Source organism: Zosterops lateralis (genome assembly GCF_965231275.1).
Source record: "Zosterops lateralis genome assembly, chromosome: 21".
Classification (NCBI taxonomy): domain Eukaryota; kingdom Metazoa; phylum Chordata; class Aves; order Passeriformes; family Zosteropidae; genus Zosterops; species Zosterops lateralis.
This window is the reverse complement of record NC_139781.1, coordinates 3,230,690-3,807,405: the sequence shown is the minus strand read 5'-3', so window position 1 is coordinate 3,807,405 and position 576,716 is coordinate 3,230,690. Positions and strand designations below refer to the sequence as shown.

General features: G+C 40.9%; 2 protein-coding genes across 5 annotated transcripts; both read left to right on the top strand.

Moving 5' to 3' along the window:
* Nucleotides 1–22,497: 22,497 nt before the first annotated feature.
* Nucleotides 22,498–53,189, top strand: FMR1 (fragile X messenger ribonucleoprotein 1). Of its 2 annotated transcripts, none has more exons than XM_083876221.1 (15): nucleotides 22,498–22,657; nucleotides 30,797–30,849; nucleotides 31,672–31,765; nucleotides 32,791–32,862; nucleotides 33,151–33,299; nucleotides 34,311–34,404; nucleotides 34,495–34,611; nucleotides 38,049–38,219; nucleotides 38,325–38,403; nucleotides 39,679–39,788; nucleotides 43,165–43,251; nucleotides 44,142–44,337; nucleotides 45,647–45,826; nucleotides 47,722–47,804; nucleotides 50,147–53,189. In XM_083876221.1, the coding sequence occupies exons 1-15, from the start codon at nucleotides 22,607–22,609 to the stop codon at nucleotides 50,306–50,308; spliced, it is 1,698 nt and encodes a 565-aa protein (XP_083732347.1). In that variant the 5' UTR covers nucleotides 22,498–22,606; the 3' UTR covers nucleotides 50,309–53,189. The 2 variants fall into 2 exon arrangements, with proteins under 2 accessions (XP_083732347.1, XP_083732348.1); XM_083876222.1 differs by having other exon boundaries at nucleotides 50,198–53,185.
* A 127,201-nt stretch (nucleotides 53,190–180,390) lies between these two features.
* AFF2 (ALF transcription elongation factor 2) lies at nucleotides 180,391–519,524 on the top strand. Of its 3 annotated transcripts, none has more exons than XM_083876555.1 (21): nucleotides 180,391–181,031; nucleotides 266,492–266,612; nucleotides 273,301–274,191; nucleotides 360,563–360,607; nucleotides 381,266–381,352; nucleotides 383,900–383,936; nucleotides 384,197–384,248; nucleotides 418,575–418,626; nucleotides 434,749–434,786; nucleotides 475,423–475,585; nucleotides 476,104–477,123; nucleotides 479,208–479,329; nucleotides 485,396–485,630; nucleotides 487,486–487,625; nucleotides 488,174–488,237; nucleotides 491,999–492,135; nucleotides 495,897–495,968; nucleotides 496,327–496,420; nucleotides 499,684–499,733; nucleotides 504,436–504,650; nucleotides 510,123–519,524. In XM_083876555.1, exons 1-21 carry the CDS (start codon nucleotides 180,985–180,987, stop codon nucleotides 510,242–510,244), a joined length of 3,804 nt encoding a protein of 1,267 aa, XP_083732681.1. In that variant the 5' UTR covers nucleotides 180,391–180,984; the 3' UTR covers nucleotides 510,245–519,524. The 3 variants fall into 3 exon arrangements, with proteins under 3 accessions (XP_083732681.1, XP_083732680.1, XP_083732682.1); XM_083876554.1 differs by having other exon boundaries at nucleotides 479,205–479,329; XM_083876556.1 differs by lacking the exon at nucleotides 180,391–181,031 and adding an exon at nucleotides 213,578–213,689 and having other exon boundaries at nucleotides 479,205–479,329.
* Nucleotides 519,525–576,716: the final 57,192 nt, after the last annotated feature.

Below are 576,716 nucleotides of genomic sequence, written 5' to 3'. Positions count from 1 at the left end.
TTCCCAGCTTCTTATCTCCCTCTTTAGGGCGGTGAACTAATTGCAAGAAAAGAAAGGACAGGGATGAGTGGCTGGTAAATCGGCCCTCTGCTGTCCTGCAGGGAGCTTGTCATGATAGGACACAAAACAAAGATGCCTGAACTCCAGTCAGGAGGCAGTAGAAATCAGAAGGTTTATTTACAATTCATTCAGCCCTTTTATAACACGCTGTGCTAAAGGCACGTTATTGGTCCATAGGGCTGACACCTCTCCATTGGCTCAGGAACAGAAATAGCAAACAACACCTGTTGTTGTGGGAAAGGAATATTGTTCACACAAGGTTGTCTTGGGAAAAAGAAAAACTATTGAAAAGTTTCCCTTGGGAAGAGCTCAGCAATTCTCAAGCTCAGAAAATATGGAGCCCACAAGAGCTGGCTGCAGCCATGCAGGCCCTGACAGCTCTCTCCTGGATTATTCTTCATTTGTGCCAGGGTGAGGAGCTCAGTCACAGCAGCTTTGATGGGGATGAGAGATGGCAGAGAGTGACAAGGCAGGACAAGCCAAGGGGAGCCTGTTGTGTCCATTCTGCAGTTTGCTCTGATTAGGCACAGCCAGCCCTACAATGGGGCTTTGATGCTGCTGTAACAGCGTGGATGTGGGGACAAACACCCATAATCTCCTTAGAGCATGAACAGCACCTCCAGAGATGTCCCAGGTTGTAGCCCTGGTTCAGTCCCTGAGATGTTTTGGTTTTCTGAAATTCTTTTCCTAAAGAATTTTCTGTAAACAGGAGAAATGTTTTTGTAATGTTTTTGTTATTCATTCCTTTCCCCAGGAGGGACTTCTTCTTGATGTCCCTCTGCTCTGACCAATGGGAGTGAAGAGGTTTGTCTTTGTGTCACCAATCCAATTGGTCTGTGTGAAATAGTATAAAAGGGAGACACATCCCAAAAGTAAAGGAGTCATTTTCAGCCTTCTGAAGCTCAGAGTCTGTGTCATTGTGGGGTAAAACAGCATCACCAAGTCTCATCAGCCTCCCCAAGCACTGAGAGATGCTCTCCCAAGGAAGGAAGGACAGCCTAATAGATGGGGTTGCACTCATTTGGAAAAGCCTGGATGGATTTTTTGCTCTGAAAACAAATTAGTTTTGCTGCTTTTTTTTTTTTTTTTTTTTTTTTTTTTTTTTTTTTTTTTTTTTTTTTTTCCCCAGTTGTTTGAACTCTCCGCAGTACCTTTGGAGGTTTTTATCTAGTTACTAGAAAACAAATTTTCTTATGCCTTCAGCAGTCAAAAAAACCCCGAAAAAATTTATTGCCAAAGACAAGGGAAAAATTGCTCTGTCTTGTTTTTCAGCCTCTACTCCAGCGACTGGGGTGCTTTTTTTCATAAAACTTTCCACCCTATTAACAGCTATTTTCTCTCCCAAGTTTTGATGATAAAATGTTCATGCACTTTGTTCAATGGCAAATTTCACAGTATCTCCTACCATCTGCTTCACTGCAAAAGATTTTTCCCCTATGAAGACTAAATATATAAAGACAGAAATGCAGATTTCATGTCAGCAAGTTCTTCTCCAGAGATTAGGAACTATTTGCATGAGCAGGGGCTGTTAGCTTGATTATATCTTAATATTGAACCATCTCTAAATTGCTGGTTAAATAAAGCCAGACAAGACACAGATAAACTCCAGGGGGTTTTATTTATATAATGTCTATCATTGAGATAACAGAATCTGAAGGAGCTGTAAGAATACAAATCTATGTAAATAAAGAAATCAGATCTATGCAAAGAACTGACCTGGGGCATGAAGAAGAAGGTTCTGGCTAAATTAAATGAACTGTTTGACTTGGAAAGTTTTACCAATTCCTTAAACTTTCATGTATGAATCAACTTTTTAAAAACAAAATACAAACCATAAAACTTTATCAATCTGACAATATTTTCATCCAAAACTCTTTCAAGTTGATTTGCATTTTAATTTTCCTTTCCTTCCTCCTTACAGACCATTTATGTGCTCTGGTATGTTACTTATCTACAGGGAAACAACTTGCTGCTGGAGTGAGAGGTGGATTATCATGAGCTCAGAGCCCCTCACCGTCATGGAAACACTGAGGGCTGAGTCAGAGCACAAGGGCAGGACAGGGAAAATGGGATTTAGTCCTAGAGAGAAGCCTGGCTGGGACAGACATTCAGCATTTGTAGGGAGGCAAACTGACCAAGCTGCAGAACCTGACCAAGTGCAGCTGATGAGCAAAAGAGAATAGTTTCAAAACCCATTCTTTTGAGATTGCTTGGGGCTGTAAAGTCCAGGATGTGTTTGCAGCTCAACAATGCACAAGTTGCACTGGCAGGAGAGAAAGAAATGGAGCCTGATCTTTTTACCTATGAAACTACTCAGAAATCATGAATGCTTGAAAGAATGAGGGGCACTTATAATCTAAGTGCTGTATCAAACTCTTTCTTTGGCCAAAAATAACTCCTCAGACTGAGAAGTTATTCATATGAATAGCTGCTGCCTAGAGAATCTCTCCTGCTTTTCTGCTTTGTCCTTTTGCTGAAGTGGTGACCTTCAATAGAGCTAAAATCAAGTCAAATCTCTTGATCGGAGAGTATTCCAACTTTTATACATCAACACATCCCAGGAATATCAGCCTGTGGTCATGGGGGAAGTTAATAAATATATTAGTCAATCTTTTAGGGAGCCCTGAGGAATGGTTGGTGTGTGAAAGGGTATCAGTCATTTCTGATTTAACACTTCATTATCCATGTTTGGAAACTTGAGAGGTTTACTGTCATAAAAAGCTAAACCAGGTTGCTGGTTTTAAACTGCTTAAAAGCAAAATTCCCAGTTTAAGAACTAATTCAGGCAATTATTTGGCTTCAGTTGGTCAGGTAATAAATAGCAGCAGTGATAACCAACAGGGCCATCCCCAGCACTGCCCCTCTGTGGTTCTGCAGCCTGACTTTGCACTGTGCACTGATCTCTCCCCATGGAGCTTTGCCCTCAGAGGAAGCTCAGTTAACTTTGTCCTTTACAATCCTTTAGAAACCTGGAGAATAATGCCAACAAAATTCACTCTGAAGTCTCTTCTGGGTGCTCCAGAAGCAGGCTGGTCACACAGGGAGGCAGAACCCAGGAACATCCTTGCTCTGCCTCCTTCATGACATCTATGGTAGAGGTCTGCATCCATCACTGTCGCAATAGGACACGGAATAATTGCATGATCAGGGGCTGTTATTTTGACTACATCTTAATATTGAACCATCCCTAAACTGTAAATGAACCTTCTGATTTCTACTGACTCCAGTCAGGAGGCAGTAGAAATCAGGAGGTTTATTTACAATTCATTCAGCCCTTTTATAACACGCTGTGCTAAAGGCACGTTATTGGTCCATAGGGCTGACACCTCTCCATTGGCTCAGGAACAGAAATAGCAAACAACACCTGTTGTCATGGGAAAGGAATATTGTTTACAGAAGGTTGTTTTGGGAAAAAGAAAACTATTGAAAAGTTTCCCTTGGGAAGGCAAATTGAGGGTGAACTTTGAGTGATTTTGGGGCGAATTTTGGGTGAATTTTAAGTGAATTTTTGGTGAATTTTAAGTGAATTTTGAATGAAGTTTGGGTGAATTTTGGGCAAATTTTAAGCGAATTTTGGGTGAAATTCATGCAAATTTCAAGTGAATTTTGGGTGAATCTTAGGTGAATTTTGAGTGAATTTGAGGGGAATTTTGGGGAAATTTTGAGCAAATTATTAGTGATTTTAGGACCAATTTTGGGCAAATTTTGAGTGAATTTTGGGTGAATTTATTTGGTCCACATATCACTGCTGCAGGGATGGCAGGAGATGCACTGAATGCAGGATTTATCTATTTATCTCAGTACAATTAACACTCTGCCCCTAACAAGCACATAGAAAGGAATAAAACACTGAGCAGCTCATCCCATCAGCCTCAGCCCCTCCCAAAACCAAACTTCCACAGGGAAAGGAGAGGCTGCTTAGGGCAGCAAAAAGGAGTTGGGGGGTTTCTGCTAACAAGAGATGAAGTGGTTGGATCACTAAAACACTAAAGTGCAAAATATTTCTCATTCTCTGCAGGTACTCCACAAAACAAAAAAAAAACCCAAACAAAAAAAAAAAAAAAAAAAGTATTTTTCAATGAAAGAGATAGTGGATTAAGAGAAAGAAGATAAGGAATGAAAGAAGTGAAGAAGTAAATAACAAAATTCCCATGTTGAGCTTTAGCAGACAAAGATAAGCATCTGAGGGCTTCCGGTGATAAGTATTTTCTATGGGCTGTTTTAAAAACACTAAATGCAGAGTCTTTCATGGTTATACCAATGTTTGGAAGAAGCACAAGGCGTTGTCTTACAAATAACTGGATTTGAGAGGCTTTTGAATGTTGGTGTTTGAGACACAAAGAAGCACTGATACATTTTCCTCAGACTTTACCAGCTCTGTTGCAGAAGTGATGAACTTGCAGTGGAGCAAAGGGAGATTTTTTATTTCTAGGGACAAAAAGCATCTTTAATTTACAACAGTGTTTCTCAAAAAGGTTGTAGATTTTTCTGAGGTTAAAATCCACATCCCCTTCCACAGGAATTCTTCAGTGCTTCTGTGGTTTTGGTGTGTGACTGTTTATATTTACGTTCAGCCTTCTGCTTTTTTGAGAGAATTGTTAAAAATGGGCGGAGATAATATTTTTCTCCTTAAAATGCCTTTATTAATCAGCTCTTACAATGGTTGCTTGAGGGGTTTTGGCTGCCCGGTGCACCATGAAGGAGGAGGGTCTTTGTCAGCTCTGCTGCAGGAAGTTGAGCAGGGCTGGAGAACTTCCCTCGCTGGGAGTGTTCCCGGAGTTCTGAATTCCCTTTGTTTGCCTCGGAGTCTCACTCCTGGTTTGGTACTTTTAAGTCACAGCAAGTCACAAACACTGGAAAAATCAGTTTCCCTGATACTCTAGGGTTTACATGGCCTAGTATTGGTTTTTGTGTGTTTTAATTTTACTTAGGTTTATTTTTATAAGGGGTTTTTGGTGTTAAAAGGGTCCCGAGATGCACCTGGGATTTCTAATTTGCATGTACAGGGTCGCCCCGGGAAGCAGGGGCTGCAGGCTCTAACGAACTCATGGCAGTTTCGCAACAGCCATGGCATCTCGGAGGTCTCGATGGTGGGCAGCACCGGGGCTGTGAGGTGGGGATGGAGCGTGGCGGGCGCGGGTTCCTTTTTTGGAGCAGGGTGGCGGTCTGGGCGCGCCACGTGGTGGTTTTGCAGGCTTTGGGGTTTTCCGCGCCGGGCTTGGGCCGGGGCCGGATATGCCACGCTGGGAAGCTCGAAGCAGACTCTCGATGGTGGCGGCTGCAGGCGGGGGTCAGGGCCGGGTGGTCTCCGCTCATTTCTCGGCTTTCTCGGCGGCGCCTGGGGTCCCTGCGGTGGGCACGGAGGAGCGGCCAGCTTTCCCTCCCCTGGCCCTGGCGGCGGCAGCGCCGGGCTCCGGCGGCAGTCCAGTGTGAGCGCCCGGCGTTGGGGGTGGGGGTGGGGTGCGGGAGCGCGGCTGCTGCGGGCAGGGGCCGCAGGGGCGCCGGGAGCCAGACCCCACGGCAGCGGGGAGCTCGCAGACTGCCGCCCGCACGGGGTGGGGGCGGGCGCGGAACCGAGGGCGAGGCCCGCGCCTCGCCTCCCTTCAAAGCCCTCTTTCTCAGTTCTCGGCATTCACCTCGGCATTCGAGGGGGCTGCGGTTTTTAAAGAGCTCTCTCCTTTTGCTTACCAAGGTGGCTTCTCGTTGTTACATTACAATAAACATTCAAGATATTAATACACTTATTACATAACAATCAGGGGTTTCAATTCTCCAAATTTCATTTCTTTCAGAATTAAACCCAATAACACTCATTTGCATTCACTCTGCTTTCAGAGTATCTTTCCTACTTCCACAACCACCTATCGGAATCCTACAAAACAATGGGAAAACTTTGGTGAGAGGATCATTGAGGCCCTAAATAAAAAAAATCAGAGATTTTGATTCCCCTACTCTTCATTCCTGCTCTAATAATGTTGTATCCTTAACTTTTAACTGCTTCTCTGTGCTGTTCTGCACCAATCAAACTTCCTAGAGAAATAATTTCAAAGTACATGAGGGCTGATCCCTGAACTGAGCTGCTGCTGCACCACTGGATCATGCACTGCTCCAATTTATTCAAGCTGAACTATCTCCATTAGGGACTGGGGGAGAGAATAACAAACAAACAACACATTTCATCTCTCCAAGGAACCTGAATCCATATTCATTTATATTCTACATTAATGGAGCCTGCTCAGTTAATGGGGGGCAATGATTTTCTTGAATGTTCCCATCACCAGCTCTTTCACACAACAAAAAAAGAAAAGGAAGGAGCACAAGGTGATGCTCATCAGCTCTTCTCAAATAAAATGCCCGTGGGGCACTTGTGGAGGTGTTGCCACCTGCAGCCAAACAAGCACAGGTACCTGGGCTGCCAGGTAATGTCGAGTTCTAGCAGGATAAAGTGCTGTAGCAGACTGAGAAACTGAATTTCGAGGCAGAAAAATTGATTCCTAAAAGCCTGAAGTTTGTCTTCCAGGAAAAAAAATTACTTTTGTTCCTTTTTCCAAGCTTTTTGTCATCCCAGTGGTGTTTCTCTTAATAATGTCCTTCTAACAAATTTGCTGTGAGATAGTAATAGCAGCACACAATGTGTGGGGGAAAAAAAAAAACAACCAAAAATCAAAAGGGCAGTTCTTGCAGGACATTTAATTCCTGGAGAATCTAAGAAAGCAAGGAAATCATTTTCTCCCATTAAAGTACATTACAAAGGCTTACAACAAGCACTCAAAATCCAGTAAATTTAAAGTCTGAGAAGGAGAAATGAGTTTCAGAGGGTACAGGTAATACCGCCCTAAACAAAATCTGCTTTCCAGCTACACATTGAAATTTGTTTGACTGCTCAATTTGCCCCTGAGCTGCTGGGGAGAAGAGCAAACCTAATTTGCGTTGTGCTCTGTTCAGAGAGCAGACCTGCACACAGCAGCAGTAATGGGAAGGCTCTCAGTGGGGTTGTATCTCAGTGGGGTTGTACCTGCTTTATCTGCTTTGCTGCCACTTATCAGCTCCCAGGTAAAGCACCACAGACTCTCCCTCCTGCTCCTCCATCCCTGCTCGATTTCTATCCTGCAGTGGTGATGGTTTTCAGTGTACTCCTCCTCATGTGTCACTCTGATCTTTTCAACCTTTTGATGTTTACATTTTTGCAGTAAAGTTCCTCACAAACTTTTAGGTAAACAAAACCTGATGTTTTGAAAACTGTGCATTCCTTTCTGGAGGAGAGACAATTGATGGATTTCTAGTTTGACCAGTGGGGTCAGAGAGGTGTCAACCTCATTGCCCAATTGCTGGTCAAACTCAAAAAACTATATAAACCCAAGGAAAAAATAAACCATCTCTCTTTTTGCTCTGACATCTGATTGACTGTCATTCTTTTTGTGTCCATCTGTGACACTCAAGGGCACACAGTCACTGGACTCACACTCTGCTGGGACAGATGACTCCTTATTTTCAGTCTGAATGTCTGTTCCCATTAAAAAATGAATGGAACGTGTACTCACCCAAATCTCTCACTAAATCTGGGTGGTTATGAAAGTAACAACTTTTCAGGATGTGCTGGGAGCTGCACATCAAACTCCAGGAGCAAAGGAAGCACAGAGCTAACACAGTTTGTGTCTAAGCCCAGCCTGGTGTGCAGTGAGGAGCCCCCAGACAAACCCAGCACCCCAGGGCACCCCAAGGGTTGTGCAAAGATTGGGTTAAATTAAATAAATTGAATAAATAAACAGGTTGGGTTAAATTCTGTGTGTTGTCTCAGAATTGCTCCTTGACCCATCTCCCCAGCTCCAGGTGCTCTTTAGCTGAGCTGTGCTGGGAATTCAGATCCAAAGCTTAGTGCTATCAGGTGGATTCAGATTCATTCCGTTACACACAGGAAATCTGCTGATATTGAGGAATCTGATCTCAACTTTGCCTGGTTCTGATTTGCTCTGAGCAGTGTGCTCTGATCTAACAATTGATCCCACTTCCAGCAAGAGGCTGGATTAGATGAGTTCCTGAGATCCCTTCCTGCCTGAAATACCTTGTGGTCCTATGCTACTGGGCTTTGAGGGATCAAAATTATTTATGAATTCCTATTAAATTCAGCAAATAATTCTGCCTGGAAAACGGACAAAAGCATTTTTCAGTTTATGTTAAGACTAGATTTTCAAAATTATATATTTGAAAAACTTAAATTGCTTCACTCCTATATTTTCTAAATGACAGCTCTTAATGCAAAACATATTCTTTCTATTTGCATGTTTTTCTCAGTGAAGTGGAGTCATTTCTTCAGGACATTGCTTTGAGTAAGGTCTTTGCATTTCACAGTAGCAACCTGAAACCAGCAGCTTTTCTCTCTCAGGCTGCTGAGAGAGAATGTAAAGGAAGCCCTTGTGACATGACAGAAGCAGCAAGATACTATTTTCTGTTTAAAATCTTAGGAACTGCTTTGAATGAAAAACAGATTTCTCTTCCTGAGTTCAAAAAGCAATTCTTAACTACATATCAACCCTGGAATTTTTTTCTCTGCCAGTCTGAGGTTAGCAGCAAACAGAAAATGAGCAACAGTTGTACAAAGTTTCAACACGTAGGGCAGAAAGGAGATTTTGTTTAGGGAAGTACCTGTACCCTCCCTCTAAAACTCATTTCTTCTTCTCAGACTTTAAATTTACTGGATTTTGAGTGCGTGTTGTAAGCCTTTGTAATGTACTTTAATGGGAGAAAATGACTGAACAAAGCCTCATACAACCTCATTGTCCTCTAAATAAAAACTCTGCTGTTTCACTGTTCCAAAGCATCTAAATTACTTTTCTGAGACTTTGAATTAATTCACCCTGGCATTGAAAGTTCAGCCTCAAATGGTAAGATTTGAAGAAAACTAAAAGGATTCAAGTGAAAGAATAGACAAAGACTTCATTGCCGTTTTCTTGAAGGCAAAAAATACAGTTCCCAAATCAATAGAGCTACTCCAGCTCCAAGCATGAGCACACTCTTGACTGGCTACATATATTAAAAACAGATAAATATTGTCATTGAAGTATCTGCTTGTGTTTTTAAGGTCCATAGCAGACTTGTATCTTTTCCTCCTATAAGTCACACAGATTCTTTTTGGTGCCTTTAAGAATTAAAAGTGTCCTAGGAATTGTTAGTGTGACTTACTCCTTATGAATTATCACCTGAACAGAAGAAGATAGATTACCTGGAAAAAGGTGGGAAAATGCTTCAAATAATCTCCTAAATAGGTACCATCAAAGCTAGTTTGGGGTTTCTATCTCGTAGAGCTGGATGCTAATCACACAAGCAGATGTAAATCTTTAGTAAATTCTCTGAACTCTGTTAAAATTATTTATCTTGGTATGATTTAGAAAAGTCTATTTCTTGAAGTATACATTTCTCCTTTTTTCACCTGGGGAAGTTTCTCACCTACATGTAGAAAGGTGCTACTTGATTCTGAAAAAAAATAAAAAATCTATTTTTTATTTGATAATTTCTTTGGCAGAAAAGAAGCTCAGTTGTAGATCTGCTCTTGGAATCCTGCGGGAAATAAAAGAACAGAATATGCTGAAGGGTAGTTGGGGGGATGGAAAGAAATGTTCTCAGATACGTGTCACTATATTATTCTGATCTATAGAAGCCTTTCAGAGCCTAATGCAGTGCAATTTATTTCAGGTGGCACAGCACCCCCACAAGGCACAATTTTGAACTGAGAGATGTCAAAATCGGGAGAGGAAGCACAAAGAGCCAGGCAGGGAACTGCTGCTCACTTCTGGAACGTGCTCATATAAAAATCCATTGGCTGTGAATAATGCTGCCTTTGGAAACGGTGGAGAGAAGTGTGCAATAAAAGCTGAAACCGTGCAGTGACTTCTGGTGCTCTTTTCACATATCTCTGTGTGCAGTCACTTCAGGACTGCAATTCATGTAAATAACTGCTGTAACGAATATAAGGATTAATGCTACTGGGCAGAGTCTGTCTGAATTCTAGAGGTGTCTGAATGCCAAAGCCTGCTCATATTAGGAAGGGAATTAGAAAGAGGTTCTTTTCAATAATCACCTCGCCCTTCAGTGGATAATCAGAAGGAGCAATGCACACTATTTAAAATAAATAGTCTTAGCTCTCTTTCCTTGGTGGGAACTGAAACCCAGCAGGAAATTCAGGATGATATGAGATTTGTATGCATAAAACCATGCCCATAAAGGCTGGATAAACATCTTTAGTTTGGATCACCCTGAAGTCCACAATGCCCTTCCTGCCTTGGAAAAAAGAACTGCACATTTGTTACACATGGTGTGGCAGTCAATCTCTAGGACCTGTTTAACTCTATACTTCTGAACACATTGCTACTTTCTGCCTTCCAGGACAAGCTCAACAATTCATGCAGTAGAAGATATTTTGGATTTGCAGACAAGCAAGTCACTTAGTGCCTGAAACATCTCTGCATTACAGGTCAGTAGGAACTCTTTAGTCAGCTTTTTCCATTTTCTGTGTACGGAGGAAATTTCAAAACATGTCACTCAGCCCAAGAAACAAGCTGATGCTCAGACTAGTTACTTTTAAATCTGGGTCTTCACAAACAGAATATCTAACAGACTTCTTAATTTGCTGTGCCACTCATTGGCTTTGAGTCTACAGCACAGTTGTGCTGTCAGTCCTGCTGTACCTGCACCCTGCACTACCTGATGTCAGCCTGTGTGTTTAAACCAGAAGCAGCTTCAATTATAGTTTCAGCAAATTCAGGGGGTTTTGATCTAGGGGATTAGAATGCTCACACTGCATCTGTTTTTTCTACCTACCACACATGAGCTGAGGAGTTCTCAGTTTTTATAAGATCTGATTTGATTCCACACAAACAGGATTTTTAATCCAGGGGAGATGTAGGACTTAGAGCTACATGACAAAACAGTCACAGGAGGTGAGTTCTAGCCCTCACTTTATGTATGTACTTTAGGTTACCCGTGAGAAATTCTCTCTTATTCTCCAATTATTTTGGAGTTATAGGCACAGCAAAGGGCCACCACCCACACCTGAGAGGTTTTAATCTTCTTTTCTTCCTGTTAGAGCCGGGATTAAAACACGGGAGACACAGTTTTTCATGTTTGGACTCAGATGTTTATAAATTCTTACCTAAAGTGCAGTCTCACAGGTTGTGAGCTCTTAAAAAGGTAGAAAATGGCTCCTCTCTAACTCTTTCCATGGTCCTTTAAGTGCTAATTACCCAATAACGAGATGACACCTGTATTATTTATACTTTTAACCCCATAACTGACCACCCAAGGTCCACCATGCATGATTTTTTCACCCAATTAGAAAGAACAACCCAAACCCACGAAGAAGAATGTGAAAGAAGAAGAACTTAGTCTATGCCCTAAAACCTCCATATTGCTTTATCCATATTACTATATGGATAAATGTTAAAATCCAAGTTTCCAGTCTTCCTGTGAGTCTCCTTTTCACAGGAGTGAAAGCACCTGGAGCCTTTGAGTGGGATCAAACAGGTCAACCAACAACGGTCCTTAAAACAAAAGAAATAAAACAAAAGCTACAGATACAGTCTGCAAAGTGAAATCTCAGTATTTACGGCTCTCAAAACCAACTGCAATGAAAACCCAGGATGAAAATTAAGAAATCTTGATTGTTTCTTCCAATGGTGAAATCTAAATATAAGGAGTCTAAAAAACCCACGGGTTTTTTTCAGTGTGTGTCAAACTCCAACAATACAGGCTGCCTGCAACAATGCTATTAATATAACCATTCTTATTAGCACATCCTTACCACAGGAAACAAGATGTTATTGTTTCTAATCTCTAACATATTGAATAATATTTTCAACAAGATAATTCCAAACACATTTCCTCTTGTAGCTATTTTATTACATTTCCTACAGATAATGCTTACAAAATTATCTCACTTATTGTTATTACTGTAGCCTCTGGCTTAGGAGACAAACTCTAATAAAAAGAAAAATTCTGGTTTACATTTTTTAGTCCTAGCAGGGATAAAAACCTTCCTGTGTTTAGCCTGTATTATCAAAGCCCAGAGTGGAAAGTGACCAAAAATCCATAAATTAATCCCCAAACCTCCAAGTGTCAATCACCCCTAGCCTATCAAATGGGACAAAACACCTTCAGCAATGCTTCTAAGGAAGTTATAATTACTCTGGTTTATGTGACTGAAAGATTAAAAGGCTCGTGCTGTATTTTAGGGGGGAAAATAGAAGAAATAAATTGAATAAACACTTGTTAATGATAGGCTTTCACACTGAGATAGGAAACTCAATGTTTTTACACATCTGAAACCATGATGTGATAAGGGGGAATGGGAACAAATGTAAGCTGGTCTGTTTTATAGCACTGACCAAAAAGAAAATTTAATCCTGTTTTCTAGCTGAAAAAGCTTTTCTTTTCTTTTTCTCTTTGCACAAGAATGGCTGGTCAAGCAAGCAGTTTTGGGTGATAGCAAACAACTGTAAAGCAAATGCTTTCCTGGGAAAATTGTATTTTCAGTCTTCTGTGTAGTAGCTGGAGGGTTAAAAGTGAGTACCTGTTTTTCTTTTATTAAGACTGTCACCTGTCTGATAAAAACCTATTTTCCAAGTAACCAACAATATGAGACTCCTCAACAGACACACTTGAGAATTTAATCACTTTGGATAAGTTCTTAATGGTGACTAATTTGACATAGGCCAAGCAGAGTAAAGTTTTCAGGGAGCTCAGATATGTATTAATACATATATTTCCCTAAGAACATCCTACTGTATAGATGGAAGTTTTCATATCGATGTTACAGATGGATGTTTTCATATCCTGAAAACAAAAAATCCCCCCAAACCCTAACACTCTGTTATTTTATATGGTAAAGTTTGAGGTTTTATCTACCTTTTTTTTTTTTTCCTCAGTGTCTTTCTAGTTTTCATCAAAATCACTGAGATTTGTCTCCATGTCTGTAGAAAGCAAAGAAGATGTGCAGTTTTTGAGGGGGTTGGATGGTTTGCACAGCGTGTGATTCAGGCTGGAAATCTCCCACTGGTAGAAGGACCAAGGATGTTGGTCTGATCACTGTTTACTTAATTTAGACTGAAAACAGGCTGAAAAGAGAGATCTCACTTGTGGTTCTTCTCTGCCTTCCCAATGCCCTGTGTAATTTTTTATCTAAACACAGACTTCACTTTTCCCTTTGGATAATTCTTGATTGGTTCTGATGCACAGTTTTGTCAACCAGAGGGGCACAAACAGCCTCTCAATCACCTTTTTTCACAAAACAGAATCTCTGAATGACTAAATCTCTGAATTAGTAACTCCTTTTCATGTTGGAAAGCTGTCAAAGTTGAAATCAAAGCAAGTGAACCCCTCAGGAACAGCTAATCACTACACATCCAAGCAGTGCTGATGTTTGACACACCTGCTTCACACACAGAACATTGTTGGGTCTACTCTGCTCCTCCTCAGGTAACAAAACTGTTCTTGACTTTACTGAGACTCATCCTTAGTTGATATTTGTCTTACCAGAGTGTTTAATTGAGGCAGATCTCAGAGATAAGTCAGGAAGATGCTGTACCCACAGGCTGTCCTCCAGCAGGACCACATTTGGTGGCTTTTCCTCCCCAGCACTCTTGCAGGACATGGGGAAGGGAGAATGGGCAGATTCTCTGCCTTTGCTCATTTCAGTGAGTATCTTGACGTTTTCACTCCATACAGCCTCGCCATCAACACATTATTGCCTTATACAGCTGCCTGACCACCAGCATGTAATTCTTTTCCTTTACAGAATCAGACTTTTATCTCTTTCAGTGGTATCTTCTCTTTGGCTTTTCATCCTCCTCTCAATTGCAGAGCTCTTTCTGTCTTGTCTGTAGAATTCTTACAACCATTTTGGTAATAGAGTCATATTCCCTAATGCTTTAGCCCAGAGGCTGAGATTTATTTATTCTTTGCCCAATCAATAACAAATAGTTGAGAAACTACCTGATGAGCAATATTGTTTCATTTCCTCTCTTCAAGTAACCAGAGTCCTGCTATTCTTCCTCAGGCTGTTGTAAAGCACAAAATGAGTTTCCAGTGGGCCAAAAGCTTTGACTGCCTTCATTTTCTTCCCTTTTATGAGTGACATAACCAAAGGCTTTGATAGACTTTATGGTTTACTATAGGACGTTTTCTGTTCTTCTGAATTTTGGTACCACAATTTGTATTTATCCCACTTGGAGGCTGTTTTACATGAAACTGCCACACTGTTTCATTAAGACAAATTCCTTCAGGGAGTAGGATGCCTATCATCAGAATGTCATATGAGAACAATTGATCTCTTGTGATTCTGGCTGATAACACTTGTCTCTTCCTGGGAAATGTCAGACAGCCATTTCAGAGACATTTTTCTTTTGTTCAGAGATGCTTTTCTCAGCAGTTGGTTAACTGTGTCTTCTGTTATTTTATCCTTCCATGTTCATCAGCTACTTTTCAGCAACACCTGACACCCCTATAAATCCTGTGTGGCAGAACCTGTGTCCACACTCCAATCTTTCTTTGGTACACTTTCCAACTCACACATCTGCTGCAATGTACTCACAAGATGAGTTTTAACAAGGCACTGAAAGAGTCAATAAAGAAAAAAAAATAGTGCCTCTTAAGCTTTATTTTTAACCACAGATGTGGCACTTTAATATTTAATGTACACCGGACGTGGACATCATTTCTTGTTCCATCAAATAGCCTGAATATCTGAACATGCCTGAAATGCAGAATTACTGCACCATTAGAGAATCACAGAATAATTTATATTGGAAGGCATGTCTGAAGGTCATGCAGGGCAACTCTGCTCTTAGCTGGGCACCTCAGATCCTGCAGACTGCAGCAGGAGATGACAGGAGGAGCGTTGACCTCACTGGACAGCAGGAAAGCTCTGGGGTAATTCTGCACCAAAACCACCTTGTCACTACTCCAGTGCTGGTGGTGTGGTGCAGCTGCTGACTCTGGAGTGAGAAAATAACCTGTGCTTCCTAATGATGACTTTTTGCACGTCACCAGCCTAAGGTTTTGTTTTTCAGGCCAAACTACCCAATAGGAAAACAGCCCCTGCAGCTGGGGCTGTGCAACCTTTGCAAGAGGAGCCCTGTCTTTCACTGACTGAAAGCTGAAATCTTCCTTCCACAGTTAAAACATTCCTTTCACTAGCTCCCAGGCTCAGCAGTTTTTCTTATTCCAAGAGATGCAGAGAGAACTCATAAAATAAACATACTGGTCTTGTTTTCCATCTCTTCTGAAAAATGTTACGTGTACAAAAGGAAAGCTGATGCATCGGGTGAATCACACCCCTTCAAAATGCAAATCAATAATGACAACTGACATCAAAACACTGGAGTTCTGCCAAATCTTTTGTAAAGGTGTGAATTGTTAATCTAACATCTAGTACAGGGCTAGATGTTTTGACAACAATATTAACAAAAGCAGAAGATGTATAAAGTGGGGAGACAAATGAGTTGTGACAAAACTCTGCTTTGGCAACCTTCCCTTTAATATAGGTTTGCTAAAAATCTCATTTGGTTTGGTTAACTGATACATTATTGAAGTTAAGCCTCTCAAAGAGTAAAGAGTGCAGCACCAAAGTTGTTCCTGTTGAATCGGAAAATTTATTTGACTTTTCCTGACTACCCAAGAAAGCAAAACCTCACTCTCCACTTTCAGTACATATTATTTTCTTTGAAAGGCTGTGAAAATGAAAAAGAACCCTAAGCTGAAAGGAACAGGACCATTAAAGTAAAATAGGTTTAGTCCAGTTAAAAGGGTTCATAAGGGAACTTCAGGATTTGACACATGTACTGCACAACTGCTTGACAGTCTACTGAGGGCCTGAAAGTCATGGAAGAACACTCTAGGTCATGGCATGTAAGATAGCTCTCAAAATTAAAATTCATTCAGCATAATAATAATAAAAAAATCCTTTGTAGGAGTCTAAATTAAAAAAAAAAAAAAAATTATAGGCTCTTAGGGTTGAGTTTGTTCAAAGTATTTCCCCTGGGTTTTATGAAACACTGGGAGTCCCAAGGCGGTCCAGAGGCAGTATTTAAGGAGCTGGCATGGTATCTTGTTCCCAAAGTGCAGTGAAAAGCAGAGAAATGCAGCAAAAAGCAGGGAAATGTAGGGAAATGCAGTGAAAAGCGGTGAAAAGCAGTAAAAAGCAGTGAAAAGCAGAGGAAACACAGAAAAGCAGAGAACAGCACAAAAAAAAAAAAAAAAAAAAAAAAACAGAGAAAAGCAGTGAAATGCAGAAAAAAGCAGAGAAAAAAGCAGTGAAAAGTAGTAAAAAACAGTGAAAAGCAGAGAAAAGCAGTTAAAGGCAGAGAAAAGCAATGAAATGCAGAACTATGCAGAGGAAAGCAGTGAAAACCAATAAAAACCAGTACAAATCAGATAAAATCAGTAAAAATCAGTAAAAGCGGTGAAAGCTCCGAGCGGCACTGCCCGTCCTGGCCGGTCCTGGGGCGCCCTCGTGTGGCCGCATCCCGGTACTGCACCGGCCGCGTCTTCTCCGCGGGGTTAAAAGGGACAGAAACCGCGGGCTCGTGTGCAGGGATTGGTGAAAGACACGGGGAAAATAAAAGGTGAAAACACGGCTATAAATGTATAGCTGTATTGTAGCTACAGGCAGGATATAAATCTGTTAGTGGTATGTCAAAGACTGTGTTTCGAACTAGTGAAGAATAAAACATTTTAGCTCCCGGGACAAAAAATGTCAGCTATGTCAGCCAGAAAAAAATCCAAAAACCAAAAACCAAACCAACCAGCCCATCAAAAAAAAAAAAAAAAAAAAAAAAAAAATATATATATATATATATATATATATATATATATATATATATATAAAAAATCCCAACCCCGCCCCCCCAAAAAACCAAAAAGAAACAAACCAAACCAAAATAAATAAATGAAAACCCTGCCAAAAAAAAAAAAAAAAAAAAAAAAAAAAAAAAAAAAAGCAAAACCTATTACTATAAAAAGCATAACTAAAAGACTACTATTGCAAGGTAATTTTTTTCTTTTTTCTTTTGCTTGTTTTTGGTTTTGTTTTGGTTTTTTTGCCACAGCATCAGATTACAGCATTGTTTTCTACAACGATTTAGAGGGGGAAATACAAATCATTTAAGTTATATATGCTTCTAATAGGAAGTTAAATATCACAGTCTTTCGGGAGAATGACATTTTATATAGTAGCTCCATAGCAGTTCCCATCAGGGTCAATACAAACAACATTAAGGCCATATAAATGCACTGGCATATACAGCCTTTGAAATACAGCAGGGAATTCTGCTATGGATTGGAAAGAGTAGTGTGATGTTTTCAGATTAATTTCAGCTAAAAGAGCAGTATATTGAAGAGAGGCAGTCATCAACCTTCATAAATCTCTGAACTGGCTTCAGACTGAAGCCTCCTGTTCCTGCACACAGCAAAACAAAGGCCTGATGGTCACCCAGTGGATTTATGATGGGTGCTAAAAAAACATGACCATGTCCTGTGTTATACACTCAGATGAGGATTCTAGAAATGTCAATCTGTTGTACTTAAAATTTTCTAGTTTAGATTGTGTAGAAATCTAGACACTCTCAGCCCACCAGTTCCATCTTTGACACTGTTGCTGATTGTGCAGACTCAACTCAGGGAAATGAGATTAATGTATTAGCATGGGTTCCCTCCTATGGGAGACAGCACTCCAAGAGCTTCTCCAACAGGAGCTCCTCCCACAGGGTGCAGTCCTCAGGCACAGGCTGCCCCAGAGAGGATCCCCTGGGAGGTCACAAGTCCTGCTGGCAAACGTGATGGGGCCAGATCCCTGCCAGGAACCTGCTCCAGCACAGTCTTCCCATGGGGTCAGAGGCTCCTTTGAGCATCCCCTGCTCTGGTGTGGGCTCCTCCCCGGGCTGCAGCTGGATCCTGCTCCCCAGGGACCCCCAGGTCTGCAGGGCACAGCTGCTGCCTCTCCATGGGCAGCACCAGGGGCTGCAGGGGAACCTCTGCTGGGGCACCTGGAGCACCTCCTGGCCCTCCTGCCTTTCTGCAGGGTGCTCCTCTCACACACTCTCATTTCTCTCTTCTCTGGCCACAATTACTCCCACTCAGTATTTTTTTCCCCTTCTTAAATATGTTATCACAGAAGCATTATTATCGTTGCTGATGGGTTTCGCCTTGGCACCAGTGGCAGGTCCATCCTGGAGCTGCCACTGGCTCTGTCAGACATGGGGGAAGCTTCTGGCAGCTTCTCACCTGCCACAGCTGTGATCCCCTTCCCACACACTCTACCCAAACCTGGCCACACAAACACAGCACACTGATGAACTCTGGCTGAAACCTCAGTGAAGACCTTTGTGGAATCCATATACATGTTAAAGCTCCTCCTTTTAACACAAAGGCTGGCTGAAATCTCAGTGAAGACCCTGTGGAATCCATCTATATGTTAAAGCTCCCCCTTTAACACGGGATGGCTGAGACCTCAGTGAAGACCCTGTGGAATCCATGTGAGTGTGGCTGACCACAGCACAGCCGTCTCCACTGCATCGCTATCCAAGGTTCTGCTTTACAGCCACTGCAATGAAGGGCTGCACTCACCTCCCTTCCCACGTAGAAAAGACAGTCAGGGTTATTTTGATGCCAGTAACTTTTGGATACAATTCTTAATTCGATGAAGGAAAGCCACCCCAGGTAGATCAACTCCTAAAGCACCAAAATCATTCCTTTTCTAATCACAGCATCGATGCCTATACTGATAATGATGATAGAATATTAAGTTTATGGTTCTTGGAGATAAAAGCTCTTATTCAAAGGCTGTGTGCTCATACTAGAACTCCCTGACCTGAGCCAGCATGCACACTGCACACAGGGGGTGGTTATGGATGTGTCCAACCACCTGCAAACAACAGAACATTTCTCTTGGGTTGCATTCTAACCAGTTGTATCCCAAGTTTTCTGAGGTTCTTGGGTTTTTCTGTTTAAATTAATTCATTTTCAAGACACACGTAATTCAGGGAATCTTTTCACTTTCATCTCATGTTACTTGGTTAGTGATTTAAAAAAATTAGCTGAGTAAACAGACATGCAGTTTTTCATATGAATGCTTAGTGTTGTCTGTTAAAAAGAACTGTTTACAATACCCATATGCTTCTGCAGAGGAAGTAACATGCAAGTTTAATATAATGATAAATGTATTTGTGGGGTTACGAGAGAAGTGGATGCAAACTCATGAGTGGGAGGTGGAACTGAATAATTAAGCAGTAAAATTCTGCATGTTACATTTTCAAATTCACTGACATGCGAAGAAATGAAATTGCTACTGAGAGTTGTGGACCAACAACATGATATACAACCATTGTTCTGGAAGAATGCAGAAATTACTATTAATTTTAAATGAGACCTGATATTCCAACAAAATAGATAACATGAAGCAAATAAGACAGAGATTATCCACCAAGACAATTATTTCACAGGTGAGTTGAATGACAATGTTGGTTTTTGAATCAGCAAACTGAGCTGGAGCTTCATAGTTTAACAGGTCATATTTCAAAACCACATATTTTTAGCAAATTATATCTGTGTAAGCTAAAAATTTTAATAACCTCCTGAAGTTCAGATTCCAGTGTTTACTTTTTTGACTCTTCTCTGTGAAACTGGGAGGCTTCTGTACTGCAGGCACAAGGTAGTCTTAAATCCCTCAGCCTTCTTTCCCTATTCAGGTCAGGAAGACACAGGATACTGTAGAAACTGAAAACCACTAGTGGAAACATACATCCACACTCAAGTAGAATCCGTGGCAAAAATGAACCTTGGATGGCTCCCTGGTCCCTGGCTACTGCACAGAGGCAGAGGTAAACTAATGACTTACAAAAGAAACAGAGAAACAGTCAAGTTCCATTGAAGGTCAGCTTAAATAATTAAGACAGAAAATCAATAGTCTAGTTGTCTCTTCTCACCAATATATTTTTACAAGGTTAAAGATTATCCACCTCCTAACACACGTAACAAAGTATTTTTTTGTTTTAATCTTTTTGCAATATTCAGGTTTGTCTTTTTGTGATTGTTCTGCTTTTCTTGCCTCTCCACGCGAACACCTCACAGAATACTTTAGCAGCATTCCCAGAGAAAGTTCACATTAACCATTCAAAGAACTGAATGAACAGGAATAGCATGATCTGATTCCTTGTCCACACACAGTAACACTTCAAATCATCCCTGGTTTAGTTCAGTTTGTCTTCACAAGTTCTGGGGATACCCAGTGCTCCACACCCTGATTGGGATATCTGTCACTTCTGTATATCACTTCAGTCAAGGACAACCTAATAAAACTGCAATATTTTGGTTATATTTAACCTTCAGCTATTATTGATTATTCATAAAGCAATGCCTAAGAAGCTTTTCATCTTTGTATCTCTATTAACTCTTAACTGCTTCTTCCAAGTGCTGATCTGGTTATTAAAACATCACCATTTCAGTGAGGTTACTGAAAAGCCTGTGACTTCTTGTCTAAGGAGTGCAATGGGTGTAGAATTTCACTGCCACTCATGTAAGGAGAACATCACACACATATTCAGAGAAATCACAGCCACAGTAACACGTTGTGACTTTTGAGCATAAATGGTTAACAGTGGGGGTTTTTTTCCCTTCTCTGATTCTTTGTAGTTATATTAGAAAACATGAGGATGTCAATGTTTGTGCAGGTCTAATGTAAAGCTGAACAAGCAGCTTTTGTGCCAGTGCACTCCAAGTTGCAGATGTTCCATCATTTATGCTTTTTATTCACCATCAGGTCCTACAGTGAGTTGTATGTGCCATGTGATGTTGAAATGTCCGTGAGGATTTAAATGTAGCTGCAGTGATATTGGAGATATTTTCCAACATTATGGAATCTACAATCGTAAAATAATAATATGTGTTACGTGGAGGGCTTGTGTGTTGAGCAAAGGATCTGCTACAGAGAGGGAGGAATTGTCCCTTCAGCTCAAACCCCTTGGGAGGTGTTCAGGTCTTCAGCAGAACCACCACTGCAGGAGCTGGATCATTCCTATTCCGGAGGCACAATTCACAGAATCACACAATGTCCTGAGCTGGAAGGGACTCACAGGGATCATCAGACTCCTGGCCCTGCACAGGACAGCCCCAGGATCCCATCCCGTGCCTGAGCATTGTACAAACACTTTCTGAGCTCTGTCAGCCTTGGGGCTGTGCCCACTGCCCTGGGGAGCCTGTTCGGTGCTCGACCAGCCTCCGGGTAAAGAACCTTTTCCTGATATCCAACCTAAACCTCCCCTGACACAGCCTCAGGCCGTTCCCTCGGATCCTGTCCCTGCTCACCACGGAGAGCAGCGTCTGTCCCTTGTGAGGAAGCAGGAGAGAGGGATCGGCTCTCCCCGCAGTCTCCTCCAGGCTGAACAGACCAAGTGCACTCAGCTGCTCCTCACACGGCTTCCCCTCAAGGCCCTTCACCATCCTCGTGGCCCTCCTTTGGACAGCAACTTCAGCTCTTTCTTATACTGTGGCGGCCAAAACTGCACAAAGGACTCAAGGTGTAAGCTGAATTCACATTTATTGTAGACCTCAGGCCATGGCCAGGCAGGCAGAGCTCACTGCAGGCCTGAGCCTCCTCCCACCCAGGGCAGCTCCTGAGGAACCGACCCCGGGCCCCACAGGCCCTGCCGCCATGTCCCCCTCCATCCCAGCAGCCCCTGCGCTGCTCGGCCCGTCATTCCCTTCGCCTAGCCCCGGGCCCCGCACTGCCATCGCTCCCCGGGGCCGTTACTCGGCGCCGTTTGGGGCCTCGGCAAAGCCCGCACGGTTCCCGCCTGAGCGCGGTCCCGGGCCAGGCCGGGCACAGAACAGCGGGACACGGACACGCACAGACACCCCCTGCCCCCCCGCCATACGGGCCTGCCTGAGGGCGCCGCGCGCCCCGACCGGCGCCGCTCAGGCCGCGCGATCCGATTGGCCGCCAGGGCGGTCACTCCGGCGCGCGACGGGCGGGGTGGGGGAGAAGGAGGCGGGACTTCGGCCGCGCAACTGCCGGGTTCGCGCGCGCCCCCCCGCGCCACTGCGGCTGCGCGCGCGCGCGCGCGGGGCCGTTACTGAGGCGGCGGCGGCGGCGGGTGGGCGAGCGAGCGGCGCGCGCGCGCCGGCCCCGGGCCCGCTCCCGCCCCGCCCCCCCCTCCCCTCCCCGCGGTCACGTGACGCGGGGTCCCCGAGCGCTCGCGTGCCGAACCGGGCGCCCCGCGCGCGCCCCCCTGCGCGCCGCCCGCCGCCGTTTCGGTTTCATTTCCGGCGGCCCCAGGGCCCGGAGCGGCGGCGCCCAGCGGAGACACCCCCACCCCCTCCCCACCCCTCCTCCCTCCCCGGCGCTGCCTCCCCCCCTCCCGCCCAGGGCGGCCACACCCCCGGGCTCGGCGTGAACCGAGCGCCCCCGCCCCGCACACACACACCGCTCCTCCCCCGCCTGCGCCGGCACAGAGAAAGGGAAAGGAGGCGGTGCCGGGCCCGGGTCTCCCACACCGCGCACAACATGGAGGAGCTGGTGGTGGAGGTGCGGGGCTCCAACGGGGCCTTCTACAAGGTACCGAGTGCTCGCGGCCGGGCCGGCCCCAGGGGAAGGAGCGGGGACGGCAACGGGAGGAGGAGGAGGCGGCGGCGGCTCCTCCTCCTCCTCCCCGCGCTGAGGGAGAGCGGAGGCCCCGGGGCAGGAAGGAGGAGGGAGAAGCGGGCAGGGATGGCGGAGGCCGCGGCGGGTCCCTGGCGGTGGCCGCGGGGAGCGGGCCCGGAGCCGCCGGGGCCGAGGGGCCTCGAGGCCCGGGGAGGCCTCGGGCCTTCCCCCTTTGTGGGAAGGGGCGCCCGGGGCCGCCTCGTCCCGGCGCTGAGCGAGGAGGAGGATCAGCCCCGGGATGGGGCATTAATTGCTAAATCCTCAGCTTTTGTCGCTACTTAAGGAAAGTCTGTGTCGCCGTCCGGGTTTCCAGCAGAGCTGCACTGCATGAGCACGGCCTGCAAGGCGGGGAGCCCTGGTTAATACACATTCCTGGTGAAATGCTGTGGTGGATTCTTGCTCCTAATGCCATGGCAGGGGAAGCTGCCTACTGATATTAAAGGCAGCATTGCTCGGCCGAGTATATCTATGCTGAGTATTTAAATACGTGTAGATTTCAAATGTATTTGCTGCTGAAATGACTTAGTGGCATTGCATGTTTGTTTCCAAGCCCTTGTGCTTAATAAAGCCATCACTGAGTCTTGACCATACGAGCACTGAATATGTTTTATTAATACCGTGTAGTATTGTGTGGCTTTGCATGAGTTGGGTTGTATTAATCAGCTTATTAATAGGTTGTAATTCATAGGCTTTTTAGAAAATAATATTCGGATATGGTTGGCTTGGGCCTACTCTCATTGACTTGTTATCAACATACCAGGAAAAGCCATGGGTCAGTTCCTGCCATGGTTTAAATGCTCCTAAGACTTTAAAAATTGGGCCTAGTTATTGTGCGACATCCAATATTTATGTCAGCAATGAAGGGCCGGGTAGAGTTTCACACTCACATGTTCCTGTGCTGAGCCAGGGAGAGATCCAGATGATACAGCTCCAACATCTCCCAGCTTTTCTAAGGAAAAAAAGACCTCTTAAAAGCTGATTTTTAGAGTAGGTGTGCTAGCATCCTTTTCTGAAAATAATTTTATTTTTAAATTCTTTTTTTAAAAAAATTTCTGATACAAATCAGTGGTAAATAAACATCCTGTGGGTGAGTTCATCCTGTGGTCAAAGTTCCATATCTCTATATTGCTTCCTGGAATTAAATAAACTAGCCCTTTTAAAAATCAGGTTTACATTTTTAAAGATACAGTGTTTGGTCAGAAAGAAGCAGAAGGAGTAAATACATTTCACAGTAGAACTTTTAGTGAGGCTTTTATCAAATTAAGAGTAGTTACACAATGATGTGAAGGAGGTGATGGTAATTATGACATGGTGCATCCTTCAGTGAGAAATATTATTGAACAAACCTGGGAGTATTTAAAGCTTCTGAAACTTTTATTGTTTATGTTCAAGTTTGCCCCCATGGGGCCCTGTCCCCCTTGTGAGTAGTTAAAAGCTTCATTTGAGCATTTGTTCATGGAATTTATTCATGTTTAGTGTACCCAAGTTCTGACACAGACATTGCCCCAAGCACTGTGGTTGTCCTTTAACTTTTAGAAATCTTGACAGGAATTTTTTTTTGCTTCCTCTTTATCACTAACCAAGAATTTGGTTAAATTGCCTAAAGGGAAAAATGGGCACGTGGATTTGTCTGTCTTCACCTGAATTACCTCTTTAGGCAGAGCATCACACTTAAGATAAATGCAACATACTTTTTTTAGAAGAATAAAAAAATGGAAATTGTTTTGCACCCTCATGCAGTAATGTTCAGTATAAACCAGCAAATTCCCTCTAGTTTTCCCCTAGTTTGAATTACTGAAATTCTAGTTACAGATTTCTCTTTCATCATAATGTCTGAGTATCACTCTTTTATAAGGTAACATATTTAATTTTTTTCTTGTGAGTTTTATGCCCATCTTATAGATTGGCAATTAGGTTGTAAAAAATAAATGTCAATCCAGCATAATAAGTGTGCAATGATGTCAAGTGTGAATTTAGTTGCAGGACAGTTTTATTTTTTAATTTTAAAAGTTTCTTTAAGCAGCCTCCTGAGAAAGTGGTTTACAGAAGTAATCTTTCGAACAAACCAGAGGCAAAACAATTTTTTTGTCTAATCTCATGATTTACTGACAACTGGTGAAGATTTCTTTGGCTTTGAATAATTCTGAGTTAATGAAACTGTGTAAGTTTTTTAGGAGAATACACCTCTTTTGATACTAAGCCGTGGAAGAGGGAGGAGTATGAGGCTGCTGTAGGCAGGATGGGACAGAGTGGCTCACGTGGGCACTGAATTGTGGCTTCAGCTTTTCATGTCCTCCTTGTAGGTCTCTCTTAGGACCTGAGCATTTCTGAGTGTACCCAGCAGCATCTGGCTCTTGACAGTACAAAACTGCCTACCTAAGCCCTGCTAAGAGTAATTAACCAGTGTTTTCTGAGAAATATCCAGAGGACAAAACATAGGAGGTGGTTTGAGGATGCTGTAAGATTTGAATTCAGATTTCATCCTGGTGAGGTGCACTGGAATACTGGAGTGTGTTGATGTGGCTGCTGTAGTGCAGGCTAAATCTTTTTGAATGGAATTAAAATACTGCTTGGTGAATACTTTGTACTTTCATTTTTTTTTTCTTTCCTCCTTGCCTAAGATGAATTATTCCATGGAAGGCACAGTGCAGTAAATGGGCATGATTCAGGGATAATTGACAATCTGGTACCTAGAGATGCTTAGTCATGACTTGCTGTGTGGTTGGGCCCAGAATCCTTGGAAAGAAAATGTTATATTTCCTTACTTATTTTATGAAGGCTGGTCCAACAAAGCAGCAGGACTGTGAAGCCAAGGGGAGGGAACTGCCTTTCTGCAGCTCACAGCCAAGTAACTAAATCTTGAAGATGTGCAGGATTAGGACATATCTTCTCATATCTTTTCTTGTATAGGAGCAGTAAATTGGGTTTTGAAGTTCTTATCTCATTCACAGAGGACTAATAGACAGCCTTTGCCTCATCTTTTTGGGATTAGCTTTAGGTATTTCCCTCTAAAAGGGACATGCTGGATGCCTTTCCAACATGGGATTGATTTTTCTTTTCCAGTTTGGGACTGATTTTCTCTTATGTCCTCTACTAAAGATGGGAAGCATCCTGTTTATGAGGCAGTCAGTTTTGGAATGGTGTTTGTTGTTAACATCTCTATGTTGTCTGTAACCCAATTTTTGCCACTTCTTGCTCTATAACCTTGTGAAAATCTTCCACTTTATCCAAGTAGTTTCAGTGCCTTGCTGTTGTTTGCTTGGTTTTATAGATAACTTCATTGAAGCTGCAACTGATAAAATAATTCATCTTTCTTACTTCTTTATTGCTCCAGGTCTCACTATTAGCAACTGTTCCTGTGGCCCTCTGTATCCATTTTTTTTCTTTCCCTGTTCCATACAGACCTTCAGCCAATATCTGCAGTCTCTTTATACGTTCCTGAGCCTGTCCGCTCACTCCTCCTGAGGATGATGCCTGTACCCTTTTCCCTGTCTGGTGACCATTTCTGTGACTATTTTTTTTTCCCTATTCTGTTCCTTTGTGTGTCCAGCCTTTCTCAGACTTGATTATCCACCGAGTTCCCTTTTGACATTCTCCTTCCAACAGGTATGAAATGTTACAGAACTGTCACACTAACAGTAGATGCACATTTGTTATCAGCACAGCTTTTTTATGTTAAAAAGCATATTTTCTCTACTTTCTCTTCTTACAGTTTATTATCCTCCTTTATTAAAATGGTTGACAATGCTCACATCTGATGTGAGCAGACTTTAAAAAAAGCAAAATTTCATGGCAGCTGAAGCCTTTTTTTTTTTACTTTGAAGTGTATGTCATTCCATTTAGCATAAAAACAAAAAAATATGCTGATGTTTCCAATAATTCTTATTTTTTAAACAAATATTTTTTTTAAATTTTAGACCATGTATTTAGCATATAACCATTCTTAGAATGTGAATGCTTGTGTTTGAGAAATGCCATGCCGTAAACTTTTTTACTTAATTATATCCGATGCATGGAGAGAAATGAAATGGTTTATGTGACTCAGAGTCAAATTTGGTGTAGAAAACTTACCACATTGGATTTTTTTTTCCACATTAGAGAAGAAGAATCAACCTTTACCATTATAAAATGTGCTTCTGTTCACAGGCAATTTTTTGTGTACTCTCTCTCTTGGTATTTCTGCTGTTAGCAATAGTGGTGTCCCAGCTGCTTCAGTCTTTCACTGTCCTGTTACCTCCTTTTGCCTCTGTCCAGTTTCACTTTGTTTTTAATCTTTGTTTTTTGTCTTTGTGTCCAGATTGATCAGAGCCACTGTTCTGTCCCTTCATGGGGGTGCATTTTAATCTCACATATCTACACCTCTATGCTTGAATTTCCATGCCTACTTAGTCTCTTTATCTAAAAAAGGCTGCTGAGTGATTATTGTATTTCTTGTGATACTTTGTGTGAGGTCAGAGCCTCTTCTCTGCCTTTACTGACACCTGGGGCTGGCCTGTCCCGTGTCTGTGAATTTGGATTATGGTGTTAAAGTCTTCATTTCTCTTCATTTACGTAATTTCACACGTATTACAAAAACAAGACTACCAGACAGTTCAGATAAGTATTAATTTTGGTTGTCCAAAGGCATTGCTGCTTAAATACTAGGGTTTTTTAAGGAAAACTTAGGAATGTTTCATATCTTTTCTGTTTGCACTTGAAAGTGCACAAATTGAAATATATAGTGCTGGAGAGTCTAGATAAATTTTTGTACTACAGATCTGTTTAAATATTTATATTGGGGGAAAATTCACATAATGCTGGGGTTCACATAAAGGTAAACTGATGTGATAAGTATCTGACATTTTTCTGTGTCACAAGTAACTGGAAAATGAGGAAAACCCCATTTCTCTGGATAGACAGGATTAGACAACCAAATATTAAGGACTGTATTAACAGTCATTAATATATTTTGCATGGTTGTTTTTAAGCATAGTAAATACCACAGAGAGGTGTGCAGAATGTTTCATACATTAAACACTTGAAATACATGAAATACACTTGAAATACATACATGAAATGCAAGTGCATGCTTGAAATTAGATATTTGGCAAGGCGTTGTTCACTTTGTAATTAATTAAAAACTTATTCCAGTGAACTTTTGTAATTTTGCAAGACCATAAATTAAAGACAAACCACAGTGTTATGACATCAGTGTTTTGGCCAGGCTGAGGTGAAAACCAGGTACTCATCTCTTTCTGTAGTTGACTCTTCTGAACTTGGTGTAAACTAAAGAAATGCAGGTTTGTCATTTTCCCTGACAGTGTCTGTGTTGATGCTCCCTGTGTTAGGTCAGCAGTTTAACTTGTGTTCCTGGTTCAGGTTCCCTCCAGTTTGTGGGTTGTGACCAAGGCAATGTGGAGGAGCTGTTTGAGGAGAGCTGGAGCAGGACAGTGCAGTTCATTCCTCTTCCTGCCAGCCATGTGTCTCAAGTTTTAGTCCTTCCAGATAACATCATTGCTAAACTGCTTGTAGGTCCATGCTAGTCTTAACTCTTGATTTATTTTTTGTTCCACATCCTGGTTTACTTATTAATGGTGGGTTTTAGCATTATTCTTTAGTGTATTGCTGTAGTCCCTAGGATTCTGCTCAAGGTGGGTTGGATGTTAGGAGCTCTCTTCCATCTGTCTCTGGATATGAGATGTAGTTTTGCTCTTTGCTGCTGTGCTTGTGAGTTTTTCTGCCATTTTCTGTCATTTTTTCAGGGTGCTGTTTAGAACACCTTTTCATCACCACAGAGGTGATGACTTTGCCCAAAGTATCTTTCATACAAGGAAAGTTGATTTTTTTGACATTTTATAAATATGAGAAAATTAAGTATCAACAGATTCTTTCTCAGGGCATGGGTCGTGTTACTCCTACCTGTTTTCCTGAAGGTATTAAGTGTTGCTGGTATCATTTCTGTTGAGTTTGCTTTGTAAAATAATCTCTGCTTTTACATACTCAAGTATTACTATTAATCCTTGTCCAGTCTGTGGCACAGAGAAGCCACACCTAATATCTGATAATGATCTTAGTGTTTTTCAGCTATTAAAGGCATCCATTTCAGCTCTATCTGTATGAGCAGGTGCTTCTAAGTTGCACCTTAAAACCATTGGAAGAAATGTGGGTGGAGCTTTAAAGGTGATCAGTGTAGTGTTGTGAAGTGAGTCAGGACTACCATTGTATGGTTTAAATGCATATCCAGTTCTGGAATCTTCTTAGAGAGTACACTGCAATATGAAACATAAGATAAATGTTCATTATCCATAATGATCAACTGAGAGCTCTGTTGCCTCTTTATGTAAATACCATTTCTGTACTGCTGGGAACATGATCTTGAGATGTGGTCTTAAGTCTTCTTTATACCATGTCATTGAAAAACATCAGCTGTGCTTGTAATCTCCTTTTGAAGGAATATGGAATTTTGAAATTCATAATTATGCAAATACATTTGGAGACTTTTTAAAGTCTCCTCGGCTTGCTGGCAATAATGAAGTCTTGTTGTTAAGAGTATTGAGAGGGGAGCAAGGTGCAAAATAATTTTTTGCTGTTGTCACTGTGGCTTTGTTTTGACTTCTATTTTGAGTGACATTGTTTATGTTTCAGTTATCAACTGGGATGGTTTCCTCCTTGTCCTGAATGAGTCTGAGTGATGACATTAAGTGTATGTAGCACTTAAATGTTCTATAGCCAGTTCCTGGAGCTCTGTATTAGTCCTCTTCTTTGGTACTAAGATACTGTTGCAACTCAGGAAATATTTTGGAATACTTTATAAAGCAAAAATAGCAAAAGAATTTTTAAAAAACCATTTAGGTTCCATGTAAGAGAGACTCTTCTTACCTTCTTGTGAGAGATAAGATCTCTTCTTGTCTTGGAAACCTGCAAGGGCAAGAATAATAAAATGTAGAATAATGAAATGTTCTGTACTTCATTAACTAATTCTTCTACAGAAGTGGTAGTTGCTCCTAAATTATTTTCAATTTACTGAGAATATTTTTATCTACTAAGGTGGATCTCCATTAGTAGAACAAACTTTTCTATTCTTTCTTGCTCGTGGACTTTTATCTGCCTGCCTTGCAATGATACTGTGTGTGGACTAGTATTAGTGGAATACTCAGCACTACAGCAGCTTGTTTCAGAAGTTCATAGAGATATTTTATAAAAATAAAGAAAAAACTCTACAATCTTTTCATCCTTGGTTAACCTGTGACCTCCATTGTTTCAGGCTAAGAAAAATATTTTCATTGGTAAATCCCAAAATGGTTTGAGTGCTGGTCTTGCTGTTTGTAGGTGGGGAATGAGGGTGGGGGGACATTTGGGGTTTAAGCTAAATCAAATTTTTTGATAAATCAAAATCAGTCAGTTGGGTGCATAAGGCAGGAGGAGCCTTCAGTGCTGAGTTCTAGTTCTGTCCCTGTGCTCTGTGGTGGCTTGGAGAGCACAACTGTGTCCATCCCCCAGGAAAAAAGGGAAGGAAGACCCCAGGGCATTTATCTAAAGTTTGTGCTCTACACACTTAGTGTGGTGAATTAAATATGGGGAAGATTCTGCTGAAATTGATGTAGATGAGTTTTGTTAGTGCAATGTTCAAATGTACTTTGAGGTAAAGAGAGAAGAGACAGGACTTGGAGGTTTTATGGGCTTTGGTTTTGTTTTTTGAGGAATACTGATGTTTAATTTCTCTGCCTGTCTATACATTAAATGTGATTATAAAATCAAATGTTTTAAACTCTTGAACTATCTTGTCATTTCTACTAACCTTTCCTGTTGCTTCTAAAAAGTAGAAATAATGTCTTCGTAGCTGAGGCATTCTGTTTGTGTATCGGAGCGCTGGCAGTCATGAACCCAAGGAGGTTATCAGCTTTCAGTATGTGTTTTATAGAAGTCTACTGCAAAATTAGAAAGACTGACTTTAAAACATACTTTTTTTGTGAGATTCATTAATATTTGTAAAAAGGAGGTGTTTTACAGGCTTAAAACTACTTTTGAAAGTGTCCATAAGCATACCCTAATTATACTTTGTTTCCTCCACAGGCATTTGTGAAGGATGTGCATGAAGATTCAATAACAGTTTCATTTGAAAACAAGTAAGTGTATTGCTGGTGTTGTACCTGTAAATGACAGAGTATCAACCTTGCATTTGATTGACCTAAATATGGCTCAGTGTAGAGTAATGTGTATTAGATACACTAAACATGCTGCTGGCATGTTTTAAAGTTACATTTAGTATCTACTATTTTGTGGCATTTCTGTATAAATGCTTTTAATGGTTTAAATAATTTCAAGTGCAAAACCATAGTAACATGGGTTTTACTGGGAAGATAATCATATTGTTACTGAATTTGCATTATGACAACCCATGTTTGAGTAAGTCAACAGTTGTACCATTTCTGACTCTCTCATGTGAATGTCTTGTCTTAGTTTTAGAAGATTATATTATTACAGAATTTCTTCCATAGAGAAGTGATGGATACCAATTTGCTGATCTAGAAACCAAATCTGTCCAGTCTCCATTAAAGAAACTGAAAATTAAAATTGTATTCAGACTGGATCAACTTTTCACACCTGTAGTGTGTCCTTCACTTCCTTCAAAATGTGTTATCAAATGTTTTTTAATCTGTGTTTCTAATGTTGGGGTTTAGAACCATACCTATAAATATTAGAAGAGGAACTTCTAGTAGAAGATTCAAAAGACTGCAGGTGACATCAGGGTTTCATTGAAGATGCTTAATGGTCATTATGGTGTGTTTTTTCTTATTATGTATACACTGGATCACATTACCTTTAATTCATATATGCACAAAAGCTCCACAGAATTTGAAACTGTACAATTAATGGATTCAAAATGTTTGATTTCTGTTTACAAAGAAAATGAAAATATTTAGACCATTCACTGTTTCTGTTTGTAGCTGGCAACCAGAGAGACAGATCCCATTCCATGATGTGAGGTTCCCACCACCTGCAGGCTACAATAAGGACATCAATGAGAGCGATGAAGTAGAGGTGTGTAAGCTCCATCGGCAGCTCTTGTCTTGGGAAGGGAGAGAAATGGCTGTGAAAAATGGCAGCCAAGCCACTGGAAGCTTTGCTTCCATCTTAGGTGATGTCACCTTTTCTGATTCCAAGTACTGAAGAAAGCACAGTGTCAGACACATCCCCAAAACCAGAGTTTGTCAGTAGTAAACCATGCAAAATCCATGTACCACAAAAGGCCATGTGAAATTCCATGTGCCGTGACCTCCATGCTGAGTGACAAATAGGCTGATTGACAAACATGATCAGTGTTGCATTGATTTCAGATCAGTCCTTTGTAGGACTGGATTAATTCAGAAACAGGTGATGAGCTATAGTTCTAAAGCTGTAAGGTAATAATGTCTCTATCACCAAAGCTTCAAGCTGAATCAGATAATTTGCATTATATGTGTGTATACATAAAAGCATAGAAATATATATATAAATATATATATAAATACTTGAATGTATATGCAAAGAGATTGACTTAAAAGCAGCATATTCCTAAAACCTCCTTATTTTATAAAATTGTATGCATTTATTTTTGTAATCAATTTAAAGAACTTTGGAGATTTGCATTTTGCTGGCATGCTCTGTAAGTTTTTAATTTGAACGATAAGAAAATGGCCAAACTTCTGTAATGTGGATGTGGCTGACAGCATATATGTGCTAAAGAAGTGTAAGTGTGTGACCTCTCTCTCACCCACTGGTGGGACCTCATCAGACCTCAACACAATTAGAAATACTGTTGATTACATATTAACAGATGTAAAAGTCTGAATTATCTCTCTTTTGACTGCATGCAAGACTGAAGCAGCACATGCCAGTAGATTGGGCACTGTATTATTTTTTATTATTTATCTGGACAGTCTTGCTGTTACATGCTTTCTGTGTTGTGCTCAGAGACTTTATGTGCCAGGATGTTTTGCTGGATTTTGTTCCTGTGGAGTTCCTGATCATATTAGTGTCAGCTTTTGTGATGTCTTTTAAGAATATAATGTATGTATTTTGTTCAGGTTTATTCCAGGGCAAATGAAAAAGAACCCTGCTGTTGGTGGTTGGCTAAAGTGAGAATGATAAAGGGTGAGGTAGGAGTATGCATATATACATATATATTTTATATTTACTTATACTTTTTTTTCTTTTCTGTTTATATATTGATGTGCACTGTGGTTTGAACTAATCTCTCTTCATTTTCTAAGAGTTTCTTGAGTAGGACAGTTGCAATTACCATTAACCTCAACCTGAGGTTAATGGTAACCTGAGAAGTCAAATTTGGCTTGTACAGTTAACAACAGTACCTTTTCCTTAATAGTGTAATGCTCACTCATGTCATAAAATATGTGGCTTGGATGATTTTATTATTTTTATATCAGTTCTACGTAATAGAATATGCAGCCTGCGATGCTACATACAACGAAATTGTCACAATTGAGCGTTTGAGATCTGTGAACCCCAATAAACCCGCAACAAAAGATACTTTTCATAAAATCAAACTGGCAGTTCCTGAAGATTTAAGGCAAATGTAAGTACAAGCGTTTCTTTATAACTTGTTTCAGAATGCGGGTAACTTCTTAAGGCTGAGACAAGAGGAATAAAATGCTTTTTTTTAGCACTTTAAATTAACTTTTTGAAATATAAGAATGTGAAAATGCAAATATTGATATGGTCATACTTCAAAAATAGAAAAGGTGATTTTTGAATTGCAGTTTAGTCCTGGAGAAAAAAAAACACTTTCTTTGAACTTTTAAGGTTTGTGTGTGGTACAGATTTAGATTTTTATTCTTAGAGCTGTTCAGTGATGTGCACAGGTTAATCTGAACCCATTCTTGATCAACTTTTATTATTTCATGATGGCTCTGGGCATAGTTAAACAATAATGAAACCTCCTAGAGTATGATCCCAAGCCAGCTGGCTTTCTCCTAGACCATGGACATGTTGTTCTCATGTAGATAAAACTCTAAAAGTCAGATTAATAGTGACTCCCCTTGTTTACCTTCAGGTCACTTTCTACTTTCCTTGAGATGCATGTTTATTGCCTCAGTGTGGAATGAGTTATAAATTCAGGTTAGACTAAAACTTCCTGCAGTCAGTGTTACAGCGTGCACAGGTTCCCTTGGTGCTGAGTGGCCACAGGGAACCTGGGGAAGCCAAGCACAGCATGAGATGAGCATCAGGTCATTAGAATGCTGCAGGGGTTACAATGAAATCACACATTTTAATGGTTCATGATGTGTTTGAAATCTTAAATTTGCTGATTATAGTGATTAGAGCTTTTTAATGTAGTTTTGTTTAACTGGTCGTGTCACAGATATACATACAGAAAATTTCTGAAATACTTCTAATCCTACTCATGTAAACAAATGAAAGAAAAATGAGTAATATAAATGATAACGGAATAAAATAACACCTGCTTTGAAAGGGAGAGCTTGGAAATCTTTATTTACATTCTTTGTATTAAGGAATTATACTTTTTGGCTGTTAATCATAAATGCAGTGGTGACTATATTTAACTTGGTTCCATTTTTATTCCTAGGTGTGCCAAAGAATCTGCACATAAGGACTTCAAAAAGGCAGTTGGAGCTTTTTCTGTAACATACGATTCTGAAAACCACCAGCTTATTATTTTAGTAAGTACAAAGGTTTTACTGTACAGTTGGCAGTGGTTTGTTACAAGAGTCCATGTGTAAAAAACACTGTTGTGTTTATTAATAATTCAGTCAATCAACGATGTGACCACAAAGAGGGCCAACATGCTGATTGATATGCACTTTCGGAGTCTTCGCACCAAGTTATCCCTGATTCTGAGAAATGAAGAAGCCAGCAAACAGCTGGAGGTATGTTGCTTGTTTTCCCTGAAGTAATTTGAGTGAAACAGATGATAGGAAAAAAAAATCCCCTCGTGCATTTCTTAGCTGGTAGGACTTGCATTGAGGCAAAAGTAATGATGTACTGATGATAATCTAAGTGGTAAAAAAAGGCAGATGGAAGTGTCATCCAGCAAAGATGTTTGCAGTTATAGGGCCTGTTCTTTGAAAGACTCGTTTTTATCAGCAGGATTTTGTGGGGGATTTAATACAGATACGTAGACACACATACCACATGTATTTCTTTCATATTTTGAAGCATAAAATAGTTAGCCATCATTGCACAAATAATGCCACATATTTGGTAGCTTTAAAAATAGATGGGAGTGAATGCATCACGATACTGATAGGACTAGTACTGGAGCAAAATAACACAGAGGAAATGAGATGGAAGGGGTGAAAACTGATGTTGGGTAGAACATATGAAGGGATAGGTTTGTCTATAGATAAAATGTTAGGAAATAATCTTACAGCAGATACAGCTTCTGATACTCCTGTGACTGGTGAGTGGGTGTTGACTGGCAAGAAGCTTGAGTCATACTTGTCCATGGGTAAAAGAAAAAAAAAAAAAAAAGGAAAGAAAAAGAGTAGGCTAGGAAATAAGGGGTTCTTTATACATCAGAATTATTAACATTTCTTCATGGTTTTTCTCCTATCTACAAATCAGAAAAAATAGCAGTATTTCTGAAACCTTTCTAGATTCACTGTCAAGAACCAGAGGTACCACTTTAAGTGCTGTAACTCAGTTTGACACAGGTTTGTACCAGCAGTTTTTCTCAGGGTGAGGTTTCATCCCCCTTCCCAGGGGTTACATCTCTTTGAAGTGGGATGTCATGTTCAGGCCTTGTGTATCCAGTGGGTATACTCACTGTTACAAGAAGTGCTCACTTCTGTTGTTCTCTCTTTAGTATCTTGATTCCTGGGTTTCAGAGCTGAAATCCAAGTTTGTTTGGGTTTTGGTTTTTCTCAAGATAAAGGATGACCAATTTTTCCTCACTGGTGTTCCTTACTGAGCATCCCACTGTAGCTCTTGAGTAATCATTCTTCTTTATCCTCCAGAACTGACAGTTGTGTGGGCAGTTTACCTCTTGAAGTGCAAAGTATTATTTTGGAGGTGGGAAGAACAACAGCCTCTTTAGAGCTAATTCCCTTTACATGCCCCCACAAATGCATGCACCAACAACTTTGTCATTGATTCCTTTCCCAAATTAATCTTGGATTCTTCCTGGCATTGTAACACTGAGTCTTTTTGCTGTTGTGAAAGTCTCAAACTTGATTTGGTCCTCACCAGAAAACCATTGTTGAGCTTCAGTTTCTACCTAAGCAGTACTTCAACAAAGATTGTGAGATAAATATACACAGTTAAAATCTGTGTGACAAAATTTGGATGATATTTTTCATTTTGACATTTGTGTTTCTTTTGTACTTAGAATAAATATAAAATCAGTTTCATCCAAAGTTGAAAGGAAGAGCTTTAGATAATAAAAATCACGAATACTGTTGTGACACTGCCATACCAACAGAATGCACGTGTCCATCTGCAGAAAAAATATTGAGTGAACACTTCGGGCTTTCCTGCATTGTTAATAGCAGCTCACTGTTTTCATCACATAAACCTTTGTATGTCTCATGGTCACTGAACTTCTAAATTCTGCCACTTCTTTTCTTCTAGCAGTTTTTTGGTTTTTGAATCATTAGCACTAGACCAGCTTCTTAGGGAGTTTTTTCCACTCCTCAAAACTCAATGGAGTTTTTTCCTTCCTGTTTGTTGTACATTGCTTTTTGCATATTATTTTCTTGACTTACATGGGTCTACTTCTCAAATATGGCTTCTAGAGCATCAGGTAAAATAACTGATTATTTTTTGTTTACATTCTTTCCCAGTTAGTGTGACTTAGCTGTTTTGGGTGTCCTTCACATGCTAAAAAGCCTGAATTTACAAATGTTTTGCATTCTTGTTTGTATTTTACTGTATCTAAGTAGAATTCAGCTATGGCTGCTGTGTAGGTATTAATACATTACTTGCATAAATGTTTCTTATTAATGTATAGGAGGGAAGTAGAATACAGAATTTCTGAGGTTTAAATAGAACACACTTTGTAATAATTTGCAGAAAAGCTAATGATGTTTGAGTGCAGAAACTGGTTTGACTGTCAGAGCCAAGGTCCTCAGTGATGATGTAGCTTCATCTTTTTTCATAGGTAGTTAACAACTGATCATTGTCTTGGTCATCCTGTTCTCGCCTCTTGTTTGGCTGTTTATAAATGATGTCAACTAGTAAATCAGCATTTGGATTGTTTGTTGAAATGTAGAAATGTGAGCAATTATAAATAACTTTTGCTTTCCAAGTTGTCTGTAATGTCACTACTGAAGGGCTTGACTGGACTCTGAGTATCTGAAGTATTTCATAACACCTGGATACTCACACCACTATCTACTGTAACCAGTTCTTTGAAACAGTGATTTAGCACAGGATATTTACCAACAGCTTTAAGCAGGAGCAGGTCAGAAAGCAGTACCACTTTAGCTGGAACAGTATAGGGCTTGTTGTGGGCAATTCCTTGATGTTTTCTCAACATCTGTAGGGTCTCATTTTGCTGACATTAAACCGCTAATTTGAAGTGTGCTTATGTATGTCATATTGACAGCAGTTACAGCTTTGATTGCAATGCAGGAACATGGACAGGATTATATATCTTGGCTTTTATCTTGTTTCTTCCTTGCAAAACACTCTTTCCTTGAAAGATTATCACAGTTGGAAATTCTTTATCTTCCCACAATCCATTAAACTATTGTTCCTTTCCCAGGTTCTGTTGTTGTCATGCTTGTGAATGCTTAGTCTGACCCTTCTGTCTTGGTTGATGTGTGATTCCTGGATGAAATTCTGAACATATTTGTTCTCTGAATTCAAACAGTTCTTCTGTTGTCGGGCATAGCATGGATTCTTCATTTTTTTTTCAAGTGCAGTGGATATCCACAGTTGCTCTGTTTTATATATAATTTTGTCAGTGGCTGAGTTATTAGTCTCATCCACCTGTTGAAATCGGTGCAGGTTTTTTTTTCCTCAGAGATCATAAGGTTTGCTTTAATAATCAGCACAGTTACTATTTTACTACCTCATGAGTTCTGTCTTACCTAGTAACACCTGATAGCTGCAGCTATTAAAGGGTGGTTCAGAGTAGAGGTATCAGCACAGCTAGAGGCCAGCCTTATGTTAATATTTAAAAGATTTCTGAAGGAGACCCCTTGGTAGTTTTGAAGTTAAAATAAGTGTAGAAAAGGAATTGATTAAATAAAAGGTAGGCTAAGCACCTGATTGAAAAAATAGGCTTGAAATTTACGTTGATTTCTCCCTCCAGTGTACTGGAGAGACAATCAAAGTGAGCTGACATTAGATTTTGTTTCAGAGTTCTCGGCAACTCGCATCGCGGTTCCACGAACAGTTTGTAGTACGTGAAGACCTCATGGGTTTGGCCATTGGCACTCATGGTGCCAACATTCAGCAAGCCAGGAAAGTCCCTGGAGTGACTGCCATTGATCTTGATGAAGATACTTGTACATTCCATATTTATGGAGAGGTGAGTTCCCTTCTTTATCATTTCAGAAAATGCCTGAAAGAAACAAGCAAACAAAACAAGCCTTGGGGAAATGAATCTTGTTTCTTTCACCTCTTTCTATTGTAGGATCAAGATGCGGTGAAAAAGGCAAGAAGTTACCTTGAATTTGCTGAAGATGTCATACAAGTCCCAAGGAATTTAGTAGGTATGTCAGTTCTGGAGGCTGCCTCTGTGACAGTGAGGAAAAATGCCTTCTGAGAACTGCACTGAACTAGAAGCAGTGTGCTGGTGTTGAAATACAAGGCAGAATAATTTCTGGATTGAGCCAGAGTAAAAAATACTCTTTTTTACATTTATTAGTCAGGTGCTATTCTATTTGCCAGTAATATATGATGAAATAAAGTACTCAGAAGTAGTTTTTGACACTCAGAACAGCCTTTGTCATTGAGGAGGAACTTACTGGCCATTACTTCCCCCAAACATGTCCAGAGATTAGTTCAGCTGTACAAGAGATAAATCTGCAGTCTCATATTTTCATAATTTCTTTGATTTACATTTGTCTTTTTTTCTGTGTCCTTTTACAGTATGTTTTGAAACAGTACTGTGGGATGAACTAAGAGTTAGGTATCAGTGATGAAGAAAATCTAAAATACTTCCAATTGCCAAACACTAAAAAAGTCCTTAAGAACACATTCAGCCATTGTATATGTGGAGAAATATTTTAGTGAGCTTTTGATGCCACAACGCAAAAAAAAAAAAAAAGTGATTTCATTCAGCAGACAAGAAAAGAGCAGAGAAAATACTTTATGGTATAACACAGCCCGGAAAGCAAATGCTTTAATAGGTTTTCAGGGAGTGTATGAGAGCTGGTGTTGAAGCAGTGTGAAATTCTGCACTGGGACAAGTACTAAGAAATGTGGCAGCTCAGCTCTGGAATTGATTAAAAGCAGTTTTCTTTTCCTTATTCCCTCCTGGCTTTACTGGTGATACATGAAAATGATAGGCTACCATCATTATTTTAATTTGAAATCTTAAAGTCTGTTTCTCTTTAGAACTTAGCAATTACATTTTTTGGCAGGTTTTCGTTTCTGCTCTTAATTCTTGACCTGGATCCTTTAGAATATAACTTTGGCTGAACCCTGTGTTATGTCTGAAATAAGCTATGTTTAGTAATTTGCCTTTTAAAATTCCTAGTAATTTCCTTTAAAAATGCAGAAGACATTTTTAAATCTATACATATATATATATGTACACTTTTTTGTTTTTTTTTAATCTAAAGAAAATGCAAACAACTGCCTTTTTCTATTTAATTACATTTTTAAAAGTTCAAAAAAAAAAAACCAAAGGGAAAAATCTTTTGGCATTTTGTACAAGTTCTTGCACTGGTACTTAAATAGTTTTGTCTAATTAGAGTACAGCAATACTCTCAGGTTTGGAGGAAAACCATAAAGGTGGGATGTTCTGTATGTTCTTTCTGTAGGAAAAGTAATAGGAAAAAATGGAAAACTGATTCAAGAGATAGTGGACAAATCTGGCGTTGTAAGAGTGAGAATTGAAGCTGAAAATGATAAAAATATTCCACAAGAAGAGGTATGTTTTCAGTTAATACAAATTTTCTTTTTGTTAATTGGTTATATTCTACCCAATGATAAAATAAATTCTTCCTCGTATCTTTGTAGTGGTAAGATAAAGTGTTGATTAATGTGTATTTTCTGACAGATTCTGTCTTTTCCTATTAATGATGAGGGGCATTTTTACATAAATTTGGCTTCTCTATGTTGGAAAAATGCTTTGTCAAATTTATTGGTGGTGCACCCTCGTAGAGATTTCAGGTTGTTCCTCTTGGAAGCAACGACATTTCCCAGCATGTGCTAGGCCATAAATCCATATATGCGAAACTTCCTGGTTTCATTCATTGATCTGTTTTGAGTTTGATTTCTTAGGTTTTTACCTGGTTTAATTTTTCATTAGCAATTTGTTTGGTTGAAGTGAAAAACTTGTGCTTTATGTTAAACCTCTGTTTTTAAAAAATATTACCTGGGTTCACAAGAGCCTGTCAATTGTAAGCTAAAGAAAAAACAAGCATGAACATTGTGAAACTCCAGGTTTTCACAGCCTTGTAAAGGGCCTGAATGTAGCCTCAAACACTATAATTTGAAGCATTTCTGTGTGGAGCTGCACTGAGGGGCAAGTTTGCAGTATGAAAAAAAAAAAACCTTACAGCATGGAGGTTCTAACATCTTGATGCAAAAAGATTCCCTGCGATTTCAATGTGAAATGTGCTTGAAGAAAACTGAACTGCCTTTTGTTTACCTCGAAATCCAAATATGTACCAGCTAGAACCTTTCCTACTTTAAATAAGCTATGAAATAGGGTTTCTGGAATCCTTATGTTCTTGCTTGAGTATTTCCTCTTTATAAGACTTCCTGAAAATCCACAATCCAATTCCCATCTTTCTGTACAGAGTGGCTCAGCAATTAACTAAGGACTTTTTACTATTTTACTAGTTTTACGTCTGTCTGAAAAGGTAAATGGTCAATATTTAGACCTAAAGATTTCACTGGTCTGTCATATTCCATTTCTAAAGATAAATTCCTCTAGCATAAAATGGAATTAATTTAATAAGCAAGAGGGTGCTGCTGTTGCTGCAGGCTAGAGAATCACAGAAGGGTGAAAGAGAGCTCATGGCTGAAAGGAGTATGTCTGGCTTTTTGTTGTTTGTTTGTTTGTTTGTTTGTTTTTTTAATTCTGACTTGAAAAAGCTGATTTTCTTACATTTTTCTGTCCAAAATGCAACTTTTAAGGATTATCTTGAAAGGTCTTTTTTAACCTGTCAAGCTCTGCATTCATGCTTCTGTTTTACCTGTTAATGACATTTCTAACACTGGCATTGCTTGCACTGCTTCTTGTGTTAGTTGTGTCAGGCCAGGTGCAATACAGAAACCTGAGATCAGACAAAACAGATAAGAGTTAGTATTTGTAAATTCAATGAAGCTTTATTTCGACTGCAAAGTCCAAATACTCTTCCCATGTGTGAGTTTGGATATTGCAGCCCTTCTTGTAGTAGAACAGTACTTCAGTTAAATTTTAATACACCATTTAATTCTTTTTATGTGACTGAGATGCTAGAACACTGCCCATTAGTTTCAAATGCAGTTTTATACATCCCATAATTTTATAACAGGCTATCTTCAGGCTTTTCATATTTTCAAATGAGATAGGTACTGTTTGTTACAGTAATATCTGTTACTTTTATCTCTAAAAATATTACGAATGTGAGGTCTGCTCAGTATTCCCCAGTGCAGCCAAGTTGAACACAAGTTTTGCTTTGAAGACAAAAATAAGGCTCAATAAATAAGCACTTTGCTGCTTTTGTACAGCTGAAATTGCTTGACATGGTTACCAGCTCATATTCTTAAAAGCTGCCATTGTTATACCTTGAATCCACTGCCAAAAGCAACAGCAAGCATTTCCTTAAATGCCCTTTTAAATCATTTGTCTTGTCATTGTTTAATAATTGATACTGTGAGCTAGTTAATGCCAGTTTAGTAGAAATTTCACTGCTCTTTATCAGGTTGTATAAAATATTTATGAAACTTAAAATACCCCAGATAATAAAACATTTCAGTCAACAATGCCTGTGGCTAAAGAATTTCTAATGCTCATGAAAGTCAGTGTTAATGTTGAGGTTCCTTAGGACTAGAGGACTGTGTGTACATTATTTTTCCTGGTTGCTTAATGTAGATGTGTAAGGTCTAATGTAAGATTTTTGTCTTTAAAAGAAAGGGAGGGGGGGAAAAAAAACAAACACAGCCTTAAAAGTGGAGATACTTTTAAGTGGCACTCCTGGGCAACCTCAGCATGGTGTGCTTTTAATTTTTAAAACATTGATGTCTCAAATAATTTCACTTCTGCAGCAGGCCTTCCTTTGGAATGCAGTTCTATAAAGGGTGTATGTACAGTGACAGTTAAAGGCTTCTTTAGGGGTAATGATGAGGTAGCAAAACAATATTGGAGGTAATCAGTAGGTGCTCCAGGCTCTGCTCTGCAGTGGCTTGGGCTTCAGGTGAGTGTTGGAGATGCTCAGGTGAATGTCTGCAGTCTCCAGTGAAGCTTCTCCTGCCCAGGTGATGCTGCAGCTGCTGGAACAGTCAGGTTCCCTCCTTGGGCCTGTGCGGGCTGCACTCACACCCTGAAATGCTGTATGGACCTGTCTTAGTGTCAGAAGGTTTGGTGTGGAAATTGTTCTTGTATTGCTGAGGTTTACTTTGTTTTCCACACTCAGTGACACCCTTTTAGATAGATTATTTTTTCACCTGCTTTGGCTGCCTTAGTTAATCTTTGGGTGTTTAGTCTCCTAATGTCATAATTTGAGACTTCAGAATTTCCAGATTTATATTTCTCACATTTTTATATTTTCCTGCTTAACATGCTTGAAGGGTAGAAGAACTCTTAAGTTAGAAATGATCACCTGAAGTAGTGACTCTTTCTTGGATATTTTTTGGCTTTTTTTTTTTTTTCTTTTTTACAACTGTGGATCTTCAAGAAGGATCAAGTTTTGTTTTGTGACAAAATGTTAATTTGATTTACTTTTTTAAAAGATGAAAGGTGTAGACCAAAAGCAGCTGGTGGGAGAGAATGGATGCAGTCAGCAAAGGTGGTATTATTTTGAAGGGAAGAAACATGAAGTGTTCTAGATTGACTCTTTTCCACTTGTTCAGAAAAACAAATATTGACATTGTGATGCAAATTATCTAAATCTGCTTATTTAAGAAAGCTCTTTGCATAAAGGGAATTAGACTACGTGGTGTAGTCAATATCAGAATTAAAATAGCTGTCATCTCACTTTTTCATTTTTGCTTATGCATGGTGTAAGAATTGTTTTCAATTTTACAGTAATAAGTTTGGTTCTCTTCACAATTCAATGCCTAATCAATAACCAAAGCCTATTGTTACTGTATTTTAGGGCATGGTACCATTTGTGTTTGTAGGAACCAAGGATAGCATCACTAATGCAACTGTTCTTCTGGATTATCATCTTAATTATTTAAAGGTGAGTATAATGATGCTGTTTTACCCCTGATTTCTTTCTATCAGTACTTAGGATGGTAACACTGCATGCTTTTATGTTTCCTCCCGTTCCTCATACTGTTCATTGTCTTTACATAGAGTTTAACAGCAGAGTGCCTCTTTATGAAACAATACAGTTACATCAGAACTGTTTAATGACTTTGGTATTTGTTACATGTAGCAGTGTAAAGAGCTTGGGCCCCTGTCTGAGTGCTTTTTCTTGATACTTCTTAAACAAACCTGAACTTGTCAACAGTGCCCCAGGAAGAATCGTGTTGGTAGCACATGGATTTGAACATTTGAGAGTCTTTCTGTTTCAAAGCTGGGTTGCTGTTTGGGTATTAAATAGATAATCAGTTGCAGTATTTCGGTGTTTTTTCTTTCTGAGGCCTGCATGTGTGCACGTCAGGGAAGACAGAGACGGTGCTGAAGGCAACCTTGTCCCTGACATATTGCAGCTGTGTTAATTACCAAAGAGTGGGAACAGCCTCACAGCTATGGGTGTGATAAAGAGGGAGTCAGCTGGTAGAGATCAGCTGGAGTCTGCTGGCTGTGCTGTGAGGAGGAAGGGACAGGAGGTTGTGTGAGGGACAGAAAGGGTCAGACACCATCCAAGGGACAGACAGGGTTAGGTGGCCATGCCAGGGACAGGAAGGAGCAGCCAGAACTGCAGAAGGAGGAGAGGAGGAGAGAGAGAGCCAGAGCTGCATGGAGCTGCCCATAGGAGGCTCCATAGAAAAGGTATGAGAGACTTGGAGATAACAAGGTGCTGATGTTTGGAGCCTTCTTCGGTGTCAGTGGTTCCTCCTCCATCACACATGCGGGTGGTTAAATGATGGTTGTACGTGACTACCGGGGCTTGTGTTTGCACAGGAAGTGGACCAGCTGCGTTTGGAAAGGTTGCAGATCGACGAGCAGCTGCGACAGATCGGAGCGACTTCGAGGCCCCCCCCGAACCGCACGGACAAGGACAAAGGGTACATGACGGACGACGGGCCGGGCCTGGGCCGCGGCAGCCGCCCCTACAGGAACCGCGGCCACAGCCGGCGCGGGCCGGGCTACGCTTCAGGTAGGGCCCCCAGGGACACCTGCACTGGTCACACTGCCCTCCTGGTCTCATGGGCACACTGCCCTCCTGGTCTTGTGACTGCTTGGAAAGACTGCACTAGTGTTGTTAAAAAGGCAGTCAGTATTGAGTGGTAATATTTGAAGATTATATCCTGTAAGAAAATCCTTTGGAGTGTAGTGTTTTCCTGTAATCTACACTGATTTCCATGCAGTTCCTGCTTCTGTCTTCTATATTATGGAGCATATTTAGTCATCTCCTAACTCCTTAGGGCAAGGGTTGTTATTTTATCTATATTTTGAACAATTCCTGACAATGAAGTCTCAGTTTTCATTTAAACCTATGTGAGTCTATCCTAATATAAATATTTATAGGTGAAAATACTGTGTAGTTCAATTTACAGAAAAGCTATTTTCTCCATATTAAATTGAACTTTTATGTTTTTACCAGAAGACTATAGTCACCAAAATAGTGTGTTACTCTTTGAAACCTTGGATAATTCATTAATGAATAGTTTGCCAGATTGCTCTGAAAAAGCACAATCTATTACTTCATTATCTGTAATGTAGGTCAGCTGGTGTTTGTCCTGACTGAAAAGCCTGTAATGTGAGCTTTATAAGAAAATCTTTGCTTACCTTCTGCATAATACAAAATTAATGTTTTTGTGGTGTTTACTATTTTTAGATGTTAACTCACCTTGCTAATAATATGGGTTATGGGAGGAAAAATGGGGAAAGAACCAGCTTTTGTCAGTGAAGGTGATCTGTTAATTGGAAAAAATTGCAATGGCCATTTATTTGATTTGATACATTTCTAGCATTTTGACTTTGTTCTCTGCTTTTGTAGTCTGTTACAGGCTGTTTCGTGATGGAATTTTTTTCTTTTCATAGATGAGTTGCAGTGGTGAGAGGAGACAGGACAGGTTATATTCAGAATTTTCAGCTGTAGAAATATGAAGGAGTCTAGTCTATTAAACTTAAGTTCTACTAGACTTTTATTACATTTTGTAGTATTTTCTGTTGATACACTGATAACACCAATTTTAAGCATGTGGCACACTTAATTATTTAGCCTTAAACACAACAACTAACTTTTATTAGTTTGTCTTGCATTTTGAAGAAGTAATATATATTATGCACCTTCCTGTGTTATGTATGTTACATAGTTTGGGAGGCAAAAACATCCCAAAACTGCCTATTAACAAAAAAATAAGAAGGAAAAAAAATCTAAATATCTACATTTTGCATTCTACTATAGCAATTTCATGCTAAGCTACACTGGCGTGTTTGGATTTTTTTCATCCTCTTGATAGGAACTAATTCTGAAGCATCAAATGCTTCTGAAACAGAGTCTGATCACAGAGACGAGCTGAGCGATTGGTCGGCGGCGCCGGCAGAGGAGGAGCGGGACAATTACCTGCGCCGGGGGGACGGGCGGCGGCGCGGCGGCAGCACCCGGGGCCAGGGCGGTCGGGGCCGTGGCGGATTCAAAGGTAAATGGGACTCCTTCAGTGCCACTGTATGATTCTGGAGTTTCTTTTGCGGTTCAGGTACTCTAAGAAGAGAGAAGTTTTGTATTTGTGGCGATTCAAGGGTTGGCTGATTCGTATTGGCTTAAAAGAAACTTCTGTGTCTGATTTGGCTGCGCAAAACCGAAAGCTTTGCTCTGTTTATGTTGTCCATCTGATGTTGGTAGATAAGATAACAGGACCCATTGTGGGCGCTATTTCGCACCCACACAGAGGACAGCAGGCAGCAGCAGGTCAAACATGGAAAGCTTTTTTATTTTTTGACTTTGTCAACTTATATACACTTTGTACCGAAGCTAAGGATTGGCTCAAGAAGGTTGTGACCTCGTGGACTTCATTGGGTCACTTTTACTATCAATCAAGTTCCTCCTCCCAGAGGAGAACTATGCAAACACATTGATAAATTCTAAAAATAGATATAGTTTACATGAAGCTGAGTGAGAATCGCGCTGTGAAGATTCAAAGACTCAAAAGCAAGAAAATTCAGGGCAACAGACCCATAATACAACTGAGTCTGAGTCCATCCAGCCTGCCAGCCAGAACCCCTGTGAGCTGTACATATCTAAGAGTTATAAAGCAAGCTTTCTTCTACCAGCTGCTGCTTTTCTTAGCTGCTCCAACTCCCCACCTGCTCGCCTCTCCTGTGTCGCTATAGGACACAAAAGCAATGATACACACACGGTCAAGTCGTCAGGCCAAAAAGAGAGAAGTTTATTTTTCTACTCGGGTTTATATAGATTTTGGACAATGACCATGGATTGGAGGATGATGCTGCCACCTCTCCAACCACACTGGTCAAACTAGAAGTCCATCAATTGTCTTTCCTCAATAGAGGAATGAAAAACAAGGAGAGTTACAATAACATCACTTTGTTTACATAAAAATCTCCACTACAAAAATGCAAACATCAGAAGGCTGAAAAAGATCAGGGCGACACTCCTGACTTTCCTTTGTCAGTCTTTAAATGGAGTATTTCATTTCAGATGTGTTGAACATTGAACAGAGGGGAATAATTCTTTTTGACCTGCTTTATGTTGGAGTTTTTCCTGTTGTTTGTTTTCCTGAAATGCCTCTTGGCATCTAGCCAAAAGGCATTTGGAGCCTGTTGTGGCATTTGGCCAGTTTGTGGCCTGTTCCATCACACATGGACATCAAGGAATCAAATTCTAGTTTGTCAGTAGATACAGAAAAATCTTTTAAAATCTGTATTACTCATTCCACTGTCCATATGCACATCTCGTTTTTTTCATGGACCAGGATAATATTGTAGTTTATGCGTTCAGTGGAAAAGATCAGGCAAAAGTAAAATGAGAGAACTTTAAAAAGTTAAATATATATACTCCAACATATGTTGTTTCATTATATTTGTTTACATATGATATTTTGTTATATTTATTTGTTCAAATACTTTTTTCTGCAGCTCTGCTTATTTCTTAGATTTTTTTTTTTCCAAAATATGGATGCTGCTTAATAAGATTGTTTTGGTAAGAGGGTAATGTATAATTTAGGAAGCTTATAAGCCATTGAAAAATGTGAGGGTATTAAACATTGCTGATTGTGTAGTTCTCTTCTGTGGTTAATCATTTTGAGAAGTGGTTTTTTTTTTCAGTTAGTAGCTAGGTTTTTTTTAAATTGTGGTGGTTTTTAACACTGCATTTGACGTTTTGTCTGCATTATCACCAGAGAACGTTTTCTTTAGTGATTCCTGGCCCATAGTTTAAGAACTGTTGTTAAATGTTAGCAATAATATTTATTCATGAGACAGAGAATTCTGAATCCCTTCCTGTGCTGGTGTAAAATTGAAGTGGCAGAAGATCGTGTCTTTGTTGAACAACTTAGTTGATTAATTCTTGTTGCAGGCAATGATGAACAGTCGCGAACAGACAACCGTCAGCGTAACTCGAGAGAGGCAAAAGGGAGGACAGCAGACGGGTCTCTTGAGGTAACTCATTCGGGAAGCCTGGACTGTTAAAACTGCCTCCTGTCAGACAGTAAGGTTGTGAGTGACACAGTAGCCTTGTGATTCCATGTTCTTTGACTCCCTAATCACATCTACAAAGGTAGTGTTACAAAATTATACAGATGCTCAGGACTCTAAATTTATCCAGCTGTGTAAAGATACAATTCTGTAATGCCCTTTAGCTCTGTCTGGTGAGTCCCAAGGATTTACTAACCAATTTGATTTCAGTCTCTGTTCTTATTAGTGCTTTGGTTTAGCTTTTATTTCTTGCTGTGTTGTGTGTTGTTGTCTATCTTCTGTGCACCTGAGGGAAGAAAGTCCTTAACTCTATATAAAAAGAATGTTTTGTAGCCAGAATCCTCAGAGAAAGAAAGATTAAACTTCAGAAATTACTTTCACTACTAAATGAAACATTTGCAATTGAAGGCTATTCAGTCTAGAAAGTAAGTTAAAAATGAACATCAACTTTTTCAAGTAACAGATTTGAAATATCTTGTAACCTTAAATATTTTTAAGCTTTTTATAAAGATATTTTTACACTTTTTTTCAAATATTTTATTTCATTAAGCTATCAAGCTGATACTTTGTGTACATATTTTAACTTTCTCCATGTGGAAGCTGTTCTTGCTTCAAATGGGAGTTTGCAAACCTACCATCTCTTACTGCATAGGATGAGTAAAGTTGGGAGGAAGAAACAAAGAGCAGCTACAAGCTGCTGCCTCAGCGTGGTGTTAGCAGGAGGACACAGACATGGCTCTTGGCTTGGTTTGTTCAGAAAGAGACAAAACAGAACAAGGGGCAAGATGCTTAGTTTTTGAAATGGGAGTGCTGAACTTAAAGGTGTAGTAATTGAATATGCATCTAAAATGCAAATAATTAACTTGGCAAAACAAAAAATAAATAATGGCCATGTGAGTTTTATAATTAATTAGTCATTACCTTACAAAGTTTGAAGTAGGGAGTGAGGAATTGCAGTGCTGGAAAAAAAAAAAAAACAATATAAGGCCCTTAAATCATGGGGGGTTTTAGCTGTTGCTCCAAGATTTGGATGCAGTGGCATGTTACAAGAAAATAAGTAAATGCTTTTTCAACATGTTGTTGAAAACTGGCTGATCAAGTTGTAAAAATCTTGTTATATATCAAGGAATAAGCATTTTTTTCCCCATACAAGCATAAAACTTTGCTTTCAACACACACTCTTGAAATTTTTTATGACCACTTAACAAGGCTGCAGTTTTTTGGGTGTATTAAATGGACCTTTTTTCTTCAGATTCAAAAAAGGTCTGAGTAGATTATTTGAGATTCAGAAAAGCTACCATGAAACGACACCATGTCTTTTGGGGGTGTTTTGCATACAAAGAGTAGAAAGCTGAATTATTAGAAGTTGAAATAATGTTTCAGAGATCTGTCTGATATTAATTCAACTTTTTTTGTGCTCAGACTGGAAAATTTTCTCTTAGTTTCCAAGGCCAGGTAGATGGGAGAGGATTTCTAGGGTTTTGGGTGTATTAAGTGGGGTTTTTTTCCTTCAGATTCAAAAAAAGTCTGAGGTTCAGGAAAGCTGCCATGAAATGACACTATGTCTTTTGGGGGCTTTTTGCATACAAAGACTAGGAAATCAAATTACTAGAAGTTGAAATAATGTTTCAGACTGGAAATTTTTCTCTTAGCTTCCAGGGCTAGGTGGATGGGAGAGGATTTTTTGGGTTTTGGGTGTATTAAGGGGATGTTTTTTCTTCAGATTCAAAAAAAAGTCTGAGTAGATTTTTTTGAGATTCAGAAAAGCTGCCATGAAACAACACTGTCTTTTAGGGGCTTTTTGCATACAAAGAATAGAAAGCTGAATTACTAGAAGTTGAAATAATGTTTCAGACTGGAAGTTTTTCTCTTAGCTTCCAAGGCCAGGTAGATGGGAGAGGATCTTTTGGTTTTCGGGTGTATTTAAGTGTATCTTTTTTCTTAATATTCAAAAAAAGTCTGAGTAGATTTTTTGGAGATTCAGGAAAGCTACCGTGAAACGACACCATGTCTTTGGTGGGCTTTTTGCATACAAAGAGTAGGAAATCAAATTACCAGAAGTTGAAATAATGTTTCAGACTGGAAATTTTTTTCTTAGCTTCCAAGGCCAGATAGATGGGAGAGGATTTTTTGGCTCACAGGTATGTGGCATTTTTGAACAAAAAAGAACCTAAAGCTGGATCCAATTAACAAAGCCATGAGGGGCTGGCACTGTTTGCTCCTCCCAAGGAGGACGGCCAAGGCACAAAACGCTCAGGGGTGGAGGAAAGGAGGAGAATGCTTTGTATAACTGTGAATTGTTCCAGATGAGAGTTGACTGCAGTAATGAGAGGAGTGTCCACACTAAAACCTTGCAGAATACCTCGAGCGAAGGCAGCCGGCTGCGCGCGGGCAAGGAGCGGAACCCCAAGAAGGAGAAGACGGAGAGCGCGGATGCCCAACAGCCACTGGTCAACGGAGTCCCCTAAACTGCATAACTCTGAAGTCACATTTCCTATACTGTTCCAGTAATTCCTATTCCATGTTAGAGAAAACTTGTTTAGGCCAAAGACAAAATAGTAGGCAAGACGGCGCAGGGCATGAAATGAACATATGTTCTCTGTTAGCCTTTTTTAACATCAACAGTATGCAGTTGTTTTCAGAATAAGAAGTTATTCAAATATTTGCATTAAAAAAAAATACCTGAAACTTCTGAAAATCGCTTCCAAGTACATATTGCAGTTCAAACGATGAAAGATTCTTTTTTTTGTTTGTTTTAAAAATACTGAGCTGTGCATTGGTAAACTTTCTGTTCAGTTGTACCATTTTAACACATCGGGTCAAATTCACTGCTCAATTTCAATTTTCAGAATAAATAGTGTTTGCAGTAATCAAATTGGCTTCTGTTTTCAATCTAACTTACCAGTTCTTCATGAAATGCTATGTCGTTTTATGTCCTGTGTCAGTTCACATTCTGGTCCACCTTTTTCAATATTTTGGTGGACCCTGAAATCTGTGTGATGTAACAATTGTCATTTTCATTAGCAAAAAAGTTGTATGATCTGTGCCTTTTTTATATCTTGGCAGGTAGGAATATTATATTTGGATGCAGAAATCAGGGAAGATGAGTTGGTAACACTAAATGTAAAATATATGTAGCAATCCTTGTCAGACGTTAGTACTTTATAGACAAGTGCATGCTTTCCATAATTTTTTCCTTACATAAACATTCAGTTAGGCAGTTATAAGAATAGGAAATTTATTTTGCACTGAAGATTTGGCAAATAGTGTTATTGAAAAAGGGGTGTAATTTTTTTCTTTGTAGGCAGTATGGAAGCTTTTTTTTTAAAAAAAGAAAACTGAAAAAAAAAATCTTTCCATTGTGGAAAACTAAAAAAACTCATTGTTACTGAGGGAACAAGTGTAACATGTTCACAAGCTAGTAATGTGTGCCTGCTGTTTGGCCAGATGACCAGCCTAAAGCATTGATGGTTTTCATCCTCCCAAAATTTTTGAATTGCTTATTTTAATTTGGGGGCTATTTCAGGAGAGGTAAGAAGAAAGTCGCCACATGTCATGCCCTGGCAAGTACAGATACAGTAGTTGAAAATATTGAAGGTAAAACGAAAGTTCTTCATATTTTGAGCTGCAAGGTCCTAATTCCCAGCCAATATGAAGGTGTCAGGATTTGATCCAAAGTACAGCTATACACCAGGGAAGGGTGGGAAGTGGTGGGAGGAGCTGTGCTTTCTTTCATTTCTGACCACATGTTGAACTTCCTGGGCACAACTGCATAAGGACCTTCATTTTAGTCCATTTTTGTTCAGATTACTCCAGAAGGAGAGCCACTGTTTATGTACAGAATTGTACAAACTTGACCTTGCCTCTGATGTATTTTGTGAGTTTTGTTTCTTTGCTTTCTTCATTCTTTTTTTTTCCTTGCATACAGGTGAGCATACTAAAACTGGCAACGAACTGCACATGATTTAACAAATATAAAAATGTCTTAAAAAGTATTGCCAAACATTAATGTTGATTTCTAGTTATTTATTTTGGGAATGTATAGTATTTGAAAACAGAAATTGGTACCTTGCACACATCATCTGTAAGCTGTTTGGTTTAAAATACTGTAGATAATTAACCAAGGTAGACTGACCTTGTAATGTAACTGCTCTTGGGCAATATTCTCTGTACATATTAGCTACAACAGATTGGATTTTATGTTGACATTTGTTTGGTTATAGTGCAATATATTTTGTATGCAAGCAGTTTCAATAAAGTTTGATCTTCCTCTGCTAACTGATGTTGATGCAATCCTTATGAATGATTGCTTTAAAAAAAATCTCAACTGACAGAAAGTAGAAAGTATTTCTTTGTTTAGACTTTAACTGTAGCCTTTGTTTTTATTTACACATTTTAGAAAAGTCTCAAATACTACCACATTTCAAAAACATGGCACAAAATGCTCAAGAAGACACAGTCTCCTCATGGAATGGTACAGGACCTGTTGAGTGGTCACACTTCATGCACTCATTTCTCACATCCAGTGGTTGAGTTCACTAAGGTGCTAACCCGAGTCAATGTGAAATCACCAAACCACATCTGGCTAATTGGCTGCATTCCATTTCCAAGTGGGTTTTGGGGCTATGACCTTTTCCAGTATTTGTGTACTTAACATATATCCCTTTCAGTTCATATTCCAGTGATTTTAAATGTTATTAAATTTCAACAAATTAACCTGTGAATCTAAATGTACACTTTTATTTTGAAAAGTCATGTTGTTACAAAACTTGAAAGTGCAACAAATGTCTGATGCTTGAGTTCAGGTCCGTCCTATTGGTAACTATTATAAAGTATGGTCTAATGAATTAAAATTATTTTTAAAATAAAGTTCTTTGAAAGAGTGAGAGGTATTTGTGAATCATGCCAAAGTCTAAATTCAGTAAGGTTAAGCTCAAAGCCTATGAATTAACAAATGCTTAAAAAAATAGAAAGTTTGTATTTCTGTTGTTTACTGAATGCATTTTTGTTAATGATGGTGGGGAGTTAAGATTTTCAAAGTTGTTATTAAAACTTTGTCAAGGAAAAAAAAATCTCTTTATTCAGCTTTTTTAAGGAGGTAAAAATCTATGAGCACTCATGAGTTCAAGAAGATACTAGGTTTAGTTTCATAAATACAGAAGTTATTTGAATCAATTACTGATGAGCTTTTTCAGCCCTTCTTTGTCCCTAATATCAAATATTGTGTAGCATGTCCAGGAAGGACACTGAGTGCTGTGAGTATGGGACTTAGTGTAGGCCCTGCTTGTTCCTATGAGCACTTACTGTGAAAGGCAGCTTATTCTCCTGAACTGCAAAACCCTTCAGTATTGAATATTAGAAGGAAAACTTTATCTTCAGTGAGTATTCCTCACTGGAATTCCTCATTTCAGGAGTCCTGCTGAACAGTCCTGCCAAGTTCTCTGCTAATGTGCAAGACAAGATGGGTGTCAAGGATTTTTATCCTGTGTAATGTTAAAGGTTTTGTCTATTTCCAGAAGCAGCAAGACTTTCAGTGGAATGCCTGTGTTAAGGGGTGGGGGAAATTGCTGGTTCTGGTGGCTACTTAAAAGCACTTTTTAAAAGTTTTTTTTTAATAAGCTTTGAGGCTGAGGTTGTTTCCACAGTAGTGTGTACTAAGCTTGTTCATCATTCACTTGAACTTGACAGATTTTCATCCTAAAAGATGCTTGTCAAAGATATCCATGAAAATTGGGGTGGCTGGGATATTTGCACTGTTAAAGGTATTAAGGCAGCTTAATACATGTTAGGAAAGGTGAGGTTAGACCTGAGCTTAGTGTTCTGAACAGATTCCACCTTGATCACAAGGCTCTCCTTGCCAGAGGTTCATTAGACTTAAGCACAGTGTGGGTTTCACATCATATTTTTATGCTGTGATTTACAGAAACAGCTCTTTACTCTTTGGCAGTGTGAGTCTCTGATGGAGGACTGTGGATCTTTTGCCTGCATCAGGGGATGAATCTGATTTTCTCTAAACAGTTTTTAAAAATGCATTGCACATCTGTGACTTGTGCTTTCACAGTTACCAAGGTCATTCATCTCAGTTTGATAGAAATAATTGCTGTTAAACCTGGATGACTCAGTTTACCATAATTACTCTCTTTTTTTTACATTGTTTAAAAATTACTTTACAATAGACTTTAAAGCAGTAATTTTTGTTCACTTTGAGTACTGTTTGGAATTGGATTTTAAGAAAGAGCAACAATCATAGGTAATTTTGTGTATCTACTGAAAATTCAGTGGGAGAATGTTTGCTCACAGTTTTGCACTGAATTTAGGAAACTGGTTTCTAATAAAAACAGTTAATTTAAAGCAAAAAGGATCATCTGGATGTAGTCTATAAATGGTGAGAACTTGACTGTTGCAGAAATGATGTAGCAAATATTAGGTGTGGTTTGAGTTTTGGATGTGCTTTTTTGCCTGGTGCACTAAGGCTGAGTCTCAGTGTAGACTACAGCTACAGCAAGAGAAATCAATGCTCCTAAATGCAGTAAAATCAATTAAGTGTTCTGTATAAAATGGGGGGGGCAATTTTCTGTGATTCTTAGCAGTCTGCAAAGTCCCGTGTCAGAAATGCATCACACTGTCTGGGGTGTTCCATGAGATAAATCAGCGTGGAAAATCTCACTTTCATGTAAATCCTGTGCTTCAGCAAAGGAGGGCTTGGGGATTAGACATTTCCATGTGTCTCCTTAATTGAACTGCTGAGAGTGGCTGAGTCTAGTCTGGGTGCAGAGTGAAACAATGAAACTGTGTATTGTTGCTTATTTAAGCAAGCTAGTGCTGCGTACAAATGAGGTTAAAGAGACCCACCCTTTAAACTCATTTTGCAATTAGCTGAAATGGGGGGGGGGAGGAGTGAATATATAAGTTTATTCAGGCTCACTTATCAGTTCAGATGGCTGTTGTAGCAAACTGCAACTGCTTTAGGCAGCTCATCTGTTAGGGGAACTGCTGATTTGATGGCATCTGCATTTACTTTAGGCTTCTGTATATTTTAAAAACACTGTTCCTAGTTTATTCAGATCCTTTCCTTAATAAAAGGAATGGAAGTGGTAGAATCCTAGGATGGTCTGGGTTGAAAGAGGTCTTAAAGATCATCTAGTTCCAACCTGTGCCTTGGGCAGGAACACCTTTCCATAGACCAAGTTGCCCAGAGTTCCACCCAGCCTGGCCTGTAAATGCCTCCACACATATCTACAGCTTCTGTGGGCAGCCTGTGCAGGACCTCACCACTCTCATTGTGAAAAACTCCCAACTCTTACGTGGTCTAATTTGAACCTCTCCTTGTTTAAAACTGTTACTCTTGTCCTACTGCACAGGTCCTGCTAAAGAGTCTTCCCCATCTTTCTGGGGTAGCCCCTTTAGGTACTGGGAGGAGCCCTGTTGTGTCCCCAGAGCCTTCTCCAGGCTGAACCGCCCAAGTCTCAGCTTGTCTCCAGAGCAGAGCTGTTCGAGGCCTCTGGTCACCTTCCTGACCCTCTGGACAAGCCTGAAAAGGTCCATGTCCTTCCTATGGGGGGAACTTATGGTTTAACTGCAGCCAGCAGCACCAGGTAGCTGCTACTCACTCACTCACTCACTCACTCACTCACTCACTCACCCCCTTCCCCCTCCACCCTCCCAGTGCAGATGGGAATCAGGGGAAACAAAAGAGAGAAATCATGGGTTGATACAAGAATAATAATTTAAATAATTGAAAGATAATAGAACACTGTAATAATCATTGTAATGAGAAAGAGTAAGAGAGATGAAATCCAAGAGGAACAAGCGCTGCACAATACAATTGCTCAGTGCCCTGCTCAATGCCCTGACCATCCCTGGGCAGAGTTTGGCATCTCTCTGCCAGCTCTGCAGTTTATATACTGGGTGTGCTGTGCCATGGTGAGGAATATCCCTTTGGCCAGCCCAGGGCAGCTGTCGTGGCCATGTTCCCTCCTGGTTTCTGGGGCACCCCCTCCCTGCCAGAGCTTGGGAACTCAAAACTCCTTGATTGAGAGCAAGAACTGCTTAGCAGTAACTAAACATCAGTATGTTATCAGCATTATTCCCACCCTAAATCCAAGGCACGGTACCGTGCCAGCTACAAAGGAGAAAATTTAACTCTATCCCAGCTACAATCAGGCCAGATGTCCAGTGCTGGTTGTGGCACACCAGGTGGGGTCTCAAGAGTGGAGTAGAGGGGCAGGATCTCCTGCCTTGACCTGGGAGCCATGTTCCCTTTGGTGCAGCCCAGGATATGAGTGGCTTTTGGAGTCTGAGAAAGACACATGTCACATTGGTGCTTCAAGTGTGCAAATATTTGCTGAAGCAATACCTAATTAATTCACCTTTCATGGGTTAGTGAGAAGCTCTAATTTGAGCATTCTGACTGAATTATCTGATTTGAGGGGAGTGTGTTGTGATCTCTTACCTGTTGCCTGCTCTGCACAGTTAGGTGATGTTTCAGTATTGTGCACTGGCGTGCCCCTGGTAAGAGTATGAACTCATTTTTAACTTGGTGAATTAGAAGACTTGAGAGGCATTCCAAGAGTCTGATTTCTCCCAAAAGGCACTGAGCTTTTCCTGGCCCCTCTGTTGCTCCAAACTGTTCTGTACAACTGAACTGGGGGTGGTGGCTGTGACGTACTTTGGTTCCACGGTTGTCGGGGCCACTGCAGTTGCTGCACCCTGGGGAGCTGCTCATGCCCTGTTCCAGCAGGGCTGGAGGAGACAGCAAAAGGAGTAAGTAATAGCCACAATAAGAATTTTCTCTCTATCTTCTTTTCCTTTGCCCTTGTTTTCCCAATTTGTCATGAATGGTATGAAATTTTGATAAGTATCTTGGAAAACATGATTCTTGTCCTCTTAAATAATTTCACGTTACCAAGGCGGTTTTTCCGTGGGACAGAACATGTTTGTATATTCCTCAAGGGCAGGGAAGCTTTCCTCACTGAGCAGGAGGGCAAATAGAGCTGACCCTTCAAAGGGAAATATCTGTGTGAAATGCAGTCAGTCCTTTCCCTGTACAGCCCTTCAGACAATGGGGTTCTCCCTCTCCATACTAACAAATTGTCTTTACAACTGAATGGTAATAATTGAAAAAAGCCCTTTTTAGGGTAAAACAGGAGGGGCAGGCAATGTGAAATACAGCATTTGGCAAAGCAGTCAGCAGGGGCTATTTGAGGGTGCAAAACCCAGCTCAAACCTGCTGCTAAATTACTGTAAATCACATGGGGATTTCTAAAAGTATTTTTGTCCATAATACCATTTTGAACCACCTTTTAAAAATGTTATCTAAAGCTTTTCATGTGCTCCAGTTGTGAAAAGAGTGAAGAATTCAATGAGCTAAACTAGAATTCAGTTTTAAGCTTTCAAAAATTATTCATTCTTCATTTTTTGATTCTGCTCATTGAACTGGGATTAATTTTTTTTAGCTAAAAATCATCTTTTTAAGAGCCAGGTGTCCAGCTCTGGGACACTTCAGGAAGATAATTTTGTTGTCTAGTCTCTGTTAACAAGATGCCTTCTTTTAAACTCCCTTTAAATGAGTAATTTCTTGAAAATCATTTATTCCCAATATATACACATGCATTTTCAATGGGTTTTGGCCTCTTTCTTGCAAAAAAGGCAGTCCTGCTCTGTGCAGCAATCAACTGCCAGGTTTGCTCAAATCCATAAATATTAATCAAGATAAATAATTTGTTTTATGCAGGACCCTGTACCCATTCTTGCTCTTGATTTTATTGCAGTAATGCTGCCCTTGGGCACCCATCGAGTTTGGGTCTTCATGGTCCTGCTCCTACTTTGTAGCATCCGTTCACGTGAGTATTGCAAGGACAAAAACACTCAGAGAAGTGCCAGGTACTCCTGCCAGCCAGCAGGTTTTCCTGTCTTGGAAATGATTGGAAAATACTGAGAAATATTACAAGCCATTACTTCAGATTGGATCAATCCATTCTGACACTTAAGTAGAGGAGATTATTTTTTTCCTGCAACTGTAGTTTCTGTTCCCCTCTGTGCAGGAGGAAGTTTCCCTCTGTACAAGAAATAAATGCTGCTTGTTTTATCCCTGTCAGTGCAACTTGCTTTTATTTCTCAGTTGATCATAGATTTTTCCTTTTTTTCCCCAATTATAGATTCTCCTATTTTTCCCCCACTTCCACTTTTTTTTTCAGCATACTATGAAAGGTGTTCTTATAATCTGTTGAGAATTGAGGTATTTGCTTATTGCAGCAGATGACTCAAAGTAGTTAGAAAGGTTTTTGTCCGATTACTTGCACCAACAGAAGTTGAGTTTGGTCATCTGACATCTATAAAGGATCCATCCAAATACATTTTCATTTGATCCTTAATTCATTGAGAAAACAGAGCTCAGAGCCTTTTCAGCTCTTGGTGAAGGGCTGGCATTGCTGTGTTGTTGTAAAAGGCTTCCAGAGTAGGTGTGAGCTCTAACACAGATATGAATATATAGCTACAGCAATGGCTATTAAACCTGTATAAATGACTTGTGTCTCTTTAAACCCTCACCTGAGAGAAGAATGTGTGAGGCAGCCATGGTGTTCACATCATTCTTACCAAACTGAATGTTGGAAACCTCATCTCATGGGCTTCCCATGAAAACATTACAAAGTCTTTAAATTCTTCTGTTCTGTCTTGTTTTTGAGCAGGGAGAGGGAGCCCCTTGACACAACTGTCAGTGTGAGCTTTGGTGGTCACATTTCTGTTGTGTGATAGTTTCAGATTATCTGTTTTGACAATACCTTCGGTTATCTCTGCTCTGTTCTTTTTTTTAGTCAAGGGAGTTTTGTGTGGCACAGAAGAGGCAAGTTGTGCCCCAAGTAATTCCCTAATTCCCTAATTTATGCTCCCGATGCTTTAACTGGAGAATTATCCAAAAGACTGAAGTTGTTCAATATTCAGTTTTTGGTTAGGCTGTGATCTCACTTCTGTTCACAGGGACTCTTAACACCGTGAAATGGCTTTCAGCAAACTCCATCTCTGAAAGCTTTTAAAGTGGTGATGGAGTGGTGTGAGTTTCTCTCATGGAGAGAAAAAAGGCAAGCAGGTGGGAATACTGGATCTCTTTTTTTTCCCCCTCATTGGGGAGTGGTTGATTGCCAGTGGAGTCGTGCTGTGATTTGCACTTTTGGTGTAATGAAAAAGAGATGTAGGGAGGCAGCAAGGTTTACTGATCCCAATTTTTTTTTAAGAATAGTGTAAATGAAAGGTGATTGGGAAATCCCAGAGTAAGAAATGAGCAGCTTCTGTGTAAACACTGTAGTACCTCTATATTTTTTGCTCTTTTCTATGCAATTGCAGCAGGTCACTGTCTGAAACAAGAAGCTGGCATAGATGCATGTTTGGTTGTGTCTGATAAAACCATGTTTCTGTGTTTTAACTGGGGTCTGGTCTATATCTAAAAAACTGAAAGTTCTGCTTGTGTGCATGGGAGAAATATAACTATAGATGCGGCAAAGTGTTTTCATGTAAACCTGCACCTCACAGGTGAGCAGCAGGGCTTTTTATCCTTGACAGTTTCCACCTGGATGGATTCTTTAATTTAAATTTTACACCTTTAGTTCTTTGCTCATTGTGGTTCATGAAGCAATTTAAAGCAATATAAGTGAACACAACAGAAAGACACCTGTGCTTAACCTTGCTAGCCATCAGTAGACACAGCTCCTGATGACTGTAAATGCCTTCCTAATGAGTGATAATCAGTATGAAAATGTCATTGCTTTAAGTAATTACGGATAGTTTGGGTGGTAATGAGCTAATCATTGTGAACTTTCAGTGCTTGCAGCCCCGATCCAGCCTGGTTCAGAGCAGAGTGCAGAGGCACCCAGCAAACCCAACATGACAATGGAAGCTGTGTATGGATCTTTCCTGAGTTTCTTCAGGCCAATGAGTAAGTGTCACATCACCACTGCAGTTGTTCCTCTCTTCCCTCCCCACTTCTGCCTCATTCCCACCCTCCCTCCCCTACTGTCAGCATTTCTTGTGTTTAAAACCCTCCGTCCAATACTGCAAAACTCACCAGAGCTCTTGACCATGAGATTGCCAAGTGCCTCTTTGGGACAATCAGATCTGTTTGCATTGCTGCCCTCCTGCAAAACCTTCCATCATCAGTGATGTGACTGTGCTGCAAATGCTGAAATGATGCTGGAAGTTTGGCAGAGGATCCACTATACCTGGCTTTGTTGGATCACATCTGAACTGGTTTTCCAGTCTTCCCACACACATATAGAGAGAAAAGAGAATTTGACATAAATGGGAGAAGGATTTTGTCCCACACTGGTGTCTCTCCCACTTGTACTGGCTAAGGAAGGCTTCAGCCCTGTTAGATTAGACTGATCCCCTCACCTTTGGACTGCTGAAGTTAAATTACAAGAACTGCTTTATTTCATACAATTATTGAGCTGGAAATCACAAAGCTAACTTGCCAATATCAGAAACCAAAATAATATGAGTACAGAAAAATATATATATATATGATATATATTTTATATATAAAAACTGCCAGCCTGGTTCCATAACCAGACCATAGACCAATGGGAAGGAGAAGGAGAAATGTTACTTTTCACTTGGTATATTCAGGCATTAATATCACTGTGCCCTCACCAGTATTGCTCACGTGGAGCCCTAAGTAAACACAGAGGACTGGTGAAGATCCTGATCCCCCTTTAATAAAGTGAATTTGGCTACCAGTAATGTCTCTGATAAATGTGAGACTGACAATACAGCCAGTCCTGGGGGAGTTGTTGGAACCAAATGATGCTTTGCAGCTGCTGTGTAACATCAGGGATGAGATAGGATGTTTTATAGGAATTAAATATACAAAGACATCTACTGTTTATAAATATCTTACACATTTCCACATTTACACATTCCACAAAGCCATTTCCACAGAGTATCTCATTATTACCAATAAATCTGCTATAAAATAGGAAATCTCAAAAATTGCTTAAATGTGTTCTTCATTAAGTTGTGGGTGATTTTCTCCTAGCAGCTGATTTTCAGCTGCTCGTGGAAACAAATAATAAGTGCCAGACAGAGATGGTTAGGTGCAATATAGTCCTTCAGAAAAAAAAAAAAAAAAAAAAAAAAAAAAAAAAAAGCCTTAAATTTTTCTGCTGGTTTTTAATTAGAAGCAGAGCAGTCAGAAAATTTAGTTTGTCCTTTTCACTTAGTTTACAAACCTAAGTACAAAAAAGTGTCACAATGGTGTTTAGATTCAGCTTTGTAATAGATTCTTACAGAAACAAAGCAAATGACAACAGATTTTCTATGACGTGGTTCAGCTTTTCTGCTCATTTCAATATAAAAATCGGTTGGGCTTGGAGAAAGAACACACATGAACGTCAGTGATATTGTTTTCTGGCAGATTTAATTAATCAAAACATGCCAGAGACACCAAAGTGATACCTTCCTTCTGTTCCACATTGCTCCCAGGACAGACATATTACCTTGATGTTGTTTTTCTTTTTCCTTCTCAAAGCTTGCCGCCTCAGCAATGAGCGACCTTTAACTCCTTGTCCTGTGGAAGGCCTCAACAAGTCTGAATGCTCAAGAATTCGCTGCTGTCCTTTCAAAATTGGCCAGGATGAGCAGTGCTACATGCCAGTGAGAGATGGTGAGTGTGCTGCTGCCTCAGAGCAAGCCCTGCTAAACATGGGTCCTAAGTTAATAAAAATAAACCGTAATCTAGAACTTAATGAATTAGTTCTTCCTGGTATAATTCAGTATACCTCCATTGATTTCAGGGGTGATATCCCAATTTTTAGGATGAGCTGACTCAATACAGATATGAAACCCCAAGGTTATTGTTGATTAACATGAATTCACTTTCTCTTGTTTGTGCTTCTTCAGGAGCAAGCTGAGGTCAAAATAAGACTGAATTTTTTCTTGTGCTTGAGCAGCTCCACATTCCAGTGCTGGGGCAGCTGTAGTTACTAGCAGCTGGATAATTTTTGATTGAAGAAAGTTTTATCCAGTGTGATCCCATCAGAATCTGTTAGTTAGGGGCATGTTATAAATGCAAAGGCAAATTTCAGGTTAATAAATGACAATTTATTAATAACAGAATATCGAGCACCTGAAAAAGAGAAAAACCACAATAATAGGAAATTGTCAGCGCGCGCTGGGTGGATAGAGGTCCGCACCGATGTACCAGACGCCCTAGTCCACGCCAGTGCAGCTCTTAGTCCACCGTTTTATAGGAATTTTCTGCCCTTAGGCAGTCCAGGTGTCCAAGGTGGGTTGAATAGTCCGGATTTCTTTTCGATGGCCCTCCCGGACCTCATCAAGTCTAGTTGTCTCATTCCGGGAAGGCTCCTTTCTTATGTCAATTCCAAGAGTCTGTCTTATGTTGATTTCATTCCGCTTGTGGCACCAGAAGGTTGAGGAAGGAATTTCTCCTTGCCTTGGCGAGGAAGTGATTCTTATCAGGGTTGGCCAGTGTCTTTTGTCTAAGTTGATGACCTTCGTCCTGTCTTTGCAACTGAGATTAGCAGGCTGAGAGAGAACGGTTACCCTTCTATTGGATTTTACAATTTTACTTTAGCTTTGTTTCATTATACATCGAATTATTATTTTATACACGAATTTTTACCCTATTTTTATCACAGGGCACATGGCAGAAATTAAAGGTTTTGATAGTATTCAGTCCCAGCTTGGGCCTTTATATTTTGTATAAAAGACACTTCACTACAGCAAGAAGAAAAGCTGTCCAGTGAAAATTAAAGCTCCTCTGCTCCTTTTTAAGATACATACTGAAGCAAATTTTAAAATTAAAAATGCTTATTCAGCTGCCACTGCTTGATTCCTCATCCCAGTTAGACTTTTATTGTTTGGATATCAGTATCAGGGGCTGACCATTGTACAGAATTATTTTTTCATAGATTAATGAGCTCCTTGAATGCTCCTGGATGCACAGCATATGTCCAAAAATAATGCAGACACTTACTGTTTGCCTTGTAGCAATCTGTTGACAGAATAGAAGCACTTAGCAGGTATTAGACTCGTGGCAGTTGTGTTGGTCACAGGCTGCAGACACTGAATGGTTCTTCTCCTTGAGAGGTTTGTCTTGAATTTCACTGGGAATAACATGAGGCCTTAAGAAAATGCTGCAGAAGTTATGAAGTAGATGAATAGAATTCATTTGAAAGATTTTGTCTTCAATCTTAAAGCAGCTTCTCAGGGTCTTTGGGTTTTTAACTGTTATTTATTCCCCCCACTCAACTGTGCCCCATGCACTGGGCTCCCTCAAACCCTGGTTGCCTCTGAAACTAAACAAACACTTATTCTTTCCCAGCTCAAGTGAAATTTGAGACCAGTTCTTTCTCATCTGAGCTCATTTCTAACACTTTTTTGCCTTCGTGCTGCTGAATCATAGAATCCTTTAGGTTAGAAAAGACCCTTGTGGCCAGTGAGTCCAGCTTTAAATTCATCTGAGAAATGGCAGATTTCCTTGGCATTTACTGAAGTCTGACACTGTTTTACACCACAACAACACAGATTCTGATTTCAAAAGGCTGAAAATGACTCCTTTATTTTTGGGGTGTGTCTCCCTTTTATACTATTTCACACAGACCAATTGGATTGGTGACACAAAGACAAACCTCTTCACTCCCATTGGTCAGAGCAGAGGGACATCAAGAAGTCCCTTCTAGGAAAAGGAACGAAAATAAAGTTACAGTTATAAAAACATGTTTCTTGTTTACAGAAATTTTTTGGGGAAAAGAATTTCAGAAAACTAAAACATCTCAGGATGTTTGAAATGGAACCAGGGCTACAGAAGTCTTTAGGTGTGAGCTCTGGTGACAAACATCTGTCTGAGCAAAGTGTGAACATGGCTGTGACTTCATGGCAGCAAAGTTGTGTCTTAGAGGCTGATCCTGTCACCTGGCCCCCAGTGGCTGCATCAGAATTATTCAGAACTAATGCAAACTTCTGCTGGCTCTACAGATGTGCAGCTGGCCATTCGAGTGATTTTGCTTACTGGAGGAGGATTTTTGGCTTTGGGATTTCTACCAGTCGTTTGCTGTGCCTTTTTGCAGAGATGGTAAGAGTTAGAGGATGACCAGACCAAATTTATTAAATATTGTTTCTAAATGGTGGAAATATGGAGAACTGACATCATTTAACCCAGTGAGAGGAGAAAAAATTGGGGCAAAAAAGGGGGCAAAGAACTAATGCTCAAACATAAAAGATGAGTCCTTCTATTTTGAAGCTACATAAAACAGAGAGTCAATTTGGCTTAAAGAAAAAAAAAGGTTATTTAATGCCCCAGTACTCTTTCTCAAGACCTGGATATAAAAGACTTGGACTTAATCTTACCTCACTTGCTTGGGAAGCTGCACATAAAACACAGAAGCAGACTCCTGCCAGGATATGCAGTAAGACACAGAAGGGAAGAACAAAATATGAGGCCTGAATAGAGTAAGAGAGATGGGCTGTGAGTTGGGAATTAATTATTTCTAATGTTTCTAAGGTGCAGTGTGGGGTTTTTAATGTATAGGGCACTTTACAGCCTGCAAGTTCTATGCAAGCAGTTTGGTGTGTGGTAGTGTGAAGAGTCTCAGCCTGTGTTCGCATTCTCAGGATCCAGGGAAAATGTCAACTCCACGGCATCAAGGTCATTGAGCTGATAGAATGAATTAACATAACCATGCTTTATCCTGCTCAGGTGGTAGTTCACATTGAATGGCTGCTACCACAATTTGGTTAATATGACAGAATTGTCTTTTTAGTGAAGATTTTTTTTTTCCTCCAAGTGTTAAACTTTTACTCTTCTAAGATATAGTATTCTATGTGGGATCCTATATGTGCATGTATACACACACACATAGACTTTACTAATGAGGCTGCTTGGCAGATGGCTGTTGGCTGTGGAGTTCCACATTTTGACAAAACCTGCTGTGAAAATCTCCACATTACATCTTACACTGTGCTCAACAGCTGATGCTCAGCATACAGATAGCTGCACTGAGTCATCAGTGACTCTGAAAGCAGGAGGCAAAGAATGAACATGAAATTATCATAAATTTTCTGGAAAATGAATTAATATGTGTTCGTTTTGGGAGAATTCACATTAGTGTTTAAATGATCATTATAGTATTTTTTCATAGCCAGTGAAACTAGGAATTCTGCTCTTGTGCCTACAACTTGGTTTTTTGCTTTATTTTTGAATGCAGTAACTAACCAGATGCTAAATGGTTCAAATTTCCAACATCACATATTTAAGTTCGATGAAGGGTGCAATCCTATCACATTGTAACTTTGAGTTTTACCAGTTTTAGAGACAGATGATAGAGCTTTGAGAAACATTCCTTTAATAAGCCAAAAACCTCTCTGGATAGAAATTCTTTTGTTTTCAACATTATGCAGTCATTGTTGAGAGACTCCTATGTGCAATGCCAAATTTGTACTGCAACTGGTGTGCACAAAAGTAAAAATTGTTCTCTTGAGTTATCAAAAAGAACCAAGATGACTTTTGCTGATGAAATTTGGGATAATTGTTTAACTCCACTGTGCCTCCTCTAGAGCAAATTGCAAGGTTTCTATACCATGGCCAGACAAGGAAAAATGTAGGAACATGAAATTCCTGTGAAATTGATAGAGGGAGCTGAGTACTCCTCTCCTTGCCACACTTGATCAATTCTAGTTGATCTAATTTCCCAAGCCAGTGAGGCTTTGTTACTTTCCACCTCCCCGTGGACAAACTGTGTGTTTTCCTCCCTCCAATGGTGTTTTTCATGCAGGAAGCAGAATCTACACATCTGTTCCCTGCCAATTGGCAATTTCCCTTGTGTGCTATCAGCACAGTGTCTCCTGTCTAGAGCTGTGCTCTGATGGTTTTGCTCTGTCCATAACTGTGCCAGCCTGTCTTACTCCTCTCAGTTTTGTTAGTCCTCTTTAAGAACCGTATGCAAGGACAGGGAGGTTAAAACACTAAATGGTAGGAAATGCAGGTGCACTTAAATGACGCTACTTTTGAATAATGTTGTGTGGGTTTTAAAAATAGAATAGAAAAGTCTTCATTCCTGCCCAATCCCTAGTGCAGCTGGTAAGAAGCCCGGAGAATTTTGGCTTGTTAGTGGGGAAGTTTCTGGTCATGGCTGCATTGTCTCCCTGTCCTTGCCTGCTGGGGATGAGACGAGCAGAAGTGAAGGAGTTCCTCTCTCAGGAGGAGCTGGGCAGTGAGGAGTGTCCCAGGCCTGTGTGTGGACTGGGCACTGCTGGGTTAATGGTTGGGATTATGGATGATCTTAAAGGTATTTTCTATCCTAAATGATTCTGTGATTCTGTATGAATCAAAAGGTGGAAGTCATGAGGAAAATGTAAGAAATGGGAAAAGCATTGAAATGTTTCTCCTCATCTTAATCTTTCTCCTGGTGATGAACTTTATGATGGCCCCTGAAATCAACTGTAGCTTTTTGAGATTTCTCACTGGAGCTAGGTTTTCATGGCTGAAGTCTAGGTGACCTTCTCCAAACTCCCACTTTGGAACTCAGCCTGTTTCATCTGTTTCAATATGTTGCAGTCCATGCATCAATCCTTTACGGAAGATAAGCAAAAAAGTACAGAAAGTTGCACGGGAGAAAAAAGCACGCGATGAAATGACTCGTGATGAGGAGATCCATCGCCACTTACTGGACTGACTTCAGAGAGGAGAACCAAAAGGATGAAAAAAAAGAAGGTAAAATATCTTTGGGGTATATTTTTGTTCTGAGTTTAGGGCTGTTCTGTTGAGTCTGTGTAGATACTGAAGATATCCACTAGCAAATACCTGCTGCCTGCCAGTGCAGTGCACATTTCCAAAGGCACTGCTTGTCAGGGATTGTGGTTGTAGGACAGGAAAGAAAGATGAAAGACTCCAAATATTTCAGAAGGCAAAGAGCAGAGAAAAAAGGCTTTATTGTCTAACTCTCACTACCTTTTATACGGTATTCCCATACAGACTGAACATGGTTGGTGAACAGGAACGACACCTCTCTGATCCCATTGGTTAAACCAGAGAAACAGAAAAACACCACCTGGAGAAAGATTGTTTTGAGAAAGGAGAGTTGTTTGCTAAGATTGTTTTGAGAAGAATCTTGCTTGAGAAATTTTTCCTTGAGAAAAAGCTAGCAGCTGCTAGCAGGCTAAAATTTTTTAGATTTAGAAATATCAGGCCCACAAGGGATCGCCTTCAGCTGCTGTTGTGGGAAAGGTGATGAGTTTGCAAGAATTTAATTGCTGTCCTGGGCCACCAGCTGACAGCAGAGCCATGGACGGTCTGAGGTTAAAGCCCTCTGCCACTTGAGTGTTCCTTGTCTCATGTGCAAATTACAGCATGAGAAAGTGGAAAGGCAGTGGGTTTTCAGGAGAGGCAGATCCATTTACAGGCACCGAAAAGCCTGTCTTTCTCTCTTTCTCTCTGTCTTTTTCCCTTTCTGTCTTTCTCTCTTTCTGTCTTTCTGTCTTTCTTTTTCTGTTTGTCTTTCTGTCTGTCTGTCTTTCTGCATGGATGGGGTGGTTTGTAGCTGAGGCATTCCCATAGCTCCACACTTTGGCATCATTGGCATTCCTCTTCAATGCTGAAGAGCAATTGACTACTCAAATAAATCTAATCTGAGAGTGAAATGCTATTTATTTCGTGTGACCATGCCAAACTGTAGCCTGCTAAAGGTCACAATGAAATAAAAAAAGTGTCAGGGAGGTCATTAGGCAATAAAGAAATGTTTCAGGGAGAGTATTGATTGGGCAGAAATGTAAAGGTGTCCCTAAATCAAGTTATACTCATGTTTGGGATCTTTTTCTCTCCTTGGTGTATAGGAACATCCACCTGATCCTGAAGATCAAGTAGAAGACACCAGGATTATTTTGACTATATCCTAGAAAATGACATGTTTTTATTTTAGTGTTGAAATAATACAAAGTTGTTAACCCTCAATAATACTATTGATTTTGCAGTAAATTTTTTTTCATTCTAGTTTCTGGCACTCATTCCATACCTCCTGTACAGGGAAAAAAAAAAAAAAAAAAAAAAAAAAACAAAAAAAAAAAAAACACTCTGGCAATGCTGAAAGGCAAACTGCTCATGGCAACCCCTGAATAGTAAAGTCAGTGTTTTTTTCACACAGTAGCATCCCTGTGGAGGGAAATAAAGATATCAGTTATGTGTCCATCTCAACTTAGGGGTCAGCTTTAGAAAAAGATGAAGGGAGTGTTCATTAAACTAAGATTGAGAGGAATCTTGCTCTGGTTCCATATTTCATGGCCCCATAGCAGAGTGATGAGGAGAACAGCTGATTCTTTACCAGGCTACAGAAGATTTGGGAAATCTGTTGTTAGGAAATTGCTTTAAAGATGTTCTTGCCAGAAATACAAAGTGCTTAAGGAAACTGTGAGAGTGTTGTCTCTGGGGTTGTTCTCTCTGCTGGGTGTCACTGCACCACACTTTTGTTGATCTTTTATTGACCTGTCTGCCAAAGTAGGTGATTCCAAAATGCAATTTCTTCCCATTTCTCTGTAGTGTAACAAAAATAAAAGAAACAGATGTGTAACACTTTTCGACAGCTGAGTGCAGAGTGAGCACCTAAAAGAATGTCAGTAGAAGTCAGTATCACCCATAATAACACAATCACTTGTCATAATTCTTTGGGGCTGTGCAGTCCATGTAGCAGAACTTCCAAGAGCTACAACTGGCAGGAATGGAGCTTTGGTCCTAAGCTGGAGTGCAAATATTATGAGTGATTCTTAGAAACTCTGTGCTTTCAGAATTCCCTGTTTAAAACATTTTTCTTAGTTTCCTAAGTCCTAAAAAGGGGATCACTTAAAGTCCAAGTATAATATGGGTAGAATATGCATATGGGTGATCTCATGAAGGCGTTGGAGTGCTTGCTGATGATCAGATGTCACTATATGCAGGAGTTTAAAGCCTGACATTGCAACCATTGCCAGAAGGGTTGTGTTACAGATGATTTGGTTAGAATTTTGTAAGCAAAAGTATTACACTCTTTTTGATGTGAAGCAACAGAACGTTGGAAAGTGAACAGAGCACTGTTTGCTGTCTAAATCTGATGTGTAGTTTCTCCTTTTTGGTGTTATTTTTGTGGAAGGTAAAGTATGTATTAGACATTTCGAGAAAGGAAAAAGCAGTGTCCTGCTGCCTGAATTCCAAGGCACTGTCACAGCTGAACTGTGCACTGACAAACCAGAGAAATCCTTGTGCCTGGTGATTATGGACAGGGTTGTGCTCCAGAGGAACCTGGGCTTTCATGTGCTGCTCCATGATTTTGGTTTGAAGAGAAATAAATTCCTCCAGTTTCCACATCATTGGCAGCAAGACTGGTTTCAGTGTCACATAACATCCTGACAAAGAGACACTGATAAAACCACTGTATTTAGGGTGAGCCATCAGTGCATCTGCAGTGACTGCATCGGCAGCACCAGGACAAGAGGAGCATAAGCAAAATGTTCTGTTAGAGGGGGAGGTGAGAGGAAAATGTCACAGCCAGGGTTGTGCTCCCCTTAGTGGGCCAGCCGTCCAGAGCACAGTGCAAATGTGGGCCTGTCCTTTTCTGTGCAGCAGCTTTGCTGCAAAGGTGTTCTAAAAAGCTGGGAGTTTTGCCTTTCAGTTGGAGAAGACAAAAGTTCTGATTTTACATTTTAATTTATCTATTAGCTTGATAATGGATTGAATTAAGAGCTTTCAAGCCACGGGTATTACTTAAGTAACTGCTCTCTGTGGCTAGGATGGCACAACAGCTATTTCATTACTATTGAAGGTCAGGATTGCCACCTTAGGGTCAAAGCACAGATATTTATTCACAGGCCTGTGTGTGATGCAAACTGCAGTGACAATGTCACCAAAAGGTGGATGCTTTGATGAGCTGATTGGCTGCCTGCTTACACTGAATATTCACATCCCTTGCATAAATTTTTTTTGTTTGCTTGTTTTTGTGCTCCTGGAGCTAAGCATATTACAGAACAATATCAACATGAGGTTACCTCACATCTAACTGAAACCTGTCTTTTCCCCAGTGCCTGGGCTGCTGATTGTATCATGTATATCAAGCTGTGTGTTCCTGAGCCAAATCCAATTTTCCTTTGTCCCTTCTGTCCCTTCCAAGAACTCGGTGAGGGTCTGGGTTAGCTACCTGAGGGAACAGTCATTTTTGCCAGGGTCCTCACGGTACCTCTGCGACTAAAAAAGAAAATGCTGAAAGCTGGGTGTGGTTCCCAAGTCTGCAGAAAAACCTTCCCGGCCCAGGGAGAGGGAGGGACATCTTCAGTACTAAAATCGGGGACCACAAGATGGTGCTGCAGGAAAACTTTTTTTTTTTTTTTCCTGCCAAGGTTTTGGGTTCTGGAGAACTTTATTGATTTCTGCCTTTTACAATGTGGTTCATCAAGTCACAAAAAGGCAGATGGTGTACAATAGAGCAATGGTCACTCAGTAAAAAAGACAACATAATACAGCCTATGATGACAAGGCTTTAGGAGACTTACAAGATACACAAACCATTGCTTGTGGCTTTAGCTCTGCTCTCCCTCCTATTGAACTGATGGAGGGTGAAACAAAAGAGCTCTCAGCGGAACATCCTTCTTTATCTCCACAAAGATTAAATAAATACAGGGCTAAACAACTCGGCCTGGTGCTGGATAAGCTGTGTCCAGGAGTGGATGCTGCTGCCCCAGAGGTGGGAGCTGTGACAGGGACAGCAGGGCAGCTCTTTCATCACATCACCCAGAGCCTGTACCACATCTACAGGCAAAGGATTTGGTTCACTTTCTGCTCCCTCTTTAGCCACACTCCCTGAAATGAGAAGTCACCATGGTTTTGTTTTTATTGAAAGCTTTAAAGCCATGTGAAATGGCTGCATTTCATTGTGGGTGATTGTGGCAATATCTGGTGTTTCTCTCTTCTGACCTTTAGAAAGCTTTCAAAGTCATGAGAATTGAATGTAAAAAATAAATACAATGGGATGAGAGAATAGGTTTGAACTGTAAAGCTCAAAAATCCAAGGCCAAATGCAGAATTGTATTTAAGCAAAATCTCTGTGACTGGGGAACTTGTATTTTTTGAAGGCTTGAAGTTGGGTACCGAGCCTGTTTTACCCAGCTGAGATCCATGCCATGCCAGGTGGTGCAGATACAGGAGAACAATGTACTTCATTACTCAACAAATATTTTCCCAGCTTATTTCCATGCAAGGGATATAATTTTTAAATATTATGATTGCTGTGATCTTGCTGACCTAGGCTTGGATGCACAGCTAAAAATCAAGTGTAAAGGTCCCCCTGGAAAAGATGTTTTGTGTTCTCCTGTAAGGTCCCAGTGGAGCAACTGATTCTGTCCAACTCAATTTTCCTTCTGGTGTTTATGCTCCAAAACTTTTTTGTGCTAACAAAACACTGAGAAGAGAAAAAAAAAATATTTCTGCCAGATGAAAGGGGAAAACTGTCCACAGTTGTATTGCTTTAATCTTTAATCTTCTAAGTTTCACTGTACTGCTTCCAAGCCCCTTCACAAAAGCCATGTTTCCTCCTGCACTGCTCCCTCACAGAATTCACTGTCCTGTGTGTATCTCCTACCCCAGTGGAGAAACCTCTGAGCACGTGTGAGTTTGTTCTGTGTCCAGGTAAGTGCAGCAGAGCTTCTCTTCTCTCTGCAGCATCAACCACCACCTCTGTCCTGGTGCATCTGGGGCTCTGCCTTGTTGCTGTAGGACATAAAAGTAAGACTCCAAATATTTCAGAAGGCAAAGAGCAGAGAAAAAAGGCTTTATTGTCTAATTCTTACTACCTTTTAGAAGGTGTTCCCATACAGACTGAACATGGTTGGTGAAGAGGAACGACACCTCTCTGATCCCATTGGGTAAACCAGAGAAACAGCAAAACACCACCTGGAGAAAGATTGTTCTGAGAAAGAAGAGTTGTTTGCCAAGAATGTTTTGAGAAGAAGCTTTCTTGAGAAATTTTTCCTTGGGAAGAAGTTATCAGGTGCCAGCAGGCTGAAATCTCTCAGACCCAGAAATATCAGGCCCACATTGGCTGTGCCAGCTGACAGTTCAGGCAGTGTGGGAAGGAGGGTGGAAATTCCACAGGGAGGTCCCTCTACAAGGGGTCTGTGCCTACAGGTGCTCTGGTCCTGCTCTCTCCATCTCCCTGCTTTTCAAGGGAGTGATTTTTCAGTCTGTTAGGCTACAGCTGTTCAATATTCCACCCAGAGTGGGTCATCAGCTGAGTCAAAATTAAAAGATTAAAACAATTTTCCTTGAGAAAAGGAATTTTCTGATGCAAGTCCTGGGCCTGCCATTAGTATTGCACTCTTGCCCAGGCCCCTCTTAAGTGTTTCACTGACTCTCCAAGCTTTAAACATTTCCATATTCAAGGTAATTGATTCAGCAACATCACACAGGATGTGTGTGGCAAATATGGGATGGAAAAACTAAGCCAACAGAGAGGACAGAACTTGTGCTTAGGACTTATGGCACAGCTGGGAGATGCAGGGAGCTAAGGCACAGGTATAAAAGGCTCTTGCCTACATTGCCTAATGGGAAAGCCAAGCTTCAGTTAAATGGCCCAAGTAGGCAGCAGCATTGCCAAAAAGCAATTTCTTCATTTCAACATGGCCTTATGAACTGCAATAGGTCATTGTGGTTGGCTGTGTGAGGAGACTTTTCCCATCATCTTCAAGGAAGGACAGGGAAAAGTTCATTTCCATTCCTAACACTGAGTGCATTGACAGCTGATATTTCAACTTCTGTTTCCCAGACACCAAAGTGATAACTCTAAATAACAGCAGAGCTCAGTTTGAAGGACGGAGTTCTTATGGTCTCTATGAAAAACCATCAGAAGCCAGGAACCTTGAGAGCCTGGGGAGAAGCAGTAATTGGGATGCTCTTTACCCATTGTTTTGATGTCACAGTAGGTGGATAAGCATGGCATATTACTGTTATGGTGATCCTCTTCCAGAACAGTCCTAGAATGCCATAATATGAGTGTGTTTAAACCATGAAAAATCTGGGCTTGAGGCACATCAGCTAAAGACCAGGCTGTGCAAACTGGAAAGGAAGAGAAGGAAGTTCATGGGAAAAAATTACCTTGTGAAAAATAATATGGAACTCTTTCACCAGAATGCAACAGAATGTTATTCACGTTTTCCTTTTGCAAATTTAGTTATATTTGATCATACTAAAAATCTGTCACAGCAACTGCTACAAGCATTTATCTTTTTTCTCCCTTTTTTTTCCTCTATAAGCTTAATCAGTTATTCATTTTGGTTTAGAGGGTTTTTTGTAAACATAACTGCAATTAATCATAACTCATCAGCACAGCTAGCTGGAAAACAAAAGGTTAACAGCAAATTCTGTTTCACTAGTTAAAGATGCTGCTATAGCAGCATTTGTTCAAATGGTTGTTTTACACATGCAGTGGCATCATCCAGTTTAAATCCTGCTGTGTTTCTTTGCCAACAACTGCTAGTGAACATTTGCCCACCTTCCCTGCTGCTGAGTAGTATCAGGATTAGATGCAGGGAGGCGAACAGGCTTACAACTTCATCTGTTGGCACCACAGGAATGCAGGAGCAGAACAGCATGGCAATAGGGAAAACTTTCAAAATCATCAATTTTAAGGTCTTGCCTCAAAATGACTATTTCCTGGCTGGGGGTGGAGGGGGGAGTGGGGGGGTGTGAGGATAGCTTTCCCCAAATGTGCAAGGGGAAAAAAAAATAAAAGGGAAAAGCAGCAAGGAGAAAAATCTTTTTCAGATAAAGACATGATGGGCATTTATTTATTATCTAACCTACCAGGCAGGTGAATGCCTCCAAAACCGTATTGGGAGGTAGATTTTGACATGGGAGGACTTCCTGCCAAGAAAACACTGAACTTATCCCGCTCTGTTGGGAATAAAAATTTCGGGAGCTTTAATACATCTTGGACTCTTTGAAGATGATGGATGGCTTGCAGCAATAGGCATTTTCCTCCCCTCACCAAAGGATGCCACTTTTCCCTCAGTGCTTAGCCAAAGTCTCTTTGAATGACATGATTATAGAGAATCACACTCTGAGCAGAGCTGGGGGAGACAGACAGCTGGCTTTTCTGAGCATTTATATCAGCCTTGGCACGTGCTCAAAAGCAGCTGAACCCCTCATTTCTTATCTCTAAGGCTGGGTGCCTCCATGACCTTCTCAACACTTTGTCTGTGCCTGTGGGCACAGGGATGCACTGTGCCAAGTGGCCAGAAGTCAAGGAAAGGTGGCACTGCTCTTTCCATGGAATTGCTCTCCTGGAAGGTCTCTCTGTGCTGCAGCCCTGGAGGGGGTGGGGCTGTGTCACCCTGATTTTTCAACCTTCTAATTATTTCTCATTTCTAGTGGAGTTTTCTCGTGCTTGCAACAAAAACAAAAATTAATGTTTAATAAATACATTCCTTTCCAGGGAGAAAAACAGATTAATAAACTTCTAAGTTAACCACTGAGGTCAGAAAGGTGTTCCTCTCGTCCCCCAATCCTTGACCAAATCCCAAAAACTATATAAATTGAAATCCCAAAATAAACTTCCCTTTTCCTTTTCATCTCACATCCTAATGAGTAAGTATAGTTCTTTTCATGTCCTCTTGCAACAGGGCTGCATGAACCTGTAGCCCTGGTTCCATGCCTGAGGTGTTTTGGTTTTCTGAAATTCTTTTCCCAGAAAATTTCCTGTAAATAAGAAAGATGCTTTTGTAGCTGTAACTTTGTTATTCATTCCTTTCCCTAGGAGGGACTTTTTCTTGATGTCCCTCTGCTCTGACCAGTGTGAGTGAAGAGGTTTGTCTTTGTGTCACCAATCCAATTGGTCTGTATAAAATAGTGTGTCACTCTGATTTTTCAGCCTTCTGATGGTTTCACATTTCTACTGGAGCTTTCTCACACTTGTAACAAAAACAAAAACTGATGTTTTGTAAAGGGAGAAGGACAAACTGATGGACTTGACCACTGGGGTTAGAGAGGTGTCACTCTCATCCCCCAATCCCTGAACAAATTCCAAACCCTACATAAACTCCAAATCATAAATAAACTTTCTCTTTCTCTCCTCCCTTCTCAACCTGACGGGTGAGTGTAGTTCATTCATGTCCTCTAGCAACAATAGCGTATAAAAGAGACACATCCCAAAAATAAAGGAGTCATTTTCAGCCTTCTGAAGCTCAGAGTCTGTGTCCTTGTGGTGTAAAACAGCATAATGAGCCCCCTTTCCCAGCAGAGCTTTCCCAGCTGCCTGGCAGCAGGGAGCTGGGCTGGGAAGTGGGGTAGCAAAGCAGATATAGCTTTTTAACGATAAACACGGCTGTAATGGTTCCTCTTAGGTTTTTAAAGTAGCAGAGTACAGAGTTAAACAAAGAAATGATCTGTCTCACACCCTCTCTCCTCCCGTTGTTTGTCCTCTGTAAACACGTGGCAGGCGTCTCTGTTATTAACTCTGAGTTTGAGTCCCCTGTGATTTGTCTGATGGTAGCAATGCCTCTTCTTTATGGTATTTCACCTCCCCTGCTCAAACAATGCTCAGCTATGGCACCAAACAATCAGCTTAAATTGTGCATTAGCAACTACAAAGTAATTAGGATTTTTTTTTTTTTTTCCCAGATTAAAATAGATTGCCACAAAGTAGGCTGACAGCTCCAAAGCAGCTGTTATGGTCTGGAGTAACAGTGGTGTACATTAAAGTGCTCTTGACCACATATTTATGCAGTAGCCCTAATAGCTCTAAATTAGCTGTTATGATCTATCAGTTAAGTGATATATAGTGTTAAAAATGTCAGGACAAACCCTGAGGAATTATTGTTACCCACTGCAGCCATTTTCATATTCTTATACTTCTTTTTTTTTACAAACTTTTTATACAAACTTTTTTTCTTAGAATGATCACTTTTCTATTTGCTTGATGCTGTTAATAAGAAGCATACAGCCCCATACTGAATGGCATGCTTTGAGTTAGGAAAGTCTGCAGAAAATACTTATTTGTGGTATATTTAAAGTGGTATATTTAAAGCATCATCTGCAGAAGGTTTAGAGTTCTTACAGCGTGAACCTCACATTTATGGAGTTATTTGGAGCAGCAGCAAGAGGCATTAACAAGTAAGTGAATTTTCCTTGTTTTCTGATTGTATCTTTGCCATCCAGAGGATTTTTCACTTTACTGTGATCTCTTCATGGGCTGATGTTCAGAGCAGGATATTCAGGTCCTCGCTCAAGGATTGGGAGTAGTGCAGCTCCCCTGACCCTTACCTGCCCCAGCTGTTTCAGCACTACTTCTAGATTTAGAGCTGATCTGGTGCTAACTGCAAGACCAGTCCTTTGGGTTTCCAAATTTTTGATCATGTGCCCCTATCAGGAAAATGCTTTTGAGCATTTACCAGCACTACTATACCCCATAAATTATAAATGTACTCTATACCTTATAAAAACACGCAGACAAAATTAAAATAATAAATGTGTTGTATAAAACAAACAGACAAAATTTAAAAAGGATGAGATAAAAATGGAATAAATACTGGGGGTTTATTTTCATTTTAATGGTGTAAAAACCATCTTCTTCTTCCTTGCAGTGCATTGTCTTGAGGGCATGCACCCCACTCAGGAGACCATTGCATCAGTGTAGTATAATTTAAATTATACTTTCCCCTATTTAAATATAGTCTTCTTTAAGTATGGTCTTCTGTTGCTGGAATTCTCCCTTTCAGTTCCCCCCACACAGGCATCCTGGGCATGTAGGAAACAACGACCAATGAGACAAGGAAATTACATTTTCTCTCCCATTCACTCTTCAGCTTGTTATTAAGCCTGTTACAGATATAGCAACTTAATCACTACTATGACCAAGATGGGTAGATCATAATTATTCTCAATACATCATGTAGTCAGACTGCTTTGGTAATCCCCTGTAATCTGTAATGGAATTTGGGGTTACTCATCATTACAGGGCAGGGAAGGTGTTACCTAGTCCTGGCCTGAAGTTCCATATGCAGTCAGCTGCACAGTCTCACAATTTGTTTTATTTTAAGGAAAATTTGCTCATGCTTCCCAGTTAATGGGGATGGCATATTCCTGAGCCAGGTCTGTTGCTCATCCCTCCAACCAGTGCCTTTCCTACCCACACCAGGCTGGTAATTGTCTTCCAGGGTGTGCCCTGGATCATGACCCAACCTTGGCCTCCTCCTGGCTGCCACTTCCTGAGCTCAGTGACTCCAGGGAGATAAAACCACTCAGGCCAGAGGTTTATGTCACAGGCCAAGGTGAATGGAGGTAGAGCTTCCTCTACTGACAAGGCCATGAGGGTTCAAAGCTGCTCAGACCTGTTTTAGTCATATTTACTGCTGTTGAGCAAGCTGACCGTTCTGTCAATCTGCCTGAGTTTAGCCTCAGAGGAAAAAGTAATTATTTCTTTATTCATTCAAACAACCAGCTGGGAAGGGCTTCAGATTTGATTGTGCCCTTACAAATGCTGTGCACCTGCAGGCAGCAGTGTAGGTAAAACTTACTACTAGTAGATTTCCCTGGCTTTGTGATGGGCTCCTTGTCTCTGAAGTTTTGTTACATAAAAGGGTGTTATGTAAAAGTATTCTTGAAAGAAGGGGTTTTAAGAAATAGTTTAGAGAAAGAGATTGAGATTGCTGCCTGGAAGGTGTTTGCCAGCAGCCCTTTATGGACTGATCGAGGTGAAGGTGATAAAGCTGATGATGAGGCCACTGTACATGGGTGAAAAGAAGGCAAAGAACAAGGTAGGAGAGCAGAAACAGCATGGATTGTGCAGGGGGGGTAAGGTGAGACAAATAATAAAAGGTGATGGTGTTGAGGAATATATTTAGTGCAGGCAGCTTGGGGTGAGCTGTGTCATTGCACTGTGAGTAAATTGCTTTATGGAACAAGGACATCTGAGGCTCTGCTGTGGGAACCCTGGGGTCGAGCTGGGGAGGGAACCTGGTGTGACTGCAGGTGTGGGGAGTCAAGGGGACCTGTTGAGTGACTGGGGCTGCCACTGGAAAGGGGCTGTGCTTGTTATTTTACTCAGTGATTAGACTGGGGAGGGAGGAGAGTAAACCAAATGAGCTTATATTGCTTGGCTTAGCCCTGCACTTTCCCCTGATGCCTTTATTCCTTGTGGTGTAACTTGGTGCCTGCTTTATCCCTTCCACAGAGAGGAAAGGGCAGCTCGAGTAGCACCAGCTGGTTTGTGTGGCCTCCTAGGCAGAGGGAGCAACAGAGAGAAGGAAATTAACCCTTGGTGGGAAGAGTGAGAGGATCCTTCCTTCTCCTTGGGAAGAGGAGTCCCTGGAGCCACAGAGGGTGGGCTGCTCTTGGATTGGCTTGTGTGAAGGATGGAGAGTTCAGATTACTTTACACGGAGCTCTCTCATGGCTAAAAAATGTGGTGGTTCTCTAGCTAGAGAGCAATGAGCAGATTTGAGGGGCTTGTAGTGCTGCTCTTGGCTCCCTTGTGTCAGTGAGTGACTCTGTGGTGAACACAAACCAGTTTGTGACTGCAGCAAACAATGATGGGGAAAATCAGCTGCTCTCATTGATCCAGAGCTTCTTACCATTTCTCTGAATTGCTTCCCAAGAAAGACTCTTGGGACCTTCAAAATTGTGACTTGGTATTAAAATCTATTTAGAGGACATCTGAAAGGTGTGATACAGGGGAAGAAGTATTTGTATTTCTACCACAATCCAAGGAAAAATAATAGTCAGTAGATAAATGTTTGTGACAATCTGTTTGTGCTGTTTGTTTAAAATGATGCCCCTTTGTTTAAAATGATGGGCTCTGAGACCACAAGGGTCTGTGTTCCAACAACTTGACCAGTATCATCCTGAAGTGTTAAATTCTGCAACAACATATGTCCTTCATCTAACTGGGAGATGGGCTTGTAAAGATTATATTTACATATGATTCCACAGGAAAAAAAAAAAAAAAAAAAAAAGTAGACCATCAAAGCTGCTGCAATTAGGGTTTGGCTCTCAATCCAAAATATTTATGAATTGACACTGATGTTGTAAGTTTCTAATGAATCATTCATTCACAAGTTTGATTACTAAAAAAAAAAATATCATTTACAGAAGAAATAAGTTCTGAAGAAATCAAATTTCATATAAGAAACCATGGAAAACAAGACCACAAATGACAAAACATTGTATTTAGAGCCCAGATGGCTGCATAAAATAAATAGCCATTTCCCTGGTGGAAGCATAGGCAATTTGGCTGTGTGAAGCTACAATTCCAGCAGAGATCCTTGAAACAGATGTTAATATTGCTTGTGCATGGAAACTTTACTAAAATGCAAGATGTTCAGGTAACATGAATGTAATAACTGACGACCTCGGATTTCTTTGTCTGTAGGAAATAATGCACTTAAAACCATAAAGTGACTGTTGTAGAGCCTGGAATGTAAATATCTGTATGTGTGTTACGATGAGCATTTATAGGTGGCTGCCTAAGAGGTTTGAGACATTTGGTAATTTTCCTTTTGCTGCTGTAACTGGTATCCCAGTGAAATACTTCAAACTAATAAGAAAAATTAAAGCTGAACGTGAATATGGATGGATAGGCATAGGTGTATATATAGCCATTGATAGATATAAAGGTATAATCTTAAACTGTCTAGAGAAGAAACAAGAATTTAAACAACTTCTTCATGTCAGATTAACTTTAAAACTCCCTCGTGTTAATGTGTTGTCTTCATCAAGTCTTTGTTATCCTTTGAGATGTACCTGTCAGGCTAAGCCCCTAATTTTAGTAGAAGCCAGCCCTGCTGATCTCTTTCTCTGGTGGGTGCAAGACTTAAGCTTAGCCTAAGGAATATGACTGATGGAATACACATCCTGGAGGCAATTCTCAGAGTTTCTCAGTGGAATGTGTTTCCTCCACAGAGTAATAAAGAAAAGTGACCAAAAATGGAATTATCTTGAAAAAATTATGGTTCCAGTTCTTCTTCAAAAGCTCCCACGACGTCCATTGGTAAGTGAGGTGCAGCAGTCTCCTGTTGCAGCAGCAGGGAACATCTCTCTGTGACGTGTCACATCTCTCTGGAGCTCTGGTGGTTCCAGTGGAATCCTGTTCCATGGACACCCTGAATGCAGAGCTTGCACAGTGATTTGGTGTGTCCCTGAGTGGATAAAGGGAGAGCCAGGGCCTTGTTTTGCAGCAGTAACGAGCTGCTGAGGTTACAGCACACACCAAACAAACAAACACTGCATTAGTGCTGCTGGGACTGGGGAAAAAAGAGTGACATTTCTCCACAAAATCTGGGTGAGCTGCCTAGAGATCAGTGGTGAAGTGTGGGAAAGAGTAAAGGTGGGAAGACTTTTAGAAGCTGTGAAAGCAGGCTTCAGAAACAGAAAGAGCAGAGGACTTGGAGCCAGCTGCAGCTGTAAAGCCTAAAAGTAGAGAAGATACAATAATACAGTAAGTAAGGACGTGAAATCATCGTGTGAGTTTTTAAACTTGGCTAATACAGACCTTAAGACTGTAGAAAAATATGCTTAGCAAGATAGTAGGAAGTTTTAAGCTTAATAAGGAAGTATTGTGTATTGTTAATAGAAAGCATCCAAGCAAGCATTGTTTGAAGCAGGTGTATGTGTGCTTTTAGTGATTGGCTGGAAGAATTGTTTGTAAACTTTAGCAATGTGCTGTTGGCTGGAAAACATTTCAAATGCCCTGTGACAAAGAGACCTTTGACTGCCCGTGGTGGACAAGAGCATGCACTGTTGCAATAGAACATGAAATAAAAATGCCTGACCCCAGTCAGGGGCAGTAGAAATCAGAAGGTTTATTTACAATTCATTCAGCCCTTTTATAACACGCTGTGCTAAAGGCACGTTATTGGTCCATAGGGCTGACACCTCTCCATTGGCTCAGGAACAGAAATAGCAAACAACTCCTGTTGTTGTGGGAAAGGAATATTGTCTACACGAGGTTGTTTTGGGAAAAAGAAAACTGTTGAAAAGTTTCCCTTGAGAAGAGGGAAACTCTTCTCAAGCTCAGAAACTAGTGAGTCCACAATGCACCAGCTCCTGTATCTCACCTTGTAGCTGAGACTGGGGCCTGAATAAAGCTCCTGATGTTTCTCCCAGCAGTCCTGTTCCATTTGTGAAAAACACCAACAGTGGAGCCTGAGGACAGGCTGTTCCCCCTGCCCCTGTGTGCTCCAGAGGCTCTGAGGCAGTGGGCAGAGCACATACCCAGACTGTGAGAGATCAGCACTCAGTTCTTGCTCAGCCCGAGGTGATTCTCCCCCCCACCAGGGTCCTCAAACCACCAGGACTGTTCTGGGGAAATCTGTCATTTGCACAGCTGTGCACAGAATCCAGCAAGGAAATAACAGAGCTCGTGGCAGTGGGGTCAGGATTAGTGGCAGTGTTGTTAAAATGCAGCCTGTAACAAGGCTGAGTCAGTGGGAATTCAGAGTTCCTGGATGTGAGGGAGCACCATTGATGCAGAAAGCCCTGGTGTCCACGTCAATGCCTCAGTGTCACCATGTCTGAGCTCCCTGGTAACCCCCCAAGGTTTGGGGGGAAAGTTCAGATCCTCATCTCCAAGTCCCCAAAGTACAGCAAAAGAAAAGCATATAGCAGCACTCTGAGTAAGACAAGAAATGTCCCTCTCTTTTCAAAAAAAAAAAAAAAAAAAAAGAAGAAAAAAAAATTCTAGATTCAAATTTCGGTTCTCCTCTACTAGAACAATTTCAGAAGAAGACAGCTTTGTCTTCACTGTGTGGTTCAGAGCAACAGGTTTGTTACTCAGGTGTGCTTCCTTAGTTCAAGATACATCAGTAATCTCCCACATCAGACTAAGTTAAATATCTTTACCTCTCTAGAGAAAAACAAGAAGGGGAGGTGGTGGAGTCACCATCCCTGGATGTGTTTAAGGAAAGATTGGATGTGCCACTCAGTGCCAGGGTTTAGTTGAGGTGTTGGGGCTGGGTTGGACTCGATGATCTTGGAGGTCTCTTCCAACCCAGTGGTTCTGTGATTCTGTAAAATACCCTATAAAGATTAAGGGTGAAAGGACCCTGATACCTGAAGAGAGATGAGCAGGAAATGTAAGCCACTGTGAGGGATTTTACAGCACATGGCAGAGAGCTGCTCTTTGCTGGATGCTGTTGGGACTGCTCAGCTGGAAATCCTGTCCTCAGTCGTCTGTGTTGAGCAGCCTCTCCCTTGAACAGGAAAAGACATTGATAAAATCAATAAAATTGATAAAAGGGGACTCTGGGCCCTCTCCCCAGCCTTACAGTCTGGTCTGAGCCATCTCATTGTGGTGGCACAGGTGGGAGCTGAGAGAACACCACTTATTGCAACAGTAAAGATCCTTTGTCTTCCAGGAACTGGAATCTCTTGTTTAGAGTGGGGGAAAGGGGATAGAGCAGTGTAATTGAGAATCCTAAATCATTCACTTGGCTCCTCTCCTCCTAAGCAGCTCCATCTCTGCTACGTTTTCCCCATCTGTAATAACAGACATATGCCTGTGCAGGAAACTGATATCTTCAGCTAAAAGTCTAGTATAAAATATACATTTTCTAAGAAAGCATCAAAAATCTTTTCAAAAAGAAGCAGCATTACTTTATGCTAAATTGCAGTGCCTCTACTGTCATATGTTACTGCTTCTCCACCACACCTAAGTTAGCTGAGTCAACAAGCTAAACACTGCACATCCCAGTATTAATTTCAGCAATCTTGACACCTCTGTATCATAGTGTTACACTTCTTAACTCAGCTGTCAGCGTGCAGTGAATGTGGCAGGACTGTCAGCTCACAGAGAATAGGGCTTAGAATCACAAGGAGAGTGTTTGGTACTCTCAGAAAAATTTAATTTTCATGTATTTCTCCATTTACAGTAACAGGGGCTGGTTTTGCCACTCTTACATATTAATGTCTAGTGCTAATACTGTGTTAAACAAATGTGTTTGCTGGTTCTTTCTCTCTAAAGAGTTTCTTTGTTTGATACAGAACCAAAAAACTCATTCCTTCAGTTTCAGAGGAAACATGCATGTACTGATAACTCTTTCATCTGGGACACCTGTTAGTCTGACCAATGAGACAATAAAATCAGACCCAAATTGCTTTATTCAGTAAAGATAAGTAGATAAAATCACAGAAAATAAAGCCACAATAGAGTAAATTATTTTTCCATTCAGCTGTTTAATGGAATTGCCTCTGGTGAAAGCCACAGCTGCTCCAGGGGGCTCTGGAGCTGCAGTAAGGCTTGAACTGAGCATCCAGGGCTGCCGTCAAAAGTGACCTGGATTAGAACATGCACCTGGAATCAGGCCAGGCATTGAGCCCTGACCACACCACCCTGGTGCCCTTTGCTTGGGAGCTCAGCTGAGGTGCAAAGGGCTGTTTGCTGGTGACCTCTCAGGCTGTAGCAGATCTTGTACAATGTCTGTATTCTGCCCCTTAGGAACATCAGGACATTTCCCTGCTACCTGTGAGCAGTGTCCTTAGGGTTTGGCAGAGCTTGGCAAAGCAGGCTGTGTGCTTGCTGAGAGCTGTTGGCATCTTGTGTTTGCAGGAATGGACCCACATTTTCAAGGTTCTGTCATTTGTGTCAGACATGGATCCAATTCTCCACCTTGTGAGCATGGTCAGGAGTTAAACAGGCTTTATTTCCCCCCCTGTACTCACTTTTACTTTGAAACTCCCCCTTTCAACTTATACCACACACAAAAGCACTCCATTTTCCATTTCTGGATGAGAATAATAAACCTCCTTATCTTGCAGGGATATTGGGAAAATAAGTCAATTAGTGTATTGGAAATGGTCTGATGCTGCCCTGGCAAACACAGAAAAATGCTGGTTTAGAACTTGGACTAAATAGAATGCAAAAAGTAAAGCTCTAGACCAGTAATGAACAGTGACAGAAGGAGAAATTATTGAATTGTTGCTCATTTAGTGAACGTGATTCCTGCTGTGCACTGGATGAAATTGGCCCTGTGGGGAAAATACAAAGACTGGGATAATTCTTACAAAAAGAGGAATGACTTAGAGTTGCAGAGAGAAGCTTGTATTTAGCATTTCCTCACTCCTGAGTGCTGAGTGTGGCCATCCAAAATCATTTCTGGGAATGGTGTGTGGGTATTTCATTGGAGTGATTTTCTAGCTTTTTGAAAGAGCATTGAACATAAAGCAATTCTGCCCTGAGACATCATCCCAATACCTGCTGGAGGTGTTTAAGGTGCTTAAAAGTGCTGAAATGCCTAAATCCACAGAGAAATCCCACAGTCCAGCTAAGGGGAGCTGCCCAGGTGATTTCTGTCACCCTCTGCATGGGCAGGTGCTGGGGAAGACTTGTCAAGATTTGTCATGAGAAAAATGAAGATTTTAACCTGCTGGATGGACTTTCCGTAGTGGAAAGTCACTGGATCTGGGTGGACACTCAGCAGAGTCCCCACCCTGGTTCTTTCTTGCTTTTAGATTGATAAAATCAAGGAATGAAACTGAGACTTTGCCATCTTTTGATGAACAAATTGGTTTGTGGAAAGCAGAATGGATTATAACTTCTAAAGGCCAACGGATTTTCATAGGGACAGCAGGAAACAGCCTCCTCTTAGATTTCAAACCTTTTCCAAAATGTGTTTTCTGAAATGGTTTCACTTGGATATTTTTTTTCCTTAATTTTCAAGAAGCAATTTTTAGATTTTTTGGGTTTGGTTGTGGTTTTGTTGGGGTTTTTTTGGGTGTTTTTTTTTTTTTTTTTTTTTTTTGGGGGGGGGGGGCGGGGCTGTTTAGGTTTTGGGGCTTTTTACTTGTTTTTTTGGTTTTTTTTTTTGTTTTGGGGGGGTGGGTGGGTGGGGTTTTTTTATTTTTCTTTTTCTTTTTTGTTTTTTTGGTTGATTGGTTGGGGTTTTTTTTGTTTGTTGGTTGGTTTGGTTTGGTTTGGTGATTTTTGGGGTTTTTTTGACACAGGTTAAATTATTTATTTCCCCTCATTTCATCCTTGGAAAATGCAGTGCCTTGGCTGAAATTCTCTAAAATGCCCACTGTGAAAACTTCAGCCAAAACAGTTATAATTGAGATAAATTGTAAACAATTGAATGCAGGATCTTCTAATGAGAGGTATCAAGGAATATTAATAATAGATATTATTTCCATCCAAGCCTGTAATAATACATGATAGGATATTTAAGGTAAAGAGATGCAAGCACAAAGTGAGGCAAATGTATGTACTCATTTTTACATTTTAATGGAACTAATTAATGAGGCTGGCATGCTTTTGAAAATGCTTTAATTTATTCTTTGATTAAAAAGTAGAAGTCTCTCATTAGTGCAAAAATATCTTTTCTGAGTTACACTTCTGGAGTGTATAAAACAGATCAGTGCTGATATAAACTGGGAATTTCAAAATTATTGTTTACACTGCATACTATTTCTGCATCATTCATTGTGGATTTACATCATAATTAGTTTGCTCTGTTTTCCCTGCAGTGAGCTTGACTTGAAATGGGAAATTCCTTTGGATTTAACTGTTGCACCTGATTGTTGTTTTACTTTCAGACTTTGGCCATAAGACATGTATGTTATTTTACTTTTTATTTCTATGAGAAGGAGTTTAAAAAAATAAAATAAAACCACTTCTGTATTTGATTTATCAGATTACTCCTTTTCAGTTTTGCTAGTTTTAGGTAAGGTGACCTTTGCATTTGTGGAATGGTGTTATGGTTATAAAACACTGCTTTGGCTAGCTCACTGCTTTTTTTTTTTTTTTTTTTTTTTTTTTTTTTTTTTTTTTTAATGTGCCTTAATTATATTATTCCCCTGCAGACCTCATTTAGGGGAAAAGGATCTACTGCAGCAGTTTCTCTTTAACACCAGGTTCTGTAATTAGTATCCTCCTTCTACTTACTCACGATTTTGATAAAACATTAATTGATATTAAATACTGTGTGTGAGTAGGGTTGGGGTGTTCCCAGCTGAAGGCACATCCATGGCAGTACCAGAGGGGGACTGGAGTTGTACCTTTGGATAAATGTGTGACTCTGACACTTCTCTGTCTCATTTTAATGGATTAAACTCTCCCCAGGTTGGGGGGTTTATGAGGACTTTACATTGCTGAGACATCCTTGATCTAACACTAAAATCTCTAAAGCTAGAAGTGCTGGATTTATAGAATCTGATCTAGATATTCTAAAAATGTGAATGAGATGCATTGCCAACCCCCTGCCCTCCTGCAGGTTGTCCTTCCCCTGGGGCTGGAGCAGGAACATCCCAGCCCTTCTCACCATCCCTCACCTTTCCTGCACACCTGACACCTGCAGAGCAGCTGGGGAGGGAGCTCGGGGTGCAGGCTGAGGGGTTCGTGCTCTCCTGCAGCCCTTGGAGCTGGCAGGGAAGTGAGGAGGAGGGTGAGGAGGAGGATGGTGTGGTGACCCCTTCAGAGCAGCTGCAACTGCTGAAACCCCACAATGGTTTATTGCTTCCAGGCTGTCCCTTTTCAGCTTTCTGCTGCAGAAAGTTCAGACTCTGAAGTGAATTTGCAGCCTTCCTCACCCTTGCTTTTACCCCTGCTTTGTGGCTGGGGGAGATGGTTTCAACAAAGGGGGAAGATTTTCCTTCTAGAAAGGCAGGATAAGATCCAGAGCATCTCGCAGGCTAAGTGGAACAGATGGGCAGCATACTGCTTTGCCCTCCTCAGCAGGTTAGAGTCTGGTGGCTTGTGTATGAGGTTTAATGTGGATATGAATAAATAATGGAGAGAAGGGAAAGAAATATTTGCTCAAAAAGGAGTTTAGAGGATGATATGCTCCACTGATAAATCAGTCCAAAAATCCCTCCTCACTGAGGCTCATTTTTCAGCTCCTTTGACAGCAGCTAGTGTCCCAATTTGAAAGGCTCTCTGTGGATTTCAATCCCACCATTCCTCCCCATCCCAGCAATGTTACATATCCCAGCTCACTTATACAGGGCTCTTTCCCACATAAGGAAAATAAATTAGCAATTTAGAAAGGCTGACCAGAGACACCTCATCAAATAGGAGTCCAGAGCTGTGTGAGCGGCAGCACTATCTCACACATTCTATAAATACCGGTGTCACCCCATGCACATCTTCCTTGGATTTTTGCATTCATTTCTCCCTATATTATACACCAACATGGGTAGCAAAATATGAAAAAGAGGAGATAGCCGAGATTAGGGGCTGGAAACATTTTCACAGCAGTATCTTGTCAGCTTTCCAGCACACTCTGACTTATCGAGATCCAAACACTCACAGCTGGTGCATATTTTAATGCCAAATGACTGGCATGGCTGAAATTGGAATTCACAGCCTCTCAATGCACCGTACCAGTGCATTTAGTCAGCAACATTGCTTTTTTTGTGTGACTCTTTTTAAAGTTAAGTTTACATTTCAATGAGGGGGTTTTTTACGGAGGCACCGCAAACTTGCACGGGGAGAGTGTGTGCCTTGGGGTGCCAAGTGGTTCTGTGTCTGATTAAAATTAGAAGTAAAACAATATGAAAAACCCTTCTAATTTACTGCCCTAAAATTGTCAATTAGAGCAGTGCCAAGCAGTCTGGCAAGAGCTCCAGTCCTTCCAAAAGGCAGAAGAGCAGTGCCAGCTCTAGAGGAAAGGAAAGCAGAGGAAATATTTGTCAACTCTATCCAATAACTGGTCACATAATAATTGGGCAGTAAATTCTCCAACCTGAGTTGTTTGGCTGATGGTTGGGAAAATGCCTTTTTTTAGGAGGTGGGGGAAGTTGGTGTTTGCTTAAATGTTTTTTTGGGTTTATTTGGGACTTCTGGGGGATTTTTTTTGGTTGGTTGATTTCCTGGGTTGTTGTTTTTTTTGCTTTTGTTTTTGGTTTGGTTTGGTTTGTTTTTTTGGTTTTTGTGGGGGTTTTTTGTTTGGTTTTTTTTTTGTTTTTTTGGTGTTTTTTTTTTTTTTTTTTTTTGGTTTTGAGTTTTTTTCTTTTGTGGGTGGCTTTTTTGTTTGGAGGTTTTTTCAATGTGGTTTTATTTTGAGGTTTTTGTAGGGTTTTTTGGTTTTTTAAATCTTTTCATCAGTGCATTCTTTTTCATTGGAATTGTGATAGGTTGCTGTGTAACTCTGTGCTGTGATGAATGTTCTGCACTGCCACGTTTCCTGAGCAGCTCAGTAAATAATGTTGCATTGTCTATGAAATTTGAAATAACCATCAATTCCCCACTTTGACACCAGAGGAAAGGTTTTGGGACAGGCTGCTTTGGCAGGGCGATAGCTGCCGTATATCCATCCTCTGAAATTCAGTGGCCAAAAATGTGAATTGTGGCCTCCCAGCACCTGAAGGGAGACCACAAGAAAGATGGAAAGGGACAATTTACAGAGCATGAAGTGACAGGACAAAGGGGAGACATCTTCAAACTGCACAGAGAGTAGATTTAGATTGGATATTAGGAAAAAAAGTCTTTTTTGTGAGGATGCGGAGGCCCTGGCACAGGTTCCCCAGAGAAGCTGTGGCTGCCCCATCCCTGGAATTGTTCAAGGCCAGGCTGGATTTGGGGCTTGGAGCAACCCGGTACAGTGGAAGGTGTCCCCAGCAGGAGTGTTGGGACAAGGGGATCTTTAATGTCCTTTCCAATCCAAGCTTTTCAATAATTCCATGGTGTCCCTTTTAGGAAAGGGCTGTAGTAAGATCTTGTTTTGACTTTGAGCCCCTGAACAAGAGTCCCCATGTGAGGTCAGGGTCCGTGGCCCAAGGGGTCCTCAGCACAGCTCTGGGGATCCCTTGGGATCATCCTTCCAACAGCATTGCTGGAAAGGGCCGTGTCATGCAGTGCTGGGGGTTTGGAGGTGGCCTTTCACAGATTTAGAAGGTCTCAGACACTGTCCAAATTATTCTAAAGTCATGGAGCAACTCAGATTTTGTTCATGAACCTTCTTGCTAGACTATGAAATGAATTGCATCCAATTCAATTCAATGGAAGCAAGATCCTGATGTGAGAGATGCATTTGAAGTCTCCAAATCTACAAGAGTTTTTTTTCACGTGTTCCATACGTTTGCAAACAATTATGACACTTGAATTATTGAAACAGAGGGTGGCAACAGATCAGCCCAGTACTTCCATTATGCCCCAGGTTGTGTAGAACTTTATTTTTTGACGTCCTATATTTGCTTTTTAAAAAAAAAAAAATGTTCTCAATTCTAGATTTAAGTTTATCTTAATGGCTGCAATAGGCTTTAAGGATGAACAAAACAAAATATAGTTTGTATAATAATGTTAAAAATTGGTTAATGAACCATCCTAGCAAAAAAAAAAAATAAAATTGGAGGAGGTGGGTGGAACCATAATAGAGAAGGTAAATTGTGACTCTATCAAGAGCAGAGTTAAGTCTGGGAAGTTATTGAAGAACATGTGGAAAAGAAAATAAGCAACAGGTGGCACAGCACACAAAGAGGAACAAGAGAGGTATCTGGGCCAATGGTCTCTCATGCTGTGCTGAGCAGGGTGAGTAATCCCTGGCATTAACTTCTTTCCCTTCCTGTGTAAATCTGTGCCAGGAAAGAAAAAGATGTTTGAAAAGAGTGACAGAGAGTTATGGTCAAACTCTGAAGAGTGAGTGGAAAGGAGAGACAAAGGGAAAGGACTTCATCTTGTCTCACAATAATAATTGAGATTTGTTTGGGGTTTTTTATGGGAGGCTGGTCTGAGAAAATGAGAACTGGAGCATCTTAAGGTCTTAAGAGGAGTTTCAGTACTTTATAAAGCAGGATCAGACTGTGAACAATGCATTTTATTGTTATTATCAAACATAATGCACATATGCCACAAGGCAAAGGCAGTGCTGCAGCATGGGGCACTTAGCCTGTGGTACAGGTTTGGGTTGGTGCCTCCCAGGGTTACGGGACAATTTGCTAAGGTATGAAACCATAAGAAGAAAATTACTTTGCACCCAGTAATTGTGACTGAGCTCTCACAAAGACACCTTTGGCACTCAAGAAAAGCTGAAGTGGCACAAGGACCAAACTATCCCCATTCTCCACCTGCAGCCTGCATGCTTTGTTCCTGCAAGTCCCATCCTGCATGAGTGCAGAAAGAAATATTTATGTTCAAAAGGCCCAGCCCCTACCAAATAATCTGGGACAGCTGCGTGTTTTGGTACCAAGTTCAGTGGGAGCAAGAAAAAGTGTCAATAAAAAGCTTTTGGCTTAAACATTTGCCATTTTACTCTTCGTTTCAGATTCCTGTTGCGTTCTCAAGCCCCCCTCCATTCCTGCATCCATTCAAAGATGGAATTTGTGCCAAATGCAGTTCTTTATATCTCTCTGGAATTGCACCTATTTAATGAGTTTTAACATAATTTATTACCAGTAGAGAGCAGTCTGAGATTAGAATTAATATCAGACATTGCATGAGGAAAACACCATGGTTGAGCCATCCATACAATACATATTGCAGAATTCAGCTGGTTAATTTTTAAGCATACCTCATATATATTTCTAAAAATAGCTTACTTTTGTCAATTGGATCTTTAAAGAACAAACATTTGAAAAATTTGTATGTAGCATAAAGTGAAGGAAAACATGGTAGTGTTCTTTACAGTTTGAGTTTTAAAGGTGTGACTGCTGGAGGTCACATTTCTGCCTTTGCCTCACCTAGTTCAAAAGCAGATCTGTTGGAAATATTATTTGTTGTTCACAGTTTTCTTTAGTTTCTAAGCTTGAAACTTTCCTTGGTGAGCAGTGTGTAGAGCATTATGTTGCTGCCTTCATTTCAATTTGCTTCCATTATTTGTAATAGTTTTCAAGTTACAAACATAAAGCCTGTTTTTCATCAGTAGCATCCTGCAGTGTTTCATTCATACTACTGAAAGATGTAAGAAACAAGAATCACTGCCAAAATCAATAAACTGAAGTATTGACTTTCAATCCTGTCTTGTTTAGAAGGCATTAATCTACATGGTAAATCATGTCATCATTGCAAATCTGTCCCTCTTGCAGTTTTCATCATTTTTTTGGACCATGCCTTGTAGTTAAACTGCTTTTTTTGGTGGCTTTTGGAGGTTTTGTTTTTGTACTGTAAGTGCTTGCCTTCAAATCCTGGCCTGTTTTATTGTTCCACCCTATAAGTTAGTCAGTGCTCTAATTTTACTGCATTATCTAGCAGAAATATGGATATGGAGATATCCATATGAGATATGGTGCTGTTAAAGGTTTGATCTCTAACTCCTGAGCTGAGTTTTTCTGGAGGCCAGAGCAGCAGTGTACCCAGCCATGTCCAGAGAAATATCTGCTTGTGGTGTACAGTGGCTGGAGCTGGAGCTGAACGGATTTGGGTTTATTTTTATCTAATTTTTTTCCTTACATTCCCACTCTCTTAAGGCTGGACCTCCCTTTTCTTGTGGTTGCATGGATGGGCATATTGTGCCAGATGGGGAAGAGCTCTCCTGCCCTCTGCCATGAAACCTGGGCAGGGAAAACAGGGCTCTGCTCAACCCATCTGCACAGGGCAGACCAAGCCCATGAAGTGCAGTTCAGTTTTATCACATGAGCCTCTTGCATTTTCAAAACAGAACTCAGTGGTGACTGAGAGGCTCATGTGTGGATGGTCAGGTGTCTCAGCAGGAGAAAGCGTGTGGGAACAGAGCTGAACCCAGAGTGTCAACACCTGTCTCTGGGGAGATGAAAGAGTAGGTGTGTCCTGTGTACAGTCATTAGTGTAGGAACAAAGGAGTGTGACCCATCCCTCCCAATGCCTAATCCAAGCCAGCTCCTTTCATCACAGCCTTTTGAGACCTCTCCAGAAAAGTTCAGCTTGCTTTCAACTCCACCAGACATCAATGAGCCCATGTTTGGTCTACAGGAATCTTTCTAGGCATAAAAACTTAGTGATAACACAAGTTCACTTGCATGGAACCATTCAGTTCCTAAAGCCATGGAAGTTGTGTGTGGGCTGGTGAGGAGTCCTGAACAGCTGTGTTTGTGAGGCTTGGTGGGACAAAGTGAGGTTGGCACAGTTTATTCACAGACTTGGTGATGTTGAAATGATAAGGGAACAATCCCAGATGAGAATTTGGTTCATGCTCTGATTGTCTACAAAATCCCAGTGTATCCATTCAGGGAACAGCATGGATTTGAGATGTGTGGAATTGTATTATTCATTTACTTTTGTGGGCTTCTAGGAAACCCACTTGGGAAGTGGCTGAATTTCAAGGGGGTCATGAAGAGAAGTTCTAAAGGAGCAAAATTATAATGAAAAGAGAACACAAAAGTTTAGGGAACTAATCTGGCTTTGGTTTCAGGTTGAATCAGAATCCATCATTTATTCCCACCATCATTTTTTACTTTATTTCTGCATACCAAGGATGGTTTTTTGTCTGTGTTAAATTGATACGACCTTGAGGTGGCAAGACCTTTTTGTCTTACTGCCAACAGTACTGGTGGGGCAGAAATACACTAAAATTTTTAAATATTTTAACTGTGTCCATAATCTTGCAATAGTGTGCTTATTAGCCTTTAGTCAGAAACTGGTTTCATCACACTTCAATCGTTCGTTTTTTTTTACAGAACTCGCTTGGTATGCCATCTTTAAAACCAACACAGAGGATTAAATAATCACCAACCATTTGACTCCAGGATCCTTGTTTACAGATATTAGCAGGTTTTCCTGTTCGAATGATATAAATAGCCAAGGCAGAGACCCAGCTTGCCAGAGCCTATCTGGGTCTTTATCACGGAGCAAGAGCTGTCACTCCATGGGTGCGGTTCGCTTGTTTCTTTCATGTATTTCTTGCTCCAGCGCCAGCCCAGCCTCATCCCATGAGAACTTGTGGCTGCTGTTTTTCTCAGTGCTTCCTTATCTCAGGTTCCAGGGGTTGGCTTTTTTTAGCTCTCCTGTTGTGTTGCAGCCTCTCCACAGAGTCCCTGAGATGCAGAGCAGTAGGGCACTCGGCGGGCATTGTTTGCCTCGGATGCGTTTCACCTCCCTGGTTTTGTGCAGGAGTTGATAATTAAAGATGAGAGGCTCGTTGCTGCAGAATGATGTAGGAATACTTTGGAATCAGGAGGCAAGAGTCACAGCACTCAAGAGGAAATGAAAGCCCAATAATGTCCATGTTATTAATCACTTGCATTGTTTCTCTCCGTGACAAAAACAATCCGTATTTTCTATGGCTCTTCATGAATATTTACATTAAATGCATCAGTGTATTCTTTTAACAGTTTCCTCTTAATGCCACTGTTGAGAACTCCTGTATAGGAATCTCATTTGAGGGAAAAAAAAATCTAAATTCTCCAGCAATAAAATAAATAGTAAAATAAATACAAAATTCAATAAAATAAGAATATCCATTTGAAAAGTTTTGCCTAAATGTTATGTGTAATCTGCAGAATATAAATTCTTGGGGATGGCGATTGCCTTTTATTCTGTACTAGTAAGGTACCTAGAACAATAGTGTCATTGTAAGTGACTGTAGTTGAATAGGTATTGAAAACTAATATTTCAGCAGCCACAGTGCTCAAAATGTGTTTTGAAAGATGATATATAACAGCTCTATTGCAAGTCTGTAGTTGGTAAACAATATAAAAATAAAAAATATGACACTTCCCTTGCCTCTCCTGTGCCCACATAGTCAAAGAAAACATAAACCCCTAAACCTAGGGAAAACAGCGTTACAAAACACTCTGCTAACAAGAAATAGTGTGTAGTAACTTGGCATTATCCTTGTGTGTGTGCATCCTTAATCCAGCCCTCAGCTAAGGCTGGATGTGATACTTCCTCTTATAAAACAACACTGAAGTGTGTTTAGCACAGTTTTATTTTAAATATAGACTATAAGCAGTGTAAACCCAAGGGTGGTCGCTGTTCAGAGGGGCTGCGTAACAGAAACAGTTTTGGGGATGGGGCAGTGAACTGGATCTCCATCCCCTGCTCAGGGATGTGCCTGTGGCTCCTCTGCTGCCTGTGCCCCTTTGGGCTCAGCATCTCCTCCTCTGCTGCCTGTGCCCCTTTGGGCTCAGCATCTCCTCCTCTGCTGCCTGTGCCCCTTTGGGCTCAGCATCTCCTCCTCTGCTGCCTGTGCCCCTTTGGGCTCAGCATCTCCTTTGCAGGTCACTAACATGCAACAGGAGAGGAAAGGGGAGCCAGTTTTGGGGTTTCTGCTGTGCTGGAAGCTCCTTTTCCCCTATGTACCCACCTGAACGGTGTGAGCAGCAGAGCTTGTCTTAGAGATGGTGTCAGGGCTGAGCAGGAGCACAGCTGCTCCACCGCAGCCTGCTCCTCTGGCAGAAGGGAGAAAATCCAGGAAGGAACACATGCTGGATTTATTGTAGCAGTTCCCCCACTTCCCGTCTTTGATATCTGTCCTTGTCAGCGATGGCCAGCCCCTTTCACGGGCAATTGGCCTCCAGGGGACTGCTCGTCTCTGGGGAATTGCATCAGTTTCCTTCATCCCTCTCCAACCCGCACTCATCTATTTGCATGCCAATCGTTGGTTTTTTTCCTCTTTGCGGGGCATTATCTTTAAGGACTGCCTTTTTGTGTATGGCCCTTCCTCCGGCCAGCCAGCCTTCCCCACATGCAGACTTTCTCTTTCCTTCCTCAGGAGTTTCCCTATACAATGAATAGAAACAGGAAGCCACTTACGGCCTTTTTTCCCTTCCCTTTCACTGGAAAGCTTTAGGGCTTTTTACACAGTGACCTTGAAGTTGCCTTCCTTTCCCAGCTCAAACTGGTCATGGTGATTGATGTACCTTTGGGTGGGGGGGGGGGGGGCAAAGGCAATGGGGAGGTGAAATATTACAAATGAAATAAAATAAAATAAAAAAAAAAAAAAAATAAAAAAAAAAAAAAAAAAACCACACCTCTGCCCAGACTGAGGAATTCAGAGATGAAAAGGGGGGGGGGGATCCATCCCAAAAAAAGCAAGGAACCCTGTTCACCTGTATAGGCTTGAATATGTCTGAATTGCTACCCCATGGAGGAGTGATTGCTCTGTATTATGCTCTGTAGGTCAGAGTCACTGGGTGACTGAGAGCTTGCAGTCAGATGCCTGGGGCTTCCTCTTCCCACAAAAGCAGTGGGAAAAGAAACAAGGATTTTTTTTTGAAACCAGAAAATTACAGTTTTTTTCCACAGGCTTATCTTAAAATGTTACTCCTATCAGCATCAATGGAAGAGGCTTGAGTAAATTATGGCCATTTTCAGGAGTGCACACTTATCCAAAGGTGTTCAGCTTCACTTTTTCCTTGAGTTCCTGCTGACAAAACTGCACTGTGTAATGGCTGAGTGTCAATCACCAGCGGCCGCTGTCGTGTTCAGCAGAAAGTACTGAGCAGCCCTGAGAGGGAGTGTTTAAAACATGAGCAGCCTCAAGAAATACCCAGTGTCTCTTGCTCATTCTGATTTTGACTTTGCTTTTCTGCTTTATTTACTCGTCCATTTTTACCCTCCAAGCTGCACTATTTAATAAAATGCCTGATTAAAGGGTATGGTAATAAGCACATTACAGAGTTTCAGAGCGTGTAAAGTATCAACATATAAGTCAGGCAGTTCACTGTGTCTTTGAAACACTACAAAATTGTTTTCCCTCAGACAGGTGAGGACAATGCTGACTAAATGACTTGCCAAAGTCCTCCAGTGTGTCCAGCTGAACTCTCCTGAGCTTGCCTCATAATCATTTCATCACCTTGGTATGAATATCTATTTAATAGAGTGGTTTCCATTGCCTACAATGTCATTTGAATTTTTCTGCTCTCATTGAGTTGTGCTCGTTTGTCCTCTCTTTTTTTTTTCTTACAAAAAGTGTGCTTTGCTGGGTCTGGGTGAGAGTTTGATGGCTCCCATCTCCTTCCATGCAAACAGGTGCATTCTGGAAGCAAGCAAAGAAAGAATGGTCCTTTTTGTCTCCAAAACCACAGAGATACAAAATCAACTGCCAAAAAACATGTTTGCAAGAAAAATTAACTTCTTGCTTGTCTTTGCTGTTCTTGACCTGACTCCATACTGGTTTTATTAATTTACTCTGGATTCTTAGCTCATCTGCTGTTAAGTCCCAGCTCTTCCAGAAATGAGCTGTGGCTGACCCTGCTAAGCTCCTGCTGGACATGGCTGTCTGCAAATCTCTGAGCAGCACCCTGGATTTAAAAACAGGCAACATGAGAGCCCTGATTATCTCCCTGAACTTAAATCCAGTCTGGTCTGTTCACATGCCTGTTACTAGTGTGAAGAATTCATTTCGGTTACTGAAACTGGTGGTTTTGTTTTTTTTTAAATACAAGGAACATTTATGTTTGTCATGAGACACCTTCTTCTCTTTGCACTGAGCATTTTTGAAACCTGCTCCATTATGCGAGCTCTGTGGAGAACCCTTTGGAGAACAATTATGTGCTATCTAAGGTATCATGATAAATGCTGGATACAATAACTCCTAAGTCACAAAAAGCATGAATGCTGCCTTTCTTGGTGCCTTGTATTTCTTGCAGCTTTCCATCCAGATGGATTTCCTCATTGTCACTTAAGTTCAAGTCCATGGAGATTTCTCCATGAGGCATTTAACTCTTTCTGGGTCAGTTCAGCAGGTGTTTCATCACTCCCATTAATTCAGATTCTTTATGAGGGATCCAAACCAAGCAATGCTCTTCCCATTGTTGTGGATGTACTCTCATGGAGATCCTTTTCCCAAACCAGTGATAAGCAGATCTCTCAGCAATTTGCAGAGATTAATGAATTTGTCTTCCTGATGTCCCCCAGAGGCAAGAAAGCTTTTCACAAAAAAAAAAAAAAAAAAAAAAAAAAAAAAAAAAAAAAAAAAAAGCCACCACGGAAACTGGGAACCCAGTGAGATTAATGGATTTGGTGAAGTTTGCAGTAGAGGCAGTGGCACAGAGGTGACAAGCTCTGACTCAGCTCACAGTCCTTTCCTCATGTAAAAAGTCATCTTGCCAGGGAAAACTGTTGGTTCTGTTCTTGGGAGTAAATTTGTTATTTAGCCTGGAACACAGCCCATGTGGCTTCCTATAGAGGAAAATAAGAAACTAACCATTCCCAAAGAAACAGATCATTTCAGGCAATAGCAAATACAGAACATGAGAGGAGATTTATATTTTCATATTTAATGTCTTTACATTTACCGGTGTCCAGGAGAGAAGATGGGGAGGGGGGAGGTCCCAGTCCTTGTGTTCCTCTTGCAAGAACTCTATAATGATGAGCAAAAGTTCAGGTCCCCTGGCACTATGAAGAGCTGGATAAATGGAAAATACTGATCTCCTGGTTTCTTCTTCAGACTTGGATGTGTTGGACCAAGGATGGTGAGCAGCTGTAATACCTTCACCAGAATATTTTCTTCTGGGTATGGAGGAAAAGGCTGAGTTTTGCTGTTCTCTGTGTACCTTTGCACTACTGGAACAGGTATGCTGGAAAGATTCATCATGTTTGTCCCAGGTCGATGTGCAAGTAAATCAGAAAAGATTCTTGAAGTAATAGAGAAGCAGAGTGTTTATTACTCATACATGACTGAGCATGTTTTACTCTCACAGATTTGAAAGGTTTTTTAATGGAAAGGGACTCTGTTTTATCAGTTCTCAGCTGCTACTGTGCTGAAAACAGTCTTGTACCCCATCTAGAAAAGGGATCTGGGGTTCAAACTTAGCTCTGGCCATAATCTGTTTTGACCTGCCAGCACATATTGTGACCCTCCCTAATTACACAACATTTTTTCTTTATGAGGGCTGAGGCAGCTTAGGAACACCACTGCTTTCCATGCAGGCAGGATTAGGCCCAGGTGATGCCATCTACTTTGTGGTGATTTTTAAATGACCTTTTCAAATTCCTCCAATTAATTAAATTTATTTCAACTTATCCTGTATCACTGATTGAAGTGAAGAACTTTATTTTTGCCTTGAAGGTGGAATATGTACTGAATAGTCTTTGCTGAAAGCTTTAATCAAAGCTGGATTGGATTGCCTGTCTTCTGTGCTGACAAAATTTTGTGGATTTTTTTTGTTTTAACCTTCCAAATGACCTCCTTTGCTTTTAACTTTCTGCCATTCTCCTTTTCTGGGGGCAAATGCCTGGAAATTCTTGGTGCAGGTTTCTATGCCATACACTGGGCTATTTGCAAAGACACAAATCTGTCCAGCAAATTAAAGACCTCACTGAATTAAAACACAGAACTTAGAAATTAGTGACATAATGTTTAATTCTTCTTTGACAATTGGACAACTGTGAAGAAGTAAAATTCCTCTATGCTTGGAAAAAAGTGACATTTCCTCTCTAGACTCCACAAGTGACTGCTTTAGCCATAGCAATGTTTTCCTGCCAGATGCAGCACACTTAAATCAAGTATGTTTTTTTCCAGTAGTAAATATTAAGCCTATTAACTTTCCTGAAATGTAGATGTGGAGATAGGTGTCCTTATTTGAGCATAGCATTAAGTTCCCCAGGTCTGCTCGTCTCATTAAGATTTATCAGGAGCAAATGAGGCCTGTGTTCAGAAGCAATTGCTTTATTTCCTGTGCCAGAGGCAGCTCCTTTGATGCTGGATGAGGTCACTGACGGTGTTGTTTCTGTCATCATCCCACACAGCTTTGCATGAGCAGCTCCTGCAATATTAATCTCCTTTGGAGCTCTTTCAACATTTAGGTTTCAGGTGGCTTTTATGCAAAATGAATTTGCCTTCCATTTATGTAATTCCTGCACTGCTTTCTTACACCAAGGATGGAAATCACCACCACACCCCACAGCCTCCACATTCTCCAAATGTTCTTATTCTTCTACTGATTTTTTTTTTCCTCAAATTTTTTCTGGTTGTTTTTTTTTGTTTGTTTGTTAGTTGGTTGGTTTGGTTTTTGTGGTTTTTGTGTGTGTTTTGGTTGGTTGTTTCGGGTTGGTTTTTTTTTTGGGGGGGGGCGTTTGTGTGTTTTTTGGTGGTTTTCTGGGGTTGTTTTGTTTGTTTGTTTGTTTGTTTTGGTTTGGGTTTTTTGGTTGGGTTGGATTGGGGTTTTTTTTGTTTTGTTTTTTGTAATATTTTTCTTAGGAGTTTTGCTTAGCTTAGTCAACTTGCCAGATTCTGTTCCAGCCTATTTTAGTGTCAACCTGATCCATATGGAGCTTTCATCTACTAGTTGTGCTGTCCAGCACAATTAATTTCTCAACCACAGCTCACCCTCTTTTCCACTGAGATTACAGATTTTTATTTTTTTTTCATCAAGTCCATCTTGCAATGAGGTTCTAGTGCATTTTGCCTCCAGCTGTCTTGTGGCTTGTCCCTACATCCTACTGTTACTTCCTCTAAAAAAAGGCACAAACAAACTCTATTGGGGTTCTTGTCTTAGAGTGACAAGCAGAAAAAAAAAAATTAAAAAAAAAAGCAAGTATTAACTTTCATCTTATATTTCCCTTCAGTGTTGCCTCCCTGATGTTTCTTTCTCTTTGTGGCTCATTTTTCACCTGCGTTGTTCAGTATTCCAGTTTCTCCAAACGTGCCTCATGACAGGAATGAAAAATGTGTTTCCTGAGCAAGGCCACAGCTGAAAGCAGCTGTGCAGAGGCTGCCTGAACCTCTGAGCACGGGGAGCGGGGCACAATTATCCCCACCCTCCTCCCTCCCCTCCAGCCCCTGCCCCTTGCAGGGACACTCGTGAGGGCAGCGCTGGTGGCTTTAACTGGATTTAATTACTGACAGTGGGATTGAGAGGCGTTCCACGAGGTCTTTTTTTATTACTAAAAAAATAAAAGCAGATCATATCTATGGTCTGTTCTAAGGACCCAAGTTAAATTTTTTGCTGATTTTTAATTTTTGTTTGGGTAAGTCTCCCTTGTTTGAAGCTCCTCCGTGCTCGGAGCTGGCCGAGGTGCTGAACCTCCTCCCGGAAAGGGGCTGTTGGCACTTTTTAAATCAACTTTTCTTTCTCTTTATTCACAAATTCACGTATTAGATACTTGAAAATATTTCTCATAACTGATTTTCAGAGTTAGTGGAATGACAGGTGTTTTGTTTGTTTGTTTGTTTGTTTCCAGAAGGATAAATCTTCAAACCTCTCTAAGCAAATAAGGTCAGTGAGAGTGTGCAGCACCTCAACTGACTGTGAGATTTATCTGATGGGTTTCTTTCAGGAAACATTTATTATACATTTGGTACCTTATGTTTCTTTTCAAGTATTAGGAGACTATTTGTGCTAATATAAATCTATCTGCAGAAAACAGAAACCTAATAGAGGATATTGAGCTGGATCTTCTCTTACTCTGCAAAACAGCCCTTCCATCACACCTAAATGCCCAAGGCCACAAAACAATTCCATAATGCTTTGGAAGAAGAATTTAGTATCCTAAAGTCTGTAGAATATTCAGAAAAATATTGATCCATCGTTCCTCTATGTGCTCTCTGTCCTCCTCCAGTATATAACTGGATTTTTCAGTCCAAGAAGTTAAAAACCAGTTTGCCAACGTTCCATTTAGACACTTCTCAGCCAAGCTGAGAGGGGAGTGTCTTTGACACTGATTTTGCACAGAGCTGTGATGGTGACAGAAGGGTGACAAAGTGACCTCCTTGTCCAGCAGGGTGCCAGTGGAGTTAGAACTCCCCTATTCCACCCCCAACTTGGGTAATGTTCCCCAATTACTTTAAAATACATCACCTGTGACCACAGTGCATCAGTAGCAAAACGGGAAATAAAAGCCTGACTCCGAGATTCTTCTGCTTTACTAATTGCATTTTCAATTCATAATAAAGAATGTACATGAGGGAGCTGTAATTTTCCCAGTCTAGCCAACAATTTTTTATTCTTGATGAGTGTATTTATTCAGATACGATTCTGTCCTGAGCTTTTGTAATTTTATTTATTGCTATGCTTATTTGTAAAAATGAGAAAATCAATGGAGTATTGGGGCAAGGGAGGGGAAGGAAGAGGAAAAAAATCACTCAGAGGCACCACAATAAATTTGCTGCAGGATAAAAAACTCCAGGGACAAAAAGTAGATAAATGCCTGATGATAAAGACTGAAGGCAAAATCTGAATCACTCATTGATTCATCATGTCTTTTCTTCAGCATTTATAGAGCCAAACAAATAAGATAAAGGGAAGAGATAATCCCAGTAGTCTAATGAGAGTTTTACAGTCACCATAAAGACCTATCTTCTGAGGGCTGAATACAGAGATGTGCTCTATAGATTTGTATCTAATAATGAGCTAGAGGGTGTTGTGGACTCATCTGGGCATTAGATTAGCTCAGCTGTCTTTTGAAGCCTCATCAGTTGTGGTGTGAGCTAACTTCACCCCCTTAGTTTGTTGTGGGGTTTATGATTTTTAAGCCTTATTTGTTTCAGAAATGAGGTGATGTGACCATGTGATAGAATTCCCCTTCTATCCTACTTCTATTAGCTGGTTGTATTGATTATTGTAATGAAACAGAATAGAAAATCAGAGAACTCTATGAGACATGGTTACAAGTTTAATGGAAGTGTATAGTAAAGAAGACCCTGATGGTTATCTCACCTAAAACAGGATCTGGATTCTGGGTTTCAGTGACAGGTTTTCCAGAAAGAAGAGGCATGTGAATGCCCCATTCCTCCATGAGACTGTTTTAGTTAAAGGCTGTGTCTGTCTAAGATGACAAATCCACAGGAAGACAGTTGATTCAGCTCTGCTGGACAAACAGTTTCAGCACTCTTTGGGAAACTTGCACGGGTGGGTTATTTTTGTTCATTGTGTTAAGAAAAGAGCTTATATTTATTTCATTTCTTGAGACTGAACTGTCATTTAGGGAGTCGTAGTTTTCAAGAAGGCCAAAAGTCAGTATCTATTCATTCACACAGCTTTGAATTCCATTTCACTGAGGTGACATGTGTGGTCATCAACACAGCAGAAAACCCTTGCAGCCTGCAGAGACAGCCAAAGTAAAGAGGAAAGGATGGGCTCCAAGGTGTATAACCACTATGGGAACTGGAGAGGTTCTGCTGGTTTGCAATGGCCCACTGCCAAATTATAGTTCCTCCTTGTGAACAAAACAAGAAATGAATATTTTCTCTGGCTGACACAGAAGTGGGACTTTCCAATATGAAAAAGGTTGAGGATACTTGACTGAAATTCACACTGTAGACCTTTCAAACCTTTCCTTAGCTCTTCTATTGCTGTTCTACTGGTTTCACTCCCTTGCAGTGCAGATTTTATCCCAAGTCCTCTCAGCGTATCTTTCAGCTGCTTGAAATGTTTCAGTGGGCACTGCAGTAAGCAGAAATGTCATCAGGTGCTGCTGTGCTGGCCTTACTGTGCACTGCTGCCTCCCCTGAGGCCCTGGCCCAAGGGATTGTGAGAGAAAGGCATATCAGTTTCTCTAGAAAAGCTTCTGTTTTGCATAGAATAGTTAATAACATTGAGCAAACCTCTTGGTCTCCCATGGATTTCTTTTTTTCTTTATTCTTAACGCATTCTTTTTTCCCATTATCTGTGCTTGGCTTTTGTGTAATAAACTGTTACTAGTTTAGGGACTGGATCTAAAAAGGCTGCTTATTTTCTTTGCCTATGCACCCTGATTCTACAGCTGAACCAAAGCTCCTACTTTCCACTAGATTTAAATTGGATTTTTATTCAACAGCCAAATAATTTAGAGGGTTTCTCTAATCTCTGCTACTCTGGCTCATTAAGTGCAAAAGAATTGTCACTTCCACTCACCCTCGTTGAAAAAAACAGCTTTTAGTAACTTTGCATATGGCTTGAAGGCTGCTTTTGTTCCCCAAAATTAGTTTACGTTTCGCCTATATTAGTTATTCCCCTAGATACTGTGTCCCAGGCAGCTCGGTATTCAAGAGTCCTTGCAAATACAGAAGAATAACACCAAAGACTTGCTACAAAGACCTCATTGTAAGACTAAAAGGATTTCCTGTGAATAAGAGCTACACATGGACTTAACACTGCTGGGAGCAAGAACATACAAGGAGAAACTAACTGCATAGTGAAGCCAAGACATTACTGTTTTTTAATGATTTCTTTGTAGATAGAGGGAAGGGGTCTTTTCCCAAGGAGCTCATGATAATACAGTGCAGCCAAGAACACAAAGGAGAATGTTGTATAGAAGGGAAAAAAGGGAGCCTTGAAGGAAGAGAGGAAGCTCTGAGCCTTCTCCATCCTTCTGTTCTTTTCTACTCATTTAGATGAGGTGTGAATGTGACTGATGGGCAATGCACACTGCAGCCAGGGGTTCCAGTGGGATATATAATGATTTATCAGTCCTGCAATAGGGTGCCAGTTCAAAGGGGCAGCAGAGCACAGCTTAAAGGGACATCATTCTCCAGGCATGTGCCATGGGACTGCTCACTGCGGCACACAATGGATCCCTGTAAGGAACCTCCAGTAACCATTGCCAGAACTGCATGGAAGGTGGCATGTCATCTACACAAACTGCATCTTTAGATATAAAGAAGTGGTCACGATAGAGGAAAGCAGTAGAAACTCAAGATGGTGATTTTGTTGAGCCAAAACTTACAAATGTATTACAAAACAAGCAACAAAATAAAGTGGTTTATCTAAAGCATTTTTTTCCTCAGAAGTGTTTTCCTACCTTGGATAGCTTTAAAAAAACCCACATTTGTATCAGGAGTGAACTTCATTGTTACCATACATCAGTGTAAGACAGGAGTAACTTCAGCCTGAAAATATGTAAGGGATGAGATTTGGGGGTCAGTCTTTCTCATATTGAATGTTAATATGTTTATGCAATTGGAGAAATAATTAATATTCAGTTCAATCCATCTCGGATGGCAGAGGAAGGAGATGATGGAAATGCTCTTTCTGTAGCATTTTAAACATGAAATAAGAATTAGAGTTGTATGTTCTGTTCAATCTGCTCTGAGTTTATTTCCTCAGTTGCATGGCTAAGGTTGGCCAAGGGATGGTTTCTCAACCAGAGAGAATCCAGGAGCAGTCTTTTGGTCTTGGAGTATGACAGGATCTGATGCTCATTTTGCTGAACAGACACAGAGCAGTGGACTTCTCTGTGCAACCCTCACTTCTTCTCTTTGCAACAAAATACAACGTGGTTTTGCTGCAGACCTTGTGTCCTATCTCTGACCACAAGCAGTAGGCGATGATCAGGAGGAGGAGAACTGCTCTACTCTCATTTTGATCAGTGCGCAGCTCAGAAGCTCCACAAAAGAAGACAGTGTCCACTAAACTGGATTTTGATCACCTCTCCTTTGCTGTTCCACATGATCCTCACTTCAGTTTTGTGTCTAGCACATGTTTGGCTGGAGCTAACCCTGGAGGTGGCATTAGAGCATTTCTGCAGGGCACAAAAGGCAGATTTGTGTCTGTACAAGGTATTTATTCTGGGCTGAACTTCACCAGGTGGTGGAGAAATTATCGTGGTATTTAGAAAGGAAGAGGAGCTCTGAGGGTGACTTCTCTGTCAGCTTAAGGGCAGGACTGTCAGGCCATTTCATGCCTTTTGGTTCTTTTCTGTTTTATCTAATGACACCATGCTCATGTTTGCCCTTCCCTAAAGCTTTAGTGATGAATCTTGTAGCTGTTGGACCAACGTGATTACATGCTGAACCACACTGATGTAATCTTGCTCTTTCTCTTTCCTTGACCTTTCCACCCCTTTCCTCCGTGCATTCAGCCTCTCATTTTTTATAAGGAAAACCAAAAAGCTGCTTGTGCTCTAATCACAGTGACCTTGGAGCCTCAGTTGGTGAGGAGCTACCTCATTTTGCATTCTGAGCCATAATTAGTGTCAGTCAATGTCAATGGCATGAGGAACAGCTACAAGCAGGAAAGGTCAGGGACTGGCTGTTCCCGTGGCCGGGTGCACAGTGGGACAGGTGGGTGTCCACTCACAGAAACATGTGTCTGGGAGGAATCTGACTGCACACTCCACCTCACCATGCAGTTGCCAGGTACAATTTCAAATCAGAGAGTTGTTTTTTCTGTTTTTTTAATTTTTTTTCCACGTTGCAGTATTAGTTTTGATAACCATGCAGAGACAGATGGCATTTTGTCGGCTTTCCAAAGCAGAGGAATAATTTGCCGAGCTGTAGCTACTGCAACGAGGAGCCAAGGAAGTTGAAGATGAGGTAAAACCAAAGCATCTGTCGGGCCTCGTGTGCCAGCTTTTAGATGCAGCATACAAACTAATATTTCCACACACACACACACACAAAAAAAAAAAAAAAAAAAAAAAAAAAAAAAAGTAGTGACTGTTACAGATTTGGGTAAAAAAGATGGCATTTGATAACAATGCCACAACAGATGTCGTTGAGTCCACGCTTGATTTTTTACTACTGCTCTGTGCGTTTTTTGGAAGAGATACTTGCTCTGCACAGCTTGTATGGAGTGTGTTCATTATAAAATTTTATTTTTCAGGAGACAATGAGATGGAAATTTTGTAGCTAATCTGATATTGTCCTTCTTTATCATGCTTCCTTAGTGGTTAAGGCGGAAGAGTTTATTCTTGTTTGATTCCTTTTCAATCTCTTTTATGTGAGAGAAGTGTCTATACCTATAACTATATACTGTATATAATATAAAAACCTTAAAAGAGAGCTCTCCATTAAAATACAATGAAAAATTTGAGGTTACTTGCATTATCCAATATTACATTTTTCAGCATGTGTCATGGAAAAATGTGTAATTATATCTTCCCTATTCAAAGAAATCCTTCTCTTCACCTTAATCCTATTCTTTCTCATCTTCTTTGATGAGAGAGAACAATGTTTCAAAAGTTCCCCTTTAAGAGCAGAGCTTGTAAAAAGAAACCCATGGAATACTATAGCCTACTTGACTCATTCTCCTTGGTAATAGATGTGGCAACTTAATAAAAGCAGCTTCTATCTAGGTCAAAATTATTTGAGGCATGCATACTTCACCTAAAATATATATATTTTTACTAAATACCTGCTATGATGTGGTATCCTCTCCACAGCCTGCATGAGTGTTGGGAATCTGAGGGTGGGAGTGAATGAAGGGGCAAGTTCTCCTCAAAGGTGTGAACATGGCGAGGGCTAAATATTTATGTCCAAGCTTTTCTCAGAAGGGGAGACAGCAGATCGATGGGTCAGGGCAAGGAAGGCTGAGGAGAGAGAAAAAGCCCTTGGGAAAGGGAAAGGGAAAGGAAGAGAAGAGAAGAGAAGAGAAGAGAAGAGAAGAGAAGAGAAGAGAAGAGAAGAGAAGAGAAGAGAAGAGAAGAGAAGAAGAGGAAGAGGAAGAGGAAGAGGAAGAGGAAGAGGAAGAGGAAGAGGAAGAGGAAGAGGAAGAGGAAGAGGAAGAGGAGGCAGCTCCCTCAGGAGCCAGAGCACCCTGCTGCAGGCCTGAGTGTGACTCGGTGTAAACTTCAAAGGGATCCAAAGCTACTCAGCTGCTTGTTTTTGTTGTTCTTCTGCTGGGCTTTGTTTCTTGTTTGGGAAGAGTGGTGCAAATGTTGCTTTGCTGGGTGCAGGGGTGGGGAGGAGGGAAGGCAGGTGTAGCTTTATGTTCAGCTGGATCTCTTGTTCCAGGGAGCTGCACTGGCACGCTCCTGCCAAAGCCCACTGGTAGGACTGAACCACAGCCAAGAGCTACAAGTCCAGTTTGAGGCAAAAATGGCAACAGGTAAAGCGGACAGAGGTTGAATCTGAGGGGCAAAGATATAACATGTGGATTATAGAAAGATAGAGCAGTGGCTGATGGATTCTTTTTGCTTCCTGGAGCCCTGAGGCGAGGAAGAGTGCAACTCTGAGATTATAAAGTGCTTTTGCCGTGGGTTAGCAGATGCTCTCAGCCAAGGGAGTACTCTTAGACCTTGCCAATTCTTCAAAACACTTTCCTCTGCCAACCAGCATTACCTCTGCCTTAGCCACGCTGATCTGAAGTCTCACATCCAGTTTTTATCCAGTACCAGATTTTTGCCAAGTATTGTAAGGGCAGACATTTTTCTCCCAGTAGATTAAATTCAGTGACTTTCTTTCCATTTCATAGCATTAAAAGGGTATTTACAACACAGAGTCAGAGGCTGAAATTGCCATAATTTGTACAATTATCACAGAGTTTAAATTGATTATCCTAATGGAGAACTGCTATTTTCAAATTGTTGCTGTCTCTTTGGCTTTATAGTGCTTGTTGTAGACTGCTGATGTCTTGTAACTCTTTAAACATTCTGTTCTCATTGTATTTGTTTCCTTATGAGTGTGAAACATTATCCAAAGGTTTGGGGTATTAAAGCCAAACCCTTTTAAAGACTGTGCTCAGGAACAAATATTAGTTCATGAAACTGTGCAAGAATGGATTAAATACACTTGTGCTGCATGAAGAGTGAAAAACAGCATCTAATATTTAACTTCTGCACCTGTACAGGAAAATCAAGCTCATTCAATATTCCTTATTGTGAATGTTCATTTATTCAATACCATCTGCAAGAGCTTTGCTTCCTCCCAGATACTCCACATAAAACCCTTCATTTGATAAAATTAATGCTGATAATGTCTTTGGATCCTATCCTTGGAGACAGTTTGGGTTTCTTTGTATGAAATAGTTTTGAAAGTCTGTAAAAGGCTAGAAATCCCAACAGCTTAGAAAATTTGTGTCTTTGCGAAGTCAAATGAGAAGATGAGCTGGGGTTTTCATGGAGGTCTGGAGGAAGGAATGGTGCAGTGTTGAGACACAGCCAACTTGGGTTCTGCTCCCAGCTTGTCCCAGGACTTCTTCAGAGTGTTCAACCTTTCCTTCTCTTTGGTCTCCCTATGTTGTGTGAGTCTGTTGTTATATGTTTAATTGGGAAAGGGTTTATCTTTTTCTTTAGGACACAGTGAGAGGCTTAAAAACCACTGAAAGACTTGGATCCAACAGGAAAGACCAAGACAATAGCGAAGTTCACTGTAACCTCTGTCTTTCAGGAATTATCAACATTGCAAGTTGGTTTTAAACATAAATAACTAAAGACATAAGGGCAAAGGCAGCCAAATTAACTTATCATGCTGAAAATAAGTGGTAATAATTGGACTCTTGAATACAAAAATCCTAATAAATCAAAATACAGATTTAAAATTTGCAAGTTTAATTGGTATGGGAATATTTTTAGAAGATAAGAAGATGAGCACCAAATATTGTACTTTAAACTTGGTGTCATTAGAGATGATCCAAGAAGCTGATACATTTTTTCTGCATCACTTTCTTGAAGTACTATTTTGCTTTAATGCTGTGCTTAATAGATGACTATGATTGTGGTATATCATTTGGTAGAATAATGTTCTGATGAGCCACTTGTACAGTGTCAGCTTGAAGTAGATTTAATCCTTTTTCTTCAACTATCTGTTATTCCTCTGCGTGTTCTCTGTGCTGTGTTTTCCACTGACCCTTGTTTGCTAATGATACTTTTTATTAGTGCCAGTTAGAATAAATTGGTCTGCTAGGTTTGGAGCAAAGATGTTAATAATGTTTTCAACCTCAGTGCAATGGACATCACACAAATCACTCAGCACACTTTAAAATGCAGGGGCACTTCAATCCATGAGGTTTTTGTAATTTGTGCAACTGACACAGTATTTTATAAGAACACCATTCACAAAAATATTTTGGCACCTGAGATGCATTATTTCCTCTTTCAGGTGATGAATTTCACTTTAGAAGAGCATCTTTTGTACAATGGACTAGTTAAGAAAAAAAAAAAAAAAAAAAAAAAGGCAAAAAAAAAAAAAAAAAAAAAAAAAAAAAGGCAGCAAATAATCCGGAGATGATGGAATGAACTCCAGTGGTCTTCTCTTGACTTCAGCAGGTGCTTGTAACTGTGACCAAAGCAAACACTGACACAAGAAAAGAGAGTCAGATCTGGTGTTTTCTATTCACTTATTCATGAAGTTGAGCAGTAATATGAGAACTGAGACTGGGACTGTGGACTGGGTCCACATCTCGCATCACTTTACTAAACACAGCAAAGTTATTATGTGTTGGTACAAATTCACATATAGCATAAAAATTCTGCTCATATCTGGTATTTCTTTTCCCAGTAGATTAAACTGCTTTTATGGGCACTGTGGGGAGGTGCCATTGCAATTAAACCCCAAGATGCAAATGGACCAAAACTTACCGAAGTGTGAGACCTGGTGACCGTTTGTCCATTTTGTGACAATTTTGGGTCCATTTTGTGACCATTTTGGGTCCACCTTGGGTGTAGCCCTGGCCAGGCTCTTGTCCTGCCCAAGGTGGATCCTTAAAGGCCTTTTAATAAATCTTTACTTTATTCTCTGTCTCTGTCCAGTCTCTGTTCCAGCTCAGCCTTCCCAAGGCATAACAGCGACAGGACAAGAAGCAACGGGCACAAACAGAAATACAGGAGATTCCATTTTAACATAAAGCAAAACCTTTTTATTATTGTGGGGGTGGTCAGACACACAGAACAGATTGCTCAGAGAATCTGCAGAGTCTCCACCCTTGGAGATACTCAAAACCCAACTGGACTCAACCTGCTCTAGCTGATCCCACTCTCAACAGTGGGTGGGACTGGCTCATCTCCCGGGGTGCGTTCCCACCTCAGCTGTCCTGTGATGAGACCTCAGACCTTGCTACTTTTAGCTTGTTGCAAATGCAGAACTGGATCTCTGGCATCTCTCTGCTCTCTTGCCCATCTGCTAGAGTGGCATTGTGCCCACTCAGAAGGTGCTATGCCAGTTTCAACAAGGCACAGGTGCCAACCAAACATAGATTTAGAAAGATACCCTGCATAAGATCCTCCTGGTAGTAAGTAATGCCAAATTAGGCCCACATGCTTCATTACGAGGGATCACATCTGTTGAGGCTTGTGGGCATTGTACCATCAATTACAGCCTTTATCCTCTCATTCTCTTTCCTGAAAGCTTTAGTGAATGGAAAGCAAAATTTATGAGCCAATCAAGTGCCTTGAGAAAATGTGGGGTTTTTCCCTAGTGATCTCTGTCTTGAAATCTCAAAATTCAAGCTGCTGATGTTTATTTCCCTCCATTAAACATAATTCAGTATACACTAGATTTGCTTGTGAAGGCAGTAGAAGAAAAAAACACTGAAAACCATATTCCTTGTCACTTAATACCACGAGAGAAGGATTGTGTGCAATTCATTTGATACTTGTTAGACTCTGAAGAATTATTTGGACTGGTATGTTCATTTAGTAGAAGGAAATGCATCAGTTTGATGGTTGTACATTCTCAAGTTCACTTTGGCATGTGAAAGATCAGAAGCCTCCATCTCTGCTGGCCACTGCTTCATCTCTGTTGTGTGAGAACTGGAGTTGTTATATTGCTCAGCACATGCTATGAGAAGAACTCATGGCCCAGAAAATATATTAAAACCTTAATATATATTAAAAACTTAATAGTTAACAGAGGGCTTAATGCCCTCTTGCTTCAAGGATAAAGAAGGATGGCCAAGGGCTGACTGAGTGCTGCCTGCTCACTCGGGAACTGTTACCTGTGGCAGTAAATGGGATATTAGTCCCTCACATCATGTGGGATGGCTTTGGGGTTTGCTGTGCCAGGGAGAGTCTTCTCACTGCTCACCCTGAGTCACCCTGACCTCTGCTCAGGGGGTTTCTTTCAAGATATCCCTACAGGATGTGATTTTCTATCAGTGAAATATTTTAGGAAGGACTGAGAAGTGCCAGAGCATCAATAATGCCAGAGCAGGGGTAAAGAAAGCAATGCAAGGAACTGTCCAGGGCGGAGCAGTGCAGGTAACTGAGAAGGACTGACAGCCTGGACAATCCACAGTGCCTCATGATTTACATGGGGCTCTAGCTGAGGGGAGGTGGGCACTGCTTTGCACCTCACGCCTTCCCTGATGAGGACTGGCTTGCATTGAGTGGCAGTGAGGTTAATTTGGGTCAGGCCAGCCTTAAAGCACAAGCCCCAGCACAGCCCTGTGATGTGTGTGTGCTTGTCCCTGGCTGAGCCAGGGGGTTTGCAAGGTGAGGCAGCCCTGCCTCAGCCCTGGCAGCCCCCTGTGCTGCCTGAGGTTCAGACTCTGAGCTCTGACACGTTGTTCTCCCCATGCCTCCTGCTGCTCCTGCTGATGGGCAAACCAGCTGTAGCACCCCGCAGAACACAAAGCATCATCATTCTGACGGTGTTTATCCCATCCTTGCATCATTAGGAGAAATATGTTCTAAGACACTGGCGAGTCCTGCAGACTGGCTTTATTCTCATAATGATCCATATATTGATAGCCAAACAGTCCCTTCTTTATGCACCATTAGCTATTCTGCTTGTGGCTTTTTCCCACATCCTTCCATCCAAACCTGGGGAACACGTGCTGCCATGTAGCTTGTCTATTCTTTAAGAGTTAAAACAATAAAAACAGCACAGCAGGATCTTGTCCATAAACAATGGAAACATTGCTCTACATTCAGTACTATTTCTGTTTTTATTATGTGATCGCTTCTTTGTTGTTAATCACTTGCCCTACTTAATTCATTCATTATACTCGAAAGCTTTGAGATTAAACCCCCAGGCAGTATAGCTTCATATGAATCCTTTCTTTTTTATCTGTTCCAAGTTAGATTAAGTCTAGGTCCTGTTTAATGAGGTGCCACTTGCTGGCTTTTCATGCAGAAAGAATTCCTCATACTCAGCGGTATGTATATACCATATAAATTATAAAATATTTTACTTTTTTTTTTCTGAATTTCTAACTAATATGTCCTGCAGAAAACACTGTTATTACAAGTTCCCTGGGATAAGGGTGGTCAGCTACTTCTGATTTTAATTTTTTTTTTTTCTTTCAGTAATGAATCTTGCTGTTCATTTTTCAGTTATTTCAGGTTTTTATTGAAATTATGTCATTTCATAGCAATATTAATGGCAGTGATAAGATTTCTTTGCCTGTGTCTGCAACTCACTAAGTCAATTATTGGAATGTCTTCACCTGCCATGCAAATGTCAACAACCTACCTGTGCCTGGCAATGTTTGGTGTTTATGGATGAGTAGGAGCAGTGTGTGTAGGCATGGTGAGTTTATGGGCAGCAACAGCTCAGGGAGGGTGAAGGGGCTCTCACCTCACAGGCTGAGGGGTGAAATACTTTAATATGGCCATGTTGACAGGAGTGAGGATTTGTCATGGGGCAGGGGTTGGAGTTTGTACCTCTGCATCTTCACTGAGCTCTTTTTGTGACACCACTCTGCCCTATGGGTAACAAACCCATTCCATATTGACAGACTCATTATACCAACAACACTTCCTCCAGGTTCATGGAGATCCTTGTTCTGATCCAATTTTGTCAGGTAATTCCATGCTGGACAAATATCTGTGGTTTTGGCTTTTTGACATTCTTTCCAGCACCAAAAATCTGTTTGGTTGGGAATGCCTTGCACACGTCAGCCCTTGTGTCCGTGCACTTACATGTTGCAGGTTTCTTTATGCTAACCATGAGTGTTGATTATATATATATATTTATAAGGAGAGTCTGGCTACACTGCCAAATCCCCCCTTTCTGAAAATTTGGGCCATACCTGTTTTCACCTGTTTTTATTTCAAGACAGGGAATGAGAAAACAAAGCCACGGTTCAGCTATTCCTGTGAAAGTCTGCTGCAGGTAAGTGGTAGGTTATGAGAGTGGTGAAAGAGCAGCTTTGTCCTGCTGAGAGAAAGTGATCACAAATAGTCTCTATCATGAAATGGCTTCTAAAATTCTTTTCCCCCAGAATTTAAGGCTGAAAAACTCACAGAAATGAAAGGCAGCAACAATGTCCATCCAGAACAAATTATGGTCTCTGGAGAGTTTTTGTCCTCACTTTTGCCTGCTGAGTTTGAGGAGTTTTGGTTACCTTGCTCCAAGATAAAGCTGCTCTTGAAATGTTATTCCAGTTATATTAGTTACTTTGAACTAAAATTATTTATGCTGAACTAGTTGTTATATTAAGCCAATTTAGACAGGGTTTTTTTAATGCAGTTTCTGACTGTTTCTTCCCATTTATAGAGAAGACAAGCTGTGATCCTCAGCCCAAGTTTCTGGTGACTCTTGAATATTTCCCATGGACTAATGCAATCAGTCATTCAAATCTGGGATTTAAACCTTGTTCCAGTGCTGGTTAACTCTGCTCTGTTGTGAAGCTCTTGCAAGGACCCTTCTCAACACCTTGTAAATGAAAATTGTGGTTTGCTTTGTATGCCCCTTCCATCTTGTCATGCTCTCTCATGTAAAATTTTTGATTTTTTTTCATCTTAAGGACAATTGAGAGTCCAGAGTTAAGGAATTTTTATACAGCAAAAATGGGAAGCAATGAGCTGATAACATTTTCTTTTAACTCTGGTTCAGACTAGTTCTGCAGATAGGAAATGTTTTTCTTGTTAGTAGTACTACCGCTGATACTCAAAGTTAGATTCATCATAAAGATTCAAAGTTAGAATCATCCTAAAGCTTCATATTGAAGATTAATATTCATAAGACAGGGGAAAAGGACTGGTTTGGGGTTTTTTTCAATTCTGTAGGTGACTGATTTGAGAACAGTGGTGGATACTTATATGGGAGAGAATGGAAGAACTAGAGTTTAACTACACCTAAATATTTGGTGTAGTTAATATTTGGTGTAAGCAATGGCTTACAGTTTCTTTCTTCTGAAAGAAGTAAAAAAAGCCAAAAATAATCACTGTAGAAAGGATATTTGACTCAAAGAGAATAGTATGTTTAAGCATCTTTTGTCAATCCTTCGCAGAATCTATTGTTAAATAACTCCTTAATAGTAATTTTTATATATGAAAAATATGCAGAAGAAGATGACTCAACATAGATTAAAATGGAATAATGTTAATTCTGATGTTAATAATAATAATTTTTTTTTTCTAAAATGCCTATGATATTCTAGAACACCATAGGCTAATAATGTTCATTTCTGAAATACCTATGGGTAGTCAAAAATTATGAAGGCAAGTACTGGTGCATAAATATCATCTCTAATAAGTGATTAAGAGCCCTCCACCTTGTGAATCAATAAAAAAACCCCCTCTATATTCACATATTTAAAAAATACAAAGTAAAAAAATGAATTAACCAGTTGTTTTCCTTGCTTCAGCTCTCTGTTGCTAGGCTGTACCACTTATCACCTGTAAGACATCCAGATCTGGAGCAGAAATAATAAAGGGAATTGCAGCACTCTCAGCTGAAGGGACCAGTGGTGTTCCACAGTAAGCTTGCCCCCCACAGCCAGCTTTAAAGAAGAGATCCATGCCTTTGCAACTGCATAATGTGATGTTATCAAATATTTTGAACTGTAATCTTGCAATTACTATTAATGTTGCATTAAAAGATTATTTAATGAAGGAGATCATGCAGAGAACAAGCAATATAATGGCTCCAAGCAGCTTGCCTCCCACATACCTGGAAAAACTCCCTACTGCTACAGAAGGAGGAAGAACAGTCAGTGCCAGTTCTAAACAATAGGTTTCACACTGTATCTGTTAAGACCTGTTGCTTTTGGCAACAAAAAACTGACTCAAAGGCATAAATTTAAATTTTAAAAAGTGGTGTTTGGTGATTAAAGACAAACACAGAATATTCCAGCCTCTGCTGTGCATTGTTTAGCATTCAAAGGCAGTGGTGGAGGTGTTGGCTGTCTGGGTGTTCCTCTCCACCACGTACTGTTTAACCTCCCTGTGCATTTCAGGGCCAGGTCATGTTCTGACAAAACTGTGGCTGATCCAGAGGCAGATGCACTTGCTCTGATGTAAAACTCGTTGGAGTGACTTAGGAGCTGAGGCTTCAGCTGTGCTCCAGCACTGAAATGCTTTCCATGATGTAAATTTATGTGGCTGTTTCTGTGGTGCTCTGCTGGCAGGACCCTCACACAGCAGATTTCCCTGTGGTGTCTCTGGTGATGCTGCCTGGCACTTCCTTCAGCCTTCCCTTCATGTGGCTGTTTTTTCTTTTTGCCACACTGAAAGCTGAGGGAAGTGTGATGATGTTAAAATCATCAGGCTAAATCCTGACAAGCCACTAGCTGCACAGGGAGTCCTAGATTACAGATACTTCCAGAAACTGTCCCACTTTAAAGAACTTGCGAAACAGAGGCACATTACACAAATTACAGCTATGATGGTCTAAGGACACAAGCAGGGTCAGACTTGGAGGAAAACAACTCTTCAGATTTGGAGGAAAACAACTCTTTATTTATTTTTTTTTTCTGTCAGTTCTCCAACACAGGAAAATTGGACAAGTTTTCTATTCAAAACCTTCTTTGTCTCATGTTTTGTAGACAAATATAAGGAAAATCCTCGATGCTGATCCATCCTCCAATGAACACACCACCATGTTTCTGGCTTGACAATCATAGAGGGCTGTGCCTGCAATAATGAGTAGTGTTCTGACACCAGGTTTTTTCCTGTGAACTGAAGGACCAGGCTATGACAATGTAAATGTGCTCATACACTGAATTCTTACTGCCATGTTTGTCAGTACCTCACTCTATAAATCCGGACCAGATACCTGCAAAATGGTGCCACAACAGTGGAGTTTGGAGGCTGCCCAGTTTTGGATACCCGTGGTTTGTGTTTTGCACCATTTGGGTTTTGGGTGATGATTATCTGGGGTTTCTCCATCTTCACCATAGGAGGTGGCTCTGTCCTGACTTTGTTCTCTGGCACTGCAGAATTTGGGCACAGGGTGTCTGAAATGGCAAATTTCAATCTGTTCATGGCAAAGCCCAGGGATTTAACTGGCCTTTTATTTTCCCCTAGAGGTGATGCCTTAAGTTGTATCTTTCATGTATTCCAGGTTCTGTGCTGCCCAGGGGTGCAGCTCTGAGCTCACAGTCAGTGTCACTCAGCTCTGCACACAGCAGGGACACAAAACAAATCCTTTTCCTGCTGCACACCAAGGACAACTTTCAGGCCCAAAAGCACAAACAAGGGTGGCTGGAGGGAGGAACAACAAGGATGGGACCTCACAACCTGCAGCTGGAATTGGACAATTCAACCCCAAGATGCAAATGGACCAAAACTGATCAAAGTGTGAGACCTGGTGACCCTTTGTCCATTTTGTGACTGTTTTGGGTCCACCTTGGGTGTAGCCCTGGCCAGGCTCTTGTCCTGCCCAAGGTGGATCCTTAAAGGCCTTTTAATGAATCTCTACTTTATTTTCCAGCTCTGTCCAGTCTCTGTTTCAGCTCAGCCTTCCCAAGGCTCAGAGGAAAGCTGGACCTGTCCTGCTGGAGTGCAAACACCCAGCAGCTGCTGGAGCCCCAGATCTGGTCTGGATTTCACCCTCCCAGACCTCTGTGGGTTGCTCATCCCATACAGAATTAATAGGAAAAAAATAAGCACCTTTACCTCTGTTTTTCACAGCATTTTTCTTGTTATTCGTGTATTCTCTTCACTCTGAGTGAAGTCCATGTGTGTAAGCCTATTTACAGAAATTTATTACCATGAAAAAGAAAATCCTACCTGTGACAAAATCTAATTGTTAAACTGGAGATATGAGGGTTCATTTCAATTTCTATACATCTTTAAAGTTCAGTGTTTCCATCCAATTCATTAAACTGTAAGCCTGCTTTCCTCTCATCTTTATTTGTAATTGCATTTACAAACCATGAATAATTAGAAATAATATTTGAAACAAAGGCCTTTGGGGCTATATCAATCAAGGAGAAAAGTGTTACTCATGAAATTTTATGGGATGAGCGCAATTATCAATAGAAGATTATTCCTGTAGCACTAGTCTTTTTTATTAATATTATTTTATTTTAAGGATTGATGCTTACATTGGAAATACAGTATTTTTCAGGAGGAGAACAATATTTTCTCATTGTACAATGCATTCCTAAAATTAAAATAATATTGTGTTTAGCCTCATAATGTCTTTGGAGGGAAGATTTGTTTCATTCAACTCCTATTTCATGTGAGAAAGTTGCCTGAGTGATTTTCAGGACATATGGCCTAGGAGTGGAACTGCATGTCTTGAATGAGTTCCAGCAAATTTCATGCACTCTTCTTTTGCTGCATCTTTGTTGTTACAGAGGGAAAAATTAATTCAGTCTTCCAAGAAAGTAGCTCTGGGTAGATTGAAAGAGTGACTGTCTCCTTCTCTCCAGTCCTGATTTTCCAGGGTATCTGCATTCCACTGGGCATTGAAGCCTTCAAAAAATAGCCATAAATTCATCAGCACATGAGGGAGTTTTCCTGAGAAGTGGCCAAATCTTTGGAATACTTACAGGAGAGAGAAAAATATGATCATGAATTTCAATATTTTGGAAAAATATGACCAGGAATTTCAATCTATTGAAAAATATAACCCAATTTCTTTTTGATTATTCTCTTCAATGACACATTTTTCTCAACAAACCACTGCTGGTCCTGTGTTGTCTTCATTCCTTTTCTCACCTCGATAGATTAAACAAATGGAACAGAATAAGTGGAAAGGAGCAGCATACTGTAGAAAAAAAATAGAAATACATAGAGAAAGAGAAGATTTCAGAAGCAACCTGTCACAGAACAACAGTTTTCACCATCTGTTTGTCAATTCTCAAGCTGAAACAGAACACATGAAGTACACAGGAAAGAGCAGAGAAGCCCTTTGTGGGAGGTGCTACTGAACTCACTCAACAGCAGCTTTTCAAATACAGTCCTCTTTCTTCTCATCCTTTAGAAAGGAAACATTTGGGTTTGCAGACCTACAGCCAGTGTTTAAGGAGTGCAGGATACTGCAGTATTTCTTCTGCTCATCAGCTCACACAGGAGGAATGTCTGGGCTTTTTAAATGACTGTCTCTGCTGCATTCAGCTTCTGGACACTGATGTATTTTTGCCTTTGTTTCTAAGCACCAGGCAGTCTCTTAAATGCTTTTACAAATTAAGCTTGAATGCAAGCTTTCACCACTATCTGAAGTGCAACTTATTACTTCTAATGATCCCTCCTCCTTTTGAAATGCCACTCAACTTCTCTTTACTGGAGCCATTAAATGCAGCTAAACTAAATAAATAAATGAGAAGACTCTTTCTGCCATGCGACCTTGACAAATTTATCTGTTATACTTCAACAATTTTTCAGTTGGTAATGAAATGCGCTTCCCTGTATCTCGTTATGAAACTTTGTGAAGTTTCTTTTAACACTGCTGGTGGTGAAGTTACTGGGAAGCTTTGTTAACTAATGACTGTTACATTTATAATTTATTCCCAGCAATCTAAACTGTTGATGGAAAATAGTGGCTTCTGAAGCTTTATGAATATAGTTGCAGGTATATTAATAATTTGTAACTATATATTCAGGGATTAGACAAAAAATAATGGATGTCTTGATACTAGTTGTCATTGGAGTGACACCTGCTTAAAAATCTCACTTTCTTTTCGAGCCTGTTGTGATATAGACAGTTATTTTCCAGGAGTGTTCAACAGAAATCCTGCTTCATAGTGAAGTGCTCCTTCTCCAAATCCAAATGAAGCAGTATGTAACCTTTCTTCCATTCCCTAAATAAAAGTATGCTAATCAGATGTTAATTAATTGCATTAAAATTTAAGAGGAAACATGTAATTATAGCACACAGGTGCACAATTATTAGCCAAATTTTCAGTATTATCTACAACTTGAAAACTGAACCTCTCATCATTATTTATTATTGGCGACTGTGCAGTGCTTGGATGCCTCCAGTTTGTGTTGTGTAGTAGTGAATAAAAGCTCTACCTTCTGCTGGGGTTTTAATCACCCTTCCGTATTTTAATCTGTGTCCTCTGTTTTACACAGAGACTTTGTTTCAGTTTTTGTTTTCAGATTTTACCCCGAAGATTTGTGGAGATAAGATGCTACTGCTGGAAATAGAGCATAGCATGGAAAGTGAATCTCTTCAAGTTTTTGACTGTGTTGTTTTGCCAAAAAAGAAAGTATTTGGCACCATTAAATTCATACAGGAATATTATCTTTATACAAGAGTTTAGATAGAAGTTTAAGGGATGCTGCTCTTGTTTCTTCATGAAGTCCAAGTGCAATAATCACAAATGCTATACTTTGGTCACCAGTGTCATCATGAGATGGCACAGGGTGGGGAAAGTTTATGGATGGTGTAAAACTGAGCACCAGTGAAGTTTAGGAACACATTGTCACCCCTGCCCTCTGTCCATGTCTGTAGAAGATTCAAGCAGGTAACAGGACATGAATGGAACAGACACCTGAGCAGCCCCACTCCCTGCTCTTTGCATCCTCTGAAATCCACAGACAAGGTTCTTCTGCAAACAGTTGAAATTAATTCCAGTGCCATCATTAAAAACAGTGTAAACCAAGTTTGCTCGAAAAAAACTCATCTACCTGGACTCAGCATAGCCCTGAAGTGATGTTATTTTTTTCATGTTCTGAGGATTTTATACCCATGCAGCAGAGTGGAGAACCATAGACAAGCTTATTTTTCTTGACTGATCATGTCTTGCACCTCTCTGTAAAAGAGGGAAGGAACATCTGGAGAATCCCTGGCTGTGAGTGTTGCAAGTTTGCAAATGTACACATCTAAACTGAAACCTGAAACTTTCATTTCTTCCAACGTGGCTTTTGGGAAGATCTGCGCACTTCTAAGTGGAGCTTCTTGTAATCTTTGTGTTGATGAAGTCAGTAAATGAGATTATTTTCCCTTTGTAAATGGGTAAATAGCTGGAAGAGCCAGGAAATGCTCAAGTGGTTCTTCTTTCCATTGACATGCTCTAGAGCTTCTGCTTTCTGTGCAAACTTCCCTGCTGGCTTCTGAGATTTACATGAGAGAGTTCAGTCCTGGTGGTGTCCAGAGAGAGTTGCCCTTTAAACAGACAAACTGTAATGAAACTGGTTTTTTTCTGAGAAAGTAACTCAAGTTTTGTATGAAAAGGGTTGTTATCAGTCTAAAACTGGACTGTGGCCTCTTCTCTGCAGTCCTAGAAGAAATTGTGAGGTTAAACTTCTGTGTAAAATATTGGCCACTCTGTTTGCTGATGTTTAGCTCATTGCCTTATTATTTCAGAACCTGAGGCCTGCAGTGTGTCTGGACTTTCTGATCTGCCCTGTTAAATCTGTCATAAAAAATTAAGAGCTGCCTTTTGCCCCTCTCACAGCTCACTTGTAAGATTTCTTTTTTTTCTCCTACTCTTCATCACTTCAATAGCCCAAGGCGGGTTTAATTGCAACCTAAGTACTTTGCATTCCCCTCGTACGCATTAAAGAGTAAATTCTGAGTGATTGGACATAACTAGTACTTACTGTAATAAATAGCATATTCATCTCTTCCACAGCCAGACAGTTTCATACTGTGCAACTCCTCTGCTCTCTGAAATGTCACCACTTAAACTGCAGCATGATTTTCCCATGAGGACACACTGAAAAGGCCTTTCCTGAAACACAGCTTGGAAATGTAACCTGTAACGTTGTATTTAAACCAATTTTAGAGCACTCAAAAATTGGATGAGCAGGTACAATACCCACACACTAAAGACAGTGTATTCTTTTAAATTTTCTTCCTAGAAACTGGTCCTGGGTTTAATGAATTTTGAATTTTATTATTTATTTTATTTTTATATTTTGCTTTTATTTATTTATTAATTTTATTTATTTATTACTTTTATTAATTTATTACTTTTATTTTGCAGTCACCTGCCTTCTTGGTGAAAGAATTTCTCTATTATTAGGCTTTGCAGCTGCAGGAAGTTACTTTCACATATCTCTGTGAGGTGATATTCACCACAGCCAAACTCAGGTACTGGACTTGTCATTTCCTAACCTTGAACTAAACAGCACCAAAGCCATCCTGATGTTTGTTGGATCATGACTTTTCATGGAAAAACTGCTCTTTTACTGGTGAAAGATGATGAAGTGTTTGCTGGGAAGATGGAGAAAGGGGAAAATGAATAATTGTGTTTAATCTGAAATGTGTTTCATGCATTTGCCTCAGTTTTTTTAAGTGAGCCACCCATGATGTGTCTGCAGACACCCCAATAGAGCAGAACTGCCCTGAAAAGCCTCCACTCAATTCTCATTGCAGCATTTCAAAAATCCCAGAGAAACCACCGGAAACAGTTTGGAAAAACTCGCCAGGAGGAAAACCAATTAGGAATTAATTAAAAAACACATATTGGATTAAAAATACAGATTGGCCAATTTCTGTCAGCTTCGAACATGGTTATTAAAAGGATCAGCACCAGACCCCCCAGCATGGCCACTGATGTTCCTTGGGGACAGCAGGGGAGAAGCTGGGACAACTTGGACAAAATATGACACCAGCCCTGCCCAGCAAGGCCAGTGGGGATTTTTTCTTGAAATGCCTTGAGAAGGTTGGATCATACCAATAAAAAAAAAAAATCACTTTAGAACTATTCATCATATGCAGACCTTCTTAATGGATTTGTGTATATTCTTCCTGTGTAATAAAACACAGAAAGCACACTCTTTCAATTATTTTTGTAATTAATAAAATGGAGCCACCATATTACTTTTCTGTAGCACCAAAATGGAAGAATGAACCTGCTTTCTCTGTGGTGTTTGTAAAAATTCTATTGGATTAATGATTAGCACACAGAAATAGGACTAAGTTTGGACTGATTGTTGGTTTGGGTTCTGAGGGTTGGCATCAGACAAAGGAAAATTGGTATTTTATAGAACCATGTGTGGCATTGCTCTTGTTCCTTATTTGAAGATGAGTACTATGTCATGTTACACACAAGTCGTGAGAGAAAAAAATTGTACATTTGTCACACAAATTACAAAGGCATGGCTAAATCACCAATGCTCTTTCATCAAGACTAAATTCTACCCAAAATATGGAGACCTAAAAAGGAAAAAACCGTATGTGGGTTAGATTACCAATATTCCAAGCTGCTGAAAATCCCCATGGCAACTGGTTTGTACCTCTGAACCCACAGAAAAAGCTGCCCTGGAGCTGGGCTGCACCTTGGTGCTGTGAACTGGAGTCACCTGTGTGCCCTGACCCAGAGATGCAGGCACTGCAGGAGCACTGCAATGTCACCTTGGGCTGTATTTGTGTCACACAAATTTGGGTGGTCTGACCCAGAGATCCAGGCACTGAGTGATCACTGCATTGTCACCTCAGGGTGTTGATTGTTTCACTCAAACTTGTGAAGAGCCAAACACTGAAGGAGCCCTGCAGTACCACCTTGGGCTGTATTTTTGTCATACAAACTTGTGTGACCTGACCCAAACATCCAGGCACTGAGTGATCACTGCAGTATCAGCTTGGGGTGTTGTTTCTGTCACACAAACTTTTGTGACCTGACACAAAGATCCAGGCACTGCAGGAGCACTGCAGTGTCACCTCGGGGTGTATTTTGTGTCACACAAATTTGAGTGACCTGACCCAGAGATCCAAGCACTGCAGGAACACTGCAATGTCACCTCGGGGTGTATTTGTGTCACACAAACTTGTCTGACCTGACCCAAACATCCAGGCACTGAGTGATCACTGCAGTATCAGCTTGGGGTGTTGTTTCTGTCACACAAACTTTTGTGACCCGACACAAAGATCCAGGCACTGCAGGAGCACTGCAGTGTCAGCTTGGGGTGTTGATTGTGTCACACAAATCTGTGTGGCCTGACCCAGAGATCCAGGCACTGAGTGATCACTGCAGTGGCACCTTGGGGTATATTTGTGTCACACAAACTTGTGAAGAACCAAGCACTGAAGGAGTCCTGCAGTGTCACCTCGGGATGTTGATTGTGTCACACAAATTTGAGTGACCTGACCCAGAGATCCAAGCACTGAAGGAGCACTGCAGTGTCACCTCAGGGTGTATTTGTGTCACACAAACTTGTGTGGCCTGACAAAAAGATCCAGGCACTGCAGTGTCACCTTGGGGTGTATTTCTGTCACACTTGGGCTGCTGGTGCAGCACAGAGTCACTCTGTGAGCCTGAGAGGCTGGACATCCTGGAGGAGTGCCAGGCTGGATGGAGCTGGCTCTTGTTTTCCCTGTTTCCTTGGGTGGGTTGGAACTCTTCATTCTTGACCTCTCACATTAAGCTCCTCTCTCCTCGATAAAACCCAGGGATAAGTCAGATTAATGACTTTGGTCTGTTTGTCCATTTTTGACAGGAAGCAATTCTAGCTGGTGAATAATACCTGGTGTCCTGTGTGTGCTTTTACTCTGTGTTTATGGTTACCAGAGGAGATTTCCTCTCCACACACTTCCTTTCACTAAAGGAAGAACAGCCTGACGTGCAGTTAGTCCTTGCTGGTTTAGTCATTTAACTACTGCCACATAGCACTTATTTATTTTATCTGGATTTATTCCTTCTCTCCTCTGCTCTGATAGCTGAATACCTCCAGTTGTGTGGTTATGTTTCATTAAGTGGCATTCAAGCTGTAAGTCTTCATGGCTTTAATGGAGAATCCAGTGCTGGAAACAAAAAGGGTCTGTGATCTCCTTGGGGCTCAGGGGCTGGGAGAATTCTGAGATACCAGAGAGCTTCATGCAGGAATTTCCAGGAACCATTGTCTGGCCCAAGGGTTGGAGGTAGGTCTGTTTGACCATGAAATAGAAATCAGGGGTGTGGTTCCATAAACACTAAATCCTACTCAAAGCAAGAGGGATTGATACTTTTAAATTATTTATACTTTTTACACTGGCTCTATCTGCCATGAAATCCATGCAGCTTTGGCAGCACGACACTGACCCTGAGTTGGAGATAACACTGAGCACCCACAGCTCCAAATTTCTAAGCCCCCATCAGTGGCTTGTCCACAAGAGGCTGTGAGGGTTCATGGTGTGTTGTCTTGCACCTCTGAGAATCTTACAACCTCTTGTAAAGTCCGTGGAAACTTTGCAACCCAGAATCTCTAAAGGTTTCTAGAACAGCCAAATCTTCCATACTCATACTCTTCTACAGGCAGCCAGATGAGCACTGTGTTAGATTTTATTATCTTAGTGTAAAATTATTTTATTTCATTTTATGACACAATAATCCAGAACCACCTCAGTGCAAACAGCCCAGCCATGATCTGTGACTGCACCTGTGGCTGGAATTTAAACAGGCTCCAACCACTCCAGCCTCACCTGGATTTTTCTTTCCCTGCCTATGCACAGGTCAGCTAACCCATGATAAAAGCAGTAGTTTGTTAATTCATCCACCCCACCCTGCCTTGCGTGAATGCCATAAACAGTGCTGGAAACAGCAGTAAGAATTTAAATTACTCTGGTTGAAAATCCACTTCTGGAAATTTCTGACAGTCTCTTAAACAGATAAATAATGTTTTCCTAAGTGCAAATCTATACCCCAGAGACAGAGAAGAAAGATGTAGGTAGAAATATGTAGGTCTGATTTTGTTTTCAGCATCACCCTTAGCAAAATTTCTGTGGCAAAATTCTATAGCAGCTTGATGCCAACAGTTTGCATCAAGTGTAGTGTATTTGAAGCAGTTGAAGTAATGTTTGAGATTCTGACAATCAGAAAAATAGGTTGGCATAATTATATTAAGATATCTGAGAGTGTCATGTACTTTGCAAGACTGAATTTTAAACTGTTGATTTAAATTAATGAAGATTCAAGAGTTTATAATTTGTTTATTTATTGAAATCAAATGCAGTCCATGTTTCTAACTAATTGAAAAGTATACTTGTGATAGAGAAAGTATTTAATTTGGGCAGGCAAGCTACCAGACTTCCAAATAAAGATGATGAATTGCAAATTCTCAATCTTAATCCCTGTAGGCTGACAGTTACCCCTCTAAAAGCAGAGTTTGAGTGATATACTGTAGCTGGTAATAGCACACAGCTGCAGAGTAGGAAATCCCATTGATATTTTGCAAAGCTTTTGTTTTGCCTCATTCATTTATTTTTCAAAATGATATATTCCTTATTTAGAATAAAGAACTATTTTTTTTTTTTTTCCTTGTGAGTAGACTAGACTTTTAAAAAGCTGTTGATTTGCCATATGTAAAAATGCCTGGGGTCAGCTGTGAATTTTTCCCTTGCATGTAGCATTTTCAGAAGCACAAATGCAAGTGTAGTTTTGCAACCTCTTCCCCCCCTTCCAAGAGTAAGTCACACACCTCTGTTCTACATCCCAACATTCAGCATGCAAGAACAAATGCAAAAAGGTGGGGGTTTTTTCCCCCTCTCTAATGTACAAAGCATGTGTCCAACAACAGCAGCAAAATCAGTGCCAGAAGAAGCAGTCCATAGGGAAGCAGTAATTTGTGTGTCTGCACATTATTCTGTGTCTATGCACATATTAACCCTGGTATACAGTAAATTGTGTTACCATGGCAGCCCTCACATGGAAAGTTATACACTGGTTGGGTATCTGTAACAACCACCACCAGGAAATGTGCATGTTCTGGCAAATGGAGAAGGGTGTAGCTCCTTTCTCTGAGGAAACAATACACAATAATTAAGGATGGGGAAAACCAGGTTGCAGAAGTGATGAAAAAACACAGCCTTTGCCCCCAAATGTAAAAAAGTAAAATTACAAAAAGCCCTGAGAAGTCTCTCTCTCTCTTTTGCCAGGCATCAGCACCACCAGGACTCCCAAGGGCTGGAGCACTGCAGGCTTTGCTCAGGCAAAGTTCCTATTGAAATCCTGTCTTATGGTTCTTCATTCTGTACACTTTTCACTGAGGCTTTCACAGGGCACTTTGCTCATCTTATTTTTTGTGCCCAATTTTGAGACTGAACTCCTTTCTCTGTGTTTGTCAAGGGTGAGCTGCTACAGTTCATCAACGCCTCATGCTATCATATGCTGTTCTATATTTTTAGTTGTATATACAACTTTGCCAAACTTCAGCTTTGTGGCTGACATTTTGGAGCAGATGCTATTTGCCTGAGTTGTTTCCTTTTTTAAATGCTCAAACAAAAAGAAAGAAAAAATAAAAATAAAGGCACAATCACTTAGAGGAGCCAGATTAGAGAAAAAAAAATTAACCCCATTAGAAATTTGTTTTTGACCGTTCTCCTGGAACTTTTCACACCTGCTGGCTTGAGTTGGAGCCTCAGCATTAGTGATGCACAGATGATAGCATCACTCACAGGGAAAGCACAACAGAAATGAGAGCCTAGGGCAGAGTTTCACCATGCAAAACTCAACGCTGAGTAAAGGGTCAGCAGCCTGCCTGAGTCATCAGTGGTTTGGGAAGGAGAGAAGAAAAAAGACATGACAAGATAGACACTCCCAAGAGCTACAGGCTCGTTGTACTGGCTGAAGTTTAATGGAAAAGCTCTGCTCCTGTCAGCTGGTGCACTACATAATAATGTTAACACCACTACAAACAGGTTGTGGTTTATTGCTTCAATTCCTTATGTACTGGCAAGAGAATTAACAAGATTGATGCATTAGGATCTCGGATCTCAGTCAAATTAGGTGACTAAGAGGGTGATGAAAAAAAATGCTTGTTCTTTGAAGGAGCACAACTCCATCAGAAACTTGTTACATTCTAGCATCAGGCCATTTGATGAGCTGCTGATTTAACAGCACACTTAGCAGGCAGTGGTTACATTGAAAGGGGCAACTACTTAATCAGTGCTTTAAGGATATTATGTTCAGAGTGATTTAAAGGGATATTGTGCCTTAGCAAGTGTACCGTGAGTATGAATATTTTCTGCATGAAGTGAACGCAAAAATGAGGTTGCAGGTGTCATTTATATTGTCAGCTTCCTTATTCGGACATATGTTGAGGGAAAGAAAAAAGGCAGTAAATACAAAACAAATACTAGCATTTTGGAAATATACTTACTGGAAAAAAATAGCCATGGAAGAGAACAGGGGAAGAGAACAGGGGAAGAAAATAGCAGCTATTACATTCCATGTGCTTCCACAGTAAAAGAAAGAGAGAAAATAAGGAAGTATTGTAAAATAGAGGGAAAATATTAGGACTAAAGTGAACAAAGTGCTTGGTTTTCAACTGCTGGGGTCCTCTGGCCTTAAAGCTGAGACAGGGGAGATTCAGATCAGATATTAGAAAAAAAAATTTCACTGTTTGGGTGGTCAAGCATTGGAATTGGTTGCTCAGGTAGATGGTGGAGTCACCATTTTTGGAGGTGTTTAAGAGGTGTCTGGATCTGCTCTGGGTGATGTGCTTTAGGGGTGGTGGTGCTGGATGGATTGTGGGACTGGATGATCTTGAAGGTCTCTTCCAGCCCTGATGATCCAATGCCCTGGGAGATTTCCCTCATCACCATGAATGAGTCCAGGAATACTGCTGCCTTTCAGTGCCTGCCTTGTGCAACAAGGGACTTGAGGAATAAACCGTGTTCCCCTTCCCAAGCAAGGGCAAACCAGCTGGGTCCAGAGGGAGCTGTCAGCACTCTGAGACCTGATACTGCATTTTCTGTCTGATAAATATCTGTGGGGAATCAGCACAGGAGCTGCTTCCTGAAGCCTCATGGACAACATTTAAAATAACAAACAGGGGGAACACTGAGGCAGCAGTACCAGTGTGTTTGCAATATCTGACACTGCAGGATGGCTGAGGGAAAGGGAGTTTCATGCCAAGAGATCCAAGTCTGACACCATCACAGCTTTTACAGACTTTACTTTTGGGTTGCTGACTTGTACTCTGTAGCTCACCTGCCTCAGTTTACCAGGGTGTGTTGATTCATGCCCCAGGACCCACATGTCCAAGGCTCTGATTTAAGTCCCCACAACCCACTACAATTAATTATCCACCTTCATGCTGCAATTCCTCACCTTTGTGCTGCCTGGTCCCTCCCTGGCCACTGCTGGGGCTCTGTGGTGCAGGGAGCAGAGCTGGGGCTCAGCACCAGGGCCCCAGGGGTGGCAGGGGAACTGTGGCATGATGGAGAGGAGCTTTTCCTCCAGCACTGAATTCACCAAATTTTGCAAACAGCCGTGTCTTTAACGCCCATCACGGAGAGCACAAATATAAAGGAGGGAAAATAAAAACAGGCTTTGGTTAGGGCAGGAGAGCTCTTCGTTTTGTTGGGGAGAAAATGAGGCAAGGCAGAGTCATTAACAGGGCTCCTTATGAAAGCAGGAGTTGCTGGGGAAATTGCAGTGCCATTGACTAGAATACATGGAGCACAAAAGGGAGATATAATAAGAGGAAAGCAGTTATGCACCTAAGCCCTGAAATGTAGCATTACATCCATCCTGAGAGGTAATCATTCCTGTCATTACTAAGCTGTAAGATCACTCAGTCCTAGCATGGTAGAAATCCAAGAGCTCAACACATCAGTCAGGTAGCTTTTCTTAACTCTCTGCTTCTGTGGCTCAGCTGGAGTTCAAAAAAAAAGCCTCAGATAGTGGCAATCATTCTTATGGCTGCTAGCAAAGCTTGTAAGTAATAACTCATAAACCTTCTTAATTGAAATAAATTAAATTTTATCTTCATTACCGCTTTGCAGATTTATCTGAAAGTGTATTGTTTCTTGTTCAGGAAATGATGCATTGGCACTTGCACTTGTGGCTCTGGAACAAAAAATTTAGGATAAAATGATATATGTTATAACACAGAGTTCTATCTTCTTTTTAAGTCAGCACTGGTGTCCCCCACAAATGGCACCACTTGTGGTTTGCAGCTTGTATGACACACGTGAACTAGGTGTGTGCAGCCTGTGTGACAGAGGAGGTGACAGTGCCAGAGTGAGGGTGACAGCCCGGGGAGGTGCTGACAGCCCAGAGCAGGGTATAGGGACATGTCTGCACCAGAGATGGGCAGCAGAACACAAATCCTCCGGGTCTGACCACCACACTGTCTAAGCACAGCCACTAATGACTTTACCAGCCTCACTCTTTGAAATTATGTCTTGTTCACTGCCATAGAAACCACTCAAATTATTCGTAGTGCTGCCTTACAGGACCAGGACATGATATACTGCCTCGGAGAAAAGGTCCTGCACTCTATCTGTGAAGCAGCCAGCAAAACAGGAAAGTAAATGTTTGAGATATTTACCACAAAGTTTGACAAAATGCAGAACTTTCTGACATCCTCAGAGGATAAAAAACTCTGGCAATCCCTGCCAAAAAGACAGTCTTGGAGAACAAGATGGAAAATCATATGTTTTGCTGAAAGATTCAAAGTAAAAACTGTGACAGAAAAAATACTGCATGGTGGTGCAAATAATTGAGGATTTCTCCCAAAAGATGCATAAGTACTTAAAAATAGCTTGAACTGCTAAGATGACCTTAAGATTACTGGCACCACAGAGCCATAGACTTGCCCTCATTCATTTCTGTGTCCACGAGAACATCCCAGAGAACAGATATCCCTAAAGAATTCAGGTGCTGAGGATCCATCTGTGGATGTACAGCCACATCTCTTCATCGTCACTATTTATTACCAAAAATATAAAAAAATTCTTTCCTCTCTCTACATGAAAACCTAATTTCTGTGTCTCCACTAAAGCTTTTTCTCCCTAATAAGGATTATTTGAGTGAATCATCCGCTGACCTTCTGTGGCAGAACCTAAACAGACGGAGTTTCTGGAGTATCCAACAGCAGGATGGGTTCTGCAGCCCTGAAATCTTTGCAAAAATGTTTCTGGATCTTTTCCAGCCTGTCAACAAGCTCCTAAAATGTGTGGATTGAATACCCAGGACTTTACACAGTGTCAGAGAGGCGATTTGCTAATTTCCTAGTTTATGTCATGTTCTCAGAGGAAGCATTAATGAATATCCTGGCTGTTATCTGTCCTTATCTGCTCTACATGCAGCAACAGCTCAGTTTCCCATTCTCCAGAACACATAAGTCAGGCAGGCATCTGCTCCAAACACCTGCACCCCAAAACATCTGCCCTCAGCAGCCAGATGTGGCTGTCCAGCTGCTGACAGACACCGAGTGCCTGTTCGTTCCTGACTGAGACTCCTGTCTATCTTAGGCCATACTCGAGGGACAGAGAGATCATTTACCTCTTCCTTTCTGATTTGTTGGTGGAGAGCACTAAACTGCTCACCTGGAGAAGGAAATGGTACTGAACCTCATCCCTGTAAATGTTTTCCACCTTGGATGCTTGTCATCACTGCACATGGCTGGAGAGGGCCTGACCATCTGTGGAAGCTGGGAATCTGAACTGAAATCTTTATGATTCTTTGTAAAGGCAAAGATGGGCAGCTCAGAAGGGTGTTCACTGAGCAAAAGTTATTTATACCAGCCCTCCACTGGTCAAGAATGATTCAAGAAGAAAGATTGTCAAGAATGTGTCTGAGCTTCCCAAGGGGGCAGGAGGGACTCTGTGCTTCATGTAAATCCCATATAATTTTATTCTATCCTTTCTAAAGATAATCTAATGTAAGATGTCTGAAAAATGTTGGGAGTGCAGAGTAAAAGTCCTCCCCCTGTTTGGGGTGTCTGACTCACACACGTTTCAGTTTTCCTCCTTTGGAACAGGGAATTGGGAATGGTTTCCTGCACAGAGTAGCAAGTTCAGTTTTATGAGTGGGAATTCCCAGAGCCCATGAGAGGCACTGGTGCTCTTGCAAGATGGGAGGGAGGGTTTTAAACTCCATTTCCTGAAAGGCTGTTTAGCCTGGACCTCCTGTGTGCCACACCAGAGTCTGAGCAGAGCTGGAGTGGGCAAGACAGACAGACAGATAGACAGACACCACCACCCAGCTGAAGGAAAGGAAAGCCAAGCTGCCCTCCCTGCTGGGCTCCTGTGTGCAGCTCATTTTCATCTGTGCACAACCAGCCCAGGCTGGGTGTGTGGCACCAGCTCCTGCAGGGATCTGGAACTGTGGTCTGACAAACTGGAGAGCCCTGAGCAGATGAGGCCCCACCTCACTGTGCCGCCCTGGGAGGGCAACACTTCTTGACAGGCCAGTCAAATGCCTGTAGACTTTAGAAATGCTAATTTAGATATCTGGGGACTCCAGCTAGGCTTTATGGAGGACGTTTTAGGAATTATGCTCTTCTACATAAATGCCTGAATTCCACCCCATGTTCCACTTCAGGCTTATTGGTCCCTCTGTGGATTTAGGCCTGGGAAAATAAAAGGCAGGATGCAAGAACCACTAGACTGTACTTTATAATGAATTTCTGAGCAGAGAACACACAGGCTCTGGTTTGAGGTCCAGCCAAAATTGGAGTAAAATAAGAAGAGAAAACACATGTCTTTGGGGATTGCAAATCAGCAAATTGGTGCTGAATAGAAAGAGAGCAATAGAAGAAGCAGCTGAGAGAGAGGAGAATCCAGGGACTTAAAGAAAATTGTCCATTCTCTCAAAATCATTACCAACATTTTCTACAAGTGGGACTATTAAAACACACACACTCAAAGATGTCCCTTTTTGTTTGCTTTGGTAGTGATCTGGAAATTGCAATTTTTATGCATGATGAATGCCTAGCTAGAAACTGCCTTGTGACAGTGAAATACTTCACACCTGGATTTCATATATATTTCTTTATACAGCTGCTTTCCACCAGAATAGCTAATGAGGTGAAAACTTGGAACCTCCTCCCCAGTTGGTTTTATATTGTGCAAGGAAGGGAGTTTCCCCAATTCAATGGCAAGAGGGGCCACGGTCAGGGCAAGGTCACAGGCAGTATTCACCCACTGCCTGGAATGAGGCAGGTATAATCCAACCATAAATGCTCAGCTAAATTTTCCATCTGGAAATGGTCCTTTACAGCGCATTTTTACCTACTCTGTACTGTTTTCCTCAATGTTGCAGTAGCCTAGTTGTGCTGAATTTGTGGCTGGGAACATCCGAATCAAGGGTGACCTTCCCACCAGTCCCCACCATCTCCCTTAGTCTTTTAAATCTAGCGAAATAATAATAATAATAATAACAACAACAATACCAGTAATAACATTAGTAATGGTGGAATCCCCAAACTAAGAGCTCTGTTCTCACTTTGGGGAAGTTCAGGCTGATGTCCCAGCTCATGCTGAACAATGCTTTAAGCCACAAATGAACTTGAATGAAGGTAATTGAACAGAAAGAGATTACTCAGGAGCCCTGTGGGACAGGCACCATCTCTGTGCTGTGTTTGCACAACACTTAGAGGCACCAAGGTCCAAGGCTCCTCTGGGGGATCACCATCTGTGCTGAGATAAACTCTAAATAATCTCTGAGGCGTAATGGCATCAGCACTGGAAAGTCTGTTTGCTCTCTTCATTTCTCCTCCACCATTTATTCCAAGATCTTCAGCAAAGGAGGGGGAGTAACAAACACAAGGTTATACAGAATTCTCTATTGAAGCTGTTTTACACCACAAGGACACAGACTCTGAGATTCAGAAGGCTGAAAATGACTCCTTTATTTTTGGGCTGTGTCTCCCTTTTATACTATTTCACACAGACCAATTGGATTGGTGACACAAAGACAAACCTCTTCACTCCCATTGGTCAGAGCAGAGGGACATAAAGAAGAAGTCCCTCCTAGGGAAAGGAATGAAAATAAAGTTACAGTTACAAAAACATTTCTGGTGTTTACAGAAAATTCCCTGGGAAAAGAATTTCAGAAAACCAAAACACCTCAGGCATGAAACCAGGGCTACACTCAATGATGTTTTTGGGGGTGCTGATGCAAAAGAGGGGATCATCTTTAGCTCCATGCTTTCAATCTCACAATTTTTCTGCTGTTGGCAGAAACCTAAGAGAACCTGAGATAGTTGGGCAACTCTTTCCTTTCACGGCTCTGAAATATAAGGGATCAGAAAAAAAATATTAGAGGAATTGTTTCATTGTTCTAAGAAACAAGCAGAAATGTCAAAAGATGGTTCAGGAAATAAAATGCTAGTTCTCTTGGTCACTGGAGAATAATTTAAAATCTATTTTGTTTTATGGTGGCTTACTGTTATGTGGTTTTCAGTGACTGATTGAATGGCTTTTTATGAAAAAGTCTGCCTTTTTTTCCAACAACAATGCCACATTTTATTCCTTTTAACCAATAAAGAGGAGTATGAATATTAGAGGCATTGAATCCTTTCAGTGTTCGGCAAATTCCTATTCTAACTCTTATGGTCGTAGATCCATAGGTGCCACAATGCCAGGACGTGGTGAAATTCAAATTCATGGGAGTTCTACAGTTGTCCTCATAAATTCCAGTTATGGGGGTATGCACGTGTTCTGGAGCTGAACTGCTTGGGGTGCTGAACAAAGGTGGGGAAGGTGATTCCTCATCCTTTCACCACAGGAGTATCTAAAGGGGAAACAGAAATATTTTCTTGACCAACCGACCAACAAAGTTTAAATCTCAGATATTGTTTTTCGCAGCTGATCCTCAAAATAAAGGTTGTAAACAAGTTAATTTATACACATATTGTCAAGTTAATTCAATTGAATAATTGGAGAAAATCAGTCTGTTTACATATGCTCTATGAACAGAAAGTGAAGCTGTATTAAATCATGTAAATTATTCTCTGTGAGCTGTTTACTCTTTTCCAGTAATGATGTTATTTGTCACCCCAAGCCCCTGGATGTGGATGTAAACCAAAGCACATGTTAGAAAAAGGAAATAACTATACACAACATGAGCTTTTCCTCTCTGGAGAAGTCTGGTGCTGCACATTTACTTTGTGGCCTTAATTAAGCAGTGATTGATGCTTATTTGGAGAGCTAAAGATAATTACTACCTTTTCCAATGTGAACTGGCTATCCCTTTGACCCCAGTGTTTTAGCCAAATAACATGGCAGGGACTACAGTTCTTCTTTAATGCAAAAGTGCTTTTTTCTGTTCTTGTCTTGGGTAAGTTTTGCTCCTGAGGACGGTTCCTTCCCCCTGCCAGGTGGGTTTCCTCGCTCCTGTGGGACACAACAGAAGGAAAAGGTGCTTTAGGATGAAACCCTCTCAAGATGAAGGAAGATCTGTGTAGAGACTGCTCCTCTTTCAGGAGGTAAGAGAAGAAACATCTCATTTCTGTCTGGTGCTTCTGCCATGGGTGTGGTTGGCTATCAGGGCAGACAGAGACTGCACATGGAATGTCCTTAAAAGTGGCTTTCAAATGTTTTAAAAGTTGAGCACTATCAATTCCTCCAAAGAAACATCATTAAGGCTCTTTCCCCATTCTGTTGTTGGATTTACTTTTTACAAAAATGCTCAGGTGTGTGAATGTCTCAATTTCATGGCAATAAGGAATAAGAAAAAGATTAGGAGCAAGCTTTCTGCCACCATCCCTGCCCATCTGTCTGCCTGCTGTTGGCAAGAAAATAAACTTCTCTCAAATACAATCTTTTCCTTTCTCCTAATTCTTTTCATTTGTTGTTTTCCATATTGACATGATGTGAGGCCTTACAATGGCTATCTCCAAAACTGTTGAGCTCCCTGCCTTATCTTGATTTACATCAGGTGGAGCTTTATTTTAGAACAGCTGTCTGGAGAGATTTAGCCACCTCCAGCTGGCTTCATGCTTCAAATAAAATATGGCAGATACCTGGGCCAATGATCTGATGGCACATTTTATCATTCCAATGGGCATTTCCCATCCTGATAACAAACAACTTCACAAGAGCCACTGAGAGTGATCAAAAATTAATTTGATTCTGATCAAAACAATGGATTGGGGTTTTGTAGGACGAGCTGTAAGCAGTTTAATTGACTTCTGGGTATCTTGGAGAGCCATGAGAAACCTTTGTGCCTGATATTTCACTCCAGTGTGTGTGGTTTGTGTGCTGCCCTCCAGAGAAGCACCTGCCTGCATTCCTGAAGTGCTGTGCTGACAGTCTAAGAAAATATCTCTTTTCAAAAGCACCTTGGGACATTTCAAATGCTGTGATAAAACAACTGTGGGGTAGAAATTAGAAATCATACCCTAAGTACCCAACCAGGGGTACTTTAAAAATCTCGGAGGTCTGTGTGTATATATGTAGTATCATTCGAAATTATTTGGATACCTTCCTGATAGTTTTGGGGTTTTGTTGGTTTTGTTTTGTTTGGGTTTTTTGTTTTTGTTTGGGTTTTTTTTTTTTTTTTTTTTTTTTTTAAGTTCTGCATTCCTCATTGTATTTTGAAACAAACAAATTGGAGCAAGAGCAGCAGATCCCATCCCCAGTCAGGGAAATGCCAGTCACAGTCCCATCTCACACAAGCAGGGGATGGCAATTGCATTTTACAAGCAATTAGAGGAACTTCTGGAGTTTCCACGTGCACTCTGTGATTTGGCAGCACAGCAGAATCTGAGAGATTTTAATGTTAGTGCTGAAAGATTGTAAAATCATGCCTTGCCATGTAGAAAATGGAAGTTCCTCTGAAAGCTTCATTAATGAGCTCATTTTACTAAACTTCATTAAACCAGCCATATAATCTGTGCAAACTTACTCTGCTTCTCAATTACATGGAAATGGAGTGTGCTCTGACGAGTTGGGAGCCAGTGGCCATTACTGATTGTGTCATGCCAGGTAGGCTAAGCTATTGCAGATGTCTTCCTTTATGGTATTTTTTATTTTTTTTTAAGCTGTAGGTGAAGAATTTGGCTGAGAAGAGAAAGGTGGCATGCGGCTGTGGGTGGATAAAAGACCTGTGGGACACGGGGCTGTTGCTTGTGTGGGCTGTGGGGCTGAGGCACAGCAGCACCAGGTTTGGGCTGGTGAAGGTGCAAAGGAGCCATGCACAGGGATGTTTCCAGTTCTCTGAGCTTAAACCTGTAAAGGGATTAGGGAGAACCTCCGAGAAGGTGGGCATGAGTCGATATAGCATCTAGGAAAAAAGCCAAAAGCAGGCAAAACTTTTATTTAGTTGAACACACTTCTATTTAGCTTTTATCTCCCTCTTACCCTACACACTCTGCTGTTGTCTCCTGGTGTTTTGGGCAAGGGATGGGGAGATGTCTGCACTCTGAATCCTTGTGCAGAAGGATCCAGGTATCACAGATCCTAATTTTTGCTTTATGGGGTACTGTACAGGGCAGATGATTTGCAGGAAGGGTTTTATTTCATATCATATTCCTTGAGAGATGCCAATCTATCAAATCCAATTTTTTTTGCAAAGAAATCCAGTTTTATGGAATTTCAGGACTGAAACATTCCTGTCAAAATATATCCCTACTACTGATGACTTTCTATCATGAAATTTGGGGAATTGGCTTAAACTGAGGTAGAATGGAGTAACAAAAAAGACTTAAAACAAAATATTGAATTAACCTTAACCTTCATGGTTTTTCTGATTTCAGTTAGCAAAAAATCTGGCAATTTAGATTTGCATCCCATTTTGGGATTTAATTGAAACCTGTGGCATGGGAAATATTGGAAAAAAAAAGTGGTGCCTTGTGAGTTCTTCCAGCCCTACCCCCATTGGTTAGCCAGACCAAATTTGTGCCTTGCAATTTTGGGTGGACTATTGTTCAATTATCTGTTTATTCAAAGTCTATTCCAGAATTGGTTTATGTATTAATCACTAATCAGCCAATCCAAATATCAGGAGCAGATGTGGCTCACTTGCCTGCTTTCCCTTCTATTGTATCAAAATGTCCTTGGAGTGTCCTGGTGTTTTCCTTTCTTTATGTACCAGTTGTGCCTTATTCTGTCTCGTGGGACACAATGTACCGTAACAATTAACACCAGAACATCAAAGCTGACTCAGCTTTTATTGGTGAGGGAATCATAATGTGAGTGGTAAAACAGCACTTCTGGGACCCCAAAGATCTCCTCCAACCACAGCCAGTGAAATCAAGGGACATAAAAGAGAGCTGGTGACTTGTCCCTTTTCTCAATGTCTTTTAAGGTGACTCATTAAAAATTGTAAATATGATACAAGTGCTACAAAATATATAAAAATTTAAAATTTGCTCAATGGGCATAAAGTAGTTGAAGTATCTAAACCCAGTTATTGGTTTAGAGATCCTGACCTCAGACATTTAAAAGGGAGGCAGCTTTTAGAGAGAGTTAAGCATCTGTCCATCAAAAATGACAGTGCTGAAATGATCTGTGCCCTGAGTGTGGTCAGAGGCATTGCAGAGTGGCTGATGACTGACAGGCCCCTGCACCAAACCAGGGGCAGATTTACCAGAACACCTCCAGCCAAAACAAATCACATATAGGTACAGCCAGTGTGGCAATGCAGCCTCCCCAGTGAGGATTGCAGTTCCTCTGCTGCTCATGGTGTGATTACACCCTGAAAACACACTGTACATGGAGCTTGGGCTGATGCAAACCTTGGGAAGAGAGCTGGTGCTGAGGTTATGTAAATGAACTGGCTGTGCCTGTTCTGCCTGCATGGAGGGTGAGTGGTTCCAGGCGCTATTTCCAGAGGAAAGGTCATGTCTTACCCAGAGTTTGCACACAAGATGCATTTAAGGACTATCTGCAAAGCTCTGTGTGCTGTTCTCTAAGCCCAGGGGGTGCACAGCATTACAGTCACAGGCTGTGGCATTATTCATGGCATCAAGGGTAGGACAGTGACACCAAAACTGGCCTTGGAAACACCACGAGGCCACCAGGGCAAAGGGGAAACACACAATATTTGAATTGGGACATTTTCAAATCCTCTTAAAACCAGATTCCTGCACCTGGCTCTGTGCACACAACGAGATTTAGGAGGATTGTTTGGGGAAAAGGGATGGGACAGAAGGGCCGAGAGCTGCCTCTCAGGGTAGGGTGGCAGAAATGAGGCAACAGCAACTCTTAAATCATTCCAAGGTTTCTCCGGGCCTGGCACAGACTGGTGCATGAAATGGGGAAACTCTAACTGGTTTGTGCTATCCCTCCAGGCTGAGCAGATCTTGTTCAGAAAAGGTTCTCATTAAAGGCAGTAATTACCTGGTAATTAAAGGATGCTGCTGCATGTGGTAGATTTCCAAAGCTGGATTGTCCTGGATTAATGTAAGGTTGTATGTGAAGAAGGTGAGCAAAATCTTGCAATAAAACCTCCATGCACTTTCTCCTATGTGCCTTCTATAATATAAAGCCAATGTTAAATGAAACTGAAAAGTGAAACTATCAGCTATTTGGCAGTGGTTCAGGCAAGAAATACTTTTCAAGACTAAATTATATTATAAACATGAAATATCTTTTCTGAGTGTCTGTGTTCAAGGAAAAACAGTAGCTGCAAAGCTAATAGAATTGCATAAGAGGCAAAACAGCCTGTTCAGTGTGAGTAAACTTCAGAAGCTGATGTGTTAGATACAGTGGTTGAGGAGTGTCAATAAGATATTAAGATCCATCAGGAAACTGCTTCTCCATCTGCAGAAATTTTTCCAGAGCTCTCCTAGATTTTTTTTTTTTTTTTTTTCAGCAGCAATAGCAGAAGCTCATGCATAGGTTAGTCTACAGACCAAGACATGTTAAGATCCAGGCTAGCAATTATTTTTGAACACAAAATGTAAATTTTCTCAAGGCAATGAGATGTTCAAAGACTGGCCTCAACCTGCCATTAGAGCATTTTTGGGTGGTTTCTAATTTTTACTTACTGCAGAAAGCAAGTACAATTTACATTAAGAACCCATATTATACTTCCTTTTCTGTTCTTCCTGGTAAATAGTGCATCCAACTGCATCTTCCAAATTTTTTTCTCTCTTTTTACCTTTTTAATTTTTTTTTCTATTTTTAACTTCTTCCACTCTGAAATACTGACATGATTTCCAATATCATTGGATCATTATTTTGAAAAAAATCTGTGTGCAGATACAAAGCACTGTTCTGAAGGTCTGATGCAAAGTCCTGAAGGTCTGAATCAGTGGAAAACTCTGTTCCAGTCCAAGGACTGAGCTGAAATGTTTTCCCCAAGGCCTGAAGCCTCTCAGTGATGGGTCAGTTCTGGAGATGAGTCACTGGGGTTGAGCAAGGTCTGACCAGAGTACAGCCAAATCATGCTGCTGATGCAAAAGTGTGTAGGGAGTGATGACAATTTGGGTTAAGAAATGAAGAATGAACTATTCGCTAATCCAATTTTGTTCCCAAAGAGCAACACTAAATATAAACCAAAAGCTTTCTCAAGAGGTTTATTCTGCTGTTCCCATCCAAAACAAAGTAGATACATTGCTACTGAATAAAACCTTTCCTTTTTTTAAGTGCAGTTTTAATTTCCCAATCAATGCACCCCTTGCTCAGAAAATGTGTAATTTCCTCAGGTGTTGGCCATAGTTGTTTTGTTCCTTATCATCTGTGGAGCACAATCCTACCTGAAAGAGGTAAAAAGGTCCTCTGCAAGACATGGGATGCAGTTTCCCCTCCATCATCATGCACAATTTATGAAGGTCTGGGGTTTCTGCAGGCTGATGTGATGGAATATGGAATATAGAATATGGAATATGGAATTTGGAATATGAAATGTGGAACCTGGAACATGGAATGTGGAATGTGGAATGTGGAATGTTGAACATGGAATATGGAAAATTGAATATGGAATATAGAATATGGAACATGGAACATGGAATATGGAATATGGAATAATGGCAGGTTTTCAGCATACTCAGGAAAAGAATTCAGGAATTCAGTGCCCATTCTCCCCTGCATTAAGGCCACGTGTTGCTAACCCACACTGACTGCACCAAGTGGGGGAATGGGGAGAGGGCAGAAAGTCTGAGCTCTGCTCCCTGCTGATCACAAAACTCCATCAAAAGTCTAAATTAAATGCACTTTCCTTCTATATTCAAATTGTTGTGCACTTGGATTGCAGTGGCAGTGGGTTGGTTCCCTCTGAAATCCTTCCTTTCACTCAAAGGTCTTGTTCAAGATCCAAATGCTTGTCCTTTGATAAATAAAATACTCCTCAGAGTGTACTTACACAGCACTGGCAGGAGCAGAGGTCAGAGGGTTTCAGAAGAGCTTCCATGACCATCCAGAGGAGGAGAGAGAAGAGGGTGGGATATGGATTTTAAAGAGGAGGGACATTTGAGTTATGCTCATCCCCCTATCACAGAAATTATGTTTTCCCTGGAGATTTAGGGAGATGAGTTAAACTCTCTGTGTTCCCTCATCTTAAGACTATTTCCTGGTACTCTATTTTGGCTTGAAGAGTGGATCTGTACAATTAATTCTGCTGCAATATTTTTTGTTGTTCTATTTTCACTAGTGTAGCTTAAAAAAAAAATCTAGCTCTGTAATAAATAACAGCTCAGTAAGCCCCAAGCTCCCTGTCAGTGAATCTCTTTTAGTGCCATCTGATTCTTTTCTAAGGCTCCAGCTTCTCATTGTGGCTTATTATTACATTTTACTGTTCTGAAAGATGATGTAGGTAATTGTACTGGTCCCTTACCTAACTATAGATTCTTTTTAATTTCTTAATAATAATGAAATTGCCATAGATGCCTTGTAATGTTTTTCTTCAGAAATAAACATTTAAGTAGAAGTTCACATAAAGTAATCCTGGGCTGCCCTGTGGCAACAATTATAATTAAAATATAACTGTTTGATTATATAATTGAAATTTCTTCCATTTGATTAGCTTGGATCCTTTCCATGGCCATACCCCTGGTTTTTGAAGAACTCAGCTTTTATACACTGTGCTGCAGGAAATATTCTGCTGAAAAATACCTGCCTGTTTCAACTGACAGGTAAAGAAAACACCTGAATGGAAGAAGAATTTACTAAAGTCTGGTTTGTGGGTAATTAGATGGCTGCACAGCTGAGCTAGAAATACAGGGTCAGTGGTTAAAAAAAGTCAAAAAGGTGAAGAGCAGAGCTTGGGTCTCTCCACTCCACCACTGAACATTCCAGCAGCACACTCAGGGAGTTATGCTCATCCTTGCTCATGGGTGGTTTTCACTCCTGTGTACATTTATTGTCCATAGAGGTGTGGAGATAACCCTCAGAGCTCACCTTGTCCATTATTTTGCCCAAATTGCAGAAAATTTGGGCTGCCCAGGCTTCATTCAGCTCCGCCCTGAGAACACTGGTGTGATGTGGGATGGGATGCGATGGGATGCGATGTTGCTCTAGGACACAAAAGAAAGATGAGAGACTCCAAATATTTCAGAAGGCAAAGAGCATAGAGAAAAGGTTTTCTTGTCTAATTCTCACCACCTTTTATAAGGTGTTCCCATACAGACTGAACATGGTTGGTGAATAGGAACGACACCTCTCTGATCCCATTGGTTAAACCAGAGAAACAGCAAAACACCACCTGGAGAAAGATTGTTTTGAGAAAGGAGACTTGTTTGCCAGGATTGTTTTGAGAAGAATCTTTCTTGAGAAATTTTTCCTTGGGAAAAAGTTATCAGGTGCTAGCAGGCTAAAATCTCTCAGACCCAGAAATAGCAAGGCCACGATGGGATGGGATGGGATGGGGTGGGATGGGATGGGATGGGATGGGATGGGTGCTCTGTGCACCCCAGAGACATTTAGGAGGTGGAGAAAAACAAATTTAATCACCTCTGGGAAGGCTGAGAGCTTTCCCAGTGGAACCCAAGTGGACATTACATCCATCCCTTGTCATCCCCTCTCTCTGTGTGGTGAAAGTGTGTAAGGTTTAGATTGAGGGGCCTGAATATAAGTCATCCCAAATCACCCCTGAGAGCAGCACCAAAGGGCTGTTGGTGCTCTTCTACCACAGCACAAGTGAGCTCAGAAACTGTGAAAGGACACAGCATGTAGAGAGTCACTGATTATTTAATTTACACAGTTTGCCATCAAATCAGGTTTGTCTGGTGGTGGAAACATAGAGCAGCTCTAAATATTGCCAGAAATGCACAGAAGGAATAAAAGAAATTTGACAGTATAATTACAGCTTCTCTTTATGATTCCATCAACATTATTTAAATGCATATGAACCTGTGCTTTTACAAAAAAAAGCTTTATAAAAATCCCAAATTGTATTGAAATTTGGAAGAGAAAGAGAAGAAAAGTGAAATTCTATGTTTTGATCATTTTATAGAGAATACAGACAGTCTTATCACAGTGCACTGCATACAAAGCATGACAATTAAAGCATTGGTTAATGATTTCTTCATTAAGTGATAATCATATAAACAGAAAAGTTGGAACTTAAATTAAGTAAAGAACTGTGGAACAAATTTCAATTCAGGTTGAAAGCTAATGAATTGAAATGTCAAGTCAATCACTTAAAAAAATTAGAATTCAATAGTTCAAAATCATTTAATCATTTTAATAATTATTTTGTGACAAGGAAGGAGCAAAGGGTCAAAATATAAAACTGCAAGCATATTTTGGCTAATGTGAATATTGGAATGAATGGTTTAGTTGCATTTCACCTGGAGTACATTAGTAACTTTCACAATGATTATTTTTCTTGCTTTCAAGGAAATTAAATAATCAACCAGCCAAGACAGTTCTAAAATAAGCAATTGACCCGTCACAGTGCAGAAGGATTGATTATTCCATAGTCTTCATTTCACTTCACTAAATACACACCAGAGCAGAGCAGAGGTGTCTAAAGGTTAGCACAGATGTTTCCAGCCCCAGCCTCAAGGCTGTGGATACATTCAGCTCCCAGTGAACTGTATAAAAGTGACCCAGAGCTGCTGAAGCACCAACCCTTCCTCACCCCCAGACACAGTGAGCACAGCTGTCCCCGCCAGGGTGGGACAGGAAAATGTCTCAGGAGCCCCCCAAGTCCTTTCCTTTGGGAAATACAAATATTTACAGCCTTGCTGGGAGGTACAGAAAAGCCAAACTGCTGCAAGAGTCACCAGGTTGCTTATTTTGTGGTTTCTATCTCCCAAACATAAGAGGTGATTAATGGAGGGATGTGAAAGGGTTGGCTAATCTTCAGTGCAGAGAGTGGAAGGAGAGCCACATCAGCAGGCTGGGCAGCTCTCAGGTGCTGTTGGCTTCCTGGTGTTCCACCTAGTGAGAGACAAAACTCCATTTTTAGAGAGGACATTGATACCACTGCAAAACTTCTGGAAGTTTATTTGTGCTCTGCCAAAAGCGTGGGGGGTAATATATTGTTGGTAGGTGCCTGTGCAAGAAGAGAGAGGGTCAGGCAGAGAGGGATGTGCTGGGGCTGTGCTCAGAGTGCAGAACATCCAGGGAATTCAGAGAGAGTTCTGTGAGGGGCAGCTGAGCTTTTTGCTTCTTAGGGCTCTCTGTGTCCTCCAGTATTTAAAGAAAAAACACACTAGAGAACATCAAAACCATGCTTTGGTTTTGTTCTTTGTGGTCTTTTTTTTTTTTTTTTAAGAAAAAGAAAATGAGATTGTTTCCTAAGTAATATGATTTCTGAGTGCAGTGCTTAGTGCTGGTGGTGATGTGGGGTTTTGTTAATAGTGGACAGCAGAGAAAATGGCATGCTTGCTTCCTGGGTACTGCATGATATAATTAAGGCTACAACCACACAGAATAATTGTCTTTAAAGATGGTTGGGTAGAGCCAGACTGGTAGCATCAGTGTCCAAGCACAGGAAAGCAGAAATGACCAGCTGAGACAGCAAATAAGATGAACAATCTGAGAAAGTCTATCAAATACCATTCCACATGACATCCCCCACCCCAAGACAGTCTCCAGTGTCAGAGACTAAAATTAAATCCTATTGTACAAACCCACACTGACCAATAGTCCCAGAACAGCTTGTATTTGTCTGGCTGTGGGCAGTTTTGGTAATTTGTGTATCCTCCACAAACGCCTGTGCTCTGTGACAGCTCACAGCCTGCACCCAGGAATGACAGGTATTACAGATGGAAAGGAACTGTTAACCTTGGCCCCACAGGACTGCTCTCCACTTCATATTTTAATGCAATGTGCAGTTGGCCCATTCCAGATGATCTGATAGAGATGTTACTGTCGCTTTCTCTCTTAGTCAGAAGAGCTCATCAATGACAATGGGACAGATTATGTTGCTGCCAATAGCAGCAGCAATGGGAGAAATGCCTGCTGAAAATCTGCACCACGACTCCATAGGTTCTTTTCAAGGAAAACGACTTAATTATAGGGCTGGAAAATTACCATGCAGTAATTAATATGCTCGGTATTTACACTTAGGAAAGTGATTGTAAGGCATAAAATACGGTATTAAATTGGAATTAGCTACACTTATTTCAGTTACTAATATAGCGCCCTCCACTACACCTCTTGTGTGACCTCTCCAACATCTGTTTGAAAAAAAATGAAACCAAATCAGCCCACAGTTTCTGCATGATCTAATTGTAAATCTCCAGTAACTTCTTGGGCTCCATCCAAAACAACATGAGCTTCAATTTTTTCCAGTTTTTCCTTATGCTGGGAAGTCAACCACCCATGTTATTACTGGGAAACATGACCCGATGTTATGTTCCCTCACTGAGGTCCCTGAGTCAATAATCCCAGCAGTGCCTCGGTGTTTTTAGAAGTCCTGTTCTCCCCTTTCAACATGCCTTGCTCTCCACACAGTGCCAAATGTTACAACAAGTTTTTAGAAGTGCCAGAGTTATGATAATTAATGCTAAGAGAGTTGTGGAAAGGTTGTAAAAGCTCATACCTCAAAGTTTCAAACACTTTCCCACTCTTAGAGATTAGGATGAACCCATGGGGGGCAGGGGGAAAGGCTCAATTATTCTCTTTTTTGCCAGAATTGAGATTTCTTATGCCTTTATCCAAAGGGATCTGGTTCTGGATGCTATCAGAGACAGGAAACTGCGCTAGGTGGACTCTAGCTCTGATCTCATCTGGCAATTCAGATGCTGGGAAACAAAAAAAAAGGGGTACAGGCTTGTTCTGTCCCTAGCTTGTGGGTTTTATTCACTCTAGCACAGAAATGGCCATGGCAGCTGCTTCTATGGAAAGGCAAGGCAGCAGAGTGAGGCTGTACCAAGTCACTGAGATTCCCAACCCAAAACTTCCAGTTTCACTTCAAAGCACACAGACCAGTACTTCTGAATTCCCCTTTTAGCCACATGTTTTGCATGTTTAAAAGGTTTTGCTCGGGAGACAGCAACCAGATGTAATTCCACGAGAAAACAAACCCTGACTGCACTTTGCACAAGCCAAGATCCTGCAGCCCTTTTTTCCTCACCTGTAGCTGTGATGCTCTTTCTCTTAAGCCCCCACAGTCTGCCAGCACAGGAGTTAGAGAAATATCCTCTCACGGGGAGTTTGCTGCCTTCAGAAATGGGCTTAACATCCATTTTCATGTTTGTGTTTACCCTTTGTGCCTGTCTTACCCTTCAACAAGCCCCAGAGCAGGTCCTGGCGATGATGCTGCCCTTCCCAGGGCCTTTTCCAATGAGAAAGTGCCCAATATGTGGTATCAGCCTCGGGCAGCATCAGTGTGGAGGGACCCTCCATCACAGGCTGAGGGGGGTTAATCTCTTTGGAAGACTTTCATTTCATTACAGGGAGAGTTCCAACAGTTTTTTCAGCATTGAGAAAGAGGTTGTGACCCTTTGACAAAATTTTGGCCACAAAATGAAATTTCCTCTCCATGCAGGAAACCACTGGAGAGAATATTTCTATAATACTTCCATTCAAATAAATCCAGGTATTCCAGTAATTGTATGGTCTCCAGTAAAAATATCAAATAAACCTGTCACAGGCTTTTTTCCCAGATGCTCAGATACAGTCTCCTTTCACTGTGCAGCACAGCCTGCAATGCCAACAGATATCCAAGGTTACGCTCCTGTGGTTCAGGCTCCGTGCCTTGTCTTGGAAGGAGACACTGGTTTCACTATGCTCCAGGGGCTGCACCTCAGCCTGCCCACTAAACCAGGTCAGAGCAGTTCTCCCCTGCTAATACCTTGGGTAACACAGCCTCTGGGAGAGAGCAGTTTGAACGTGAAGCAATCAGAGCTCATTGCTATATAATTTATTAACTTGCTTTGTAAGGCAAAGGCAGCAGAGAAGGTGAGCTCTGCAAGGAACACGCAGCAGCCACAACGGTGTAACTGTCTAATAAAATGTTTGTGCTGCTGGAAAGGGTTTGCTGCAGAGGAAGATAAAAGACAAAGATCAATAAAATGTAAAAACCTTTAGTGGGAAGTCTTCTGTCTTAAGAGGAGAAAGGACTGCTTTAGCCAGAGTGTGGAGGGCACGTGTTCTTGTTGTACTGAGCCTCAGATCTGGCTGCCTTTGCTCCCTTCAGATCCACAAAATCTCATCCTCACCCACACCAAGGTCTTCCAGTGTCACACCCTGACAGAGCTCTCTTTGGCAGAGAAACATTTAACTGCCTGTTGGTCATTGATTCAATTTGCCTTCCCAGCAGACCTCTCCACTCACCACCCAAATGCAGAAGGGCATTTCCAGCCTTTTACATGCAGCTCACAGCCTCAGCACAGCACCACAGACTCAAGCCCCCCAAAGATTTTAAACAAACCACAGATGAAACACTAACACAAGCAGTAAATCTCAAAGACAGCTCAGTGATAGCATGTGCTGCTTTAGCCATGACATACAGTAGCTTAAAAAATTAGAATTAGTTATGAATAGTAGATTTCTCACATTACCAGACTGTATCATTTATCTTACATAATTTACTATATCATTTTCTCTTATAAACAGCTCAGAAGCCAAGACACAGTTAAAAAACAAAACAAAACAAAAACCAGAAATGGATTTAATGTTTAACTGTTCCCTGGGGACCAAACTCATTCCTGATAGAAGAGAATGAGTTTGACCTACTCTAGGCAGTTCCCATCAGCTTTAATAAACTTTCCTCAGGGCTGGGCTCCACCCAGTCTGGTTTTCAGCTCCTCTCTGGATGACATCCTGTTAAAATTAGAGTACCTTGAACTCCACTGGCAAGAGACAAAAGCCCAGTGTATTTTTCTTACTAATTGGCATAGCCATAATGACTTTCATTTCAATGCAAGCACTTTGGAAACATGAATTGATGGGTAGCAAAGTTCATTGATTAGCACTTGTGTACAGGCACTTCTCCTCCTGGTACAGGTTTTTGCACATAATCACTCAGAGGTAACCAGCACTTGCTTATCAAAGAGAAATCCAGAAACATGTGGCTGAACATCTACATGCAGGAAACATTTATCCAACCACATACTTGAGCATTAATTTTACATACAGGAAGAGGGATTCCCCTTTTGATGGTGATAGTTCCTGTAACAAAGAGATGGAATGGTCGGAGCAGTTTATACTATTTATTATTATGAAATGGGCAGGAGAAATTGAGTGACCTTCTGGGTTAATAAGAATTTTGAGCAATGGTTTCATTGAGATATAATTCAGTGTTCTGGAGGCATAAGTCTTACACCTTAATTAATAATATATAGATATTTTAAAATAACGTTTTAGGAGTATTAAATCTATTATCACAATAAGACACTCCAGTGTGTGAACCAGTGTGAATTAATTCACACCTAGCTGTATGGATGGCTCTTAGCCCTTTGGCCTCATACTTGACAATATGTTAGGCTTGAATTAATGCACTGTAATTCACAGCTTGTCATGTCTTTCTGCTGAAGCATATCCCTGAAGTGGCTCCACCAATATACAGGCTGGCTTCACACTTTCTCCTAGAAGAATGGCTTCAGCCCCTCCCAGTCACAGCTGCTCCCCAAAGCTGTGACCTCTGAGCCAGGCATCACACATCCCACTGCCATCAGCTGCTGGTCCCCATTCACAGAGCTGCTGCTCCTGCCTGAGCAGCCTCAGTGCTCAGGAGCAGGGCTTCCTGAAAAAAAAAAAAAACAAAACAACAACAACAACAACAACAACAACAAAACCGAAAAACAAACAACAAAACAAAAAACACAGACACACACAAAAAACCCCCAAAAATCCAAACCAAACAACAAAAAAACCCCACCCTCCAAAAAAAACCCCCAAAAACCCATTAAAACCCCCACAACTCCCTCCCCCCAAAAAAAAAAAAAAAAAAAAAAATTACATTCAGCTTCCTTGCCTCCTTGCCTCCAACATGGATAGGCTGCTTGGAAAACGACAGGCTCATTGAGACATCAGACTGTACCTGGAGTGGGGCTGTGGAATGTATTGCATCAGCACAGGTCTGTCAAATCCGAGGGCTCACAGACAGGGGAGAATAGAATTTTTCCTCCATTCTTGCTGAACAGAAATAATTCTGAATAAACCAAACCAGCCAAGACAGACAGTGAGTCATCCACTGCAGGAATTGCTCAAGAGAACTTGATTTTATTGTGTGGGAAAATACTACCTCACCAACACTGCTACAGACTGCAGCATCTTGATTTATCCTCATTCCAGAAGCACAAGTGTTATTTTTTTTGCATCCACCTGAATGGTGGCCTCACATAACCTGCTTGGTTTTTTTGCTTATTCATTTGTTTGGTCAGCCTGTCTTGGTTGTGTTTCAGATGTAGTTGATTCCATCTGACATTCCAAATTTGGAGCTTTATATGGAAATAGCAGAGTTGCTCCTGCACTCCAAAAGAGTAGAAAAGGTCCCAGTTTTGACAGTTTTGTGGTAAGTCCTGAGAAAAAAACAGCTGAGGCAGTGAAGTTTGAGAAGGGAAAAAAAAAAAAAAAAAAAAAAAGAGAGAAAGGAAACATGTAAAAGCAAAGAGCTTGATAGGTGTGGTGATAAATCTGAATAAATAAATGAGAGTTGCTGCAAGACACGGAGGCAGCAGTTTTGCTGAGCTGTGTTGGAAGAAAGCCCTGATTGTGTGCCAAAGCAGGAGAGCAGCTGTGAAATGCTGGGTGTGGGTACTCAGCAGTAATCTGCTTTAACCCTCTACATAATGATATAATGCAGTGTCCAGTGCTCGGGCTCACTAAGTAAGTGCCACACAGGCATAAAATATGCATAACCAGTTTCTTTCCTTCTGCAGTAATCCACATGAAGACAGCATTTCTTTTTCTGGCCATCTGGGGAACCAGGGGAAGATAAGGATGAAGTCTTGGTGTGCTCAGATCCTCTCTCCACACCAGGTCTCAGGCTGTGTTTTTTCCTGGTGATCTCCTCAACATTTCCATCTCATGGATCACCAGAGCTTCCCTTCAGTAAGAGAGTGAAGATGTCTATAAAGTTTTAAAACACACCTTCAACAACAGAGTTTATTGAGCTGCAAATTCTACAGAAATATTCGTTTTACCAGGAAAAAAAAAATAATCACAGACAAACTATTCAAATATTAGGGCACTCCCAAGGTTTTAAGCTCTGTTTTTTCTTGTTTTCCAGTTGTTAAAATCTGGAAATGTTCATCTCCAAAATAATTTATTGGCACCTTTATATAAATGGGTTTTTTTCCTCAGCTCCCATTGATGTCACCTGTTCAGAAAATGAGGCCTATTTTGTTAACAAAATTAAGTACATATTTAGAAAGATGGTATCAGGCATTTTGCTTTGAAAATGTTGTCAACGTTGTTTTTTGTTTCAAGGCACACCTCTGCTAATGCAGCATGCATATACAAAAGCTGGTAAGTGACTATATACATCATGTCTGAATATATACACAAGTTCAATATTTCTATTTACAGGGTAAAGTAATGGAGTCGGTCTGATCTGAGAGAGGTTCTGCATGTAATTTCAGGGAATCTATGTTTAATTTAATAGGTCATGTATCTGTCTCAAGTGGGGATTACAGTATCTGGTTTAAAGTGATCTACAGTATCAGGCTTATTATGTAGCTTTTATTTTTAGCAAGGAATGGATTTAACAGTTGACAGTCCTACTTAAGTATGAAATACATCAAATTTACAACCCAGGCCGGGCTGCTGGCTGCATCACACACAGCAGCCTGCAAACAACCTTGGGATTTCCACTGGCTAGGTAGTTAGGGGCAGTGGGAAGTGGCAGGCTGGAGGCATAAAACCATCAGGATCCTGCAGCAGCCCGGGCTGATCTATGGAGCAGCATTGCTGGGGAGGTTGTAAAGCCGATTGGAGGACGGGTTGATCACCATGCTGGGAGAAGTTACCAAGCAAAACAGGGCAGAGGGAATCCAGGGTGAAAAATGGCTCATGCTCCAATGCCTCGAAGAAGTGTGTCGTGCACTCTGCTTTATGCCTCGATAGGGCCAGAGCTGGGCTGCAGTGGAGGAGAGAAGAACAAACAAGCAATAAAGAAATAACGTGGGCATGAGGCTTCTGAGGGCTGAGGGGAACATAAAAATGGTTGCGAGGCATATCAGGGCAGAGTGAGAGTTTTCCTGTGATACTGTTGTTCTCAGTTGCAACATTTAAATGATTTGGATACAGCAAGAGATCAAAAGATTACAATATTTCCTGTGATGACTGGCCACTCCCTGGATCTCTCCTTGTCTGTACCTGTCTATTCTTCATCGCATCCATCAATGTAGCAGGTTTCCAGCTAGAAACCAGCAGCAGAAAGCTGAATGCTGGTACAGTTTTAGCATAATGAGATGGCTTTCATTTTGCTGGTGTAATAAGAGTGGCAAAACAGAGGTAAGTCATAAAGTGCTCATCTGTATTCTAATTAACTCAACTTTTTCTTCTGGCCTGGTCTGAAGGTTTTGTTGGCACAGGAATGAATCCTCTCGGGTGCAGAGAGAGAGGAGTGTAATATCTAGTCATCATAATTGCACCAGTGAAAGCTGCTATATAAACAGAATTATTCTGCTAAAATTGCACTTCTTCTAGGAAGCTTATCCTATTCTACCTCTGCAAGTGGGTTCACTGGAGTGATATGAAACTTTCCTGTGTGGCCTGGCTGCATGAAGACTGCTGTGGCAGGACTGAACAACTCCAGTTTGCCTGTTTGAGCTAAAAGCTTCCATAGCAAACATCACTTTGGTCACTGGGATAAAGTTTAGGATTTTTTTCTCCCTTTATTTTAACTGATTTATATCAAGCTGAAAAATCAATATCTCATGATGAGAAATAGTGCTATAAAATTTCTAATAAATTCATTTTCAAATGCAAGTTCCGCTCCTGAAAATGATTCTTGTAACAGAGTCATCACACAGTTCCATGTATAACACTGAACAAATATTCTTCATTTGCAATTAAAATTTAGCTTTTCTAGTTGCCAGCTGTAGCAGCTCCATACCCAGCCCAGGCAGGGTCAAAACCTTCTTCACACATCCTTTCCAGCCACAATGACTTTCCAGGCAGCATTCTGCCCTGCCTTGAGTGGATTCTCACACAGATGCACTGAAAGAGTGAGAATGGATGGGGTACAATTTCAGCTTTCACATCAGTTGTAACTGCAAATGATGAATATTTGTTCAGTGATAGACATGGAACTGTGTGATGACTAATGCAAAAGGGAGTAAACCTGGTTCAGGGGCTTCACATCTTCGGCTTGTAAGATTTATTCACTTACATACTTACTCAGGCCCACTCTCTCCTTGGCATAGAATCTCTGGGATACCATAGACAAGGTGGCCTGACTACTTCCACAGGGTCATTTTGACAGGGTCAGTAATGGGACCAACTGAAATCTGTCTTTAGTCTTCTTTTTGTGCTCTCTGAAAGGATACAGCCCTAAAGTAAACTCCAGTTTTCCAGGCAAGGGGCTATATTGGTAGCAGGAGGACACTGCCAAGCAGATGATGTCCAGGAAAGTTTAATTGGCTCCCCACAGGTCCTAAACTTCCAATATCACTTTTGTAATAAATCCAAAATGTCACTTGTTAAATAACCCGAGACCTTTCTTGTAATCACACAGGATTACATTAGAACATTAAATCAGACATAATTGGGCTGTCCCATTTAGACATCATTTTAAGGTAAAAATAAGAAAAAAATAATAATCAGACAGTAGTGTATTATATGTAATGAGAAATTTATTGCAGTTCCAAAAATATCTTCACTGAAAGTATAAAAGAATTTATGGGCTAATTTTTTTCCCCTGAATATAAAAAGAACTAACTTGGAGTGTTTTAATCTGCAGCCACTGAAGTAAGGACTCTCTCTGACACTATGGGTTTGCTTTTACTAACAGCATTTATGTTCAGAGAATTTTTTTACAGCTATATCCCACCCAAGAAAGTGAGGAGAATGATTAGGTGTGTCCTGGTTTGGAAAGGCAAGAGCCTCCCTTGGAATGGAGAATGTAAACCCTCTCCATCCAAATTATAATTTTGATATTAAGGGGCTCACAGGCAAAGATATGGGAATAGGAATAACAGTTCTTTACTAGGAAAACTAAAATAAAAACGTAATAGTACAAAAAATCAACCAAACAAAAAGAGAACACTGTCAGAGTCAGAACACAACCTGACCCCCTGTTGGTTCAGGGTGTTGGTGTCAGTCCAATCAGTTCCTCCTGCAGTGCCAGATGTGGTTCTGGTGGAGCAGAGATGATCCTGTAGAAGGGTCCAGTGGTGCTGAGATGGGTCTGGTCTCCCTCTGGGAATCCAGTGCAAACAGGCTGTGCTGGGGTTCTCAATGCCAGGTTTGATCCAGGTGGGAATGCTGGGCTCCTCCCCCTGGCTGGAGCATCTCCCCATGGGATGATGGAATTGTCTCAGCCCTGCAGTGAGCCTGGATGGGCCATGGACAGCAGAGATCCCCTGGAGGGAGGATGAGGCCTGGGAGAGATAAAGAACACTGCCCCACCTGGTTTGAACAGAAGATATTCCCCCAGAATTATGAGGGACAGGTCCTGGAAAGGATAAAGAACTCTGCCCCAGCTGGTTTGAACAGCTGCCCATTAACAGAAGATAACCCCCTGAGTTATGAGCAAATTCACACCAAATTCAAACATCAGTTATGAGGAACGAGTCATGGAAGAGATAAAGAAACACTTCCCCAGCTGGTTTTAACAGCTGGTGACAGAAAACATACTTTTTGCATACATCTTGCATTGCAACCCAAGACAGGAGATAGGAAACTACCTGGCCAGACAGACATTGTGCCCCCAGAGACACTCTGACACCCAAATGTGTGCCCAGCATGTGGGTGAGGAAAAAACCCTGGCAGGGTGTTAAGGGCTGTGTCACGACAGAGGTGGCTCCTCTCAAGGCTGTCCCCATGTATCACCTCTCCCAGGAGCAGGGTGGCCACTGGCACTGAGAGGGTTCACCCTCCTTAACAGAGAGTGTCCATGGCCTGGTGGGGTAATGCCTTCTCACAACTGCCCAAATAATCCGTGTGCAGGAGGTTTTGCTTAAGATCTGATGAAAATTAAACACGAGCTCGACGTTTTTGTACACCGGCCAGTCTCTGCCTTCAAACAGTTCTGTGCTAATAATGGCTCACAGAGAAAATTTGTGCTTCAGGGAGAGCACTGACACTTGAGTCTTTTTCTCATGCTTTCTCTTTTTGGTGCTTTGCATGAGTTTTAAATGAGGTGGTTTGGAACTTATGGATGTACTTCCATCTGTGTTTTACAGTCTGAAGGTTACTAAATGCATACACTTCATATTTATATCATAAAAAAAATCTAATAACCTTGTGTTATTATCATTTATTCCAGCTTGACATAAATCAGGAGCCAAATGAAAGGGAGGACAGGTTTTTTAGTGTTTCACTAGGCTGCTACATGTTGCTTGACATTCTCCATGGCTTTATTTAAAAGCTTCCTTCCAGCTTTGACAGGCAGCAGTTTAATATACACGTGCACACACACATATGTATGTAAGTATTCATTTGAATTTGGGCTCTTTCCCTCCAGTCTCTGGCAATTATGATTTGTGTCTGGAGAGATGAACTGTCTAAAAAATAATAAATAAGGCCATGAGAATGGAAAGCCAGTGTTCAGGTTCATCTAGAAAGAAATTAAGCAAATCAAGTTCAGGTTTATAAAGGGAAGCAAATTACCCTGGGGTCTCCACACACTGGACTGACTTGCCATATTTAATTATTTTTCAGGTTCCTGCCCTTCTAAGGAAAATTGCACCACTTTTCACTACAGCCACCTGGGGAGGTGTCACCGAGGTTATCACACAGTCTAGAACTGCTGCAACAGCTCCTTAAACACACTCAGCTAGGGAGGGCTCCTCCAGCTCATGACACCTCCCTATACACACAAATTAAAGCCCAGCTATCCATGAACCATGGGAGGTGAGAACCAGGGAAGTGCTTCCTGAGGAGATGAAGGAAGAAGAGGTGGCTGGAAGGCAGCAGTGGGAGCAGCCGTGGATCACTCCAGGTGTGGATCACTCCAGATGTGGATGGCTCCAGATGTGCCCTCAGAGCAGCAGTGGTGCCAGGGCTGGCTCTGCTATGCTGGGAATGCCGCGTTCCCAGAGGAATGCAAAGGAGGTGATGACTAAACACGGCTCCCACAGTGATCCTACAAGCAGCTTGGGGGATTTGGTCTCGATGGTGAGCTGATTGTTATTTTATCTCTTACCAAACGGCATAATTCACGGCAGCCTAATGTTTGCATGTTTTCCTTGTAAGCCACTCTTGCTATTTCATTAGTAGCTGTGCTAAAAGAGAAAAATGCCTTTCCCCCCACAAAACTATTTACTCTCTTTCATGCAGACCGCTCCCAGCCTTTCTACCTCTCCACAGAACCCCGAGCACTCTTGAAGGGTTATATTTCTGTAATCACTAAACAATCCATTTCAGCTGGATGCAGAAAACCATCTTTGATTTCAATTCCCCCTGAAGTGACTTAACTAGGCTCCCAGTTGAGAAAACACTTGGAGAGGTGTCTGGAGTGGTTTTCTGAACTGAGCCACCCAGATGAGGAAGCCAAAATTTCAAGATGTTTGTGAGTGTGCACAATGTGCCCTCACAAGCCCAGAGTCACCAGCTGCAGTGAGGGGTTGATTGCCAACCTCTGTATATGTGTAGCTCTACTGCTTTGAAGCTCTGCAGCGTCTCCCCTACTGCCTGCTGAGGTTTTGACCTTGCTTTTGCCAAGAACTTGACTGAAGGAAATACCTGAGTAAAGAAATAATTGATGCAGCAGGTCTTTGCACAGTTACCTGGAGTGAAATGAAGATTCTGGTTATTTCAGGGTTTGATTGTGATACAGATTTTTGTGGGTGTTTTCAAACTGTGACCCAAGGTGTTTCCTGAAGCAATGCAAATGTGGCCACTGCAGTAGTGACCTGCTCACTTTGCTCCAGGGAGAGGAAGGGATCAGACAAGGTATGAACCTGTGTGTTCCCAGGCTGCACTGTCACATTTCTCCTACTTCCAGTTAGTGATGCTGATAACATTATGACACCTTCTGTGAGTGTCTACACTTGATAAATAGCACTTGGGAGTTCTTCTGGCAATATTTACCGGCACCCAAAGCCAGGTAATCCTCAGCAGCAATGTCCCTGTCCTGCCACATGCTTTGTTCTAAGACAGAGGGGAGCTTTCTGCTGCAGTTGTTGTCTGTTTTGTCAGTTCTGCAGCACAAGCAAGAACAGTTCACAGTTTTATATCTGAATGCAGGCTCAGAACCTGCCAGCTGAAGTACAGGTCTGTACAGAAGGAGAATGGTGAAGAAGCATAACCACCAACTTTTGCTGATCAATACACTTCTGGTAGAGCCAGGCTTTGAGCACAACTTTTGGATCACAGTTGTTCTGATGGGGTTTTCAGACTCTCACACTGCCCTAGGACACTGCATATTTTGTGGGCAGAACTGTACTTTTCTTAGCCTACCTTGATTTTAGATGTTAAGCATTTTTAGAAGCATGAAAAAACCTCTCAGCCAACATATCCAAAGGTAATTTAATCTGCTCATATGAACATATATGTAGAAATACTTTTTCTGAAGGAGAGTGGTAGTGTCCAGGAAGAACCAGCAGTTTCAAACAACCTTAAATATCTCAGAAAAGTCCTCAAAATTCTGTCTCCATGGTGGAATAGAAGCTGCTTCCAGCTCAGGGCTGGTGTCTTGGCAAGCCCTGGGGTTTGCTGCTGAGCCGAGCTGAAGTTTGCAGATTGAAGAGTATCACCCAAGCCTGCACAGCAGAGGCTGCACGGGTACAACAAGCTCAGAGGAGGGTGAGCAGGTTTGCCAGGTTAGCAAGTAGATTAACAGGGCTGTTCATTTGGGGCCTGAGCACCAGGTGCAGCAAGAGCAGGACTGTTGGCTGGAGAACATGGTTATTAGCGGTAATGATAATCCATCACACTGTCCTGAGGACAGGCCAACTCCTGCTCACCCTCATCCTGTGATGAGGAACAATAAGTGACAGCTGAGGAAAAGGCATGGAATGTGCTGCTTTCTTAATGGGAACATCCTTTGGCTGCGTGACACTCAGCTGCTCCTGAAGGATTTGGAAAGCAATGCTGTGAATGTGCTGACTGCCAGGAAGGGTGGAAGGAGGGAGCTCCTTCTGAAAACTGAGCTCCCTCCTCTTTGCCACCTTCTTCAAATGGCTGACTCCCATTTCATTTGGTTTTTGAGGAGGATTTCTGCATTTGCTTCTTTAAAAGTGAAACCACAAAAGTAGTAAAGTACTTGTATCTCATCAGTAAGAGCCATGTTCTGCTCAATTTGCTCTTTCAACTCATCCCTTAAACTTAGTATTTACTGTCTGCCCTATGAAATGTGTTTAAACTGTTCTCTTGGTTTTGGAGGGTTTTTTTTTTTGTTCTGAACATTGCATATTTTTACAGCCCCAGCTTGTGCCAGTTACTAGGCGTTCCTACTTTACTCACAAATTAGACTTTCACTTTCAAATTCTTTACCAAATTGTGCAATACACATTCTTTGAGACACTGAGTTAGCATTAAAAAAAATAAAAAAAAAAAAAAAATTGGCAGTGGAAAGACTGTTATAGTTGTGTGACAAAATTCAGATTGGAAGGAAATAGTTCACAAAAGCATGAATTAAACATCTAATTAAAAGTGTTAAGTCTCATTTTAATTTTTTTTTTAAACACCAAAGACAGAAAAGCAGCTGCTTTCCTGAAGAATGTGGTATGATAGGAGCCAGTTAAGTATGAACACAGAACTGATGCAGAGTGCTCAAGGAAACATTTATGGAAAATGTGGGGTTTTGAGAGCCTCAAAAAACATGATTTATCACAAAGTGGATGTTTGTAAGGACTGCTTATGAAATGGGATCTGAAATAGGAGTGGCAGAATGATGTTTTTTACTAACTTGTGGTGAACAAAAAATATATTTAATTACCTTCATTTTTTTCAATTAGCAATGACACTCGTGCATAATCTTACACCCAGCCTCTAGTTTTGGACTTATGGGTTCATAGGGGTCTGGCATAAATATAAAATATTATTAAGTGACTACTTTGAAGATATGTGGTTGTCTCAGCTCAGGGTTGCAGTGTACTGAAAGCAGTGGTTTGAAAACGTTGAGAAAAAAAATGGCTTATTTTCCTGTTAGAATTACAATTTGAAGCAGAAGAAAAATTATATTAAAACCTCTGTAATTTTAGAAGAATATTTTTTTTTAATATTTGTGATTATATGTCTTCTTAAAAAGAGCATACAGCGTGACCCAGGGTTGTTATCTATTGTTCAATAATGTAACTGGACAGTCTAATATTTGCTCTATGAATATAAAAATTAGAACACTAAATTGCTTGGACCATTTTATGTGATTATGGGTAAAAAAAATCTTGCTTAATTACAATTGTAATTCAAAATGTATTTTAAAATATTAAAAAGTTATCTGCACTTGCAAGACTCAATCTAACCAGGGGGAAAAAAAAGTGTACTTGTAACCCTCCCTGAGGGCTGTGTTCTGTCAGGTTCAGAGAGATGAGCAGTGGAACTGTGTGAAACGCACCTCTCTCCTTGTTTCAGTTCCAAACTGCAAAAACCCAACCAGTCCAGCCTGGATGGAGTCCAGGTGCTTCTGCAAGTTGAAAGACCAGCCTTGGATCTGCCCTCTAAAGTGGTTTTACACTGGAGCAACTGGAATGGAGCTCCCAATGCACACCAGTTGCTAAGAATTAAGAAATGGGCTGTTGAAATCAAAGAATCTTTCTTTTCAAGCCTGCCCTGGTGTGGGGATGGCCCCTGTGCAGAGTTTCCTGCTGAAATAACGGGTGCTTCTAAGGCAGCAGCACCAGCAAAGGGCTGTGCAAGGCTTTGGTGAGAGCCAAAGCACACATGCAGACTTACATGCGTGCTGCTGGAGTTGTGTGTGGTCTTTCTTTGCAGTAGGAACTTTCTTTTTTTTTTTCTTTCATTTGAAAATGCTGTGTTTTGCTGTTTCTGTGTTGGAGAGACTAAAGAAGTTCGTCACTAAAATGCTGGGCAGGTTTTTGGCACATCGGGGGGACACAGTTTGATCTCAGTTTGGAGGAATGCATAAGCTCATTTTGTTTTTATGTGATGAGAGCTGGTAAGGCTTTGCATTTTACTTTTAGCAAATAGCTGGGGTCTGATTAACTGCACATCAACTGGTACACGATTTCCAGAGTAGCTCCAGGTGAATTTCATTCTGTTTTTGCAGACACTGAAACCCAACAGGCCAGGTTCTTGGTTTATGCCTTGCATGTCTGAAAAGCTGTGACCAACAGTGAAACCACAGAGTGGAACTGTTCTGCCCCAGTTCCCCCTTCTCCCCGAGACAGTGATGAAGCTGCTTTTGGCTGAGCGTTCCCATGTGTGGCTTGGGGAATCAAGCAGAGCAATACATGAATTTCAATAAGTGTTGCCCCCCCCTTTTCATGCACAGTCCCACATGCCTTTCTCAATTTTGTTTCTGGTTGCAACAATTAATGTGCATGGGGTGTGTGAAGCCAGGGGCAGCCAGAATATGGGTGTAATTTAGCACTGCAGACACAGCTCTTGCAGACAGGCCTGTCAGGCAGAGAAATAAAATTCAGTTCTTCTGTTATGAAGTTCCTGGGGAGGAGACTATACAGGTAGAATATGTGCATTAAAATGCATTCAATATTACCGTGGGTCTTTCTTTATGAATCCTCTGATCAGGTCTAGATCTATAAAGTTTGCCTTATGGTACAGCCAGGGAAGTATCATGCACACCTTGGAGAGAGAGTGGAGGGAGCATGGTGTTCTAAGAAAAATCAATGAAATATTTAAGTAGGAAAAGGTAATTTTGTCTCTTTGATTTCATCTAGTAGCAACTGAAAATACACTTTAGAAGCCTTTAAAGTACATCTAATTTCTCATTCACTGTCAAAAAAGAAATTTCTCTGGCTTTTCATAAATACAAGAGCACTATGAAGTGGTTACTCATTTATTCAATATGTTATTGCACAACACTGTTCTAAAGTAAGAGGTTTAGAGGGGCTGGAAATACAAAGCATTGAGGCATAGCAATGGTAATATTAATTTGCAGAGGGCAGCTGTATACGACTGTAACAACTGAAAACGGGACAGGGGAAATGGGTTGGATCATTAGCTTATAAACTGAACTTTCCTCCTCCTCTCCCTCAAAAAAAAACAAAAAAACAAAAAAAACCACACCAAAAACAAACAAACAAACAAACAAACAAAAAAAAAAACCCACCCAACCAAAAACCTTCAATGAACCAGAAACTGCTGAAATTAAAATATCAAAGAATAACCAAGAGAGGAAAAAGGGGTAACACTTATTCCTGGCAGAATGATCATGCACTGCTCATATACCCATCACCAGAAACACAAGGAAATGGCTGATAAAATGAGATTGCTGCAGCAGTTCATAAAATTATGATTTCTGGGAAGAGATTGTATTTGATTAAGTTTACCTATATATTTTTCTGTTCATGAAGTAGGATGACCCTGGTCATCCTGCCTTTTTTTCCCATGTTTATACAAAGACCAATGATTAGTCACAGTTATTAAAACCATGAAGATTTTTTAAAAAACAACAAACAAACAAACAAAAAACCACACACACACACAACTCAAACAAATGAACAACAAACAAATAAATAAAAAACCCCCTCAGAATCAAATTTAGGCCAATCTGCTTTAACTTCTCATGCGTCTGTAGCTCTGCATTTTGTCTTGGTTGTTACCCAGAGGACACTACTCATAAATTGCATGGGATCTGTGAGCAGGGTATTAGTTTTGTTAAGAGTTGCATACCTCATCAGAATTTAATTTGCTTTATTTGAAGTCCCACTTGTAATTAAGATGAATGGGAACAAACTCAGATATACTAGAAACAGCATCAGTTCAGGCACTACTGTTTAGGAAACAACCAAATCTTTACAGTGCTCTCCAAGCATTTGATATCTGCTCAAAAAAAGGTGGTCCATAAGATTAGGTACCATTTGACCCTCTTTTTATGTAAATGAGTGTATTTGAGGATTGTGGCTATTAATGTATTTTTAATTGAGTATATGTTGACTAGGCAAGAAGAGAGAAGTTTGCAGAAATGCTACAGGGCAGTCTTGTCTCCAAAGAGCCTAGACCAGGAAAAGAGAAAAATTGGTGGCATAAAAGTTTCATAACTTAGATACATTTTGAAGTAAAATGCCAGATTCAGGGCAGGATCATAAAAAGCAGAAGATTCTTTGTCTTGCATGGGCTGTCCCAAAGAGAACAGAGTTAGTCCTGGCCCAGCACAGAGAGCAAAGGACCCAGAAGAATTTGCCATCACTGTGTCTTTTGTCAGAGTGCTTTAGTTTATTCTCTACCACTAGCACCTTGTGCTGACCCCTCCCTTCAAGAGTAGAGAAATATGAATATCCATAAAATGGTGTGTGGGGAGCAAGAGGAACTTTAACCCTGACCCCAAAGCCTGCGGAGTCACTGGGCCAAACTGACCCCCAGCTCCAGCAGTGAAACACCAGCCCCAGGGGACTGTGCTGGCAGAGCACTTTGTCACAGCCAATCAACCCTAATGAGCACTGATGAGACACCTCACACATGAGGCTCATCGCCCTGGATCGGGCTCCTGGGCCAGCCTGGCCTCCTCTGCTTTGATGTGACTTGCACAGTGCAAGTACATCTGAGGTCAGGCTTTACCCCTGTGAATAAACTTGTGAAGGATTTCTCTCCAGTCATTCTACTTAAGGACCTATTTCAGTCTGCTCTCTAAAGAGAGTTAAACGTGTTGCATGTTGAACTTTTGTATCAATATATATGGCAATAAAATCTTGATAACCACTTGTTATCTGTGTTCTTATACAGCATGAGGACATTACTGTTACTTCTCTTTAAAGTGTATTTTATTTTTATAACTATACTTGACTGAGTTATTTTGGTTTTTAAACCTTGGGAGTTTTATATGATTATATTTTCCAGACTAGAAAAAAGAGGTTTGGTTGTCTCACACAGAATAAAATAAAGTTACAGATTGGGCCACCCCAGAACACTGGCTCCCATTATGTTTGCTTTGGATTATAGGAAAAGCAAAATTCCTGCTGAGGAGAGGGTTGGCCTTATTTCTGGGTGTGGGGGATTTCCCCTGTGTCAGGTGGAGGGAGAAGAGTTCTAGGTGGAAGGTGTTTGTGCCACAAAAGCTGAAAAATAAGCAAGGAAGCACTCTCCCTCTCCAGTGAAATAAAAATTCACCCTTATTCTTTAAAAATTAAGCTGCCAGAATGGAAATCTGAAGCTTCAAGGATGCAATTGTGACAGATACACCACAAGAGTAAGGAAAATTATGATAAGCAGGACAAAAACCTCACAGCTTTTCCCTTATAAATGCTAATTTTTTTCCTGAACCCTCTCACACTAATACTGGGGACATAATACCTTGATTTAGTTTCCTGAATGGATGGACTTGCATTTTGGATAAGAGAGTGGCAATAAAGGCAAGTTTCAAACTAGAACTGGTCCTATGAATCTTAGGAAGTAAATCTAAAACAAATGAAGCTCTGGCCTAAATCTCAGCACATGAATAAATGTCCTCCCTCAGTGTTGGGGTGGCTGCCTCCAAAATCCTGCAAGTTTTGGAAGCAGTTTGATTTAGGAAGGACTAGGAGGAGACAAATGTGGTAAATCAGCCCAATTATTCTCACAAGGAAAATGTTTATCCAAAGGACAAGTTCTACCTTTCACTACTGGAGAAACTGGTCATGCTGGAGAAGTGCTGATCCAGCTACAGAAGGGGGTCAGGGTGGAGTGATTGGTTGTGTTCAACACTGAATAGATGATAAAACTGAAAATTAATGCTTTGCTATGAATTGTACGGCCCCAAATCAGAATGGAGTGAAATAGTGGTACTCAAGGGATACTGAAGTGGGACTTGAAGGAAGTAGAAAACTCCAGCAATGAGATAAAACATTATTAAGTAGAAGAGCACCATGTCAGTGTAAAGAATAATTTCTAAATTGCCACAATATTTTGTCAAGTTAGAACAGGCCCATTAACAAAGGGGTTTGTCAATTCTGGTTTGTCAATTAATTCCTGAACTATGGGATTCTTTAGGAGAGAAAGAAAAGGGACTGAATTTCAAGAGGGAATGAGGATAAGGAAGGAAAGTATTTTTATCACTGTGGAACTGCTCTGTATCTACAGCAGAAAAGTAGTTCTAATTTCATACCATTTGCTGTTTGTTGCCTGGGCAATAGTGGTTCAAATATGGTGATATCTGGACTTTTTTTGCCTTTTATAAAGTGTTAGCATTTCAACTGATGGTTCTGATCTTAAAGTCTTGTTACTTTTTCTCAGTTTAAACTCTTTGTCCTCCTTGAACTGATTTGTCCCCTCTGATTCTGTAGCATTAGAGATGAATTTCCTGCATATCATTTGTGGCATCGAACCACCTCAGGGTTAATCTGCCCCCTGAAGGGAGGCCATTTCTGTTACCCAGACCAGCCTGCATGGAACAGAAAGTGTTTGTGTGCCTGGTCCCTCGGGGCACTGCAGGCAGGAGGTGCAGGAGGGGCTCTCCCACAGGACTCAGGAATTTGCAGCAGCAGAAGCTCTGCCGCCCAATTCACCCCACTCTGCCTGTCCCAGGCAGATGCACACCCCCTGCACCATCACCCACCACTGCCATTTTACTCCTCTGTGCTTCTGTTCTGGTCTCCAATGGTAGAAGGCAAGGTAAATGAGTTGTTAATTTTATCACTGTGCAGCTAAAGAATTTCTTCACTGGAGATGCCACGAGCTAAAGGTCTTTCTGGGCTCCTTCTTTCCCATAAGCTGAATTTTAACACTATGCTTAGGTGTTTTTTTTTTAAATCTGTACAATAACTGATGGATTGGTTCTGGATAAGGCTATGTGGGGAGAAGCCACTTGCAATTAAAAAAACTTCAAGATGTTGCTGTGATGAAAAAAGGTCACCTTGCCAAAGACAGGTTTTCTTCCCTACAATCCTAATCTAGAAGACATTACCTGGGCTTGGTTTTCATGTATTTATCCTGGGTTTGGTTTTCATGTGTTTATCCATTAATTATTTTTCAGTGTAATAATTTCCTAGAGCAAATATGATGGTAATGTTGTGCAATTAACAATAGAAACATATGAAGTGACAAAGCAATGCTTGTCAGAATGGTTAAAAATAACTTTGGTATCTCTGATGTTACTGTGTACTCCATGATGGGTAAAGGTAGGCATGAAGTTATAAAAACAGTAAGTTGATTTGCACTTTGTCACATAAGCTTTTTCTTAAGTGTGGCATCTTGCAAATGGAATTATGGAAACTACACATTTTGTACAGTGAAAACGGTGACTGTGACTTTACATTGCCACCAGTCATGTCCGTAGCTTCATCTCCCTAGAAGCAAAGAACTAAGCAGGATACTTGCAAAGTCAATCAAAATTAATTAACAAATTGCAAATCAATCAATAACACCCCAAAAAGTCTTGTTATGACCTCAGTTACTTGTTTAAGCATAAACAAGCTAATTGGCTACATTTCCTGTCTAGAAATAAGATCATTGCCAATTAACTTAGGACTTAATTAACTCTCTAAGGTACTGAACTTTAGATACATCATAAACTGAGTCTTAACGTTATTATTAGTTATTGCAGTGACTCTAGTACGTTCTTGATTTATTGTTATTGTTATATAACTATTACATTTACACTTATGATGCTATTAAAAAAAAAAACAAAAACCAAAGTCTTCAATATTACATTAAAGTTAATGCCACATAAAGGACAGAGGCATTAAATAAAAGTGGAATTAAGCAGGATGCCATAAGTTTACATTGGAAACCCAGCAGTCCAGCTTCTGTTCTTTGCTGGGAGGCACCAGCATAAGAGATTATACATTTAAAGATTATACATTTAAAGGTATCAATTTTCTTTTGCCAGCTACAATTGTTCTTTATTTCTGGTCATGAGCTATTTGATTTGCCATCCCTTTGGCAGCTGGGAGAAGTCACAGTATTAGCAGTGTAATGTAATCCTTACCTTCTTTTGAAAATCTTTCCTGCTTGTCTCTTCTATAACAAAACTTGGGACAATCTTGGGGTTTTTTTTTTCTTCTTTCATGATATCCAAGCAATTTCTTTTTTTTTTTCCTGACATCCCAGTGACCCTCTTTTCTTCTTTTGCTTCTCTTTCTGTCTTAATAAGTACAAGCTGCTTGTTTTCCAAGGCTGAGGAGAATTTGTTCCATGTTTGCCAGGAATAAACAGTCCGGCAGAACGAGTGATGCCTCTGCTGAGCAGAGGAGAGGAAAAGTCGGATCAGCAGAGACATTTAAATCTGTTCCTTTGCTCAGAGTGGATGCTAACGTTAGTTTGGTGATAAATGTCCCCAGAACACAGAGTGTCTGGAAATAAACCTGCACTGGAAGTGATATGCAAGTGTTGCTGTCGCCTGGCGGGCTGGCAATAACACCACCAGCACGCCTCCCTGGGAAATGGGCTTTTTGTCTTCTTTACAGCCCTAAAAAAGTCACCAGGAAAATATTCCAATCTTTTATTTCAGAAATACTGTCACCTTGTCTATAAGTCAAATCCCTTCTCAGTGCTTTTATTCACTCTTCGCACCAGAAGGACAGTACAATCTAGTCTTCACCTGTGGCTTTGCCACAGTTTTAGCTGGCATCGAGGCTTTGGCTGCTTTTCCATTTTATGACTAAGCTGGACAAATGAGGCTAGGAAAGCCAATGTACTTTTTGGCACTGATTGCATTTACAGCAAGAGTAGGCAAACAGAAATATTTTGTTTTATGAAAGAATCATTTCAGCTTCAAGAAAAGCTCACGTCTCCCATGTGTATTACTTTGTGGGTTTGGGTTGGTTTGGGACTTTTTTTTTGTTTGTTTGCTACGTCCAAACTTAGGAAGTAAAACAATCCGGTATCTGCTTCAAATCTGGCAACCTAGACATAGGTGGATTTAGGATTTGAAGGGCTTGTTTTGAGAAAGGAACAGGCTCACAGAGAACCCTTTGACAGGATTGACCCCACTCCTTTACAGTTTGTGAGGATCAGGAGCTTCCTTGTCCAAAACTCTCCTGGGGTACCTGTTTTGTGATTGACAGTCACACTGGCATGCTCGTGGCAATGTTGCACAAGTGAACTGAAGCTTCTGCATCTCTCTATCCACTGGTACTAGAGTTAAGTTTGGAGCTACAGTTACGATCTAGAACTCCACAGCATCCTGGACAAGTGTTATATATATTAAATGCTTCATGCACATATTTTCCTTTAATTCGTGTCTAGATTGGTCACATAATATTTTACCTGGATCTAAGAATAGGCTCCTTACAATAAAGAGGGTGTCTACCCAGGGAAGAGGAATTTGGCACAATCTGCCAAATATAACAGGTGAGGTATTGTTTCTAAAAAGACTAAAGGAATCCAAAATGAGGTATTTGTGTCCTAGAATATAAATATCCACCCTGGGAGTATCCTTTCTGGAAGTGAGCCAGGAATAACTCCTTGGAATAATGCTCTGAGGGCTCACTCTTTTCTGTTGTCTCATGGGTTTTTCCTTCAAAATGTGAAGCAGTCAACACAGACCTAGTGCTGCACACAGAGATGTGCTTGATTATCTTAGCATACAGCCTCTTCTCAGTTTCTCTCAGACTTGCTATTAAACACTGTTTCACAAAGCTCCTGGTGTTACCCAAATTCATTTATTGAGTGTGCTTTCCACAAGAGGCCATGCTGTTATTTCTTTGTAGGAAAAGAGCAGGCAATGAAGAATGATTTTTTTCTTTTCAGATGCAGTTCTAAGTACCATAGACAAATGGCTAATTAGAGTAACATTATTGTGGGACAAATGGATCACTTCTCACATGCACGCCTGCCTTGGTTTGTGTGTGTGGGCTTGTTAGAAAAAACAGGGCTGGGAGAAGACTGAGAACTGGTGGTGCTCATGCAGAACACATTCTTTAGTACTGTGACTCTTTCTCCTAGGTCCTTTGCCTTTTCCCTATCTAACTGTGAGGTAGCTGTGTCCATCGCTAATGTCCAGGATCCCATCAGCCTCTGTTCTCATGCTCTGTGGTGCTGCTGCCTCTCCCTGGCCTCAACACGGGGCTGAGCAGCTTCTGGACAGGTTTGCCCATGGTTCCTGATGTACAGGGAGAAAATGATGATGTTACTGCTGCTGCTGGGTAGTGCAGAAGTATGAATATCTTTCCAGGCATGGAAGAATTGAGTCATGCCCAGGCATTTACTGGTTATGTATTTGTTCACAGTCATGCAAGAGCCAGTGCAGAGATGGAACAGGGCACATCTACTTACTCTGCCTCCCATTCCTGTGATTTAAAGGACACTCCTAATCATGACTTTATTATGCCTGCCACACACTGCTTATATGTCTGAAAGGAGCTTGGCTGAGAGTACTGACATTTCTTAATGATATTTTGATCATTTTTTCTGCAAATTACACTGCTAGGAAACATGCCATGCAGAATAGAGGAGAAGGAATGGAGAATTTTACTTTCAGCCAAATTTAGGTGGGTAAACTTACAGCCCTGGGTGCTGAAGGTCCTTCCAAGATGTGCTGAAGATATTAGGGACCATATTTGAAATTTAAATTTACTGAATTTAAATAAACTTTGGGTTATACCCTTGAAGATTTAATGATTTTTTTTTTTTTTAATAGACTGTCACCATCCTACTCCTGTAGTCTTTAGCTCATCATGTTGTCATTGCCTCATGAGCAAAATGATGTCACCACTGCTGCAGCTCAGAAGCTGAGCAGATCTCAGAATCTGCTCAGAAACTGCTCAGAAGCAGATTATTGTGCTGGGTACAGCAGCACATTTTGGAGATTAACCTCTCCGTGCTGAGTGAGGAGGGAGGCAGCTCTGATGGGAGGTCAGCCTGGTGGCAATTAATGGCCTTTTCATCATATGCAAGTACTTTGGTCTGTTCTGGTAGCTGGTGGCTTAGGCAGGAGAGATTACATTTCTGCGAGATAAAATATAAGGGAGGGAGAAGAAAAGGGGAGGCAAAATATGAGATGTGTGACACATTGCAATGATGCAGTTATCTTGGCAGTTCATGAATGACACAGCAAATCCCAAACACCACGGTGTTGATTCTGTGGGCTGTGATACAGACTCCTCATGTTCAGCCTACCCAGATCAGAGAATCTATCATCAGTAACTGTCACAGACAGAAACCCAATCTGTTAAAAACAATCTAACATCAATGGAAGGTAGGGCTGGAGCTTGCAGGAGTTTTGGAAGGTTTGTTTAAATTGTATTTTGTTCCACAATGTGTGAAACTGCATAGACCTGAATCTGGGGGTCTGCTCAGATTCACCTCTCCTACTCTGTGGTATTTAATCATGCTGCAAAGGCACTTCTCTCTGTAAGGGAGAGAAATCTCCACTGACAGAAACAGCTTTGCAAGTTGGAAAGAAACAACTGAGTCCTTTATCAATAATATATACTGGATGTTTGCAAAACCACAAACCTATCTGAAATAAGTCAAGATAATCTTTCAAAACCTCCTTCAACATCACCCTGAGACTGAGGATTTTATTGTTAGCCTAATAAAATAGTCTTTTGTTTTCATGACATGATTTACAGGGACACAACCTCCCTGGGTTTTTGGTTGCAGCCTGCATGGCCAAGTCCTCATTGCTTCCAGCCCTTGGTAAGCAGGCACAGCCTGATCAAATGCGTTTGGCCCATCCTGCAGCTCCACTTCTGGTTACCCTGTGGGTCAGCACTTAGAATATGAAAAAGTTTGTTTTACCTGGTGTGTTCCTAAGTGAAGCAGGAGGAAAGGTAATTCTTGACATTTAAGTTCTACTTGCAGATGCTTTTAAAGAACTGTCCAGCCCAGACAACCTTATCAAAGTCATGTCTACTTAATGGCATTTAATTCAGCCACCTTTTTTATCTCCATAAGAAAATACTAAAGCTCTCCGTTTCTCCCATGAGCACATTTTTGCAGAGTTCAATTCCAAACTAAAAACCACAAAAAACTACAGCCAACTGCAAATCTAAGGAGCAGCTGGGAAATGCAAAATAACTTCTGAATTTCCTAAGGGACAACATAAGCAGGGACTTCACACCTGCAATTGTTCTGTCCCAAATCAATGAACCTATTGCCATTTACAAGTAGTAGTTCAGCCCTTCTGATTCAAAATTCTTTAGTCCAGCTGACCACACATGCATAAATTGAGGTTACAGGAAACAAATATTGTCTCTCTGTTATTACCCCTCTAAGATCTTTAAATATTTCAGGTACATTTAAAATGGAGTTTAGCAGAATTCATACCATTATTGGTGACTAGAGCCAAGCAATCAATCTTAGAATCATCCCTGGAGTGCACTAGCATTTCCTTGCACATGGGTGCTTTCAGAAAGCAAGTAAATTACCTGTTTAGTGAGATTAAAGTGAGTTGATGTACTAACCAGCAAACTGTAATTTAAGGAGTCAAAAGCCTTTCTCTCCCTACCCCCTCCCACAGAAATTAACAACTCCAGTAGCATAATGGTTTTTTGTACTGCTGCTCTCTCTCCAGTAAAATACACTTTAATACTATTTGGAGGCTTTATCCCTTTATGACAACCAGTATCAAGAGTAATATTACGCCAATAACTTGGTTTGCTAAGTATTAATACAAGGGAAATTATGCTAAGAGCACTGTGTGAGTTTAATTGCAATTCACACTTTAATATTTTGATGCAGCTGTAAAAATGTAGAATGAGAAACATTACAATTCTATTAGATACTAATAAATTGTGTTGTGGAGGAGGATATGAGCTGTACTTGCCATAATGAAGCCCATTCTACTTCCCATCTCTCTGTTTTGATCCTGCATGTGCTTGATTTCATAGAGAGGTTCAGCAAAGGTTCTATAGAACAAGTTGGAAATTAATGCAAGGCTGTATATTTTTATATCAAATAATCAGAAACAAAGTGCAAATAATGTAAATCATCTTGCTGATGAAGTGTTTATGTCAAACACTTCATTTTCTTTATGCAAAATGTGTGATTGTTTAGAATGGATCCTATTAGGTTTCAATTTTTCTCCTTTTCTAGGCTTAGTATTTCCAGGTTTGGACGCATTTAATAAAACTGCATTCTGAGAAATACTCAGAGATTCATCCTCCTCCATTTTTTCCTAATAGAAATGATATTTTTAAACTGCTGTGCTTTCTCTGCTCTTTCTATTCATAAACGAGAGATACAGTGTGGTAGAAATGCTTCCATGTGGCTTAACCATAGATTTGTTTAGGGTTGAAAAGACCTTTAGGATCATCGGGTCCAAATGTTACCCAAACACTGCCAAGCCCATCACTAAACCATGTCCCCAAGGCCCAGACCTACACATTTTGTAAACACCTCCAGTGCCTTCACCACTTTCCTGGGCAGCCTGTTCAATGCTTGACAGCCCTTTCAGTGAAGAAATCTTTCCCAATACTCAATCTAAAACCTCTCCTGGCACAACTGGAGGCTTTTTCTTCTTGTCCTATAGCTTGATCTGACATTCAGACTGAAAGACATAGAACTTTGTGATTTCAGGCAAATCACTCAAGCTCTTCTCAGCTTTTGTTTCAGTAGCTAGGAGTTAGAAATAAAAATCTTTCACCATCCCCAGGCTCTTTTTCTGATTAGATAAGGACATTACTTGTATCCATTTTCCTCCTAGATTACTCTATTTTCAGAGAAGTGCAGGTACAGGTGGGAATGTAACCCCACTTCCACTTACACAGAAAGAACAGAGTCTACAGCAGTAACACCTTCTTTAATTTGTCAGTCACAAGGACAAGATAGGCACAAGTTATTTTGGTGTCAGCACTTTGGTGTGACACTCCTGACAGCAATACCAGACTTCATGGAAGTCTAAAGACCCAGTTCATATCCCCACAGAGGACAGCAGAGCATCACTAGAACAGATTTGCTCACCAGCTACATGCAGCTGATACTAAATAGTGGTTTATTCTTTTTCCTTTGAATGGATGTGAATTATGTGCAGGCAGGGGATGATGCAAGAGTGTGGGTTAATTTGTTCTCCTCTATGAAATACATATTCAGAGGGAAACCAGGGCTGGCCATAGCCACGTTTACCTTTTCTTATCAGGTTTGACTTTCAGAGGGCAGTGTAGTTTTCCACTGGCCTCAGTGCAATTTGTTTTTTCAGGGGGTGAGAACAATTTAAGCAAACACGTATTTGTACATCACATTGCCAGCCTGAGTGTTCTTACTCACAAATTACATCCTTTAACATCTCCTGGCCTGCAACACCTTGCCTTTTCCTTTCCAAATTCTCCTGCCCCTCTTGATCTGGGTGCTTTGTTGTACCTGGTTCTCTGCCTTCTGCCTGCACTCTCAGGCTGAGCACAGCTGACTGCACATTCCTCTCATTCTCAAATCTAAATCCATCCATGTATTCTGAATGAGCAACTTACACAGGGATCTTCTCAATTAAAATGTTCACAGAGTCATTAAACTAACTAATGGTGGAAACTTCAGTAGAAATGATGCTGTAATGAGACAAGCTTTCATCATCTTGCTGAGGAAAACATATTTCACTTGATTCAGATAAATTATGTGCCCCCACATATTATGATCAATATTTTAGCAAGAGTTAGCATTTAACTATGTCACTTCTGAGTAATGAATAATCATGTCGAGGGTATGAAAAATGAGTAATGACAGATATCACTGGACTGGTACGTTCTCTGCTTCTCAAAATGATGTTTAAATTTTTACAGAAATGTTGTATCAAGGATTCAATGACTCCAACTTGTTCCTTCTAATGGGTATCTATAATTTAACACTGTGACTGCTCTTGAAGTACAGGTTAGCATAACTAATTTTAAAATACGTTCAAATAATTCTATATTGTGGCAGAGGAAAATAGAACCCAGTTGTCAGGAAATGCTTGTGATAAAACTGGATTTCAGAAACTGAAGGCCTGAACTGACCTCTAAAATGGCTCTTGCATAGTGGCAGTAGTACTCAGGAGTTTGTGGCTTTGCTACTTATAGGAAATGTGAAAGGTATAAAGTACTTTTATCAGGAAAAATATCTAAAATAAGTAAAGATTTTTAAAAATAACCTACAGAAACCTACAGCAGCTGTCCTGACCCAAGCATGCTTTAATTTGTTTAGTTACTTGAATCTGCTCACTGTATTATTGTGTCTCTTTTGTGTACAGCCTTCCCAAAGGCTCCTGCCCTAATTTTTAAAACTTTTACGCTTGAAACTACATTCTTGAAACTACATTCACAAAGCAGTACCAAAGGAACTATTTTGATTTTCCTCTAAAATTGCCAATGCGGTTTCAAGCACCTACTTGAAGAAAATCTTTGCCTCTTGTAAGGGCTTTTGAATGAACCATCAGCAAATGTGTGCAGGTCTTAGAAGGATCAGGAAGCATTTGTCACTGTAATCCAAAAAGAAACCTCTCTATGCAGAGTATACTAATTTTTTCCTCAGTCAAATAATCAGTCTCTTGATTACACTGGTCTGTGGTTGACTTCTTTTCCTCCCAACAACGATCTGTTATGCAATTTTAAGGTTGCAATTGGGATGCTAGATATTGTTCTCTATTTTTAATATCCTTATGCTGGTAGTTGGCAATTCTGCACTTGATTGACTTTTGGGGGTTTTTTTGATGTCTACCAGGAGCCTGAAACTAATCTGCAAGTGTGACCATTGCCTTGGTGACTTGCTCTTGTAACTGGGTGCAATATTGTTCTTCTACCTTTTAAAAAACACATGAATATGGTTTACTCATGAATACCATGTTTCAGTTGCATTAAAGAAATACATCATTTGCCTTGATTCTTATTTCTGGGTTTTTAAAATTCAAACAGAGTGAACAAGCAATGTAAGGGTCTGTGATCACTGAGTTCAATTCTTCCACCAGCTGCTCCTTGGTGATGTGCACTGTTACCTGTAACAAACTCTGGTTTTAGTCACTGTAATGTCCACAGAGTTATCTATTCCTAACAGGGTGGACAATAGGCTTTTCAGGTGTTGCCTCAGTGTAGCTGGCTGTGAGGTTCTTTTTCAATATTTAGCTATTTTAGCATAGTTCAGATGCATTTCTAATGTTTTCATCATTTGATGGAAGAATAACGTCAAGGAGATCAGCAATAATCTTCTCATATTTACATAAATACTATTCTGCTTTTAAACTCCTTGCCAAGTGTGGCTTTTCCTCTCAAAGTGAAATTCTCCCTTTGTCAATATCAGTGTTTTCCTTAGGGATGAAACAGCTAATAATCTATACTATATAATAGGAAAATTCACATTAATACTATCAGAAGGATGATGATTACTGACTCTTACAGCACAAGTTTTCCACACTGACAGAATGACATTCTAAAATGCATTTTTCTAAATTAGGTCATTTAAATCAGTTCAATATGTAAGTCACGGTAGCAAATTTTTCGCTTGGCAGCTCTTCATTATGTAGCTTGGATTAATTCTGATTTAAGAATTCTGTTTGGTTATTCACTTTTTTCCTCAAAATTTAATTTTCGACAAATGTGGTGACATCACAAAATGATAAAACATCATTTTGTGCCACCCCCCTCTTCAAGCTGTGGAGATAATTTCAGGAGGCATAGTCACTGTAAGCAGCAGAGTCACAAGTGAACCAGGTAAGTGACTAGGAAGTAATTTTTTCATCAGGAATGAGGAAAAAAGAAAAGGCAAGTGGGAGTGGAATTGCACCCCAGGTCCAATGAGGGGAGTAAATGGAAGTTATACTACCCACTTTTGGAAATAGATTTTAAGAGCATAAGTCATTTAACCACTTTTAAAGACTTTACTCTGGGGTGCCTCAGTGCTGGAGCTGTGCAAACACATGGTAAGAGACAGTCCATGCCCCAGCGAGCTTAACAGCCTTCTTGCTTTCCCTGCGGCAATGCCATTATGCTCCAGCCCTCTTCTCCTGTGCAGGATGAAGGCCTTGCCTCCTCCTCCTGATTATTTTAGCAGACCTCTGGTTAGCACATGGAACGAGCCCTCCAGACTCTGCCGTCAGCACTACAATCCTTTCAAAGCTCACCTGGCAGGTTTCCCAGAAAAGCAAGACACGGTTGTTTAAGCTGGTTGCCAGGAAAAAAGACTGAATAATACTCATTTTAGCTATTTGTTTGGGATACTGGTTCTCACTTTATGAAATAAATATGCCAGACATTCATCTCTTGAATGAAAAGAGATTGCTGCAATGGTCTTGTGCTGTTCTCAGCAGAACATTTCCAAGATCTCTCGAAGGCCTTTGATGGACCATCTCAGATGCTCTAACCCTAATGTCATTTCTGTATTGAGTACCAATTGCACCGGGTCCTCCAAGGCTCAGAAGGAGTGCAAATGGTGAGTCCTCTGCTCTTGCCTTCTAAGTGGGCCTGAATATCTTCTAAAGTCAAACTGGCTTTTGTTTCTTGTAAGAAGCTGGGAGGGTATGAACACCCACACCCACAGAGGGTCATGCAGTGCTTGAGTTTGTCAAATGTGGATATGTGGGCAGAGAGCCTAAAGGTGTATTCTATACCACAGTATTTGTCACATCATAGCAAACTAGGATGTACTATGTCTATAGGATCTATCCACTGGAGGCTGCAGTACTTGGAGGACTGGCTGTGTCTGCCCAGGGAAAGCTGACACTTCTGGTTTTCTCACAACTGACTCAAGTCTATTGCCTCCCTTGTGCCCCCTCAATGCACCTGTAAAATGCTCCAAAGGTACTGGGAAATTGATCAAATTTGTAAACAAAACCAACAGGCACCTTCACTGGGAATGTATTTGTGAAAACACAAGGATCCTGTAATTAATTTGACATAATTTACTTTTTTTACTAGAAACAGTATTTATCAACCTCCTCTTGGGGCAAAAGTCTCTTATGAGTTTCAGTTTTGTCTGCCCTCTTCGCTGTACACATGGACTATTTTATATACGTGGATAGTATTTGCACTTTTTAGTGCTTTGCATTTATCATCAAATTCCTTTGTTTGGTATTAAACATCTTGACAAATACCCAAGCTATTGCTTCAATTATGTTGGTCCTTCATGGTATATCCTGAACAGCTACAGGAGCTGCTCTGAACGCATTTGTTAGAGACACCATGTTCTAATGTCAGTAGAAGACAAGAAAGTCTTATTTTCCTAACATAGGGTGGCCAGAAAATTGAAGTTGAAAGGGATGAACATAACAGAGTGATCTTATCAGGATAAAAGAAGTAAGGGGGGAAAGGGAAAGGAAACAAGATCAGCTTTTGTTGTCTGATATTCCACCTCTGTGCTAATGCTATGTGCCATATATTATTCTTTTTGTTTCCTTCATAAAAAGGAAGCTTTGCCTAGTGTTACGTTTCTGTAAAGTGCATTAGAGAATATCATCATAAAAATCACTGAAGACAAGACAGTACTTCAGCAGCTTATGTATAGACATCATTGCTATAAAGTGCCTTTTGAAAGCAACATGGCAGAAAGAAGGAAACTTGATGTCAAAAGCCTTTTTATCAAGTTTCTGCACTTCTGGCTGTGTTTGTGTTTCAAAATTGGTTTGGTAGTTCTGTTTCACACTGTGTGCGCCACTCATAAAGACCATATGGTCACACAATTGGTTAAAGCTACTCCAGGGATTGTTTCTGTGTGCCAGGCTAGGACACAGTGAGAGCCATGATAAAGCTCTAAGCAATTGGTTTGGTTAAAGAGAAGGATTGCAACACATGGCCAACTCCTCAACTACTCCCTATGACCCATTGTTCACAATCATGACATAAAGTATTGTTTCTTAAATCTTAGAAGATAGCCAGCTGCTTTAAATCCTGCAAAACAAAGAATTAATCATAAATGTCAAAACAAGAAAAAAAAAAGAAACAAAAAGGGTGAGGGATGGATGACAGAGAAAGATCAAACTGTGATGATTCTGATTAATTAATGAAATGCCTACTTGAAAGTGAAGTTGGTTTTGATTTTTTTTTTTCATAAAGCCTCTGTGCTTTTGGCCTTCCAAACTCCTAGTTCTGTGATTCTCCCTTTTGTTTTTCACAGCTGATTTGCATCTGCTTTCCAGTAGATCTTTTTGGTTACTTGATTCTGAAGTTATTTTATTGGAGCTTTTGACTACGATGTCTGTCTTGCCTAGTTTTGAAAGTTTAGATTACCCTGACAGTGTTTTAAGAGCTGCCTGGCTAATGTGCTGTTTGACAGTAATAAATAGGAATCTTATTGTTGTTGCCTTTTTTCTACTTCATTTTTCTCACAGTGGCAAAACATCACGTGGAGCTGTGCCCTGGTTAGGTAGGGTCACACAGTGTCACAGTGTAAGCACCACAGCACTTCCAGCACGACTGCTGAGTTATCAATGTGCATCTCTTGAAAGCATTAGTTTGCAACCTGTATCAGGGAGGACTTTGTCACCACCTGAATGGCATTCCTGGGGCTTTTGGTGACATGTGGTCAAGGAGCAGAGAGGTACCAAAAGAGAGAGTTGGAAACCCCTATAGCCAATTCACATCAAATCATTATGGGACCTTATAATATCCACTGTGAGCCCTATAGGATCAGAGTGTGGGGAAACTCAGTGTGTCCTAGGTGTGGACACATCCTAACATAAGACGTGTAAGAGCCTGCCATTAAGAACTCCACTATGACAAAAATGCCAAGATGCCATCTTTGCTGAAGGAGTCTGGAGAAAAACTTACTGAAAGAATGATTATTCAACAGGACATGAAAATATTCCCCCTTCTTACAGTAAGAATACATTATCAATATATTTCTAGAAGTGATTATTGTTTTAAATGAATTTTGTTTCATAAAATAGGAGTAGCAACTCTAACACGAATAGTTCTGCACAGTTAAATGAATCGCTCAGGCAGCAATTAAGATGGCAGGAAAATAAGATTGCCTATACATACACACTTGAAATTGAGTAACAACATGCTTTCACTAACTAAAATCCTTGTGTACTTCCAAAGAGGAAATTTAGCCATAGAGGCAGAACATGATGGGTTCCTACTTTATGTATGCACATCTTAATGGTGATTTTTTTTTTTCTTTTTGGTGATATAGCAGCTTTAGGATAAGTAGAGATTTATGCCAAATCCTGCCTGTTCTCACAGAGTTGAGCTAAATGTTCTTGTGCCTACCTTCAAACAGATGCTAATATTAACTTAATTTTCAATGTATTAATGTAATCTGTGTGCTTTATCTAAGGTGTAAGTTTGTTCTCTATACATGTTTAGTGCTGTATGAATGAGGCACAGAAAGAAAAATCAATCATTGCTTCACAGAGAAATATGAACTCTGTTAGCTTCATTTTTCACACTGTGAAAATGACTTGACCTTCCTTTCCTCTGAAATCCAAATATCTCCAATCTGTATTCATAGCTGGGCACAAATTTTCCATTAACATTTTCTGGATAGAAAACTGTGATTTCATTATTCTTGTTTTGGGGGGAAAAAATAAGCTTCTCTTTGGATAAAATGGAGTGTTTTTCAGCAGAAAAGGTTTCTGTGCTGTCTCACAGGGGGTGCAGTTCAGTTAACTTTTGCCTCTGTGGCTGTGGACTGCTGGCCTCAGCCTGTCTCACCATGGACAGTCTCATCTCTCCGTTTCAGATTTAAGGAACAAAACTTTATGTCATGTTTACAGGGACATTGGGGCAGCTGGTGGCAGCTGCACCCCGGCCTTTGGGGCACTACATAGACCTTTGCTACTAGTTCACACTTTCCTCATTGTCCTTTTATGTTCCTTTGCATACAGATTACAAAAGTCCTTTGGGTAAGATTATCAAGAGATGTAGGGAGGTATGAAAGCAAAGGATTGAGGCTGAGATGTCCCTGCCCTGCTTCAAACTCTCCTCTCCACTGTTTGCTGCTGAACCTGCTGAGGGAGGTGGGAAATTTGACTGTTTTGGTGCAACCCCAGCAGCTCCAAGAGCTGCACAGCTTGTGAGTCCAACCCCTGGCTCGGCCACAGCAGCCACCAGAGGCGTCCAGGCATTAGTACCTTCATCAGAGGGACACTGGGGCAGCCCTGCTCCTGTAACCCTCCGTGGGGACACCGGCCCGAGCCACCCCAGAGGAGCAGCCGGGCGGGAGCCGGCCCTGGGCTGGCCGGGCAGGGACAGGGGCAGGGCCGCTGGAATGGCAGCCGGGCTCCTCCTGCCCTCAGCCTCGTCGGCAAAACCCGAGCCTGACCCATGCTGAGCCAGCATTTATTCCCCTTTGGAGCCGGCATTCCCCTTTGGAGCCCGCATTCCCCTCTGGAGCCCGCATTCCCCTCTGGAGCCGGCGGCGGGGCCAGGCCGCAGTGCACAGGGCCAGGAAGGCCTCGCTGATCTTATTATTATCATCATCCCCGTTCTGAGCTGTTGCAGGTGCTGGGAACCGCAGTTGTATTTTCCACTCTAACTGTAAAAGAGGTCAGGCCGAGGGCAGCTGAATTTTCTATTCCTGGCAGGTGGGGTAAATGAACCCTTCGCTGTGTGGAGCTGGGACAGTGCTCACGCTCACCCCTGAGCTGGGGCCTTGCAGAGGGCACTGAGGGAATGAATGGCTGACCCGGGGTGTCCCCTCAGCCCTTGGCTTCTCCAGGCCAGCCCCTGCTCCACTGCTCCGTGTCCAGCTCATGTGTAGCTAAGTGTGGCTGCTGTGTCCCTGGGGACAGGGCTGGGCAAAGCGCTGTCCCCCCACCCCCTGCTAACAGCTGTGTCTGTCCGCACAGGGCTCCACTGGAGTGTCCGCACAGGGCTCCAGTGTCCGCACAGGGCTCCAGTGTCCGCACAGGGCTCCACTGGAGTGTCCGGCACAGGGCTCCAGTGTCCGGCACAGGGCTCCACTGGAGTGTCCGCACAGGGCTCCAGTGTCCGCACAGGGCTCCAGTGTCCGCACAGGGCTCCACTGGAGTGTCCGCATAGGGCTCCCCTGGAGTGTCCGCACAGGGCTCCAGTGTCCGCACAGGGCTCCAGTGTCCGCACAAGGCTCCACTGGAGTGTCCGCACAGGGCTCCAGTGTCCGCACAGGGCTCCAGTGTCTGCACAGGGCTCCACTGGAGTGTCCGCACAGGGCTCCACTGGAGTGTCCGCACAGGGCTCCAGTGTCCGCACAGGGCTCCAGTGTCCGGCACAGGGCTCCAGTGTCCGCACAGGGCTCCACTGGAGTGTCCGCATAGGGCTCCCCTGGAGTGTCCGCACAGGGCTCCAGTGTCCGCACAGGGCTCCACTGGAGTGTCCGCACAGGGCTCCAGTGTCCGGCACAGGGCTCCAGTGGAGTGTCCGCACAGGGCTCCAGTGTCCGCACAGGGCTCCAGTGGAGTGTCCGCACAGGGCTCCAGTGTCCGCACAGGGCTCCACTGGAGTGTCCGCACAGGGCTCCAGTGTCCGGCATAGGGCTCCAGTGGAGTGTCCGCACAGGGCTCCAGTGTCCGCACAGGGCTCCACTGGAGTGTCCGGCACAGGGCTCCATTGTCCGGCACAGGGCTCCACTGGAGTGTCCGCACAGGGCTCCACTGGAGTGTCCGGCACAGGGCTCCACTGGAGTGTCCGGCACAGGGCTCCAGTGGAGTGTCCGCACAGGGCTCCAGTGTCCGGCACAGGGCTCCACTGGAGTGTCCGGCACAGGGCTCCAGTGGAGTGTCCGCACAGGGCTCCAGTGTCTGCACAGGGCTCCAGTGGAGTGTCCGCACAGGGCTCCAGTGTCCGGCACAGGGCTCCACTGGAGTGTCCGGCACAGGGCTCCAGTGGAGTGTCCGCACAGGGCTCCAGTGTCTGCACAGGGCTCCACTGGAGTGTCCGCACAGGGCTCCAGTGTCCGGCACAGGGCTCCACTGGAGTGTCCGGCACAGGGCTCCAGTGGAGTGTCCGCACAGGGCTCCAGTGTCCGCACAGGGCTCCAGTGGAGTGTCCGCACAGGGCTCCAGTGTCCAGCACAGGGCTCCATTGGAGTGTCCGCAGTGCTGATACTCAGGTGCCTCCTTGGGGCTTTGGAACTGACCGCAAAAAGCTGTTTGAAACTGACAGTAAAAAGCTGCTTCATTCACAAACTTTGTCACGGACCTGAGGGCTTGGGGAGCTGCAGATGCCAAACGTGCAAGTTCTGAGGAGATGGATTACCTCTGCTACTGCATGTCATGGGGACAGCAGGTTTGCTTGGTGGAGAAGGATCTCCCACCCCTTTGCGGGCATGAAAGCCTTTTCAGGATCTGTTCTGTGCATTTTTTTGCTAGTTTCTGAAGAATAGAAAAGGGTTTGCTTTAAGAAAGTGAAGGTGCTTATACCTGGGAAGTGATTTTTCTTTCTGTTGGGTCCTTGGCCCTTGGCCTCTTGCAGACTGCTTTGGGTGACCAGCTGGCAGCCAAAAGACCCTCTGAAAAAAACAAGAAGCAGAACTGCCACCTTTTGCAAGTCCCAGTGCTTTTAGTAAGTTGAGTTCAATGGTCAAAGTTCAATGTCCTGAAAATAGGCAAGATATTGAATGTAAGTGATTAGGTGAGTGACAGATGAGGCTTTTAGTTTTATTAATAGTATTTAAAAAAAAAGGCAAAAAACTCTCTCTACCTGCATCTGGAGAAATGTTTGAAAGTGTGACTCCACCTCCCATGTTGGTCTAAAGTGTTGGCCACAAATTATGACTTTGAACGGTGCCTTTAAAACCAACAATGATGCAAAAATAAGAAACAGCAAAGAGAGGGGCCCAACTCATGCTATTTTAAAGCTTGAGGGCCAGAGCAGTTTGAGTCAGTGGTGAGAACAGAGATGCAAGAAAGGAAATGCTGTGTGCACCTGCCTGCCGTGGCAGAGAGAGGAGCAGGGCTTTGGGACCATGGACTGTCAGCAGGTTCTGCCTGAGGTCCCTCCCTTTGGGGGCCCACCAGACACAGGATGCAAATGTGAATCTTGCTAAGATGAACTGTCATGTTTGACTTCCACTGATAAGAGTGCCACAGCTTTTCCTCAGCAATATTTTTAACTATTTTAACAATAGCTCTTATTAAACAGTCGTGTACTCCTTAGGAAAGCAAAAAAATTTTGTGGATTGTATTAGCTGCTCTGCTAGTGATGTAATTTAGATTCTTAGATTTGTTTCTTAGTTCTCAGGAAGTCCATAAAGATGTTTCTGCCAGAGGGTTCATTGGAGCCTTGTCTGTGGTGGCAGAGCTGGCTGTTGTGACCAGCTGTGTTGAGTCTCCTGGGGCTGGAACATTGCTGTGGAGATGGGACCTCACCAAAAAAAGGATCATTTCAAACTTCACCAAGTCCTCAAGACTTGCTGGCATGCAGGGAAGTCCAGGGAGTGATTGGTTCTGTGGAAGACTGGAGTAAAAATGAAGATGGCTTTGGCCTTGTCTTTGCAAAACCAATACATGCACTTGTTTGCTCAGTGGGTATATGTATTTGGAGTATTATAAATATAAAATGGATGTGAAAAGTCATAAGATATTTGTTACTGTAAAGAAGGCAATTCAGATATGGAAGTGTGAATCTGGGGAGAGAATAATTTCATTTAGAGGATGGAGGGAGCAGTGGATCCCTTTCTACTTCAGTGTATGGGCATCCTGGGACTTGTGCTTGGCTTGTCCCTGGCATTGGTGGGGTGGGCTCTGCAGGGGGCTCTGGGATGCCCTGCCCTGACTGGTGCCCGCAGGTGAGCTGTGCCACTGCCCATCACAGGGCAACTGGGAAAGATCACCATGCCAACAGGAGAGGAGGGTGCTCCCCTGCATCCAGACATCATGAGGCTCAGGAGGGCCTTTTCCATCCACCCAGCCCTCCCGGGCTGCCCGGGCCTGACTCTGCTCTGACCTTCCCTGCCATCCTGCATCTCCCAGTGCAGCTGACCCGGAGCTCCGGCTTTGCCATATCCCTGCAGGCAGGTTTGTCCACACACAGGAGCTGGCTTTGGCAATTAATTTATAGGATTATAGGTGCCTGGTTTTGTGTGTGTGTTTGTTGATTTTTATTTTTTTTTTTTTAATCTCTCCCCAATTCCCCCTTCTCTCTCCCCCTCTCTGACCCCAGCCAGGCCTCTCCAGGTCCCTCGCCGGCGCGAAAGCACGCCGCTCCCCGCAGTTCCTCCATCCAGCTAAACTTCCCCGCGCTCCCGGCGGGGGCTGGCGGCTCCGCCGGATCCCGGCGGTGCTGCCGCGGCGGCTCCATGCCGCGGCTTCGGGCCGCCCCGGCTCCTCCCCTCGCGGTGTGCGAGGCAGCCTGCCCGCCCGTCTGTGTGTGTGTGCGCCGGGCCGCCGCCGCCGCCGCTGCGCTGCCTCTCCCAGCCGGGCACAGCCGCGCCGCGCTGCTGGCGGCGGCGGCGGAGCTCCGCCACCCCGGGCGGCTCCGCGCGGCCCCGCGGCGGCCGCCGCTCCCCATGCGGGCCGGGCAGCGATAGCCGCGCCGGCTCGGCTCGGCTCGGCTCGGCTCGGCTCGGCTCGGCTCGGCTCGGCTCCGCTCCGCTCCGCTCGGCTCCGCTCGGCTCGGCTCTGCGGGGCGGGGAGGGGGCATCACTTCTCTGAGTCTCCCCACCACATCGTTATGGACCTATTCGACTTTTTCAGGGACTGGGACTTAGAGCAGCAGTGGTAGGTTTTTTTTAAATTTTATTTTATTTCGGGTGGTTTTCTCTTTTTTTAATTTTAAATTTTGGTTTTGGTTTCTCCCCCCCCACCCCCTCACCACCACCCCGCACCACCTCCCCTCCCCGTTCTCTCCACCCCTCTCCTTCTTCCAGCTGCCTCCTTCCTACCCTTCCCTGCTCGCTCCCCCGGTGCCGTAGCCTTTGTTGAGGGGGCGAAGCGCCCGGTGCCGGCGGGGAGCGGGGCCGGCCGGGGCAGCCGGTGCCGGGCGGCTCCATCCCCCGGCCGGGGAGCAGCGCGGGGAGCGCGGGGCGGGGGGCGAAGTTGGCCCGCAGGGCAGCGCCGGGAGGTGCCGGGTGCCCTGGGCCGTGGCAGCCCCCTCCCGAGCAGGGCCGGCGATGCTCCCCGGGATCGCCGCCTTGCTAATGTTGTGTTTACTGCTGTCACTGACAATGTTCCTTTCGCACGGGGAGAACCGCAACTGTACTTTCGCTGTGTGGCACAGTTCGGCCGTAGCCCTGATCGCTGTGGGGGCTTCTCTTCTGGTTTTGCTGGTTTCCTATTCTAGGTGAAGCGTTATTGAAGTTAGTTTTGGAAGTGGGAAGATCGGTACCCGTGATATTATAACAGGTCTTTTTTTTTTTTTTTTTTTTTTTTTTTTCCTGCCCGTCTCTGCCTTTTTTTTTTTTTTTTTTTCTTTCTTTCCATTTATTTTAAGAGTAGAATTTTAGGTTTATGTTGCTCCGTAAATAGGTGCACACTTCGAAAAGACCGGTGCATCTGTTTAAGTGCATTGTAAACTTGTTATCAAAGTGCATGTTAAGGAATTTTTGGTGGGTGACAAGTAGCTGGGAAAGTTAGAATTTGGGTAGGTATTTAGTCACTTCCCTGGCTGGTTAATGAGATTATGCTTATTCTTTGGCTGGTTTTATTGGTTCTTTCTTTACTTTTCAATTTAGCGAATATAATTCCTTAACTATGCACGGGCAAATTCAGGGGTTGGGTACTGCTTTGTTAAATGCTTTTAGGCTGGAGCGCAGTTTGCCAAGGAAGAAAGACACTAAAATACTGTATTTTGTGATCCTAATCTCTAAATGCCACACAGATTATATGTGTGTATGTATGCTCATTTGGACCTCGTGTTTTGCAGAGGGTTTACTTTACTTTGTTGATAATATAAAGCTATGTCTAGGAAAAAGGTAATATATCTTGTTAATAACTATCATTTTGCCAAGCACGGTCTAACAGCTATACTTGCAAATCCATGGTAATCAGAACCAAATACCTGTCACGTTCCATTTTACAGCAATTGGGAGTAAATCCTCGCAACCATAAATTACACTGTATCAATATTAATCTGTAAGCAAGCGTTTTGGATCATGTGCATGTTTTATCAGCTCTGCATAATCCATTGTATTACATCTTTTTAATAATCATGCTGTTGTTATTTAAAAGTAATGATCACAATAAAATTAGTGCTCAATTAAATATTATGCTTCTACTACACTATCTTTACTCTGCCACACTAATTTATTTTGCAGACAACTGATAACCAGTGTATTACCACTCAAATAATATTTGCATACAATTTGCCTAATTTATAATGTGGGTAACATTAATTTAATAGAAGCTGTTACAACCCAATATGTGGGTGTAGTTCAAATACTAAGCATTTATAGGTATTGAGTTTTAGTGTTTGCCTAATAACTATGTTCATTTGACTATGGTTTTATGTGGATTTAGAGATGTGCATCAGAAAAAAGGGAACTCTCGTGCCTCGATTTTTCCATAAAATATGAACATATTGCCCCTCGTTCTAAAATTCTGTTTGCTGGTTTTTTGTACCGTGAAGTGTATTGGTTTTAGTGTTTTTAGAGGAGAGAGAGGTTAGGCTCATGAAGAGAGAACATTTTTACTTTGACTGTTTCAAACAGTTTGATATCTGCTCAAACTCTCTATGTGGCACAGGCGTTCACACACACTCACTGCAGAGATCAAGTTGCATTTAGCTTTTAATAATCCAATTAGCATATGTAAGTGCATCTACAACATGTGGGTACATCATCTGCGTGTCTACACAAAATGTGACATGTATTTTATTATACATGTAAATATTTTTGTCTGTGACAAGCAGTTGCGTGGCTTACGTGGAGTTAAATTTAGCTCCTCTGTCCACAGACACGTGCATGGATGTAATATATGTAATATGTTACACATCCATCTTCACTACAGGAATATGCATGCACATCCATCAAGATTTATTAATTTTGTCTGTGCACCCAGTATGGTGTGGTTGCTTTGTAATATTTGCAAATAAGTACATACAACATCACGTGTGAGTTGCTGCTTCTTATTTGGAAGCTGCCCTCCCTTCTGCCTGTGAGCTGGCCTTTGTAAAACGTGTTTCACAAGCATTTATAAGGCAATTAGGGACCCTCTTCTGCATTCCTTGCAAACCCAAAACTTCTCCTAATCTGTGCTGCAATCACCAAGAAGGCAAGCTCAGGCCTACTGTGTGTGTGGGTGTTTGTATTATCTGTATGCAAAGTACAACAGAAACATCGTTAGCCTGAGAAATATATTAAAAAAAATATAGCTTGAGAAGGAATTTATTTTTTTTTAATCTGATGAAAAGATGTAAAGGTAAACTTTGCCTTGCCTTACACCAGGAAATGCCTTTGTGGAAGTTACTTGTCTATGGGAAAAATACAGTTAATTTCCCTCCACCTTCAGTGGAGGTCCATTTTTGTGTCACTCCTAGACACATATTTTGTCAAGAGCTGTGATTGTTACAGTGTGCAATGCCACTACACGTGTGCTGAAATTCTCACCTGGCCTTCCAGATGGTTAGTGGGAGCTTTGTCTTGATGATCCAAACTGCAGAATCAGCCCTTTAGTTTCCCATATTAGAAGAGATCACAGTAGTACAAGAGTGAGGTGTTTCATTGACCCATCATTAAGAATGCAATTAGGAAGGTAGCTGGGAGTTGGTTTGGTGGGTTTTGTTAACACTGGAGTAAAATGTGCAAAATAAGGCCACAAATATCCTTGTGGGTGTTTTGCCAGACTTGAAAACCCTGAGAAATACCCCAAACAATTTAAATAAATGTAAACTCAGGATGAGATGAAAGGGCCAAATCTGAAGTCCACTATGATTCCAGGATGAATAAGAAGTGTTCACCTGGGCTTGCATTTAATACGAGCCATTCTATGAGGGAGAAAGGAAGGGAGATGGATATAATGAAAAGCTTGAATGCCTGTGTGCACCAAGGGGACCACTTGCTGTTAAAAATCAAATTTCGTCTTTTAAATCACTTTCCATGCTTGTCTGTGGTAACCAAGTAAATGAAATCTTGCTGTGGCCTGGGACCGTGTGGCTTGATTTGGACCTGCTTACGGAGTAAGGTGGTATCATTAATCAGCAGCTGGGAAACAACAAAACCCAGCAAAGACCAAACCACCCTGGAATATATACTCCTCACTAGCACAAAGGCAGAAGAATCCTTGGTTTACGTTCTATTTATTGTTGTGGGTTTTAATATTTTTAAGTCCTCCAATCTTTAAAAAAGTGGAAGTTGAGAAAATGCTTAGCAGAAAAAGGCATATTGAGGTATGCAAATCAAAACCTGGCAAGGTAAAATCAGATGAGATGAGCAGGTAACAGTGTCCTCTTAGCTGTGTGCTTGTGAGGAGGAAGACTTCTCCCTGCAGAGAAACAAGTCCCTTGCTTCTTCTTCCTATTTTATATTATGTATCACAAGTAGCCTAATTACAGCAAAACCAGCAAACTGCCAGTTATACAGGAAGAGGCTTAAACTCACTAAACTGTTATATAAATAGAAAGTTCAAAGGTCTGTTTGTGGCTGACAAAGCTGAGAACAGGCCATCTGTGGGCCAGGTTCCTCTCCTGTGTGAGTGGAGGAGCACAGTGCATGCCACAGCAGCACAGCTCTTCCAGCACAGCCCTCAACCTGGAGGGGGTGATCCTGCTCTCCAGACAAAGGTGAACTGTTTCAGTCCCAGCCCTGGCTATTTCCCCCTCTTCACCCACCTCCCTGCTCCCCTCGTTGCCTTGTGCCCCTGCAGAAGACCTTCTCAGTTACTGTTCTTTCACCGGGGTTTGTAATAACTCGCTAAATGAAAAGTCTTCTGAACGTGGGAACTGTGTTGTGTTTCTGATGGGAATGTGTGAAATAGAGTAGATAAGCTCTTTGGGAGTTGGACTTAATTTTATTTATTTATTTATTTATTTTAATTTTTTATGGGGTGATGGTGCAAGCATCAGGATAAGAAAAAGTCACATTTTGAATGGATTTCTGTAAGATTTTTCTCCCTGTCCCTTTCTTCTCCCTAAGGAATATTGCAGTTAGTTTTTGGATTTGTATTACAGACATCCACGAGTAATTATGTGAGAATGTTTCGTTTTCAATTTGCTTTGAAAGTGTAAATGGATAGATTGTGTGGCTGCTGGTGGGTGTGTGAGGGGGATTAGATGCTGTCAAAACAAGCAGCTGAAGAAGACCAAAAATAGTCTTGGGCCAAAACCTGTACTTGAAGTACATCCTGATTTAGTAATTCTTCCCTGGCTGATATTGAACTCCATGGAGTGTAAATCTTAAAACAATTTGGCTGTTTGCAAACATTAAGCTCACATCTATCCTATGAGGCGAAATTACTATCAGTTTAACAGCATTTGAATTGTTTTCCTAATGATTCATTCAAGAATTTAATGACTTTTAAAATATACAAATTGGGATGGAGAATAGATACTTCAGGTACTGTTCAGCTATTCTGAAGCCAGACAGAACTTAAGAGCATTTGAGCAGTTTGTACATGAATGCCAATTATATTGTTTGGGGTTTTCTTTTTCAGTAAAAGATGGTTCTATGATGCAGGTCCTTCAGTAAAGCAAAATTATTCCTTTTGTCTGACAAGAGTACTTCCACAACCTGGAATTTTCTAAACAAATTTGAGTGGAAAATATGTCATTCTGTAAAGTATTAACTTAAATATACTAAATGGTCTTTGAAAGAATGGTTGGGCACTGCTGGTCTTGTTATGCTTCTTAGGACTGAGACAACATGCTCCAGCACTGTGGGAGGAGTGTTGTGATGCTTTTTGTGTTATGAGGCCCAGATTTGTTTTTATCTAGGTAAAGAAAAATGCCCATTGTGGTGAGATGGGGTGAAATTTGTGCTAAACATAGAAAAATCATGTGGGCCTTTATTTAGCAGGACCCATAGACAGGTATGTAGTTTTAAGCACACAAAAGATCCTATTAAAACAACTCTGATTTCAAGTTAAGTTTCACCAAACTGGGTTTTTGATCACTTCTAAAATGCTCAATGTGTTTTATTAATGACTAAACCCCAATTTTTTATGTATTTGGTAATGAAAGCTGATGTTATTTTTGACTGTACAGTACCCATCCATTTCTTTGAAATCTACAGCAGCTTTATGTGTTTTCACAAATAACTGGGCGGCCAGAAAGAATGCAAATATTAAATCTCATTTAAAAAAAACCCAAAAACTGGAGGGATTGTAGAATGGTTTATACTTTGAACCCATGAAGTGTTTAGTATAAGCATCTGAACAGATAGAGCCTATCCTGTATTTTCCCTGCACCTTTAATTTGAGGTAATGAAATTATTTTTGTGTGAAGGGCTTGAAGGATTTGGTTCCTGAATGTCGTTAAATGTATAAAGTCAATAAATGCCCTAAAGAACCCATGTCTTCCTCCAGCCTTGGCCAGTGATGCCAGTGGAGGTGCTCCCAGTTGACTTGAGAGGGTCTTTGTTTTGCCCATTTTGGCCAAAAGGCAGAGTTCTTTAAATGTGGAGCAACTCTCTGATGGCCGGGATCAGCGAGGCACTGCGCGCATGCCTAATGCCATGCGTGTAAAAAACCCCTTAGAGCCCAATTCTGAACCTGTCCAATTCAAATTTACTGCCTTTCTTTTATGGAAAGAAAAGAAAAATGGAGGGGAAAGCTTGAATCTTTTCTCTTGATTGCAGTTAACAAAATGGATTTTCTAAAGCCATCAAATGTCTATTAACACTGGGAACTGAAAATGTGCCACAATTCCGGGTTTTGCAATGTTGCAAATTCTTTCTTAAGCATTGAAAAAGAAGATAGTAAGTCAAGTAAGGTGTCAAGTTAGTATAACCTTCCATAATATAACATGGTCAGGAAGTGACAACAGTGACTCTAAAAGACAGCTCTTTCATCCTTTTATTGTTACTGAATGTTCTGTGTTGATGCTTTGTAACCAAAATATTTGTTTAAATTGTTCTAATAGCTTTGGTCAGAGGTCAGAAGGTACATTACTCCTGACTAATGGAAAACTGTAGAGATTTAAAAAAATGAGAGGAAGGATGGCAGTGTGTGAGTGAGTAGCTTTTAAGCTCCATCTTGAATAACTTCTGATGAGACAGTTGTTTGACCAAAGATTCTCACAAAGGGCATATGATGTTAGATCTTTATTTGTGAGGAAATTGTGAGGGAATGAGCTCAAGGGCTTGTTTTCAAATACACCGTACCAGAGTCCAGTCTCAAAGAAACTTTATAAAAATTGTATATTGCTCCTGAATTTCAACAGGACTGCTGTTGAGTGCAATCAGTTTGATGGGTTTACAAGGTTGGGCTCATAGTGTTGAAAAAGTAATGTGGAGTGAGAGGGCTGAGGTAAGGGAATAACCCAAGACTTCCTGCAGTTAACTTCCCAGCTGTTGCAAACTGTTTTATCATGAGGAGGCTATTTCTCAACTTGTACGTAGCAGATCAACAACATAAATTGTTATGACTTTTAAGCAAAGGTCTAGTCAGTAGTTTCTTTAGTGAAACTGTATATCATCTTTTAATAACATTTTATGAATGTATTCAAATCAAGCCACTGAGAGAAGAAAACTCACTTGGAAATTTTTTTTCCCTGTGATCTCAGCTGTTGATCTGTGTCTTTTTACTGGAGATTATCACTGAGTCCTTATTTCATGTGATTTGGGATGGTGAGTTTGAAGGAGAGTTGGAGATGGTAGCACAACTGGAAGCTGATTTTCCTTGTGGGTGGAGCAGAGAATAGGGAATGCCATTTACTATGTGTGGTGTGTAAGACTTGTTTCGTGAGGAGCTGTAGTCAGCAGTTCAGGCTCCTGACTCACATGCTGCATGGTGCTACCAGTTATAGTAAGACATGAATAGCCCACTCATAATTATATGTAGTTATAGGGGTGGGGTATTAACAACAAGCAAAGAAGAAAACAATATAGAGCACCAAGTTAAAAATCACTGAGTTGTTCCTTTGGTAAGTATTATGATAGCTATTTTTGTATGCTGTGGGTGTACATGATGTTGTGGAATGAGTAAATTCTGTAGCTCTACATTGCCAGTGCCTGGGGCTGAAACCTGCAGAAGACTTGCTACTGAGACTAGTGCTTTTTCCATGTGGCACTTTATTCACATGGGCTGTTGGCAGGATTCAATTGTAGCTCAAAAGTTTTCTTGGACATCCTACAAAGTGTAGGCTCTTTTGATAGGTAATAGTATCTGCATCCTGCAAAGTGATAGACTCCTGAAAGTGACACTGGGTAAAAGCAGAGAAGTCCTTGGTGGCTTATGAGATGTGCTGAGAAGGTGGCTTCATAATGGAATGCTTTTTGTTTAAAATGTTTTTATGTCTGAGGGTAACAGTATGTTATGTAAATCTACTTGTTCTTTTTTTTTTTTTTTTTTTTTTTTTTGTCCTTTATTACTGGTTTAGGTCAAGATTTCTCTTGTGAGGGAAAAGAGCGTACAACTGTCAGTAGAGAAAGCAAATGCAAAGCTTTAAATGTAAACTATCATTAAGGTCTCCAGTTCCATTTATTTCAGTCTCCTGTCATGAGGGAAACTGAGATCCTGCAGTAACACGGTGTTTAGGTGAGTCTGTTCCTGTGCTGCTGTCAGCAGCCACACTTGTATTTGAGAACACTGTCTTGGAACATTGTGTCTGTTGGTTATGGACCTCTTTAAGTAAGAGATGTTTTCAGAAGGTTGCACATGCTTTAGGTCCCTGTCCTGAACTCTCAGGTGAGACCCCCACAGCTTGGGGGACAGCCAGTTCACATATGAGAGCTTTGGGCTGTTCTTTTGAATGTGGGGGTGATTTTTCTTCCAGTTTCTTTCCCGTAGAACAATGGAGTGACATTGTTCCTGGTGTTTCCTATGAAGAGTAATGATGAGGAATTATCTTCTCTGTCTACAAGTGTTTAAAAACTCATTAGTTAGGGTCCCTGAAAGAGTTCCAATACAAGTCAGTGGGTGTGGTGAAGCCAATTGTAATGGGAAGTGGACTGAGCCCTGGGGCTGGTGGTCAGCAGGGAGGCAGAGCTGTAAAGAATACTGTGCATATGCTATAGTAAGCATTTTCATAGATCTCCTCTGTGGGAGAGGACAATGGCTTTGGAGCTCATATTTACTCAAAAAGCAGCCCTTTGATTTTCATGGCTTTCTGCTTGGTTGAACATTGGAAAGCCCATTTGTCTTCCCCAGGCCTTTGAAGAGGAGTAGGTGAAGAAGTTGAGGCATTGGCCAGTGGATGAGGGCTAGGGGTTGCTTGGAGAAGGAACAAAGTTGCCTTGCCTTTTTTTTTTGGTAATACTTGAAAGGCTTACTGTCATTTTTAAGTTTGTGAAATCAAGGTGAATACATATTTTTAGGATCAGAACATGGATTCTCTCATTGGTACTGTGGCTACCTACTTTACTGCCTTTGGAAAGACACTTGCTATTTGTCAAAGTGAGGCAATGCTATTTACTTCTGTGGTGATTTGCCTTCTTTTTTTGTTCAGGTGCAAAGCATGAGAGAGAAGGGCCAGCTGTGTAGTTACCTTTATCTGGTCTTTCTGCTCACTTTTTCATCTTCCTGGGTGTCAGCTGGGAGCTGCTTTTGACATTTTCTCTACTCTGAACTTCCCTCTAGCTGTATAGTCCTTCACTGGCTTGCTTGTACAGCATTACCTACAAGAAAAGCAAATGGTGTTGATTGTCTGCGGCACAGCTGATGCACAGAGATCCTTGTGTTGGGTGCAACATTTGTACTGATGTTATCAGCCACATTTAGAAAAATGGGATGATATTTCTAGCCACAGTCCCTTCAACCAATATTGATTTATGTCTCCGCTTTATCTCCTTTTGTGAAGTGAGGAGTGTAACATCTCCAGTTTTTACTGGTAGACTTTCAGAGAAGTCTTAGTCATCAGCCCTCCTCGCACAGTGGGGAATGGGAAGAGAGAAGTGACTTGTAGAAGGACTCAGGAATGCAGCTGAGTTCCACTTCACTGCTTGCCAAGTCTGATGGGTATCTTTTCCTATTCCGTGGGGGTGTGATGAGGTTAAATCCCTTAATGTTTATGAATGTTTACGGTGATAGAGGGAGACAGAAACCTTGGCAGATCTATTAGTAGGGGGAAGGCAGGCCTGTAAAGAGAAATGGTGGGATATGGGCAGAGAAGATAATCAAAGCAGAGAACTCTTCTGAAGGGCAGAATTTATTTACAGTGTGGATACTTCATGTAATTTGCCCTGCTAGTATAGCTGGACAGTGAAGGCCACGGGCCTTTTGGAGACAGAACCACCTTGTTACTCCAGAAGACTTGTCATTTACCAGATCTTATAGCCAAGCTTTGTATATGCAGCTGTAGCTTAAGTAAATGTCATCTCTTGGATGGTACACTGAATAGTACATCCCCAGTTTTTCAGAAGCACTGTTGCTCTTTGAGCCAGCTGCCTTTGTTTCTAGCAGATCGCTGCTGCTTTGTTGGTTAACCCTGGGTATGAGTTTTCTTCACATATGTTATTAGACTGAGCGTATTTTCTATTTATACCACTTGGGGATACAAATTACTGAGTTGCATTCAGCAAGCACGAGGAAAAGAACATCCCTGTGATTGGACAAAAAAAGAATACAGGCCAAAATTTTATTCTAAAGTCTTTTCTTTCAAGGCTCAAGGGAAAACAGGCAGCAAAAACAGTTAATGGTCTTTGCTTTTTTGTCCCTGAAATGTAGGAGGTATTTTTATATACGTGTTTTAATAGACTATGTTGGTGGAATTTGGTTTTGAAATTAACAGTGTGCCTTTGAAGAAGGGAATGAATGTTGATGAAATCCTGTGTATCATTTTTAGGCAATTAGGGAGATGATTAGTGTCGTACATACTTGGAAGCATTGTCTTTGTGGCTTTGATAGTTGTCTGTGGACCAGTAAATTTGCACTAGAGGGCTGAGCTGGAGGCCACTGCAGATGGTTGAAGTTTTCCATTGATTTAGTAAACTCTAAACCATACTTAGCCACAGCTTCCCTTTCTTTTTCATTTCATTTTGGGAGCAGATGACCTTTACCTACTCTGTGGTAGAGCTCCAGAAATATTATGCAATCTATTGCAATGTTTTTGTTACTGCTCAGTCTTCCCTTCTCTCCTTAAAGAGCCCTTGACCAAATTGACTATTTTTTAGTGTGCCCATGGAGGGATCAGAGATAAGGGAGTATAATTAAAGTGAGCTTTGGTATCTGTGTAGGGAAGCACCTGTGCACTCATTCAGAATCATAAGCTCCATCAGCAGGACATTGAGCATGTTTGCATCCTAGACCATGACTAGGTGTTATCCTCATCAGGATAATAAATAATACACTTCCCTGTCACTTCACTCTGCTGTTTCTTTCCCCATTACCCGAGACAAGCTGTTGTGTGAGAATTTTGCCTGGTTGTAGACTGCTCATGAATCTTGCAGTACATGACATGCAGACATCTAACAAACATGACTAGAAACTGCATAAAATACACAGACATAACACAGAAGTCATATGTTTGAAAACACATTAGAGCTCCACAAATAACCTGGTATCTAGGAGGCTTTTTTCCTCCCCTATATCTATAACCAGAAATATTCTGCTAGCTGCCTTTCAACCAGATCAGGGTTATTTTAGATTTTGTAATGATTCTTGCTTGTATAAACTCACACAATCTGCCTGCAAATTCAACTTCAATGATAAAAGGTCTCATCAAAAAAATGGAGGCAGGCAAGAATGTTTGGTTAAGATTTAATATCTTTCTAACTAATTATAACGCAGTGTCAATATGTGCTCTGATATCTGTGGAAAGAAAAGGAGCATAAAAGATACAGTTCCATTGTCCTGGGTCTTTTGTAAACAATTAACTGTTAGGTTGATGTCTGAAGCAAGGGTGAGAGAATTGATAAACCTGTTCTAAAGGGCTTGAAAAGTTAAAGTGAATTCTAAATGTAGATTAGGAACAAATGATGACAGCCAAGCCAGCATTACCTCAGTTGATTAATTTATAAGGATACTGGTCAATGATTTTAACCAACAGCTATGCATAGTAGAATCCTAATGGGATCTGTCTGTTAAGATTACATAAAGTAGAGCATTTGATTTATTTCATAGCTTTCCAACGCGCCACTTTAACTTCATACAAATAATGCATTAGTCACACTGGATAAGATGGCGTATTGAATAAAGTTGTGATTTTGTCTGCTTCTTATAATCTGATTTTATAAAGGATTAAATCTGTTTTAGTAGTTTATTCATATCATAAAAGAGATTGTTGGTTGAATGAAATCTTTACATCTGCCACTTTCTATCTCATTAGAAAAGACAGTAACATAAAGTTCCTCGTTTCCTCCCAGTCTGTCTTATCCCCTGGTGTGTCTGAGTGTGTATATCTTCCCTACATGTTTGTATATTATAATGTCAGAGTGTTCTCAGAGTTGTGGTTAGGAATGTGTCACAGCTTTGGAGGGATAATACCAGGGGCCATAAATGTTCTGGCCAAGAACATAGCCAGGAGCAAATGGGGATGTGGGCAAAGAGTGACTGTCAAAAATCTGAAAGTGATGGTTTGTAGCAGTGTGGCCGTGTGTGTGTGTGTCAGAATTCAGCAGGTACTCGAGTACACCCAGCCCTGGGTGTGCCTGTGTCAGTGGGCACAGAGTGTGTGCTTAACCATGAGCAGGTGCTGACCTAAGGCTGATTTAAGAGGATGTGAAGGCTGAGCATTCCTCTGGACTTAAATGTGAATTGTCACTTGTGATCGACTGTCATTCATCTGTCACACTTCCACTGTCTGTCACACTGCCACTCTTCTAGTTCAGATGCATGGTTGTTAATTTTATTAAGCTAGTATTTAATGGAAAGTTACAGATCTAGGCATTTTTTTAATCCACTGTTGCTGGGGGTTTGATTTATTGTTTGTGTATTTTATTCCTTTTGTTGAAATGTGTGTCACTGACAGGATGCTACTGTTACAATTAGCAGTTCTTTCCAGGTAGACCTCGAAAAACTAGTATCAGATCTTTCCATAGATTTTTTTTTAGGATCTTGCCATTTTTATTTAATCCTATTAAGTGTTTAGGGCCAGACTTGGTCTTCTGAACATGCAGTTGTTTTGTATTCTGATCTTGAATGGGAGGTACTATCCAGCTCTTTCAGTTGTCTTTTTAATCAAGGCAGCTTCTGAGGATCTCAGTTCCCCCTTCCCAGGACTTGCTGAGGACAAAACTTCTTCATTCACGTTTTCATTTGTTGATACATGTTTTAGTTTAACTGGCTCTGGCATTTAAATCTTGGTAGGAGTGTTTTGATATAAAATGTGTGGTCAGGCTCCTCTCAAGGTCGGGGATCCTCCTGCAAGCTTTGGCTGCAGACACAGCAGAGCAGGCAGGGGGCTTGTGCTGGGCTCTGCCCTGGCAGCAGCCTTTGGGCTGAGTTTGCACAGAAATTTGACTCCCAGCGCAGGACTGGGCCTGTCTCTGGCTCCAGCAAGCTTCTTGAACCAGACTTTAGGACTCACATATTGTTCTTCATGCTTTGTTTTAGGAGAAATGACCGCAGGGCTCAGCTCTGCTCCGCACTGGCCGTTGTCTGTGCAGCAGGGCTGTGCTCACTACTGAGCCCTGCAGTCACAGCTGAGTCATTTTGTGTTTAAATCATGTTCGTTACTGAAATTGAGGGAAAAAAAACCCCCTTTACTTCTCACGAAAGTGATTTTGGTCGTGTGCATTCCCATGATGCAGAGTGGTCCTCAAAAGGGCAGTGATGTTTGCTGAGGTGGGGAGTTTCTGGGGCCAGATCTGGGCAGTGTGCACACGTTGGTTTGCTGAGGGTAAGACAAGGGATACTGTACCCAAATTCCAAACTTCCTCAGCTCAATTTAAGTATCCTCTGCTGCAGGGTTACCTACACACAATGAAGTGGCTCTAATATCTGTGACCTTGCTTACAAACTGTGTGGTCATGAGAAGCAGACATAGGTCCAGCAGCACTGGGGGAAGTTGACTTTGCAGGGAGCCTTCCCCAGCCACCCTCCTTCACATCAAACCTGGAATGCTGGAGGTGTCACCCTGGAGCTGGACATGGCTGGAGCCCACATCCATCACTGCTATAAGGGAATGTCCAACCTGAGCCCTTCTCTGTGCACAACTATTTTAATGGAAGTATCTGTCAGATTCCTCATGTATGTAGTAGCATCATTTTGGGGGTGAAAAGCGTGTGCTGGTTATGTATTGTTCTAATTGTTATTCAATAATGGACCCACAGTTTGGTAATACACTGAGGACTAATGTCACCTTCCAGCCTCCAGTTAAAATATTACCCTGTGGGATGGTTACAGCAATAAGACACAGCTTAAGTATTTAAATATGAAGGAGCAGTGCCCCACTGTTCATTTTCAGTGAGCAATACTGACTGTATCTCTGAATAAACAGAGAACAGCTTTTTATGAGAGATTTTTGTTGTATTTTATTTGGCAGCTGTCTTAAGAGGAATTCTTCAATAGTATTTATTGTATTTTGTGCTGGTAGGGGTGAGAGCCAAAGCGGAATCTGAGCAGTTTTTACTTGCTTTACTCATGAACAATAAGAAAATATTGCTGTATTAATTACTTTTGTGCTTTATTGGCAAAAATAAAGAGATCCTATAATATGAAATTGCTAATATGAGAAAGGCTTTGATTTTCTCATTAGCACAGGATATTTTGCATCTGTTCTGGTTCACAAGTGCATTGTCGGCACTTAAGTAATAATAATGACTCAGTAATGAATAAGAATAACAACAAATAAGCATGTGAGTATTCAGGCAGTCAGGCACCCTCCGGTGTTTATCAGTAGGTTAGTTTCGGAGGTCTTGCAAAATGAGCTGTTCCCATATGCCCAGTCAGATTTTCTTAGATCATTGCACAGCCCCGAGATTCATTTTGCTGCTGACATGGCTGGGTTATATACAAGCACTTTTTTCATTGTGTGTCAGTAGTAAAGTGCTAAAGTTGAAATGGGAAATGGTTCTTCCACTTAGAGACATTTAACTCTCCATTTTTCCTCTCCATTTTTTCTTTTTTTGTGTGTGAATAGAGTCTGAAGTATCTCATTGTTTTGCATTTGTGAAAATACCAGAGCACTGGATTGTTCTGCCAGTCTTTCAAGTATGTTCTTAAAAACATAGCCTGGAAACACCTTCACTACAGTTCAACTCCGCTTGTATTAAATTGTCTCTGCTTCTGTAGGTACTCTTAGAAAAACAGAGAATGTTAAACTAATGTTTGCAGTCTATCTTGAACATTAAAAAGCCCAGGAATCTAAAATGAAGGTTCGGTTTCTGATTTTACTTTTGGTTTATAGCACTGTCTCACCTTCTATAAAGCCTCTTCCCTGCCTGTAGAATATGCCACACAGTGCAATTTATGGATTTCATTTTTCTCCAGGTCTTATCTAATATCAAATAGTTAAGAACAGTGATGACTGAAGGATAGCTCAATACTCCCTTTATTGTTAAAGAAGTGGCTAATTTTGTCAAAGTATATTAACTTTTATCTTTATTCTCAGAATAATTTGGACTAATGATGGAGCTTCATGGTTATGAGTTCAAGAGAAAAGAAAAATGATCATTCAAGTTGGGGGGAAAAAAACCCAGCAATTATGCTTTGAGCTACTGTTTTCTTAAAACACTACTTTGCACTGTAAATTACAGCCTTATGACCCTGCAGCTCAAGAGAGTCACAGAAAAGTGTGTATGTGTATAAACAATGGTCTGGAATTTGATAATTTTTGTTAAAATTCTTAAAAGTTCTGGAATGGAAGGCAAGAGGGCATCTTCTGTGTGAAGAGTCTAAATTGTACCTGTTCATTAAAGGACTACTTTTAAAACAGATTACCAAAAAGTGGCCTTATTGATTGCTCCAAGTGATACTTGCTTAGAGATGTCTGCCTGTGTTAAAGTACCCTTCAGCAATATATGTAGAGCAAAGGAAAGCAAAAGTTGATTTTTTTTCTCTTGTTGATTGAAATTATTTTTTGGTCCAACAGTCCTCAACTATTCATGGTAAAAAATAAAACAGGAAGGGAAGAATAATAAGAAAAAGAAAGCAAAACGAAACATGAATAATTCTTCCTCCAATTAAAACTGTTTACCCTTGGATAAGCCAAAAGAAATTGGTGAAGTAAGTAGTTTAATAGCACATGACCTGTAAAGTACTTAAAGTCATCTGTGAATGGAAGCTACCCTAAGCCTGCTTCTTGTCACAGTAATTTGTCTGGTTTAAGAGCAGAATAAGTGGGTCTCCTTGGCAGTACAAGAGCAAGTAGATCACTGGGTGAGATCAGATAGGAGTCTCTGGTGGTAACAATTGAACAACAACAAAGCTCTTCTTTGACACCATTTCTACTGCTGTTACTTCTCTTAATAAGTGTGCTAATTATCATGAACCTGATAAGGCTTGTATTAATTGACTGAACTAAATGTAAATTCTGGTTAAATAGAGAGGAGTTCAGTAGGCTTGACAGGTGCTGATTTGCTTAACTGGTGTATTCTGAGTCATGGTGTGCTTCAAAACAAAATAAATAACCTAACCCTTGAATTTTGGGGAGGCTTCAAATGCTCAAGTTTTACTCCTAAAACAGAAAAACTAAGTTTTCAGAATATCTTCTGCCTTTCTCTGCTGTCCTGTGATGCTTTATGTGAGGACAGTTCTTACAGTTTTTGCACTGCAGTGAAATCCCTCTGTAGCCATTTGTTGTATTTACAGGGCACAGGGTAGTGTGGCCTGTTTGTCTCCTGACATTATTACAGTAATAAATGCTGGAAAATAAATAGCACCAACTAGTGTGATGGGTGGTAGGGTGGCTGGGGAGTTCCAGTTAGAGGATGCTGTGCTTTGGATGGAACTCTCTGGACAGATGATGTCTCTGCCTCACTCTGTTTGCAGAATGGACACTGGTGTATAAACTTGGCTTTAGAGACCTTTCAGGGCCTTGTAGTTGTGAATATACTTAAAGACCTTTCAAATAGATTTTATATATCCAAGCAAAACTGTATCAGTATGAAAATGTCCTTCTTTTACTTGGGAGGGGGGAATTTCCTAGTTAAGTGCTCAGTGTTGTAAGTGGAGACATGGAAATGGATGTGGAAGAAGCAAACATGATACATCTTAGCAACAAATATCACAGACATTCTGGGAATGCTGGAATATTTGTAGTATATTTTATGTGTACCATAATTTGACATTGCCATTAGTGCTCACAACCTCTTCGTTTTAATTGTCAGGAGGGCTGTCACACAGTAACATGCTGCAAGAACAATCAACTTTTATCATTTCACAGCTACCTTTTATTACTTTGTAAGATGTTTTAATTCTTTTTCCCCCTTCTCCCTACACGTGTTCATGGATGAGACAAACAGATCTGGAAACTGGTGTCCTCTGCCTATTAAGTGCCCTGGCAGAACAAGGCTCTTCCTCTGTGTTCAGGTCTGGCCAATTCTAAAAGGAAGTTGAAGAATCCCTCATTCCTGTACTTGATGCCCACTGTCATCTGTCATGCTTCTAGGGACTGACTTCTGCATTCATTTCTGCTAGGTAATATTCTCCTTGCCAAAACACTCCCAAAGCAATCTCCCACCAATCCAGCAAAAGGCAGATGTATCACGAGACTTTTGCAGTGTCTTAGGACTGTGTAATCTCACCAGAAAGGGACTGCAGTGGTACCTCACAGTTGGTTTTGATGCACGTGGGGTAAAAGTAGCTCAGTGGTTTTGTGCCCTGTGCACGCCACCTGTCCCAGTGAAAAGAGGAAGCCTTAACTGCTTGTAATGGTCATGAAACTAGCTGCACTTTACTGAGACATACAGGTGCATATGAAAACCCCCTGTCTGAAAGTACAGAAGGTAATGAATTGACTGTTGATAAATTAGAATGCAGCTGCACTTCTTTGCAGGGGTGAGGGTCGTTTATTTCTCTGTGTGTCCCCTTGTCTTTTAATGCAGGGTAATTATCACACTTTAGTTTGGATTGCAAGATCATCACATGCTTTTACTGCAGGCAGTGCTTTATTGAAACTATTCTGCATTATGTCTACAAAGGTTGAAAGGAAGGGGGGGGGAAATAGAATTACTTCCTGCCTGAGGAACATGCTGCGGGGCTTTTTTTTTCTTTAGTTTTGTATTCACTAATTTACTGTTTGTTCTAGAGCAGCAGTGAGTGGGAGTTAAACTTTAAGTGCACATTTGGCTCTTTAAAAAGACATTTAGTGTACAATTACTGCTGTTTACCATCTTATAATTGTTGTGTGTTTAGGCTTAGTCAGGCTTAGGAAGATGGGTGTCTGTAATCTTTGAGGGCTACAACTCCCTGTCCTAGTTTTTACAAAAGAGAAAGTAATTATAGATATTGAGATAGATACAGAGATAACATAACACTTTGTGCTGTGATGTTTTAGTGATTAGTGTAAAATAAACACATAGACAAAGAGAGAGGTTGTGGTGAAGGATTCTGTATGTGGCTGCAGTTTCAGTCAGTGATATTTGAGCATGACACTCAAATCCAGTCTAGGAGGGGGGACTGCTTGTCGTGGAGTCCCCAGATTTGCTCTTCTGTGCTTGCACAGGTGCACAGTTTATAAAAAGCTAGTTTTAAGAAAAGGGCTGTATTTGTAGTAACAACTGTACGTTATACCACATCAGAGTAAATGTAGCTGCAGTCACACCTCGGTTGGCAGCCCGGTGCACAGGGGTGTCAGCAGGTCCAGTGGCAGGGGAAGTATCACCATCAGCCTTCTTTGGTTGGCACCTTTGTCAGACAGGAAACAGTAGAAACATGGATAACTGTGTATCTGGGAAGACCCACATCTGCAACAGGATCACGACAGGACTTGAAGTGTAGTTTATGGGAGCAGCCCAGAGCTGGAAGGTGCAGGTCTCCCAGTCTGAAGTCCATCACGGGAAGAACAATTGGATGTTTTCAACCTGTTTTTGTAGCTTGTTGCTCAATAAAACTGTTTGTCTTTTCAATAATGCATGGACAAAGCACTGGAAAAATATGGATGAATCCAGGTGTAAAATACCTAGACAGCAGTATTTCCATTCTAGAGTTACTGAGATGTGGTCTTTGTGGCTTGGCAAAGGATACCCTGCTGACACACATTGTCTGGATTTTTTTCACAAGGAAATGCATCTGTGAGAAATAGGCTGAGATGGGTATTTGGTGCCTGCAGTGGAGGTATAGATTGAGTTAAATGGGTTGATCTTCCTTTGAACTTGAGTGGAAAAAGCAGTTGTGTGAGAACAAAATGTGGCAAATATGTAACCGAAAATGCCCATAGTACTAGAAAGGCATGAGAGGCAGTTAAAAAGCATCATTAGCTAAAACAGTATCTTGTTCCTTTAATTCAGTTTTATGACCCACTGTAATTAGAGTACAGTGTTCTTCTTGAAACAGGAGAATATTATTAGATTTCAGGGCAGTCATCTGAAATTTTTCACTTATAAATAAAATCAATGCTTTCAGCTTTATTTGTCAGTAATGTTTTTTGAATTACAGGTGCTCTAGAGAAACAAATCTGAGGGCTATTTTGTAGCTGAAAGCCTTTGAGAAATGTTCCTATCATTCAAAAAAGATCTGAGGCTCTGAGTAGGTATTGTGAGTGTCATATTAACTCTCAAACTTAGAATGCAAAGGACAACTAATCCTTCTCTTCTTGGTAGAAGTCATATGCTGCTTTTTAACTTTCTTCACCATGTTTTATTTTTAATGTAATTTTAATGAAAAGGTGGATCTGGCATTATAAAGTTGTTGTTTGTTGCATCTCTTCTGATGTTAGAGCGATAGGAGTTCCAGCAGTGTTACTTTTTTTTCCTTTTTTGCATAATATTATATATATTCTGCGCTTAAACTTTGATCCTGTGTTCAGTCCTACCAGTTGAAATCCATGACACTTTCTTTGGGCTTTATCTGTAGCCTTTTAAAATCAGCTGATACTTTTCTTAACAGGCTGTAATAGTCTCTGGATTGAGACCGCAGAGCTTGAATACTTGGGTGTTACAAAGGTGGAAAACAGGGAGGGAGGTGGTGAAGATCAAATCCACCCTTCCATTTAAAGGGTGGAGATAAAGCCTGATACAGTACCCCACCTCTCCTTGATAAGGCTGCTCTGGCTGTGTTAATGCTGCTCCTTCTCTCCGTGTTGAACTTCACCCACTGACATTAAATCCTCTCTCATAAGTGATTGGTGTACAAGCCTACTCTGTGATTTCCAGGCGTGTCAAGGGATTTAGCTGTACAAGCTTTTTCTTGTATTTGAAATGCAACTTTTTGATAGTAATAGGAAGGCATGGATCAAAATGTGTGATTCATCCTTCTTTGTACCCATAAAATCCTGTAACAATAGCCCAGCTAATTAATATAGTTAATTAATTTTTTCATAATAACTGGTAGGAAAAAACCAACCACCCACAAACCAGAAATCCTACTTTTTAAAAAAAAAATAATTTCCTTTTTGATGTGAATCCAGTTGGGCTTTTTTAAGACTGAACATTTAAATGGGAAAATATGTTCTTTTATAAAGCATAAATTTTCAGCAATTTTATGTCAGTACTGGTGGAAAATTTTTTGATTTAAAAAAGGATCACTTTTGCGAGTGGAGGAGGAAAATAGTTTTGCTTTAAGAAATAAATCTGAGCATCTCTTAATAAACATTAGCTTTACTGTGGTTTTTTATCTGTATGTGCTTTCATAAAAGGTTCTTTTTAGTGCAATGCACATTTGCTTAAATCCTGCAATACCTTAATGCCTTTCATGCTAGTGCATCCCAAGGCACTTTACAATCTGTAAAGTTAACCTTAGAGATGCAGCACATAAAATTCCCTAAGACAATCCTTTTTAAAATGCTGAATAAAACATCTTAACTGTTAAGTTTGGATTAAATGGCCCAGCAGTTGGTGCATTTTTTCTTTCTGTGGAAAATATGTTTGAAACAAATGACTGAAATGAATAAAGGCTCTGTAAATAATATGACTTCAAATGATATTCATGAAGGCCAAAATCTGCCATTCTGCAGGAGGAAGTCTAGACATGTACAAAGTTCAGCTCTGTTAATTAAGAGGGAGTAATACGCTGCAGTGAGTCAGAGCAATTTTATAATCCAAATGCTGCTAAAAGGGACTCTTGTCAACCTCAAAATCTTGTTTTGCAATCACTGTGTAGGGAGACTTGCTGGCTGGGGAGATACATGTCTCCCTTAGGCTTGAATGCAGTCCAGGCTGGTAGTGACCAGGAGCTGCTGCCATCTGATAATTGTTTGTTAGGCTATGCAAAATAATTGTGGTCTCCAAACAGTTCCCAATGTCAAGAAAAACCCACCCCCACGCTTGGCACTAATTATTGCCCTCGCTGGCAGCCCCGGTGAGGAGGCCAAGGCTTGACTGTTGTTTCCCCTTTCAGTGCTTGCAGTGGTCCTGCTGAGAGTGTATGTGTGTCTGGTTTGTGGTTAAACGGTGTTCTCTCTGTTTTCTGCAGGGCTGCCAGCCCTGTATCTTTTATAAGTGCTGATTTTTATCATTATGAAAACAAGATCCTTCATCGTCTTCTCACTCCACCTTTAGGTCTGCTGCAACCTGATTTTTTTGTATTGATGCATTTTTTTAAAAAAAAGGAAAACACGCAGAAACAAAATAAAAAAACCCAAACCAGCAGAAGAAAACAAAAGCTGTGGCAGATATGAATTTGTTGTGCAGGATAAGATGAGGCCAGAAAGAATCAGTGCTTTTAAAATAGTATTTTTTTTCCAAACTAAAAGAAATAGAATGTACACTGAAAAATAAAACCCAAGAATAACAGCCAGCTGATAGCAGTGGAATACATAAGAGAAGGAAAAAAACCAGGATTATGCAGCCTCAGAAAGAGCCAACAGATGTTCAGGGCGGGTTAGAAAAACAACATGATCAACAGTACGAAAGCTGCGACAGATCTAAACAAAACCCCAAAATAGATGCAATTCTAGAATAAGCCTGGAAAAGAGAAATCATTATAGGCTTTCCTCAGCACAGGCGCTGGTCTCTGATAAAACAAGATTGAAACTTCTCAAAAAAGAAATTTATACTGACGTGGGTTTGCAACTTCATTGCTGGAGGCTTCTTACGCACCTCTGCCAGAGGGTAAATTGGAAACAGGCTAAAAACCAGCAGTCTGTTCCTGAGGCAGCAGAGGTGCCTGAAGTAAGAACTAATTGCTGGCCCTGGAACAGAATGGTGTGTTTTCTAGGAATGGGGAACATAACTGCTGTATCATTTACATTTTTTTTATTTTTATTTTTTAATTTTACTGGATGATTTCAGGTGGAAGCAAGTCCACACAGAGCGTGTGGTCGTGTACAGTGGCCTCTTGCCCCTGGTGCAGAGAGGTGTGTTCCCCAAGTGAAGGAAATGTGAAATGTGGGTACAGCCAGGTGTGTGTGATGAAGAATAATGGTGGGGATGCCTTGCTCGGACAGGAGTCCTCTGGGGAACCAAATGTGGAGATAGAGCAGCTCTTTTTTTAGGAAACCTGCATTTTTGGGGGCTATTTGGCTGCTTTGCTCTGAAGTGAGCCCACATTTGCTGGAGCCAGCCCAGGCTTCCTGCTTGTCACTGTGAAGTGTTTTTTTTTTTTGAAAAGGCAGTGTGTATGGATCCTGTTGTCTGAATTTCAGTGAGACAGAATATTGCTCTAGCTTTATCATAACGCTGGAGAAGCGCCAGAACAAAGAGCCTCCACCCCATGCTGCAGGACAGACATGATTTGGGTGCCTGTGTGTGGACAGACCCCATGGCAGGTGAGGCTGCCCAGGCTCACACCAGCCTTCCCTGGGCACCAGGAAACCCTCTTGAAATGCTAATTGTCGAATCTACATTAATTTGTATAAATTATGCAAATCAGCAGTAGCGCACCGCTGTGGTTTAGGTGGTTCTCGTGCTGTACTTACAACTTCACGTTGGGCTGACACAGGTTTTATTCACTGCAATAAATGGTTTTGTTTGGAAAAGCTTGCTTGCTTAGAGTGTTTGGAAGGAGCTATTGTTGGTTTAGGTGCCCGGGTTTGCAGCCCATGCCCCTGGTGCTCTCTTTGGTCAGCTCTCTGCTGATGTCCAGCCTCTTCTTGCAGTGGCACAAAGAGAGGAGCTGAACTTGGGGCATATGTTTCCAGAAGGAATCCAGCTCTGGCTCCTCAGATGAAAAGGTTAAAGACTTTGACACGAGATAATTATAAAAGGAAAATGAATCTTTTCTTGGATCAAAAATTATTGTGTAAAAGAGTGTGTAAATTATGGCGTGCAAGTTAAGTAATGGCTTTTATACTGAAATCTGGAATTACTGTGATGAAGGAGACGGTGTCAAACTGTGGTAATTTATTTCATTTTGGTTTCTCAGATCTGCAATGAATTTAGGAAATTCGAATTTATAGCAAGTGGGTCTTTGTAAGAATTTCTCTGCAAGAATGAGGATACTTTATGTTAGTTCCATAGAGGTCATATTCATACCATTATTCTAGCTTGTACTTCCAGTTAGAAAGTTCCCATGTATGATTTGTTCCACTGGCTTCTGGAAGTGGATTTTTCAAACTTTAAATGTTACTACCTCATTTAACTTATATCACTGCTCTTCAGTGTTTGAACAGGGATATGGTGATGAGCATAATGCAGTATTTTGCTAATGAACCATAAAACCTTCCAAGCACTGTTTACTTTCTTTTTTTTTATTTGTGGAAGGTTTGGGATTTGGTAAATTTCTTTCCAAGCTGTGCATAACTGTAGTTTTTGTTACTGCACAAGAGTGCTAAGAGCTCAGTTTGAAGTTTCTCTGGACAAAATTTAAAATTCTCAAGATATTAAGTCAGATTCAATACTAAGGCTAGATTTTATTCCTAGTGGAGGGCAGTTATGAAGTGGTCATGAGGATAATTCACCTGCATGTCACAACACTTCATACAGACAAGGCCTGCTGATGGTGCAGAGCAGTCTCTGCCTTGTGCTAAATCAAAACCTGGGGTGCTGAGCCTTTCTGTGTTTGTTTAAAGAAAGAAATGAGCCGGCCGTATATCTGCCCTATCTAAACCGTGCTCTTCTGTAAACACAATGGCTATTTTTGAACCCCGAGCAGGATGTTTTTTGGTGGAGGGATAATGCAGATGGATCCTTGCGTGCACACAGCACACTCCGTGTTTATCACTCGGGGAAGGGGCTGTGCTATCGTTCATTTCACTGGCAATTCTTTTGTGGTGTCAGTATCATTTCCCAGCGAAATTGGCTAAAGGAATTGTTTCGAGCACAATGGATGTTTTGAACTGGCCTAATTACTTACTCAACAGCCAATAACTTTGGGAATTGTTTTCTGTGCGAATTCTAGATACAAATTGGTATATCTTTCCATTTGTTTAAAAAAGATTAAGCCAATAGGAGAAAAAAGGATCTTTACCCATTTTCACTGAGCAGTGAAGTTTGAATATACAGCTTGCAATTGAAACTATTTTTTTTCCCAAAGCCTTTGAGGGCTGTTTCTCAGTCTAGTGTAAACAATTTATTGTTAAAGTCCTAGAATATTTGCATTTTAATTAAAGACAATTTTAATTAAATACAAAACTTTAATCAGAAAAGCAGAGTTTAGGCAGATAGTGTACTTGCATGCTAAGCAAGCTTACTCTGAGGGGACCTCTACTCTGTGTAAAACTGGTTTCTGCGGCAGTTTAAGCAGGAAAGTTGTAAATGCATCTTCCTTGCCTAACTTACCTACAAATTGTAATCTCCCTCCTGCATCTTTTAGCTGCAGTAAATATTCTTCCTCCAGGCAATTAAATGAAAGAGGGGGTGATGCAGAAAATCTTAAAGGGGCAGTGAGCAGGAGAAAGTTCACTTGGAGCTCCTAAGGATGCCTGTAAAAGTAAATATTAAAATGACTGTTGCATATTTTGAATATTCTGTATCACTTATGTGTTCAGTTTTGTTGTTGTTTTTTTTTTTTTTTAAGCATAGGCAACTCTGTGTCCATTTCATGTTGGATAATAACTGTGATATCTGGAGTGTCTGGGCCTGGTAGTGCTATAATGCTGATGCTAGAACAGCATCTGGAGTTAATACTCGTCGGTTTTGCCCTGTTCTATGATGTAGTGAAGTAAATTCTGAGGTCTGACTGGCAAATGTATTTTTTTGAGTTTTCCTCCTTTATTCTGATGGGAATTTGCTTAGGCCAAGGTGGCACACCTGGACAGGGGGAGTAAATCCTTCCCTGGTGAGCTGTGAACTCATCCTCTGAGAAACACAGTGGTGCTGACTCTGAGAGGTTTTGGGTTGTGGTTATTTTATAAGTTGGTTTTTATACCAAGGTTTTAGTATCCTAAGGTAGCGAAGAAGTAGGTGATTTACCTGTCTTTTGGAATTCAGTTAATTCTGTATAAAAATAACGACTAAGAGCCGAAATGATAAATAGATGATATTTCATGTTCGCCCATAGCTACATGTTTTGGAAGTAGTGCTTCTCATTAAAGTCTCATCATTGCCAAGCTGCTCCTAAAAAAAATTAGAATGCAGGTGTCACTCAAGATCTGTTTAGGACTGAGACTTCTGTTGTGATTTAGTATAATATTGGCATCATGTTTTAATTCAAAGTGGATATATAGCGTGCATACAGAAATATTCTCTCTTACCCTACAGTTACTTGCAGTAATGGCAAAGCAGTTAATATATTACCTTTGCTAACAGGAAAAGTGGTGCATATAAATATTTTTAGTCAATAATGTATTTTTAAAAAGGTTTCTTGGTGGGATCAGATTTATGTTGTCAGGAGAATTTATTCAGCTGCCAAGCGCGGATGCCCGGCACGCTGCGTGTGCTGATATTTACAGAGCAGTTTCTTCCTGGACGTCAGCTGGATGTGGTTATGGCAGGGTTATGTAGAGAATTGGGGAAATCAGTCCAGGAATCCTTTAGTGCAAAATCCTGCCTTAGATTGGTGTGATCCAATAAAGCTCTGCCTCGACACGTCCCTCGCAGTTTTTTGGTAGCGTCAGATACCGAGGTCAGGAAGGGGCAGAGCGCTGGAGCCAGGATCTGTGCTGTGGATCTGAGAACAGAATCTTGCCTGGAGCATTTGAGATTTTCCTGATGTATTAAACGGGCCATTTTCCTCCCCCTGTTTTACTTATGCGTTGCTGCCAGCTGCAGCTCAGCGAGGTAGAAGTTGGAGCTTGCTCCTTTGGGTTCCACAGATGAAAAAAGTGGAGAATAATGGTACTTGTGCATTAGATTTTGCCAAGTGTGCATGTTTCAATCACTGTTGTTAAAGAGCCTGCATATAATTTGTTGTACAAAATATGTATATAATGAGAAAAATATGCTTGAACAGAGATTTCGTGTTGCACAGAGTAGCCAAACCGTATAATGAGTAAAGAAAAGAAAAAAGCACAGTGCTGCTTAAATCCAGTTTAAAAGTAATGATCACAAAATAATTTCAATTCAACTACTTTGAAAATTAAAAACCTTTAACATATTTTTAAAAAAATTATAATTCCCATTTGTTTTTACAGTGCTAAGATCAGTTTTTGAACTTGTTGCATCAGGCTTGATATCTTTTGATGGAGCTGTATTCAGTTACACTGAATTTTTTCCAAAAATTTTAATTGGTTGAATGAAATCTCTTCTCCCAAGATAGAGGTAGCTAAAGCCAAGGAGTTTTTTTGCTGCTTAATTAGCCTGGTTTGTGAAATGGTTTGGAAGAGGAGATGTCATGAAAAATTTGATACATCTGTGGTGACTTTGAGGTAACCCGTCAGTTTTATCAAATAAAGAGCCAGAATTTTGTTGATTTTTTTAAATTTTATTTTGATGCATAGGTGTAAATTAAGCAGATTTTTTCCCCTTCATTTTATGTCCATTTTGAGTAATTCTAGTTATCTAATCAGCATAAAATGTGCACTGCAGTTTAATAGCACTGCATGATTATACCTGATGATACACTTCTTTTTTAAAGGAAAAAGAATCTAATAACAGGATTCCGTATTGATTGTGCTGCTAATTCTGCCTTGCAGCCCAGACTGGCAGAAGGCAGGTAGCTGAATTGTATTTAACGGTTTTATTGTGATGTGACTAAGATGGATGTGACATGGTCCTCTATTATTCGTTTGAGAGTGTGGACACTAATGAAGCCATTAGCTGAGCTAAGGCAAGTGAAGAAAATAGGGAAATTACCATTATTCTGAAGCCATTAAGTTGTAATCTGCCACTTTCTCTCCTTACTCAAAAAGGCATCTTCTTTTTAAGGCCTCCCTGACTGTCCTTTAAAGATTCATTAATTCATTAACTTTCCAAAGGAGATGGAGGAAACACAATTGAAATTTTAATCAGCTCAGTGTGTCATATTATTAACATTTTGAGTGTATCTGTATTCACTGTTGCACCACATCAGGTTAAGGTTAAATAAACTACATTACAGCAAATAATGTTCTGTTTCATACTGTAAAACATAAAATGTTGAAGGCAGAAATTGGTTTCATGGTTAAATTAAATTACAATACAGAGCTCATATTAAAAATATTGTCATTCAAATGTATGTTCTTTGGAGGAAATGCAATACTATCTCCGTGTTATTAACATTGATATTTTCAAAATATCCACAATTAGTCTGGTCTGTGTGAAAGGTTATGTAAAGCACTAAAAAATTTTATTTTATAAATGTCTGCCTTTACTATGTTGGCACTTATGATCAATGCTTTTATTTTATCTTTTATAAAGTGAGTGACTGATTTTAATGTCTCTCTCCAAATGGGTCATTTAGACATTAAATACAATTACAACTGCAAATTTTTCTGTCCACTATTACTTTCATTTGGATGCTGTGTAGTGCTATTTTTATCTGTCCCTACTTTATTATTTAAAAAAAAAAAAAGTTCACTTTTTCCTCAGTTGTCCTGGAATGTCCTGGAGCACAGTGAGCAGCATCTGGTCTGTGCTGTTGGACCTGATTGAGAGACAGCTCAAAATCCAGGAGTGCTCTTCCTTAAAAATTTCAATGTCCCAAATGAGAAAGAGTGAGTGCCAGTCTGAGTATGGGATCACTCCTTTTGATTCCAGATAACCAACAAGAACTTTTTTGGGTTTGTGTTTTTTTTTTTTTTTTTTGGGAGGGGGGAAGAGTAAGCCTATTTTATTTTGGGCTTTGTAGCAGTGGTTTTATTAATGCCTCAGCGTAAAGAAGCCTGAAGTACAGAGACTTTCTGGGAGGTGTGTGTTTTAAGGGCTTGAACCCCCTCATTGCAGGGCTAGGACTCACACATGCACAAGGGTCTGATGGAAAAACAAGTGTGGGAGCAATAAACAGAGATGCCACAGCCTGCAGGTTGGAGGTGAGTTTAGGGATGAAGACAAAAGGAAGGTACTGAAGGCCTGAATGTGCTGTTACTTCTGTAAACTTGAAGTTCCTTTCCGGGCTCAGCAAAGTTCTTCCTCTTCTTCCTCTGTGTTTGTGTTTGGAAACACTTTCCATTTGGTTTTGTACCGTTTTGCCCTTGTGCTGTATCACACAACTTTTAAGCAGTGATAGAACAAAGCCTGCAAGCTTGATGTTAGTATTTATGCTAGGCAGGCAAGCCTGGTATAAATCTGAGGTGTTTTTCCTTTCTTTCTTTTTTTTTTTTCTCCTCTAGTTGTGATAGTGTCAGTTTGATATATCACCTTTCATGTTGTGTTTGTACTTGAGGTCAGGAAACTTCTGAGTTGTGCCTATCATCAGCATTGTAAATACAAAGTAGCCTTTGGCACCTTAGTGTGGTGCCTTGCAGTGGATTTGTCAAAACAAAACAAAATCCCCTCTTTTGTTTTCCCCTGGAGTCAATTACACTCGGGATGAAGCAGTTAGTGACACCAAGGATAGCAGCTAAAGCATTGCAGGCTAACCTGCTTATCGGAAGTGCTGCCTTTGGTATTTTTTAGTATCACTGGCCAGCTTTACTGGTCCATTGAGAACCTCTGCTCTCAGCAGGACTTGCAAAACTCATTAAAACTTCTTTGCAGATTCTTGAGCTTCCAGAAGGTACCCACCTAAACAAACTGATTCTACTGTGTCAGTGCTGGCAGTTCCTGGGGGCAGGACCTCTCCTCTCTCTGCCTGTGCAGAAAGGCTTTGATCAGGGAGCTGGATCGGTGGCTGTGCCCTCCAGGCCTGTCCTGCATGTCCTGCTGCAGGGACATGGGGATCCATGTGCCAGCCCCATAGCTCTGAGGACAGGCTGCACTTTTATCTGGGGTGCACTGTCCATAAACAGGTCCTGAGTGTGTGCTAGAGAGAGTTCTTGGGCTTCAGAGATCTTGTATACAGCTCTCTGAATTGTGTAATTGTGTAATTATGTGCACACACCTTTGTAGCTGCTGGAATTGTGTGCTGTGTGATAATACCCATATATGCATTATGTACACATATGCATGGTATAGGGCATGTATATTATATCATCTATGTATACATGTATTATATCATCTGTGTAGAGTGTATCTGTATGTTCTTTAGATGATGCTTTGAGGCCTCACACAGGATGATGGAATTGCAGCTGGTTTCTCCACACCAGTGGAAAATGAGCTGGTGATCCCAGCTTCAGTACAGCCATGGTGTAGTAATTTAGCAGCAGTTGCCTTTCTGTGTCTTGGATTTCAAAATGCCTTCTCCTATGCTTAAGTGTATATAACTCCGTAGCATGAAATGATGTAAGGAGACCTATTTCTGGACAAAGCTTTTGCAATTGTGCAGGAAAACTTCGTTTTCACTCCCTTCTGAGACAGGTCAGCTGGTTAATTTTGTTGCAGCTGCAGTGGCATAGGAAATGTGGCTCAGGTGTTCCCATATTGCAGTTGCATGTCAGATATAGGCTGGCTTTTGTGAGTAGAATTAGATTTTAGCTGTGTTCCAAGAAAAAAAAACAACAAAAAAACAACAAAATCCAATGGAGAAAAATTAGCTACCTGCCTCCAAAGCAGGAGAATGTAAATTACGTATTTTTGTTTTAAAGATAAGTAGATGTTCATTAAACATCAGTAGATTAAAAAACTGTTTTTGGCTTGGGATGGGGTTTCCATATCTTTCTGCTGACATGTAAGGTTTGGGACCCAGTCACATCTGCTGTGACGTGCCTTGCTTGAACAGAGCTTTCTTCTCATCTCCTTTTGAGGTCGCAAATAACCCTGGAAAGCTTTGAGAGACTTTTTCATACGGTTATGAGTTCTTCTGTAAATAAAGCAAATCCTCAGGAGTGAGTGTGAGGAATGGTTGATCCTGAAAAATGAGGAATAGGAATGTGTTTTGAAGCTTGGTGAAAAAACCCACATGTTGTAATTTATTTATTTACATCCATTACTCTGCACTTCTCCAAGCACTGAAACTTGACCAGGACACAAGAACTTATTGCAGATCTGCAAAGTCCTGTGCAGTGGGGGCTGTTCTTAGTTATTGCTATCAGCAGCAATAAATGTAGTAAACATAAACCTCTCATGGCAGCCTAATACATCCCTCAATTTGTGACTTCTCCAGCAGCCAGAAAATAGATGAACTTTAGAGTGGGCCTGAAAAGGGGTTATCAGCAAGCTCTCTGGGTCTGCAGACTTGAGGAGAAGATCAGGTTTCAGTGTCCACATTCTCCATTGAAAATACTGTCATCAGGATCTCTGAAGCTTTTGGGGGACTGTCGTCATAATTGTTGCTGTCTTTCATATGAGGAACAGGACTAACAAAATCCAGACAAGCACAGAAGAAGCTAAACCCAGTGTGTAGAAATCTATATCAAATTTAGCCAGCTACCCATACAGACTTTGGAGCATCAGTGGCACTTCAGAAGTAGCTGGTCCCAGCAGAGAAACACTAGTATCTGTTTTGAGGTGGAAACCACAAAGCGTGGCTTCATCTGAAAAAAAACTGTGACAGCTTTCCTGAATCTTTGCTAAGATCCATAGGAAAGCTCATACTCTGTATGTCTTCAAACAGTGTTGACCTGACTATGCTTCAACATCCCTTGATAGAAGGGAGGTTCTGGGGTTTGGTTTTCTTCCGTCTTCCCTTCATCACATCCAAGCAGGGATCTCAGTGCTGTGCCTGGAGTCCCCTGACTATACTGAAGTCATTAACTGCCCTCCTTGTGAGCTTGGTTTGAGATGGAGATGTGTGTGAATAAACAATGTGTATGATTCAATTCTCCCTCTCGTGGTCAGATGGGGCCCTTCCCACAGTCTTCAACCACAGACATATTAGATGTGTCTATTTTATGTAACTTGCATCTTTTGGAAGCCTCCCATGGTGGTAGCACAACCAGGATTTAGTGGGGACGTTACTGATGGTTGTTGAAATACATATATTGACTTTTTGCCACACGGTGAGTGGACAGATTGGAGATGTGAAGCGAGCTGCGACATTCCATGGGATTGTATTAACCTCTGCCATGCACACCTCCCCTAAGCGTTTCTAATTTGTCTCTGTTTCAGTGTTAAAGTGCTGCTGGAGCACAGCTCCCTTTATCATCCTCCTGGCACTCCTGTTGACTCCAGTGGGTGATACAGTGTGAGCTCTGTTGCTTTTCAAGGATGCTGCAGTGTCGTTGACTTTGACAGGAGCGCTCCTCTAAAAAAAAACACCAAAAATGAGAGGAGGATTTGCTTCTCTGTTATAAATCCCACTGTTTGGTAAGAAAAGTCCTCAGGATTTTTGTTCAATGATATTTTAGTTTCCCCAGAAGGAACAAAACCCTACTTAAAAGAAAAGCAAACAAATAACCCTGCACAAATGTACAGGATTAAGCGTTCCGAAATCAATTCTTAATTATTGTTTAATTGATTTCAGATATAAAAAAGAAACAGAAAGGAAGAAAAAGTTTAAATATATTCTTTGCACAGGGCTTAACAGCCATTTTTATCAATGTAGATGTTAGAACAATACCAAAATTCTGTCATGAACAAAGCCTCTGTACACCAACATGCCTTTTGTTCAGTTTTATCGTTGAGGAGCAGGAGTTTTACTTTATTAGTTTTTCCGATTTATGTCACAAGTATTTTCTGTCTCATGCATCATTTTTAAGTGCTGTTTACACTTATTTTCATCCACTAGCATGGGAAAATAATTGCCAGTCTTTAGAGCTCCTGTTAAATTCTAGCGCAATAAGTTTAATTGCTTATTATGTATTTCTAAGTAGTTGCTTTCCTCTAAGAATTGGCTAAAGATTTTCCTTGCACAGATCTTGACTCAAAGATTGTCCTTTAGCTAGAAAATATTGATTAGCTTTTGTTTGGCCCCTGTGGAGAGCACCTTATCTCTAAGACTGGGTTTTGTTACTATGAGGGTTGACAGAATTCAGATTTAACCAGGTGAAGTCTGCCATGGTCAGTAAAATGTTAACGAATCAGTGTAATAAAATAAGATATTAATCTTGTGATTTTTTTTTTAAATTTAATCAAAAAAGAGATTTTGGGGACTTCAAGCTGACTGAAGTAATTCATGCTAATTGTCTCATCTGCTTAGTATGTCATTTGTCTTCTATGAATATCAATGCCTACATTCATTTAATCTAAAATAATTAATACCCAAACAATTAATAATGAGCGATAGAATCTGAATTTAAAAGAACTTTAAAAGACTCTGAAATACATTAACAATTTTTAAAGACTGGATGTAAATACTGCATTACATCTCAAATTACGCTATCAGAAATGAACAACTAACACAAGATTGCATGCATCTTTTTGCTCTGCATGTGAACATTGTTATTTTACTAGCAAGTGTGTTGTGGCAGGTCAGGGATCAGGTGTCTGAGGCATGGTTCAGGCCTTGTGCAGGCTCAGTGCAGGGCTGCTGTCGGCAGCTGAGCAGCCCAGGCTATTTCAGTGGAGTGCGTGGCTGCCTCGCTGATGTCAGCAGGGAGATAGGTGCCTTTGAAGAGTGATTCAGCAGCTCTCAGTGCTGACTAATCACTAGATTTAGCCACTAGCAAATGCAGGATACACGATGATGTCTGAGCTCCTGCCTTTTAGGGCTGGCATACGGCTCTGACTCAGGGTTGTATCTGCCCACTAATGATCTGGTGCCTCCAGCCCTCTTCTGATGTGAGGAATCTGAGCCCATCTTGTCTCCTTCAAGGCAGCAAAACCCTCAAAAAGCATTCCTGCCATAATAGCACTTTGTGGCTTTACAGTAATAACCTGGTGGCAGAGAAAGCATGACTTTGGGACTCTCAGCACCCTGAGAGGACAGAGGGCTGCTGCTCTCCCCAGCAAGAGGGAATCCTGGAGGAATCGGCCTCTATGCACCTGCCTGAAGATGAGCTACAACACAACCAAAAATGCAGCAGTCGCAGCACCAGAAGTAAGTCTGATCCTGTAGCTTTGTGGCCTGGGAATTTGCCTGGGGAGGGTGGTTGGGTCTTTGGTTGGAAGTGTTTGTGTTTTCTGGCTGGCAGGAATGGGACAGAATAACCAGGATTCTTACTTCTGGTCTTGGCTGACAGCTGTGAGCTGTGCCCTGGGATGAACACGTTGCCTTTGAGGGGCAGCAGACCCTGGGTGACCGTGGCTTCCACACCACGGTGGGGTCCTTTGAGTCCCAAGGACTCCTTGCTTCCCATTGTCATTGGCTGCTCTTGGTTTTAGCAGATCTTTCATGCTGCTGAGGAAAGAATGTTAAAAATGTGAAGCGGATTAAGTAGATGTGGAGGCATTAACTGAGGACCTGTCTCTGGCTCCCAAAACCTGCTGTGCTCCCCTGTCCTCTCTGGCACACTTGTGACCTGGTGATTTGGAGGTTAACCAGGTGTGGCTAGCGATGGAATATCACCTGGCACAAAATTTAACCATCTTGTCTCTTGCTGCTGATGTATTTCTTCAAGGGGACAGTACACCCTTGGTCTCTCTTCTTTCTCAGTGTTTTAGGGCATTGGCCTAGCATGTTCTTTCTCAGCAGCTTTCTGGTGGTCTCTGTACTTCAGAGGATCACCCTACCAAGCAAATTGGTGGACTCTGTGTCTGTGCTGTGGATGTTAAATTTAATTTTCCCTAACTCCAGGTGTGTCTCCAGGCTGTAACAGAGCTGGCAGCGTTTGGCCATTGCAGTTCAGTAGCAATAGCCTGATGTGCTGCTGTTGCCTGGCACAGAGGACATGGTCATGTTCGGAGCTGTTGCAGTGATATATTTCATATGTGGTTGTCTGAGCCAGAGGTAGTTTAGATTTCCAAGGGTGAGAGTTGGAAAGCTTGAAAAGACAAAGGGAATAATGAACCTTGGGCATTCATGTGAGCATCATTAAAATATCCCAGCCTGGACAGTGCCAGTTTTAGGTGTGTTTGTTCATTGACTTTCCACCTGACACATCCATGACAAATGCTGTCCTGCCTTCCAGTGTCACCCCAGCCATGCATTTGTTCTGTGTGCCTTGTGCTGCTGCTGGCTTTAGGATGTCATGTTGTGAATCAGATCAGCTGAATGGTCCTGCTTATTCTCTTTTGTGGGGGTGGGAATGGGAGGGAGGGAAATTGCTTTGCAGCCAGATTAATTTCCTGGTCTATCTGCCTGTGCAGTTGCATGAATGCCACTGCCAACACAAGGAGGAGAGCAAAATTGCTGCTAAATTAAAATGTTTCTGGACTGCCATCTTTAGATATAAAAGAGTAAGTATGATTATTTTGTTAATATTACTTCTCTCTAGGTTTTGACACACTATGGTCTAAGACCATATGCCTGTAATCATTATTCACTCTTGAAATGTAGAATAGTTATCAGGCATATTTTGTGGCTTCATTGAGTATGTATATGTGTATCTGTACTGCAGGCCTCTTTGTTTACTGGATGATATACATTTATTGGTGGAAAAATATGACTTTGCAGCACATCAACCTTTAGCATGAATGATTGCTTGGTGGAGTTTGTGTCTTTTAAACACAGGTGCTTCTGAAGATGTTTTATCTAATTCTCACTGTTGCAACTCTGCAAAGGGTGAAGGTGCAGAACGACTTCATGGCCAGTGCTGGCCCAGTGGCCATGGCTTCTCATGTGGTCATTGACTTTTACTGTGTGTTTTTTTCAGTTTCTGTAAATAAATTTACCCAGCTCTACTCTGAAGAGTCTAAGAGTTCTCCAAAGCGATGTACATGAATTTATCATACCAATTCCACCTTAAAGTCACAACTATGGAAATCTGCTGTGGAATTCTGCTTGGTCTTTAATCAGTGACCTGCATATGAAAAGTGAATAATTCTAGTATATATATTTTAATTTGGTAAACATAATCACAATACCTTGCTCACTGAAGCAGGCAATTGCATCAAATAAAGCTTTTGTTGAAGTAAAGTGAATATATTCCAGATAAATTTATATCCATTATAAATTACTAGCTTCAGACAGATATTGTAAAATACTTAAATTCCATCTGTTCCCATATTTTCTTAGTTTATTAAGACATTATAATTTCAGTGGATGTGGGAGGCATTAGGAGAGAAATCTGAAATGCATGTGAATAAACAGGTTTCCAGACAGGATGCATTTTTATTTCTTTCCCTGTAATGCGTATTTCAAATTATTAATTCACAAAGTACTTAGTAACTTTGTGAATGCAATTAGTTTTTTATATGCAAGATTCCACTTCTTTCCCTTTTTTAAGCCTTTTACACAAAATTCACTCAGTTTACATGTGTCTCATCATAAATACCAATAATGCTTTAATTTATGGGTGTTTGCTGTTGGGCTTTGTTTAAATGAGCTCCATCCAAAAGGAATCAGAGCCTTGTGTTCTTGCAGAAATGAATAAACCACATGAGGTGAATTTTCATACAAGCCATTTCCAACCTGGAGTTTTTAGGGTATAATTTAGATATCGCATTGGTGGTTTATGACCATATAAAGTGGAGGTGTGTAGGTAGGAGGCTGGATAGATGTACTTGCAAATGGCTGGAAGCAGGGAGGCTGAGTATGGTCTCCAGCAGTGCATTTTTCAGCTCACATTTTCACATCTCTGTCCTAAGGCATTAGATGTTACTAATTCTCCAAGAGCCCAAGATTTGTTTTACAGAGGATCCTGATTTGATTAAGATATTGCTTCAAGACCTAATGTAACTCCAGCGAATCACGCCACGGCTGGGAATGCACACGATTGGAAATGAACTGCATGTTATCTGAGGAACAGAGAAAGAGCCTCATGATTTGGAATGATCCTGCAGAAGAAGCAGTGTTTAGTGTAATGACAGTACACTTAGATTAATTATAGAGCTGCTTGCAGGCGCCACTATGCACTTAGTGTTGTGTCAGCACTTTTGCTGTTAACCCTGTGTTGCAAAAACTTGTAATTTGGCTCTAAAAAAAATGAAGAAATCCTCTGGTTTAAATGTGGTGCTGTATGCACTGAATCAGCTTCTAGTTAGGGCCCAAATTTTATTTTTGTATCCTTAGCTCTCCAAAGTATGTAGCTGTAGATATAATCATTTCTGTTTAACATTGTGTATGTTTTCTGCCCTGCCCACTTCTGATGGGGAACTTAATTTTAGTAAATGCCTAGACTGCTATGATCACTTCAGATGGTCTGAAATAAAGCACTGAGATATTTAACCTTGGAAGCTGGAAGGTGCAAGTGTTAAGTCACCATTTCACTACTCAGTAGATGAGTTAAATTTGGCTTAATGTGTGTTTATATGATTAGCTGCAATAGCTCTGAAGGATTGTTAAAGTCTGAAATAAGCCTTGAGCATGGCTTAAAAGGCTGTTTACACACAAAAAAATTAGAAATACTCTACAGAAGCTATTACAATTAGTTATGTAAACACTGCAGAGTGGTTTTCAAAATAAATATTGAAATATACTGTAGGCAAAGAAGTGACAGTGAAATTAAGTAACTTTTTTGACTAAGTCATCAGAATGCTCTTTATCCTCATTTGCTGTTGAGAAGAGAGTAATAAATGCTGAGCAGATAACTTGCTTGTACCTAGAACATGTTGTCCTGCAAATACAGGAATCTTGACCCATTTTTTTTTAGAAGTTCTTAGCCTCTTATCCTCTCTTGTTTCTAATTTCCACTCCTAGATTGTATTTTACTTTTTTCTGAGTAGTGCTGGCAAGTGGCTCTTATCAAGAACAAATGATGCTGTAAATCAGGACCAAAATCGATGCTGCTGTGGGGTTGTAATAGCAAGATGTGGTTGTGTGGGCCTGAGTGTTTTACCTGCCTCTGAAGCCAAGAGTGAGGCCCTGGGTAGTGTTCCAACCCTTGGCTTCTAATTTACTGGCAAGTATATATATACAGCTGTTCTGTCTCAGCCTTAGATTGGAGATATCAATATTAAACTCCCGTTTTAATATGCCTTTTCTCATAATGCAAACAGTATAACTCGAGTGGACATTTGTGTTCAAGTAGAATTGCACAGGAATACAGAAAGCACTTAATCCCTCCACCCTTAATACTCCTAGAGTAGGATTTAGGACTGGCAGGGCTGGCTGAGATGCCTGGCAGCATATCTTGGCTCCCTTCTCCTTTGGAGCCTTCTCAGTAGGTGCAGAGGACAGTGGGGGTTCCAAGAGCAGGATGGGTTCTGTCAGCTGGAGGAAGGTTTATTTGCCCAAAGCAACAGGGTCTTTAACATCATGGCTGGCCATTTTCAGCTGTAGTCACTGCTCTTCTCCATGATAGGTGGTAGTGTAAACAAGGAGTGATTTGTGCCTCTGGAATAAGGCCATGTGTGTTATGCCAAATATAAAATGAGAGGGCTGATACGAGTGCCTCTTGGACATGTCTTTCATTACCCTTTACGCTTCTCTTTCCTAATAGAATTTGGAGGAACCAAACACATGCTGTATGCAGGGTTTTATTAGAGTGCTTTGCCTCGGGCCCTTAACTCCTTTAGCTGGTCATTACCTGACCAGTAAAGACCTCTAAACGGGTCATTAATGCTTAAGTAATAAACTGTTTCACAAGACTGTCTAGTGCAGAGCCTCTTCTATCATTTTTACAGTTACTCTTTTATAGATAAATCAATGACCAACAACTGGATATTCTTGTTTTGCTACATAATCTCATAATAGCAGGCACAGCAAACAGGCAGAGGGTTCTGTTGGCTGTGTCACGAGAGCTGGAGGTGGCCCTGAGTTGTATGTAGGGTAAACCAGGTAAAGAGTGGAGGCATGTTCTGCTGTTCCCAAAACAAAGTGTGTAACTGCATCTGTTTCTAAAGTTTTTTGGGGTTTTTTAATGTTGATATTTTTTCCTGCTTGTAGAAGTTGTATAATTTCAATGAGGTGGGTTTTCTTCCTCCACTGCTGCATTAAGGGCATCACTATAGTCTAATGTTGACAAAGAGAGTTTTTGCACTTTCACAGAGATTTCTGAACTAACAATTAGTTAATAACATAAGTCTTGCAGTCTACTACATCATATATTTCTGTTCACTTTGAATTTAGCATATATTAAATTCCATCCAGGTATAACACTAATAGTTAGTTGTGGCACACATGTTTCTTCTGGTTCTTGACATGAAATTTTCATCCTCCCCCCTTTGACCAATATATCCCTTAAAATAACTTTCTGTGCATGAAGCTCTAGAGAGCTGTTTCTCCCTGGAGGGACAGGAGGAGAAAGTGCATTGTAGGTACCATACAGGTTTTTGGCAGATTACCAGGCATTCGATATTTCCATCCTTATTAATATCAGTGTATCATTGATGGACTGCTGAGTGCTGGAATAAGCCAGTCATAGACATCTTTTCTCATGTTAACCTTTGAGGAGTGCCAGTCTGTGCTGGAACTGTTGGGGTTTTTTGTTTGATTTTTGGCTTTGTTTTTTCAATCTTCTGTTATTTTTTGGTTTTTCAATAAATATTACAAAGTGGAATGAATGCTGAAAATGTCTTTATAGACACAGAATCTTTTTCTATGGTGAAATGGAACAAAACCTCTGCAAATTTATGACTTCTAGTGTGATTAATGCCTATGGAGCAAACACTTCGTAATTGTTTTTCCAAGAAATTGAAAATATGTTAGTTATGGGACAAGTTCTCTCTGGCAACGTGAAACAATTAATATTGAACAGCTGTTTCTATGATAGACTTTTGCAAAAAATATAACATTGGCATGTTTTTTTATTCATTACTTCTGTGTTGAATTAGTTTTGCATTTGTAGCTGCCATGTTGAATCTAGCAAGTAAAAACAGATTAAAAAACATGAGATAAGTTATTTACTGAAAGAAACAATAAAATGAGTGCATTTTTTTTCCCCTTTTTTCCTTGAGAAAAAATATCTTTTTGAGTAATGGCCTTAACAAGACCCACCAATGGCTTTGAGGTGACTTCAGCCCTGCACATTGTTGTGCTAGACCCTCAAAGCTAATGCTGAAAGTCATAATATTATATATATAGTGGTACAAGAACTGTGTGCTGACTTGGAGTTTAAGTAGGGAGGAATCTGACACAGCACTTTGTTCACTTTACAACTGTCATAATATTCTCAGCACCTGCAGAAGGATTTTAATTTGTTTAAAGCAAAAAAAAAAGGCTAACACAGGATTACAGAACAAATAATGTTTCAGATATTGCAGCTCCACAATTGTCCCATTCTTATCTTTGCTGATAATCTGGCTGTGCTGGTGTGGTGGCAACAGTAGCAGAGCCAGTATTTGTCCTGAATTCTTCCTTCAGGCCCATGGGCAGAAGCTGTCCTGTGTGTCACTTTACTGTGTTAGTGTGACATCAGGAATCAATTTGGTCCTATCTGCAATCACCTGATATAATCAACCCTCTATTCTGTTTAGCTCCACTCGCTACCTGCAGTAAGTGATTTGTATGTGCGTGAATATTAAACCTCCCAAGAAAACGTGTGAGTAAATATGTATCGACAATAAAAGAAAGTTATATGTGTGTGCTGAAATTGAGTGTTCATTGTTGTTTTTGTAAAACAGCCTTAAATTGCATCATCGTGGTGTGAATAATGATTATTGCTTCCTTTATTTGGTGATAGGAGAGAACAGTGGATCCCAAATAACATCTTTGCATTACTCCTTTCACTTCTGCCTACTGTCGTCTGTTTGTTGTAAAGATTTTCTCCTCTAATTTTTTGAAGTCAGACCTGTGTTGGAGCAATTTTTCATGGCTCAACAGCCCTTATATTTTTTTTTAATATGACTGACTGCAAGTATATTTGCGTAATGATTACAACAAGGCAGATAGAATATTTACAAGCCATGGCAATTCCTGTGCAAGTGCAGCCTCTAGAGAAGGGCACAGCAACAAAGCAAGCAAACATCACAGTCCTCTAAATAAGTTTCAGGCATTGGGGTGGTGACTCACAACGTGGATGGGAACCCTGGAGTTTTAGAATAATTTATGGAGATGCTGAGGAGATGGATTTCATTTAAATACAGTAATTGCTGAAATATTTCTAAGTTAAAAAGTCAACTAGTGGTTAAGTAAATATCCTCTTGACCCCTTTTAACTCTTGTGATGTACCGTTGTTTTAAACTATTTACTCTGAAATGCTTGAGCCATAAAATGACCCAGGAGAGATGGATTGACCACAGATAGTTAATGCATAGGATTGAGTTCCTTAAAATTTAAACCTCCTGCCCATTTTTTATCTAGTCTATTGTTCTTTAATTGGATGAATTAGGTTAGAAATGGAGGGCTGTGGAGTCTAAAAAAATAAAACAAAACAAAACAAAACAAAACAAACTTGGAAAAAATTGGTTTCACACAGTCTGCAGAAAGCATTAGGGGAAAAATTTAGAGAAGAACAGAGGTTCCTTCTTGTTTCTATAGAAACCAATAGTGATCAGGAGGGGAGAGGATTTCTTTCAAGTGTACATTTTAGTGAGGCTGGCTCAGCAGTGAAAGCCCCAGAGCCCCCGTGGGGTGGGATGTGGTGTCCCTGTGGCCTGTGGCAGCAGCTGGAACAGGGATCACACATCCCTGGGAGCCCTGGTTGGCACCCAGTTGGTGCAGGGAGCTCTGGCAGTGTCACATCCCTGGGGAGCACAGCCTGGCAGGAAGCTCTGAGCCACCAAATCACACGGATCCCATCCCAGCCAGGGGCAGGGCACAGAAGAGGGGGAAAGACTGAAAAAGTGCATTGCCCTGCGTCAGAATTATCTATGCTAATTGCCTTGGAGTAATAATCTCCTTTGGTTTCGTTGTGACAGAATGTGGCCACTGAAATAGAGTGTGTTCAAAGCATTGCAGCCAGGACTCGGTGACTTGGCGTTTGAATCGTGATGATCTTCCTACTGCACTGCATAATACATAATGCCCTCCACAACAAAATTATGTTCTTAATTATGTTCTGTTTTCCTGATGTTACTGAAGTGTTGCCATAGAGAACAGATCAGGGAAGCATTTGAAAAGCAAATTTTAAAGCAAATCTAGGTCTTAATCAATACTGTACCTTTAAAATAATTGCAGGATTCCTCTAAATGAAGTTCAGGTCAGATGCAATGTCAAAAATAAGGCAGTTTCAATTTGCTGCAACTTGACAGATCCAAGGAGTGACTGAGGAATATCTAGTAACTGGCAAAGACACCTCTGTTTGACATTTACTTTAGCATGTAAACAATGGAGCACTGTATATTGGCATCTGAATGTATTAGCTGGTGGTGATCCAAATCCTGGTATGAATTTAGATGGTTTTCCTTCCTGTTTATAAATACGTAGTCTTGATAACAAGGGAACATTTACTGCAATCTTGCTCCGCAGTTGTCAGAGCAGAATGAATCATTTTGAAACATAAACCCCCTCAGATCTCAAAAATATCAAGAAAAACATAAAACATAAGGGAAAAGGATTATAAAATACAAATAAAAAAGGTTCTTAACATATTTAGAGGCCTATGGGCTGTAAACACTGTAGATTATCATTAATGAAACTCTCTGCCAAGTACACAAACCACAGTTCAGTAGCAGCTGTTAAGCAAGCATTGTTCAAAGCTGGATAATCCCTTGAACATTGTACTTTGTGGCTCTGTACCTCTTCCTATTAGTAATCAGATAATTGCCTTGCATTTTCTGTTACCCATTTTTCTTTTAAAATTCGGTTTCATTCCTCTTTATGTCAAAAGGCTTTATCTTGCAGTCGTCACTTAGGCAAAAAATCCCGCAGAGGTCAACAGGCAGGGCTGTGATCTTTATTTTTGGGAAGTCTGGTCTAATACAATTCAGCCCTGTGGTGTTCTTTGGCTTCACAGTGGTAAAGCAGAGATGAATCCTGCTCCGCAAATAAGATGCTTGAATTCTTTTGTAACTCAGCTGCTTTTTTGTTCCTATAAAATGAGCTCTTCTAAGTAATTTGGGAATTAATTAAAAATGCTTTCTAGCACTGTTTTTTACTTTAAAATAAATTTGCTCTTTCATTTTGGGAGAAGAAGGAGGTGAGAGACCTTGTGATTCCATTTGTCCAAAAGTTCAGGCCTCATATGAAGGCTTCCCAGGACATCATATGTAACTATCTTGCAGAAAGAAATTTGGAAATGACGGCAACTATTTTTTTTCCAACATTAAAATATTCTTAAGGCATTACACCACAAAAACAGTGAGCCAAAGCCCTGGTAATTTTGAGTTCCCTTGAGCTCCATTGGCTATTAGGGTTGAACTGAGAGTAGCTTATCTTGCACTTCTGGAATTTCTCACAACCCTACAACAAAGCACTATTGATTTTTCTCAGCTGGCAGGAGGGGAGGAGGGATTGAGGAAGGTCATATGTAAATGTGCTAGGTCTGATAAATGGCTGGACCAAATATTACTGAGTCTAGAACCTCACCAGTGCGAAGTAAATCCATTTTACACCCCCTGAATTAGGCATTTGCTGATTCCTTTCAGTTCACATACAGTGTCCCTGCGTTGGAGTGTTCAGCCTCACAATATTTACTGACATGGGCCATTCAGTTTAAAGCCACGTCTCTTTCCTGGGCACTGGCTTCACGAGCTGTTGGCATCGACTTTCTTTGTCCAAGATTGAGTTCCAATCCTCAAAATCAAAGCAGATTTTGCAAAGAGATGTAATTCAGAGAGCAGAAACTATGATTCATCCTTAAACCTGCAGGGTTGCAGGGACTGTTTCTGTCTAGTTCTTAAAATTATTTTACATCGCATGGCATAAGCAGAGGTTTGAGAGATGGTGTCATACCCCCCCATGGGCAAGGCATAATGGATATTTTCTAGCTAACATATCTCTGTGGATGTGTAAGAAGAAGAAATTGACTTTCTTTTTCTTTTCCCTAAATTGCAACATTTTGTTTTCAAGAGAATCCAGTGCTTTCTGTTCATTGCAAAAGCAATATTATTAAATGCCAGTCGGCAGGAAAAAATTAGAAAAAGGATGGCCTGAAAGACAAAAAGAAATGCATTTTCCTCCCATTTCCCAAAAAATAAATTACCTATGAGGCAGGAGCTGTCTTTAGGCAAGGTTTCGGGAGGCAGATTAGATAGCAAAATTATTTCCTTGTTCTAGTGAGAGGCAGTTTTCATTGAAGACAGGAATTTAAGAGTATTTCTAAGGGAAAAGGTCTTGCAGCAAAACTGCAAATTGGGCACCACTGAGGTAACTCATTGATCCTCCCAGCAAAGTAATACCAATTAAAAAGGCATCTGTAAAGAACAAAGTACAGATTCACTCATCTCAGTTGCTGTGAAAGGAAGACATATAAGAAACAATATTATTATTCTCGAGTGCAACTAAAAGGTAGAGAAAGTGTTTCTTGGTTGCTTTGTTGTTAGAAGCCCTACTCTGTGCAGAGTAACTGCTGACCAGTTTTTGATAGCATTCACCTCTAGGATATTCTAGAAAAAAAGGGCTCAGCAAAGATTCTAACATTTGGATGAATTTACTGACATTAGGATGTTAACATTGTGTGTTTCCAGCAAAGCACTTTGACCTCTGTGAGAAGGTTTTCTCAGTAGCAGTTTCTGTACCCTGTTTGGATACAGCCATCTGGGGCTTCCTGGAGTGATCCTTGGCTTCAGCTGAAAGATTTTCTTGCCCTTAATCATCATTAAGGTTGCTTAAAACTCTTTCAGCGGATTGGCAATTGTGTGTTGGTTTGGAATTGCATTTCTGAATGCATCAGAATCCACCAGACTGTCTCAGGAGCACTGCTACCCAGGAAGGCAGACAGTGTGTGATCAACTGCACATTCCTAGAGGGTTTAGTGTGCCAGTGGGGTGTAGGGGTTGGGGGAGCCTGCAGGTAACTCTGGGGTGCAGAACATCAGCTCCAATGCTAATACCACTGGGTTGGTAATATTCTGTTGCTCGAGCTAATAATGGCCAGCTGCAAAGGTTGTCCTGTGTTCTGATACTTCCATTTTAACTTACAAGAGCACATTAGTCATAAATCGTCTCTGAAGTTCAGGTAGGTAGAAAATTTTGAGGAATTTTAATATTTGAATTTTTATGAAAACGAGCTGCTTCACATCTGTAGTTAGGAATTATTGATATTTTGCCTTCCCTATGAGTGCAAAGGGAAGAAGAGGGGTGGTAAATGGGGAAGCAAGAAACTGGGACAAGAGTCAGATCCCGTAACTATTTCTGTTGTAGAAAAGAGGGACTGAACAGTGGCTTCTGTCCCCCACTCCTCTTTATCTGACCATATTCTGGGATAAAACCTGGTTTGTCAGAAGTCTAAAACACAGCTGACCTGGTTGCCAGGCAAACAGAGTCTGAGACTTTTCTTAGATTTTGAAAGAAAACAAACCCCAACTGTTCACAGTTCCCCTCGAGTGGAGTCCAGGAATGCCTTCAGCATTTGACTCCAGATGATGGAAGGCTCACAGACTTGACTGGAACCCAGTCATCGTGATTTGGGCTGTAGGTTTTGGGAGATATGAAGGGATTGAAATATTGAATCTTATTTGAGGGGGGAAACCCATCATTCTTGTCATTGTCCAAACATGGGGAGTTTGAGCATGGACTTTTTATGAAAAGATTGTTGAAATAAAATAAGCTGACTTCCATACTGGAGAGAATTTGCAAAGGCAAGTAGCTAGCATTGAATAGTGTAGAACTTTGAAAGTAAAAATGGAGAAAATCCACAGTAAAATTAACATGCTGCTACAGGAAGGTGCAATTATTAAAAAACAGAACAACAGAACTATGGAAAAAATAAATCTGAAAGGAAATGGGGAAAAGCACCATTTTCCTACTAATTCGCCCCTTTCGTTCTGTGTTTAATTTAGTAAAAGCAGTCATAAACATTGCTAAACAGTCAAAAAATTAAATGTTGCTGTATAATTTATGGTGGTTACAGGATACATGAGAGTGCACTTTAATTAGCAAATTGCATGTTTATTTTATTTGCTTAGCATATAATTTAGATTGGATAAATGTGCTTTGACTGGCTATGGCACCTAGGTATCCTCATTTGGTATAATTTTTAATCACATTGTTTTGGAATTTTATTGCAACATTATACAGTTGATATAACAGTGCACAATTAAGTATGCTCAGTTCACACCTTGCTCTTGAGGAAATTACTTTTTATCTGTATTTCGATGGAGCACTTTATATGGCAAGTGAGAACTTGGGAGTAATAAAGAAAGCTCACTGTGGGCGCTGGAGCTGCAATCTGAATAGTAAATAATAATAGTAATGATGGTGCCCTGTTAGTGAAATGTGTTTGGGAGGACGATTAAAAAAAACAAACCCCTGAAAACAGGCAAGTGGAAATGATGGTTATGTGTAGTGGTGTATTATTGGTTGTATCATCACAATGCCTTGATGCCAGAGCTTAACTGGTGGAGGGTAAGGACTGTGCTCAGCTGAGGGACAGAGATCTCCATCCAGCAAACATGAGCAGATGTGGAGAGGGGTTGAGTTGATGCTGGAGGATGTGCAAGACCTCAGACAAAACTGCCTTCTCACTCTTGGGTCCTGCTCCTGCACCTCCCCTGTGCTGTGGCAGGATGCTGACCAGCTTGGACAATGGGATGTGCTGTAAAGATGAACTGTAAAGAGACAGAACATGGGGAGAGGAAGGCTCAGGCGTGGTGGGTGTTCCTGTGGTTCTGAGATTGAAAATATTCATGCACTTTTTGGTTTGTTTATTGCTGTGTGTTTGATAATGCTCAGGGAGTGTCAGTCAGGAATGTGTTCATGGTGTTGTGATTTCGATAGGCTTTGAGTCTGAAGCTCTGTTTTCCCTGTTGTTTCCTTTTTTAATGTGGTGACAGGGCTGTATCCTTGCTTTGGGGAAATTCCGATTCACCTTACCAGTTAAATCCCCACTTTAGGAGCAGCAGCATGTGCAGCAGATATGCTGTAGATGCTACTGGAGAATATAATAGAGCTGAACTTGAAGATTCTGGAAAGAAAAAATAAATACATTTTCTTTAGCAGAACAATATTCCCTAAGCATGTAGTCATTAAAAAAGGAATATTATTTTTGCAGCTAAAATATGGAAGGAATAAAGAGTGTTTAATTGAAATCTAGAATATATCTTGGCATTTTCTGTAGTGGTTTAACTTCCAAAATTCTGCAGAGAAGCCCCCATTTTCTCTTACATCCTATGGACTTCTTCCATAAGGGCTGCCTGAGTATCCCACACGTGCCAGTCTGAGATCCTGAGCGACTCCTGGCAAGATTGATGCTGGGCCAGATTACTCTTTCAGCCACACAGGTATAAATCTGGGATGACTCCATTGTTCTGTTCCCACCAGAGGAGGATCTGGCCCACTTTCCTCCCCTCTCCCTGCCTTTGGGTGATTGTCCCTAGAAGGCTCCAGTGCTGCTGTGGTGTGATTGGCACCGCTGGCTCCGCTGTGACAGGCCGGCGGCGTGCGCCGCTCCAGCCCTGACATTCCTCACTTTGTTACGGCGTGTTTTGATAGTGTTATCTGCAAAGAATGTTCTCTGCGCTGATTACTGGTTATTAAAACGCACAGAGATCAACAGATACGGCAAACAGCTGCTTAGTCACAGCTGATGTGAGAAATTTGATTTAATGTGAGTCTCGCCATTTGAAACTATATCCTCTAGAAAAACAAGGGCGATTAATCCCCCCTGCGTGCAAGCTAGTTGACTTTGTTTAAAATAGGATTATATCAGGGTGATAAACAGGGACTAGAATTAAAGCACCTTTTTGAAGATTGCTGAAACAGAGAAGGAAAAAAGCAAATAGGAGAGTTTTTCTGGTTTGGAGGTTTTGTTTTGTTTTGTTTTCATTTTTGTTTCTGTGCTGCTGCACTGGAGTGTTTGGATAATATTTATGGGACCTATCATGCAGATGTCATAGTGCTGTAAGAAAATAGCTGTGGTATTTAGAGCCAGTGATGCAGTCCTTTTAAATATCTGTATTGCTCTATAAAGGCAGACAGTGCTTCCCAGCATTCCTTATGGAACACAGGGAGAATGGCATGGACCTCTTGAATAATTAATATGGTTTTCAGAGCAGTAGTCATGGAAACCCAGGCAGTGTCACATATATGGATTTTAGGAATTAGGCACGTTTTGAATTGCACATTTAGCCAAAAAAGAGCATGCTGTAAATCCAAAGATCAGAAGCATTTTCTCAGTGAGTCTCTTGTTTACACTGACAAATACATGTATCTTATGTATTTTTTTTAATTTAAATAATACTCGGATTCCTAAAAATTTATATGTTAGCTATCTAAAGGGCTGTTAAAGGCACTAACTGCCATAAGTCATCCTTTAGATGGCTTACTCTTTTTTTCCTCCTTCTTTTTTTTTTTTTTTTTCATCCTAGACCCCTGAAGTTATTAGGATGTAGGTTTTAAACTGTATGGCCAATTGCTGTTCACTTAAAGGACCACAGCTTTACCACTGAAGTTGCTAGGCCCTTTCTATTAGTTCAGTTGTGTGGCTTTTTTATCTGTCTCAAAAAATGTCTCTTCAGGATCAATATCGTCATTACCTTGGGTGTGTGTGTGGAAGAAGTCAACCAGGCAGCAGTGAAAAGCTATCATCCAGTCCTCAGTAATATTGTACGTGTAAAGAATAAAAATACATGGAAGTTATTTATAGACCATAAACCCTCTGGTTTCATAAACCATTTTATACTATTATTTGCCCAAGTCTACAGAGTCTCTCCTGAGTTCACAGCGCACTCAAAAGCCTGTTTTTTATTTCTGGCTGTTTGAATTGGGAAATTAATTAGAACTACACTTAGCAATTTATGGACATGAAAAAGCCATTTGGCCCAGTAAGCCTGCTTTCTTTTACCTTTTTTCATCCTCATTTTGTTTTGTCGCTCTCTTTCAATCTACTCTCTACTAATAAAAATATCAATCTGTTTCATAAACTCATTGAGACTTGGTGGCAATAATATTACTTGGCAGCATAATATGGCATATTCATTACTCTCTAAGCAAAATGATTTTTCTTTACATTTTGTGATCTAGATTCCTCAATTAGATGCACACTTGCCGCTTTCATTGAAATCAATGAGACTTTTATAGCTGTCACTGAAAGCAGATACTGGCTCTTTATTTCCAAATGTGAAATGATGGCCAGAGTTTTGGCTTTATTTTATTTTAACTGGTGATGAGCAGGTTTTCCCCATCTCCCACGTCTCTGTGTTATATGAAAATTTTTCCTAATCTGCAATGAAATATTTCTGTTCAGTCATTTCAAAGTTATCTCTTTCCTGGCAAGAATAAATTCAATCACTTTGGCCTGTCTTGACATGAGATCTTTACGTACCCAAGGTTAGTCAAGGTTTCTGAAGTTGCACGCCCTCTACAGTAAAATTAACTTACCTGTGTGATGCTTAAAATTGTGGCCAGAATTCCAGTTGTGAAGTAGTTATTAGAGAAATCACCTTGCTTCCTATGATTTGTATTGCAGCCCTTGGTTGGTGCATCTCTGTGTCCTTGTTGCTGTTTCTTTTACTGCAGCCATACACAGAAGAAATGGCTTCAGAGATTTTTCTACACTAAGCTCTAAATACCTTCCCAGTTACTCTGAGCACTCTTTGCCTTCTTTTCATGCATATTGTTTATTTTCAAATTATTTTTCTTTTCAAATTGTTTCTTTTTGTGTGCATTCCCTCTTTCCTGACTTATTATGCTACAGCACTCCCAGCTAAGTTATCTATCTGTAGACCTTTAAAAAGATATATGTTAGTAATGGAAATAGTCAAAAAATCAAGAGGACCAACTCAGGAGGGCGTGTGAACGTCAGCTATTGGAAACCTTTCATAATTCCCTCAGGACCATTGAGACTCAACCCCAGAAATTCCCTACAGTTGATAATTTCAGCTCTACTGTTTGTTGGGAAGAGTCACAGGGAGTTAATTAAAATGCTGAGCGTTTTAGATAAATCAGAGAAGTTAAAGGTGGACAAGAATATGGTCCAGGACTGTAGCTGCATGCAGGACAATTTACTGATTGGCATTCCCATAAAAATCTCACCAGAGTTACATGGAGTTACATGTCTTCAGACCTCTCATTTTTTGCTGCCTTTCAGGCAGGTGTCCAGTTACTTTGGTACTGCAAACCATCCCTCTTCCATTGTGAACTGAGACATTCATGGCACCAGTACTATCCTAAACTCTTTCCCTCTCTGGGTTGTTTTGCTTCCCCAATCACAGAAAGATAATGACAGCTTTTAAAAAAATCCAATTGTCCCCCGGTTTTAATGCAGAAAGTTATTTGGCAATTTAGCTTCCTCCTCACAGAACTATGCATATATTTTTATGTACAGAGACACACAAAAACACTTAATATTATAGTCTCAAGAAATTGATGCTGCTGTCATGTGTGCAAGTAATCTGCAGCACCATCATTGCTGTGACCTTTCAGGCCGCTGAATGTAAATCAGACCCTTCCCCTCTGGTGGGCTCTGTGGCACACTGAAATTGCTCACAGATTGTGTTCCAGTAGTGCCTATCAAGTGAGATGACAGTGCAGGCAGCATATCCTCGCTCTGGTCGCAGTGGCACAGTCCCAGTGCAGTGTTTTACAGTGCAGTGTGTGGTTTGTTGAGGAAGGTGTGTGTGTGCACCTCTGTCAGCTGGCACATGCTTGCTCAGAGCCATTGTCTTCTCCCTGACTTCCATCCCCTGCTGATGGAAATCCCTATTCTTGGTCTTAAGCCATCACATCTCTGAAAATATATTGGCTTTGTGGATTTGGGGTTTTTAGGTTGATGTTTGCAATAACGTCATAGCAGGTAATGGAAGATGCTTCACATACATTATGCAAAATATTCATCCTGTATTTACACAGATGTTTTGAAGTCCAGGCAAACGTTTTAACACTTGGAAATTCTAAGTGGGATGCAATATCAGGCTCATGGGAAGAAGGCAGTATGAAACAAGGCAAATGCAGAGTTGTCACAGGAAATTCTCCTTGTGCCTTTAAAATCACCAACTCCTGGTGTGATCATGTGCAGAGGTGTGTGTGCCTTAGGTTCTCCCCTGCAGAAAGCAAAGTGACCATGGTCACAAGTTTTGTTAATTGCTAAAGGAAGGTTATGACTATAGAGAGGGAATAAGAGGATCAGTAAATATGATTTCCATAGCAATCAGTGGGTAGATGAATGAAGAGCACTGTTTTTTGGTTCATCCACTGTTGCTTTGCACTGTAACAGCAGCAGTCTTATCATACCTTGCCTTGGTTAGACCTTTCAGCTTCATAATTGGTCAGTTTTCAGCAAAAGATCAAACAATGGGGTAAATATTTATGTAAGCCAATCTAGTTTTGACCTCTAGGACTTCGAGGCTCAAAGTGCTCAAACAGGACAGGAGGACTTGAACTGTAGTTCTTATAATGGCATTCACCACCTTGAGCTTTCTCCAGGATCTCTCTCTCCTCTCAGACATGCAATGGAGAAAATCAAGTAGGACATGGATAGTCCATCCCTTTTCTCTTTCTCTGAAATTCTACATTTAAGTGGCTGTGGGTGCAGGAATTTTGAAACTTAACACATTTATTTCTGGCTTAACAGAAGAAAAAATGTGTTTGTTTGGGTATCTTGGTGTTCCTAGAATGTTTTCATCTTCTGCCCAGAATTGTGTAAAAGGGGCTGGTATGAAGCTAGATTAAAGAGACTGAAAGCACAGCTGATCTGGCTTTTAATACATTGTCAGTAGAAGAAGCTGTCTGAAAGCTGCAGAGGGCTTTAGATCTTGGTTCCATCAGCTCACAGAGGAGATCAGGTGAGCACTGCACCTCATAGAGCAAAAGAAACTGAAACCATGGTTCTTTGCCACAAATCTACATGGCACGAGGCCAGTGAAGAGCTGAAATAGGTTGGTATTAACGGCAGGGAAGTCTGGAAATGCTCTAATCATACCTCTCCCAGCAGGGCTCTTAGTGCAATGACAGGATGATCGTCTTGTCAGACTTTGAGAACTTTCTTCTTTAAACACACAGAAAATGGGGGGGCTGAAAAGGGGAGGAGGGAGAGGGGAGGGCAGAAAAAGAGCTTTAACTCTGCTGATGTGGCTTCTTTAATTTGCTGTCAGTGATGCCACCGATGTTAATTCTGGCAGGGTTAATTATGAGAAATTAAAAAGCCGCTCAGAACAGACTGTACCCTTCGTACTTCAATAAAGAGGCAGCTCTGGCGTGAGAAAATTTCTTCATTAATATATATCCCCAAAGGGCTACTGTGTACAGCTTTTGGAATATGAATCATAAACTCCCAGGGACCCTGCAGGAAGCAGGGGAGATAGGATTCAGAGGAGATTGACTGTGTTACTTTTACTGCTCCAGGAGAATGACACTCAGGCTGGCAGGAAATCACCATGCCGGTGACATTTGGAAAGAAAAATTTATTAATTTGCATGTTGGCATGTTACAAGTTTTGAAATATGGTTTTAAATATGTTCTGCGCAGCCCCTGCTGTATCAATGTTCGGTGTGTCAGTCTGTAATACATGCAGCTGTTAACACGCAGCTTAGCATAAGCATTGTAATTGTTTACCATTTAGTATTTTGCAGAAATGGCTTTAGGGCATGCATTTATTTCTCAGGAAAATTTCTCTGGCTTCCCACAAACTAGGCAGTATATGCCTTTAACCTAATACATTATAGTAAATGGCAATGTGGTTGTAGAAAGTAAGCTGCAAAGAATACCACGTACAAATTGTGCAGCTCTAAAATACAGCTGAAAAAAAGAGTATATCCCAAAACAATAATCTATAATTTATATTAGTATAACTTGGCAAAGCCACATTATCAAGCAAATGTAAGTGCAAATGGAGTTAGGTAATAGGGAAATACCTCAGTGATGTTAACTTTCAGCAGAAATAAAGCCCTATTGTTAAAAAACTATGTGCTTAAACCGTTTTTAGTGTAACTCTGATGCTGACAGGGTGTTCCAAAGTGCTGGTGCAGTTTTGAAGTTTTTTCCCAGGAAAGGTATTATGGTCTGTAAGTCATTACTTTATAGAAAACAGCTTAGACAAAGTTAGTTTACAATACAGAGGTCTAAAAAGAGGCCAGTGAATTAATTTTCATAAGAAAAAAAGTTGTATTTTTTGCCTCCTCCAATATCAGTGGAGCACTGATATCCAATGTGTAGCCTTTCATTCAAGAACCTCAGCAGTCTTCAGAAACATTAATTAATTAACTTTAACAGCATAATCCATAGGTATTAGTTTGAAACTTGTTGTAAAGGGTCATTCAGAGGAGTGAAAAAAGGCAGATTGGAGATGGACCTGTAAGAAAAAAAAGAAACATTACTTAGAGCAATTGAGAGTGCTTGGAAACAACCTCATAGGAGTTATTTCAGCAGGTTACCTTTTCAGGCAGGCAACATTGACTATTCCTGTGGCAATTAGCATTGTAACTTTGGGCAGGAACAGTCTGGAATAAAATGTTAGAACCTATGGGTAACTTCTGCACATCTGCAGTTCCAGAGTTCTGGGATCTCTTTTTTGACAACCCTCTCTATCAGTGTTTTATTTTTCTAGATGCCTAGTTAATGTGAAGCTAGAGGTATAGGTAGACAATGTGGCACAACAAGGCACAAAGTGATGTGGTACCATTGTGGCTGAGGAACAAAGTCAGAAAACCTGATGGCCATTTTCTTTGCTTTAGCTCTGGAATCTCAGTTTGTACCTATGTAACTACACATCTGCTATCAAAACTAGAGGAAAGATTAGGTATGTGCTATAAAAATGGCATTTCCTTTGCCACTGAAAAATGACTTTAACATTTCCAGGAATAAAGACCTCCTTTGTTTTCTCCGATTCTAATCCCTGTCTCCAATTTCACCTTAGAAGTGTCTGTCCCTCCCAAACCCTGAATCCCTGCTGTCACCAGCTGTGCATTTCTTGGCAGAAACCCACTTATCAATGTTAAGGATGAACTTTGAGGCTCATTGAATCATTCATTGTAATCCTCACGTAACAAACATAACATTTCAGCAAGATTTCTAATTACCTTTTGACTGCTTTTTTCATAATGCCCTGTTGCTGTTGGAATGGCTCTCATGACATACACAGAAATAACATTAGATTGTAAATCTATTGACTGGAGCAGTGGAAGGAGGAAAAAAATGTAGAAGGGGAGAAGGTCGTTCTTATAATTAGTGTAATATATCAACATGCTGGGAAACTGAAATGGGAGAAGTTGTTAGAAATGGAAATTTGACTGAAAGCGAAAGTTCATCTGTGAGTCTCTTCTTCCCCATTTCCCTACTGTTACCTTACCCTCCAAAGCCACCCTTCTGACAGCTCCAGGCTGTGCTGTTCTCACAGGCTGGATCTGCAACCCAATCCACGGGCAGGGCGAGCTGCTTGTACCCTCCTGAAGAGCGACTGCTTTAAAATATTCACACAGGAGACACGGGCAGCCTTCTCAAATGACTCCAAACTGCTGCTTCCCAAGCCCTGAGGGGCACAAAGCAATCAGGGCTGAGTTGTGCAGCTGTGAATTCACTGCTTCCCACCCAGGTCTGCATCAGTCCATTGGATAGCCCTGTTTGTGCCCAGTCCTTACTCACTGGTGACCCAGTGGACACCCAGAGGTTCCCAGCATTAAAGGGAGTCTGAGATCTGTGGTGGATCACAAGTGTGGAGTTACATCATGTTGTGATTTAGAATCGCAAACAAATTGCAAAGCCATTGAATTTTGAGTTGCAGTTGGCCACGAAGAAGAAAAAAATAGCTCTCATCTTCCTATTCTTGGGAGGAATGTAGAGGGGAATTTTTAAGAGAATTGAAAGAGATTCAAATTTGCAAACAAAGTTGAATGCAAACAAAATGATTTCGTGCCCTATATTTGGTTAGTTCCAGAACAAATCTGGGAAAAAACAAAAAGGAGTGTGTTAAAAGATTTGCTTAGAAATTTAGAGTGAAAAGGAAAGTGCCCTAAATCAAAAAATAACCAAAGAAAAAGCACGAAGTTAAATCACATATCATGTTCATATCTTATTTTGTTTGCCTTCAGCAATGCAACCTTACCTGTCAATCAACCAGAGACCAAAGGGGATCAGTATTATTGTAAAATTCCTTTGTTAAATGATAGTTTAAGGGAAATACGAGGGTGATCAAAATCCAGTCAGAAGAGCTAATCCTTATGTACACACAGTAGTTAATTGGGAATCAATACACAGGCTACTGGGACTGGCAGTGGCTGTCCTAAAACCCTTTCAAAAATATTTTTAATTTCTGAGAGTCTGTCCCAGACATCAGGATATTATCTAGGCAAAGATCATGAAAACTGCCCTGTTTTCAACTGAATTTTTCATCTAAAATGCAGCTCCACTTGCAACTTGTTACTGTCTAAAGAGAATGCTAACGCTGCCACATTTCCTCATTAGCTTTGCATAAGACAGACTCCTGTGTCACAGCTGATGGAGCCTTTATGAGCCTTTTAGCCAAATGACTGATGTTTCCCTCGTTATGTCAGATCTGAGGGCACTGCTGGCATCTTTCTTTATTCGCTGTCTAACACCATCAATCGAGCAGCTGCCATGCACCCATGATCAGGCTGATTATTAAAATGTGCTCAGGAGGCTGCTGACACCAATTTTCTTTCATCTGAAGGGGCCAATATACACTGGCTCAGGCCGACAGTTATGTACATGTAATATTTAGTGTAGGAACCAGCAGGTAAAGACTGAGGCTGATTCCACAGAATCTGGATCCAGTCCATTGAGGTTACCATTAAGACCTTACAGAAACAGTGGTGATGTTTGCTTTGTATTATTATTTTTTTTACTCCTTTGTAGATATGGAGTTGTTCTTTTTCTTGGGGAGCACATTCTCTAAAACACAGCCCTTCCCCTTACACCCAGTGTCCCTGGTGATGAGGAGTCACAGCCATTGAAGAGCTTGTTAAACCTGAGTCCTGCTAAAACCAGGCTCTTGTGGGATTGCTTTCCCCTAAGGTTTATCACAGTAGTTTTGCTCTGCTGTCTCTTCCTTCACTGATATGTCAGCCTTTTTCAAAGGGAGACAGCTCTTGCCTTCTTTCTGGTGATAATAGTGCAAAAAGCCTTCTGCAAACAGTGTAGTTCAGAGCCATGGACTGACCCAGCATGTCAGGGATTCATCAGCAGCACAAGCTCACCTAGAGTTTCCCCTACCAACAGCAAACACAGCTTGGTCACATACTTAGTTGAGTGTCTCTTAATCACTTCTGCCTTTGGAGTCTCTAATCTTGGATATTCTTAATATGCAAAGAGTAAGTTCAAATTTTTATTTCTAGTGCACTTGTCATTTTGGTATTTAAGGATGACTTGTGATAGTTTGATTGACTGTGGTTATTTTTTTAACCACAAGGCCATATGTTTTTTAAAGGAATTTTTGAAGTTTAATGGTTATCAGATGTAGTTATGTCTTAGTACAGCAGTGTGGTTGTGTGTGACTACAAGGTGTAGCCAAATGGGTGTCATATTGAGATTCTATACACAGGCTCATGTAGATATTATGAGTAGAGCATAGCACAAGAGAGAAAAAGGGGAAAAACCTTTGCAGATGTTGAACAAAGCAGACTGCAGAGCAAGGAGGGCTATCACTGACTCCCACCAAGTTCTTCTGGGAAAAAGGGGGGCAGAAGTTTTGTGCTCAGCTCTGATGGATCCCCTCTTGTTGCCCTTGTCCTGCCCCAGTCTGTCCATGTGCCCAGACCTCCCTTTCTCTGACCTGCCTTGTCAATACACCAGGATGCTTCAGAAATGGCTTCTGCCTTTGTGAGACTGTGTTCTCTCCAGATGCTGCAGTGTTTAGACTCAATCCATAAATTGGCTGGAGAGGAATTCTAGGAGCTATGCTGCTCCCCCTGTTTGGGTAATGTTATACTGCCTGCTCTGGTCCTACAGGAAATGCAAACCTGAACTCTATCCCACTGTATAAATACATGCATTTTTCCACAATTCAGTTTGTTGCCTTTTTTTTTCCCCTCAAAGAAAGAGAAAGTATTAATCTGCCTGTGTTCCTCAGGGATGGGGAACCCTCACAGGCCCCGTCATTATCAAAACCACCCTTAAACTCGTAATACTGCTAATTAGCTACACAGCACTGCTAAGCAGTTAACACTTTTATTGTCTGTCTCAGCTCACACCCAAGAGGTTATTTCTCCTGAAAAAAGCCTTCTCCTTAGGGGGAGCCCAGAAAGGACCAGATGAGAGTGACTGAATTAACGAGATTGTGAGAGTGAAGCTCCAAGTTACACTGAAACCTGTTTTGTTCCTCTGTACCAGGGTTTGCTGTGTGAGAGCTTAGGGACTTGTCATAAAAGATGACAGTTGCAAAAAGAAGAATGTTTGATTATGGTCCTAAATCTCCAAACAAGTGTGTGTCTGTGGTGCCTTTATGACAGTCATTTTGCGTGGCTGAGTGTGCTCGTGTGTCTGTGTGGTATGTGTGCAGAAAATTCAAAGACCGTGGTCCTGTGTAGTTTTTTAAGCTCTTAATCTGGGAATGCTGCAGAATTAACCCAAATTCTAATTGCATGATATTCTATGGCATTAAAGAGAATACATTTTACGTGGCCCACCTGCTAGTGTAACTAATTAACAGCCATTCTCATTAATTACATTGATCAGGATCATAAAATAATTTCAAATTGCTGAACACGATCAACAGGAGTGAAATGGTTTCACTTTAATCCCATAATGATTTTTTCATTATTAATCAAACAAAATATGTAGTTATTTGATCAATTTTTTCTTCTTGGAACTGCAACTCAGGGCAATTACAGTAGACATAAAGTTGGTGCAAACAGAACTACATCTCATCCGGTAGCTAATTAAGCAGCAAGACACAATAGGGTAGGGGGCTGTGTGTGTTAGGAGAAAATCACTCCCCTGAGGATTAAAAAAAAAAAAAATAAAATGAGGACCTTTGCTCCCTCAGGAATCTGATTATCTTCGTACAGCCACATCCCTGTGATTGCCTTCTTGCTAGCAGGAAGTTCTGTAAGATTTTATACAAACCTGAATTGGAAGGGTGGGAAATCTTGCCAGAGTCTGAGGAGAGAAATGGTGAGCTGCACTCTCAGCATCTAACTGGAAAGCTCACCAAATAAGAAGTCATTTGCATCTCAGAAATACACAGTTTTCTCAGTAAAACCAGCGTTTGCTGCCTGTTCTTTGGATGTTGTATAGATCTCTCTTTTGCCAGTACATTGCTCTTTTTTGATGTGCAAACAAATCTGGCCTTTGTTCACATTGGCTTCAGACAGTTGATAAACCCTGAAATCAGGCTATTGAACTATGATGTTACATATTGGTAGATAAGCTATAAAGAAGCTTTGTTATGTGCATGTGCACACAATAACATACAAATCAAAAAAAGGTTTGCAATTATGCTTGCCATAATTTCTTATGATGTTATTGCTTCTCATTATCCCCAATTACTGAGATGTTAACAGTGTTTTGCATGGTCACAGAGCTAGAATGGTTTATAGAAATACTATAATAATACTATACCAGCACGTTTCAGTACACAGTAATTCACAGATAGTAAATAAATTCTATGTATGTATGTGTGTGTAAAAAACAATCATTAAAAAAAAAAGTATATTTATATAAAAGATGGCATAATTTCTGACAGTCTGTGCACATGAGCAGAGTTGCCCAGACTTGGAGACTTCCTCCCTAAAGGAACCTCCTAAAGATTAGCATCTCTTCTCATGGAGGAATGTGCCTACTGACCCTGGCCATATCTGGAGCAGGTGAGGGGGGCTGCTATTGCTCTCCCCAAGAAAGAGGACATGGAAGGCCACATGGTAGGAGCCCCCAGTGCTTTAGGGACCCTCTCTGGATGTCTACACAGCAGTCAGACGTGGGAGCAGCCTGTGAATGTCTCTGCTGTGGGGGTGGGTTGGTTGTCTTTAGCTTCTTCTCCCTCATGTGCTCCAAGGAGAGAAGGGGGTGTGATGGATATCATTCTTACTGGACTCGGGTGCCCAGGCAAGTCAGTAATTTGTTTCTGTAGGAAAGTTACGAGGCAAACATTTTGTTCTCAAGGCTTGGAGATTTTTCCCCGTTTTGATCGCTCGTGGTTGGACTTACCGCGGCTTACCCTGGGACTGAAATACAATAGCACAGCCTGTCATGGTAATGCTTTCTGTGTGGTCATAAAGATCCACAGTATTTAACCTAGTTCTGCATGAAATAACTAGATTTAGATCAATCACAGTCATTTTGTAGAAGAGAGAGAGAATATTAACTTGGTCTTGAAATGTGATTAATTCCAATTTGCTGTTTTCGAAGATAAGCGATGCTCACAATCCTGTTAATTAAAAAATTTGGGCTTTTCCATTTTACTTCATGCACCATTTTTTAATGAAATAAGTTTGTCTTTCTTATTATGACTGATGCCTGGCTCAACATGCCACAGGCTTCCTGAAGGAAAAGTAGTGTGTACTTGTTGTGACCCTATGAAATGAAGATAAATGGTTTCATGCAAGATACATTATGGGCTTTATGACATGCATAAATATACAGTAGATTTTATCCTTTCCATAAAAATGTTCTTAGATTTCTAATATTGTGCTTTAATGCAGTTTTGTTAACAGGATGACAAATAGTGAAAATATGTAGGTATTAAAATAGGATCCCAGATTTGTGTGCTGCTCATTCAACTGTCAGCAAGTGCTGCTTCTCAAAGAGCAGTCTGACTTTGACCTTGCTAAATATTCATTTCATGTCTCCAGCATTGCTTGATTAAGTCAGGCAACTTTCTGTGTGTAGCTATACTTGGCATGAGTCTGACTGCCATGTGGAAACACTTTTTTGATCAAGGTTAGGAATGAGCAAGACCTTGTTAAAAACTGAACAAGCACTGGAGTTAGGATATTTGCATGATCTAGAAACACTAGTTTCTTACGAGAACTATTGGTTTCACATCTTATCTTTAGTGCACAGCAGTCGTCAAGCCTGCATTATAGGTTAGAAGAGGAAATGTCAGTTATTAACATACTATAAGTGGCCTCACTAGGAATACAAAGCGACCTTTAAACTAAAAAAACACAAAAAAGAGGAGGGGAAATAAAACAGATTTACTTTCTATTTGGCTTTAGTAATTTTTATTGAGAGTGTTTGGCATTTTAGATATTACATCTTGCTTATGCTACTAAACTCAGCTACTATTAAAAGCAATGATGACAAAACCAGTAATAGTTCTTTAAAAAAGTTGTACTGTGAGTGTACATGGGGGGGGGAGGTGGGGGGGGGGGGGTGTGTATGTGCAGTTTATTTTCTGCCAGTGTCCAAATTGCTCAGTCATGACCTCATAAGCCCTGATTGAAAACCCCTGTTGCTGGCAAGCCATACTGTGCTTAAGTGTAGGTCACCCATTAATTGATAGGTTGTGGGATGGATTCTGAATGTGCACAAAGTCGTGCAGCCAGTCCTCTGCACTACTCAGTTGAGTCACGCTCTCTGAAATGAGCTTGGTTTCTGATCCTCTATCTTGTTTGGAAGATCTCACAGTAAATTGCGCATTTTTGAAATTGGATTGTCTAATTATTGCACTTACTCGAGAAGGCAGCACAGTGTAGGAGTATTTGTACCTGTAAATATCCAGGTGTTTTGCCCTTTTGAAGTCAGCAGTAGTCAGAGTTGATAAATGTCTTGGCTGGAATTTAGCAACACAATGAACCTCTGTATAGATATCCCACATGGTATCAATTGAAGCTCCATTTAAGACTTAATCGTTGGCCCATACAAGCAGAGGAAAGCTTGGCTAGACAGATGGAAAGAGCTGCTTTAAGAAGGGATCAGAAAAGGCATTGCTACTCGGCTGGCCTAAATCCACTAATCTGATGTTATTATTAGCGATAAGGAGCAGCGACCAGGATAAAATCTCATTCTCTGCAAATGTCATTTAAATAGGACTCTGATATTTTCCAGTCAAGTAGACAGGCTTTAGTCAAATAGCGAGCACTTTATTTGTAAATGCAGGAGGAAAAGAAAAGCTTTAGTTCAGCAAGTTCTTAAGATGTCAGCTTACCAGTATTGATTAATCGTTCAGCAGTGGCAGCTGCTTCTTTATTAAAAGCGTAGCTCTCCATACAAAAGATATCAGATGTAGGAAATGTTTGTTGACAATTTACCTTTTCTCACAATGTGGCAAGAGCTCAGTCTGTTACACATTCCCCTGCTCCCTGGCCCTGCAGCTCAGATAATACCCATGAAGGAATGTATTAGTCCATCTGCACGGGGTAGATTGCGGCAGCTGGACTCTGCTGCAAATGTCGTTCTGTTTGAAACAGACCTGCAGCTCCACTTCCCAGTGTGGGAATCAATTCATGGAGAGCCAGTGCTACTCAGGAAAAACCTTTCCTTTGGAGTGTACACAAAAACATGGCATGATGAAGCCAGAGCTAAGAGTGAGACAAATAAATGCCTGACTTTCACACAATGAGAGGTATAAATTGAGGGTGTCATTGTCTGTTTGCATTTTGAGTGGTTTAAAACCTTTGATTTCACCAGCTGCTGAAACAAATGGTTGGTCTGGTAATTTGTCACACCACACAGGGACCTGGAGGTGTTTATGGACATAGAGAGCTATTTACAGGAAAATATTCCAAAATACACATTTTCTTCTATGTCTCTGAGTAAATTGCTCCTTAGGCTTAGGGCAAGGCTCCTCTTGCTGAATTTACACTGTCTGATTCTGTGAGCTCTCTCCATGGAAGAATACAAGCAATTAGGTGCATTTCAGGCTGAAGTGATTCACCTTTGGGGTCCCCCCTTTGTTGTTTAGTGCAGGGGAATTCTGTGTGTTTTGTTTAGACTGCCGCCACTTCATTTCTTGAATGTATTTCTAATGAACTAATGATGTTGAAGGCACTATTAATGGTTGATGGAATAGTGGAAGCAAATATTGCACAGAGTGCTGGATTACAAGCCAGGCTTATCCTATATCCAACCTTATATAGCCTATTGCCATATATATATATTATAGCAATATATATTTCCTATATATTGCTTATATGTTCCTTTCTTGCCAAATGCAGAGCTGGAGAGAGTTGCTCTTCTAAGGGATTGTAAGGGATCTTAGTCCCATCAGCATACATAATGTCTTTTCTTATAAGTACAGTTAATAACAAAATATTTTTCTGGGAATTTGAAAAGTTTCTTTGCTGTACACCACCCTCAGCTGAATCTTGTATCTCCTGGTTCCTCTTTTTGGGTTCCTCTTTCATTCTGAGCTTTCCTGCCATTTTCTTCAGAAGTAAGGCAGTTTGACTGATGCCCTGTGAATTTGGCCTTGGCTTTCATGGAGGGGGGGGAATTAAAATGGATTAAAACTGATAAACTGTCGCCTCACCTTCAGCAAATACATAGCTGTAGAAAGAAAAAAAGAAAGATTATTTTCAATCCTTGTAATTGTCGAACACTGAGCACTCCTGGTCTCGGGTTAGTAGCCAGGATTTTTTTGGATGTCAAAGACCCTTCAGGCTCGCGCATCTTGGAAGGAACAGGAGCCACACAGCTGAGCATATGAAGTGCAGTTGAAACTGATGAGTATCTGAGCTATGGTTGAATAAACCAATTAGGGACTTATCCAAATCTTCACTGTCATGTCCAAGTCCTTGGGACACAATAACTTATTTGATACTCTGTCCTTTTTATTTATATTATTTTCCTTTGTATAGCAAGCCAGCTTTTAGTAGATATCAGATGTATGCGCTTACTCCCTGAAATACCAATTCATAGTTTTTAACAGCATCTGTTCAGATGAAAACCCAAATTAATTTTTGAGCGCTTTGAGGTGTTTACCTGTGACTAATTGTTCTAAACAGTTCTGCAGTAGTTAGCAAAATATTTTTTATTAGTCAGTCCCTGAGGCAGCAACTGCAAGTTTTCATTCTTCAATCGTATTTATACTTTAAGGTTTCAAAAAATGAAGCCTCTGTGTCAAACACTCAAGCAGACCAGGTTTCACTTGTCTTCCCTTGTTATTGAGACTGTGATACTGTTTTTCTCAAATGCCTGCAGGTGTAGTTTGGGCTTTAGGTGTTCTGAATTAGCAATTTATGGAGTCATCCAGCAGTAAATTCACTCATTGACCTTTGTTCTTGCTATCCGACTATTTATGGCTAAGAACCTGACTGGGGAGATCTGGTGGATAATGTAGGTGACTGTGGTGTGCCAGGCATTGGTTCTCATTTAGACATCAAGAGTCATTTGTAAATGGTGTTTGGATAATGGCACCTTCTATGCTTACTAACTCTATTTACTTATTAACCTGTTGTATGGAAATCAATAGGTGACACTACTGTATCTTTTTATCCAAGATTTATATTTTAAAAAGAAGAATAATGAAATGTCAACAAAACTATTCATGACTGATGTTATATTAAATTGAATAAGCAGTTCATTAGAGATTACCATTTCTTTGCTTCTTACTCTTACTTCTAGTTACTGTTACAGTTCTCACCTGTAAGTCACAGTGAAGTAAAACATTTAATTGCCTTTTTAGGGAAGTTGGCAGGATTTGAGGACCTTCAGATGTATTTGAATAATGTAATGTACAAAATGAACTAATCAGGATGATAGTAATTAGGCTAAAATTGTGTTATCTGGTTATACTTGGTAGTCCTTTGTTAGGACAGTACATGCCCATAGGTGACTGAGGGCAGCTTGTGGTCTGTTACAGCAAGGGTAATAAGAGTCAACTTGATAACCATCCATCTGAATTTAATTCCTAAAAGAAGGAGTTTACTTTGTCAGCAACAGTCATTACTGACAATTACCTGTTTTTAAATATTGAATAATGTGAGCACTGGGATAATGAAATGGAGCAGGAAGAGGGAAATGCAGCAATAAGTTATTTGCCCACCATTTTTGTATGGCAGTCCCAGATACCACACCTCAGCTCACCTTTAGCAGCTGAAGAGACAAGAATGCCTGAAGTTTGGAGGGCCTTCTTTTCCTTTTAATGAAGAAACAATGTTTAAAATCAACAGTGTGAGGGACATGGTTTTTTTGGCTTGGGCACAGTCTGACAAATACCTTCTGCCAGTGATGTCACTTCCTAATGGGTGCATCCAAAAGGAAATTATTGAGGGTTTGGGCTGATGTGGGAACTCAGAGGGATCCCTTGCAACCTGTGCTGATGGACTTTAAAGACACAATTGTGCATTATTTTCTAAAACGCATCTCATACATAAGATGGTTTTGGTGTTAGCTCCTAGGGACTACAGGAATGCAAATTGGGAGTGCTGTATTTATAAAATAAACATAGGTGCTGGTCTGAAGCTGTCTGCTGGAGTAAAAATGAATTTCAAATTACATGTGCCTGAGGCTTTACCTTACTTGCCGTGGGCAAGGCAGATCCTCCAGCCATGGCACTATATGCACAACTGTGCTACTAACAAAACACTGCTTTGGGAATAACTGAATCTATACATTTTGTAAAGCTTTTTCTTCTGCTGAAAAAATATGACCAGATGATTTTTTTTTTTTTTTTTTTGGCCATCTTTCTTACATTTTCACTCTGTCATGCTCAAGTTAATGCAGAGTTAAACACAAGGCTGAACTTCCACTCTGGCTGAGAGTGGTGCTCTGCTAATGCCATGTATGAATCTGAAGCTATGAGCCAGATTAATGGAAATGAGATGTTCCACTTTTCCAGCAGCCCTAAAAGTGATTCTCTGCTTGGCGGGGTGAGTGCAGAGGAGACTTGCTTTCTGTTCAGTATAATTATTAAATCCAACCAGAGCAGCAAGCACTTGAAAATATCAGTTTCCAGAATCATCAGAATCAAAACATCAGCCCAGTCTTGCACACCGTGCTTTTTATTTTTCCTGGAGCTCTTTGGTGATGCTTGTATTTTTAAGAGGAGGATATAAAATACATCTCTTTACATAGATTTTTAATCAGAAGTTGTATGTGGAATTTTGTAAGCAGGAAAAAAAACCCCAAGCCTTTAAGGATTTTTGTTTTTCCTGACATGCTTTCCCATGCCTGGTAGGAAGTGTCTCTGCTTAACTGGAAAGGTGCTGCAGCTGCAGACTGGAGCTGTTACCTTGGGTGGGATTGCACAAGTGAGCCAGGGCAGGTTCAGCTCTCTTTTTTGTTACTTGTGCCTCTGCTTCCTAGGAATATAAAATGTCTTTTGGCAATGGTAATATCAAATGGTGAAACTAACACTGGAGAGTTTAGTATTTACAAAAACTCAGTAAAATAAAGAGCTCCAGAGATTTGATTCTTAAGTCCTGAAAGCAAGTATAAAAACCTCCCACATCCATGAATGTATGTTGAGCAGAAATGAAACATTTAGATTTTGCTTCTCTTTTTCTATTTGTGCCTTTAGGGGGCTGTAGTAGAAATGGAATACATAATGTATTGACAGGAGATATATATTCCACTTGTGAGTACAGCTCTGAATCCTCTTGGCTTCACTGTTTCTGAATCATCATGTCTTTCCTCAGTGGAGAGATAAATATGACATTCACTTCAACCCATTTAGCCCATTATTCATTTATATAAAGCAGGACCAATTAAGACATTCTTTTGTGTATTTGCACATTCTACATATGGAGCAAACGGGAGTTAAAAATATCTGTTGCAGCAAATGTGGTGGATGCTCTCAGAATACTGAACACGCTACTCCTCTGAGCTGACATTGGGGAGCTGCTCAAACACACAAATAGACACTTGTTTGCTTTGCTGTTTGCTCTCTTTCTGGATAAAATTCATACCCACTCACTTATCTAAAAAAGATTCCCTTCCATTCTCACAGCTGCCTGTGAGTGAGTGTAGGCCCAGCTCTTCAGCCATGGACAGAGACAGAGGTGAGCACAGAGTTTCCAGGTAGATGTCCCTGTGCCAGGAGGGGTCTGTGTTAGGTAGCGCTGGTGTATCAGAGCAAATTATTTTCCTGGCATAGCTCCTTCCTTTCAGAACATATGTTTTGACTTTCTGTTCAATCTCCGAGAGTTTGAGAAGGGAATGAAGTTAAAATAAAATCATAAAACACCCCTAAGAAATTCCTGCTATCGCAGGCTTAAGGAAATAAGCCAAAATATACATTTTCAATTCCAACAGCATTTCTGAATGGTATAAGTCTCTGTTGGCTTAAGTGTTTCTTGGCACAAAATGCTGATTATATATGTCTCAAGGAGACAATCAGCATGTTCATACAAAAGTCTCAATCCCTAAAACACAATAACATGTGGTTGCCACTAAAGATTTGCTGTCGAAATAGATAAGGAAAGTTCTTCTGGATTACAGTATGGGGCTTTACATTGAAAAGCTTTGTTTTGCATTAAAAGGTAGTTTGTGGCATTGTGAAGTGATGAAATGTTATGCAGCATAATACAGCTTGAATGGAGCGGAAATATGGTGAGATATAAACTGGTTTGATGGTATTTTTTCCTTGCAGCTCAGTAATATTTAACTCTTGCTTTGCTGCCTGAAACAAATCATTCCAGGCCTTACTGAGGAAGATGTGGTGATATGCAAAGCTTTTCCACAGGGCCTCGTGTACCAGCACTGTGGACCAGTTGCAGATGCTGCTGCTTTTACAGAAGGGGCTGCCTGGGGGAGTGGAATGGCCCAATTATATTTTGGTGGATTATATTATACTTAGGTGAATAACCACTGCCTTGTGGATTAATATGACAGTGGCAGATGCAAGTGCATCACTCTGTATCCTTTGTGTCTGCGAGGCTGGTTTATATATATATGTATATTTAATGTAAGATAATTTCCAAATTTCTTTCTGTTTCGTGGCATAGAACTTCAGCACCTTCCTGTGCACAGGTTTGTGGACGTCAGTGTGTAGGCATGTTGGAAACTTGTGGTCCTGTGGTTTTGTTGTGTCCCTGTGATGTGTGTTGAGGAGCTGGATGAGGCCATTTATAAACAGGTCTGAATTTTCTGCAGCTCAGGCCAGGAGGGTGTCATCGGGGCTGCTTGGCTTGAGGTTTTATTTCATCCCCTCTACCAGGGCCTGTGCCACACCCTCTGTGCTGCAATGTACCTTTAAGAAAGATTTCCAATGCTTGTTTAAAAACGTGGCTGTGAATCCCCTGCTTTTTAGTTAAGTTGTTAAAATGGTCATTATTTTGTTATCATTGAAAATGGATGCTGCATAAACTAGTTTGAATTTGACTGGCTTCAGCTTCCAAGCACTGGATCTCGTTACACCCTTTTCTGCTAGATTAAATACCCATCTGCTCTCTGCAATCTCTATCCTGTGTGAGTATTCATAGTCTGTGATCAGGTTGCCTCTTAACCTTCTCCTTTATGAACCGAATAGACTGAGCTGTAGTCTCTCCTTGTAAGGCAAGTTTTTCCAGGCGCTCTAATCGCTCTTGTAGCTCTTGTCTGAATCCTTTCCAAGTGTTAGAGGACGTGGGGAATAAACCAGCTAAGCAGGGGAGGCCCACTTCTGTGTGATTGAGCAGTCTGGAATAAGGAATTGTTCGGGCCTATTGAGAAGATTGAGAGGTACATCATGACGGAGGAGGAAAACAAAGCAGCGTGTTTCATCTGGCAAACAGAGGAATCCGTGGCTCTCTGTCAAGCATCACTTCTCTAAGCAGCCCTGTCTTCTCAGTCATTAACTAAACTGTAGTTTCCTCTCTTTCTTGGTGCCTCAGTCATCATGATCCAGTTTTAAATGGTGTGGATCAGGTCTCATGTCCTCTGATGTCTGGGGTACAGTTCCTATGCTTTGTATAATGCCAAAATTAATATTAAAATGTTGGTGAGATGTTCCCAGTAAAAGCATCTTGATGATTCTGTGGTTTAAATTCTTTTAAGGGTCATTTAAAAATAATATATACTAATTGTTGCTTTAAATATATATAATAGATGCTCTATCTGTTTTTGCAAGTAAGGAATTTTTATGCACAGCTTAGCTGGTTTACTAGTAGGGCTTTTATGTACAACTTTAGGGCACAAGTGTTGTACCAAATAATAATAATATAGTATTTGATATACCTGTAAACCAGTGAGCTGAGGTAGTATCCAACTCCCTCTTTCTGATTCACACTTTCTAAATAGAAAAATAATTGCCTATAGGCAGATGTGGCCATATCCTCATGCCATACAATTAAATAAATTTTAATAATACTTTTATAATATAATATTTCATCAGTGTAAACAACAAATGTGAATAATTGAAGATCTTAGCCAGGTCTTAATGTTGATTGTCTTGCCAGCAGTTTGTTTGTGCAGAACATTTGGGATTCAATGGAAATACAGTGTGATGGTGTTCTGATTTAATGCTGCTCACATTTAAGCATGGTACATAGTTAGGATGAAGCTTGAATTATTGAAGAATCAGAACAACTAATCCTTGATAAAAACAGAATACTTTAAAAAGTTTAAGCGAATACTTCGTCCTTCAGATTATATGACCTGAAAATAAAACTATGCAAAAGGATTTAATAAAACATAGGCTGTCCTGTGTGAGAGCTCTCTCAAGGCTTTTCAAGGAGTAAATGGTTACCATTACCAGAGGTAATGTACTTCATTTGCTTCCTAAGAAGCTACTTAGATGTTAAGAGAAACTCTTGAGCTAAGATTGGAATTTAAACTCCTGAAGGGTATTTCATCTTCTGCCCCAACATAGCAGCAGCTTGTTCGATTCTGAGGTCAGCTCTGTTAGTGGCATCAAACTGGCTTTAATAATTTCAGTGTTATTTCTCAATTTTTAATTTTTTAAGTTTCTGCAGCATCAGTAACAATTTCAGCTGTTACGTGCTCTGGTTACAGAGCATCTCACAATGGCTCTGCTCAGAGTTTCCCATAAAAAAAAAAACTTACATGTATTAATCATGTTTTTCTCTCTTACTAGTTCCGCATTTTAAGTGCAGATTTTTTTTTATGGTAAATAGGAAGCAGTGCTAGCTGTTTCTGTTCTGTTACACAGCTGTAGTTGGCTCCCTGGAGTACTTCTCTGTGCAGAATTTCCCAAGGGAATAGTAGTACATGAGAGTTTTGAGGGCAAAGAGATTCCCCCACCTCCCTTCTCAACAGTGATTCAGTGGAAATATCTGTGTAAAGAAAGTAATACATAACTGGCTGTGTTTGATTAAAAATCATTTATTCTTCTGTGTTGCAGTACGTTTTTTGATGTGATTTTGATAAGTACTATCTCTTTGCAGAATAAGGCTGTCCTTTGGCTGCAGGAGGGCCTGATTTAGTGTTTGCTGAGGTCTACAGAGAGCTCCCACTTCATTTTTGAGGGATTTGGTCCTGATGCACAAAGAGGGATAGTTGATCCACAAGACTGTTCAGCTGTGCTTGAGATGGAAGGAATAGAAACTGCTCACTGGGATGTGGTACTTGCCTCTAGGCAGCTGGAGGAGATGATGACCCAATGGAACTGGAAGCAAATATATCCTTGCCATTTTTGTGTTTCAGTTCCTGTGTTGTGTGAGAAAGTTGTAGCCCATTATACTCATGGCTTGAACTTTGAGCCACCTTTCCTCTCCTTGCTTTAAAATGCCATACCAGTCCCTGTACAAAGTCCCTGTTTGCCTCCTGGGTCTCTCAAGCACTTGCATGTATGATCTTTACATGGTGTGTTTCTTCTAAATCTCCCCCTCTGGTGGCCCTTGTGGTGGAAAGTGTGAAGTGTGAGGGCTCTCAAGGAGCTGGTGCAGTGTAAACACATCTACACATAGATACCTGCTCAGAAATCTGGCTCAATTGAGCCAAAAAACCCTGAGCAAGGACATCCTCTTTGGTGTTTTACACCAAGCTTTGTGTTGACAAGTGAAGGTAGGAACACTGAACATGAACATCATCTCTCCTCCCTTTGCTTTTGGCACTAAGTGCCATTGTCTCAATGTATAAAATTCTTCTGTTTGGCATGGCAGGCAAGTTTCATTGTGGGAGCAAGATTATGGCTGCTTTTTGTTACAGGCATGCATTGATCTCATTTATTCATAAGTTTAAAACAGAGACTGGAATTTCATCAGGTGTCAAATCCCCTTGGATTTTTTTTTAATTGTACTTGCTGTATGCAAAGGACTGGCAGGTAGATGCATTATTTATTCATATTACATGCTGGTTTCTTGGGTAAAAATAAAAACTGTTCTGCTCTTTATCACGGTCAAGTAACAGATTAGAAAATTTACTTTTAGTTGGTGAGTGAGGGGTTATATTCTGACTTGCCTGTTGGCTGGTGCTGATCAGTTACTTGGCAGACAGCAGGGAAGCTCCAGTATTCCATGTTGTATGCTACTGCATAAATAATAATACTATTTCCAGTTCTCACAAATTATGATTATTACCCAACTGCTGATGACTGCTCTGTTTTCTCAGTCTTCCCTGGAAAGCTCTTTTTTTGCTGCCATGGGTCTCTGTGTGCTTCCCTGCAATCCTGCTGCTCTCCAGTAGGATTCTGTCAGCCTTTGCTGGATTAGCAGGATAATTTGCTTTCCTGGCATGTTTTGCTTGTCCACGAGGACAGGCTGCTCAAAGGAGAGAGAATTAACCTGGTGAATCAAGATGCAGAAACCAGTAACCATCATTAGCTGGGGTTCTCCCTGCTCTGAACTCGCGGGCTTTAGGAGCAGCAAGATTGATGTGTCTGTTGCTGGTTTAACATGCCAGCCTAGCCTGATTCCAAACTGAGTTGTAGTGTTATTATCCTTCAGTGACAGATACGTGCCGAGATGGTGATCTTTGACCTGCGTAAAATAAGTCAAAGGAACAAAGCAAAACTTCAAAGGCCACGAGTGTGCCCAACACTTTCAAGCTTATGAGAACAAACTGTTAGCATAAGTATTGCAGAGATTTAATAATTTCATCTGTACCTTAGCACATTTTTGTAATTAGAAATCAGACAGTCAATTTTAGAGGTAGGATTTCTTTTTCTCTCTTTTCTTTCTTCTTCTCAGCAATCAATCCTATGCTTTGATTTTCTTTTAACATTCTGCATGTCACATACTCTGATTTATCACAAAAAAATGTATGTTGCGTATGCACCTAGTAAAGAGCACTTATGGTCCTGTTTTTGACAGAACAAGTCATTTGAGCCAGCTGCAGTAAAATTTTCCTGATTTGGACTAATGAGCAGGAGAGTGATTGCAAATTCGAGAATTTTCTGATGTAGGGAGCCAGGAAACAGCTATAAAGCACGAAACAAATGCCCCCTATAATGTACTTTGTTCATTTATTTCGTACCATAAGGATAGTTTTGTTTTAATTATTTATGATAATAAACTTGTGAGTAAGGCATTCTGCTGTATTTTGTAATGATAATGAAAGTTGAGTGATGCTGGGCCTCTCCACAGCATCCTGGTATTAAACGTGTCTTGCAAACAGATTAAGGAGTTGTTCATATGCTCTTAGGAGTTGTTTTGCTATTCCAGTAGGGGCTGAAACCTTGTTTTCTCTTTGTCTCTCATCTTCCCCCTCCTTTCCAGTTAAGGGGCCTAATGCTGTTTCATCTATCAGAAATAGCCACTGTTAGAAAGGAGTTCTTAATTAAGGCTCAGTGTCCTGCACTTTATAATGGATGAGAGCTCAACGAAAGCATCTTAACATTTCCAGACGTTCTCAGCAAACTTACAGTCAGCACCACAAATCTGCCCACTGGCTGCTTTTATTATCTTGCTAAGGGTAAAAAAAGGAGTCGGAAATACAATTAAAATGGCCTTTCCAAGTCACCTGTAAAATCTTTATGTGCAAATTATGGCAGGTGCAGCTCAGAGGCTTTACTGTAGTTCATTTCTAGTGGCATGACTTTTTTTCCTCTCGCTGGTGATCTATTTAAGCAAAAGTTATTGGAGCAAAAGGCGTTTCCTGGGGAATTAATGATTGTGTGGGAGGAGTTGATAACCTAAAGTAGAAGTGAGGGCCATCTATCCCAGCCCATCATTAGTCTCCAGAAAATGCCCTATACTCAGATCACTGATTTACTGGTCTTTTTTCTTTTTAATATTTTTGATTGGTCTTTTTTTTTTTTTTCAAGGGAAAAAGATAAAGAGCATTACCAATTTGTTGTCTGTGTTTTTAATGATCCTCAGATACTGTGCTGATACGTATTTAATCTGTTTTAACCTAGTAGATTGATGACATACTAAGCAGTGCTTAAAAACTTGACAAATAATAATAATAATGTATGGACCATTTATCAAGAATTAATGACTCTCTACTAGCCACTTGGAGTATTTTGCATTTGTTAGTTTTTTATTAATTTGATATTTATTAGCCTCCTGAGTGCTAAAATTGAAGTGTTACTTTGCTGTCAGTGATAACGTGACTGAAAAGTGAAAACCACTATAAACAGAATATTTATGGTACCATTCAGTTTATGCTTAATCCCTTGCAGCAAGAAAAGTGGGGGGTATGTTTTCTGGCAGGTATTGCAAATAGAGATGCTGTAATAGTAACTCTTTATCATTGAAAAGGGAAGTTAATTGAGCTGTGGATACCAGCACTAAGACATGGGCAATGGGAAGTGGTTCCGGTCCTGCTGCTGCCATTGATGCATCCTATGGCCATGAACAAGTCCTTTAATTCCTCCCTGCCTTGGTTTCTTAATGCACATTTCCAATGGCAATTAACTGCTTAACTAGTGTTTGCATATTGTTTTGAACCAGTAGCTGTCAGGAGAGCCTTTGTTGCCAAATTTGTAAATATTAACAATGGAAAAAACTGGGCGATTTATCTGATAGTTTCCAGGGTTGGTTTCCATTGTTCAGGGTGACAATTTCTGCCTTTGCCTGATGATTTCTGTCTGCATTATGAGATGGAGGCCTGTAAAATGTTAAATCTTCTAGATCAGATCTGACTACAAAATCCTATTTAGACTAATACTCTGATGTGATTGTGCTGTAATCCAGTGAATTAACAGGATGATTTTTAAAACGTAAGATATGTTTTATTCAAGGAAATACTTTAACAGAATCTGTGCGGAATTGAGGAATGCAGTTGGTAGAGTTCCCTCAGGAGGGGTTATCCTTGATGAGCTGAGCTGACAAAACCCATGAGATCAGTAGGAGCTGACACATCCTGCTCTCCTAAGGGCACCTGAGATATGGAGGAACCAAGACATGAGACACTGACACAGAGGGAAAAGAATCCAAGGAGCCATAGGAGCAGATGCTTTTATATTTATGGAGCATATTCCTCCTGATATTAATTTGGTACAATACCAGTTAAAAGAACATAAAGCTGTAGTTCTGTCTTATGACTGCTCCTTAATGTGTTTAATATCTGGCCAGCAGTGGTAAAGAGACCCACACAGCCGTGGCCAGATGACCTCCTTGAGGCCGATATCATTAATTCAGATGTTTAAATCATCAGGAAAAGTAAGAGTAGATGTGAAATGGGGCTGTACATACCCCTTAGAGGAAAGGGTGAATATTTTACTCGGTGTTTAATGCCACGTTAGTCTGGGTTCATTCTGCTCATCCCCTTGGCTCTGTCAGGACTCATGGTTTGATGTTGGCATCATGGCTCAGGGTCAGGCTGGATCCGTCAGCACCCTTGGTTTTTTCTCTTGGGATTTTCTGAGCCATGGGTGGGTGTTATGTGGCTGTAAAATCCACTCTGTAGGATTGTTTTCTTGAGCAGAAGTTAGGCTGGCTTGAGAGGTGTAATTATTCTTTATTTATAATGTCTGGTTGCTTGAAACTGGCATTTTAAAGAATGACAGGTTCTGTGGTAATATAGAAATGAGAGGGGTTGAATTACATATACAGTATGTTAAGTTAATGTGAGGAGAATAATCCACATTGTGAAAATGAAAGAATCTTTCCTAGACCGACAGAAATACACACTGCTTTTTTTAGGCTTTCAGTGTAGCAGTGCAAGACTTTCAAGTGGAAAATTGTTAATTTACTATAATGAATTGAAATGTGAAAAAAACAAATATTTAGTTAATTGCCTCATAAATCTGTCTGTTACTATCAGTGAAATTAAATTGACAAACAGTTCTTTAAAATTAATTTCCACATGGCAATGTGCAGATTTTATTTTATTCAAACCCCATTAGATATTTGTATGAAGGAAAACATAAATTTAAAGGGCGTGTGTGACAAAACACACATTTCCTACCGTGGGCTCTGAGGTTTTAATACATTCGACATAATGAGGAGAACTCAACATTTGTTATTTTCAAAGGCATCACCAGCTGAAAAGTGAAGTACATCATATCCTTATGATTGAATCATGTCATTGTGCTGAACTTGGAGCCTTTTTGCTGCTGGGATCAGAGGGCTGGGCACAGGATGATGGAAGGTCACCTGTGGGTTTGGGCTCCTGGCAGGGTTGGAAGATGGGACCTCTCGGGAGAACAACAAAGCTTTTATTTCTGGTGGCTGCCAGGGTGGGAGTTCCTGCTGAGAGCAGCAGTTTGGTGCTCTGTGGTCCTGGGCCAGTATTGCCTCCACAACCACTGCTTCAGCCAGTCCTGAGCCTGCTGTAGAAGCTCTTGTTATGAAAGAAGGTGGGAAGCTGAGTGCTCTTGTACTTTAATCACCTAATGACATTATGCCCTGTGCAGTATCAGTTTGTCAAAGTAAGTGGGGCACTACACAAAATTAAATCATTTGATATACTCCATCCTTCCAGCAAATGTAATAAGAACATCCTTTCTGACCTCTCCCAGTGACATTCAGCAGGAGGAAACTCGTCTAACCGTGTATGACCCACTGTTCTGGAGAGGCACATAATGATAATTCCTCCTTGCTGTGTGGTGGTGTTAGATAGTCTTAAATTTCAGCTTGGTGCTTGTCATCCCAGAGCTTAGGGGTGGATGAAGGGTTGCAGGTTACAGCTGGTCTTAGGGTAAAGTTTAATGTCTGGGAGCTGGGACTCCTCAGTTTTCTTTCCTTAGCCATCTCTTCTTGAATGACTGTCATCACCTCGCTTAAACTTTCATTCCCTCAGTTGTTTTGCTTGATAGTAGTTGCTCCATCCCAGAGGTGTAATTGGGCATGGCTTGATCTGGTTCCTGAAATGCTTTAAGATCCCCAAAGAAGCCAGCTAGAGGGACAAAATATTAGTGATAACAGTGACCTGTAAGACTTCAGAGGAAGGAGGTTGCAAACACATTTTCATTTAACTTTAATAATACTTTAATAATCAAAAGAAGAAATGTAATGTTTAATATTTAAACGAAATTGCATTCCCTTTCTTCTCATGTTAAGTGAATATTAAAGCAGGATGGAAGCTAGTTTACATATTTTTACACTAGACTATTTTATTATTAAATACTAAAATGTGCTGGAGTTGGCCAGCCTCCAATGAATATGATTCAACTTACATTGCATTTTAATCTGTGCATGTTACATAGTATAATATTTCTATTAGACAAATGGCTGATGGTAGGGAATTAAAAAAGGATGCACTTTTGTTAAGTATCACACTGTGTTCATGTTGTGAAAATAAATGATACTCATTTGCTGATTGACAGCAGAAGGGTCAGAAATAGGATTCTGGAGTGCAAATAACTGTTATTCAGGATGCAGTAACCCATGTGTCTGGTCTTGAAAGTGCAGGGTGTCATTACTGCAGTGGAATGTGCACCTGAGGTTCTCCAGAGACTAAAGAGCACAGGAGCTTCCTCTCTGCCTGTAATAAGTGTCAGAGCTCAAAAATACCTGAGTTCTCTTCTCACGTGTTCAAGTAATAGAATCTTCTTTAACCAGTGATATTTTCAGCCCTGATGTGAGCACTAAACCTCCTTTGAGCTAAGACAGATTTCCAGATGAGTTGTGCCACTCCTTGCCTCTGCCTACTCTGTTTGAGGGCATTTTTTTGGAGAAGGATCTTCTAGAAGTGCTAAATATAAATTCACCTGCTCCTTTTGTACTTAACTCATGTACCCAGGTTTTCTCAGGGCAGTGACAGTGTTTTGGAGCCTCCTTGCCCTGTTCCCAGGGGTTTACTGGGCCTGGTGCCTGTTGGCAGAGGCAGCAGGGGTTAACCAGAGCTGTGGTCTCACCTCCTCCTGGGAGTCTGGCCTTAAGCGGCCTTGTTTTCTTCATTGTGATGTTTCAGTCATTCATGGAGTCTGTTGTAGATGTGAGGTTTCAAACATATTCATAACATAATTGCAGAGACAGATATAGTTTCTGTTTGGCTCTGGGGAACTGCAGCACTGGGATAATCATTCGCATCACGCCCACCTTAAAAATTCAAGTAATTTCAGACATGAGTTTGTAGTTTTAGCCAGTCTAAATAACATTTTTGTTATGATTTTACTCCGTCTGAAGAAGTATTTTACAATATTAAGTGCTCATTTTTAGCTTTCAGCTCCCAGAGCATATTTCAAACCTCTGTAACACCTACATGCCATATCCCTAATTGCACAGCATTCCCTTGTCGAGTTAAATTTAAGGGTGTTGCTTTTTTTCAGGGAGCATGTTACATTTGGTTTACTTTTTCTCTGTGACAGGATCTGTGATCTGCTGCCCTGTGTGTGTGTGTGCGTGTCTGTGTCAGTGCTTATTGTGGTGTAGAGGCAAATTTGATTATTCCCCAGTGAACTGGTTGAGGTTTCACGTGTACAATCTATGACACCACTAAAACAAAATAAATATGTATATATAAGTGGTCTTTAGCTCAAGGTGATAATGGCCTGTGGGGTAGATTAGGAAACTTATTTGGTATCTCACTTGATTTCTGTTTGGGTTTTTTTTTTTAAGACATTTGTATGTTCTGTTTATTTACCTTTGTCAACCAGGAAATCTCTGCAGTCAATATCAGTTTTAAGTAATGACCATAGAAGTTCTGTGGCTCTGGTGTGTGCTGCTTTGTACTTAGGAGTTTTAAACTCTTGACACTGGTTAAAAAGTCTCTGTTTAGCATAAGGCATATAACAGAAAATCTAGTTTATACCAAGAAGTTGCTGAGGCTTAGAGCTGGCTGTGTTTTGAGACCTGGCTTTTTTGTCCTTATTAAATGGCTTGGTCCCATCCTGCCCTCTTTGAATTAACTGGGAAAATTGCCAGTAGCATCAGTTGAAGTTGAACTATGCCCTTAGAGAGGATGTAAACCTCAGCAATGCTGATGAACTTTGTGTTGGTTTGGTTAAATTATTTTGTCATACTTTCTGCTGTGTTTATAAATGAGGAGTAAACATTAAATGTTTGCTGAAGGCATGAACAGTATTTGTTATAGATTATCCTCCTCACTAGAAGCCAAGGATGATGATAATCCATTGACCTGCTGACTCTGAATATAGTTAGGAAAAATAAGCACAAACTATTAATATTCTCTTCTAAGCTGTGTGTAACAGGCACCTTGTTTCTGTGAGGCTTTTTAAGGTCTGGTGGAAGAAGGCTGAAAATTCAGTTTGAAATGTTCTAGTTTCTTTCCATCCTGATGAGCACTAGGTTTTATGAAGCTACAAGATCATTGAATCTCCTGCAACTTGGTAATGCCCAAGTTGAGCAATATATTTCACAACAGCATTGAAAAGGGGATACAGTTGGACTTGAATTTAAATTGAGAACACCTTGCATTTATTTGATCATCTCTGTCCTCTCCTCTGGTTCTACCAAAACACATGGAGGCAATTACATAGTTTCAACTGAGAGAAGAATAATTTATGTAAATGACAATTTCTTTAGCCAGACAATGTCCTAAATAACAAGCAATTAAATTATATTAGGCTTACAGTACTGTTTTTTGTGCACTGGGGGTCTGAATCAGCCTGTGTGTGTGCACTGCTCACTGAGACCTGTGAGAACTTTTCCCTCAGTCTAGGAGTGATGAATGAAATAATCATCCTGCTGAATCCTTAACATGTTCTTGAACTTAACATGTGGTTACAGAGCTGCCCAGCATGTGAAAATGCCCGAGGGAGCAGAGGTACCTGTTAGTAAATGAATGCATTCATTAGAGCTGTAGGAGCACACAGAAGCATTTCTGCAATAAAATGCCCAAGCAGTTGATTCTGCTGATTCACCTGTACCCAAAGGTTCTGTTAATCAGTGATTGTTTCTGACTCTTTTAAAAGACAAAATTTATTTCTGTCTATTCAATTCTGCCATTTCTTGCAGATCAATGCCAAAGTTTCAAGCAAATACAAACATGTGGAGTCCATTTTTAAGGGAGCATCCTACAGGTCCCCAGGAAGTTTTGAGTGGCAGTATTTATATATATATATATATATATATATGAGAAAAGATAAAGACAAAACTTGAGTTCCAAAATGGTTTTTGGCTCAGGTGTAAGAATTCAATCTGTACACATTAGATGATAAGTTAAAGATTTTGAGTTTCTATACTTTAAAATGCATTTTAATCTTTGAAAACGGTACACGTACAAAAATAAATGGTGTTCAGGTGAAGTAAAACCGGACTGTAACAAGCACTGTCAGAAGGTTTTTATTGATTCAAATTAGTGTTATGTCTTGGGAGTAATACATGTAAAATACACTCTTTGTAGCAGTACTGTGCCACATTTGCTATTAATGTGTATGAAGAATAATGCACAGCATGCAACTAAACACAATGTATATTTGCCCTTAGTGCATTAATACACAGAGTGCTGGTGCTGATGGGCAGGTCAAATGTGATGGCAGCCAGGAGGCTGTTAAAAGGTGTCTCTGAAACACAGTACATGTTTTTGCAAAGGCTTCACGGCTTTGTTGCCTTCAGTGAATTTTGTAGAAACATCAGATCCCCGGACAGATCAAAATTAAAAAAAACAACCTAATAAAAACAAGCAAACAAAAAACCCCAACTGAGCTAAAAAACCCCAACAAAAATGAACAAATAAACAAACCAAAAGCCAACAACAACAACAAAACCCCAAACCAAAAAGCCATTTAGAAATATGTTATACTCTGTTAAACTCAGGCAATGAAATTGAGAGTTAAGGTTGAACCTCCTTTCCTATTCAAGCCCCTTGCAGTGATCAGTCCCGTTAGAGTCACAGCACATTATCCATCCAATAAAGCTTCCTAATCCAGCTCTAGTGTCCTGAATGGGATTCATTTGATTCCAAAAATGCTCTTTAATTTCACATTTATGTAGGTTTGTTAGAGTCTATCAGTGGTTTATTGTGAGTTATAACTAGAATACTGGACTCCAGTTGTTTCTGGGAGATTGGTATCAACACCTTATTGTGAATTCATTTATTTAAAGAAGAAAAATTACTTCAAAAATAACCCCATAATGTTATCTTAGCTAGATCTTTCCTTTATGAATCAGATGTTTACTCTTAGAAATACCACATGTTGGAAAGCTGTTTTATGTGACTGATGTTCTAATGACTGTTTGTCTTTTATGTCCTTCCGAAGATGTGGTTATAACCATTTTTCTCTTTAGGCTCCTTTCCCCCCCCCTTTTTCTTTCAGTTTTGCTTTTGTTTCTCATACTGCAAATTTGAACTGACAAGAAGGCTGTAATAGGACTCCAAAACATACCTTGAACACACATTGTTAAGCAAATTACAATTGCTGATGTCATTTACACGTGTTGCCTTTCAAAGGATGAACATGTTCATTTAATTTGCTTTTTAAATATCCATAACAGTGTCCCCAAGCATTTTAATAAAACAGAAAGAGTTAATTATTGCCAAATCAGGGCACCCAAATATAGTGATCTGCAGCTTGCCTTTAAATGCCTCTGACAGCACTTCTCCCTTGAAGAGAAAATTGTGTAAATTGCCAGTTATTATATTTTTTAATAAATAAGTCTTGACTCTGTTTCTCTTTTCTTTCCCCACCCTTCTGCAATGCTGTTCAACAGCCATACTTTCAGTGGGACCATTTCTATTACAGAGTGATTGAGCTCTGATTTACACATCAATTACCCAACTTCATGGAGATTTTCATGCTCCCCTAGCTGACATCAATGAAGCATAACTGCGTAAGCGCTTTATTTCATCCCCCTTTTTGATAACTCAGACTGATAACTAATCATATTGAAAGACAATGTGCTATGATACAGGAAACAATAAATGCTCCCTTTTGAAACCTCATCTATTCTTTATATGCTTACTATTCAGGAAGCTTATCTCTGCCATCCATTCCCCCAGAATCGTTCCTTCCAAATTTTCATGTTCAGGAAAGGTTTGGGGCTGCATAGGACTAAAACCAGGACAAAACTGAGGTAAAAATAACATTTTCTAGGTGCTTGGTCTGTGTGGGAATAGCTAAAAAGAATAAGGAACATGACAGATACTAACCAAACCCTTAGCTTACATTTCCATAATTCACCCAGGGGTCTCTTGGGCATTATTTTCTTTTCTTTAATCTTCTGTATTCTCTATTAAATCTGCTACAGGAATGGCATTGTTTTTAATGCAAAATTGTGAAGAGATTTAGCTCGTGTGGATAGATAACCAGTGACCATCTCAAGTGCTTCTCTGCAAGAACTGTCGAACATCAAAGACAGAATATTCTATGTTTTAAAATAAATCATTTATCTTGAAGTGCAGTGATAGATATGTTCTGTGCTAGATACTCTCAGTAACTACTCGTGCTATGAAAAGGAAGACAACATTAAAGTAAACATTAAATATGAAAGATACTAAGAACTCGTAAAGCTCTTCTTGCTATGGCTTGATTTGTCTCTGTCAAGTAGGAAAGTTACCAGGACAAAGATGTAAGCTCAGTGCTGATAAACAGAGGAAGAAGAATTTTGCTATTTAAAGTGTGGTGGTGCTTATATTGTTTATCATTAGTGAAACAAAGACTTCAGATCAGCAGGGAAGATATGTTAAGTTGGCCATATTTCTGCCTAAATATCAGATTTTGAAATTCCTCTCATTTACTTAATATATTTTATGACCTGTGATGAAATTTAAGACCCGAGGCTGCTTTTTCTCTTTTTCTTTCTTTTTTCATTTGGAATGAATGCATTAAAATACTGGTGTTTATACTGGGAGAATCTGCAAAGAGAGAGGAAGGCAGTTTTTCTTCCTTTGTACAGAGCTGTGGTTCTCTGCTTTTACATGAAATCAGTGGAGTTATGGTGAGATAAAACTGGGATTATGTAGAAGTGAATTCCCACTGTAATGTATTCATTAAAAGTAGTCTTTTTCACCCAGTCTGATTGCCAGGTGAAATGCTTTTTGCCTTACACTTTAAAATCACGTTGAAGAAGAATTGCACAGGCGTGGAAAAGCAGGAATGTGTTTGAAGCATGGGGGGATACCCTCAGTGACCTGAGCTGGATTTCTCCTGTAAATTAAACATACTCATGAGTGGGTTTTGATTTGGGATGTTTAATACCTCGTGCAGGAGTGTGAGTTTGCTTTTGAGGAAGCCCAGTTTCCGAGTTTACTTCTCCCACTTCCTGAGTACTTGTGGGCTGAGTAAAAACTATGAAGCAACAACCTTGGGAAAGGACTTCCAGTTCTGAAATTCATATAATTTTATATCCACTGTGTCTTAGTTTAGAAGCTTGTGTTTATTTCTTGCTTCCACAAATTACAAACATTTCAGTTTGAGAACGTCTTTCATCATTTAGGCATAGCTGATATTTCAAGGAGGGGGGTTGGAACTAGTACAGGGAAATGTTTGATTTGATGTAGTGTGCATTTCTGTGAATTGAGACATGTTATTGAGAACAGCAACTACTTCTTCCTTAAATTGTGGATAAATGCTGGCTTTTTTGAATGTCACTCATTTATTCTCGTGGATGTAATCTGTCACTGCTGTAAAGCCTCTCTGCTCCTGCTTTTTTTATTGATTCTTTCCCTATTGGGCTCTTGTTGTTTTGACTGAATGAACAGAGCCGTGTTCTGTTCTCATTCATGGTTTGTCTGCAACATGAGGTGTTTGATCATTTTTCTCTCTTCTACTTTTTTCTCAATATCACAGAGATACTCCTTCAAACTTGTCTGGTCTGACTTCTTTCTTCTGCTCCTTCTCCAGTCTTTCAGGCTCTTTCCTAGTCTTCTGTGCTTTGGGAGACTTCTGTGGCTTTAGTTAGCACGACTTTGAAAATAAACCCCAAACGCTAGGGCTCAGCCTTTGGCTGCTGGTCTCATTTCATCAGCTTTCCTTTAACTCTTCCCTATAACCTCTTACTTTGTTGCAGTCTATCCTAAAAGGTTTTTTCTTTTTCCTGCAGATCTTTTGCACCCCATCCTCTCACTTTCACCACAGATGGCTGCACTGTACTTTGCAGTGCCCCAAATTTTATTCTCCTTCTAGTTCTCCTTTTTGTAGCCAGCGCTCACCTGACTTTCATCCATCTCTTATTGCCAGATCCACATTTTTAGCTTCCAGTCCAAAACCGTGTGTGCGTGTCTGTTATCTTTCTGCCTTGATATAACCTCCTTCTGCCTCAGCCACGTCCTCCTCTTCTGTGCTCTCCAGGGACTGGGCTGGATTGTCCCCAGTGAGGGCTATAGTGGGGGTGAAGGTGCAGCTGTGCTGTCCTTGGTGACACCCTGCAGGCTCACACAGGCTGGGCACCTGGCAGCAGGTGTCACAGGGCATCAGAATCATTAGGTTGGAAGAGACCTCCAGAATCATCAAGTCCAACCCAGCCCTAACCTCAACTAAACCATGGCACTGAGTGCCACATCCAGTCTTTTCTTAAACACATCCAGAGATGGTGAATCCACCACCTCCCCAGGCAGACCATTCCAGTACTTTATTACCCTTTCTGTAAAAAACTTTTTCCTGATATCCAGCCTATATTTCCCTTGGCACAGCTTAAGACTGCTCACCTCTGTTCCTTAGGGTGCCCATAGCTGAGGAGAATGGCAAATGGATGTGTGCTGCTCTGCTGGCAAAGCATTAAATATTTCCATGGGCTGTTCTTCAAAATGCATTTGCAGCCTTGCCCCAGTGTTAACATAACAAAACAACATTACAGTTGTAGTTGTTGTTCTGTCTGCCATATCCAGCACACTGGTTATTTGTAGGTTGGTGGTCTCATGTGCTTTTGTCTTATTGCTCACTATGCCTGGTATTCTCAGATTTATGTACAGGCTTCCCCATTCAAATTCAATTATTAATCTAATAAGTGGTAACAAAACAATAGAGCTCTCATATTTAAACTGCACTGTCATGTAGTAGTTGTGTCTAGGGAACTGCCCTCTTGGATATAGTGAATATTGTGGCCTACAGCTGTTTTCTTCTGTATCTCTTTTTGTAAAATGTTTATGAAAGTCTGTATTGTGATATCCTGCTCTCCTGGCTTTAGAGGAGTCATGAAGTATTTCTCACACTAGTGAGACAGGCTGAACTCTGATGTTCCCCACAGTATCTGACTATAGTTTTCACTGACACCTTCACCACTAATCACATCTCTGTATTTCACAGAACATTAGTTAAGCTAAAAATTAAACATAAGTCCCAGAGATTGCATTGTGGCCGTGTTAAGAATTTCTGGAGAGCATCCCATTAGGTTCTCAGTGCACTGCAGCCTTGAGATCTAATCAGCATCCCCCTTTGAATTCCACAGAACCCAAATAAGTTGTTACCCTAATCTGTGTATGATCTTACAATATTTGACTTCCTGTGGCCACAATCAGTGCCGTGTCAAGCGTTCTCAGAGCAAAAGTGCATTTGCAGAGAAATAAACCAAGTAATGGACCTGACAGGATGAACAACCACTTCCTTTTGCACAGATGCTTTGTACACTTAAGGCTGCCCTGTGGCTCTGCCAATAGAAAGTTCAAAGTGCAGCTTTTATTTTGTTTGTGTGGTTTTGTTTTTGATTTTTTGAGGGTGTTTTGTTTTGTTTTATTTGGTTGTTTTTTGTTTTTTGGGTTTTTTTGTTCTCACAAGAAAATATATGAGAGTGAGATTAGGATCGAAGCAGTGGTAACAGTTTACTTAGGCTTTTGCTTTTGTTGTAACATGGATTCTCAGAGTTTTGTACTTGGTAAACATTGTTGGGATCTAGGGCTGGAGGTGTGTCATTGTACTTACCTCTTGGGTGCCTGAAATTTAAATCTTCCATAAACACAATAAAAGCGAAATACTTCACTGTGTTGTGTTGGAAAATGCTGTCTTTTCAAACTTTTACTGCTAACATTCTAAACACTGTGTTAGCTTAAGTTAATGTCTTTTAAAGTGATTATGCCACTTTGAATTATGCCAGTGCTGCTTTCATAGTTTCTGAATTTGTGGTTTAGTAGCGTGTCATAAAGCATATCTTAGCAGTCTTAGGGTCTTTGCTGCTTTTTCTCAGATAGGATATGGCATAATGCCTCACTTGGTTTCCTAAATACTTTGCATGTTTGTGACCTGAGCTGGCTTTTAGATAACAAAATGCTGTAACTTCACATGAAGGGTGAGATGTGTTGTGCGCTGCACTCTCTGATCTCTGTGTTCAGTGGCCAGACTGTTTGATTTGAATGTGCCCAGTATTTCACCCCAAAACCCCAGGCTGAGGAAGCCATTGGGAAGCTGTAAAATGCAGCTCCAACTTTCATGAATAATTCTTTCTGAAGTGGGTGCTGGCAGTCCTGGGATGGGAGTGCTTCCATAGCAAACATTGCTTATGCAGGATAGAAAATCTTACTATAGACTAGATCAGGGAGACTGTAACTTCGCCATGACCTGATCTTGCTGAAGAGTCTCACAGTCTGTGGGTCAAACTGCCAGAGAAACCTCTGGAAAGATCCCCCATGAGAGGGATAAACACAGTGTGTTCCTGCTGCTCCTGGGCTGGATTATTTCTGGGTTAACCCCACCCCAGCTCCAGCAAAGCTGTGGGGAGAGATGGAATCAGCCTTGGCCTCATCTTTGGGTGCCAGTTTGGGAAACAGCTTGCATTCACTCCCATTTTTGTGGATTTTAATCTTGATTTAGGATATGAAAGGAAGGGATATTCCCCCCTTCACCTTTTAGTATGAACAGGTTGTTTGTGATTTATAGTGTTGCATTAGCAATGTGGTCATGTGTAGAATAGTGAAGTGACTGTCCTTCCAACAATTTCCCTTCTGTCTCCCTCAGGAAACCAGCAAACAGTGCTATCCCCTCTGCAAAAATGCACCATTGATTAGAACAGTGCTCTGGAGCTTGCTCTTGGTGTTAGTGATGTCAGTACGTCAGGAGGTGTTATAAACGATTAAATTAAATACAACAAAACATGGCATATTTTCAGCCTTCTAATTTGTAGAAGGCAAATGTGGAAGGAAATCATTCAGCTCAGCCTATGTAGGTGGCTTTGCATTCAGTTTACAAGCCATAATCAAGCCTTATTCAATCCAAGTCTGAGTGGTCTTGAATTGCTTAAATCAATTATTAATTCATATTTTTTTATTTAGAAATCTCATTGTGGCATGTCTTTCTTTTTTTTTTTTCTTTCCCTTTCCTGTACAAAAACAAGTGTATAAGTGTAAAGCTACGTGGAGTCATCAGGCAACAGACATATGCTTTCCTGTGCTCTCCACAGGGCTTGCAGGTTCAAACACAACCTGCCTGAATCATAAGAACTTTAATTGAGTAGATAAAGAGGTCCTCATAATTATAAACTGCAGTAGGTATAACAAGAGGCTAAATACATAGCTGTGGTTTTAATTAGCTGGTGCTTCAAATTAGTAATTGTGGTTTCACTCAGAAATCAGTGACTTTATACACTGTTAAAGCCTCATCACTGTGCAGTTCATTCCTCATTATATCTCTCGGTGTGAAGCTTTCAATACAACATCATGCTGAGCTAAAAAGGAAAAAGTTGTAGATATTTGGTTATCTTCCAAGTGCAGTGGAGCTCTATGGAGATTTAATTCATCCTGGGCAGAGACAGGAGAATTGAAGTGTTCTTTGTTACAGCTGGAATGTGTGTGTTTGTATGTCAGCATCTGTACATGCAGGCTGCGTGTGCATGTGTGCATGTACAGGGAGACTGTGCCTGCTGCAGATAACATCAGGGCATGCACCGAATCTGCTATTCAAATTGTCATCTGGAATTCGGGAGCTAATTAACTGACACAAAGCAGAGCCAAAAGCCTCCTAACAAATCAAATGCGGGTTGAAAGCACAGAAGTGTCCCTTAATGCCTGTCACATGAGAGGTTGTCAGTGCACGTTGAAGTATGCATCTTCTCCTTTCCTCTTTCCTTTGCTATTTCCCCCCTTCTCTCCTTCAGGGTTTTAATTATATCTCTTCCCTCAGAGGAGCAGGAGGTAGTTTGCAGAGCCAAGAGACCAAAGTACTTCAGTGTTATTCAGGGGAGAAGTGAGTGTGGTCTCTCAGCCTGTCATCGAGGTGACAGGTGCACAAAGCAAGCTGACACACAGATAAGTGCCACTCACCATTGCTACAGCGAGGTGCTAGATCCTTTCCTGTGTTTGTGTGGAGAATTATCTGATACTGGCATCAGCTATCCTAAAATCTCTTCCAGCAGCCTGCTACTACAAAACACTTCTTAACCCCTCCTTGACATGTACAATGAAGCCATACATAAATTTTAACAAGAAGTGGGACAGAATTAGGTGGTCTAAATCACAGGAGGCTGAACTGGAGCCTTGGGATGGATGTTTGGTGTAACGGATTTGTGGATGTTGCTGTGCTTCCTTGCCTTCACATTTGCTTTCCCTGCACAGACCCATGTTTTGTGGGCACACCTGTGTGCAGGTCCACGTGTATTTACATTAGTACAAAGAGTCAAAATGTGTTTTATACTTCTGCATAATGCTCTGTAAATTTGTAAACAATAATTTTACTGTTTCATTGAAACACTTTCCATTTCAGAATTGCTCCTGCTGCCCTACTGCCCAACTTTGCATAGTTGTATGATTCCAGATTTAAATTTGGAAAAATTATTCAGTGAGTGTTTCTTTCAGAGTTGTCCTCAGGAGTTTCTGATGTTTTGGTGCTATTACTGATAGCAATAAACGTGTAACAAATTATGGGGAAAGTAACACGTTGTCATTTTTGTCTTTCTCCAGTCACTATGAGCAAGACCGGAGTGCACTTAAGCGAAAGGAATGGGAGAGAAGAAACCAGGAAGTCCAGCAAGATGAAGATCTCTTTGCTTCAGGTTTTAACCTCTTTGGGGAACCCTACAAGGTAAATTACGTTGTTATGTTTTGCATTTTCAGAATGTCTTACACAAATACAAATAGAGCTCTTTATCACCTCTAAGAAATGGAAGTGTTGCATCTGCCGTGGTACTTACACTCTTGAATACACTGAGGATCCAAATCAGCACATGGCAGCAGAGCAAGCTGAATGTGCTGCCCAGGTTGCATTGGCAGAATCAAGAGTTATGGTTTCAGTCCAGTTCAGGATTTTTTCCTCTTACCATACAGCAAAGTCCTGCAGTAGAAGTATGTGCAGCTGGTATTTCTACAGGTGGGTTTTTGCCTACAAAGCTAATGCTTTCATTTTCAGGAAGAAAATATGTCTGAGTTCTTAAAACCAATATCCTCTCTATAATCTATTATCACAGAATGACCAGGTTGGAAGAGACCTTCAAGATCATTGAGTCCAACTAAGCCCCAACACCTCAACTAAACCCTGGCACCCAGTGCCACATCCAGCCTTTCTTTAAGCATATCCAGGGATGGTGACTCCACCACCTCCCCAGGCAGATCTTTCCAGTACTTTATTACTCTTTTAATGAGTCCATAATCTTTCTTGTGCAATCATAACCATCCAAAGAATGTCTTTTGGGAGACTGAACCTTTGGGGAGAATAACAAGGGTATGAAAGGGACTTTTGTTACAAGTCTTATTCTCTCTGAGGAGCTTTGCTGCCTGAGATTTTCATCACCAAGGGATGTCCCCCTTTATGATTTCTGCTGCTTTGATTTTCAGTGAGACATTCCCTAAAGAATTCATCAGAATGTAAATTTCCATATCTCTTTCTCCTCCCAATCAGTGCCATCCATTGAAAGGCCACCACTTCATCTTTCCATTTTACATTGTTAGCAGCTGTAAGGGAGGATGAGGGCTCTTTGAAAATCACCCAAAAAGGAGGAGAAAAGGCTGCCATTTATTATCAAATGGGGTCTAATAATTATAGACCACGGAAGAGTGATGGATGCGCTCGACTCCTGGCTGTGCTTTGGTTCAGGCTGGCTGAGGAGCAGCAGGCCTTTCTTCCTTGGCATGAACCTGCCAGCTGGAAACCCCGGGCTCATGTTCAGGGGAGTGAAGGTATCTTGAAAAACATTTCAAAAAAGTACGAGCAAGATATCAGAGCTGAACTGAAGACATCTGTCTTGTCTCTTCTATTGATTGGCAGCCAGCTACTTTACCCTGTAAATATTGCCACCAGCAGGAGCCCAGTTTGATCTCTGTGCTGCACCCCAGGTGACCCTCTGCTTGAGCAGAGATGCCTCTCAGGGGTAAAGAGTCCTTCATTACCCAAGGCTGAGAGATCCCTTACCCGTGACAGATTTGCTGAATTAATCCTATGGAACATTACTAGTCCATGTAGTTACTCAATATTATTGTAAATATTGTATGGATAATTCCATTAGATTAATGTAAGTGGTCATCTGGATTTCAGGAGGTAGACCAGGATGCAAAACTGTAAAACACTGCAAACTCTTGTAGCAAGAACTAAAATCATGCACCACCAATATCAATTGTATCTATGTGCAATAAGAAAGACAATATCTGATTTTAGATCTATTTAGCGTGTATGTATTTGCACCAAGTGTACGCAGAGCATGTGGTTTCTCTTCAAAATTTATTTTCTCTTCAAAATTTCTCTTCAAAAATTATCCTGATGGACTTTCTGGGTAAGTTTATTTTTTAGTTGCTTTTCACCTACTTGGCAGAGAAGTTTATAAACTTCATGTGATTAAGCAAAATATAATGCAATACTACCCTAAAAAAGCATTATAATTATAAATTGTGAAAGATGAGAATTGAGAAGAAATTGCATGCAAAAGGAGTTAAATAGTTAGTAGTTAAATAAGTCCTAAACTTGAAAAAACAAGTAGAAGAAAAATGAAATAGGAAAGCTAGGTGTTGCTTCACTTTACAGGAGGAGGAAAAAGGGATAAAGTGATAGACCACTGTTTCCTTTTTAAGTTCTGCAGTTCTAAGACCCAGCCACAGCAGGGTTTCCTAGGCACTAATAAAAGCTGAATCTAGCTCTTAGTGGATATGTAGTGATTTTTATTCTTAAGTAAGTGCAAAATTAAATTCAGGGGGTTGTTTGCATTTATTCTAAAACAAAATGAAGAGACCCTGACGTGAGAACAAATTTCCTGCACGTGCAGTTTGAATTCCTTCTCTATTTTGAGATGACCGGATATTTGTGTGTTCATGAGACTCAAGGCACACAAGAAGCTGCACTTGTCTCTTCTGGTCTCACTCAGTGGGAGCAGAGGGAGATAAAACAGTGCCCAGAAAAGTATTTTTGTGGCCTGTGATGGCCCATCCTCACTGGGCTGGCTCTGCTGATGGGCATCAGCTCAGGGTACAGCTGGTGCATTTCTGAGAAATCTGAGAGATCTGGGAGATAACATGGACACTACAGTGATGAAGAGAAGATTGGGAAAAGCAGGTCTCAGGACATAGGAAACATCTCTTTTTCTTTCTATTGTTCCCAGACCTAGTGTCGTTCCTGGTTTATCATTCCTTCCTCTTTTGCTTCAGCAGTATCCAGAGGAGGCACTGTCAGGGGTAGGAAATACCACCACTGCTGTTTCTGAAATTTTAAAGTCTGAACAACTGGCAGCTGTTTTAAGACTGCACTGAGAAATTGAGGATACAGAGAAGGGAGCTCAGATTTTCTCTGGGAGCCTTCTGCCATTGTGTGTCATGAGATGTGTGGAGTATCTGCCTTCATCTGTCATCTCTCTGCTCTGACTGTTACAGCCTCTTTCTCTCCCTCTGTCAAAAAAAACCCATTGGTGTTCATTTGGTTTGTACAAATGCGTGTTTCTCCACTGATTCTTTGTAGTTTACCTATGTGTGCACTTACATGAGAAGAGATATTTATTTCTGTGGGTGTATAAAATACATTTTTCCATGCTTGTTAAAAGATAAATGTCTCCTTTTGAAGCTCCACTGTCTCATGGGGGAAAACAACACCTTTGGCAATGTGATGACACCCAGCATTATTTTGGGAAGGTCAGGCAGGAAGGGTTGTGTTGCTCTTCAATGCAAGTGGGTTGTAGGTCCTGCCTTCAAGCCCTGGTGCAACCTGCTCATGCTTGATTTGGCAGAAGGGATCAGAGAAGGACCTGCAGTGGAACAGCAACAAACATTTGAAAAAGCAATGTCGGAGTTTTCCTGTAATTTTACTACTGAATTGTTGATACCTTTTTAATGTTTTGAATCACTCAGAGATGAGCATTTTAAAAGGAGACAGTGGGAGTGTTTTTGTTACTTTTCAAAGGAATTGCCTCAGAAGAGTTCAACTTGAGAAAGAGAACCCAATGGGCAGCATTTCCATTAAATCATTTATCTTTTCCAGGTAAAGCCCCTCCATGCTTTTCAAGCTTAGCATAAAAAAGATCTCAGCTTCCAATCCATGGAGGTTAGTTTAACCATGAGGAATGAGGAAGTGAATGAATTGTGAAACCTCAAGTTTCACACAAATTTTCACAAAACAGTTGTAAATGGGGGGCTTATGGGTTTGAGTGCATTAGTTCTTTTCTTTTTAAAACTACAATGCAATAGCTACCTGGCAAATTAGTCTTCCAGTAGGATTCTATTACAGGTAGAAAGAAAATTTCAAAAGAAATTTCTTTCTTTTGAAATAAATAGAAGCAAATGAAGGAAGATGTGCATTTCCTAAATTAACAGAAGCCTAAAATGAGGGGGAATGCCACTAGCCATGAGTCATAAACCAGACATATAATTTATGCCTTGGAATACTCAAAATGCAGCATTTCCTTGAGAGCAACAAAATTGTGATGCAGCATGTTGTTCAAAAAGCAAGATGTACAGAGATTTTCTTTAAGAAATCAGCCAATTATCCAGCATATGAAGGTAGAAATTGTCCCCAGTCTGGAAGTAACAAAGAGCAAGCAGAAATTATGACTGGATTTTGTGTTTCTCTTGCTGGTATCTGGGCTTGTCAGGAGTCCTGTGCTCCTTGTGAGAGCCCTGGATTTGTTGTGGAGATAAAGTGAAAATATTAATGTTATGCCTTATGTCTTAACTGCAGATAGAGCAGTGCACCACATTCCTGAGCTCATTTAGATTGTGATGTGATACCTAAGTGTGATCTTAGTTGCGTGTGCTCTAATTTTATTTAAGTGTAAGCCAAATTACCATTAATAATGGGTTTTTTGCTTTTCAGTCTTGTCCAAAGGCCACTGAAGAGAGTAATTATCCTTCCATTGACTTCAGTAACCATTGGATATGAGCTTTAGTGTACTTAAAATACACTAAGGATGTTGAAAATAATTTAATCTCCATGGTTTTCAGTAAATATATTTTTATTAATGTTCCCTGTAAAAGGCTATGAATAATAATAATAATACCTAGGATTTATACAATGTCTTTTATCCCCAGAATGTGAACATTAGGCATAAAATAGACTTAATATCAAGCAAAGTTATATTTATCATCATGTGACACGTAAAAGAAAATACATTGAGAGAATTAGGTACCTCCAGCATAAAACTATTGAAAATATCTACTTTCAAGTTAAAACATTTTCTCTATGAGGATCTAGACAAGAGCCATGTATTGTGCTGGGATGTTGAAGTGTTGCACTTATGATACCTTGTCAGTACCTTTTTAAAAATCTTTTTAACCTGTGCTTTCTGGAAAATAAGCTAAAAGCTCCCTGGAAGTGTAACTGAGCCACAGAGGTGAAGGTTGGTGGTCAGGCTCTTTTTTGACACTGTTATTTCCCATGTTCTGTCCCATAAGGAGTTAAAGTGTTTGGGTAGGGAGGAAACCGAACAAGTATGTAAGTGTTTAGACTTCGAATCATAATTCCTGCTGGGCCCTTAAGCACAATGGAATCTCCTTGTTTTAAATTTGGGGGTTGAACAGAGAAAGCCTGGTTTTGGCTGCTGCCCAAACAGCTCATTGTGCAACTCAGTTGAAGGAGACTGCTCATATACAAAGAGCTTATTCTTGGCTTAGCTAGAATATAATTTTTGCCACTAAAATGACCAACCTGGGGACTTAGTTAGTGAATTAAAGTGATTCGTGGTTCTCCACAACTGGGATTATTAACTGTGTCAGTTAGGAGCACTGGCAAAATGTATAGAGACAGGAACAACGTTGAACAGTTAATTTTTAAATCACTGCCTCAGTGCAGTGCTAATGTATGTTACAATCCCTGAGAATGAGCAAAAGGAAATTTGCATTTATTATCTTCTTTTTTTTAACATTTTTTATGGCATGTTCAGTGGTCTTTTCATCCTCTGACTAGTTCAGCAGTGGCTAATAGAAGTAGATATTTCAGGAGAAATCCATGCATGAATGTTTTTCATCACTCAAACTTCTCTTTCATACTTGAGGAAAATGGGATCAGGGGCATAGTAGGATCCCTCACCAAAGAGCCGTGACACTCTCTAACCAAGCACTGGCTCCTAATGCTGATTCTCCCCATCTTTATGGCCTGGCCATTGGACTGTGGCACTACTTGTTTTATTGAGTGAAAAAAACCCTCGAAACAGAAGTAGAGTTTGGCTGTATCATGACATAACTTTGTCATTTAATTCCAGACTCTAGAAGTGAACCATCTGCTTGAACAGGAACTGTAGTTCAGCTTTGTTTTTATCCTTTGAGTCTTGTAAAGCCATGAGCATAGGGAATAAGATGTTTTATTTCTCTGCTGGTCACTTCAATGGAACAGAAAGGTCAGTAGGAAGGCTGCTGCTTTGCATCTCTGTGGGGGGAGTTAGAGCAGGAAGAGGGAGGAAATCAGCTGTGTATTAATTATAGCTTCCAGCTTATTTGTCCCGCTTTTTCCAAGTGAAAGGGAAAAGGAAAAAGAAATTTCATGCTTCAAAAGGAAATGTATAATAGCAGTGAAACAAAGATGAGTCAGTATTTTTTTTATAATTACTGGAAATCAAAAAAAAGCAGGATTAAGAAATACAACCAGCCTGCAGACAGCGGAAGAATCCCGATGCTTAAAAATGTGGCAGTCATGTCTGTTTATGTTCTATGAGAAAATACTTCTGAATGATCTTTTAGTTGAACCTGCCATACCATGTGGTAAAGGCTTTTTCTTCTCTGGATTCGGATGGGAGATACTTCAGGTCAAACTGTACTTTCTGTGAAAAGGTAATTGAAGTTAAACTGGAGTGAAGAGTTTGGTGCTGTTGCAGACTACCCAGCTTCTATTTATGACAGGACTGTGGGTCAAGGGGCTGATAGAGCAATAACATACTTACATCAACTGTGTGATTACAATTCAAATGCTCAGTAGCCAGTAATTGTACGCTCATGTTTTGCACGATGTGAAATGTACAAGCCCAACGTCTCTGACATACACCCAGCTTATTTTGCGCCTAACATCCATAACTGATGCAATTTAAACACTTCTCTGAGAGCACATTTAAGAAAATGGGAAGCAGTAGACAAGTGTTACTGATGCAAGCCCGTTCCAAGACATTCTTTGAACACAGTTATTGATAGGTTTTTCTTACATAACATATGCAAAATGTAATTGAAATTTAATTAAATGTCAGCATGACACCATTAAACAGCTAACATTTGCCATCTTCTAAGACAACTATTCTGAGCAGTAACTTGTAAATCAGGAATTTACTCACGCTTTTCTTCTTCTGTTTGTTTGGTTTTTTTTCCCTTTCATATTTTAGACAAATAAAGGTGATGCCCTTGCAAACCGTGTCCAGAACACATTGGGAAATTATGATGAGATGAAGGATCTGTTAACCAACCACTCCAACCAGAGCCACCTTGTAGGAATCCCAAAGAATTCTGTCCCACAGACACCCATTGACAAAAATGAGCAGAACTTTTTCCCAGAACCGAGGAACAGGATGATCCCATCTCATCAGATCAGTGGCAACTCATCAACGTCAATGCCTCCTCCTTCTTCATTGTCATCCAATTCTACTTTGCTGCACAGCCACCAGAGCAGCAGGAAGTCAAGGACAGACTGGTCACGCAGTGGTCACAACTCCAGTGGGGCCCAGCCAGGCCAGTCCAGTGGTCAGCAGAGTCGGACAAAGCACAGCTCTTCCCATGACCAGTCACAGGGCAGGTATGAAGATCTCTATAACTGCCAGGGTGAGCAGCATAAAAGTGGGGGGACTGAGGAAGGAAATGCTATGGCAACATCTTCACACTCGAGGAGGCACGCTCATGCAAAGTCAGCACCTGGAGAACACACCTACAAAGAAAACAGCCACTCGAAGTCACCCACAGAGCCTGAGTTTGTAGGCCATGGTCCTGGATCTCCACTTCCTTCCACTTCTTTGTTAACTGCAAACAATGGTCTTTCCACTCAGAATTTCCCACCAGGACTCCACTGTAAAAACAGCATGGTCCAGCAAAAGCCCACAGCTTATGTCAGGCCCATGGATGGTCAGGACCAGGTGCCCAATGACTCACCTGAACTGAAACCCCCAATAGAAATTGAGAGTGGATATGGAAACCAGTCCTTTGGAACACTGCTGGAAGGAAAAGTGAACACACCTAGCTCGAAGAACAAAGTACCAAAGCTCAACATTCCTCCTGTTAGTGAAGTAAGTGATTTAAAAATATCTTCTCTCTAGTACTGCTTGAGTATTGCATTCACTGAATATTTTCCTCTGGAAATATGCAGTTGTGTTTACTGGGATTACAGTGTACAACATTCCTTTTTCTAGAATGTGCAGTTTGTTGTGATAGTCCCAGCAGCAATATTTAATGTAGTTTTTAAAGCACAGTTTGGAATACTAACATTTCTTGTTTATGATTAATATTAAAAGGCTAGATCTCTGTTGGGTGTAATATATGTAAACCAGCTATACCAGTTCTGGACAGGGAACTCTAATATCTCAGTTCATCTGCAATTTTCACTCCTGAATTCTCAGCTAGTAGGTAGTTTGATAGACAGACTGCTGTTTCAAACTCTAAGGAAAAATGGCAGTGTTCAAATTTCAGTGGTACTAAACAGTCCTGCCAGCAAGGAGTTTATTTGCAGAGTTTGCTAAATCCCTTTTTTTTTTTCCTTTTTATTGGAATTAATGTGACTTAAGTTGTGAATAATGCTTATGAAAATGTGTCCCATTGAAGCTTTTATGCATTTTGAAGAGCTCTTAATACTGGGATTCAGTCCCAATCTCTGCAACCAGCAGTTTAAGCTGTTGAATTTTGTATTGCTGGTCAGAACAGTAGTCCTGTGAGGAACATTTTAGTTGGTTCATATTCGTGTCCATTCCAAGCACAGATGTATAATAAGGATACGGATTGAACTATTTATATTTTTTTTTTTCTCCTAGTCTGAGTTTCTCTAAACCAGTAACCTTTGGAAGGTAGGTGTGTACATATGAGAAGAATCGCAAGATGGGTTTTACACAGCTTTCAGTTTCCCCAAAAAATATTTCCCTGCTTGGTAATATTTTTATCCTAGGAATGAGGAGCGATGCATTCTTAAACCACTTTATTGCAAAAGGTCAGCTTTTTCTATTGGAATGATTGTTTCAAGCCAATAATTTGTTTGACTATTTAAAAACTTGATGTTATTTATTAACATTCCAGGCAGCAACAAAGACTGATGTGTTTTGCAGTAGGGCTTGGAATAATTTTCTGGGAACTGCATCTGAAAACAGTAAAAGGCCTATTTATATCAAGTGGAAGCTGAGGGTTGCTTGCAGATGGCGTTTTATTAGAAAATGTATTTGTTAATAAACGTAGCTTTCTGCAAGATTACTTTACAGATGTTTCTGTTTATTTTTACCTTGGGTTAAAAATCTGCTGGTGTAGATGACTCTGCTGTGATTTGTCACTAGCATTGTTTGGCAAGTAAATAATTGCATGCAAAGGAAATAATGATGTTGCAAAAACAGATACTTTTTCCCCCTCTTGCCATCTATTAACGCTATGAGTCAATAAAGCACTTTAAAGTGCAGCATTAATGAGAAGTATTTTTGGAAATAAAATCGACCTTTTGCAATTTATGTCGACTGTTAAGAATGCACTTTTAATTTCTTTGCTTTTTGAGTGGAATCCTGGCACTGTGAAATCAATTGAGTTGTTAACAATGTTTTTTGGGTGCAGAATTTCACCCACATTCTTCTTGCCTAGCTCCGGGAACCTCTGATGTGAACTGGTTGGGTTTTTTTGGAAACATTCCTAGTTGCAAAGATGAAAAATTGCATTATGAATTGTTGCTACTTTAGTTTATATCCTGTGTAGTGAAAAGCATAGGTGTGCAATTAATTTCATGTATGTTCAGGTAAATGGTAAACTCTAGGAAGTTTAGAAATGAAAGTAGATAATCTTAAAGCAGTCTGCATTTTGAGAGTAAATAGTAAGTTGAAGAGGGAAAGAAAACCTAAAGCTGTGACAAAATAACTTTCCTTTCTGAGACAGAACACAAGACAATAGCCAGACTGATGGATCTTTTACAGGCAAATCTCCTCCTGGGTTTGGAGGGTTGGATTTTTTTGCCTGTGTCAGGACTGTGAACTTTGGCCCTCTGTGTTTTTCCACAGATGTGTATCCTGAATTTGCTTTAGCTTGCGTTCAGCTATAAAACTCCTTCCAATCCAACATTATAGATAACTGGTTTAGTTTAAGCTTAATCAGAACTGACAGTGCACACCTGTGAAACCCATAACCTTTTCAGAATGACTGCAGTGAGTGGCTCTGTTGTAATCTTTATACAATTGATGTGGAGGCTTATGATCCTTTGGTGGTGCTTATCAATTTATGAACCTTCCCAAGCTACCTCGAGCCACAGTGATCTGCTTGAAACAATTTTGTTCCTATTCCACAGGTTTCCATCTTAACACTGTTCCTGGTGCTGGTGGTGATCTTCTTCAAGCTAGCAGAAAGAGAGTTATTGTTTTGGGGCATTTCTCCATAATTTTTTCTGTGGTTTTCCTGTATATCTGTGAGTCCATTTTTTCAGTGTACGCAGACAGAGTGCACACCAAAAGGTTTTTAGTGATTCTCTCAAAGTTTTGCTTGTTCTTAAGATGAGGAATTCTGTAAAGAAATAAAAATCCTAGGTGATGGTCCAGCAATAATGGCACCCATTAAGGCATGCAGTGTTGGAAAAGAAAAAGACTGTTCTTGCTGTCTTACAGAGAGAGAGAGAGGGGAATAAGTAACCAAATATTTGAACAAGCAGATTTAAAAGAAGTGCTCAGACTGATGTGGAAATATAGTGTCATTTATCACGGCTTAATGGAATAAGATGTTGAGTGCCCTGGAAGCGTTCTGCCATGTGTAAGGAAGTGATCAATTTTATAACATAATTTGTGTCACTTGAGGTGTTGCTCTAAGAATCTTTGCTCATCTGCTGGGCCCAATTCTGCCATCAGGGATGCCCATCCATCTTTCAGCTCCTCTGGAGCAGACAGCATTGTTAATGCCTCGCTGCTGGCGCGTCTCTGCCCGGCAGGGCACCGTGGGTTACTGATTTCCAAGGTCATAGAGATTCACTCTGAGTTCACACAGACTCTCCAGGCTGGGTCAGGAGGTAGAGTTAGCAGCTCTTAGTACACCTGTGGACTGATGCTTGCCTCTGAGTGGGTGCTGCTGTGTGATTTCCAGGCCTTGGCTCACCCACAGAGCTACTTCAGCTCTGACTGCACCAGGAGTGGCCATTTCTGGTAGAGAAACAGACATAGCAGAGCCTCTGTAAACTTTTAGTAATGTCATGGAAGGTTTTTCTTTGGGATTTTGTGATCCTGTTGATTTCTTTTACCTTTTTGTTTGTTTGTTTTGGGGGTTTTGTTTGGGTTTTTTTGGGTTTTTTTGGTGGTTTTTTGGGGTTTTTTTTGGTATCAGTATGGTTTTCTAAGGGCTTTTATGGTTTGGTGCCTTGAGCAAAACCTGGTGTAACCAGCAGTGCCCAGGCCTGGCAGCCCCTGAGGTTCAGGAGTTGTGGAGCAGATCTTCATGAACTGGGAAGCCATAGGGCCATCTTGGGAGTTCCTGGGGCAGAAATCTCCCATATCTCATGAAACAGAGTCGATAGCAATGGCCTCGGAGATAAAACTGGGAGAGAAAATGATAGAAAGCCTCAACCTGTAAACATTATTTCCTGTTCCTTTCCTATTAACTCTCATCTGTTTACTATGTATTTACATGCATGCTTGCATACACACGTATATGTTAATTTTGAGCTTGCATTTAACATTGGATAAATTGTAGCAAGCCAGGAATATTGCAAAGTGCTTTTGTATTATGCAGAATTCCACCTACTTAAATCCTTTGATAGCAGGTGATTGTTACTTACCACTTGAAGAGAGCTGCATAGTTAAATCCCATGCATTTCTTCCAAAAAGTAGATGTTAGAGACCACAATAACAACTGATCTTCTCTCTGCTGCTTTAAAATCCAGAATCATGGTACATGTATGTATATTTAAACCTCTAGGAATCAGATGCTTACAAATTATTTCAAATTGACTAACGCAGCAGGTGGCAGCTGAAAGAAAGCCTGTACTTTTCAGATTGGGCTCGAGCACAAATTACTGAGAGCACTGAGGAAAGCAGAGGGTTTTAAGGTCTGTGGGAACATCAGAAGCTGCATTCCTGGAAAACGTCATGCCCAGTTCCCCAGAAACAATGCAAGGATTTCCAATAAATGTTTAGAGACAGGGAATCAAGAGCAATTGAGATAATTTTTGATTCTCAAGGCAGAGTTTTTAAATCTCACCACAGAATTGGCTTCATGTTCCTGCAAAGCAGCAAATGCTCATGCACGAATTTTTCCCGAAAATACAAAGCTAGGAACAAATCCAAAAGGCCTACGACATCCATGTCACCACCCACTTAAGGAATAAAAAATGGAGAACTTCTATTTTCACTTTACTTCTAGGAAAATATTTTGACGGGTTCAGTATACTGCAAAGTGATAAGCTTCTGTTACGTGTTTCAAATCATTCTGTTATCGCTGCATGTATTGATTTGCTCAGTGCTTTCTGAGCTAGCTATAAAAAAGGCTGTTCTCCTTCTGCATTAAAGAGCAAGAAAAATTGACAGGTAGATAACCATATTGATTGAACCTAAATAGTAAATGCAAGAGGCTTATATATGACTTATAAAACTCTCTATAGGAACCAAAGCCAGCATAATATCTTTTTTTAAAAAAATTAATTTAATAGAAAGTAGATGTCTTTAACCAGCCTCACCCCTTTTTGATATACATTCTACTCTATTTGCCAACTGTAGTACATTAGCACAGTTCTGGTCAAATCACTTTTTTCAAATGCCAGCTTTAGCTGTCCCCCTGACTTTGAGCTTGGAAGAAGAATGGACTGAATCATGCATTAAGATGAAATCCCTTTGCTTGGTTCATATTTCAAAAGTCCAAGGACAAAAAACAAACCCAAAGAGCAGTATTTCTTGCAGTATTAGAGGCTGCAGCCATATGTTTTTAATTTGGAAATACTGTGAGAAGTAATGTTCTTATGATACTTCTGAATGAGGACCATATGACAGCACTCGGCTGAGGACCTCTCGCTGTGGCCTTTTGGAGGCTACTGGACTATTCTGGACAATGGCTAGAAAAGCTGTTCTGCAGGGACAGCAAGAGGACAGCTTGTCTATTTTACAACAAACATAAATAAGAGTATTTAGGGCCTGATTTTGAACCGCTGTGACCAGCGGGAAGTCTGCCTGTCAGAACAGGGCCCTTAAAGTCACTGGAATAAGCTGAAAGAGCTGACCGTGTGTATTTGGTTTGGGGAAAGAAGGGTTAGGTTTTTTCTTTCCCGTTGTTCACTCGTTAGTGGGTTTTTGTTTTGTAGATTATTCCTAATTTTGAGTTGGTGTGAGGAAGAAAAAAAGTCCGAGTGAAGTTAGAGTTAACTCTGGGAAGAGTCAGACCTGTGGTGTCTTGAAGAGTGATTTATTTTTTTTTAAACCTTTTTGAAATTCCCAGTGCCGGAGTAATTGCTTGTCTCATTTGGTGTCTTATGAAATGTCACAAAGTGAAATGACCTCAAAGGCTTTGGGGAGAGCAGCAGAAGAATTTGTTTGGCTTGAGCAAAGATGTGAAGGCATTATTCAAAGGCTGCAGGGGGACTGTAGGGCGTATTCATAACTTTGACAATAAATTTGGTGTATGACTATGGAACAATCACTTTTTTAAAGGAAAATATCACATGTGTAAAACCAGCATTAGGTGTTATTTCAATGTTGACTGTTAATGTACCTTTTGAATAATAACCAGGAGTTGGTAGAGCTAATTTTTCAGCACCTTGTATCCATCTATCCAGCCCACAAATACATAAGGAAAGATGTTCTTGGATCTTAGGATTAGTAGTCTGCTTAGTTATCATCTAACCAGGGCATTCTTTTAGGACCAGCATAGCAAGTGGGACAATTTGCACTATTTTTTTAATACACTCCTGGAACATAACCTGCTTTAATAAAAAATGCTCTCTGAACAGTGAAATAAACACTGCTGGTGTAAGAAAAAATGGGAAAACGCCATTTTCATGTATTTGAATGTTTCAAGATGTGTGTTGAATAGCATGCGTGCTTCTTTCTGAGAGCAGGATGGGCAAATATTCAGGTAACAGCATTTGGCCTTCTCTACTAAAATGAATAGCCATTTTTAAACTTTACCATCACCTATGTTAAATTTTATTTTAGCTGATGCAACCTCTAAAGTAACACACAACTCGTTTAAAAAAGCCTACCTACACTGCTCATTCCTGTCACAACTTTCAGATATTTTTTCCCACAGCCCTTATTCTTTGTAGAGAAACTAAGGTTTTAAATAGTCTGAGGACGCAGGAGTCTCATGTTTTTTCAAGAGCAGGCAGGAGAGTGTGTACACAATTCTGCATGGGCAGTGACAGCTGTTGTGAATCATCACTGGGACTGAACCTGGGGCTTCTCTGGACAGCCTCTGCTTCTTGGATGACAGCAGGGACTCTCCCTAGAAGCTATAATTTACTTTCTCCCACTGCTGCTCATTTACTGAATATGATTTAAAACATTGCATACAGCACACACCTGTTAAATGTGTAAAGAGAAGCATAAAGAAAATCAGGGGGTGTAAATGCAGTCTTGGAGAAGAAAGCTTTAATCCTGATGGAAACTGTAGTCAAGTAGAAAATTAGACTGCTGTACCTGATAGGTGTAGATCAGTAAGGAACAACTGGAATGCTCCTTGCAAATGCCAGGAATCTGGACAGCTGAATGGTGCAGAATGTGATTGGGTACTGCAGACGGAGTAGGAAATCAAACATGAAACTCTTCAGATATTACATGAGCAGTTGAGACAGAAATTCAGCCAGCAAAAGGTAAAGGAGGAGGGACAGCACCATATATCAGAAGCTGAATGAAGATTTACAGGGAATATTGCAACAAGTGAAGTAAGACTTAGGGAAAGAATCAGAGGAAAATGTTACTTTGGGCAGCAGAGGTGAGGAGGACATGAAGGAGTTGCAGGGGTGAACAAACAGTGCACTCTGCTTTGGCTCCCAGTAGGACCACACTGACCATGGACAGGGGATGTGAGCACAGCAAAACTGGACCCACCAAATGGGAAAGAGGAACTGCAGTGCTCAGGCGTGGTCTGAGAACCTCACCTCTGGTGAGATCAGAAGAACAGAAGTGCTCAACTGCCCTTAAGCTGATCAGACTCCATCCCGTGGAAGGCTGGATTGATGCTTATGTCTCTGACCCCTGGTCCAGGCAGCCTCTCCTGCTCTGGCTCCTGCCTTCTCACAGGTGTGCGGTGCTCACTCATGCACACCTCAGGGTGTTTTCTGTCCTTTAGCTTGCTGACATGCAGAATCACACTCAGATTTTAAACCATTGCAGCCAACACAACATGAATCATATGTATAACATACCTTCAGAATGTGAAAATCAGAGGAGGTCTTATATGAGCATTTCTGGAGTTATGGCCAGAACCACCCCACTATAAGCTGTAGTCTCTGATTCAAGTATGGAAAAGCATTTAGGAGCTGCAAGTGAAAACATCATATGGGAATACTTTAATAAAAAAAAAACCACAGTGAAAGAAAGTTGAACATATAACTTGGCAATGCTCCATGAACTGCAGATATAGGTTAAAGTTATTTAGTTGGCAGGCAATTGCTGGTGTATTAGCAGTGTTGGGGAAAAAAAATCTAATTTCTGTATTTTGGCTTGTGCAGTAAAGAAATTCCTCCCACATAAATATGTTCATTTCACCTTCTGGGAAGTAAAGAAAGGAAACTGTAGCTGCAGTCTGTTATTTAATCTTCCTGAAATTAGCATTTGGTGCTCAGGAAGATTGAAAGATTTAATGCCAATGCCTTCCTCAAAAGAAAGAAATGACACACCACATATGCTTTAGCACTGGTTAGACTGTTAAATGGAATTAATCAAAATCCATGTTAAAATATTTCCATGTGTTAATTAGCAACAGTTTGGAACATTAAAATACATATTGGCTTGGGAATAAATTAGTGAAGAAATATCAGATTGAGTTTGTGGGTTTTTAACTGCAACATAATATAGTGTGTGTTTTAGAAAGGTAAATGTAAATACACTCCTCTGAAATGCTGTGGCAATGTGCACTTAAAAATCGGGCAATAAACCAATCTAAAACAGGCTTTTGTTACGGCAGAGTGATACGATTTCCCATTTTAAAAGAAACATTGGATTGTTCCCTCATATAATAAAACAAGAGAAAAACAGTTTAAAAATTCTAAGAGTTTCATCTCAGGCCAAAGGAAGTTTTTAAATCTCTCTTTTGAAAATCAGTGTGATGTAGCAACTACCAACAGCAGGTCTCCTGTTGTTAGTAGAGGAATTCACTCCTGCCTTTCTCTTCCTGCTGGGTCATTGCAAAGTTTGTTTTCCATTCTCTCATACTGAATATTTAGAGCAGCAGAATACCATAAATTTAGGTAAGCATGTCAATGGAACAAACAGTATCCATGCCATTTAATTAATACACACGAGGCAGGTAGAGATACCTGTGGTAGCATTGTAGGTCCCTGTTGTTATAGGATACAAAAAGAACAAGACACACACAGTCAGGTTGTCAGGGCAAAAAAGAGGGAAGTTTATTTTCTACTTGGTTTATATAGATTTTGGACAATGACCATGGATTGGAGGATGACGTTTCCACCTCTTCAACTCCACTGGTCAAACTAGAAGTTCATCAATTGTCTTTCCTCAAGAGAGGAATGAAAACAATCACTTTGTATACATGAAAATCTGTGAGAAACTTCATTACAAAAATGCAAACATCAGAAGGCTGAAAAAGATCAAAACAACAGATACCAAACTCCTATCTGAAGATGAGAGGCTATGGTTGGCCCACAGAGTATCCATTTCTCCTCCTAGGGAGGGAATGACTGTTCTTTCACAACAAAAGAGCATGTAGTAACCACCTCCAAGATCCTTCTTGGAGCTGCATTTTAGGTTTGATCGCCCACAATCCCATTAGTGGGGATAATTTTATGTACATTCATTTCAGGAAAGTTAAAAAAAGGGAGGTGACGATTTTCATTTTTTCTATGGGTGCTGTTCATGTAGCTTTTTGTCCGCTGAGCTTAAAGAAAAGGTTTGGGGAGCTAACAGAGGAAGAGGCAAGAGAAGTACAGATTCAGTCACTTTCCAGGCCAATGAGCCTGGAAATTTTGCTTGGATTCACAAAGATCTCTGAGAGAAATCAGTGATCATAGTTCTAAGCCTCAATCCCTATTAATACTGCCAATTAATGCTGCCAGTCTAAACATATTTCAGTTGATACATGTTACTTTCCCTTGCACATGTCCTCAGAATAAGTTCCCATTGTTATATCCCCCAGATGTGTGAACTTGTTGGGTTATATTTCACTGAACTGCAAGCTGTGATGTTTAAATCCACAAGACAAGCTGGCAATTACTTCTGTTTGTAAATATACCCAGGCATCCATTTATATTTGCCAGTATTTTAAATATAAACATTGAGATAGCTCTTTCTTAAATATGAAACACTAATATATACTTTGTAAACTTAGAAAATCATAAGAATCCTCAGGTTGGGAGAGTCAGGATTTGGATTTTATTACTTAGAGTTCATCCTGAATGAAGCTTCCTTCACATCCTGGTAACCTCAACTCAGTTTAATCCTTTTTGATGTCAAGAAACCCTAACTTTTCATGTCATCAGAAAACCTGAAACTTCCCCTTAAAATATAATTGCTAAGTAGCATATGCTGCTTGCACTTGAACATGGTTAATTTTGAACCTCTCTTTGCATCCAGGAGTCGCTTTTGTGAGGCGTCTTCCTTGTGAAGAAAAACTTCACAGTTTATTTTGCATCGGAATAAAGAGAGATTGTAACATCTTTCCTTCCCGCCAACACAGGCAGTTACACATTGACATGAAATATGGCACAGATTCAGCTGGGGAAATACTAAAAAGGGTACTTTTTATTCCAAACAGTTATCCTGGCAACCACACCATTTGTCCCACAATCCTGTGATCACAGAGGTCACTGTTTGACACGGATTTATGGTGAGCACCACGCACTCCATGTGGTGTCATGGACCACTAATGGTTTGCAGATCCAAAGTTTAAGGAAATCTGGGATTTCGAGCTTTCCCAGTGTTCCTGAGAGCAAAACTTGACCATTAAAGTTTCCTGAGGTCTGTGGAGTGACGAAAAGCCAATAAGAGGATATGCATTTCCTGTGCCAATGGTTGACATATTTTCATTGTCATAAATTATTTCTTCCATTACTATATAGAAAATAACTGGGTGGAGTGGAATGGAGGCAAGGCTGCATTATCCAAGTTTCTGCATACTGAATACAAAGAATTGCATTTAAATCCCACTACATTTTACATTCAAGTTGCTTCCCCCCCCCCCATCCACCCATTTAGTGATAAACTGGTTCTTGCCAGTTCCTTCACATAAAATACCCAATTCACTGTGCTAAAGCTAAAGAAAATAAACCAGACTGAGAAGCAGACCCTTTTCTGTGGGGTGTCGAGGTGATGGTTAAATACAGCCAGGCTAGACCTGTCCTGCCCTTTTGTGATACTATTGCTGTGGGTAATCCCAGTAATTCCACATGAGGACTAAGGCTTTCCAATTTTCATTAGAAGAAGCAAAATTGGGCCATAAATGGTCAGTCTGAATTAAATTTATTTAGGATGGAAAGCAAGAGTAGGATGTAGAGAATTACTGCTCTTCAGAGGAGAAGAAAAATTAAAATTTGCAAATGCTGTTTTCGTAAACAAGTTTTATTAAGATGTAACTGCACCTGCATTTCATCAAGAAAATTGTTTGCTGGAGTTTTTAATATACTTTGATATATTGAATATATTTGATTTATTTTGATAATAATGGGCTTTTTTTCTGCTTTTATTAGAATTCTACATTCTATAAGTCCCTAGTCCCAAGTATCAGATTTTGTGAGAGATTTCATCCCCCTTTTTCAGAGCCAGTGTTTTAGCTATAATGAAGACTTCAGATAAGCAACCAGATTTCAGACGCTAAATGATTTAACTAAATCAGGAGTATCATATTACTATTGACTTTGCTTGGTTGCAAGAGCCAGGTGCTAGAAAGAAAAGTGCTGCCTTTCTGTTAGCATTTTAGTTTTTCTGAGGAGCACACTTTGGAAAGAAATCTGAGCTTCCCCATTTGCTGGTTTTTGGTTGACTGAGGTGTGGTCTCTGAATATGGGAAGTTTTTTAGGTTGTATCAGCAGGTGAGAGGAATGGAGAAGTCCCTGCCTTCTCCTCACCATGGGCTGCACTCTCCAGCTTTTTGAGAAGGGAAAACTTCTGTAAGTGCTAGAGCAGCTTTCATAACTACACACCTTAAAAGAAAACTGATCTTTACAGCCGAGCATGGAGGATTTTCCATAACAAATCTTGGATGGGGTCTCAGAAATGGGTGCTCAGGACAATTCTCCATGTTCTTGGCTGCTCCAGTCATTTTAGTTTCTAGGGCAAGGCAGATGACAGATCACTGGAGGACAGAGAGGGGAACAGAGGCATGAACAGAGAGAGGGATTTCCCCTTTCATTAACCACAAAAAATATGCTTGTTCAAGAGCAAATAGCGGAGATAAGACGAACAGCTCTGACTGTTTGTGTCAAACACGTAGGAAATGCTGCTCCCAGATGGGCCACTGTCAGGATTGTCCTTTAACAAAGCCACATTTACTTGGGATCCTGGCTGTGGGAAGGCCTTGTATTTCATTTGTTTTCCTACTAGCTGACATGGCCTTGTGTGTATTAATTAAATGGCATGGATAGTGTTGGTTCAGTTTCCTCCTCACTGCATGCTGAGGAGGGATGTGATTATGGGCGCCTGTTTCAAAGTACTGGAAGTAAAATTGACTTCTGCACTGTATTAACTGGAGCTCTTGTGGACTTCACAGATGATTATTTTTCTGGCAGTGATTTCACCAATTCGTGTTTTCTGTGTTTGTGCATTTGTGCAAATCCAAAATTATAGATTAGCAGTACATAGGTGAGCACTTAGATCTTCATCCACACTCACAGGGGCTGGAAAGGCTTTTCCTGGTGCACTGCTGTGGTTTCGCGATGGATCACACATGATAAAAGTGGGAAGGAATTACAGATTTTGTTGCCTTGTCTCCTGTGACATGGATCTACATGGAGATCTTCACTGCATGTGGTTTCTGGTTTTGGCCCTGAATAGACAAATATCACAGGTCCCAACATTTGTCATTCCTGGCAATTCTTAGACCCAAGGGAATCAGTTTTCAGCTGAATGCTTTCAATTCAGTTCAATGCTAAAATTTACTGGCATAGCTGTCTGTCTCTTACTGAGTGAGATCATACAATTATTTCTTAAATTCTTCTTTGTTCCCACAGCTACTTTCCTACTTAGTCGCTTTCCAAATGAAGCAAGATCCACTTTGCCCACAGTGTTGATGTCCCATGACTCTTGGGACATCTGTTTCCCCTGTTGCCCTCTTATATAACATCAGATGCAGATTGCAAATAGCTGTGGTGTTGTGACAGCAGCACAACATGTACTCTGTTGTCACAGAAAAGTCTGAACATTTTGAGTGCTTTGTACCTGAGAAGCAATCCAATATCTTCTGTTAGGGAGCTTTGAGTGAACAGGCTGCTCCTAAACCCTGAGGTGATTATAATACATGTGAATGAGGTGTCGAGCCAAAGCTTCTGTGTTTATGTACATGAGAGAAGGTATTCAGATGTGTTCTCCCACCATTTTTTGTGTGTTTTTATAGTGGTGAAGGCTGGACTTTGCGTGTGGATTATTGTAATCCTACGTCCTTGTAGCAAAGTCTCACCTTGGATTGAGTGTCACATTGGGCAAAGAACATAGCAGATATATTTTGGAACAGTTTTCCTTCATGAATGATTGCTTTCTCTCTGCTCTGAGGAAGGGAAAAAAAAAAGCCACAGGACTGCATTTACCACAGCTTTGTGTTTGAGCTAATAAACTGCTGAGAGCCTCAGCTCAGGCTTACACTTTATTTTTTCCAGCCTGAAACACAGACTGAGATAACTCAGGTCTGCCCACAATAGACAGCACAAATATTCCTTGAAAATGTTCCAAAAGTTTCAAGGCCTGGGTAGCTGTGGCAAGAATTTTTGTATATAAAAATATGTGCCATATATGTTGGGTATAAAGGCACTTGAAAATAAAGCAAAATGTGCACACAGCTCTATCAAGATTTTGGAAAAAAACCCCACATTAAATTGCAGAATTCAACTGAAAAGACAAAAACCCCAGCCTACAACAACAACCAAAAAAAGCAAACAACCCTCATGCAGAAACAATGAGAAGCCACCAGTGTCATTTTGCATGTGGCTGTTATGCAAGGCTCCACAGGGATTACCTTTGACACTGGGCTCTCCAAATGCAGCATCTTGCATAACATACTTGCACAACCAGCAGCAGCAGGTTTAGAGCCAGGGCAGTGCTCACTGGCATTGGCTGCAGTGTTCTGTGAGAGTGCTCTGAGCCATTCCAAAAATGAGGGTAGAAAATGGAGTAAAGGAGACTCTTGGGGAAAAAAAGAGAAAAATACCCCCCTACGCATCAGTCTTGCACAAGTAAAAGACATACACGTAATTTTTTCAAAATCTGGTGTCTAAGCTTATTAGTTTTACCAAAAAGGAATAATCAGTACATTTTCTCCAGGAGGATCCATTTGTTTTCCTGCCAGAGTTAGTGTAATTTTTATTTTTGGCTTCATGGAAGCAATTTCTGGAAGCAACTTGTAGCCCTTTAGAATTAAGCTTAATAGACCAAAAGTGTTCCCCATTTCCCTCCTCTCATACATCTGTACCTTCTCCATGTTATGGCAAACAGTGAGACCCAGAAATGAACCTACCCTTCTGCAGAGATATTCTTTATAAGGACTGAATTCCAAACTCACAGTTGCTTATAGAAAACTTGTAGTGTTTGAATCAAGACCTGTAAAAATAAAGTCAGAAAGGACCATTCTAAAATTAGCAGGTACCAGTGATGACTGCATTACAGAGTGGACTGGACTATTTGTGCTGTCCTTTTATGTAGCACTTCAAAACACAATTTCCACTGAAACAAGCTCTTGGGAAAATAAATGGAGAAGTTTCCAAACACTATCGCTGTTTCAGTATTCATACATAATAAACCCGGCTTCTGTAAATAACTCATTTTATCTGTCAAACATTGTAGGCACATATGCCACATTTACTGTCACTGGGGTCGTAAATAAACAATGTATCTGTCTACACATTACTTATGTCTGGAGGAAATGAACAAGCACACATGAAGAACAGTGTGGAACGTGTCTTAATTGTGTAATAAATAGTTGATGTTGCTATTGTTAATTATTTTAATTACATCTCAGCTTAAAAATACCATTCATAATTCAATGCAAGATGCAAAAGGATTATATTTAAACAAAATTAATTACATATTTCTCGAATGCATTTCTACACCCCCTCACTCAAGCACAACTTTGGGCTTGGGACATTTTGTCTCTTTATTCTGAATAGAAAAACAGAAAACAGCCCCCTCAAACTGCAGTAGCAGCACTTGGGCCCAGGCAGTCACTGATGTTCTAAGGATGCTTGACTTTGTAATTAGAATCTTCTTTGCAGGTTTTCAACCTCATCATAATCAGTGATGTTCTCTGTGCATGCCCATAACGAGTTTACATTTGGGTTTAGTGTGGGCCCTGACTCTGGTTTGTATCCATGATCCAGACTTGTCACAAAGGGCTCTCCCTTCTGACAGTCTGTTTGCGTCAATTCTGGTTGAGTTTGCTCTGTGCTGCTTGTTTGTGGTCACATTCAGGCTCCAGAGATGGTAGGAGACTTCTAATGAGAAGCCAAAATATCAGGAGTCTGCCTTTGCCCACTGAACCAATTTGGTGGTTAAGATATGTTCTGCACACTTTTGCTTTTTGTTGGCAGCATTGTCACTAAAAAGACCAATTTCTGAGCCTATCTTAGAATAATTTGTCTCTTGATATATGCTGGAAAACAGGCAAATCCAAACCCCAAACCCAGATTCCCTTCAGCCCCATTAAAATGCGTTGTACTTTTGTTGGGGAAAAAATAATCGCCAACCAATTAGGTATCAACCAGACTTGATTTATGGTAAAATAAAATTAAGTTAAGCTCTGTCTGAGCTAAAGTGATAGTAGAGCTTCTATTTATATTATTAGATTATATTTTTCTTGTTAATTATGGAATTGTTGTGATCTAATGTCTGTACTAATCACCAGTACTGCAAGAGAGACAATGTTATAAAAGAAAACAAAAGCCTTTATAAATTCTGTTGATTGGCTAAAATACACCTTTTATATTAATAGTCTTTCACCTAAGCTAATGAGCCAGAGTATTAAGATTTAAGACATTAGTGCTATTAATGTAACAGCTAATGATGATAAAATTCAGCCCTTAGGTATTTCCATGGATCTCTTGGTAACTTATGAATGAGCAGAACTTGACCCTATTTGCTTTGCTGAAACACCAAAGCACCACAATGAAGGACTAAGGTGGATTTAATCCTGGGGTGATTAAGCCACAAGGTAGCTGCGTGTTTGAAAAGAAACGTATTTATTTCTGTTTGCCACTCATATAGCAAGAATCTATTGTGTGCATCTGTGTTATTTTCCTTTGACATTGCTAAATATCTGCTAAGTTGTTTTCTGACATGCCTAACGTTGCAAGTGGAGTACTAGAAAGCACACACATATGATCTGTAAGGATCTGGATTATAACAGCACTGCAATGAGAAGAATTCCAGTGCAGGCACCTCTTGTTAACAGCCCTTCCATAAGTGCTTAAGTTCAAATTAACTGTTCTGAAACCCAAATTAGAGTCAAATCTGATGTGAGCCAATTTACTCTGCACAACAATCATGGGCAATGAAAAATGTTCTGCTAGATTGCTGTTTAAATCAGATCACTACAGCTCCCTCGGTGGGAAAGGAGTGCAGAATAACAATGGCCAGCAGCTAAATGTAATTTAATTATTGGCTTTACATATTGCTTAGTTCTTTCATTGTTTAAAAAGAAGCATTTTCCAGCCAGGTGTACAATGTGTGGCCAGTGTTAGAAATCATTATATGAAGCTGGAAGAATAATAGACTGATGATCTAACAGATTTAAATTAGGCAAGGTCTGAGTGTTGAATGTTGAAGGGTGGGGAGTTCATTTCCATCGAGGGCTGACATTTTGTCCTCTTTGTGTATTGCATCGTTAGTGGTATAATGCATGCAGAAATATGATGATGAAAGGCCTGAAGACTCAGAGTTTGGAAATACAGCTTCGTTAGGGCTGAGATATCTGTTGTTTCACAGTTTTTCTGGCTGAAATCACGTGGTGAATTTGAGACCCTCCATTTAATATTTACAAACCAAACAAAAATCTAATAAGATGTCATTCCAACTTTATCTTTCAGCTGTCCTAGGCTGTCTCATAACTGAAAGACACTGCAGGTTGCCCAGTGTAAGGTGGAGAAGGGTCTTATTGTTCTAATGCTGCATTTTTTTCTCCAAGTTCCTTCTTTTGCATCATAACAGCAAAATTCCTTATCACATCCTTGTTTGATATGAAATTGCTTGATAGGGTGTGATGACACATTCATATAACGTTAGCAGCATAATTTAACTGCTCCATTTTTTTAAACCATTTGCACAAGTGCCCGAAATGTGTGCCTTATAAAATAGGGTCATTACAGCTATGGTTGAATTGGCATTTCAGTAATAAACCATTTGTGGAGGGCTGGATGTTAATGCAGAACTTCTGTCATTATAAATACGAGTCCGTCAGCAACAATATGGAGTGACTTCAGTAAATGGACATGGGAAAACCTGTTTTGCTGAAAGATGGCACTGTGGCTCTCAAAGCCCTGACCATCTTGCTGCCAAGATGTTTGCTGGGGTGATACAAGTGGAGAACATCGTTGGTTGGTTGGTTGGTTGAAGAAGAAATGCTGCTCATGGATCAGGCAGCACCCTAGGCTGGGACTGGCTGGCTCTGCTGTGTTTGGGGGCTGAATGCAGTGCTGTCCTCTAAAGGCAGCCCCACTCTGTGCCTGTATTTCACACAGTCAAACCCCAAAACCCATCTCACTTTGTGCCTCTGGCATCGGGGATCCAGCCCTCTGCCTTTACTCAAGGAAAGCCCACTGCAATAAAAATGAGTATTTCCCAGTAAAACTGATACAGCCCTTTGTGTGCTCTTTCAGGAGAATGTTTTTCATACTGTGCTGAGAATAGCAGTCTCTGGATTGCATGTAGAGAAGTGAACAAAAAGATTTGTGTGCCAGAGCTTCTTGTCTTATTCTTTTCCTGCCTTTTTATTTTTTTTTTACAAGGAAGTTACTTCAGCTGTGATTCTCTGAGGGATAAAAGGCATCCCCATGGTAAACTGAGAGCATCTGCTGCTGCACAGAGAAGGCTGAATGCTGATCTGAGATTTGGATTTGCAATATGTTAGTGGACACATGAAGAATCCTTGAAGTGAGGATCAATCCTTCTCAAATCCCAGACAGAACCTCATGTATAGGCCCATATACATTTCCCTCCCCTTTTTGCTGAGATGAGGGATGGAAGGAGCAGTTGCCTCAGCTTCAGCACCAAAGCGTGTCCTTAAGGAATTTAAATACTTGCAGTGACTTGGGTTTTGTCAGAATTTAGACTTTTGGAGGTCCCTCTTTGGAGGAGTACCTGTTGGAGGGATGCCAGGGTGGCTGGAGATAGGAACACAAGCTCACAAAAGATGTGACTGCACAGGTGGAGTGGAGAGAGGGGCTGGCTGTGATCTAACATGAGTGACACAGGGATAGGCATGGTACAAATGCTGCCTCTGTTAATTAGTACCACAGATACCCACCTGCCAGTAATCACATAGTTCATATTGTCCTTAGGAGATGGAGCTCCCTTTCTGCACCTCCACTCATTCTGTTTTACAGTCTGTCCATGACACCAGTTAGTAAACTTAAAAAAAAAAAAAAAGGTTTTGCTGCTGAATTTTTTCTGTCTACTTATCATTTAATAGTACCTTTTGTAACCTGTGACATATTCCTCTGTGTTCTGTGGTATGATCCCATAGGATTGGTCGTGTAATTTCTTTGGTAGAGGCCTTCTCAGTTTGTAGGCTTAATGATTTTCTGTGTCTTTGTCAGGCAATGAAGGCATTACCTTCAGTTAAAAAACCACCAATAAAAATGAATTTTTTGCTGTGTGATAAATTTTGTGTCACTTAGTATGTTGGACAAAAGATGACATTTATGAATGTTGATAAGGAAGGTCCATTCTCTACCATAAGTCCATTCCAAAATAAAGTGGTGGAATCTGCTCTGTTTGTACACTATGATTTATAGAAATTTTAGCTTTAAAATACCTGTCTTATGGTATTAGCAAGGCTCTTGTGGTGGAGGCACAAATTGGGCACCAGGTGAAAAAGCAAATGACATTTCTCAATTTCAGTTCATTTTGTTTACGTTTAGAACAGTTTTGGATGGCTTTTTTGATGTTTGTTCACACAGTAGGTGTGTAAGTCACATCTGCCTGCATGGTCTATTTACTTTTTAGGTCAGATTTGACACATATATATGTTATTTCAGGAGTGTAATCACTCAACCTGTTGCTGGTTTCAGGGAATTCTTTTGCACTCACATCCTTGTGAATTGTGTTAAATGGCTAAAAGATTAATAATTGTGGACAATAAACAGATTGATGGATACAATGACTCTAATTAAACTGGTTGAAACAGGGAGATGATTCTTTGTTATGTTTTAGACTGAAAGGCTAGATATTCCAAGTGTTTGAGCCAGCCAGTTCTTATCTTAAATTTTAAGAAGCTGAGATTAGTTGGGTCCTTGTAATGCTGCTGAAGAACTGCCTGACCTCTGAGGTATTAGCAATTTGTGAGTCAATATTATTGAAACCTATACTTTAAATGAAGTTATTTTCCCTGTTGAAAAGGAGCAGAGCATTTCCAAAATCACAATGCTGTGGTATGTATATGCAAAATCTATAGATGTTCTTGATGAATAACGATGCACTCTGACAGCAAAGAATCAACACAGAAAAATTAGGTCACAGCAGCTTGCTTGCTCTTTACACTGTCATGGTTGATTGGTTATTCTCATCACCCTTTGTTTAAAATCATTTCAGAATTAATTGGCGTTCATTAACGCAAGTCTTTGTAGCAGAATTGCAGAAACAGTCATTAATGTAGCTAATAAACATAAAAAAGAAAAAAGGATCCTATTACCAGGTCCCTACAGGCTGTTAACTAACATTTTGAATAAGAATACATAAACATAAATTAAACATTTTTACAAACTGCTAAGGATGTGGGAATTTAGCACGGTGGTCTGTAGCAATGCTTTGAACCAATTTGTTATATTATGTCGATTTTTTAAGGTTTTTGCTGTAAACATAGTGGTGCTGATGAGCTTAGATTTTCAGTGCAGTCATGCAGGTTTCTGAAGTGGTCTGTCTGTCTCCTCCAGCCACCACAGACGAGGCTCTGATCCTTCTCCCCTGAGTTCAGTGAGGGTTCTTCTTGTGGAATGAAGATGTTCAGGTTTCTTTTGTGGTGTTTTGAGAAGAACCAGAGCAAACTTAGAAGCCTGAAGTTTTGGTTGAGGGACCAGGTAGAGATACTGACTGGGGCCTTCATCACCTGCTTTGTTTGTGTGGCCAAAGATTGTTTGCTGACTTAATGGAGCTGCCCTGTCATGTAATTTCCATGTTAATGTGAGCTAGACTCAGTAAAATGCACTCTAAATTTAATTGTGTGTTAATTACAGGATTTCCCTCATTTGATGGAGGATGCCATTTAGAATCTCTTAAACAACCACCCCCAGACTTTTTTTCTAATGGAACTCCCAAGGTTAAGACTCAGTAATGGTTGAGAGCAGGTGATGTAGGAAAAGTCATCGGTGCCCTGACATCCGTGAGAGGAGCAGGGATGCCATGGGGTGTCAGATTATCTTTTTTGTAACCCAGAGACTGAGCTCCTAAAAGGCATTTTAAAGACTTCTATTTTCAGTTCCATGTGAAGGGTAAGACAGTACAAATGTTACAATTCATACCTGTCCTGCCCAAGGTGTATCCTGGAGGCCTTTGAATAAACACCTACTTTATTCTCCAGCTCTGTCCAGTCTCTTTCAGGTCAGCCCTCCCAAGGCATCACTTTCAGGAAGACAGATCCATCCCTGTGCTCACAGAGACTTGTTACCCATCACAAAGCAAGAGGATGCTTACCCTACCTGGAAGGGAGCTGTGTTTTTCCCAAGGGTGATGAAGGCAGCCCTGGTGCAGAGCAGGCTCCCAGCACAAGCCCTGGGGGGCTTTTTGGGATCTCCTTCCTGCAGCCCAGGAGCTGCTCACGCTGCCCATGGCTTGGCTGCAGTGGAACTGGGAGAGATCCCAGGCTGGCCACAGCCACCTGGGCTGGCACAGCTGCCCTGTGGGCACCTTTCTGTCCCCTGGAGAGTCTGTGACACACCTGAGGCTACTATTTGCAGCCATGATGAGGTACCTGAGCAGCCAAGTGAGTGTGGCCTGGGAACAAGCGAAGAGAAATGCCAAATTATTTATCCTGAATGTTGCAGGCTTTGAAATGGAGCCCTAGTGAGGGGCAATTGGAAAATGTGTCCCCTACTATTTAATTTTCTAATGTCTTTGCTGCAGCTTACTGAATATAAAGAGGGCAATTTGTGGATGAAGCACCGAAGGTAGTTAGCTGGTATATATTGAGGGCACTATAATGGCTGAGCAGCATTGACTGATGCACTTTTAACTTGGTGTAAATGCAGTCTCCATGCAAATGCAGCCCTGGCATACACAGTAAGTTACAAAAACATTTCAGCTACAAAATCAACTAGACAAATATATTGCTTTGTATGTCTGACTTTTGATACACAGTGTCTATATACATTCTGACATACCCAGAGAAACATGAAGGCTTGCCAGTGATCCATATACATTGCTTTTTATAGCACACAATTTAAAAGAATTCAAGCCTTAAGTAGGATACAATTGGTATGGGGAAAAAATATATTTACCCCTGCAATTAAAATATAATAACCGAAAGACTAAAAATTGTTTTAGTCTAACTTTTGTTTATTGACTAGAACATATAAATGGCTTTAGGCACTACTAAACAATAAAAAAAATGTGGCTCACTATTGGGTCTTTTATCCATTTTAATTTATTTTGATGCTGCATTCAGTTTCTGAATATATTTTGTGGGTTGTAATAAAATAGCCGCAGTGCAATTTTGCATGTATGTCAAGCGGTGCGTGACCTGATATGCAAATTTAATACCAAGGTGCCAAAACTGAATTCATAATGTTTCACATCTACAGAGCTGTTTAAGGCAGTTTAGAAATCAATGAATATGTAATATGAAGGTGATAAGACCTAAATAAAAACCTTATTTATCTACTATGAAAAGTATTTATACACAGAATATTTAGCACAAGCAGAAAATGGACAGAGTTTCCAATTATATGGTTTGCATAAACAAATGTTGAACCATGTGCTTAGAATAGATAATAGCACAGCTAGTTCCTCTGCATTATACTTTAGAAATGTTTACAGATGTCTCTCTCTTAGTGTATATATAAAATGAAACACTAAACTGAAGCAGCTTTTGAAGAAAACCTCTTTGAGGTCTCTTATTTATTTTTAATTTACAGTATATGGGGTGCTTCATTATAGGTTTCTGTTACCGGTTTTCAGGTTATTAAAGATCAGTGAAATAAGATACACTTTTGTGAATTCTTGTAGTTTATGGTGAAGTAAGGAACATAAATTTAACTGGTAATAAATAAGAATCAAATGGTTTCCATCTGCTTACCTTTAAAAGCAGAGAAGATCCAATTTTGGAAGCATTTAGACTTTTGAGCTCTTTTCCTGCATTGATGAGCTGATTATTATTTTTGTCTAAAACGTTAATCTAATAAAGTTTCAGGAGTTTTACCAAAGGGATACTGAGTTAGATTGGCCTTTCACTAGCATGTGTATGCTCTGGAGATGGACTGGGAATCCAAGCCTTGATTGATGGCAATCAGTCCCAGCTATAGCACTGAAAATATATCCTGTCACCCCAAGGAGGAAGAGAGGAGTGTGTGTTTGATTGGCTGGCAGCGTTGTTTTACAGCACCCTGCCAGTCAGCACAGACAGACATTTATATCTCTTGGCTTGAAATAAGTTGCTGCAGTAATGACTACCAATGTGTTGAGCAATCAGGGAAAATGTAGGGGTGCAGTAGGTCTCAAAAATGTCCATCATGCCATATTGTCTACTGCTGGTGTTTGGAAGTGATTTTTGTGTTCACCTTGGAAGAGGCCAATGTCCATTTGTAGGAAAAAGTCAGAGCATTGGACTGACAGATGAAATAATGATTTGAAATAGATAGAAATTAGTCCTTTTCCTTGTGTAAAGAACTGAGTTTTCTCTAACTCAGCCCCAGGAGAGTATGCTTTTTTCCCCACTCCTGATCATAGACCATCTCAGCTGTAGCTTTCCATTCTTGGTCCAGCCTTTTGGCTTAGAGTCTTGAACCTCAACAGGGGTTTAAAGTTCTAAATAAATTTGAACATTTTTGCTGTCTGATCAGATACAGATGAGCAGAACTAGGAGGTGGATAATAATGAAGAAGATCTTAGTTTTTGTCCCTTTCGTGGCTACCACCCCGTGAAATTGCTGCCTCCCTCTGAGGAATGAGTGATGGGGTAATTTTTTGTTTCTGCATGAAGTGTTGTCTACGTTTCATCAGAAAGTGCTAGAGCCATTTGTGTTTATGAAGTTTTCTTTGGCTTTTGGCACTATTTATTAATAAGAACTTGTATAAAAAACTAGGAGCCAGCATAGTGTGTTCTGTACTTTTCTGGGCAAGAGCCTGAGGTTAGTTCTCTCTATGAAGGATGCTGCACTCACATTCCTCAACTGAGAGCTTTCCTGAGAAGAGAGGACATCTGAGTTTCCCTTGCTCAGAGATGCCCCATAAGAGGTTTATTTTAAAAGGATCCCTGTGGATGATTCCATATGGAAATGGAAAGATCCCTGACGATCCCCTCACAAAATTCTCTCTGCATTGTGTTCATGGTCCTGGGGAGTGCTGAGCTCTCCTAGGAGACCACATCCTGCTGGTCCTAGGTTCAGATCACCCTGGGATGGTGCTGAGGAGAGATCTGCCTGCCTCCCTGGTGTGCTTTAGGAACTCTGCAGCTGTGTTCCTCTTCGCTTTTCAGACAGAGCTTCTGAACGGGCTGAAAGGCCAAAATTTAAGAACTGATAGAGTAAACAGCTGAAATGGAATACATGTGGTTGAGTAAACCACTGAAATGGAATATATTTTTTTTTTTTCCAAATTGAAGTAAAACACATTTCGTTCTCAGATAGAAATATTTCTAGTTCTGAAATATTTTCCTGGAACATAATATCATAGTATTTGTGAATTTATATATAATATTAATGGACATTATAATGGTTTCCTGAGAATTTTTATTTTGATCTTGGCTATGGTTTTTTCCTTTCTGACCTTTTTTTTTAAGCAAAGTTTTCCACTGACTGCAAATTCTAGCTCCAAATCAAGTCACAGAGCACAGAATGATCACATAAAAATCAGTTTGGGGGTGCAGAAGGAGCAGGTTGGGGCAGGAAAACTCCACCTGGCTTTATGAAAAGTCTGGCTTCTCACCAGAGTCTCTGGACTGTAACAGAGACTTGAGGTTTAATGTTTTGTTCCTGGGTTCAGCTTTGAGGTTAGATGAAAACTCCATTCTCACACCAAAGCAGAGGGGTTTTGCACTGACCTGAGCACTAAAGCTGTCTTGGCTTTGAATTTTTCATACATTTTGGGCAACCAGTTGTACATGGACATCAGTGACTGATGAGTCAGTGTTTCTGAAAATAGACACGAAGCCTGAGTCCATAAGGGAGAGCTGGGACCTTATCTGATACTTAGGATCTGACACTTGGCTTCCCTTGGGGTTTCTCCCTGTGCAGAGAGGTAAAATGCACCTTTATGATGTTGGCACAAAAACTGGAGCCGCCAGCTCAGGGAAGCCTGTGCTCAGAAAATACATTTCTGTCAAGTTCATTGTGTCGTCCTGGATTCTTGTCCACTTCATTATTCAGCAGTGTCTAAACTAAGAATTAGGAAGATTGAGCAGCTCCTGAAACTGGGAGTATTTTTGGGTTACAGATTTGTTTAGTGGCGGTTTTGCTGCTTTGGAGAATATCCATCCAGGATGACTGTATTAATGAAGAAATAATTCAGTACTTAAAACCATCATTTTCTTGGCAGCTTAAATGTCTTTATTTGTGATTTTCCTGTCTGTCTTTTAATCAGTGTCATGCTGTGAAATCTGCTATTTTTGCCATGACCAACCCATTCAATTTGTCATTGCTGTTTCTGTGATTTGCATGGAACTTGCTTTATGATTAGTAAGCAAAATTCAAAGTGTGTGTTTTATTTACATGGATCCCATATCTCAAAAAAAATGCATGGCCTCTTAGTCTGGCCCCCAAACAAGACTGTAGGCACAAGGATTAATGTTTCTAATGTTAAGAGAAAGTTATTTCAAGTGATCTCTGAAAGTAGTTATTAGGTTAGGCAAGGAGGTGCTGTCAGTGGAGCCATCCTGAAATACTTGAGTTCATCACCTTTGTTTCGCAGCTTGTATTTACTCAGGTATGGAAGGAAGCAGCACAAGAAAGTGCCTAACAGAAAGTTCAGACACTTCAAGTGTGTGTCACACAGCAAAGCAGATTTCCTGTAAAAATCTCAGCTAAGGGTTGAATCCCCAATTTGGAGTGCAAAAGAAGAAGGTGAGGTTCTTACTATTTGATAGGTAGTGATTGTACAGTGAGTTATACTGATATATAGTGTGGGTTGTGTGTATATATATTTATATATATAGTGATATTTTGCTCTGAAGCACTGCCTTGCGAGTCTTTTGGCCCAGGAAAAGATAAGCTTAGTTTAACAGCTAAATGATACTTTGACATTTATTAAAAAACCCAACCAGTTTGGCTTCATTTTAAGTGTGTGGTCAGAAAGAATTCATTTGCTCTTACTGGAAGAATACTTATCATAATGGGTTCATGTGGTATCCATGTGCTCCTCACGTGTTCTTTTTTATGCACATCCCTCTAGTTCCATTTCAATGCCACTTTAATTTAGGATTAGTTAATGGACTCCACATAAAGGTTGCTCATTTTTTATCTGGATTCTCCAACTAAATTTCTGGTTTTTAAGGCTGCTAAGCTGGTGAGGAGAGCACTAAATATTAATAGCAGCACTTTGAAAAATTAACAGAATTATCTTCCTTTTTGTCTGTTGATTCCCTTTTTACTACTTTAAAAGTTAATAGGCAAAACAATAAGGGATGGAGATTAGTCATGGTGAATAAAATATGTTGTTGGAAGAGAGTGTGTAGATACCCACACACACCAGTGACTCCTGGCAGAATGGGAAAATCACCAGAGGTGGGCATGGTGGAACAGGAGTGAACAGAGTCACCAGTTCAACAGATTAGAGGTGCTTATATTGAGAACTCACCTCTCCATGTTTTCTGTAGTGGACAGAATTCAGCACTTGCTGAGGTTGAATTAGGAGCCTTTCTGCCCAAATTGTATTGAAGTCCTTTCTGGAGACACCAGCTCACCCTGGACACCCACCTAATGCTGACGTGAGAATGTCTCCACAGAGATCCATGGGAGTTACAAAGTTTAATTTAGTTTAATCTAGGTTTCACTCAGAGGCTGAGGACCTGAAATTCTTGAGAGGTTTTTCCTTTGGCTTCACTAGGGATGTAGCATAGGTTGGATGGGCCCACAGTGTGGTGTGAGACAGCCCAGCACAAGCCAAGGTAGAAAAGTTCCATTATGATAGTCAGTCAGGAAAAGAAAATACTTCGATGAGTAAATTGGCTCCAGTTTTTTATTATCTATTATTTATTATCTCACAAAAAGGCTTTCTCCAATAGGACTGTAGCTGAATTTTCATAGGGCGTTTGGAACAAAAGTGGCTTCATGTCAAATTTATGCTGGAAAGGTCAACATTAGTTTACATCAAAGGTTTGGGTTTTCGAGAAACAATAACATAAGGTCATAATTTCAGCTTGTTTGAAGAGCTGCAGTGAGCTGTTTGCCAGAGATTTGATCTCTGGTAAACAGGCCCCTCTAGGCTCACTTGGAAAAGCTTGCAAATGCACGGACGCTCTTTGCCCGCTCAGTTCAGGATGAAAAGCAAGCCTGAAAGCTGCCTTTGTTTATATACAGAATTTGGTTCTTGTTTCTTTTATTTTTCTTTATTTCCTTTTTTTTTTTTTTTTTTTTTTTTTTTTTTTGTATTTGATGTTGAGTAAAATCACTTAGAAACAAACAAAACGATGATGGAAGGTTGAGAGGAGGGAGAGGAAAGGGTCATGACATTTAGACCCCAGCTTAATCTGGCTTTACAAGAGCACAGTGCAGCTGAAAGTTGCAATAAAAGTTGTTGATCCTACAGGGCTTTTTTAAAATACATGTTATAAAATACAGGCTGGAGCCCCTTTACATCAGGTTGAGGATGGGTCAGAATTGAAAGCTTCTCACCACAGGAGAGGGGGAAGCCCTTGCCGAGCTGAGGGAGGGTTCTCTGGAGTGCCAGGCTGGCACCACTTCCCAGAGCTGGGAAGAGCCAGCTTGGTGTTTCCTGGAGGCTGCCCCAGGCTGCTGTGGGCTGGTGTACCCTGATCAGTGGTTACTCTTTTTTGGGAGAGGGGAGCACAGCATGTTTGCAGCATGTTTGCCCCTCTGTGCCATTGGGCTGCTGGAATGGGTGCTCTGAGTGCTCAGGTAGGAGCAGGTGAAGGCACTGTCCTTTTTTACACACTCAAGGTCTTTCACCATCCCCTGTAGAGTAGTATTTCACTCTCCACCTTCCAATTGCTTGGAGACCAATGAAATGTTTAAAGGACCTGAGCACAAATACTGCAGCTGTTGTTGGGGCTGTAGGATCCATGTGGCCTTGCACATTTGGTTATTGGGGTGATGTCATTTCCATCCTTTCACACACATGGAAGCTATAACATCTCATTACAGATGGAGGGGTCCAGTGATTGACATACAAAAAAAAAGATTGTCTAATTCCATGCTGTTTAAGAACCACCTTTAAAAAAAGAAAAAAAGAACAATAGACTTGTGATGCTGTCTTTAACTCTGAGTGAACTTTGTGAGCCTCATTTATTGGGGTAGGATATTGGGCCTCTGGGGCTCGTTGAAGCCTTAGAGTCCCTTAGGATCAAGTGACAGACCTTATATTGGGAGTATCCAGTAATTACCCAAATCCTCTGAGTACTGTTACTCACAGTTCTGATTTTTACTCTAACATTGCTAGTGGTACTAATTTTTAAGTTTCTTCACAGACTTCTATTCATTACCCCTCAGTGATGTGCTAATTAGAGCAGCCAAATGCTACAAATGACTCTGTGTTTGCGATTTTTCAAGGACTGGAGTCTAATAATTTTCTCCACCACTATAAAGATGTCATGAGGTAATGTGTAAAGTTATGCTGTGGGAAACCAAACAGAGAGAGAGGGAGATAAAGCATTCAAGGGTGTCTGATTTACCTCCTTTGAATACAGTCGTGCTCCTGCACTCTTGGGTTGGAGTGGCTGGTGTGCACACAGGGCTCTGCAGCCTTGCACTTTCCCTTGCATCACTGGTTTTTCCCTCCTAAGAAAGAGAGATTCTTTAATACTCATAAACATCTAGTTAATAATTTGAGTCTGGAAAGGGGCACCTCCAGAAAAGCTCCACACAAGTGGCTTTTTTTCAGAATAGGCAATAAACAAAGTCTGCTGTGAGTCTGCCAAAACCCAAGTCCACCTAACTAGACAAAAAAAAAATATCTGTGAATAGGGAAATGCCCAAAGAAAATACATAGATTCCATCTCTCTTAATCTCTCTTTCCCTTTAATATCTTCCACAACAAAGCAAAAATAATCTATTTTCTTTCACAAGCAAGCATTCTGAAGCAGGGACACCTCTCTTGCAAGCCTCGCACAATGTTTGGGAGCAACTGAGCCCAGTATAGCAGCTCTGTGATGGAATGTGGCAATTCAATCAGCCTTTGGGAAGTACAGGATAAGGAAATTCTGCTTTCTAAAGTTAGATTTAAATTCTGTCAATATCATTCACCCCAGCAGATTTTTAGTCACCTAAAATATTGAGCATTGTGTCCAGGGTTAGGTTGTGTCAGAGTGAGAAGTGCAGGTGAAAGATCTCACCTGTGCTGTCAGTGTGGCTTGGAACTACATTTCAGTGTACACTGAGCTGGTACTGCACCTTCCAGAATGGGTTTAAAGTTTTAGATCAGTTTATTCATAGGAAGTAGCAGCATCTTTCAACAATGCAGATACCTGTTCTGCATGAAGGAGATTAGTGGGATCTGGCCCCCAAAAATCTAAGCACTGACAGTTTATTAGTGGGTTTATCAGTGCTGGACCGAATGGCACAGAGCAGCTCTGTATATGTATTAAGTTTAGAATTTTTTATTAGACAAGTGAGCCTCAGCAAAGCAGATTTCCCATTTAATGCCATGGGAGGCTTGCCCTCAGTGCATTTACCCCATCCTAGAGCATCACACACACACACAGCAGATACTAAAGTGAAACTCAAGGACTGAGCAAAACCCTTTTGACAAAAAAAAAAAGTCATCCTGCTTATCTGGAATGGATTGGAAAAATGGCTCTCTTCAGCAGTTCAGGATTGAAAACTTGCTTCTCCATTGCACTTTTCTGTGTGTTTCTTGATGGTTTATAAAAGGGTTCCAAATCTGTTCTATAACACTATTTGACTAGATCTATGATGATGTATGCCAGAACATGTCAAAATAATTGTGTGGTGACTATTCTGGGTTAAGAAGAATCATATTTAATGTTACTAATTTTCACATTATTTCACCCATAAAAATCTTTCTAGCAGCAAAAGTTTTATTGCACTGTAATTCAGAGTCTCTAATTTATTCATGGGATAAATGTTTCATGTAATGAATTTTCTAGTAAATGTATTCTGAAATTCATGCAGAAGCAAGACCACTGTAAAACTGCACACATTTATGCTAAAAGAGATGGATTTCCCCCATTGTAAAGTTTGGAGGGCAAATCCTGTAGCTTACTACCCTTAATTCATCTTTTCTGCCCAAGTTTTGTCTTTTATTAAGATTTTGTTGAACTCTTAGAAGCTTGATTGTAAAAATGCTACTGCCATGTAATGTGCAAGTTAGATTTTGAGTTGGTTTATATGTGCAGTCCTCTGCACTAACTGAACACTTTTAAGCCTGATGTTTGTCTTGATCATGAGGCTTAACCATGTTTTTAGTGTTTATTCTGAATTGTCTTTGTTCCTGTTTCACATCTTGGCACTCACAGGTAGGGAGCAAGAGGTCTTGAAAGCTCCTATTAGTGTTGCTGGAGTAGGGCCCTCTGTTAGAGATATGCTGAGTGTTTAAAGAGGAGTCAGGGAAGAGCTCTGTAGAGATTGATTTTACAGACTTTTGCTGATGTCCTGGGGTTTTTTTTATGCTAAAAATGGCACCTCTGTGGAGTAAAAGGTACAGAGCAGCAAAGAAAGATCCTAAGGACATAACCACAAATGAAATGTTAGTGACCTTGAGTTTTTCCCTGAGTCATTATGAAAAACTCTCTCTTGCTGTGTAGACCAGGTAAACCCAGTGTTTCCAGCAATCTAAAAACTCAACACTGTTACAGCAGAGAAGTAAGCAGCAGATGTTTCTCAAGTGCCTCATCTGTTGGCACCAGACAGAATTCCTTACCTGAGAGATTGAGCCTCTCAGGTATTACTAACAAGGCAGCTGTAACCATCTTGTGCTGGATAGGTGAAAAGAGCTGTGGGTAAATCTGCTCCTTGAATAATAAAATTATGTCACAGGGACACTTATTCTCAAACTTAGTAAGTTTCAGGGACAAATCCATTGCCAATAAAAGTGCCTGTTAACAATTTGCAGCAAAGGAGATCTGCACTATTGCCATGTCATACAAAATACACACAGTGATCATCACTGACACAATCATTAACTACAGTTACCTCTCTGGATAAAAGTGACACCCATGTATTTTTGACTCTAGGTATGACAAAATACTAAAGTGGCACTATTTTAAAAATGTTCTCTATTTAATAGGGTTAAAATGAATAAAGAATCCAGATCCTAGACTGGAGTTAATCAGTGTCAATGATACTAGTTGAGTTTATCAAAAAGTCTACAGCCCACTGTTCCCAATTAGATACAGTCCTGCACCATAATATACAAAATGGTCAAGGCAAATATTAGGAGTAATCAGAATAAAGAGGTATTGCCAGTCTCTGTGGTGAGTGGGAGGGACATCTGTAATCTGAATGGGTTTTGTCTCCTGATGCCTTTTCTTTAAGGCTGCATCTCAAATAAATGAGGTAACCTTAGCCCATTCCAGGGCTCTGCTGCAATATTCTTTTTAGGGTATGGAAATCTTCGCTGTGAATCTCTGAGTGACCAGATGCATAGGAGCAGGTATTAAACTGCTGCAGTCTAATTGATATATGCTGCCATCAGTTCTGACCCAGGTAATAGCACAGCTAAAACAATTTTGAGTGGGTCGAAACATCCCTGGAGTACTTACTGCAGTGATATAAAAATCTTGAAGCAATGTGTCTTAAGTCCTGTAAATCATGTTAGACTTAATGAAAACTCTGCAAGAGAATTCTGTATCCATAATGCATTCAGCTCCAGTCTGTTGACATTTTGTGTCTGATTTTAAGAATTATGTAAACTCTTGATGATGTGCTATAGCTGATAGGATTGGAAAATAGGGATTGCTTTTTAATGGTTCATTTTTGTGCAGATCCTAAGAGTTGCAAGGGAAATTCATGAGATCCAATGTATTTCATCCCAGTGTTTTGATTTCTTTTGCCCAGAGGAATCTTTTCCTTATGAAAACTTTGAAACCAGAGATGTGTCAGTTGTGTACACAATATCTGTTTCAGCTGGTTTGATACAATTGAGTCAGACCAACTTCACACTCGTGTTGCTTCAGTACATAAAATTTATCTGCCTTTTATTTACCAGTGAGCTATAAATGTTGTCCTTTGGAAGGGAAGTTGCTAGATAATGGCAAGAGAAAGATAACAGGTGAGACTGCAAACACATAGGCATACATTCTTGCTTCCATGTGCACACATAAATCCTTCTGACATTAATGAGGACAACACTGATGTAGAGTGAAAAAAGCAGGCAGGACTCCATAATAAAAGTTATGCAATGTGAAGGCACGTAAAACACCATATCAGGCCTTCTGATTTCACAGATTTTCTTACTATTATTACTCTGCTTAAAATATAGAAATCTCTTTATAAATTAGGTTTGTGCTATAGATTGTCCTAATTTGTCCTTCCACAGTTTTTATCAGTAGAATCTTGCTGCTGGAAGAGAAGAAAATTCTGCTATATTATTGCAGAATAGATCTGAAATAGTTGATTTCATCAATTCCAGGCAACTTTTTTTTTTCCCCCAGAGATTCAGAGCTGTGTGATTGAGAGCTGCACTCCCTTCTAATGCACACTTCTGTCTCGTGTATTTGGGTATACTGGGCAATTTCAAATGCTTATTTTGGGAGGCAATGGAACAGTCTAAGGGATTATGGAAAGAGCTTTGGTTTTACAGAAAACATTCAGTAATTTTGAAATTAAAGTTGGACTTCCTCTAATTAAGCCACATAGACCAATAATAATTTTGGAAAATGTGGTTTGCATTGCCAATTGTCCTGTGCTGCTTTTGCAACCAACCATTTATCAAACTGGATGTTGTCACTGACACAGAGTTGGAAAAAATAGGAATAAAAAAAGAAAAGGTGAAGAAAAAAATCCCAAGACAAAGGTTCTTTCTTAAAAAACCATGAGATTGGCGTCGTTATCATGACATTTTAAAATGTAATAAGTTCTTATGTGCTCCTATTTGCTTTCTGGTTTCCAAACGAGTAAGAATAACATTCTGAAGCTTTTCTTTGGGACTGTGTAAGCTAGAAAGCTCTTAAATAAATTGAAACTGTGTTCTTCATGTGAATAAATGATGTAGTAGCTTAGGCTGTAGGTGAAACACCAAATGTCTCAGAACTCTGTGTAAATCTGGTGGGCTACCACTGGTTCTTCAAAGTCGGTAGATTTATTCGAATTCTTTTTAGGTAAAGGTAAATACCTTTAAAAAAGAATGTCATCGCTGTCTTAAAAATAAAGTTCCTTATTCCGGCAGTCGAACTGATAGCAAACAGAATCAGCTTGATTCCATAAATAAGGTGTTTTGTTTCATAAAGGGTCTCAGAATGCATCTTTTGTTCTGTAATTATATTAATCTTAATGAAAGTATTTGTTTTACTGTGTAACTCAAAAGCTGTTGTACACTGCCCTGTTCTGAAGGGAGCAGACATGCACCTACATGGAGAGCAAGGTGTGGAAAGCATCTGCTGGTTAATGGAAACAAAGATTTTGAGTATAAAGCTTTCCTGTGCTATAAATATTAAGGTTCATAAAAAACAGAGGCCGTGCCCAGTGTCTCACTGAGCTGTCTTTGAGAACCATTATGCCAGCACTCCACATAACTCTGACTTCTTGTCAGTAGCGGTTTTGCTCTTGAGCTCTGCTCATGCACTGTGAGGACGTGGCCCTGGCTTTGCCTCATTGCATCTGGAAAGGTCAGGAGAGGGGAGCAGGAGTGGCAGAGCCCTCGGTGCTGCAGTGCCAGAGGAGGCACACCACAGATAGCTGCTGACCTTGTGAAGGCTGGAAGACAGGCTGACAGCTCCCACTACTCCAATCTGCCTGGAATTTCTCTCTGCAGGCTTTATTGTCCTACCACCCTCTTTACTGATAGTGGAGTTGGTAGAAAGTCTTGAGCTACCAGCACTGTGCCAGCTACATCAGAGAGAGCACAGGTCAGTTTGGTTCTCCTGCGTCAGTGGTGTCATCTGCAGACTGGGGGTGCACTTTATCCCCTCATCCACATCATTGATAAATACATAAAGCAGAACTGGTCCCAGTACTGAGCCATGGGGAGCACCATTTGTGACCAGCCACCAGCTGTGCTATCCTGTAGCAGTATAAAAAGTTCCTGATGTTTTTAAGCATATTTTCCCCATCATCGTGTTTTGAACCTGTTGTAGAACTTGCAGGATGACATGATCTACTTTTTAAGGTCATGGTTATTAGCTAAAATATAGGTGCAATTCAGCAAATTTAATTTTAAAATAAAAAGCATACACGGTAAAAGTAATATAGAGGTCCTGACTTTCAGGTTAAGATACTCTCTTTTTTATGGGGCTGTTTTGTGTTGTCTCACAGGCAGATTCTATTTCAACACTTTTAAATTGCTCTGTCCCTGCACTACCTGTCTACAGTTTGGTTTAGGTTTTTAATTGGGTGAGTTTTTTATATATATTTCTTCAGAATTTTTCTGTCTATTTATGGAAATAAATTTTGCCATGTTTTACTTTCTAATTTTTTAGAAAGTGGGCAGGACCATGGCTGTCCTTCAGCTGGTGGCTCGCCTTAGGTGACACCCTGCCCTGCTGTGGCTCAGGCAATGAGTTCTGCATGGAATTGTCATCAGGGGGAACTTGGGGCACTGGGTCTCCTGGAGTCTGTGCCCAGCTGTGACTGTAGTAAGGAGACAGCCATTATTTGAAAACAAAAATACAGTTTGTTTTACTAGTATGTGAAAGTGCTTAGAGAAGGGTGTAGGACAATCCACATGCATTTCCATCTAGCCAGGGGGCTTATTATCCCCTTGCAGCAATCCAGGCTGGCCTAATTCCTTTAGTCACCTCCTGTAAATGTAAAAGTCAATACAGAAAACTGATTCCCCTGAGCAGTTACCACTCTGAAGGGAAATCCTCCTTCTTATCAGCACTGGTTTCGTGTTCCTGGCTGGTCTGGAGAAACCTGTCAAGTGTGCTTACTAGAGACAGAACTGTGGGATCTCAGTGCTGTGTGGCTGACCTTGAGCACTTCCCTTTCTTCTTTGCTTCTCCCGTGTGTTGACATCACCTTACACAACCTGAATTGGCATGTTCATACTGTAAAATTGCAAGTGAACAATCTGGTCAACTTGTAAAATCCTTTGTGTGTCCCTCAGGTTTAAGGTACTCAGTAGCTGTTCTTGGGTGATCAGGCCTTCTTTGAAAATCTGCCCAGACACACGCAGTGAAATGTGCTGATGCTGAATGTGCTTGAAACTCTGACCCTGATGGGAAGGCCCTGCCGCAGAAGGATTCTGTGACAGGGTGTTGAGGTAGTGACATCCAGACCCAGGTCCCACTGTGAGCAGAGCTGTAACTGAATTTTGTACAATGTCCTACAGAGCACCTGGTTAAACACTGAGTTTTATAGTTTCTGGTTCAAGCTAATTAAAGGACCCATCCCAAATACAGTTAGATGTAAGAGATCTCAAGAGATCAACAGCTGTGCTGGAATACAAATCTGAAAGCAACGAGACTTTCTGCATAAATGCCACCATTTTAGGTCTTTTGTCAAGTCAACAAAGCTAGGGTTGCTAGCTTGATAGCTAAGGTTGCTCTCCAGGTATTTCTTACCAAAGACAGCTGGACCCCTTAATTAATAGCAGGGATTTATAAATCCTTCAGTCACTGCTTTCTCAGCACAGAATTCTCTTATCCATAGAATTCTCTCTTTTCTGCCCTGAGTCCCTGCCATGCTTGCAGTGGGGTGACCTGGTGGGGGCTGATAAAAATGGGTGGCGGAAACCAAAATCTCCCTCCCCATAGATGCAGAAAAATGGTTTGTACATGTTGGGGCTAGGGACAGTAACTCTCTGAAAGCAAAGTAATGCTGTACTCTCTTCCCTCACTTGGGAAATCCTGTGGAAAATAATCACCATCCAAAAGAGTAAATCCTCCCTACAGCCCATTCCAAAGAAAGTCGGTCACACTCAGACACTGTAAACACTAACCTCCTTATCCCAGCCCTCTCTGTGTACCCCCTCCACATCCCCATCCTCTTCTCTGCTCGTGATATCCATTTTTATCTTTCCTGTTACATCACTCCTGCCACACTGTATTAATCATCTGGCCACTATCACATTACACTTAATAAATGAACAAGATCTAATACAAAAATCCCTCCAAATCGGATGACTTAATACTCTTTTATGCTTAACTCTTTTTTTATTCCACAGATGTGTTGCAAACACTCATGAGTGTTCTGTAGTAGATGAAATGTTTTTAGCAAAGATAGTTGAAAATAGATGTAATTTATATAAGCTATTTAAGTTCATTTCTGTTTGATGAAGTCTTGTACATCTTGTCTTCATTGGAAAAAGAGAGAAAATTGCTATTTTTTGTGTGCAGAAAAGGACAAACCCCACTGAGTTATGAGCCTAGTTTGGACCCAGTCTCTAAGGTTAGGAGATGTTCTCAGGGCAGTCCGTGGCAGAGCTGGGACAGGAGCCACTAATCATAGCACAGTATTTATTCCCTTTTATCTAAAATACCCCATTTTCAGGGGCAGAATGAATCACCTTCAGGAGCACAAGTTCAGCTCTGTGAGAGTCATAAGCCTGACTGAGCCTCTGTTTTGCTCTGCTTTCATGTTCCCTGACACAGCACTGCCTTCTCCTGTGTTTTTTGTACCTCATGCAAAGTTGAAATTGCTTTTGGTGGATCTCGGCCCTGCAGAGCTCCTGTGCCCAGATGGGATTGCCATCCCTAAAGTCAAACCTTGGGCTTTGATAGATGGATCTGCTGTTCCATTCACCCTGCAGGATCTTGCAGCTGGGCTCTGCAGCCATTTCTGACCTGCTTCCTTGCATCATACAATCACAGAATATGCTGAGTTGGAAGGGACCCATCAGGGTCATCAGAGTCCAACTCCTGGCCCTACACAGGACACCCCAATAGTGAACTTTCTATGTGCCTGGAAGTGTTTTCCAAACACTTGTTGAGCTCTGACAGGCTTGCTGCTGTGACCCCTTCCCTGGGGAGCCTGTTCCACTGCCCAGCCACCCTCTGGGTGAAGAACCACTTCCCAATATCCAACCTGAACCTCTCCTGACTCATCTTTATTCCATTCCCTCGAGTCCTGTCTCTGGTCAGGAGAGTGAAGACATCTGTGCCTGCCCTTTTGTTTCCCCTCATGAGGATGTTGAAAACCTCAGGTGCTTCTCACTGTTAATTCTCACTTGTCAAACCTTACAGCTCCGTCCCATAATGAGTATAAAGTGAAACATGAGGTGATGGAGCTTTTGGTCTGGAATAGATGCACAGAGAAGGCCGCAAAACACAGAAACTACCAAGGAGCCCTATATGGACATGTTGTGTGGGCTGTGACATATCACCTGTGCCGTGGGAAATAAGCCATTAGTGAGGAAATGCCTAGGAGAGGGCAATAATAAGGATTTCTGAGCAGAATTTTGATAAAGCTATAATAGGAGATTTAAAAGGCCCCAATAATCCGCTTTATTTACTCACAAAAACATCACTGCTTTGATTTTTAAAGCAAGGGGATTGTCATTTATGTGAAACTCAGAAATTTCACTGTCTTAGGTTTGCCTGGGAGGTCGTTATATTTGTCTGTCATTTGCTAAAATAGACATGAATTCTCAACTTTCAAATTGCAATTTGTTCACCCAAAAACATTCTACAGAATATGTTAGGTTTCGAAATCGAAATAGTAATGACCCTTGTATGACTGTGAAAGATTAGGCTCTGGGCTTTGAACACATCAGAGGCTTAAAAACACTGGTAAGTAGCTATGGTGTTAGGTGATTAAGAGAGGGAGGTTGAACTTTGCATCTGGTAGAGCTGCTATAAAGCTTTCCTGGAAAATACAAACTAAATTACCCAAGTACTGGAAAATTGCATTTGAAAATAATAACGGTTTCATTTAGTTTTATCATCAAGACTGACAGCTGGAGGGGACTCGGTCTGTTGCTGAACCCCCAAATCAACAAGTTTTTTCTCATGGCACACACAGGGGTGGGAGAAACTGCTTACTTAAGACCAGTAAACAGCCACTGCTGTGAATTTCTAATCCTTTCATTAAGTCACGCTCCCTGATTGCCGGCCACGTTCACTTCCCTTTCTTTTCATTCACTATCTCTTAAATTATAATAATTGAAAACACATTAGGACCGAGTAAGGGAATGGGGGGGAAAAAAGCAGAATAGACAATCACCTTGTAAACATCTTGTGATGGTGATGGCTATTTAACAGGAACGCTCAGTACCAACTGAGGCACAGGCGAGCTTATCCAAGCAAATCAATGCAAGTTAATCTTTCAGTGTCAGCTGGCTGAGTTTTGGACTAGTGATGAATGCCTTGACTGGAAAGATGAAATGCTGGAATGCCAGGCACTGCTCTGACAGCTACAGATGGTGCCAATTACTGCCAGTAGAGCCTGTCCTGCTGTGAGCCCAAGATGTCTGATTTGTGGTCACAGAAAAATGAAAAAGAGGTTTCCCAGCTGGGCCTGTCACCTGTCCTATATTGCTCCGTAGCAAAAACGGTATTTGTGTTCTAAAATCAAATTTCTTTGTATATTTATGCTAATGATCCCACCATGCTACTTACCAGACATATGCCTTGGAAAGAGGCAGGCACTATCAGAAAGCAGAATTTTCCTTTCTCTGGTTTAAAATAAATTTCAGAAATGATGGAAAAGTTAGGATAAAATGCAGTGTCGAAATAAAGGGGAAGGAGGTGAAAGGGGGAGGAATAGGCAATTCAATAGAGCAGGCAGACATTCTGTGCTTAATTTTTCTTCATGCAGTTGAAAGGGATTTACAGGCTGTAAATCAGAACAGGATCTAGCCCATGGTCTCCAGTTTTGCCATACTGAGCTTGAATGTTAATATAAGCCTTTATTTTTCCTTTGTACGTTTGAGCCTTTTTGTGTTTGTTTTTCATGTGCTGTCTTATTCCAGCCCTACTCAAACTATACAAATTGTCATTTATTGCACTTTCACATTATTTCCTGCCTCTGTGATATTTAAAAGGATTAGTCCAGACATCTGTGATCTGTAATTGGCTTTTTTCATGAAAGGGGATCAGCTGTAAGAACTTAAGCAACCCAGACTTATTTTACTTGTGATACTTGAAAGCCTTCTGGACAGAGCACCTTTGCTGCAGTGATTTAACACCAGGTTTGCTCAGTGTACAAATGCAGCCTCAGTCAGTCCTTTGCCATTGAATCCACTGTGATTTTATCCACCTGAAAATAGCCCATGTGTTTTAATTAAAATATATATTGAAATAACTGTTTCCAGGTTTGGCTTTCTTCAGCGTTGTGCTGTGAAAGGGGACCCTATAGAATACTCTAACTCTGAAATATATTTCCACTCTGCTTTTATTTATATATTAAATTAACAATAGCATGGCAATTATCCTTATTGGAGCATGAAATACAAATCTGCCTCTCTTTCCCCTTGTCCTTGGAACTCATCTACCACAGTTTGCCTAATTGTTAAGGGCTGGTGGGTGGGGGTGTTGGGGAGCAGACGGCCTATTTCCATTTTATTAGACTCAACCTTTGCTAACGAAGCTATTTTTCCCTCAACTTCAAACACAAATGTTTAAGCAAATTTTAGAATTCATTTAACAGTTAGTAGTAAATCAGTAGACAAACTGCACTGTGATAATGACTCTCACAGCAGCTGTGGGATGGAGTGAGCCAAAGTACCTTTGGGTCCTGGCTTGGATCGGGGTGTGTTTGGTGCTTTCAGATGAGCACTCAATGGCCAGTTGTAATTCCACCATATAACTTGGAAGAACTTGCCCTGTGAGTTCCCAATAGCTGTGAATAACAAATTGTAAGCTTACAGTTATTTAAGTAACTGTGAATTAAATAGCAGTGTTAAAATGAGAGATGGGAAGACACCACAACTTCCCTTAATTTCTGTCTTTTTACATTTTTGTCTTTTACATTTTTGTCTTTTTATATGTTGTCAAGCGATGAGGAAGGTGAAAACACCTGGCAGGTTGGGGAGGACTTTCAGTATGTCCATAAATTGCTGTAGCTTTCATGTGCCTGTTTGAGAGTGCCATCTTTTATTTGTTACTGGGTTTGCTTTCCCCTACCCGTGATTATTTAACTATTAAAACCAAACATAGAGGTTTTTCTGCCAAAGGTCTCACCTTCTTATAGAACCTCTTGTTTTAGCACATACCAGTGAGGTCAACTTTTCATGGTTGCCTTATTCTGTATAAGCTGTCTGTATTTCAAGACATTATCGTTAGTAGAAATGCAAAGGGAGTTTGCTGGAAGAACCACCTAATAAAAAACCTAAGTGGGCAATATCCATACACTAAGGTGCATAGAATAAGGTGAGGGAAGAACCACCTAAAAAAAAATAAATCTGAGTGGGTAATATCCATAGACTCATTCTCAGGTACAGCTGTGGGGATTATAGATTTGATAACATGAAATGAAAAGTCTCCCAGGTTCTCTTGTTATCAGCAAAGTGCAGGTGGTGACACAGGGATGCTCTGCCTTTGGGGCCCTCTCCTGCAGCCCCTGGGTGCCAGAGCTGTGCCATGGCCCTGGCACATGTGGCACAGGTGAACTCAGGGCAGTGCTCACCTGGCTGCTGCCAACCTCCCCTTGTCACCCTGTCTGCTCTGCCCCAAATTGTGTAACATTAAGCCCAGATATATAGGGTTTGCTGCCAAGGGCCTCAGCTCCTTGTAGGGAATATTTTGGTTGTTTCCTGGACTGCTTTTTCATTTCCTGACTGCTGAGAGAAGAAGGCTATAATGAGTGAAAGCCACAGCAGTGCCCCCACCCCCCGAGTACAGCATTTTTTTGGGGGGCAGATACACTGTTTAGTGTAACATTCAACCTGGGGAGATACTTAACCACTTTGTCTCAGTTCAGCATGTCTAATACTTGGCACAAATCGGTGTATTCGTGTTTCATTCAGCTTGGATAACAGCCAACATAGAGACTCTATTTTCATGTTTGAATTTCACTTGGCAGATCCTTAAAAGTCACTGGAGAACTTTGCCTGGGTAATAAAAAGCAACTTTTTTTTTTATTGAAAACTAATTATTTTTTCAGCTCCATGTGCCAGCTGTTTAAAAACATTGTGGTCACGTTACTGCATACTTTAATTACAGAGTTCTGGAAAAATGCAGATCCTATTGTGAAATGTTCCTCACAGCAGCTAATAAGCCACTTATTTTCAGCCCCATCCAAGCTGTTAAAATGCACAGATAGCTTTTGCAACTATAATTAAGTATCATTTAACACCAAGTGTAGAAATTCCAGGATAGAGCATCTACCTGTTCTGGGTGGGAAAATGGTGAGTTTAAGGCCAGAAGACCAAGCCTGTGTGTATATGGAAGTTGTGGTTAATGCTGAGTGAGGTTTTCAGAAATGCTCAGGACTTTCCAAGTCACAGGGAACACCAGGCTCAAGGTGTCTTTGGAATTTCTTTTATCCCTGCGCATACTTAGGTATACCAAAACACTTTTTAAAAGACAAAAAACCACTTTCTCAGGTGTGGAAATACTCCTGGGATGCTGTAATGGGCTCTGCTGGCTCAGGACACAGGGCCTGGGAGGAGGGCAGTGACACAGATCTCAGTGGCAGAGACTCTCCTTGGCATCCATGTCTCCCTGACTTTGTTTAGATCCCTAAAAGAATAGGGTGGGAACAAGAGGGTCAGCGGGGAGGGCAAAGCACTGCATGAACCCATTCAGGAGGTCTGTTCTCCTTTGAAGTGAGCAGCACAGGGATGGTGGGAGCTGTGTCCCTCCTGCAGCTGCAAATCCCAGCTCCCCTGCACTCACCCTCCCTGTATGACCTGCCTTCTTCCATCAGGGAAGTGTTTCTTCCAACATTCTGTGTCATGTGGAACTTCATCTTTCATGGTGCCAGCCTTTTACAGAGCATTTGGCCTGCCAGATGCTGCTTCAAATTAAGGATGGTTTTGAGCCAAAATCTTGGGTTCAAACACCTTCAGACTTTGGGAAAGTTTGTATCCCGGTTTTATGGCTTTGCTCTATCCCTGCTTCATTTCAGTCTTACCTAGTTACAGTTTTTATATTCTCCTGCAATCAGAAGCTGCAAAGAAATGTAACAGGAACAGAGTGGGTGGATGTTTCATGGGAGAATAGTAAAACTTTGCCTGGCTGGAAGCATGCTCAGTTTCCTTGGTCGATTTATTGGTCATATAAAAAGGATTATTCAATGGACAAGAACAGTCTTACATCCCTACCTTTCTTACACTGTGTTTCTGGTCATACCTTTCATATAAAACTAAAGTACCGTTTGCTGTTATATTTGATTCATTCCTGTAAAAACTAATCTCTCGCATATATATAAGCAGAATTTTTATAAAAGTATATAAACACTTAGGGAAAATGGCAGAACAGATGGCAAGTAATAAAGCCATTTCATGATATTTGCTGGACATGGAATACCAGACATGTATGTTTCTCCTCCATAGCTTTTTAAATTATTCTTTGAGATTGTTTAGATTCTATTGGACATCATTTTTCCTCTCACTGTTTTGAAATAGATTGAAGATGTATTTCCACTATATTCCCACGTTTTAAGTGTAAGCATGCAATAATAGAGGATGTTATCACAGCAAACTGTAGGTACAGTATTTGCTTATATTAATTTATATCTAGTTTGTGTCATTAGAGACAAATGTAGCTGTTATAAGTAGCCTGTTCTAGGAATAAACAAAATAAAATGGAAATGTCAAGTCTTTCTAAACATGTGAATTTCAAAACCCTTTCTTTGACCACAAAATCTGTCAGAGTAATGCATCTAAGGATGTCTTAAAAACAAACAAAAAAACCTCACCAAACTAGAATGGCTGTTTTGATACTGTGCAGTTTGACATTTTCTCCCACAAAGTGGTAAAAACCAAGGAGAATGAACCAGTTTAAGGTAAAGAGGGAAGAAACAAAAAGTACATTTTAATGAGATACTTAAAAATTGTTCAGCACAGAGAGAGGCACATTACTGTAGCACTTTGTCACTGTAAATATTGCAGATGTCATTTGTCTGAGCTTGTCCTGGAGCATTATTAGAGCAAAACATACAAACACACAGCCAAATCTTTCTGTGTTGATATTAATGCTTTTGACTCTGTCAGGCTTGAGCAGGGAATCCAGATCTGCCCTGCAATCAAACAGTCATTAGAGGCCAAGACTAATTGCTGCAGTGATTAATTCTGTGCAGACACCAGCGCTGCTGTGGTCGGTGCCGCTGGGCTAGTGGTGGGTTCTGCCTGCAACACGGGCAGCCAACACCCAAATCCAGCAGAGCTGCCACCCACAGTGGGTGCTACCTGTGAATTCCCTGTGTGCTTCAACTGCCCCAGGATCCTGGGAGCAGGAGGGAGGCTGGCTGGTACCCTGGGTGTCCCTGGGGCACACCCTGACACTGGCCAACAGCTTTTTTGGATTTAATGCAGCATTTGGACTAATGCAGCATTTCTGGAAGTTGTGGTGGATGACAAGTTGACCATGAGCTGGTAGTGTACCCTTGTGGCCAGGAGGGCCAGTGAGATCCTGCGGTGCATTGGGGAGGATGTGGCCAACAGGTTGAGGAAGGTGATTCTGCCCCTCTGTTTGCCCACATCCTATGGTAATCTGTTCAATTTGAGCTCCTCAGTACGAGAAAGACAAGGAGCTACTGCAGAGGGCCCAGCAGAGGCCACAGAGATGTTTTGTGATCTGGAGCATCTCTCTCATGAGGAGAGACTGGAGGAGCTGGGCCTGTTTAGCCCAGGGAAAAGAAGACTGAGGGGGAATGTCATTAGTGAATATAAATATCTCAAAGGCAGATGCCAGGAGGATGGTGCCAAGACTCTTTTCAGGGGTCCCCAACAACCAGACAAGGGCCAATGGTCATAAACCAAAATACAAGAAATTCCACCTCAATGTGAGGAATAACTTCTTTACATTGAGATTTTCAGAGCTGCTCTTGTCCAAAGGGAAGTTTTAATTCTGCTACTTGTCAAACGTCCCAGGCTGTTGGAGCCCTGGGCACTGAGGATTTGAGGCTTTCTGTGCTGACAGGCACTGACCCTCAAGCAAACACTGCATTGACCTGAGACCAATGGTGAACTAGGTGGAACTAGCTTCCAAAATTGGGTGATAGTACTGTGATTGTGGGTGTGGAGTTTGAATAGAAATGTGTGATATCACAGGGTGGAAATCTCAGAGTTTAAGATTTCAGTATATAGCAATATATATATTTTTGGAAAGCAGACAATATATCAGTGTGTATGCATGTACTCACTACCACCAGTGAATGCAATTAATGTTTGAAAATTGTGGCTTTCTGCCTCTCAAGCATAAAGAAATTTTTTAATTTGATAATATGGCCAACAAAATACTAATTTGTTTTGGGACAGAGCCTCACCTACTTGCAATGGTGACAAGTGCAAAGAGGAAGGAAAGCCTTTCCAGGGTTTAGAGCATGAGTAAATATCAGATTGGAACCTGTATTAGCAAAAAGCAAGCAAACAAACAAACCTACATCCATTTTAATTTGCCTTTGTAATAGTAGCAATTTCCAGTAGTAAAATTTGCTAAAACACAGTACAAATAACTATTAGGGAAGAAAAGTAAAGTTAAGAACAGCCTTTGAGAACCATTTGGTTGTTTTATCTAAGGCATTTTCGTGTGCCTGTGACAAATAAATGTGTATTCCATTTGTACTACAATGAACCAAAGCTAAGTGCAAACAGAGGAAAATACAGATTTTGTGAGTAAGATATGATGGACTGTTTTCAGGAGTCGAGGTAATTGTAAAAGATCTATCTGGGCTAATGTGGCTGCTTTATATTTTTGTCATGCCTTTGTAACACGGAAGATCATTAGGAACTGTCTCCAGGGAAAGGGACCTGTGTCTAAAATCAGTTTGGGCCCATTATCTTCAGTGAGAGACTGTCTATACCCCAGGCATCCTGAATCCTCTATTTACTGGGGGGAGGAAGCACATTATGGGATGGGTATTAATACGGTGGGACCCCCCATTTCTGGAGCTCATTAATTTGAATGGCTGGGAGAGCTGAACGTCAGTGTGTTGGTACCTCTGCTGTGCCTGCTGCTCCTGCTGCTCCGTGGGGGCTTTTGTGTTCCCTGCCCTCACTTCACTTATTGTTTCTCCTGTTTTGTCTCCTCCTGGAACACTCACTGGCCATGGAAAACCTTCAGTGCTCAACTTAAAGGCTGTGTCCTGGCACAGGCAGGAGCCACGGGGTGAACTTTGCCAGGTTTTGCTGTTAATGAGGTTCCTCTGCTGGTGGATGCATTTACAGGAGGAGAGGCTGGAGCCCAGAGAGGCACATCCCTTCCTGATACCAGCAGCCAACGAGCTGCTGTAGGTGTTGACTTTGAGGTCGCCAACAGCCTAATTTGTTATCTGTTCACAGGGCCAAGTTTCTTCCTTTGCAGTCAGCTGTCCTTAAACACATTATTTTTGAGCTGTTCCTCTAAAAACAGTTGTAGTGGTAAAATAATGTAACCTGCAGATATGCTCTAATGTATTCTGAAGTGAAATGTTACTGTGAAATGCTAGCAGAAATGTAAAATCCCCATTTTTGGAGTATTTTAAAAATTCATATAGCATCTGAGGCTTTTTACCTCCCTCTAAAAAGAACTTAGATGTGCAAACAAAACAAGAGCTAGAGGTGACTGTTAAAGATATGACTTTTCAACTCTCAGTTAGGAATTTTGTGGTTTACAAATCTCTTCTGCTTTACTTTTGAGGCTGTAAACACTATGAATTAGCAAGTAAAAAATTTAGTGTTCCCCTGCTCCGTAATCCAGATCTGTAAGAACTGGCACAGGGTTATAGAATCAACATTTAAAAAACATAAACTTTGAAAGAGTTCTTTTTAACAATCTGACTACATTGCTTTATGTGCCTCTAAACAGGTTTAATAGCTGTGGAAACAGACTTTTCCATGTCATGATGTCTTTAAATACTGCAGGTTACATCATCTGGCACATTAGGTGAAGGTGCAGATAACATTAAACACACCAGCTTTATAATTACTCTACAAATATGTACAAATGATACAACTTGAGATCACACAGAAATTATTATATGTATAAGCATTAGCTAGATGTTATCTCTAGTCCAAAAATTACCCCTAAATCTGGTCAAATAGTTATTCACCAGAAGTAACAATAAATAACTGCTAGGTTTATCTGTTACAAAGATCTCTTCTGAGGTCATCTGTGCAGATGTCTGTGCTTTTTCTTGTAATTTGATAACTGCATCTCCATAGGCAGGTCCTGGGAAGTCTTCAGTGCCCTTCTGACAGGTGCTGAGGAGCTGCAGGATTAGTGGAGCTTCAGTAAATTAAAATGTTGGTGATATTGCTAAATTTGCTTGTCCCCTAAACCAAAAGAAATTAAAAAGCTGAAAAGTGTGGCTCTAGATCAGTTTATTGCTGGATTATTCTTTCACATAATCTTACTTCTTGCTTCAATTCTTCAACTAAATGATACTGATAGTAGCAAAATAAATAGATCTAGGTGTCCACATACTAGACAGGCATATCTTCATATGATTTTTATAATTTTAATTAAACTGCTAAAATAGATTTGTGTGTTTGACCAGGTCATGGGGTGAGATCCAGCAAGAATCTGGGTTCTGGTTTGTCAGTACCCATGGTTCTGTTAAATGCCACCCAGTTTCTGGATTATTGAGGTAGTCTGCTCTAAAAAAAGTATTGTGAAAGACATAGCAGCCCAAAAGGACATTTTGATTACACTAGCAGCTTTTCCATCAGAAATGTGCAGTCTGATCTTTACAATTCAGTGCTCTGAGCTGATTTCTTTTTCTGCTCAAAGAAACTGAGGCTCAGTAACTTCCATTTCTCTTCTTTAGCTTTCAGTTCAAGTCTAAATAAAACCCCAAACTGATCTCTTTGGACTTATTCCATGTTACTGACCTCATGTCCATCTGTTCACATACCCTCTCTCAGCATGGTCACCTCCCTGTGACAGTTTTCCCCCTTGTGTATGAGCTGGTGCAGTGAAGAGAGGTCATTTTTCCTCTTGAGTTACCCTACAAGTGGGGGACATGGTCTATCCACCCTCTTCAATTACAGAACAAGATTTTTTTTTCTTCAGACACCATCTTAGGTTTTTTTGTTGTTGTTGTTTGCAGCTATTTCTGCTTTCCCCCCTTCCTTTCTCTGGTGTGTCTGTGAGATCGTGTCTCCTAAATACAATATAAACCAAAATGTGCTGTAATGTTGTAAAGGGAGCTGCTGCTTGAATGAGGTGCTTCCCAAGGAGTAACAATATTTGTTGAGCAGATGTTATTTCATTCTAAATAATGGAAACCATTTAGTGTCCTTCAAAATCATCACGAGGGCAGTAGATGGGAATAAAGAAAAATTCAGCAGAGACATAACAGCTGGAGAATTTCTTCCCCACTCCCTCCATCCCCTGAATAGTAGCTCTTGCAGATGTTTCAGAATGGCTGAGGTGCTGTTCAGGAGAAAATCTCCACAGGTTTCTGCACCATGTGAAGCCATGCAACTGGCTCCTGCACCCTGCTGAGCTATTCAGTAGAAAGCTCAGCTGGGTCATGGAGTTCCTGCCAAGGGGCCAGAGGGCAATTCCTGTAGAGAGCATCAAAATCAGGGCAGGAAACTCTACTCCCTGTGCTCCTCTGAGCCTAATGCAAAATGTCCCACAATGGGCAGTTTTGTTTTTGTTAGACAGAAAGGCTTCCCCGTGCCAGGGGATCATCAGTTAGGTAATTTAGCAGGTATGGTTACACTTCGTTTACTAAGCTTATTAAAAGCTAAAAAAAAATATTTTTTTTTCTCTACCATGGATCAGAGGAAAGGAAATTCACATTATTTTGACTTTAAGAAGCTTTTAAAATACTTAAAACTGCAGAGCTGATTGGCAGCTTTCCTCCAGCCAGATTCTTGCATGCTTTCCTGCACAGGTATTTGTGAAATCTGGAACTGCTGGGCTGTTTTTCTAAAACATACTCCAAGGCTGTGTGGTTGTGTCTGGCTCTATCTGATGGAGAGGGATCAGAAAGTTCTGTGACATAAACAAGCTGGTAGCTGGAGTGATTGATGTCAGAGTCCCATAAAGATAGGTTGGATCTAGTTACCCTCAGTGTCCACGCACCAGCTGAATTTGCAAAGATTTACTTGGCTGCCTGCAATAAGCAATATATTTACAAACCAACCTCACACCTAAGTGTCTTCTGTTCAGGAGTCTGACATACGTGAATGCAAAGAAGCCATAATACAAATTTGTGAAACCAGCTTTGTCTGGGGACCTTTTGGTTCTCCTGCAGCTCAGTAGTCTGAAGAATCTCCAGGCTGTAATGAAGTGCATCAGTTTTATCAGTGTCTTTTATGTTACAGGGCAGTACTGAAATAACACATATTTTCACATCCCTAACTACAGGATCACAAAATATCTCTTCAATTAAGAAGTGGTAGAGCAGCTATAATGTAAGAAATATCAATCTTTTGGAGATAGTGTCAGAAGAAATGGCTGCTTTATTAGCAAAAGTTTGATGATACTACAGCCACTCAAGTAGAATATTCATGTACTTTAGATCTATTCTTAATTAATTCTTGAATACTTGACAGGCTTTTTCATTTAAAATTCTGTTTTCCCTCTTTGAATATCTGTCCTTGTTTGTGCATTGGTACTTAATTTTCTTACAGCTCAGCCTAACCTTTCTTTTTGAGACTTTTTCTTTTTTTTTTTGGAATGAATACTTTATATCATCAGACTCTCACACAGAAGTTCCAATGTGGTTTGAAAGTAAAATAAGAAACTGATGTTGCTTTACAACAGAGAACAGCACTTCTGACACAATGAGTTTCATTGCATCAGCCAAACTAGAGCCCAGGTTATTTTCATATTTGGGAAAAAACTTTTAAGCCTGGACAGGTGAGATTATTCTATTCTACAGAGTTAGTCTTATGATAGTCTGAGAATACTTAGAGTACTGAGAACGCTTCCAAGTGATGCGGAAGAACCAGTTTAGGTAAGATCCAAAATGGACTTAACTCCAAATTTTTTTGATGGCTGAAGAAATTAAAGTGGTTTTTTGGTTAATTGTCCTCTGGAAAGCCTCAGGAACTGGAGCAGTTGTGTGATGTCTTTGATAGCACAGGTTTAGTGTTAGCCAGGGGTACTGCATGGGGCACAGCACGAGTGTGCAGGGCTGGGCTGTTCTGCTGTGCAAGGACTGTGGGCCACAAACCCAGCCCTTGGCAGTGCCACAGTTTATGGAGCAACTTGTTCTGGTTGGGGAAAAAAAAAAAGGGTTTTGGACAAAGAAAGGACCTCCTTTCAAAAATAATGGAAAACCTGGGCTGGATGTTCTTCCTAAACATAGTTTCTTTCCTGTCCTGTGTTTCTGTTCAGGTGTGCATATGTGGATTCCTTGTATTCCTTGGGCAAGGTGTCCTTCACTGTGGATTCAGGGATCCCAACACAAAACTGGGGCAGCTGGGGTGGGGTATTTGCACTGCTGAGCCCCACCCTCAAATTTAGGGGCTAAATTAGGGTGAGTCTCCTTTGCTCCCATAGATCAGTATCAACAGAGATGGGCATCTCTGCAGCGTGAACTGGAGCAGCTAATTCAACTCCTCACCCAAATTCTTCCCTGGAGAAGCCTCTCTCTTCCTACAACTCCCTAGAGAAGATGGGGGAGCTCAGTCACATCCCAACTTTTTGGCTAAACCAGCAAACCTTTGGTGACATGGCCCCAGGTTAAGCTCTTTGTGATCCTTTAGAAGTGGTTGACTTGGCACCCTCAAAGGTGACTATTTGATTTCCTGGTTTGTTATTCTAAAGACAGGGAATTTTCCCTCACACTTCTTTCCTGAGTCTCCCAGCTTGTTGTTTATGGCTTTTGCTGTCATTTTCATTAACAGCAAATTGTTCAATATGATGCTAAACTGAGCTATATTAGATCAGCTAGAAATCTTTGTAGGCTCTCAAAGCACAGGCATTACATATTCAAAACAGGACCTAATGTTTCAGAGATTCATATTCTACTATAATTATATGGTTCAATGAAAGTGATTATATCTCTTCTTCAGTATTGGACTGAAAAGTTTTGGTTTGCTGGCTTCCTCATAATTTACTGCCGAGGCATAATAGGCCAGTCTTGCGGAAAAAAAGATGATAAATGACGCTGGCAAGGATTCATAGATTTATTAAATTTCTATCAAACAGTGCAACAAAAAAAAATCTGCTTAAGTTCGAAATGGGCTCAAATTTTTTAATCAAAATTCATGAGTCCTGATGCTTGGTTCAGTAGGTCCAAGGAAGGCTTGAATTGAGGACTGATTAAAGAAAATAAAAGGCTTATTTGAAGTAATTTTTCAATGACGGCTTTTAATTGGATGTTAAATCAAATTCTTATCTGCTTTTCTGCAGATAGCACATTATATAAAATACAGTTAGTGGCACTACCACTGTAACTGATACACTGAATAACAATTGACTTCTTACTTTACACCAAGAGGATAGAAGGACTGCAGTTGTCAACCTGTCAGAAATTAACTATGTAAATTAATGCTTAAGTATATGAATATGAATATGATTTACAAGAGGCTCTGAGTGCTGTCAGTAAAAGTACTGATTTCTTTCCCCTCCAAGGTTAACAATTACTCACTGACCTTTACAAATTTGGGCTATATTTTTTCTTTTATAACTGGTACGATGTTCCAGGGATCTCAATAATGCCGAAATAATCTGAAGTAATCTGTCATGTACCAAAAGAAGTATTGTGCTAATACCTATTATATTTCATATGTATAAGGCAATACATTGCTGAAGATAATAGACTTATTATTTAGTTTGATGGTTACAGTAACTGTGAAATTTGTTGCTTGCTTTCTTTGCAGAGTGGTAGAGTAGCACTCTTTATTATGGGGATGTATTTCTAATAGGCTCTCAATTAATTCTGTGATGTTTTACTGCTGAGAGTAACATCTGATTTCTTGGGCTTAGAACAAAAAAAATTCCCCTCTCTCACCTTGACTAACCAGGACCCATAAATTCTATGCTGTAGAATTTATGCAGTCCAGAGTGTGGGAGAAAGAGGAAAACCATCAAGGATTAAGTCTCAATGTTACACTTAGTTTGTCTTCAGCAGGAGAATTGCATATGTGTGGGTTTTCTCTGCTGGAGCTGGCATTGTGCTCAGTATAATCACTGTGCTGAACATTATGATTATTTGTACCACTGGAATTCACATCTCGTTCTTATGTATTCCCCTGCCTCTTCCTCTACAGAAGTGTTCCCACAGGAAATAAAACTCCATATTAGGAGATCCTCCATGAGATTTTGTTTTATATTCAGAGAAACTGTCCTGCAAAACCAGATCCAAAGCTTCTCTACACAATTAAACTTTACCATGTGTAACAGCATTTTTCCACCAAGAGGCAGTATCGAACACAAGGCAAGTGTATCTGAATTACAGGATTCTCATACCCAGCATGGAAAACTAGGCTCTCCTTATGGTTTCCATGTGGTTTCTCATGTTCCCCCCATGTCAGATATCCAGCACATTGGCATCCCAAACCTCTGGGCTTGGAACAAGAGCACTAAGAAAGGAAAGCTCACTGTAAAATCACTGTGTGCTAAAATGAGGTTAAGCAATTGCAACTTCTCCCAGTGCCTCGTAAAACGGAGCCCCTGAGTGCAGACAAACCATCTTCAAAAGGTTCTGAAATTTGGTTCGGGTAATTGTCAAAAAATTCAGCTTTTTCAAAGCTTTGAAGTCCTTTATTAGTCATGCCCCAGAGCACATGGAGCTTCAATGGCTCGTGGTAGGTACTTCACACATGGGCAACGTGGAACTGATCTGGCCTGGCAATAATGGGAGAGCCACCGTGCCCTGGGCAGATCCCTGCAGCTCTGCCAGGGCTGGATGTGAGGGAAGAACCCATCTCATTCCCATCAGGGATGGCTCTGCCAGTGCTGGATGGGAGAGAAGAACCCACCTCATTCTTCTCTCAGATCCCTGTGGCTCTGCCAGGGCTGGATGGGAGAGAAGAACCCACCTCAATCCCATCAGGGATGGCTCTCCCAGTGTTGGATGTGAGAGAAGAGCCCATCTCATTCCCATCAGAGATGGCTCTGCCTGCTCCCTGTCAGCACCAGCCCCTCTTGTGTCAGCCCACCAGGATGAGGTGGAAGGGTCCTCCCTGACTGGGGGGCACTGCTCACCTTTGGCAGTCCCTGACTTCATTACTGGCTCAAACACCTGCTTCACTCCCCAGGGCTGTGCTGAATGTGGCCTTCACTGTTACCCAAAGAAAGAGAGAGACAGGTTTGTCATGAAAGTGGCTTGCATTTGGTTTTAAATGTTCTCCTCACATGTCTTCATGTATTGTGGAAATGCCATTTGATGTTTGTGTTCACTAACTGGGCAGTGTGAACTTTATTTTTGAGTCAAATTCTTACCATTTTACTACTTCCAAGGTAGTGCATCATAATGCATGACAGGGATGCCCTATTTTGTTGTGTGTAGATGAAATTTGGGCTCCCTGTAGCACTTCTGGCAGGTTTCCCATGTTCTACTTTAAATTCTGGGCCGTTCCTCAACTGGTACAAATTAAGCTGTGCTGGCTTTAAACAGCACAGAACTCTGACACCTTAGTGGGAGCAGACCTGAGTTTGCATAATTGGAAGGGGGCCTTGGTCATTGTCCCTGCAAAATAACATAAGCATATGGGTTTGTGAGTCAAGTTACTTGTGGGAGGTAAATGAATATCAGAGAAAAATCTTCCAAGGTATAAAGGTGGATGCAATTTTTCACTTAATCTTTATGGTAACAAAATTCATCTTCTGGCCAAGTCAGTATTATTTGGTAAATACCCCAATAAATACTGGCAGCAGTTCATGGGGATTTTTTTCTTCTAACAGCCTGGAAGACAAATAGTATGTTGCTCAACCAGATATGGTTCTAATTATAGAGTTTGCATTATACTGTTTTAATTGTCCTCTTAAATGCAGTTTTTGACATCCTGCCAAGAACTTCTCAATGATTTCTTCATTGAATAGAGGACTTTTAGTCATCCACTACATTTCTTAAGGCCATAATTTTCAACAGCATTAAAATCCACTTTTTCTTCCTTGCCTTGTGCTGCAGTTAATATCATTCATCTCAGGAACAATTGTCCTGTCACACATTTACCTGGGAAGCAGAGTCTCCTTTTTTTCATTAATCCACAAAAGGTAGTTCAGGGAATGGGCAGCTCTGCCATCTTGCTTGGCTGACACTGGGGAGGTGGTGGAGATTTAGCTTTTTGCTCCTGGGGAAATAAGGATTTAATAAATAGGAGTATGATGGGATTCATTCGTTTCCACAGTTTTCATACTGTGCTTTTTAAATGATATTTCTTTGTACGCAGAATTTATGGAAAATATTGTTTACTTCTGTTTTATTTTAAAAAGATGCTTTAGGGTGACAGTATTTTAAGTTCTCTTGGAGAAACTACGTGCAGAAACTACTTCACTAGTTGTTTTAGCTCTGTGGCTGCTTTGTAGACCATGTTTTTTGCACAGAAAATTACACACTATGGGGTAAATTTTAAGTGTGGTTATAAATTGACAGAGGAGACTGCTGCTGCAAATAATAAGAATGAATTTAAGAGGTAACTCAGTAGTTCAGAGCAGGGGGCAAGGCTGTAGCATTAGGAAGAGGCATTTAAGGTCATTCAGCAGCAATCAACCTTTGTCAGTCCCAGATACTTTTGTTGTTTTTCTTTCCTCTCAAAATATATTTAGGAAGTAGGGGCAGCATGCCAGTGTTCTTCCCCTTACATGTGCATCAGTCCAGAATTTCTCACCTGAACAGAAGGGTCTGTTGAGTTACAGCTTTACAGGGAGCCCCACAGAACAACAGATTTTATCTTTTTATACAAGTTGACTTTAGCGTTTGCTAAAGTTTCAATTATTATTTATCTGCTCATGTGCTCAAAGCCAAATATTTCCAAGCTGAAAAAATGCATGTTAGCTCCTTCTCCAATCAAACATTTGTCATAAAAGCTTACCTTGGAGTGTTCAAGCTGTTGAATTGAAGTCAAGTGAACTATGTTTTTATTAAAAGTACTTGCTAAATCAAGGTCCTCATGTAGAATTCATATTTTTTGGAAAGAGCACTTAAGCCTGTGTTTGAATGCCTTCCTAAATCAAGACCTTGTTTCCAAATAGTGTATTTTCTATCAGATAAGCCCCAACAAATTCTAATGGCCATTCTGATCAGGCAAGAGCTCAGCTAATCAGATCAGCAGAAGGTAGCAAGTGTCCTGAAGCTGGTCCCACTGCTCACTTTTTAATGATGTTTATAATGTTTCAGAGATACTTCAGTGTAAAAATGTACATTATAAAGTTATGGTAGACATTTTTACTAATGTGTTCCTTTTTATCACCACTTCAATCGTTTTATTGCATTCTCTCCAGGAAAGCTCATGCAGCCAATATTCATCTGCAGATGGATGCAGTCCAGCCCATTTCAATAAAAGTCATTAATTTATTAGGAGTATTTGGACTTTTAGGTAAAACTTTACAATCCATATCCTTTCTCTCTCCCCTGTATGCAGAATATTTTTTCTGTTAGCAATAAGTACCTGACTGTTTTTAAAATATTACCTAGACCAAAATGAATAGGTAAATTTGGCTATTACAGACTGTTGCTGCAGTGCCTCTTGCTGTCTGTTGTTGTTTGATAACAGAAGTAGTGCTGCAGTGATATTGTAAAGTGTTTGCACACACACACACATCTCCAGCTGGATTATTGCAGCAATTAATTGGAGTTTGATCACTGAAATTCATTAATTGTAGCCTAATTTGCCACTAGTGAGAGCTGACAGAGATCTCTGAGATGAGCGTGGTTCTGGCAGTTTATGCCAACAGTGGGTTTGACCCATTATCTTTTCTCCTTAAAGCTTTATTTCTTTTGAAGTAGTTGTATCCTTTGTCCGTAGTTAATTATGATATTAAATTGCAGGGGAATGTTTCCATTTTCTCCAACTGCCTAATCTGAGCCTTTGGTCTGACACATCAGATTAGCTGAGATTTAAACCAATGACCTCCTGGCTCTGGCTAATGTCTAGTTGGTTCCTATACAAAACAACAGGGCTGTCCCTGTTCAGGTTACACTAAATCACGAGCTGATGAGAGGTGACGGGTCCTGCAGCAGCTCTGAATCACATGTTGTTTGATTTCTGCTTCTCTGGGCCAAATTCCTCCAGATAAAAGGTACAGAAGGTCACCCTCTGTCCGGAAACACTGTGCTCAGAGATCACAGCAATATTACAGCAGTATATTTTTGTTTTGGCAAGTGAAACAGCAACATTTTTATGAACGAAAACAATGGGAAAAACCAGCACCAACCCAAGCAATGCTTTTGTGTGCATCCTGTCTTTCATTTATAAATGAAATGGTGTGAAGTGGTGAGGCATTTTATAAAAACACTTCTAGTTTTAGCTTTCCTCTATGCCACAGAATAGCCAGAAGATGGTGTAAATATATTCTGAAGCCAGTAGCCAGTCAGAAGCACTTATGTGCCAATTTACAGCTGTGACGTGCTCAGGAGTCAGCAGTTGGCACAGATCAAGTGGGAAGTCTAAATGTCAGTGAGTGGTAAATGTCTAAATCTCAATCTCTCAAGTTGTTAGATTGTTTATCTGAGTGGTTGCCCCTTGAAGTGGACAGAAATGTCAGGAGAAAACTGTTCAAAGAGATGTTGCACCACTGAGCTGTTGGATAACAGCATTGTTGAGTCTTGACTGTGACTGTAAAATTGCCATAAGCATTTTTAAATATGGTTTTTAGTATTTAGCTAAAAATATTTTAATTTTTTAGCTTTCTAATGAATTGTAGAAATATTATATTTTTAAAATTATGTGAAATCATCTGTTCTTGGTGAGTTGTACAGCAGAGAGGTGTGCACGGCCCTTCCTGTGGAGAGGGGAGGGAAATGAGTTCTGGAAGGGGAGAGCAGCTTGGAGGATGAGCTACAAAAACACACTCTGCATGGAAAACCAAAGTTCTGCAGCTGCAGAACAGGACCTGCCACATGTGCATGCTTTGGTGAAGCCTTCAAAGTCTTCAAGTCTCACCAATAAAACCACTTAGAGAAGGAAAGGTTCATGTAGGTGGTTGTATTCTGGGTGTCAAGGCTTTGATTCTGTGGGGCAGTATCACCCAAATGTCAGGGAAGCTGTTGAATACTGTAAAGTTGCTCTAAATATTGTGAAAACAGTGGGGTAGAAGAGGCTTTACCAGCCCTGTAAGTGTTTGCACTGTAACTTGAACTGGGTTTATGTTAGAAACCTCTCTGAGCTGTGCCCAGAGCCAGCTGTCCCTCACTTGGGATGGCTTTGGTGGAAATTCATGTCATTGAATGCAAGCAAGGTTAGAAACAGTGGGCTTTGGCAATATTTAATTTTCAATTATTTAATGTCATATTCACCTCTTTGCCATGACATGTTACGTTGCTGTGTCCAGAAGACCTTTGTCAGAAGACACAGCCACTGGATCATGTCCCATTTCCATCAAACCCAGGACTAGTTTGTGGTTTTGAAGTGTTCCCTTAGTGCAGGCCCGACAAAACTCAGTGTTTAGATAGTTTTGGGTGCTCGTAAGTGTGAGACTTCAAATCTGGACTAATACAGCAGAATTACCCACTCTCTATTTCTGTTACCTTCCTACTGGGATGTCCACACAGCATGGATGTGCTGAATGATGGAAATCTCTCTGGACCATTCCTAAAACCTTGACTTCCAGGCAGGGAAATACCACGGAGATATGTTCCACGTCAGAGATAAACTGATTTTTCTGTCCTTGTTAAATCTCCTATTCTGACGACGAGGTACTATTCAGTATTTTTGGTGTGCTCAGAGCCCATAAAGGTCATGTTTCCTTAGGAGTACAGAGAGCAATTAGGGCAACAAGTTTTATTTCATTTGATAAAAGTTCATATACTTCAATAGTCAAATAATAATTACAGTAATTCGTGCATTAGTCATCTAAAATATTAATTCATTTGGCACAGTCCTAGTGTACACTGTCATAACAGTGCCTGACAGGACTAGCTGAAATCCTGTAGTTACCTTTTTAAATACCAAAGAATTTCTTCATTGTTGTGATAAAATACAGATGTGCCTTCAAATGAAACTTGCATGGTGAGCAGAAATAGAATATATAATTAGAACAAAGAGGGCTTAAATCAAATTAATCTTTATCTGACAGGAACATTTACATTTACATCACTGAGTGCAAAGTCATAGCCAAAATTGAAATTAGAAACAGATAATTATGATAAGAGAGGACACTTACACTGACTTTTCTCATGCATAATTGGAAAGCACACAAAATGCACTGCTTGTTATAATTAGAATTAGTGTTAAAAATACACCACTTTTGATGAATGCTGGTTTGTTGCAATAAAAAGTCTCTTAAATACTTGTTTGGTAAAAGCACAAGTTGATTCTGATTAGAAGACCATAAAGAGGGCAGATGGTTTACTATCTTTTCAAAAACAATAGTAATAGAAACAGACTTGGCAACACTAATTCTAGTGTGTTGCAGATCTTTGAATGTGCAGATTTTTTTGATGCAGGGCCCAAGTCCTGCTCCTTAAGTCCCAGGGAAGAAAATATGTTTTATGAGGTTGTTGCAAGGAAAAAAAAAAAATCAGAAATGAACTAGCTCGGAGCCATGGAGGGTGTCAGTATCAGGACAAAAATCAACACTGAAAATTGTAATTCACTGTTGTTCAACTATCCCCTTGCTCTGCAGATCACTCATCCTTTTCTGAATGGTTGCAGATTGGAAGGCTGGGTTCTCAGGTGCTGTAAATCCAACATGACTCGCTTGACATTGTCAAATGTGACTAATTTAACAGGGAGCTGAGGATCAGGGCTGTGTGTGTATAATGCTGAGGATAGACACACATTTATGGTGTTTGGAAACGGCGCTGTAATTGCCCCCAGCTGTAAGGGAAAAAAAAAAATCCAGATGTTTAAATTTTTAGGTTTCAAAAGGAATAAAGCTGGAGCTCTAATGATGTTTGTCTGCTTAACACCTCCCTGGCACAAGGGAGGCTGTTTCCATGGCATTAAGGGTGGTGGGAAGAGCTGGGATGTGAAGTTCAGCCTTTGGGTGGATTCTCACAGGCTGTGAGCAGTTCCTCCTTCAGCTTTCACTTGCAACTTTTATTAATGAAACAGATCCAGAGGGTCTCTGGGAATTCAGCACCACAATAGTTTAGCATGCTGTCAGAAAGTAGCTTGTCAGATGGCTCTATTGTACTGGGATGTGATTTTTAGTAACATGCAGGATTAGGGAAGCGATTCATGTATTGTGCACTGTTGAAAAGAAGGGTAATTTGAGGTAGCAGAAAGGATTTTCAATGCCAAAACAATAATGATAATTCATCCTGTGGTAAGGAATTGTTATGACACGTTTTCTATTATTAATTTGGTTAGAGGGTCTAGGTTAAATGACTGCAGTCGATTAAAAGATATATAGATAGAAAAGCTTTATGTATTTATTACCTGCTTAAAGAAAAGGGAATTTATCTCAGCGAATTACAGCATGGAAGAGTGCACAACTGTGATTTAATGAGCTGCCTTTACATGAACATCTGGAATTACTATTATTATAATGATTATTATTTTACATAAAAACAAAATAGTGACAAATATGAATGAGAAGGGAGATTTTTATGTTAGTTGTAACAAAAATAACCATTGTGGTTAAAACAAATGTAAACTGTAGCATTTCTATGGGCCCTGTGCTGCCATAACTCCTGTAAATTAGTGCTTTTTCTCCTGGGGAGTGTCCCACTTAAATCAGGGAGTGCAAAGACACTTGGTGCAGACTTGGTACAGTGTAGTCCCTAAGTGATAAATATGAGCTGTGGTAATTTTTGAAGCACACTTTGCTGAAGGAAATAATCTGGCAACTAGGAATTTCATTCAGCTGATGCCATAGGATGGTTTGCTGGAGATCAGCTCAAAGTGTACACAGTGGTATTAGCTCACTGAGTCTGGCTTTTGTCAGGGACAGTGACGCATAGTCCAGGCACTGCTCCTCTGTGTAAAACCAAAATTTACTCTTGCATGCATATTATCTGTCCAAAGCCTAAAAATGGCCACATGTAAATTCATACAGCTACGTGGAGGGCTGTTTTTCTCAGTTCTCATTTCCCTACATTTTCTCCCAAATACAGAACTTTACTGTAGCTATAAAACCTGAGTTAAGTCTCCTCCTAGGTATGCTTGCTTGTGAAACTTATCAGATAATTTTCAGTCTGTTTCATTGTTACACTGAATAGAGATTTAGAGTGATTCTCAAGTCTTTAGTGTAGAACAGAACAGCAGAGACAACAGCATAATTCTGATGAAACAGTCATCTTGCAGTTTCCTAAAGTGTGAGCCTGGTTACAGATGAGACCCAAAATGTAGACATCCTCATGCCAGCAGGAGTTCATTGATCAAAATTTAAATTCTTAAAATCTTAAATTCCCTGTCTTGGTCTCTTAAATTCCTTGTTTGCTTTAAAGCACAACCCTTGTTTGTTGACTCTTGCTATTAACCTTGCCAGGAATGAATATTTTAAGTTATTTTATAAAGAGCTGAGGAAGATATGACAAATTTAATTGACACACGACTAGAGTAATGAATGTTAAAGCATTCTTCTCTTTCTTTCTATACTCACTGGCTTTGCCCTGTATGATAAACTATTGTGATCACATTTCTTTTGAGTTGGAAAACAGGACAAACATCCACTAGGTTAATTTAATACCCAACGATTATCCCTCAAGGATAAATTATATGAATCTTTGTTACAGTATTTCACAAATCAAATTAGCGACTCAACATTAATAGATTTTGATTGACACATCTGATATTAAACACTAGTGTCTCTATGGACATTAGCTCTTCCTCATTAAGTGAATTATAAAATTTCACTTCTTGATCAGAAGAAGAGCCTGTTTTTTGTTTTTTTTTGAATGGGAGTAAGGGCAGATCTTTAGCTGACATAAATCAGCTCCTCTCCATTGAAGCTGACTTGAGGCAGAGGTAACCCAGGGAACTTAACAGCAAATGCCTTTATTCCCATGGAAGTAATTTTGCAGGACAGGACTTCCTGATAGCACAGCTGGAAGTCTTGGGATTCATGGTTATCATATACAGTTAAAATTGTGGCAGACAAGATTGGCTTGCCCACCTCTAGCTGGTTTTGAGCCTTCGGTTTCAGACTGGATGCTCCAAGAGCTGGTGCCACTTTGGTGTGCAGCATCAGCAACGTGACAGCAACTCCTCTGAAGGAATTCACTGAACAGGAGAAAAGCACAAGGGATTCCCACTGTAACCCTTGTCCCTGTTTGGCCAGGAGAGGGACTCCAGTTTGGTAGAGGATGGTGAGGAACCATCCAGCAATTGGAGCACTCTTGTGGTGTGGATGGCAAAACTTTGTGCTCCAAATCTCTTGAATTCATCTTAGAGACTCGAACCTCTTTGTCAAGTATTTTGGAGCTGCTCTTCTCTGTGCAGGGTAATTAAATGTCAGCTGGGACTGGAAAATTTAAATTAGTTGCCCAACTTGTAAGAGACTATATTGGCATCAGGACTGGTCTGGTGTGAATGTGAAGGAGAAACTCTCTTGGCTTTGTTCTGTGAAACTTGAAAATGTTTAATTCTTAACTCCTCTAGAAAGGCCCTACAAGAACACTTTGAGAAAAAAAAGAAAAGCAGAAGAATTAATAGCAATCAGGGCTCCCTTCAGAAAAGTGAATCTTGCTTAGATGCTACCTACTGGTTTGTGGAACTAAAGCCTGAAAGCCATGAATCTATTAAAGAGAAAAGATGACATAGGTAGGGAGAGAATCAATACCTAATTTCTTCTCTGGAATTGCTTAAGAAAAAAGAAGGAACACAGAGAATAGCGTTGCTATCATCATAACCATATTAAGTGTGTTTTTCTTAAAAGCCATGTATGCAGATGCAGATATGCATAGGGAAACAAACAATAGGTACTGGATTTGTTAGGCCTTTGTTTGGTTGGTTTTTTTTTTACTTCTGAGTTACACAAATTAGTTTCCTTTAAGAAAATTATTTTTGTTTTGATGTAGTGTTTGCCCAACAGTCTCACCTCTATGATGATTATGAAGGTGACTTGGTCCCTTAGGAATACTATCTTAGATGACACCTGATGTGTCTTACAAATTAAGGTAGATAAGTGGGCAATTTATCTCGGCAGATATCTCTGCAGAATCATTTCACTTTACTGACCAATACTTTAAACTTCTCCTGCACTGGGTGGGAGGCTTCTCAATTTCTTGTGCTGTGAGCAACATACCGGTTAACCCAAAACAAATTTATATGATAGATGAGACTAATTCTCCAAAAAGGAGCTCAGCCTCACACCTGCTGCAGACAGGTTTGTGGCCAACCTTCCTTGACAGAGCTGGTATGAATTCACATTCAGCAAAGAGACTGGAACATCTCTGTGCCTCCTTTAATGACTGTTATTTTTAGAACAGTTAAAAGCCTGCTATGCAGCATGAAGGATATAAAGGAATATGGAGTATGTTAGATAAGAATAAAAATATAATAACTCTGAAGGAGACAGAGGTGGGCTTTTGTCTGTTACCCATAAAACTGCCTTATCCAGAAAGCATCTGGATGCTTTCCAGTATGTAGATGTTTTTTTCTCAAAATGCTCTTTCTCTGATGGATACCTTAATCAAATCATATTTTTAATAATAGAAATATGCTTAACAAGTAAATACTTTGGCCCTGGGTCTTTTCCTAGATATGTGGATTTTACACCATTAATTCTGGTGACTTAGTTTGGGTTTCTCATTATTTATTCCTGTGTTGCACCAATTACAGTTTGTTTCTGTGGCCCCTTCAAGGGTGAGCCCCTTCACAGTGGTCATCTGGCTTAGCTCTGTGGAAGTGCCTGCAGTCAGAACCATTGACACAACAGCTCCATAAATCAGAAATGCATCTGCTTCCCACACTGGGACAGTCCTCAGCACTGAGGTGAAACTGTTTACAAGGCATCAGTGTTCCTGCCTCAGTCCAGTACACCTGTGTGAAGGCAATACTTCCCTTTAAAAATCTGCAAGTTTAATTACAGACTCAGTTCTACTGGGATTGCCATGAAAGAGCTCTGGTGACTTCCATTTAATTACCTCTGATCAGACCTCTGGTGCAAGTGACAGCAGAATCGAGCCCAGAATAACCCAAAAGGTTATCCAGAGTGACCCCAAAGGGGCTGAAAAGGAGAGGAATTCCGAGGAATCTCTGTGGTACCTGTGTGTTTTGGCATGTGACATAAAGTAGATTTTTTTCAACCTATTAGTTGCAGTGAGTACAAATGAGGCAAAATATAATCTAAACTATACATTGATCTATAATCAATGAGGTCCTTCAAGTATTAGAGGTGCTTACTGAAAATGAAGTGGTTTAAACCAATCAAGAGGAACATCACTCACAAATCAGTGACAGACAATGAAAGTTGCATGCTAATTTTCTTTTTAATAACTTCAAGCTAATGTTAGAAAAATTCACCAAAAAAGAACTTGAGTACATTTACAAGATTTGTATTTATCTTTATATAGACAGCTGGGTCAGACCTTGACCATCCAATGCAGATTTAGGTTACTAAGGATCAGGTTCTTTGTGTAAGATGACAGACTAATATCATTATGAAAGGACCAGTAAAACAGCAGGATATTGATGTTCTTTTTTGGGGTTTCTTTCTTATTTTGTGTCATACTTGCTATTTAACTGCTCAGATATGGTATGTTCTTCTGCAAAATTTTGAGGGGACATTTGTGTGTGTCCTTTGCATATGTGTGTCAATTGAAGTGTGTGTGGAAGGTAAGAAGACAGTAACATGGCAGGAATGAAAAGGAGAGATTTCATGTTTATTTGAAAAGGACACCTGCAGAATTCATGCTAGATTGGCCATTGCCATGAGCCTGTTGGCCCTACAAATGTGTTTTTTGACCCATAATAGGTTACAGCTTGATTTAATAGGTCACATTTCACTGCTTTTATGGACACCTTTACATCTTCTTTTCAGGGTAATTATCTTTACACACATCTGATGTGGCAACGTAATTGACTCCTGCTTTTGTACGGCTATAGGTTAATAAACCAAACTGATAATTTCTTTAAAGAGAATAAATCACTTGTGTATTGTTTTCGAAGTGATAGTGAAGCTGCATGTTTAGAGGGCTGCTTTTGATTTAGCAAGAGCACTTTGCAGAGAGGCAGCCACCATCTGGGGCTCTCTGTGCTGCACAGTGCACAAGGCACAGAAGTGTCCTGGAATGGTATTCCTGTCTCCAGTGGGCCAGATCCTGCAGGGCTGATGCTCTTAGAACTGATCTGAAGTAAATAAAATTATGGCAGTTCACATCCATGTGGATGCTGATCTGAAGACTGGCTGGGAAAAAAAACCAAAAAACAAAAAACAACCAAACCTCTAAAAACCAGGAATTCATTTTTAAAAAAACAAAATCACAGCAATGTTAAAAAGCCCCAAAACATGCCTTTTATTCCAAAGCCAACATTTTTCCTCACATTGTGCAGCAATGTGAGTTCATTCATTTTTCACTTCCTCATGTAGTAAAGTGTGCAGTTTACTGTTTTGACGCTGGTTTGTTTTCATACAGTTTAAAAGGAGTCTTTGATTAACAACCATCATTTGGCATGGTTTCCTAGCTGTTTTAAAAACCTGCTTGAAAAGTGGAAGAACTTGAGCAGGAAATGCCAAGTTTGCAGGTGCCTTTAGCACTTCTCAGGATTTTAATGGACACTGCAAAATGTCATTACACCTCTTTTTTTTTTCTTTTTTTTTTTCTTTTTTTTTTTTTTTTTTACTATGGCCTGAACAGAATCCAGAAAATCCTATTTGTTTTCTTATGAGAGAGGAAGGATATATTTATGGAGGGAGGGAAGCATGCTCTGACATGAAAAGTTCCTTTTTTCTGACAATAGGCTGCAGCCCCAGAAAGTGGGCAATGCCCATGTGTGTTAATTTTTTAACTTGCAAAACTTCCCTATGTGGTTTCACTTGTACATTACTGCCTTTCCTCTTTGGATTAAGGCTCAGTTTTGTGTCAAGCATTGCTTATAACGTGTGCACGATGTGTCCAGAAGTTGATTAAAATCTGCATTCAAGTCCAGATGGATTTGTTCGTGTTTGCTGAAACAGCACCTTTGTTTCTGCATAAAGTATTTTGGGTTTTTGAGGAGCTGAAGACAGGGACTAGGAGTCTAGAACATGCTTTTACAGATGTTAATCACATGGATGGGTCTATTAACTTTAGACCAGCAGTCTGAGAAAAGACAACTTGTAAGCAAGGTCCGTGCTGAGGGTCCTAATTAGTGAATGTGTGAATGCAGAGCATGTGTTCCAGAAGCCCATTCTCGTTACTATTCAGGACATGTTGGTCTGTCTTAATAAAGACACTTCCACTTTACTATCCCTAATTTACTTTATTACTGATTAAGAAATATCTGACAGATTAATGGCACATAGAGTGCCAGAGCTTGTCTGGCCTTTTGATCAGAAAGGAGATGCAAAAGGGTCATAAACCTCTGGGTCTACCCAGCAGAGAACAAGTGCATTAAGTGGGGATGCAGCCAGGTTGTTTGGTAGCCCTTGGGAGTGAGGGGCATCCAAAAGTTTTGGGGATGGAAGTAAATGGAGTCACAAATGGTTTATTTACACCTCTGCCAGCTGCTCACTGGGGCACGGCTGAAAATGTGGACACTGGTGTGTTTGGTCTGCTAAAGATGCACTTCTAAAACCCTGCTTATGGCTGAGTCACCAAATTCCCCCCTGGCTGGCAGGAATGCAGATTGTGCATTTGAGGGGGACAGTGTTTCTGTGGTTTTGCCACCCAGCACCTCTTGACCAATTTACACCAAACTTCGAATAGATGGTGGCACTCAAAGAGTGGAAAGTTCTGTGAGGAGCAGCTGGGAGAGAGAGAGCCCAGGGAGGCTGTGGTGGGGAAATGGGACAGGGTATGAGCCCAGCTCTGATAATTTGTTAGAGAACCCAGTCACGGAGGAGGGGACAAGCAGATGCACACTAAGACATCTGGGAAATCCACCTTCCTCTCACTGATCAAAGAACTGGTGGCTGCAAGCTTTCAATAACCTCCTTCATCTTAGTTTTTATATTGTAGGACACAGAGGACTTAGGAAGGGTGTGCTGTAAAACTTTGGTACGTGTTATTTTGGAAAGTAGAACTTGGAAAAATACCTCCCAGAAAAAGCATCCAAATGCAAATCCAGGCCCTTTCTGCAGCTCTCCCATCACAGCCTGCCCCTTGCTGCAGTTCATCTCTCTGAGCAGGCACAGCAGCCAGCCAACAACTTCATGTACAGGAGCAGACCTGCTGAGTTCAAAGGAGCTGGGCATATATATGTAAATGTTTGCAGGATCAGGATCCCATGTACTGCATGGAATTTGGCCTGGCTTTCTGCTTCCCTCTAGGATTTGACCTATTGTTTTTAAACACCACTGTAATTGATGCATTTTAATATTGCTGTGATGTTATCCTGAAAGGCAACTGGGAATTAGCATACTGTATTTCATTATTTCATGACTTTTTATATATTCATATTTAGACTGAGCAGTGTTAAAAAGAATGTTTTATTTCATTATGCAATTTTTAGTGAGCTTATTATCAGTAATATGTTTAGCATAAAATTTATTAGTGACATGCCCTTTAATTTAGCCTGTCTAATTGGTGCTAATTTAGTTAGATTGCATTAAATTACACCCTTTAATGTAGCTATGTGTGGGTCAAGAAATCCATTCCAACAGGTTAGGTAATTTTTCATGCAGCTGAACAGTAAAAATGGTATTAAGGTAGCTGAAAAATGCAATCATGTTCCAAAATAATAGTTTTCCTGGATATTATTATCAGGGAAACAGGGTTTCTGTTATAAGTGTTCTTTGTTTGAAGACTTACAGGGTTCATCTTCCATCTAAACTCATGTCCCCAATCTCCACAACAAAGACAAAGGGTGGGGATTAAGATCATTACTCTTACGTGAGGGGGAATTATTAAGAATGATCTTTATTTCAGCCTTCATTCCTTCTTTATCATGCTCAGCACAAAGATAACAGTGAAAAATGTGTTGTCCCTTCTTTTATCTGAGTTTCTGCTTTCTGCTCCATTAGAATTACTTTGGTCAGATGGTTGGAGTGGAAAGTAATTGATTTGATCTCAGCAGTGTACAAAGAAGCAATCTAAGCCTGACAAAACAAAACAAAAAATCTGACCTGTAAGAGTCATCAATCTCTAGCAGTGAGAGCAGGGGGCACGGGCAGGACTCCTGGGGGCAGGTCCTCAGCTCCTGTAAATTGTCGCAGCTGTTACGAGTCAATGGTGTTTGAAGTCACTGACAATTTTGCCAGTGGAGGTCTCAGACCCTGGATTCAGTTCCCAGTTTCCTGCTCAACCTCCAGAAACCTCTGGCTGCCCTCTGGTCCCTGGATGTGTTGCTGTCTCCGCTCTGTGGAGCAGCGACTGCCTCGTTCCCATGCCTCTATCCTCTCCCTCCATCCCAACTCTTCTGCTAAAAATTAATTCCAAGCCCAGGGCAAACTTCTGCAGTCCTTGGAGGTGTTTTACTTCCCCTTCACATCTTGGTGCTGTTGGTGGCAGTGGTTCCAAGAAAAGGTGGGTCAGGAGAGAAAGATGTTAAGACTTTCTCTGAATCCACGTGTGTCAGTCCAGCATATAGAGAGTGGGCTTTTAAAGTCATGGAGATCAATAAATTATCTCCTTCCAACTCCTTTTTCCCATCCAGAGACCTTGAGTCTTACATAAACATGTTTTGAGCCCGTGGATGGCCCATGTAGCACAGTGGTTCCCTGATCTATCTCTGCAGTTGTTTGCTGAGGTTGGGGCATGGTGTTGTCATCATTGCTGAAGGAGTTCTGCTGTTAAACTGCACTTCCCACTTTTCTTGTCATCATCCTGTTCTCCCTGAGCTTAGTTTTATGACTGCCTGAATAAGTAGAAACACTTGCTCTGTTTTCCTGTATAACTCGCTCCTGGCAGAGCCTTTACATTTATAAACCCACACTTGTAAAGGTTTCTGGTCATCATCTCGGGTGCCCCACATCCTTGGAGAGCACCCAGACCCTCAAACACATGGGAACTGTGTGAGATGGAGCAGTCACCAGGATTAGCTCAGATGCAGAGCACCACTAGGAAGAAGCAACAGGAATATCAGCTGGTTTTTACCTCTACCAGCATATATGATATTATTGCAGCTGAGTCACTGGTTATTGGGATTTTGCAGTTGAGCCACAGTCTGCACTCAGAAGTAAAGCTGTGGGTCATTCAACTCCTTGCCTGTTCCATATTTAGGTGGTTGCATTTTTCCCCTGCAGCACCAATGAGAAAAATAACTTGAAGGAGCAATATTCATAGCAATTTTCTCTTCCTGCTAAGTGCTAATCCATAGGGTATCTTCTTGGAAAAAAAAAAAAAAAAAAAAGAAAAAAAAAAAGAAAAAAAAAAGCCAGTTATACCAAAATATCAACCTTAGTTTCCTAACACAGCCAACTGAGCACTAAGAACAAAGTTAAATAAATGCCTGCTAGGCCTGATCCAGAAGGCTTTTTAATTTCTTGGAAAAGACTCCCATTCAGATGTTAGAGCAGTTGTAGGGGATTTAACCCCCAGAAGGCATAGGAAAAGCCCTTTTGGAGACTGTTGTCTGGCTAAGCTTTTACCTGTTTGATTTTGGGAAGGACGTGAGATCAACTTTGCCTAACAACCAGCTGTAAAACTGGCAGAAAAAAAGAGCAGCAGCAGCAGCCCAATTGCAAACATCATACTGAGTATTATGTTTTGGGTAAATAAATATAGAAAAGAATAAGTGGAAATCTCCCTCTAATAGGAAAATACATCAATGATACTGTAATTAGAACCAACATTATTCAACTGCAAGAAAGTATTTATTTTACTGTGATTACAACAGTTGTTTATTCTAGGGAGCTGTATCCAGAAGCAGAATATCCAAACTGGATATCCAGCAGCTGTCTAAAACAAGTTTCTTACAATTCTGCTGTGTGGCTCGGTAGATACTTGTGAGGAGAGCCTCAGGACAGTGGACTGGGCAAGTCCACCAGTGCAGCTGGGTCCCAGCAGGGTTACAGCCCTGTGCCCCTGAGTGGGAGCCTGAAGAGCAATGAGATGGAGCCCAGGCAGTGCAGAGAGAGCAGGCACAGGGCTGGTACAGCTGCACACAAAATTAGGCTTTTCCAGCATTGCCATGGTCTTGCCATTTATGCAGCCATGACAGATTTTATCCCAGAGACAAGATTAAATAGCCTGGGTGTGTTTTCAGAGCTTTAATAAAAAGAGTGGATTGTTTAAAAGATGCGTGTTTATGTATTGGCTTTCAATCTAGAACAGTAAATGCTCTCCACACACTGGGGGTGGAGCATCCTCCTTCCAGCTCTTCAAACATTCCCAAACTAAACACACAGTTCAGTCCATTCCTGTGCTCTGTCATCAGAGAAAATGATCAGCTCCAGCAAGTTTACAGCCAGACTCATGAGGCTGATCCCAGCAGACCTTGCTCAGCAGACCTTCCTAGAAGGCAGCAGCTGAGGAGAACACAGTGTCTGGACAGACTGCCTGAGGATTTCTGGCAAGCAAGGGAGAGACCAGGTCTCTCTGCTTCATACACTCCTGCCTGAAATCTGGAGGTCCTGATAACCCCCAGTCATTCAGAATATTCAGAATCGTCATCAGGATGTTGGATCTAAATAAACAGTTTAATAAAACGTTGTGGGTTAGGTCTGAGGCTTCACGTCAATGTGACGGAAATTAGTCTCCCTATGTCTTCTCCCTCTGCCCTGCTGTGAGTGTGGTGACTGGGCTGGTCACTCTGGGCCTTGTCCTTTGTGTCTAAAGTGAGCAGAGGGGCAATGCCAGCCCTGCCATTGCTCTGACAAGAGCCAAACCTGCTGGAGCTGCTGCCAGGGCTGTGCTTGCCAGCACTTAACTGCATAAACAGACACTGGGAGGTGATGCAGGGTTGTGCTGGGACACCTCTGCCACAGCCACCTAGGCCACCAAGAGTGTCCTCAATCTCATATTAGACTTACAGCTTTTGGGTTCTTGCTGTAAAGCCCAAGCTCTCACAAAGAAATTTGTGGGTGGCCGTGTGCCAGCAATCAAGGTGCTGGTGTAGGGACTGCTGAAATGAGTCCCCCCTGTTAGATGTGACGTGCCCTGTGCCATTGTCCTGGCCTTTGGGGAGAGCTGGGGATCAGACAGGGAGTGCATCTGGCAGAGCAGCAAGCTGGAGTGTCCTGAGCAGCCGTGGCTCATGGCATGGCCACTGAGGCTCTGGGCAGTGCCTGGGGAAAGCTGCACACTGCCCTGAGCTGGTTCCTATTTACTGCAAGTGGCAGGCACCAGCTTCTGGCACTTGCTCATTGTTTTGAGTGCTGTTAGGTGGGACACTGTGGGGGGGATGCAAGCCAATACTTTGTATGAAAATATTTAGGAAGAGATAAGAGGAACCTGCTTTTCATCTACTCTCATTCTTCCCTGCCAGCCTGTGCTTTCTTTCAGCTCAGGAGACTGAAATCTTCTGTTCTCTCGTAAAAAGAAGTCACTCTGTGAGCAGAGGAGCTAATGAAGCCTGGCTTGTAATGTCTCTCTCTCATGTGGATCCTCTGATATCTTACAAAGGGTGAGCTTTATTAGCTTTTCCTGAAATGGGACAGCAGTGGGGTCCTCCTCCTCTCCCCCACTGCCTTCTTTTCAAACTCTGAAGAGTTTCCGTGTCTTTTGACCTTGATGCTGGACAGCAGGGGTGAGCTGAACACCCTTTTTGTATGAGAGCACAAACACATGCATTATTTCAGACTCCCATGACTACAATCAGTGGGTGTCTCTTCTGTCAGGAATCAGGCTAAAAATAAAACAAACAAATCCCCTGAAATTATAAAGAAGCATCAGTGTTCAGATGACTTCATGCTATAAACTGAGGAATTGTCTAAAAAGGTGCAAAATGAGGCCTGCACACAGCTAAACTGAAATCTGCTCACTCATAGCAAAGGGAGTCAATACTTTATTAGAAGAGTGGGATGTTGCTCCTGAAACTTATATATCTGTTAACACACACACAAAACAACCATCTCTGTTTAGTCCATGTGTCAGCTTTCCCCTTTTTTATGGTAAGAATTAGTGAGGGAGGCAGGAAGAGAATGGTTCATCCCTGCCACTAACAGGTGGAGGGAGTCAAGGGAAGCTGAACGGGTTAAAATCAGTGCTGGCTTCAGACATCAGGTTTCCCTTGTCAGTTTGTCACAAACACAACCATATTTAAATTCAGCTGCTTGGGTAACACCCAAAAGCTATCACTGCACTAATGCAATTATGATAGTGCATCAATTGCCGTAAATCACAGAGCTATAGATAGGGTGTAGTTGTCATGTTCTTTGTGATTAAAAGATGTAAAATCTCTAATCACTGCAACAAGAGAGTCTGTCATCGATAAAGGGACTCTGGGGCTGGAGACAGTGTATTGATCGTGCCAAGGAATTAGCAAACTCTGTTTCTCAGCTTTTGCACACTTTGAGCAGCCCTTCAGGATGCACCATCACTTTGTACCCACACCCTGTGGGTTGGAGTGCTAAAAGAGCAGGTTAACATCTGCCTTGCCCTGGCTCTCTGGCAAAAGAACATTCAGGAGATAACAATTTTTTAGCAATTTCCTGCCCAAAGGGGCATCCTTTCGTGCATCACAATCACAACTGGTGCCCTGTGTTTGCACTTGGAGGGAGGAATGAGCACTCCGCAGCACATCCTCACATTGTGCTGGTGTTGGGGGTCTCAGTCTGCCCAGCTGTGCTGGTGCCAAACCCGTGTGAGCTCTGTGTGCCTGGCAGAGGTGACCTGCAGAGCCCACAGCCTGGCCCCTGAGCTGCTTTTTCTCTGTTGTGGCTTTAAATGCCTCCTTGAACTTCTGTGCAAATGACACCACTCCTCTACCTGTAACTGAGAATCAACCTGGTGCCAAGATGTCAGTTCTTGTCTTCCACGTTCCTTCTTCTTTTAGAAAACAAAACCAAAACCACATACACAATAATCCCCCAAAATAATTTATAGCTGATATTCATAAATTATTTACATTCGCACTGTAGAATTGTAGGGAAAAAAATGAATATTAAATGATCAAGTATGATGAAAATGGAAGGATAGTGCTGGATTGTCAGGCTGCTTGGTTGTTTTTCATGCATTTGGCTGTTTGTTTGCTTTTCTGTCAAGAATCTCCATGGATCAACATAGGAAGAATTTATGTGATTTTTTGATTAATATGTAGCATGCAGTTAGAAAGCTTTTCTATGCATACAGATTTCATCCACAATTACACAGTTCTCTGTATTGGTCTGTGTGTATATGGCTGTGTGTATATGCTCAATATCTGTATGTAAATGTTTTTAAACTAATATTCTTTGTATAGAAATACCATACCCTCATGTTGCAATTTTTCTGGTTTTCACCACTCTCTTCTTTATGCTTGGGTGGTCATATTTTGAAATTTCCCCAGGACCAGTTTTTCATGCAGTCACGTTTCTCATCACATCTGAAGGATGTTGTGCTTCGCATGGTAATTAGGTCCTCTTTGTTTCATCTGCTGAACCACTCTCTGTTACTTCCTGCAGCACGCTCACGACTGGAGGCTATTGCTGAAATGTTAGAGCAGTGGAGATTCTCTAGGAGTAAACAGCTTCATGTTAACTTGGGTTTTTTTGGGTTGGTTTTATTTTATTTTTTTTACGCTGATTTACATCCTGTTTAAAGCTTGTGCAATTATATTTATCCTTCTTGCTTTCTTAGAGTAATGCCATTTATTGAAATAATTTATTATTGCATTGTGCGGCTGGTGGGCGTGTATGGAAATCATCTGAGTATTTACACAAATGTATGACTTTATGTATAAAATCCCACAAGTATCTCTGTCCTTCCCTGAGGCTTGGAAAGGCTGGTGGCTTAGCTGGGAGCACAAGCTGCTGTCAGGCATTGCAGAGTTTATGCTTTCATGGCCCAAAAGAAAGCTCTGATTGTTAATTTTTCTGACCCTGCTGAGGGCAGGCTGAGGGTGGCTTTGGGCTGTGTTTGGGAGCCTGAGCAGACTCTGGGCAGGGGTGGAAGTTTGCAGGGGATGCTGTTTGCTCTTTGTGGATGCTGGGGACAGGGACAAGGCTCAGCAGGGACCAGCAGCCAGCGCTGCTGTCAGCTCAGCCAGAGGCCACCTCTGAGAAGGGACCTTCTGCCAGCACAGTTTTATTACCTCCCTTCTAGCTGTCGAGTTACAACAGAGAATCAACTCCTAAGTTTTTTCCCTTTTGTTATTTAAAAGCAAACTCTCCAAACCTGCATGACCCCTTTAGCTGGCACGACCAGCCTCCTGCATTTTTAGGGCTGGCAGGTTGCTCCAGTCGGAGCCAAAGGGCAACTCGTGTGAGGCAGCTGAGGTTGTGCTGCTGCACCAGTGAACCCTGATGGAGCTGGGGAAGGCAACAGAAACCAGGTCAGGTTTGCCCTGAGGCTGCTGGGGAACCCCTGCCTGAGGTCCCTGCAGAGAGACATTCAGGGCAGGAGCACTGGAAATGCCTTCGGAGTCTCAGGAAATGTGATCTGGTAACTGACCCTGAATTCCCTTTGAGTCGGAACAAAGCTCTGGAATGCCTTTTTTTACAAAACCAGTGCTACACCAGGAGCCATCCCTCTGCCTGAACTGCCTGGCCAGCAGGAGGCTGGATGGGCACGAGCCCTCCAAGCAGCTCATGGCGGTAGCAGGATGTATAAATAAATATGTATATTTATTATGTATATGTATGAATATAGGGGTGCAGATAGGCTTGGGAGAGATGTGAGCAGTGATGATAGACAGTGAGTGCTGCTGCCAACACGTAGAGTTCCTACTGCTTGATTGTCCTTTCCTTGCTTTTCCCTCTCATTAATAATAATGCTGCAGTTTCTCTGATTATAATGATTACATATCCCTTTAAGTGGTATCTAGATTGAGGTTTACATGGCTTTTTTTCCCCTTGTTTGTGTGTTTTGCAAGCATATTAAGGAAGTCTCTAAAATAATATTACCAAACATCAAGTAAAATCCTCTCTCCTGAAGGGCTGATGAGATGATGTGCATATATGACTGTGTGTTATCTTGAGCTGACACATGGAGTTAAGTCTTGGACTCTCCTCACCTAGGAAGACATCATCCTGCCAGCTTTTTCTCTCTTCTGGCCATTTCAGCTTTTTCTCTTCAGCCAGTTAAAGCAGGGCTGTTCTCTAGAAAAGCCAATGAGAAAAATCTGGCAATTCGATAATATCTGAGAGTTTCTTCCATTTCATTTTGTTGGGCTTGCTGGTTGCCCACAAACAGAAGCGTTTGTGGCAAAACAGCACCCACACACATTTAGCCCTGCAACAATGCTGTGATTTTAATAAACTGAGTTGTATGTGGAAGGGAAACTGGATTTTCTGTTATCCCACTGGCAAAATTGTTGGTGAGGAAAGCCTGAAATTGAGCCTTGCAGCTCTGCAACTTGTGGGACACAGTTTCTACATCACAAGATCAAATTTAGCAATGCTGCCACTTCTTTTAATATTATTTTGTTGGGCTTTAAAAATTCTAGGAAATCTTGACAATCAGGAGCAGACATTTAAACATTTTCCTAATTAGCTTTTTTATTTACTAAAACAAATTCTGCATTGTTTCTTTACAGAGCTCCTGCCATTATTTGATTTTGTTTCCTTCATGAAAGTGGTTTAACAGGTTGAAATCAGTAGGAAACCCCTATATTTTGGGGTTTTTTTTAAATTATCAAATAATTTCAAAATTTCATCTTTCTATAAGGTTTTTAAAATACCGTTTTAAGTTCAAATCAAAGCAATTCCCCTTCCTCCCTCCAATTCAAAATTATCATTAGGCAACAAATTGCTCATTGTCTGGCTTAACATGAGGTGTTGGCTCTCAATCTTGCATTCAGATCTCCAAGTCACTGTCTGATGGGGAATTTATTCCCCATCTGTTTCCATTTCTACGCTGTGAGTTCAGCTTGGCACACGAGCCTGCTGCACAGTTGTAGGGTTTGTGATCCATATTTAATTCACCTCACTGTCAGTCCTTAGCTGAGACTCCCCAGTGGAGCAGAGTGGTGACCCTGGCCTCTCTCTGTAGCCAGTGCAGAAGTGGGTTCACCCAGAGGGTGACTCTGCCCGTGGAATATCTCAATTAAATGCCTTAAGAATAACTTCTCTAAGATCAAGCTGCTGCGTGCTTTAAGCAGTTCCACTAAAAGAAGCCTCGTTGGTTTACAGGGACAGGCCGATAATGGGCTCATTGGCTTGTTAGGTCAGCCAGCAAAAGGATGCTGGAGGTCCTTGGGGCTTAAGTTCCAAGACAACATTCATTGTACTGCTGGGGAGATCATGCATTTCAAGGGTGTGATGTGGGACATGAGGCTGCAAAGTCATCCCTAAGCTGCATTCATTCCCCTGAAATGCTCACTGTGTCAGACCTGATTTCAGTTATAAAATGGAAATAATAGATAAAAAAAGGTCAAACCATTTATTGAGGATTGACATTTACAGCAGTCAGGGATCTGCAGTTGTGTACAGCTTTGTGTGTATATGTCACTCCTATATGACACCATCCTGCTGAGGAGCTCCAAGCCACTGTTTCCTGCTATACCCAGGTGATGGCAAGTTATCTGTTGCTTCTTGTATTTCTACAGATGCCCAAACATAGAAATGCAAAGTTGATTAACTTCCCCCAAAGCTGCAAAACACATCTAGCAAAATGAAAATTCCCAAATCCTCTCTGTGGCTTCAAAATTCTTTTATCTTTTACCATACTAAATTCTGCCAGAATATTTTTTGTGAAGTAAAACTGTTTGAAATTAACAGTTTTCTTTGAAAGTTTAGTGTTAAAGCACCTGTGTCCTGATCCTGTTGCAGGCATTGGGTCATTGACAGAGTCTGGGGGGCGAGTGCAGTGCAGGAACTGGGTTAGAGCCCAGACAAGGGATCCAGAGAGCAATTGCAGCTTGTGTTGCCTTCAGGACCTGGACACAAAGTGCTGCAGGAGCATCACACTGGGTGTGTGAAATAACCCCAGCAGCAGTCCAGAGATCTGTTGGTGATCTCTGAGATCTGAGGAGGAGGAAAGGGAAGGAGAAATACACATTTGTGTTACAGGCACAAATACCCATGTGCAGAGTAGGAGGCACCTCAGGCTGGCAGCAGCAAAGTAATTAAAGGTGCTGAAGCAGGAAGTGCCAAGTCACCCTTTACAAGGGTACAGAAGGTTTGCTAATGTCACTGCTAATGTCCCAAAGGTGTCTTGCAATTCTGGTGTTTGTCTCCAATGCCCTCTGTGGGATTTGCATTGCCCTGGTCTGTTTTCTCATTGCCTTAATGGTGTGACTTTGAGAGCTGAGCCTTGAGATGGCTGTGCCTCAAGGAGACCCAGCACACCCTCAGTAAATGTGGTCTGCAGGGCTGATTCCTTCCCACTGCTCTTGCATTGCTGCAGAATTACTTCTCAGTGCTTTGAATTAACGGGTTCATATCCTGGCACTAAGGATTTAAGGAGCCTTGTGCAGATAAAGACAGTAGAATTTATAGAGCAAATATGACAGTTAGGAAGCATTGATAAAATGACCTATCATTGCATAACAGGTATTAGAACTCATGTTCCCCCTTTCTCCTCTCAAAAAGGAAGCTTTTTAGCCTCTGGATAAGATGCTAGAATTAGAAAAAAGAATTACTAGTCAATTCCAACTTCAAAAATTAAGAAAAAAAATGCTTAGACTTAATGAAACATGTCTTCTAAGTTAACTTAAATGCTTGTTTAGATAGCTTTTGAGATCAGTCTAACAAACTGCTCTTTATATGGAACTTCCTGGCCAAAGACTTCTGGTCAGCTTCAGAGTACCAGAACAAAGGACTTACTGCCCACTGACTACTTAAAATGGTGATGTTATTTTCAGATCCAAAATTTCAGATTCCTCTTGCTTTTACAACAACTTTTGGTGAAGAGAAAAAGCTGTCTACTGATCCCTCAGGTTCTGGAGTTACTCTTGATAGTGTGGTGCACAAAGGTCAGGTTATTTAGCTTGAATTTGGACCTCTTACAGGTCTGTGTCGTGTCTTTTGTGCAGATTGGTTTTCCTGCTTATGCCATTGGTGAGAATAAATGGAGGGAGGAGGGATGAGATCTGGCCTGGCTGCTCTAGGGGATTTTCTTGGAGTGTCTCCAGCCTCCCAATAAATCAGTGTCTTTCCTAGTCCATTTCTGATGGGATTCGGCAGCAGGTCAGCATCCTTAGGTAAAGAAAGGCTTCCTGAAGTGAGCAGCAGTCACAGAAAGTAAATTAATGGAAGCAGGCATCTGCTGATCTCTTTGACAATAAGGAATTTCACTGCCAACATTTAAAAACCATTGGAAATGGTCTCCATTGGAAACCAGATTTCGACTTTCTGCCCTGGGCTGCCAGAAGTATTTCAGCATAAAATGCTAAAGTAAGTTGAACTTTCAATTATAATTTCAATGACTGTCTAGTGAAATGGATTAATGCTCTGGCACTGCACCTTTGAGGCTTTGGCTCGAATCTTGTAGGATAAAAATCTGTCTGCTTTGACAGTTGAAAAGGTCAGAAGTGAAATAATGTCAGGTGGTCTTAGCCCAATTCAATGTCTTGATCAAGAAGTGGATGTAAAAGTTGTTGATGTGGGATATCATATCTGATTGTTTTCAAAAATATAAATATTTTTATTTACATTTTGTCATTGAAATTAGATGCAGACAGCTGTATTTGGGAGAGCCGGAGCTCAGTTCACCCTTCAGGAACACTGGGTTGCAAAGTGAGCAAAATGCAGGTTACAATATGTGGTACCTTAAGCACAAAAGCTTGATTTCAGTCAATTTGAAATTGATTTCCTGATATTTGACTGTGTCAACAATAGTTCACTTAAATATTTTTAAAGTTTAATTTGGGAATTTTTATTAGCTGAGAGTGTATAGAAAGACCATGTTTTTCTCACTGTTGAGGCAGTGCAAGAGGTCTCTTCAATTTACTTTTTGAAGCTACTGCAATTCAATTCCTAAGCTTATTTAATAAGATTGTGGTTAAGGAGCAAATACAGGTATTTGCAGAATGCATTTTTCTCTTATTTGAATACATACTTATGTAATTTTGTGTGATGATAATGTATAAATATAAATTGCTTCTCCAGACATCCCTGTTGAAAGGTCACTGAGCAAAAAAATGTGTAGCAACAGTAACAGGAATTTCTGTTGGGGAAAAAGGAGCAAATGTGGGCTCGGGACTGTGTGTCTCAGTGATGGGGACAGTGGGGACAGAGCCCCAGACCACCTTTGATCCATCCCAGCCCCACTTCTCCCCAGCCCTCCTCACATCAGGCACTGCTCCACAAGTGGAGTCTCAGCTTTGCTTTGCTTGTTTCAATAAGAAACACACACAGAGGACAGTGCAAATTGAAAATCAACCGTCGTGGCACGCTACACCAATTATCCAGTTCTGCTTGGTAATCCATTACAGATGATTCAATAAATGAGTGGTTGGTGTCCTGTTCAGCACTGGTAAATCTTTGGTTTATTTAATTCCTTGTTTTCTGTATGTGTGGGGGTGAGGGAGGGGTGTTGGGATTTTTTCCAGTTGGGTTTCCATCTCAAGGCAAAGAAACCACGGTCTCCACGTGGTCATGATGAGCTGGTGAGCAAGAGCTGGTGGGACTGTCCATATGTTGTAAAGATTAATTGGCATTCAGTCAGGCCCCATAAAGCAGGGCAAAGCCTCTGCTTTGCCTTCAGTTCATGTAGTGGGCACAGACAAAAGTCCATGTCTGACAGGTACCGTGTACTTTTTAGCAGGCTGATCCTCCCAGTTGCAAAACCCTTAGAGGAGTTTCAGAGGTTCAGGTGCTGCTTGATGTGGGGCAGTTGTAACACAGTCCTGTTTACTCTGCTGAGATCTGCCAAGCGGGGCCCAGGGGACCACTGAAACCACAGAATTATCTTTTATTTGTTGTATAGATTTTTCTGACCAAAAAAAAAAACCAAACCTGTAATACATCACCATCTTCACCCTTCAAGACGTTTGGTTTAATTGTGGTGCTGCCTGTGGTGGGTGCCAGGGGTGGCAGAGGCCAAGTGGCCCCACTGCAAACCATTATTTATAGAGGAACAAAGTGGTAATTTTGCAACTATCACAGCTCAAATATGGGGCCATTTCGCTGGTAATAAAACTATTACTCTGTAACTGTTTACTTATCAGGAGGCCATTATGTGATTGATGACCTGAAAATGGAGGTTATCTTTCAATTCATTTGAAATGCAAACTGACTAGAAAATCTATAGTTATTGTGTCGTATTTTTAAGCAAAATCAGGCACCTACATTGACTTCCTATTTACATTTCTTTGAGAAGAAAAATCACATAAAAGCTATCAAGAAACACATTTCACAGCAGGCAAATTAATTGGTTTTACTGTATTTGAATGGAGGGTTTGTCAAATAAAACATGCCATGACAGTTAATAGTGTCATTTAGAGGCAGAAAATTATTGGCTTATTTGTTATTGGATAAAAGGAAGGCAAACACTTTGTATTAGGAAGTTTTAATGTGTTTAAAATCCTCATTAGGGATTTATGGACATTCTTGCTTAGCATAGCGCCTCATTAATTTGAGGCTAAACAGTTACTTCTGTGTTTCAATTGCAATTTTTTTTCCCTTTTCTTTAATTAGATCTCGCATTAGAGTTTGGTCTCAACACCACTGGAGATGTAGAATTAATTAATGTGATTTATAAATCTAATGGAAGTGAGTTATTCTTAGATATCTTTTCATTTTAGTGAGCAGTTTAACTGCACACAGCGTAAGTGCACACAGATCTAAGAGATTTGGGGAGCTCAGGAAAAGTGTGCAACTTCTGCATTGAATACATTTAGCAGTGTCCCTTGGCATTAATAGATCAAAGCATTTTAATTAGAAATGTAACTAAAAGAGAGGCCATAAAGATCCCATTCAAAATCAGATTTTCCTTGTTCTAAGTTCTGTACTGTCCAGAAAGTGTTATTTAAGTCCCCTTTTGTAGATAACCATGACATTCAGTGGCAGTTGGGATAATTGTGTGTCTTACTATTTAATGAGCATAAGATCTGGCTCTTAATGTAGTCTGAGTTTGGATGCAATTACAATAAAAACATATTCAATAACTGTACTCCTTTGTATTAATAAAAGGAAAACAGCTTTTATTTCCTATAAGAATTTAATTTGTTTGATTGAAGTTTGTGTTAAAAATGCATCTGTGTAGACTAGTTATCCTAGCAGGTTGGTATTTAAACCCTAAGATATTTCAAAATATATATTTGTTTCCCTCAGATTAGAAACAAGTTTTGCCCTTTGAATTCTGGCCCTCAAAGACAGTCTGAGGTCATGACTTGCAGGTTGTGACTGTGGTGGAAGGATGTATGAAAGCAACTAATTTGCAAACAAGCTCTGAGCAATTAGTTTGGGTCCCAGAACGGGCCTTGCAGCTGTGGAATTGCTGTGCAAATTATACCCAGGAGTGCATTTTTCTGTGAGGACATTCATACCTGCTTTAAAAAGCAGAAGTGAAGCAGGTAACCAGCACAACCACCCAAGGTATCCAATGTTGGACAGCAGGGGTTCTGTCAGATGTAAACACACATTTCAGAAGGTTCCTCTGTAAAACCTCCAAAGAAGTGTTACAGCCTGAATTCACAGGGTTAAATAATGATAATCAGGTTACACTGATGCAACTTCACTGACATGAGTTTTAGTCCCCTGGCCAAGGCCACAGCCTGACCTGGTGACTTGGATACTATTTTAGCATGAATTTACCCAACTCCTGCCTGATCCTGCCCTTGTGCTGGCACACACACTGGGAACAGACACCACATTCCACTAATGTGGAATAGATTTAAAGGAGCTCCAATTCCAACTTATATTAAATTTAGACAGCTGTGTCAGTACAGTAAAGGGATTTTCCATGATTTCCAGGAGGTTCTACTCAAGGGGGTTACACTGAGAATAAATAGGGTGTCTCATTTTCATTCCCCTAGCTGGGGGCAAATGGGCTTGTAAGCCAAACTCCCTTCGTGCCTTTTATACTGCTTCATTGTCTTAGGAGAAGTTAAATTTCATTCACACTGGCAAAAGGAAGACAAGAAACAGACACTTGATCATTATTTCCGCCACACCACATCTCTCACCTCAGCGGAGGGTTGCACAGCCTGTTAGTCAGGCTTTGATGTTTCGAGTGGACAAGTGCACGGTGGCATTTTAGGTCAGGGCACCTTTTATATCATCACTTTAGTGAAAATTTATAAGGTAACATCTTCCAGAATAAGGTGAAAATGCCAAGTCACATAGGAAAATGTATTTTATGGAAGTAAATAAGGACTTGAAGTTATAAAGAGAAGGAGGAACAGAAAGAGAGAAAAAGAAATTTGACATTCCAAATTTCCTTGCTCTTCATCAGTATTAAAGGGTTGTAACAGCCTTTATGCAAGCCAGTGTTTTGGTCATAAATTAAGTACTGCAAAAACCACTTTTGTTGGGGCCTGACTTAATACTGACGTTATCAGACACTCTGGTATTATCATTATAGTGAGTTTCTAAAATACTACATTCAGAATATTCCGTAAGTAAAATGTGCAGCCTTACCTACATTAAGAAACTCTCAGGAGACCCTGAAGTGAGAGATCACTTTATCAGTCTTCTCTCTCTAATAGAGTTTGGCAATTTACTGCATGAAAATAGTGGTGAACCATTGAGTTTAAATTCAACATCAGCATATTGTGCTTTCATGGAGACTGTTTTCATGCTGATCAACACTGAAATGGTGGTGTTAAAAGAAAACACCGAAGAAATGAAGAAGGAAAAAAATGAACTAAATTCAACACATACTGAGAAGAAGAAGAAGAAAAGTATAATTGTCACATCCAGGTCAGTCTGGTTTAAAAGTTGCTGCAGCAGAACTAAATGCCAGTGAAAAAACATTGTCCTTGTAGTTGGGCTTGCTCAGACTGGTAAAAAAGGTCACTGTAAGCTGAGTTCTTTGTGGGGAGATGAAACTGAATCCCTTTCAGTGTGGGGTTAGTCACCCCTCCTGGTGTGACTGCGCAGGCTTGTCTGGCTCTTGGTGGCTGGAGAGGAGCACACACGAGTCACTGGCTTTTGTATGAAACTAAAGGTACCCATTGGGCAGCTTTGGCTTCTGAACTAGAGACCTTTTGGGAAGGTCAGTAAAATCAGTGTCAGACTGATTGATTCAGTCACATTTTGGAGCACACTAGTAAGGTGTTTTTCCTAGCTAAGGTGCTTTACCTGGGGGAAAAGGCATAAACTTCTTTAGCCACCTTTGGAAGAGCAGCTCTGTCTGCAGGCCAGGCTGCCTGAGCTTAACAAATGAATGAACTCACTCCTTAAAACTCTTTTGTGCTTTCGCGTTCTCCAATAAATGCATATTTTACACAGCTTCTGCAGTATTTGTATTGAAGGAGAACAGAGGAGCAGCTTTCTGTATTTTGTTTTAGGCAATAGTTTTTCTTTCTCTCCTAATTTTTTATATATGTGAAAAGTATATATTTCCACAGACATTTTAATAAGCCCCATGAGATATTTCTGGGGTAAAAATAATGGGAAATGTAGTCTTCTCATGGTATTTTGGTTCCAGGATGGTAGAGGCACTAAAAGAAAACAGTGGATATGCATTATTTAGGACCCACAAATGGCTCCCTTGAAAATGAATAAGCCTGTGAAAAACACATACATATATTTGAATACCAGGGGAGCAATTTTGGGTTTGTTTGGGGTTTTTTTTAATACCACCATGTTTGACTTCATTCAGTTTCCTCCAAAATGCAAACATACAGCCCTAAAGTATGTGATATCTCCACAAATATCAAATGCACCATAAAAACCCTACTATCAGGTTGCAATATTCATTCCTTGCTCTTTTGGTGCTTCCATTCTAACACATTTGCACTAAGGTTAGTAAGGAAGAGCCAAGAGCCTCCCAGCTAGTGAGATCAGTTGGCATCTATTCCAGGTGTCTTGGATGGAGTGACACTTTTTGGACAAAGTATTGAGAAAGGAAGCAGGATCACAAGCTATGAAACAATCCAGGGAGGTTTGAGCAGTGGGCTCTGAGCAGCGGCGTGAGCTTTGCTTGAAGTAAATATGGAACAATCTTCTCAGGAGGAGAAATGTGTGCTCAGATGGCAGCTGGAGATGTTGGGAGCCACCAAAGTGGAGAATTGAAGCCTGAGTGTGCAGAAAAATACTGATGGCAGTGAAAGGAGAGGTGGTGTGGGAAGGACATTGGGTGCATGTTCTCAGATTCGTAATGAGCGCATTGCAACAACTGCACCATGGGTTCATACAGGTTGGAAGGATGTTCAAAGATCACCTAGTGTGTTGTATCTGGAGATTCTGCTATTCTTAGTACTTCCCCATCCATTTCCCACTTGTATTAATCAGAAAAAAAAAAAAAAAAAAAAAAAAAAAGAGAAAACCCAAGCACTCTCTGTTAATGGGAAGCCTGGCAGGAGCTGAAGGCACTCAGAGGACGAGGCTTCCGCCGACTGTCCTCATTTTGCTGTTTCTGGTTTTCCTAAGTGTTTTCCTCTTATCACTGTGTGGTGCACACTGGAAATGATCAATCAAGGCTCATGCACAGGATCTTTTCATGCTGGCAAGTGAAAAATCAATTTGTGTTCGAAGGAGTAAACAGTAGCATGAGCTTTATTTCCCCAGAGTCAAAATGGATTCCTTGATAAAGGAGATGACAAGGAAAGCTGAGCTCTTGATGTATAAGCACATAGGTGCTCATGTGCAAGAAATGAGTGGGCTCCTACATTTGTTTTACATGCTACGCTTAGCTTTTCAATGAAACAAAGATAGGAAGAAGAGATTACTTGTTGTATGCCAATTGTGCGTCAATAAAACCGGGGGGATTGTTCATGAACAGTTTATACAGATGAAAATGTAGTCGGTCAGTTCTGGCAAAGACATTATTCATGGTGTATTTCTGCTTTATGGCACTACATTTGAATTTTCAGAACTGTTCTCACGAGTCTGTTGGAAAATTGTGTTGCTAACATTTCTGAGAAGTGTCTGCTGTTGGATGTAAATTACAGGGGAAAGAGTCTTTATATGATATTTCTGTGCCACGAAAACAAAATCTGATCTCATGCAGGTTATAAATTGTCCAGGAGGTAAGAGTAGTCAAGGAACTGTAGGATGAATAAATGGAAGGTTAGACCAACGTGACTCATCAGATATTGTAACCATTCACCCAATGTCATTTGATCTGTATAACATTAAAGGCTACTATTCCCTCATGCTTAGATTTCTGCCCTCCTTCCCTCCCTTTAAAGTTCAGCACTGAGCCACCCAAGCCATACATTAAACCCTTTGGTTCCACATCATTTAAGCTCTCTCCTCTCTCCTCTGAGACCGAAAAGTGAAGAAAGCTGTAGAATACTGGCTTGTATTAGGTGGAATATTTTGACCATCTGACCTTTCCTTTTTTTCTTTTGTCTTCTTTATTTTTTTCTTCTTTTTTTTTCTTTTTTTTTTTTTTTTTTTTGCAAGCAATATTTAAAAGTAAACATGAAGTGAGTGTTTTGATGCAGAAGAGGTTTGCCAGATTAAAAGGAAATTGGAAGATGAGTTCAGTGTAGCATGTAGCTGTTGTGAAATCTTGCTTTGATTGAAGTTTATTACCTCAGGACGTCTGTCTGCAGCTTGTGCAGCATTCACTGTTCTGCAGTCTGGAGTCTGTGGATGCACTGCTGGCTGAGAGAAGAGCTCATGATGTGAATTGCAACCCCTCAGTCTTGCAGAAGCCAAATTCCTGGAATCTGTCCTTTCAGTTGAGTTAGACCGTGCTGCTCATAAAGGAAGAAAAGCACCCAAAGCATGCACAAGTGCAAGCTGTGCCCTCCTTTTTAGACTCTGATTAGTGATGAAAGCTGACAAGGAGAGAGAAGGGGGTGGATAATTACATAATGGGTCCTAAAATGCTTAATTTTTATTAGATTAGGAAAGTAGTAGTATGGGATGAATGTCCAGCCTTGACTAAACTACAGAAGGAACGTGGCAGTTTATAAATGATAATTCTAGTAACAATTTGTTATAGTGCTAGCACTTGAGAAAGTGATGAATATTGTATCTGCTCTGTTTCATTCTGTCCCCATGAATCTGTGCCTGGATGCCATGGTGTGCCATGTGGGGCTGCTCACACTTGTTAGCTGAGCGCGGGTGTTTATGGACAATTAAACTCGCAATTTTTAATTCACACTTTGAAAGGTTGAGAGGTTGTTTTTCCTTTTTTTTTTTACTTTTTTTTTTTCTAGACAGGCTAAATTTCTAATAGATCTCTGCCTTTCAAGTCTCTTAGAATGTGCAACTGCAGCATGAATTGAGAAAATTGTCTCATTTCTTTAGAAATCCATTAATAGTAATGTACTGAAAGACTCTTACATTGATCTTCTCTCTGATAGCCATGTTGTAATAATTATTCTTTTAATGTTTGCATCAATCTAAATGTTTTCCTCTTTGTGCTCGCTCCTACTTGGATCTCCCTATATGACAATCATAGCACTTTGACATCTTGCATTACTTTAATACCAGTGATTCAAAACAAAGCTGTGCCAAGGGGAACAAAAGTTCTGTCAAGCCATTAAAATCTTCTTTGCCATTAACACAATTAAATTGATGCATGAGCATTTAAAGTTATTAGCAAGTGCTGCCAGCAGAAGCTGGTTACAATTGCATAATATATAGTGGGCTGTATTAAAGTAAAATGGTATGTTTATTGTTATTATCATCATTAGTTCTGGAGTAACATAAACTTAAACAGGGCTGTGAATTGGGAGAGAACTGTGAGACAACCAAGAACATGCCCTGTCCTGTATTAATAGTGAGGGGCACAGTCATCATTTTTCTAATCAAAGAAATACACGTGGTACCTTGGCTAACCATTACAGCTGGCATCTGTAATGGCAGAGAAGGGTGTTAAATAAAGAGCTTCTGTCCTCTGCTGCTCTCACTCTGCCCAGTCAGACTCCCTCAGCTGGATTTTGGGCTGCTCCTGTCTCTGCGGTGAGAAATTTTGTGGTTGATGTCTTCACTCTAAGCTTATTGGAAAACTGTTTTGTATTCTCATATTCCAATATATTCGTTTCTCAATGAAAAAAAAAAAAAACCAAAAATGAGGCATGTGTCAGAGACACGTGTTCTGTCCCAGTGCACAGGGCACTAATAATACCTCTATTTGCTAACCTTGCTGACCTGTAAATGAGGATTAACCATATTCCTCACTGGATGGGGAGCTGGTATGAGGGATGGAAATCGCAGATGAGCAGAGAACTTAAAAGTATTGAGAGAGAAAAAAAAGTAATTTAAGTGAAAAAGTAGGAAGATGAAGGAAGTGCCATCAAGCCCAAGTCCTGTGCTGTAAGGGTGGGCTGCATGCCTGTTGCAGTTCATGTTGACCACCCCCTGGCAGTTCTCAGCCAGGCTTCTGAGGTGATTTGAGCTGAGTAGAAACTGGAGACAAAAGGTAAGGCTCTTTTTTTGGCTGTTTAACAGTTTTAAGGTGATATTGTGGAAAATTATAATCTATAATAGATAAAAATCACTAATACCCCCGTGGTGTATCATATTCACTTGGGTAATCCTCTACCAAGATACTGATGAACTGTTGGGAACTCTGAGAACAGTGATGAAATAAGCCAAAGGGGAGGAAAATCTTGTTTATCAGGAAAGAAGGTAAAAGTTGAACATACAGCATTTGAGAAAAGTGGAGTATAATCCTGCATGTCTGTGTATGGAGTAAATGGGAAGTAATGAATTACTTCTAGGAGTGGGAAGAGCTCTATAGAAAAATTGAAGCAACACTGGAAACAAAATTTTAACCATTATAAAGAAAGTACCAAGTAGTTTACAACACTCCATATTTTTTTAAGGGAAGGAATGGGAAACTCATTTCCCTACAGTTTTTGGGTCAGACTAGCCATAGTACTAGAAGATATGGGGGAAATCTGCTACATTAGCAGAGCATGAGCTTGGGGATCTAAGAGGTCTCTGTGGTCTTTGACTCCTGTAGCTGTGTGGATTTATTCCTGGAGCTTAGTGCTGGCTGAAATGCAGGCAGGAGGCCATGGGCAGTGCTTTTGGTCAAGCTCTGTAGCAGATTAGGATGACAGGGGTTAACTTTAGTCATGACTGTCTTTCACCAAAGTAGTTACTAAGGGCAATAAGGTAGAAGAATCAGGCAGAAAAAAAAAATCTCACTGAATATTTATGGCACAAAGGATTTACCTGTGCTTTGGTACCTTCCTGAATATTCTCTTCCTCTCCTGCTTTACCCCATGGTAAGAGCCCACCACAGCTGTCTGCAAGTGCCACAGAGTGGCTGTACATACAGGTTACATCTGCCTGTTGTTTCTGTATTTGTTCACAGCATTTAAAGGGTTTTGTGCTCTTTTGTGTCCTTAGAATGAGGGATTGTGGCAAATGCTGTAAGTACCATTTAACAAGTATTTTCAACGGGAATATATTAGCAGCATCACTGTGTGTATGCAGGAGTGTGGCTGGGTGCAGAGATAAATGGAATCTTTCTGAGGGGAGAAGGAGCAGCTGCCAGGCCTCTGGAGGTGGATTCCCTGTGTGCTGTGCAGGCTGCAGAGGACACTGAACCTGCAACAGGCTGATGGAGTGAGGGACAACAAAATCAGCAAGCCACCCTTATAGCCCAACCAGTATTTTACTACAGTATATATTTAAGAGCTGTCTGGGCTGTTAGCCTATTAAGCTGTAGGATAAGATGGTTGATGATAACAGCTTTCTCCTGTTATCACCTCTGTCCTTCCCTGCAGCCTGTGGCAAGTTAAACCAAACCTCGCCCTCTCTCTGAAGGCTGCCCATAGGAGTAACAGTGGGATCTTCTTCAAAGAGGGCTGCCCATAGGAGTAACAGTGGGATCTTCTTCAATTACAGAAGTTTCAGGCAATTCCACTGCCAGTTCTCAGCTGTGAGGAAATCAGAGTACTTCATTGCTTCAAAAGTGTCCTTAGGAACACAAAGCAGTGTGGAAGAAAAAAACAACCTTTGACAAAATGGGTCCTGCTGATGATTTATGTTGATTTGAACTGGAAGATTTGGTAGGCAGCGAGCATGGATACAGCAGTCTTCAAACAGAGGCAGTTGCTTGTTAGCTGCTCACCTGTGTGCTTGAACTTTGCATCCAGCACCTGACTAAACATTTCTTTTTTTTTTTCTTTAAACCTAGGTTGCCCTTCCCAATGACTCCAGCTGTGTGGAAGAAATACTGCGGGTAAGTAATGCCCTTTGCTTTTTTCTCTCCTGTATAATTGCAGTGCTGTTATTTTCATCTTCCAAGGAGCGGATTTATATGGCTGTCTTTAACACTGTGGTTAAATAATAACATGTCAGTGGGTCTGTATTAAGAGACACAGACAGGGGGTAGGCCCAGGGTGCTCCTTAGTGAGATCAGTTCACCTAATACTCTGCATCTGCCAGCTTGTTTCAGTCAGGATTTACACATGTTCCTGTTCTTTTCAAGCTCTCTGAGTCTATCCAGGACACATTTCTCTCCTGCCCCGAGGTGCAGTTGCCTTAATTCTTCTACTCACAAACTGACCTACAGTCTTTCCTCTTTCCTCTAGACTACAATTGCTCATCATTCATAGTTTTGTTAAAGACTTACAGACGTGTTTTCTTTCTGTGATCTTCGGTCAGTGGTTGAACACAGAAAATTCCTACTCCAAACTGAGAATGGCTTGATTGCAAGAAGATTATGTAATAAGAAAAAAGGGAGTGTGCACAAGTTCTATGTCTTACTCTAAGTGTAAGATGGGCTTTTCCTCAGACACCCCAACTTTGGGGTTCCCTGTTGGCAGTGAGATTTGCAACCCACCAGTCCCTTTCTCTAGGTTTTTGTCCTTATGGGTTGAGTCTCCTCCCTGGGATTGCCAGCCACCCAGCTGGTTTTTGGTGTAGAAGGGATAAAATTTCAGTGGCAATTTGTGCCAGCCATGTTTTTGTTACTGGGCAGCGATGCTGCAGACTTACCCAGACCTGAACTCATGTGTAACAGTCGTGCCAGCTTGGTTTCAGCAGAAATTTGCACTTTGAGAACGTGGATTTAAGTTTGCAGCCCTGCAAGTTTTTTAAGTTTTTGTCCTTTCGAGGCCATTTACGTAGGCTCTGATGAACTTTTGGGAACGTGGATCTCAGCTCCCTCATTGCAGCTTCTCTCAGTAAAAACACCAGATTATTCACATTTCTGTCCTGCCAGGGATGTTACAGAGATAAACACAAAGGATTCCAAGACAGTCAAGCCCCAAAGGTAGATGAATGGGTTGTAATTGTGCATTTTGCCCAACCAAACCATTGGCAACCCCTGGCAGTTTCTGCTCTGGGCTATGTCTGCTGGGGCAGGATGCTCTGCCTGGAACTTGCCCTTGGACCAACAAAGTTTTCATTTTTTTCTGTTTTTGATTTGCCTTTTTTTTTTTTTTTAATTGGGGAATTAAATTATTTAATTCAGTTCCATCCCTCAGAAAGACACAGTAACTCTCGAGGGTTTCTTTGCTAGACCTTACCAGGAAGAGGTACTTCTGCAAAGATCTGTGACCTCTGGTTTTACACAGCTCTTTTTTTCAAACTGAATTTGATTAATGGTTTCTGTAATTGTAGAGGTTTGTAATTTCTAATCTGTCTTCTTTTTTTTTTTTTTTTCTTTCCCATCTTGGAGAAAAAAATGTTTAATTGAATTTATATTCTAAAATTTTCAACTGAGTGAGGGGAAAGGTCTTGACTCCTTTCAAACCCCTGAGCCTTCAGAGACAAAATTTCACAGTCCTTTAGATTTCCTGAAACACTTAGCTACTTATGTCATCTTGTGTAAATGCTTGAAGGACTGCTCCCAATACTACAGCCAAAGGTTAATGGCAGACCAGTCTCCTGTTGATTTTACTTTTCTAACCAGGGTGGCTGAGAAGGCTGTGAGAAATAATAATAAATAATAATAGTAATAATCATCACCATCTCTTATACAACTAAGGCTGAACAGTAATGATAGTACAGATTGTATTTTATACAGGTTGCTAATACCAAACTGAAAAAAAAAAGGTGAACACCTGATGGTCTACACTTTTTTCTGTTCCAAAATATGTTTGGGGTTTTTTTTCCAACAAATGAAAGTGTGGATAATATGGAAGACAGCCAATTAAAAGTATGTGTGTGTAATTCACATTTTATTAATACGGATGTAAATTAAGTTGTCACTTGCTCTGCGCATCCATTGAAAAATGAGTTCATTGCAATGTTGTGATCCAAAGTGCAGATGGGTCAGGCAGAGCTGACATTTAAAACCAGTCTCCAGAGCTGTTCCTTGTGTCACTTGTAGCAGTGCTTTACATCAGTGTGCCTTGCTGTCACTGCCTGTGATGTGAAGTGTGTGCTGGCCCAGGAGGAGGTGTGCAGGGGACACTGAGGGTGAGCAGGCAGTGATCTTTCTCCTGTCTGTGGAGAGCACACAAGGCACCTTCCCCAGCCTTGCTTTACCCCTGGCTCAAGAGTTGATAAGCACACAACACTGCAAGGGAGAGAAAGGAATTTATTTTTTTTAACCTAGCTGTTCTGGAGGACTCAGGGTGTAAATTGGAAGTTTGGGCTGGGTGTTTGGGTAATTAGTGGGACATAATCAGGCAGCAGGCAGGCCCTGGGCTGTGCACTGCAGCTTTCCTGGCTGTGCCCTGACCACCTGGGCAGGCACTGCTGTCTGCAAACCCGTCCCTGCTTAGAGGAACAAAAGAATTCTTGTATGTCCATATTCACTGTAGGAAGGCACCAAGTAACTAGGTGGACTTCTGGTGGCGTGTGGACAGCTGTGATACTAATTAGAGGCTTTCTAGTCGGGGAGCAAAACAGATCCCAAATATAGTTCAGATTGTAATAAAAGTGTAAAAATGGCTGGAGTTAAATGAGCAAAGTCTGTGATTTGTGTAGTTGTCTTCTGATGACTAGCTCCTCTCTAATGACATGGGAGAATATGTAAATTGATCAGCAGGTGAAAATGCCCTTGACTCTGCAAATCATGTGTAGGATTACCTTCCTCATGCCAATTGAAAGCTCTAGCAGATTTAATATGTCTCACCCAGAGCTGAAGTGAGCTGTTCACATAGCAAAATTAGGCTGTAACAGATACAGCCCATTATTTGCCCCTCAGTAATTGTTTTCTCTTCTAAAATACAAACAACATTGAAGAATGATGCTAAACCCAATTACAACAATTGTAATTTGAAAAATACAGGTATGCTGTCCAGTGTGGTTACAAATGCACTTAGTAGCTGACGGGTAGTTTAAATATTTTCATGTGGAGTCTGGGGGCTTGCTGGGGAGGACATGATGTGAATTTAAAATGATTACCCAGACGTCATTGGACAAGTGAATAACGAGCTGACTGGCCTAGTAAATCATGTGAACCTGTCAAATGTGGGAACACATTGGGGAGGAGATGATGTCAAGTAACAGTAACTTAGCAACCTGGCATTTAGCTGTCCAGAGAATGAGTAAGAGTAGCCACTTTTAAATAGCTGAGTAAATAAATGAATCCCTATACGTCTTAGGTGTGCTATAAAAATAGCCCAGCACCGTATGTTTTGTGTCAAGCTGCTTCTTTCTCCTGGATAAGGTGATTTATTATTTCTATTGAAATGAAAAAATGGATTGAAAAGTTAACCCGCGTGTAAACGTGGATCTGTGGCCTTTGTCCCTGCTCTGGTGTGCAGCTTTTGAAAGCATGCAAGGAACGGGTAATAACCTGCTTTGAGAGCTGGTTTTTTTTTCCTTCAGACTTTGCTTATGTACACAAAGAATTGGATGGATAAAAACAATTAATTTCTTAGCAATTTCTAAGCCATTGTGTTTTCGAGCTTTTTATCAGCATTTTCTCAATGGAGGCAGAACCAGTTTCTGCTCTCACACCAATATAAATCAAGGGGTAATTCCACTGACCTCTGATCTCATTTGAGTTCATTGAATTCTTCTTCCTCCCACACTGGTATAAATTGGCAGCAGCTCCACTTAGGTTGCTGCTGCTGTTATAAAATAAAAAGGAGTTACCTCTGCATTACTTTAGCTATACAAAAAAGCAGAGACCAGTTCTTTGCTCTGATGACTCTCAAGATGTGGTCTCACGCCAGAAAATGGAGATGCTGAATATTTCCATGAGAATAGCTCCTTCCTGGTTTGGTAGGTGATCAGGTCAGTTCTGGTCTCAGCATCACCACAAACATTATCACCACAAGCATTCAGCAACAATTCCAGGAAGGTTGAAGGGAGCCTTTTCCCAGCTTTTTGTGCACTGTCCAGTATACACACACAACGGGTGAGATCAATAGCTGGAGTCATTTGAGGACAGCCTGGTGTCAGCTTGGAGTGCAAAAGGCTCTTTGGGAGCTGGAAAAGGCAGTCTTAGGTCTTCCCACCCTGTAAGCTGTCAGATCTATAATTTTGGTGAGTTTTGGTGAAAAAAGGCACAACTCGGTTTTGCTTGTTCAGAAATATTTGGCGAAGTGTTTGAAACAACTATTAGTTTAGCTGCTCTCGCATTTCCTTCTGCCAGAAATCCTGGAAGCAAGGAATGAGCCCTACTGTGAGAGACAAAGTATGGGTTAGTTCTGTATTGCAAAATTGGATAAGGAGTGAAAGCTGAGTCTTCCTGTTGGATTATACTCTTTTTGATCTAGAGATGGGGTAACTGGGAGTTGTTTTGAAAACTTTTAATCCACTTTTTCATTTCTAAGTCAGCATTTCTTATCTCAAAGTTTACATACAGATACATATTATGTGAGCCTTCTGTCAAGCTTTAAGAATTCTCTACAAACCCATGGCCCACATCTTCCCAACCTGGAGCACACCCTTGGCCCCCACGTGCTGCACCTGACCATGAACAGGATTACCCAAATTTTTGGCCATTCACCCTTTACAGTGACAACATTATGGTGAGCAAAGCACCTCAGGAGCACCATCCCAAATCTGCCTGCATTAACTTGAGGGTGCAGTCATGTCTAAAGCTCAGAGCTGACTTCAGGCTGACAGAGGAGGAAGCGGGCGAGTCGATGCCAAGCGTTTTGTGGGTCCCCGTTGCACAGGCTGCATGTGAGGGGAGTGATGCACTTGTGGTGCAGATCTGTAGTATAAATCTGCTTTGTGCTGGCAGCTGAAGGCAAGGCAGGCTGTGTGTGCTGCTGGGGAGGTGACGGGGAGGAAAGGTTGACTGTCTGATCTGACAAATGCGCGTGGGTGTGCAGAGTTTCCTGTATTCGAAAGCTGGCGTTCTGCACCTGCCTGTTACAGGGATAAATGCCTCTTCAAGATGTAATGCAGCAAAAGATTAGACCTTTGTCAGGACAGACAAGCAAGGTCTGATTCCAGCTTGCAGGCACATTTATCAAATAAAGGCTTTATTTTCATAGCAGTATTAAATAAATTATTTAGCGAAGAACTTTGAAATGTAAAATCTGATCATTATGTGGGTCTATTGCAGTCTGTCTACACTGTAACAATAAAAAAGATTACAAAAGGTTTTCAGAAAAAGAGAGAGAGATTGCTGTGCACCTATTTCAAACTCACTATTCAATACTGTTTTCTTATCTCCTTTACCATAATATTTTAACACATATTTTTGCACTGCCAAATTGAAATATTGCTGATTTCAGTAGTATTAAATAATTCTGCCATCATTGCCAGATTTACCATTGCTGCTAAAACTACTGTAAAGTGAGCTGACATCACGAGAGTTTGGGCATGTGTTGCTGCTCCTGAAGAGAAACAAAGTACTCCCATGATAAATGATAAGTGAATGACTGCCAGGGAAGGAGTGAAGTTTGTTTTCCAAGCTCTTCAGCATCTCTTTTGCACCAAAACAACAGTTTGTAGTTCCTCTCCCTCACTGAAAGTCAGCTCAGAAACAGTTCACTGTGCATTGCAATGTTACATGCTCAGCATCCTCACTCTGATTAAGTACTCTGTTATGATAAAAATAATTACTTTTTATGAGACTATACAAAGTAATTGTTTTCAAACCAATTCAAAAAAGAAAGTAATTGAAGCAAAGTTATTCTCTTAGAGAAAAAGATACTTTTACAACTCTGGTGGAAGATCAGATGCACTCCCTACAGAATTTTAAAACATTGGTTATTTTATATACTTCTTTTTCAAATACCACTAAGTTTTGCAGTTCCAGAAATAAGTGAACGAGATGAAAAATGTGGGAAAACAATTCGGTGGAGTCTTGTAGTTGTGTGGAGAATGTCATAAAAATAAGATTTCTACTCCTGATTTGGAGACCCGTGGGACCTGAATTCCCATCCTTTTTCATCCTTGTATATAAAGAGTAACTTCCTTATCTTGGAGTGAAAGTGTGAAAGAAAACAGACCCAAGGAATCTGGCATGTCAGATCCACTCTGACCTTTTGTGTGCTCCCATGAACACAAAAAGGCCCAAAGTGCTGAGCTGGATGGAAAACTTTAAACACTACTGGAGTGTTACAGTGTTTGGTTCTAGCTCTACCAGGTATCTTCTCCTAAGGACTTTGTGGGCTGCATGAATTCATGTTGTATAAAAATATGATTAATAACTCCAGAGGCTGTTGTGTGTCTGTCCTGGAATGCTGCTGCTGATACCAAATGACAGTCTGCAGTGTGGCCAAGCAGAAGAGCCATCTGAAGCTCCCATACTCCACTCACCCAGCTTACTGACAGAGCATTAAGCAAAAAAAAATCTAGTCCTGTTTTGAGATACACGTATTAGACTCTTTCTCTGGCCTCAGATTAATCATTTTTGTTATTTCATCTTGTCCCGTCAGAGTGAAACACGGTAAATATGGGCACTGAGTGTTTAAACTGCTAGCAATGTTACCTTTCATTTGAATAGATTAATAATGTGTACCCTACATAACAAATTGCTTTCGGCACAGAATGAGGACATGGAAAACATATTAAAATTGTGTTAGGCTTTCTGAAATGAATGCATGCTTTAGAAACAATTCTGCTTTGAAATGTCTGTAACGTCTTCTGTGGCTCTTTCTCTCACAAATGGGAAGAGCTCTGTTTTTGCAGCCCTGAGGGCAAGTGTAGTAGCATGGTTTAAATCCTGGTAGAAAGCTTCCCCATAAGTCAGCACTGCTGAGGAGGCTCGTGGGATCCATGAAGGATAAGTTAGCCTAATCACAATTAGTCAAGAGAAGCAGACTAGGAAAAGGCTGGGACACTTGCAGTGTCCAAGGGAAGACTGGACCGGGAGATGTAACTAAACAAACCTTCAGTTTCAAGAGCTTACATTTTTGAAATTCTCCTCTGAAGTTTCTGGCCATGACAATCAAGAAATAGTTGATGCTCAGAAGAAACATAAGTAAGGAAAGCACTAGAGAAATTTAAGTGATGGGTCAAATAGACACCAGGTACTTGAGGCATGCTCAGTTTCCCCCTTTATGTTTTATCTGCACCTGCATGTTGCAACTTCTGATGCTTTACTGTTTTGAGCTCCTTGAAGAAAAGTAGAGGACAGGACAAAGTTGACACCCGGAGCAAAACTGATGTTTCAGCTTTGAATCTCATGGTTGGGCTGGGAGGAGATGGGTGGAAATGTTCTGTTACAGCAGATCCCAGGAATGCTTGTTGCCATTTTCATAATACACTGTGGTCTGAGTTTAACCGAGGCCACTCCCAATTTCTTCTTAAGGCAAGAATACAGACACCAACTGATGCATGGACCAAAACTTACTTTATTTCCTCCTGAGAGACCCTTGGACAAGCAGGTGGACTTTTCCTTGGGAAGAGTCGTGGTGGCACATAGTCAGACTTAGCAGCCCCCACGAGGTTTTTGGAAGCAGCTCTGGCATGGTCAGGCAGTCTTGTGGTCATCATCTGTCTCAAGTTGAAGTTGTTCCACATTCTGCAGTGAGAACAGTTCTGGGAGGTGCCTTTTGGGGAGGAGAGTTCATGTCTTTGCTGTGTGCCATTGGTCTGTCATGCCCCACAGCCGGCAGAGCTCCTTCTGAAGGTGTCTCCCTTCTCTTACCTGTGGGGATGGTTAGAGCTATCAGAGTCTTCAGAATACACCGCTTCAAACCTGCCAGTGAAAGACTGGTGTGGTTCATCTTCTCATGTCTTTGAACGCCCTCTCAATAAATTCTTGAATACACAGGCTGGGATAAAACGTCCTACCTTTAATCTTCCTGAATAACCTTGAGATGGCCCTTTGCTCTACTGTGTCTCCTTCTGTGAAATGGTGAAATAGAACCTCACCCACACTGCCCTGGTTGAAAGTTAAATTAGTTGTTAGCAAAAATGCATTGATGTCCTCAGCTGGAATTATTGGTATGATAACTGGGCAAAAGCAAGGCTCTATCAGATACTTAATATTATGCTGCATACTGTGGCTTATCTGAATTTCTAACATTTCTTTAAAGGAAGTGTGTCATTGAATTTAATGTTCTGAGAAACCTTATGAACTTCCAATCTATTTTAGCTGTACATTTCAAATTATGCTTATAATTGTGTTTTTATTGAATATGTAAGTTCTTTTCAATTCCTTATTACACTACATGGGTTTTAATATACGTTTGAGAAGAATGCACACTGTGGATAGGTGGCACTTGCGAGTGTTCTCAAATTATCACAGTAAAATTGTCACATTTGTTTAATTAGCCAGTAGATCCTGCCACATTGATTTGTCAGTGGTGTAACAATTTCTTTGGATAGCTGGAAAATCTGACCAGAATGGTTTTTGTATTATTTTTTTTTTCTCAAGGAATTTCTCACTTTTTCTTTTTTTTTTTTTTAATTTAAAAACAGTCATACAGGCGCCCAGCCTTGCAGAAGTCAGCTGAAGAAAATGTCAGGTTCTAGCATTAGAATGAAGGTGATTTTATTACTTCAAGGCCTTGAGGTGTTTGTTGACCATTGTGCAGAGGCAGGAGAGAAAACCTGTCTCCAAACAAGGGTCTGAAGGTCTGACCCAAGTGCCCAGATTTACTTTTCTGGTGTTCTGCATACCCTGTGTACTCCACCTGCTGCAGGTGTTACTGTGTGGCCTTCCAAAGCTCCTGGGGCCAGGGCTCTGCTGTGGCTGTCATTAGAAAACTCTTGTCAACATGTTTTCTCTATTCCAAACTTTCTGTCCAATGTGTAAGCAAATACTGTTGGGGGAGGTGGAAATACCTGCTTGTACTTTGCAGGGTGAAACAGGAGCAGCAGGAACCTCCAAGGGCAGAGGAGACTGGAATAGGTGGTTAACAGGAAAGAAAAATGGGAAGAGTTGTATTCTTTGTGTTTGCTGTGGGTTGATTGATGGGTTTAAAGTGTGGACCAAATTTCACCTCTGGAGCCAAGCTGGAAAATGGCAGGTGCTGCTCTTTGGTGAGGAATGCTTTGAGATCTTCTGGTGGCATTTATTGCACAAGCATTGAGTGTGAAAATCCCCTTTGGGCTTTGTAGTCCATTAATTTCTTTGCCATGAGTATATCCTACTAAAGAAAATGTTGTGTACACCAAGGTACAGTAACCTTTAAAAATACTCTTCTGAGCCTTAGGATAAAAACACTTCCTGTTTGGCTTGTAGGTGCATTCCCATTAGTGACCTTTTTTTTTTTTTTTTTTTTTTTTTTTTTTTTTAAAATCAAGCCAATTAATCCCTTCCACTTATTCCAGTATTTCATAATTTCTAACCTCTTGAGTCCTTAATCTTTTCAACAAGAGGTCTGAACTGCCAGTTTATCTGAAAAAGTAATGTTGTACCAATCAAATGAAACCTGTTGCTCAGAATTGTTTTGAAGAGCAGCCCCTTGTCACTCCTGAGTTCAGACAAAAACAAAGAACGTAGCTTCAACAGTGAGGCGTTCACTGGAGGCTTCTTTCCATGAAAATAGTTATCATTCCTTTTTTTTTTTTCCTTGGCAGTTGAGTCATTGTTTCTTTTAAAAGAGGTTGTCGTGATCTCCTCATTACCATTTCTCTTAATATGATAAGTGTAAACTACAAGAGAACACGATCATGCCTGAAAGGATACAGGAACCCCAAGGAATGTTGCACTAACTGCTTGTGTTCTTTGCAAAGGTTTTAGGCTGGGAATTTGACTAAATGCATCATTCTGTCTTCTTTGCAGCAGCGCTGTCATTTTCTAGCATCTTTCACTTACAACACAAGTTACCCTTCAAAAAGAATGCCATGTTATTGCATCCAGGCTTTGTGTGTCTCCAGCAAACTGAGATCAACAACTCCTTCCTTCTGGTAGTTGCTGGAACGTAATAATACGCTGCACTTGGTACTTTAAAAACAAAACAAAGCAAAACATCCTTTGGCATGTTTACTCCAGTTCATCTTTGCCTGGTAACTGGTAGTTGTCAGTGTTTGACACCAGCTGGAGCTGTGGATTGCTCAGAGCTAACTAAGCAGCCTTGGCTCTGCTGGGTGGTCTTTTCTTGGGCTTGCTCCAAAGTTTCTTCCAAGTTCCTGATAAACTCTGACTAATGAACAGTTTGCTGTTCCTTTTGGGCCATCTAGAAAAAAAAAGGACAATGCGTGTCATCGTCTGGTAATGTAGAGATAGGATGTTTAGATGCTGGGGCACTGAATTTACAGCATCTCAGTGCTGTGGCTTTTGTGTCCTATTCATTGATTTTCCTGTGGGAAAAGAAGTAGTGTAGTGCTTTGAGACAGGAGGGTTAGGGACTTTGCCCTTTTTCAGCCCTGTTTTTAGGAGTTAGTTTGTTTCAGTGTAGTTTGCTGCCAGAAATTTTTAAAAAATGCAGGCACAGGAGACTCTGTCAGTCTGGTGCACAGTCAGAACAGGCTGATTTCAGACACCAGGACTCTGTGTGGGACCAGGCACCCTCAGCTGTCGTGTTCTTTAGTGGCAGTCCCAAGTATTTAATGTTTCCAGCCTCCAGCTAGCATGGTAGGAAAGAGCATGCTGAGAAATGAGGAATCAAATGTATGCTACAGTGGGAATCTGTCTACCAGAAATGCTCTGAAGCCTCCATACCTTAAAGGAGATCAAAAAAAGGCCTCAGCATGTTTTGGCTTCGGTTTTCTTTACTGTTTAGGCTGGCTTATTTGGATAAGGCTGACATGCCAAAAAAGTATATGGTATCAAAACATCTTCTATAACATACCTCCATTTTTTCTACACCTGTTAGCTTAGCAGGAGTGGATCAAAGGGGAGTTGTTGGCATGATTTACAGGACACACAGATGCAGGAACAGGCCTGCTTCGAGGCACGAGTGAGGAAAAGGAAATTCAGACTGAAATGTTTGTTCTTTTCTAAAGGCTAAAATTACTATAATAAATGCCAGGTTGCATGAGAGGGTTTCAGGCAGCTGGGTTAGGTCTTTCTGTAACAGAATAGAATTAAAGGGTTGAGCATGAGAGGCAGCAAGGGCTCTACCTCTGTGTTACAGATGAAGACCATAGTGTAATTTGTGGCAAACATGCTAAGCTTTTTAACTTCACAAAAAGAAACAAAGTGACAAAATTAGAGGAACCAATGATCAGGCTTAAGTCTGGAGTTTCTTTGTACGTCCAGGGCTTGCTGAATACTGATCAAGCTGTGCCTGTGTTATCCATACATACATATTTTGGACATAGCCATGGGATTTTTCAGACCATAACCTCTGTTCCAAATTTTCAGCCAATATTCAGAAGTTTTACCACTGCCCTAGGCATTGCAGAAGACAAAAAATGAGACAGTTTGTGCCCTGCAGAGCATTCTGAACTAGGCACTGGGAAGAAACCATGCTTCATAGGGGAAAGTGAATTCTTCATGCATGGAGGGAGAAGCAAGTTCTCAACTGAGACACATAGCAGGGAGAGCATCACACAGAGGAGGAAAAGGAATGGTGAAAAAAGGCAGCTTTGTGAGGGTAGATTTCAGCTTTTCTAGGTGTTCACTGTGCCTTTGCTTCAGCCCCAGACTGCTGGTTTAACAGCATTACAGTGGAGGTGATGAGACTGTGTAAGAACATTAAAAACAAATGCTCCCCTGGCACACCCACCCAGGAAAACCCTGCTACAATACTGCCTGTGTGGTAAGCAGAATAAGAGATCTGGCAAAGTCTTGGTTTGGAAGGCAGAGAAAACAGCTTTTGCAAAGGATTTCATTGTGTATTCTGCAGCAGCCTGTGGTGGCTTCATTTCTTTGTGTTTGATCAGTAACAACTCAGAGTCCAACTTTAATGAAAGCAAATTGTGGCTTAAACAAAAGAATTGAGCTTTAAATTCAAATAAGTTGCCCAATCTGGTTTCTTAATGTCCCCTATATGCTGTTTCAGGTAATTAATGCTCCTGTTTTAAGGTCAAAGCCAGTGTTTTCTGGCACAATTTAATGCTTTCAAATTCCTGATGATTTTTGGACTCAGTTTCATCATATTGTCAGGATATAAGTTATAAGCTGGTTACATGGGTCCAAAAATTATTGCACAATATAAAACTTACACAGTTTCTGTGCTAAGTTTACAGAACAAGAGGGTTTGTAGTTTAGCAATCTAATTTTGCCTGATATTGAATTTGGAGATTTTATTTTTTTCACTATGCTGCCATAAGTTGCTTCAGAAATTTAATGCATTTTATAATAAATTCCATTGATAAGGTCTTGTCCTGTGACTATATAACTCCCCGTTGTACTTGTGTGAAAAAACCCATGACTTGATTACATCTGGCAACGTAAAGGAGATGATGTAATGTATTGTATAAATGCACACAGTGGAGTGCCTCAGGGTAGGAGTAGTCTTATTTTGTAGCTGTAAATTATAGCTCTGCTCTCCTCTTGGTGTGAACCCTAAGTTTCAGAGAAGAAAACAGGCGATTCAAGACATGCTTTTCTTGCTTGTGAAGCTGAGGATGGATGGAACAAATTACCAGATTCCCTTAAACAAGTGCCAGCAGCGAATAGTTTCAAAACACAGTTTGCTTATTTGCTTGGAGAATGGGGGTTTTTTGCCAATGTTTTTTAAATTGCAGAGATGAAATTATATGTTGGTATTAGTAACTTTCAAAACAATTAGCTTTTTTATGACTTATTGTGCCTTAGTTTATACTATACTGTAGTGTTGCCAGGACGTTATTTTGTATTTAACAGTTCAATGCATACTTCCTACCTCGTGGGGCCCTGGTGACAAAAAAGATGTGCCATCCCTAGGGATGGTTACCAACGAGTATTATTTGGAATAAATAAAATCAATGGGATATGGCTGTGCAATCTCAGTGGGGATGAGAAGCTGCCAGGAGCAGGAGGTGTTGCCTTGGCCATACTGTCCACAGCAGGGCTCTGGTTCTGTGTGTTGGGCAGCAAAGTTATTAATTTAGTTAGCAGGAGTGACAGCTGAAGGATGCCTCGCTTCCTGGAACTGGGTTTGGTACACCTGACTGTAAGTACCTGAATATTTATGGGCTTGTCATTGATTTATAAGACTCTAAAACTGGTGTCAACCCAATATCCAGTTCTGGAGGTTATACTAAACAGAAAAGGTCTCAGCACAGCTGAGAATTTGAAGTGTGGAGGATCAGGGTTTTGGCCTTGTGATTGCCATGGTGTTCCTGAAGTGCTCTGTGAAAGACACAGCACAGGCACTGTCTGTGCCATCCCAGAGGAGCAGGACCTCGTGTCTGACCCATTCTGACAGCTGATGTTCCTGACCCTCAGCTGGTCTGTGCAGAGGAACAGTTACGTGGAAATAGAAATATTTCTATATGGAAATAGAAGTCCCTCCTGTGGCCCAGCATCTCATATGTGTCTGGCAGAACTTTGATCATCCTCTCCTTGCACACAACCATTGTGGCCTGTCCTTAACAAACCCCACACTGCTGCAACTGAGGAGATTCCCCCTGCCTGTCCTGGCTGGGTGGTAACTCTGGGAAGCAGAGTTACCACTCCAGTCAGTCTGGTTATTCCTGGTCAGTACAGGCCTGTCTTTGGACCATTGGGAAGCTCATAACTCATCACAAAGGCAGCACTGGCTACTGCTCATCCCCTGGACTTTGGCTGGAAGCTCAGACAGTGGTGGAAGACAAAGCCATGGTGGGTCAGAGAGGCTGTCTGTCACACCTGCTGGGTGTATCTACCTTTGACCTCATGAGTTCCAACATCCCCATTTGCCACTGAACTCTTCATTCTCTCATCATAAAACTTGACAAGAAATCTGTCCTGTGTGCTTGCTATAAGGTCCTGATTCATTTTTTACATTGTGTGATTTATTTTTTTTATTTTTGCCAGTTACATTCTGTGAACTCCCCATGTCCTACGTGCACTTTACTCGTGCCTAAGCCTGGCAGGAGTAGGGATACAGGATGGTGTTTCTATAGTGGCTCCATAGGGAATTGTGCTGCCTGCTCCTAAAAATGTTAAGAACAGGTGAGAAGGTGCTGAAGGGCACAAAACCTCCTTGGTGTTGAACTGAAGGATTGATTGTCTTAGGCAGTGTAACACATTCAGACCAGTTTTTGACCACAGAACCTTCCTGAGGTGGGCCCTGAAGACAATTATCCTGATCCACCTTGGAGAAAAGTGTTCAGGCTGTTTCCCAGGGGAGCCTGGGGAGTGAACTCCTGCATGCCCAGCATGGAGCTGAACCCTTTGGCAGGGCACACACATTTTATTACATTGGCTGTGGTTTCCTTAGGATTGTGGCAGACTTGTGAAGCTGAATCCAGAGGTGGGTTCATGTGGCTTCATTACTCTCCCCCTGAAACAGCCTCTTGAGCTGAGATACCTTCTCGCTTGTTTTTCTTCACGCACACGAGATTGGTTAGAGCAGTAAGTGCATCAATCATGATTCACTTATTTTTTTATTGTCTTCTAAATGCTCTAAGCAAAGAATATGAGTGTTATTAGTTATAAAAGCTACGGTATGAGGAAAATATATTGAAAAGTTTGAGGTATACAGGAGTCATGGAGTACTGAGAAACTCAGCAGAAAAAGAAAATATCCATATTTCTTTGTGGATTTCCAAATGCTAACAAAGTAGGAAAGGAAAACATATGCTGTAAAATTTATAGTCAGCCACAAGTGGCTCCTAAAGCAATTTCTATATTCATTTTCATGGAATATAATTTTTGTCTGTCCCTTTCTTAAAATAGAAAGAAATATTAATTTACCATGGGATGATATGGAATGCATCCCATTCCCCAGCTGGCAAAGGGAACTTATTAGTCATCATTGATAAAACCCACAGGTGAGCACTGTGGTTTAGGCTGTGGTCAGAAAAATGGTTGCTTTTTGTAGAATCAACTCCAGTTTTTCAATAAGAAACTCAGGCATGTATGCACTGTATTTTCATTTGTCTTTCAAGCAGTTTTAGGGACAGTAACAAGATAAATTCTAGTATGACAGAGACATTATTGTAGATGCCACCACATTGTTCCTCAAAATATATGTGCTGGGCACTAGCCACTTATAATAAATTTGCTAAAACAATTACATGAGTAAAAGATTTTCAGCTTTAATATTCACAGCAGAAAAAATAGCTTTCTTTGGAGGCCATCCCCAAAGTCTGGTTTTTTTCCTCTTACAGGGAAAAAGGTGTGGTATTCCTTTGATGATGAAATTTTTTTTAAAATGCTGAAACATCATAATCAAATGTATGTTAATGAATTCATCTATCACATCCATGTCAGTGCTGACAATGTATCAAAATCCCTTCCTAAGGAAGTCTTTGACCCAGTATAAAGCAGGGCAGATTACTGGTCAGGATATTTCCAACTGCTTGTGCAAGTTATCCACTCCTTCATAACGATTATGAAAGAAAACAACCCGTAGGTTTATTATCTTTGTGTTCCTTTAGGCTTTAGTGTCATTTGTTTGTCATTGCCATGTATAAATATATATATCTGTATATTCATTCTTTCCTTAGCCTTTCCCCCAAAGATGAAACAGGCTGAGATGGTGTTAATTCAGTATGCATCACACACAGAAAGTGTAGCTGCCCCTCATGCGCTACTGGCTTCCTAACAGAGAGAGTTTGATCAGGTTTGTATAAATGCAGAAGCCAGAAGGATGCTGTGAAACAAGACAGGCTTTTTACTAAGGTTGCACTGATAAATAGTTAATAAAACATTAATAAATCATTAATAGAGTCTTTAATAAATGGTAAATCACTTGGCTGTCTTTATTCCTATCTTTATTTCATCAAGGCAGTAGGTTGCTTAGCACCAGCTGGAGCATCAAGTTTGTAATAACCTTAGAACATCTATTCTTCACATATTAATTTTTTTCTGAATGCAACTTTTAACATGCTGGGTCTCCAAAAATTGGAGGAAGTTTAAAGCAACAGATTTAGCTAAGATTTAAAATTTCTGAGAGGGCCATTTGACAGAAAGAATATCACAGATAAGGTGTCTTTAGCAGCAGCCTCAGATGGAATTTATTGCTAGTGATGTGTGTGGGGCTGGTCTTCTTCCTGCTCCACTGGCTGCCCTCTAATGATGTGGCAAAGTGTTGGTCCTGAGACTGCCTTTGTGGCCACAGAAGAAAAAATAAATGGGATTGTGGCTTCCTTTCCCTGCCTTTTTTGTGGAGGTATCCACAAGACAACAGTAAGGGTAGGGCTTGGCCAAACCACTTATGATCTATCAAAACTGCAGAACAAGAAAAAAGGCTGGGAAGGGTCTTGGAAATCTCATAATCTCCCACACATCCCTGTCCCAGTGTAGGAATCAATTCTGCCTGAGCTGTGGCTGACTGATGTGTGCTTATCTGTTCTTAGGCCTGTTCTTCCACAGATGGGGTCCATGTAGTCCTCTGAGCAATCTATGTCAGTGCTGCAGGATCTTCACCATTAAAGAGCTTTTTCTTACGTCTAACTGGAATTTTTCTGGCTGCAGTTGAAGTTCATATCCTCCATAAAAGTGGAGAACAGATTATTCTCTCCTTCAGGAGCAGCTCTTTCTGTAATTAAAGGCTGTTCTCATGTCTCCCCTCGGTCCTCCCAAGGGAAGGAGCATGAGCCCTGTATCTTGGGAAACTTCAAATTAGATCAGGCTAAGCGGTTCAGAGCGCACTAGGAAGGGAAGCTGCCTCAGTAGGAACGCAGAGTACACAATCCTGCTGCTCTTTTTTTCCATAATGACCTCTTAGAGCCTGGCTCACTGCTTTTATCTGTGCTTAAAAACACGGCACACTTTGCTTTTGAACAAGAAGGAAATGATGGAAAAATGAAATGCAGAGACAGGAAATAAATCTTGAATGCGGCTATTAATTTTAGGGACTGGTTTTGTAAAGCTATTTACCATCTGCCCCATATCCCCTGTACTCAATTCTCTCTCTCTCTGACCCCTTCCTTAGAAACTTGCAAGTTTAAATCCTTCCCCAGTCCTCTCCTTCCATTTAAATCATTATGTGGCCTTGTACCTCTGCATCCCTTAGAAGGTTTGCTTGGGGTATTTGTGTTTTGGGTGATTCATTAGATCCTGTCTGCATGTGTCCTTCTTAGTTACTTACCTGAGGGCTTTTATGGCCAAAAAAACCAGACTTAGCTGAAGAGACGAGCATGTCTAGCTCTAATAAATAAAACACATGGAGTCAATTAAAACAATGTTTAAATAATTTTCAGAAAGGAGGATGCTTGATGTTACTACATCAGAGGACCACAGTGACTTTTAAGCCAAGAAACAGTGCAGGTTTACTTTCACATTTAATCTCCAGGTCTATTAAAAAACACATGCTTCTAGAGCAGTCATCTACCCACTCCAACAGCTAACATGATTTTGGAATTATTTTAAGTCCAAACCACGTGAAAATAAATCCTAACTCAATTTTGTGGGATTACTTTGTTTCCATTAAATTCCTCTTTAAAGTGTTTCATATGCTCGCTTTTATTATTTTTACTTCCAGGAATTTCTAAATACTTCCAAATTTGGATTGATTAAAGTGTTTTAACTTTTCTTGGAAAAAAACCCATGAATTTAATTCCCTATTTTCCCAGGTATTTGCAAACTAAGGTGGTTATAGACACATCTTAATGGATGCATAGACAACACACACACTGTGTCTGTGTGGCTCTTTATAGTCTTAACATATTAGAAGGTGGATATATCAGATTCCACAAGCTAAACAAAATAGAGCTTAGCAAGTATTTAAAGATGGGGGACCTCCAGAACAAATTGAGGCACTAGAAAGAGTGGTGAAGTCCTGTGGATTATTAAACAAATGACATCTTTTCTTCTAGTACTCCAGAGTAACCCATCTGTGCTTAAGGAACGGAGGCACATCCCTGCAGGGTGTGGGGTTGGGATTTTGGTCCTTCACTGACAACAGTGCAGTGCCATTTTTGCATGTCCTTCTGTAACTCAGCTCTGTGTGACTGGAGCTGTGTGGTGGTCATTGTGAGGTTGCTGCCCAGACGTTTTGAAGTGACATTTTTTCAAATGAGTAAACTCAAAACTGCCTCTACCGCCATTCAAGGTTCTTTGGTCAACAGTGCTTTGGCATCTGTCTGTAGGTAGATGTAGGTGTGTTTCTTTAGGTAACAATGTGCTTTCTCACTCCTTCCACACACACTGTTGGTTTATATGCGGAGCTTTAAATGTTTGTCCTGTTATGTGTGTGTGATACTATCTGGAATTTCCCATCCAATGATTCTCATTGCCATGGGAATTGAAGTGAAATGCTCCAGTGTAGCTAAGTTGTACCTTTGTAAGAGATTTTGGTGCTCACGAGGTCACAAGAGATTGGATAGTCTTAACCTCAGTGTAAGCAGGATTTTTTACCTTGTATCTGAATTTCCTCAAATAATAGCAGGCTGCTTTTCCCACTGTTTTATGTTCACGTGTCCCCTAATAGGGAGATGACTGGGTTTGCTTACACTTCAGCCTGCCAAGTAGGTAGGAGTGGATACTACATGTGTTTTGACAGGCAATATTCTGAAATGTTTGCTGGCATCACCTCCCCATGAATCCCAGGCTCTCTGTACAGCATTTTCTGTGTGGGCAGGAAGAGACTGAGGTCAAGCCTATAGCTGTAGTTCTAGAATATTCTTCATTTCTGCCTTCAGTCAGAATGCCCTCTTTTAATTATGTGATATAGTCTGTTTCAACAGTCTCTGTTTCATCATTTTGCTATGAAGAGATTTGCCACAAAGCAACCTCTGTGGCACAGGCTTTGGCTGAGGCTTGAAGGATTTGGATCATATTACCCCACAGAAAAGTTCACGGGATGCTGAAACCTTTTTCTGCCTTCCCCTGTGCAGAGATTTAGACAATCGATGCCATTTAATAGTGCTCTTCTTGTTGTGGCACTACAGCTGCCACAGCCTCACACACCAGGAGGGATGAGCAGTTCAACACTCCTTTCCTCCTCATTGCCACCACTGGGGTTCTGTGCAGTGACAACAGGCCCTGGGCTCCACAGCAGAAACCCAGAAGTTCTTTAAGGATTGCAGCCTGGCCCATCTGCCCAAGGAAGTTTGTCTGTCTGCCTGTCCCACTGACATGGTGCATAGTTTGCCTTTCCCTCTCCTAACCTCCTGTGGGACACATAATTTGAGAGGGACAGCTGTCCTTCTAAAACTTGCTGTCTCTGTCTTCAGTGAACTGTAGTTAGTATCAGCTGTAACCACCCAGGACGTGTGTTTAGCCAAAATTCACCCACCACACTGCCCTTATGACAACACCTCTGTTTTCTTAATCAGTTGCATTATGTTATGTTTTTATTTGTGGAGCATTTGAGTGGCTGTCGTTATTTACAGAAACTGGCCTGTTTATGAGCTTTGTTGGGACTAGCCATGGGTTTGACCAGTGTGTAAGAGCAGCTGGGAAGTGGAGTTTACTGCAGTCAGGCAATTGCACATAAGATTTTTGAGATTGGATGCTCTTCTGCTCTTTGCTTCTCTTGTCTCAAGAAAGAATTCTTTCTGAGCTTTTTAGGCAAAGAAAAACAACCAAGACATAGATGCAACAGAATGCCAGAGACAGCTATTACTGCCTCTCTGGATATTTATTAAATTAAAAACAAAGATAAGCAAGAAAGCAGCGGTGTCTCCCATAAAACACACTCATTAGAAGGGCATTTACAAGCTCTGCCTAAGCCAGACTTGTGCAGTTCCTTGGTTTTAGTGATTTTTTCCCCCCTTGTGCTCCAAGCACAAGCCCCAGTGTGCTCCTGTCGGGCTCCCTGGAGCAGCAGTTCCCTGCAGCGGGAAGGAGCAGATGGGCACTGCTCTTCTGCTGGTAGCCATGGGCACCCAGGTTGTTTCTTTAAAGATAGTTGGGACATGAGTGTACAAATGCTCAATAAACACACTGATACAGAAAATGGATGGGTTTTGCTTAGGTGGTCTGGCAGATTTCACTAGAGACTTGGATTTCCTGGTTAAGTACAGACTTTCTGGGTAACTCTGTGTGAGGCACCTGATTTCTCAGTCCCTCATTTTAAAATGGAACCAGTAGTGCTCTGAGCTGTGACATTGCTTACCACAGGAAGAGCCTGTGGCCAATGCCCCAAGAAGATGCTGTGGTGCTGTCCCTGCTCTCTCCTACACCAGGCATTCCTGCTGCAAGCCCATTGCAGAGTTTTCTAGACCTGCCTCTTGTTTATTTTGCCACTCTGCAGTCAGGCTGCATCTTGCCACCATGAATTCCCCTGCAGGGCTGTACAGGAGGGCCCCTCTCCTGCTGGGCTTTGCTCTGCTCATTCAGAGCAGGCTGGCCATGGAGGTGGAGCCAGCTGCCCTCTGATGAACACATGGACAGTCACAATTTTCAAGAGTTAAACCTGTCCTCACTGTCATTCTGAGGAAATCCTGCCTGTGGGGTTGTTAAGGAGCTCATCTGCAACCTAAGAGTGTGAGGTGGTGGGCTTGATTCCTTGAGCAATTGCCTCTCCAGCCTGAATGGAGCAGATGTGGCCATTTTTAGCTCTCTTCCTTCTTTATGTACATGAATTTGTTTCCTAAACTTTTTCTTTCTTCTCTAGGAGATGACCCATTCCTGGCCTCCTCCTCTCACTGCTATTCACACTCCAGGCAAGGCTGAGCAGACCAAGTTTTCTATCCCAAGCAAGGTACAAGAGGGCTATTACCAGTGACCTGATTAGCATTCTGTTCTGTTGAGTGCTCTTTGCTGGAGAGTTTTATTTTTGCAATTGGTCCCACTTTAAAAAATTTCTGATACTATTTTTAGTTGGAAATTCCCAATCAGACTGTTGCTACTAGTAGAGCTGCTTATTTAAAGCTGCAGAAGACCCAGTGGAAGCAAAGTGAGCTTTATTATGTTGTTATAGAAGTCTTTCTACGTCAAATGAAATATATTTTGTTTGGTTTTCTTCCATTATTATTTGTGCAATGAAAATGTTTGAAATGGACATATTTTTCCCAATTACTGATTTGAACTGGTACTACTTAACATTACAGTTCAAGCAAACATATCTTGGTTTAGAAGCTGGAATGTGATTTTCCTCTTACTGATTTCCCCTGTCTGAAATATAGCCACCATACTTAGTTGGAAAGAAATGAAATTAGCAATATCTGTGGCTTCTTAAACAAAACCAAAGCCAGTGCCCAGAATGTCTTATTTTAATGGGATATGATTGTTACTGCCCTTGCACTGCCACTGTCACTGCAGGTTCCTGCTGCAGTGTGAAGCATCAGAAGTCATTGAAGCAGAAAATGGCCTGGGTTGGGAGTGACCTAAAGGTTATCTGGTTTCATCCAGTTCCCTGCCTTGGGCAGGGACATCTTGCAGTAGACCAGGTTGCTCAGAGCCACATCCAGCCTGGCCATGGACACTTCCAGGGATGGGGCATCCACAGCCTCTCTGGACAACCTGTTCCAGTGCCTCACCACCCTCACAGTACAGAACTTTTTTCCTAATATCTAATTTAAACCTACTGTCAGTCTGAAGCCATTTCCCCTTGTGCTGTCACTATATGTGCTTATAGAAAGTCCCTCTCCATCTTTCTTGTGGGCTCATAATTACAAGAGCTTAATCCTCATTGCAAATTGGGTAAAAGTCAGTTGAACCCTTTAAGGTGAACTGTATGAATACAGGTTTTTACCTGCTGGAAGCCGTTGTTTTTTTGGGGTTTTGTTTTAAATTTATTCCATCTCTTAATTTAGTGTTCTTTTTATGATGAGCCCTACAGAAACTGGTTTGAGTCCTGCAGACTGACACTATCTCCATTGGTAGCGGTATAAGCATAGGTTCAGAGAAGCTAAAATTTTGAGGTTGCTTTTCTGTTTTTATCAAATTGGCTTTGAACTTTTAAGATCCACATCAAAGGTAATTTCTGGGCACGTTAAATGTTGATCCTAAAATTCTTGACCATATCACTTCAACACAAAATATAAATTAGATTTTTTTTTTTTTTTTTTTTTTTTTTTTTTTTTTTTTTTTTGAGCTAGCATTGCAGGAAATAGGCAAGCACATAAATGTTTCCATGTTTGCTACTCTTTAAAAAAATAGAACAGAAGTGTCTCTTTAGAACATCACTTTAAATCAATTATGGCTGGCCAAATTGCACATCTAGGACATTATATGGCTAGGTTGTGCAGCTATATAAACCAGAGACAGGCACTGTTAGAAGTTTCCAATTTAGCTATTAAAATAAAGGTATTCTCATGAGAAACATACTTTAAAAGTGTGATAAAAGAGGCGGAACTTATCAAAACAATTTATCCCTTTGACATTCAAATTTAAAGTGCCATGTTAACTCTTAGGGCATTATTTACTTCACAAGGGACTGACTGACAGCACAATATAATATTAGGAACTAATAATGCCCTAAGAGGAAGTGCAGTGAGGGCTTTAATGACTTTAACATCCTACAGAACTAACACTTCCAGCAAAGTAGTGCCTGGCTGGAGGATGAGGTTGTAAATAACACCTTAATTTCAACTGATCAGATTCAGCTTGGAAGGAAAGCTGATGACAATCACTGTGGACTACAGAGCCTAGAGAAAAACCAAGCCAGAAAACACTGTGACATTAAAGAAACAACTTAGTTATTGTGAGCCAACAAGAATCCTGGCGTTAGCACACTCAGTGCTGCAAGCCAGATTCTTTGCTGGTTTTAAGTTGTTGCACTTCCATTGATTTCATTGGATTGGGACCAATTTCCATCAGGTGAAGATCTACTCCCTGTGTCTTTACCAAATCCTGCGTTTCACAGCCCAAATAAAAACCAGTGACCACCAATAAAAGATGACTGTGTTTCCAGGCAGTGAGATCAAACAAAAGAAAGGCAATGGCACTGGATTTAATGCATAGCTGCATTCCTGCTGTGTTCTGAGCTCTACATCCATGGCCAAGCCTGGGGAAGGCTTGTGCTGCTGCGGGTGTAAATCTGTGTGGTGTCTCCTTGAAGGAGGGATGGAGATTTACAGCAGCTGAGGACACACTCCTGAAGGGTCCCTCAGTGGTGCTCTGTCTCCACAGTTAATGCTTTTTTAAACTAATGTCACTGGTGCTGCCTTAACAATCCCATGATCCCTTCCCCATCTCCTTCCCTGTTTGTGTAACGCCAGTGCCCTTAATCCAGACAGCCAAGATATATCTTACCTTCTTCATCTTATTTAACTGATGCTGACATTTTGTGTGTTCTTCTTTGTAGGACTCCCAACATCTGACCTCAGGATACAATGTACAAAGTAGGTCTTTATCATCCCAGTCCTAACAGTCAGGGTTGGGTATTTTATTTTTTTTTATTTTGTCTGCTTAACATCATTAAAACAAAGGCTAAAAAATTAATTTCTGTGGTGCTAAGGCAAATCAGTTCCATTTTTATTACATGTTATGCATTGTGGCATGTTGTGAAACCAAGTATAATTAGATGGGCTGACAGCTTTGGGTGCATTTTAATTCTACAGTAATCTTTTGACATTTGAAAATGTGTTTCCTTTGTTTGCAGAGTGGAGTGATCCAGCAGGGAAAGTTGCAACTAAGTCAGTGCCACAGAAGTCGTAAGTATTATTATTTCCAGCTTTAAATCTCATTTTAAATTTATCATAAAGAATGAGCTTATTTCTCCAAATAAGCTCAGCTCATAATCTTGTCCTGGTGTTCAGGTGTTCTCTGTAGTCCTTAAAAATTAGCCATAAACCAGTTTTATGTTTCCAGTGCTTATTACTGTTTCTTCTTTTTAAGCATTAGCTTACAGAGGTATGTGTGAAAGATGAGTTTATTAAGCAGAAATAATGCTGATTTTAGTTCTACAGCTTGCCAAAATTAAATCAATTTTATGCTTCTCTCATCAGATACTAAGCCTCTTACAATAGAAAATGCAACCCAATGAACAGATGATGCAGGAATTTTTACATTCATACAGTGAGAGAGAGTAAAACACATCATACAGAGTGATTCTGCTAGCTGGTGTTGAAAAGCTGGTCTTGAGTTTCATACACTTTGAAGCAGCTGAAAATCACAGATGATACATAAATATGACAGTTGAAAATTGTGAAAGAGCTAATTTTCCATTGTGTTAAACCATTTTTCTTTGGTGCTTCTCTGGTGTGAGGCTGCAGTAGTGTAGCAGGGAGTGGAGACTGAGTTGTTTTTTACTTTTATCCCAGGTTCTCTAATTTGCAAACTGGAGCTAAATAGCAACTTTGAACAGTAGGCTATTGTTTTATACTTATGCAAATGTATGGGTCTGATGTCAGTTCAGAGCTGCTGGGTTTTTTAATGTTAAATGTTCTAAAGTACTGAATTCAGAGCTGCACTAGCTTAACTGACAGTTGTGTAAATACAATATGTTCATTTAAATTTTTTTCTAGTGGTTGCCCTTAATCTACCAAAGACACAATTTTAAAAGTCCCTATAGGGGGAGAAAAATCAATGTGAAGGTACCTACACAAGTTTTAAAAATGAATTTAAATATACTGATTCTCTAGTGCAAGTTTGTGCACACAGAAGGGCTTGTTGGAGTTCAGTGATGTGTCTGTGACTGTGTGAGGGATGCAGGACTGGAGCAGATATGGGTGCTGAATCTGTTGATGTAACTCAGCAGGCTCTGAAGGTCTTGTTCTTTACTCATAAACTCAAGCCACGGAAGTATTCATTCAAAGGCAGTTGGTTGAGTAAACCTTTACAAAATTGTGGCTGAGCGAATGATCAGATTTTAAAATTAAATAGTTTTGGGTTTTTTTCAGATTAAATGAAATTGGATAGGAATGCTAATGGTGCTTAGATCAATTTGCAGAATAGCATTTATTTATTAAACTTAATAACAAATTAATTTTTGCCCTTTGCTGTTTGGTTTCCAGTAATGACTTGGTTTTTTATGAAGACTCTAGCCAACTGTACCCACAGTTCTTGGTAACAGAATGGGTGCATTCATGTTTCAGAACATCAAAGTGGTCCAAATCTAACATTAAGCCCATTCCATAATAAAAAAAAAAAAAAAAAAAAAAAAAAAAATAAAAAAAAAAAATAAAAAAAAAAAAAGGAAAAAAATATTATTGCATCTTAAAATTATTTTTCTCTAAAAGCAAATGTGTTCAGATTCCACTGTGAAAAATATTTTAGTGAGTGTACCATAAAAGACAATATTTCAATAGTTTGTAACCAACAGTAATAGACTTGTCAATCATGGTTTATAGTTATAAGCTGAATTTCAAAAGAACAGTGCTTCAGAGCTCAGTGGTATATAGTGCATTTAATGGTACCAAAGCTCTCTATAGGAAGCCTGATATAAAACCCGAAGACACTGAGTACATTTTATGAACCAGTTGTTCTCTGTTCTGCTGCTTGATCTAAAGTTCCAGTACTATCAATCAGATTTCTGCTGCAATGAACTGCCTTCTTACGGTGGGTGATAGATTTTACACATGAGAGATCAGAGCTGCAATAAAGCTACTTTTATTTTTAGCTTCCAAATGAAGATCAGCTAACCCATTACTATCACTTTTTCTCTTTTACTGCAGAAAAAATTGTTAAGGCAGCTTCTAAGAATTTCCACAGGGCTTTGGGAGGTTAGAAGGCAGTCCACTGTGAGGTTTGGTATTACGAGGCCAATGTGTTTCCTTAGATCTGTGTGTGCAGTTACCACCACCTTCATGGGGAATTGCAGCACTTGAGCACATAATGAAATTAAAGCAGGAGTGGGACAGAAATGGTATCAAGGAGAGCTGGATAGGACAGTCCAAACAAACCTTGATAGGCAGACAGCTCCTGCAGTCATTGTGGGTTTTAATGATGGAGTGTTTATCAGATTGCAGTTGTATAAAGGGGGATTTAGTCTTTCTAACGTTGGTTGGGTTCGGGGATATTGGAGTGTACGAGTGAAATGGCAGCCCAGCTTATCCCCAGGAACATCTGTTGCTGTGCTCTCAGCCACACAGTGTGGTCTCACTGACTTCAAAACTCTATCCCCCACCAATTACATATTTTGTCAATAGGATCTGTCATCCATATTTCAGTTTGATCAAATCTGGCTGAACTTGACTCTGTTCATCTGTCTGCTTTGTTGGAGTCCTTTTAACCTGGATATGTTACCCAACTTTTTAAAGTTCGTGTGCAATTTAAGTGAAACTTAAATTATCTTTTCAATTTACATTGGTCCTAGTAACAGTTCTGTAGATTCCAGTGGCTTTGTTTGATTTTTTGTATGATTTTTGCAAGATAACTTTTCAGGTGCACATTTCTGGGGGAAAAATGAGGATGACATACTGCAAGGTGGATACATTTACCAATTGGGCTGCTGTTGTAGGGGGATGCAAGATGCCTGGCTTCTTGTCTAAGTAAAGCTTTCTGAAATACAAATTTCATCCTTTTTATAATGTTTCAATATACTTTGTTACATCTACATTCTGAATAAACCCAATCCCCAGTGCAGAGGGTAAAATGGAAATAGAGTAGTTGGGATTGTGTTGAAATTCTGCATCTATGTTGTACATGAGAACATGTACTTATAACTAACCTCAGATCCTAAATTACTCTCAAAAGTCTTGAAAACAAAGTTCTGAACACTGATGTGCATGCATGTGTGTGTACTCTGGTGAATTTTTACAGCTGAAATCAGGCCGTGTAAAACTGCAGCACTTGTTTTCCCTTTCTGTAATTTGAAATTCACAGTAAATCTCCGCTGGGCATGGTGTGGTCAGTTTTCAGCCAGTCTGCTCTGATTAGTTTATTTTGCAGCATAGTAAGCAGGAACAGATAAGGTGCAACCAATTGCACTGCAAAGGATTTTCTGTCAGCGTCCATGAATTTGAGGGGACCGGCTCAGCTCATGACTTGGGTTTGTGTTATATAATTGCCATTGCAAGTATGTCATCCTCAAACATCCAGTGCTTTTGTTCTGTTTTGGTTGTTAGCATTTGGCCTTTGTCCAGTTGGAAACTACCCAGAACCTTTTTAATCAAGCACATCCTGTGTTTCGAAATCATACTGCAGAGTAGTCTTGGGTAGTTTCCATAAAAGCCTAGCTAAAAAGAAGAATGTAATCATAATGGTATTCTTCCCCTGTCATAAAATTACTTCCTATACTTACTGTATTAATACAGTATTAAAAGGCCCTTCTCATGGGCTCAGTGAACTACCGGAAACCATTAAAAACTTAGAGCAGCGAATTTTTATGGGTCAGACAAAATCAACTTGTTTTATCTTTTATGGAGTTTTTGTTATCCATCATAGTTAATGATACACAACCTGTGTGGGAACTAGAGAGCAGCTAAATACAGTGAGCTTAAAACTAAAGCAACCAGCTGAAAATCTTTTTGTGATGTTTCAGCCAGGATTTTCCTAAGGGTGTTCAGCACTGCTTTCAGTTAGGCCAGGATTTCACTTCACAGTTCCAAAAAAAAAATTCAAATAAATACCACTACTTTTCTAATCCCAAATATTATCATAATAGTTGATGGAAGCATGTTTGAAAATGGAAATGTGCTTCTCGACATCTAAATACTTTCTGTAAGTATCTAATGGCTTTTTGGAAGATCTCCTCTGTGTCAGGGACAGCCACCTGGGAACACAGAAAACAACATTTGGCAGCATGTGCAAGCTATGAATTAAAGGTAATTCACGGTTTGAAATGAATCAGCGTGAGGCCCTTATGAAGAGTAATCAGACATCAAGAGGATTTTGCACCAAGTATTGGATATTGCAACAAGTAATGTTGTTATTCAGAACTATTCAGAACATTCAAATCAAGAAGCACTGATGAATTCTTAACCTGGATAGAAATCAGTTTAAAAAAACAACAGCAAAAAAAAGGATTCATTCAATGTTCATGCATAATTTCCAAAAACATACCAGGAACCAAAAATGTAAAATTCATCTCCGACTGGCATAGGAAGCAGGTTTCTATTTATGTATCAACTCTCTATCAGAGTTGCAGTCACAATGCAGCCCAGGTGTAACACACAGAAATGTTTGTATTGCTAATTGCAGGTTTTAGCTGACCATAACAGAGTGTGAGAGCACCAGTTGAGCTTGCAGTGGTGACAGCCAGCTTTTTTTCACAGCCTAGCTTCACATGGCCAGCCTGAACTGTCTGTTAGAAGTGGGAAGTTCTAAAGATATTCCCTCTGGGTAAACTGGGGAAGTCATGACTACAAGGGCCTTGCACTGCCACGTACAAATTATGATAAGTGGAACAACAGTGGCATGTAATTGGAGCTCCATTAATCTTTAGAGAGCTCCAGTGCACTGTATTAAAGGGACAAACAGATGAAAATAAAAGGGTCTCTTTTGAGAAATGTCATTCATCTTTCATATTTACTATTTCCTTTTGTAAGCTAGAAGTTTTATTTGAATCCCTTTGCCTTGTAAGTTCTTGGATTTGAAGCAATGCTAGTCAGTCAGGACTGTTGTTTTGTTCCTCGCTGCTGCAGGCTTTGCCTTTTGGGCAAAGTATGAAGTAATTTGGAATAAAATATACGAGTGTTTCCTATGGACAGTTGCCTATAGAAGCAAACTTGCAAAGTATTTCAGCTGATGTGAAGTATGTGAAAATCCAGTGTCATAATTAAAAGCTCTGTATCTTGGAAGATAAACCCATTATTCAAAATCATTTCTAAATTAGACTTTTAATTTGTTTTCATTATTCAGCTGGCTCACATACGGTTTAACCTCCCTGTCAAAATAAAGTTATTTCCTAATACATTCTTTTCCATGATCTCTTTCTCCTGACATGTTTATAAATCAGTTTAAAAAATTGTGGGAACCGCACTAAATTAATTCTGTGATATTTTGCTGATCAATTTTTAATAATTTTTCTTGCCTATCAGAGACTTACTTACTGCCTTTAAGACTGCCTGAAACGAGCTCACCAAATGCATTCTTGCCAGCATTGCTTCTTGCAACTCAAGTGAGCACTGAACCATTTGGATTTCCTGTGATACCGTATAACCCTCCATTAAAAATTCAACATTTATTTGCCCTAACTAACGAGCAGCAGTTGAAATACTTTGTTCTCAGGCAGGATGCACCCCTGTGTCACTGCCAAGTGCAGGCAGTCACTGAACTGCGACCACAGAAATGTCAGCGTTAATAGAGAGAGGTAAAGGACACACTGTAACATGTTTGGATTCCTGATGTATTTCCCTGTCCGCCACATATCACTTCCCATTTTGGGAGGTGGTTACACTGCAAATCTGCCACAGGTTTCCCTGTATTTAAAGAGCTTCTTTTTTTTATCACAGGCAGCAGCATGTGTTGTGCCTTTATGGCTTAAGGCCAGTCTCATGGTGACCTCCCAATTTACATTTCTGTGGGATGGAGTCACTTCCGAACTTCAGTGCGACTTCAAAGATCCATTTGGAAAAACAAATGTACTCGGTAAATCTGAAAATGTAAATCAGGGTAGAGCAGAGGAAGCCACCACGCTCAGTCAGTCCCTCTCCCACCCATTTGTTTTGTGACCCACACACTTGTTGATAAAAGACATACAGATGAACTTCTTGCCTGGCTTTCTGGCTGCCATAATTTGGACCTCACCATGCTCCCTTCCTCTTAACTCTGACCTGTCAGTAAATTTCTGGTCCAGAGCCAAGCCATTTTTCTCTCTGGCTTTTTTCTTCCTGATGCCCTTTGCTCCAGTCCCTTTCATTCTTCCTGTCATGGCTTACTGGCTTTGTAGACTTTTAGTAGCCTGAGACAGAGAAAATTGTCACCCAGATTCATCTGTACCACGCTGCAAAATAGTCACAATTGGAAATGGGTGATAAGTTTGAGAGAAGAATGGATTTTGCCAGGAAGCTTGGCATTCATAATACCAGAGTGGGCTTGAAACTCCCAATTTGTGTCCTAAATACCCTAGGTGAGACTTACAGCCACTTTTCCTAATATTCCAACTTAATCCTTTGCATCTTTCCTCTGAATCCCTCTGACAACCCCAATAATCCACCACATTTTTCTCAGCTTCACAGTCTCTATCCAGAGGAACATCTATTGCTACTTCTATTGCTTCTATTATCCTTTGGGCAGAGGGCTCAGCAGGGCTCCGAAGCCTATCAATTTTCTGGCCAGAAGGCTTATTTTTTATGAAGTGAAGTTCTCACAACACCCCACGGGGCTGGGCCACGGTCACTGCATTATCCCCTGCCTTGGCTGGCCCTCGGAGCCACAGATTCAGAGTAGTTGTACCTTACAAATGTATCCTTCTAAATGATGAAAAAGGGAAATATTCCCTGCTGCTGGGCTAATTACTGCTTTAAATTCCCAGAGGAGGAGCTGCTTTGCTCACTTGTGTCCATACATCTCAGGAAAATGTGTTTTGAGACTTTCCTAATGCTGCAAAATGCAGCTTTCCAAGAAAATGATGTAGCCCAGGAGGAGGAGGGAGATGTCTGTAGCCTCACTTCAGTAGGTACAAACCAACTGTTTAATTAATATCCATGTTGTGGAAACACAGGAGGAAGTGATTTAGCTTTAACAAAATGGTCTCTTACTGGAAGGTCTTGTTTAGTCAAAGTGCTTCATAAAAAGATCTTTACAGGTTTTGAAAGAAAGATGTTGACTCATCCACCTCATATTGTCAAGGAAGATGTAAGTGCAGCTGTCAGGCTCATCTGAGTCTGCAGAAGCTGTAAATGTCTGCAGTAATGAGGAGATTGCTTTCACAGCTTTTTACCTCTTAGACTCTACTAAGTATTTGCTTTTTGGGTGTCCCTGCTTATTTAAATGCACTCAACTGTGTTTTGAGGACATAGATGTGCTTTTTCTGCAGAGAGAGGAATGCGAATCGGTGCTGCCCATGTTTGATTTAGCATGAATTTCAGCAGTTCCAGACAAATTCGAAAGCCTACACAAATCATAGAGCTCCAAGTCTGGCTGTGTGCTAGACTGGAATTTTTTGTTAGGTCAGACCTTTATCTCAGCTTCTTTTTGTGGCTCCTTATGGGGAGATTGAAGAGGAACTGAAACTGGTGACCTGTCTTGACCTTTAGTACTGGATTAAAATTCCAACTTGCTGCCATGGCAACGGGCCTTGAAAATTAGATCCTGACAGAAGCAGGGAGAAACTTAAAACTGCAACTGCTGCACTGAACTGAGGAAAGGTTGCTTACAAATGTCAGTGACAGGCTCTTAATTGAAATAATCTGCCTTTCTCTGTACAGAAAAAAAAAAAAAAAAAAAAAAAAAAGAGAGAGACTGAGAGAGAAATGAAAGGCAAAAAAACCAACCAAACAAGCAAAACCCAAAAAAAATTGTGACTTGATTTTTTTTTTAAGCAAAAATCTATTTCAATTCAGAGGCCATGCTGCTGAATCCAGCAGACTCTTGACATCTGAGATGGCAGTGAGAGAACCTGCATGGTGAGAAGGAAGCCAGACATGCACTTGCAAAGGTCTGAACCCCCCAGATCAGACTGGCAGCAGGAACCAGACAGTGGCCAGTGCTAAATCACAGGTTAACTTTCTATTTTTCTCCTCCTTTAACCTGACATCAGGGATCAAAAGAGACATCACAGTGTCTGGTCCGACTGCAAAGATCCATGCAATTATCTGTTGTGTAGATGGAAAGGGATAAACATAAGCTAGATAGTGCTATTTCAGATCAAATGTGATAAAAGTTACTCATTTTCCAATGTAATCAATGCAACAGTCAGAGGGAGATAACAGTGCAAGTCCTTCATTGCTAAAGGAGGTTAAGTTGTTTTTTTCCCCATGGAGAGCAGAATTCTGCTGTAGCCTGAAGGGAGAAGGTGCTGAGGGTCACCTAAAGGATTTCCTGCTCTTTTTCCCTTTATCCAGGAATTCCCCTCATCCCAAAATCAAATAATCTTGAAGATCAGTTTGCAACACTATGTCATGTAAACCTGTGGCTTTCCTCACTCTCCCCAGGGTCCTGAGGATTCTCTGAGGGTCCTGCTCACCTTCCCAAGGTCACAATGGGCCAGAACAAGTCCCTATCCCACAGGGGAATGAATGCTGCATCCTAGCAGCAACTGCATCTATCTTTCTAGAATCCTGGTAGGGATTGCAGGGTTCTTGACAAACAATAACACCAAAAAACCCATAAAAATGTAGATTTTACGTGTCAGAAAAGGGATGTTTCTTAATGGACAAATGGTGTTGAATAGGATTAGCTGTTCTGTAGAGTTAGATAACTGCTGCAGAATCAGACTGGATTGTAGATACCATATAGACGTAGATGGAAATTTAACAGCTATGGGTGAAAATTTGGAAGAGATAGTTTTGCCAAAGCTTGGTGTCCAAATCCCAAAACTGTCTTTGGAGTCCAAGTTCAAGCAGAAGGCACTCACAGATAATTATTTATCTATACCTTTAGTTTTCTTCAGACTGTACTGCCCAAGTACTGGGTTTGTTATGTATTGGTGCAGCACAGAGAATGATCCAACAGGATCAGAAGAAATTTTGGGGATGTTTCCAAACATAAAATTTTGAATAATGAGGTTTACAAACACAACATTTTGCTTAATGGGGTTTGTATTGTTCATTGCATGGTTTAGAGAACTGTTTATCACTAATAGTGTCCATTATCAAGGCAGATAAGCATTAAGTGAGTGCAAGTTGCATTGAAATAATGCATTATATTATCTTAACAAATAATGCAATATTGTCTTAACAAAACCCCCATTTCTGGAGTAGACACTTGATACACAGTAGAAAGAGAGTGAGCAGATGAGCAGTTTTCTAACAAGGGAAAAGAAAAGCCACTTAACTTTTCTCAGGCTCTGAGTTATGTGCTTCAGACAGTTAAAAATAGAGGCCATTATTTGAAATTTCAAGTGTCGAATTAATTCCTAGAGTAAGTTAGTTACTTCAGAAGAGTTGCTGTCAGAGATGAATTTGGCCCATCCAGCTCTACACTTGCCACTGTTACCATTTCCTGCAAAACACCACTAATTCTGCCTTAATTACTGTCAGACTGGACTATGGAGCCCTGGAGTATCTGGCAATAAACTTGTGTTTTGCTGGGAGGGCAGGTAAAGAACCATTTAAATAGGTTTTTGAAATAAGCATGAAACCTCTGAAGATGTACTGCTGTAGTGCAGACTGTATATCAAAAAATATAAGCATCTAGTTGCAACAATGGCTTTGTAAACACATTACTGAGCAAACTATGAAAAGTAATCCACCAAGGGGCTGTTTCCTTAACTCATAAGCATGAAGTTAAGAGACCAGTGCCATAAAGTAGATATGTGCTGTTAAAAAATGCTTCTTTTTATGTGAGATTGTTTTGTGTTAAGCCCAATAGATGATTCCTTTTTTTATTATTTTTAGATGCCTATCTTTCAATACTTGAAAATACTTGTGTTAAGGGAAAAGTCAGCTGTCCTCAGGAAAACCTATGAATAATTCATTGATGTGTGAGCACGGGGCAAACCATGCTTGAGGGTAGAATGAAAGTGCCCCCCCCCCACCGTTGCACCTCAGGTGGGCAGAGTGCAGCCCTCCTGCCACAGCCACCCACCATCCACGGGCTTTTTTGTGGAATTACAGCAGTTGTGAGGGATAATGAGAAAAGCCTTCAGCGCTGTCATTCCTTTCAGCTGCCTGCAGGCATGGCCTCAGGGTGGTCAGAGCTGCCCTCCTGGGGCAGGCAGAGCCTCCTCACTCTGGAGCACACTGGTGCCTTGGTGAGCTCCCAGCTGCTGCAGGGCTTCGGCTGCTTCCCCAGGAGGAGCACTGGCTCTTACAGATGTTTGGGAGGCCACAGTTCCTAAATAATCCTGGCACATCTGTCAGTCATGGCGTGTCTCTTGCCTCCGTGTCAGAACCCTGGAGCTGCTCAGAGCACCCAGCTGGAAATAGAAAAGGCAGGAATAGAATAGAAATAAAAATAGGGATAGGGATAGGAATAGAAGGATAGGGGTAGGGATAAGGGATAAGGGATAGAATAGGAATATGAATGGGGATGGAATGGGAATAGGAATAGGAATAGACTAGGAATAGGAAATAGGATAGTATAGGATGGAATGCAACAGAACAGAACAGAATAGAATAATAGAATAGTTCAGAGCCCTTGTTGGCATCCTGCCTCGTGCCTGCCTGGCTGGGGAGCCTTCCCACCATCCAGCAGGCAGAGATGATGTTAAGAAGGAGCAGGAGATCACAGGCAGGGGATAGTCTGAGCTGTGGGTTGGTGAATTTGTCTGCATTTACCCATCATGTCTTTCAAAGCAGATAGTAGAGCTCCTGGTGACAGGGGGAGTGTGCTCAGAGAGAGAGAGCAGGGATTTTGTTCAGGAAATTTCAAAACTTGAGTCAGAAAGGGTGTTAAGTGAATTATATACAATCTGGATATGGAATTAATCTGCTGTAGCCAAAACCCAAGCTAGAAGAGCTCGTGTATTGCCAAATGCTGACATTTCTTGCAGTTTTGTAACTTGTGCAGCTATGCAAACACTGACCTAAAAATCCAGTATCACCTTCCTTCTCCTAAGGACAGAACTTTCCATGCTCTTTTGCTTTAGCCAAAGTGTTAACCACTATTCTTCTTATTATTAATTGACTCTTGTGAGTATAAAAACACCACACAAGGACTGATGTTGCGTGGATCCCTGGTAATATATGTTACACAACTCAGACTGATTAACACCAAGAGAGCATTAATTGATTTTGTTTGCCTAATATAAGGCACTAGAAAAAGTACCTGTTGAGGAGATAGGAGAAAATTTATATAGTTGAAATCTCAGGTGTGATTGGTTGAGGTGCTGTCCTTAGAAGTAATGGGAGACTGAGACTTTCCAGGAAGAAAGGCCAATGTACCAGGTTATGAAGATTTTGCAGGACTCATTTATTAGTATAATGAAATGATGTTCCAGCACTGTTGTGTTTCTGGAGACTGGAGGCCTTAAAATTCAGCTGCTGTTCTCTAGTAGGTTTTTAAAAAGTCCATTCTGATAGGTAAAATTAGTTCATGTGTAGCCTGCAGAACATGTGCCATGCATTGTATTAAAAAAGGAATAAAGCAAACACAATGAATCTGTTAAATCATAATTTCTCCCAAACATGAAAAATTTGCAGATTAAAGCTCATTGAATACACATTTAAATGATAAATGATAATGGCTTGGAAAGAGTCATTATGATCTATTTCATCAATAATCCACATTTTTTGCCTTGTAACTACACCAAGGATGAATATAATGAATACTGCCTGATGAAAAAAATATTTTGTTTATGAAAGAGAATCAGAGAAAAGAAATTCCCAGATTAACAAATTTAAATGGTTGTTACTGTTTGCTTACATTGTTTATACATAACAGATTTTTCCCATTATTAATATTAATAATTTACAGTTTCAGAGCTTGTACTCAGGGAAAAAAACTCCATGCTTAGACTTAGTATCTGGATACTCAAACTGCAGTTAATTTCAGTGGGTTTTGAACAGCATAAGTCAGCAGAATGAAGCAAGGGTACAGAATTAAGCATTCAGGGTTTTCCACTGCAGATTATTCAGTGCTCCAAAGTCCCACGAAGTTTCTGAGCAGAGTGCAGTAGGTTTGTCACAGATCTGTCATGTTTCCCATGCACAAACACATGCAGGTTTTCTTTATTTACTGAGTGATGGGATTTGCTGTGCCTGCCCAGGACAGCCCTCAGGGCACTGCAGCAGCTCCCAAGTGCATTTTCACTTCAGCCCAGATGGTGCCAACATGTTCTGGCACTCACTGGAATGCACCTGTAGGAGACCCCGTGGGGCTTTGTCAAGGAAATCTTCAAATTGTGCTAAAACAAAATTTCCTGCTGGGGAAAAAAAGGAGGGGTGATGGTAGACACAAGTGTGCTGTGCTGCCAGCTCCTGGTTGTAACCTCCTGTGTGTGACCAGGTTAGGACTTCAGTGGCACTGAGTTCCTGAAGGCTGTTTATAAACCAACTCTGTTTGGTGTGAAGGATGACAAATTGTTTCTTTGTGGTGTATCCCAACTGAAATCAGTGGTTAAAGCTGAAATTTTTGAAATCAAGTTGATATTTTCATGTGTTACACCCAAAAGCTGAATCTGCTGTGTGTATAAACTGTGGTGGCCTTACTGTGTTGCTGGATAAACTGGACGAATTAACACTGGAGCAGGATCCCTGGACATTTAGAAATGTCACCTCAGTGAACTTACCAGAGTCATTCATCTGAAGGACATGAAGGTCCTTTTCAGGAGCCTTGTTTATCAAGTGTTTCTGGACATTTTGTGTTTTCTGCTAACATACCAATGCAGATTAGCACCCTGGAGCTATTTAACAACAAAAGACTGTTGGAATGTCATCTACAAAAAAAAGAGCAAGATCCAGTTCTAGGGCCTAGATAGCCCTCTTAAAAACATCCATGATTTAGGTAGTTCTTTTTTAAAAAAATTGCCTATTTTGCTCTTTGATGTTGCCTAGCACACAGCTCCCACTCTTTTCTTAGACATTTTCACCATTCAAGTGCCTACAATCTCAGGCAGTGGGTATCTGTATAAACGCAGCATTAATAGTGTCCTGCACTGCCACAGTGTTTCGAATTACAGAGGTGGAGGGCTTTTTAACTATCACCACATGCTTTATGGAAATATCCCAGTAAAACATAAGCTTGCAATGAATTTTTGTATCCCTTCTCTGCCTGGAAGCCATATGCCAGGTTATCCCTAGAGCCTGTGCCTGGGGTGATGTCCCAAAGTGCCCATGAGGATGAGAGCTGTGGGAGGAGCTGTGGTGTCCCCATGGCCCATGGTGGCCCCAGGAGCAGGACAAGGAGATGGTGATGCCTTGGGAAGGCTGACCTGAAACAGAGACTGGACAGAGCCAAAAAATAAAGCAGAGATTTATTGAAAGGCCTTTAGGGTACACCTTGAGCAGGACAAGAGCCTGGCCAGGGCTACACCCAAGGTGGACCCAAAATAGTCACAAAATGGACAAAGGGTCACCAGGTCTCACACTTTGACAAGTTTTGGTCCATTTGCATCTTGGGGTTGAATTGTCCAATTGCAGCTGCAGGTTGTGAGGTCCCATCCTTCTTGTTCCTCCCTCCAGCCACCCTTGTTTGTGCTTTTGGGCCTGAAAGTTGTCCTTGGTGTGCAGCAGGAAAAGGATTTGTTTTGTGTCCCTGCTGTGTGCAGAGCTGAGTGACACTGACTGTGAGCTCAGAGCTGCACCCCTGGGCACCACAGAACCTGAAATGTATGAAAGTTCAAACTTCAGGCATCACTGAGGTACAAACACCCTTTTGGCTCCAGGACGTGCTGGGGACGTGGCCTTACAGCTCAGAGGTGTGCAGGGAATTCTGCTCTTCCATGGCCACCTGTGGGTGCTGCTCCCAGGCTGCTTTGGATAACTTTTTTGGATGGTTTTTTTGCTGCTTGAATAACCTGGCCACTCTGTGTGTGGCCAGCTCCAGCCTCCCCATCCCTGCAGCCCAGCCAGGCCCTGTTATGGCCAGGCTAATGGCTTTAAAACTTCTCATTAAATACTCCTCTTGGCAAAGTTTGGCTCATAGAGGGTCTCAGGGAGGAAAGAGGGGGAGGCTTTGGTCTTGAGTGTTAAAAAAACAGCTTTATTTTTAGGCTTTTTCCCATAAGATTTTCTCAAATGACTGCCTTCTTTTTAAATTTGAAAAGTTCAGTCCTAAGCTCAGGGGTAGCCCTTGGGCACTGGGGTGGAAGATCCTTGTACATATTACAGAGTGATTATTGACAGAGTTTAACTGTATTGACCCTGCTCTCCTAATTCCTAAGAAATTTTCTAAATGTGCTCCTTAAAATCCCTACAAAACACTGCAGATTTTGGGTAATTCCAGAGCAGGACCTGAGATTATTGCTTTATTACCTTCTTTCTTTCTTTGTATCCCCTTTCCTAGACTGACCAGTCCCCTGACGTTTCTTTTCCAATATATTCTCAACAGAATTTGTGTGTTTGTCCTTCCTCCAGCTTTCCCTTGCTGTTGATCCAGCACATAAGATCTCTTCTGTTGATTCAGAAGAATCCACTCCTGCTCTAGTCCATTTCAGCAATGGGCTTGCCTGGGCTAAAAATAGTAAAATAATTTTATTTTTTTCAGCAATTTGATAGCTTTGCCAATGGCTTCAGTGAAAACAGATGACATGTTTATTCTTGTATTGACAACTGAGAATACTCTGAAAGTATGTAAACTTTCTACCTCTCTGACTTCCCTGCATCTCTCTTCCTTTCAGCACCCTCCATGATACAGTTTCTTGCTGGAGGTTTGACTTGACTCATTTTTTCCCAACTGTCAAGCTTGCACAATTGAGATATAAAAATCCTGCTTGAATTAGTAAAGGAAAGCTGAATATTTAATTTCTGCACAGGATTCTGGGGTTGATAACTTATAGCTACTCACCATATAAATTAAGTACAGTTTGTGCTTAAGTGGTTTTTTATTAGGCACTGCTGAGATTGTTAATAGCAGGTAGGTTCTTTAGGATTTAGAGAAAGTTATTTGCTCTGAAGTGATTGAAAATCAAGTGATATGTGTAAGAAAATATGTAGGATTTAGGTAGGAAATAATTCTAAAAAATAGGAGGGTTGTTTTTTTTCCTTATTTATTGTTTCCACCTTCCTTGGAAATAACTATGTCACATTAATATTCAATATGCCTAGAAAATTACCAAGGCATTTGCTTTCATTTCAGTGTTTTGCTATAATGGCATATTAGATGCTTCTTTTAAGAGCTAACCTTAATTCTTACCAAGTTTTAGAGTTCTCCCATATGTGAGTTAATAGAAAAATATTGTCCATAAAACATTGCCTTAACTTTTAATTTCATCATAAATTGTCACAGAACATTCATCTGAATATTGAGAGGAAACATTTACTTGGAGAAAACAATTAGGTACTTTGGGTGTCTTCCTGTCCCCTTTTCCATTTATTTCAGGGGAAAGAAATCTTAGATTAATTACAGAAATTCTCCCTAATTTTGTCCAAGAAGGATGTGTGATTGAAGGCACTGAAGTGTGCAGAGGAACTCCTGTGGGCGGTGGTGGTATTTCAGGTTGAACTTGGCAGCACAGGAGGTTTGAATGTTGCCTGTGTATTCCTCACAAGCGTCCTCATGAGTCAGAAGATGTTCAAAGAAGAAAACAGGGCAAAGCAGGAAAGAAAACAGGAAAATCAGCTTAACTGTGCCCAGCCAGCATCAGCTCTGTTCCTGTTTCTGTCGCAGCTTTCTTTGTGAGATTGCCCCAGGCTAAGGTTACCAAGTTTGGGTGCCTGGTAATGGTTATTGTGCAAAACTGAGCTGTTGTTTCCTGATGCAGAGACTGCCTGACAGGCTCAGCCCTGCTCCTCATGGGCTGCCTTGTCCAGGTGTGTGTGTGTGTGATGCTTTAAGTCAAAACAGATACTGATGATGTCACAGTGCCAGAGAGAGATGTGCAAATGGAACAGGAATGAGCACGGAGTGCAGGAGATGAGCACAGATGTTTGGGGAAGATGAATTTGTTGTTAAGGCATTAGGTTGGTGCTTAGGAGAATTTAATTTTCATTAACGGGGACTTCCTCTGTGACCTTTAGGAAATCATGTCTCAGTTCTCAGTCTGTAAACACAAAAAAATGTGGGTTTTTTCCATTCATTCCCTGAATTTTCAGTTTAAAGTTGGTAAAGCAAGGACTCCAACACTGTGTTTGTACTGACCTCACACCAGGGCCTGTGTTCTCTCTCCGTGCAGTCTCATGTCTGTGACACTACACAAAGTTGTGCTTAGGGAGAGGAAAAATGTAAAATTGCAGAGAGGATGTGCATGTCACTGGTAAAGAATTTACAGAATTTAATACGAGATGATTAGAATAAACCTAACGAAAACATTGCCTGTTATAGACTAAGGTTTTTGTAATTTCTGTGGACCTCTGACTTTAAGGGGCTTCTGTAAAAAAAATATAATCTGTTAGTTTAATCTCTGTTAAACTCTAATAGGACTTTTTACATAAGCTGGTGTTTAGCATGCATTTGGGATGAGTGCATTACCCACGAGTAGTGAACTCACAAGTGAGTTATGCGGGTAATCCTAAATGAGTGCCAATAAAACTTTTATAACACATAGCATCATTATGGAATTCATTTATGCCACATATTTTACAGGGGGAAAAGCTATTTTGGTCATATATTAGAGAGTTTATAATTTTTTATTTTTTTTACTGGTGCTGTTTTTCACATCCCTCTGCCTCTAAAGCCGAGCCAAGTGAATACCAGCAATCCTAGAAGGAAGGGAAAATTAGAACAAACACATGTTTGAAATCTCTCTGAAAATAAAGCAAGGGCCAGATTCTAATCTCCTTACTCATACCAAACATCACCGTTACCCCCTGAATAGCTCCATAGATTTCTTTGGGACCATTTGTCAAGTGAAGTGCTATTTGACATGTGTGGCAATACCCAGAATTGGCTCAATCTAAACTAGCTTTTTCCATTTAAGCCCTCCAAAGCTCGCTGTCTTCGGTGGTTAGAAACATGTATTTATGGTTTTTTTATCGCATCAAAAAGAATTCTCACACTGCTTAGAAGGGTTTTTTTTCAGCCCCTTTTTAGAAGAGTTGGACGATAGGAAGCAGAATCCCAGCACTTTTGTAAAGCTGAGACAGAAAAGCCCTCCTGAAGGGGTGGCTGGCATACTCAGCACACTGCTTCCCACCCCATTTGATAGGTCACGTTTGGGCAGCAAAAATGAGGAATCTGGGCCTTCCACTCCCACCTGCTGGGATCAGCAGTTTTGGAAGTGCCACCTCATACAACTGACACAACACAGGTAAACCTGTTCCACTGAGAGAACAGCCCTGTCCCCATCACTTCAGGGTACTGGGCACCAAGTCCCATATCCAGTTCCCGTCCTCTTGGGAGGAGTTATTTCACCTCAGACTTGAATCCTCTCTCTTCCTTAGTGTAAACACAGAGCACTCTAAGAGGGAGTTTTTCTGACTCTCTTTGTTGTTTCCTGTTGCTGTGTTAATTTTATTGCCAAGATCAAAGATCCTGAACTAGTAGGCATAAGTCAACAGAAGAGCTTGACTTGACTTTATTGAGAGCAGGATCAGGCCATAAACATCCTGGGTTTGTTCTTTTGTCTCACATAAAATAACTGCTCCGACAAAATGCGCTGTCCGATGATGGCTGGTCAAGGATTGCTGCTCAAATCTCCACGTGTAACCTAGCTATCTTCACATTAACCTCCTGCTTTCATTCCTTTGCTTATGTTGAATAGGAAACCCTTATTGAACTGCAGTGTTATGTTCATAGAAGCCATTTGATTAATTGACTGTGTTCTGAACTCTCGCGACCCTGGGCTGAAATGCAACTCAGACAAAAGTGACAGAAGCCCAGCGATGGGCTGGGAGTATAAAAGAGCTCCAGTGCACTGTCCATGGGGCAGCCCACATTCATGTCCATGTTTATCCTTGTAGGACTTGCTAAAAGTAAAGACAGATGTCCAGCTTGTCTGGTGTAGTCAATATCAATAATAAGCATGGATGCTGCTCGCTGCGAGTTGAGCCTACTCCTGCTGTCACTCTGACTTTATGTATCCACAAGGAGAAAAACTAGAAGGCAGGCAAAAAAAAAAAGAAAAAGAAAAAAAAAGTATTGCCAGAAATCCCCGTAGGCTATCTGAGAAGGAGCGGATGTGCAAAGCATTTCTTTCTGCATAAACATTTAGAAATCAAGCTCTCATAAGTCAGGGATCCACCAAATGTGGTGTGAAGAGGCAGATGAAGCCTGCCTTCTGGCATGGCAGCGTTTGCTGATTGATTTGGAATGCAGAAAGGACCCCTTTTTTATTTTTATTTTAAAATTTGAACCACATCTTAATACAAATCAGGTGAAAAATAAATTGAAAAATAGCAAAGCTGAGACTACAGATGTGCCAGCTTCATATTGTTCAGTTTAGCTGAGGTCATAGTCAAGCCCATCAAGTTCACATCGTTTAGTGTGCGGCCACTGAGGTAATATTCAAACAAAAGAAAAGCAGTCAGAATGCTGATATGCTCCTGCTTTGCCAGCTGGCCTTATTCAGCTGTGCAGAGCACACTGGCTTCAGCTATGTAAGGAACTTAAATCAGTGAGGAATACAGGTTTTGAAAAGGATATGCTGTTCCAAACAGCCCATTCGTTCTCCAGCTCTCTGACTTTAGATCAGTCATGAAGAGGAAATACCTCTCCTAATATGCAGCTCCATATTCTGAAATTTAGAATGTAAGAGCTATGCTAATGACAGGGCAATTAATTTAGGTGGAGGAATTTGGTCAGTAGGGGACATTTCTATTCTGCCCAGTAGTTAGAGAAAGCTTGAACTTCCTAGAAAGCCTACAAGTAGAATTACTGGCATCCATTCCTCCTCCATCCTGGTGATGTTACCATGCTGGTTCCCTGCACACAGGTATAGATTTATGTAGATTAATTTGGTATAGTACAGTGAATTGCCACTATGATATATATTTTAGAATTACTTCCTAGCACAGCCTAATGGCTGGAATCAAATAAAACATAAAAGTAGATTTATATAGATTGCTGTATAAATCAGATAAAGCTTTATGTTACCTGGCATTGGTAATAGAAGCTTTTCCTGCAAATAATATAGAAGTTTTTCATGTAATATTTTCATTATTTCAGCGAGAGTAAAGCAACAAAAAAGAAGAAAAGAAATAAACAAGTCTATCGGGCTTAGCCACCATTAAACATCATTAGCTACAATTTTGCCTGACAAGTTCTCTCATCTGGTGATGGGTGAAATGGTAGAAAAGTAGACTGAACAATTGCATAAACCCAAATGAAATATGCCCTTGTATTCTAAGTGTGCACAGTTCAGTCAGTTAAAATAGAGCAATTTATTATGCTTTAGCAGCTTGAGCTTAATCTAGTTTTAAATAGATCTCTCTTTTTTTTTTTTTTTTTTACTTCTTGCTGAGATTTAACTAGTTTCAGAAGACGCATGATATAGTGCTACACAGTCTCTGCTCTCTCTCTCTCTAGTTTACTTTGAAATAACTTTAATAGAGTACTGCTGATGAAAATAGCTCACAGGAAATGTAGATGAGCCTTTACACAACAGTGAATATATTTGTTTTCTTTGAAATGAGTGGATAAAGGCTTAATGGAAGAGGAAAGTACAGAGAGTGGGGAGAAAGGAGCAGGCAGAGTGGAGTGGTCTGTAGCCACCTCCTGGGGATTTGGAGACTCTCCCTGGCAGTGGTGCCAGCCCAGGGCATCCCATTTCCAGGAGCTGCTCAAGGTTAATAACTCTCAGCATTTGGGGCCAGCCTATCGGATTTCTTACTGGTCAGTTTTTAATATCAAACTGCCACTGTGAACCACAGTGAACCACTTTGCCATATTGGCCACCCGTTGTCAAAATAGGTTGGAATGTTTATCAAAATCTCCTCACATAAAGTAGGCAAAGCTCTCACCTGCCTGCATTCAAAGCCTGCTCTGCTGTTCCTCCAGGCAGGGAGTGTGTGACCTTTACCGAGCTGAATTATTTTGACTGTAGACATTTTGTTTGATATTATGCTGTAGTTTTCCACTTATTCATTAGATCCCTCAGCCTTTGTGGGTTTTCACAGGTAATTCTGTAATTACACCAGCTGTGATAAATACTTCCTTGAAATCTTGCTTGAAGAAATTTAGCCGAGTCCCTTTGCATGTGGGAGGAAACAGGGATCTGCCTTGGTGTTTGTGGTGTTGATTGATACCAGCAGCTCTGCCAGACACACACAGAGCTGTGTTCTCCCATCAGATCCCGCGGGGGTGGGAGAGGGCCGTGTTTGCAGGGAACTGGGGCTGTGTGAGGAGTTCAACCACCCAGTGACACCAAATTCTTGGTGTCAATTCTGCCTGGCACAGGCAGCCCTAACATTGGGGTGATGGATCCTTTCACCTTCAAATTACCAGTTCAAATTCAAGGCAGATTTGTAGGGGACAAAAATCATCACACTCTCATCCAATGCCTGTGTGAAATGAAGTTCTCCCTTGGAGTCTAATGGACACATGTCCAAATCCAGGAGCTGTAATGCTGATTGCAGCTTTGACAGTGGTGGCATAGAGGCTCAAGGGCTGAATGGGCATAAAGGCAGAATTTCCTCTCCTTGTCCTGAGGTTAAAGACCAATAGAGTGTTTGTGTTACTGCTGCACATTATGTGAATGCTTTCTGGGTTGAAAAGGGACTGCAAACTTCAAAAGCTTTCATGGAGTCTTAAGGCTTCCAAAAAGCCCTAAGCTAACTTTTTTTTTAATTTAGAGGAAAAAAAATTGCTAGCAATGTTGGTTGAGCTGAAGCTTTGAGGTGTCTCGAATAAAAAAAAAGATAGGGAGAAAAATAATTTAATTAAAAGTCAGAGAATACCAGGAAAATCAGTAGAGAGAGACTGTACTGTTCCTTCTCATGAACGACTGTTTAAGAAGAACCAGATTCTCTGGTCTTTAAAATGTTTTTTTCCTAGAAGAAATCTGCTGTTTCCTTAAAAAAAAAAAAAAAAAAAAAAAAAAAAAAAAAAAAAAAAAAGGCAACATGAAATTAAAAACAAAAAATTAAAAAAAAGTCAGCAACCCCAGCTGACTGCCTGCAGCAGCTCCATGACCATGAGTATGTATTGTGATCAGAGACCATATATTGCTGAAACTCCTTGATGGAATGAGTTTTAATTTGGTTTACAGAAAGCTTTAGGGGATATGGCTCGCTACAAATTAGACCACAGGAGCTATAAAATGAAGGATGTCCTCTCTAATTAGAAACAGTGGAGCAGTCTGGTGTTCTTCCTAGTTGCAGCCTCGTGGGTACTCTCTCACAAGTGAACCCTGGGCAATAGATGCCTCTCTAGTAGCTTTTATCTGTCTTTTTACTGGAGTTTATCTGTTATCTGATTTTCTGTCTCCATCTCTGTACACACCTTTCCATACAGTTGTGGTAATTTCTTCATGCAGTTTTGAATGGCTGCTGCAAAACGAAAGTTTATCTGTTACTCAGTGATTATTCACCACTACCAAAGTAACTGATTTATTATAAATACCGGGAAATGGTTCTCAGACTCAGGTGAATGCAGAAGTCAGTTTAGTGGGTTCCTTTTGCAGCTCTACCAACTCTTGTTTTCTCATGCCTCTTCTGACGAAGTTAAATGAGAGTTAAAGAAAGGCATGTAGATAGACTGCAACAAATTATGCTTTATGGTAATCAAATTCAATTTTATAGACATATTTTTTAGGAAGAGAGCATTCATCAAACTGGGAACGAAGATTTTGGACAAGAAAATAATGTTACTTAACTGGGTAGGGAAAAAAATGGTGCCTGGAAATCTAATAGTGGGATGTCTACAGCTTGTCATTTGTGCCAAATGATAAAACCAGAAATGCAAAGGGGCGTAAGGCATAAATGCACAACAGTTAAAAATCAGGTAAAAATATATTTCTACAGCACATATGAAAGGAAAGCTGAGCGTGGAGCTGAGCTGGGAAGTATTTAGAGGCTGTGCTAAAGCAGCTATAATTTGACTTTTTTAATTGTCAGTAAGGGAGGACATCCAGGCTCTTTTCATATAAACTTACATGGAGTAGGACCAATGACTGGTCCAATGAAAGCTTTAATTTACTTGTGGCATATTGTTTCCACTAGGAACTCTTGTAGATCAATCTGAGAACAATTACTAGGTGAATAAAAGAAGGGGGAAAAAATGTCACGTAGTACTCTGGAATGTAAGTTAAAAAATGGAAATTTAGCATTAGTCAAAATATTTATTTTGCTTCCCAGTGTGGAGTATTACTGACAGGAAAGGGCTGTGTTTTTAACTGTGATTGCTGTTTAGGTTTTGCCAGAATATATAACTGAACATGTCTCATGGCCGTCTCATTTTCATGTAGTATTTCATCCTCCAGCTTTGTGGGGGAACTTTATGCCAAGAGAACTCACTGGAGACTGAGTGACAGATCAGGCTGTTGTCCCACATTCCCTTTCTACTAAATCACAGTTTTCTTTAGATGGAAGGTGGCTATTGTGAAGCTGTCAAACTGAGGAAAGTTAAATGGGCTGAAGTGAAGGCTCCTGCTAACAATAGCAGCTATCTCTGTCAAATGAAAGCTCAGCAGACAGTTACAAGGCAATTCGGCACTGATGGGTGGTCGATTAAAAACAACAAAAGGCAAGATGAATGAAAGGGGAAAATCCCTATTACTTTGTGGTAGGAGCTAGGGGAAAACCAAAAATAAAATCAAAAGCCCACCTCACCCAACCCCGTAGCGATTGGAACAGACTCGTAGTTAGCATGACCTTCATCATCTCAGATATGGCACAATAAAACTGACAAGATTATTTTCTCTTCAAGCAGTGCTGAGGTATTTTCATTGGCGAAAATCTGGAAAAGTAAAATAAATGCAGAGTTCAAGGCAGTTGAAAAATTCTTGAATCCGAAAACAGCTGGAACATAGTGCCACCAGGAAAAATAGCTGGGGTTTGTGCTAAAAAATTATGACTCGATCATTTATTTTTTTTTTACAGTGTCATTTCTGAGATTTTGAAGGTTACCCTATAGTCAACCAGAAGAGGATTAGAGAGAAATTATCTTTGAGCTCAAGGGAGCACCAATTTAAATTGGATTTGAGATCTAACTTTTGCATTACCTTAGGAGATGAAAGGTGGTGGTGTTGTGCTCTGATAGTTACCCAACCACCCCACCATATGTATCAACTGGATTAGTCTGTAGATTAGCAGCTCCTGCGCCAAGTGCAGGGTGCATTGTGCCATTTCCTCTTCGTGGGACTTGTCCTTTTTCAATTGAAGTAACATCAGTAAACTCAGCAAACATAGGGAGGGCTTTGCAGCTTGCAAGTTAGGCATAAGGTGAATGTGACAGCCTTGTTCCTCAGAAGATAATTGTCACTAAGATTTAGACTTGTTATGGCAGCTGTGTAGAGGAAGAGGAGAAAGTACAAAAGAATAGTCTTAGGGGAAAAAAGGTGTGTTATGTCCTTATAGCTATTCTGATAGAAAATCAAGTTTTTAAATTTAAGCACCTAGACTCACTTAGAACCTATGAAATTCCCATTTATTTTCTCACAATTTAAATGTTAGGATATAAAGGCCAGGAAAAACAAATAGGTTCTTACACAGCCTACAGTTAGCACTCGGGCTCCTGCCAACAGTGGAGCCAGGGTTCAAAGAAACTCTGAAATAAAATTGTAATGAAGAATTTGGGGAGACAGATGTGCTTCATGAGCATGGTGAAGCAGTTTTTAATTCCACTATATTAAGAAAAATAGTTCACTGCTAACAAATTTTTCCATTGAACAACCTCCTCTGACAAGATGTAAAACTAAACATACCACGGACCTGATCCAGTCTGACAATTTTGTCATATTATTATTCTATTATTTGTCTTTGGAAAGTCATGATGTCATTAGACTTTATCAATTAAATTTAGTCTGCATCATCCCTAAGTTTTACCCTTTGAAGAAAACACTGAGTATCCATTTATCAATTTCATGTACTAATTTTCTTGTTTATTTGTCTGATAATAACATTGAGGTTCTTCAGTCATGGAAAAAGAAACCAAGTGCCAGACATGATATAAATGGTCAAAAAGAAAGGCAAAAAAAAAGTAGTCTAAAATTTTCTGGTTTAGAATGTTTTTAGCCTTGGGGACCATATTTTGAGGGTTTTCTTTTTCCAATAGTAACATGTATTTCATCTCATAACTAATTTGGTATGAAAATAATATTAACGTACCTCCCAGAGAATAAACCCTAATGCTCCTCAAAGGCTTTGTAGTAAAGGATAAGCAGGGTGGTCTCAAGATGAATTTGAGAGATAGATAGATAGATAGATAGATAGATAGATAGATAGATATTAAAGCGGAGAGGACAAGGGACAGTGGGCACAAACTGAAACACAGAAAGTTCCATCTGAATAGGAGGAGAAACTTCCTTTGCGTGAGGGTGACTGAGCACTGGAACAGGGTGCCCAGAGAGGTTGTGGAGTCTCCCTCACTGGAGATACCCAAAACCTGTCTGGATGTGATCTGGGTGAACCTGCTTTAGCAGGGGAGCTGGACTGGGTGATCTCCAGAGGTTCCTTCCCACCCCAGCCATTTTGTGCTTCTGTCATTGCACATAAACAGTGTCTGTGAGCATCCCTAATGTGGTCATTCAATCCAACCATTAATGTTCCTTTCTTGGTTCTTCACAGCTTCGTTCTTCCAACACTGTAGAGGGCTCTGTGAGCACAAATCAGCAGAGAGCTCAGAAGTAACCTGGGCGTCCTGGGTACTGTAAAGATTGGAGGGTGTGTGTGGCTGTGGGGAAAAGCTGGCTTCTCCAGAATTTTCACCATTTGCAGTGATTCTGAAAACAATATCCTCAGATTTCAGGACTAAGAAGGGTTTAACGATGTGGCACAATTTGTAGGATAGGCAGACTTTCAGGAAGAGCTAACTGCATCAGAAAACTTGTGCAACATGCACAGAAGGCACTGTTAAATTATTTCAGTGCCATAATTCAAAATGCTGAGGAAAATTCTCCTGTATTACAGCCAGAGCAAGATTGGATCTGTAGCCAAGTACATCAACGTAAATGTTCAGCTGTCTGGGGAAATACAAGTCTTACACTGTTACTTAGGGGAAAATGTGCACAGACATGGTGGAGCCCCTTATGAAACAATCCTCATTTTGTTAAACAATAGGATCAAATTTTCAATCAGGTTATCTAGCATATTGCATTCTTCAAGCTTGCCAAGCAAAAAGAACTATCAACATGAAGATGGATATATTTTTACAGAATTAATGATGTATGAAATCTGGAAGTGGAAACATACATTTTCATTTTATCCTCTAATTTTTCTTTTTACATTGTAAGTGAAAGGAAATGCTTGGAAGTATTTGCAGTTATTCATATCTGTTTATCTTAGAGTGATTATCAGAGCAAACAGTGTCAGGCATTGTGTTTGGATCTGAGCCTGAAAAATAGTGCTTGCAGGAGCAAGGATTATTTGCATGAGTCAGTGTTTTCAGCACTGTGCTTGGTGCTTGATTTCTCTCATGCATATGCAGTGGCTTATAAATCATCCAGATTCAGAAATCATTTAAGTATTTTTTTTTTCATTTATCCGATCTATTTATATTAGTTTTAGACTTGCTTGATTTTATCCCCTATATTTACATTAGTTTTAGTACTGCTTGGATTCATCTGTTTATACATTTTTAGACTGATCAACAGAATGTTCATTTAGGGATAGAAGGGAACAGTCTTACTGAAGATTCATTCGTTTCTGCAAACTCTGTATCAGATTTATGGGATAGCTGTGGGTCCTTGATACCGTATTTTGCAGGTACAAAAGGGTCTTTAAAAACTGACCACAAATTAGGGCAGTGAAAATGAAGCTCACCTTGCCCAAGACCACCTTATCTTTGCTTTCTGTGGGGACTTTTGATCATCTTTGAACTACCCTGTGTACCAGGCATGGTCCAGCAGTATTTTTTGTAGAGGTTTAGTGTCTTTGCAGCCCTAAAAGTCCTGGTCAGTTCCCCATTGCACACACAAGCCCCTGGTACTTGCCCATATTCCCTGTGGCCAACCTTCTACCTCCTACTTTCCTCTACCAGTCATTATTAAACATCTCAAGCTTTCCTTCTGCACAAATAAAAATTCCTTTACAGTTTTATTAAGCTGTTGTACATCTACACAGAAATTAAGAAACCAGACCCACTTACAGGTCATATGCACTGGAGAACACTGGACAGACGAGCCAGCTCTGTGTTATTTCATTCCTTGTTGAACAAATTTATTTAATATATTTTCTGGTATGATTTTTTTAAAGTCAACTTTGGAAGTTGTTGGTAGAATTATCAATCATTGTTTAACTGTGTGCTAAGTTCCTGTAGCCTTTGTGTGTAAATATGCCAACTGAAGGCTTGTTTACCAGAGAAAATAGTGGTGCTCTGGCCAGGAGACAGTTTTAATCAAATATGGTTGGAGTAAGCAGGTGTTTTTCATGTGGAATGCATTGGAAATGAGTATGTATCACAGAAATGGCTCTTGGACTATATATTGCTCTTGATAAATAGCAGAACCCAAAATTATATCAGCCATTGCAGTTTATCAAAGGGAAAACAGTAAAAGCTTTGTGCACACTGTCAGAATTGAGCACACTGAAAAAAGGTGGGTGCTCATTTTTATTCTTCACAAACTCTAAGAATGCACATTTTATACTGACATCTTTAGAAACTATTAGTCACTCCCTGTGTTTTTTCCTGGACCCATACTTTTCTTTGTTCTTGTCTCTCTTTTCTCTCTTTTTTCCCCCTCTTTTTGCTTCAATGATGCATCAAACCCTGAACTTGCCGAACAGAGATTGTGTGGAGTCACTGGGCAGTGGAGGGAGACACAAGGTGAAGGAGATTGCACTTTTCTAAGGCAGAAGGCTTAGAAACCCAGTAGTATGAGTATTATTAAGGCAAAAATACCAACTCGCACAGAAGGATGCTGCTTTATTTGATTTGTTTGCAACTTCCTCTTCCACCTTTAAAATATTTTGGCCCAGTTCTGATCCCGTTCTGTTGGAAGCATTGTTTGCAAGCAGAATTGAAGCTCAGCAGAGAGAGCATTACTTGTACTAAACATACAGATTCCCATAAAATTTGGCAGCAGGTTTCTCCCTCCTCCCAAAGTTCTTGTCTCAGCCCTAATGAAACACAAAATGCCTGTCAACAGAGCAGTAGGTATAATGCACTTAGGTACCAACTTAATGTCTTAGTTGCCTTGAAGAGCTTTCTTTATCCATAGACATTAATGGATGGCTGGATAAAAAAATTCTTCTACTGAAAGAATTAATTTTGCTTAATCCTTTTGAAATTAAGAGATGATACGGAGAGATGAGTAATGAAGTGCACTCTCTAATTGTGAGGTACCTAATAGAAAACCACAGGGGTTACTTCTCTCTCACCAGCTGTAATTACACTAATTACTGATATGGTGCCAGGAACACTATGGCAAGGCTGCCTGTGACAACACAGGGTGGAGTGTGTCCTAACCAGCCATGGTTGTCCATCCCTGGCCAGGAGGAGGCTGACCATGCCAGCAGGATAATTAATGAGTGCCTGTCCTGTGGCAGGGAAGAGAACAGGCACCTCTGTTGCTCACAGATTGTTTTGCAGTGAAGACACAAAACTTGACTTCAGTCATTTCCCAAGGGGAGGTGATTTCAGGCCATAGATTGAGGAGTTGATCTATACCTTAAGCAAATTAGCCCTATTCAGGCCACTGGAACTGCTTTAATGAGCAGAAGTTACTTCTGTGAGGAGCAGTTTGCAAGGCTGACTTCATCATTGACAAAAACGTAATGAAGGAAAATGGTGGATGAGGAGAAGGGAAAATTAATAAATTATATTTAAGTATGTATAAAATTGCTGGACAAATGGTCCTGACTATTAAGGTAAATGGTGCTTGTAAATTCCATTTAATCTTTTGAGATTTTCTTTTACCATAACTCTTGCAGTATCTCAGAGGAAATAATGTAAGGATGACTTGCACATTTCAGCAGAAGAATGAATATAAGGTTTCAAGATTTATTGATGGGATGTTTTAAAACAAAAGATCTTCTTTTTTCCTTTGGAATTACTCTACCGTTTATTTTCATTTCCTCAGTTTTTTGTTCACTGTATTATGAACTTCTCTGGGGAAATCTATTGTTAGATGTTTTCACACACATAAGCCCCCTTCTTTCCCCTTGATAAATTATAAAATTGTGCTCCAGTGTGTGCAACACATTCTTGAAATACATCTGAATTCCATTATAGAGTTTGTCATTTGCATGATACCTTTTGAGTTACCACTCTTGGAGAAGCCTTATATACTACAGAGAAATGCACTAGGAAAATGAAAAACAAGTTGGGTTTGAAGTCCATGGGGTAAAGCAGCAGAGATTGTGTTGAACTGATGGCCTTATTTCCATGCAGGTTCAGGGGTAGAAAAGGTGGCAGCTCAGTGCTAAGTCACTATTTGCATGGACTGTGTTCCCTCTGCAGGAATGTTGCTGCAAACAGAAGTGACAAGGGCTTCATAACTCAGGCTGCAGTGTACTACTTTTCTTCACCCCAAAGACATTTATTAAATTCCTGCCTGTTCTGGATTAAGTCTTATTAAGTTTCACAAGTTTGAAACTTGCTATAACAGTCTGAGCTCTCTCTCTAATATCAAATGGAATAACTAGTTGTAGCAGAGAAATCGTAGGAATGCATTTCCATGTCACCAGAGACAAACCTGCCAAGAAAAGCATGGCATGTCTGTATGTCTGGTTAACACCACTGCCTGTCCTCCTTCCTGCAGAAGCAACACTTGTGTTCACTGTGCTGTGACTCAGATGAGATATGCATTTTGTACAGATGTGGTTTGACATGAGTGAGTTATTTTCTGGGCAGCTCGGGCTTAGGGAATTGCCCAGTATTCCCTTGGCTGTCTGCTTGCAGCGCCCTCTTCCCTTTCCTCCATCCTTTTCATTCCCACAAGGCTTTTTTCACATTGGAGTGAGCCCCAGTGCAGTGGTGAACTGATCCCAGAGCAGATTAGACATGCAGAACCTTATCCAATCCATGCTGCCTTTTAAACACCTCCTCCTTAAGGAAGCTGTATCACCAAACAAGTTACTAAAAACACAGCAGACTCCCATCCCAGCCCTCCACAACCAGAGCAGGAAGGAATGCATAGCATTCCCAGAAGTGCACCAGCAATCAGGACCTTATTTATTTGTTAAGAGCATTTAAATACCTTATACATTAAACAAAACCAAAACAAAACAAAACCAAAAACAAAACAAAACAAAAAATTAAAAAAAAAAGTGAAAATCCTCCTTTAAGTTCATAGTCTTCTGTAAAAGTGACTGGAATGGAATAATACTGTGCTAGTGCTTTTTCAGGGAGTGAATTATCTCATGTGTCCCTAATCAAATCCTCAGCTGCTTGTTGACAGGATCCCAAATCAGCAGGTCTGGTGTGCACAAAACATCCACTGAACTCAAAAGTCAGGATGGGCTGCAAGTCCCATTTCAGTGTTCATGTTCTTGCTATTTCTAGTGTGACTTTTACAGAACCCATCCTAATAAAACCCTTGTTCAGCCGTTTGTCTAGCTAAATTTGTAATGTAGGAACAATCTGCTTTGGGAGCAGATTCATCCCTGGAGGAAGTGGATATTGTAGTCAGTCAATGAGATTGCCCCTACTTACACCACAGATAAATGTGTTGCTTTGTCCCAACATTTCTGCTCTGCAAGAATTTCACATTCCAAATTATAAACCTCTGAAAATTGTAGATTATAATAAATGTGCTGACATAACTTCAACTGTTATAGTAAATGGCATTACTCTAATAATAAAATAAAAAATCTTACTTAATCCTATTCTTTCCCTAAAGTGGTGTTTTGCATTAGCTATGGATGAAAAGACAAACAAGTACATGTATATTCAATAATAATGTCAGCTGGGTCAGAGAAGAATAGGAAATAAAATGAATTCATAACACCCCTGGAGGTAGCTCTCTGATACAGGCAGTTTTCTCTTTGATTTGCCCTCATTGGCTGTATTCATTGTAATTTTAACATAGCCTCCAAATTGGCCTTTATTAATAGCTGTCCTGATCTTAATAACAAATACTCTCTGCAATCTCCAGTCTGGGTGCTTCTGAGGTGAGCAATTACATAGAGCAGAATAGATCATATGGGTATTTAGAGGGACCTCTCACTCAAGAGTGCCTAATTTCACATTCAGACCATCCAGACAGTGTTTTGGAGAGCTGTAGATACACAGCTCTCCTGTCTCAGGGCTTTGAAGCTAAAATACCTTTCTAGATATAACAGTGAAATAGTCACCTTGAATTAAGGTTGCTGGCAATCTTAAAAAGTCCTTATTGGGCTTTGAGTGCAATCAGATGGTACTTGCTTATAAATGAGAGTTAATAGAAACATTAAACAGTACAAGCTGCTGTGACCCATGTCTTCAGAATATTAAGCACATTTTAAAATTGTGGAACACCATCTAGTCCTCTGCGTTGTGTAAAATATTACTTTTTCTAACCAATATTCCCTGGGAGCAGGTTATTTGAAATGTTCAGCATTCTACATTTGCATGTTCTGTGTATATTTAATTTATTTCCTCACTTCTCTGGCTACCTTATATTTCTGGTTGATACTATACTCAGTTTCTCTTTAATTGTTCCATCTGCCAGAGGAGTGTGATGCATTTTAGAAGCTGGTTAGTTTAGTTGTTTAAGCTTTGGGTTTTGGAACTGAATGGGATGACATATTCTTCATTTAGCAGAACAGGCTAAGAAGAATTATATACTCCAAGTGATAAGCTTGGAACTGCTAAAGGAATGCCAAAATCCAATTTTTTTCCTCTCTCTAGTTGTCTAAACATCTATTAGTCTCTTGAAGGGAACTCATAAATCCTGCAAATTTAGTTTCTCCGAAACCAGCTCTAACAGTTGTCCTTCCTACTAATCATGTTTTATATCAATTTTATATTTTTCAATATTCAATAAACATGTATTACGCTGACTGTACTTGTTAGAAAGTGTCTGCAGTATGGGCTGGATGAGGACAGTTATTAATCAGCCATTTTAGATGGCTGTAGGGTTAGTTTAGTAAGTGCATCCATTTATCTTTTTTATGTTTTCTTCTTTGTTCTTTCCATTTTTCCAATATGGAATTTTTTTTGTCCTTTTTTTATTTCTACTATGGTATGTCAAAAAGGAATTTAACACATAACAAATTAAAAAAAAATAAAAAAAAGAGAAAGAACCAAATTCCAAACCACCCAATTGCTGAAAGAAAGAAAACATACCACCCTTTGGGTTTCATTCATGAAAAGATCTTTGCATTATATCCACTTAAATCTGCATTAAAAAATAACAATAGGATACATTATCTAGCAGTGATTCTTTAAAGCAGTGGATAATTTACACATTAAAGTGAAATGTAGGTTTAAAAGTAGGAGTGTAGGCTTGAATTAGAGTGAAGAGTCAGAATGATATAGTCCTGTATGAAAATGGTCTGGGTTTCCTGGGGGTATTGTCCTTCTGGTGTAATGAGACTTGCAGATAACAATCAGGGACTGTGGATAGATCAAGGCACAGCGATACATTGAGAATGGCACAGCAAGTAATGGCTCTGGGGAAACAAATGAATGTGTCTGCTAGATAAACAGCATTAAAAGTTTGTGTTCATCGCCAAAGTCCAGGCCTCTGAAGATTAATAATCCCTGAAAAATTGAGTGTTGGGTTGGAATGGCAAGGTTTTGGTAGCAGGGGGGCTGCAGAGGGAGGGCTTCTGTAAGAAGCTTCCCTCATTTCCAATGCCAACCTCCAGGATGGACCTGCCACCAGCCAAGGCTGAGCCCAGCAGTGACAGTGGCTGTGGCAGTGACAGGTTTTAGAGAGGGAAAAAACTGCTGTACAACAGCAGCTGGAAGAGAAGAGTGGGAGTGTGTGAGAGGAGCCCCCTGCAGACAGGCAGGAGGGGCAGGAGGTGCTCCAGGTGCCCCAGCAGAGGTTCCCCATGGAGAGGCAGCAGCTGTGCCCTGCAGACATGGGGGTCCCTGGGGAGCAGGATCCAGCTGCAGCCCGGGGAGGAGCCCACACCAGAGCAGGGGATGCTCAAAGGAGCCTCTGACCCCATGGGAAGACTGTGCTGGCAGATCCTGTGTCCCTGTAGAGAGAAAAGCCCACACTGGAGCAGGATTGCTGCCAGGACCTGTGAGCTCATGGGGGACCCACAGTGGAGTAGGCTGTATCTGCCTGGAGGATGGACCCACAAAAGGGACCTGATCTGGAAGGATTCCTGAAGCCCTTCAACCTGTGAGAATCCCTGGAGTTGAAAAAGTTCATGAAGGGCTGGCTCCTGCAGGAGGGACCCCAGGCTGGGGGAGGAGGGGAAAGTTGGGAGGAATGAATTCCCTTCTCTGGCAAATTCCCTGGGCAGTTCCCTTCTCTGACTCTTCCTTCGCGTGAGGAGGAAGAACCTGCAGGTATAAGGTGCAATGAACTGACCATAGCCCCCATTCCCCATCCCCTGCACCACTGTGAGGGGGGAGGCACAGAAAATTGTCAGTGGAGTCCAGCCCAGGAGGAAGGGAAGGGTAGGGGGAAGGTGTTCTACCATTTGCTTTTATTTCTCTTTGTCCTACTCTGATTTTATTGGCAATACTTCTAATTGATTTCCCAAAACTGAGTCTGTTTTGTCCATGACAGTAATTGCTGAGCAGTCTCTCCCTGTCCTTTTCTGGACCCACAAGCCTTCTGTTACATTTTCTCTCTCCTGTCCAGATGAAGAGAGGTAGAGCAGCTTTGGTGGGCACCTGGCATCCAGACAAAGTCAAACCCCTGCACAAATACTAACTTTTAGAAGTTTATTTTTTTTTTAATCCATGCTGCAGTGGTACTTTTATGGGTTCACATATTACAGGGAGGTATTGGCCATTTATCGGGATGCTAATGAGTGGTAGTTATGTGTCCAGATACTCTGTAACCACTGGGTTGCCCGACAACAGAGGTCACTGAGAGACAGATGACTCACAAACCAGTTTAAAGATCTCCACTTTTTAAGGGCACCATCAGGGCTTCAAATGTTCTAAAATTTCCACACTGGGATTATTGTCCCCTCTTTAAAATTCCGTGAGTCAGGAGACTTCCATGATTTACTGGTAGTCTTAAAAAAAAAAAAAAAAAAAAAAAAAAAAAAAAAAAAAAGCTTCCTAACAGAACATCCATTGATTGCTGGAGTTATTTAAAGGCTAACAATAAAAAATCATAGACTTCAGTCCCCATCAAGGCAGAAAGGAAACAATAATTGCAATTTGCAAGCCTCCTGCCGTGGGTAAAGGAGCTGGGGCTGGTAGAAAGGAAGATCTGTGATTTTAGTGGCTGCTGCAGCAGGTCAGATGGAGATGTGCCAATTCATTCCTCCATCATCCTGGGATAAGACAATTTGTCAAGATGAAAAGATGGGTGTGAGGTAGAAGTGTGCCCAGATGATTATCAGCTCAGATAAAAGCATGAATATATGGGAAGCTACACAGGAGTTTATTTGGTAACGGCTCGTCTCTCTAGGTAGACAGATCCCCGAAGAAGATCCCATCTCTGTCCCTGTAGCAGCAAATAACAAGGTTTCTTACCCCATGTGTTTTCCCACACCCAAGTCTTGGATTAAAAGAAGTCATAAGAGTGTTTGAATTTGAGTTGAATTTGCAATTCAAGTCTTTCTTTTGCCAAAGGAAGGGAGGGAGGCATAGGGACAGCCACATCTTTAAGGAGCTTCCTTCCCCTTTGACCAAGGGCAGGGCACAGGCCTGTGAGATTTCCCTGTATTAAAAAATGAATAAATAAATAAAAGTGAGGGTATGAACTGGCAGGTTCCCAGCTTGGAAAATGCTTGCTCTGCCTTTGGACACTAACAACACCATCAAACCTCAAACAAGCACCTTCTCTTCTGGCTAATATCCACTTTGCATCCTCAGTTTGGTAAGGTAGGGATTGGTACCAGAAAGGAAACTGGCGATGCCCCAGACTGAGAATGAAACATGGGTGACTTTTTCTCTGTTTTTAGCAGTCTCAGAGCTGAATTTCTCCTCTGATTTAGAAACACATATAGGTGTATATGGAGACAATGTGGAAATAAAAGAGGAAACAGCAGCTGACTGCCAAACTTCATGATGGATGAGTCTGAAAGTCACTTTTCTTCCCTGAAATCACAAAGAAGCACTAATACATACACATTTAGACTGTTCATCAGTTGACTTACCTTAGGTCTGATTTTGCTGTTGTCAAATTGAAAAAGAGTTTTTGCTTTGACTTTGCTGAGGTGTAGATTTGGCCCATTGTACAAAAAGTTAATTTATTAAATGTAATTCTGTATTGTTTCTCTTTTTTTATTTTTCAGAATGCTTGAGGATGATCTAAAACTCAGCAGTGATGAAGATGACAATGAACAGGTAAATACATCAAATATAAGCACATAGACCATTTAAACTGACAAAGTTATGTCATTGGCTGGATCTCTTTGTGTGTTGACTTACTGTATTTGCATGAAAAGCATTTTGGTGTGCTGCAGAACCCATTAGCTTAAGCCTTGTTTGCTTCCTTCTCATTAGAGGAAACACTCTCAAACAGGAATGTGTTTCAGTTTTGCTGGTTAACTTTGTGAAGTGGATTAAACTAAACCAAAATATGACTTATTAACCTTTGAATTAGAGAGCATCACCCAGGAACAGGCAATCTGTTCTGAATCTCTCTCCTCCCTTGTACCAAGCTAACTCCCCTTGCTTTGCACTCATTTTCTGAATTGATGACCTTTTTGGAAGGATGTGTAAAAGGACCATATAAGAGCACCAACACAATTACAGAGGTTGTTTGCTCTTTGCAATCCATTGCCCACACAAGAAAATTTGGTCTGTAAGTTTTCATTCCAGTCAGAGAGTCAAGAGTTGGGAGTCCACAGTGATCCAGTGACTCCCATTTGTGAAAGGGAAAGCCCTCAGCATGTTGCTCTAAATCAATACTGAAAGTTTCTCCACGTAGTTGGGGTGTTAATGAACAATCATTTTCAGAAAACTGGCTCATGCCATTCTCTATCCTTCCCACTTTATAAATATTTATGTGTAGTGCTGGGAAAGAAAGCTGGTGAAATTCATATTCTCAACATTCTTATCAGAAAAAAAAAACCCAAAAAGAAACTTTGTGTTAAATTCATCCTTCCTTTTACTTTATATATGCAATAGGCTCAAATGTTTAAATGTCTGCAATAGAGAGGAAGGTGATGCTATAATTCAACATAAGATCATCTGTTCAGTCTGGAAAATGTTAATTATAGGCCAATCACTCTTTCTTATTTATTTTTAAACCACCTAAATGTTCTCCTTCAGCCTACCTCATCCATCCTTTAGGGTCATGGAGGAAAGATTTACCTTCTGGTGAAAGTTGACCCCTTAGTCATACAAGTCAGTGTTTTTTAGCACGGGCAAGACTCACACTGAATTCTGAAGCCAAAGGGTAAAATCCTGTACTTGTGCAATGTGGTGTTGAGCAAACATGGTGCTGACATATGACACCATCAGGTTTGCAGATTGGCCAAATGCTCCTGTAAAATGGCATTGTGATCCTGTTGTGGTTTGAAAGCAAAACGAGTGAGAGGCTCCAAGTCATAAATATAATTTAATAAGAAAAAAGATAAAAAGGTAAAAATAAAATAAATGCAACACAAAGGATCACTGACAGAGTCAGAACACACCCTGAGCAGGGTGGTGGGAGCAGTCCAGGTGAGGGGCTCTTCCTGAAGCAGTGATCCCACAGAAAGGTCTGGGAGCTCTGGTCCTCTGGGAATCCAGTGGGTAAGTGCCCTTGCACTGTCCCACATACCAGTTTATATCCAGGTGAGAATGCTTGGCTCCTCCCCCTGGGCAGAGCATCTCACAATAGGATGAGGAATTGTGAAGTGGGTCCTTGATGGCCCATTAACAGAGATAACCCCTGGAGGGAGTTACCTGTGACTCATGGGCCAGGCGTTAATGGGCCATTAGCAGAAGACACCCCAAAGGCGTTAATGGGCCATTAGCAGAAGAGGCAGGGGGCTTGGGAAAACAGTCGCCCACCTGGTTTCAACAGTTCATGAAGATGGTGATAGAATAAATACTTTGTGTACATCCTACACTGCAACCCAGGACAGATCCTGAGATGCTTAAAATACAGAAAGGGAAATCTATTGTCAGGTAGCAGTTACTGTTGTCTCCCTACAGTAATGTTTTTCTAGTGACTTAAGTAGAATTTACAGAGTGCTGAGTTCACACAGTTTACACTCCAAGGATGAAATCCCTTATCACTGGTGAATGAAGAGGCAAATGCCTGGACCAGTGTTTGCTGACATCAGATGGAAAGCCCTCACTGACTTGAGCAGATGTCATGTCTGATGTTAATCCCAAGCAGGAAGAGCACAGTGCACAGAGGGGTCCTGACAGCTTGGAGCCCTCAGTGCTGTCAGTGTGGGACATCCCTCTCACCAGGGCAGTGCTGTAAGTGATCAGAGCCCTGCTCCCGGGCCAGGGGCTGCAGCCTGAGCCCTTCTGTGCTGGGGATGAAGCCTCAGACTGCCCCAAAGCTCCTCATGTGGTCCCAGTGATGCATTCACAGCACAGGCTGCACACAAACAAGAGAGCACCATCAGGGCCATTTGTGTAGTTTCTCAAAATTTTGTACTATTTAGAAAAATTTTTTTGACTATTTTTTGTTTTGTTTTGTTTTGGGTTTGGGTTTTTTGGGGGTTTTGTTTGTTTGTTTGTTTGTTTCATACAATCATTTCAGTTAGAAAGTCTCTTCCAAGATCATCAAGTCCAGCCCTTAACTGAGCACTACCAAGCCCACCACTGAGCACCCAGTTTGGTGTCATCTATTACCTGACCTTTATCTTTAGGGATTCCAAATAAAGGCACTGGACACAAACACACTGAGAACATTTCTTAAATGTCCTGCACTTCAAGGGAGCCTTCAGCTCTCCTGTGTACCCCACATAAATGTGGTTGCATCTCTTCTATTTGTATGACACATAGGTTGTAGACAAAATTATACAGCTCAAAGCTTTTTAGGTTTCCTGAGTGAATGACTGTAAGTCCCTTCATGTTTTTGGCAGGCTAAGGCCTTGCAATGCTGAGCAGCAGGATTCACTCATTACACTTCAGCAGCCTCTGCCACATCTCTTTAAGGAGAGGGGATTGGAAATTGGAAGAAAGGTTGATCTGGCCCACTGGTCAGACACATAAACAACAATAAAGTAACTTCAAGGGCTTTTTCAACATAAATATTTTGGAGTCAAACGACTGTTGTTATTCAGGTGTACACATGTGCTCATTCTGGCAGGGAGAGAAAAGATTAAAACTCTCAGCTCAAAACCGTTCTGGCAGTCTATGCAGCATTTCTATAAGGAAATGAAATCATTGTCTTTACAGTCTTTATGAATTTTTCTGCTATGAGCCTGCAGGCAATGTGAAGCATGAGCTGGCTTTTACTCATCTTTATTCAAAAAACCCCAACACAGTATTTAATAATCAAGTTTGTTTCCTTTATTTCTCCTCTAATTTTAAGGAAATCAAAATTCTTTGGGAACAGTCAGCAGGGATCCCTAGGATTTGTCCTTTGAGAATTGCTATGGACCCTTCAATTTTTCCAGGCCAGTAGTGACACTGATATATAAATGTACTTGGATATCAACTTTTAGTGAAAGTCTGTAGTATGTGGGGGAAGTTTGATCTATCAGGCCATGTTCTGAGACCAGCAATAGTCCATTTGTCAAGGTGGAAGATTGTTAGAAACTTTGCTGCAGGAAACAAAGCTCTTCTGTTTTCCTCCCTGACTCTTGTGAAGGAGCACCCTTATTTATGAACTGTATTGCATTTCCTCAGGGGTCTGTGGGGCCTCCTACTATTTCAGGTGTTACAGATCTCCTTCCTTTTCTCCCCACTGCTGAGGAGGAGCACAACAGTCAGTCATGTAAATGAGAAGTTCATTTCTGGATAGGATAGGATAGGATAGGATAGGATAGGATAGGATAGGATAGGATAGGATAGGATAGGATGGGATGGGATAGGGATATAGGGATAGGGATAGGGATGTAGGGATAGGGATAGGGATAAGATGGATAGGATAGGATAGGATAGGATAGGATAGGATAGGATAGGATAGGATAGGATAGGATAGGATAGGATAGGATAGGATAAGATAAGAACTACCAGGTTGAGGTCAGTATTTATTCTATAGATGGCATCAGCGAGGCTCTTACTAATGGTGCTGCCTGCCTAGTTTTGGCATTCCGTTTTCAAACAGAATTTTGAATAACTGGAAATTGCTCCTAAAAGTTATTAACATGATTTGGAGAGTTCTCCTTAATGTAGGTGTTATGTTTATTTTGGGTAAGGCACACATGGTGATGGCCTAGCAACGTATCACCAAGAAAATCATGAAGGAGACTGTACCCTTTAATTTCACCCCAGGGGGCTTAAGAGGCTTCAGCAAGTGAGAGCTGCTTGCAAATTCAACCTCCTAGTGCCAAACTTCTGCAAATTGCACGGAAACTTTGGGAGTTCTTTTCCTTTTAGCCTTCTGGCAGCTGTGGGCTTGATGCAGAAATTGTTGAGTGAATTTCTTTGGGCTGCGACCTGCAGGAGGTGCAGTAGATTTTCTTTGCAGGTGCCTTCAGATTTCAGGTCTGTAAGGCTTTGGACCATGCAGGTCATTGCAGTAGAGCATGAGGCAAGTTAAAATGACTCCACCCCAGCTGCAAACTCCTGTTGGCACCTCCTGGCCCTCTCAGTGAGGGGCTGCATTTACATTTATGTGCACCTTACACGTGTGAACACAACCACAGTGCCTCCAGTGCACACCCTGTGCAGCTGGCCATGGGACATAAGCTTTGGCCCAAAGACAAAATGCTGGTTCTTCTGTCTCATTGTGGGTGATTTGGGATTAAAGACACTCAGAAAACGGTGGGTTAGATGTGGAATCAATTTTCATTTACAGCTGAGGAGCAGTTATTGATGCTGCACTCGCAGCTCAATAAAAGATCTGAAGATATAGACCTTGTGTTTCTCTTTCAATATAAGCAGCATAATCAGTGTCAAATGTTTTTACAAAGAAAATTGTATTGACAGTTTTATTAAAATTGCTGTCTTTAAAGTTTTAAGTTATCCACAATTTGACCTACTTGAATGGTTTTTAATATGCACACTGACCAGCCCAATGGATTTTTCTGTCACATATTTATAATATCAGGTACACATGTGTTTAATGCATTATTTCAGAGGTGCTGTTACATGTGAGCATTGCCTGGATTGTGAACTCCTGTGGTGTTGTCACAGAGAGGAACATTGGCACATCAGTATTGCATTCAGTGTGGCACAGGATGTTCAGAGTGGCTACAAGAGGTGCACTCAGGGCAGATGACAGACGTGCTGTTAGTAAAACCAGGAGATGACAGGGCATTTCAGAGATGCTTAAAACACTCCTCTCCAAGGAAGGATACTGGCTTTTTTACTCTGTTAAAAAACTACATCAGAAATTAGGAAGAGTAGTGAAGATTTTTAGTTAGTAGCTCAGTTCAGCAGAAAGAGCTTAGATAAAACACAGGTTAGTATTTTTGTTCTCTAAAACACCTCTGTATAATTCAAATAAGCTTTGAGCTCAAAGGCATCCAAATGAGTTGTGCCTGGATACAGTATTTTAAGTAGCTGTGGTGTACACAATTTTCTCTAACCAGCTCCTCTTTGTTCTTCTGCCTAAGGAGTCGTCCTGTTAACCTTTTAAATGTGTACTTAATTTAAAGCACATTGCTGGTGCTCTGTGTGTTTTTGAACCAAAGAAACTTTGATACTAGTTACAGACCTGCTCCATTTTCAGTATTTCATGTATATAGGGTTTTGGCAGAACAAATCAATAAGATGTTTTTCTTTTCTACTCGATTTTTTCCTTCTCCCCTTAGTGATTGCCACTTTTCTGAAAACCCTAGAAACACAAGACATGTATGTAATTCATGGCCCTACTCTACGGTTTGTGTTTTACATAAACATAATTCTTTTTTGCTAGGTTAGTATTAGGTAATTAAATTCAAAATGTTTGAATTTTTAGCTGAGTCTTAAAAGGCAATCAGCCATAGGCTGAGCTTTGAATTTTTACAATACATGCTGAGCTTTCAATGCCTTTATTCAAGTTAAATTTTTTAGAATTTATGAAGTTTTAGTAAATAATACACCTTCATCATATCATGTAAACACTTTTTAAAGTGCAGCAGTGGTCACTTTCCTTGTAACAATAGGTATCCTTACCTGGTTTATTTTTTCCCATTTTTTAGCTGGATCCTGAACAAGCTGTTTACTTCCCCAAGGTTTCTCTACATTTCCATTTACTTTGTTATCAGCAGAAAGGCTGAAGAACAGCTCTTCAGTAATGACATCAATACTGCACACACAGTGAGAGAGGTCATCTTGTCAAAGCTATAGAAAAATCAGATGGATTAGGATGAAACTAGGTGCAAAATAACTTTGATAGAGTCTTTTAATGTAAACAGTTTATCTGTCATTGGGTTCTGTTGAAATCCCAGAGTGGTGCAGCATCAGCTGTAGCCACAGCAGTGTGTCTTTGATAAAGAACTCACATTCCAGTGTTTAAGATTTGCAGTCATGCTTTATATTTGTAGGGAAATGTTTTCATTAAGCCATTAATGAAAACAGAAGCTATTATGATAATACAGTCATTCTCCAACCTTGTCAGTCTCTAACCATGAAAAATCCTTTCATGGATGTATGTCCCTTCTTGCTACCTCAGTCCATTATAATTGTTATTCAAATTATTTTATTGTGCACAACACTGGTTGAAACAACAATATATCAGCTGTGTAAGTTAATAGTCCAGCTTCTGTTAGGCAAATTTTGGTACTAAGAGATTTGATGACTGACATATCTAGGGTTATAATTCACATGGTAATGATGTAGGTTCATATCATTTGTTTAATGTCATATTATCACCCTGAGATCTGGGCTGAGCTTCCTGCAAAAAGCAAAGCACACCACTAAAACACACAGTTTTAGTTACCAAAAACTTTTAACTTGCCCAAATTCACAGAATCACATGTAATTTTTTTCACACATGTTGTTATTGTGGAGGTCATCCATCAGTGAGGAAGGGGATTAATACAGGAAAAATGGTTGCTGTGGAGCTCACAGGAGCACAGATCAGCAAGAAGGACTTTGCCCCTGCAGCTTGCAGCTGTGCTCTTGCCTGGACTCTGGGGCAGCATCTGCCCAGACCAGCACAGGAACTGGAGGAACTCCATCCCTCCCAGCACTTCACCTTTTCCAAGTGTTTCCATGGGTTGACACTGGCAGCTCAGTGTCAAAAACCCTCCAGCCCAGTAAAGAAAACAACAGAGAAAAAGAAATGCTGGCAGGCAAGCAGGCAGCCTAACGAAGGGGGAATGAAATGCCTTAGCTGAGAAGTTTTAAATCTTCAAGATCCTTTCTCCTCTCTTCCCTACATGTGAGCAGGCACTCCATAACCCCCCAGCACTCCAACAGGGACATTTCTGTTCCCCCATTCACTCAACAGGGAACCCAACTGCTCTGGGGTTCACTTCTGCCACCAGCCTGAAGCTACCAAAGCTCTGTCAGCCCCACTGCAAGACATCATCCATGTGAGGGAGAATCTTTAGAACCCCTGATGCCTCTGTCACTACTTAAATAGAGGTGGTTCCTCAGTCCAGCCATAAGAACCTGATGCTGGAGATCTGCCAGCCTTTTTGGGTTGGGAGAGAAGAGGGAAATGAGGCTTTCAGTCCACAGGATGGGCCATGTACTCTGTGTGTGTGTGTGCATGGTTGTGCACACAATTTTTTGTAAAGGAGTCTTTATTATAAGCATGAGTAAAATACATTTCACGAGAGCCTCTTGCTATGTGTGCTACATATGCAAAAGCCCTGCAGTGTTTTGGCAACAAAGCAGAGGCAGCAGCAGGTGAGAGAATTGCTCAACCCCAGCATTGTTGTTGCTAAGAGAAATCCAGCCTTGGCCATCCTGTCCTGTAAAATAAATCTGAAGTCTGTGATACCTGCAGGCCATCTCAGTGCTCAACACTCACTAATCTGACCACACAGGACACATTTATCTCCCTTTTCTCCTCAGAAGGAGAGTGGGGTTTTTATCACAAATGTCTCATGAAGCATTTTGGTGAAGGAAGTGTCTGGTTTTCTTACACTGGCCACCTGCAGCATTGCTCTTCTGTAAAAGCCTAAGCAACTGTCTATGAACTTCAAAATCTGAATTCCTGGGAGTTTTTTACACCAATAAAGGATAGTGCTAGTGCTGGGTTTGAGACAGGGAGGCAAAGGAGGGACTTACAGGTGGCCAGAAAAAGCATAAAGTAGGTGTTAGAAAGGGCATGATAAATCCAGTAATTAGCCTCTGTTAGCCAGAATAAGGAGAGAAGTGAAAGCTGATCTCTCCTGGAGGTGTTCCAGAAAGAGAATAGTAATGAAAGCTAAACACCTTAATTTTTCTTAGGATGAATTCATCTACCACTGCGAGGTGTGCTGGGGTTGTAGGTGCTGTGATCTGTTCTGGCAGGATGAATCTTCCCAGAGCAGATCTCCCTGCACACAGGGACAGGTCAGGACCACAGTGTGACAGTGCAGTTGATTTGAGCAGGGTGCTCCTGTGGAGTGTGTGCCTGCTTTTCAAAATTACCAATTTCATGGCAATACTGTTAAGTCTAATTTTTGGAACTGTGCAATTTAGTAATTTGCTAAGTCATCTGAGCAATGTACTGAACCAGACCAGGGTCAGCAAAGTTATTTCATGTGTGTTTACCTCTGTTGTCTCTGCTGTCTGCTTGTAATACATTTAACATTCAGTATAGATGTAATGTTCAGTATAAATTAAAGTCCTTAAAGTCTTTATTTTCTGCACAGGAAATAAATGGGCAGCATGAGCAGGAACACCTTCAATTCACTGCCACTGCTGGTACTCCGTGACTCTGCCCTTTTGCTTCTCAAGTCTAGGGAGCTATTCATTTCCTTAAAGCGGGGAGAAGACTAAGGATAGGTTGGATTCCCAAAGAAATGAGATGAGGGCCTTTATCAAAAAGGAAAACTTAAGGGCATAAACTGCAAATGTGCAGGGGTGCAAGGGGCTGTATGTTGAGGTGTCCATTGTGGCAGAGCAAGTGAACATGGCAAAAGTAACAATCAGGGACTGAACTCTGAAACTGCACCTCATGCAGAGAGAGAGAGACCTTAATAATAAGAGCACAAAATATCAGCACTCTTCAGATAAGTTTCAGGGATAGAAAAGATGGTTCTCCTGCTAGAAGTAGGAAACTGAACAATGCACAGATTGTGGTGACTGTCTGCAGCTGGACAGTAAGGTCAAAGGATATTCCTTGAAACAAGCCTTTTGCGGCTGATTCCTTGGAGAAAGTTTGGGGAAAACTTTTTGTTTCTCTTACAAAGGATTCTTGACCTTTTCTATGTTTCTTCTGCCTCTTCAGTGTTTTAATCATGTGATTTAACATGATGAAGTGCAGCTATGGAGTGAACCCAGCAAGGAATGGATGTTTAAATTATTTGTTAGCCCTCTGGAGGGTTGAACCAAACACATTTTAGAAAAATCATCAGTAAATAAGACAATGGCAAACGCTGAGTTTTAGTTACCAATAAATCTTTTATATTTTCACAATAGGATTATCATCCACTAAGCCTTGGTCATTTGTGATCAATTTGTAACAAATTGATTTCCAGGAAATGGTGTTTCAAACCACAATTTCAATGTGGATTTATTTTTTTTTTTAATGGACCATTCAATATAGTTCTCCGAATTTCTGTCACCAGGGTTGTATAGTTGTTTTCCAAATAAAACAATTGTTAGTAAAATCAGGTCTAGCTCTAGACAGAATTCTGTTCTCTGCCATAGTCAGTTGGTACTGTCAGAACACTTTAATAGGTTTTATGAGACATTGGTTAGCATTTTTAAATTGACAATCACAGAATTTCAGAGATGGAAAGGATCTCAGGAGATCATCAACTCCAACTCCCCTGAGGAGGCAGAGTCACCTGGAGTAGGTTACAATGGATGGTAAGACTGCAAAAACAGAATCAGTGGAATTTGTAACATTGTATTACAGTTTCTCCTTTTTTGGATTGACGACTCAAAATTAATACAAATAGCGGCTTCTCATCGAGATAATTTCTTATGGGCAAGGACACTGTTTAAAGCCTCTTTTGTCAAGGTGCATTAGTATTGAAGCCCTAAAATCAGCAAACATGTTACGTGAGTTATCTTTGCAGTAGGGCTGCTCGCTGACAGATAGCTGTAACAGCTTCTATTGTAAAGTTCACCACAGACACTGAGTAAACTGAGACCTGCCTGGCAAAAGCAACAAATGTTCACAGTATCCACACTGGCTAATTTAAAACCAGCTCAGATACGTCCACACAAGCGCTCTTCAGAGTGCAGTGTGCACTCTGTGTGTGTGTAGATCTTTTCTCTGTTTTTTTAGAAAAATGCGTAGAATAGTTATTCAAGAATTGGTCACTTTCTTAGTTTGATTTACACCATTAGACTGATGGAAAATAGGGATTTGGGGAAAAAAAAATGCTGATAGAAATATATCTGTGTGGTTGCTTAATTAAAAGCAGTTCATTTTCGTCAAGGATGAAGGTGACTCCTAAACCACAGACAGACTGGTTTCGATTTGGTCACTTATACTCTTTTTTTTTTATTTTGTTTTTCCCAACCTCTACTACAATGAAATTTGCATTATTTCAAGTACTTCTGAGCTTTTTCTCTGTGGAGCCATGAAGGTTACTGCATTGCTCAAAGCAATGGTGAGGAGCTCTCTGCGGTTCATACACAGCCAGGGCTCAGTAAACCATTCTGATTTGCTGATACCACATGCTTGCTGACTTGATACTACAAAAAAAAAAATGGTTTTTGGCTAATCCATTCCAAACATCTGACTCCTGAAGGAAAAATACTCATTTTTATAGCTGTGACATGAGGAAGACAGTATTTTCTCCATTGTTTTTGGTCCTAGATACAGTAACATTGGGCTTTTTGTCCTCGAGGTGAGACTGACTGGGAACATCACACACAGAATCTCAAATGCAAGGTTGCCAACTTCATGTCAAAGGCAATTAGCAAGAAAGAAACACAATCTCCTCTGTTGACATTAGGGGACAGGTAGAGGAGAGTGTAACCAATGAAGTAAAGAGGAAAAAAAAAAATAAGGAGCACAATACACATATTTATACATACATATACTGATCCTTCAGGCCTTGGGTTTTGTCTTTTGATTCACAGCACAATTCTGGATGGTTTGTTTGCTGCACACCATGTTCTCCTCCTCCAGAGGAAATCCAACTGTATTTAGCACCAGCTGCATTGTCAGAGAATTCAGAGCACAGCACAGTCGATAAGTTGTGGTTCTCAGCTGGTTGCTTAGGATCACAGAGAAGGCATTCTGGATAAATAAGAGCATGGTATAACTTCCAAAACAAATTATAATCTAGGAGGAGATATAAACTATATATATAAAACTCAACTAATGTGGAAAGTATCTTTGTTTTTACTGTGCTGTTGAATTGAGCCTCTGAGGAGTCTCTTCTATACCTGCAGCACAGGAGAGGAGTGTGGTGGGTTATAAACCTGTTTGTGTAGTCATTTGGCTGTTCACCCAGAGCTGGTTAGAAACTGGGAAATAAACCTCAGTTAGGGTTGCAGGACCTCATGGAAAAAGGGGAAAAGTTTGAGCATGAAGATCTACTTTCTTCTGCCAACACATTTGATGGCATGAGGTGTCTTCTGTCTCACCCTAAGAGAAGATTTGAGGCTCAACAGTTCCTTCTTAGCTGGCTCACCTGTGCTTCTGGATCAGAAGGGTGAGGGGGCATTCTTGGAATTATTTTTTTTTTCTGTCTAATCTCTCTTTCTCAAAATAGAATGGTTTTCAATGAAAATTTCAGATTTTCAGTTATGCAATGGAAAATACATATTTTCTTTGGATAGCAGACACTTCGCCTGTAACACTTCACCAAAAATATTCATTTTGCAGATGCCAACTGTTCTACTTGGTTATTTTTGAGCCATCCTCTTGTCAGTTCATTCATCTCTCCTGTGTGATGTAGGAAAGTTGTACCAACTGGAATATTTTTTCTGGTTCATTCAATCCAAAAGCCAGTCAGGTAATTGATAGTGATGTAGAAAAGCATCGTTTTCACATTTTGCAGTCCTTTGTCACAATCTAGAAGTAGTTTTTGCTTATTCCAGTGTTTAATCTTTTGTGTAATAATTAAATACCTTTTAATAAAGTAAGTTTATGGGTAAATCCACACTACAGAACAAGTACAGCACAGTGCAGGTACCTCTTCAGCTAATGGTAAAACAGCTAGCACCAAAATCAGGTCTAGAGGTAGAAGTCATTCACAGCTACAAGAATCAGGGTAAAACATCCCTGGGCAAAAATTCTCTGATGGATGAGCCTCTGTGTCTTCCTGCTTTTCACACATTCCTCGTCTTCTTCCTTCTTATTCAACACTGGAGTCAGCTGTTGAAATAAGGTCTTAGGGAGCAGGAGCACAATTATTGAGAGGCTATAATTGTTAAAAAAAATCAGAAGAAAATTACAAATTAAAGTGGAAAGATTGTCTGGTTCACTCTGACTTCCATTTTCTAATCATCCTAAATTATTTTAATGGATGTTTTCAAGCTCAGAATTAGCAAAGGTCCCATGATGTAATTTTCCTAACACCCATTGAATATTACATTATACCAGTCCAATTTCATTTCAATCTTTGGCAGCAGCATCTGTCACTCAGGGCACATATATGGGGGTTTAGGGACCTCCCACCTGTTCTGTTTCTAGATAGCACTTTTAATAGATGAAGTTTAGTAGTCATTGTGAAGTTAAAATCAGTTTCTTACTTGTAAAGGCCTAGGAATATAAGATAAAAAAAAATAACTCTTAAAACATGTTTGTCTTTGAAATGTCTTAAATTAATAATCAAAAGCTTGCATCAAGTCTAAAACAAATCAAACTCAGTCGTGAAGATGAGAAACAGGAATTATTAACTGAGTAGCGAGGCTGATGGAGGCTCATTGAGATCATTTTGTTCAAAGATTAAAGGCGATGAACACTGAAATAGTTGAGGAGGATGGCTACGAACACATCTGACTAGAGCTGCTAAATTCAGTAATGATCAAAAGTTAATTATCAAAGCAGAGAGAACTACTCAACACAGACAATTTGAGTCAATAGCTAAGCAGCCGAGAAAAGAAGTAATTTGGAAGAAGTATTCTCCTATAATGAAGTTATATAAAAGACGTACATTTCAAAGAAAACCTGCCTAAAACAAGATTGCATTCTTCCTGATCAGAGAAAAATAATTAGCTCTAATTGACAGACCTGCTGCACACCAAATATTTTCAAACAATATGTTTCTGCTTCAAAGCTTAATGTGTAGAGTTACTCAGTGTCACTTTGATTTTGCCTTCCTTTATCTTCTGCCACTGGGCACGCTCATGATATCGCAACAAATACGGCTTTGAAAAATGAATGAGCAGCTCCTACAAGACAAATAAAAGGAGGAGGGCAGAGCCTGCATTTCTTTCTCAGGTGGAATCCCTGATGTATTGTATGCTGTGTTTAACATCACCCTGATCCCACTCAAAGTGGACCCTTTGTCATGGGAAATGACCAGATTCCTGATGATCCAACATTGAACTGGCACATGGATTAACCCAAGCACTTGTTATGGTTTTTCAGTTTTGGATAAGTATATGTGTGAAGGACACTATTGCTCCAGCATGTGCCTTTTCTTAGGAGTTAGGAAAGTGCCTTTTTCTGGTAACAAAGGGAAAAAAAGGTGAAAATTCTCCATGTAAAAATCTAGGGAAAGATACATGCTAGAATGTTCACAGTCCAAGAAAAAAAATTACATATAATTCTATAATTATAATTCTTTCTTAATTCTTTAACTATAATTCTATAACTCTTTCTTCCTGAAGTTGATACATTTTTTTCAGGGTAAACTCTTGTGATCGACATAGTTAAGTGGTCAAAAATCAAACAGGCAGTTTAGACTCTGCTCTTTAATATTCTGTGACTTTGACATTGCCAGTTCTCACTCTCTGAAATATCTTCATCTTCTTTAATCTTTCATGTAAACAGTTTAGCTCACACCATCACACATGTGCTCTCCAGAATATATTCTGCTGTACTTTGTATTAAATCAACTGCATTATCATTATTTACTTGTGATCCTAGACACTCTCCTCTCTGTTGTTTCCTCTTCTCTATCTGTATTTTGATACTTGTTTTTGTGGAGTGATTTTTGAATAATTCAGGGAAATACCTTGATTTAGATGCAATTTTCACATGCTTGAACTCAGAATTGTTACAGACCAGTTATTTGGTATATAGAAGAGTCAAAGAAAATACCACTCTACAGTAAAAAAAAAATATTCTGACATTGTGGAAGAATGTTTATGAGCTTTAAAAATAATTTTAGTTTCCTGCAGGATGGGACTGAAATTTGACTTTTAGTGGGAAGCCTGGGAAACTGAAATGCCATTTTTGATGGTGTTTCAGTTCATTTTAAATGAAGCATTGTGTGTTGTTGCATGTTGTTTATTACTTAGAAAATTTCTTAATAGCATGCTTCTGACTATGCATTTGCATATGGCAGCTGAAAAAGGGAGATTTGGGAGAGAACTATTGGAAAGAGACACAATCGCATTATCTCACTGTTGAGGCAGGGACTCCATTTCATCATAAGCTTGTTGGAGAAGGCATAATGAGGCTTGGGTTTTTCACAATTACTTGTGCAATCTGAAGTTGAGCATTTCCTGAGGTTTAAGTGTTTTATTTAGCACCCCTACTGTACAATTAATATAATTGATTCCTATCATGCATTTGTTGATTTATTCTTTAGATGGAAAATATAATCCAAATGAAACAAACACATTTTTCTTTGCAAGCTGGGAGCCAACCTAGAGGGTTGCTGTTGCACCATCCAGGCTCTCACAAGGTCTCATTCTTTCTCCCATATTTTAAACTCATTATTAGGGATTTCCATGGATTTAAACACAGATATTACCTTTGCTATGATGGGAGCAAAAGTGCCAAAACAGCAGGTGTTTTGAAAAGCTACCCCCATCACAGAGCCCAAGGGTAAATTCATTCTGTCAAAATTTTGAACCCAGTTGTGCAGATCCCAGAGGTTTCAAAAGTTCATCAGTTTTCCTAAAGGATTTAATTTGTCAAGGGCTTATATGAGCATTTTTCTGAACCACTCATATTCACACTTCCTATTTAGAAACCATTTTATTTCCATCCCTAAGTATAGCAGAGGTTAAAGATCCTCACCATAACCCTTCTCCTAAATGTCGGCAGGCTTTGTAAAAAATACCTCTGGAGGTAATTAGCCACTAAAACTTTCCTTTCTATAATGGGTTTATGGATCAGTTGTCTTAATTCTGCCTTTCACCACTCCCTGTGCCTGTAATCTCACCAACCATCTGACCACTTTCCACATTTAAATCTATTACATGTAACAGCCTCGCTCTGCAAACACTAGGATTCTCCAAAAAAACAACACAACACACCAGCTTCTCCTGCCAGTGACATTCCCAACCCTCTTCCTTTAAAAAAAAACATTATTTACCCGTTCTGAGCAAAACAAGAGTGGGGATGCAAGGTTCAGATTACATAATGATGGCAGGGAAGCATTAAAGGGAGGGAGAGAGGGAGAAGTCTGCACGAACATCTCGAGCGGCTTAGGCGCTGTGATAGACTGGCGCTGCCATCGCTGCCCCCAGCTGTGTTGCTTAGCAACATTTTAATTCAAGAAGAATCGAAGGAGATGAAATCCCCGTGGAGAGGGAAACAGAAATAAGAGGGCCGTTGACAGATGATCTGAGTTGTTTCTTCTAATATACTGTGAAGATCACTGGCTCTTTTCATGAATGATAAATGGACTGTACACAGATCAATGGGTTCAGCAATAAACTGGAACCAGGCTCCATGTCTGAGGTGGTGCAGGCTGAGAGGCCCAAAGATTTACTCATTTAGATGATTTGGAGTGTGTTTTCTCAAAGGTTTCACAAGAGGAAATTGATCTGAACATTTGGTCATCTCTTGCCCTTTTCTGTTCCTGGTGAATAAAAACAGTTTTGGAAATGGAGTCCGTTCTTCCCTCTATTTTTTCCTGTTGTTGTTCTTGCTCCTGATAGGGACAGATAGCTTGTGACAAAGGGACCAGACCTCAGAGTGGGAAATTAAATAACAGCCCTGAATGAGCAGTTCCTAAAGACTGGTGACCATTAAAAATAAACAAACCCCACTTACAATATCGCAAACTTGGGCAGGAGCATTTCAGCCCCAGCACTATCTCTCTGAATGGTCCTACAGCCTTTTCCCCAGCTCTGGGATGTCGCTGGTGAAGAGCTCCCCACGAGCTGCTGTTTGTTTGCTTTGCTGTGGCTCTTGCTGAATGATTTGTTTCCCCCCCACCCCTCTTGTGTTTACAGGCTGCCGAAAAGACAAAGTTGAGAAACATTCCTGTAAAGTAAGTTATTTTTGTATCTGTTTGAAAATGCAAGTTTAATGACAAGTCGTTGTATACAATGACTAAAAAGACAGTAAGAGAAGGGTGATGAAGGAGATAATAGAATTCATGTTGCTCCTAATCATAGTAGTAAAAAGGTCAGTATCACTGAGGAAAGCTCTTGATTTCTCGTGTGTCCCTAATGATTGCACTCCTCAAGTTTCATCCAGTTTCCATAAATTAATGTGTTGTCTATGAATAGCTGCCAAATAATCACAATCATACTCAATACATAGCCCTCCTAGCCTTGGGGAGGTTTGTACATGCTAAAAAGATTATGATTTTTAATTGCAATCCTCGAGAAGGTCTGACGGGGGAAATAACTGGGAACGTGCCAAATAATTTCTAGACACATGGGAATATTTTGCACCTATGTATCAAGGCTTTGCCATCCTGTTGATTAAGAGCTCTTTCTCCCTCTGTGCGTGTGCCTCTCTCACACCATACACACATGCCTGTTTCTGCTCTCTGCAGCAGGGCTTTGTGAAGGATGAGCAAGCTACCAGGGAGCAATTTCAAGGGCATTTTATGATAAGTTCTTAAATCTTAGGGCACTAGCAGCAACACTCAACCATATATCACTGAATTAAGAAAGTTGCTGTATAGATGTCCTGTCTCTCTGAGAAAAGGCATTTTCAGTAAAAGCTAACAGCATCAGTTACTCTGTTTAAATAATGAATACTCCACTCCTAATGGGCTATTACGTACCAATAAAAACACATATTTTAACTTCAGTAGGTTATCATAGCAGTTTAACCACGTCCCATAATATTCCTATTACAGACAGAGTTCTTATTTTTATAATAATTTGCTGACTGTGAAAAACGAGGTTCAGTTTTTAGTAAATTTTAAGGAATATGTTTAATAAAATAATTAAGACAATTAGGAGATAAGAAAAAACCAAAAACGGCCGGCCGGGTGACTTGGCATTCAGCCAAGTCCACACCTTGCCTTCTCAGGGATACTCGTTAAATACCCTTTTCGTTATATCGATATATGAATATTCATAAAATTCCATAAACTAGTTTCCATATTCCAGGAACCGTTTTGCATGGTCCCTCCTTGGGTCCGCCTTTTTAGAGCATGCGTGTTTCGTGGCTGTGTCCTCTTTATCGTGTCCAGCTTGGGCCTTGGTCCGTGCCTTCTGCGGGTGGTAGATGCTGATAGTTGGTGTTATCAGTAGCAGAGTCTTCTTTACATGTTCACTGGATGTTATCCCAACCAAACAGACAGTTTAAGCAGCTGCTACATCAACTACTCCCTTTATATCTAGTCTTACCAATAGCAGAAATAAACTTATATCCTATATCCTTACTATGTTATTAATCATATAGCATACATCTTGCGAAAAGCCAATTTTATAATACACACATATAACACTGACCGTGCTGACTTTCAGACTGGAGTGGGTTTGTGTTTGTAAGAACATGCACTGACAGGACTCCCCAATCATTGTGTTCTAGCACACATAACAGAAGAGTACCATTCTATTTGTCACTTGGATTCCATCCTGTGTAGTCATTTACACCTTATAAAGTGAACAGAAAATGTGTATGAAATGTTGGAGTGATTAGGTGATATGTCAGATGACCATAAATCACTCTTTCTTTATGTTTCATTCAGCCTGATAAAAATTAGGAATAGGATCCAGCAGGGACCTGATAGCATGTGAAACTTGTAATAAGACAAGGGACCTTTCCTGCCTATAGGGCTGGTTCAAATTCAGTGCAAGCCAAATTAAAGTCATTGTTAGCTGGTGGTTGTTTAATAGAGAGTGAAATGAGCTGTGTTTTCACCTCACATTATGCAGGATCCAGGAGTTGCAAGGTGATGAAATTCCTGGGGAACAGCTCCAAAATAATAATTTATCATTCATACACTTTTCTATATATTTTGAGTCAAATTCTCAAGAATGACTCAATTGAATTGCGTCTTCCCACTTATAACAGAGACATTGAGCACTGCAGTTATTAAACAGCATATATGTGCCACTGATGCCAAATTAATCCACCAGAAAGATTTGGGAGTTGGGGGAAAGGGTGATTTAGGTGAAGTAATTTTTAATAGAACTTGAGTAAAGATAACACTTTGAGATGGAAGAAAGCCAGATGGACAGTCTCACTCTTTCCACCTACATGTGTGTATTTCACCCTGTCACATTTCCCCCAACTGGTTGTTTAACTTCTCCTTGACTATGTTCATGGTGGCAGCTTCAATTAGTACCCTGGGGGATCCATTATACATATTAATTACACTATGCATAACAAAACAGCTGAAAAATCTGCCTAGTTCTATTCAGCAACATGGAACTGTTTAAGGTACCTGTATACAATTATGATTGTATGCTGAAGCTCTCAGGGCAAAAGGAGGAATAATGTCTTTAAGACAGCAACTGTAGCCATGGATTGCATTTATGCAAGTGTCAGAGCCACACTTAGTACAGCTCAGGCTTGGCCAGCTTTTAGTTGCTGCTTTCGTAGCTCTCAAATGTCAAGGAGAATTTCACTTGAATTTTAATGTTCTTCAGCTATGCAAAATAAAGTTAGTAGCTCCCATTGTCATAAGGGCTGAAAGCTGTACAGATTCCTTCTACCATATGTGACTTATCACATACATTTTTAAAAACACATTTTTATTATTAAGACATATGTGATAGTACACTTCTGCAAATGTGAATTGCTTTTGGCTAAAAGCCATGCACTAATAAGTAGAGTTGAATCTAACTGCATTTGACATCTGCTATAATATATATTTTTTTTACATATATAAATATATATATAAAATATTCACAGTTGTCATTAGCATAAAAAATTTCCTTGTTTTTACCTTATGCTGACATAGTTCTTGTGTTCCAAAACTGGAAGCAGAAATTACTCCCTTTTAAAGACTGTAGGATATATAAAATCCTCAGACAGAGCCAATAGTACCACCATTTAATGTATTAGTTTAGGAGCATGATGAAGATTTCTACAGAAATGGTCTATTTACTTTTCACTGCTCAGTTCATTAATGTTGCTGGTGTAATGTTTGGTAGGAAGTTTACTGTTCTTTTATGTTCTCTTGAATCCTTCCAGCATTAAATAAGGCAGAAATACAAGGAAAGGGGGGGAAATGAGGAAGTTTTCTTTTTGCAGTTCAGTAAGGCAGCCAAGCCAGCTGGTTTCTCAATGTCCAAGTGTGTATTGGTGCTCAGACCATCTTGTGGGAGCTTTCTGATGGTCCAAGTAGATGCAGGGACACTTGGCTCCTTCAGGAAGAAGGCTTGGCTTCAGTTCTGTACTGCTTGTAGTGCTGGGAGGCACAAGGCATCCTCAGGACTCATCTTTATGTATTGGTAGCATCATCTGACATAATATTGCTATAAATAACCCCCCAGAAGATGGCTAAGAAATCTCTGTATATGCAGAACTGATTTCTTTCTTTCTTTTTTTTTTCTTTTTTTGTGAAAATAGTGTAGTTAGCTTTTCCAAAAGCATAAGACCCTTTTTCTGTTGGTGTATGACACCATGATGGACCCCATAACTGCTGAATCCATTACATTTAACTGATTCATGCTCTCCTGACCTTGTTATGTAAGGAGCACTTGCTTTCTCCCATTGGTTTTATCCATGTTTACACTGACAGTCTGTGGTACAAAAGGGATTTCCTGGATGTAAGGTCTCACATGCTTATTTACTGGCTGGTCCTTATCAAGCTGTTCCTATCCCTGCATCTGAACAAGGTAACATGACTTAAACCATTTCACCCTGTGGAGGGTTTATGATTTCTAAAGAGCTGCTACGTGAGAGGTGGTTTTGAATTAAGGCACATCCAGAAGAATTAATCTTTTATATACCCTGTTATTTGATGCAGGAGGGGGAAAACAGTGATGTCATTAAAACCCCACAACAGCTTTGTCCTGAAACCCAGATTTCTTTCCAAACTTGTGTAGACAATGGGAGCTCACATCAGCATAAAACTTAGAGGAGTCATATTCATGTTGACTTGGATCGCATAACTTTTCCTGAAGTGGGTTGAGGTGCAGGATCCCCCCATATCCAGGGCAGTCCTCACTCTCAAATGGAAATGCAATTGGCTTGGCAGCCTCTACATTAATGGGGACTGGAAGTCAACCAGCCCAGTGCTTTGTCTCTGCCAGCAGCAGAGGGTGGGGGGCAAAGAACAGCAATTATGGAGACATCCTCCATGGGGAGTATCCTCCCACATTCCTGCACACAGCATTTTGCACTTGCAGAAACACACATGCTGTGTTCAGGAGGCACCAATGGACTTGCTCTCCATGCAAAGTCTTTCCTGAAATCAGTTCATGCCTCCTGTCCCCACAACGTTGTGTGGCACTGAGCACCATAGGGTGGGGAAAAACAGTCTCTTGTTTATTTTAAACCCTTTTCCTCATGTTTTCACTGGAATCCACTCAAGTAAGTTATTCTTTCAGAAAAGAGCAAATGATTAGTCACTGTTCTTCATTCCTGATATTACATGCCTCTGTTGTATCAACCAAGGAGCCCTCCTACTCCAGATCCACTGATAACGTGGATTAGCTCTGCAATTGGAAAGGAAGACTCTGCTGTGCTGGGCAGAGACAGTGTTAGGAAGATAAACATGTTATTTTCAGGTTTTTCATACAAAGAGATAAGTTATTTGCATGGCAATGCCCTTCTGACTCAGGACTGGATATAATGTCACTCTAAACAAATGTCTCAGATTTCAGTCATTTGTGGAAATGGTCAGATGGATTCCTTAGGAAAATGTGGGCAGATAAAAGAAAGATGTGGTCAAAATTTGATGTCACCCAACACTCTGAAGTACAAGGGGTTTGTAAGAAAGAAATTAGATTTTTTTTTTAATGGAAAACGAATGCTATTAGGAGTGTAGTCATGCAGTCCATGAAATTCTGTAGAATTGTGAAAATATTGGAAGCGACTTCTTGCTTCAGGGAAGAAAACATTGCCTTCCTTGAGTGTCCTTTATACTTCCTTCTTTTATAGTGCCTTTTAAAATCTTCAGTAGAAAGTAATGGCATTTTCCCCAAACACCTGCATATGCTTAAATTTGCTGTAGTTTTAACGACTTCCAGATACATGTTTTGAGATTATAGCTTGTCTTAAAATCCCGCTGCTTTTTTATATTTTCAAAATATATTTGTTTTCCCTCAGCCACAGGTTTGTTAACCAGCAAGATTTCTGGTGTTTATTGTCTTTTCCTGCCATAAAATTCATCTTCTCCTCTGAAGGGCATCTGACTTGACTTGGGTATGGTTTTCTGTCCCAACCATCATTGGAAATGCAATCCATTAACATTTGATATCTTGACATTTCAATTGACCTCTCATTTGCAAAGCGCAGTGGTATTTTTCGTGGCCTTTTCATCCTTGATTATACATGGGATAGGAGTGCCTGTTTCTCCTGACTGCACTTTAAAAATATCTTTGTTTTACCAGCTGGAGTGGCACCTTGTTTTTTGCCTCCCTGGCTAGACCTTACTCTGCATGGAAGGTCTGAGGTCTGAACAAGTCATGCAGAGCCAAAGGATTTTCTTATTGACTCACTAAGCAGGAGGGCGAGCAGGTCAGGCTCCGAGGGTCAGTTAATGTATGCAGCAATAGCAGCAACCACAAACAGATCTCCTGCTCCCACAAAAATCCAGATCCTGGATAAAATGCAGGCCAGTGGGCTGGCTCTGAAAGCTGTTTTGTTTTTGACCAGCCAAATCAGGCCTTTGTACCCAATAGAAGGAGGGAAGAGGCAGCATGCTGTTGGTACACATGCAGCTCTTCCACTGCAGGGTATCTCCTGGCCTGGGTTTAAAAAGGGATGGAAAAAGTGTGTCATGACAGGATTGAAAAAGCCTCCCATTCATGGATAATTGTGTGGGAGGATGGCCACATACATGGATGTGAAAGAGGGGCAGTTTAAATTCCATATAAGGAAAAAGTTTTTAAATACTGACACGGGTTGCCCACAGAGGTGGTGGTTCCCTCTTCCCTGGAAACATCCAAGGCCAGGTTGCACAGGGTTCTGATCTAGTTGAAGATGTCCCTGCTCATGCAGGGGGATTGGGCCAGATGACCTTTATAAGATCCTTTCCAAACCATTCCATGGTTCTCTGTATATATATATATATATATATATATATATATGTACATCATGGATACATAAGCACCTGTGGACCGTAGGTACCTATGGACATTTGTCTGTATGTACAGGACATTTGCTAAAGGACTTAAACCACTTCTAAAGAAACAAAAACCCCAAACCTACTATAACTCATTCTTGGTAAAACTCCCAAGCAATTTCCACATGCCACCTGTTTATCTCTGATTCTAAACCTTCCTTCCTGACATTTCTCTTCAGACTATTTCTGGCAAACTACTAAAGCAGACAGCACCAATTCAATTAGTTCTAAAAATCCATTATAGCGTAGTGCCTAAACTGCCTGCCCATATTCATTTCTCAAAGAAATCCATTCATATTTATGCTTTAATACTTTAAGTCCAGCATGCAAAACCACTCAAATCCCCAGCAGAAATCCAGGAAAAAGCCTGCTTACAGGCAATTTTAGACAATGTTCTTTGGCCCCTGATCCTCCTAGTCCATCCACTTAAGCATCCTCACAGGTGCAGTTAGAATTGGTCAGTGACTGCACAGAATGGGGTTGGTTTATTGCACCAATTGCAATAAAAGCCCCTCCAAAATTTCACAAAATCCCCGAAATGCCCCAGGCTGTGGCAGCTGGGCCCCGTGGTGGGGTCTGTGCAGACCCACAGCAGGGTCAGCAGCTGCAGTGTCACTGTGGAGCCCAGAGGCACAGGCTGCTGCTGGGCTCCAGTGAGCTTTATTGAGGGGCTGCATTTTTCCTCAGCAGAATGTGAACTCTAGAAAATGTTGCAAAGGATTACTTTACTCTCAGAAGTTAAAGGTTAGCGTTGGAAATGGATTACAGAACTCCTGCTTTTAAACTGTTTGCAAAGAAACGCACATATTAAATCTTTTTTGATGATATTGCATTAATCCCTAAATACTGATTTTTATGTAAATTTTGACTCTTGCAAAGCTCTGACAATTCAGCTATCCCCATGTGGTTTTATCAGAGCTCAATTGCTCCTTTAGATCTTTTTTCCTTTTTGCAGTACCATTTGCTTTATTCCAAAGTCATCACAGCAGCCAGAAGATGTAGTACTTTAGACATAAAATAATAAGTCTATTTAATATTTTACCTTTATTTTCTGAATTTGTTCCTCTGACACATCTTGTTAGATAAATTTTTATCAGTCCAAAGGATAACCACAGTAGGGCTATTTTTATTTCTAGGGAAATGATGCATGATAACTACTGGCAGGGCCCAAAGCAGTAAATCAGTCCTGTTCCAACCACAGAATGTATTAAAAGTCTGTAGCCTGTGGTAATAAGTTATAATTTAGTTGACTAGCAGTTTGTTTGGACTTAAAACTGTACAAATGAGTCACATTGGCTAAATCCTGAAATATAGAACAGGTAGTGCTTTATTAAGATTTTTCAGCTACCACCACTACAGGTACCTGGAGAGAGCACAGGTTTTTCAAATGGGCACTTTTATAGTGAAACACTTCTGATTTGATTGCATAATTTATAGGAGATGGTTAAACCACCACATGGCCTGAGTGGTGCACAGGGTTTGCTGACAGGACGATGAGATGGGCAGACCCTGAGAGCTCATTCATCTCATCTCTTACTGATCTGAATGTACACCATCAGTAATGAGTGTGGGCCTGAGATTTCTGGGTCTGAGAGATTTCAGCCTGCTGGCACCTGCTAACTTCTTCCCAAGGAAAAAATTCCCAAGAAAGCTTCTTCTCCAAACAATCTTGGCAAACAACTCTCCTTTCTCCAAACAATCTTTCTCCAGGTGGTGTTTTGCTGTTTCTCTGGTTTAACCAATGGGATCAGAGAGGTGTCGTTCCTATTCACCAACCATGTTCAGTCTGTATGGGAACACCTTATAAAAGGTAGTAAGAATTAAAAAATAAAGCCTTTTTTCTATTCTCTTTGCCTTCTGAAATACTTGGAGTCTTTCTTTTGTGTCCTACAGTGACAGTACTGAGCACACTGCCGAGGTGCTCAGTGCCATCACAGAACTCCAGACACCTGGAGAATCCTTTTATTTGCATCCTTGTATTCACACAGATATATATATGCCAGTCCAATCAAGGATTTCTATAAAGTTCGTCAGGAGTCTTGCAGCTGATGGGGAGGAAAAAAAAAAAAAAGTATATTAATTTTAACTGGGTCGCTTTTGTTGTTTTTCAAAACATTTTTGCACCTTCATTGTGATGCGACTTGTCAAGATTAAATTTAGGTCCACTTTTAAAAGTAGTGAAAAAATGAAAGTTAGAGCCAAACAAAACCTTATTTTGCCTGACTCTTTTTGATGGGCAAAAAAGTTAGTTAATGTCAATATTTTTTTTCCAGTTTTAGCGTGTATCTGCTGTTGATCAAAGAAGCACCCATTTGTTCCTCCTCAGTCATCCTGTGGTTTCAATCATTTTAGATTTTATATTTGTCTTCCTGGATCTTATTTTTAATTTTAAATTACTTAGCACTTATTCAAACCATTATTCAGAGAGTTTGCTTTGGGTGTTGCATCAAATAACAGCTATTTTCTAACTACCTGTGATCTTTTTCATATAAATGCTTTAAAAATGTGCTTCCAGTGTTGTAACCAATCAACAAATTCTAGGAAAACAGAAGGAAAATCCTAATCCTGATATAACTGGGAGAACCTGTGCTGCTGGTTTCAGTACAGCTGGCTGCATCCAGCATAGAACCAGCATTCTCATACCCCTGAATTTCAGTCCTACATCATCATTTTTGTGTTGCTGGAAGATATATAACCAGAGCAAAACTGTTACCGTTGGTGTATGTATAAGACTATATGGTTTAGTTAGATTCAAGCATGTTCTAGACACTCTCCAGATGGAAAATCCCTGCCTTGGAGAGCTTGGTAAGAGGCAGTGGATGAAGCTACAATGCAGTGGGATTTCACTGAACCTCTGTCTCTGAAATTTGTATTTCCCCGGCTGTGGGCCTTTGTCTGCTGTCCTTTGGACTGCAAAACTCCACAAATTTCACTGGCATTTCTCCTTGGTGTGCAAGGGGGATAATGAAATTTCCTTTCCTTTCTGTCTTGTGGCCTTGTGGTTATATATCTAGTAGGGTTCCTCTGTTTAGTATGATCAAGAAAATAGGGCTGAGTAAATGTGGCCCTCCTTGTTATCATGTTTTAAATGCTCCAAAAATCATGGTGCTGTACAGCAAAAGGTCCTTTACTTTGACAGTAAGTGAAATAAAAGGAAAACAGGTGTCTTCTAAGCATTTACTTTTTAATACAACTACAAAAAATAATCATCTTGTTCTAAGTGAAAGAAGTAGGAAAAATTTTCCAGTCATTTATGATCAATGAATACGAAAGAAAGGCAAAGCTAGATAATGTTTCAGGAAATAACACTGCTACAAGGTTAATTTTGCCTAGTACAACATTTCCTAGTATTGAATTGCCTGATATACTCCCTCAGGGATTGCTCCTGCACTTGCAATAATCGAGGCTGATTTTATTGGAAAATCACCTCTGGATGAAAGACATACTCTAGAGAGAACTTTGCATGGGTACAAATAGGTTTTTGGTGCCAGTGCCATGTTGCCCAGGCCAGCACAGTTATAGTTCCCAATCTGTCTGTGCATTCAAGCAGCAAATTCATTAGCAACCCTTCTGGCAGGATAGAAAAATAGACATATTAGGGAAATTTACTTTGAATTGTTTTCAGGATTTGTTGGATAACAGTTCAGTAATCAAATTGCGCCTCCTAACAAGAGTATTAAACATTTTTATCAATAGTGGCAGGGAAGCTGCAGATATTCCTCTAACTTCAGAGAGCTTTGCTGTAACATTGTGTGACTAGAAGAGATCATGGATGAAAGAAGAGATTTGCATAGTTGGAGCAGGGCTGATTTCTGTGTTGTGTTCTGTGTGGAGGCTGAGTTGGGATCACACTGCAATGGGAGCTGATGCTCCTGCAGCAGCCCTGAGATGATCACCCTGCAGTGGAGCACCATTGGAGCCCTGAGATCACACTGCAGTGGGAGCAGCATTGCACCCCTGAGATCACATTGCAATAGGAGCAGCATTGCAGCTCTGCAGCAGCCCTGAGATCAGCTGCAATGGGAGCTGATGCACCTGCAGCAGCCCTGAGGTCACACTGCAATGAGAGCAGCATTGCAGCCCTGAGGTCACACTGCAACAGGAGCATCACTGCAGCCCCCAGCAGCCCTGCCCACAGCCCTGTCCCTGCAGCAGGGCCATGTCGTGACAGCACCACGCTCTCTGCCCATGTTCAGCTCTGTGCAGAGGCTCCCAGGCCTCGTCAAGTGGAAAGTGAGCATATTGTAAACACACATTTTGCCTCCAGCTGGGAGCAGGGACACGTGGAGCGGGGCCCGCCGCTGACCTTGCAGCGACTTTGAGCGTGGGGAGGCTGCAGGAGAAAAGGCTGATTCAGAGAGACAGATTACCCAGGAAGAAAAATCAAGGGGATTGGCACAAGGACGGTGGAAAAAATATCTTTCTAAAGAAGGGGAATTTTTTTGCACTCAAGGCCAACAGTGAAGCCTCATAATCGGGCTCGTCTGGCCTCACACCAACAGCAGAAGAGAAAAAAATACTGGGTGCAGCTTGCACACTAAGGGCTGTGCAAAAGCTGGGGAAAATACAGAGCATGTGCTAGAATTCATTAAAGAATAAATTACATTAAGCTCAGGGAAGCGACAGGGTTGAAAATTAGGATTGTAAGAAATAATCTGTGTCCACTGTCCCCTAATTCCTGTTGTTTTCATGATTGTTTTGCTCTGAAGAGGAGAGCCACTCTCAGTATCAATCACAGTAAGCTATTTAGACACAGAAATAAGTGGCATATGGCTTAGCACTTTTGGGTCTAGCAATCAAGTAGCAACCTCCTGCAATACAACTGTAGTTTGGTTCCCAATGGGCTTCACTTTGATGATTAGATATATTGACTTCCTTGTGTCATTCAAAGACAGCAGAATTTCATACAAGTTGGTGTTAGCTTCCTCTCACTTCATTTCAATTTTCAATAACCAGTGTCATCACATGTAACAGTTTCTTCGTAATGGAGCTTCATGTCGAATCAATTTGTCCTTCAAGTGAAAGAGGGCTGTAAAAAGTCTTCTGAAATACTGATCTCTGGGAAAATTCCTACCACAGTGAAAATGGGAAGGGATTTTTTTATTTATTTCTCCTGAAGATGCTTTGGTGCCCAATCCCCAGAACATTCAGGAAAACTCAAAAACAAGGCTTTAGTGTACTGCGTGTGGGGATGGTCTTAGAATGAATGCTTCACATGATTTACCCAGGTGTGTGAAGTCATTGTTGTGATAAATAAATAGAAAATAGTTAGTCAGTTGTATTTGAAATCAAAACTATGATATTTAAAGACAAATTCTGTGTAAGTGGAGTTGGATTAGAGGAGAATTTGGACTTCAAATATTAATTGATCCCTCTGTATTTCAGCTTGGCATCTGTTAAATACAAACATGGAACTTCTATTTTCCTTGTCCTTACCTTCTATCCATCAGCTCTGGCCCATCCCTGGGCTGTGGAGAGATGTCCTTGCAGGCAGAGGGAGGGAGCCAAAGGCTTTGCCCACTGCAGGATGAAGGCATGGGCCTGCTGGAGGTCAGGGTATGGGGAAGGGTGGGGAGAAGGTCAGAGTAGAAAGCCCATGCATCATGATGAGCACAAGCCTGCAAGACAAGTGTTTGCCTTTTCTGCCAGGGATATTTCTGCAGAAATCTGGTGTCTTGGAGAATGGTCTTCCCATTCCAGAGCTTGAAGCTGTATCCTCCCTAATGGGCCAATGCCATTCTCTCTTTGTTGACCTTTCTCTGTGAATTTACAATATGGAGGAATTCTTTCAGGGTCCAACAGTGTCACACACAACCTGTACATAGAGATTCACTTTCCTTAGAAAATCCAGCTTTCCATATAGCATGTTCCATGCACGTGGATTGTGCCAGAGAGTGTAACAGCACAAGCACTGTCTTTAAAAAGAAAATTCCGGGTCACACATTCACCTCAGAGCACTTGCTGTAATTCACAATTAGTCTCAATATGCTGTAAGAAGAGCAACTGCAGACAAAAACCTCACAGCTTTATAATCCCAGCGTGTAGCAAGCAGCAAAGATGATACGGCTGCCTGTGTCACATACCCCACACTGCCCATCCCAGAGTTTTATTTCTTGGCAGTTTCCTGCAGTTTTGTGATTTTTTATTTTTTTTTTTTAATGTGACAAAGTCACTTCAATTACACAGTCATTATAAGTTTTGCCAAGGTTGACTATGGATCGTTTTGTGTTCATTAGAGCACAAAATTAGAATTTTCATTGCAGCAACTGTAAACAGTATTAGCTCAAAGGAGTCAAGATTTCTTCCCTCCATAAAATCTTGGATAAGCTATAACTGAGAACTTCCATTTTTTTTTGACAGATTTATTTTTTTTTAAACTGCCTTCTGGATTGTTGGATTTTTCTTCTTCTTCTTCCTAGTTCTTGATGTATTTGTTTAACTGAATAACCAGTTCCCTTCAAAATGATGACATTGCCACTGTGTGCATGAACAAGAAGGTGCAGTCAGTGTTTCTGAGGCTGTGAATATATTATTTCTTCTTGAATGTTACAGCTTGGTGCTTGTCACTTTAGACCCAGTCAGGGCTGTAAAAGCCATAAACAGGAAATAACCCTGTTTTAAAAATACTTCATCATCTCCTTAAGTCCCACTAAGCCCCATTAAGTTTTCACTTAACTAATATCAGAGTTTATTACTTAAGCAATAATTAAGGTTTCTATTTCAAATTCTCATTAATTTATGGATATATGTGATTGACTTTGCTCATTACGCTGATGTAAGTGTATAGAAACTGCCTCAAAAAAAGATGATTTTAGATATGCAAAAATTAAGCAGATAGCAAGTAAATCTAGCATGGAGTGTTTCAAGCAATGGAACAAAACCCAAAAAGGTTTCCAGGGAAGTCCAGGCTTTTGAAAGCTATTTAGAAAGTATGAGACTGCTGCTTTTTGCATCTGTTTTTAGAAAAATAAATAAGGTAGAGAAAAGCATCTTGGAGAGAAGGAGATTAGATTTTTTTTCCTTGGTTATATTAGTAATTTCTTTTAGGTTAATTTAACCTTCATCTTGCTAATTTAGCATATTAGAAACAATGGTGTAGCGAGTAGTGGAATACTGCTTAGTAGGAAATAAAACCAAAAGTGCTTCATCTGCTAATTCTTTGGGCTGAAGGAGACCCTGCACTGCTCTACCTTCCTTTTCTGTCTGTTAGGATTAGGGAGCTTGTGTGGCTCCTCACTTGGAGGATTTCCCAGGCTTTGTTTTTAAACTAATATGTATTTACAAGGAAGGAGAGACGACAGAGACCATTACAAAAGCAGCAGAGAACTTCAACAGACATCTCTGTCAGAGCTTGCACAGCAGCAGTGCTTTGCCTTGCTCCCACAAATCTGTGGAGTGCATGCTTCCCTTGGCATGTGGCAAGCTCCTGTCTTGCCAATGGGATGCTCAGTCCTTAGCAATTTATTTTTTTTTAGCTGTAATATGTCATGATAATGTCATTCAGGATAAGATATGTCAGCAAATGCACCAACAGGCTTTATCAACTTATACCTCTTAGCAAAACCTGGAGCTACAGTGAGTGAGGACAGCAAACACACAGCAAAGGCATATCTCTTCCTCTTGAAGAAATGTATTTAACAAGGTTATATACTATTTGCATTCCAAATTTGCAATTATCACCCCATGAACACACAATGAGATCATCCAAGTGACAGATAATGTGTTAGATATATGTAGTTAGACTTTTTGTAGATTAAACACGCTGTTAGATAAACGGAGGCACAGCTACAGTAATATATTTTCTAGGAATCAGTGTAATCTGAATAATGTGAGAGCTCATTGAAATCCCATTCTCTTGTGTGAAGGATGTATGTTTGTGAATGCATGTGCCTGCACACAGGAATGCAAATTGCTAAGTGGAAAGATTAGCAAATTGTGGATTGTGGAAGTCTGACTGTATATAGTAGAAAATTTTCCTTCAAAGCACATATAAAGGTTTGATTCTGCAACTTTATTCCTTACCCTATAATTTTACACTAGCTGGCATAAATTAGCAAGCTAGGAGTCTAAATATGTGTGTCTGACATGCCTCTCAAAAGAAATAAGATAAATGCACATGGTGAAACAGGAGTAGTTGTGTGTGTAAAATATCTATGCTTTCTTGCACATGGGTTACATTTCAGTCAGGGAAAGGAAACAAAAATCCTTCAGCTGCACTTTATCTCTGTTGATTGTAGTCTGGAGCTCTCTGAATATATTTCTTTTTAACTTCAATGTTAAGAAACTGGCAATGCCAAACACTTCTTCTCTACCAAATGTGAAAACTTCTGAATCCAGAGAGAGGCTTGCTTACATTAATGTGCCCAGTGATCTGGTGGAAATCAGTAATATGATGAGGTACAGGGAAGGGGGAAGGCGGGCCTTCCACATTTATTTATTCTGGATAAATGGTGCCCATTAATCTATCAGGAAAATATGGAATTAGCAGGGAAGAAACCACAGTTGCAAATTTGGCAATTGCTAGCATGCACAGATGGTCTTTCAGTGTTTTAAGATTTTCCAGTCTTTTGATATTGATACCAGCATTGAGAAGTAGCCTGTGTGTTGCTAATGTTTATCTGGAATAGCCATAGAAAATTAACACTGTATATTTTGGATTCTTCAGTTTCCTCTTGGTGTATTTGCATAAAGTGTTTTTTTATCTGAAAGGTAAAGCTTTTATTCTCTGTCTTTGGTTATTTTAAGAAGCATAATTGGAGTCTGATTTCCTAAAATAAGGACAGTCAGCATCTCCAGACAAAGACACTGGGACAAAAGAGACTCTCACATGTGAATTTGGTGGAACAAATTTTGCAGGTTGGTAGTCCAGACTGCCTTCCTGCTGTTCCAGACAGTGTCCTTCTTTGTGAAGTGGTGTTCTCAAAGCCAGGATGTTGAGTCCCTCCTTGAGAGAGTGTTATTTATTCTTACTCTGCTGACAAGCACTGATTTTCAGTGCCTGTATCTCCACTGGAGCTGGGAATCTGACCCTGGCAATGTCTCCATTCAGTGTTTAAGGGCACCAAGTCAAGAGGGAAGGATAATGTCATCTGCTTAATTTGCTTGGGGAGTGTTTGGTTGAGTCGTTAAAGACCATGTTGAAATATTTCACAGAGGAAATCACAGAATAATTCTTGCCAGCTCTACTTTTAGTTCATTCTCAGCTGACCCAGGGGATATAGTACCTTAATGCCTGTTCTGAAATGTGCCTTCAGCAGTCCTGTAGTGCACAACTCACATGTGCACAGGACAAAGATGTCTTTGACTACACACAGCCCAAGGTGCTTTGTATGAAAAATCAGTAAAAAAACTGTTGGGGGAAAAAACAAATTAAGAAAAAAAAAAATTATCTAAGTGCAGTATGAATTTTAATCTGGTGAAAAAAGGTCTGAGATGATAAGTAAGGTGGAAGTTTTTAGATGTGTTACAAAAACAGTGTCAGACATATAGATATGGGTATTAAATAAAGGTGAGATAGATATATGGGACATTGAGGCATACAGGTGTGCTCTTATTTTCTTTTTTTTTTTCCCCTCTTTGTTTTGTAATAAAACAAGGCAAATGAGAGAAACACAAAGAATTAAATATTGGCTGCTAACAAGAAAAATTTCTAATTATTGTTCAGCAGAAATCTTCCTCAGCATCTGTGGGTGCACCAGAGAACAGACCTGAAACCTGCTCTAGACAGTAGTTCCCATCTCTGCAGAGAGGCAGATTTCATGCACCGCTCAAAACCAGAACCTGTTTCTGTTTTACAAACAGGGAGGCAAAATTTAGTTTTATTTCCCAGGTAAACAGGTTCTTTAGCTTAAGCCATATCTGTGCTATTGGTTAGAAGATTTTGGAAGCCACACTTTCTATTTATTCATGCCAAGAGGGTGGTTGCCTTTCCTGCAAGCACCTGATACTGTTGACTGATGTGTAGTGTGTAATCCATTACAACCATCTGATCTTTCTGTAGAAAGGTACCTTACTGCTCATTCCTTACCTTGTATTTTTTCTGTTGACTTTTTGTGATAGACTCTAGTACCTTGTACTTGTGCACAGTGAATTTTACATGGTTTCTTTAGCTCTTACCTCCACTTCATCAGGATCTTTTCATATTCTGACCCATCCTCCAACATACTTTTACACCTCCTCACATGGGTGTTGTTTGCTAATTTAGCAAGCTGTTCTCCCATCCAGACTGGTCATGGTATTTTAAATGTTCACGTTTATTGTTTAGTTACTGTGGCAGTAGCTAGGCTGTAGTCTTGGCAGATGTGCCTTGCTATATAGATGTATAATAGCAAAGAGATAAAATACTTACGATGATTTGGGTGATTTATGGGATCTATAATGGACAGTTTACCAGGATGGATCAATTCTTTAAACTCTTGAAATGGCTGCAAACCTTACAGGACTTCTTATGGAAGTCTGAATATCCTGGAGAGTCTGAACTTTTCAGCTTTTTTGCACAATGTGAAACTTTCATTTAGCAAGCCACAGAAATGTACAAATGACTCCCTGCAATACATTTCAAAGTCCCTCACCAGCAATTAAAGGCTCTGCAGCTCTGACTGTTTTCTAACCTACCACATAAGAATTTCATTAAATGCTGCCCACTGTCAATGTTTCTTACAGCACTTGGCAATTCTTTAGTTTTATGTGTACCTTTTTGTCATGAAAATTGTATTGAGAAAAATCCCAGATTTCTAGTCTACGTGACATTTAAGAGATTAGTGCAGATCCTACACCACTGAGGGGCAGAGATACAAAAACAAAGCAAAAAAATAAGTAATGGTGACTGGAAGCAGAGAGAAAGAAGTCAGACATTAGGCGAGACTTAGAAATGAGCATGCAAGATTATTGTTATGTAAGCAAAAGCTGACCCTGGTCAGCTCTAACTAGTGTTATCTTCACTTATTCCAGATATTGCTAGAGGAATTTTTTCATTTGTTTAATATCAGCAAGCAATTCATCTAGACTTCACTCAGCAGTCATATGCAATCATATCAGGCACATACTACAAAAAGCATCCACACATTTCAAGAATAAAGCCATGCATCTAATAATAATCTATGTAGTGAATTGTTACACACCTATACTCCAGCATGTGTTTACCAGCTTCTCTTTTTAAAGGAACCACGTAATTATTTTATTTTTTTTAAAGCATATAATTGTGCTACAAATGATCTTTGGTTACTGTTCCAAGTGTCTTGGCTACAGGGTAAAGTATTCTGCCCTGCCTCTGTCCTGTACACTGCACTGCTGTGAATTTCTCAGCTCCTCTCCCTAATTTGCTACATTACAGGTCTGTAGAGACCTAAATAATGTCTCCACATCAGAAGCTGTCTCAGACCTTCATTCTCCCACTTTTGCTCCATCCTGCCAGGATGGAAATCACTTGCATGTGAAGAAAACTGGAAGAGACATGTTGTCTTGGGTGTATTTTGACACATATATAGAGAGAGACATTGATTTTGCTCCATCTTCTAAACAAAATATCCTGGAACTCTTGTTGGGACACTCCCCTGCTCACTGGGTATTCCTCACTACATTTGTGAATACCTGATTGTTTTATTTTGCTGTGACTGGGTTACGTGGGTCCATGTCTTAAATTCATAAAATTTGCCAAAGTAAAGGTAGAGCCATGGGCTTGTGGTTTGGCCCAATAAAAAATTGTCCTTCTGTGCATGAAGGCATTTCTGACTCATTGTTATGCAGTAACTCCATCAAAGACTGTTTTTTCTTGGCCTGTAACCATTTTACAACGATCAGTCTTTTAAGGAAAAGCTCATATCTCCAACACCAAAGCCCAAAGAAGTTAGTTTTCTTGTCAGGTTTTTAGTGCCCCCAGGAGTAAATCTATCCTCTGCCATCCTCACAAGTGGGAGCTCTGGGAACAATCTCACATATATTTTTCCATTTAGGTTCCCATGTGCTTTTGTGTATTTGCTCTGACCTTATGTTGGGAAGATTTACAAGTTACTGGCAGTCATCTTCTCCATACTTTTTCTGGGACCATAATTCAGTGGAATGGAAACATTCCAAGACAATTAGAAACACAGTCCATATAGCAACCTGCCTTCAGAAATTTGGGGTAAAACACTCACCTTCTTTAGAGAGGCAAACCCCATCAAGAAAATGGGGTTATTGAAAGTCCTGAATCTCCTCTTCATAAGCTTTACACTTCATTCATATACTAGACTGCATCTTAAGTATAAACCTATCATCAGGTTTAGCAAATCAATACCATAAGAGTGTGAAATGGTCCCCAGAAATCTCCAGAATGCCATTTCACAGTAAAAGCAATTGAAAAAGAAGCTGCAGTGGAATATCTTATGAGATAGCCATTTAGATCACAAAAGGATCATAAAAGTCAGAAGCAGTTTGTTTGAAGCAAGGTTCATAATATAACCATACAGAGCTTGCTGGGAAGAAAGAGGAAAATTGCAAACCAATTTGTGGTTACAGCTTTTTCTGTCAATTCTACAGGGATTTAAAACTTGTAAAAGGTGGAACTTCTGCCATCTTACATTGCTCAACAAGAAAGAGATAGCTATAATCATAGTAGCTAAACAAACACCAATTATTGAAAGGCAATATTGTCTTCATTAACTTCAAAGCAATTAGCACTTCTTTAGTTCATTTACTACTGAGCAAGGTGGTATCACCCAGTGGCATTTGTCAGTAATAATCTGAGCATCTTTTGAGGGTTGCCTTCTATAGTCTCCTTTCTTTAGTGAAGTTTTCATATTTTATGCACAGTGAGGACACTAATGAAAACATTAAAAGGAATGTTTCTGTGAGCAAATGCCACCTGAGCATGCCACCCTGTTTCAAACATGTTTGTATCACAAAACTACTTATTTCTTAAAAGGTGATTGTGTTTTAGTGCTGGAGAATAGAAGCAGAGCACTCTGGAGGAAGTCGTATGTCACAAAACAAAAAACCACAATTAATTAGTTAATTAATTTTGTTATACCCATTCAATTCTACAAATGTCTTGTACACACCCTTTGAACTAGTGTGTAATCTTTGTCCTTTGGTAAGAGCTACTGGACATCTAGAATGGTTCAGGTCAGACTTACACAAATCTATTCCCCCAGAGGTAGAAAACTTAATTACATTGCAGTTGCAAGTCCTTTAATATTTTTCTAAAAAGTCTTCATGATTCATGGTTGATTAGAAGCTAATATGGAGCCAGTCTACCTTCCTTTTTCCTGCTTTTTTTAAAAAAAAACCTAGGCAATAAAAATAGTTTCAGTTTGTTTTTCTGCTAACATTTCTCTTTGAAGAGTGGCACTGCTTTAATGAAGATACAGGAAATGAAATTTTAGCTATGTTGCACTCAATCAGATTACTTTGTACAAATGAAAAGTAATGGTGCCTCCTTTAATACCGTTAGAAGGATGGATACTGCAGGATCCTTCTCAGATGGCCCTGCCCTGATGCCTTTACCCTTTGTGACACCCCGTGCTGGGAGATCTCACAGAGCTGAGCTGTGGGCACTGCAGGTGCAGGGATAAGGTGGAAACCTTCCTGTTTCCCTCACTGCTGCCACCTCAGGGGAGCCCAGAGCTCAGGGTAGGGAGCACAGCCAGGGCTGAGCATGGGTGTGGCTCTTGCCCAGGGATGCTGCCCACAGTGCTGCTGATGGAATGGGCCACAGCCTCAGTCTCCTGCTCCTCTCTGACATCCAGGAGATTATTCAGTTATGCTGGATCAGGTTCTGAATGCAGTATTTTAAGTAGTGTTGATGCCATAAGTTTTAGCTTTCATGTATTTCAGGTTCTGTGGTGCCCAGGGGTGCACCCTGAGCTCACAGTCAGTGTCACTCAGCTCTGCACACAGCAGGGACACAAAACAAATCCTTTTCCTGCTGCACACCAAGGACAACTCTCAGGCCCAAAAGCACAAAAAAGGGTGGCTGAAGGGAGGAACAACAAGGATGGGACCTCACAACTTGGACCTGGAATTAGACAATTAAACCCCAAGATACAAATGGACCAAAACTGATAAGAGTGTGAGACCTCATGACCCTTTGTCCATTTTGTGACCATTTTGGGTCCACCTTTTGTGCAGCCCTGGCCAGGCTCTTGTCCTGCCCAAGGTGGATCCTTAAAGGCCTTTTAATAAATATCTACCTTATTCTCCAGCTCTGTTCTAGGTCAGCCTTCCCAAGGCATCAGTCAGTCCTAAATAGTTCCCATCTCTACAATGGAGTAAAACTGTGGAGTGGCTGCATTTTTTCACTTCCCTTCTGGATGGCCACCACAGCAAGGACACACAGCTCACCAGCTCTGGGACACTGCCCAGCAGTGATGGCAGCACTGCAAGTTTTTGCTGCCTGTCCCTGTGTGGCATTGCCAGAGTCTGTTCTCCACGCACATTCCCTGGATGCCGTGCTGGGACTCTGCAGGCAGGTTCCAGCAGTGGGACAAGCGTTGCCCTGGGATCAGGAGAACACAAAGTTGTGCTTTTGGTTCCCTCAGCTGCTGCTGTTCACTCCTCTGCAGTTCAAGTCCTGGGCTGTACAACACTAAGTGAGTGCTTGAAGTGATTAGGCATTATTTAATCTGCATTTATGAACAATGCATTTCATTCATGTCATCATTTACTGCACATATTGGGAAAGTTATTGGGCTCTTTGGGTGACTTCTGTTCCAGGAAGTGCGTGTGGCATTTTTTTGGTCTTATGTAACCCTCCATTTATCTGCCAGAGCCTGCTTTCTGCATCACCACTTTTTTATTTCAGTTTAATGCATATTTTTGTTTGTGAAGCAATGAGAAAAAAAAATTGACATTAAAACATCTGTTCTAATCCATTTATCAGAGAGGAACAATTACAAATAGCACTTTGCCAATTAATTAGTAACCTTATTCATCGTACACACTCAAATCGTGCTAAGGCAGCTTCTTTTCCCTTACATGATTTGCAACATTTTTATCATCTTATATGACTGATGCTACTGAAATAAATTTCTCAACATGGCTCAGAAAGACAAAGGCAAATTATCTCTTTCCCCAAGTGAATGTTAATGAGCAGGAGGCTGGTGTGCATCATCACTACCACTTCTAGCAGTGTCCCTTGTTGCAGGCTGGGGAAAAAAAAAAAAAAAAAAAAAAAAAAAAAAAAAAAAAAAAATCTTAATTGTTAGATGCCACTAGAAAATCCTTTGCCCTGTTTTGTGGGGAGCCAGAGCACTTGGTCTCTGTTTGCCACATCAGGGAGAAGGTCAGTGCGGTGCTGCAGCTGGGCTAACCAGCATGTGAGAGAAGTTCTCAGTGTTCAATAGCAGCAGCAAATTCTCCTGACCGCTTAAAGTTCTCCACCGGCTGCATGCAAAGGACCACAGCTGCTGCTGATAGTTGCTCTGTCATTACACAACTAATGCATTTACCTCATTAGGTTAGCATCATTTTACACCAATTAAGGGTTTGCCTCATGAATCAAAACCATTTCTGGTGTATCTCTATTAATTTCTTTGGAGTTACCCCAGCAAAGAATTTTGCTCCAAAACATTGCAAAACTAGAGAAAGCTGACAAGATAGTAAGAGGGGCTAACAGCTGAAGCCATGAGGTACAAGACATGGGGAAAAGACAGTGTGACTTTGGGGTAAGCAAGCTATTTCTCCAATGAAAAGTTTTGACATTTTTAATCCTACTTATTTAATGTAAATAAAAGTTTTCCTGGCACAGCTAAGCTCATAGTATTAGACTTTCTGAGTAGGGCCAGGAGTCATGGGAGTCAAGCTGGTGTAATCCAAACCAATTTAAGTTTAGTGAAGGAAATATCTATTACATTTTAAAAAATGTTTATTTCTAATTCAGTGTTAGGACTCCCTGTCAAAATAAACTTTTTAGTACTAACATTGACTTTAGGAGACAGCATTGGCAATGAGGAATGGGCCTAAGGGACTGTGTCAGTGACATGAATCTGTTGCTCATGTTTTGAGGCAAAGTTCAGCCACTTTACAGCCACCAGAAGGATTTGGAGGCATCTTCTTATAAAGCTGTGAATATTCCAGTGTAGCCAAACTGAAAAAAGGAACAAGAGTATGATGCTTCCCTACGAAGTTGTGGAAGTTTGGTGGTTTTGCATTACGTTTTTTTTGTACTTCAGAGCAGCAACACTTTGGGGGTATGGTTTGGGATCAGCTCCAGCTCCCAGTCAAGTTAATGCAAGCTGGATCAGCTCCTCCACAACAACAGTTGTAGTTCAGTTCTGTGTGGAAACAGGGAAATGTGATGGAACACATCCCAGGCAGCTACGGCGGGACCTTCACACATCTCCTTTTGCAAAAGGCAGCTCTTTACTGAGCATTTAAAAAAAGCCTTTAAAATGTGAAGTGACTATAACTGATACAGAAGCGTCTGGGTGGGCTGTGAATAGCCTGAAAACATTTTTCTCTGAGCAGCAAACAGCACTCTGCAGTGCACTGCAGTGCAGGCTGGTGCAGATGGTGACAGGGATGTTTCAAAGATCACCATCTCTTACCCAAAATGATCAGCATGGTCAGAAAGGAAAGAACATCTCTCCAGGAGATGGTGTGGGCATTTTTAGGGTGAGTCCTGCCTATGCTGTGGGAAATAAATCTGTGGCAAAGTATCAGTAATGGTAGATGTACGTGTGGGAGAAGTTGGACATAACCGTGTGCAGGCATTTAACAAGATACACTGGATGTCCCTGGTTGCATTTTACTGCAGCAGCCTTCTGTATTTACAAAGTAGGGGAAACTGGAAAAGTCTAGCCCAGTGGCCTAAAAACAAGACTTGAAATAGGAATCCTGATTTTTCCATGCTTGCCTTTTTTTCCCCAGTAATCTCTGTAGTGTTGGTCAGACAATTCAGATCTTTCCAGCCTGTGTGCCAAGATGTCCTAAAAATCTGTACAGAAACAAGAAACACCAGATTTGGGATTTGGCAAATTGTTGTGGGAAGTGCAAAGGAATTTGGAATAAGGCATTTTGTTGATTTCATACATGAATAAATGTTTTATTATGTATGTGTGGTATAGACATCCTGCAAAACCTAGAAGTAGAGAAGAGCCTAGAAACTCTGGGCAGATTCTTCTTGGTCTTTTTTGGGAAAGTGTGTGAAAAACTGTTGGTCATTCATAGGAATGAGGAAAATTCTAGTGTAGTCTGAAAAATGGACAGCTTTTTACAGAAAATACACAGAAACGTATGAATTCAGCTATATTAAGTGCTTTTTCATAAATATCTCCAACAAAATCAAATATTATGACAGACTTGAAAGCACCACACTTTTATTAAATTGATGGAAAAGTTCCACTGGCTTTGCATTGCACTGCACAAGACATCCCTCACAGACAGTGTGCAGCCAGCTTAAAGCTCTCAGCAGGGACTGCACTCTGGGCTTAACTGATTACATAAAGCATTTTAAGTCATTTTAATGAAACAAAATATTGCATTGCAGATGAAATTAACTCAAAATATTTTTGCCTCCATTTTTCCCAATAGGAAAGTGTTACTTTGGAGGGGAGTTTGAAATTTTCTTGCGCGCAGCAACGCCGATTTTAATGAGAATTTGTTTTTTGTCAGGTTGTCCTGGGGGAGAGTTTCTAAGAGCTCTGCCATGCTTTCCATAGGAGAGCTAATTAGATTTGTACTTCTCCAGTCCTGCTGGGGGGGACAATCTTGTGGTACAACTTTCTGCATCACTCCTGGAGGTGCAGACCCTCCAAATAAGTTACAATAGATGGCAGTACCCCTGACAGGACAGGATCAGGCCAGGGGTCTCTGCAGGGTGGCACTTGGGGCAGAGCTTTCAGGTGGTTCTGCTTTGCCAGCAGTGCAGGGTGAGCAGCGCAGCTCCGGCAGCTGGAGCTGATGTGACAGAATAAAGAGGATTTCTTTCAAGCCCGTTGGGCCCGGGGTGATTACTGAGCACTACAATCAGAGCCTTTTACTTTTTCTTGTTTTTTTAAAGTTTGATTGCCCTCGCATGAGGCTGGAAGGCAGAGAAAGGGCTGTGGCAGTACAGATTCCTATGATCTCCCCTTGCCATGCAATCAGAAGAGCTCTGCAATTGAATATTTCACAATAATCACTGCATTTTCAATGGGGATGATATAAAAGCAAATATCAAGGCCTCTGGCTGACAAAAGCTGAATACAGAGGGAAAATATGAAAATAGCAACTTACTTCAGCAATAAAGAGAGTATATTTTATACTGCAGTTTTTCTTTTTGTTAAATCATGACTTTCTAGTAAATGACATCCCAGAAGATATTTATCAAAGCAGGAAAGCACTAGAAAGGAGCACCCTGCATTCACTTTAATATTTCTCCTTTTCTTCTGACATTTTCTTGCCTAGAGATCTAATTCCATTAAATATGTACATTTTTGACTGGAAGACTTCTTCATGTATCTTTCAGATGAATCTTAAAAGTACATAAGGTCTGTAGGGCAGGTTTTTTTAAGTGCAAATGAGGTGCACAGTAGAATATTGTCTATGAGACTTTTCAAATTATTTATATTCCTGCAGTGCTTTACCTTTCTCTTTCTGTGATAATGATAAGGAAGAAGTGAGACTCCAATGCACCTTCTGTGGAACACTGTCAAACAACATTAGTCATATTTAATATCTGACATGCAGGAACTTACTTTGGCTGCTCTCCATTTTTATTTGATTTATTAGACTTTATCGTGTCTATAACTTTCTGTGATCCCACAGTGTATTCAAGTTTTAAAGCTTGGTAGGGCCCCGATTGGTCAGTGTTTGAGCCCCATTACACTCCTGTGAGTGGATATAAATTAACATTCCCTCATTAGGGCTGCTTTGCAGTACGTGGGAATCTGCTGTAGGGATAATGACAGCTAAATGCTCTGCTGGCCCCCAGCCATGCCCACCTGTGCTCTTCTCCTCCAGCCTTTTTCTGGGGCTGTGTGGAGCTGGGTTTGAGTTTTTCTGGGGCAGACTCACCCTTGGGGTGCTCTGTAAGGGGTGACAAAGTGACAAAGGGGCTGCTGTCCCCATGCCACCTTGGGAACAATGACCTTACATTGTGTTAGAGCCCACCGTGCTGTAAGAGTTGCTGCTTCAGATTTGGTATAAGCAAAGGTCCTCCCACATTGCTTTCTCATAAGAATTTGAGTGAAAGTTGTTAATCCTGGTGTCCCAGCCAAATTGCCACTTAAGGAATTATAATCTGCCTGTACTGCTGTTAGTGTCAGCCTCCTCTCATTATCTTTCTGCATCTCAAGCTTATTTTAGATCCCACATTTAAATAACTTATCCTCACCATCATGCAGGGGTCCTAGCTCTGATCTACCAAGAACTGTACAGAATTATGCTGACATAAAGATGGTGATAAGGATGTGACCAGCAGTAACTAAGCTGAGAAAGACCCACACAAAATGTCTTTCTCCTGAGTCTCTTTTATTGCAATACAGGAATGCAAATGGCTGTGGGGATGGCTGCACTGAGTCCATGTTTATACAAGTCAAACAAAACACAGTGAAAATCAGGACTGTACCTAGTCCCAGAGATTTGGACTCTCAGAGTTGATTTGTCTCAGAGTTGATACATTTTCTGGGAATTTAGTTTACTGCTTGCTTACAATCTGCAGCCCAAACCCCAAATAATTGACAGCAGTGTATTACAACATGGCACACTCCCAGGGAAGAACAGTACCTGTATATAAACTCTGTAGCTTTGTGGTTGCTCTTGGAGCTTGTCTCCATGTTAGACTTGGAGCTTGAAGGCCAACATAATTTTGGTCTCCACCTTCCCCAACAAAACTCCATTTGTTTCTCATCCTTGCATATGTTGTTTTGCTGTTGAACTTAATTCCATCTGTCATCTGCTATGATGATATTGCCTTCACCTCAAGTTCCTGAAGTGGATTTGGACTGGTGAATGCTCTCAGCTTCCTTCAGCTTCTTCTTCATCATCCACTTCTTCCTCATCCTCTTCTTCCTCTTCCTTTTCTTTCTCTTTCCTTTTTTTTTTTTTTTTTTTTTTTTTTTTTTTTTTTTTTTTTTTTCCCTACTTCTATTCCTTTTCCTTTATCCTTGTGTGGCTAATTGACCACACCTCTGGAAGGAATTATCTGCTTCTGCTCAGATTCCCTCTGGTTCCCTGGCTGGAGGAGGATTCTGCCATTCATCACTAACTCAGACACTGTGAATGGGATGCCACTTTGTCCCTCACAGCTCAACCTCCTTTAGAAGTCTATAGGTTTATCCTATGTAAATATGGTCCTCTCCAGTGTTGCCAGCCAGTTTCTATTGCGGTGTTCAGCCCACTGAAATCCCAAGCCTTCTTTCCTGAAGACTTGTTTTTCCCTGAATCTCAGGAAAGCAGTTGCCTTCCTTCAATTTTTTGTTTGTTGTATGGTATAATTTTCTGTTCCCAGGTCTTAACTTGACCTTCAGGTGGCACTGAGACCTGCTGCTGTAATTGTACATGGCTTGTGACAGAGGTTAATTCAGAGAATAAGTCATCTAACTTTGGTCGCTGCGAGTTTTGAGAAATCACATTGCAGGTGTTGAATTATAGCTAGATCTTTGACGTGCTCAAGGAATTCTTGTGCCTGCTGACTTCTGCAAGTGTAGTCTGATAGCATCTCGTAACAGCTCAATATATTCCCAGGAGTACTTGAACTGAGGCAGTTTTAGTTGCACTGCAATCAGTATAAGGAGGGGGTAAAAAAAAAAAAAAAAAAAAAAAAAAAAAAAAAAAAAAAAAGTACCTTTAACAGTGAGACTGGAGGAACTTCCCCTCCATGATTCCTTCCTTTGGGCTGCCTGGCAGCTGCTCTCCACATACTAGATCCCCAGATGTTTTGATAACATCTCTGCTGATAAGTACTAGCAATATATCAACAAATAAAAGTGCAGAGTAAATAATCACTGTCACCAGGAATATATAGTTGAGACAGCACAATTTGAAATACGCAGAGGTGAGAGTTTGTCATCCTGGAAGAGCCAAGACCCACAAACACGCTACCATATGGCTGCAGGCACCTGTGGGATCCAACAGGAAGACTGTCAGCAGTTTTTCATTTGCAAGGTGCCTGCACCTCTTGGTGTATTCCCTGTAAAACATCTGAAGGCAGTGGGAGAGGCATTAGCATGATAAATACATGGCCAAGCCCCAAAGAGAGAATACAGATTGGTGTTAGGAGAAAAAAAATTAATTCTATTTTATGCTTAACAGCCTACCACAGGAAACTGGTTGAGAGGGGGGAATGATGCTAAGTGTGAGAAGCAGTTCTTTTTTCACAAGGTTTTCCCTGCCTGAATCTCATCAAGCCAAAAAGAGCTTCTCTAAGGCTTCTTGTCCCTACTAGATAATGGTTTCATCCTTTGTTTTCTTTTGTTCCTACTTCCACCATTGATAGCAGTCTGCAGGAAGAGGGGTGGGGAAATACATTGCTTCTGCAAAAAAAATCACTGTAGGAAGAATAGCCAGAACATAAATGATACTGTTTTGGCTTCAAAAGGGTAAGCAGGTGTCTTAGGAGTCCCAGAAGAGCAATGTGCAAGCTTGTACAAACAACCTCCGAATCACGCCTGTTTGTTATTCACACAAACAGAGCTGAAACCCTCTGAATTCCTCAGTTCCCAGAATTCAGATGGTGCACAATGGCCCATAATGAACAGCACCTGTGCTTACCTCAATTACTACACAGAGCTGAACAACAGCAAGAAGGGCTTTCAAGAATATTTTTTTTTCAATAATAGATTTAGTTATGTCTTTCATAATTGGATTCAAAAGCTCAAAATTTCATTTTGCAACTTGTTCATGAAATTTGTATGAAAAAGTCTGGCGTTTATTCAAAAGAAATACTCCATGAACAAGAAATTGCAAAACAGCCAACTGCTGGTAACTAAGCAGCCAAATTATAGTCCATGCACTTGGCAAATACACCATCTTTTTTATTATTTCAGTAATTGAATTTCTGTTAAAGTGCGGAGCATAATTTAACATCAGGAATTTATTTATAATACAATAGTGTTACAGTAATAAATGCATTATTATTGTCACTTTTAATGGAGTCTTATGTATTCCCTCAGAGACTATGTGGCAGACTCTGAGACAACCTCTGCATCAGTGTTGTTTGTAGACAATTGAATTAATTGGAGACAGGGTCATTAACTCGACCTGAATACCTCTGATTGCTTCTGTAAATAAGGTTAGAGAGCAAATGGCTAATCTTTGTTGTCATTATAGATTCTTTTTACATTTTCACACTGCCTTGTATATTAAGATCATTTTGCTAAGCAGCTTTCTGGGCTGTCGTCGTGTTTTCGCTATTGTCTTGCATGGCACACAACCGTAATTATATCAGACTTCCATTTCATTTCCCATATCTATATAAAACATGATACTAGAGAAAGGCCCACTCTGAATTGCAGCACATAAAAACTGTTGGACCAACAAATTAATAAACCAAAATGACTAAGCTATGGCATTAAAAAATAATCAAATCACAAAACAAAAGTTGATTTTGTTTGCTTTCGTCTGAAAATTCCAACCTGCAAGGCTCACCAGGGATAATGTAATGAGTCCATTACTCACTTGGGAACGTGACCTGCAAGGCCAGCTCTGTGGATACCAGCCTGTGAGTTAAGTGTTATTCGGACTTTTGGCATGGATTTTCCTGGAAAATGAGCAGTGGGCTGTCATTAAAGCACAGATAGAACACAGATATTTCTCAAGGAGAGATCCAAAAAAAGGGCTGTGAGCACACTGTTCCATTTCTCAACAAAGTTAATAAAGAATGTAGCCTCAGAGGCTTAGGAAAGCATGTGTCAGGAACAAGAGACACTCTCAACTTGAGAATGTCAGGTTCACATTGAACTCAGGGATACCAGCTTGTCATCACTCCCATATCCCACCCTATACTTAAAAAAACACTTTGCTCTCTCAGAAACGGCCTTGTAAGGGGAAGAAAACAGCTGGCAATGCCTTTATAATTTGCCTGCTGTTTGCATGTATTTCTTTCCTTCTAAAGTTAACATTCAAGATGGGCTTGAACCCAAACCCCAGATATGCAGTGTGAGTTATCTACACTCAGGAGCCAAGTGTGGGATCCTGAGTCCATCTGTAACCTAGACGTTAAGCGATGTTTTATGAATTCAGACTCAAAAATAACAGCCTCTCCGCTTCAGAACTCGCAAGTAGAGCTTTCAGCTTCAAAACTTTGCCCATGTCAAACTCGCATTGACAGTCTGTTGGTGCAGGAATCCAGCCTGGCTGTGGTGGGAGGAACATGCTGCCACACTACGTTTTCTCTCAGCAGTTCTCTGCACAGATCACTCATAAAAACATTTAGGGATGTTGCTTCACTTAAAAAGCAAAGGAGGAAGCAAAGCAGTGAATAGATGCTAAACTGCCTCCAGTATGTTGAAGGCATCATCTGAATTTACTGACTGGCATTGTAGGTTTTACTCTGCAAAAAAATAAGAGGGGTCAGCCAAGAAGTGTTATTACTGCACAAGGTCCAGCTTAGTACTGATCTAAAATTCAGGGTGAGCTTTTTAGGCCCAGCCAGTTTCTGTGTCTCTCCTGCTTATTTTCAGAGGTGCAAGCACTGATGGTGTTCACCTCAGACCTTGCTGTTGAAGCAGTTGGTTTTGCTCAACCTTGGACCATTTGTGTTACCATCTGCTGCAGAGGCTGACTTTGGAGCATTGTCCTTCATTGCTGTAGCTTTATTGCCTGTGATATCCCAAATACTGCAGGTAGAATTCGAGAGGGTGGGGTAATTTTTAAGTGTAGTGCTGAAAATAAGTCACTACTTCTCCACTTCCCTGCTGGCAGAGTGACATCTTGCTGCTGATTTTTGTCATTAGCAAGCAAAGGAGTTTAATGTAATCAGTAACCTCCATGCCACTCTAGAACATTAAGAGATTGAGGCTGTCTAGGCAGATGTGTGAAGGAGACATTTGCACCTTACTAAAGGAATGTTTATCAAGTGGAAAACAATAAAAAGTGCAGAGAGATCGAACTTTGCCTATTTACATCTGTATCCATGAGGGGTTTGGGTTTTCCTGACCTTTGCTGGTTGGCAGTCCTTCAACAAATCATTGCTGCTACAATAACCCATCCTGAGTCTGGGGAAAACGGATGGTGGTAATGTTGAAAAGTCCATTTCTGGTCGCTCAGGAACATAAATGTCCAGAAAGAAAGTATCTTAGGTGGAAGGTTTTTAAGAAAAAAAATAATATAACTAATCCTAAAGATCTAAATAATTTTGTCCGTATTTAGTGGTTTTCAGCCCTCCCTTGACAAAACCCACTTGATGCTCAGGATTATGGTCACTCTTTCCCTGCAGCCCTCTTGGGGAATACAGTGTTTGCCCACTCCCAGGCAGATGTTAAGTGCCTCTGCCAGGCATCCCAGTTCCTCAGCCTGTGTTAAGAAAGCAGGCAGTGTGACACTTTAGGAAGGCATCCAGTGTTAATTCTGGCAGTCCCAGTTACTCTTTCCTGTCTGAATGAAAGCTGGCTCCACACTTGTCCTCATCCTGCACACAGGCAGTGCAGTCCCTGTGTTTGCAGTGTTTTGACTTGGCTCCCACAGAGTCGAGTGGTGCTGAGCACCCCCAGCTCCCTCTGTTTGCCCACAAATCCCAGCAAGGAAGTGCAGAAGCTATCAGGATCTTCCATTTATTTTGGGGTTGATGTAAAAGGCTGAGAGGAAAGATTCTCAGCCAGATAAGGTTGCAGAATTAAAGATTCTCTGTTTCCTTTTGCTGTCATTCAAAATAACAAGCATATAAAATTCTGTTTAAAATAGATGAGCCTTTTTGACTTAAAGGGTTTTCGTGTCAAAGATTTAAGATTTAAACATGACAGTGATAGTATTAGGCAAACTATGAGAGCAGATACTTGTAGCAACTGTCATTTTTTTTTCTGAGTGTTTATTAATGGTCTTTTGTGATTTATAGTGAATGGTTGTGAAGGATCTTCAGGTCCATTTATCACTCAGAGAAGCACCTTTTTTCCTTAATATCTATGTATGTCATAATTAAAGGTGGATGCTGCTTAACGATTTAGCTCTGTTCTTAACATTAGGTCCTTCAAGATGATATTTAACCCTAAGCAGATTTGATACCTTTTTTAAGTCTATAAAGCAAAGTATTATGTAACTGTCTAAAATCAGCAGCATTAAAAGGAGATGATATTAAACAGAAATAAACAGAAGATTAAGATTTTCACTCCAAATGGAGCCTTTTACCCCATTTTAAAAAGAATTGTGAGGAAGACCTATGTTTCAGCATTCAGCTTTATTAATATTTTACTAGACAGCTTTCTCCTTGTTCAAAAAACAAGTCATGTGCGCTGAAGTGCATCTTTATATCCATGAAAGGCTCTGGTGGTGTGCCATAAATTCATCATGTGCCTTTAGGAATACTTCTTTAAAAACTATTGCAGAGTAATTGCCCATTATTAATAATGATGATTCCTTTTTACTGTTATGGCAGTAGCAGTGAAACAAAGTGTCTACTTGTGGTTTTCATGAGTGCCTGTGTACTTCTGTGGTCCCTGTTATTACAAATTCAATCTGACAAACGTAAATATGCTGGGAGTCTCACAATACTGTATGTATTAATAACGAGGGAAAGTGCCAGGAATTCAATTATTTTGCCCATTGAATCCCAGGGACACACAGGAATTGAGCCAGTATTCTGAAGTGTGGGGCTGGTTCTGTAACCACAGGGCTGTCTCTCTCTACAAAGGTGCAGCAGTCATCTCCACAGAGGTGGATTATTTGTGCCTTAGTCATTTGAGTACATGCCTGTGGCCAACCATGCCTGTAGCACCAATCCTGCTGTTTCATGCTTTCTGCAGTGCATAATGCATGGAGTTTGTGAGCAGCTGAAGCTCATTTAGTAGAATATTACCCAATGTGTTGTCATTATACTCAGTTTTTATCTCTGCCCCTTTCTGTATTGCTTATTTTACTCATTGTGCTCCTGACAATAACTGCAGTTGGAGCAACCTTGGGTCTTTTCTAAATAAGCTTTAACATCCTGCAACAGGCTTTTTTTTCCTCCTCTGGCTTGTGTTCCTAGTTCCTCCCCTTTGCTCTGGTCTGAAACTGGTTGTGCTGCTGATCTGCTCCCAAGGGATTCCCCTGGAGAGGAAATCCTCCCATGGTTTCATGAGCTCATGTTGGGACACTTGTTCAATGCTCAGGTGTAAAGGACTGAGTGTGTGCCATAAAGCTTTGGAAAATCAAGATATGCCTTTTGGCAACTTTTCAAGCTCAGAGGGGGTTGTTTTACATGGAAAAAAAACCCACACCAACTTTCTAGTGTTTTCTTACTGCTTGGTTGCTCAGCATAGTAAAATTAGCTTTCCTCAGATAACAGATGAGACTGGAACCGTTGAGGAGTTGGAGGTGTCGTGTGGATCCATCTGCACCAGTGTGGTTTGGTCCCCGAGCCCACAGTTCTCTTCCCACTGGGCTCTCTCTGCAAGCTGGATTCTGTTTTCAGTTAGAACTGAAGCCGAACTGAGTTAGGATGAGAAGGGTAGTTCATTTAGAACTCAACGTGCCCAAGTTTCTGCCATACATGAATGAGAAGAAACACAACACTTTGCTTTTAGAGGTTCACTTTGGATGGTTTTTTTTCGAAACCACACTTAGACTTTCTGCTGTAGTAAATAAAATCAAAGTATAAATAACTGACTCCTCAAAAAACATTTTATGTTCGCTTGAAATTGTGAACTGTAGAGGAGGGGAATGTGTGCTTCTGCACTTCCACAGAAGATTCACAAAGTGCACTGAGAGATGCAATACTCCGGGATTTCCTTTGCGGAAAATAAAGAAGTTTCTCTGTATCAATCTTCATATCTAGCTTGATTCAGTAGGGCAATATTGATATAATAAAGTGGTTCCATTTATATCAAATGAGACCCTTTGGAGTCTCACAGTAAGAGAGAATATTCTTGTTCTTCCAGATGCCAGGCAAACAGCAGCACATCAGGGCACAGTACAAATAATGCTCTCTGACACTTGAATCTATTCACTAAAATATTGTACATCAAAAAGCCTACATACATTGCATTCCCTGAATAATATCACGCTCACAAAATTGTTTCTAAACTCTGAGGTGAGCAGAGTGATGCATGCAGGAATCATGGATACAATATTGCTTTTAATATGCAAAATCCCCTTCTCTTCCACGTCAAAGTGTGTATAACAGCGCTGTGATATTGGAAGGAGAGTGATTACCATACCAATAGTTCAGAAAGTTTTTTATGTGCACCATTAGAGATGTGGCATTAAAATTCCTCCTCTTCTGTTTGTGGTGGTTTGTTTTTTTTTTTAATAATGTCTTAGTTTGGCATGTTACACCTGTTCTTTATCACAGGTGTGATGGAGTCAGAATTTACTGAAGCCCAGGAATAAAACCTGGGAAAGGAGACAGAATAGGGCAGTAGAAACAATGCCGTGGTTAAAGTCACATTGCAGATGTATATACACAGTTCCACCTAGGATTTGTGGCTAATGTAATTCTTTATTGGAAAGCTTTGACCTTGTTACGGATTCTTGGCAGCTTTTTCCCACTCTATTCATTACTAATGCAAGCTGTCAATCACTTTAGTTCTGCTTTGACATAGATTGTGGCTCATAGGAGTTAGCTCTGTCATTCTTTTTATTTCTTTCATCTTTACTATCCTTTTTTATGGTCTTTAAAGCTGGAAGTATAAAAGGGTTATATGTATATGAAAAAAATCTGTTTCAGTAACTCTATCAACCTTGTTATAAACAGTCTTTGATTAAAACAGTTACTTTTGAACACAGTAAAATGAGACTGTGGCTTTTTACATACAACATCTTGTAAATTACCCTCCCCCTCAAAATAAATCAGAGCTCCTGCTTGCATTACAGTGCTCAGGATTGATACAGGCAGATCAGCTGCCACATCCTGAATAACATATTAGAGAGGTTTTCCCTTTCCATGTGTTTTGACATGAGAGAGCCATCATAAGTGATGTCTTACTACACGTGCTAATGTTAGCTGAAGCAACAATTTCCACACCTTATTTCATTTCATTGACCTGGGTGCTGATTAATATTTTAAAAGCCTTGATACATGTTTTCAAGTCCTGTGTCAACCCAATCTTTGAAAGTTCAGATTTGAATTCCACCAGCCTGATGTTAAATAATTTAATACTAACCAATGGAAAGGCAGTGAACAAATCATCCAGAGCAATCCTTTTCTTTAAAAAGCAATCTAATGGCAGGCGTATATAAGTTTGAAGATAAAAATATGAACAATTCATTATTTTAAAAAAATGGAAGCTCCCTTTCAAATTAGAAGAGAATATTACTTCCTGATAATGATGTAAGAATAGAAGAGAAATAAAACTTCCTTATTGAACAGTTATGGTATTAAATTCTGACACTAAATATTAATCTGCTAGGTGCTGCACTATTATTATCTGCTAGAATAATGAAACAGCCTTTTTTATGCAGAATTCAGTGAGTCCAGCAACTCCAAGTAATGACCATTAGGTTTGCAGTTTCTCTGTAGAAATATTCCCAAAGGAGAGATTGGGATGGCTTCTGATCAGCTCCAGAGGGTTTGTTCCTCTGTCTCTTCAAATAAAGCATAGGGAGTGGGACAACAGTATCCAAATAAGAGCAAGTGTTGCTGTCTGCTCTGGTAGATGCTGCAGTGTGGTTGAGTGCACAAAAGTCCTGCTCAGAGCTGGGAGCCCAGTTTTCAGTGCCCTGTGCAATCAGCCCCTTTGTTCTCAGGAATTTGCATTTTAAGTAGACAAACCAGATTAAGGATAGGCCACACAGCCTCTCTTTTACTCAGCAGGAACTGATGTGCAGACGTATTTTCTTCTCAGACAAAAAGCAAAATTCATCTCAGTCCCAATCCGGTGCCTCAACAGGAAGATCAACCACTCTGTCAAGTCTGTAGTCAGTTTTCCAGCATAGACCTTGCCCTTTCCAGATTTCAGTGGTTGAGTTTCCCCTAAATATAGACTTGTGCAGTAAAGCAACCTTTGTGGAGTGCTGCTTCTAATGGAAATACGTTGCCAACATGGATGTGCTGTTGACTCACTGGTCAGTTCCCATCTACAATTTCCCACTGCCCAGCAACCCTCTGCTTTCTCTTAAGTTTACATTTTGGGTTCTGAGCAGAGCAGTGAAACAAGTGGCCAATTCATCATTACCCTAAAAAGGAAGGGTCAGAATGAATAAGTCTATTGTTGGAGAGCACCATCCATTTGCCAAATTCTCCTCACAGCAATTAACATGACCACATCTAATTGGGGAAAGGTTCAGGGAGATAGCAAAGGACTTGTTAGGAAGTTTTGTTCCTTGATGAGTTTTACTTCTGTAGTCTGAACTATACCTTTTTTTAACATCTGTATTTACAAGGTTAGAAGTTTATTATTTTTCTTATTAGAGGTTAATGAGTTGGAGTATTTCACATTATCTTTGTTGTAGCTACCAGATTCAATTTTGAAGATCATTTATAACAGCAGTAGAATAAATTATATGTTGAAAACAGTATAATAGTCCAGATGACAAAAACTAAAAAAGTATAAGCCACATATCGGGCCTTTGGTTCTTGATCCAGACACATAATAATGCCATGTCTGCTTTAATTGGCTTTGGAAAATTAACCTATGAATTAAAAAGCAGACAAGCTTCAGGGTGATTTGGGCAGATCACCTGTACCAGTGACAGAAAGATGGTTGGTGTGTGATGAGGTGAGGGCAGCTCCTCACCAGGAGCCATCAGCAGCCACACAACTCAGCTGCTCTGTAGTTGTTTGAGCTCAGCAAGAGCTGAAAAATACTCTGGGTGCTGGTGGTGCTGGTGTTTGTCCCCTCTTCAAGGCATTTCTCATCTCATGCCTTGTGGCCATGCTGTGCACGGTTATCAGGGGCTGGGGAAACATTTGTGCTGTGAAAGCACAAGAAGGGAGATGGCTGAGGGTGCTGCAGAAGAGCTTCCTTCCAGATGTTCAGGTCTCCTCTGTCAGCAAGGGTCCCAGCTTAGAAGTGTGCAGGCAGCTGGGGATGTGGTCATGGTGACCTCTGCAAGGGACAGAGGGTTTGGAGCCATCATCGTGGTGACCTCTGCAAAGGACAGAGGGCTGGTCCCCTTCCCCGCTGCAGGGCTCTCATCTCCCCAGCACAGGAGGAACTCCTCAGGAGAGGGGTGAGCAGCCTCTGATCCAGCTGTCCTGAGTCACGGGGGTCTCTCCCTGCTGAGTCATTTCACATCTTGGCTCCCAGCCTGGTTGGGGCTCTGGGTCAGGGCAGAGCCCTGCAGGACTCTGCTCCAGTGCTGAGCACAGGGCTTGGAAAACGAGGAGAACAAACTTAAAAGGAGGGCAAAACTGATGTTTCTATTAGCTTCAGAGAGGCCTTGCACTCAGAGAGTGTGACAGGCCCACACTGAGTATGAGGATGACTGTAATAGCTCTGCTGTTTGCTTTGTGTGTTTGCACTGCAAGCTCTTTGGCCCAAGGACTGTGCCTCATCATGTCTTTACACAGATCCAGCACAGCAGGTCACTGGTCTCAGTAGGGGCCTCCAATCTCAAGTGATAATAATGAACTGGCTTTCTTCTAAGTGTTATTTACCCAAACAATGCTCTGTTCCATTGTGCAGCATTGTTTGTATTAATTTTTTTTTTCAGTTCACATGAAGTAAAAACGTTGTCCACCCAAACACTGAGGAACAATATGAGTGCTCATCTCCTGCTGGGAAATAAAAATTCAATAGTTTCAAATATCAGTCCTTCCTGCCTCCTTTAGTCACTTTGAGGACTTGTGTCTGATGATAAAATGCTTTAAATCCATTTTAAACCTTGTCTGGACTGGCATTCCTTGTCTGGATCTTAGCAACATAACAAAGCTTGCTTTGAAAGTCTCTTCAAGACACAACCCCTAGTTCATGTAGTTGAAACCCATGTGAGGAAGCCCAGTTTATTTGTGTAACAGCTGCTTGAATTACAGAATCTAGCTCAACATCTTTCAAAACATGATTGGACTTTAAATCTGCAGAAATCTCTGGAAAGAGTGCAAAACTAGTATTTTTGAACTAAGAGGTGCATTTTATTTAAGGAAAAAATATCACAAAAAGCAATCCAGAATATCTACTAAACTTATTTTATTGGAAGCAAAGATTTATTTTTATGCACTTTTTTAATGCTTTTTTTGTTTGTTTTTGAAATGTCTGTATACCTTTTTCTTCTCTGCTGAACTGCACTGTAAGAAGTTGATTGTGCTTGTAGCTATGTACAGGATCTATCTTTAGTATGGTGAGATGCTAGGAAAGGCATTTTGGGCCTTATCTGATTGTTTTGCAGGGCACACACAGTTGCTCTCAACCCAAAGTACATGATGAAAATGAATGCTGCTCCTTTAGTAATGAGGATCAGCAGTGATGCCTTCAGCATGAAACAGCCCAGTGTAGCCAAGGCATAATTTTATTATCCCAGATGAAAGACAAATATGACCTCATTGTGTTTTGTATGAAAAACATTATTTTGAGCCTGTCTGGTTCCTGCATGCTTGCTGAGCTGTTACTCAGTAATGTTTGGCACATGGTAGTTTTTTTCTGAGGCTGGTGTGCAGAAAGAAAGGAAATAAGGCCAGGTTGGAGCTGCTGTCTATTTCCATGGTTTTATTCCTGCTCTGTGAGTTCTTTGTCAGACAGTTGTAGTTCTGCTCCAGAACAACTCCTGTTATTTTGTGAGCGCATCCCAGGCACAGTGTTAGAATTACAGAGTGCTAGGAGAGGTAGGTTGTGTTTAAAGGCAGGAAAGGTCTGGCTGGGGCACTGCCTTCCCCTCCTTTGATCTAATATAGGAGGTGTTATTCTTCACATCAGTAGTCTTAATGAGAGCAGAGCATGTCCTTAGGCAGATGTGCACAGATGTGTGTGCAGCCCCACACACACCCCTCTCTGTGGAGGTTGCCTGGGCACAAACCACTCCAGAGAAGCTCTCAGATTTAGGTTAAGGTTTTAAGTTTTTAATTTAAAACTTCTGTCTTCTGATAATTCCAAAAGTAACACTTTTTTCCAAGACTGGTGCTTCATTCTGGCGTTGTAGAATGGAATTGCTGTGTTTGCCTCCTCAGTCTGGGAATCCTTGTGATGTTTTCTATTTTATTCTTCTTGGAAATATTTGCAATGAAATACGAAAGCTCAGTTTTCATCTACTATTAGTGTTTTCCAAGTAAAAAATATAAGATATATAAAAAGCTTACAAGATATTGATGAGAAAGGCAAACACCCTTACAAACACATTTCCTTTTTCTCCACTTTTCTGTTTCCTTGTTTACTGTAAAAAAAAAAATGCATGAAAAATGTATTTTCTTACACTTTCTTGAGGTAGGATAACGGAAGAAATACAAATGGTTTTCAAAAATAATTTTATTGAATACAAAATATGAGATCCATTTTAATTCAGCAGTGGTTATTTTTCCATAATACTTTTGGAAATGCCTGTATGTTTTCATCATCTTTTCTTTGAATTGCCTTTTACATCCAGTTGAAATTTTCTACGTATCTCCACTTGAGTCAGTTGAGTAAGGAGCCGCTGGAAGAATTTAAAAAAAAAAAAAAAAAAAAAAAAAAAAAAAAAAAAAAAAAAGTGTATGGGCTTAATGAGCAACAAAGTTAGTGATCTGTAGCAATTACCCAAGTGACTAATTTTGTTTCATTAATGCACCCTAAAGCACCAAGCTGTTTTGTCAATGGGCACTGCAGGGCCATTGCAAGGCTCAAAGAGACAGTTTTGTTACCAACCACCGTGCGAGCGATAGGTTTTACCAACAAGGAGGGAGAGAAAGTAGCTCAGTGCAAGGAGAAAATTAAAGTCCATCTATTATTGTCACAGGAGCCAATGGCAGTGCTTGTAAAGATTCTAACAGAGGCAGGGTCACACATCAGTTTGTCCTGGCTTTTCATTTTTGGGGATTTTTTTCTTCTGGCTTTTCCAGTTTCTTGGTTAGTGTGGTTTTTTTTAGAGGGCATCTTAATGCACAGAGCAACTTGGTTTGGAAAGGGGAGGAAAGCGTCTACCTGTAGCCTGGGTTTGTGCCTAAGATGTTTTGGTTTTCTGAAATTCCTGTCCCAAGGAATTTTCTGTAAACAAGAAAAGTGTTTTGGTAACTATAATTTGGTTTTTCGTTTTTTCTCTAGGAGGGACTTCTTGATGTCCCTCTGGTCTGACCAATGTGATTAAAGAAGTTTGTCTTCTTGTCACCAATCAAATTGGTCTGTGTAGAATAGTATAAAAAAAGAAACACATCCCAAGAATAAAATAGTCACTATCAGCCTTCTGAAATCAAAGTCTTTGTGTCATTGTAGTGTACAACAGCATCATGCACCTAGCTTAGTTGAAGCCTTCTTGCAGGAAAATGGAAAAACAGATAAAAACAGAGGCAAAGCTGTATTATACCTCGTAGGCATCTCTGGATCACTCAATATGGGACACACACAGTGTATGATATATTAAGGTGAAGTATTGAATATCCATAAAGGTGTACTAGCAAATGGTGTCAATTTTCAAACACTTTGCTTTGTCAGCTTCACAAATTTAAAATCAATCATCAAAAAGTCCCTGTATAGATCAGCTGAAGAGACATGTAACCTTATGGTTATCTCCCTGACAAAAAAGTTGAAATTAAAGATGAGTTTATAAAGACTCAGACTGGCAGAATTGTGTAGTGCTAAAAGCTGGGGTCATCCGACCTCTCAGATTAGAAACAAATGCTGAGAAGAAACAATGACACACAGTGCACTGCTAATAAATACATCTTGGAGGACAGTTGAACACAGAGAAAAATAGATTTCACAGGGAAGCTTATTTTCAGCATGAATGCTATTTTCTCACTGCATTATCATAAATATGAGAGGGAAAAAAGCTATAAATAAAAAATTCTCGGGCACTCCCTGGAGACTTGTCAAAAGTACGTAGGTTTTGTACACTGCAGTGTAAAAGTATTCATTAAAATTAATTTTTAAAATGTCCTGTCCAATATAAGTTGCCTGATGTCCTTCCTTTGATCATAAATTATAAATGAACTGGCAAAAAAATGAAGAAACCGTGATTCCACAAATGAATTATTTAAGTGTGATTGTTAGTTTTTGCAATCATCAGCCTAATAAGCTGGGGCTTGTGACACTGAAGCGTTTCTCACTGGAGGGTGATGATGATGGTAGTGTATTAACATAATCAATGTGTCCCGTGAGTCACTAACCAGCTCCTCTGGTGGCTCCATGGTGGCACAGCCCCTGGGTTGCCCCTGGAGCTGTGGGTCTGCGCTGCAGGTCAGGGAGGTGACACTGAGGACACTTGAGGTGAATGGGCTTCACTGGCTTGCAGACAGCCAGGAGCACACTAAGGGAGGCTCTTGTCCTCACAGCAACCTGTCAGTGCCAGTGGCACACGCCACAGGCTTGGCCCACTCCAGCGGCGGCTCCGGCAGCTCCAGCGAGTCCGAGAGCAGCTCCGAGTCCGACTCCGACAGCGAGAGCAGCTCCAGTGACAGCGAGTGCAACGAGGAGTCCCGCAGTGCCACACCAGAGGTGAGGCCCCTCTCTGCTCTCCCCTGAGGGGGAGTGTGAAGAGGAGCAAAGCCCCGCTCCCTGTTAGGGGCATTCTGGAGTTCTGTGCTGTTTGACGCTGTTGGCTCCTTTTCCCTTTGCCGTTTGACACAAGTGACCCACATACTCATCCTAGCTTTTGGACGAATCTTTCTGGCCTATATTTGACTCGCTTTAAAGGAATATTTAGATTTTTGCCAGTAGCTAGAGAAGATTTTATTGACACAGTATTCAGCTGGGACTAAGGAAAGGCAACATGACAAAACTATCTCTTTGGGGACTAGCTAAACTTTTTAGTTGTATTAAATTTCTCCAGGGCCACATTGTAAAGCAGATAAGGAAGCCTAATTAACCATAAATACTCCATAAATACTCCCATAAAACTAGCAGTCACCACTAGTTGACTGAAATAAAAGGCTACATTAAAAAAAAGTTCTCTTTTAAAGGCAACAGCACTGCTTCTGTCTGAGATTTGTTCCTTGTCATCCTTCAATCTGCAGCCCGAACCCCCCTCGACAAACAAATGGCAGCTGGACAAGTGGCTAAATAAGGTGAACCCCCACAACAAGACCATCATCAACAATCAAAATGAGCCTCACAGCGAGAGCAGCTCCCAGGCCCAGAGCAGCCAGCAGGCTGAAGGGCCAAACAAAGGGAAGCTCAACAGCAGCCTGCCCCCGACCGATTCCAAAGACCGGGCGATCCTTAGTCCCATCCGAGAGAAAGCCAAACCACGGGTTGCCCAGAAAACCCCAGAGGCAAAAAGCTCCAAGCAGAAGTCACCAGCTCATAATGAGCCAACTTCACAAAGGACTACTGGGAAAAAGCAACCCAAAAAGGTAGAAAGGACTTCCAGTGTAGAAGAGTATAACTGGCCCAAACCAAATAATACCAGCAACACTCCCAAAGAAAAAGACACACAGGAACCCCCCGAGCAGCCAAAGGTTCGAACTAAAGCAGCAGTTGGGAAGACAGCTCCAAGGAAAGAGCCACGAACTAGCACAGGCCTCACCTCGGAGAAGAAAAAGTACAGAGGCCCCAGCAAAATTGTCCCAAAGTCCCGGGAGTTCATTGAAACTGATTCATCCACTTCTGACTCCAACACAGACCAGGAGGAGAGCTTGCAGGCCAAGGTGCTGCCAGCCTGCACTGGCTCTGGCAGTGGTGTCAAAGTGAAGGACTCTGGCAGTAACATCCTCAGCGTAAGTAGCTTAACCAGCAATGGCAGCAACACTTCCATTGACCAGACCAGCAACGACCTGGAGGAGCAGCTCTTCTCTCCTATCCCAATCGTACAAAATGAACTTCTGTCCCCACTGAGAGAATACGAAGAGCTCAAATCTCTGTGGGTGAAAATAGACCTTAGTTTACTCTCTAGGATACCCGGACAGGAAACTTTTGAGACCGCGTCTGTGAAAAGTGAACCCAGAGAGGCAAATGTGAAACACAGGCGACCATCTCGAGAGTCCCCTACCCCAGCAGCGGAAAAACCCTCCACAAAATCCAAAAGGAAACACAAGGTAAGGGATTTTCATTGTTCAAAGGAAAACACTTGTGTTTCTGGAGCACCCTGGAGGTCAGGACCAGAGGCAGGGATTCCTCTCTGCACCTGCAGCTGGGCTGTGGGGAGGCAGCGCAACACTGAGGCTTTATTGGTTTTACAAAGGACAGACATTTACAAGTGCACTCCAAATTAACATCAGGAACTAGTAAAAAGCAAACCCCAGCTGACAAAATCAATAAACAATGTATTTTTTGAGATTTTTCTTACAAGCTTTTTCTCTGTACTTGCTGACTTACCTGTTAGTTTCCAGTGTTCTGTAACCTGCAGAAAGTGATGATTTCATATTAGAACAGTTTCAGACACACTCAAAAAAGTGACTTCTGTTTGGTTATTGTCTGCAGAATTAAGGTGTTTTCACCACTGGTTTAAACAGGCTTCATCAAAGTCATTGAAATGGTGCTTGCTTATGCTCCTGGTGAATTTAGTTTTTATATTGTTTCGTGGTATGAACAAATATGATTCATAGAAATATAATTTTCTTAACTAGCTGCTTTCTCTACACAGCTACCTGAAAAAAAAAACAAATATATTTTGACTGAAGGCATCATGTTTTATTATGTGTTTTATGTTATTTAAGCCCAAGGGTATCCTACCTTGTGGGATATGACACTGCACTTCAAACTAAATGTGTTTTCAGAAAAGAAACTGAGGGTTTATATCCTAAATGAATTTTTGTAGTCAGTTTTTCCAACTGAAACGCTTGTACTCTGGTCTACCTGCGAAAAGTCATCAGAGTGTATTTTTTATACCCCAGATTTTATAAAACATTGTGATAGGACTTCAGCTGTCTGTTTCAGTGGACTTCTTGAAATCCTAAATTTGAAGAGTCCATGCAAGACAAAGACAGACCATACCAGGCAGACACAGGGTCTACACCCCTGCCTAAATGAGTCACTGCACTGGCTCCTTCTCTGTTGAGTTAAGTGAAAATAATCACATGAGTAAACTCAGCAGGTTTTTATTCAATTTATATCCTGGCTGCACACTACTGAGATACAAGAAGGAAGGAGAAAAAAAGAGGAGAGGGATGTATAAATGTCCATACTTATGTATGTCTAAGTATACCAGGGTGCATATTAATTATACCAAAAATAATTCTTGCTGGGTGCCTTAGTGGAGTTTCTATACTATGGAGAAAGAGTCTTGACTAAAACATTAGTCTCAGCAACTAAAGTCAGGGCTGCAAGGGGAGAAAAAAAAAATAAGGGCGGGGGGGGGGGTGTGTTTATATGAAAGTTGAAACCTCCTCATCTCCTTAACAGAGGATTTGAATCAGAAAGTAACAAAATGAAGAATCTTGCTCTGGCCTCCAGCTAACTTAAGCTGGACTCTGAATCAGCCCCTTCAGTTGTAATGTGATTGTTCACTGCTACCCAAGGGGAAACAAGCCAATTAGGATGACTTAAGGGTATACCAAGAGTTAAAGCAGGGTAGGGAGAGACTAATTTGTGTTTCTAAACCATGCTATTAAAATATTTATTTTAGCCATCTACTAGTGGGCTCAAAGACTGATATGAAGGTTGCAGTGACAGAGCAATAATCAGCTTTGCTTGTATCATCCTAGTTTAGACACAAAAGTCATGCATCAGGGAGTCTTCCAAAGCAAATTTTAAAAGAGCTATTGCTGTTAATGACTGCCCCAGCTCAGTCCTCTACTCCTGGTCCTGTGAGGAATACTTACTCAGAGAAGTTTTCCCATCAACTTCTATTAGGTCATTGAGTAAAAGCTATTTACTTGAATAAGGTTTGGTGTGCTATCAAGCCATTGCATCTAAATTATTAATTAAATTCCAGTGCACTACAGAAGATAACTTTAGCACAAGAGACACTTTGCTTCCTAATTATGTCACTTGTTATATAACTTCATGCCATGTGTTTGGAGCACGTTTAGCCCTGATTTCAGGTGACTTTCACTTCTCTTAGACCAGTAGTTTAACTGCTGCTAAAAAATACACTGAGATGCCATAGGTCCTCTGGATGGCCAGTGAAGTTGTGTATAAATGTTGGGTCTTTTATGCTCTTCTATTTTTGTTAAAGCAGACAGAAAGCCTGGAAACCTTTGTTGAAAGCAAGAAGCAGCGCCTGGAGGACCCCCCAGCTTCCTGTCTGCTCCCACCTTGTATCTCTCCAATACCCAACCACAGAATAACCAGCACTAAAGAGTAAGTGGATTTTTGACATCACATTCTGGAGGGTTTTCGCTGAACTTCTCTGTAAATATCTTTGCTGTAGAGTGTCAGCACAAGTGACACAGCATTGGTGTTCCCATCCATGAGGAAGGGAATCCACGTGGGTTTGGATGAGATTCATTTCTCCTTCTGATGGCCTGCAGGACTTCAACCTCCTTTCAATGTTCTTTCTTGCCTCTATTACCTTTAACCTCTGTGAACAGAATCTGCTAAAAGTGGGATTTGTTTGATTGCCTGGAATTAATTTTTTAAAATCTTTTCTGTAAGAGACAGTTCCCAGTTTTATTGAACAAAATAGTGAAATTGCCTTTTTGTTTTACCTGTGTGGGCAGCAATGCCAGGGGTGACCATCCCAGGTGTCTCAGATGTGTGCTTTGTGTCTCAGCAGACACACCATCCAATAGTTTGTGCCTTTCAGAGTGTCTTTCAGATGTGGCTATAATGCTTGAGCAAACAGGTGACACATAAATAATGATTCTGATTATAGAAGCCACAAGGTTAACATTCTATAAATAGCCAAAGAGTCCAGTTCCCTTCTGTTACCAATTTTGTGCCTTCATGTGTCTGAGATGAGGTCCTTCTTTCTGCTTTGCACTGGGATAAGCAAAGAATCAAAATCACAGTGTGCTTCTGAAAACAATTTGAGGATAATATAGCTAAAATTAGATTAAGTTCAAAAATAAGTTATGAAATAGCACACTAATTTCAAAATCCTTTAAGAAGGTTGAGCATAATTTTATTTATTTTGGTGTCAGTATGGAGTAACTTCAGTCTGTGAATTACCCCCTCATTCAGCCACTGAGAAAATCAGAGCTGGAGTCTGAAAAAGGATGATGAGTTGAACGTTCCAGTGGGACCTGTAACATGCTGCACATTTGATAAACATCATGATGGGTGTTACCTGATTGCCATTGCTAGAAATACAATGAGCAGAGATACATTGCAGAGGGAATCAAGGATTATCTATCCCCAACACCTCCACAATCCATTAAAAAAAATCTTTCTGTTCTTGGCCCTAAGGATCCACCCCCAACCTGATGTTTCTTAATTTGAGCTTGTTTTCCAGGTCGTTAATTTGATTCCTCAGAGCTTTCAACTCTTTGGTATTCTCTCTTAATACATAATTGTGTCCATCCATAGTTATTTCCATGTGCTAGCTTTTTTCTCTCATCTACCTGAAATTCTGAAACAAAATTTTCTGACTTCTTTCCCACCTCAGTGAGACCTGGATCACATTGCATTTTGCATTTGTTACCTGTGTTTTCTAATTTTGCTTGCAGAAAATGCAATACTTTTTTGATTCAGCTTTTCAGTTCAGATTTTCAACTCCCAGAGACATGGAAGTGAATATAGATCATTGCATCTCCCAAAAGATCAGGGAGATGGATAAACTGTGTGAAGACAATTTCCTAGAAATTTAAACGTTCATTTTTAAGCAGTCAGGAGTGATTCTATTCTCCAGAGGGTTAAGTAAATTTTTAAGGGGAGGGAGAAGAAAGTCCACTGTTCAATGCCATGGGGGGAAAATAACACTTCAGGGGTAAAAGGTTGAAAGACAGGCTTTGCCATTTGGTCTTTTATTCCCAAAACTTCCAAGTTTTCTTTTAGAACTCTATATAAGGAATTTGAGAACTGAGGGTGAGTCAGCTACAGGTGTGATGGTGATCTTCATCCCTTAAGGAGGTGTTAATTCCCATGGTGGATGTTGTCACTTAGTAGGAAACCTAGGTCTCCCCTATTAGAACTTGATCCCTGTGCCAATAAGCCAAGTTCCCCAAGGCAGACCTGAGATTTTTATTAGGCTTTTTTTAAAGGTACAAGAGTGTTTTGACAGAAAGACCACGATCTGGGCCAAAATTTGGAGGCATTCAGGAGTCTGGAGCTAGCAGCAAAAGACAGGTCACACCTGTGCCTTCACAGCTCCCATTGTCTGCCTTGCTGGGGTTTAGGCACTTTGGACACATTTCTCTATAATCTTCCCCTAAATACATGGGCTCAATAAAGCAAGAAAATATGCACAATTAATATTTAAAGGGTCACGTGTGTAATAATGTCAATTATATGCCTAATTTCCACAAATTTCTTTGACTACATGTACAATTTGAGTTTAGAAATTTCAGCTGGTCACTTGTGAACTTAAAAGGCATTTGCACAACCAGAGAGCAGGTTTGTATTATGTAGTCATTGCATGAACCATAATTACCTCTCTGTTCCTTCCCTCACGTACTCAGGAGCTGATGCCTTTTCCAAAATCTGACCTGACACTTAAAATATACTGTTCTAACTATTGCCACAGTGTTTTCTTTATTTCTGATACTTACAGTAAATGAAGGAATAGGTGCTTCAGTGATTTAATTCAGCTTCTGTGAAGCTGAATTTTTGTCAGGCCAGCTGTCTGCTTTGCAGCAGAGGATTGCTTATTTATATTTAGTTCCTTGGCAGAGAAATTTTAATTTAATTGTATGTGCTGCTGAATCCCACTGATATATGTTTGGTAGACCAGTCCAGACAGAGCCCTACTCACCAATATTTGGCTTTTTGTAGCAGCACAGGGAATTATTTGCTGATGCAAACTCTGAGTCCAACTGGACTCATACCAGTGAAACATGTACACAATCTTGCAGGCATGCTGGAAATCTGTCTGAGGCAAGCACTTCTGAATTGCTTTTTTTCAAAATTTCCTGTTCTCTTTTGTTTGACCTTCAGTTGGAGATGCACCTATACTTTGGCAGTACATATTAGTCAATCTCTTGGGTAGCCACAGCAGCATTCACTGGGGTTCCTCCATGCCACCGGCAGCATTCCCGTCTGACTGTTTTACACCATAACGACACAGACTCCAAACTTCAGAAGGCTGGCAATGACTCCTCTATTTTTGGGATGTGTCTCCCTTTTATACTATTTCACAAAATTTGATTGGTGACACAAAGACAAACCTCTTCACTCCCATTGGTCAGAGCAGAGGGACATCAAAAGAAGTCCCTCCTAGGAACAGGAATGAATAACAAAGGTACAGTTATAAAAACATTTCTTTTGTTTACAGAAAATTCCCTGGGAAAAGAATTTCAGAAAACCAAAACACCTCAGGCAGGAAACCAGGGCTACACCCATCTATGACAATGATTGCAGCTCCATTCAGGTGCTGCCATGTGGTCCAGGCTAATGTGGCAGTGACCTTTCCCTGTAAAACTCCTGCAGAAATGCAGATACACCATCAGTGTGCAGCATTTCATGGTGGGCCAGGGAAGTGGAGAAAAAGCCAAGTGCCTGGTATAGACTTTGCCTCACTAACAGGCCAGAAATACCACTGCATACCACGAGGAGTGGATAAAGAAAGGGCAAAGAAAGGCAGCTGGAAACATGAGAGTAGCTGGAAATTCTCCCTTCTTCATGCAATGACCCCTTGTTGCCTGTTTGCTTCCCTGCTTTCTGCTCTAAAAGAAACCAGGCTGGGAAAAAAAAAAAAAAAAAAAAAAAAAAAAAAGCAGATGGGGAACCTTCCCCTTCTTTGATAATTGGCCTTTTTTCGAGACACAAAAGATTAAACCCTGCAGCCACAAGACCATCAGTTCTGCTTGTAGTTTTTCCATGCACTTTTATTGTGTTTCTCCCTAGATTTTAAATATATTTTAACTAACAATTATGTCAGCAAATTAAACCATTGAGTCTCAGTAATTATTGCAATAAATTCATTCAAAATTAGCGATTCCTGCAATCAAAGACCAGTTTCTTAGGCCATTAACAGCCCAAAGCAAAGTGACAATCTGGTTAACTGCTGGTAACAACCTATTTCATGGAGGTTATTGTTAACATAAATGCTTTAGTGTAAATCTGAGGGAGGTAACATTGCTAAATAAATTATCAGCTTAATTTCTGCAAAAACTTATAGGATTAAGTGGGCAACGGGAATAAAATAAAATAAAATAAAATAAAATAAAATAAAATAAAATAACCCAGACAATTAAAACTGTATTGTTGGGGGGACAGAGTTAAATGTAAGTTATGTGGAAAAAATATCCTCTAGTGCTTTTTGTTTTGTGGTTAATTCTTCCAACCCACAGGGTGATTCATGTGCCAGAGTTGAGCAGCTTCATCTGTCCCTTGGTTTGCCCCATGTTATATCTGAGCCCACAGATGAAGTGAACTTGTGAAGTTTTAAACAGTGAAGAGCTCCAAACTCCTCCTTGCACAGTGGCACAGAAATACACTTTTGCTCTGTGTATTCACCCCCTATGAGTGCAAGTTCAGGATTCTCTGTGTGGGGCATGTGCTGGGGAGGCAGGCAGCGGGTTTGGGTTCTGCTCCTGGCTGTTCCTGTGGGTTCACTGTGTCTTCTTTGCTGCTGTACAGTCCAAGAACACGTGTATGCTTTGTCAGGGCAGTGCTCACCCTCCTCTGGAAAACTTCCCTCCGGGAAAAAGTTCTGAGTGTTGTGAGCTGTTACTGTGGTAACTTGTCTGAGTTCCAAAAGGCCCTCTGGGGGTCAGAAAGTGAACAGATGGAGCTTGGAGTGAGAACTTTCCGGAGGACACATTGCAGGACCACATGTGTATAAAATCAGTCTCCTCGAAGGACTGCAGGTCTATTCCAACGTGGTTGTTTGCCTTTGATCTTCTTCAACCCATGTGTTTTCCAAGCAGGACAGCATCCATCCCAGCAAAGCAATATGAATTTGAGCTTGTTTTATTTCTTCGGTCTGAAGATCTTTAATACCAGAGGGTTTCAAATAAGATATTTTTAACTCTGCTTCAGTTGAATTAAAGTAGTTTTGGGTAGAGGAGCTATAAAACATGAGGCGATTGTTTGATTTCACTCTGGGGTTTCACAGATAAGGCTAAAACATTTCTGAATCACCAAAGGTCTCAAGCAGGGCAGTGACCAAGGTGTAGATATTGATACTGTCAGTGAAACTGCAGAAGAGGCCAGACTGAAATAAGAGAGAGCCCCTAAATGAGAAGTGAGGAAACCTGGGTCACCCTCTCCTCTTTCCCAGGTTACTTTGAGGCAAAGTAGATCAATAATTCCTGACACTGACTGAAAGTGGGAACAAAACATAAATTCTTGTTGACTCAATTTGTTATTGAAATTTTAGTCAATAATCATGGAAAGTAAATGATCATGTAGTGCAATATTAGATGTCTAACAAAATATTAAAATTCAGGTTATCTTCATTGACTGAGCTGGGACAGTACCTGAAATAAAAATCTATGAGTAGATTAACATGTTAAGCAGTCAGTGAGGTGTTGGGTTTGGGTTTTTCTATTTTGATGAATTTGAGTGGTGAAAGGTTTTTTTCCTGGTTTTACTGTGCATTTACAGCTGCCATTGCCAGCCAGCTAACAATTTCTGTACATAAAACAGACAATAGATTATCATGTTACTTGAGCTTTCATGTCAAAACCGCATTCATTTTCTGAATCACGTTCAATTCATCAACCAATATTTGCTCAAGGGCTTTTGCCAGCTACAATGTATCATTTTAATATAGTGTTGAACATTGGTTTTATTCTAGAGGTTAAATAATTATTATCTTGTTATTGTTATGGTTATCATTTTGTAGTTGTTATAAATTCTATTTTTGGTTCATATGCTGCCACGTGCTGTTTGTGGTTTTTTTGCAAAGGTTGCTTTATGTGATCCCTAATCTACCTCTTAAAAAGATGCTTAATGTTAAACACATAAATAGTCATACTTGATGTCAAAGGAACTAACCCCGTGCATAAAACTTTCCAGCACTTTGCTGAGTCAGAACCTCTATGACCTCTCAAATGAAGACTGACTCAAATTAGCATTTAAATTGGGTGCAATTTGTACTAATGCACTGCAAGTTGTCCTCCAAAGCAGAAGGTTTCTGCAGTCATTGAAAAGGCAAAGGCAGCTCTCAGTTTGCCCTCACCACGGAGGGCACGGGGCTGCAGGACACATTGGAGGGCAGAGCTGGCTTCTCAGTAAATAAAATGTAAATAAAATGTAGAGTTTCATGATGTGGAGAATTAACCAATATTCTTGAAGTGCAGCCTTTTTTTCTCTGTGTCCCAGGAGCAGCAGCAGCTCAGTGAAGAAGGTGACAAAGAAAAGAGAAGAGAAGCTGTTCCCTCCTCCCCTGTCCCCCCTCCTGGATGACCCCGTGCACCGGCGGCACAGCAGCGACAGCAGCTCCTTCAGCCAGGAGCCCCCTGTCCCCAACACCTCACAGACCAGCAGCTCCTCCTCCTCTGCTTCTAAACACAGAAAGAACGAAAATAAATCTGCTTCTAACCCCAAAGGAATCTGTGTAAGTAACCAGCCTCAGTTGGTGGCAGCGAACGAGATAAAATTAAATTAATTCAGCTTGATTCTGTTGGATTCCCCCCCCCCCCAGGATGTATTTCTAAATGCTTATGTAGCCCCACTCAGGGGGAGTGGATCTTTGCAGAGCCAGGCATAAACAGCTCTTGGAAGCTCCATTTTTAGGTCAGCATCAGGCATCTCCTTGGTGTTGTCTATCATTCCCTGGAGCACCTGGACCCTGAAGAGCCTTTGCAACCATCAGTTAGCTGCAATTAGTCCCTTAACTCTGCAACAGTCACATTTTGAAAATAAAACTTCCAGAATATCACCTGAATAACTGCCCCAAATTCTCAGCCAGGATTAAGCACTGTAGTCATACTGAATATTGTGGCCTAAACTAAATAGACAATAACAATATATTTTTAAAAATCCATAGTACATCATGTTAATAACCTCTCTCAGGTTTGCAGGCTCACAACAGTAAGGTTTATTTACACTTAATCTTCATTAATTATCTGTAAGTTTTTAAAAAATTTGTAAATAGCAGTTTTTTTCCCCCCAGAAAATGTCACACTGTTAGGGCCATGTCCCCATCAGTGGTTCTCAAGGACTGTTCTTTGTGGATTGCTTTTCACCAGATTCAAGTAGAGTTTTTTCTGAAAAAACATGAAAAAGAGCCAAAACTGCATAGCAAATTCACTAAAACAACATAAAATTTCACATTAGTTTATCATCCTCTTTTTAAGTTAAACAGAGAAACTCCAGGGGTTTGGCCCATTTTAGAAAATAGTCCTTCCTCTAGAGTTTCAAACCCATCCTTCCTTTATAGCATCAAACTGTATCTTAGTATCACTGTCAAAATTAAAAGACAAGAAGAAAATTCTGCCACAGAAAAGGCCATGCCTAGCCCCATTTTTCACAGTTCACCACTTTGAGAGAGATTGTTACCCTGCACTGTAATAGTAAAACTCACAAGTTGCATTGGATTGTAGGTGACAAATCACTTCACCTTATTCATTCATCCCTGTTGCTTTCTGATATCATTGTGTCACTTCAAGCTGCGCCAGTAATACACACGCCTTCAACTGAAATCAGTGCCAAAATGAACTGCATATGTCAGCAAATAAACAGTGCTATGTAAACAGCAGGGCCTCTTCCTCTCATCCCAGCATCTCTAGGCAGATTTATCCTTGGTTAATCTATTATCTTGATACATGAAATATTTTTCCCCTTAAAATACATTAGGCTTCTTTCCCTAGTTCGTTGGTTCATCTGTAATTTAGTTTATCTGGTGGGGGACCAAGCTCGCAAGTTGCAATTGCCTGATTTAAAATCTTCTGTTATGCTTCTGGTTTTAATCATTGCAAAGTCACAACTGACTTCTGCTTTCCATTCTTCTTTCTGTATCCAGAGTGAGGAAATTGTTCCCTGCTGAAATCCAAGCAGGCTCTTCAGCCACATTAACAGTTAGCTCCTAGTAATACAGATAAACAAGGCTACATTAGTGAAGGAAGTTGAGTTTAGATCTAGCCCTGGCCCATTTGATCTCCCCACCCTTGCTTTAACCAGTGTCTCTAGTCAGTAACATTGTGGTATCCACCTAAAATTTACACCTTAAAGTGTAAATTACTGAGTTTAGGTGAGAGCTTAGAAATGGAATTGTAGTCCCTAATTAGTTGACTAGGGTCATTTTACAGAGAAGGGAAGGGTGCTTTGGTGAGGTGATATGAAGGTAGGTGGGCTGTTTGTGCCTTAACCTTTGGTTTGTTGGGGAAGGGTTTTTGGCAGGGAGGGTGGATGTGAGCACTTACATTGTTGGAAGGTGTTTGACCTGTCAATAACAGCCCTGTGTTTTCTAGGAGGAAGAGTCTCACAGTACACCCACAGCCAACACTCTTCTTGACACCAGCCATCTAGAGCCAGACATCTGGTCTGCAATGCCAATGCTTTCCAATGGGAATTCCGAGCCCAGGAGACCCAAAATAACATTTGATGATGTGTAAGTTTTATTGACTCTGTGCTCTGTGATTGGGATTTTTGTGCAAGCAGAGGTCCCAGTGAAAGGGAATATCTTTGATTACAGTGCTGGCATTGGGCACCTGTGTGGATAGTGCTGCTCAAAGGCACACACAGTTTTAATCTTGGCAAATGAACTGTTGTCACTGATTAATGAAGATTCTGTTGATAAATGTTTTCAGATCATGAATGTTGGTTCACGGTAATTCTTCTTCATTTTTTTTTATTTTAGCTCCTCTAATGGAAACTTCTTATACTTAATTAGTTTAAAATATTTTTCCTTTTCCTCTGTTCAGCACACATTAATAGGTCCTTTGGGCAGCCAGTTTCTGCAGCTACTTATTTTACATTCTGGTCACCCATCATACCTCTGCATACAGCAGCTTCAGATTGATATCAGGTTAAGATTTAAAGAGATAAGTGGGCATATTTGTCAAAATTCTTCTTTAAAGCAGTCAGCAATTTTTTCAAACAACATTTGTCCACCTATATGAAAGTAAAGACTTGAATTAATTGATTTTGTCTCTCTAGGCTTCACAATGCAGATTATTACATGCAAGAGGCTAAGAAGCTGAAGCATAAAGCAGATGCACTGGTAGGTTATCACAGGATTTTTTGTCTCTTTCCACTGTGGAACTCAGTGTTAAAAAATGGACATTATTGCACAAGATCTAAAGCCTCTCAGACCAAGAGGAACCCTGCTATTGACTAAACTGTGCTTCAGTTTGTGCTCCATAAACACGCTGTGCACAAGTTAAACCCTGAACACCATTCCTAACTTTTAAGTATTTGTTTCCCCCCCAAAAAAACATGTACTTACAATAGCTGGTGCTTCTTCCAAGGGAGAGCAGCAATCATGCTGTTTATGAAGTATGTAAGATGGTTTTATGAAAGTTGATGTGTGTTTGAAATTTGTTTCTCCTATTCATTTTGAGCCCGAAACAGAAGTGTTGAAATATTGCATAGCGGAAAGACAGGCAAATCACCCCACAGCCCATTATCGTGTGGTAAAACTGTTTGATGTTTCTAATCCAATTGTTTAAAATCTGAAACAATTCATTTTTTATGTCCTACATTCATTTTTACTGCATGGTTTTAGGCTGATAAAGAAAGTCAAAACTCATTCCCAAAAAATCTGGCAGTGACATAGTTCAATACTGGGAAAGCTTTTTTGCTTGCATTACTCCCGATGAAATTCCAGTGAGATTGGCTAATTTTGCCAAGTGTTTTGATTTTGATAAAACTACATAATCTGACGGATTCTATTCTACCATGGTTTGTTCTATACAAGCTATTCCCAGTTCTGAAGTGTCCTTATTAAAAGTTTGCTTTGTAGGAAGGAACTTTGCTCCTGTCCCACATAGGGTGCAGAACAGTGACTCATTCAGGAAGACTTAGTGGAACTTGACTCTACTTAATTTAACTAAGATGTCTAAAATAGTGTAGTCATCCACTTTTGCCCCTCAAAGAGCTGGGGGATTACTCACCTCTCAACTTGATTATTTCTGGGGGTTTTGCATTTATATTCTGTCATTACACATTAGAGATTTTATGCTTAGAAATAATAATAAAAAAATAGTAATAATAATAAAAACAAAAATTATGTGATTTTTTTTAAAAGCAAACTAGCCAAACAAAAAAGTCTCTCCCCTCTGCTGTCAGTGAGCTGAAGGAGAGCTGACATTTCAAGCTGTCTGCTTCAGCTCTCCAGGCTCCCTTTTGGCTTGGGGCACAGTGTTTCCAAGTGTGTTTTCTGTGTGAGGTGGGCTCAGGGTTTTGGCACCTGTTATGACTGTCAGCCAGGTGACAATCATCCCTCCCAGCACATCCATTTACAGGAGGTGGCCTTACAGCTTCCAGCCAGCCACAGCCTGGATCTGCAGGCTCACATCACCTCCCACAGCTGGGTGACCTTTATAAAAAGCACACGGTGCTGACACAGGGCCACTTGCTCCATGCTGGCAAATATTTACAGGCTCAGGCTGATCTCACTCCATCAGCTCACCTCCCTCTGCAGCCACTGCACTCACAAGGTGTTTACCCTTCTCCCCCGCTCCTACCTGTGCCTGTGCCTGCAGGAGCAGGGCTGTTCCTCAAGGAGCACTGAGAGAGGAGCAGACACAGCACATCCCACCCCTGCCTGTCACAACCCCAGTGCCCCCATGTGAGGCCATCCACTGTGATCAACCTGTTGGCAGGTGGTAAATACCTGTGAACAGAGTTGCTGGAATTCTAGAAACTTGGATTTGGGGATTTTTGTATATAGTAATACGCGTGAGTCAAGATGGAGGACTTTGGGCATTGTCTGAGTCCTTCTTCACCTTCTTCCTTCTTCTTCACCTTCTTTTTCCTTCTTCTTCATGGGTTTGGGTGGTTTTCTGTAATTGGGTAAAAAAGGTCCACATTGTGGGCCTTGGGCGCTCATTATTGGGTCAAAAGTATAAATAATACAAGTGTCACCTCATTGTTGGGTAATTATCACTTAAATAACCTTGGAAAGAGTTGGAAGCTCCCCATTTTACCTCATTTCTCTAACTTGCTAGTTAGAGCCCACAGCTCTTGAGTCTGTAAATAGATAAGGAATAATAAACATCCAAGTCCAGACTCAAAACCTACATTTCCCGTGTATTAATCCCTACCTTGGCAAGGCAAAAAAGAAGCCAGAACCATCACACAAAGTATCTGCTTTTTCCTTCTGCTGTTTGATCTCAAGTCTTTTTATTTTTTTTGTTCCTACCAAATGCAGCTGCACACAAATAATCTCCATGTAACACATTTGGTGTGCAATCCCGTGGTGTTGCTTGTCCTATGGAAACAATTGCTGCTGGTTCCTCGGTGCTGACATGACAGAGCACAGGCAGCATTGAAAGATGTGTTGCAGTGGCTAGGAAGATAATGCATGTGACCTCAAAATGTGTCAGCAAATGTTAATGAGATTTGTGGCAGCCCTGTTCCTGGGCTTGTAGAGAAAATAGATTTCTGGTGAAGGGCAGGACGTTTTGTGTCTTGTGGGAGGGACCCCATGGAAACCTCTCCTTGTTGGGGGCTGCAGGCAGGGATCAGCTCATTTGGGTGGGCTGCTGCAGTGGCAACTGGCTGCACCATATGGAAGAGATCTTGGAGACCTCCCTGTGTTCCTGTCTGAGATGTGATGAGCTGGAATAATTCCACCTACTCCAGAGAATCGGATCCCATTCCTGGCTCAAATCCTGTGTCTCTACTAAATCTGCTTGCAGCCAGATTGGTTTTTTTTCCATACCACAAAAAGTCATCTTTGGAAGACTTTTTGTCTTCCAAAATGAATGGAAATATTTTTCAAGTGAAAAAAGGACTTTGAAGAATATGCTGAGAAGCAGCCACTGGCATAGAGAGAAAGCAGGCAGAAACATTTCCCTTTTTCTGATCACTCAGTTAATACCTGTCAATTATACAAAGGCTTTGTACGTAATCAATGTACAAGAGCAGTACTTGAATTTAAAGGTGGGCAGAGAGGACTAGTTATGGCTTAGAAGGAGCCACAAAGACAAGTATACTATTATCTTGGACCGACAATAAATGTTATGCTCAATATGTTGTTAGAATAGGCTTCTGTTTTGTGAATGGAAACATATGCAGATGCGTCAAAAATATTTTGCTAGAGACACAGAAAGGCATTTTTAAATTATTTAAAGTATATTGGATCTCCTATATCAAATGCCACATTAGTAGAATTCTTATATTCAGCTATCAAAAACTGAAAATGTTAAATACTATTATAAAGTGCGTACTATAAAAATGTCATATATAATATTCATTACACATAAAAAAAGAAATCAGTATGTCTAAGTCAGTTTAATCACAACCATTATGAGGGCTAAAACCTTTTGCAATAAAATCCTAGTAAAATGAAATATTAAGCAGTGCTATATTGTCTCCCTTTATTTTTCCTGCTCTTTTACTCATCATGTAAGTGATGAGATTTTTTTTTTTTTTTGGCCAACAGTTAACACAGAATATGACATCAGCCAAATGGCCTTGAGTTGTTACTTAACCCTTGCATGGTGACTTTCAAACTCAGTTCACCTGTCAAGGAGCAGTATGGATGTGCACAAACATGCCGAGTGCCCTCTCTTGCCTGTGTAAACCCCTGATGTCAGTGGGCATACACTGATTTTCCTCTGTGGAGCATTCAGCCACATCCTGCCCTGAAAAGATTTGGTAAAAACACAGTCCCTGCCTTAATTACTGTGTGAATTCATTCCTAACTATCAGCGCTGCTTTGCTTTCATCCTAAAGCCAGTGTTGCTTTGTAGAATAATCTGCCTAGCTAGAAATCAAAGCTGAAGGATTTTCCTGACAGTGTCATTCCCATTTCAGCTGGAGAAGTTCGGGAAGGCAGTGAATTATGCTGATGCTGCCCTCTCCTTCATCGAGTGCGGGAATGCCATGGAGCGAGATCCATTAGAAGCTAAATCTCCATACACCATGTACTCAGAGACTGTGGAACTCATCAGGTTAATGTCCTTTCTGTGATCGTTTTCATCATCTCATTTCAGTCATAATTAGAACCTGCTATGTTTTAAAAAATATCATTTCAACGTATTAATGATTTGTCCAAGGCATCTTCATCTCAGAAGTCATCATAATTAGTTCTTGCCATTTTATTAATGTCATGGAAAATTTATAATTGATGGACACTGCTTTTATAAATTATCCCCTTTAGAGGTTATAATGTGAGTGTTATAATTTGCAATATTCATAAAATTAAAATTGAAATGTAGTGGGTGGAAGTAAAGTATAGTAATTTCACTGTTTGGCAATGACACTTGTCTTTTAAAAGGTGTAGTTTTATAATTCAAAACATTAAAGGGAGTCTATCAGGATTTCTATTACAAACCCTGGTTTTAGAGGTTTATAACTTGGCTGTTAAAAATGAGAACAGCTGAAACTTGGGATATAAGATCATGGGCAGAGAGGAAGCTTCTGCATATATTGTCTTGCAAACAGTGTATTTTTAATGTTAAAGGAATGTGAACCATTTGAATTAATTTTAATACACTTTTGTAGACTCATAGGCTAGAATAAGGATGAGAGAGTCTTTACGCACTAATAAAATGTCTGAATTGTTATTCTAAAATCTGCTACTGCTCCTTATAGCTGTTTCCTAGTGTTGGCTCCATAGAAATAATGGTCTCCTGAGTAACTAAGTTTGCTTTACCTGAGCAAATTATCAAAGTGAAATCAAGCAGGATTACATTTACCTGCAAGTAGAACAACAGGATTTTTCCTCTTCACTGTGATGCACCTTTGCTTTCCCCAGTGTATGCTGGGAATATCCTTGTTAATGTCAGTGTAATTACTGGCAGTTTGCACAAGTGAAAGAAAAAGAGGCAAATCAAGCCCTAAATATTTGGTTTTTAATATGTCAGTGGTGGTTTCTTTAACATGCCAGATTAGCTATTAGGGACTGCCAAGATAATGCATGTTTTACATTTTGAATAAGTAGGTATTTGCATAATAAAATGTATCAAATCTTAAGCTCTTACTCTCAGGTAAATAATAGGCCTGTTAAATATTTAAAAACATGGTTTTTACATCCTTCACTTCATAAAGGGAAGAAGAAATTCTAAAGAAATCACTCAAGAAAAAAAAATTACGTTCACTCAACACTTGATCCATGTTAAACCCTGGAGAGCAGAGGACTTAGAAAAGGAGCCACCTGCCTCTGCTCTGCTGTGCCCAAACCATCCTGCAGTCTGACAGCATGTCCTGAACTACACAGCTGCAGCTGCATGGCAGAATAAATTGTATTTAAAGACATACTCTTTAAAGAAGGGAGCACTTCTTCATAGGACCCTGCATTTATTTTTGGTTTGGTTAAGAAAACCACCCAGTCCAGTTGAAATCGTTGCTCCTCAGCCCAGCAGTCTGTCAGTTCAGAGTGCACAGACCAAAAAGCTTTGTTCACAGACAACATGTGAACCACTAAAATAGGGAAATTTCAGCTCCAGGAGTGGCTCCAGAAGGGAGTCAGGTGAGGGCACAGCTGTGTCCTGGGCACTCCTCAGCATCAGCAGCCCTGCTGCCTTGCTGCTCCTGGCACAGGCTCTGGCACAGGTATAACTTGGCATGGAAGCAGCACCTGAGCTGTTTCTGGAACTGCTGTTGGCTGTGGAAGAATCTGGAGAATTTGTTATAGTAGATCTCCAATATATAAATAGCTTAAGTCAGGTGAGATTAATTCCACCACTTACCACCACGAGTAGAGTTTAATTCACCAACTGTTGCATGCAGCATCTTGTAGCAGCCAGTGAGACTGATTTGTCCATTTAATTGCTGTCAGGGGTCAGACATGGACAAAAGGTGATTTCCCAGGTGAGCAGCAGGCTGGTGGAGGCTCAGTAAAACTCCATGGGCAAACACACAATTCTCGTGGCCTGCAGTGGGTGCTGGATGTGCAGAGTATGTGGCTGTGCACACAACACTCTCTCAGTGTAGCTGCTAATATTAACATAGGTTTTCACTGTGAGATAACAAATAGAGGGAGATTTTTCTCACTTTTACTCCTCCCTTCATCAGAAGCACAATTTTTCCACTTTTGCACTTAGCTGTGTCTGCCCTGACTATCTGCATCAGACACCCATTTGTGAAAGCAAGTGGAGCATCAAAGAGATGGGGACTATCAGAGATCTGACTGTCAAACGTGTTTTTAAGTTAGGGGTAATGCTGAAAATCCGAAGAGACAAGGATCTTTGTGTTTGATCACATTCATCCAATCTGACTAGAAGCAGAAAACCCAAGAGCAGGTGGGACAGGACGTGGAGGGAGCCCTCCAGGAGAGCTGCAGGCTGGGGATGCAGATGTGTCACAAGGGGACATGAAAAGAAGGACACTCACTCGTCAGGTTGAGAGTGAGAAAAAAGAAGCACTTTATTTTTTAGTTCAAGGTTTAAATAGAGTTTGGACATTAATAGGCATTAATATTCTTATACATTTTGAAAAGGAAGTGGAAAATCTGGGTATTTAAAAAAAAAAAAAAAAGTGAGTACTGCACCACCAGGAAATATTTTGCTTATACAGACAATCAGATGTTTTCACAGCCTGAGGCCATGCCAGGATGGGAGTGTTTTCCTACCACATGGTTTGTCCAACCGATTTATCAGGGGCCCAAGTGGCAATATTTTCTACTTGCTCTCCTGAGCATGTTGTTCCAGAGCATCTTTATTTTCAGCATCTGAAAGTTGTCCCCAGAATCCAGCAACTGAGGGGATGAGGCTGACACCTCTCTGACCCCACTGGTCAAACTCGCAGTCCATCAATTTGTCCTTCCCTCTGGAAATGATGTATATTTACAAAATATCAGGTTTTGGTTTTGTTACAAGCGTGAGAAAGCTCCAGTAGAAGAATGTAAAACATCAGAAGGCTGAAAGATCAGGGCATGAGGGATGGGTGGTGGGAGCAAGGCAGGGGAGAGCAGCACAGCTGCCTGCACTCCATTACCTCCTTGTAAATGAGAACTCATCAAGGCTGCCTGGATACCTTAAAACTTTCTTATGCAACGCTGAACCCTATTACTTATTCTAACACAAGTACCTGTGAAATTGCATTAGGGCTCAGAACAATGATTTTATGCGATGAATTGATTTTCAAGAGACTAATGCATAGAATGGAGTGTGCTCAGTTGAAGGGAAAAAAAAAAAAAAGACAGAGGAGATAGGAATACTCAATCCTTGATCATCCAAATGCTGGACAGCAGCAATTAAATAGAGAGGGAAGACCAAGTACACAAGATTCATAAATTAATGAACCCAAGAATGAAGAAAGCTGTGAACGGGACCTTTCCTGTATGTAAAATGATTTTCTGTATAAAATGTATTAAAAGCTTTGAAGAAGCATTTATGAGAAGGATTTTGAAGATATTATTCAAGCCCAAAGTATTATATGTAAAACCTTATTATATATTACTTTACACTTCAATACATATAGGGCCAAGATCTTATGCTTCTGTTCAATATTCATCCCAAATATTTGCAGGACTCAGCCTAGTTGGTTTAATATGCCCAAGAATAGTTCACCCAATAGCTGGCCCAAAAATTGCTTGGTGATTTATTTAAGGCCTCCAGATTTTAAGTGATGCTTTCTGTTGAGTTTTACATTGATCTCTTCATTACAGAACACTGTGACCAATAACTGTTGCAGTTGGAGAAGAATATCTGATTATTTTTGGAAACAAGATCTTAACTCTCAATTTCTTATCTCTCACCTTTCTGACAAGGTATGCAATGAGACTCAAGAATTTCACAGGCTCTTCTGCCACAGAAGGGGACAAGAAATTAGCAGTTTTATGGTAAGTCCCTCTGCGACAATGAGAGAAGCAGCTAAAATCTTAAGGAGGACTTTAAAAGTAGTGAATTACTTAAGCAGCTTACAGAAGATCATTATTCTTGTTTTCCATTAAACTATTAAAGGATAACTAATGGATTTCTTCAGCAGCTGACTAAACATTTATTCTTCTAATTTATACTCTTATCAAGATGGGATTTTAATGCTTTTGACCACTTCTTTTTTTTTCCTCCATTTGCTTATGTTTCAAAATGTAACCTTAGAACAGAAACTGCAAAATATAGGTCAGCTTTTTTTTTTTAAACAGTTTATAGGTTTCTTTAAGCAATGGAATTAACATAATCCTTTCCTAATTACCACAGCTACCGATGCTTATCGCTTCTCTACTTGAGAATGTTTAAACTAAAGAAGGACCATGCTATGAAGTACTCCAGATCTCTGATGGAATATTTTAAGGTAATCTTTATTCTGTTTAATTTATTGATACGAAATGAAATTCATACCAGCACTGAGAGCTCTCACAAGTATAACTGCATGACTTAAAAGTCCCACATTTAACCTCTCCCCTGGGAAATGCAGGCAGGATGGCTGCCAGGGAATGGGGACAGAAGTGATTTGGGGGATTTTTGGATTAGTCACTTGATTCAAAGGACCATGCTCAGTAACTCTACAAAAATAACATTATTCTCAACACCATGTAATGTTTATGCAAGTTTCTGTTTCTTTCAAGGCTTCAATGTGCAAGTGATTATGACCTGACCCCCAGTGAACCATAATAAAGCAATCATTTAGGCTGTAGTTAGTTAAGTTTAGATTTTAGATTCAGTGAGATTTCCTGAAGCTTATTGCAGTTTCAGAAATTTCTCCTTTCATTCCAGTGGAACTTTAAATTACCTTATCTACATTTTGAAGGTTTGCCTTTACCTTTAATTGAGTGGAGATCTGATGGTCATGACTTGGGGATGTTTTGTTTTACCTTGTCCAATGCTGTTTACCCAATGTAAGAATGACAAATTCTCACTGTTCCTAGATTAAGAGAGAAATAGAATCTTTCTTCAGCTCTGAGGTTTTGATATTTCACTGGTTAATGCTGTTTGAAGCATACATTAATTCTTTTACTTTATTACCACATATTATTCTATAATTATGTAATTACACTGGCTTGTCAGCCCATCAGTCTTTTTTTTTGTTGCTGTTTTCAGCCTCTGTGAATTTGTTCCAGGCTTTGACATATTGGTTCTGCAAACCAGTAAAAACCTCTAACACTGCAAGTTTTCATATTTGCATGTAAATAGTGATTAAATGGTCCTTCTGCTGTAAAACTCCAATACTGTCATGGTAGCAGCCATAGCCCATGTGTCCTCTGTGTGTGTCTCTGTGCAACTTCAGTGATCTTAGTCCTAATCTTGTGCTTAAATGGAGGCTCTCCTGTACCATTAGCAGTGCCTCTGTTGTGCTCGTGGAGTTTTCAGCCAGGGGATTTGCACAACAAATTAAATTTGAGCTGCACACATTTGTAACCTCAGCATTTTCCTGAAATGTATTCCAGCCGCTTCAGATTTTTATCCAGGATGAATGCAGATTGTATTTTTTTTAAAAAAAGGATTATTAGACAAATAAACCTTTTCTGCAGAAAGTAATGATTTCTTTAAAAAACAAAAAATGGTGGGAGCAATGGAGACTCTCTTGCCTTAAAGCCACTTTATTTTCTCTATCTGTGCAAGCAGGTAGAATGAAGAAGATATTTACTACTCCCAGCATAAGAAAACATCTTCTAATGTAAATTAAAATAAGAAAAGAAATAAAAATGCAGTAAGATAGAGGAATCAGGAATGCCTGGCATATGCATCCAGTTGAAGCTCAGTGTTTCAGTCAGTGTTACAGTGTGTGTGCTGTGGGCACTGTAACTCATTTGCTGGAAGCAGTGTTTGAGTGTATATAGATTATATGTTCGAGTTCTTTCTGTAATAAAGGCACAGGAGGAGAAAAGAAAAGAATAGGAGCTATTAACTATGTGCTAGTTTTGTATTGCTGCACCATGTTCTCTCTGTGTTCACTAGCAGGAATCTGTAATACAAATGAAACAGATTAACTGTTTGAATAGAGTTGTTATTCAAACTTTTACACAATTTTAACTGTGAAAAGCAGCCCACTGTTTACAGCAGAGCTGGGGAGGAATTTTTCAGCTGAATTGTTCTTTATATTTTTCCTCAGAAATGCCACTTTGTCCAAATTGAAACCATTTGTGGACAGAACTGGTTCTGATTAATTTCCAATTAAAAGCTTCAGAATTATACTTTTGACATTTCAAAAAAGAAAATAGCTATTTAATCATGAAAGAAATTTTGAAATCTAGAGGCAACTTGGAGCAAAACACCACTAAAGTGATATTTTTTTTTAATTGAAAGCAAACCTTTTATGATTAGAAAAAGTGACATCCTGTGATGTATTTCCTCTGAAAGTTTGAGGAAGGTTTTCATGTTTTTGAAAATTGGAAGCAGTTATTTGATAATTGAAATATTTTTGCTAAATATTTTCATTATCAAATAACTACTTCCAATTAAGATCTAGTCTTAATCTTGACAGAGCTATTATTTGTCTCCAGGTACTGTTAGGAACATTCCCCAGACAGGAGAAATTAACAATAAAATTCTTCTTCTTCTCCATTTCTGAAGACTGCAGGGCAGTTTAGGATCTCCCTCCTCCCCACATCCCCTCCATGTGCTCAGTGCTGTGAAACACCCCAAGTCATGCTCAAATCCGCTGTGACAAGCAGTGCTGCTGTGCAGGAATGCTCAGGCCAGGCTAGAGCCGTGGTTTGGACAATGTTTTCAGCTTTGGTCAGAAATGTTGGGCTGTGAGCTGTGGTTTAGAAGTCAAGGGTACTGTCTGTGCTCCACTGAACCTCTGTGCCTCCCATGCAAAGCGGTGATTACAGTGACCAGATGAGAGTTGTAATAATGTGGGTAATACTTCGCAGACAACTTGTCAAACTTGAATTTTCACTGTGTGTGCTGATTTCTCAGCAAGGGGAGATGAGTGATTGTTTTCAGAGGGCACACACAGACAGCCTCAGCCCTGATAATGCCACTTTGTATGGGAACTAAGATGCCACTCAGTCTGAGCAAGACTGGAAAAACCTGGGCTTTATTGTTGCTCGGCAATCTTTTTGTACAGGGTTTTACAAGGTGCTACACAGACGTGAAAGGCAGAATGAGTAAGCAGGTAAGGAAAGTCAATTTGTGCAACTAAAATATATAAAAAACAAAGGCATTCAAGCAGACCCTTACTAAAAATTTTATTTGTGCTACTGTCTGAATCCCATGCCACCTTCCCTAAGCAACTTGGGAGGGATCAATTTCATTAAAGCATCAAGCCAAATTCTTTTTGTTTATTATTAAAATACTGAAGGTCCCTCTAAAGATAAGCTCTGAAGAACTTACTTTGTAGAATAAGTTTCAGTGGTAATTAAACCATTTCTTTGTGACCTACATCTGCTTTTACCAGAATTTATTCCTTCTTTCATCAAATGATTTTCAAGCTACTGGTTGGAACCTACCAATCATCCACCAGCCAGTTAATTATGGGACCAATGTGCAGAGCTTTTCTGCTCCATGCACTGTAGCTCTTGCAATGAAAAGGGGGAGTGTTGAGCCTTGTGTCACCAGTATTCATGTACTTGCATCACCTGTATTTACATTTTGGTTTTGTACTTTCAGAACTCTTCAAAAGCCTCACAGGCTCCCTCACCTTGGGGCGGCAATGGAAAGTGAGTATTTTCTGCTGAGTGTTTCTGTCTGGGAACAAGTGGTTCCAACAGGAGGGGAAGTGTTTTTGTGCCTCTAAAGGCAAAGGACAGGTCATGGGATCAGTGTTTTGGGAGCTGCAGGTATATTTCAAACATATATCATGTAGAAACTGTTTTTCTGGGCTACAGAATGGATCATACAGCTGCCTTGGGCTCGTGGGGGTGAGGGGTTCCCACTGGATTAAGTGAGCCTCATCCTCCTGTGAGCCATCCAATGTGGGTAGGAAGGAGGAGCTCAATCACACCTTCATCTGTGCAAAGCCCCCTTAAGTCTAAAATCAGACCTGGTGGGTCTGTGCTGAATTTTTTGACAGTTTACTTCTCAAGCCAAATGAAGGCCATAAAAATATCAGTTAATTAGCTGGCAAGTGCCATGTCACTTTAGGAAACCAAGGTAAAGTTAACCTTCATTGCAATGATTTTTCAATGATTCGTTCAGCAATGAAAGACCAATGAGTATTTCATTGATATATGGTAAGTGCTGTTTAATAAAACTGGAGGTATAATAGTGGTGAAAATGTGAAGGCACTTAGTCAGCCAATTATCAATGGCTTCATATTAACGTTAAAACACTCTCACCTCAGATATGAAGTCAGGGTAATGCAGTTATGATCTGCTGTTCAGTGGAGGTGCATTTCTGCTGCAGCCTTGCATTTATATTGCAATGGTTGTTGCCAGCTGACACACATTTCTCCTGCTTCTTTGTCCTGGTCACACATCCGGACGCAAGTAAAACAAAGGGGAAGGACTTCACCTTTCTTTCCCATCTTTATTTGAGTAGGCTAAATTCTAGGAGAAAATTGTTATTGTTAATGGTCTCTTTCCGGTGGTTTAGAAAAGAAATGTCTATTAGACACGCCAAGGAAACAAAGGAGGAGGGGTTGAAGTTTAGCACACAAAGAACTGAAGTTTTCAAGCAGACTTTGTTCTCAATCAGTGCAAAACCAAAAATTCCATCATTTTTCTTAAAGTGAAATATTGCCTCAGATAATTCAAAATATTTTGATATATTTATATATAAATATATAGATATGGTGTGTATAGATATGTATTTATACATATATAGTTGGGTATAGGTATAGATATAGATATATATAGAGATATATATATACACACACACCCCAAATACTGAAAGTCATTTTGAGTATGTATGTATAGAGCTATTAAAGTATAGATTGTAACACAAACTGAAATGATTAAATAAGAAGTCACTTTAAATAAAAACTGAAAAGATATTTTAACACTGGTAAAACAACTACTAAATTAAATTATTCATTATGTGCCAATTTTTCCAGGCATTTGAGTGTCAGTGAAACCTTGTATTGTAATAAAAATACATAAATGTTAACATGAATTTTTAGTGATCAAATAGACCACTGGAGCATAACATCTCTTTTGTTGGGGCTTGTACATAAACATTTCATGGAGTAGAAGTTATTCCTTTTATTCCTGTCCTATAACAGACCCCTATGAAGTGTGTGCTCTGCAGGTGATGACATCTCCCTCACTATTTAAAGGAGCTATTAGGTGTCCAGGATTGAGAATAAGTGGGTTTTAACTGGAGGAGAAAATTCTTGTCTGGCCACAAAGTAGGCAGCAGAAACCCAGCCTTCAGGTCAGCATCACTTCTAACATAACACCCAGCTGATCAGTCTCTTCCCACTAACTTTGGAGATAAGGAAGGAAGGCTGAAAGTGCACATCTCTTTCTTTTATTCAGAGCAGGAAGCACCTGACATGTGAGAGCAACTGAGTGACAAGGCCTTGTTATAACAGCATTATTGTGACACCTGTGACCCAACACACAAAGACCACAGTCCACACTCAGGTCTTGTGTCCCCTCTGTGTGCAGTCTCAGAAGAAAACAGCTCTCCAGCTGGCTCAGAGCTGCTTCTATCTCAGGTGGCTCCCAGTGGCTTCAAGATTTGCCACCAGCCTGCCAATGGCAGCTTGTGCTCTGCCTTCCTCAGGGCTACTTGCTCTACAGTTTTCTCTTAATCCCCTGCAAATTTGTGTCACGGGGAAGAGAATTCACACATGACAGAAAAAAAGGCCGAATGCCATCCAGTGAATAGCATCACTGGAGATGGAGCAGCAGCCTGGTGCAGAATGAGGGGACAGTGGTGTAATCTCAAATATTATTTTTAAACAAAGCAAACCTAATCCATTGGCATGGAGTGTAGTCTAGTCAGGATCTCAGATCCATCAAAAATCACAGCTTGGCTTACTAGAATTTCTGCCTACTCCTTTGAAAGGGTTGTGAACCTCTACAAAGTTGGCCCAGGTTCCATCCTGGCAATGAAACAAATTTTCCCTGGTTTCATTACAGAAATGTTTCCCACCTCTAGCGACAGAAAGCACAAAATACAGAGATTTAGTAGACTCACCACAGTAATAATGGCTGTGCACAACAGGGTAAATCCAATGAACAATGTGCTTTATTTGGCAGAAGTGCGTCAGCTGGTCGTAAGTGGCTCTAACAAAATACTCTTGGTCTCCTCAGATACTTATCATTTTTAACTGCTCCCAGACCTAATCTAGTATAGTTCAGCTCTTCTGTGCAATAAAGACACTGCGGCAAGTCAGGTAACCAGGATGTTTTGAGACTTAAAAATAAAGCGTTTGTGCATTAGGACATGCTTAAACTCTAACCCATAAGCTGGTTAAAAAGCTACAAGCTGCCAAATCAATGTGATCTCCAGCTCTGGAAAAAGAATGTATCACAGGAGCCTGTTGCTGAGCACAGGTAATAGCAGGGCAGTGCTGGAAAATCTGCAGCAAAAGCTGTTGCTATCATGCCTTTCAGCCCAAGCTGTGTCAGTCTGTCCTGCAGCAGCTGCAAGGTCTGCGCCCAGGCAAGGCCATTCACAGTGGCCTTTAAAGCCAAGAGGCCAAACCCTTCTGTCCTGGGCTTGGGATCAGGCTTAGTGACTGAGCTTGATGCTGTTGCACAGCACAAGGCATCTCCAGCTGCATGTCCGGGGAGGGGTTGCAACATCCCTGTCTGGAGAGTTGTGGTCTCTTTGCTTCATGCAGAGAGTGCCAGCAGTGTCTTGGCAAGGCATCTTTAGTGTATTCCACAGCAAACAGAATGCTTTTGTTCAGGCAAGTGCTTCCAAATGGGTGAATGAAATGACATCCAGCTGGGGCTGGTCATCAGTGGTGTTCCCCAGGGCTTGGTACTGTTTCATATCTTTATTGCTGATCTGGAGCCCCTTTGATCTTGAAGGGGACCGAGGGCACCCTCAGTCAGTTTGTGGATGACACCAAATTGGGCAGGGCAGGAGTGTGGATCTGCTGAAGAGTGGCTCTTCTTACTTCTCCCAAGTAACAAGTGATGGGATAAGAGGGAATAGCCTCAAGTTGTGCCAGGGGAGGTTTAGATTAGAGATCGAGAATCATTTCTTCACCAAAAGGGTTGTCAAACACTGGAATAGGCTGCCCAGGGACTTGGTTGGGTTGTCCTCCCTGGAGGTATTTAAAAGTGTAGACATGGCCTTTGGGGACATGGGATACTGGTGGATTTGATACTTCTGAATTAACGACTCAACTTGATAATCTTAAAGGTATTTTCCAACCTGAACAGTTCCATGATCCTATACATTTTCAAAGCAAATAGCTGTTCTGTGAGCATTCCACACTGCACAGCTCTAAACAAGAGCGTGCTGTGCTGACCGTTGCACTGCCTGCAGCCAGCAGGTGACTCCTAATTGATGGTGTTAGAATTAAAGGAAAATCTATATTAGAACATTAGTGCCTCTCAAAGTAGGTAACTTAAAACACTGCGCTGTGCAGAGCTGTGTGGATGAACTGTAGGCAATTAGAACAAATCTCCATAGCCTGAAAGAATCCTATGGAGATATTCATAATCCTAAAGTACCCTCAGGTCCTAATACTGCTCTGCAGGGTGCTTTTAAGACTTGCTCTTTACTTATTGTGGTGACTGTTTTTGGAGCAAACTGTCATTGTGGTTTCCAGAAAATACCTTGATAATAAGCCAATATTGCACATTGAGTGTTTTCTAACTGCCATTGCAGCTCCTGACAGCAGGTAGAAAAATCATTACAGCTATGAGATGCTTCTTTCTCTGAAAGATTGCTCTATTTTCATGATAGATTTTATTTTTTAAAATAAATAACAGGTTCGTTTAAAGGGAGAATTAAATCCCTTTTTATTTTCAGTCGTGCCCAGTTTATAAGCCATCCTTTCTCATAAAGTCAGGAGGTACTGTTGCATCCCAAATGTATTTGAAATTTAAGTCTGCACCCCGGTCAAGTCTCCCTTGACTGGGGTACAGACCTAAATGTTACAAGCACAACACGAAAGAACAACACTCACCAGGTTGAGAAGTGAGCAGAGAAAGAGGAAGTTTATTATGATTTGGGGTTTAAATAAGATTTGGAATTTGATCAAGGATTGAGGCATGAAAGTCTCTGACTCCAGTGGTCAACTCAGAAGTCCATCACTTTGTCCTTCCCCCTGGAAAGAATGTTGTTTAAACATCACTCTTTGTTTATGTTTAAATCAAGAGAAAGCTCTAGTAGAACGAGAAACAATCAGAATGCTGAAAAATCAGAGCAACACCTAAATTTCAAGTGGATTTGGGATGGCGGTGAAGTGGGGGGTGCGAGGGGGGCTCACTCTCTTTTCTCTCCCTCTTGCAGGAGCACAGAAACCCCCTCGCCCATGTCCCTGAGCCCGTCCCCCGTCAGCTCTGCCGGGAGCGGTGCGGGCAGCGCCGGCTCGTCCTCGGCGGGGACCATCACCATCCCCCAGCGCATCCACCACATGGCTGCCAGCCACGTCAACATCACCAACAATGTCCTGCGCAGCTACGAGCACTGGGACATGGCTGACAAGCTGGCCAAGGAGAACAAAGGTGCCGCCCTCTCTGCTTTTTGTGTGTCCCCTTCAGCTGTAGCTTGTAGGAGAAGGAAATATGGGTGGGCTCACCCCTGATAGGTAGCAGCTTAGTTAATCAATACAAGGATGTAATAACCAGTAAAAAGGAGACTCAGAGGTGAGCTTATCACTCTCTATAACTTCCTGAAGGATTGTTGTAGACAGCTGGGGGTTGGTCTCTTTCTCCAGGCAGCAACTGACAGAACGAGAGGACACAGTCTCAGGCTGTGTCAAGGGAAATATATGTTGGACATTAAGAAAAAGTTTTTCATGGAAAGTGTGATAAAAGTACTGGAATAGTCTGCCCTGGGAGGTGGTGAAGTCACCATCCCTGGATGTGTTTAAAAAGAGACTGGATGTGGCACTCAATGCCATGATCTAGTTGAGGTGTTGGGGCTGGGTTGGACTCGTTGATCTTGAAAGTCTCTTCCAACCTACACATTCTGTGATTCTGTGAAAGAGGGGGTTAGGTGGTAAGGGGAGGATCATCCTGGAAGAGGAGCCCTGAGAAGCATGAATGAGAGAATCATGAGGCAGGATCCTGGGGGAGAGGATCACTGCTGTGAGGTCAGTCTGGGTCTGCAGTTGGAGCCTGTTGTTGGAACCTGCAGTCACAGTCTAACTGGGTAAAAGCCTGCAGTCAGAGTCTGCAAACTAATCCCTGCAGCCATAGTCTAGCTTGTAAAAGCCTGCAGTCACAGTGTGCACACCAATCCCTGCAGTCACAGTCTGCAAACTAATACCTGCAGTCATAGTTCAGCAGGAATAACCAGCAGTCAGAAGCTGCATGAGAAATCTACAGTAGTAGCTTGCTGCACCCAGAGTCAGTGAACAGTTGGAGTTAAGATGACTAAGCTGTGAAGAGGAATAAACCAGGACCCTTTTTATGCTGTGTTCAACAAGAACTCTGTACCTTGGCTCATTTTTACCTTCTAATAAGATGGCTGCTGCAGCATAGCTTTTTCCCTGTGCTCTCTAGATTAGGACCCAGAACCACCACATCTAAGAGCACAACTGTGACAGCTTGAGCCAACAGACCAAATCTGCTTGCTGGTCACTGTAGCCAATGCATATCTTCTCTTGTCAGGCACAGAGGGGGATGTGTAACACATTCTGAACATGGGGTTATCAGAGCAGCTGGCAAATAATTTAGTGAGCACAAACCCCAAGTGATGAGAGCTTTTAAGTCTGCAAATTCGTTCACAGTTTCAGCCTCTTGTAGAGCACCGAGGTTATTTTCAGACTGCTCTGTCAACGTGTTTAAGACTATTAAAATGCTAGCTAGGATAATAAGCAAACATTAGATGTTATGTTTATGTGGGGAGTCCGATTAGGAGATGTCCACTGAAAGCCATGACCTTGACTCTCCTATGATTGGATTGCAAATCTGTTTGTTTATTCCTAACAACAAAATGTAATTCTTTACCACAGTCATTTCAAAGGAGTTTTGGCAAGCAGTTTGTGACTGGGTTATATCAAGTATAATGGCTGAGATATAACTAAGGGATAAATTTGGCCTATTGTTGGCCAGCTGTGAACTTCCCCATGACAATGTAATTATTCAGATTCCAGCTTTGGACTTACACAAATCACTGAGAAAGCTTCCCTTGACGCTAGACGTGCAGAGCCTAACTAGGAAATAGTCTCATCATGAGTTGGCTCATTCTCTTAAATTATAGTGAGATTTCAGATGGCCGACTTGTCCTGACAAATGTGCTTGCTGTATGCAGTTTGATCTTACTCCCATTAATGTCAGTGGCAAATTTCCACTGATTTAGAGAAACTGAGCTTGAGATTTATAGAGTTTTATGTCTGAATGGTGGGTCATAATGATCCATCCCTGGATGAGGAACAATAATAGAAGTTCTGTCCAGTCCTCCCCACTGCTTCTTGTCTTTGTTCACATTGATTAATTTAGTAGCAGTGCAGTCATTTTGGATTTTTTCCATAGCTGCATCCATTTTCACAAAATGTGAAAGCGATTCCCTGTCAAATGTAATGCAGAATGTTACAGTGGGAATGCAGAAGGATTGCCCTGATAGGAGGAAGAGATGGTGATAATCTTGTAATTAGCCCTGTGTGTTGTGGAGTTGTTAAATGTTCTACTTGGTATTAAATCAAAATAGCTCAGGCATTCAGCCAGCAGACAGAAAATGTACCCAGCCACTGCTGTTATCAGTCCTAGAGCTGGATGAGAAAAAACCTGCTGACTCTCTTTCTGCATTTTCCTCCCTACTCTCTTCTTTGTTCTCATTTTGATTTACGATCAAATAAACCCAATTCTGCAAAGCCATATAGGAATACTCTTTATTCAGATGAGCAGTTCCTTTGACTTTACTGGGACTGGATGCATGAATAAGGGTTTCTCACATGAGCAAGACGTTTAAGGTTGTGACCTGTTCTCTCATATCTTGTTTCACAACCTGCAGACACGTTACAGGGAATGCAAAGTTCATGTTACTTCAAATTTCATTTAAGTACTATAAACCATTGGAGAGAGATCAGAGTTTCCTACATGCTATAGCATGTCTGCCTTTATATATTTTCTGGAAAGATACCTCATTTTTAATTGAGTACTTGATTTAAAGTTGCATGCTTAAACACAAATTGCAACTTGAAAAATTCATGGTGTAGCAAAAAGTGTGTGAGAAGTGTTGTACTACTGCACAGGTCTTCATCATACCACATGAGGGATTCTTTTTAAAAAAGCATGTATTCAAGACACTTTGATGTGAGAAATGTTAGAAGTGTTTCATGAAAACTGACTGTAATTATTTTAGTAGATGTCATCTGCACCTCTCAAATAATTCAAAGCACCTTTATCTAGTTGGCTGGAACAGGACTCACCCCTTTCTCTGCAGTGATTCTCAGTCCACTTTTGCCAGCTGTCTCAGCTCTGGCCTGTGGACTGGGGGTTCAAAACTGCCCCGTGACAACAAACAGGACAGTGAAAACCCCAGACTCTGCTGTGAGTCCCAGGCCATCATTTGGCCTCTCCCTCAGGAGCTTGGGCAGTCAGTTCATTATAAAATATGAAATTTCTTCTCTCCTGTTGAAATAAGAATGATGTCAAAACCAAAAAAAACCCCACAAACCTGGAAAAAAAACATGATAAGATAAAAATTTAGTTCCTTAAAAAAAACCAGAACCAACCAGCTTCAGTCGCTTTTGTGGGTTTTTGTGATCATTTCTGTTGTCTTCTGAATCACAGGGTGTGTCTTGCATAAGAATATGTCCTTGATGATCTGTCCTGAGATGGGTATAACACTGTGGCCTCATAGCAATTACCTCTGGGTCTTCCTGCTGTCATGAATGTTTCTTAGGTCATGCCCATGCAGTCACAAGAAATTTCCTCCACGTTGTAGGAGCTGTGCAGCCGCCCCCTGTCCATGGCTGTCAGCTTAGGTTTTGTGCTCCTCTGAGTCTGCCTGCACTCTCCCAGTTTGAACTTGACTCATGTCCAGCTGGCTCAGAGCAGCAGACAGAAGCCTTTCTTTGTCAGCCTGACAAAAGATATGCCATTAAAATAAAAATGCATAGCAAGAGGGAGGACAGCAGAACTGTGACCTGCCGAGCTGATCTGGTTTGAAAAGGAAAGCAGGAACATACTGCCATGTACCTCTGGTGGAATTTCCCCTGGTCCACAGAGTTGAGAGTGTGGGGAGAATAGATGGAGTTTGGCATAAATCTGTATCTGTAGCAGGCCAAACTAAACTGCAGATTCCCCAAAGCCCATGGGATGGTTTGTGTTGGATCACCTAAAGTGGTGTTGTTCACCATCTAAAACATCAAACTCTTCGCTGACTTTACAAGATCAGATCATTTTGTTTTATGCTTCTGAAGAAAGCAGGACTTCTTCCCTACAGTAGAGAACTATCAGCTCCATAGGGAGTAAGACCTGTTCTCTCACGCATAAATCTATTAAGTGGCTTCAGTGCTTTTCAGTAGCTTTTTCAAGAAATGTTAACCTGAAATTAGGCTTTAAGGTGAATTCTCAGTGTTTAAAGCAATTATTGTTTATTTGAGCCTAGAATGAGATCTCTAGAATGCAAGCAGGATAGTGCATTATTTCATTTCAAAATTTATTGATTTTACACTGGAGGAGGGGAATGAAAGACAGAGGAAGGAAGATTAAAAGTAGCTGCTGGCTGCAGCATCTGAACAGCACTGGTGCTAGCCCTGAGCTCTCATTATGCCTCCAGCCAAATCACTTTGTGCTCTGATACTGCTGTAGCTCCCAAGCTGACCAGGGTCAGGCTGTCAATACTTGGATAGAGGACCTCAAAGCAGCACTTACTCGCTGAAGAAAGTACTGATAATGATTTTGTACCCGGCATCTGCTCTCCTGAAGTGCAGCCAAGGCAGTGTTGGCTGGCTCAGTGCACTGGATTGCAGACAGGGTGAGAATGTGAGGGCTCAGCCATCCCTTACTGTGATTGTTGGTTGTTATCTGAGCTCTGAGGGGCTTCAGCTGAGAGCAGGTTCCCATTTGCCTAAATATAGTGTAAGTGTTGTATATGTGGGAATGCCTGTGCCCCAGTGAGCATAAAGAACTGTGGGAGAATACAGGACACAATTCAGTTCTCCATTGACAGCAATTAGGAAAGGTCCGTTGGTCCTAACAGGATTAGTCTTTCACCCAGAGAGCATCTAACACATGACATAAAGTAAACTGGTGTGTTGCTTCCTCACTGGGGCTCTCTGTTTAGTGACCTCCTGTTAACCCTTCCTGACTAAGAATCCCAGGGTTGGAATTCTTCCCCCTCAGAGGTTCTCGTCTCTGGGTGTTATTTTCCTGCTGTGTTGTCTCTCTCCTCTTCCTCCCCTGCTCCCATCCCACATTCATCCTCTGGGGCCTGCAGCTGCAGCAGGATGAGCAGAGGGCCAAAACTGCTGCAGTGTCAGTAACATAAATTAGAGGGTGGGGCGAAGAGCAAGAGAGGTCTTCTAGTCTGGAAAGAGCCAGTCTAACCCTTCATGTCTGGGAAAGAGTACAGCATGGAAAAGTAATGCAAGATTTCATTGCCAGCTATTTAAATCATGCAGTCAGCCAAACCTAATCTCAAAAAACTGACAGTGTAGATCATCAGAGTTAAAGGAAGACTGCTGGCAAGCACTTATGCCATCCTGTGGTAGACGTCCAGCATGGATAATCTAATTTGGTTTGTTACAATATATTGTTGTTTAAATTCTGTCTTACAGACCACGTGCTTGTGTGCACAAGTGTCTTTAGAACTCACTGAATTACACTGTGCTGCTCCTTGTTGGAACCCTGGAGGATGAAAATTTCAGTCTTTCTGGGCTGAGGGGTGCTGACCCTCGGGCAGGGTTTGACTTGAGGCCTTGGAACAGGCTCCCAAGATTTTGTGATAGCATAGGGGTGGGAAATCACGGTAACACCTCTATTTCTGAGCCACTGCCTGAAACAATTGCTTCTTGTGTGTTACAGAGTTCTTTGTAGACCTGGACTCAGTGATGGGACCCTTAACACAACACAGCAGTATGACCAATCTGGTTCGTTACGTTCGCCAGGGACTCCACTGGCTCCGCATCGAGGCTCATTTGTTGTAGTGACTGCTGCCCTGCTCATGACATCCCCATTCTTCTACCTCTACCAGCGCAGAGACGATCACTGGTGGAACTCCACTCATTTTTGGAAGTTTATTCATGTAACTTCATTTTTATTGCCTTTTTTAATACCCTATCTATTGGAAGTAGAAGTCACCGTAAATGAAACTTACGACTCAAGAGCAGTATGTGTTGTACCATCTAATCATTTTTGACAATTTTCTATGCCTTGTGTCTCCTGGATCCTGCCATCCTTATGTGCTTTATGGAACGGTACATTCCCTGCAGTATTGTTTTAAGTCCATGCTGCCTTCAAGTGAAAACAAAAAAAAAGCACTTTGAGAAGATATGGATTCCTGAGAAATAGTACAAAGCGTCTTAAATATTTGAGGGTATATATGAGAAGTCCCTTCTGAAATAAATTAGTAGAAGTTATAGCTATTCATTCAAAATCATCTTCTGAACCTGAACCAAGCTTTTCGACGCTTAATTCTGGCATCATTACCTGACTCAGTACATTCCTAAGATTTCATACTTCCTATAGGTTTAATCTCTAAAAGAGAAAGTTGAATATCTTACAGGTACATAATGTAAGACCACCAAAGGTGTTAAGAGGTAAAAGGTTGAAGGAATGCCTCATTAAAGAATGATGACACACTATGCAATGAGGTTTTGATATTCCATTCTTCCTGTTTATTGTTGGCTTAATAATTTCAGTAGGCAGGAGAATTTATTGCAGTTTTTAGGCAGTTTCAAAATATTAGCTTTCTTAGTCTTATCTACCATTCCTATACTAAATCTGTGAATTTTCTTTCTGTTTTACTGTTTAGTCTCAAACAAATACTTATCCAAGATTTTTCTTCATAGAACAATCTCTCCTTGCATAGTGACTCACTGAAAGCAGATTTTAACAGGACTGCTGCACTCTAAGCATTGATATTGTATGTAGAAGTCCATTAATAAGTGTATGCAGATTCTTCATGAACTATCTAGAAGTTTAACTAACCAGCTACTCTTGAAACATTATAATTCCATGTGGCATCAATTTTTCACCTGTTTTGTTCATTTCAGAGCATTAGAAATGAGCAGTATTATCTTGCTATCTTGAAAAAAATGTCAAATTAAATAAAATCACCAGATTTACCCAAAAGCAATATAACATTTGTTTAATAATGGCCATGAATACTTCAGTCAGATTACCTTTTTTCCAAGCTCTGCATCTGTTTACCCATGCTGTCATGTTTTGGACCATTCCTCTAATGCGTGAATAATAATGAGACAATTCAGATAGAATTTCAAAGCAATTGTGAATAAATTGCACCATTTCACATTTGCTCTTTCCTTATTTTTTTTCCCCTGTTATAAACTGCACTGCTCTTCTGTTGCCACTGCAAGAAGCGCTGGTGCATGAAACAAAACAAAATGAATTCATATCAATAATTCACAAGACTTTAAATGGTCTCATCTCATTCTTGATATAACGCCTGCATACCTTACTGAACTGTAAATTCCATTTCTATAAACAGAAAATGCTCATAGCAATGTAAATATTATTCTGTCTCATCTCATTGAAATAATACAATATGTGTATTAAATGCCATCCAGATGTTAGTTAATTGCAATTACCTTCTGCTATATAAACCTGTGTATTCTTTAATCTGGTGAGTTATTGGATTTTACTCACTGGGTTGTGACCAGATAAATAGGACAAATTTGCATTTAAAAGGTTCAGACTGTTAAGGTTTTTAGAGCAGGCCTTGGATATTTGCAATAAGAGCAGTTTAAGGACTCTGCCCAGTGCACATTTAAGGCAAACATTTCTGTAGCTGTTGCATATTAGCTCCCTGCAGTACTGCCTTTCCTTACAAATCAATCATTCCTAATGTTTTGTTCCACAAGGTTGTATTGTAAACATAGCCAGTGTGCATCATTAGAGAAATTATCCAGTGTAGGGTTTTCTGCAAAAGGACATTTGCAGAACATGCACATCCTGTATTATCTGCACATTCCTGTTCCTGAAGTGGTTGATTCACCCTTATCTGTTCTCTGAGGGTTTCAGTGACATGGCTGAAACCTGAATCTGACACATTGGTCACGCCAACTCTGGCCCCAGCAGCTAATGAATAAAACCATGGCAGTGAGAACTATTCAGAAATGTAGATGAATGGTGGTGGTCGAGGGTTTTTTTTCAAGGAAAAGTAAATTAAACATTTGAAATATTTTTTTTTAACGGGTTGGGTACTTGAGATGAAGTAAGGTTGGGCTGGTTTTGTCATAAGCCCGAGTTTTCCATTCTTTTTCCAAATAACTATTCAGTCTAATCAGATGCATTGTCATCACTTGCTCATTTAATGTATATTGAAATCCAAGACTTCCATGCATTTACAAGGGACAGTGATGTCTTGAAAGACAGTCTTCAGGCACAGGACTCTTCAGAGTTTGCTGCAGTCGCTCAGTGATCACCATGTATTATCTTTCTCCTGTTGCTTGTGGTTAACAGGCTCCTATCCTTAAATTTACCCCATGTTCACAGTGTTTTTGCCTAAACAGCTTAAGGAATTAGCCCTCCTGATTTTGTATCCTGTGACTTAGGTTGAAATGTATGCTGAATCTATGGCATGATGATAATAAGTCAAGTCTAGGATCACAAGCTGACTTATTATTTAGCAGTCTTGTTTCAAAAGCGGCTTAGAAACAAATTAAATATGGAGAGTAAATTATTGTCTTATCCCTGGGGATGATGCTTCTTTTGGGTTAGTTATTAAGGATTATTGCACTTTTACAGGCACTATATTCATCTCATTTCAATTGCCAACATGTCATCTTCGTGGAATAATTTTACCCCTTAAAATATTACTTCCAGCAGAGCTAATCAAGTGAGATTGTTTGTTTCAATCCATGGGGAAGAAGCATGTCTGTGCTTGGGCATTTGCGATGTCTGCACTTAAAACTGCCTAATTCAGGCTTTCAAACTCATGAACCAAGCACCAAAAATTACAAGATTGGCTTAAAATTGTGATCTGGTTTTGGTTTGTTTTTTTTAATAAACTCTGCTTCTTGTACTACCTTCTGGATGCTGAGCTTTGGGACTGATTTCATAACACATTTTCAGGCATTTTACAAGCATGCCAAGGGCTGGAACTGACACATTTGTTTTTAATAATGATAAACTGGAACAGTGATGTAATCTCTTGACTCTTGTAGCTGGATTTAAGAAGGACACCAAGCTTCATAAAACATTGCCAGAACTGACAAGGCTGTCATTTGTGACCCATGCCTGAGAAGGTTTGGAGCAATATCAAGAGTTCAGCAGTGAAGGAAACAGGCCTGTAAAGGGCTAAACTCAGGCATTTGGGGTGCAAGACCCAAGGGCAGCAAAGTCCTAAATGCTCAAGAGAGGCATTTACATAGCACTTAACCTCCCCTTCCCAGGCTGCAGCAGGTCTTAAGTGTTTGACAATGTGCAGGCAGAATATCCAGCTCTGAGTGCAGTGAACATCTCCAGACATGTATTGGGTGCTGTAGAGCAAGGAGCAGAGGGAAAGCCTTTTTGTGACAGCTTTCATGGTCTTGTAGCTCAATTTCACTTTTTCTTACATTTCTTTGGACTCTCAGTTATTTAAGTATTCTCTTTGTGAATAGATTGCCTCATTTATAAATTATCTCCTTTGAAAGGTAGAGACAGATCTGTTGATAGTTACGTGGGAGATTTTAAAAAACAGGATTTGCGATCATTCCTTGTAAAGAAACAAAATAAGCCAGTTGAATCTGGAATTTTATTTCCATGCTTTTTTAAATTTCACAGGTTTTATTAGGTTCTTCTATTATGACAGTTTAGATTCACTGATGTTTTCAGGTACTTTGGAAAAAACTGTTTCAGTGAGTTTTTATCAGCATTTACTGCTGTCTAAATCAAATTATTCGTTTTGTAAGTGTAAATTAACAGATAAAAAAATGGGGCTGGTAAGGATTCTGACTTAAGTATTAACATACTTCATTACTTGGAGTTCAGGAGAAACTCCACGCAGCATTGAAGCAAGCCCATGAGTGTGAGTGTGTTCACATCTGTGTGGATTTATGTGGATTTGCAGCAGAAAGTCCCTGTTCATTACTTCAAAGCACAGGAGAAAAGATGTGGTAACTGTAAACAGAAAACACTCCTACCACTGCTAGTGGTGCTGGCACTATTCAAGTGTTCCTCTGTAGTTTGTGCACAGTCCTGTTTGCATCTACTGCCTCTTGCAGGCAATGAAGGTGTGGCAGAAAGTAGCAACAACTCTGTCATTTTAGTCCTGTGGTCCCTGTGGTCAGTGTAAGAACTGAATGTGCTGTGTCAACTGAATGTGCTGTTTTTCAGGTTAACTCATTTGCTATAGACCAGTGTCTTGAAGTTTTAAGAAAGGCAAAATATTTAACAAGTCACCAAAGAAAATTAAGTTGTCGTTCTGAAGCAAGTGTAGAAATGTCCCAGCTGCAGGCAGGCTGCAGACCAAGGGGTCTTTGCAAAGGGCCTTTCCCTCTCAGTATCTCCCTGACCTCACCTGAATGCACTGGGAGTGAGACAAAGGGGATAAAGATGGGGAATTAAATCTACTGTCCTTACGACATCTTCCAGCTTTACTTTACATGCTACTTTATAAATACAATAAGTCTTAATATTGGGAGAGCTCAGTTTCTCAGTTTCCAATAATCCTCCTGAACTTCCATGATATAACCAGAGCACACCAATGCATATTTTCTGTTGTCCAATGAGATATGTCTGTATATGGGCATATTTTGGTTATATCACTTGACATTTAGCCTAAATTTATAGGCTAAAAGCTATTAGGGTCTCGTTCATTACTGAAACATCTCTGGAAAACATTCCTGCCTGACTTGGAGAGTTGTCTTCTCCCCAGTACCCATGTCAGACCTGCCTTTCTGACAGACTTGGTAGCTTTCCTTAAGCCATTTTGTTTCAGAGATGTTTTGTCTTCCAAGATCAGTGATTTTGATCATCTCACACCAGTTTAAGCCTCTCTTGGTGGCTGCTGAAGTCAGGACAGATTGCGTTCAGATCTTGTGTTCAGCTCAGGGGAGGACGTGGCTCCACAGAGAGGGATGAGAGCAGATTCAGGTGCAGATGAGTTACTACCTAAAACTGGTGTCAGATGAGAATCAAACCTGGCCTCATCAGGAGGCACTGCAGCAGAAATGCTGTGATGAAAAGCTGTCCCCAGAACCACAAGGTGTGTAGTGACATGTCAGGCAGCTCACTGGCACTGTAATCATATTAGGCAATGGTAAAAACGTCAGGAGTGCTTTAAAGGAAGTGGGGCAAGCTGCTGTGGTCTGACATTGTGAATTTAAGCTGAGTGTGCTTCTTGTTAAAGGGGACTTAATACTGTTGATGTGTCCTGCAAAATAATACCCATACCATGCTATCCTGTGAAATCAGAATATAGCACCACCTCATCCAGTTCCTCAATCCACCTCAGAGTGCCACCCCGTGCCCCAGAGAGGTAATTCTTGTCACTACCCTGAAGTCACCATCCAGTTAAACCGTAATTTTTACTTTATTTTTTACAACAGAAGCAAGGACCAAGCCCAAAGGCCCACCTTAGGCAGCATTGTATGAACCTGATGTTGCCTCCCACGGGCTGTGGAGCCACACAGAGCCCTCAGCCTGCCCTGGGTGTTGGACCACTGCAGGTGTGTGTGGTGTGAATCCCCACACAGCCCTGCCCATGTCCTGGGGGACCAGTGCTATGCCCAAGAGGACTGAGGGACCCCAGCCCCACAGCCTGGGTGAGCAGAGCTGTGGCTCTGCAGCTGCAGATGGGCTGGGATTTGAGCACTCCCTTGTACTTGCACTGCGTCTGAAATGCCAGTCAGGTTGACAGAAGCTGTGCACACAGTGACAGCACACAACTCAGCCAATACCCACTGTACACAGAATTGGAATTTAAATCCTGGTGTCCACAGAACCACTCGTGCTTACAAGGCTCCAATTGAGGCCAAAAAGCCATGTGAGTGGGCAATGCAGCTGTTTGTGACTTGTTTTCTTCCTGGATTTTAACTGAGTTCTATCTACAAGTCCCATAAGCTCTCTGTGCTAGATACAAGTTTACTCACAGCTGTGTATCACCCTCTTGTAATACCATTAAAAGATCCTTCAAGTATAGATAGCCCTAATTCCCTCTCAGTTATTTTCTTCTCAGAATTCAAAGAGAGGTCAGATTCTGAGGTGAATTTAATTGTTTTATTGAGCAACAGTAACTACAATGGACCAAAATTTGAGCTAAGCAAATGTAAAGTAACTTGGCTCAACTGGTGGAATTCATGGCACCAAATTCTGCTGTCATGTGCCATTAGTGCAAGTCTTGCAGAGCTTGCTGAGTACTGTTTATCAAAGGAAAAGCTGGATAACAAAAATGGCACAGCCTTACTGGAGTTACGTGTCTATGGCCAGAACTTAAGTTGCATTAACCCAATTAATTGAATGGAATTCCATCCGTTTTTGTTCTGGCTAGACACTCATCTCACTGAAATCAGTTCAAGGTCTCTGGACTAGAGCTGAATAACTGCAAACAGATTTGCTCTTCGATCAGACCCTGTGTTGTCCCAGCCCTTGCTCAGGGAACCCACCATTGACTTCAGTGACAAGTAACAATGTTACGGACACAGAGGAGCTTTGATCCACCGGCAGGAGACATTTACCCTTGATTTTATGAAAGATCTGAATAGTGGATAGCAACACAAATGTTTTCTTTATAACAGAGGTAGAGCACAGGTTCCTCAGCTGGTGTAAACTGGTATAGGAGTACTGATTTCAGTAGAGTTAATCCAATATGCACACACCAAGGAGCAGACCATCTAACCCCAGACTAATTTTTGCCAGTGTATCGCTATGCAGATAAATTCCCAAAGCTTTTATCATGCCTTTTTACTGATCACACCATTGAAATGATTAATGCACCATAATCCTTGCCTGCGAGGAAATATTGTACTTTGCAAAGCTATGCAGTGTACAGCACATCATAAAATGGCTTTAGACCACCCAGTCTGGAGACACATTATCAGAAACGAGATGAACAGAGCAACTTTTGATCTGATGTCGATTACACCTCACTCTGCACTTCCACAGCTGAGTTTTTCATACAGATTGAGCGATGGCTGCATATCTCTGATGACTGTGGGCCAAAGCTTCAACTGATGTGCCTCTAAGTAGCTCTGTGGATGTCAGTGCTGATTTACACCAGCTGAAAAACCAGTCCTCTCCCTTTTCATATTGTGCTGCATGTCCTAATGCAGCTTTATAAATGCACACTGAGGCTGAGAACATATTGAACTATTCTGATTTAGCACCAGATAATCCCTGCTAAAAAAAAATTGGAGGGTAATTTCTGCCTGCCACCTAGGCTGGCATATGTTTTGGTTTTAACTAAAGGCATGTTGCAATTTCATTACCTCCCAGTTTAAATATTTACTGGCATCAGCATTAGCTCGCATAGAAAAATGGCAAATAAATTCAAAGATGCCATAAATGCTTTCTGTCTAGAGATAGAATCTGTTACTTTCTTTCAAAGACATTGCAGCAGGCTGAAGTGGTTTCTCTAAGCCAAATGGGTTCTGTATATTTAGAAGTCATGGCAAATATTTCTCTAGGCCCAATTCTGCTGTTCTTCCCCTGAGCATCCTGGTCCGCAGGTTGCTCCACTGAAGTCCACAGAAGTAAACTGTGTGAATTGGTGCTCAGCACACAGATTGCAGAAGCAGGCACTAAATATGTTAGGTTGCTGCAATCAGGGGTTTAATTTTAGCCATATGTATCATTTGAGGACACTTAAAAATCATGTACGTTTCATCCAAGCTGACAGTCCTTGTATTTCCATAAAATATTGTATAATTTATTCCTGTCAGTATTTTTGACATCTCTGGATTACATATCTTCTACTGAATCTTAAATGCTGTTTTTTTTAAAACCCACATTCAAAAGGTCTAGGACATACCGTGACAGAATATGGAAGCAATTCATATTCATATCAAATTCAAATCAAAAAACAAAGATCTGGTGATGTTTTACTTTGGTTTTGAGCTCTCCTTTGGTTTGTGTTTTGGCTTGGCTGCGGTACTCCCAGAATTTTTGGAATGGCTCAACTCAATTCAAGTTTCTTCCTGTCTTTTGGGAAAAAAAATAAAAAAAATAAATTTAAAAAAAATTTTAAAAAAATATAAAAGCAAAATACAACTAAGGTTCAGGAAAAGCAATCCTGGCAAACTTGGTGGGTGTTTGCTCTTCCTAGCTGTCCTGATTTTTTAACCCTGCCATGTTGGGAGTAGTCTAGTCTGTGGGTTCTCTCACCTACCATTTCTGACTGTTGTGGCAAATACTATTTGTTTTCTGGTTTTTTTTTTTCTTTTCTGTGTGTGTGTGTGTGTGCGTGCGCATGTATAATTAACCAAAATATCAGGAAAATTTATATATGCTTACTTCTGGTTCCTGGAAATAGAGCAACATTATGACCTTATGGTCTTCCAGCAAAAGTCAGATTTAATTTCTGCATTGCAGTGCAACTTAATTAGCTATTGGAATTAGATTATGGTTTACTAAATGGCCTTTTACCTTATGTTCTTATGTTCTTACTTTTTATTTACTATTGAAGTAGCCTCTTTTTTTTTCTCATGTGTGCAAGTATCATATCAATAATCATTGCAATTCCACAAGGTGTCTTTGTTCTGAACAAGCATGTTATTCTTGTAAAGTTTTAAGTATAAGTTAAGATGTTTTGTACAGACCAAGGTAACTGTTAAAATGTCAAGCAATTACTGAAATGTTGTATAGTTATAAAAGTTTGATTTCTTTTGCTTTATATGTATAAAATTGTATCTTGCCTGTTTTGCTTTGTATTTCCAACGTGTTGCACAATTATGCATTTTGTTTACATTTGTTCCTTCTTCAGAAAAAAAAAAAGAAATAACAGTAATACTTTATGTACAAACATTTTAAATGTACTTTTGTTGTTTTTAAACACAATGTCTCTGTATAAATAATATTGGTTGAACTGGTACATTCGTGTCTCTCATAGAGGGATTAATTATACTGCCAGTGCATTGAATTATTTAAAAAAAAAAAGTAAAATAAAATTTTTATGAAAATGTAACCCATTTTATCACTATAAATTATTCTGTCTTCTGCTATTTTCTCATTCTCCTCCCAGGATACAATAAGCATGGTACAGTAAGTACTGTTTGTGGGAGAGCTGTCATTGGTTTTAATTTTTAATCAATGTGTTTTTGTCATTGCGGCGACTTAAAATGACTTGATGTTAGAAAATAGTGCAGTGCTGTGAGGTAAGGGGATCAATAATGTGCTTTCCCCATCCCTTAGGGGCCTAAATCCTGCCTGTCCCAAACCCAACCCAGAGGGGCCAGGCTTCCAAGGAGGGTTATTTTGGACAAGCAGCCCAGGGCTCCAGCATGGCTGTGATGCCTTGAGAAGGCTGAGCTGGAACAGAGAGTGGACAGAGACAGAGAATAAAGTAGAGATTTATTAAAAGGCCTTTAGGGTACACCTTGGGCAGGACAAGAGCCTGGCCAGGGCTACACCCAAGGTGGACCCAAAATGGTCACAAAATGGACAAAGGGTCACCAGGTCTCACACTTTGATCAGTTTTGGTCCATTTGCATCTTGGGGTTGAATTGTCCAATTCCAGCTGCAGGTTGTGAGGTCCCATCCTTCTTGTTCCTCCCTTCAGCCACCCTTGTTTGTGCTTTTGGGCCTGAAAGTTGTCCTTGGTGTGCAGCAGGAAAAGGATTTGTTTTGTCTCCCTGCTCAGTGAAGAGAGCTGACTGGCACTTAGTGTGAGGCTCAGAACTGCACCCATGGGCAGCACAGAACCTAAAAAAGCATGAGAGCTCAAACTTCAGGCATCAGCTGAAGTGGTGCCATCAGCATCACTGACCCTCTGTGCCTTGGTGTGTCTGGGGGCTTCCCAGCAGGACTGAACTGGGAAGGCCAGGTTTGCTATCAGCACAGCAGAAATAGCTCTGAGAGGCAGTGCCAAGAACACCAGCTCAGAAGAGATGTGAGGAGCTCTCTGGAGATGCAGAGCAGCGTGTGATGTGGCTGATGCTGTGCACAGCAGCGCTGCTGCTCATGGGGCAAGTGAGGTCGAGGTGCCCGCAGGGAGAGACAAAGGCAGCCCTCCCCACACAGAGTCCATCTCAGGCTGCTGTCTCCAAGCAAAAAAGCCATCTCTGTGGTTTGCTCTGGGGTTTGCTCATGCTCACAGTCCTGCTGAAAGCATTTCCATCTCAGTCTGGACAGCTGTGTGCTCTGGAGGTGCTGCAGGAAGGCCCGGCTGGGAGGCAGCTGGTAGGGACATCTCATCCCAGACAGTGTTGGGGAGGGTCTGGTGAGCCCAGGGTGCAGATGTGTCACAGGAGAATGCCTGGAGAGCCACACCAGTAGGCGTTAGTCGGATTTGAGACTCAGTATCTGTTGCAATGCCCCTCCTTAGAACACAGGTCCAGTAGTGACACTGTTTAACACCACAACAACACAGACTTCAAGATTCAGAAGGCTGAAAATGACTCCTTTATTTTTGGAATGTGTCTCCTCTTTATACTATTTTACAGAGGCCAATTTGATTGGTGACAGGAAGACAAACCTCTTCACTCCCATTGGTCAGACTGGAAGGACATCAAGTAGAAGCCCCTCCTAAGGAAAGGAATGAATAACAAAGTTACAGTTACAAAAACATTTATTTTGTTTACAGAAAATTCCCTGGGAAAAGAATTTCAGAAAACCAAAACATCTCACGCTACCAGGGCTACACAGTTGCTGGTGCTTTCCAACTTCTCAGTGCCACTCTCACCTCCTGAAGCAGCTTAAATCTCTCTGGTCTGACCAGATGAAAGCTTTTCCAGTTCATCATCCCACCTGTAAAATGGGTGCTGGAGCCTCAGTCCTTCTTAGGCATGAATCACTTCAGAAGGAAATCTGGAATGGGGTGTTTGGAGCACACTCTGTGTCACGAGTGCCCATTTTGTGTCCAAGGAGACAGAAAAAATCCTCTGTGGATATCTTAGGGACACATCTTTTGGGTCAGCAGGAGGGAGGGCAGGTCTGATGCTTTATGTGCCATTCATTCCTCCCTGAGTTCTTTTCATCCTCTGGGTGTGCCCAGAAATCCGCTTGAAGCTTGACTTCAGACTGGCAGCTCATGTCATTCCCCGCATGTGTAACCTTGTAATCGGCTGTGAAGTGTTCTGTGATCCCAGCTATGAATGATGAATGGCTCCACATAAACCTGTGCTGCACAGCACTGTTAGTGTGACTGCTCAATTCAGGAAAAAAAACCCCAGAACTTCTGGAAATAAAAGAATTATAATTATTAATATAGCCAGTACGTGGGATTCCCACAGGAGGTAAAGATGCCACCCTGCTGAGTGGAGGGAGAAGTGTCTCCTCCAAGGATGGCAATGGCAGGGGAAATGGAAGATGAGCATTTGGATTCTCATTTTCATACACAATTTCACAACAACCTCGGGCAAGGTACTGTGTGCCCTGTTGCACAGCCAAGGAGACATCTTCCCTCCCTCCCTGGCTGGGGCAATGGAGGAGGATGTTCATAAGAGCTACAAAGAGCTTCTCTCAAGTGAGAGAAGGAAGCACTACAGTTTGGCAGCCAGTAAGATGATTTAACTGCACAACTCCCTCATGAATGAGTTTGGCCCGTGACAAGCTGCTCTAGACCACAGGATGTTTCACTGCCAGCATGAAAGATGAAGAGCTTGTGAAGCCTTATTTATATCTAAAAAGTCTGGCTGGAGCTTCCCGTGGTCTGCAGAGCTAAGGAGTAGAAAGCACAGCCCAAATACTGTCATTGAAAGGCTGAGACTCCTCAGCCCCTCCTACACACGTGGTCCAGAAGGAAAGAAATGCAACATCAATTCTACATAATAGGGAGAGATTTCATTTACCAGCTGCATTTCAAAGTGATTTTAGATACCTTTTAATTGAAAAAAGCACATGTGCATGGGGTTGTTTTTTCTCTCCATACTGTGTCCACATATTTGCAAGGACTTTATTATAGCTACTAATATAAGGAACCACACATCAAGCTAATGTTAAGCAAAATTTTCTGGTCATATGCGCTACAGTAGAGCAAATTATGCAACTTTTTTTCTTTTTAGAATTTGTTTTGGGGTTTGATTTTTTTTTGGGGGGGAGGGGGGGTTGTGTGTGTGTGTGGTGTTTGGGGTTTTTTTTTTCTTGCAACTCTACATTTCCTGCCTATCAAGCAGGAGCTAAATAAAATGGCTTCAAACCATCAATTTGAGAGCAATCACCTATTTCAGGATATGCTGGCAGGGAATTATCTGCAATGAGAAGCTGCTTGCCAGTCAGCCTTGTGAAACTCCATTGGCTTTATCTGTACCTGGAAACGGGTGCGACTCATTCCATTCAGCACAGCACTCAGATCTCTAATGCTCTCCATGGTCTGGGAGCTGATCAGCCAAGAGAAGCCTCCTCCAAATGGGTGTCCAGGACATTCCCAGTGCTCCAGGCACCACCCAGCACTGCCCAAGCCCTGAGCCTGAGCTGCTGTTTCTGAGTGTCCTCCTGCCTGGTTCCACACACCCATGATGGGAGGCAGCAAATTTGCCCAGGGGAGCACAAAGGTTGCAAAATCATGACTGGGACTGGACATGTCAGAGGAGCAACGTGGCTGGGAAAATCTGACATCGACATTGAGAAAACATAGAGGATCTTGAAGGAAATACTTTCAAATGAAATATTCCCCAGCCAAAATGACATGATGTCTCTGGCTTTGGTGAGCCTCTGCCAGCTTTAGGCAGAGAGATCAGTTTCTCCTCAAGGGCTCCTGTGACTGAAGGTCACTTGGGTGTCCAGAGACTGGATACAGACATTGTCGCAGCAGGCTCTTTTCCACACTACTCAGATAAAACCCTTCTTGGCCGCATGGAACTGGTGTTGGCTCAAGGACAGACCCATATGCTCCAGACTGCCCCAATGGTGGTGAGGGACTGGCCCTGCAAACCATCTAATTAGTTCTGTTGTAGGCAGGCAAGGCCTCCCTCAGTGCTCAGCACAGCAGATTGCTGTGCCATCGGTGTCCTTGTCACACGGGGAATGTGCAGATCCCCCATGGCCAGGGCTGCCCCCACTGCTATCCCAGCAGCTGCTGTCTTGCTGGAGGAATGGGCTTGTTCAGCCAGGGAAAGTAGCTTTGAACCAGGACTTACCAGGTGAACTTGGTGGCCTGTTGGTACTCAAAGCAGATGACCACAGTGACTAAAAATCTATCAGTTTATTAATCAGGCCACCTGATCTCACCACAGTGAGGGAGGTGAGCCTAAGCCTAAACACAGGTTATTCCACACTAACTTAAAACATCAAATCCCAGGGTAAGTGAAAACAGACTTGGGCCTTCAGTTTTGTAACAGCAGCATGAAAAACAATGCAGCTGCACTGACCACTCAGGGTTTACACAGGCGTAACTATGATTTCACTGTCAAAACTGGCATCTCCTGTGGTGAACGCTGGACCCTGGATCAACAGAAACGTCACCTCCGTGTCTCAAGGAGGCATTTCAATCTCAATCATCTCTGAATCAATCAATGAGAAAAGCACATCTATGTTAATAATGAGGCACCTTGGGCCAGCACATGGAGCTCCTGGTGCCTGGCACTGGGGTTGCCCTTGTGTTTCCAGCCTGTGGCTCAGCCCCCAGCTCTCTAATTGCCTCTGCCACTGCTATCAGCCCCCCAAAGTTGCTGTTTGTCTGCAATTCCAGGAGGGTAATTTATTACTCTGGAGAGCCTGACTCTTCTCCCTCCATCCATCTACATCCCCGGGTTACGTTGTTTATGTTAGCATAATCATTTCTCATGGAGAATGTCAATAAATGCTGGAGACAAAAGGAACACCAACACCACCACCAACAAAAAGCCCAACTGCTAAATAATTCCTAGAATGAGTTGTCAGAAACCTTTTATTTACTGATTCCGTGCATTTCATTTATTCCTGGCAGTAGGCCAACCTCTCTGACAGTTAAGATTTATTGATTTAATTGCCTAGGGTAACCATGCAATAAAATCATCTCAAAGATAAATTTTCATGGCACTGTGCAGCATTGAAGTAATTTTTCAAGTGCTATGGCTATATTTCTGCAGGTTACAGGTGCAAAATTTGCTTAAAGCAGAAATGTCTCATTATTGTAACCCCAGCACATCAGTGTGGTCCCTTCTGTGAAACTCTTTTCTTCTTTTCTTTCCCCTCTCTCCTTTCTCTCTCTTGCTCTGTTGCTGTGTCTTTCTATATCTCTCTCCCTCCTCTTTTTTTTTTAAGGTACAGCACAGGTCTCTCAGAAAACAAATTATATTTTCTTAATTGGTTCATATATTCAATGCCCAGAAGAGAGGCTTCAGTTTAATTAGTAGTGGGCTTAGAGGTTATTTACAATGTTATATAGAAGCATTTGTTTCCAGCTGTGAGATGCTTTTTAACACTGAAGCCTCACAATGCAGCTGATTGCCGTTTGTGACATTATAGTTTATTGAATCTTTAGATCTTTTTATTTACACTGTTAAAGGGCTCATTATAGTTCGAACAAGGAGCAAATGAAAATCCCTGATTAAATCCCAGGTTAATGGCAATATGTCTGAAGTCAGAGATAGTCTAAAACTTTTAAAAATGTGAAACATTTTCTTCTCTCTGATGATTTATTTGGGGAGGGAGAAGCTGCATGGTTTCAGTATGGGATTTGATGACATACTGTTCTGGCAGCCTCAGCAGTTTCCCTTGCCAGCCCTTGAGCATTTAATTCACCGTCCTGCCCTGCTGAGGACATTTGGCTAAAGGGAATTCCGAGGTGGCACCAGGAGAATGAGGGCTCCCAGCCTGGCAGGGAAAAGGGGGACTGCCAGTGGCCTCCACGGCCTGGGTGAGCCGTGCCAGAGCTGAGGCCACCAGCCCAAACGTCACAGGATAAACCAAGGAGGGCTCAGCTCTGTTATGTCAGCCTGGCACAGGGCACAGCAAGGGCAGGAGAGAGCTGAGCTGACCTGTGAGGATGCTGCGCTATGCTGGGAGGACGCTAAGCTGTGCTGGGAGGACACTGAGCTGCCAGCTCCAGCCACAACCTCAGGGATGTCCCTGGACGTGGAGGCCAGTGCCTCTCCTAAAACCGAGCACCTGGGCCTCTACTGGATGATGTCCCTTAATCGGGACAAGTCCCTTAACATTAGGAGGAGAAGATGCTGCCTCCTCCCAGAGTTCTGTGGTTGTTATTCAAATGTCCCCCAGTTCTGATCTCCTGATTGGCCCATGGGCCTCCCCACCCCTTTCTCCCTTACATGTCCTTCCTCTGGAATGTTCTCCCTTCCTCGAGGCCCCATTGGCCCTGATTTGGTGTAATCCCCGCCCACATTCTGTCCCTGTTTCTCCATTGGTTCTCCTTGTACATTGCCCCGCCTCTGCACCACTTTCTCCCTCACCCATTGGCTGCTGTCCTCAGCTCCACCCCCTATATAAACCCTGGTCCCTCACTCCTGCCTCTGCCGTTGTCCCTGGGTCCCTTCACATAAGGGTGGAATAAAAACCTCTCTGTGGAACTCTAAATGATGACCTGTCCCTTTCTCCCTGCCGAGGGGTATAACCCAGCTCTCCGTGTGAGTGGTGAGTGATTGTGTCAGTGTGCCTGTGACTCCTGGTGGCTCTCCACCTGAGGACTCTTCCAGAAGGTTGTGGCACTTTTCTACCTGGAGGTCTGTCCCACCTGTGCTGCTCTGGGTCAGTGCAGCCTCCCCAGCAGCTCTGGAGCTTCCTGGAGCCTTTAGCAGGGCTGCTACCAGCTTTGCTCATCCCGAGTGGCTCCTAATCCTGTGTGCCAGTGGACTTTCCCCCACACCAACCTCATTCTGCAGCTTTCTCCTTCTCTTCCCTGCACAGCCCTGATCCCAGCCCTGCTCACTGAGCCTTGCTCTGCAGCCTGGGCTTACCCAGCCCTCAGCTGCTGCTGCATCCACTCCCCTGCCTGTGGAGAACTTGTTTCCTGCAAGGGTGCAATGAATTTCCAGATTTTCAGGTGTCTGCAGGGCACAGTGCATGACCCAGTGGCCACCACAGTGCCTGAGCAGGCCACTGGCCTTTCCCTTCCCTCCCATGCAGGACAGGGCTGCTGCTGAGCCCTCCTGCTGCCCCTGCACTGCAGGGCTGTGCTGTGCACAGGAACTGCCACAACAGTCACAAAAAAAACCCCAACCCTATATATAGAAAATGCACAAATGATCTATTAAAGCTGAATTTAATTTACAAGCAAGACAACCACAACTTTGGTCTGTTCATTTGGATTAACTCCAAGACAAACAGCAAGTGAGAGATGTGTTCCTATCTCTGAGGGATAATCTGCTCCTTAGCAAAGATGGGCAGATTAAGGTCTGTGTTACTGCTGTTAATCCATAAATGTATCAGATGGAGCAGTTTGCAAAATAATCTCTTCTTATTTCAAATTATTATTAATAAAATGTGAAATTGACTTGATGGTTTATATTTTCTGGTGGAAAAGAGAGCTTGGACTTGCAGATTTGCTCCACTGACAAGCTTGTGGGTCTCCCATAGCAAACTCTGACTTTAAAACCCAGGACCTTTATACTCACAGTTTAACCTCTTCAACCTCTACCCCTCTGACTTCAGCTTTTCATTAGGTGAAATACCAAGGCGGGTTGGATACATTAAAAAAAGAATTAGTGAGAAGAAAGGCAGTTGAATCAATAATGTCAGTAAAGGTAGACCTATTTATAGAGAAACAATGTCAGCATATGATAAACCTGTGAGTAAATTGGCTGAAAGCCCAGAGCTTTGTACCGGTTTGGAGAGCTTCAAGGGATCTAAGCAGCAACAAGCACAATCAGTAACCCCAGGGCTCAGACATCAGCCATGCCAAATGGGAATCAGAAAACCCAAAAAAAGCGTTCCAAGATGGGAAAGGGAAGATGGAAGGATGAGGGAAAATTGGCAGTGTCAAGTGTTGCCAAAGGAAAATGCCAAGTCCTTAAGGTGGGCAGTGATGGGCAGAGCTGAGGTCTGTGTTTTCTCTCTTTAAAACATGGAGCTGACCAGGCTGTGAGCTGAGCAGACCTCCTCCCCTGCAAACACACAAAAGCCTCCAGGCACCCAGCATCAACAGGCACCTCCAAATTCAAGACAAAACCTGTCCAGGTATTCAGAGAAAACATCCCACATTTATCAGCTGGAAACACAAGTCCTTCCACTGATCACCAAGAGAAGAAACTTGGCAACTTCAGAGAAGCTGGCTCACCCTAACCAATCTGATACTTGAGTTTGAGTTTTGGGGGTTTTTTTTAAGATAAGAGGCCACTCAAAGCAGTCTGAATACAAGTCTATACTCAGGTCAATAAATAACTAATATTGGCTAGATATGATGTCCTCTTTCTTTTCATTGACTCTATAGAAAGTCAAGGTTTATTAAGAGTTAAGTTAATGTTGTACACATCACTCCTAAGGGTCTTTGGGGCCTACCATGGAATCACAGGCTCAACATACTCTTGGTAATTAGCATTAGTTAGAAAATTTTAAAAGAACAGAATTTCTATTTCTTGTGAACACTTGAGGCAACTCTTGTTCTCGTTCCAAAGCAATTTTTCTTTTCTCAATTGTCAAAATTCTGCTTGTCTTCACTCTGACCCCAGAAGTTCCCCAGTTTTAGGGTAACTTCTCTTGGTTCTCCCCAGAGCACACAGAAAACTTCAGCCTGAGTTACAGCATGTCCTTTATTCTGTTTCCTTAGGTTTCTGAGATGGCTTCAGTGAAGTAGGGCACAGTGGATGATGTCAAGCCAGGAATGTGAGAGTACAGAAAACCTGAGAGACTTCTGTTTGAGGGGGCAGTTCAGAAATCACAACCAAACCAAGAGGCCCTCAAGCGAATGAAAACTCATTCAGAAATGAAACTGTTTCAGAAAAAGAAAGCTCCTGTCCTGAGTTCCAGGTATATAGATCCAGATATGTACCAGAGAAACTGCCTGTTCCTAATAAACTGACATGGGAGGAGATGGGCCCACATCAGTGCACACAAATCCCTTGAGCCCTACCAAAAATCCGTGGTGTTCAGCCATTCCAGGAGATCTCAGTCATCCTCATTTGAAGTGACTGATCAGGTAAAACAATGGTGTCAGGTGGCCAGGTTTAGAGTTGTGAGGGGTGATCTCTGGGAGTCATGTCCTAAACCAGGCTGGGACTGCTGGGTTTGCTGCAACAGCCTCAGTGTTCAGTCTGCAGCCAGGTTAGCCCAGTCCTGGTCACACAGTTAGGGTGTGCTAGAGGTCCCAAAGAGACCATAAATAAAAATGGAAAGGACTATCAATCATGATAAGATCCCTACTGGCACACACTGTGCTCACACACGTAGCATAAACATCTCCAAAAAGCACATTTTTAAAGAACCAGAATTACAAGCTGTTCCAAGACCACTGCACTTTATTAATATTGAGAATGTGTCCTTCAAGATAAACTCTTCTATAAATGATTCAGATGAATTAGCACAGGAAAATCTTTCCGAGTTGGAAAGCATTGAATCGGAAGCAGTGCAGTCAGTGAATAATGAAAGTAAACCATCATTCTGAAGTATGACTAATGGTGACATGGCCTGTCTAGAAGAACAAATAGCCAAGACATACTACTTGGCCCCAAAACTGGGCTGAACATCTTTTGAAATGACTTCATTGCTGTATGAAGACTATTAACAAAACAGGAAACCCTGCCAACTTGTGGACTACGACTCCAGTGAGAGAGAATTTCACTTGTCCACAGGAGAGACAGATGATTCACTTTGTAAAAGAGTGGGACTTATTACTCTTAGAGGCAATATTAATAGATCCATCCAAAATCGTCCATGGAACAGATCTATTGACGTTGCCAAGATCTTCAGCTGAAAAATGTGCAGAGAAACTTGAATCTGCAATGTAGAATGCTGCAGTGAAGTGATTACATTTCATGGCACCTAAAATGCTTTTATCAAAGGATGACTTGACAAGACATCAAGATAGCTAAATGCTTAGAACTGCATGTCAATCAAAAACTTACATGTATTATTTAAGGTGCAGACAGAGCTTCAGTGAGGCAAAGGAAAAATTCTAAACTAAGGCTTATGGAGAATGTGTTTGTGTAAAGATAGGAGATATCTTTTTGCCATATAAGTACATTAATTCTGCCTCTTGGGCTGGATGCATTGGGTGTGACTTTATCAACTGCATGGGGAATTAATTTGGCCCATAATGTCTCATTGAGCAGGTGGGGTAAATGCATTGTCTCAGCCCAGTGTCCAGAACTGGCTTGTATAAAATTCCCAGTCATTCCATTGGCACTGTTTCCTGCAGACCTCTCAGAGCATCTAAAATTAAATTATTTTTTACTATGGAAGTGATGAAGATACTGGCAAAAGGATGTGAAGAAGAATCAATGACAGCAGAGTCCAAGCTTGGGAATAATCCATGACAAAAAGGAGGCACACATAGTTACACTCCCTCTCTCTGTGTGGCAAAGAAATACGGGGCATCACCTGAGAAAAGGACAGGGCTGAATTACTGCACTGTCAAAACCAGGAGTGAAACAAAGGTAAACACAGCTCATGTTTGATTTGTCATCTCCTCACAACTGTCTAATTGCCTTCTATACTCAAATGGTTTGCAAGGCAAGAGTGGGAGCAGACAGAAAGAGAACTGCTTTAGAGATGTTAAATATACCCATTATGGGGGTAAAAAACAAATTTTCCTATAGGACACATGTATCAATCAAACCTATCAATGGGGACACCTCCCTTGTGCTGCCAACATTAGCCCTGGCTATGTTACACAACTCTATTTATGCCTTTAGTTAACATGACTGAGCAGTTACCAAAGCAATTATTACTTTTTACGGAGTACATAAAGTTCTTTTTACAGTTAAGAGATAGGGGTCAGTATTTTAAGCTTACCTCAGCATTTAGCAAGCTTTCCTTCCTGGATGTTTTGATTACTTAGAAAAGGTTTAACCTCTACAACGTAATGAAGGCTGGGAAGTTGTAAGGTAATTTGTAGGAGAAAGGGTGTGCATGAGGGTATATGGACTATTATGAAGCTCAATAAATAATCATGTGAAATTGCTGGCATTTAGGACCCTCTAGAGAGGAGCTTTCCCAGCCGGCTCCTGATCCCTCATACCCTGAGTAATTCCAGATTAAACCCCCACTGCCTTTGTGGAAGTGTGTGTGACATCAGAAACCTCCCCCCTGTTTCTGCAGGGCGTGTTAATTGTCTCCAGACAGGGACAAGGGGGCTGTACACGGCTCCAGCTCCTCCCCAGGGTGGCTCCCAGGGAAAGGGGTGCAGTGCCCAAATGGTCAGAGCTGTGGGAATGGTGCAAGGTGTCCTCCACTTGCGTTTTATTGAGAGAGATTATAAGATTCAAAATGCAGCTGTGTGGGTTGGTTCTGTGCCTGTTAAAAGGAAGGCATTCCTCATGGCTGTGATTGATATGGTTTAGGCACATCTGTGGACTCACTTAACCCTTCCCTCCACCCTCTCCATCTCAAACCGCTGCCTAGACATGAAAAGTGGGAATTTGTCTTTCGTACGTGAGGGTATAAAGAGCTTCTTGACTTGCACTGAAGAACAGTGCACTTTGATTCCCTCTCAATGCTAATTTTACCTTAGTTTTATCCAGACAAGACATGGAAGCCCACATCAGGATAATCAGCCCTTTTTCTTTCTCAACCTCTGAGGCATAGGAAAGGGGCAGCTTGGTAAAATGACCTGGACACATGTTACAACAGATAATCAATGGCTCTAGTAAAATGCACAAGAAAGCATTCCAAGCCCAAATTTCAGTAAACATTCTCCAGAATCTGTGGCTATTTATCAAATATGAATGTACCCTTCAGGACGAGGATCTCATTTCCCCCGGTGTTTTTGTTCCAAAAATAATTGGAAGTGACAATACAGAGAAAGATGATGTTTCAGCTTCATGTTTAAAATAAATATAAGGCTGTCATCAGAGCCTAGCTGTCTTGTGAAGATCCCTCTCACAGGAGTCAACAGGCAGCTCTACTGATAGAGAATCGTGTTCCATTATTGATTAGCTTTTAAGTTCTTGTTACATATTAGATTAGGATCGCTGTATGCATAGGGAATGAATAGCCCAATTACAGTCTAAAATAGCTCATCTCAAAGTGGTTCAGGATTTTGATATCATAGAAAGAATTTTAAGGAAATTACAGGGTATATTAAGAAAGCCTTTAAGGGATATATTTACATTTTTATTGCATGGATTTTTAGGATGGGGAGGGCAAACTATCACTCCTTATTTACATACAAGGCTGGTTTTAGCTCCCTCCCAATTAGCTTTTCAAATCTTTGGGAATTAGGGGTTTGCTATATTGGAGTTTTTTTCCTGCATAGAAAGCACCAAACTAAGAAGTCCCAGAGTTACACCTCCAGATTCCCCCAGTTTAAGTGAGACGATCCCACACCAGGCTCTGCTCCACGTGCAGCTGTTGAGACTCCAGGGCTAGTTTTGGAGGCAGTGGTGGTTCCCAGCAGAAGTTGGCATTCAGATTCTCAGAACCTGCTGCTTCTCACCCTTTGTGCAGGAGGAAAATCCATCAGTGGTGCTAAAAGAGACTCTGATCCCTCAGGTTGGCCCTGCAGGGCACTGAGCATTGACCACAAGTAACTTGGAGTGGACAGGGACAGTGCTGCCTCTGAAATGCCAGAGAGACCAGGCTGGCTGCAGGGCAGGTGAGGCAGGAGCCAAAGGTGTGTGTGGCACTCAGCATCCTTCACAGGATGGACTGCTGGCACAATTTGGGGCCACCTGAGGTTCCTGTGGGAGATGCCAGGCTTGGAGACTGCAGCAGGGTGACAAAGAGCTGCTTCCACTGCACATGCACACAGAGTCCTGCCACCCTTCACCCTCCCTCACTACCCAAGCTGTTGATGTTGAAAGACATTTTCCATAGTTGTCCAACACATAGTCACCTTTAATTTCAGCTATAGTTTTGAATTTGAGCAGAGAGGGTACAGAAGCCCAAACTCAAACCTCAGCTCTCCATACTCACCCATTACAGCACTGACAATGTCAACAGCTGACAACATCACATATCACAGCTTTCATTCCATATAACCACCCTGGATATTTTGGTATAGAAAGAAACCACCCTTTTTCTACAGAGAATTCCCACTGTTCAGCAAGGTGGGACAGTTTAAAAATAGATCTGGCTTTAGTTAAACATGTGCACAATACTTGCCTATCCAAGTGAAGACTGTACTTACCTTGTTGATAGTTGTACATTTTGCAGCCCTAAAGCAAGACCAGGGTGCTCTCTTAAAAAAGAAAATAAAATATTATCATCATCATTATTATTATCATCATTATCATGCTATTGCTATCACGACCTTATGCTTAGAAATATTTCTTTATTTCTTTATTTTCTTTTACTTCAATAAAGCAAGAGCAATTATGAAAGTTTCATCCGTTTCTCTCAAGGGCTCTGGAAAAACGTTCCTTTCAAGAAAAAAAAACTGTTAATTTTTTACAAATATATAAAATAAAATACTCAAGGCATTTTTGAGAGACATTCTCACATATTGCTGAAGTTACACACAATGTGTGAGAATTTGCATAACAAATGTGACAAGATGGTTACTTAAGGGACTGAAATAGAAGGAATAAAATATATATTAGATACCTCAGTTCTCATTAATTATTATTCTGAATGAGAAATAATGCCAGGAGCAAGATGGGTGCCAGAAGAAGCAATGGGGAAATATATTATAATGTTTTTAAAAACCTTTAAAAGGTATAATAATAATGAGGAAATTATTGCACTACCATTTTTTTAGTAGCAGAGCAAACCACCTGTTCACACTTTTATTAATTGCTTGCTTGCCTCTTCCTTAAAGATGATCTGTGAAGATCATTAAAAGAAAAGCTACCTGAGCAGAAAGGAGGAGAAAGAACTCACGTTATACAACAACAACAACAACAACAACAACAACAACAACAACAACAACAACAACAACAACAACAACAACAAAAAAAAAAAAAAACCAACCATAACTTTAAATAAGAGTCACATGTGGAAAGACTTTAGGGTCCTCTGCTGATTTATGGTGCCGTTGCCTGGGAGAGGATCCGTGCCCTGACCTCTGCACAGCCCTGAGCTACCCTTGGCACCCACACTGAGTCCCTGCAGTGGTTCCTGTGCAGGGCAGGAGCCCCTTGACTCTTTATCAGGGGGCTGGAAATGTATTTTCACCTCAGCAGCCTCCCATGCTGAATGTGTGTGCAGCAGTCAGTGAAAGCTAAACCCATTTGAAATCAGTTTGAGAGGGAAAATAAGGCCCTTTTTGGAGAGACTATTCCTAAGTCATGTTTTACTCTGCCATTAATATACTTTTGGAATGCATGAGAGCTCCTTGCACCCAAGGCAGGTAATAATGGTCTATTAAAAGACACCATCTCTGTTTCCTAATGCTCTATCAAAGGTTCATTGATGAAAATAGCCATCTGGCTGCTCTCATCAGCTTTAAGGAATTCCATAAAAGTATGAAATATGATTTCCTCATAATTGCTTTTCTGTAAGATTTATGACAATGTGAGTAAGGAATAAACTGGTCATTTGCTGAACAAGACTCATATTTAAGATGTTCTGATGCAAACGAGGAAGTGGCCAACTAGGAGATGCATTTCTTGGGAGAAATACAAAAGTGTTTGCAAAAGCCACAAGTTACCACATGCACTTGGCTGTGTTCACTGCTGGTGTAAACACATACAGCTCCAGGGAGGCCAAAGGCTGCATGAGCTCCAGCAGTAAATTTGGGGCTTAGAGACCAGACATGTGAACAGTTCACAGCTGAAAAGAGGACCTTGACAGCAACTGGAAGATGCCCCTGTGTTCATCTGTGCAGCATCAGGTTCTTCTGCCACCTGCACCTGATGATGTTGTATGTGCAAAGAATATCACTTGCTTGGAGGGAGAAAACGGGCCCTGAATGCCTGGCAGCACTGTTCATACTCCTGCCAAGACTAAAAGTGGGAATGGACTGTGTGATTAGTGTTGTGGGATAATTAAATCCCATTTTCTAGCTATTCATCTGTCAGAGGTGTAGTGGTCATTGCTGTGCCTGTTTGCCATTAAGTCAATTATGTGGTCCTGTGACCTTTTCACTTCAGGATCATCTAAAGCATAGGATTGACACTGAGGAGATTCTTTATTCCAACTTCGCTTTTGGTTTTTGGTGCAACTTAACATTTTTTGTCCTCATCTTTTCCATCTCCAAGACAGGAATAATCACAGAGTCATTTAGGTTGGAAAAGACCTTTAACGATTCCTTGCCCAATTTCATTGCCCTTTGGGAGGCAATCAGACTCTGCAGATTAAGTGCTGCTTGAAAACTTGTAAACACGCCTGTCTCACCCTGGATGAAAAGGCAGTCACTTCCCTCTCCCTCAATGCAACCAAAGTATTTATTCATATAGAGTGTGGGCCCAAAATTGCCAGTGGATGCCCATTTCTGAGCCTGTTTCCCCTCTGTGAGTTTTTGACACACCCCCAGCAAGCTCAGGGGTAGCCCAGTCCCACAGAGAAGTTGAGATGTGAGTGATGCTTTTTAGATTTTGACTCTGCCAAGATTTGAGCCTGTACAAGTGCACACATTGTCTCAAGTGCCCTCTCCCAAGCACTTTCTCTCTTTACCACCACATTTATTTTAAGACTTTCAGCATGCCTAGATTTGGGAGTTATTTGCACCCAGAAAAGCTAGCAATCACCCTCAAAATTTTTTTACTGAATTATGACTAAATCTTATTAATGATTTGAAGCTTGCCAGAGCCATAAGTGAGAACAGAACATAAGAGGGCAAGAGCCAGCCTTTTTGGTAAGAGTCAGTACCACAGTCATGCTCTTAACATAACATCCCAGTTACTCATTTGGCTTCTCCTTTTTTTTTTTTTTTTTTTTTTAAGTTAATTATACCAAGAAGACTTTATAAAAACTGTTGCCAAATGTTTAAAATTAGAGCAGCTCAGTTCTTATTTCAATCCCAGGTTACTTTGCTAAATTGCACATGCTCACCTTGTGCATTCATTTGTGAGCACCAGGCATATCAGTGATTAATTAATATTAATGGCAGAAATCACTTCAAACTTGCTTTATGCTAGAAATCACACACAATCCTGACTCTAATCACTCGGCACATAAAGAAACTTTAATTGATAACCCAGGTTTAATATCCATCAGGATTGGATTCTGTAGGAGGAACAGAGCAATGTTCCCTGTAATCATCCTAGAAGAGATGGAAAGCTTGTTCTACCAACATCAAAGAAGATTAGGCAGCAGAAGCCTGATAGTAAAGTAGCAATTATGGAGGGTTTTTTTTTTAATTCTGTGCACCTGCTTCATCAAAATAATAGGCATCTTTTAGCAAAATAACCTGGAACTCAGTTCACTGACTTTCAATTATCTTATGCTGGGAAATGCATCTGGAGAGACATGAAAAAAGGTGATAGACACACAGGGAAATAAAGAGAAGGGGGAAATTAGAATGAGGGAAAATATGAGGCCCTAAGTAAGTGGGTGTTATAAATATCCTGTGCCTTGGGCTGAATATAGAACAGGAATATTTTTGCTGAGTTAGGACTGTGGCATCGGGCACATCTGACCTAATCAGTCCCTGGTGGAGTGCCTGTGAATGCAGCAAACAGTTTACACCAGGGACAGACTTGGCTCATTGCTTCTAAGGGGAATTTTAGATATCAAACCTTAATGCCAGCAAGGGAAGCACATGGCAACTTCCCACAAACATTTCAGGCTGTCTAACTCAAAGGAAAAATTACTATCCTCAAATTCCCCTTTATCAGGTGGCCTTACTTTCCAAAATGAGAAATTACCTATAATTTTCTTTCAAAAGGTGAGTCTTAAATTAGACTACAGCCTATCTTCCCTGGGGATGGGGAGGGGAAGAAAACCCACACACTCTCTTGGTTTTACTTGGAGAACTACATCCTCATTTCTGAAAAAGCACAAGGCAAACCCTCAAAGCCAGGTTTAAGAAGCCTGACTGAGGCTTGGTACTTTTCCTTGTTGGGCTTGTTTTTAACACATCCCACTCTTCTCTCAAAACAATTTTCCAGAGATCAGTGGGCAATTCACTTCAACATCTCATGATCTGCAGCCCTGGTGCCTCCAAAGGCAGAGCACAGCAGAGCTCTTACCAGAGGAAAGCTTCATTACCAGCCCCATTACCATGTGGAGTTCTTGCCAGGCTCAGGTCAAAATCAAAGACAGCATTTTTCCATCTTTTTGTCCAGCTTTACATCCCTGGTGAATTCACTGTGCCCTCTTACACATATGTCGGTCTCTCCTCCATTAGAGACAACCACTCACACCTCATTGTGACTCAGAAATGATCCCCACAAGGATACTGGTCAGGAGGGCTGCTCTCCATTTCATCTCCTGACCCATCACATCCTCCTCTCAACCTCTCCTCCTGACTCTGCAGTTCCTCCAGTCTGATCACAGCCCTGTCTCTATGTTGGAACCCTGAGCACTGAGAATTTCAGGCTTTCTGTGCTGACAGGCACTGACCCCCAAGCAAACACTGCATTTGACCTGAGGTCATGGAAAAGGCCCCCAAAATTGAGTGACAGCACTGAGATTTTGGGTGTGGAGTTTGAATAGAAGTGTGTGATATCACAGGGTGGAAAATTTGGAGTTTAAGGTTTTAGAGTATAATAAGATGGAGGTTTTAGGGTAGAGGCTAAGTCCTTCTTTTTCACCTTCTTCATGGGTCTGGGTGGTCTTTTGTAATTGGGTAAAAAAATCCACATTGCAGACCATGGATGGTTGGTTATTGGGTTAAAAGCAAAAATAATCTAGGGGTCATCTCATCATTTGACAATTCATGCCTAAAAGACCTTGAAAGAGATAGAGACAGAGCCATTTTCTACTTTGCTAGCTAGAACTCATAACTAGTGAAACTGTACTATAGATAAGAGTTAATAAACATCTGAGTCTGAACACGAACTGCATCTCCTGAGCATTCAATCCCAGCTTTAGCACAGAAGAAAAGATAACAAACCCACACCTCTAGAGCTCTGTCTAAAAGCTGGTGGCCTTGGCAGACTGTGGGGACAGGGGCTTTGGGCACCTATAAAAGTGCTCCAAAGGGCAGAAGCAGATTCTGAGGGAGGCAGGGCAGGTGCCCTCCCTGCATCCTGGCACATCCAGCACACACAGCTCCATGCGCAGGAGGCTGAAGCTCAGAGGATCATGAACAAACACCCATGACTGGCAGAGTCTGATCCTCCAGAAAGAATCACACCACATCCCACTCCACACGAATGAAACAGAAGTAATTCCATTGTAATTAAATAGGAATTTTTGTGTGAATTTCAAATGAACCTTTGTAACATTTTCATTAGTCCTCAACACACCTCTTACTTTACCTCATTAGAATTATTGGTAATAAATTGTAGTAACTGGATTGTAATTAAATAGGAATTAAATTTTGACTTCCTAATGAACTACAGCAAAGCAATCGCTATTTCAATATACATTAATTGCTGTTCTGTTAGGAATATAGACAACTTATTTTTATTGAATTGCTACAAATTATAATGAATATATGGCCTGAGCTGACAAAATGGTCTCCCATCAGTAAGTGTACCTGGTAGATGTCAGCCAGCTGTGCAATCAGATCTACCCAAGGAACTTGGGACCTGCAGCATGCCAGTAGAAAATACACTGAATTATGACACTACCAAAATAATTTTTTGTTTCAGAATCTCACAATTAATTTATAAACACAACAGACAAGATGCCATTGGGAGTGCCATTGGGGAAGTAGACTAAAAGGTGTGAGAAACAAAGAGCAGTAATATCAGACTAGTGGTTTTTTATGTTATTGGCTCCTGATTGATTATAATAAAAGTCCTTTGTAATATGTTCTAAATGAAGTCAGGTTTTGCTGCTCCTGCATAAACAAAAACAAGGATGAGAGGGAAAAGGTAAGTAAGGTCTTTTTCCTGGCACTTGGCTCAATCAGTTTGTTTCAGAACACTGCCTGTCTGCCCTGTTCCCTTTTTAATTACCACGTTGTGATTCCCTCCTTCCTACCAAGCTGGACAGCCTCAGCAAAATCTGCCATTGCTTCTGGTGGAAATACCCTCAGAACTGGTTACTTTTAAATAAAAGTGCAATGTCACAGACTCAAGAATCAGCAAAGTATTTTTTTCTGCCAGTCCAGCTCACTGTTGATTTCTAGGGGACAGCAGCAGCCAGCCATCACAAACATGGGACAGAGTTTCCTTGGACACTGAAATCACTGCTGTGATCACAAGGTCTGTCTCAGTGTGGTTTTACATGCCCTGAAATACCTGCACCTCTCCATTTGTTCACCACTGCTATCATTTCACCTCTCGTCACACTGCAAAGTCAGCATCTGGCTGACATTTAAAATCCCTTTGGATTTCCAGACCCAGCAGGGGAAATTCAGAATCAGGCTCTGGATAGGAACTGCAGGAGCCAGTGTGGGTTTGGGAGAGGGCAGCTCACTGCTCAGGCATCTTTGTTATACTGAAATTTAAATCACAGAGATTGAACAGGGAAAGCAAACTCGCTTTTTCAATTTTGTTACCTAATCAAAACTCTGAAGCTTTCTAGTGTTGGAGAGTGTTCACATATCATCCACTTTCCATATCCAGTGCTGACAAAACAATAAGGCAGGAATAACATAAGTCGTGAGAAAACTAGTCTGTCTCATAAATCTTCACAGGAAAGTAGCTGCTGTTTTATGTTATTGCAGTGTGTTGTTTCCAATGAAGTGATTACTGTTAGATGTATTTTTAAATTGCTTTTGGTATTTTTAAAAATACATGACTTTGAGAGTGATAGAAATGAGATTGAGTGGTGGTAGGCAGTACCTAAAATATGATTAACTTTTTCCCAGACCAGCTACTTCCAAAATTAAGGTTACCAACACAGCTGTTGTCAACTTTCCCCTGGCTGCAAAGGGCTCACTGGAGTCTGTTTGATGTATACAATTATCCATCAGCCCATCCAAACCCTCCTCCTGCTTCAGACATCCTGCTTCAAGATGTTTGATTAATATTTGCTAGTGTTATTTTAAAGTGTGGATGTGCATGTTTGTGCACTAAAGCCCTGTCACACAGAGCCCCTACATTCCCTGGTGACTGGGCTGTGGTTTCTGTCCATGGAGGGGCAGAACTGTTTGTGTATTAACAGCTCCAACCAAGGCTTCCAGAAGAGCTCAGCTGCCTTTTAGATAAAGTTCAGTTGGAAGACATTCAAGGCAATAAATATCAAGTGAGAGGTTTTCTCAGGGCTTTACAAGTCATTAAAACTCCAGGTAGATTTTACCTACCAAAGGCTTGGCTTGTGGCTTGCTGAGTTCACATGGCCCTTTTCCTGCAGACTGTCATGTCCCTTCCAGAGGCTAATGAAGCCTGTAACCATCTCAGGGCCCACCTACAGGGTCCCTTCCATTGTTCTGTGCTCCACAGACCAGGCACTACAGGGTTAAGCTCACTCAGACAAGAGGAGACTCAATAAGAGGCAAAAGGAAAATGAATTAGGGGAAAATCAACAGGCAGCAAAGGAAAAAACTAAATTACATTTCATGTACACACATGCACTCTTTTGGCTGGAAGGGCAGAAAATGTAGCCAAAACCAGGCTGTTTTTATTCTAAACAGTGCATCAATCCATTGATTAATTTTACACTTTGTTCCTTATGAACCTGGGCTGGGGCCATGAATGCTGCTATGAAAAGAAGAATATAGCCAAAAAGGAACTCTTAAAAAGTTGGCAGCCGTTTCAAGGCAATGTGTCTGGCCAGCAGGAAGGAGATGGCTCCTCCAGGGAGTGTATGGAACTGTAAAATCATTTGTGAACTAGCCCTGCACAGTTTATAAGGTGTGTGACTGACTTAAAGTCAAGTTTCTTGCAAAAATCTGTGACTTGTAAATCGAATTATAAAAGTAGTTTTAAGTATCATTTTTCCAAAAGGGCATTACAAGATTGGTTAAGAATGACTGTATTTCCTCACTAATACCATTAACTTTGGAATTGTTTCCATCCATTCCAAAGCAGAACAAGGACAGTTTACTGTAAATTGCTACACTCTGTATGCTTCAGCTGCTCAGCTCTATGGTATAGGAAGAATAAACCAAACAAAATCAAATAAAGGAATAAAATAAAACACCATGTATCAACTTCAGTTTTGGTGTAATCAAATGCAAATGGAAATGAGTGGAGTTGCATTCACTCGCACCAAGGCTGACACATCCCTTGGCCATGGAGCAAAGGGAGGCAAACCTCAGCTCTCTGTGCTGCTTCCCAGGAACATCATTTTGCAGTTATCTGCTATCTGCTGCCCAGGTGTTTTTGTGAGAAAAGTGTCTAGACCAGTTTTGACAACTAGTCTTGATTTTTTTTGCCACCTGGGTAAAAAATTCATTTACCCAGGATTTCTTCCATAGGTATTCCTTTCAGCGAGTAAGGAGGTTAGGGAATGATTTGGGAAATACCCCTAAAACCTCTCCAGGATAAGCCAAGAGTGACTTTAAGTAGGTATAAATCTGTGTAAGGTCTCCAAAAAATCAGACAGAAGCGGGCAGGGGGGATTCTGCCTGTGATATATCTTGTCATCCAGACCACAAACAGGGGTTCCAAAATCTCTGCACAGAACCAAATCTTTCCCTTCTCACTGCATTTCAATACTGTTGACTGCTAATTAATCACAGACTTTACACTGCCTCCCTCTTGCCCAAGTTTTATGGCTGAAGTTTCGTTTGAACTGTGCTTCTCCCAGCTGAGCAGTGCTGGAAGGTCAACAGAGCTGTGCCATGTGCTGTGAAAAGTGATGCTTCTTTTAAGAGGCCTCATTATTGAAATAACTTTTGAGTTAATGTTTGGAAATAACTCTGAAATGAGGACTTGCACAGATTTGTTTTCTTAGTGCAGCAATTAGCTCCTTGAGCGGTGACTGGCTGCAGCACCTTCTGCCATGTCTGACACATTAAATAAATTATTCACTCAGTTCATTAGTTAGGAGTACAGTTTGTAATACCTGCCGAGTTACAGGACACACAGCAAAGCCATGGATCACTTCAGCTAGAAAAATGAAGTCAGGTTTTGCTGCTCCTGCATAAACAAAAACAAGAATGAGGGGGAAAAGGTAAGTAAGGTCTTTTTCCCAGAACTTGGCTCAATCAGTTTGTTTCAGAACACTGCCTGTTCCCTTTTTAATTACCACGTTGTGATTCCCTCCTTCCCACCAAGCTGGACAGCCTCAGCAAAATCTGCCATTGCTTCTGGTGGAAATACCCTCAGAATTGGTTATTTTTAAATGAAAGTGCCATGTCACAGACTCAAGAAACAGCAAAATATTATTTTCTGCCAGTCCAGCTGACTGTTGCCAGCAGGACTGTTGGAAGTGTTCTCTTTGTCAGGCTCTCCATGGGGAGGCACCTTTGGGGAAAGGTGGGGCAAGGAGCAGTGCAGGTTGTCCTTCATGCTTGCTGCTCTGCAGGCAGTGCCCTGGCACAGACACAGCACCAGCTGCTCCCATGGGACATGGGATAAACCGTGGAAGCAGCGCCTCTGGGTCTAAGAGCATTTCACCCACCTGGATGGAAACAGGGCCATGGCAGTGCTGCAGAGTGGATGGAAACACAGCTACAGCTGGTCTGGGGACACAAGAGGCTCCCCATGAGTGGGTGTGGGGTGGGCTCAGGCTGCAAAGGACCACTCAGACATGCCACATCACTGCTGCTCAGCACCCTGTGCAGTCAGTGCCCTGGCCTGGGGCCACACAGCATCCAGGAGCTTACCATGCAGGGCATGACATTTAAAGAGAGAAAGCGACTTTTAAATACCAGTTAGCAGTTGAGCTTAACTAGAGATGGCAGGGCAGGAGGATGGGGAGACCTTTGGAGCCTTACCCTTCTCTTCCAAGCCTCAGCATTCAAAGCAGCCCTAATAGCAAAGCCCAAATCAGGCAGCTTTAAGTATATCTTTGGGCTCAATATTCTCTCATCAGTCCTTTCTTCAAAGGCACTAGACGCAGTCACCAGTGGTCACCTGTCAGGAAACACTGTGGGATTCAAGCCAGAATGCTGGGGTGCATTTTGCAGAGATAAGTGCCTGTAATGAAGCTCCTAAATACATCTTCAAGCATCAAAAATTGGTGACGTGACTTTGCAGAAGTGACAAGCAGTGATGCAGTGGAGGCACCAAGGGGAACCCCAGGATGTGTGGCAACCATATGCTGACCCCCAGCAGAGCTGCCACCCTGGAACAGGCCTTAGATGACTTATTTTGGATGACTTATTTTCCTTTATTTTGTCCAGTCAGATTCCCCCAAGTAGAATTAAAAGGTTTAATTCTTCAGGCCAGCTGTGCTCTTCCCAGTCACACACCACAGATGACACAGGTCTGCTGTGCAAAAAAAACCAACATGTAAAGAAGAGGATAAAGGAGAGGAGAAATCTAATAAATACTCCATTATCTTCAGCGTATATTATGCAAAATTTGGCATGAAATCTTTACCTCACATAAACATGAAGGTCACTTATTTGTTCATTAAATTCTCCTCAGTCTACATCATTATGCTCATAGTTTTTCTTATACTTAATGTAGTAGGGGCCTGCCAAACTCATTAGACATCCGCTGATAAATGGATTTGAACTCACAATCTGTTAAAAATCACATAGGCACATTAGAGCAATATTTCCATGGCTTAGAGACTGTATACATTTAAATCTTCCCAGAGAGGATTTTGAACATTTTTGATCCAGTGCAGCAGACTCAACACATAATTCAAGTCTGCTTGCTGTAAAAATTTACAGGCTGGGATCTTAGTATCACTAGTCATAAATCAAAGCTGCACACTTAAAAAAGTGGTAGTAACAAAACTGTTGGATAGGATGTAAACATCATCAAGCTCATTGTCATGCAGCACTTGTGTTGGAATAATGGGGGAGATATTGTTAAATGTTGTATATATTTTCACTTTTCTGGAAGGATTTGTACACATAACAGATTAACCCTGTGTAATTTCCAGCCTGGGCAAATCTCTGCATGAGAAAGAGCTTCTGAAACTTTCCTGGATTCTCACCCTTGGTGCCATGACTTCAAATGAGCTTTTACATGAAATGTGGACAGAAGGGAGCACGGGGCATGTTTATGCCATAGTTTATGTTTCATTTACTCATTGCTCTTTATTGTAATTTCCCCCAACTGCTGATAAAATGCCTATAAAGCATTGGGCTGATAATTTGCAGGCTCTCCTGCTGCTCTGTTTGTTATAAAGCTACTCATGTCTCCAGGAGAGTCTTTCTTCCTTTTGGATTTATGAGCTTAATGAACCACTGTTATTCTCCATCACAGGAGCCAGTGATGGCGTGACATTATAGCAGAAAGATTTGAAAACTTACGAGAAAGCACTTGAAACAAACTGCTGCTCTTAATAAGTGCCTCTTGTCTTCAGTGTGGTCTGAGGAAGATCTAAGAGAGCTAATGAATGAAAAGAACAAACCAAGGCCTGCTCTAATCCTGCAAGCTCTGCTGCAGGGTAAGCAGTGCTAGGGAGATAAATCCTCTGCTGGGATGAGCAGTATTTATCCTGCAGTGGCAGGATGCTGATACATGGCTCCACTGATGGGCCCACTTTGCATAAAGGAGCCTGAGCCCAGGTCTGCTTAGATTCTCTAGATGAGGCCAGTTGGATGTATGAGATTAAATCCAATTAAATGTAACTTCAATTAATATAACTCACCTTACTGAGAGGCTTTTTACTGCAGCTCACCTATTGATTAAGGTAACCTTTTGCCCTAGGAGCTCTAGATTCACACAAATACTTTCTTTTTTCCCCCAGGGCTATTCTCAACATTTTCTTTCTCAATAATTTCAAAGCAAAGAAGAGGAGGTGGGAGAAAAGGAACCCCTTCCTTAAGGCTGGCTGCAGACTGCTGGTCACCTTGTTATTTCCATTAAGGAGCACATTTCTGCCTCCCATTGCAGGACACAACACAGAGAAAGGCAGTCCCACAGCTAGGCCAGCCCCAGGCTGTTTAGGAAGTTATAGGTCATAACCCACACCTTCATCTCCACCTGGAGACCATTAAGAAGCCCATGTAAAACCTGGAGCACATGATTCATTGGCTCCCAGTGAGGAGCCCAGAGCCAAGAGCGTGTCCTGTTCAGAACCCCATTGTACAACCTGCTGTTATCAAAGAGACAGTTCTCAGGCCCAGCTATTTCCTTCAGCTAAAAAAGCATAGACAGCAAAACACAAGTGACTTGCCCAGTGCTCAGCAGCAGCAGCAGACACAGAACCCAGGCTGAGGCTGCAAGTGAGACACCAGCCTGCTCTGGCAAGGCTGCTGCTGCCTTTGGCTCTTCTGCTGGGTTCCCAGAGACAAGTGGGTTGAGCCAGCTGAGCCATGCTGCCTGTTGGGGCAGAGCTTGAGAGGATGCCAGTCCCTCCCCACCCAAAATGTCTCTGCCTGCAGAGCCAGCTGGCTCCATCCAGGCTCAGAGCAGAGTGTCAGACAGCTCCTGCACAGCCTGGCTGGCCAGGGCACTCACCTGTAGGGCCACCCCACACCACGGGCATCTCTGACAGTCCTGACACCCCCAGTGCTGCCCAGGGGGGATGCTGGAGGTGTTTATGTCTGTAGGTGTGCAATCTTGCCAAAACAATGAGATCCCCACCACACACGATGCTCAAGCAACGCTGTCAACTCTGTGTATTAGTCATAAAAGCTCTGCTGTCTGCTGTTATTCTGTAATCATCAGCTCTTTCATCATGGCACACATATCTCAGCAACTGTACTCATTACAAAACCACCAAAGCAAGATGGGGAACAATGACATGCTGCCTCTTTTCTGCTGTGATTTGGTGGGATTGGGAGCTCAGATCATTTATCCAGCAGTGGGAGATGGATGGCGACATGCCAGTGGATGCTTTGAAAAGCTCAACCTAGGTGACTCTGTCTGTTAAAAAGTATTCAAAAGCCCCAATTACAATCAGTTAAAAGCAATAAGCATGCAAATTATTTTAAAACAAACTTTAATTAATTTCAGCATATGTTTCACTTAGGCTGATTAGTCAAATCTGATTTTCTGAAAAGAAACAATAAACATCTGCTAATGATGATTTACATATCACAGCTCACATGGGCTGCAGTGTGTTCTGAGGTTCTGCACAGCACAGAGAAACAACATCGTGCTGTGGCAGCAACCTCCAGCCTGCACCACCAGGTACAGGGAGCAACAAAAATAATTCTTGGATAAAATGCCTAGATGTGCCCTAAAGGAACATGATGGTGTTGGTATGAACAACTGTCCCACAAAAGCTTTCCTTTTTTTTAGTGCTCTTTGAGAAAAACAGGTAAAATAACCTCAAGTCTGGGCTCAGGGGACACCAAACTGAAGCTCTGCAGAACCTGACCTTGGTACAGACCTGAATTTAAGGATGCCAAGTGAGAAGATTTTCAGGCTGCATTCAGAATAATGAGAAGGGCTTAACCTATTGTTCAGACACCACTTCCCTCTAAAACCAGTGGAACAAAAATTATCATTTGCTCTAAACACATCATTTAGCCAACAAAATCCCTTATTCTCTGTTCATTATATAGGGAGACAGGATGTGATAATCCTGCATAGTCAGGAGGCTAAATCCCTCTTTACACCCAAGCCTCCATCGTGGGAGGCCTGAATACAGCCCCCTCATACCTTTGGACCTGAACCTTGCAATAATGTAAATATTTAAAAGTCCATGGTATTTTATATTCACAAGGCTGATAATGGAATAGCTTTAATATCCTTTCAGTGCCAAATCCAGATTAACACAATAATAGTGGCTCACAAGCAGTTTATTAGCACTCATACCCAATATGTAGAAATCCTGGAGGGGAAAAAAAGGGAAAAAAAGAGAAGTCCTGCCAACATATACTGCACACCGAGCTGCAGGATGTTGTATTCCAAGAGTTATTTCAGTTGTAGAAACCACGTGGCACCATTACTTGGCATGAGGAGAGGATAAAGAGAGAACGGCCTATGACAGGTGTTGCTTTAAATATTTTGAAGATATGCATCAGGAATAGTTCATAAAAGTGCTTCCAAAGTAGCTCTTACACCCACTGGGCTTGGCAGTCCTCACTCTTAAAAAACATGAACTTGGCACAGCAGTCTCCTAAATCTTTTAAACTGGCTTAATCCTCCCAGTAATGAAACGTGCAGTCAGCTAGATGGGTGCATTTATCTGAAACTCACTTATTTACAAGCAACTAAAACATGAAATTAGCTGGTCCCGGAAGGCAGCTTTGTACTCCCCAACTCCTCTGCTGTCATAAATCAGCCCCTTCAAGAGGGTGCCACATTTGTTTTTCCCATTCTCACGTTCTGTATGAACGTTTATATGCCAAAGATGATCCTCTAGAGGTGTCTCTGCACGATTCAGAGATTTCTGGCTTCTGTGGGACGGGACTGGGAGTGCATGTGTGTTGGCAGACACCAGGAGGTTTGCAAAATCTGGAGTTCTGGGAGTTTCAGGAGACTCCTTCACCAAACAGTGCTGCTGTGGTGCAGGCATCCAAGGTGAGCAGCAACAGCACATTTCCACCATTCCCTCTTTGCAGAGAGCAATGCAGTGAGGAGGAGCTGGAGCTGTTTGCTCCATGTTTGCTCCCTTTGTACCCACTTAGGAGGCTGCAGTGCCCAGACAGAGCTACGTGCACTCATCACAAACACTCCACACATTCTTGGAATGCTGGTTCTGCACCAAGTTCTGGAATTCACCACGCAGGAAGGGAGACCAGCCTTAACCTATGATATAAAGTATTTACTCCCCAAACTTTTGCCCAGCTTGGTGAAATAAAGGATTTTCCAGGATTCCTCAGCCTTATATGCCCTGATGTCCTGGCCCCATTGTGCTATTTCTGCATAAGGGAATATTCAGTGGTCAAGCAGCACTGATACATAAGATATTTTCAGCTTTAGGATTCAGAAGCAGAACTGAATTTTCCCTTTAGGGAATTCCTTTCAGAAATTATACTACCACAGCAGGGATCACAAATCCATGGCTGCAGAAAATAACACACCTTGGAAGGAGGAAACACTGGAGCAGCAGGAGATGGAGGCTCACAACTGGTAGCTGAAAACAACATCACTAACCCAGCCAGGCCCTGGGCCACCACAGAGCTCCTCCATGCTCCCTGGAAGGTTATGCCAGATGGTTTCTATCAAAAAAAGTGAACAGATCTTGCAAGGGTAAAACACTTGATGCAAAGTGGTCTGGAGATCAGAAAATTTTTTTGCTCTTTTATAACGTGGCACATAAGAAAGTTAAAAAAACAAACAAACAAACAAAAAAACCCAACACAACTCCACAAACAAACTAAAGAAGGGCTGCTTTTCTCACTTTCCTGAGAGAATGGCATATTCAGAAATACACCTTCATTTGCCTTTTTACACCAAATTATTACCTGTCACCTGCACATTTCAGCTGCAGAAATACTACAAGGATTTCCCTTTATTCTGGAACTCTTTCAAGTACAGGACTTTAAACAGCCCAAAGAGCAGCATCAGGCTTGAAAATGCAATCAGAACCACAGAACTAGGGAAGAATCTGTTTCCACATAAACTTTTAAAAAATAAACAGCAACTTTTCATTCATTCCTGTATCCTCTTTGAGGTCTGGAGTAAAGATTTGCTGGAAAAATGAGTTACATGTGAATATACCATATGATGAGTCAGAAAAGCTCTGGGCAAGAATTCAGTAAACCTCAGTTTTACCACTGTTCATATGCTTCTAAAACAAGATCCCAAGGAGCCTGTTGTCAGGCACAGAAGAAGCAAGGCCTGCTGGAGATGCAGCTTTTGTCAGCCAGCAAATGGAATGCATGTGTGACATGGAGGTGGCTTCTCACAAATTCTCCTCTCCCCCTAACACAGAGGTCCTCAAATTTTGTTGGCCTGGGAACAACTGTTAACAAAAACCACTCTGCCAGAATCTCAGCCTGTTCTCATCTTGCCTGGATCAATTTGAATGTTTTAATTCCCTGATGGAACAAGCAACACTGGAGGGGTCTCAAAGGTGACACGAGAAGTCGATGCTGTAAGAGATGAGCCCTTTTCTGACAGGTTTCAAATAACACCTCAAATCTACTCTGGAAAAAGTGAGAGAGTGGAACAGAATAAAATATACAATGTGATAGCAAAGCTCCTTGTCTTGGAGAGCAAAACCCCTATCCTCTGTGAAGGATATGAAGGAAACAGATGTTCCTGTGTTTTTAAAGGCTGGATTGTTGAAGGGATAACATAATTTCTCCTCATGTGCATGTCCCTTGCTCAGACTAGTAGAGCAAAACTTTTTCCTCCCAACATAATGATTCTTGATTAAGGACCAGATTCCAACCAGTTCTTCTCTAAGTACCCTGCATTATATGCTGCAGAATCAGTCCATGTGCCCAGGAGAGGACAGACACTTTCCTCTGTGAATTTCTGGAAACAGGCATTTCTGGGTAGGAATAACCCCACCAAGGGCAGGACAGAGGGGAAGGGGTTTCTGGGCAGCTTCACTATAAGCAGTTCTGTTATAGGGTCCACATCAGCTGCAAAGCCCAGTTATGCAATTGGGTTTCCATAAAACTGACTCTGAGCTGTCCTGACCACAGCCAGGTTCCAGCACTCAGGTCTGAGAGCCAGCCAAGGCTGCAAACCTCTCTGAGCCCCTGACAGAGAAGAGTGCACAGCACTAATCCCTCCATGTGCTGTTCCATGCTTCCTCAGTAACCTTGAGGCATTAATGAACAGAACCTGTCTTCTAGAAGGTGACAACTCAGAGAGGCTGGATGGACTGGTAGTAAAATCTGAGTTTTTCATGTTAAGTTTTGAGCAATGGTATTGGGCACTTCTCAGGTCAGCTCCTTTACTCCTAAGCTCAATTTATTTACAAACAAAACAGAGTACACCAAGTATATTGCTGGGAAATCATTAGTTAAGAATCCTCTACATGACCACATTGTGGCCACGAGAGGTCCTAGAAAAAAAGGTCACCACGTATTTATCCAGCTGCACACTCGGTAGGAGTGTGCTCTATAAGAAGTGCTTTTAGCAACAGTTAACATTTTCAAGACAATATGTCAGCTAACCTAACCTTTGAGAGGAGGGTTCGAAGAAAGGTTAAGGCAAGTTAACCTAAATAGCTTAAAGAAATAAAGAGACATGTTGGAGGTAATTAATACTTGAGAGGAAATAATGTAAAGGGGAAGAAAGACTTATTTAAGGTTGGCCAAGTGTAATGTACTACAGGAGGTAATGGCTTTAAATTAAAAGAAGGGCAAGTTTAGATTAGATAACAAGAAAAAACTTTGCAACAGGAACAGTAATTCAGCAGTGTAGCAGTCTGAAGAGAGAAGCAGCACCAGCATTATCAACAGACACTTCCCAGCTGACACCAGCCAGCGCTCTCAGAGGGAAAATACCTGGGGTAAACCACAAGAGATCCCAGGGATTTGACTCAACAGCCTATAAAGGCCATTCCAAACCCAACATCTATGATCCTGTAATTAACACACACATCACCTATTAATCTTACATGTTCCAGTGGCTACCACTTCCCATTTAAAGCATACTCACCTGACAAAGATGGATGGGGGATTGTAGAAACATAATGTAGCCCTACCATGGATTATTGGGCTGATCCTCCCCTCAGCCATGCATCACATCTCACCTCATCTATGTTATGTTACAGTAAATTTTCGGAGACCTGCACCCTCCCCCAGAAAAGCCAGATGCAAGAACTAAGTTGAAAAAAGCTAAAAAGTGTTTCAGGTATTGATTTAGCAGCATGTTTAGCTGACCACAGTTTGTAAATGTGCTGAAATCTTTCAAAATTAAAATGATTTGGTCTTCTAACAGCATGGCACCAGCTCAAATTTTAGGAATATTTGCCATGATTTTTATAATTCTGAAAGATTCATATTTTCTCCCTCAATCTCATGATTTTCCTTGAGCCTAGAATATCATTTGTTAACCTCTTCTTGTTTGCAAGGACAGTTGTTCAACAGAATTTAAAAAAAATGTGATGGTTTCTGGCAGGGAATAGAAAATACAAAAGTTCACATAGTATGAAAGAGAAAACTGAACAAGATCTCCTCTATCACACACTACACAACCTAATTAGCAGAAGCATTGCTTCACTCTGATTAAAACCATATTCTTCCCAGCACAGTTGTTCTGCTGAGCATGTCTCTAAACCCAGACATTCCCTCAAGATTAAAACTTCTCAGAAAAGAGAAGACATTCCATGGCAAACTAGTAACTGGCTCCAAAAGTACAGTGAGGGTATGAGTGGGGCAAAGAACTGCAGCATTAGGGCCAGACGAAAGGTGATTTTTCTGTGCTTAGCCACTGCTGAAGTCTGAGAGACACAGTCCTGTGCTGGGCTAGAGTCACAGAGTCAGAAATCCAGCCATGAAATGACGGCTCTTGGCTTTTCTTCCCAGCTTCACCATTTGCTACCAACAAGGTTGTGTGCATAACAATTCAGTGTAGGCTTGCAAAGGACTACACTGGACTTTGAACCACTTAAGACTGGGTCCTGCCTCCCCCCATATCTATGGGATGAGGCAGAATGAAGATTTTAAGGGTTTGCCTGGGGGAACTGGATGCAAGATGTGTAGCCTTGGCTCTCATCTGAGGGTTCAAACCCTGATCAGGTCCAGAACCACAAAGCTTTTCACTGCTGAAAGTAGAGGCTGCACCTCTGAAGCAGATGACAAAAAAATCATCAGCTGGTAACAAATAATGAGCTTCTGATAGTCACTCATGCTGAGATGCTTTCTCTGTCATCACACAGGCAATGTCTGTGTCATGTCCCTGTCTTCATGGGCTGCCCCCATGGCCATCCTGGGTGCAGATTCCCAGATGAATTTCTAGATGAATACAATTCAGCTTGAAAAAAGAAAAATCTAAGCTGAATAAAGTTGAGTAAAAAGTAAGTTTAATTTCTGCAAAGAAACTTGTGGGTCACTTCTACTGGCCAGGACTGTCTCAACACAGCACCTCATCATGTGTCTGCTAAAGAAATTGTTCTCTTCTGTTGCCTTAGAACAGGTGTCACATTCTGCCCCCACTCTGTCTCACTCTGTGGGGTATTTCACATGCTCCTGTTCATCCTTAGAGTAATTGGAATCCTTCACAGGAAAATGAAAGAGAAAAGCCCAAACTCCAGGTTCCTCTGGCAAGACTGACACACTGCTCAGGGAGTCAGAAAGCCGTGCTAAAGTATAAAATTCTTTCAGTAACTTAAATTACCTTTCCTCTGAGGGAAAAAAAAAAAAAAAAAGCTGCACAGATTTGTATTAAATATGGCTGTCTTCAAAAACCACATGACCATACATTTGCCAAAAATTTAATGGAGCTAAGTTGGCTATAAAGTATGGGCTGGGTATTTGCAGAGGTTTCGGCTCATCAAAGGAATAAGATATTTAGAACAGCTGACAGGGACAGGAAACCAAACCCACATTAAAGGGGAGCTCAATAAATGAATTGGAGAAATTACATTATTAACTTATCTGCAACAAGATCATATTTGGGAAAATAAAGTTTTCTTGTAAGTCATTGATTTGCTTCCTGGCATCAGTTTCAGAGAGGTCCAGCAATGTTACAAGGTGATCTGTGATTTCCAAGTTTAGGTTAAAGGTCACAGGTAATGTGTGTTTCAGAATAAAAGCTCTATTTGTGGATATAACCAGCTTAGACTTTGCCTATGTTTATATTTAGTTCATCCTGCATCATCTCAGATGTCTTGAACTGTAGGTATGAAAGGTGGGAGTCAAACACGCATTGGTTGGTGACATTCCAGGTTTCTTCAAGAACTACCCAAGGACTCACCTACCCCACGTCCACCCCACAGTTCCCTACATCCACACCCTCCAAAAATGAGCATTCACCCTGCTGCTCCCAGAGGACTCTGGCTGAAGTAGATGTGTAGTGATGCAATCCCCACACCTCCAGCAGGTGTTTCCAAATAGGAAAAGAGTTTCAGTTCACCTTTGACATTTTAAGAAGTTTACCTGGATTCTTCCATACCCTCCTGACAAGGATTGGCTCAGGGCCAACACAGAAGCATCTATTGGATCTTGCCACCATTCTTCAAACCCTGTGTCCCTCTCTATTGGCTCTCAGCCAGGTTATTCCTCCTAAAATATTTAGTACTTAAGAAAGAGCACAAAAGAAAGAAGAGGCTTTTCGAGATGTCTTAGCAAGGTGTCTGAGGTTTTCTCACACACCTGTTCACACTTTATTATTTGTTTTCTGCAACATTTTGTTTACTTTGTTATATTTTTCTTAAATAAGCCTTTTGATTTACAAAACATCTTCGAGGAGCTGTCTCGCTAATTATTGCAGCAATTTTTCTGCAAGGGTGGACCCTCAGAGTGTGGAGTTAAACCCACAAAGATGAGGCACTTTCTCCACAGCTTCACTGGGCACTGGTTCCAGCTCTTCCTTCCCACCAAACCAGTGGCAGTGCCGTGATTAATTTGTCTGCTTTCTCTCCAGCACAGCCCGTGTCTGGGTGTCCTCAGTGCCTGCCCAGACACCCCAGTGGCTGCAGCAGAGGGTGGCTCTCCCTGTGCCTCAGGGCACAGCTGTGCACTGCCATGGTCTGTGCAAGGAGGAAAAGGGGCAGCAGAACTCTGAGCAGCTGCTGAGTAACTCTTGTTCAAACATCACCCAGTGATAAGGCACAAAGTTACTTCGTGCACATTCAGTTTTTAAAAATATGAACATTTTCTGATTCCTTTCAAATTCCTTCCTACATTTCTCTCTAAGAACAGGAAGGTGAGGGCTATTTTTCTCTTCTCAGCCTACTATGAACAAAAAATCAACATCCACAATTCTTTTGTTAAATTCAGGGGTACAACATGAATTACACCACACTTTTGCCCAAAGAGCTTTACAATACTCCCATCTTCACACCCTTTACATTGACATGAAACCAAAAGTTCACAGTTTTTGCAATGAGGGCAAGAGATTTTGGGCATGAATTATAGTCTCCATGTAGTTCATGTCTGTGGGCTGCCTTCTTTGCTTGTGGGGCTGTCAGTGTGTTTTCTCATGTGGTTTCATGTTCTTTGCTGGAACCCACCTGGGTCCTGTAGAAACACAAGCAAACCCTCTGCCCCAGGTTATTAGAGGAAATGAACCTCCAGTTTGGCCTGTTTCTGGATTTCTAATCAGAACTAGAGGATTTTTCCTTTAATTTTGCATGTGTACTGTTAGAAAAAAATGCCTTAATATTGGAGGACCAGGCTCTGCAAAAGAACTGGTTAAAAAATTATAAACATATCACGCTTTACTTGATTGCGTCTGTGGTGTTACCTGCGCTACATCCTCCTTTTCGCTGACCTAAAATACAAAATTTAAATACATTTTAAAGAACGAGGTGTCCTTTCATACACATCCACATCATACACACACATCTGCATGGATTAATTTCTTACATGAGTGTGGTTCCTCCCCACCAGCCACTGCCACTGCCCCCAAGGAGTCTGGAGATCAAAACCCACCCCCTGCCTGGGGTCCCACATCAGACACCAAAGGCATTCACACACTCCAGAACAGGCTTCTGTGAGCCTTTTATTAATACTGTACATTCCTTTGGTGCCCAGAATTACTCAGTTTCAAGCTCACTGTCTTACAGCTCACAGGAGCTTATTATTAATGGCCCAGTAAAACAATATACAGCCTGTTGTATCTTAATTCAGCAGTCAGTAATGACCAACTTAGAGAAATCATTTTAGACCTATGGGTTTTCTAAGGCCTTTTGAAGGTAATGGCAGTAAAATATGCATATATTAATGTTACTTGCAGAAGGCAGAATATAGTGGCAGTATGAGCAATAATGCAGCACTGCATAATAAAAATTGAAAATTCTTTTCCCTAAGTGTAAATATAAAATACCTCTGGGGGACATATCTAAAGGAAGAGTGTTTCAATAACACATAGTTAAACTCAAAATTATATTTTTCAAAGCTATCCAAGTATAGTCTAATAAATAAACCATAAAATAAAACAACATTTTACAAGGAAGACTCATACTGTATTTCAAGATTTTGCCACTCTTAAAATCATTATTTAATACCGACAGTTTTAGTCACAAAATTTCAAGAGTTTATTCAATATCTTTTATGTGCTTTACAAGGTTATTAGAGAATTTATTTTCTCTTTCCCTTACAGATTGGAAGGTGGGCAGTGATATATGAGCTTTCACATTTTATTTATTCACCAAACTGTTCCAGATGTGATCCCATCATTTATCCACTGACACATCAAACCTGCTGCGTGACCTTTACAGTGACCTCTTTACAACATTTGCTTTCATGCTCTAAAAGTTATAGCAGCTTAACAGTGCTTGCTTCAGTGGGAAGACAAGAGAACTGATATTTGGGGGGGAGGGGGGGGGGGGAACTGTAATTTAAAAATAATAAAAATTTAATTACTCTCCTACAATATGAAAACTAAGTCCAGGTGGTGAACTAGCCAGTGGAGTTATATTTCCAGAAATGTTTCAATCATATTTCACTCCAAACAGTATTTCACTCCATGGATTTGGAATGTACTGGATTTGCACAGGCTAAATTTAGCAGGCACTGTCCTTCTCCCCTCCTTGTGATTTGTCACAGCAATAGGCATTCTTAGGGTGATACACCTTTCCTTATTATGTATCAGCAAATAGAATAGAAATAGAAAGTCCATTTGTAGTTTTCCTTCTTAAAGGGAAAAATTGCTTATAGTGCATTCAAAACTTCCATTAACTAAAAAATATCTCTGTCACTGTGACCTTAGCTTTATGCAAAAACACCACCCCAATTTTGGCATCATATCTTAGGGAGTCAGTGAGTACACAAAATTATTCCAGGTACAGATCATTCATTCCAGGCAGCTCCCAAAGCCCTGGCTTGGCCAGCTGGGACTTTCCAAGTGTGGTGAACTTTTCCTTAGTGCATTTTTTTCTTTATGTGCTTCCACACTTGGGCTGATACCAGCAGCAGACAGGCCTCTGTTGTGGTTCACACAATATTTATGGCCCAAGAGGTAGCAGAGAATCTCAAGAAGCAAATGCACACACACAGAGAGACACAGACAAAGACCTACCCACACACAGTCTGAATCCAGGAGAGCTGTAGCCAAGAAATGAAGCTCTGATAGCATTAAAAAGATGCTGCAAGACTTCCAACTAAAAACTCCCCACACTTCACTTCCACTTAAAATAATTCCCACTGACTCCAACAGAAGTATTCAAGTGTATTCAAGTATTCAAGAAGTATTCCATGTGCAAGTAAGAAAAAAGTGAAACCTGGGGAAGGCTGTATAGAGAATTTAGGGATAGTCTCTTGGTTTCCATGTCATCAGCTGTTTGCTCTACCCATACCCACTTCAGGTTCATTTCACAACAATGTCTGGATTTTTGAATTCCTGTCAAAGCAAAACCTGAATTGTGAGGTGCTGAGGAGCCCCACAACTTTTTTACTGGTCCTGATCACAACAATGATCACAAGGGTGATGTACCATGCAGTGCAGACATCTGGCCAGCTGAGGTACCCAGTGACCCACACTGCAGAATCTGCCAGAGGAGCAGAATGACCACAGAAAACCTTCCCAGAGCTATACACAGACACTGGTGGTTAATCCAAACACAGGCTTCTATTTCAGTGACTTTTAGCACAGACCTAAAAACTTAGCAGAAGCTGAGCCTGTAAGATTTATGCTTGAAGTAGGAAATCAGATTCAATCCTGCAACATTTCCCCCACCTCTGCAACACAACGCTCTGAAACTGCATTTTCCTTTTTTCTGTTTGGTTGTCTGGGGGGTTGTTTGTTTGTTTGTTTGTTTGTTTGTTTGTTTGTTTGTTTGTAGAAATAAGGGGTTTCTAAGTAAGGTCTTAAACAGCCTTGGTTTTGTAACATTAGTTTACCAATAATGGAAAAAATTACATCAGAGAAAATGCACCTGTTTCCTTAGGTGTAAATCAAAACACAAAGCAAAGATGGTAGAAAAACAATGCATTAACCTCATGTGCTGTGAAAATAGGTGAAGGGTACAAATAGTAGATCTGAAGATGCCAGCAGGAGAATATTCCAAAGCTCTCTGGAAATACTGCTTCCAGGTTAAGTGATCACAGAACAATTACAGTAACACACCACCACTGAGTGATTAATTCTCAGAAAAGAAAAGAAGGTGCAGTCCTGTTTTGATCACTTCTCTGGTTCACAGACTTACATTTCAGCTGGAGTCCTACTTTAAATAAACAGAGCTGAGATTTGAAACTTTTTAAATAACACTCAGAAATAAAATTCAAGTGAGCTCCCCTGCTCGCTTTCTATCGCTTATCCCTGCTGGCAAAGGAAATGCAACTGTTGGCTTTTGAAAGCCACAAATTTGCAAGGGTCTGGGGCATGAGCTGGCAGGAGGCTCAGACTCCTTGATGTTTGTAATTGAAAAGGACATGAAGTAATGAAGTAATTTCCCTGTCCCTATTCTCCATGTTTATCAGAGGCCTGTCTGCAGTGGAGGAAGGGTGACAGGGTAATCTGAGCCTCCACAGAAAACCTGCTTTTTCTCCAAAGTTATTTAGATTTCCATGAGCGCTGGCAGAATTTTGGAAGGAGTCCAGGCGAATGAAGGAATTTGGCTGCTCTGAAAATATCATACAGGAACTTTAAAAATTGAACTGATTTATGCCCTGTAATGTTTTCAATACTGTATAAATTAAGTTTGAGTTCCTAGCCTGGATTTTAAGAAGAATTTTTATATGTTATGAGACATGAAAGAACCAGAGGAAAAAAATATCTTGTTGTATGATAATTTCACCTCTCCCATAAGAAGTGCTAGACTTTGCATATATAATGTGTTCAAAGGAATAATATGGAAAATGCATTACTTTGTAACATCAAAGGATGTTCCAGAATACCTTGAGGTCCTGACAGCTATTTGGAGTTTTCTAATATCATCCAGCACTGTGAAATATATTAGCAATAGAAAGTTTGTATGTTCTGTTCACCACTGACTGACTGAAGAGCTGGGCTTGGGAAGAGGGTAGGCTTCCGAAGTGCAGCATCTAGAAAGTGTAACCTAATTGAGGGAGGAAATTATCTCCTGCAGAGGACTGCTGGGAGCCACCTTCAGTCTTTCAGTGCAGATGGCAGTGCCTGGGCACTGTCCCCTGTCCCCTGCAGACATGCCTGTGTCAAACACTCCAAGCAGAGATGTCCCAGGAACTCCTGCGACATCAATAAACAGCCCTGTGCTTTCTGAGCCTTTCTGATAAACTGTGAGCTTTTCAAAGGAGCCACAATTTGCACATCTAACAAATATAAATATGTTTCTCCATGGTGCCTTGTCCTCTCAGAGAGGGAGATACAGCTGTAAATAGCTAAATATATTTTCCTTTTTTTAATCAGCCATGGACACAACCTCAGCTGGGGATCTGAAGGCTGAGTCACAGTTGATCCCTAATTTGATTAATAACCAGTCTCCTCTGAGGTCTGAATCTTGTTTCTGCTTCAGAGGTCAGCACATACAAAAGGCCATGACCAGTGAGCCATCCTGCTCTGTGCTAACAAACACCCACTGCATCCCACGACACAGCTGAACACCCCAGAGCTGCAGAAAAGGCAGCTGGGGGCTCAAGCTGGTCCCCAGATTTGAGGCCTGAGGAGGAGCATCAGGAGGCTGAGAAGAGGAAGCTGCCTTCAGAAGTGTGAAAAAAGAAGCTTAGGAGAAGATTGCTTTCATCTGGAGCCTGAAAGAAAAATTGTGAAGTTAGCAGAAACCAAGGGAGACACCAGAGAAGTGAGATTATAAAATTGAAGCTGTGCTCTCAAACTTCAAAAAAACAGAAGAGTGAAGCAGGTGAGGAGCCATTCACCAGGAACCAGGAAAGAAAAAAGGTTATTCATCAGACACCTCTTTCAGAAGCAGACGTGTACCTTCAGCATGCAGACACCTGTGGGGTTGTCACCGACATTCCCTACAGACTGGCAGGGAGCAGAATCTGTTGTCCATAACTGATGTTACACACCACCATTCTTCTGTCCCTGCACTTTGAGTCGTCTTTGAACAAAAGAGCTCTAAATTTTCTGGTTGCAATCTTCAGCCCATGATTGCCTGTAACCACTGTCATCACCTGGCACATTTTTGTGTGCAAGCATCCAACTCCATGCCTTTCCACATGCAAATGAGAAAACTATTGTACCAAGGATTTGGTGCAAATGATTGTGTGTGGGCAAATTAAATATTTTTTTAATATAAAATTTAATTTAAAAGAAAAAAGAAACAAACAAAGCCAAGAGTCCTCTTCCAGGACAGATGTTTCTCTCTCTTTTTCTATACTGTGTCCCACTCAGTGTTCATATGTTGTCACACGGTTCTTTGAATCAAGGCAACAACCCCTCTCATCCTGCCTTTTGTGGCATTAATAGTTTCAACCCCTTTTTGCCTGTTGGGACAGGCAACAATCCCACCCTTTCAGCAAGCCATCACACCAAGAATATACCTTTCTCTTTTTCCAAAGTGCAGAATTTCTGTCCCCACCACATGTCCATAACCCAGGCATGCCTGCAGCATGAACCACAACTAACCCTGGACAAAACCCCCCCACCTTTCATACCTGTGAAAATGGAACTGTGACAAAAAAAAAATCCAAAGCTGTTCTAGTTCTGTGGAGAAACCTAGAAATTCAACCTTTTGGGAATGGGTGTTTTCACAGACACTCCCAGCAGAGTGGAGAGAGCCACAGATTTACAGTGTAATTAAAATTGTATTTTTCCATTTTATTTTCCACTATATGGCTTCTTTTTTTCTCCTCTGCTGTAGTATTCTGTGGGCCTTAAAGAAGTGCCTCTGTATCTTAGTACAACTGAGGTCTTGGGATATTACTTGAAAACAGTACACCAAGAGGAAATTGTGCAATCAATTCCATGAGAATGCCTCCCTCAGCAATAAACACTGCCTGTGCCAAATAAATGGGTGATGTGCGTCATAAATTTCCTTTTCCTGTCAGAGCAGCCACAAGAAATGGATGAAGTTATGCACATTTGTATAAAAATAAAAACGTGTTATTTGCTGTAGCGCGCAGCTCGGACGGGACACCGGGAGCTGCACCGTGCCTGCCCGGGCTCCCAGCGCCACTCAGCCCCAGGCACAGCTCCTCACACACAAAGGAAAGCACAGTCAGTGTTTCTCACAGCCCCACTGTGCCAGTCCCAGCCCAACTGTTTCACAAACAATGAAGGAATGCAGGATTTTTTTCGCGTCCAACTCAAGCCCCTGTCAGAGACCACTGGTTAAAGGAAAGGTGTTTACCACTCGCTGCAGATCAGACCTGGGCACACAGTCCTGGCTGAACAGCCCGAGCTTGCCAGTCCAAAACCACTGACTGCTGGACTGTAAAGTTGGGATCTTTGCTTCTTTTTTTCTAGGTCATATTTTTCCCACTGTCTGAGCCTCCAGAGTGAGAAACTTGCCTTGCATTTACATCCCAGCAACCTCACCCACCACCCTTACACAAATTCAGCTCCTCATTCAATATAGATACACACAGGACACCAATTTAATGCAACTCAAAAACTTCACTCCAAGTGGGGATTCAGCAGCAACATAATTTTGGACCACTTTATTTATTTTAGTATTCTTTCCTGTGCCCCATTCCAGTGATATTCCCAAGTGCAGAAATGCACACACTGCAGCAAGAGCCTCTGACTCTGAGCCCGTCAGGGGCTGGGCAATGACACCATCCACATCCCCTCACTCAGACTGTTCCTGCCCAGGACACATACTGACACTAATCAGTATCAACTCTGCCTCTCCACCACCTCTGCTCATGCTCCTCCTCATCTCTTCTTTACCAGCCACTTCTATAACATTCCTGGGTCAACTGGAGGAAAGAGAGGGCTGTCAACACTGATCTATTAGAAATACAATTCAAGCAGCTGCTATTTGTGCTTTATTTTTAGATGACTTTATTTTTCCCCTCAGATTCTATAATATTATTCTTTCTCCTGGGTCAAACAACATCTGTTGTATAAAAAGTAAACTCATTTGGATTATCAAGTTTGCATCTTTCCATTTATATTTTACTCTAGTTGCCCCACTAGGAATTGTCCTCCGCTGCCCTCTGATATTTCACGAACAAACGGGTCCATAGAAAGATCTTGGCATGACTTTAGCATCCATAACCACTCCACAGGCCTTAACATCATAAACTGCAACTGCTCCACAGCAGGATTTACATGTCCATGCTGCCCTGAGAAGCAGAGAGCAGAGCAGCAAGGGGTGCAGCCCCTCTGCCCAGTTTGGCTGCTGGCTCCATAGTTGCAAGGGGCTGCATCAACAACCTCCTGTACTGCTGCTGCTGAGGGTTTGCTCTGGCCACCAAAAATCACCAGTGACTGCCTTTAACAGTCTGTGCAGGCATGACTATGATCTGTCAAAAAACATAGAGAGGAAAATGTCAGCAACTGTAACCTGGCTTGAGTCTGTAAGGTTTGAGTTCACCTATACCAGCTGGGGATGTGGTCCTGGGCTGGCTGCAGGGTCCCCCAAGTGAGGGCATCCTGTCCTGTCAGGGCTCACAAACAGGGAACCAAACCAACCCTGGAAGTGAAAATCAAGTTCCTACACCCAAAGCTGATTTAGTCCAGCAAGAGTAAAGCTGCTCAAGCTCATGGAGGGCTTTGCAGCTCTGGCTCTGGCCCCTGTGCCTGAGGACCACTGGCAGCACTCAATGCTTTTGTTTCACTCTTCTTCTTCTCAAAGAATAGGGCTAGAGGAAAAAAAACTTACAAGGAAAAATCCCAACTCTTTGGAGACACAAGATTAAATCAATGCTATTGATTTGATCCCAGCTGGCATTTCATACACTGAAATGCTAAACTCTCCCCCTCCAAGTCAAGAGTTAGGGCAAGCAGGACAGACAAAGATGACAGTGGTTGGCCAGATGTGATCCTCACAAGGAAAGTTGTCATTCTCATGTTTGATTACAGCTGAGAAGAGTTTGTTCAGCCATCAGAGGACACAGCCATGCAGGAGCCAATGAAGGAAGGATTGTCTTGCCTGGAAGGGCAGGGAGGAACCTCAGGAAGCCAAAGAAAACTCTGATGAGGCCACAACATTTTTCTGTGGCTCATACCTGACCTTTAGTGCTTACTTTCCTCTTCTGTTGCTATCTCTGTTTTCTAGCAATAGTGAGGATCAGAGCTGTAATAGTTTCCATCACGTCTTTCATTAAAAAAAGCTCGACTTTTCCATAAGGCTTTGCTCTAAGAAAATGACAATTTACAAACATGAAAATCTTTGCTGGTACTTCTTAAGGTTAAGGGGAAAAAAAAAAAAAAAAAGGCTGTCTCCATATGTTTGAATTTGTTCTTTTAGGTAAGTATGTTCCCTCCAATTCTTCTAAATTGCCAGGACAGGATGGATTTCCACAGCAGACTTTCTCCCCCTGAAGACAGTACACTGAGCCCACAATGAGAGCAATCATGTGTAGAGCTGATTTTCACTCTGGTCTGAACCTTCAGTATACTTTTGAACAGCAGCAAAACCTTTGCTGCTGACCACACCAGCAGTAATTTTGCCATCTCAGGGCTGGCCACAGGAACATCTCCCCAGCTTTAAGGATGCAATCCCAGAGGAGCATGAGAACAACTCTACATGCCCTCCCCATCCCAGACACAGCTCAGGTAGGAACACGAAGCAGTCTAACTTCACTTCCAGAGGGAACATGAAGGACACCTTTGTGCTCCTCACAACCCTCAGATTCCCTTTGGGAGACCACGCTGAGGTATGTCCCCTGGGTGAAGGTGCAGCCTGCCTGTGATCCCACTGCAGCACAGGATGGGTGGGAGCATGGAGGCAGCTGCACCATCTCTCGTGCTCAAGGGTTGTTGCCAAAGCCTCTGAGGGATTTACACTCAGGCAGATAAAGTCCTGCAGTCCTTCAGTCAACACACGAAGACCAGATATTTACAGAAATGAGATCTTCCCAACATCATCTCTTTCAAGCAGATTTTCTTGTTGAACCTTGACAGGGAACAGGCACTTTTGCTGTAGCAGTAAAAATCAGCATCCTGTGCTAAACACTTGCCCCTTTTCTCTGCTCCAGCCCATGGCCAGGGAAGAACCTCCAGACTCTGTTGTGTCAAAATCTCCCTCTGCCAAGACACCCAAGAAATCAAGGGGGACATTTTGGAGGGAGATTGTGGACTTGCATCTATAACCTAGAATCACAGTGCTCCTTGTCTAGAAAAAACTGCTGGGAATTGCAAAAGAGCAGGATTTTTGTACAATGGTTTGAATAGCTGATGGTTCCAGTCCAAAAAGCCTCACAAGAAGGGCCTGACTTTGCAGCCTACAGCATTTCTGTTCCCAAGGGGCATGGGGGGTAAGGAGAATCGTGACACAGTTTTTATGGTTAACTGAATATTTCTGTTCGATCTCTGAAGGGCTTGGGGTTTGTTTGAATTGTGAATGATGGCTCCTATCCCAGCTCTGTGTGTGACATACTTCTCTAGTGACAGAGTTCACACACTGAGCCTCAGTCAAGAATCCACACATACCCTGAAAGTTGCTGGCACACACAGTGTATAATTAAGATCATATGAGACTCAGCATTTCTTTCCCTTGCCCAGCTACAACCAAGAAAAGAGCCATACAAATCTCTTTGCCCTTAAGATTTGGAAGGTAAATCCTATAATTTGACTTTTCCTTATGTGCCTTCATTTCTAGCTGTAATTTCTATTGAAATGTTTCTTTACACTTTCCACAACCACCATTGTCATGCCACACTATAGCATGTCCATTTCCTGCAAGCTAGCAAGGCAGTATTTTAAAAAAGCAGCTAAAATCGTTAAAAGAACAAGTTCCCAGTCAAAATCTTTCTGGGGTGAATGGTTCTATGAGCAGGGAAGTTACATGGGCAATGTGGATCCTCACCTCAGTGGTGCCAAGAGATTATTTTGGAAAGTTACTCTACAGACCTGAATGTAAAGAGATAAAAGGTTGGCTTGGCATGTTGAAAGAGCAAGGATAATTCCACATATTTTACAGCAATAGCCAATCCTTCTTCAGGGCATTTAAAAAGCAAAAATAATAGATTTTCCTTTTCTTATTAGAGGCCTATTTTATAATTTTGTGCATGTCTGTTGATTGATGTATCAGTCAAAGAAGAAGAAAAAAAGCACTATTTTTGAGAAACACTAATTGTTGGCATTTAGGGTGTTGTCAGGATTGTGACTTATAACTTCCAGCTTAATGTAAATACAAGCCTAAAACACTTAAGCCTTCCTTCAGTGGTCAGGGCTGGTTAAGAGTGGGGCAGAAGAAATGAGCATTTTGACAGTTTGAAATGCCAGGCACTTCCTACCTGGCACAGCTGTGTTGTATGGACTGGCCCTGGGCTTTGATTGACATGCTTACCATAATCCAAGGGAAAGCAAAATAAGATTGAGCCTCTTGTACAGCTCAAATGAAATCAGCTGTCTTCTATAGCTGGGTAAATTCAGAGCAACTTGCTGAACTTGCTGTGAATACACACCAGAGGGGAAAAAAAAAGGGAGGAATTTAGTACTGAATTTTTATGATTTGAAACAGCCATCACATTGTGAACTCCTTTGAGTGTGGAAGGAAAGCCACATCTGAGAGTTTCAATGGTCAGTTTGTGTAATATTCCATGCCCTGCCTTCAGTTTGATTGCCGAGCTTTTCCTCTTCTACAGCAACAACTTTGATTTCTTTTTATACAAATCTATGTGGGAAAAAAAAAAAGTATTATTCATCCTATTGCCCAGCCTGTAAGAAATAACCCCTTCACTGGAGATGTGGCTTCTTCAGGACCCAGAAGCAAGTTGACTGAACAGCCTCTCTTCCCAGGCAGGGGTGGAGGAGAAACAATGTATTAGGGAACAATAAATCAACCCTCAGCTGGGGAGAGAAGAGAAAAGAAGAAAGAAAGAAGGAAAAATGAAAAGAAAAGAAGAAATGGATGGAAGAGAGCAAGAGAAAGGCAGAGAGAAATATAACATAGAATACAGAATATATAGAATAAATACAACATATAATTGTATAAAATATATAATATAATTGTAGAAAAATATAATTTACTTCAAAACTCCTAGCCTCTGTTAAAGGGAAACCCTCATTGCTCCTCAGATTTCCTCCTTAAATGACAAATGTGGAGTAGGAAAAAGCCTGCAGAGGAAAACCCAGCACTCACCTTTGTGCACAGGTTCTGCAGGGCTGCTCTTTGCTGTCTTATGCTACAACACACTGGTGCAGTGACCAGCACTGCTGACAATATTCCAGGTGGGATCCAATGTCTTTGCCAGCAACAGACACAGTGCCTCTGGGGGATTTTTTTATCCTGTCCCTCCATTAATGCAGCCTTGTCTCTTGCTTGCCCTTTTGCCACAGATGCAATCTAGGCAGACACTCTAGACAGATGCATTCCAGGCAGAAAAACCTCCAGCCATGGTTTCCAGGGTTTTTCCAAAGGAAAATAAGCCCCCAACACATCAAATCCCTCTCTTCATCCCTCTGCTGAATGTTTGCTCTGTTAAGGCATATTCCTCAGACTGATTCCCCCATTCAAAGTTAATTACTTTGCATATCTCCACATTGAACTCCATTTTACCATTTATTAGCAGAGTCATTGAAGAGATTTTTGCCCTGGCAAATCTGCTTAGGCTGTGCCCAGCCATGGGGAGAGCATACACCCAATTATCCCTTCCCTGGGCCCACTGCAAAGCTGGAGTAACTCCTGAGACATCAGCAGGGCACATGCACAGTGTTCCTGAGCAGCAGGCTAGCTCTTTGCAGGCTCCAGCAAACACAGACTGCTCTGAGACACGTGGCAGTACCTGGGGCTGGCAGCCCCTTGCCACAGCCCCAGAGGCACCTGTGGCTCCTGACCTCACTGACAAATGTTCCCATCCAGCAGAGACATGAAAGGACTCCAGGTTGGCTGGACAGGGAATTCAGAAGGGGGTCTTGCTAGGATGTTTTCCTGCTGGTGGTGCCAAATCTGGGCTGCCTTAGAGACATGAGCATGGTGGGGCACCTTTGTGTTCTCAGGATTACGCATCACAGAGATCCTGAAACAAGTCCCAAGAACAGCCTTCTGCCAGCTTGAAAAGTTTTCATCTGTGCTTATTGTCTCATACCTGCCCTCGAGCTGGTTTTGATCCAACAGCCTCTATTACCTCCTCTTCCTTTACCTTTTGCCTTAGCCATTAATCTCTGATGTGGAACTTTGTGAAATGCTCTTTGAAACTCTAAGCACACTGCTGAATTCCCCTTATCTAGCCTGGCAGTAATATCTTCAAAGAACTCCAGGAGGTTAGTTAAGTATGACCTCCTCTAGCTTCAAGCTCAGCTTCCCAGCAAGCCCTTCACTCCTTTGCTAGAGATGAGAGGAAGAGGACAGGGAACTCTGGGACAAAGAGGCACATCAGTGTTACAATGCCGCCAGCAGCAGACGCAGCACCACTCCTGCTGCCCAGCACATTTTTAAATTACCTTGGCGACACCAGGCTCTCTGACTTGCACCTTCTGTTCTGCCAGGACCCAATGCAAATCATGTCTCAGAGGCAAGCTGCCACTACCCACACAGGGGAGAATCTCCAGAGGGGCACCAGGGGTTTCTGAAATTAAGCTGAGGACCCAGCTGCACATTCTGCACCTTTGGGTAATACCTCAAGTGCCTTTAATTTCTGCCTATTGTTCTCATCTTTCATGCCCTCCAACCATGGTGCCATTTCAGACTTAGGTAATGCTACAGCAAATTTTTTCACCATGAAGTTGTCCAAGCACTAAAACAAGCCTTCCAAGAGAGGTATCTCCATCCTTGAAGACAACAGAAAATCAGACAAAGTCCTGAGTAATACTGCCTAACTTAAAAGCCCTGATTTGAGCAGAAAGGTGGACCACAGGATATATCAGAATAAGGCTTACTGGGGATTTTTATCTTCCCTTTGGACCCAGGTACCATCTTCCAGCTCTTGACTAGGAAGCCCAAGCCTAATTATAATCCAACCACTGCCCTGCCAGAACCTTGGGTGGGGTTAGATATAACTTGGTGAGTTCCCTCCCTTCTGCACCAGCCTAAGCAGTATTTATCTCTACAATGAAGTGAGTCCACGGTTTCATTTCACCTCCCCTTGAAATGTGCAGAATTTCCCCTTGCACTGTGCTTCCTGCTCCCTCGGAGCACCTTGCTGTGTTTCCATTCACACATCATCTCTTGCTGGTTTCTCATTTACATCATAATACTGGAGTTGCTGTTTACACTGAGCTGCACAAAGGTATGTTTTACATCTTACTGTGGTGTGATCATTAACATCACACTGCTGGCCCCAGGGAGTTTCATGACTGGATTCAGATCCATCTGTCCTGTGTTCCCAACAGGGGTTCCTGCTGCAGGCCTGAATATTTTGGCAGGAGACAATTCAAAATGTGCAAAACACTACATGTCAGGAAGAATGTGTTACCTTAAATGATGATCTATAATATGAATGTTCTTGTTGTTTTGTATCTCTCTTTAAAGAGCAGCCTCTTCAGAAATCATGGTGCAGTCTATGCTCCATCACAATAAAAGTGCTAGGTACACCTGCAGTGAGGTAAACTCCCTTAACATTCTCAACCTATAGATAAAATCCCCTCAAAAGAATAAAAAACACATGAAATACCATTCCTTATTTACAACTGATGCAAGGTTACAAGATTTTGGTGTATTCCCTTTATGGGTGTGCATCTCAAAGGTGTATATATAAAGTTCCTACCACGTGTATCTGCATAGCTTGTCTAGAAACTCAAATACAGACACACATGGCAATGCTGCAGATTTCACCCACAGAGCCACAGACTGATACAGCTCTGAGCATTTATCATGGAGGGAGCCAGGTGTTTCACAGTGCCAGCAGCCAGGCTGTCCACAGGCAGTGGGATCCAGGTTGGGGGAAGGAGACATCTGTTTTGGATGCAAACATCCACCTGGCAATGTGAGCTACAGAGAAAAATGAGGATGGTGAACATGTCTTTTCCTTTTAGAAGGTGCTGTAGAGGTTCTGTCACTCTGAAGGTTGGCTCCAGTCGGACACTGTCCTTTTTTATTTCTCTTCAGTAGTATTTACACCTAGAGCTTACTGCAGCCACCGCTGAACCCCCTCCCACCACATCTATCTACTGTTTGCTCAAGTACATTAGAAAAGATACCTCCAGATTAGATTTTAAGGAACATGTGTGGATAGACAAAATCTGGCAACTCTTTATCTTAAAGTGTGAGAAGAGAATTTAGTTCACTTTCTGCCCTCTTCTCCTCTATATCCTTGGAGGGAAGCGACACTTTCATCTGCATTGGTGGGAAATGTCTCCTCAGCATTGAGGACAAAAAGTCATTCCTGACACTTGGCACAGAGTAGGCTCAAAACTACAGCCTGAAAGTGACTGGGTTCTCTGAAGAAAATATGAAAAAAAATTACTATCTGAATAATAAATACAACAGAACTTATCCTAAACAACAGCAATCTCTGTAGGCTTCTCAGAAGTTGCAAGGCACACATTTGCAAACAGAGGTGCCCTCAGGAGAGATCCACAACACAAACTGGGCCCCTAGGCTGGCTTTGGGCTGCATCCTTTCATCTGTAATACACAGCTCAGGCTGACCTTTAACTAGGAAAAATAAAAAAGGGAGGTGACTCTTACTGAGTCACAGAGAGGGGAAAGAAATAAGGTGTGAATTACGATGGGGACAAATGGAGAATATTTAGAAAATCCTAGGAGGCAGAGTATTTTGAAAAGGCTTCTGGATGAGCAGACACACTGGCAGCACTGGGTTTGCAGAAGCAGTTGTGGTGCAGGTTTGCCAGCAGGTTTCCTTAGGTTTTCTCAGGATAGATCCCTGAAGTCTGAGATTTCAAAATCCACAGACACCTCTGAAAATCTTGGTTCCTTATATATTCCAGTAATTGTGTAGCCTTGAATTGTAAGTGCTGCTACAAGAGTCAAGACAGGTATTGCTGGGTCCAGATCTGGCAGATTCAGCCCCAGGATATGACAGGGGAACTCCATCTCACCCTCTCTCCCTCACTGCAAGTAACAAGCCCAAGAAGGAGAATCTTCAGCATTTCTCCACTGCTCACAGACAAAAAAGAAGTTAAAAAAATCTCCGGATCAATCTTTTTTCTTCAGTGTAGGACTACGAAGTCAATATAACAGTGTTGCATGGGCACCCAAGCTGACTTTAAACAAGCCAGCAGCACAGTGATGATGGAAGCACATTATCCACCAGAGTCTGGATAATAATCACCACCAATTGATCCACTTTCTTGGGAGAGCTTTGCAGCCAGTTGTGGCCACTGTAAATCCTTGCCCACCTGCACAGGGTACGTGGCTTGAAGTGAGTTAAACCACACTTATATCTCCTCATGGCTACAGGAGGAACAGAAGGACCCTCTCAGCCTGACTTATCTCCACTTGGCCAACTCAGACAAGGCTCCAGGATCCCTGACCTCACCAACCAGCCCAAAGCTGCCTTTACTTGGGCCAGCAGAGAGCCCAGAGACTGTTCCTGCTGCAGTGTAACTTCGTGCCACTCAGAAGAGTCGTGTGAAGGAAGATGGAGGAAAAAAAAATCACTGAGAATTAATCAAGCCATCATCAGTGGCTCCAGGTGCAATAGCTGTACAAGAACAACAAATAAATCAACCCATGGTTAAAAATAGCCTTTTTGATTACTGTCTTCAGTCTTCATCTAGAGACAGAGTAACAACATAACGTTCTCTTAGGAACTAACCCCTGGCCAATATTTTATGGCTCCTTCCCTTAGAGCAAGTCAATATGTGCAGAGGATGGAGAGGTAGATTGATGAGAGGTAAAAGATACCTGCAGTGTCCTGTACACGTTTCCTCCTGCTGGGCCCAGGGCACTGCCCACGGGGGCACAGGAGAAAGGTCCAGCACCTCGATGGCCAAAAAGCCACGTCAAGTGAGTCGAGCCATCAGCGAGTCAGCCAAAGGCTGTGAGTGCTCACTTTTGACCTCTTAGGAAACGTTTGTATCGATGTGTGTGTCTCGAACAGGGGCTGCAGCAGCTCTGGGGCTCTCCTGGGTCTCAGGGTCACACCTTCCCCAGCCCGGGCTGTCCCTCCCTCCCTGTCTCTGGGCGGCCCTCGGCCCCGGGGGCCTCTGCTGCCATTCGGGTCCTAACCGTGTTCATAAAACGGGAAATACAGCAAAGATACAAAGCAAGAATACAAGTAACGCAGGGTTCATTTTATCTCCTTTATATTAATTGTTAAATGTCACCTTCAATAGAAAACCCAACAGTAAACACTGTCACCAGCGCTGGCACTTCTCACTGAGGGCTCTACGGCAGAAACTGAAAATCTGGGTTCAAGGCTGAACGGGGAACCGTCCCGCTGCCGGGATGGAGCCCACAGCTCCCCGCGGCTGCCGGGATCAGCTCCCGGCCGTTCCCGGCGCCCCCGGCCCTGGCCCGGCCCCGGCGGCACCGGGGGGACAGCGCCACCTGCTGCCGCCGCCGGGCGCTGCAGGCGCGGCCGGAGCCGGGCCCGGCCTGAGGCGATGGCGCGGCCGGCGGGGCCTGTGGCTGACATCCGCCGGTGGCCTCGGCTCGGCTCGGCTCAGCTGGGGTGTCTTTCCCTGTAACCAGCGCCTGTATCCCTCTGGATAGCCCCTGTTTTGATACAGTCCCTGTTATATTTCCTTTCTTGATCATCTCAGTTCAATAGTCATGGAATTATAGAATATCCTGAGCTGGAAGGGGTTGACAGGGATAATCAAGTCTGACTCCTGGCTCTGCACAGCCCCAAGAATCCCACCGTGTGCATTGTCCAAACGCTTCTTGAACTCTTTTGGGCTGTGACCACTTTCCTGGGGAGCCTGTTCCGGTGCCCCGCCACAATTTGAGTGAAGAATCTTTTCCAAATATCCAACCCCAACCTTCCCTGACACATCTTCATGCCGTTCCCTTGGGTCCTGTCCCTGGGCACCAGAGAGATCAGTGCCTGACCCTCCACATCCCCTTATGAGACCGTGATGAGGTTTCCCCTCAGTCTCTTCAACTGGCCCTGACTTTTCAGTCTCTCCTCACACTAAAGTTTTCTCCTGAGCTTCTATTTAAAGAGGGAAAATCACTCTGATTATGCTCCTTGCTTGCATTTTGTGTTTGGTTGCTCTGGCATTCATCTGCAGTTCAGTGTTTACATGGGATACACAACCTGTAAGTCTAAGAGTTAATTATACAGAAAGATGTTCCAGGAATGTTACACGTAAATACATGGACTCAGTGTAGTCTGATTCATCCAGATTAATTTTTTCAGACTTCTGATCTCACATCATTTGCCCAAGAATGATCTCATTTGACTGAGGAGCACCAACACTGACAGCAAGAAGTCCTCATCCCATAACCACGGGCCCTCCTGCTGGCACCTGGCTCAAGGAGCCTCTGACAATTATGAAGAATGAGAGCTGGAGCATTTCTGAGCCTGCAGGGAGACAGTACGTGGACCTGACTGGAAAACCCTGGACACTGGGTAGCTCTTCTTAAATCATATCCAAAACAGGTCTTCTGACTCACTGCATAGTGAGTCACTGACCTGGCTCCACAGGAGCAGCCACAATCCCTCACTGTCCAGAACTTTCTCACTGGCTCCACACACCACAGCCACCCAACATCAGCAGCCACATCCAGCCAGAAACTCACTGCCCAAAACCCTCAGGATCTGTGCAGTGCAGTCTCCTCCCTTAGACCAGGTGAGTCATGTCCTCCATCCATTGCGGACAGTCTCCTGGCAAAAGTGCCAAATTCATGTGAGGATAAATGGAAAAAAAATCAATGTTTAGGTATTTCCACCACATAACAATCAATAGTGATTGTGTATCTCAACCGTCTTGTAAACAAACTGCAATAAACCTGAGCATGTCAAGAAAGTCTCTCTCTGGTTCCTTCTTGCTTTTTAATCTATGCAGGTTGATATAACTCACCTCTGCTGTAAAAATCCACGAAGATGGCACAACCCTCTAGCTGTTTGTGGGACTGGCATCTCTACACACTTCTACTGTTGAAATAAAGACAGGAAAGAAAGGCATTTGGAAATACGTCTCAAATCTTAAACACAACTTGACAACTGGAGGGCAAAAGATAACAGGGTGACATTTCCAGAAACTTATACATGATGCAGGTGTATATGAGTCAAACCAGAAAAAGGACATAGCTTAGATCTTTTGTGTTCTCCTAGAGGAGTTGGATGTCATTTAATGGCCAGGCTCCACCCACAAACCCATTTTCATAAGCCTTTCATATTTTGTATATTTTAAATTCAGACTTAGGCCATCATGAAGGACGCCAGTGATGCACAAACTGAGGCCCCATCATCTCTTCATTTCCGGAGGCAAATGACTCAGAAGTGACCTGCACAGAACAGCCCCACTGGGCGTTGCCAAGTCAGATGCATGTCTTGCAGCAGCCTTCCCTGGCCTGGCTCTTCTGCTACACCTGCAGGAGCACACTGCCTTGCCAAAGGCCGGTTAAACCCCGTTATCAGCTAAGTATAGCTGGTGTATTGCTAAGTCTTAGACTCCAGAGTTTTCATGTAGTCAATGGTGCAGCTATTGGTCCAGCAACACCTGGAATTTGTGAAAGTATCAAGGAAGTTGTTAGAAAAAGAAAAAAAATACATCTCTTCTCAGTGGCCGCACTCTCCAATGGTAAAAACCAGGAAGACTTCATTCCACCTCACAAGGCTGCTAGGAAGAAAAATTCATTGAAATCTCTGATGCCATGGTAATGATTTTTGGCTACTTCCTTCATCAATGGGTTTATTACTGTAAAAAAAAATAAAAGGAAAAGAAAATACAAGTATTTATAAGTGTGTTCCATTAAAAATTACCAATATTACCAATATTGGTAATATTGAATACTACCAATATTTTTAGCTATGTTAAAAACAGCATATATTTCAGTGAGGGATCACTTATCCACCTTCGTTAATAATTCCCTATTGTGAACATGAAGAGTATCATTTTCCTTACACCTTTAGGGAACAAACAATTTTCCCATTTTCTACGACACTAATACAGTTTTAATGGCTGTAAATTGTGCACACATAAGAAGTGAAAGATTCCTATCATTTCAATCTACATGAAAATTTCAGCTGCAGCATTTACCTTATTCTGACTCACTGATTTTAAAATTACACGAATGCCCCCACAGATCCTTTGAATTAAAATAAGATACAGCTACTGGTTTAGAGTGTGAAGTTAGCCTCCTGAGGTAGGCAAAGTAATACTGTACAAATCCTGATTCTAGCATTTTTTTCCACATCAAAATGAGCATTTCTTGAGAAAATTTGACTGGTACTCACCCACAGCCCACAGGTACCAAATGCCCTGATCTGGAGCAGGACATTGATTCATCACCACATCAGGAAACAAATTTCCTTGGGCCACACCAGCAGCAAGAGTAGCTGAAACAGGGTCTGCTGGATGAACTATCAACCAGTAGAAAGGAGAAAGCAGCAGCTGTGAGGACATTCAAGGCTACACCAGTTTCTCTTAAGATATTGCAAAATAAACCCCACACTTTTCATCAGAATTTGTATTGCAGTCAGAGGCCAGTTTAGCTTGTGACAGTAGATGTCTGCTGCTGCAGTCTACAATCCACCATTAGCACATTTCTCTCCTTGTTGGCTTTCTGCAACCTAATAGTGAGACACCGACTGTTACTAATCAAATTATTAGTAGCTGGAATAAATGCACAGCAGTGGCCCATCCTAAACCCTTTCTGTTAGAGAGACCTTGTTGAAGATGAGAACAGGCAGCTGTGTGAGCAATTACAACAGCACAGACAAAGTGTCACAACTGAGTCTCAAACTTAGGGTTTCCAAAGCTTCTCCTAACACTCTATTTCAGCCTCCACATTGTGGAGTAACAAGCACCCAAGGTGTAGGAAGCAGGCATGGGCTATTTGCACTCAGAGCTCAAGGAATGTGCCTTCATAGTGAACCTGTGTCCTTTTATTAAAGGTCATTCAGCAGGTGCAATGTCAGAACACAACTTGTCTTCTAAACCAGTGGTACAAATTGTCTCAGAGGGATCTGTGAAACCTCCCAGTAACTGGGGAGCAAGAGCACATTCCATTTTGGGGGTTGGGGAGAGGAGGAAGAGAGCGAGAGACAGAGCCAGATGTCACCACAGAGCAGATAAACTCAGAAGGTGCGGCTTCTGGAGGAGAACAACACGTTCATAATACAATTATGGCAGAATGGGAAAAAGACTGATAAACTAAATAGCTTTAACTCACTCCCCAAATTCTAAGTGGTGATGTGTTCAACTGGTTTAACTTTCCACCAAGATTACAGGTGTGTGACATTGGAGCCTATGAATTTAGATAGCTCATTGGTTGTAGGAGACTAAACACGTACCCATATCAAGTGTGTTTTCAGATCCTTCAAACATGAGGAGAATTCAGGTAGAGTATCATGTGCTGCTGCTGCCTTGAGTCTCTGACACAACTCTGAATTTCTATTACAGCTTTTATACATAACTTTCAGACTTCATTAATTCTGGTGGAATTATGATTCGTCTTTCACTTTTTTTAAGGTTATGTGTGACAAAAAAATTATGCTTTCAATTTGTAAAACCAAATACCTATGTGGGACCTGTCGCCACCAACAGAAGCTCCAAACAATCATGCTTATGGGGTTAATTGGCATTTTAAAATAAATCACTGCCTCCAGATTGATTTATTTTCCCCCATCTCTTTACACAACATTACAGCATTTCTCTATAATTATTCAATGCTAAGTTCATGGGTTTGAGGCAGACGACTGCAGACTTAGGAAATGGTGTTTTATTTGTTGCCATGGAAACATCTTGCTGTAGATGTACTCTAATCCCATGACAACTCTGTCTCTCAAGAACCATTTTTTCTGACATAATAAAAATCTGATCAAGGTCAGATTTAATAACAATCTCAGTTCCCAGACTTTATTTCACAAAGCTTTAGCAGAGAGGTTTTTTTTCTGAAGGGATTTTTTGGAAACTTTGTTTATTTTCTTAGCCAGGCTGGAATTTATGTCCTAAAATAAATAAACCTGATGTGGTGTCATGTTAATTTACAATCCACCTTTTGTTATGGTTTAATTGCATCATTAAAAGAAAGTTACTTATAATTGTTTATATTGTCTTGACAGATGTTAACATTTTACCTAACATCGTTCCCACTAATACATACATTTGGGATATCAATAATGCTTATCGTTTCCTAACAACTGCTGTTTACATAGTAGCAAATGCCAGTGTAGCTTAACTTTTTGTTGAGCTCCACTTTTCATGCTATAACATTTTTTTAACTATTTATCAAGGGCATGTTCAAACCTGTGGGACTGAAGACAAGCACCAGTGCTTTATGTGTTCCACCAAAAAATAAAACCAACATAACATGCAAGAGAGTCATATTAACATGGAAAAAGAAAGTGATTTGGCAGAGGGGACTTATCAAGAACTCAGGCACGAGTTTGGGAATTTTTCCCCTCTTGGTAGAACTGTATTTGTCCTTTGGCAGTTGAGTACCACTGACACCTTTGAGCTCCTTGGGAAGAAGGACTCAGCTAAAGCAGTTCAGCCTCACACTCAAAGCTGGGTTTTCAAATGCAGCACCTGGAAATGTTGAGAGACAAGGATATCTCACAAAAACCTTTTAATCAACTCCAGTCCAGGCCCTGGGCAACTGAGTGCTGAGGATTATATGGTCCCTACAGCTGAGGGAGGAACCAAACTTGGATTGCCAGTGGAGACTTCTCTTTCCATTCTGTTTTTCCAGTATGACTTTATAGTCCCTAGAGAGAAAGATTTTTTTTTTACATGTTCATCTTATCCTAAAGTGCACATCAAAAAGAATCAAAGCATTGTCTGCAAACCAGGTCTGAAACAGTGAAGAGAAGTTTTAAAAATAATACATCCTTCCTACAGCAAAAATTTATTCTCCCATGTCTGTGCAGTCTTATGCCTATCAATGGTACTAATAAGAAAATTTATAATTGACTTCACTCTGAATGTGAATAGAGGTCCTGGAATTTCTTAATACAATGCATCATAATATATATTTTCTTATATATAAAATATATTTTCTTATTTGCCCAAGCACAGCTTCACACATAGAGATGCCTTTTTTTGATATGTATCTTTTTAACCACCCAACAGTGGACTATTTGATCTGCTCTGGAAATCAGAATCACACCCCCATGACAGACATTCACCAGCCTGTGTTACAATCCTGCTTTGGATCCACAGTGGAATACACAAGGTACTCTACAAGATACAACACAGAAGGTCCAGCAAAAAAAGGATGGGTAATGGTTTCTGCCAAGTGTGGTCTCTGGAAATTAAGTTCAAGCAGTGGCCAGTATCATGGCAAAGACAATTTCTGGGACCAGTGTAAAAATGTAAAGAGTTTGTTTGGAAAAGTTTTATACTGTCATGCACTACCACCACAAAGATACATGAAACCACAGAAACCATAATTTAACATAAGGACTGTAACAAATTTTGTACATTATTAACTTGCTCAAAACCAACAGCTTTTCTATATTGATTTTCAAGTGTGGCACCACAGGAAGGATATAAACCCTTCTTACAGCCCAGGAAAGACTGAGCTACATCTGTTCTTTGACATAACAGGTGATAAAGCATCACTTTGATGGCTCAGCTGAGATCAGAGCATATCCTAGGTGCCACATAGGCACACACTAAGATACAGCATCTGCCCTGCAGAGCTTTCATTTTAAGTACTGCAAGACACAGTGAAAAAGGCATTATTCATATTCCTGTTCTGTAGGTCAGAAAGCTGAACTTCGGGCTTTACATACAAGATTGTCCTTCTTTTTGCATTATCAGTATAAGCAAGGATTATTGTCAGTATTATTGTGACCAAATAAGAAAATCTGAGGCTTCAGTGAAGATTATATTGTGGCATACAAACCATTTAAAGCATTCATGCCTGCACAGAGACAGAAAACACTGATGTTACTGCTGTCGAACTTTAAGGTGCTGATCACAAACCCCGTGCCCTTGCTGCTGATGTTGTAAACACACAGACATTTACACACACCAAAAGATGGTTTCTGCTCTGGGAAGCAGTGGGTCCTGTGAGGGCAGAGCTGCAAGATCTGTGTGTGTCAGTAAACACAGCAGCACCAGGCTGTCACTCTCAGCATTCAATCTGCAGGTGAAAATGCAATATAACAGAAAAGGCCACCCAGCAGGACAAGGCAGGCAGGCACTCTGTAGTGAAGGGAACA

Excerpts from the sequence above, each read along its gene's own strand:
- FMR1 (XM_083876221.1), top strand. The coding sequence starts at position 22,607 with ATGGAGGAGCTGGTGGTGGAGGTGCGGGGCTCCAACGGGGCCTTCTAC. Across the intron at positions 33,300-34,310 it reads CCTGAAGATTTAAGGCAAAT|GTGTGCCAAAGAATCTGCAC; the intron begins GTAAGTACAAGC and ends TTTTATTCCTAG. Across the intron at positions 43,252-44,141 it reads ATCATCTTAATTATTTAAAG|GAAGTGGACCAGCTGCGTTT; the intron begins GTGAGTATAATG and ends GTGTTTGCACAG.
- AFF2 (XM_083876554.1), top strand. The coding sequence starts at position 180,985 with ATGGACCTATTCGACTTTTTCAGGGACTGGGACTTAGAGCAGCAGTG. Across the intron at positions 360,608-381,265 it reads GTGTGGAAGAAATACTGCGG|GAGATGACCCATTCCTGGCC; the intron begins GTAAGTAATGCC and ends TTTCTTCTCTAG. Across the intron at positions 477,124-479,204 it reads AATCCAAAAGGAAACACAAG|CAGACAGAAAGCCTGGAAAC; the intron begins GTAAGGGATTTT and ends TTTTTGTTAAAG.